This window comes from Balaenoptera physalus (assembly GCF_965194825.1).
Source record: "Balaenoptera physalus genome assembly, chromosome: 8".
Lineage (NCBI taxonomy): Eukaryota > Metazoa > Chordata > Mammalia > Artiodactyla > Balaenopteridae > Balaenoptera > Balaenoptera physalus.
In genome coordinates this window covers 15068844-15564766 of record NC_138887.1, presented here as the reverse complement: position 1 = coordinate 15564766, position 495923 = coordinate 15068844, and the positions used below count along the sequence as shown (strand labels likewise).

Below are 495923 nucleotides of genomic sequence, written 5' to 3'. Positions count from 1 at the left end.
GTGATGGAGGGTCTTCCGAACTTAAAAAAGATTCACAAGCAAATGTCTTCTCCCTTTGTGGAACTTTTGATACCCTGGGCCAAAGTTGCTTATTACAGTTTTTCATGCATACAAATTGCAGGCAGCGTTCGGTTCTGCCTCTTTTGGGAGACAGGCCTCTGCTCTCACAGCAGCTGAACCCTCCCTGCTACTTGGCAGTTCTATCTGTCGCCGGTCACTGTCCTCTCCCAGAGGGCAAGCACCTTCAACACTCTCTTAAAGCCCCCTGTGGGCCTTAACACTTCACCTACAGTGGTAAACTTACCATTACTGAAAAAATTAGATTTGTTGGTTTCTGTTTGTTTTTGCGTGCATATATTCTGACCACTCCATCTATGAATGTGTCCGTCTCAGTTCCCACCTTTACCTTTTGTACTTCTGTGCTGGAAAGTGCGCCCTTATCTCACCTCCTGAGAGCAATGCTCTCTCACACACAAACCTGCTCGATTCCCCCGTCTTAAGAGGAAAAAAAAAAATTAAAAAGCTTTATTCTCCACACCCCTCTCCTCCTTTCCTCCCTTTGACTTCACAGCCCAGGTTCTTAAAAGGAGAGTCTGCACTCACTTTTGTTTCCTCCTGGTTTCTCCTCCATCCCACTGGAATGTGGCTTCCATCTCCACCACTGGTCTCCATAATGACCACCAACCCTCTAATTGCCAAATGCAATAGACAGTGTCCCTATTTGATCATTCTGTGGCATGTGTTCCTCACGATTCCTCCCTTCTTAAGACTTTTCCTTGGCTTCCAGGACACAATTCCCTCTAAAAATTTCCCACAGGACTCTGACTCCTCCCCCCACCCCCATTTTCTCTCTCCCTCTCTGATCCCTTACACATTTATGCCCCCGAAGGTTCCGTTTCCAGCTTCTTTCTCCTCTACACCCTTTCATCCACATCCCGGGGCTCTACCACCTTGGCCTTGGTACGCCCCACATGGATGACTCTAGCACGTACCTTGCTTGGGATTTACATCTAATTTCTAACAGCCTATTGACCATCACTACTTTGAAGACCCATAGGCACATGGGCTGCAAAACTGAACTCATCCCTCCACCCATCTCTTCTGCTTCCATTTGCAGTTACTAGTACCATGATCCCCCCCTTAGCTGAACGCAGAAACCTGGGGACAGGACAGACCATACGATTCACAGGACCCAGTACAAAAGGAAAATGAGCACGTGGGGCCCCTTATTCAAAAATTATCAGTGATTTCAAGATGGTGCCAGTAGGGACTCTTCTGAGCGGGAGGCCCTGTGAGGCTGCACGGATCACATACCCTTGAAGTCAGCTCAGCCTGGGAATCACACTGAACATGTCCGTCTCCTTCACCTCCTCCCTTCATCAGGTCCCATCATTTCACTCTAGTGGCAACTAGCCATCATGTCCCCATCACTCCAACCTCATCACGCTGCCTTAGTTCAGTCTCTCCTCACATCTGGTCTGAAAGCCAGCAGGAGCCTCCTGGCTTGTGTTCCTACTGCCAAACTCTTCCCTTGTCCAGCCTAACCCTCTATAACGTTGCCGGAAGGATTTTTCAGAGGCACAATTTGATCACATCACTCCTTCGTTCAAAAGCTTTCAATGGTTTCCCCCTGCCCACGTTAGCCTCCTGAAGTTCCCTAGACATGCTCCTTATATTATACCTTCATTTCTCTGCTCCTTGGACCCTCCTTGACCTTATCAACTTAGTGAGCTACCACACATCTTCAGCGCTTCTACTTAAACATGACTTCCTCCCCTCCCTCTTTTCCAGTCTGGACTCTGTCTACCAACACCTTGTAAAAGCCTGTTACAGCATACTTGACGTAATCCTGTAACTATCTGTTTATACCCTTATCTCCCCCAGTAGACAGTGAGACAAACACCATCATCGTGTAACATTCCTTTGTGCATAAACATTGTCTCATGTGACATGGGGCACATCTTAGGTGCTCAATAAATGCTTCTGGAATCAACGTAAATCAAGACTTGTCTCCATGTTTTAAAAACCTTCTTAAATCTTTAAATATCTACTTTCGCCTAACAAATTTCCAGTCCAAGACAAAAGACTATCACCACCAGACTTGAGTTCACTTTAGGAATGCTTCCCAATTTCACTGCTGAACAAATTCTTTCTGTTATATTTCATTCAACTTCCTTTGATTTCTGAAGATATCACAGTTTAGGAGGAATGAATCCCTTTTGCTAGTGAAGCCTATCAACACTTTACTCCTGCTGACAGGGGCCTCTTGTCCCATACCTGAACTGACTTACTTGGCAGTATGTGCTTCATAAGGCAGTCTTTACTGGACAGTTCTACAGCAGTTCTGAATGGCAGATGGGATTGCCAGTTGTTGGCTGTTCCATCTCAAAAGAATGTGTGACAGTTGTTGCCCTGAGGCATTGTTTTTGTTCAAAAAAAAATCCAAGAGGTGCTTTCAAGATCACCTTTATCAGGGCTTCCCTGGTGGCGCAGTGGTTAAGAATCTGCCTGCCAATGCAGGGGACATGGGTTCGACCCCCTGGTCTGGGAAGACCCCACATGCCGCGGAGCAACTAAGCCCATGCACCTAGAGCCTGTGCTCCACAACAAAGAGAAGCCACTGCAATGAGAAGCCCGCGCACCGCAATGAAGAGTAGCCCGCACTCTCTACAACTAGAGAAAGCCCGCACACAGCAACAAAGACCCAACACAGCCAAAAATAAATGAACAAATTTTTTTAAAAAGATCACCTTTGTCATCTTAGAATGCCACCTATGTGTCTCATTTTAAATTCTTGGGTTGACAGTGAAACAAGGACATCACATTTTAGACTTTGAACATTAGGTCCTAAAACCTGGCTATTTACTTAACACTGTTCTCGTGAAAATTACTAGGTTTTTGCTGTTTTGAAAGTTAAATTTAAGTGTACTTTGCAAGCTTCAGAATTCATCTAGAAAAGTAGGTTCGATGACTAGTAAATTTCAGGACGGAAGTCACAGTACCTTCTACATACTTATAATATGCAGGAGAGTCATTTGTAGTTTTGAATGTCCTCCCCCCGCCCCGATACCCGGGAGCTCTTTGAGGGCGAGGACTGTATTTTAGTGGAATTTGTATTCCCATAAGGTGGCAGAGTTTCTGGTATACTGTACACTCAATATCTACTTGTTGGATGAATAACTAAAATTGAATAACCCTTACTTATAGCCATTCAGAGAGCACATAGGATTATTACTGTCACCAGTAATATAATATGGAAAACATCAGGGGCTGAGTCAGGCATTTTCAGTCTGGGACCCATACAATAGAAACTGCTGCTTGGGCTTGCATTAACATCCCTTAATCAGGAAACAGCTCCTAGATTTGAGGTGACTAGTCCTTCCACATTTTCAACCCACATCACTGGATGAGGCTCATCCCTCCATGGGCTCCAGGCTAATCAGTGCATTTCCATCTCCCTCTTCCCAGTAATGGGGTCAGGGATGGGTATGCACCTCAAGATTTCCAGTTAGGGTGACTTGTGGGATTATTTTTAAAATAAATTTTTTATTATTATTATTTTTGGGGGGCTGTGTTGGGTCTTTGTTGCTGTGTGCGGGCTTTCTCTAGTTGCGGTGAGCTGGGGCTACTCTTCGTTGCGGTGCACGGGCTTCTCATTGTCGTGGCTTCTCTTGTTGCGGAGCACGGGCTCTAGGTGTGCAGGCTTAAGTAGTTGCGGCACGTGGGCTCAGTAGTTGCGGCTTTCGGGCTCTAGAGGTCAGGCTCAGTAGTTGTGGCACACGGGCTTAGTTGCTCCACAGCATGTGGGATCTTGCCAGGCCAGGGCTCGAACCCGTGTCCCTTGCATTGGCAGGCAGATTCTTAACCACTGTGCCACCAGGGAAGCCCGACCTGTGGGATATTTGTGTGAATTACTGGAATTTTCATAGGAGAGAAGAATACCTCTCTCCCTAGACTTGGAGTTATATAGATGTCTGCCTGGAACTAGTAGAGGCTGCTTGAGATTGGGGCCAACACAGAGGAAAGCAGAACTAAGGGATGCAATAGGACAAATCCTTAAGGATCACTTTGGATTATCTTGATCCAGCTATGCCTGAAGCCAGCAGATATTACCTTAGCCAATAAATTTTTCTGTATATGTAGTATAAGAGAGTTATAAATCTTTGCTGCTTTTAGCCTGAGATTGGGAGGTTTTTGTCTTCTGTTTTAACTGCAACATAACCTAATTTATCCTGACTGGTTCTGGCAGGTTTTTATCAATATGGTCTTAAAAATAGTCACCTGTTGGGGCTTCCCTGGTTGCGCAGTGGTTGAGAACCTGCCTGCCAATGCAGGGGACACAGGTTCGAGCCCTGGTCTGGGAAGATCCCACATGCCGCGGAGCAACTAGGCCCGTGAGCCACAACTACTGAGCCTGCGCGTCTGGAGCCTGTGCTCCGCAACAAGAGAGGGCGCGATAGTGAGAGGCCCGCGCACCGCGATGAAGAGTGGCCCCCGCTTGCCGCAACTAGAGAAAGCCCTCGCACAGAAACGAAGACCCAACACAGCCAAAAATAAATTAATTAATTAATTTTTTAAAAAAATAGTCACCTGTCTATTCTTAGATATCTCAAAAGAAATGTCACAAGTGAGAGAGTACCCAAGTCAATATTTGAGTGTTGTAAGATAGTCACTAAAATAGGTGTAGGCAGGCCTCATCCATGCTCTTTACAGGTTTTCTGCAAGGCTGCACACACATTGCATTTCACCTCCCAGTAAGTAGCAAGATGATAGTTTAGATCCAACAGGAGATGGGTAGAAACAAAGTGCCTCCCTATCTATGCCCATGAATTCCAAGGTTTTTTTTTCTTTAATTTCTAACCTATATTTAACATGAATGCCATAGAAACACCCTAAATGGGGCAAGCTCTCCCAGTTCATTGTTTGTGGATTTTTAACTTCTGGTTGCTAACCTCATTTAAAAATGAGTAGGAGAGATTAATGTCTGAGGTTGGGCTAGAGAGCCTCAGGAAAGCTCTTACAATTAAAAAAAAATTAGATTTATAGCAGGATTAACTTAAATGTAGTCAATTAAACACCTTAAGATTTGAATACTAGTCATGAGCCCAAGTTTCATTTTTCTGGCGTATCCTATCTTTACCTTCATTCATGAGTGCCCTAACTAAAGAAGGGCAGTAAGAATTTAAAAAAATACAAATACTTGCCAATTCACAGGTAAGATTTAAGGCCTTCAAAAGTAAAGGCTTTTGTTTCTCTGGTTAGCTTTTGTCACCTATAATAGTTACATTCAAACATTTTTATTTGTATAATTGGAAGTTTAAGAAATGACTACAACCATTTACTATAGAAATACTTAAGATATTTTATATAAGATACTTAGACAAAAACACATTGACATCTAAAACTTAAAGTGTAGGACTTCCCTGGTGGCACAGTGGTTAAGAATCCACCTGCCAATGCAGGGGACACGGGTTCGAGCCCTGGTCCGGGAAGATCCCACATGCTGCAGAGCAACTAAGCCCGTGAGCCACAACTACTGAGCCTGTGCTCTAGAGCCCACAAGCCACAACTACTGAGCCCACGTGCCACAACTACTGAACCCCGCACGGTAGAGGAGCCTATGTTCTGCAGCAAGAGAAGCCACCACAATGAGAAGCCCAGACACTGCAACGAAGAGTAGTCCCCACTCGCTGCAACTAGAGAAAAGCCCGCATGCAGCAATGAAGACCCAATGCAGCCAAAAATAAATAAATAAATTTAAAAAAAAATTTTTTTAATGAAGTATATTAAGACTGCTTTTTTTAATGTTTATTGAAAGTCACCAATGTCAAATTGAGTAGGCAACTAACACTCAGTGGTTGATGGTTACTAAGTTTTAGAAAAACTTTCCTTAATTAAAAGGAAGTTCATCTCTTATAGCAATCCACCTAAAATTGTATTTTCAAGATTATCTTGAAAATTTTATCTTAGCTGGTAGTGTTACGTCCTCAGCTTTTTAAGGATGCTGAAATTCAGCACTAGCCAGGAGGAAAAAAAGGACTTTCTGTATTCCAATATTTTAATTTTTTAAATCCTCCTTTACTCTTTAAAAAAAAAATTCAGATTCTCTCTTTCTCCATTTGAAAGGTCAAGTTCAGCTCCTAGTGAGCCTCTGAAGTCCTTGCTGCATCTCCCTGTGAGTTCCCATACTTGGCACTTAGTGGGTCCTTAGGAAATGCTTATTGAATGAAAAAGCACTTCTTGTTTAGTCTATATTTTGAACCTAGCAAGGTTCAGGCAATATCTTTGTACCAGAGGCTTGAAGCGATAGTCTAATCTACTTGCTGGCTGCAAACCTCTCTCATAGTTCTGGGTTGTTAATTATTACATAGAGTGATCCAGGAAACTGGATTTAATTAGCAAGTTAAATGTTCCACTAATATTCATGGCTTGTACTAGGAACAGGTTCTAGTTCTCAATCCAGTAATTTTACCTTGGGAAAATGGGATCTTTGCTCTGAGCACATCTCAGAAGTGATGGAAATGCTAGTAAAAGCCATCTCCACTCTCAAAGAGATGCAGTGTTGCCTCATCTCCCCCAACCACTACGCCCTTGGCTTTCTAGACGCATTAACGCCACGACTGCAGTTCCTCTAAAGGAATAAACCTGCACTTCTGGAAAGAGAGCATTTATTTCATTATGGCTGTTGTACTGCTGCCGCCAAGGCTGCTAATCAGATTTAGGAAGGCCAGCCCACCCAGAGCACAATGGCTGTGTTTTTATCACATCAGAGACAAGTCAGCACTAGGTCTCACTCCAGGATTAAGTGCTGTCTCATATATTGGGCTGTTTGCCAGACAAAGAAGTTGTAGCATGTGTCTGCCCTTTTCAAGATGGCTAGTAAAATGCTGCCATCAACCTCGAGGACTGCATGATTTCTCAGGGATCTTATTTGGAAATCATGGAATATGGAGCCGACAATCGAGTCATCTACTCTGAGGACGTTTTAATCCAGGTGGTGATAATCCCCACTACTTTGTTGACCTTTGACTCTGGCAACTCCCCCATCTGCCTAATTAGTACCTTAAGCCTTAGCAGTGACATATATCTCTTATTCTTTAAGATTTCTTGAGCATTTACTATGTGCCAAGCTCTGCTATGTACTAATGGTGTATATTCTACATTTTGAGGAGGCCAGGATTGTCTTAGTTGTACACGCTATTGGTAAAGATCAGCAAGGGGTAAAGTCTAAGATGAAGGAAGAACATTACAGTTCTCTATTTTTGTAAACATATACACACGAGTAGACAATGATAAAGTTCTAGATGGAGGCAGAGCAAACAGATAATAGTGGGTAACTTGAAGGAAAGTACAGGGATTGTATTTGGGATGGGAGTTAAAGGGAACTTATGCCTTATCTGTAATTTTTTTTTTAAAGTAAGGAGACTATTTGTGTACAACTGGTATAATTAAAAACAAAAAACAGAACCAAAAGTCTTTTTTGAAGTATAAAATGTTATATTTTGAATGAAGTGTGCTATAAATGTTGACGAAATCAGGGTTCTTAACTTGAAATATAAATTCAAAGACCTACAGAATTAAAATTCATTGTTTCTAGTCACTAATGAGTTTAATGAATAACATTACAAGGCTATTAAGTTGGGACCATGCTAGTCACATTTCTGTGTGCCTCAGTTTCCTTATCTGTAAAAGGAGTACAAAGTTCAGGTTCCTTAACTGGGAGTTTGGGATTAGCAGATGCAAATTAGTATATATAGGATGGATAAACAACAAGGTCCTACTGTATACTATATTCAATATCCTATAATAAACCATAATGGAAAAGAATATGAAAAAGAATATACATAACTGAATCACTTTGCTGTATAGCAGAAATTAACACACTGTAAATCAAAAATACTTCAATAAAATATTTTTTAAAAGTTCAGGTGCCTTAGCACACTAAACAGGCTCTTTGTAATCTGGCTCCAATACAATCTCTCTCATCTCTGCATTCTCGGGATATCAGTCTCCCACCCCCACTAAGCCTCCGTATACTCACCAGTCCCCAAACCCAGACCCTGTTTTATGGCTCAGACTGTTCCTTCTGCCTGGAATGCCTCTCTCTCTTCTCTGCCAAGCCAGCTTTTACTTATGTTCAAAGTCTACCTCTGATGATACCTCCCCTGTGGAAGCTTCTCAATGCCACTGCCCAGGTACAATACTTGGACATACACCTATTGGAGAAGGCCTTGCTAGATTGTTCTAGAACAGATGTGCCACTCATGAGGTCATGCACACCCTCTCTCCCACTCGCTGCTGTACCCCCAACACCAGCACGGCACAGAGCACATTGTAGGTGTATAATGAGTATTAAGGAAATAAATGGTTAGTGCACGGATAGATTCTGGGTGGGTTGAATTCCAAGTGCCTTCAGAGCATCCTAATTTCCCCAGCACTGAGCACAAACCTCAGCAGGTATCTGTTGCATGCATTTGTTCAGTAAACACCTGGTACTATGTCCATTGTGCTTTTTGGGGAGAAACCATTCCCAGGTAGTTCTTTAGCCAAAATGAGTCATACTCAATACACACTAGTACTTTAAAAGAGCATATAGTACATTTCATTTTATACCATGGGAAATAAACAAAAGTAAACAGTTTCTGACTTAGATACATGAAGGATTAATCAATATACAGTATTAACATACACTTGCTCTGTACTATTATGTGGAGAATGTAAACCTACACAAGGATGACCAAGAAGTGACTACACTTTCACAATCATGTGAGAAGCTGCGAGGTGGTGATGACATGGTTAAGTCAATGTCCCCAAGTCTTATCTGTAATCAAACTCATGAGGGCACTAGTGTAAGTGATTATGGGAAAGGTAAAATTGTGCCTTTCTGGAGGGCAATCTGAACAATGTATTAAAATTTAATATATACATCAAATTGACTCTGGAAAAATATGTCAAATTAAGCATATAAAGATGTTTACACTATTGTAATGAGAAAAACTGGAAATAACCTAAAAGGGCCTCACTAGGGGATAAGTTAAGTAATCATGCTAGACCCCTGTAATGGGATACTCCGTTGCCTAAAAAGATTGGACCTATTTCTAGGATATAACTGAAGGAAAAAGTAGGCTCCAATTATGAAAAAAGTATACGTATCATATTCCTTGAGATTAAAAGAGGTGTCACCCAGGAATTATCTGTGTGTACAGCCCCAAACATTAGATGATAGTTCTCCTCTTTTTTCTCCATAATGAACATATATAGCCCTTGTTCTAAAAAATCAAAATTAAGATAGCTTCCAGTATTTGCATTCCTGTGGTTGCATAAAAGAGTGACTCTCTCTGTTTAGAAGTGACGGTCACGTTAATAGACTTTACAACCTAGATAGAGATATTGGACAATGTTCATATCTCTAAGAAAAGGGTCAGTCTTCTGGTCAGCTGAGACTGAGGAAAAACAAATCAATCTTGCAGATATTCCTTAAAATATGCAGGTACTCCACAGAAACTTGAGTTTGAGTTCAGTAGGAAGTGTCATGGTCTATCTGGGTTTGAATGCAGTGTTACAACAGCCATGATTAATTTTTTAACCACTTCCTTTGCTCCTATGTTCTAATCAAAATATGGTAAGCTGTGTTCACAGTTAAAAGTAGATTTTTCTTAGAGTGTGTTTATGTCAAAATTTAAATCTTTAAGATTGTCTGTATATTAAATGTGCCTCCCATAGTAGGTTGAAAGAAAATTGAGTTAAAGTAGAAAATTTAGTATACATATTTTTCTGTATCTGCTGTTTAGCATGTATGATGGTGGTCTAGAGAGTTGAAGAACACAACTGGGATTTTTTTTTTTTTTGGCTGTGCGGCATGTGGGATCTTAGTTCCCTGACCAAGTATAAAACCTGTGCCCCCTTCAGTGGAAGTGTGGAGTCTTAACCACTGGACCACCAGGGAGCTGGGATTTTAAAAATAAAAAATTGTAACTTATCAATCATATCTAAATAGATTGACTTTTTTACATTTATTCATAAGAAAGGTTATACTTCCTCTTTCCAAATGAAAGCAATTGTTCCCTTAATCCTGAATATTTGGTTTTTCCCATTCATATCTTGCCTTTCCTAGATGAGTCATAATGCAGTTATGGCCAACAAAAAGCTAAACCTGAAGGTCATAAGATCCTAAGTGTTTATCTTTAGATATGGAATGTTTATACAGCTTCTCCAAGATTTGAGCTTCTTCCCATGGTATGAATCCCTGGAATCCTCAAACACTAGTTTGTTTGCTAGATTTTTCGGGCTCCATTTAACTTCCATTTCTACTCCTTTTAAGAATGTTCACAGTATGGTGATAACTTTAATAGGCTCAATTAACTGAGAATCAAGAAAAAAAGACATTGAACAGTAAAAGGATATGAAGATGTAAAAGAGGACATCAGGAGAGCAAGAAAATGTAGATTTTTTTTTTTTTCCTAGAATGTGTTTGAGCCTATGTGGCTACCAGTTGAAGGCAAGTAAAGATAGGAAGGGGTTAATATACTTGAAAAACAGTGTAATCACAAATCAGAAACATACAATAGATTCACAAAAACCAAAAAGATGACAACATAAATATAATACAAAAGAAAATCAAACCAAAAAAAGAAAAACAAGAAGAAAAAGGGACAAAGAAGAAATATAATCAAATCAATGGGAAAACAAGGTTTAAAATGTCAATAAATACATATCTATCAATAATTACCTTAAGTGTCAATGGACTGAATGCTCCAATCAAAAGGTAGAGTGGCAGATTGGATTAAAAGAAAAAGAGCCTACAATATGCTGCCTACAAGAGACCCACCTTAGGGCAAAGGACACACATAGATTGAAAATGAGGGGATGGAAAAGGATATTTCATGCTAATGGAAATGACAAGAAAGCAGGGGTCACAATACTCATATTGGGCAAAATAGACTTTAAAACAAAGGCCATAAAGAAAAAGAAGGACACTATATAATAAAAGGATCAATACAAGAAAAGGATTTTACACTCATCAACACATATGCACCTAATATAGGAGCACCCAAATACATAAAACAAATACTAACAGACGTAAAGGGAGAAATTGATGGGAATACAATAATAGGAGGAGACTTTAACATCCCACTCACATCAATGGACAGATCTTCCAGACAGAGAATCAATAAGGCAACAGAGATCCTAAATAATACAATAGAACAGTTAGACTTAATTGGTATTTTCAGGGCCTTACATCCAAAAAACCAGAATACACATTCTTTTCAAGTGCACATGGACCATTCTCTAGGATTGACCATGTACTAGGGCACAGAACAAGCCTCAACAGATTTAAGAGTATAGAAATTATCTCAAGCATCTTTTCTGACCACAACAGCATGAAACTAGAAATCAATTGCAAAAAAAAAAGAAACGAGAATAAAACGATTACATGGAGACTAAACAAAATGGTACTAAAAAACCAATGGGTCAACAATGAAATCCAAGAGGAAATTACAAAATACTTTGAGACAAATGACAATGAAAACACAACCATACATAATCTATGGGATGCAGCAAAAGCAGTCCTTAGAGGGAAGTTCACAGCAATACAGGCCATCCTCAAAAATAAGAAAAATCTCGAATAAATATAACCTACCACCTAAAAGAATTAGAAAAGGAACAAACAAAACTTAAAGTCAGCCAAAGGAAGGAAATAAAGATCAGAGAGGAAATAAGTAAAATAGAGATTAAAAAAACAATAGGAAAAAAATCAAAACCAAGAGCTGGTTCTTTGAAAGGGTAAACACAATTAGCAAACCTCTGGCCAGGCTCACCAAGAAAACAGAGAACCCAAATAAAATAAGAAATGAAAAAGGAGACATAACAATCGATACTACAGAAATACAAAAAACCATAAGGGAATACTATGAACAATCATATGCCAACAAATTTGACAACCTAGAAGAAATAGACAACTTTCCAGAAACAAACAGCCCACCAAAACTGAATCAAAAAGAAATAATTTGAACAGACTGATCACTAGAGGTGAAATAGAATCTGTAACTTAAAAACTCCCTACAAAAAAGTCCAGGACCAGAAGGCTTCACAGGCGAATACTTCCAAACATACAAAGAAGAACTTATACCAATTATTCTCAAACTTTTCCAAAAAATTAAAGAGGGAACACTCCCAAAGACATTCTATGAAAGCCACCATCATCCTGATACTAAAACCAGAGAAAGGCACCACCAAAAAAGACAAAGGCAAATATCTCTGATGAATAAAGATGCAAAAATTCAGCAAAATTTTAGCACACCAAATCCAACAACCCATAAAAAAGATCCTACACCACGACCAAGTGGGATTCATCCCAAATTCACAAGGATGCTTCAACATATGCAAAATCAATGTAATACATCACATAAGCAAAAGAAAAGACAAAAACCACATGATCATCTCAATAGATGCAGAAAAAGCATTTGACAAAATTCAACATTGATTCACGATAAAAAAAAAAAGCTCTTACCAAAGTGGGTATAGAGGGAACATATCTCAATATAATAAAAGCTATTTATGACAGACACACAGCCAATATAATACTCAATGGGGAGAAGCTGAAAGCCATCCTGCTAAAATCTGGAACAAGACAAGGATGCCCACTCTCACCACTCCTATTCAACATAGTATTGGAAGTCCTAGTCACAGCAATCAGAGAAGAAAAAGAAATAAAAGCTATCCAAATTGGAAGTGAAGAGGTAAAATTGTCATTATATGCAGATGACATGATTCTATATATAGAAATCCTAAAAACTCCACACAAAAACTACTAGAACTGATCACCGAATTCAGCAAGGTAGCAGAATACAGGATTAACATACAGAAATCGGTTGCATTTCTTTACACCAACAATGAAATATCGGAAAGGGAATGTTAAAAATACAATATCTTTCAAAATCACACCTCCCAAAATAAAATACTTAGGAATAAACCTGACCAAGGAGGTGAAAGACTTATACACTGAGAACTATAAAACATTAATAAAGGAAACTGAAGATGATTCAAAGAAATGGAAAGCTATCCCATGCTCTTGGATTGGAAGAATTAATATTGTTAAAATGGCCATACTACCCAAAGCAATCTACAGGTTTAATGTAACCCCTACCAAATCACCCATGACATTTTTCACAGAACTAGAACAAATAATCCTAAAATTTATATGCAAGCATAAAAGAACCAGAATTGCCAAAGCAATCCTGAAGAAAAAGAACAAAGCAGGAGGCATAACCCTCCTAGACTTCAGACAATACTACAAAGCCACAGTAACCAAAACAGTGTGGTATTGGCACAAAAACAGACATACGGATCAAAAGGACAGAATAGAGAGCGTATGAATAAACCCACACCCTTACAGTCAATTAATCTTTGACAAAGGAGGCAAGAATATACAATGGGAAAATGACAGACTCTTCAGCAAGTGGTGTTGCGACAGTTGGACAACTGCATGTAAATCAATGAAGTTAGAACACACCCTCTCACCGTACAAAAAAAATAAACTCACTATGGCTTAAAGACTTAAGACATGACACCATAAAACTCCTAGAAGAGAACATAGGCAAAACATTCTCTGACATAAATCATACCAATGTTTTCTTAGGTCAGTCTCCCAAGGCTATAGAAATAAAAGCAAAAAAAAACAAATGGGGCCTAATCAAACTTACAAGCTTTTGCACAGCAAAGGAAATCATAAACAAAACAAGAAGACAGCCTACAGATTGAGAGAAAATATATGCAAACAATGCGACCGACAAAGGCTTAATTTCCAAAATACACAACAAGCTCATAAAACTCAACAACAAAACAACCCAACTGAAAAATGGGCACAAGACCTAAATAGACATTTCTCAGAAGAAGACATACACATGGCCAGTAGACACGTGAAAAGATGTTCAAGGGACTTCCCTGGTGGCGCAGTGGTTAAGAATCCACCTGCCAATGCAGGGGACACGGGTTCGATCCCTGGTCCGGGAAGATCCCACATACCGCAGAGCAACTAAGCCTGTGTGCCACAACTACTGAGCCTGCGCTCTAGAGCCTGAGAGCCATAACTACTGAGCCCACGTGCCACAACTACTGAAGCCCGTGCACCTAGAGCCTGTGCTCTGCAACAAGAGAAGCCACTGCGATGAGAAGCCTGCACCGCAACAGAGAGCAGCCCCGCTCGCCGCAACCAGAGAAAGCCTGCACACAGCAACGAAGACCCAACGCGGCCATAAATCAATCAATCAATCAATAAATGTATTAAAAAAAAAAAACAAGACACTCAACATCGCTCATTAGAGAAATGCAAATCAAAATTACAATGAGGTACCACCTCACACCAGTCAGAATGGCCATCATCAACAAGTCTACAAATAACAAATGCTGGAGAGGGTGTGGAGAAAGGGTAACCCTCCTACACTGTTGGTGGGAATGTAAGTTGGTACAGTCATTATGGAAAACAGTACAGAACTTCCTCAGAAAACTAAAAACAGAGTTGCCATATGACCCAGCAATCCCACCCCTGGGCATATATCCAGAGAAAACCATAATTTGAAAAGATACATGCACCCCTATGTTCATAGCAACACTACTCACAATAGCCAAGATATACAAACAACCTCAATGTCCATTGACAGAGGAAAAGATAAATAAGATATGGTACATATACACAATGGAATACTACTCAGCCATAAAAAAGAATGAAATAATGCCATTTACAGCAACATGGATAGAGATGACCATACTAAGTGAAGTAAATCAGAAAGAGAAATACAAATACCGTATGATATCACTTACATGTGGAATCTAAAATATGATACAAACGAACCTATCTATGAAACAGAAACACGGACATACAGAACAGACTGGTGGTTGCCAACAGAGAGGGGGTTGGGGGAGGGATGGATTGGGAGGTTGGGGTGAGCAGATATAAGCTTTTATATACAAAATGGATAAACAACAAGGTCCTACTGTGCAGCACAGGGAACTACATTCAATATCCTATGATAAACCATAATGGAAAAAATAAAAGAACGTATATATATATATATGTATAACTGAATCACTTTGCTGTACAGCAGTAATTAACACACCATTGTATATCAACTATACTTTAGGAAAAAAAACATGGACTAATTTAGATATGTACTTTCACAGAAGTAAAAATCTGGATGGCTGTTTGGTTATTACAGAGTCCTAGAAATTTTTATATCATATAGAACTAATGCCCCCAAACAAGTAGTTCTTTTAGTAGTTAGGTTTATTTTCTTTTCCTACATGATCAAATGAATTTGTTATATATTGTAATAAATTTTAGATATAATAAATCTTCATACCTAAAAGTTGGCCTATCTTGTACTTATGTTACATTGTAGTCCTATTTCTTTTTTAAACTACATGGAGAGTTTTGAGGACTGAAAATAATTCAGTCGAATGTGTTTAATAACTACAATGATATGCTCATGGAGTTAGATATTCTCTCAAAAGACATACTAGTTTGAAAAGAGTATACTTTTTTGTTCATACATTAAGGATAAAGTATTTCTATTTGGTTAGCTACTTTGACCTTTTTTTTTCCCCAAGCAGAAAGGAAGACTTTCTGTGAAATATTAACTTTAAAAATATTTAACTTCTAAGACAAGCCACTTATGTAAAGAAATGGGTTAGTCAATTTTAAGAAAATGGTTTTGCTGGATTTGATGGCCCATTAAGTAGAGGCTAAGACTGGTTAAAAGAGCAAGTGGTCTTGAAAGAGAGGGCGAGAGAGAGGGATGTATTTCCTATCACACCTGCCTTGGCATTTCTGCCGACTAGCTGTGTGACCCTGGCTAAATTAACCTCGGTGCTCTACACAAAATGAGGGGATGGGACTAGGCAATTGTTTAGATCTCTTGCATTTGGGATTTCTTAAACCTCTTTCCTGAGCAAGAGGCAGGGTCAGGGAGCATATTAGGTGTGAGAGCTCCGGAGATGCCTGCATCTAGTGTCTAAGGGTTTGCCCAGCTGCATCTAGTATTTCTGACAGTCATTTTATATCTGTTCCCTTGAGAGGTAACCTCTTCCACTGGTGGATTTTATTATTGGGGTTTTTTGTTTGGTTTTTTACACCACTGAGAACGTTTTGTGGGCTAAATATTTCAAAGTCTTCACTGCAGGAAAGTACCAGTACTATTAAGGTTAGATTTTAATTCTTGGTGCCACATTGGGATGCCTAGAGAGAGCTCTGAAATGCAGTATCCTTAATCTATTACTACCTAGTGAATGTAAGATAAAATGCAACCAACCATCTAACCCTAGCCTTTGGTGCTTGTCATCAACAGAGCTATGGTTGCATGTGGAACTATGTCAGATATCGCTGTAAATCAAACACTTGAGTGTTTTAAAAAAAAAAATCACAAATTCCATGACAGTGAAGAAGACACTTTGTATCTCTGATCAAAATCCCTATATGTTCAGATTAATGTTTAATATAGATTGTAGTAAGCTTGCTTCGTGTAACAAAGTTCGTTCAGGTGGCAGGCTGAATCAGAGACATGTAGGTAGAGCAGCAGAAGCCTTCTGCCATGGCACTCAGAATTTGATAAGTTAAAGATTATGTGTAGGTTCGAATGAACTTACAAAACAGAAATAGACTCGCAGCCATTGAAGACAAACTTGTGGTTACCAAAGGGCAAGGCGGGGAGGGATAAATAAGCAATTTGGGATTAACAGATACATCCTACTATATATAAAATAGATCAACAACAAGGACCTACTGTATAGCACAGGGAACTACATTCAATATGCTGTAATAAGCTATAAGGGAAAAGAATCTGAAAAAGAATACATATATACATATAACTGAATCACTTGTATACCTGAAACATTGTAAAATCAACTACACTTCAACTAAAAAAAAAGATTATATGTCGGTTCAAGTTATTCCCCAGAAGAGACAAAGCTAGGTGCTGACGTCTGAGGTGCTAAGAGCAGGTCTGCTTTGGCTGCTTTATGTTGGAGAGGGAAAAAATATCCTCCTTCTTCTACTCTCACAAGAGAAGAAACACAGAGGGCTGAGGGCACGGAACATGAAAGAAGAAACAGGGGACTCCTGAGAAATTGTAAGCAGGCAGCTCGTTACTAAAAGCCTTAAAGCTTATAATGGAAAAAGACGGTGAGAACTTCGGTCCACGTTTCAAAATTGTTCCCTTTTCTGAAGCACGAGAATCAGGGCTGGGAAAGAACTTTTAGTTACAAGCATAAAGTGAGTTAAAAAAAAAAGAAAGGGCTTCCCTGGTGGCGCAGTGGTTGAGAATCTGCCTGCTAATACAGGGGACACGGGTTCGAGCCCTGGTCTGGGAAGATCCCACATGCCGCGGAGCAACTAGGCCTGTGAGCCACAACTACTGAGCCTGCGCGTCTGGAACCTGTGCTCCGCAAGAAGTAGAGGCCGCGATAGTGAGAGGCCCGCGCACCGCAATGAAGAGTGGCCCCCACTTGCCGCAACTAGAGAAAGCCCTCGCACAGAAACGAAGACCCAACACAGCCATAAATAAATAAATAAAAATAAATTAAAAAAAAAAAAAAAAGAAGTTCTAGTCAAGCTTGCTTGGGGAGGGGTGTGGCATGTTTGTGAAGGGTGGGTGAGGTTGGGGGCAAGGGGTGGTGAGGGCAGTGGGACGGTTCCTACACAGGAGAGTTTGATTAAACTGATTTAATGACTAAGGGTTACTGAGAAGCCTACCGATTCTAGTTGCATTTATATAAATTTTGCATATATCTTGAAGTGTATACATAAATATATAAACCGTTATATATTTAATATTTATAAAAGTAGGTTTTCAAACGTGTCCTTTAGCGTTGTATGCTTAGTCACTTAACCGCAGTCACTTTTTCTAGACAAAGGCTGGCTGAGTGGAGAGGAGAGGCCGTGCTTCCCCCGGCTCAGTGGGCTCTGCCTGGGAAGCGCGCTGTCACCTGTCAGTGAGGACGACCTTGGCTGGGGAGTGACTCGCCCTCGTGTATGCCCTGTGACTTGGAAAACGTCAACAGTCCTGTAAACACAGGTACGCGGTCGGGGGAAAGCAAGCGCGAGCAAGAGCAAAGCGAAGACACTAGATCTGAGGGCAGAGGAGGCAACACAAGAGAGTGAAGTGCTTGGCTTGGGGGGAGCTTTTAGCGGGGGAGGAGTTTCCAGAGAAAGGTGTGGGGGTGGGAAGGATTTGCAATAGCTGCTCTGGAGCGGGTTAGTTACCGAGGGGGAGGCAGACGCGGAAGAGGATTTCTGTTGTCTTATGTATTCTTCCCATGTGGCAGTGTTTCCTCCAAATATGGAAGTAGAGATCTCAATTAGTCTCGAATACATGTTTAGAGAGTTGACCCATAGGGTGAGCTGGCTTCATATTGCAGTGGAAAAACTGCTAAGTCAGCAGTGGTCCAAAGAATGCCCGACTTCCAACACTTTGGAGTCGATTTCTGGAACTAATGTGTAAGTGAACAAATATTTAGCGGGTTCTGCATTGTGCCGAGTTCTAAAAGGGACGCTGATGTGGCCGAAGACATACTCTGTGTCTTCAGGGAACTTACTCTCGGGTTAGGCGGGGAAGGTTTATCAGCCAATTGGCAACAGAAGAGAGAGCTTCAGAGAAAGGGCTGTGAACCAGGCCACAGAGAGGGGACTGCAGGGTAAAGTGAGGTTTCCCTTAAGGAAAGGGCTGGTTTGGAGGAGAGATAACAGGATTTCACGGAGGACAACACTACAGGAGCGACGGCGGAAGGGAAATACAGAGGTACCACATACAACGGGATAGTCATTATGTCTTAAAGGATTTCAGTAACACCTCACTCTACTCAAAGCCCTTTCACTCAAATTGGCTCTGTGATCCTGGTGGGGAGCCCAGGTCTAGTCACTGGCATTTTACAGCTGAAGGCAATGAGGACTTAAGATTCAGAGAGACTGTGAATCACCTGAGATCGTGTAGGGGACAAACCAGGATTTGCACTTATCACCTGACCCTTGGGCCCCTGTCCCCCCTAATGCGGGGCAGAGGGGGACTGCTGTAGCAGTCTGGAGAGGGTTTAGACTCCCCTTAGCACCGCGAAGATACGGATGAGAACGCTGGTTCAGCTGCTTTGACACAGACCAAAATCATAGTGACATAAATAGGAGGGGTTTGCTTTTCTACCTTATACAAGTTCAAGCTGGCAGGTAGTCCAGGGGAGTCAGGCACAGACAGCTTTAAACCACAAGGTCACTGGACCTCTCGAGCCCGACGTGCCCCCGGCTCCCCCTGCCCCCAGAGGCGGAGCTACTTGGACACATCAACCCAGTTCCTTGGTTCAGCTAATGGGAAGCACTAGCAAGAGATCAGACCTGGGGAGAGGGCAGGACTCCAGGGTGTTTATGCCCCACGACTCTCCGCAGGGTGGTCACAGTTGGCTGCATCCCTCAACCAGAGATCACAGCTTGTTTTTTCTTTTTTCGTCGGCCCTCTCGGTTTGCGGTATCTTAGTTCCCCGACCAAGGATTGAACCCGGGCCGCCGTAGTGAAAGCACCAAGTCCTAACCACTGGACCGCCAGGGAAGTCCCTACAGGTCCTGTTGAATGCCCCTTCTACGCACTCCATCTTTAGTCTGTTGTGTCCACCCTCTCTCCTCACCCCCGTCCAACGGTGGCAATAGCCCCCTGCCTGGTGCTGTATCTGGGCTGCTGTCCTTTATGGCTTTCCTCCTCCCTGTCCACATCTTTGTCAACTGTTCCTTATTAAACTGTCCAGCTCATGCCCTTGTCTCCTGCCGGAACCCTCACTGGTACAGCCGTCCAGGGACCCGTACTGCTTTTACCTTGTTTCACCAGTGTTATCCTCTTCTACGTGGTTACATCTGACTCACCATATTCTGGCCCAGCGGAAGGCTGAAAACACAAATGGAAGGTGGATCCGTCTCCTAGAGCTGCTGTAACTAATCACCACAAACACAGGGCTTAAAACAACATGACTTTACCTTACAGTTCTGTGGGTTCGACGTCTGACACAGGTCTCCCTGGGCTGAAGTCCAGGAGCCGCATGGCTCTGCTCTCTTTGTGGAACCAGCGGAGGAGAATCCTTTTCCTTGCTTCTTCCAGCTTCTAGGGTCCTCGTCGTCCAGCTTCAAAACCACCAGCATCGGCCAAACCCTGCCCAGCCTGGCGTCTCTCTCTGCCGCCTCCTTCCACGTTTATAAACCTTTATAATTACATTGGGCCCACCTGGGTAATCCAGGCTGATTGCCCTGCGTCGAGGTCAGCTGATTAGTAGATTAGCACCATAATTCCACCTGTAAGCCTAATTGCTCTTCACCATGTAATATAACCTATTCTTACAGGTTACAGAGATGAGGACATGGACATCTTTTGGAGGCCATTATTCTGCCTACCACAGAGGGCAAACAGCTTCCCTTTTCTTTTTCTTTTTAATTGACGTAGACTTGATTTACAATGTTGTGTTAATTTCAGGTGTACAGCAAAGTGAGTCAGTTATACATATATGTTTATATATTCTTTTTCAGATTCTTTTCCATTATAGGTTATTACAAGATATTGACTATAGTTCCCTGTGCTATACAGTAGGTCCTTGTTGTTTACCTGTTTTATATATAGTAGTTTGTATCTGTTAATCCTAAACTCCTGATTTATCCCTCCCTCTCCTCCCTTTTCCCTGTGGTAACCATAAGTTTGTTTTCTGTGTCTGAGTCTATTTCTAAACAGGTTCCTTTGAAGGTTGTGCCCTTGTAGTTACACTCAACACTCTCACGAACATCCTGTTGGTCAGAATTTAGTCCCGTGGTCATACTGAACTGCAAGGGAGGTTGAGAAATAGAGTCTAAGTAGGCAGCCGTGTGCCTGGTTAAGCCATGGAGGAGTTCTATTACCAAAAGAAAGAAGAGGGATATCGAACAGCGCTTTCCAGCCTGTGCCCCATCAGGCTCCTTTGCTCTTGCCGGGATCTACTTTCCATTTCCCTTCACTTCATTTTGCCCCCTTGGGGCTTTGGCTAATTGCACTCACCTACTGCCCCTGAGCCGCCCTTCACCTGGGATTGGTTTCTAATTTAGGAGAAGACATAGAATTGTTTCCTAAATGGACCACACCAGCTACCTCATCATCGGTTGTCTCCTGATATTCATAATTTCTTTAATGATTTTCCTGATCTTCATAACGAACTCAGAGATAAGTCGCAAATGTTTCTAGCTGGTCTCTGGTAACAGGGTTTCCCCGCACTTACTGGCCCACACACCTGCTGTGTGGCCTACCCAGCCCGTGGTCCACCACCTTGCTCTTTCTTCCACAGTCAGTGTCTTAGGTTCTATCTGCCCACCCCCGCCATTGAATCTTCCAGTCTCAGTCTCTACCAGCCTGGTCACTACTCCCAGTGACCTTGGCTCCTGGCTCCTACCCTTCCCTCACCCCTGCTCTGAGATGTCAGAATTCAGTCTACCCTTCTCTGTGTTGGTCTCTCATGCCTCAGCAGACCTCCCAGTGCTGGGTATTTGATGTAGTGTTCACTCAACTCAAATTTAGGAAACTATTAGAATAATTATAATAGAGGCAAAGGAAATGGATGCATGTCGACGTGTGTAAGTATTTATAGGAAGAATTAAAATGTATCTTCTAATCACATTATTTGTTGACTATCATATATAGGCGCTTTACATACTCTAATTCATTTAATTCTTCTTCTTTTTAGCTACTTACATCAAATTATCTTCCTTAGATGGGAGGCAGAGCCATGCCTTCTACCAGGAAAATTGATGAAGCATCGTATAGGCAGAATACATGGATCTAAAACCAAGAGTGGAAATAGGTGTGATGCTGCTCACACTTACATCCAAATGGCTCACAGGCAAAATTTTACCTCCTGTTCCTATGACTCTGGGCTCTTGTCCCTAAGGAAGTCTCGTCACTTGACAGCACAACAGTTGTTCCACTGACTAGAATACATACCATTTCCCAGTTTTTCAGGCTTCTCATGCTAAAGGATAAACAAGACAAAAAAATGGGGGGGAGGGAGGAATTATAATTTTGTCTGGGGTAATTGATCTCGATTTTTAAAGGGAAATAGAGCCGCTGGTGCACAGCGGCTAGAATCTGGACAGTCTAGTCTTGCCATGTCCCAGGGAAAAATTTTGGAGCAATCTCCTCCATTCGTGCAGGACCTTCCAAGGCTCAGAATCCTCAGGAAAGAAGGTTTGGGTCACTCTACCTGGCAAAGAGATGCTTGCTGAAGACAGAATATAAAGATCAGAAATCCCAACTACAGCTTCTAGAGAAGTTACAGAAGTCTGCGACCTCAATCTGTGTTTCTCAATATGTGATGTTTTATAGGTACTTCTATTTTTATTATGAAATAGAAAATATATTTAACTTTTTAATCTCTTTCCCCACTGCTATTCTGTACTTAGCATATGTTGGTAGTGAACTTTATCATTTTGATTTATGAATTCAGTACATCAAGACAGACTTGTAACAGAAGTAGAAAAGGAACAGAGTTCAGCTGGAGACACCGCCTGAGAGCTGGATGCACTGAGTGAGTGATGGGATCTTAGGTTGGTTCCCCTGAACACCAGGGATATGCTTTCAGATGGCTGAGTGAATGCAACACTGTGTTTGGTGGAAACATTGGTTTTTGTTTTAGAAGAAAAGATGGGATGAAGAATGTATTATGATATTAGGAAGTCACAGAGGTGGGCTAGAATGGAAATTTGTAATTCATTGATGCCTGGAAGCAAAATCCTTCCTACCTTGCAAGAGTCCAAAATAGGTGGAGGCAAAATTCCCCTCCCACTACCAGAGCCCAAGGGGGCAGACATTCTCTCTTCTCACTCCCTGGCAGAGCCAGGGCACATGAGAAGGCTCAGCCAACTGGGCACTTCTACTAGGGATGTTGAGTCATGAGAAAGTGACACAAGAGGGACTTTCCTGGTGGCTCAGTGGTTAAGAATCTGCCTGCCAATGCAGGGGACACGGGTTCGATCCCTGGCCCGGGAAGTTCCCACATGCCACAGAGCAACTAAGCCCATGTGCCACGACTACTGAGCCTGCGCTCTGGAGCCCGCGAGCCACAGCTACTGAGCCCTCGCACCACAACTACTGAAGCCCGTGCACCCTAGAACCCGTGCTCCGCAACGAGAAGCCACCGCAATAAGCCCACACACCGCAACGAAGAGTAGCTCCTGCTCGCAGCAGCTAGAGAAAGCCCGCACAGCAACAAAGACCCAATGCAGTCAATAAATAAATTAATCAAAAAAAAGTGACACAAGAGGCAGAGACGGTTGCAAATTGACAGGATGGTGGAGAGTGTCTATCAGGGCCAGCATGAGCATCCTTACCTGAGCGTCCCTGAGGTGTGATCTTGAATATACGCCCAGATGCATAATTGTCCTTGGTTACATTTTCTCTAGCCATTTCTTCAATTTTATGTGCTTTCAGATATCCTTCCTGTACATTCCCTTCCTGCTTGATAAACTCTCGTCGGTTTTCAGTGTTTGCAATCAAGAACTCAGACTGGGAAAATCATAATATTTAGTTGGCTTTTTACTTTTAGTTATTTGGATTCTTTTCATTTTACCATAAGTAGTGCGGCAATGAATTATCCCCAAAGCTCCGCCCCCCACGCCCCCGTGTTTAAGATTTTTTTCTTAATGTACGGGTTTAACTGGTCTTAGAATAGATCTTGCTATACATTGTCAAATTACTTCGCAATGAATAGGAGATACTGTTTTCACTGAATCTTTGCCTTGGTCACATCTTGAACTGATACAGCAAGTAATACAAGTTAAGATGATTTATCTGACATTACTGAGGAATGAGATTTTCCACCTATGTACATTTTAAAAAAGATAACCAAAGCTTACTATTTTCAACACCAAAGTTTAGAAACCATAACCACTTTTTAGTTGCAGTCTTTCCAAAGTACATCACATATTTCCAACCTCATCAAACTGCAATCCCTGGAGGCCCACAGAGATGATGGGTTTATCTTTGCCCTTGCACTTGATTCCCCAGATCACTGTGCTTTCCTCATGACTGGGGAATTTTCAGTCTTTCTGGAACTCAACAGCCTCCCCAGAGAGAGGACAGAAACTCTTCCCTCTTTAACCCTTTCCTCACTCTCCAGTCTATTACTTGTAGAGTCTGCCCACTGAAAAGGTAGAACAATGGAACGTAGCTATTTCAAACAGATCACCATGCTTGCAAAACTAAGACTATCATTTGTACCAAGTTGAAAGTCAGCATCCTAGTGGGAAAGTTGGAGTGTGTTCCACTCTCTACACTGGAGTAAACAATCATGTTTGTGATAGTCGTGTTCTTCGACTCTGGTTCATTCTGTGGGCTGTTCTTTGGTGGAAGTTTCCAAAAGTCCAAGTGCTGGATGCGTGGAGGATTACAATCATGTATTTCAAGAGAGACTTCTGGGGTGGTCCTTCCTGTAGAAAAGTTTCATCCTATTCTTCAGAATCACCAGGGAAACTGCGATTTTCCTTAGTAACCTACATCTAAAGAAATTTCATGTTTATATGGAATCCTAAAGCTCCTTTGTTGAATTATTAAATCCATCTGTTATGAGTCAGCCCTTAATGGAAATGGTTCCAGCTGCTTCTTCTCTTTTACACATCAGTGTTGATGTATATGATTTCTCAATCACAGATGTGGGGTCAAATTCCCTTAAAACAATCCCTCCGAAGGAGAGCGTTCCCAGTGTGCTCTATCATATAACATACATGCAAGAAAAGTTAATACAAAATCATAGATCCATTTTGAAATGAAACAATCTGATCTTTTATACTAAACAATAGCAACATGATTGCTAGTCTTTTAAAAATGAGCAGCAGATCTTACAGCAAAAATGCTTGCAGACACGGACTTCCCTGGTGGTGCAGTGGTTAAGAATCTGCCTGCCAATGCAGGGGACACGGGTTTGAGCCCTGGTCCGGGAAGATCCCACATGCTGCGGAACAACTAAGCCCGTGTGCCACAACTACTGAGCCTGTGCTCTAGAGGCTGTGAGCCACAACTACTGAGCCCATGTGCCACAACTACTGAAGCCTGCGCACTCTAGGGCCCGTGCTCTGCAACAAAGAGAAACCACTGCAATGAGAAGCCCGCGCACTGCAACAAAGCATAGCCTCCGCTCGCCACAACTAGAGAAAGCCTGCGCGCAGCAGCAAAGGCCCAACACAGCAAAAATAAGTAAATAAATAAATAAATTTATATTAAAAAAATGCTTGCAGACAAATTATGAAAAGTAGCTCAATATTTATCTTCTTGTATATTGTTCTAGTGCCATTTGGGAAAAACAGAATCCTTTCGTTGAGAGAATGAATATGTAGGAGAGTGGGTGTAAAAACGAGTTATATTTTGAATTGTATGCATTTTATTCAGAACAGAATAAGAGTTTTACAGACAAAGCAAATCCAAATAAAAACTACAGAAGAGTCTAGTATATCCCATCCATATTTATGCCATCCTAGTATTAGAAATATTGATTTATTTAAATTTGTTTAAATTTATTTATTTTTATTTTATTGTGGTAAGAACATTTAATGAGATTTACACTCAATGCTTAAGTGTACAATACATTATCATTGACTATATGTATAATGTACAGCAGATCTCTAGAGCTTACTCATCTTTCTTAACTGAAACTTTACTCCCATTGATTAGAACTCCCCACTCCCCCCACCCCAGCTGCTAGCAACTTATTTAACACTCAGGTTCACTGGACTGAAATGAGTTTGAATACATACTTATTTGTAGATTTGTACTTGTTATATGTACATATGTCTATATCTATTGTATGTCATATTTAGGCTATGAAAGGAAAGGAAGGCAAAAGGAAAGGTTTCCGAAACCAGAGATGATCCCTTTATTACTCCCTTTCTATTCCATATAAAGTGGCATTGCCTTGGCCAAGCTTCACTCCACAGCTACAATGGACAACGAGAGGGCTTGGAGATGGAGGCAGACGAAGCTGACCATTTGTGCGTCCCAACTTCAGCACTGCGCCTCAGGTTTGCTCATGAGAAGCCAGAAACTAAGGCACAGGTGATTTTGCACTTTAACTCTGCCTAACTGTAGCAGGTAGCATATTTATTTTCTTGCTCGATAATTTCATTTTTAATGGCAATGACTTGATCTCCCTACTGTTTCAGCTGATCAGCTTTTTCTTGTCTACTTAGATTCAAAGCTTGGATCTTTGTTTCTAAATCTTAAAGAAGAAAATAGAGTAAATGTTTAATTAGGTCCCATTTGTTTATTTTTGTTTTCATTACTCTAGGAGGTGGATCAAAAAAGATCCCACTGCGATTTATGTCAGAGAGTGTTCTGCCTATGTTTTCCTCTAAGAGTTTTATAGTATTCGGTCTTACATTTAGGTCTTTAATCCATTTTCAGTTCATTTTTGTGTATGGTGTTAGAGAATGTTCTAATTTCATTCTTTTACATGTAGCTGTACACTTTTCCCAGCACCACTTATTGAAGAGACTCTTTTCTCCATTGTATATTCTTGCCTCCTTTGCCACAGATTAGGTGACCATAGGTGTGTGGGTTTATCTCTGGAGTTTCTATCCTGTTCCACTGATCTATATTTCTGGTTTTGTACCAGTACCATACTGTTTTGATTACTGTAGCTTTATAGTATAGTCTGAAGTCAGGGAGCCTGATTCCTCCAGCTCCATTTTTCTTTCTCAAGATTGCTTTGGCTATTTGGGGTCGTCTGTGTTTCCATACAAATTAAAACTAGAGCTACCATATGATCCAGCAATCCCACTCCCAGGCATATTCCCAGAGAAAACCATAATTTGAAAAGATACATGCACCCCAATATTCATTGCAGCACTATTTACAATAGCCAGGACATGGAAGCAACCTAAATGTCAATTGACGGATGAATGGATAAAGAAGATGTGGTACATATATACAATGGAATACTACTCAGCCATAAAAAAGAACGAAATAATGCCATTTGCAGCAACACGGATGGACCTAGAGATTGTCATGCTGAGTCAAGTTAGTCAGACAGAGAAAGACAAATAACATATGATATCGCTTATATGTGGAATCTAAAAAATGGTACAAATGAACTTATTTACAAAACAGAAATAGAGTCACAGATGTAGAAAACAAACTTACGGTTACCAAGGTGGGGAGGGGAGGAGGGATACACTGGGAGATTGGGATGGACATACACACACTATTATGTATAAAATAGATAACTAATAAGGACCTACTGTATAGCACAGGAAACTCTACTCAATACTCTGTAATGACTTACAAGGGAAAAGAATCCACAAAAGAATGGATATATGTATATGTGTAACTGATTCACTTTGCTGTATAGCAGAAATTAACACAACATTGTAAATCAACTGTACTCCAATAAAAATTAATTAAAAAAAGAAAGTGGAGTAAATGATATCTATTTGATAGATTCCTCCTGGATACCCATGTTATACCAAACACAGGGATTTATGTGTCAATTAAGGACATATTTAGTTTTCTGTTTTGATTCAATGGATAAAGCACTTATTTTCACCAGATTTCTCAAGGTTTTCACCTAAATCAGTAGACAAACTGATATTTTTGTCTAAAGCTAGTTAGAATTCATTAGAAATGAAAAGACAGATGACAAGCCTTGATTGGATTTGGTGAAGTGCTGTATTTCCAAAGGTTTGTTCTTCCTATATTCACTTTTTAACAAGTGTCCATCACTTTAGGGCTTCCCAATCTTTCAGGAAATAGACTGAAGACATTTTTTTAAAAGACATGTTCATTTCTTCATTCTTCTCTGCTGATATGGAAGTCCCTGAACAGTAAAAGCAAAGTGATGCTTTTCACTCTTATCCATCCATGCATCCATCTATGAATCCATACATCTATCCATGAATCCATCCATGGATCCATCCATGCATCTATCCATGAATCCATCCATGAATCCATCCATGAATCCATCCATGCATCCATCCATTCACTTATCCATTCTTCACCCAACAAATACCTGAGAATTATAGTAAACCCTAACCAGGAGCCCATAGAGTAGTGGATGGAAGAGGCACAGAGAGCTATAGTTAACAGTGTGAGGTGGCCTTTAGAAAAGAAACTGACCTTAGGTTGAAGGGGAACTTCTAAAGGAAGGAAGGTAAATGTTCCACTTCACTTGGTCATATCACACCTGGATACTCAGTTGGTTTGGGGTAACTGTCAAACTAGCATGTAGCATGCGTTTAGAGGAACAAGCTAGATTGCTAGAGAAATATGAAATTGTCCTGTGAACAAAAGTTGAATTAACTTTTATGTTTACGTTTCATACAGAGAAAGAAGATTCAGGGCGTGTGCTATAGCTGTTTTCAAGTATTTGTGGCCAGAAAAGCAGAGTAAATGTGTTTTTGGTCATCCTGAGGACACAGAATGAAACCAGCAGGTGAAAGCTCCATGAAGCAAGATTTCTGTCTGAATATCGAGAACTTTCTAGTAGTCACAGCAGTTCAAAGACTAAGGAGCTGCTATGGAAGGTGGTGAGCATTCTATCACCAGAAACTTTCAAATACGGGCCATTTGGGATTGAACAGGGGAGTCAGCATTGAAAGGGTATTTGTACTAAAAGAAAAATAGATCCTTGGGTTTCTACCAAGGAAGTTAACAAGATCGTGCTGGATACTTTTCATTTGCCCCACCAGATCCTTGCCCCATCCTGCTCTGTGTCCTGGAAAGAAAGCCAGCCTCCACAGATGACATCACCTGGCTCCCTTGACCTCTGGCTTTCGTTCACACTTGGCCACTGGCCAGTTCTGAGAAGGGATCAGAGGGTGGGAAGCGCGAGCGGAATGCACCCGTGGTGAGCAGCAGGGTCTGGCAGTCCTGCTCTCTCTCAAGTCCAGCTCCTACAGGGTGGCCTCTTCCCTTCTGTGCTCACAGCGCTGCCTTCCAGCACTCACACTCCTCCTTCCCGTGGCTCATTCAGGTCCAGGGATACTAATGGCTTCTCTGCTGGTCACCCAGGACTTCCACACCCTTGGTTGATTCCCTTAATTCCTGTGGGGTTTTTTTTCTAGTTCCTTCCACCAAGAAATAGAGTCTGTTTACCCTCTCCCCCCAAACCAGGTCCAGCTTTGCAAGTTGTTTTGACCAACAGAAAGTGGAAGAAATGATGTTGCTGGACCTCAATCAAGAGCCTCGCACCTTCTGCCCATTCTTATGGAACCCTGTGACCACCAGGCTGTAAAGCAGCCTGGAAGGAAAGACCCTGTGGAGAGAGGCCCAGCATCTCAGCCAAGCCTGGGCCCTGGCAGACCTGCCAGCTGACCCATCAGACAATGCAGCTGCTTGAGTAACACCCCAGGAGAGACCTGCACCACCCAGGCAAACCACACACAAACAGTGCACGCTGGTTGTTCTAAGCCATTAAGTTTGGGGGACAGTTTGTGATGCAGTAAATAGATAACTGAGACAACTCCGCTTATAAACACACGATCCAGAATTACATCCAAGTGTGCTTTTCGTTTCTTGCTGGGATGCTGACTGACACAAAGCTCTGCGGAGGGACCCTGGCTGCAGACTGGGGCCCGCTCCCCGCTCTCTCCACTTCGACCTCGTCAAGTTAAGTCAGGGCTCCTTTCTGGAATCCCATGGGCATCTCTTCCTAAGAGAGGGGAATAGAGCACAGACCCTGTGGTTCAGCCTCTTCTCAAGTGACAGAGTTGGGAAGATGGCCAAACCACTGTCTTAGTTTCCTATCTTGTTGAGTTGTGAAAACAGCCTTACAGTGAGAGGGAAAAAAAAAGTAGTAGAATGCATTGCTTTTGATCTGAGAAGTCCCCTGACTTACACTTCTCTTCCAACCTAATTTTAAGAACTGTGAGGGCTTCCCTGGTGGCGCAGTGGTTGAGAATCTGCCTGCTAATGCAGGGGACACGGGTTCGAGCCCTGGTCTGGGAAGATCCCACATGCCACGGAGCAACTGGGCCCGTGAGCCACAACTGCTGAGCCTGCGCGTCTGGAGCCTGTGCCCCGCAACGGGAGGGGCCGCGATAGTGAAAGGCCCGCGCACCGCGATGAAGAGCGGTCCCCGCACCGCGATGAAGAGTGGCCCCCGCTTGCCGCAACTAGAGAAAGCCCTCGCACGAACCGAAGACCCAACACAGCCAAAAATAAAATAAATAAATAAATAAATAAAGTAGCTATTAAAAAAAAAAAATGGATTTAAAAAGAAAAAAAAAAAAAAAAGAACTGTGAAAGTTTTAGTCTATAGGGAAAAGTGGAAACAATGTAGACCCTGACATAAAATATAAGACAGAAAAGGTCCTCCCTGTGTTTTTGTTCTCACAGGAAAGACCAAGGTCTGGGAATAATAGAAACTGATTTTTCATGGTATCGCCTATGGAGTGCAAGGTAAAAACAACATTTGTCTTTTTGAATCTTTCCTAGTATTTCCTTTTTAAAATTATTAAGAAAATACTGAAAGTGAAAAAAACTCACTACTTTTTAAAACAATTCTGTAAATGTAAAAAGTAGTGTTTTCCTCTTCACCCTCCCTGCCCCCAGAGATATCTAATGGTAACAGTTTGGTATGTATTTTTCCTGACTTTGGCCCACACTAATGTTGCATTTTCATTTTTTTCATTTCATAACGATGATATAAATGGTTGTAGGGCCAACGACTCATTTTATAATAAAGTAGCATTTGTAAGTGAGAGTTGGTTTTTTTCTTTTGGCCCCATCCTGCGGCATGTGGGATCTTAGTTCCCCTACCAGGGATCGAACCTGTGCCCTCTGCATCGGGAGCGCAGAGTCTTAACCACTGGACTGCCAGGGAAGTCCCTGGGTTATTTTAGTATTTTGAGAGTTACTTATATTCGAAATGAATATGGTTAATTTTAAAGTTTTGGGAGACAATAAATACAACTAGAAGTAAAACTAGACCACTTATCATTCGATATTTCTTGATGATTTAGAGGTGGTACAGGACATGATGATTTCCCAGAACAATCATGAATATCAGCTGTGGAAAAAACACTGATTACCTTTCTGATTGTATGTGTTCTATGTTTACTACACCTTTTGTGCATCAAAATTTCCATTTTTTTTCAGAGTATGTTTCCTTCTGGATTGCTATCTACAGACCCATGATAAATGACTTAGCACCCTAGAGTCTAGATCATAACTCCAAAAAAGTAACTTGCAGGAGAGGAGAAAATAAGCAGCACAGCTTAGGACAGGGTTTCCCAACCTCGGCACTACTGATACTTTGGGCAGAATAATTGTTCACTGTCAGGGGGATGTCCTGTGCATTACAGGACATTTAGCAACATCCCTGGCCTCCGTCCACTAGATATTGTTGTGACAAGCAGAAATGTATTCAGACATTTTTATCCTCAGGGGAGGGGATAAAATCACCCCTGGTTGAGAAGTACCAAGTTAGGACAAGGGCATTTCAAGGTGACCACAGGCAATCTCAGTGTGTTCCAATTAATGCAGACAGAGCTCATCAATACTTGTTGACATAAAATCAGGCACGAGACATATTCCGTTACAGTCACAAACCCCGCTCCTACTTCTCTCTCCTCGGTGGACTCAGAAGTGGTTAAACTGTGTCAATGATAAACTGAAATTGGTATATGTTCTACCAGAAAGGTGGAGTATTATGATGTTATTGTCAAACTGGGGGAGTGGGTAAAAGGATAGAGAGAGCTACAACATGGTCCAGGAATCCCGGATGCGTGTATATATCTGAGAAAACCAAATCTGTATCTCAAAGAGATATCTGTACTCCTGTGTTCACTGCAGCACTATTCATAATAGCCAAGACATGGAAACAACCTGAGCGTCTGTCAATGGATGACTGGATAAGGAAAATGTGAGAGGCATATATACACACATCAGATATATACACATATATGTATAAATATAATTCATCATGACAAACAAGGAAATCCTGCCATTTGCCACAACATGAACGAACCTAGAGGACATTAAGCTAAATGAAAGTAAGCCAGACAGAGAAACACAAATCTGTATGATATCACTTATATACGGAATCTAAAAAAAAAAAAAGTTGAACTCATAGAATGAGTAGAATGGTGGCTGCCAGGGGTTGGCGGATGGGGAAATGGGGGGAGATGTTGGCCAAAGAGTACAAACTTCCAGTTATAAGATGCATGGGTTCTGGGGATCAATCAGATTGTACTGTATATGTGGGTAGATCTGAAGCATTCTCACCACATACACACAAAAAAGTAAACATGTGAGGTGGTGGACGTGTTAACTGTGGTAGTCATTTCACAATGCACACGTCCATCAAATCATCATGGGGTACACTTTAAATACATACAATTCTATTTGTCAGTTATACCTCAATAAAGCTGGGAACATCTAAAGAATAGGTACCTGTTATTCTTCTTACCTTGTCCTCTGTATCTGCAGCCAGTTTGACTGCTGCATCTCTTGGCTGTTTCACTTTCCCTAAGGTTTCCTTTGCCAGTCCTGGCGTGCTTGTCTTATGCTGAAGAATAGCATATTGACATTGTAGCTCAGCAAGCTCCTGTAACAAAGCAACGCTCCCATCATCAGAAAATATTTATAAAGCGTGCACACGTGCGTGATGTTTGCCTGGAAATGTTCATAAAAGGAATAAGCGCAACCATCAGCCACTCAGTGATGCTTGAGTCACTCTGATATTTCCGACAGGGCTTTTATTTGCATGGCTTGGGTCTTTTTTTTTCAGGTTGAAAAAATGCTCAGCTTTAGTTAGTCACAAATAAAATGTTTCTGTTACAAAATATCAAGCATTTTTTCATGTTAAGGCAACGATTTGTCCTGAACTACGTTAAGGTCAGAGATAACAGAGGACAGAACTGAGCCCGTTCTGCCCGTGACAAACGTTTGGTTCAGTGGGGTCGAACAGCTGCAAGTGCAAGGTGAAGGTCAGAGAGAGTGGTGAAGGTTCAGAAGCAGCAAGGACACAGTATTTGTTTGGCACAAAGGTGAAAGGGGAATGAGGAAGGAAGGGAGGCAGGGAGGCAGGAGGGTGTGAAGGGTTCCTCGCGTTTAGAAGGGAAATCTTCAGGGTCAGCTGAGTGGCTGACAACCTGGAACGTTACATAGATGAATAACCGCCAGACCCAGGAACGCACTATGGAAGTGGTAGAGGGTGGGCAGGAATCACCTTTCTCATCCTCTGTTCCATAGAAAACGCCCTCAACTCCCAAGTCAGTGGAAAATGCACCCAGCACATTAGGAATTAAGAGCAAGAGAATACACCAATTACAAGAACACTTCAACCTCTTTCTTTTGCTTAAGCTGCTATATTAATGTGACCAACCAAAGATTTCCCGCTAAGAAAATGAGTTGACAGCTTCTTTCAGCAACCGAAATGAACAGGCCATTTTCCACAACTGTTTCGTGAACTCACTCTGATTTCTGTAACTTGATCTATTCCCTTTGGCAGATGACTTTCACTTCTTTGTTTTGTGATTTAATTAGAGTAAAGGGATCAATCAGATTGTATTGTATATGTGGGCAGATGTGAATACATACAGCACAGACCCATGACATAAATTGTGAATGGTTGGAAGTTTAGGAAAAATGGGACCAAGATGTCACTAGTAATACGGGATGAGTAGATGGGGCTGAACTCTCTAACATAATCTGGCCAAAAACCTGTCTTCTTTGGAGACAGCACTCCACTTACGGAAGCATCTCCATGCCCAGTGGGGTCCCTACAAACATGCACTGCTGAGCATGGACCAGCACTAAAGGAAATGCTGACAAATGGCACAAAACTCGGGGGTGAAGGGATTATCCTTCAAAGAAGCACTGTTGTCTGCTCTTAGTGGCAGGGGTAGGACCAATGACCTCCTCAAGGCCCCCAGCCTGGCGCCGGGCCGATTCAGCCTGAGCTCCCACACGGATGGCCTCGTCTCGATTCCTTTGCAACTTGGTCTGCAGCCGGGCAAGCCCACCCTCCAGCGCTGACTGTTGCTTTGCGAAGTCCAGCTCATTCTCAGTCTCCCGGGCCTGATTTTCAGCCTGTTGTTGATTGAAAGACCAGAAAGGAGAAAGTCTCTTTATGTAACAAACAAGAAAATACATGATGTAATGACCCCTCTGAAAACAAGCTAGGTGTAAAGGGAAAGGAAATCGTTCCTTTGCTTTTTCTGTTCCTTAAAAAAATGTTATAAAAAACTATTTCAGACAGACAAGAGGGTCTAGGAGAAGATGTGGCACGTATCCGTGTACCCACCAGCTGGCTTAAGAATAAGCATTGCCAGTGAGCCAAGACCCTGGGTGTACCATCCCCATCATCACCCCCTCCCCCCTAAAGGTCACCACTACTCTGAATCTAATATTTCTCATTCCATATACTTCTACATGCTTTTAACTCATCTTATTTGGTATTTCTAACAATATACAGTATTTTCTACTTTTAAACTTTATGCAAATACATCATCCTGTGTATTTCTGCAGCTTGAATTTTTTAATTCAAAATTATTCTGGTACAGGTCACCTAATTTGCATAACTCTTTTTATTCTTTTTTTATTCTTAATTTTTTAAATTCTATTCACTTTTACCAATTTAAAGTGTTCCATTGTTTGAATATACAAAAATTTATTTTTCTATTTTCCGATGGATGCAGGTGGCTTCTAATTTTTTTCTCCCTTATAAACAATAATGAACACCTTATACTTGTTTCTTATTTCGGCGACTATACTTGTCACGTCTAGAAGTCTGACAGGTCATTTGTTATCTCTTGTCTCTTGTTCTTTGGTCAAACTTTCATGCCTTCTTTGATTTTTCTTAAGCGTAATAAACATTCTTATTTTGTACTGGATATCCAATAATGGTTAATATCCGAAGTCTCCTGCATTCTGATTCTCTTGTTTACTGTTTCTGATGGACTCTTGCTTAAGGCGATTTGTTTCTTTATTGTGTGTTTCAAGGGACTCCTTTGAGGCTTGGTTTTAAGGTACATTTCCTTTGGAAAGGATTTCTCATTGCCTCTGTCAGGCATCTGAGGGCCCTGACAACCCAGGACCACTTTAAATGACATTTTTAGCTTGGTTTACCAGGGCCACCCAGGTAGTGTGAATTCTGGCCCCATCTCACCTGAGAGCCAGCTTTTTAATAATTCTTAGTGAAGACTCTCCCCCTCCATGCACAGCCTAATATCTTAACTGCCTCTTCCTCTCTCTGAAATAGTTTAACATTTCCTTGAGGGTTTGCCTTTTGGGGTCTCCTCTCTATGCAGGGGTCTCATCCCCTCCTTGCATGGGCTTCGTTTTCTGTCTATTACTCATGGCAGCCAGGGAAACCAGCAGCTTTAATACACCAGGGATTGACAGCTGCCCTCTGCCTGCCATCAGGTTCATGCTTGATTATCTGTCGGGATCGTGTTTTCTGGTCATTATTGGCCTCTGAAGATTTCCTCCATTTTTTACCAATTCAGCTATGCATTTAAAAAATTGTTAAAATATCTAACATTTTCAGGTTTTTTTCTACTAGATGGCTCCTTGATATACTGGTCTACCATGCTGTTAGAAATCGAAGCCCCTTCCTAGGCCCTTGGGCATAGGTGGGAGTTTTTCTAGAGCAGGAATCTTGAAGCTTTTTCTGTAAAGGGCCTGCTAGTAAATATTTTACACTCTGTGGTCCATAAAATCTCTGTTGCAACTATTCAACTCTGTGCCATTGTAGTGCAAAAGCATCCATGGACAATATGTGGCTGAATTCCAATAAAGCAGTGTGACTTTGGATACAACAGTTGGTGGGTCCCTGTGGCCCTTGGGCTGTATTTTGCCAACCCCTGTTCTAGAGTAGATGTCTAGAAGGGGAAAACCCGGAGACCTTCTTTATTTTTTGCTCCTGTATATATGCAACCTCTTCATATCTAAGCTTTTTATTTCCAGGTGCACGACTTCCTGTGCTGGTGCTTTCTGCTTTTCTTTTCATGATGCATGTATTTAGATATCTAAGACTCTGGGGAAGAACAGAGACTGAGAAGCTTGCAATCTGCTGGGAAGAAGATGTGCTGGAGGGAGATACGTCACAGACTCTCAGTCTAGGTCCTGTTCTGTCCTCCAGCTGCCAGGCTTCCTCTTCTGGATCCATCCCCTGGGTTAAACCGTGGCTTTATTCCTGCCAAACAGTGGGTGGAACCCTTTCTTTCAGGTAAGATAGTCTTTCAGTCTTAGGATACGCTGATGAGATTTCATGCATATTTTGTTATAAAAATCTGGCAACAATTAACTTAATTTCTTTGGTTGGTGAGCTTTCAGAAGTCCATTACTTTCCCTGGTATCAGAAGGGATAAATACTGGCCTCACATCTACCATTAATTAGCTGCGAGACATTAGGTGAGTGACTTAACCTCCGTGAGTCTTAGTTTCTTCATTTACAAGCTGATGGTAACACCTGCTTTGTCCCCCAGGCTTGGTCAACAATGAGATGAAATAATGCCGGGATAACTCTGTAGAACATTAATTAAACACATAATACTATCATAATCTTATTTATCATCATAATAATTCCATCAGACAGGTAAGATGAGATATAAAAACTGTGCTGTCTTCACACTCAAAGTCTATTTCAGGTTAGTTTCAAGGAAGATAGAGAAATACCTGCAGGGCATTCTTTTTTATTTTTGTTATCTGGGCAGTCAGCTGTGTGATGGTAGAACTTGCCCGTACTTGAGTGATGTGAACTTGTTGCAACTTATTCAACATTTTGTCGAGATTTAATAGAACATTTGCTGCTTTTCTAAAATATTAACATATCAGATTAGATAAATATACAATTATTCATTTATTTCACCTTGAGAGTTCATTCGACTCAACAAAAACTTTACTGAATTATTCATAAAGTCAATTGAAATCACTCTTAAGCAAGGCAAATTGCGGAAGTCTTCCTTTTGAGACATAGGTACATTTAGATGCCAGTAAAAGCACATACATATGCATGCATAGATACAGATTTTGCCAGATATGGAAATCAAGGTTACAGGTCTCGTTTCTTCTTAACTTGTCATAAGCAGAGAGGTTTGGGGGATAAAACTGCCAAGCTTGGAGCAAAAAAAACCTATCTTCGGCCAATTCCAGTTCTCTGATTTCTCAAACTTAAGTAACGCTCTTGAAATCCTTTTTGGAATAGGGGGCGGGGTAGTCAAGAGGCTCCAAAGGGAGCAAAAGAGAACGAAAGGCCCTGCGTTTTCAGGTTGTGTTTATTCAGGTTTATTTAAGCTTCGCTGACATTCCAGCTGCCCAGGGGCCCAGTCAGAGGTTACCATCACAAGCATTCCAGGTGATAGTCTATTTTACAGAAATGAGCTCACCTCAAGTCAACATTCACCAGATACTTAGATCTGTGGGCTCAGAAGCACCTTTGGAAGAAGGTACAAAGTCAGGGAAATAGATCTTAGCAGAGGCATCATTAGAAATGCTTGTGTGAGAGCAAAAACAGCTAAATGGCAAAACAACCCCTTCCCCATCCAACCCAGCCTCTCCTCCCGGTGATAATCCTTCTCTGTTGAAGAAAAAAAAAAAACACACAGCTTTTTTTTTTTTAAGAGCAGTTTAAGTTCACAGCACAATTGAGAGGAAGGTACAGGGATTTCCCACACACTCCCTGCCCTCACACATGCATAACCTGCCCAATTATCAACATCCTGCACCAGAGGGTCCATTTGTTACAACTGATGAACCTATACTGACACATTGTAAACACCCAAAGTCCACAGTTTACATTAGGGCTCACTCCTGGTGTTGTCCATTCTACGGGTCTGGACAAACGTATAATGACATGTATTTATCATTATGGTATCAAACTGAGTGTTTCCACTGTCCTAAAATTCCTGTGCTTGCCTATTCATCCCTCCCCTCAACCCCTGCAACCACTGATCTTTTTTTACTGTGTCTCCATAGTTTTGCTTTTTCCAGAATATCCTATAGTTGGAATCATACAGTATATTGCTCTCCCTTTCTATACTTTTTTTCTCTACAATTACAGTGAGGGTTCTGGAGGCTTTCCTTCTCATAACTCCCCCCTCCCCCATATCTTTTTACTGAATTCTTTTTTTCCTTTAGATTTTCAATGTACTGCTCATTATAGTAAATTTAGAAAGTACCCCAATAAAAGAAGAAAGAAGAAAAAAATAGCAGGGAGGGAAAATTTACCAGTAATCCTACCACCACCTGTTAAGATATTGGCACATTCTAGCATTTTTGTCCTACCAGTTTTTTTCTTTTCATGATTGAGATCCTCTTCCACATATAATCTGTTATCTTCTTTTTACAAGCATTAACAGTACACTGTAAGAATCTCTGCATGTTACTAAAAATCCTTCGTCAGCATCATTTTTAATTGCTGCATGATTGTGCCCAGTTGCTTAATCTTCCTAGTTTGAAATATTAAAACCAGAAGGGGCTGGGCTTTCAGTGGAGTCTGGTGCACTTCATCTGTATAGGTGGGTGATGAGACAGTGAAGGCAGCTCAGGTCTCAACTCTGCTTCTGGGCATCCAAAAATGGTGGTGGGTGTTGATGATGGTACCATCATCCACTGACCTATGACCTGGACTCACAGCACCCCATGATCATAAAAACATCAAGGTGGCTTTTCCTCTTTGCTTGGCTAAGTCGACAAGGGCAAAAGGAAGCAAGAGTTACGTGGACTTTGTGTACTGTATATATCATTCTACTCCTGTATTACTCCTGGGGCACTAGTGTTCACTTCTTCTCTGTCTCACTGTCATATTTTTAATGTGACATACTTTTTTTACTCTAGATTTTCAAAGTACTGATATTGTAGTAAATACAGAAAGAAACAAAAATAGGTATGCAAGACATAGAGAATGGACTTGAGGACACGGGGAGGGGGAAGGGTAAGCTGGAACGAAGTGAGAGAGTGGCATGGACATATATACACTACCAAATGTAAAATAGATAGCTAGTGGGAAGCAGCAGTATAGCACAGGGAGATCAGCTCGGTGCTTTGTGACCACCTAGAGGGGTGGGATAGGGAGGGTGGGAGGGAGGGAGACACAAGAGGGAGGAGGTATGGGGATATATGTATATGTATAGCTGATTCACTTTGTTATACAGCAGAAACAAACACACCATTGTAAAGCAATTGTACTCCAATAAAGATTAAAAAAAAAAATAGGTATGCAAGAAAGGAAGAATACACAGACAGTCCCAGCACTTGTTAAGATATTGGCATATAATTAATACATGGCATTTATTGGTGTATATTGGTATAAAGAGGTAGCAGACACTGGAAGGGCATTCAGAGACTAAGGAAAATGGGAAACAAGCATCTCTGCACAATGCCTCCCAGTTTCCCAGCTTTCTGGGGCACCTCCACAGACAGCTTAGCCCTCATTTTGGGCAATGAACGATCAGAGGGTAATTTCATTTGAACGTTATAGCTCCTTAGGCAAATATTTTTCAGATGGCCTTTTGGCAGATGGCCTCTTAGAGGAGGAGGAGAATATTAATACTGTACTTACTCAGCTGCTTTTGCCTTCACCAAAACCTTTCCGGCTCCATCTGCTGCTTTATTTAGCCTGTTCTCCTCTGTCCTGTAGTCCTCACAGAGTTGCATAAGTTTCCGTATTTTGTCAAATTCATGGGTCAGATTTTGCGATGTTACTGGTAGGTGGATGTCAGGTACACGATTTGCAACCCTCTCTATGTCCTCTGGAGGCACGTTATCCTCTTAAATAAGAAGATGGGTTTTAGGTAATTGTGTCTCCTTATCATTCTACTTTGTAAATATCACCACAACGAATTCTAAGTTAATTTGCATTTGATTATGTGTCCCTAGAATACAGGGATTATTGTATATGTCTCACAGATGCTTTTTCATCCTCAATTTTCCCTTCTCTCTGAAAGAAAAGCTGCTCATGTGAAGCTGAATTCATTCAATGCTTGTTTGAAAAACGAAAAATGACAGATATGTGTTCTACAAAATGTCCTCACAAGAATTGCTTATTATAAGTACAGATTCAAAAGCAATTAAAATGTTTAGATGTCATTAAGATTCAAACACAGTGGCAAACTATTATATATAGGATGGATAAACAACAAGGTCCTACTGTATAGCACAGGGAACTATCTTCAATACCCTGTGATAAACCATAATGGAAAAGAATATTAAAAAGAATGTACATATGTATGTATAACTGAATCACTTTGTTATACAGCAGAAATTAACAACATTATAAATCAACTATACTTCAATTTAAAAAAAAGAGATTCAAATACCATGAATGAGACAATGGGGAAGCGCTGGGTTTGGACTCAACAAAACTCCAGTCTAATCCTCCATGACATTAAAAAGGCTCACAATTTTTGCTCACCTGCATAATTGGGTAATTATAACTGATGCTACTTCTCAAGGGCCTATTTTGAGAAGGGGATGCAACAAAACAGAGTAATTTACAGTATGATTAACGTATTATAAAGAAACTTTTAGGGAACTCCCTGGTGGTCCAGTGGTTGGCACTCTGTGCTTCCACGGCAGGGGGTCGTGGGTTCGATCTCTGATTGGGGAACTAGGATCCCGCGTGCCGCCAAGTGCAGCCCGGGGGTGGGGAGAAAAAAAAAGAAACCTTTAAATACATCCATGTCCTGCTTTTCAGAAGAATACAATTGGCCCCCTTTGAGAACTAAAGTGCATAAGATGGACTCTCGGTATGTGGGGTAATAGCTCTTTGTCTCTCTCTGGCTCCTTATCGAGGCACCGATGCTGAGCGCCACGGGGGAAGTCAGAGATGAATCAGACACAGATCTGATCCCCAAGGGGTTCACCACCAAGTGGGGAATTATAAGTCATTTTAGATGATTACTGATCCCTTACGAACAGAAGTGATAAACATAAGACAAAATGATGTGGGGTTCAGAGGGAGGAGAAAATACTTCAGGAAGAACTTCAAGAGAGCATTTCAACCCGGTCTTAGAGGCCCGCACAGATTACATTTGTGGAGACGTGCAGTGAGGAGAGGGGTAAGGGCATTCTCCGCCGAGACCAAAGCTCAGGGTGGAACAGGTAACAGTGCGTGGGTCACTCCTGGCTGGCCGGTGGGGGGCGGGGGGGTCTAAAAAAGTAACTAAGAAAGCTAAAAAGTGTCTAAAAAAGTTAAAAAAAAAAAAAAAAGGAGTGGAAGTTCAGGAAGGCTGGGAGCAGATCACACATGCCCCTAAATGTGAGGCTAAGGAAACTAGACTTCATTTAAGAGACAATGGGGGGACTTCCCCGGCGGTCCAGTGGTTAAGATTCCGTACTCCCAATGCAGGAGGCCGGGGTTCGATCCCTGGTCAGGGAACTAGATCCCGCATGCGTGCCGCAACTAAAACCCGGCACAGCTAAATAAATAAGTAAATAAATACTAAAAAAAAAAAGAGAGACAATAGGAGCCCTGGATAGCTTTTAGTATTTGAGTGACATGACCCTAGTATACATTTTCTTTGCAATCATTTTTGCCTTAGCTATTCTTGTTTAGAATATTTAACTTCCTTTTTTTTTTTGGCCACACCCTGCGGCTTGTGGGATCTTAGTTCCCCGACCAGGGATTGAACCCAGGCCCTGGCAGTGAAAGCGCCGAGTCCTAACCACTGCACCGCCAGGGAATTCCCAAAAGGAATATTTTACTTCCTATAATGTTTTTGAAAAAAATGTGACGAGAATTTTTCATGAATAAATTAAAACCATATTTTAAACAGAATCAAGGAGTTGGCTCTTTCTAGGAATAGTAACTTTTGTTAAAAAAAAAAAAGTTCTAATAAAAAGTGAATTTAATTTAACCCTGTATTCAGTCATGAAACATTTCTTGGCATTTATTATGAGATTAAAAATTCATATTCAAGTGATTATAAATTCACTTTCAGGAGAAGTGACACATAACTCTGTTAATAAGGAATTCAGACCGTAAGGAAAATATTAAGATGGTAAAAGAAGAGCTGAATAGTGTGGCCACCATAAATGTAATGATCATTTTATTTGGGCTTTATAGCCAAGAAAAGCAAAGAACTGGGTGGGTGAAGGGCACTGCTTCCTGGTGACCAAGAGTCTCGGACCCTGACCAGGAAAGTTCCTTTTATGGAATAGGATTTTTCTTGATGCCTAGTTCTAATTTTTATTGTAATTATCTGAGCACAGTTTTTTTTCCCCCTAATTCCTTAGGCTAATTAAAGTGACATTTTTATTAGAAACTTATTTAGTAGCAATGAGAACTAGGACCAGTATAGGAGTAGCCTCTGTGACCCAGTGAACTAGGAGGAAAACAGGTAGAACCTGCTTTTTGAACCGTTGCTGGAACTGAGGACGCTGTGGCAGTTCTGATTTCGTTTTAGTTTTGGTGTCTGAATTGACTTGTATCTGCAGAAAGAGCTACCGTGTTCCTCACACAGCTTCTGGATCTGTGTCTAGTTAATATCAATCCGTCTCGCTCGCTCACTGAAAACTTGCTTTTGAACAAACAAAAATGTCCAGTTGACTGATCCCACACCCAATCATTTTTACTGATTATTTTGGTCATTTTTACTGATCATTTTTACTCCCTATTTTTTTCTTATTTTGAAAATCAGGACTAAAGCTGCTAATACAATTTCTAGAAACAGTGAGATGGAAAGAATACTTGGCCACAGGGGTGTCTTATAAATAAACAGATTTAATAAAGTGATTGCAAAGATTGTAACCGACATCCCAACTGCCGATTAATTCATGTGGAGAATATTAAATTATTGAATTTGGAAGATGGCTATAGGAAAGAAAGCCTCCTCAGATCAATTCCATGTAGTGTTGTACCCAAACGACATTATTTACCGAGAGCGAGATTTCCCATCAATTTCCAGCTGTACTATTTGATCTTTATCTTTAACTAATAGTTCTCTGGAGTTTCAAACAAACCTCTCTGAAAATAAGGCACAATGAGGGACATTAAGTTCATAATTATAATAATAATTCATAATAATAAATCAAATAGTTCCCCCTTTGGTCAGTCACAGAAAGCCAACATGAGTCTTGGAAAATAGTCAATAATAGTTATCTAAAATAACCAATATTTTAGATGCCACCTCACTACAGTATTTGATATACTAGCCAACAGCTGGCATACCTTGATCTCACACACTCTGTCAGCAGAGAAATTTGTGGAATCTGACAGAGTCTTCATGTTAGATTTTCCTTGTTTAAAAAAATAACTTTAAACACCAAGTTCACTTCTTTGGAATTCTAACTAAATTCTAGGATTTATTACTAAACTAATCTTATACAGAGAGCCATACTTTTTTTGATACAGAGTTAATATTTTGGAATTATTTTCATTAAGAAATTTAAAATCAAGGAGTATATCATGTTTCTGATTTAGCCATGTCATTTCCAGTTCATGTAATTTGGAGTTGGTTGTGATGTTAGAGTATACATTAAAAAAGGAAGAAAAAGAAGGAGAAGGAGGTGGATGGGGAGAGAGAAGAGGAGGAAGAGTGGGGGAGGGACGGAAACTAGTCCTAATATTTAAAAAAAAATTACCTAACAAGAACATTTTCAGTTTCTTGATTAAAAGATTCATTTTTTCTTCTTCAGATTCACTTTGGTTTTTCATATTCCTCAGTTTCTCACTTAGCTGTAAGGCATTGTTTTTGGAGACTTCTGCCAGTTTACTTATATTTTTGATCTGGAAAACGAAAAAAAAAACAATGAGGCAAACATAACAATTAGGCACATTCTGTGACGTTTCCTTACTTAGCTGGACCAAATAGAGGTCACTAAAAATATAATAGAAGTCTACATAATTAAACAATAGATTCATGTTAAAGGACTCTTTTAAAAGGTGATGTTATCTGTTTTCATCACCATGTTTTCTTAATAATGTGAACTTATCTCTTAAAACATTATTAGTGATCAAAATTGTTATTTGAAAACAATTATTGATGTAGGACTAATGACTTTTCCTTATACAAATCGAAAACACAAATTCTGTTTTAATGAGATGTTAGCATTCTATTATATCAACAAATGTCACAGAAATTACTTACAGTGATCATTATGTTTAGTAAGTTGAGAACATTTTCTTTAATATAAGTTAAAATATTAAGTTTAAATAATAAGTTTAATATGTTAAAATACTTACTCTTTTAAACATTCTTCAGATTCAGATAATGTACTTTCTTTGAGAGTAAAAAGAAAGCATTCTTCCTTTTAATAAATGAGTTTGAACTCAGAGCAGGCTACAAAGATAAATTCCAGATACTGTGTACACTTGGTGGAGGAATGATAGAACTAAAATGTTTACAACCTAGAAGTGCAAATTCTTAACTGTGTGATTTGGGAAAGGTCACGGACTTTTTCTTGGGATTCCAACAAATGAGAGAAAGAGAAAAAACAAAGAGAAATAGGACAATATCATCCACAAGTTGAGCTGTATTTAATAAATTAACTGTGACAGAAGCAGGGCTAATTAGGATCAAACATAGTTAAGGAAAAAAGAAAATCTCCCTTTATTTCCCCACAAAAATAGCCAGCTTAATTTAAGCCACACAGACTTTGTGGAAAAGGATTTAATGGTAGTCATTGGCAAATGATGAAACAAAAAGAAATATTTACATGACTAAAAATATGTAATTTAATTTTTTGGAGTTGTTCCTTAATTCTCTAGAACTTTTTAAACTTTAAAATGGATAACAGTTGCTAAGAAAGATCTTAAAAGTTCTCATCAGAAGAAACAAAATGTAACTATGTGTGGTGATGGATGTTAACTAAATTTATTGTGCTAATCATTTTGCAATATATACATATATCAAATCATTATGTTGTATACCTAAAACGAATACAACGTTCTATGTCAATTATATTTCAATAAAAAAATAAAATGGAGAAGCAGTGAGTAAGAATGCACAGAAGTAAGATGAGAATTCCAGAAATAAATACTCTGGATAGGAAGCACCAAATTATACACATGAAATCTCAGTGTAGATTAGTCGATGCCATATTCAGAAAGAAAGAGATTGCTAAATTACTTCACTCTCAAAACATCTCTCTGCAATCCATCCTCTGTCATGACTCCTGAGAATTCTCTCGTAATCTCTTCTGGCATGCTTCCCCCTTCTAATCAAGAGGAAAATAGCACATCATTTTATCAACATGACAACCCCCATCCTTTTCCAGTTCTCCATTTATGTGCTGATTAAGCCAGATCCTGCTATTATACACTTCAGAGGTTACCTTTTAAAAGTAATAGCTTAACACGGGGCTTATTTAAATGGTGTGAGATTTCTGGTTCTTGAGAAGGGGCTATATAGTAGTTTAAAGTTACATTAAACCATTAAGGATTCTTTTAACCACAGGGATGCAAGAGCAGGATTTGCGTTTGTTCACTGCTGTATTCCCAGCATCTAGATAAATATCCAGCACGCAGTAGGTACTCAATGAATATTTGTTAAAGCAATGAAGAATAACATATAAGTGAAAAACTAGGTGGCAATATAGAATTATGACTATGTAAATAAAATTTTTCAACATTTAGGATGTGTGGGGATGTTCTCTAAGTTAATCAGAGACTTGCTCTGGAACTTGGATCCGGAGCCTGTGGGGCAAGCACGTAGGACCAGCCGGGGTTCGGATGCATGGAGGCGAGGCTCACGGAGCAAACTGGTGCTCTGCGTGTGCGCATGCGCAGGAGTGTGTCTCATCGCTGTGGTTCTCGCCCCATTCCCAAGGCTGGCTCTCTATTCTCCTCTCACTTCTGAGACCCAGATGTCTTCCTTTTTGGTGAGGAGTTGGTTTCTGTTGCTTGCAAACAAGAATGCTAACTGATAAAATATTTACCTTATATTGGTAAAAAATTCAGCTCTTTTGGAGCTTTTTCTTCTTCATCAAAGGCTCTATGTATACTGTCCAAAAAAAAAAAAGCAAACTAGGGAGCACATCATCATCTTGTTTTTAAGTTGAACACAATGTATTCACAAAACACCTAAAATTGTATTCATCCTTTCAAGATAAGTATAATGTATTCACAAAAAAACCCTAAAGAAAGCTAGGTAATTAAAAATTATACCCATTTATTAATATGACCAGAAAAGTTAATGAAGCCATTTAAAATTATTAGAGATTCCATTATCAGGTACTTAAATATTAAAACAACTTTATCATGTCTATCAACATAGGAAAGAGTTCAAGGCATTAAGAGTATATTCCCATTAAAATATTTTCTATTATTAAATTAAATTCTAACATCAAAATTTGTCTATTTAGTAGAATTTCAAACATACCCTTGAATTTACGAAAAATATTCTTTACTTTGAGAGCTCTATAGTTTTCAAACCTTCAAGGCTAGGAGTTTACACATTTCTATGCAGTGTTTGCTATAAAGGAAACATATCCACACAAGTCTATGTATGTCCTACAAACATATACTTTGAGATTTTTCTCTTCTTTCTTACCATATACACACATACACACTATACACACACACACATATTATATGTATATATGTGTATATGTAATATATATGAGAAAGTATGTCAATATTCACAGCTACTTCTAAATCACCGTTCTTATCCACATCTATATTTTTATTCTATATTGTCAGGCACAAGAACACCTACCATCTAGAATCTACCCTTTCACTTAGAAGTTAAATGGAAATTTTTAAAATTTCAAATAGTTTGTTTTTTTAATTGCCATTAATTTTACAAATAAAGCATGAGAAGACATCGTTTACCTGATTTTTCAACCCTTGAACTTGGTTGTTCAAATTGCGAATCACGAACTCTGCTTCCTGAGCTTTCTGGAGGGTGTTCCTCGAGAGGGTCAGGAGCCGAGACAGCTCGGGCCACCACAGGACAATAGCACACAGGGCATATGTGCCTCCTCCACACACCTGACAGGAGAAAGTATCTATGTTAAAAAGCAACTTGTTGGGACTTTCCTGGTGGTGCAGTGGTTAAGAACCCGTCTGTCAACAGTGCAGGGGACACAGGTTCGATCCCTGGTCCGGGAAGATCCCACATGCCACGGAGCAACTAAGCCCGTGCGCCACAACTACTGAGCCCATGTGCCACAACTACTGAAGCCTGCACGCCTAGAGCCCGTGCTCTGCAACAAGAGAAGTCACCACAATGAGAAGCCCATGCACTGCAACGAAGAGTAGCCCCCGCTCGCCACGACTAGAGAAGGCCCGTATGCAGCAATGAGGGCCCAATGCAGCCAAAAATTTTAAAAAAATTAAAAAAAAAAAGCAACTTGTTGGCAGAGCTTTTTCTAACGTCCTCCAGGCTCACCAAGGCAAGACACTGCTCTGTTCATATGTGTTTCTTCAATAGCTGTTCACACTTAGTACATGGATATGACCGATTAAATATTTCCTAGTTAACTGAATAAATATCTAACTTATTTGTTATCAGCATTTGGGCCAATCAATGTCGCTTTTACACTTATAGTTTTGGGGGAAATAGTCACATGTCTAGCATTTCCATGTTACTTTCATTTATTTTTTTAAATAAAAAGTACCTTTTACTTATGAGGCAGGAGGAGTAAATGTCCATAATCTGTACCAGTTGGGAAATAGTAAATAGCATAAAATAATAAAATCAAGCCACAATCTTTACTCTTTGATTTTTCTCAAACTTTGACTTAAGAAATAAAAAAAATAAAATATAAATATTTATATTATTTTTAGATTAAATATATATTATTTATAGATACTTTCTACACTTATAAAATATAAATAAAAAAATAAAATGTAAGACAGGGAAATACAATTGAAGAGGTCTGTATATCAAGTAAAAACCACAAACACTTGGACTATACTGTCATGAATATTTACCTTTTCATGCAATATTTGAATATCTGGTATCTTGATCTGCTTTAATTTCTCCAATGACAAGTTTTCTTTTGAGGTTAGTGTATCTAAGATGGTAAGTAAGTCATTCCTGTTTTTTTCAGAGTTATCTATGAAGGAAGTAGTTTCATTAGTTTTCTTTTCAGCAGATAGAGCTCTGATAATACTTCTTGATGTTCTTTGAGGAATCTACATCAACACAAATTGAGGTAAGATAAATTTTGTGAAAACGAATGAAATTATACATGGGTTATCAAGATAATCATTCCCCAGTTTGACTAGACTGTCTTGGTCTCAATGATCAATTCAAAAATTCAACATCCTCTCCCTTGAATTTGCACTTAACAGGGAAGTAAAGAGTAAGGAATTTGTTCTCATTCTTAATCTGGAAGAAGGTGCCCACTGAAAGAACTGAAAATCTGTCAGCAGTCACCCAAGACAGGCAAAAGAAAGCAAAAGTGCCCCCATGCTGATTCTCTCAAACTTGCAGATTTCGCGTCATAGATATACATGTAATAGCTACAGAGCACTGAGACTTAAGTTTGCAGACATGGGTTTGAATGCTGGCTTCTCCCTTTACTGTCTGGGTATGGCCTTGAGCAAATCTGTTAAGTCTCTTAGATTGTGTTTCCTTATCTGTAAACTGATGATGATAATTTGTGGAGATTAAGTGAGATAATATAAAGACCCTCTGTGAAGTGTTCCCCAAATGTAAGGTATTAATTTTAACTACCCATATGAATTCAATATGATGAAACAACTAAGTTTACCTCACTATATAGAGCAGGAGTTGACAAAGTCATTCTACAAAAGGCCAGAGAATAAATGTTTTAGGCTTACCTGCCATCACATTGCTGTCACAACTACTCAACTCTGCCATTGTAGAGTGGCAGTAGCCACAGACACCACATAAATAAATAGGTGAGGTGGTCTCCTAATGAAACTTCATTTACAAAAACAGGCTGTGGGTAGGATTTGCTGGCAGACTGTAGTTTGCTGACCTCTGATGTTGAGGCTGATGACAGCAGCTAACGTGCTGAGTGCTTTCTATACGCCTGTCCTTCCGATCAGTTCTCATCCTTGATCTTCACAAAACACTGTCAGGCGGTTAGCATGACCACCACCATTTTACCAGTGAGAAAAGGAGGCTCTGATGATAGCAAGGTCTCACTGAGGGTATGATGTGAAGCCAGGATTTGAAGCCAGGTAGTTTGACTCTAGAGCCTGTGTTCTTAAACACGTCTCTGTATTTTCCATATTGGAATGAAAATACAAATTCCTGAAAGTAATGTGGGATGTTTTAATGCAAACGAGAGTATATTAGGGCTTTAAACTGCTTTAGGAACCAAAGGCCCAGGGTTCTGATCTTTACTCCTATGTAGCCATAGTCCAGGCATGATAGCCACACTTTATCTTTTCAACATTCCTGGTTTTTACACTAACAGAGTCAATATATCGTGATTTTCATTTATCATGAACCGCCTCCCCCCGCCCCCCCCCCCCAATCTCACACACACACAAATGAACACAAAGCCATGTTTCTATTGCTCGGAATGATTTTCTGCCTTGATTTATCTGGCAAATTTATCTTTATTCTGAGAGGCCTTTTCTAATAGACCCAGGAAGAACCCCACTCTCTCTACTCTGTTCCCGAAGCAGCTTGAAAAATGTTCTGATAGAGTCTCTTCACTGTTTGGGGATTGTTTACACGCCTGTCTTCCCGCCACGAGTCTGGGATGACTTAAGGGCGAGACTTACTGCCCGTCTCTGCCGCTCAGCACAGTGTCAGGCATCGAGAAAAAGCCCAGTGATTGCTGTTGGACTGCAAATTTGAGAGAATCAGCATGGGGCAGTTTTGCTCTCTTCTCCCTGGCCTGGGTGACTGCTGACGGATGTTCAGTTCTTTCAGTGGCATCTTCTTCCAGATTAGGAATCGGAACAAATTCCTTACTCTTTATGTAGCATTCATTGAGCATCGTCAATAGTGATTTCATCAAATTCAGGCCTTCCTTTAGGGTCATAATTGCCATCTGTTTTTTTCTCTTTTAGCTCAAGATCAGATGACAAACAGGACCATAGACATAGGATAAGGAAAAGCAGACAATGTTTTTGCCTTGAGATAGGTTTCACGTATATTTTCCCTTATACGGCTCAACTAGATGGGTTTGGTGTGAATAAGTTCAGTGCTGCCTCACCTGGTACTAACAAGCTGTCTGTCCATGTCAAAACGTAACAAGGATCTCATGGGAGATCAGCAGATGAGCTAATGCAAGTTTTGCTTTAGAGTTCCATTTCTCCTCCAAGTTGATTTTGGCTTTGGCATAATTCCTGTTCATTTTTAAGAACTATGCAATATGAATTACAGGCTTCCAGTATGTTACATGTCTCCAAATTCCTACAAAGTTCTTATGAGAAATTGTTTAGGTCCTTCTTGCCTCATATTCCTTTGCATTTATGGTTGCTGGAAATGGAGTGGCTTATACTCAGGAAGGCATAGAAACATGTCTCTCTCATTCCCTTATGGCCATAATAGAATTTCCAAGCTGCTGATTAAACGAGATCCTAGCATGGTTTGGCATCACAATACTCTGGGTTTCAGTCTTTGTTTAGTATCGCAGATTGTTAGCGTTATTTTGTGCAAATGCTATCCAGCTCTGCAATGTTTTAAAAAGTTGAAATATTCATGCACAGATAATACCCTTAATGGGTGTGTTTTCATGTTCTAAAGTGCTCAGGTGCTGTGGCAATAAGCACAGGGAGATTCACTAATGGAATGCACTAGGGATTTTATCAACTCCCGTCCAGAAACAGACAGTTGAGGTGCATTTTCTCTCTTACCCATGATGCTTGCTTTACGGGCACGGGAGTGCGAATTAATTTCTTCTTGAAGATCTTCAAGTAATAGGTTCACTTTATTCCTCGTTCTTCCTCTTGTTTCTTTCAGATCTTGAAATTCATACAGTTTTCCTCTGCTCACTTAGTTGCATGATTTCTTTCCTATAGGAGAAAATGAGAGTAAATGTAGCTAAGCTTATATTACATTCGACAGATTGGTGAAAAAAAACACACGTAAAGAAATTGCCCTCGGACTTCCCTTGGTGGCGCAATGGTTAAGAATCCGCCTGCCAACGCAGGGGACACTGGTTCGATCCTTGGTCTGGGAAGATCCCACGTGCCGCGGAGCAACTAAGCCCATGCGCCATGACTACTGAGCCCGTGCGCCACGACTACTGAGCCCACGTGCCACAACTACTGAAGCCCACACGCCTAGAGCCCATACTCAGCAACAAGAGAAGCCACCGCAATGAGAAGCCCGCACACCGCAACAAAGAGTAGCCCCCGCTCGCCACAACTAGAGAAAGCCCACACGCAGCAACAAAGACCCAACACAGCCAAAAAATAAATAAATAAAAATAAATAAATAAATACAATTAAATAATTTTTAAAAAAAGATTGCCCTCATTATTAGGTATCCTCATACTTAGGATGGATTTTCCCCCCCCCAAATTTTCATTTGACAGTTTATGATTCTGTTTATGGCTTATCTCTTTCTTGTTAATTCCGCTTCCTAGAGTATTTCAGCACTCATTTAAAATGGTCTCCTAGCATAAAGGTTTTTGAATCTTTCAGTTTCAGCTGTTTATACTCTGTCTCCCTTTGCTTTGGTTTTCAAAAACACGTATTCAGACATGGTTCATTTAAATCAGTCTAAGGGAGCCAACTTATATTAGGCTTTTAACAGAATCCCTCAAACAGCCAAGGATAAAAATCAGTACCTCATTTAGAATAAATCTGCTTCCAGCAAGGTTCCTTTTACTGCTACTTCTGTACAGGGTCTTAACTTTGAATTTCCACAAGTGACAGGTTTCCTTGCTGGCGAGTGTACATTTGAGTGTGTCCTTTCTACATCACCTTTGATGGTGCCACCTTTGTCCCACTTCAGTTGGCTGGGTTCAGCAAACACAGTTGGTTCAGGTGAATAATTAGAATATCCCTCATTACGAGGAACTTGGGGACAAATTGAAGAGTACAGTTCAGGGAAGCTACAATACAAATTTATGGGACTAATTTATCTTGGTATGATTGCAAAGTATTAACCAATGCTTCCTAGCATTTTCTGCTCTCACTCTCCCTTCTAATCTACAGACTTTTCCTTCAAGCTCCAACCGTTAGCACTGTAATCCTTCTGGCTAATAACAATAACAGTAATTACTATTATTATAACTGGTACTCTTAAAGCACTTACTATGTGCCAGACACCATGCAAAATGGCTTGTCTTGAGTGATTCTCACAAGAATCCCATGAAATAGAGACTTTAACCCCACTTTTGATGAAGAAACTGAAGCTTGGAGAAGTAACTTCTGAGGCCACACAGCAGCAGGTGGATTTGAACCACAGTAGTCTGACTTCTCAATCTATGCTTATGATATCTTGGTTTCTCTGTCCTCCCCTTCCCCTTTGATTTGTAACTTACCCAACAAACATTTATTACTTAACTAAACCAGGCCTGGAGAAAGGTACAGAGAAGGCAGCTTTGCCCACAGGAGTCCCTCAGTGAGGCAATGGCTGAGCCACAAAGACGTGGGAAGATGCAGAAGGAAACACATCCTTTCTCTCAGGAGGTCAGGGAAGGCTTCAGTGAGGGGGTGGTGTTTGGGTGGTTGTTAGAGAGGAATAGGAGCTTAGCAGGTGGACCAGGAGGGGGCAGGCTTTCCTCATGGCTTCAGGCCTGGCCCCGGGACTCCTGCTTCTCTTGCTTTCTTCTCTCTGGTCCTGCTCGGGGCTCTTGCAGTATCTTTATCTACAGCATCTACTGTGGATTGGCTCCTTCTGCTTTCTCAGTTCCACTTCATCTGCCATGTCCTATAACCACAAACCAGTGGTCCATGTGCCAAAACTCATTCTCAGACAAGTTTCTTTGGCCTATACAGTGCTTTTTGAAAGCACTATTGGATTAGCTGCCTATATTTTAAAGTGGGGACATTTCCATAAAAATCTGGATGTCTGACATTGTTTAAAAAGTGAGGAGATCTGGGAACCCAGGGCCACAGTCTTTACCAGGGCATAGAAGTGCCAGTCCTCACCTGCCAACTTGACTTGGCTATGTGACCTCTCTGGGCCCTATAGCTTCGTTTTTGATGCAGGTGGCCCTTCCTCTGAACCATCCAGGTGAGTTGTATCATCTTCCTTGTGTAACTTTTAAGCAGTTGCCATATACTTCAGGATTTTTTTGTCTGGTAATAACGAATGGCCTTATATTTATGCTTGTGGGTTTTTGTATGTTTGTTTGTTTGTTTGTTTTTGGCTGCGTTGGGTCTTCATTGCTGCGCTCAGGCTTTCTCTAGTTGCGGTGAGCCGGGTCTACTCTTTGTTGCGGTGTGCGGGCTTCTCATTGCAGTGGCTTTTCTTGTTGCGGAGCACAGGCTCTAGCTGCGCAGGCTTCAGTAGTTGCAGCACACAGGTTCAGTACTCGCGGTGCACGGGCTTCAGTAGTTGTGCCTCGTGGGCTCTAGAGTGCAGGCTCAGTAGTTGTGGTGCACAGGCTTAGTTGCTCCGCAGCATGTGGGATCTTCCTAGACCAGGGCTTGAACACGTGTCCCCTGCATTGGCAGGTGGATTCTTAACCACTACGCCACCGGGGAAGCCCTGACAGGCGGATTCTTAATGACTGCACCACCAGGGAAGTCCCTACGCTTGTGTTTTATGTAACATAAAACTCTGCAGCTTCAACTATTCTTTAATCCAGGAGCTTTTCTGGGGGAGGAGGGATATTTTTCTATAGAACTATAATCTTTTTGGTTTCTTAGTAGACTGTGTACTCCTAGAGGGGTGGAAACTATACCCAGCTCATCCTCGTTTTGCCCAGAGCAGGTCAGCAAACTTTTTCTTTAAAGGGCCAGAGAGTAAATATTTTAGGCCTTGGGGGCACCACAGTGGCCCTGTCGCAATCGCTCAACTCTGTCATTGTAGAGAGAAAGCAGCCACAGAGGATGTAAATAATGGGCGTGGCTGTGTTCCAACAAAACTTTATTTACAAAAAATGTGATGGGTCGGATACTGACTGTGGGCTACGGTTTCCTGACTCCTGGTCCAGAGCAGCCAACATAATCTCTAGAAATATTTGATGAATGAAAAGAAGGACTCAATAATAAATAATAAAAATGATATTGCATTTTGAAAGAATTACTGTACTCATTATATGACTTCACAGTAATGTGTGGGCTTATAAACAACTGAAGAATTTGGGAACATTTAGCAAATTTCCCTGAGAGCATGGCTGAAAAAAAATTTTTATATTAGAAACTTCCCCACTTCCAATTTCGTCTTTCAGCTCTGCTGGGTTTGGGTTTCTCAATTAACCTCATGATTGCCTTTTTGTTATAATCAATGACATCTCCCAAAATCATGTCATTCTAACTAGGTAAGAAAGAGACAACAATGATTCCCAGCCTGGTTATTAATGCAACAATGATCATTTCCCTAACATCAACAAAGGTTCATTTCTAAGTTGAAGGCTGCTAAAGCTCACAGGAGTTAAGGTAAATCAGGAACTTGGCGATCTATTACTTGCATACAAACCTTACCAAACAGAGTCATGATAATCCTTGACTTTTAAGAATTCCCCAGATGAGAAAACAGGATGTCTCCAAATCCTTTCTATTTCAGACATGTTCTCTCTGAGGCCTTTGAAGTCCGCCTCACAGACAGGCAGGGTCTCTCTTTTATCTTCCATGTTACCAGCCAGCCTAATTAACCCTTGCACCGCTTTGGAGAGGGAAGAAATGGTGTGGTCCCATTGATCAAAGCACAAGTGACACCGAAGACAAGCAGGGAATTCCTGGCCGTGACCCTGGGCGCAGCGATCACATCGTGGGCCGCTAACACCCTCTCGGCAGTGACACGTACCCGTGTCCTGGTCACAGATGTGCTTCTGGGAATCTTTCCTGTTGCAGTCACATGCTGAAAAGGATGGGAGAAGGAGCGGAGAATGTCAGTCACCTGGCCTTTGGCTCATGACCAGCTCAAGAATAAAGTCCTCCCCTCTCCCCTGAGAATCTTCCTAACTCCCATTTCTAAGGTGAATGTTAAAAAGCAGGATAATTTCAGAGATCTGTGCAATGGCCATTAAAACAGAGCATACCTCGTTTCATTCCACTGACCAATCAGCTCTTGGTTTTTTTGTTTTTTGTTTTTGGACACTCTACTGTGGCTTGCAGGATTAGTTCCCCGACCAGGGATCAAACCCGTGCCCCTCGCAGTGGAAGCGTGGAGTCCTAACCACTGGACCACCAGGGAATTCCCAGCTCTTGGTTTTTATATGGACATTATTAGGTGTCACTTTTACTGCAAGTGTGAGTTGTTCCCATCTGGTTTCTTTACCTATGTGAGTGAAGAATATGGATCTAATGGATGACACACTTGTGACGGCTGCTACTGCCCCCGCCCCCCCAGGGTGGTTCAGGCGTGTCACAGACTCTCTAAGAAGGCCCATGATCACACTTTTTCTTAGTGAAACCCAGCCTGGATGTGCTGTCTTCCATTACATAAGGAAAACTGTTCTGTTATCAAAAAAGGGGTGGGCGGGCGGGCGGATCACTCTTTGGTATTTACCCAAAGGAGTTCAAAACATGCCCACATAAAAACCTGCACACGGGTGTTTCTAGCGACTTTATTCATAATCGCCAACTTATAAGTAACCAAGATGTCTATCAGTAGGTGAATGGATAAAGAAACCATGGTATATCCAGACAACTGAATATTATTCAGCACTAAAAAGAAATGAGTGTTGAGCCATAAAAAGACATGGAGGAACCTTAAATGCTTACTACTAAGTGAAAGAAGCCAATTTGAAAAGGCTACATGTTGCATGATTCCAACTGTAGGACATTCTGAAAAGGCAAAACTATGGAGACAATAAAAATATCAGTTGTTGCCAGGGGTTGGGTGGTGGGTAAGGATGAATAGGCAGAGCAAAGAGGATTTTTAGGGCAGTGGACATACTCTGCATGATACTATAATTATGGATACATGTCATTATTCATTCGTCTAAACCCATAGAATAGACAACACCAAGTGTCAACCCTAATGTAATATGAACTTTGGTGATTATGATGTATCAATATAGGTTCATGAATTGTAACAAGTGTACCACTCTTCTGGGGATGTTGATAATGGGGGAGGCCATGGTGGGGTCTGGGGGTATATGGGAAATCTCTGTATCTTCCTCTCAATTTTGTTGTGAACCTAAAATTGCTCTTAAAAAAAGTCTTTTAAAAAATAGAGAACATTAAATTCATTTTGTCTTAACTAAAAAAAAAAAAGTCCTGATGCTACATGCACTTCAAATGAATAGGTTTTTGATTAAGCCTGAGGATGGAGGATGGGGAGAGCTATTGAAGTTACAGCAATTTCCAAAAGGTCAGGGAATCACTAACCTATGCCATTGGCTTGACTACAAGAAACAAGCGATTTAAAAATGCATTTGGCCAGCTTGAGTGAAAATAATGCGAATTAGAAATAAAAACTGATTAACACACTAGGCTCCTCCAATAGACATCACCTGTCTGGCACATTCCCTTTGGTCCAAAGGCCTCTGCAGAAACCCCTGGGGGAGCTCTGTGCACTTCACCAGCTGGAGGCCAAGGCTCCGCCTTATTACCTGCTCCTCCCCAGGAGCCCTAGTGGGATCTGTGGCCTGAGTGGACCGTTTGCAAAGTTTCCTCTGTGAAAGATGAAAACATTTTTATAAAGTAAGATTATTAAAATATTAGAGGGGCACAGGAATAGAAGCTCTGTAAGACAGTTTTTCTAAAAGCCAACATTTCTTCCCGGTTTTTAAAGTAGCAATTCCATTTGGAAAATTGAGTATTTGAATGGGGCAAAAAACCAAAGGCATTTTTTTTTTAAGCCACAAAAGCACATTTATAAAGGAACAGAGAGGAGGAAAGAGTTACCATATGTGGCTACATTGAGGTGACCACAATGATAAATCCATCACATCTGATATTTTTTTGGATTGACTTCTTTTGGAAGCCGATTTCAAACAGAGATTCAAAGATCCCTCCTCCTAGAACCAACCCAGATTCTAAATCTGCACTGTCCAATATGGTAGCTACTAACCACATGTGCTATTTAAATGTAAATGGATTAAATGAAATAAACAATTGTTTTCCTCACATGCACTAGCCACATTGCAAGTGCTCAGTAGCTACATATGGCTGGTGGCCCCCGAACTGGACAGTGCAGATGTAGAATGTTTCCATCTCTGCAGAAAGTATCGAACAGCCCTCCTCTAAATCCTGTAACTATTGCTAAGGCATGTAATGAAAGACACTAGAACACAAACTCCACAGGTTGGGGGCCTTGCCCTATTTGTTCACTACCTAGAGTACCCAGTAGACACTCTGTGGATATTTTTAAATAAATAAGTGAATCTGTGATGGACCCCAAGTTATGAGAGCCACATTGAAAAAACGTCCACTCTGCTGACTTCCTATGATCCATCTCCCAGCATGTACCTTAATCCAAAGTAGCTATTTTTGTCAGCATGTTTCCAAATAGCAGGAAATTGGCTACAAGTTATGATCTCAGAAATCTGTTCCATTTTAATGACTTTGAGGAATTTCAATATAGGCTAACATTCAATATAGCGTAAAGTTTTAATATAAGAGAAAAACAACTTATAGGGCTAAAACTTTTTTTTTTCAAAACTAGGATTAAAGTTTGTGGATTTTCAAATATAAGACATGACACCATAGAACTCCTAGAAAAGAGCATAGGCAAAACATTCTCTGACATAAATCATACCAACGTTTTCTTAGGTCAGTCTCCCAAGGCAATAGAAATAAAAGCAAAAATAAACAAATGGGACCCAATCAAACTTATAAGCTTTTGCATAGCAAAGGAAACCATAAACAAAATGAAAAGACAACCTACAGACTGGGAGAAAATATTTGCAAATTCTTTGATGGACAAGGGCTTCATTTCCAAAATATACAAACATCTCATACAACTCAATAACAAAAAAAAAAACAATCCAATAAAAAAATGGACATATATATATATACAATACCAAATGTAAAATAGATAGCTAATGGGAAGCAGCACAGGGAGATCAACTCGGTGCATTGTGACCACCTAAAGGGGTGGGATAGGGAGGGTAGGAGGGAGACACAAGAGGGAGGAGATATGGGGATATATGTATATGTATAGCTGATTCACTTTGTTATAAAGCAGAAACTAACACACCATCGTAAAGCAATTATACTCCAATAAAGATGTTAAAAAAAAACATATGTATATATTAGGATTGGGAAAAAAATAAATAAAATGCAGAGATTTTTGTGCATTTCTTGGAGCATTTTCATCAAATAAATTCTTGTGAAGGAAAAAAAAAAAACCAACAGGCAGAAGACCTAAGTGGACATTTCTCCAAAGAAGACATACAGATGGCCAACAGGCACATGAAAAGATGCTCAACATTGCTAATTATTAGAGAAACACAAATCAAAACTACAATGAGGTACCATCACACACCAGTCAGAATGGCCATCATTAAAAAGTCTACAAATAACAACTGCTGGAGAGGGTGTGGAGAAAAGGGAACCTTCTTACACTGTTGGGAATGTAAGTTGGTGCAGCCACTGTGGAAAACAGTATGGAAGTTCCTCAAAAAACTAAAAGTAGAGTTGCCGTATGATCCAGCAATCCCACTCCTGGGCATATATCCAGACAAAACTATAATTCAAAAAAGAGGAGACTTCCCTGGCAGTCCAGTGGTTAAGACTTTGCCTTCCAATGCAGGGAGTGTGGGTTCGATCCCTGGTTGGGGAGCTAAGATCCCACATACCTCTGGGCCAAAAATCCAAAACATAAAGCAGAAGCAATATTGTAAAAAATTCAGTAAAGACTTTAAAAATGGTCCACATCAAAAAAATCTTTAAAAACAAAAAACAAAAAACCACAAAGATACACGCACAATTATGTTCACAGCAGCACTATTCACAATAGCCAAGACATTGAAACAGCCTAAATGTCCATCGACAGATGAATGGATAAACAAGATGTAGTGTATATATACAATGGAATACTACCCAGCCATAAAAGAGGATGAAATAATGCCATCTGCAGCAACATGGATGGACCTAGAGATTATCATACTACGTGAAGTAAGTCATAAAGACAAATACCATATGATATCACTTACATGTGGAATCTAAAATATGACACAAATGAACTTATCTACAAAACAGACTCACAGATATAGAGAACAGACTTGTGGTTGCCAAGGGGTGGGGGAGAAGGACGGATTGGGAGTTTGGGATTAGCAGATGCAAACTATTATATATAGGATGGATAAACAACAAGGTCTTACCGTATAGCAACAGGGAACTATATTCAATATCCTGTAACAGATCATAATGGAAAAGAAAAAAAACTAATTGGTTACACAGTTTTCATTTTATTAATATTTTGTGGAAAATTTATTTTAAAGTTTGTGATTTTTCGACCAAATAAAGGAATTTAAAACTCAGTTGGTTCATAGCAAGCCCGTGGTAGGACCAGGCTGACTGTACTCACGTTTTCAGAATTACCAATACTTACGAATGCATCGCCCCAGGGGATCCCCATAATAATTTTCCTCACACTCACTGTAGCGTTTCCCATCATAGCCTAATCTACACGGACACTGGCCTGTAAACTGTGAGAACAGTCATGGGTGAGAAATTGACAAGCTCTATGATCTAAAAAAATAATGCATTTTAATACAAAACAGTTTTCCCTCCAGTGATTCAGAACATACAGCTGTGCAAAGGCAGAGGCAGGAGGATTCCCGCAGCCAGCAACCACCCCCGACAGCACCAAGGATCAGAAGTTAATGTTTTTTGGCTGAAGGCCCTTGAATATACCGCCTACTTCCAGCTGTTCAGGGACAGGTGGCCCCAAATCGGGAAACAGCCACAGATGCAAATGAAAAGGAAACACATAATGGGAAATGGGCCACATTCACTCCCAGGTTCTGGGAGTTCTCCCCTAACAGAGACAGACCCAAGACCTGGACTTAACCTCCATCAATTAATTTGGCAAATAATGTTTCCATTATGGAATGTAAATTGGAGTTTCTCCCAATTGGGCTAATGTTTCTCTCCACAAAACATTTTTTTGTAAATGAAGCTTAATCATTCAATGACAGTTATTTAACTGTGTTTTGGGGAGAGGGCTGAACTTTCCTGCATCCTCCCAACTGGACTCTTTTTTTTTTTGGCTGCGTTGCTTGTGGGATTTTAGTTCCCCGACCAGGGAGGGAACGAACCCGTGCCCCCTGCAGTGTGGAAGGGCGGAGTCCTAACCACTGGATTACCAGGGAATTCCCCCAACTGGATTCTTGATCAGCTTTTCTGAACACCAAGGAGACTGGAAAATTAACAGGAGAAAAATATAAAATCAAATCACTATTGTTGTGGTCCTAGGTTATACCTGACCAAAGCTGCTTACCCAATGACAACTCCAGAAGTAGCTGGATTCATAAAGTGACTGCGTCTACTAAGCTTCTACCCATTTTTGGAGTAACCACTGGCTTCTACTCAAATATAAGGAATTATGGGAGCTTGTTGCCATATTGTCTTTGTTGGACAATGCTGTCTTACGTTGATGCAGAATCTGCTCCTTGTAACTTGTTCCCATTGTTCTGAGTCCAGTCTTAAGGAAACTGCACAAAACAGGCAGCCTCCCTCTTCCCACTTACAGTCCATCTCCCAACTAGAGGTGGCCATTCTCAACTTGCATATGCTTCGTTTCTTTAAGCCAACCACCCCTAAGACTTCATCACAAAATACCATGGTTCTATCCATTATCCTTGCTGTCTTCCTTTGGACACATACTAGTTTGTCAATACAGTGTTTAAAATATGATACTCAGAAATGAGAACGATGTGTCTGGAAGCCATCTGGCCATATAGAGGATAATAGGACAACGGCCGCCCTGGAGCTGGGCATGGCACGCCCAATCCCCTCTTTGGCAGCCCAGCCACACCACTGGCTCACTTGAAGCATGCAATCAAAATCCCTCAGATGTTTTTCTCACAAGCTAGCTCCAAGTTATTACTCCCACCCTGTATTTATGCAATGGATTTAAAAAACCCAATTGCAAAACTTTATTTTTAACCCATTGACATGTCATCTTCTTGTTGCCAGCCAACAAGACAGGCTGTTAAAATATCTTGTCTCTTGTTTTGTCTTGATCACATTAACTTATAACTTTATAATATCTGCAAATTTGATAAGCATGTTTCCCCAACTCCATCTAAACTGTTGATGAAAATATTGGACAGCACATTTGAATCTCTCTGTGAGAATGCACTAGGGACCACCTACTGGCTGACATAGAGACATTTATCAGTAGTTGTTTAAACAGCTGGAAATCTAAATGTCCACATGTCTCTTCTATACTCCAATGAAAGTGTTTCCTGATTGTAAAGAGCAAACTTCCTCAAGGAATCCCCTATGGACCAGATGACCGCAAATACCCTTGTCATAAGGGGGTCTTTGGTTAAACCAACACCATCTGCTTTTCAGCTTTGTAGATTTCCCTTAGCCTCCATGACTGAACTCTTGTCTCTGTCAAGTCCTGCTACAAATATGCTTCCCAAAAGGTCTAAGAAGTATGCCAGACAGTGATGTTATGAGCATTAGGAGTTCCTCATGAATTAGGAAGCCATGCAGTGTGTAGAGATCTACCAATTTGTTCCATGGTTGGTGGCTGCAGGTGTGAGGAGTGAAGAGGAACATATAAAATAGGCATGGTCCTCTAGTGCCCAGATCTTGGTTTCTAATACCATTCTCCAGTAAAAGGAACCAGCCCTCCTTAAAGAAATGGCTGATTCTAGGATGGGGCAGGAAATACACAAGATGAGCTTAGAGCATCTTGAAGTGCAGAAAGTAAGGAAGTACTTAAAAACAAACAAACAAACAATAATATGTCAAATGCATACAGAAGCCAACTGAAAGAGCTCCCCATGACCAAAGCTGGAAAAACTTGAATAACAAAATTAAGTAGTGCTGGATTATAACTCAAAGCATAGTACAAATATCCTGAGTCCACTGATATTAAAAAATGATTGAGGGACTTCCCTGGTGGCACAGTGGTTAAGAATCTGCCTGCCAATGCAGGGGACATGGGTTCGATCCCTGGTCCGGGAAGATCCCACATGCCGTGGAGCAACTAAGCCCATGTGCCACAACTACTGAGCCTGCGCTCTAGAGCCCACGAGCCACAACTACTGAGCCCGCACGCCACAACTACCGAGCCTGCACACCACAACTACTGAAGCCCACATGCCTAGAGCCCGAGCTCCACAACAAGAGAAGCCACCGCAAAGAGAAGCCCGTGCACCACAAGGAAGAGTAGCCACCACTCACCACAACTAGAGAAAGCCCACACGCAGCAACGAAGACCCAAAGCAGCCAAAAATAAATAAGTTTATTTTTTAAAATGATTGAAAAAATGAAGAAGTGGGGAACAACAGACAAAACTCCAGTGCAGAAGAATTCCAAATAATTTATGGAGATACTCTGCTCTCAAAGAGACAGAGCATAACTGTCCATTCCTTAAGTGCGGACTGTGTTTAGTGACTTCCCCCCAAGGAGTACAGTATGGAAAGGAGAAGGGTCGCTTTACAGTAAAGAAATGACACACACTGCTTCAGCCAGGTGATCAAGATTCAGGTCAACAGTGATCAGTCGTGTAAATAGTATGTACCCTTGACGTGATGTGATGAGAATAGCGCTTTACCTCTATGGTCTTCTTCTCAAAACCCATAATCCAAGTCTCATTGTGAGGAAAACATCAGATAAATTTGAATTGAGGGACATTTTACAAAATACTCCTCAAAACTGTTAAGGTCATCAAAAATAAGGAAAGTCTAAGAAACTGTCACAACCAAGAGGAACTTGAGGAAACATGATGACTAAATGTAATGTGGCGTACTGGATGAGGTCTTGGAACAGAAAAAGGATATTAGGTAAAAAAAACTAAGGACATTTGAACAAATTATGGACATTAGTTAATGATAATGTATCAACACTGGTTCATTAAGGACAAATGTTCCACCCTAATATAAACATGAATAACAGAGGAAACTGGGTGTGGGGTACCTCTTCTCTATGTTCACAACTTTTCTGTAAACCTAAGTCTATTCTAATATAAACATTTATTAAGGGAAAAAAGGCCATTGTGTGCATTTGTGTGGGTATGGGTTGGAGCAGGGAGGGTTGGAGAGAGAAGGAAAAAGAGAAGGGAAAACACATTCTATATATAAGAACTACCTACAAAAGTTTACTTGTACAAAATTTGGCCTTTGAATAAGTTGAACAGTGGAGCTGAAACCGGAGGTGAGCCATACTTATTAGTCAGGAAGATTCCAGCTTCTGAAATGAGCATTTGATTCCAATTAAACCCTACTCCCTGTATTGTGGATTGGACTCTTAAAATTTCCTGTCATTGTTTTACCCTTCTTCCTGCATCTCTACTAATGTAAAAGTGTTTCAAAGAATACAGTTATCAAGCCAAAAAAGCCTGATCATGACGTTGTCTCCATAAAAAATGTTAATATTCTTTTTAAAAAATTTCATGCTCATTGTTTTATTGACTGAAAATCACATGTGCAGTTAAGTAGTGTTAACTGTATATTAAACAATAAAGATTTGCTCCTAGGCTGCATTCTTTAGAAACAATTGCTGCTGGTCTGGTAGCTATAAGATAAATAAGATAAATTAAATAAGAAGACATCTTATTTAACCATCTGTAAAGCAACTGGTGAGCTGCAGGGAATAACAGCTTGATTTTTTAAAATGGAATTATGGATTCTGAAGGAACCCGTTAACTTTCATTCTGATTCATAATCAATTCCGATTAATGATGGATTTCTAGGGGCTTGCCTATGCTTACACATATGAAACAGTGAAAGAGAAGGTGGTCTGTGTTTCATTCCTTGATAAATGCAGACTCCGCCCCCATATAAATCCAATCCTATCTAAAAACACTGATGAACAGCAGTATGTAAAGAAAACATTCTTTACATATTTAGAAAGCATGTCTCCCCATCACATCTCACTTTGACACCACAGGAAACTGAAAGTCTCTTGCCTGGTCACAGTGTCTATTGAGTGAGGTCCAGGGGTCACAATCGCATGGCTGACATCCTCTGCCGGGGATGACATTCCAGCATCCATCAGCACAATGGTCACAGGCCCGGCCTGTGACGTTGGGCATACAAGGGCATGTGCCAGTGTCAGGGTCACAGAGGCAAGCTCCCCCGCCAGGGGGACACTCAGAGGGACTCACGCCGGAAGGATGACAGGAACACCCTGGGAGCATAGAGCCGTCGTTGGGGGGCAAATCCATGATAACGCTGGCATCAACAACCCCTGCAAACAACTTTCTAGAGTGGAGGCATCGTTTCTTTAAAAGGCTCAAGGAAGAAACATCTTACAGTAGAACAGAATTTCTCAAGGAATCTAAGTAGGTTGAACCCATTCAACTGTTTTTGATCTCCCCAAAATGCAATTTCCTATGCTTCTACCTACTACTACATTCCAAGAGCTCACAATTAGGATAAACGAAGTCTCACTTTTTCCTCACGCACTCACCAAAGTTCCACTTATGTCAACAATCCAGAAACAAACTGACTTGGGTGAACTTAAATAATTAAAATATCTCCTGAAAATGAGTATATTCCTCCTCTTTCTTTATCATAGATTTAACCCTTGTCCTCTTCTACATTGGTGATTCTCCTATTTGTACATTAAGTCACTTGATGAGCCGGTTACCAGGCAGATTCCTGGGCCCGGCTCCCAGAGATTCAGTTCTGCGGGTCTGAGGCACAGCCCAGGAATCTGCATATTGATACCACACTCCCCCATCCCCAGGCGGCTCTGGTACAGTGCACGGTAGTCCACACTCTGAGAAACAAGGCTCCGAATCCACTAAGGCACGTGTTGAAGAAAACAGTCACAAAAGGCAAACTACTAACACCAGTGAGTACTCTGCAGCTGCGTGTGCGCTGCACCTGTTTCTGCTGCTGAGCTCAGGACGTCAGCCCATCACCCCGTGGGCACTGGCACTACTGGCCTAACTGAAACAAGTACGGGAGTTGCCACCACAGTTACGAGCTGCCACATCCCGCCCCCCAGGGAGCTTTGCAGACTTCCTCCTACAGGTCTGATTGAGGGCCAAAGTAACCTGGCCTGCAGAGCTGGCAGCTGGGGCCTTGAGTGTTGTGCAGACGTTTAAGGCCCTCGCCCGTGACTGGGCTGCAGGACTCTGGGTCAGTTACATCAATGTGCTGTTGCAGGCACAAGGTCGGCGGGGCGCTCCCGAAGTTCTTGCATTTCCATAGAAACCAGCAGAGCATTCTCCACACTGCACACCTGAAAGAAGGGGAGAGGAAAAGGGAATGAGACGAGGGGGGTGTGTGTGTGCGCGCGCGCGCGCGCGCGCGTGTGTGTGTGTGTGTGTCTGTGTGTGTGTGTGTGTGTGTGTGTGTGTGTGTGTGTGTGTGCGTGCGTGCTGGGGGAGGGCTATGGAGAGTGATGTGGATAATTGGACTCCTCTGGGGATAATGAGAGGTCACACATTTGGGATGAATAAGGAAAAGTGTTCTAAATTAAAACAAAACATTCATTTAAATTTATTATCCATTCAGAGAATAAAAAGATTATTTGGATTTTAAAAGTCCTTGGTGAAGAATGGACTCTTTCTTAAAAAACTACAGAGTTGTGAGTGCAGGATTCCTGGGGCATCATATAACCGGGATCACCCCAAAATCCTCCAGACCCAAAGCTAATCTCAACCCCTGTTTTCCGAGGCGGGGGGGGCACCCCAACCCTCACACACGGTCCTAGAGGTGAAACAGCAGCAGCCTGAGATAATGTGCCTGGAAGTGAAGAGGGGTGAGTAATTGTCTTGATGTGTGGGCCCTTGAGGGTGTTTTTGTATTAGCCTTCATTAAGACACCTTGAGGGTGTCTCCATTAAGGATGATGGAGAAACCATTCCCATCTCTCCTACACTCTACTCTTTCAATCACGGGGCAACTGCCATTGTTTAGGTGCCCACATCATGGGTCCACCTTCCGTGTTTTGGTTCATTCCATTTAGAAATGGTCTCATAGCCCAACTGTGGTCTCAGTTCTTAACAACTGACCAACCAAGCCAGAGTGCACATGGAGAAGAGGCTATAAGAATTAACTAGAGACACGTGTAACCTTAGACATAACAAATAAGAAAAAAAAATGGCCATGTAATTTATCATGATGTTAATTATCATTGAAGAAAATAATAATGCCATATTTTCTATTATGATTCAATCAAGTAGACTTTATAATTTTTTTCCTTGTTTGCATTACATGTTTACACTCATGCTTAAACTCTTCAAAATAAAATTTTTGATTGAGGGACAGACACAAATATTGAATTAATTTAGGCAGTATCTGTATAATGCCCGAACTGGTGCTTCAAAACATCTGAAAAAATCAGTTATATCTGTGAAATACCAGTCAAACTGATTACTTGGAATTATATAAAGAAAGCATTTGACTGATTAATTCTTAACTTTTAAATTATGTTATATGTTTATATATACATATGTAATTTAATCACATATGTATCTTACTTAACGAGCCATTATTTTATTTTTAAAAAATTAATTTGATTTGAACTCATTTGAACTCATTTCTAGAACATTACTTAAAACAATTATAGCTCAGTGAAATGATTTTTTGTCATTGGTTTTGAATCATTCAAATTCTGTATTCAGTAAAGTAGCAATTTACCAAATTGTGTCTTCTTACCATTAACTTATATCCTGTACCACTCATTTGTCCAAGGCAGATAAACTATGAACATGTTATCATTTTTTAGATAGCAATGTGGGATAAGAAAAAACCATCATGAACTATACTGCATACCTGCATAACCTTGAAGACAATTGCAGATTACATCTGAGCTCCAAGGATTCTGATAACAGGAATGGGCAAAATACTGATTGCTTGAGGGAACATCTGGACACGGGCAAGGACGGCAGGACTGTCCTGAAGAAGGATTTCCATGGTAACCATCGACGCATCTGTCAAAGCAATTTTTCACTAAAATGTTACCAGGAAAGTCTCACATTAGCCAATGTGGATTTGCTATGCTTTAGGACAGTGCAACTCTCAAAATTCAATATTTTTAGAAGATGCTCATTTGCCCTGTAAAAGGGTTTTTTTGCTTCATATTGAAAGTTCCATGGCTTAGTCATTAAACTCAATATAAAAGCACCTAATTTACATGCACATTTTAGGAGTATAAAAAGCGAGGTGCCAGGCAAATGCCTGTTATTGATTTACTTAGACACTGCTTGGCTCATAACAAGATTTTGAAGGATGATAAACTGATGCTCTATCTTCCTCGCCCATAGCCATCACTCTACACTTAAATACTGTTGATTCTCTACTCAATGGTCCTTCAGATAATGTTGTGAAATCAGAACAAAAGAACAAAAAATAAGAGTGCATATGAATTCCATACCTTTCACAGTTTCTCCCAGTTGTAAAACCTCCACAACTGAAGCATGACAGAGAACCCATTACAAAGGAAGGGGCGGCAGTTAGGAAATCCAAAATAGCCCTCCAGGCACCGATCACAATAGCAGCCAGCCACCTCTCCATGGCAGGGGCACCGTCCTGTTACTTGGTCACATACAGTGTTCTCTGAGCCTTGAGGGTGGCAGTGACATGCTGGATAAAGCAAAGAGAAGACTGTTGGGGTCGGGGCGGGGGGCAGTGGTGTGCTGGTGAAAGAGTCACAGTTCTGATTTCACAATCTCTAATTTACCATAGCAATCCTATCAAGGTGAATAAACTGAGTGTATACAGTGCTTAGAATAGAGCCTGGCATGTACAGAGAACCAGGTAAAAATATTTGTTAAATAAGAATTCACTGATTCAACCAACAGAATGTTGTGGACAACTGGTTTGTTTGTTTTTTGTTTTTTTGAGGTATAACTGACATACGACATTATATTAGTTTCAAGTGTACCACATAATGATTCAATATTTGTAGGTATTGCAAAATGATCACCACTGTAAGTCTAGTTAACATCCATCACCATAGTTATAATTTTTTTTCTTCTGATGAGAACTTTTAAGATCTATTCTCTTAGCAACTTTCAAATATACAATACAGTATTATTAACTATAGTCACCATGTGGTACATTACATCCCCGTGACTTATTTATTCTATAACTGGAAGTTTGTACCTTTTGACCCCCGCTTCACTCATTTCGCTCACCCACCCCCCTTGCTGCTGGCAAACACCAGTCTATTGGTGCTCTATACCTATGGGCTTGTTTTTTTGTTTTCTGTTCATTTTAGATTCCACATATAAGTGAGATTATCCAGTATTTGTCTTTCTCTGACTTATTCACTTAGCATACTGCACTCAAGGATTATCCACGTTGTCGCAAATGGCAATATCCTCTTCATTTTTATGGCTGAATAGTATTCCATTGCATGTATATACCACATTTTCTGTAATCATTCATCTGTTGGTGGAAACTTAGATTGTTTCCATATCTTGGCTATTGTAAATAATGCTGCAATAAACATGATAGTGCAAATATCTTTTCGTGTTAGTGTTTTCATTTTCTTCAGATAAATACCCAGAAGCAAAATTGCTGGATCATATGGTAGTTCTTTTAAATTTTTTGAGGAACCTCCGTACTGTTTTCCATAGTGGCTGCACCAATTTACATTCCCACCAACAGTGTAGGAGGGTCCCCTTTTCTCCACATCCCAATCTCATTGTTTTAGCCTTTCCAGCCACTGGGCTTATGCACCAGATGTTAAAGCTGGGTTTACACAGCCAATTCCATGGTGTCCTCACATCCTCCCTGGACTACCATCTATCTGATACAAACTGAAAGCTCCCTGAAGCATGGACCATGTTTTTTTTATCATCACTCATGTTTTCTAATAGAGCTCTGTACACAGTCAGTGCCCACTGAATGGAAGAATAAAGTATAGCGGAAAAACATTCAGTATATTTTACTACATAGACAAGACAATCTGAATAATGAAGCCAAATTCCTGATCCCTCCCCTTTTCAACTCCCCACATTGATTTTCCTGCCTTTAAAACTCCAAGGTTGAGAACACGTGCGTTTCCCCCCTCTGGCTTTCGCTACGTACAGTGACAGCCGTGATGCCCCAGACTGTAGCTTCCTGTTGAGCATGTGTCACAGCAGCGGCTGGTCACACGAGGCTTACACTGGCCCTGGCCCTCCAGTCAGCTGCAGTTGGGTCCCACTGAGCCCTGTGGGTGACAGTTGCAGGCTGCAGGGAACAAAACAAGTTAGAGGCAAAGGAAGAGACAGAGAAGCACTCCGTCCTATTAGTGGCTCTAGTTCGTGTCTTTCTCATTTGTTACCTCTAATCCTTAACTCCCTCATCTGTTAACTGGGGATAATATATGATATACCTCCTGGGATTATAAGGATTAAAGACAATCATGCCTGTGAAGTACTTAGAATAGTGTTTGGCGCCTGTAAGTGCTCAATAAACACTACTTAACAAACATCACTTAGCAATGAACATTACTTAACAAGTTACTGAAAGGCTTAAAATAAATTGCTTCAATCATTAGTTGTTCCAATGTAATTATTATTTCTTCAGTCCCTGATGGTCCGTGTTGGTGCTGGATTATACCTTTCGATTCCCTTGTTCCATATCTTTCATGAGATTGCGGGCATCCCCAAAGCCAGCGTCCTGCACGGAGAAAGCATCTGTCTGGAACTTGGGAAGCCCAGACTCTCCTGGTGGCTGTCACGCTATAGCAGTGATTCTCAACTAGGGGGAGATTTTGCCCCCGAGGGGGACATATGACAAAGTTTGGGAACATTTTTGGATGTCACAGCTGAGGGGAAGGTGCTACTGGTATCAGGTGGGTAGAGGGCAGGGTTGGTGCTAAAGGTCCTACCATGCACAGGACAGCAACCCCTCCCCAGTGAACTCTTACCCAGCCCTAAATTTCAAAAGTGCTGAGGGTGAGAAGCCCACTCTATAGCTTAGCGAAATGGGCAAGTTACCTTATGTTTTGGACCCAACAGTCTCATTTATTAAATGAAGGTTTAAGGATGAAAGAAGTTGTTTAAAGTTCATTCCAGGATTCCAAAGAAATATTTTAGGACCATTGTTCCAGAAATCTGGCATCCCCAAGCGACTGCCAGGCTCCTCTTTTATACACTTCTTGTACTGTGAGTTATGATTCCAACACATGGACAGACTGCTCTGTGTACCTAATCATCGGGCAGTGGTATCTACATTGGCTGGTAGGAGTAGATACTAAAATACATTAGGTCATTTCACTCCTGTTCCTAAAAGCCTTTGTACAGATAGCGGCGATTCGGTAGAGCCCGTTAAACAGATACTCAGGGACTTCCCTGGTGGCGCAGTGGTTAAAAATCCACCTGCCAATGCAGGGACACGGGTTCGATCCCTGGTCCGGGAAGATCCCACATGCCGCGGAGCAACTAAGCCTGTGTGTCACAACTATTGAGCCCACGTGTTGCAACTACTGAAGCCGACATGCCCTAGAACCCATGCACCACAACTACTGAGCCTGCGAGCCACAACTACTGAAGCCCGCAGGCCTAGAGCCCGTGCTCCGCAACAACAGAAGTCACCGCAATGAGAAGCCCGCGCACCGCAACGAAGAGTTAACCCCAGCTTACCACAACTAGAGAAAGCCCGCACGCAGCAACGAAGACCCAACACAGCTAGCTAAATAAATAAATACATACATACATACATACATACATACATACATACTAAGGCAATTTCTATTTAAAAAAAAAAAAAAACCAAACAGATACTCACCCACGGCCCCGTTGTACAGCCTGGCAGACAAACTGGCTATAAGCCTTTCACATGCTCCAGGGAGCACCTCAGGTCCCACTGCCGAGGCAATTTCAACACAGCTGTGCAGCTGATATTCATCTAAATCCTGCTTGCTTCAGAAATTCTCCAATGAGTTGATTTGGGGAATAAGACTAACCTTTTGAAATAATGAGAAAAGAAGACTTATGTTCAAAACTGTCCTGAATTCAAGATTCCAGTTATTAAAAAAAAAAAAATTAGATCTGTGAGAATCGTGGTTGAAAAGAGACTCAATTCCATTCTTTCAATTGCATATGACTGAAGATTTTAAGATTTTCAATTTATTTAAGAAATCTTTAAATATTTACATTTATTGACTTATGGCAAAGAAAATAAGGTTTTATCTTTTTATTACTATATTTTTTACTTGCTAATCAATTTGTCTTAGATTTGAAAGAGTTTTAACTAGGCTACTTGTGATAGATTAAGAAATTATGGCTTACACATAGCACAGGGAGATCAGTTCGGTGCTTTGTGACCCCCTAGAGGGGTGGGATAGGGAGGGTGGGAGGGAGACGCAAGAGGGAGGAGATATGGGGATATATGTATATGTATAGATGATTCACTTTGTTATAAAGCAGAAACTAACACACCATTGTAAAGCAATTATACTCCAATAAAGATGTTAAAAAAAAAAAGAAATTATGGCTGAGACGTTGCATTCTGTACTATTACTGTGGAACTCTAAAACTCTCCTTTAGAAAGTTTCATCTTTTTCAATTACATATGAACAGTGCTGTCCTACATCAAACTATCTGCCTCTTGGAGATTCACAGTACAGATTAACATATTAAACCTCTGAGAAGTACTGCAAGAAAGACACTGTTTGTTTTTATTGAAGTATAGTTGGTTTACAATGTGTTAGTTTCAGGTGTACAGCCCAGTGATTCAGTTTCCATTCTGCTACCCCCCAACCTCTGGGCTCAGTGGTTCTCAATATGAGAGGTACCCACCCCCAGGGAGCATTTTAGAAATTCCAAGGGGTGTTTTTGGTTGTCATGGCTACTAGGTGAGGTGTGTTACTGGCATTTAGTGGGTGGGGATCAGACATGCTAGACATTCTCACAACAAGGAAAATCATCGCATGTCTCCGACAGCTTTTGAATATTTCACTGAACATCCATGAAGGAGGATTCCGTGCTTATAATTATGAGTTGAAAACCTTACTCTGTGTTTTTAAAACACGTTAAACATGTTTACAACACACCTGCTTGCATGGCTATCTCGTATGTAGTGAATCTACGTGTTTGAGCATCTCTGTACTTCAGTATGTCTCCCGGTGTGTTCATGTCTGTACACGTATGTATTGAAGTACATATTATTTCTTCATAAATTACTTCCCTTTTATTTCTCCTTTGTGTTTGCACATAACATTGATATTATTTGGAAGTTATGTGTGCAGGTCGGCTCTAATGCCTGTGAATTTCATTGCAGGGTAGGAAAGAGGGTTACAAAGTATCAATATTTGTAATAAAAAGGGAAGGTTGGGGGCCCCTAGACTTCTGAGATGGCCCACACTGTCTGTGGAGTGTTTCTCCCAGGGCCGCTCTCACTTTCCAAGACGACTCCATGCCCTGGGGCTGCTCTTGCCTTTTGAGATGGACTGCCTCCTGTCTATGGAATGTGTACCTCTCTAAATAAATCTACTTCTAACCAATCATTTTGTCTCTCACTACATTCTTTCTGCAAAGAGACATGAAGAACCTGAGCTTCAGCAAGCCCTGAGACCAGGCGTGTGATCTCAATTACAAGAGAGTGGGTTCAAGGGGGGAGAAAAAAAAAAAAAAAAGGAAGGTTGAGTTAGATGACATTGAGAGCCACTGTCCGAGCCACACCAAATGACCTGTCACAGTTTCCAGCATCTGTCACACTGTGTTGTCATTTCCTGTGTAACTGCCTGCATCTCCCCTTTAGAGCATCAGCCCCGGCGGGGCGGGGAAGGTGTTGGTCTCGTTTACCCTGTGCCTGCCCAAGTGGTTAATTTACAGTAAATGCTTATTAAAAATTGTGCAGTAAAGAAGTATACATACATTCCTAGTATTGTATCTTTGATACTAAAATGACTCTGCATTCTCCAAACACAAACCAAGCAGGGTGACATCTAGAAGGAAGCCAGATGGGCTAGGCTCGGTGGTGAGGGCAGGCAATCAAGGACAAATTGTTTACAGTTCTTGGTCTGAGCTGGTTTAGAGTTGGCCATTCCTGGCACCAAGCCGATAGAGCAGATGACAAGAGTCCCTGTCTATCGACGATAGGATTTTGTAATGCCATGACTCACTTCTCCTAGAAACTTTTAAGGGCTTTATGTTTACCAAGTGTCGTCCAACCCGTGGTTTAAAAGAAGAATGGCAGTTTTATGTTCTAGAATGCATAATTTATGTTTGACTCTCAGCACATTTTTATGGGCACACACATCATGTAATCAGGGCGACTGAAAAAAAAACCTAACCATCTCACTCTGCCTGCCAAACAAAAGATATTTGTGCAGAAGGTTGAACAAAGCTTTCCTCTGGTCTTCTTGGTAATGCATCTCAGTCTTAGATGCAAATGTTACTCTGTCTGCAGAGAAGAATGAACTTTGAAAGGGTCAATTCCAAACAATCGAGTATCTTCCCAAAGCGGCAAAACTGCTTTAGTCTGGAATCATAAAACGTGTAATGACTTTCTCCTACTGCCATCCTGGGTCAGGGACTCTAGGGGACATTGCAGGTGCCCTGCCTGGATCTTCCCATCCACCAGCTACTGTGGTACTGGCTGCTAAAAGCTCACAGCTGTCCCCTTCTCCAGAAAATTGGACCTAGCCACTGTGTCCAGGAGTGAGTGCGCTCTCTGGGGGGATGGGGAGTGGGGTAGGGAGCCTGTAGCTGATGATGACTGGGCACACAAAGCCCCACCCCTTCGCCTCCAGGTGGAACCAACCCTGTGGTGCAATTCATGCTCCAGGGCTCCCTGGAGACCACATCCTTGCCCGGTTCCTTCCCCTGTCCCCTCCTCGTCCCCTCACTCCTCTTCCCCCGCAAGCATGCCCTCAATAAATCAGGCGAACCTGAGTCCCTGCTTGTAGGAAATCTGACCTAAAATGGGGATCTAGGGCCTCTTCTGGGATTTTGGACAGTTTGCCAAGATCGGGTTGCTCTCTTAATTTTTATTTTGGTTTCAGGGTTTTCATGGCTATATATAAGGAGAACAATTGCTTGATAATTGACCAAATGGACATATTTATGTTCATTTCAAATTATCCATTTATATTCTACATCTGTCAAACATCATTGCAATGATTTTGTTTACATGCCTGTCTTCTGTGTCAGGCTGAGGACGCTTTGAGGGCAAAAACCAGATTTTACCCCCAGCCCCCAGGAACCAGCACAGTGCCTGGCCCACATACCCTCAGAGAAGGGGTGATGAATGGACAATTTGGATGGATGCATTTAACACAGCATCCAGTGATTATCTTTGTAATTTACAAAGTTTAGAAATATTTAGGACATGGATTTAAAAAGAGGAGTACTTGGCTCTCATAAATTTGAGTTTCATGACTGTTATGATTACAATAATAACATCCCTTGGTGATTAGGAATCCTTATTTTCTTCCTTTCCCTTTCTTTACTCTGCCTGGGTTTAGCTTTTTTTCCTGAATTAAACCTGTTGGATTTGAGTCTCTTTCTTTGTAACCCACACGTTGGTCACGAGCACAGTTCTATTTAAAGCTCCTCGGTAGAGAATATGAATTATGTGGATAGGGAAATCATGATAGTTCACATTTCCCATTCAAGAGTTGGTTTCTACTTTCCACTTCAATTCTATTGAATTTCAGAGAAACAATGAATAATTTTTTAGTATGTATCATGTAATATTTGAGGGCAATATTTGGGACATATTTATATGATATTCAAATTTAACTGGGTACCCTGTATCTTTCTTACCTCCCTCCCTCCCTCCCTCTCTTTCCCTCCTTCCTTTCCTATATCTTGCAACCTCACCTTTGGTAAAATAATCTTAAAACAATGGCTTTTTTTCTTATTATAAAAGCTGAACTTATTGAATAAAATCTAAGATATACCTGTCTCATACTAAATTCTATAGTAGATGATGAAATTAAAAAGTTCTAGGGTATAAATTAAAAATGTTCAATAGTTAAAAACTGAACTTTAAAGACACAATACACAAAATGTGGATATAGTTAATTAAATCAGGGGTTGACAAACTTCCTATAAAAGGCCAGAGAATAAATATTTGGGGCTTTGCGGTCATAAGGTCTCTTGCAAATATTCAACGGTGTCTTTGTAGCTTGAAAGCAGTGTAGATAATATGTAAATGAATGGGCATGGCTGTGTTCCAATAAAACTTCATAGGGCCGTAATTTGCTAATTAAATCACAATATTAGAAGATTGTTACAAATGTTTAAAAATGCAATTTTAACAAAGCAATTCCATTTTATCCACAAAGGTACTTTTAAAAAGTCCCACACAATTCTCTACAATTCTGCTAAAGGTGGAATGAAACTGGCACTTTCATGCATTATTGATGATCCTGAAAATTAATTGACGTATAAATTAATTAATACCTTCCAGATATTAATATGACACATTATTTCAAGAACCATCAAACCTTGGGTAAAGTAGGACTGTATTTTCAAAATTTTTAAAAATATACCAACTACGCAGAGTAGAAAAAATAGAAGCAACTTAAATGACCACAAGTAGGGGAATAGATAAGTAAATTAAGTAAATTTATTCAATGTCCAAACTCTGCCCAGGGACAGGCCTGGGCCTGAAGTTGTGCACAGAGTGAGAGTTTGGAAGGAATGCCTGTGGCCCAAATTTGTGAGCCACAACTACTGAGCCCGCATGCCACAACTACTGGAGCCCACGTGCCTAGAGCCGGCGCTCTGCAACAAGAGAAGCCACCGCAATGAGAAGCCCGTGCACCGCAACGAAGAGTAGCCCCCGCTCGCCGCAACTAGAGAAAGCCCGCGCACAGCAACAAAGACCCAACACAGCCAAAGATAAATAAATAAATGAATTTAAAAAAAAGAAGCCACTTAAAGAAATACTATGCATGCTTCCTAAGAATGGTAAGATTACATAAGCATAATAAGAAAACACTTATAATAGGAAGTGAAAAAAATCCATGTACAATCTTGTCTAAGCACTCTGATTACAATGATATGAAAGCATAATATGCAAAAAATGGGAACTTGTAAGCTGATAGTAATTAATGATTGGTGGAATTTCTCCCCAGACTTTCTGCAGTGCCAGTACACAGCAGTGGCTCCAGGCAGGGATGCGTGAATCAGGCCTTCTGGCTCTGATTTCTCACTCCTCATTCACTAGCTTTGTGACTCTGTGCCTCAGTTCCGTCGTCTGTAAAATGGGAATAATGACAGTACTTCCCTCATATAGTAGTTGTGAAGTCTAACTAACAGAATATGGAAAACACTTCAAACCGTGGCTGGCACATACTATTCTGGATGATTTGCCATTGTTATTAGATGACCTTTATAAAGAGTAGGTGATTTTTATAATGAAACAAATACTTTTCTATTTCTCATGAAACACTTCAAAGTACAAGCCTACTTTTAGAATTAGAATGGAGCTCAGTTCAGAAGGAAGCACCCCCAAGGGTCTGTTATACTTACAGAATCAATTCAGTGTGTGAATGAACCTGGAATCCTCCTTCCAAAGGTTGGGAAAAATAGACATCTATGGAATACTGTACATCTGGTTCTAAACAGATGGGTGTGGGAAGCAGCACGATTCTGTATTAAGAGAAATAAAGCAAAAATTCAGTGACAAAAGTACAGTTATATAAGCTAAGCGGCCATCGTATTTGGTGTGTTTCACGTGTGTCGTGAAGTGGGTGCCACTGTGGGTTGGAGACTGGGTTGAGGTCCAGACCAGCTCAGGTGTGTTGGGTGGACAGTCAGTTCACACTCAGATTCTCTGTGGCTCTTCTGTAGGATTGTGCCAAACAGCAAAGCTTTGGAAACTGGCCGTGGTTTGTCATGACTGCTCTGGGAAGAAGATGGAGCAAAGGTCCTTCACCCCATCTACCAGGCTAATATCAACAGGGTCTCTGTTTTATTCAGCCACAAATCTCCAATGCAAAATTAGTGGCCTCAAAACTAGACTCTCAGCTGTTGAGATAACTCAAGCTGAATATTGTCCTATTCTTGTAGCATTTCATTTTCTCACATCTCCAGGCATCTGGGGAACGGGAAACAAACATTCAAGATCTAGGGTCAGGATATCTGGGCTGGAGCCCTGGTTCTTCTACACATTCGCTGTAAGACTCGGGCAAGTCATCACAGTGTTCTCGTTCTCAATTTCCTCCTAATCTGATGAAGACAAAACCTACCTCCTTGAGTTGTTAGGAAGATTCAACGTGGTATTAATGTAAAGCACAGTGTAGCACATAGTAAACACTTAATAAACATTATGTCTCCTTTGATACATCTCTACTCTCACTTAGTCCCTGGATACAAATTCCTGATAGATGAACAACATTCTAAGAAACGGTCAACGTTTGAGGACAGACCCCCCGCATACCTGGAAGCTGCTGGTAAAGGCTGAGGCTTTGGCTGTGGGGTCTCGCACACACAGTGCTTGCTCCCTCCGGCCAGGTTAACCACCATCTGGACAGTCCAGTCATCTGCAGACTAGACAGGCATCACATAAGAGCACATCCCTGCGAGGATGCATGCACTAACATATTCCTAATGGAGAGTGTGTGGGATAAATTTGCAACCCACGGCCTGCTCAGAAACCAGAATTTTGGAGTTGAGAGAAGAGGTTCACTCTCAGGCTCAAGTCGCTGGTGTTTGAATTGTGATCCAGGTAGAAAGAATATTGTTTCTGGCCATAGATGTAATTCCTGGGTCTAGAAAAACCCTGGCACTCCTGACAGGTCTAACCTTTAACCTCTGTCTCCCAAAGAGTCGATTAAATCATCATGTTCCTGACTTCCTAACACCATACACAAAAGTAAACTCAAAATGGATTAAAGACCTAAATGTAAGGCTAGACACTATAAAACTCTTAGAGGAAAACATAGGAAAAACACTCTTTGACATAAATCACAGCAAGATCTTTTTGAGCCACCTCCTAGAGTAATGGAAATAAAATCAAAAATGAACAAATGGGACCTAATGAAACTTAAAAGCTTTTGTACAGCAAAGGAAACCGTAAACAAGATGAAAAGACAACCCTCAGAATGAGAGAAAATATTTGCAAATGAAGCAACTGACAAAGGATTAATCTCCAAAATGTACAAGCAGATCATGTAGCTCCATATCAAAAAAACAAACAACCCAATCCAAAAATGGGCAGAAGACCTAAATAGACATTTCGCCAAAGAAGACATACGGATTGCCAACAAACACATGAAAAGCTGCTCAACATCACTAATCATTAGAGAAATGCAAATCAAAACTACAATGAGGTATCACCTCACACCATCAGAATGGCCATCATCAAAAAATCTACAAACAACAAATGCTGGAGAGGGTGTGGAGAAAAGGGAACCCTCCTGCACTGTTGGTGGGAATGTAAATTGATACAGCCACTATGGAGAACAGTATGGAGGTTCCTTAAAAAACTAAAAATTGAACTACCATATGACCCAGCAATCCCACTACTGGGCATTTACCCTGAGAAAACCATAATTCAAAAAGAGTCATGTACCACAATGTTCATTGCAGCACTATTTACAATAGCCAGGACATGGAAGCAACCTCAGTGTCCATCGACAGATGAATGGATAAAGAAGATGTGGCACATATATACAATGGAATATTACTCAGCCATAAAAACGAATGAAATTGAGTTATTTGTAATGAGGTGGATGGACCTAGAGTCTGTCATACAGAGTGAAGTAAGTCAGAAAGAGAAAAACAAATACAGTATGCCAAAGCACATATATGGAATCTAAAAAAAACGGTACTGATGAACCTAGTAGCAGGGCAGGAATAAAGACACAGATGTAGAGAATGGACTTGAGGACACAGTGGGGGAAGGGTAAGCTGGGACGAAGTGAGAGAATGGCATGGACATATATACACTAACAAACGTTAAATAGATAGCTAGTGGGAAGCAGCCGCATAGCACAGGGAGGTCAGCTCGGTGCTTTGTGACCACCTAGAGGGGTGTGATAAGGAGGGTGGGTGGGAGACACAAGAGGGAGGGGATATGGGGATATATGTGTATACGTATAGCTGATTCATTTTGTTGTACAACAGAAACTAACACAACATTGTAAAGCAATTATACTCCAATAAAGATATTTTTAAAAAATCATCATGTTCCTGGATCACAGAACCAAAAAAAAAAAAAAATCCTTCACAAAAAGATATATATTTCTTTCATATTAGTGCATATACATTATTATATAAATTTATATTTATTATATTATTAGATCTATTTATACATATCTGTATAAATACATACATATATATAGAGACACACACACACACATATATAGAAAGAGACAGAGAGGAAGACAGTGCTTATGCTAATTAGCTAAACTCTGGAAGCCTTACAATTAGGAAAAGCTTTTTAAAGCTGTCAGAGAGGGCTTCCCTGGTGGCGCAGTGGTTGAGAATCTGCCTGCCAATGCAGCGGACACGGGTTCGAGCCCTGGTCTGGGAAGATCCCACATGCCGCGGAGCAACTGGGCCCGTGAGCCACAATTACTGAGCCTGCGCGTCTGGAGCCTGTGCTCCGCAACAAGAGAGGCCGCGATAGTGAGAGGCCCGCGCACCGCGATGAAGAGTGGCCCCCGCTTGCCACAACTAGAGAAAGCCCTCACATAGAAACGAAGAGCCAAAACATAAATACATTTTAAAAAATGAATTAAAAAAAAAAAGCTGTCAGAGATGTGTTCTCTCTATACAAAAATTAAATATATTTATATGTATATACACATATGTAAAAAAAAAAAATGAGTTTCTTGTCATACTCACTAGGTCAAAGTTCCTTGAAGTCCTTTGCCTTTCATGTGTAAGTGAGAAATTGAGAACTATGTCATGTTAAGAGTTTCAAAGCAGATCATCAGCTCTGGTCATACCATAGAAAGTGAGCCCTTCCAGAATGTGGTCCCTAGAGAGACTCCGGGGGCTCTGAGGCCACCCCCAGCCATATAAAATATTTTTCAGGGCAGATGGTCTGTGGGGTTTCAGATCATCAAAGAAAAGGTTATACAAAGAAAAGGTTAGGAACCACTGCTCTAGATCAAGTGTTTTTCGAATTTGGTTTCTCTCCCTCTTAGATATTTCTCAAAGGGTGGGGGAAGGCTAGAAAGGGAGCAGGCAAGAGGAACAGGCTGCTTTTAGCTTTTCTCTTGTTTCCTGGTAAAATCCAAGTGCAAATAAATGCCTCTACTGCATCCCTATGAGTCTGAATCTCTACAAAGGTTTATTACATTTTTAGAAAAAAAAAAAAAAGTCCCAGGAGGGCAGGATTTGCGTTGTTTTAGTTATTTATTGTTCTTATACAAACATTCCATCACCACTTCCCTAGAACTAGTACCTTAAATCTGTAGCCCCAGCTTTAGCTTCTCTCCACGGAATAAGGCGTGTGTGCATATGGCTGTGTTGCTTTAATATGTTTAGGAAACCCTTTGGTTTATAATGCTCTCCAGATGTTCGACTTTTTGCAAATCCTGTTAAGATGAACGTAGGCAAGATTGGAATGGAAACACTTAGCTCAAGAACGTATTTCAGTCAGCTCGGAACCACCACGGTAGAAGTGGAGTAAAGGATACCTGAGTTTCATAGTGAATGGCAACAGCAAAATTCATGGGAATGGGGATGTTCCCCACAGCAAATCTCAAGCTGGCCCCGGGGAGAACCCTGGCAAATCCAGGTCCCGTCCACGTAACAGGCACCCCAGGAGCTGGCCCTCGGAGAACGACAGAAACAGCAGGCAGCTGGCCAGAGAGGAATAAACACAACTTTGCCTAGAGTGAAGGGCTGGAAGAGTTCAGGGGGAAAAAAACCAAAAACAAACCCCATGGGTTTCTTGATGTGTATATGATCCATCTGAGTCCCGAATAAATTATTCCAACCAGGATACAGTCCAGAATACAGCGGAGAAAAACATGCTGAATCTGCAGCTTTGGAACATATGTTACTGTATAGAGTAATCACTTGGAAAGCACTGTCACTAGCCAGTACGTTATGTACTCCACGTGTCATGTACTGAGTGATTCCACATTGGTGACCTTGGCTTTTCTCAGATCTGACTGTGGAGTTCTGGCTAAAATACGGAGGGCAAGAAAATATTCCCATGACTACATTTCATGGATTTTGCCTAATTGTGCATGACAATGATAAAACCCACCCAGATTTTTTTTTTAGATGTTTCTTCCATGCAAATATGAGAAATGATCTTCTCCCATCTGCTTGGGGGCACATAAGTACAAAACTGCTCACACACTTGATTAATTAGCAGCCCTGCCGGTCTCAGTGCTGGATGTCAGCCTGGGGCCATCTGGACCCTATAGATAATACTTCCTTGATGACTTTTGCATCTGCCTCTCGACACTTCCAGCCTCCACCAGAATGCTGCCTCTTGTTACTTTCTGCCTCTATTGCTGCAACAACCTCTTGGCTGTTCTCTCCGTGATCTCGCTAGTCCAATACATACCGCACACTGCTGCCAACAAGCATTTCAAACGCTTTCTCACTGCCAAGAGTATCATGCCCAAATTACTTAGCCTGCAGTTCAAGTTGCTCTGTGATCTACCACAAACTGCTCTTCATTTGACAAATGTTTATTTAGTAACGATTCAATCCCCGCCTCTGAATCAGGAATGCATATACGAATAGGACAGATTCCCAGCCACAGAGGGGTTTAGAATCTTGCGTGGGAGACAGAAAGGTAAATAAGAAATGAGACGGAGGTGTATGTAAACTCATCTCTATGCAACGTTTTTCAAACTTTAAAAAAGTACTCTGGAATTTGCAACAGACACTGTAGGTACCCCACCACCCCGGGATCCCCCTTTACTTGGTTGGTATACACATCTGCCAGTTGCGTGTGTGTGGTTTCCAACAGCTCACAATTGCCCCCCTTTTCCGGAGAACTGCCCTCTCACACCCCAACTGCCCACTCCTACCCCTGGGGTAGCTCACAGCCAAAGACTGCCTGATAGGAGGTTATAAAAGGCTGGCCCTGTCGTCTCAAGGGGCAGGACAAATTTATCTGCAGTTTATGTTTCTGACTTTCTCTGTGGATCAATCCAAGTTTTGTTTTACCTGAGACCACCACCTCTGACTCTTTCCTCTTCTCTGTCATGTTTCCTTCACTGTCTTAAAGAGTTTTCCCGAAGAACACTGCCTTCATAAATTACATGCACCTGAATCCGGTCTTAGGCTCTGTTTCTAGGGCCGCTGACCTGAGAGAGCTGGTAGCAGACAGTGTGGACTCTAGATGCATTCCTGGACGTGGATCATTTACTGCTCGGCTGGCAATGAGGAACCCAGTGGGTAACGTGTTGATGACCCTTGTGTAGCAGCAGAGCCATTGCTAAAACAGTCATCTGTGGCCACCTGGGACAGGATAGAGGGCGAAGGGGAGGCACTGACTTGAGCAAGATTTCTGATACAGGGGAAAGAGTAGTTATAAGGACTGTGGACGTGGGTGGCCATTGTTGGACACCACTGACGCATTTGATGAAAGACGATGGCAGGCTCAGGGCAATCGATCAGCAACTTAGAGTCAAGTGTGAGAATCAGAAGGGCTCCCTGGCAGCATTTAAAGAAACTCATCTCCTTTAGTGAGAGGGCAGGAAGAGCCAAAGACCAGGCACAAGACTTAATTGGAAGAGCTGCGGAACTTCAGGGAAGGCGGAGTTCTCAGCCTGGGTAAGTCACCTATGCCCAAGTCAGGCCCTCCCTTCACAGGGAGGCAGGGGGATCTTGAGGCATGGGTGATGCACCTGAGAATCGTGAACCTTGAGGTTCTCCTGACCACTCTTGGACTGTAGAAGTAATCCACTCACACTTATTCGAAAATAGAGCCCCCCCCCATCCTCGCCCACCTCCATCCCTGCCACATTTGAAGACGAGGCAGAAATCTCAAATGATGCAGGTACCTTAAAAGAAAACGTGTGCATTCCTGAGGATCTGCCCCTCCTGACCACTTGCCTGATAATTAGGGTCAAGTTGCAGCATGATCTGACGGGAAAGGGCTGGATCTCCGAGAGGGACCTGGTGAACACGAACAAGTAGCAACTGGGAGAGGATGGCTGGGCATGGATCGTGAGGGGTGCCAGATCAAGGGGACAGAACATGAAATCAGGTGAGGAGAGTTTGTTGGTTTGGGGTCACCGGTGATGAAGGATTTAGCAGCCTGGCAAGGGCCCCGGAGCCCTGAGAGATGCTTGGCGAAAGCTGTGGTCCCGAGTAATGAAGCAGAGCTGCCAGAACTGCTGCAGCAGGCTGGGGAGGATGGGTTACAAGGCTCAAAGAACTAGGCATGCTTGAATGGATGTAAGCCACAAGGCTGGAAAACCCATCAGCTGACTATGCTCCGTGTCCGTTTTTCAAGACAGCGAGGAATGAACTGGTGACGGGGCCACCAGCATCACTGAGAAGCAGAGGATGGGGTACCCTCTGTAGGCTGGTAGGCTAAACCATTACAAAATTGAGCTCCCTAGTATCAGTGTGGTGGATAGGATCACAGGCTATCAAGGGCTGGGGAGCATTTAACTCTCAAAAGCAAGATGGTTATAATTATAATGGTCAGCGAGGTTGGAATAGGAGACAAGGGGGCCTGACCTACAGTAATCTTCTGTGGAGACGACTAATAGAACATGATGTTCCTAGGAGCAAGACAGATGAGCAGTCGACAAAATATTGCTTAATATGTTTAATCCAAAGTGATCAAGTATGAACTGGCAGAAGGCTGAGTTCAGCCACCTCAACAGAAGGACATAATCCTTTCCCAAATTTATAGAGCTGAGCAAATTCTCAGACCCAGACCCCAGTGACTGAATGAGAGGCCGGGTCCCAATGAGGAAAGACTCTTCACCACCACAGCAAGTGTTAATTCTCTCACTTATCTCCCAAAGAGATCTATGTTTATTTATCTAGTCTATTGGGGAAGCAGAAATGCCTAGATCTTTCGAGGGCTAATGGATACAGGATCTGAGTTGATACTGATAACCATGTACCCAAAGTGCCATCATGGTCCCCCTGTTAGAACAGGGCATGTGGGGGTCAGGTAGTAAATGGAGATCTGACTTAGGTTCTTTTCACAGTCAGTTCACTGGGTTTACTGAACCACTGATTGTTTCCTCCAATTCTTGTATATGTATTGGAATGGACCTGCTTAGCAGTTGGCATTGATATTAGCGCTCCTATAGTAGGAAAGGCCGAGTAAAACCTTGTGAAATGCCCACCCTCCATTGCCCTCCCCACCACCACCAAGCCAAGATGGTAAGTAAAAAGCAATATTGCAAATCAGAGGCATTCTCAAAATGCCACTCTCAAGACTTGGTGGTGGGTCTCATATCATATCCCCATTACAAATTTTATACTAATATAACTAAGTTGTAGCCCCACTTGGCAGCTGTCCTGCTGGAAGGAGTATCATGACCAGAGCTGGTTACCACCACCCTGGTGCATGATACGCAGCTATTGAAATGCAAAATGTGTTTTCTTCCATCTCCATGAGGAAGAAGAAACAGAAGCAATTTGTATTCGCTTGGGATGGGCGGTTGTGTATATTTAGTCTTGCCCCAAGGCTATTAATTCTCCTGCTCTCTGTAATAGTACAGCCCAAAAGAATCTGGACAATCCAGATGTTCTACAAAATATGACATTGACTCCCTATATTGAAGGATAGTGAATTGGATCCCTTGGTCTAAGGCGATGTCATGTGGTGTCCCACAGTGAGAATCGGACACTCTATGGCCTTGGTCAGCACCACTCTCTGACAGCTCACAGAGTGTCTAATTCACCAATGTGGGAAAACACATCTTCCTCAGCCCAAGGGATCCACTTGACAGTAAAAGAAGTGTATCAGTGGTCATGTGACTTTGGGATCCACTGTTCCTACACAAACCATGGCATCCAGAAGATGCTGACCTGAGATGGCAGTGGGATGGGGCCCCTAAAAGATGCATTAGCTTCACTAGCTTGGAAATGACACCCTGTGAGATGGGGCAGTTTTCTTCTAGATGTTATTTACTCCTTAAACCAATGGTCTTTATGTGATGCTGTGTCCCCAGCAGGGAAAAAGCATGGGTTTGGGAACCAAGTAGGAGTAGCCAAGCTCATTGTCACTCCCAGTGACCATGAATTTCTAATGTTTGCAGTTAAAATTGGCACTGCATGCTATAGAGATCAATAGTATAATTCAGGTTAATAATTTAAATTTTTAATATTTCTTTACTTAGAATGACATTAAATAGCATGTAAAAATATTTTGACAAGTTGAGAGAGACTACGGAAGAAAGTAAAAAGCTTTATACTTTACTATCTTCAAGGGCCCTTTCCCTAATTTCTGAATAAGGGGCCCTGCATTTTAATTTTTATTTTGCCCTGGTCCTGCACATGGGTCTGAGCATGCCAGGAGTGAACTTGAGTCTATGCTGTTAGCGTACTGCCTGGTCCCCTTTACTGGGCCACTCTATCTCGCCACCAGCTCCTGGGATTGTTGGTTGCTATGTCTCACCACTGCTCCCTTCTCTTGAGAATTGCCCTTGGCTGATGGGAGCCACCTCACCTGGGAGGCGATCTGCATCTGCCCTGGCAGCCTACAGCCATGTCTGCCTGACATGAGAAGACAGCCCTGGGGCCTCAATGGGGGACAACTCTGTGGTGCAATTTCTGCTTCACAGCTTCCCCAGGGGGTCAGGCAAGGCTAGACTCAGGCAAGGCCTAGACGCCATCCTTACCTCACTTTCCCCGCTCCCCAGCCTACTGCTCTCCTCCCTGACAGGTTTCTCCTGATGAGTGCTTCCTTAGTAAAACACATGCACCCAGATCTCTGACTGTAGGGAATCCAACCTAAGACAGTGACTCAGTGCACGCGCACACACGCACACACACACATTTATATAAAACTGAAATAAAAGTTTCACAAAAAAATGCTCTTGTTGGGGCTTCCCTGGTGGCGCAGTGGTTGAGAGTCTGCCTGCCAATGCAGGGGACACGGGTTCGAGCCCTGGTCTGGGAAGATCCCACATGCCACGGAGCAACTGGGCCCGTGAGCCACAATTACTGAGCCTGCGCGTCTGGAGCCTGTGCTCCGCAACAAGAGAGGCCGCGATGGTGAGGGGCCCGCGCACCGCGATGAAGAGTGGTCCCCACTTGCCGCAACTAGAGAAAGCCCTCGCACAGAAACGAAGACCCAACACAGTCATAAATAAATAAATAAATAAATAAAATAACGTGAATTTCTTAAAAAAAAAAAAAAATGCTCTTGTTGTATATTCTTCTGTTGTACTAAACTGATCCAGTCAACTGATTTCATGACCTACTTACTAATAGGCATGACTTACAGTTTGAAAATTACTGACCTATGGGACTCCAGAGATAGAAACAATTAATTATGTCCAGACGTCAGGGTAGGGAATGTCAGAGAAAGATAAATCTGAATTGGGTCTTAAGGGATGACTAGAAGTTTTGCAAGTCAGTAATACAGAGGTGGTCATTTCAGGCAAGAGTCAGGAGAGGAGGCCGTGGATGCTTTGAGCAGTGTTTCTCAAAGTGCTGCCAGGGACCACTCGTATCACTTGGGGTGCTTGGCAAACGTGCAGATTTCTTTTCTCCCCCCAAATGATCCAAAATGTGTGTTTTTTTTTTTAAATCATTGTGCCAAACACCTCAAATATTTAAATCCAAATGAAGATCACAAAATGTACCCATGTTTTCCTAAGTCTTTGATGGTTCCAATTTGAACCTCATTGCTCTAGAGCAACACTGCCTAATTGAACTTTCCACAATAATGAAAATGTTCTATATTTGCACTATCCAATACAATAGTCCCATGTATAGAGTTACCTGAAAAAACTTGACTAGTCTCACATTCCCTGATTCAGCATCTCAAGTGGAAGGCCCTAGCATCTGCATTCTAAACAATCTCCCTGGGCAATACTTATGCACAGTAAAATTTAGAGGTTCACTGATCTTTGCCACAGGGAGCAAGGGCACTCCCTACTTTTCTCTTTCAGGTGGACTTCAGATTGAGATGCCTAGAGTCAGAGAAGGCTTCATGCGCATGTGGCATGGGAACAGAAACAAGAAGAATAAAGAGCAAAGCCTCTGTGACTTGGTGTACATGGGCCTGGAAGGAGGAACACCATCTATGAAGCCTTCTCTTATCCTCTCAGTTGGAGGTGGTTCTCCTTAAGTGGAATCCGTATCACATTATGTACACGTCTTTATGATACTTACCCCACCCTGCCATGCATTCATTGTATACGTGGCTCATTTCCCCCACCACAATCTTAAGGGCAGGCTCTATGTCTAGGTATTTCCGTTTTCATTCAATCAATCATTTCATCCACTCAAGAAAGTCTCTTATGAATAAGGAACTGTTTCAGCTGCTGGGTTTATGAACAAGACAGCTAACGTCTGCTTTCCTTTGCTTTTCCAACATGCCCCTTCATGCATATGCACACAGGAATGCTCAGTAAAGACCCCGGCATAACAAATGAACAAACAGACAAACAGGCCTAAAGTGGCCCTGACTTCGAGTGAATACTAGTTGGCTAGCTACAAGGTCTTCAGGTCTCCTCTGGTCTTCTGAAGTCATCGGAGGCAGGGACCTGTGGAGGCAGCATCACCCTGGCACTCACGCCGGCAATGACCAACTACATCCATCTCAGATTCAAGGGCATAGTCACACACCATCCCCAGGGACATTAGCATGTCCTTTCTTCTCTAACTGGGAAGACAGCCATACCTCAAAACTGTATCTCTCCTTTCTAACATGATAAGAAATTGTGAATTTAGAGTCTGACTCTTCAACTCTCCAAAATCTTATTTTCCAGAAATTTTCATTTTGTAGAGAAATAAAGCTATTGAAGTTTTCCCCAGAGGCTCGAATTACTTTGAGCTGGCTTCTACCTTTCCTTCATTCTATTCTTCAGGATAATACGGCTTACACTGGCTGATCACTTACATGGGCCACGCATGGTTCTAAGTGAATTACCCGGGTTATTTGCTTATAGCACAACAGACAACGACCCTGAAGAAATGGTTTACCTCACTCTGCTCATCTGCTCGAATGCTTTGCTTCTGATTTCTCTTCAGTATTATGCTTCCTTTGTCAGTTACGAAATCATCTCCTTGTTGCTGGAAATACACATCACATGTAGGCAGAGCTGTTGCTAATATCTTAAAAAGAAACGACAGTTTAAGTAACCAACAAAAGTTCCAATTTTACCAGAGTTCAAGAGTTTCAGATTATACCATACTTTAAAAGGTAATCATGAGTCTCACTTAATAGCTTCAGGAAGAACACATAGAGGCAGCTTATAATTTTTTGTTTCTCTATGAAAAGGGGAAATTTTTAGTGGTCCTAAGACTATGTGTTGGGTTTTCTTTTTAAGGGCTGCTCAACTAGTGCAGTTCTAAACTTCGAAAGCATTTCTTCTTTTCTATTGGTTTTGCGGTGTTTTGAAAATTAACAATATGCAAGATATACAGATTCAAAGATTATTAGATGTTGTAATTTTAACACTCTCCAGACCAATTTCTCTTAGTTCTCATGGTTTGCAGAATCTGGTCTTAAACGTTCCCATGAGAGATTATACCGGGATAGCAAGATTCCACCAACCAAACTATTAAAACAGCAGAGTAGCATTCATGCAACTCCAGTTTCCTTAAAATCCTGGGTTTTATGGGTCTCTGTTTTAAATCATCTCCTTAGTCATTCAGCTGCCGACCCAGTTAGAATCTCCAATTGCTCGTTTCCAAATTCTCACTGTACCCTAGTCATCGGTGTTTGCTTGATGTTTCATTGTTGGTTTTACAGTCAAGGTTTTTAATTTCACAGGCGCCCTGCTTGTTCACCGTGAGCAGGCAGCCTTGAGGTCAGCTGTAGTCAACTTCAGGAACCCTCATACTCTGTGGTCACTATTCAGACTCTCAGCCATGCTCTCCGACCAGCTCCTCAACCTCTGTGATGAGGACCCTTTGGCCAGGCCGCACTGGATTACGTTTATTTGTCCTCTTCATTTTCTTCCCTCTCACCCATTGTGTTCATCTTGTAACATAAAATTATAAGCTACTTTACCACTTTTATACAGAAAACATATTATGGAATTAACTTTATATTATACTATATTAAATGCCATACCATGTTAAATTCAATCAATATTAACTTTTGTGACCACAGTTAGTTTCTGTAAGAAAACAAGCCAGTGTTTCCCAAACTGTGTACAAATCACCCGCGGATCTTGCTAACATGTAGACTGGATTCAATAGGTCTGGGTGGGGCCTGAGAGTCTCCAAGTCTAATGAATCCACAAGTGATGACACTATTGTTGGTCTACACACCACATTTTGAGTAGCAAGGATATCGCCATAGACTGAAGGTTTGTATCCCACTGCCCCTCTCCCAAATTCATATGTTGAAATCGAATCCCCAGATGATGGTATTAGGAAGTGGGGTTTGGAGCAGGTGATTAGGATTAGTGCCCTTATAAAAGAGGCCCCAGAGACCTCCCTTGTCATGTGAGGACTCAGCCATCTAAGAACCTGGAAGTGGGTCTCAGACACTGAATCTGCAGGCACCTTGACCTTAGACTTCTCAGCCTGCAGAACTGTGAGAAATAAGTCTATGTTGTTAATAAGCTACCCAGTCTATGGTATTTTTAGCAGCCCAGACAGACTAAGAAAGATTAGATAGATAGATAAGTAGGTAAATGATAGGTGAACAGATACATGATAGATAGATGATAGATAATAGGTAAACAGGTGATTGAGAGATGATAGACAGATAGATAGGTAGATGTAGATACAAATATAGATATCTTTCTGAAGACCCACCAAGAAAGTTAATTGTCATTCTTCTTAGCTCTCCAATTTGAGTATTAAAACAATTATTTGAAAGCTGGGGTCTTGGATTCATGTCCTTTCATGTCTCCATCCCCATCCTCTCTCTTCTCCCTGAACCTTGCCCCTTCTCCATCCCTGTCTGGACTACTGCCCCCTGAGCCCTTCCACCCCAGGCTCCACTTCTGCTGGATGGTGTCCGTAAGGGCACAGAGGACAATCTTCATCACATCATGCCTTTGCTCAGAAGGTTTCAATGAGTTCTCATTGTCCCAAGAAGAAAATTTAGCCTCTTTAATAGGAGAATCTAATTTTCTCTTCCGGTACTTCTTTCCTATATAAACTTTCTGTTCTACCTGCAAATACACCTGTGTTGTTTCTCCTCTGAGCTGTTACTTAGAACTTTTCTGATTGGACTGTCTTCTCCTCTCATCCACCAATGGAAATTCTCATGGATTTCTAGTCTCAGGCCAAATGATTCTACCCGTGTGTTAAGCCCATTCGTAAAGGATCAGTCGTGGCTCCAAAATCCTAATGCACTTTTGGACCCCCCTTGTTGTATGGCACTGCTCCCATCCTGAGCTATCTATGAAAAACATCAGCTATGGTTAAAAACTGCTAGAGGGCAGAGATGCTCACTAATCCCTTTCTATGCCAATCTTAGCCTGGAGCTCAGCATTATGCACCTGGCTATAAACTGGAGTTCCTGTGACCACCCGCTCCTTGAGTTCGATCATTTGCTAGAATGGCTCACAGGACTCAGGGAAGCACTTATTTATATTTACTGGTTTGTTATATAATAAAGGATATGATGGAGGATACAGATAAACACTCAGATGAAGATGTACATAGGGTGAGGACCGGAAGGATCCCAGACACAGGAGCTTCTGTCCCTTTGTGGCTGGGATGCACCACCCTCCCAGCACACAGATATGGTCACCAACCTCGAAACTCTCTGAACCCAGTATTTTGGGAATTGTATGGAGTCTTCACCCCACACGCATGATGGATCATTACCTCAATCTCCCTCACCTCTCCCCTTCCCGGAGGCTGGCGGGTGGAGCCAGAAGTTTCAAGCTTCTAATCATGGCTTGGTCTTTCTGGTGACTAGCCTCCATCCTGAAGCCATCCAGGAGCCCACCCAGAGTCACCTCATCAGAACAAATGTCACTCCTATCACCCAGGAAAGTCCAAAGGATTTGGGAGCTCTGTGTCAGGAACCAGGGTCAAAGGTCACATTAGAACAAAAGATGCTCCTAGTGTTCACATCCCTTAGAAGATTACAAAGGTTTTGGGAGCTCTGTGCCAGGGACCAGGGGCCAAGGTCACTATGTATATACGTATATATTTTTTTCCTATTATTTCATGATAGTTTTAGCCTAAATATAAATATCAATATTCTTTTCCCAAAGCTTTTTTTTTTTTTTCAGTTACCATCATAAACCTGCAATGCTAAAAGCAATGAAGAAGAATCTAGACATAGGATTGCTTTATCTTGACTCCACCCACCGCAGCTGTGAGTCTAGGTCCGGACAGTGCAAGCCTCCTTTTCTTGCCCTAATCTCGGTCAGTAAAAGAGCAAATTCCAAGCCTCTTAAGGGGTATTTTCATCCCTCCCACCAGTCGTGTCCAGATAAGGAAGAGACCTCAGGAAAAGACTTAGTCACTGGAACCTGGAATGAGTTCCCAATTTTCTATCCAAATCCTGTCTCCAGAACCAACTTTCACACGCCTTCTCTCCTTGAAGTCGTTCGCCTCACATTGCCTTCTCCTTTGTCAGATTCCTGCTTGTGGCTGGAGTCAAAGGCATAAGAGTGTTATGGGAGGCTAACCTGTATTTTCTCTGATGGGTTCAGATGCCTGCGTTTGCCCCCCTCATAACACTTTGAGACAAATATTTTTAGGGAGCATCTCCCACAGAACTTCTGACTTGTAGGGAAAATGAAGCAGACCAAGCGACATTTCCAATCACACACTCCTATGAACAGCACTGAGGACTGCTAATCCGAGATCAGCTTCAGGAGGCCAGAGAGCACATCTTACACTTGGTTCAGTACTGTGTTCATTCATTCATTAGCAGAGATCCCTGGCTTCCTACTACACACCAATCAGAGTGTTCGTCACTAGAGCAACAGTGGCGACGGGGTACACATCCTCCCTTCCCTCTCACGGTTTATAGTGTTGTCAGGGAGACAGACCAGGAAATGCTCAATAAACACACTCTATCTGATGGGTACCTTGAAAGAGCAAAACTCAAGTCCATTTCATCACAACTTAATGCAATTCACACTTCTGTGCCAGGTTCTGTGCCAGAACAGGGACACAAAGATGAACAAAATGCAGACTCTGCCCTCAAGACTTTATAGAATCTGCAGTTCCATGATAGAATCCACTCTGCTCTGTGTTTGTGGACAAAACCACTCTCTTCCGGGTAACTTACCCATGATCTCAAGGGTGTGTGTATTTACCCACACCCCATCGAATGAAGTCTGTAGAGAGAGTCAATGAAATACGAACCAAAGGAGCCAGTCCCTGGAGTGGCGTGGCTTCCTCTGCCTCGTAGACGTAGAAATTCAAAGGAGCGAAGAAATAGCTGGGCGCTGGCTCAGTGCAGCTGCGACCTGTGACATGCGGACGACAGTCACACTGCCCATCCTCGGGTGAACACCTGAGGGAAAACAAACCCACCTCATAAAAAACACGTGGAGGAGGGATGAGTGTAAGATAAGGGCCTTGGGGGTGCTGGGCTAAATGCCCCTTGGGTTTGGGCCCATTCTTTGAAACCATCAATCAACCATCCTGGGGAGGATGTGGAGAAACAATGGATCTACAGGTCTGGTATTTTTGTTTGTTTGTTTTTTAAACTTTTTATTTTATATTGGAGTAGAGTTGATTAACTACGATGTGTTGGTTTCAGGTGTACAGCAAAGTGATTCAGTTATACACATACATGTATCTATTCTTTTTCAAATTCTTTTCCGATTTAGGTTGTTACATAATATTGAGTAGAGTTCCCTGTACTATACAGTAGGTCCTTGCTGGTTATCCATTTTAAATATAGCAGTGTGTCCATGTCAATCCCAAACTCCCTAACTATCCGTCCCCCCGACCGCACCACGGCCACCTTCCCCCCCTAGTAACCATAAGTTTGTTCTCTCCGTTCTACAGGTCTAGTCTTGACAAGCAAATCCAGATCAGTGAAACCTTGGTTGCCACTTCTCTCCTCAGAGGCTCTCTGATTCTGCTCTAAAAACCGGGCAAAGGAGAGTGCAGGACCTCTCTTTACAGGCTGACAAAAAGTTGGAGTTTTAGGCAGGTCAGATCACACATTTGCAGGCATCTTTCACACCACCTCGGGATGCCCAGGCAGTAGAACTGTTATCTCACCCGTGGAAATATCTGAAGTGAAAGTAATCAGTTGGGCTATCGTTAATGTCTCAAGATCGTCGCTTTTTAATGCCCTTTGCTTGTCATGGAATGAACTCCATCACCTGTGACTATGAGCATGTCCAAATGAAATGTGCTTTTATTTATTTGATGGAAATGGGAGTGAGGAATATTGCCACAAAACTTAGTCATTCATTTTACTGACTTACACATTGGAATAAGCATCTCCAATATCACAGTCACAGGGAGAACATCCATGGAGGTGATTTTCCAGTTCCCAGTATCCAACCTACAAAGAGAAAATGCTCAGTTGATTCCAGCCTTCAAGACATCTGCTGCTCTGAAGTGTAATATTAAAAGCACTATAGTTCCATCGATGCATAGCAAACAGCCATGCAGCCTGAACAATCACACAGTAGCTTGCTTGCCTACGCACTTGGTAATGATCTTCTAAAAACACACACCTCCCATTTCCAGGACTTGAAATGAAGGGAACAGGGGGTTTGCCTATGTAGTGCTTTGAATGGAAATGCAATGGATAATCAACAAGGACCTACTATATAGCACAGGGAACTCTACTCAATATTCTGCAATAACCTAAATGGGAAAAGAATCTGAAAAAGAATAGATATATGTATATGTATAACTGAATCACTTTGCTGTACACCTGAAACTAACACAACATTGTAAATTAACTATATTCCAATTAAAAAAAAAGAAAGAAATGCAGTGGAAATCTCACAGTTCCTCTGACAGTGTCAATGTTAGCTTCAGGCTGGGTTGTCTAAGGTCAGCCAGGAGAAATTCTTTGACGAGCCTACTTGCAACTGCTTTCAGTCCCTTACCATGAAATCCCTAGGGATTTTTACTTACACATTATGGCAATGTTTGGGGCTAAAAAAAACCATTCAGGCTGATTTTGAGATCTTATACGAATATCACAGTTTAGTAGAATCACTTGCTTATAAATAATTGTTTTGGCTAACAAACTCTCCCTGTGTGAGAGACTCAACTCTATTCAAGACTTTTGTCATCATTGCAACATCTTGACCTTTATTTGATATAAACAGCTGGTGAGATATAAACAACTACTTCTTAAGTCTGACATTTACTGTAAAATACTCAGAAAAATCTTCCCCCTCAAATCTCCACTTAACAAACTCAGATAGAATTAAGATCTTAGTAGGCACGGAACTCTCATTTGAAATTGGTTTGTTAAGTATCCGTATTTTTTGGTTGTTATCTTGGAAAAATTTTATGCCCAGTTTACTCAAAAAGATTTTAAATATCAAAAGTTGACATAATTTGTTACAAAACGCAGCAAAGGGCTTTTGATATTTTTCCCCAAACCAAACTTTAGCTTAGGCAAAAACAATGTGAACTGAGCTGCTTTATCCAGGATGGGGTTGTGAAAACCCCCTCTAGGCAGGGTATGCTGCCATGTTGGCCCCCCAGGGGACCATCCAGGGCACCACTGATAGATGTGCGGTACCAGGCAGATGCCTCGGCTCAGCCGTGATGGACAAGTTCCTCCATCACTGGCCCCTGCTCAGTTATTTTCCTTTTGCAGACACAATTAAGTACACAGTGGCAGTTCACCAGCCAACAAAAAAAGTCAGCCCGAGTCTAAGGTTTGTCTGGAATGATCTGACTTGGTGTGTCCGTTGATCTGTTCACCAGCTCTGCACTCTTTTTTTTTGTGCTGTCCACTCACGGTCATGGAGCTCAGCGTGGCGCACCTTCCAACGTGAAACTTCTAGATTACTTGTCCTGTTGTACACAGAGTTCCCTCTTCATATTTACTTCCTTGCTTTCTTTCCCCACATCTTCTGCCCCATCCCCATGTGTTTTCAGTAAAGCAACTTACAATATTAGCACAAAACTATGTCGGAACAGACATATGTTTCTTATTTATCAGCTACATTTCTTCAGACACATCAAGGTCACTGTTCTTTTATTAGGTTAAATTTTTGTTTTTTCTTTCTAAAATGTCACGGTGGGCTGCCAAGATCAGAGGACAAAGAAAAGAGCTGGGTTTTTAACTCCCTAAATGCGTGACACATTTCTTACGGAGTGAAGAATGCTTTATTTTGCTAATTTGAGACATACATGCTCATGTGGGTAGTGGAGTCTGTGAAAAATCCAACAGTTTATTTCCCACAGGAATCTACAATACATTTAAACCTAAGGGTTTTGTTTTTGCTTGTTTGTTTGTTTTTTTAATGAGTTCATCCAAAATATTTTTAGGCATGGAGTGGTAAGGGTGGGAAAGACTGTGTATAAGAGACAGAAGAAAAGGCCCCATGATCTGGTGGGCTTAACAAGGGGGCCAGATAAATGCTCTTATATTCTACTGCTTGGTACTTCCAAGAGAACAGAGGATAAAACTATTGCTGTCGGTGCCTGGGTTGATTCAGTCCCAACTGGTAAATGTCACGGTGCTGGTAAATGTTTAACAACTAGCTCTCTGCAGAAAGATGGGGGTTGATTTCCAGTGTTTGCTGATTCCTGTAGTGTAAATACTTTTACCACGGGAGTACCGAAATACAATAGGACAAGGAAAGCAATCAACAGGACCAAGTCTCTTCTAGGCAATGCCAGTAGAAGACTGCATCACTCCCTAAAGGCGAAATCACAGACAAATACGTAGAGTGCATTCTTCACAGTGTGGTCCAGTAGCAAGAGACTGACACAAGCATTGGCCTTGAGTGGCCAATGCAGGTCAAGAGTGGCAGACTCCTCAGGGGGTTACAGTCACAGGCTGAAAGCACAGCATACACAATTATTCTCATTCTGATTTCTCCACACTGGTAAATGTCCTTAACAGCGTACAATGAGCCAAACACGTGGCCACGAGAACACAGAGCAGCCTGCCCTGCCAAGTTCATTGTCTGCCTGGCTGCCCCATTATGGGACTGCATTTAACCCCGCACGGGAAATGCAGTGCCAGACACTTGTGCAGCCCTCATGTGGTTCTACTGGATGGCAATTAGGAGGAGACAAGAGGTCATGCATGTTGTGGAGCTGGGCACAGTTCTGAATGAGGCTGGCTGGGTCGGGTGACTAGGGGAAGGGTTTCTGAGTGTCACCGTTATTACCGACAGCTCCCTCTCTGGCAGACACACCTATGATATCCCTTTCTCTCCTCTCTCTTTCTTAGCACCTCGTTACTTTTTTTTCCCATTCCCTCTCTCCTCTTTCTCTTCCACCCATTGGCATTGCTAGTCCTGCTTATGTTGTAAAGGCTAAGAAATTGTGCAACCAGAGCAAGATGTGTATTTCCCCTGCAGGAAAAGCCAATGTGCATGGAAACAGCCCAAATGTCCATCAACTGACGAGTAGATTAATTGTGGTATACCCATACAATGGAATATTATTCAGCAATAAAAAGAAATGAAGTACTGATATCTGCTACAACATGGATGAACCTTGAAAACATTACGGTAAGCAAAAGAAGCCAGACACAAAAGACCACATATTATATGACTCCACTTGTATGAAATGTCCAAGACAGGCAAATCTATAGAAACAGAAAGCATATTAGTGCTTGCCTAGGGCTGGGGGGATAGGGAGGTAGAGACTAAAGCATATGGGGTTTCCTTTCTTTTCTTTTTTACGGTAAAATACGTATAACATAAAATTTACCATCTTCACCATTTTTAACTGTACAGGTCAACAATGTTAAGTACACGCACACTGTTGTGCAGTCAACCTCCAGAACTCTTTTCCTCTTGCAAAACTGAAACTCTGTACTCATTAAATACCATCTCTCCCCATTCTTCCTCCCTCCCCCCAGCCCTTGGCCACCACCATTCTACATTCTGTTAATACAGATTTGACTATTCTGGATACTTCATATTAGTGGAATCATACAATATTTTTCCTTTGGGGTCTGGCTTATTTCACTTAGCATAATGCTTTCAAGGTCCATCCATATTATAGGCTGGATCAGGATTTCCTTCCTTTTTTAAGGCTGAATAATATTCCACTGTGTTTACCTACCACATTTTGTTTATCCATTCATTCATTGATGGATACTTGGGTTGCTTCCACCTTTTGACTGTTGTGAACAATGCTTCTTCACATTTCTTTTTGGGGTAATGAAAATATTCTAAAATTGACTGTAGTGATGGTTATACACTCTGAATATACTAAAAATCACTGAATTGTACACTTTAAAAAATGAACTGTGTGTGAATTATGTGTAACTGAAGCTCTTACAAAAGAAAAAACAAAGCAAAACAAAAAACCAACGTTTGGCCCATTTCTCGGAGGGCATAATGTTAGTGAACCAGGGGAAATGCCTGGAGTACTGAAAGGTATAATAAGAAATTATATAATTCATTATGCTGAAATTTAATTTTGCATCAAGTCCACAAAGAAGAGCTTTTTTTTTTTTTAAACAGAATGATTCATCTTGCTGCTTTCTAAACATGCAAATAATCCAGTTCCTTAAATGGGCAAAACCATAGAGCATGACACTATGACCAAAGGGAAATAATTAACCCAGATTCTCTGTGGAATCGGCAGCTCTGTGACAGCCGAGGCAGCCCTGAGTTTCTGTGATCCTAGAGCCAATGGCCTCCCCATTTGGCCCCAGAAAACTCTGAGGTTATTTCTATTTCCCCACAGCCCCTTCCTTGCTTCTTTATTTCCTTTTCTTTGACAGAGAACATAAGACAATACTAAGAGCAGTGTGAGAGGGAGAAAATAATTTTAAAAAAGGAAACCCCCCACTTGAAAATTGCCTAAGAAGTCATCAACCTATGCAAAAATGCATAATGTAATTTAACAAATTTGTAGAGTAGACTCCTAGTGGAGGACTTTTTTTTTTTTTTTTTAAGTTTTCATAACTTGGCATTAAATTTCTTGGCATTTTCCCCTGAGTTTGCTCCAGCAGCGAAAATGTGAGCGCCCCCTGCTGGTTCTTCATGATAAACTCAGCAAACCACCTAAAAAAGTTCTCCACTAACTTACTAAAATTTGTGGGAGGTTTGGTACACTTAAAAAAAAAAATCCAGAGGCTGGTAGGACTCAGGTACTTACAATGACCAAATTTTAGACCTGACAGAGGCAGCTCCAAGCCTTAAAATGCATTCAGGTTGGCAGCCCAGGCCCTGTTGACTTAACGCTGACAGCCCAGGGGGTCGGTGACGCTCAGTCCGTAGTGGTTGGTCTTGCATCGGTCGCACTTGGCTCCTTCCACGTTCTCCTTACATAGGCAATGGCCGGCCACAGACCCCAAGTCAGGATCAGAGTGGCTCACACAAAGGCCACCCGAAATGGTCCCATCAGTGTCACATTCACAAGCTGGGGAGACAGACATGCATTATCTTAGTTAACTGCAAATTGTGGGAACCTTGAAATATAAGCGTAGCATTTTACCTTCACTATAACTATTTTGGTTTGTTTAAATCAATAAATATGTTTAAATAATTAGACCAGTGAGCAAGGGCTGCTCAGAAATATCTCCCACATCTCTGGACTTGGAAAATATTCAATAATTCTGGGGTGAGATATATATATATATATATATATATATATATATACAGTGATTCTAAAGGAAGAGGACCAGAAACAGTGTGCTATTATGAAAACAGGATGTTAAGAATAGATTGATGAAATAGAACATACAACCCTAAAATTTGTATGGACCACAAACAACCTCAAATATCCAAAGCAATCTTAAGAAGAAAAAAGCTGGGGCCATCATGCTTCTTGATTTCAAACCATGTTATAGAGCTACAGTAATCAAAGGAGTATGGTACTGGCATAAAAACGAACATAACTCAGTGGAATAGAATAGAGATCCCAGAGATAAACCCACACATGTATGGTCAATTAATGTATGACAAAGGAACCAGGAGTATAAAATGGAGAAAGGACAGTCTCTTCTATAAATAGTGCTGGGAAAACTGGACAGCCACATGCAAAAGACTGAAACTGAACCATTATCTTACACCATATATAAAAATTAACTCAAAATGGTTAAAGACTTGATTGTAAGATCTGAAACTATACAATTCCTAGAAGAAAACATATGCAGTAAAGTATTTGACATTGGTTTTGGCAATGAGTTTTAGATTTGACACCAAAAGCAAAGGCAACAAAAGCAAAAATAAGTGGGACTAAACTAAAAAGCTTCTGCACAGCAAAGGAAACCATCAACAAAATGAAAAGGCAACCTACCAAATATGAAAAAATATTTGCAAATCATATATCTGGAAAGAGATTAATATCCAAAATATATAAAGAATTCATACAATTCAATAGCAAAACCCCACAAACAATCCAACTGAAAAAGTGGGCAGAGGATCTGAACAGATATTTTTCCAAAGATGACATACAGATGGCCAACAGGTACATGAAAAGCTGTTCAACATCACTAATCATCAGGGAAATGCAAATCAAAACCACAAGGATATACCACCTCACACCTGTTAGAATGGCGGTTATCAAAAAGACAAGAAATAACAAGTGTTGTCAAAGATGTAGGAAAAAGGGAATGCTTTGGCACTGGTGGTGGGAATGTAAACTGGTGCAACCACTTTGGAAAACAGTATGGAGGTTTCTCAAAAAATTAAAAATAGAGCTACCATATGATCCAGCAATTTCACTTCTGGGTATTTATCAGAAGGGAATGAAAATACTAATTCAAAAAGACACATGCACCCCAATGTTCACTGCACCACTATTTACAATAGCCAGGACATGGAAGCAACCTAAGTGTCCATCGACAGATGAATGGATAAAGAAGATGTGGCACATATATACAATGGAATATTATTCAGCCTAAAAAGAACAAAATCTTACCTTTTACAACAATATGGATGAAACTTGAGGGCATTATGCTACATGAAATAAGTCAGACAGAGAAAGACAAATATTGATACCGTATGATCTCACTTATATGTAGAATCTTAAAAAAACCCTCCAAACCAAACTCACAGATGCAGAGAAAAGATTGCTGGTTTCCAGGAGTGGGGATGGGTGAAATGGGTCAAGGGGGTCAAAAGGTACAAACTTCCAGTTATAAGTCATGGATATAATGTACAGCATGGTGATTATAGTTAATAACACTGTATTGTTTATTTGAAAGTTGCTAAGAAAATAGTTCTTAAAAGTTCTCATCACAAGGGAAAAAACTGTAACTATGTGTGATGATGGATGTTAACTAGATTACCGTGGTGATCGTTTTGCAATGTATACAAATATGAATCATGTGGAATTCCCTGGTGGCACAGTGGTTAAGAATCCACCTGCCAATGCCCTGGTCTGGGAAGACTCCACATACCGCAGAACAACAAAGCTACTGCGCCACAACTATTGAGACTGCTCTCTAGAGTCACAACTACTAAGCCCACGTGCCACAACTACTGAAGCCCGTGTGCCTAGAGCCCATGCTCCATAACAAAGAGAAGCCACCGCAATGAGAAGCCCGCGCATCGCAACGAAGAGTAGACCCTGCTCGCCACAACTAGAGAAAGCCTGCGTGCAATGAAGACCCAACGCAGCCAAAAATAAAGAAATAAATTTATTTTAAAAAATAAAATAAAAAATAGAGAAAAATATGAATCATGTGAGACACCTGAAACTAATATAATGTGATATGTCAATTATATCTCAGTTTAAAAATTAGATTATTTTGGGGGTGATGAAAATGTTATGGAGCTAAGTCCATGTGGTGGGTGCAAAACACTGTGCTGGTGAATTGCTGTTCACTTTAAATGGTTAATTTTATGTTATGTGAATTTCACCTCAATTTTTAAAAGGCTCTAAAAGGTGAAAATAAGGTCAAGAGATAAGAGTGGGATGCTGTAATGAAATATATATCATATATATTTGATCTCATTCACTATAAAGGCATAAAGGGACATGACATAGAGGGGAAAACATCACATAAAATGTCAACCAAATCTCTGAAACATGGTTAATAAAGTAAATCTGTCCTTCCCCAGCACAGAAAAATATGTTGCAAGGGTAAGTGCTATCATTCTTTTTGATTCGTCTTGGAAGGAGCACCTACAAAAAAGAAAAAGGAATAAGAAATGTTCAAATCTTTATTTTTGGAAATCTATTGGTGGGGCAAAAGCTTGGATGAAGAGATTCTGGAAAATGAGATAAACAGTCATCTATAGCAAAGTTGTAACAAAAAGTAACCACCTTTCCCACTTTTTTTTTTCCCAGTAGAAACTCAAACAACTACAAGAAGGAATGTCATATGAAAAAGGATGCTGATAGTATGAACAACTCCAGAGGGTGGAAGTTAGAAAAGGTAGAGCTTGACCGAGTATAAGGAAGAAATCTCTAACAGTTAAGGCTTCCCAATAGAGCAGTGACCCTCTCATCATTGGGGTTGTCCAGGCACGGGCTGGCACAGCGCTAGCTGTGGCTTTGGTATACAGGACAAGTGCATTGGTAGACGTTAGATGACCATCAAGGTCTCTTGTATCTTTTTGGTGCTGTGTTTCCAAGGGATTCCACTTTTAAGGAAAGAAATAAAAATGAAAAAAATGAATATCCTGATTCTAAGAAACAGTTATGTAAGATTTATACATGTTTGCTTTGGACTAATAAAAACAAGACCCTCAAGTCTAAAGCAATGTTTACCTAACCCCCATTTAGGTTATTAGTGAGTTTAATGGAAAAAATCCAGTCAGTTTGGAAACACTGAAGCAAACAGTTGTCTGACAGAATCTTTTGATTTTCTTTCTTTATATATTTATTTTTGCTGCGTTGTGTCTTCATTGTTGAGCACGGGCTTTTCTCTAGTTGCGCTGAGCGGGGGCTACTCTTCATTGCAGTGCGCGTAGTTCTCATTGCGGTGGCTTCTCATCGCGGAGCATGGACTCTAGGCGCATGGGCTTCAGTAGTTGTGGCACGTGGGCTCAGGAGTTGTGGCTTGCTGGCTCTAGAGCGCAGGCTCAGTAGTTGTGGTGCACGGGCTTAGTTGCTCTGCGGCATGTGGGATCTTGCCGGACCAGGGCTCGAACCCGTGTCCGCTGCATTGGCAGGCGGATTCTTAACCACTGAGCCACCAGGGAAGTCCTCTTTTGGTTTTCAATTGTTTGTTATTGGATTGTGACTGGTGACAAAAATCTTACTGTGGAAAACCAACATTAGGTTCTGTTAAGTTTGGGAAAAAAGCCCACAATTTTCTTCTAATCAAAGCCAGTTGCTTCTAGGGACAAACTGGGTTCATTTTATAAGAAGCCAAAAGGGAAAAAGCTCAGCTTTATTTGGGAGACACTCCAAAGGGTCAGCAGTGAGTTCCAGAATATAATTTAATTATACACAGAAATGTTCTTTGGGACATTTACTTTGAAATAACCCTATGTATGGTCTTTAGAGTAGAAGTCCAATAAAATCTCTTGGTGTCACACAATTAAACTCCAGCAAACTTATACTATCAGTGGTGGAGTCTTCCAAATATTTGTTTTTTCTGTGTCACATTTGACTGGGTCTTAAATCACAGAAGACTTAAAATTTGTCATCTCTTAGGATTGGAATCTGATCATGTAAACATTTAGGCTCAAACTAGGACAACTTAGAGAAAATTTATATGAGAATGCTGGTCAGTCTTAATACACGTCATTTGTATATACACACACTCACACAGAAACATGTGTTTAGGTAAACTGGGAGAAACTGGGAAGTCTCATAATGGTCATTTTTACAAGCTTCTCATTTGCCTTTCCTCAAGAAATTCCTTATTTACAAAGGATGGTTTCTTAATTTCATATCAGGGGTACTAGTTTTCTTTCCTTGTTTTCCTCCAAAAGCACCATCAAGTTAATACTAAGTGGTTCTTAAGGAACAAGACTCCGGTTGATGCATCTGAAATATTTGGTTTAGTTATTTCCAATCTCTTTCCAGACTCCTAAATTATCTGTTTCAAAACTGTATTTCCCTGGGACTTCCCTGGTGGCGCAGTGGTTAAGAATCCGCCTGCCAGTGCAGGGGACACGGGTTTGAGCCCTGGTCTGGGAAGATCCCACATGCCGCGGATCATCTAAGCCCATGCGCCACAACTACTGAGCCTGTGCTCTAGAGCCCGCGTGCCTAGAGCCCGTGCTCTGCAACAAGAGAAGCCACCGCAATGAGAAGCCCAGGCACCACAATTAGAGAAAGCCCGCACGCAGCAACGAAGAATCAATGCAGCCAAAAATAAAATAAAAACCCCTATTTTCCTGATTCTACCTAAGACAGAAATTTCATCTTCTTTTACAAATGCAGAGCTTTATAAACATTAATAAAGCGTGTATGTGTATATGTGTGTGTGTGAGAGAGAGAGAGAGTGAGAAACAGAGACAGAGAGAGAGACAGGGAGTTTGATCACAGATTCTGGTAAAAAAAATATATGACACTTAGGACATTGATTTAAAGAAATACATTTTCTGAGGATCTTGTATTATTTCAAACAGGTCATGTAAGGTAAACTTTTATACAATCAGCTACCTACTGAATGATCTGAGCAAAAAAACCTTCATTTATGCTTATTCCACATCATGAATATTTAAAGTTTGAAATCTAGGACATTGCATGTATTTGGGTGGCTACTGATTTACTTTTGCTCAAGACTTCAATTTATGTATTATGATTATATAATGTTTGAAATTGGAGTTTCATAGCAAGTTCCACCTGCCACCAATAATAAAATAACATTATATTGATGATATAGCCTAAGAAGCAGGATTTCTGGATATCGGGAGAGGCCATCTACCATGGGTCCTGGGCATCTGAACATTTTTGCTGCGTGTGTTAACAATGCAAGGCCTTGATGGCTCTTTGCTCAGGCCATTTCTCCAGGTTGTGTTTGTAGAGTAAGCTACCTTGAGGGATGAGGTAACATTTTCCCCCGGAAAAAGAACGGGCTTGCTTCCACTTGCTATAAAAGCAATGAATTCTCCAAACTCAGTGTTTCTGGGCTGTGAAATAAGCTCATTAGGTGTGCAGGATCCAGCTGGTATCCTCTGAGTTGCCCCATGGGCCTTGGGGACATGGGAACTCACACAAATACAAACATCTCGTTGCTTACTGTGCCATCAGCAATAAAGTCCTTTGTCTTTGACCCAGGAGTTTCATGTCTTCTGGCAGCATCCGTGAAACAATAACAAGCTAACCTGTTAGTTGGCCAGTAGAGTAAAGATCTCGGACCCAGTAACCGGCACTGGGCATTTGAACTCATGTTGGAGTATCTTTCTAGGCAACAATCTATAGCACTACTGGGGCGAGAGTGAGGCAAGCTGGGTGCCCAGGGCACACAATTTAAGGAGGCACTTGCTGTCAGCCCTGTACTCACATGACTCAGAGTGAGAGTGTCCTTAAATTTGGGGGCCTAGGTACTTTTCTTGCCTCTCCCTAGTCTCAGTCCTGTAGGGAAAGGCAAATTAATGATGAGGTACTATTTCATTAGCAAAAATTAAGTGTGGAGGAGCTTCAAGATGGCGGAAGCGTAACACGCAGAGATCACCTTCCTCCCCACAAATACATCAGAAATACATCTACGTGTGGAACAACTCCTACAGAACACCGACTGAACGCTGGCAGAAGACCCCAGACCTCCCGAAAGGCAAGAAACTCCCCACGTACTTGGGTAGGGTGAAAGAAAAAAGAAAAAACAGAGACAAAAGAATAGGGACGGGCCCTGCACCAGTGGGAAGGAGCTGTGAAGGAGGAAAGGTTTCCACACACTAGGAGCCCCTTCGCGGGCGGAGACTGCGGGTGGCGGAGGGGGGAAGCTTCAGAGCCACGGAGGAGAGCGCAGCCACAGGGGTGCGGAGGGCAAAGCAGAGAGATTCCCGCACGGAGGCTCGGCGCTGACCAGCACTCACCAGCCCGAGAGGCTTGTCTGCTCCCCCGCCGGGGCGGGCGGGGCTGGGAGCTGAGGCTCGGGCTTCGGTCGGTCGGATCCCAGGGAGAGGACTGGGGTTGGCGGCGTGAACACAGCCTGAAGGGGTTAGCGCACCACAGCTAGCCGGGAGGGAGTCCGGGAAAAAGTCTGCAGCTGCCGAAGAGGCAAGAGACTTTTTCTTGCCTCTTTGTTTCCTGGTGCGCGAGGAGAGGGGATTCAGAGCGCTGCCTAAACGAGCTCCAGAAACGGGCACGAGCCGTGGCGATCAGCGCGGACCCCAGAGACGGGCCTGGGACGCTAAGGCTGCTGCTGCCGCCACCAAGAAGCCTGTGTGCGAGCACAGGTCACTCTCCACACCGCCCCTCCCAGGAGCCTGTGCAGCCCGCCACTGCCAGGCTCCCGTGATCCAGGGACAACTTCCCCGGGAGAACGCATGGCGCGCCTCAGGCTGCTGCAACATCACGACGCCTCTGATGCCGCAGGCTCGCCCCGCATCCATACCGCTCCCTCCCTCCAGCCTGAGCGAGCCAGAGTCCCCGAAGCAGCTGCTCCTTTAACCCCGTCCTGTGTGAGCGAAGAATAGACGCCCTCAGGCCACTTACACGCAGAGGCGGGTCCAAATCCAAAGCTGAACCCCGGGAGCTGTGCGAACAAAGAAGAGAAAGGGAAATCCCTCCCAGCAGCCTCAGAAGCAGTGGATTAAATCTCCACAATCAACTTGATGTACCTGCATCTGTGGAATACCTGAATAGACAACGAATCATCCCAAATTGAGGAGGTGGACTTTGGGAGCAACGATATATATATATATTTTTCCCTTTTTCTCTTTTTGTGAGGGTGTATGTGTATGCTTCTGTGTGTGATTTTGTCTGTATAGCTTTGCTTTTACCATTTGTCCTAGGGTTCTGTCTGTCCATTTTTTTTGTTTTTGTTTTTGTTTTTACTTTTTAAAAATTTCTTCTTAATAATTGTTTTATTTTTTATTTTAATAACTTTATTTTATTTCATTTTATTTTACCTTCTTTCTTTCTATGTTTTCTCCCTTTTATTCTGAGCCGTGTGGATGAAAGGCTCTTGGTGCTCCAGCCAGGCATCAGGGCTGTGCCTCTGAGGCGGGAGAGCCAAGTTCAGGACACTGGTCCACAAGAGACCTCCCAGCTCCACGTAATATCAAATGGCAAAAATCTCCCAGATATCTCCATCTCAACACCAAGACCCAGCTCCACTCAACGATCAGCAAGCTACAGTGCTGGACACCCTATGCCAAACAACTAGCAAGACAGGAACACAACCCCACCCATTAGCAGAGAGGCTGCCTAAAATCATAATAAGGCCAAAGACACCCCAAAACACACCACCAGTCGTGGACCTGCCCACCAGAAAGACAAGATCCAGCCTCATCCACCAGAACACAGGCACTAGTTCCTTCCACCAGGAAGCCTACAAAAGCCACTGAACCAACCTTAGCCACTGGGGACAGACACCAAAAACAATGGGAACTACGAACCTGTAGCCTGAAAAAAGGAGACCCCAAACACAGTAAGTTAAGCAAAATGAGAAGACAGAGAAACATGCAGCAGATGAAGGAGCAAGGTAAAAACCCACCAGACCTAACAAATGAAGAGGAAATAGGCAGTTACCTGAAAAAGAATTCAGAATAATGATAGTAAAGATGATCCAAAATCCTGGAAATAGAATAGAGAAAATACAAGAAACGTTTAACAAGGACCTAGAAGAACTAAAGAGCAAACAAACAGTGATGAACAACACAATAAATGAAATTAAAAATTCTCTAGAAGGGATCAATAGCAGAATAACTGAGGCAGAAGAACGGATAAGTAACCTGGAAGATAAAGTAGTGGAAATAACTACTGCAGAGCAGAATAAAGAAAAAAGAATGAAAAGAATTGAGGACAGTCTCAGAGACCTCTGGGACAACATTAAATGCACCAACATTCGAATTATAGGGGTCCCAGAAGAAGAAGAGAAAAAGAAAGGGACTGAGAAGATATTTGAAGAGATTATAGTTGAAAGCTTCCCTAATATGGGAAAGGAAACAGTCAATCAAGTCCAGGAAATGCAGAGAGTCCCATACAGGATAAATCCAAGGGGCAACACGCCAAGACACATATTAATCAAACTATCAAAAATTAAATACAAAGAAAAAATATTAAAAGCAGCAAGGGAAAAACAACAAAGAACACACAAGGGAATCCCCATAAGGTTAACAGCTGATCTTTCAGCAGAAACTCTGCAAGCCAGAAGGGAGTGGCAGTACGTATTTAAAGTGATGAAGGAGAAAAACCTACAACCAAGATTACTCTACCCAGCAAGGATCTCATTCAGATTTGACGGAGAAATGAAAACCTTTACAGACAAGCAAAAGCTAAGCGAATTCAGCACCACCAAACCAGCTTTACAACAAATGCTAAAGGAACTTCTCTAGGCAGGAAACACAAAAGAAGGAAAAGACCTACAATAACAAACCCAAAACACTTAAGAAAATGGTAATAGGAACATACATGTCAATAATTACCTTAAATGTAAATGGATTAAATGCTCCAACCAAAAGATATAGACTGGCTGAATGGATACAAAAACAAGACCCATATATATGCTGTCTACAAGAGACCCACTTAGATCTAGGGACACATACAGACTGAAAGTGAGGGGATGGAAAAAGGTATTCCACACAAATGGAAATCAAAAGAAAGCTGTAGTAGCAATTCTCATATCAGACAAAATAGACTTTAAAACAAAGACTGTTACAAGAGACAAAGAAGGACACTATATAATGATCAAGGGATTGATCCAAGAAGGAGATATAACAATTGTAAATATTTATGCACCCAACATAGGAGCACCTCAATACATAAGGCAAATGCTAACAGCCATAAAAGGGGAAATCGACAGTAACATAATCATAGCAGGGGACTTTAACACCCCACTTTCACCAATGGACAGATCATCCAAAATGAAAATAAATAAGGAAACAAGCTTTAAATGATACATTAAACAAGATGGACTTAATTGATATTTATAGGACATTCCATCCAAAAACAACAGAATACACATTCTTCTCAAGTGCTCATGGAACATTCTCCAGGATAGATCATATCTTGGGTCACAAATCAAGTCTTGGTAAATTAAAGAAAACTGAAATCGTATCAAGTATCTTTTCCGACCACAACACTATGAGACTAGATATCAATTACAGGAAAAAATCTGTAAAAAATACAAACACATGGAGGCTACACAATACACTACTTAATAACCAAGAGATCACTGAAGAAATCAAAGAGGAAATCAAAAAATACCTAGAAACAAATGACAATGAAAACACGACAACCCAAAACCTATGGGATGCAGCAAAAGCAGTTCTAAGATGGAAGTTTATACCAGTACAATCCTACCTTAAGAAACAAGAAACATCTCAAATAAACAACCTAACTTACACCTAAAGCAATCAGAGAAAGAACAAAAAAACCCAAAAGTTAGCAGAAGGAAAGAAATCATAAAGATCAGACCAGAAATAAATGAAAAAGAAATGAAGTAAACAATAGCACAGATCAATAAAATTAACAGCTGGTTCTTTGTGAAGATAAACAACATTGATAAACCATCAGCCAGACTCATCAAGAAAAAAAGGGAGAAGACTCAAATCAATAGAATTAGAAATGAAAAAGGAGAAGTAACAACTGACACTGCAGAAATACAAAGGATCATGAGAGATTACTACAAGCATCTCTATGCCAATAAAATGGAAAACCTGGAAGAAATGGACAGATTCTTAGAAATGCACAATCTTCCGAGACTGAACCAGGAAGAAATAGAAAATATGAACAGACCAATCACAAGCACTGAAATTGAAACTGTGATTAAAAATCTTCTAACAAACAAAAGCCCAGGACCAGATGGCTTCATAGGCGAATTCTATCAAACATTTAGAGAAGAGCTAACACCTATCCTTCTCAAACTCTTCCAAAATATAGCAGAGGCAGGAACACTCCCAAACTCATTCTATGAGGCCACCGTCACCCTGATACCAAAACCAGACAAAGATGTCACAAAGAAAGAAAACTACAGGCCAGTATCACTGATGAACATAGATGCAAAAATCCTCAACAAAACACTAGCAAACAGAATCCAACAGCACATTAAAAGGATCATACACCATGATCAAGTGGGGTTTATCCCAGGAATGCAAGGATTCTTCAATATACACAAATCAATCAATGTGATACACCATATTAACAAACTGAAGGAGAAAAACCACATGATCATCTCAATAGATGCAGAGAAAGCTTTCAACAAAATTCAACACCCATTTATGATAAAACCCTCCAGAAAGTAGGCATAGAGAGAACTTTCCTCAACATAATACAGGCCATATATGACAAACCCACAGCCAACATCATTCTCAATGGTGAAAAACTGAAACCATTTCCACTAAGATCAGGAACAAGACAAGGTTGCCCATTCTTGCCACTATTATTCAACATAGTTTTGGAAGTTTTAGCCGCAGCAATCAGGGAAGAAAAAGAAATAAAAGGAATCCAAATCAGAAAAGAAGAAGTAAAGCTGGCACTGTTTGCAGATGACATGAAACTATACATAGAGAATCCTAAAGATGCTACCAGAAGACTACTAGAGCTAATCAATGAATTTGGTAAAGTAGCAGGATACAAAATTAATGCACAGAAATCTCTAGCATTCCTATACACTAATGATGAAAAATCTGAAAGTGGAATTAAGAAAACACTCCCATTTACCACTGCAACAAAAAGAATAAAATATCTAGGAATAAGCCTACCTAAGGAGACAAAAGACCTGTATGCAGAAAATTATAAGACACTGATGAAAGAAATTAAAGATGATACAAATAGATGGAGAGATATACCATGTTCTTGGATTGGAAGAATCAACATTGTGAAAATGGCTCTACTACCCAAAGCAATCTACAGATTCAATGCAATCCCTACCAAACTACCAATGGCATTTTTCACAGAACTAGAACAAAAAATTTCACAATTTGTATAGAAACACAAAAGACCCCGAATAGCCAAAGCAATCTTGAGAAAGAAAAACGGAGCTGGAGGAATCAGGCTCCCTGACTTCAGACTATACTACAAATCTACAGTAATCAAGACAGTATGGTACTGGCACAAAAACAGAAATACACATCAATGGAACAGGATAGAAAGCCCAGAGATAAACCCATGCACATATGGTTACTTTATCTTTGATAAAGGAGGCAAGAATACACAATGGAGAAAAGACAGTCTCTTCAATAAGTGGTGCTGGGAAAACTGGACAGTTACATGTAAAAGTATGAAATTAGAACACTCACTAACACCATACATAAAAATAAACTCAAAATGGATTAAAGACCTAAATGTAAGGCCAGACACTATCAAACTCTTAGAGGAAAACATAGGCAGAACACTCTATGACATACATCACAGCAAGAACCTTTTTGACCCACCTCCTAGAGAAATGGAAATAAAAACAAAAGTAAACAAATGGGACCTAATGAAACTTCAAAGCTTTTGCACAGCAAAGGAAACCATAAACAAGACAAAAAGACAACCCTCAGAACGGGAGAAAATATTGGCAAATGAAGCAACTGACAAACGATTAATCTCCAAAATTTACAAGCAGCTCATGCAGCTCAATATCAAAAAAACAAACAACCCAATCCAAAAATGGGCAGAAGACCTAAATAGACATTTCTCCAAAGAAGATATACAGATTGCCAAAAAACACATGAAAGAATGCTCAACATCATTAATCATTAGAGAAATGCAAATCAAAACTACAACGAGATAGCATCTCACACCAGTCAGAATGGCCATCATCAAAAAATCTACAAACAATAAATGCTGGAGAGGGTGTAGAGAAAAGGGAACCCTCTTGCTCTGTTGGTGGGAATGTAAATTGATACAGCCACTATGGAGAACAGTATGGAGTTTCCTTAAAAAACTAAAAATAGAACTACCATATGACCCAGCAATCCCACTACTGGGCATATACATTGAGAAAACCATAATTCAAAAAGAGTCATGTACCACAATGTTCATTGCAACTCTATTTACAATAGCCAGGACATGGAAGCAACCTAAGTGTCCATCGACAGATGAATGCATAAAGAAGATGTGGCACATATATACAATGGAATAATACTCAGCCATAAAAAGAAACGAAATTGAGTTATTTGTAATGAGGTGGATGGACCTAGAGTCTGTCATACAGAGTGAAGTAAGTCAGAACGAGAAAAACAAATACCGTATGCTAACACATATATATGGAATCTAAGAAAAAAAAATGGTCATGAAGAACCTAGGGGCAAGACAGGAATAAAGACACAGACCTACTAGAGAATGGACTTGAGGATATGGGGAGGGGGAAGGGTAAGCTGTGACAAAGTGAGAGAGTGGCATGGACATATATACCCTACCGAACATAATATAGATAGCTAGTGGGAAGCAGCCGCATAGCACAGGGAGATCAGCTCGGTGCTTTGTGACCACCTAGAGGGGTGGGATAGGGAGGGTGGGAGGGATGGAGACTCAAGAGGGAAGAGATATGGGAACATATGTATATGTATAACTGATTCACTTTGTTATAAAGCAGAAACTAACACACCACTGTAAAGCAATCATACGCCAATAAAGATGTTATAAAAAAATTAAGTGTGACAAAACCCACATTACCAAGAGTTAAAGTGTGACAAAACCCAGTGTTGGCCAGGAAATAGAGTCACAGGGACTCTCATACACTGTTGGTGTGGCTGTTAATTGTTACACCCACTTAAGGGACAATTCACTATTATCTAATCAACTTGGAGAAGTTCACAGTCTATGGCCCAGTCATTCCACTCCTCGGTATGACTCTTAGGGACAGTCTCTGTGCATGTGCACAAGGCCACATGTACAAGAATGTTTACTGAAGCATAGAAAGAAAAATGGACAAATAGATTTTGTTATATATATAGGAAGGAAGAATTCTATACAGAAATTAAAATGGGAGAACTAGAGGCTACCTGATATGGACAAATCTCAAAAATACAATGTTGGGGGCTTCCCTGGTGGCGCAGTGGTTGAGAATCTGCCTGCCAATGCAGGGGACACGGGTTCGAGCCCTGGTCTGGGAGGATCCCACATGCCGCGGAGCAACTAAGCCCGTGAGCCACAACTACTGAGCCTGCGCGTCTGGAGCCTGTGCTCCGCAACGGGAGAGGCCGCGACAGTGAGAGGCCCGCGCACCGCGATGAAGAGTGGCCCCCGCTCGCCACAACTGGAGAAAGCCCTCGCACAGAAATGAAGACCCAACACAGCCAAAAATAAATAAATAAATAAATAAATTATAAAAAATAAATAAATAAATAAATTTATAAAAAAAAAAAAAAATACAATGTTGAATGAAATACTCAAGGGTACATACAGCATAATATCATTTATCTCAAGTTTGAAAACATGTCAACATGTACTGTTTGTGGATAAAAACGTGTGAAAGTGTAAAAACAAGCATGGTAATGATGATTGCCAAATATATGAGAGTTTATCCCTAGGAAGGAGGGTAGACAAAGGGAACAGGTGTGCAGCTAGGACATCCCAGCCACAATGCTGTAGTGTTCTAGAAATGGCCTGAAGGTGAGAGGGTAAGATATTACATTTTGACAAAGCTAGTGGTGAGTCTATCTTACATACATATATATACATATATAAATAATATTATTCTCTATTATTTTGTCTATGAGTGAAATATTCCCATTGAAAAAGTTGAGATTAAAGATAAAAGGAGGGGCTTCCCTGGTGGCGCAGTGGTTGAGAATCTGCCTGCCAATGCAGGAGACACGGGTTCGAGCCCTGGTCTGGGAAGATCCCACATGCCGCGGAGCGGCTGGGCCCGTGAGCCACAATTACTGAGCCTGCGCGTCTGGAGCCTGTGCTCCGCAACAAGAGAGGCCGCGATAATGAGAGGCCCGCGCACCGCGATGAAGAGTGGCCCCCACTTGCCACAACTAGAGAAAGCCCTTGCACAGAAATGAAGACCTAACACAGCCATAAATTAAATAAATAAATAAATAAATTTAAAATATTAAAAAAAAAGATAAAAGGAAAGATTTTTAAAGGTTAAAAAAAGAAAAACAAAACGAGGTAATAGCTTAGCAAAATTGAATCATCTACAGCCAAATGCTGTAGCCACTTTCTCTAGTTACTTCCTTGAGCTGACACTGCAGGTGCATGCGGCCTCTTCTGAAACCATCGCCCCGTCCTGGTTGAATTCAGAACAGTTTCCCGAATCATCAGTATCAGCCCCGGCCGCAAGACCACCAGGACGGACCTGGATTACCTGGCCCAACTTGTTCAGAGAGAGGAAAGCTCTCAGAGCCGAAGCGGTTTTGCAGTTCCCACCTCCGAGAGGGCAGGTTGGAGACGCCGCTGAACCCAGGGTGGGCTGGCGGCCCCAGGGACACCAGCTTCATCAGTGTCTGCTCAGATGAGGGGAGAGGATGGGTCAGAGGCTGGGGACTCACGAATGCACGCGTAAGGATCCGAGATGGCCTTGAGGGGGTCGCTGTAGAAAAGGGGTCTGCAGCGATCGCAGTGCTGGCCCTCGGTGTTGTGCAGGCAGCCGTCACACACGCCCCCCTGCGGCTCCCGCTCGCCAGGTACACGGTCTTGTCGAAGTGACAGCGGTCAGAGTGTCCGTTACAGCGACAAGCTGAGAACCGAGCGGAGTTATGAGAGATTCGCCAAGGTCCCAGGAATGAGCATCCTCAGGATGGAGACTCCACGCTCCATCACCCATTCTCCCCTCCTCCGCTTTCTTCAGCCACCCCGTCTTCTTTCACCAAATACAGAAAGGCTTAAAACAGGTGCTTCCAAGGATTTTTCTAGTACTCCGATTCTGCTCATACACTCTCTAAAATGTGTTCCCGAAATGTTTAATATTTCGTTTTTTTTTTTTTAATCAAGCGAACAAATATAAATCATTTGGGTGACCTAGAAGCCCTAGCATGCCGTATTTTTGTTGTCCTTCAGTAAAGAATACTTTTACTGACTCGGGCTTTGTAAATCTGAATTTTTTTACATCATATACTCTGTAGTATGGTACTACTGGATTCTCCAGATCGGGTGCTAGAGCTGGGCCCAGCCAGCCTCTGCTTCTCTAGGGCAGAATTGCTGGAAGGGGGGCTGCAGGCTGTTTTCCTCCCATCAGGGGCTCAGCCAGAGCGTCGGAAGGAAAGGCAGTCTGTTTAGAGGGATTTGTGTGTCTTTGTGGTAATGTCTATGCTGTTCATCCCGTTGGGTTTTTCCCTGTAAAGGGCATGATCTCTGGCTGCGCTTTGCTGGGTCTTATCCACTGTGACACTCATGGATGGGGCTTTTCCATAAAAGCTCATCTGACAACCTCTCCTTCAAATCCTGTTTTCCCCATATTTGGGAAAAGAAACTGGATAACAGGTTTATTTGGAAGTTCATCAAAATTCGGAGGCAGCAAACACATGACAAAAACCCCTCTTATCTTATTAGCCTCAATATTTTATAAAAAATACAATAGCCTGTCCAACTCCATTTGGGACCTCATTTCTCATCTTAGCTGACATATGGTTCAAGGTCACCTTCATTGCGTGTATGATAATTCAGGAAAACAGTGGGGATCTTTTTTTTTTTTTTTAGAAATTCACGTTCTTTTTATTTTATTTATTTATGACTGTGTTGAGTCTTCGTTTCTGTGCGAGGGCTTTCTCTAGTTGCGGCAAGTGGGGACCACTCTTCATCGCGGTGCGCAGGCCTCTCACCATCGCGGCCTCTCTTGTTGCGGAGCACAGGCTCCAGACGCGCAGGTTCAGTAATTGTGGCTCACGGGCCCAGTTGCTCCGTGGCATGTGGGATCTTCCCAGACCAGGGCTCGAACCCGTGTCCCCTGCATTGGCAGGCAGATTCTCAACCACTGCGCCACCAGGGAAGCCCACAGTGGGGATCTTTGTACCACATTCCTGGAGTGGCACCGTCCCCACAGATATTACCATTTCATGGCTATGCCTCCCTCTGGAAAGGGGCCACACAACATGCATATTGTCTCATTCTTCATATTAATGTGAATTTTTGGTGTGAAGGTTTGAGAAGCTGGTGATTTTTCTGTGTGAGATACTGGGAGACATGAGGCTATCACACATTTGGAGCTGGAAGCCACAGGTTCACCACCTGTGCTGCCTGCAGCCCCACAGACACAAACTAAATGTTCTCCAAAAGAAGGAAAAGCAGAGATCGTGTAAGGAGCTCATATAAGGAAACTCGGTCTATGCTGAGAGCGGAGGTCCACCCACCTCGGCAAGTGCTGTCCAGGGGGCCCACAGCTAGCCACCAAGGAACGTCCTGGAAGAAATCCTTGCACCTCTCACAGTTCGGGCTATCTGTATTGTGCTGACAGATGCACCGACCATGAACCTGAAGGTGTGAGGAACATAAACAGTGTGAACACAGGGCTTATCTTAGAGCTTTGAGGACGCTGGGGTTCTTTAAATGGAAAATGACATACCAGGCCACGGGGCCCCTCTGGGTCTTAGTTTCCCATCTGTTAGTTACACTACCAGCCTTGACTATCTTTTATTATTTGTTTAACTAGCTTTTAAATTTAAAAAAATTTAAGATGTTTAGTGAACACCTAAAAAGAAATGTTTCTGCATTTCTGAATTCTAATTTCAGGGAACACAGAACACACATTCTGCAGCCTTTGGCAAAATGAGGGCCAGGATGGGGAGTATGTGTGTGCACGTGCGTGTGCGTGTGCGTGTATGGGGTGATTTAGGAGCATCAGGGAAAAGAGGGAATTAGAAAACAGAAAGAAACTAGAGAAAGGTATGTGATTCTCCTGTTTTTTTTACAAAATGCCCTCCATGTCCACGTTCCCAGGGAAAAGTTCCATTTCCAGTGAAACACAGAGGTGTGTAGGTGGGAAGATGCAATAGCCTCAACATCCAGCCTTGTCTGTTATGACCAATAGTTCAAAACTATTGTTAGACACATCCCCAGGACTCTGCACAAAAATGCCATTCTTCTACTAAATCACTCTTTTACAATTAGTCCCAGGAATGGAGGAGATCAGCACTGCTTAAGATAGAGTCATTTGTAGTGTAAGTGTTACTTGGGGTGACCATTTTCAGAGCATCAGATGTCACTCAGACACCCTGGCACTGAGCACAGGCTCTCACATGATGGACCTTCAATATATTTTTGTGAGACAAAGCATGTGAACTTATGGGTGGTCCCTAGCAAATCTCCATTCCCTAAAAAACCAATAAACAAAAGACAGCAAAACGGACTATCTTGAAATCATAAATTATAAATTCTGCCCATTAGCTGAATGATGCCCACGTGTGGCAGAATCCACAAGAACCTCTGTCCAGAGAACCGCAGGCCCCCAGATGGCCTGACGGGCCAGGTTGAATGAAACAACATTGTTGATCCCCGCATACAGAGTCTGATCTACATCCAGCACCAAGACAGTGAAGGGAAGATGGGAGAGCCAACCACGCTTTCAGGTTTGTAACTCACCATTCCGGGAGGGCTGAAAACGTCTCCGCGCACCTTCTGTGTTGGGCCACATTAGCTAGCGTGGCCATTGCGAAAACAGCTTCCCCGAGCCACCATCTCATACAGAGCATAGTAGTATTTATCGAGGGAATCATTTTGCCTCCTTCCAAGCAAAGTATCCCCGAGGGTATGGAGTTTGGTAAAGTTCATCCTCAGGTTTGTTAATGTCACAAGGTCTAGAGAAAGGAAAATAATGAAATTAACGAATCGAAGTGCATTTAGGTTGGATGGGTTCAATGCACCCTGCTTGACTGACATCCCCTTAATGTCCCATAGACATGCAATGACAAGGAATTCCCCTAACGTGAAATTTTAGAAAAGGAGTTGGTGTGAAAAATATAAAGCAATTCATACCCTGGATGTAGGGGCTGTACGGGTTTTCTATTTCATAGCTGGGATCCAAAACTTTGAAAACAACCTGTAAAACAAATGTAGGTAAATTTAGAGTATTTTACCCCAAAAACATAATTGTTAAATATACTCTTAAAGAAGAGATTCTGACCTTACAAGAAGGCTGAGCCATTGCTTCCCACCTGGTGTAAAATGCAGATTATCATTTGGGTTTGTTTGAGACAAGCTGGGATCCGGGACCCTTTGCTGCAGTGCTTGCACCTGAACACACCTCTCCTCCAGCAACAATACAGAGAAACTGCATGGGACTAAAAAATAACTGCATGCATGCACAGTTGGGGCAAATTCTGGACCCAAAAGATACAAAGAGACCAAAAAACCCAACTGCCACTTTTGAAGAGCCTGGAGCAAAAACAGGGTGTCGGGAGCAAAAGCAGGGTCCTGCGTGTGCCCCCTGCATGCAACACCACCTAAGGGGTGGGCAAAACACCCAAGCCACCCCTCTGGCCCGACCCCTGGACACACCCCTACCCTCACCCCATATAAGAAACAAGCTTGCCCCCTCTTCAGGGAGCAAGCAAGCAGGGGAAACTGTTGTTTGTTCTCGCCCCCCGCTGCTGCAGCAGGGGTCCCAATAAAGCCTTGCCTGAATTTCTTGTCTGGCCTCTAGTCAATTTTTATTGATTGGGGAAGGCCAAGAACCCTGGTCGGTAACAGGTTCTCATATGAATAAAAATACCAAGAATGAAAATGAAGGAAGGTTGTTAAACAGTCATTCTGGCTCTTTACGCACAAGTGGTCCATGTAGACGGAAGTGTTGATACCATTGGTGGAAGGGCTCCTCTGCTGGGTTGGGGTGGAGTGATAGGGTCACTATTCAGCAAGTCATCGTCAATTTGGATCTGGTGGGGGATTCTGGACCTGCCTTCTGCCACCATTCCTTCTAGTCTACCTGATAAGGTCATATCTCCCAAGTACACTCCTACCCCCTGACCCTCTGCCCATCACCAGCTTTGCTCTGAGGAATTTCCTGGCAGATTCCACCTGGGTGGGAACTTACAGAGCACGAAGCTGAGACAACTAATCCAGGGCTTCCGCCAGCCTCTGTGGTTCCTTTACAAGGGTTAGAAAAAGATGTTCCTTCCTCTGGTGCCCAGGCTGCATTTTAGCCCTTGCTTACCTTCAGCATGGCACTCCTCTACAGGATCATTTCTTATTTATAATTTATCTGAATATAAGATGGTATTTATAATTTATATAAGGTATTTATAATTTATCTGAATATAAGATGAATTCAGGACTCATTTCAATCCAGACACTTTCATTCTGAAACAACCAGCAGCTCAAGTTCTATTTCAGTAGACACTACCTAAATTGTTTTCATCTCAATTAACCATATTAACAAAAATAGGTTTCACTTATGGCAAAGAAATCCAAGAAAGGAAATGCTACCTCACCACCAGTGGAGGGTTCAATATCCGAATATTTGGAGTCACAAACAAGGTCTCCCACTCCGTGGGCCTGGCCAGATGTGATGTTGGGGAAGGAAGTAGCACAGTCTGGCAAAATATCTGAACACTCTCCAGGTGTGTCCATAGTCTGTGGAGCGTTCAACTCACATTGCGGCAGGCCGAAAAGTCTAGGAGAAAAATGAGTTAAACTTGTCATACCTCACAAAAGTTGATTTTATTACCCACTCCAGATTGAATGTTTCCATTTTCAAATTCCATTTTTTAAAACTTTACCTTTAAAAATCTATTCTACCATGAAAACACTGAAATCTCTTTCTAACAAGCGGGCAAGTATTTATGAGCACATGCTTTGCCCCAGAATCGAATTCCACTTTTAAATTGCTTCTGGTTCTGTGAATTATTCGTTGAAGAAAGATAGCATACACATTTTTTAAAAAGCCAGTGTAGCAGATATTTTACAGCAATTTGCATGTGGTTTTTCTTTGCCTAGAATGCTTTACCTCTGGCAAACTCTTACACATCCTTCAAAATCTACCATGAAGTTTACCGATTCCCCAGAGCCATCTTAGCCATGTCAATGAACCCCCCAGCATTCTAATCATACATCTATTTCTGCACTTGTCACTTGGCATTATAATTTCAAATTTATATATGTATGTGTGTATGTATATATATATGTAATATATATATAATATATATATAATATACATATTATATATATATTTGTATCCATGACTAGACTGTGAGCTCTTTGGAGGCAAAGACTGGGTTTTTTTTTAAATTTTTAAAACATTTAATTTTATATTCCTTTTTTATTACCAAAACCTAGCTCCAGGCTTGACATCAAAATTAGAATTTTGATGAACGATTAAAGAATGACAATAGTACAGGATTTTCTGTGGCATCTAACTAATCTCAGTAAAGAGCCTTTAAATTTTCTTCCTCTTTTGATGACAATTTTTCCCTAAATAATTTCCAGTTCCTGCCCTCTTATGCCGAAAATTATCTTTCTAGTTCTTGTAATCTCTATCAACCCAGGGCTTGGAGGTTTCCATTTTGCTGTATCTTCCAAGATTTTATTTTATTTTTATTTTTTTGGTTAATCTATATAAGTTATTAATGAGCAGTGGGGTTTTTTTTGTTTTTCATTCAAGAACAAAAACCCAGATGACAAAGCTTCAGTTGGATTTAAACAGCTTTTTGTTCTCTGCAGGGAAGCAAGGAAGCAAAATTGTAGGTATGCCAAGCATTTGGTAAATAGATAAGGGAACAGCAAGCCTACACATATGTACCTTAAAGGTCAGAATAAGGTGACTGAACTGAAATAATGGCTCTAGATCCAGTCTGATGCTGACATGACCAAGACCTAAAGGAAAATCCAGAAAGAAGAAAATCAGTGATTTTGAGAGACCCCTGTTTATCACGCTAACCCCTCATTGTGGCTTGTTTGTAATGAAACCCTTTGAAATCTCATGGCTGGTGATCAACACTCTTGCCTACTCTGTTGGAGTGGTTTCCTAAGCCACCCATGCCCAGGAGAAGGTCCACGTGAGGGTAATACCCGTTTTCCCTTGACTGTGCCCACATCCGCCTTTTGGTGGCAATTCACACGGCCACTGTGTGGCAGCGTTACATACCGCCAAGGGAGTTCCCGGACATTCCCTAGAGGTGGAAAGAGAGGGCTCATTTCCTTGACCTCAAATCTTGACTCGACATAAGCTAGCAGGCACAGCATGGCAAACACCCAGACACCCTTTCCTTCCAACAGCTGCAAACAAGCATTTGAACTAGTTGTATTGTCACTTAGCAGAAAACCCAGCTTGGATTATTTCCCTGGGACTGAGGGTCCGTGGGCTCCTCTGTGGCCACCAATCATGTCATTGTTCAATGGATGACATAGAAAGACAACCTCATATTATGCTTGCCCTAAATGAGCTTATATATTATGACAATTCCCACACTCCCTTCTCATGGTCTAGGATCTCCCAAGGGAGATATATTTAGGTGTCCGAAGAGAACAGAGGGATTGTAGCCCAAAGCATCCTGGCCAGGACTTTGCACTGAGATAGCTGCCATCCAGCTCTAGCATGGACATAGAGGACCAACCCCAATCCAGACGTGACAGAAGCCACTCTCGAGTGGAACTGTCCAATGGGAATATGAGTCCCATGTGTCATTTAAAATTTTCTAGCAGCCACATTTTAAAGTAAAAAGAAGCAGGAGAAATTATTTATGTTTATTATAAATAAATATAAATAAATAAATATAAGAAATAATACTTTATATTTATTATAAATTATTTATAATACATATTATATATAATATATTGAATATTACTCATATATGTCATACATGATATAATATATAATATATTGTATTATCATATATATTATTTATGTCATATATGATATATATAATATACTTAATCCAATATATGAAAAATACTCTCATTTCAATATGTAATCAACATTTGAAAAATTAGTAGTGCTTTATTACACATATATTTTTTTCTAAACTCAGTCTTAGAAATCCGGGGTGTTTTTACACTCACAGTACATCTCAATTTGGTTTTGCCATGTTTTGCGTGCTCAGGAGCCATGTGTGGAGCTACAGTATTGGACAGTCTAGTTCCAGAGAACAGTGGCTGCACCGGGTGAATTGGGGAGCAGCTTAGCATTCTAGAGTGAATGGCTTGGGGAAGGATTTGCTGCCGAGAGAGCAGCCATACTCCAGGCTCTGTGTCAAGGGCTCCTAGCTCTTTCTGGAAAGGACATCTCCTGTCCCCTGTCTAAAGTTCTTGGTTGAGAACCCATCTTCTGTGTAGTCAGCTTTGACTGAAGGGCATTCCTTCTGTAAGGAGACGTGGAACGAATGCTGGACATGTGGGTCAAAGCAGCTGTGAAGTAAAAATGGCCACATCCGTCAATGTGGTAAAAACCACCAACATTCACTAAGGAGAGGCCAATGACAGACCAATCATTAGGATCCAAAATGAACCAGCATTTAATAGACACCAATCATGTCCCTGTCCAATGGGTGACATAGAAAACCAGCCTCGTATGATGCTCGCCCTAAATGATCTTACCTATTATGATTATTCCCACACTCCCCTCTCATGGCCTAGGATCCCCAAAGGGAAATATGTTTAGGCGTCTGAACAGAATAGAGGAACTGTAGCCCAAAGTGCAACATACAGAGATGTGGCAATGGAGTCCTTTTCTGGGTTAAGGGTTCCAGACCAGTGTTGAAGAGGGCCCATCGTTTAATATAGCCCAACCAGCTGCATTAAACACATAAGGCCCAAGGCTGGGGTTGGAAACAAGAATTCCCCAGTCAGGTCCAAACTTACAGTGGTGTCTAGGAAATAAGGACGGTCAGGGCCAGTGTGAGGTTCAGTATCACAATTATTCATGAACAGGGAAGGGCATCAATCCAGGAAGGAAAGAACTGCAGTGAGTAGCCAACTCTCCTTTCAATTCAATTTTTATATTAAAATCTTTGGCTTACAGTAAGAAATAAAATGTCCTTTCTCTTTTTCCCTTCAGGAGTTGAAAAAGGAAAAAGCACATGGTATTCACTTTCAGACTTCCCCTTCGTTATTATTTCTGTTTACAGCAGTGTGTTTTGTATAAGTCTTAATTTACCAACACCTCATAACTTCCTTTTTTTTTTTTTTTTTTAACAAAGAACAAGAGGATGCAGAGCTATGTTCTTTCCCACCACGGAAAAAGTGAAACATTCTGAGTTACGTGCTTAAAAAATACTTTGATTTCTCAAGAGGAAAATAATCTTTCTTAAAATGAAAATTTTGTTTTTATACAGGGTTTTACATTCTCAGTGGATACTATTCCATTTCAGTATAACTCCTTGTTGTGATAGTGCCAAAATCATAGAGTGCAAGATGCCTTACTAAAAATTTGAAGAAATAAAAAATTGGAAAGGAACTTAATCATCCCATTTTCTGATTGCCACCATTTCTTTTCTCTATCTGGTTCAAAACTTGGGATTACATTCTCAGTGGTGTGGCTGTTGGGTTGGGCGTGCGGATCATATGGAAATCTGGCGTCACAGATGAAGCATTTTTGTTCGCCCTGGAAAACACATCGTTAAAATTAAAAATAAAGAATCATCATTACTTATTGTTGATATGAATTTAAAAACAAGCAGTACTTACTATATTTGTCATTCAGTCTGGCTAAAAATAGAAAGCAGAGGAAGTAACAAGACATTGATTTTTTCCATCAATAGGTGCTTAACTACAAAAACAAACAAAATTAAGATGTGACCTAGAAATTTTATAAATTTATACAGTTGGGACAAAAATGCAAATTTATGTAGAACTAATAATTTTTCTCATACAAGGGGCAGAGGAACTGGAGATTACTTTAAACTATAGAAAAATACTTAGGATATACTATTGAGTTGGAATGACTCTCTTTAGCCAAAAAAAGAATAATTAGGGACTTCCCTGGTGGCACAATGGTTAAGAAACCGCCTGCCAATGCAGGGGACATGCATGGGTTCGAGCCCTGGTCTGGGAAAATCCCACATGCCGTGGAACAACTAAGCCTGTGTCCCACAACTACTGAGCCTGTGCTCTAGAGCCCGTGAACCACAACTACTGAGCCCATGTGCCACAACTACTGAAGCCCGCAGGCCTAGAGCCTGAGCTCTGCAGCAAGAGAAGCCACCGCAATGAGAAGCCCACACACCGCAATGAAGAGTAGCCCCTGCTCACCGCAACTAGAGAAAGCCCATGTGCAGCAATGAAGACCCAACGCAGCCAACAATAAATTTAAAAAAATAAAATTCAAATAGCTATATAAAAAAAAAGAATTAGTAAGAAATTAATGAAATAATTGGCCATTAGTTTATCTGCAACCATCATCCTTTCCCCCTCAGACAGTATTTTTGGCATAAAAGCTTCCAGGGCCAAAATGTTTACATCACACATGTGGATTTTATAAAAGATTTTCATTAAACTCACAACAGAGAGACCCACCCTCTTGTCTTGCAGACTAGAAGGTTTTAGTTAATTGGAACTAGTTTTGCTTGGGATGGATTTTCAAAGGTTTTAACAGTCAAGATTGGCCTTTGAGTTTGCTTAATTTAATGCATCCACTTGCAGCTATACTTACTTAAAACTCCTGGGGAAATCTCCCAAGATTTCCAAAGGACTGCCAATGGCCTGCACAGTTGTTCCTGGCTAATATTTGCGGGACTCTGGAGGAGCATTTTTGCAAAGCTTCCAGGAAGCAGGAGCTATTTCTTACAGTCCCCCATATTGGAAATTGCCTACAACAGCAAATGTGCTGGTAGGTATTCAGCGAATGTTTGATTTTATGTTTGACCATGGCTTACAAGGGCCTACACGATCTGACCGGGCCCACCTCTTTTGTTGAACAAATGCATGATGATTTTAATGACTATTTCAGCTAGAGTCTGTCAAAGTAAACCAGCCTTTCAAGAGATCTATAAAATCTTTTTAGAATCATGGGCCACCATAAGCCTTATACTTGAAGAAAACCAAAATGCCCTTTGGAAATTAAGGACCGATACAAGCAACATCAGTTCTGCCTATAGGGAGGTTTGCCCCAGATCTGTCCTAAAAGAGTAGCAGGAGCCCTGTGATTCCACTAAAAGGTGTCAAGACTTCATTCCAGTAATACTATGAAAATTATCGTGGAAAATGTTTAACTTCAAGGGCCATTTTGATTGTGGGCCTTTTTTTTTTTTTTCTGTAAACATTTTAGAAGCACAATCTTTGATGGAAATGGCTACAGAGGATGCTTAGTTGTGGCAACTAGATATGGGAGGTCCGACTTGGGTAGCACTCGGAGTCAATGTTGACTTGAAGATTCGGAAGAGAATGTTTCACTTGATAGCTCTTTGCTAGACAATGGATGAAAAAAACTTATCCTCCATGCCAGGCAAATGTTTACGTAACTAGTACTTGTGGTCCCACCTGCAATACTTTGTCAGCAGAAGATATTTTGAGATTTTTTTTCCAGTTTGAAGATGAAGATTTCTGTGATTACCTAGACCAAAGAAGCTCTGCAGTTTGATTTACTTCTATTTTTGGTGTAACTTTGCAATATAGGAAAATCGATTTCTAATTATCATCAGAGTATATTGGTTCATGACAACTTAAGCAAATGCCAATAGTAGAAGGACAAGAGGGGTGATGCCAGTGTTGGAAAGTTTCTAGTATTAAAGTTGGGAACCACTTCTTTGTCCAGAGGACCTGGACTTCAGGAAGTTACCTGAAGGGCTTTCCATCCCACCTGACCTAAAATTGAGCAAAACTATAGTGTCATTTCCTTGCACATGTAGAGGATTTGCTTTCGTATACAAGTACTTCCCAAACTTAGACCAGGGCTCAACATTCAGGTATTGTCTCCACTTATTTATAATCATCTTCTTTTTACTAGAAACCAATGAGAATACAAAGCCTTTCCCAGAGCCTCCGGGAGTTGCCTTAAACGAACAATACATGGAAAAGCCTGGGCCACTAACATTAGGCTTACATCCAACTTCCTTCCTGAACATCCTCTCAGTTAAGGGGTTGACGTAATTGCCTTGGGCTTTTCAGCAGGTATGATACTCAGATGACCTTGGATGCTTGTTTCAGAGCACAGGGAAGAAAAAAAAAGCAACTGGTCCTTTCATAAAACTGGTCTTTAAGAAAAAAAGGCACAAAAATATGTTCACATCGGGATTTGACAGTCTCTAGACAAGACAATTTCCAAGTAGCATGGAATTGTAGACAATTCCAAGTCTGCCCCAGCTCCATCTCCACCTGAAGCAGGGCAGTGAGAACTCATGTTCAGCATAATAGCCTTGCGGCCCTGAGGGATCTTCCATCTTCACCCAACTAGTCAATTAAGTCCACTCCATGAGAGTCACTAAGGCAGCCAAGCAGAACAGTATATTGTACAGTATTCCCTTCAAAGACTGAATCGAAAAAGGCTTTTCTGTCTAACTCTAAAGGTAACAAGAAATAGATGAAGCCCATTTTCCTTTTTCTCTGATCAGGGAAGGTTTCCCGGATGTTGAATTGAATCACTTGTGTCTCTGATGATTGGGAAAGCGTGCTGTCTCCTTTTTACTGTTGTCTCGACGGCCCTAGATGTACTTGGAAAAATCTACATCATTGACTAAATCATGTCCCAACAAGTAAAGAATCAACCCACCTTAAGGTAGCTGAGGATGCAGTATTTCTGAGCCCCGCCGAGCCCGCAAGTAGAAGCAGAGAGCTGCGTGCTGCGACCCACCAGTAGATTGCCGGTGGAGGGGGGCGACAGGTACCTCTGTTGCATTCATCTTGAGCTTCCATGTAACTGAGCAACCCTTGATCATGACAAACAGGACAGAGGAGGCAGTCTAAGGGTAGCAGAAGGCTTAGAGAAGCAACTGGTTAAGTGGGAGAGTTAACAGTCCGTGTATTTTTAATACTAGTTCTGTGATTATTAAGATCCTGGTGGTGGATGCTGTTGGCACCCTCAGCCTGATGGAAATCTCTTAGCCTGGGAGGTTATGACATCTGTGCTCATGTTCCCACCTGGCCCAGCTGGTAGCCAGTGACTGATAGATACATATTTCCCAGTCATTGCCTCAGGCTGGGATCCACTCTGTGGTGCAATTTACGCTCAGAAGTTCTCCTGGGAGGAGGTTGAAGCCAGACTCCTGATGGGACCCCATCCTGCCTCCACCCCCCTCACTCTCCCTCCTCAGAGCACTCCCTCAATAAATCACTTGCACACAAATCCTTGTCTCAGGCTCTGCTTCTGGGAGACCTGACCTGAGACAGCCTCCATTCGCTGGGAATTCTCTATGTGTCATTTTAGGGCAAATAACAAAGACGAATGCATAGACATGAGGAAGGAGAATCCTAATCCTGCCTCTTATACCTGTTGTTCAAACATGGAGAAAATCAACTGGAGAATTTAAGAATTCCTTGGGAAATAACTTTCTCTTAAAATATATAAATTCAACTGACCCCTTTACAACCTGAATTGCTGGGTTCAGATACACCATGGACCAAATCATACCCCTTTGGGATAAAGGATGGGACAGGTGGGAGTTTCAGCCTGTATAGTACACTTAGCCGTTGGTACCTGCTGTCCAACAGATCTGTCATGAAGGTTTCGGTCACAGGTGAGCTAGAGCATTAAAGAGCAGCTCTATCTCAACTGTCACCTCAGTTCTTTACTTTTCACGTGTAGCCTCTGAGATAGTATCTTTAAATCTTGGTTTAAAAATGATTTTTAAAGTTCTGTTTGTTTTAAAATGTTAAATTCTGAGTTAAGATAACTGTTAAATCTTTATATGTGAATGTGGGGTGGGCACGGTAATCCAAACTATTTCCTGCCTGCGTGGATTGTCTGCAGGGTTTACTCCATTATGTTAAAGTTACACACTTGAATTGACAACAAGTGCATGATCAGTAAAAAGAAAAATTGGTAAACTGGACCTCATCAAAATTAAAAACTTTGTGAAGAGGTAAAAAGGCAAGCTACAGACTGGGAGAATATAATTACGAATCACATATCTGACAACGCTCTTGATCTAGAATATATAAAGGGCTCTCAAAACTCAACATTAAAAAACCAATCCAAGTAGAAAATGGCAAGAAGCATGAATAGACATTTCACTGTAGGAGACAGACCGATAGCAAGTAAGCACCTGAGAAGATGTTCAACATCATTAGCCATTAGGGAGACGCAAATCAAAACCACAATAGCACTATATACCTATCAGAATGGCTAAATAAAAAACAGTAATAACTCCAGCTGCTGGAGAGGATGTGGAAAACTGGATTACTCATACACTGCTGGTAGGAATGTAAAATGGAACAGCCACTCTGGGAAGAAGTATGGTAGTTTCTTATAAAGCTAAGCATGTGCTTATCATACAACCTAGCAATTACACTCTTAGGTAATTATCCCAGAGAAATTAAAGTATCTTTTCACAAAAATCTGTATAGCATCTTTATAATGGCCCCAAACTGGAAACAACCCAGATGTCCTTCAGTGGGTGAATGGTTAAGTAAAATGTGGTCTATCCATACCATGGGATAGTACTCAGCAATAAAAAGGAGGGAGTCGTTGATACATGCAACACTATGGATGGATCTTCAAGGAATGATGCTGAGTAAACAACGCCAATCTTAAAAGGTTATGTACTACATAATTCCATTTCTTGAATGACACAATTCTAGAGCTGGAAAACAGATTCATGGTGGCCAGGGGTGAGGGAGGCTGGGAGGGGGGAGAGGTGGGTGTGGATATAAAAGAGTATTACTGGGGATCCTGGAGGTGATGGAACTGTTCCGTATCTTAACTGTGGTATGGTCTCATGAATCTATACACGTGATAAAATTGCATAGAATTAAATACACACACACACAAACACACAAACAAGAGCATGTAAAACTGCGGAAATCTGAATAAGGTTAATGGATTATTTCAATGTCAGTTTCCTGGCTGTAATATTGTATTGTAGTTACACAAGATGCTACCATTGGGGGAAATAGGGGGAAATGGGATCTCTCTGTATTATTTCTTACAACTGCATGAGAACTTGCAATGACCTCAAAACAAAAAATTAAAAAAAAAAAAACAAAACCAAACAACTCTCTCCCCCTTCAAAAACACCCCATCAGCCTCTGGATGGTGAATCATGTAAATCCCACACTCTAAAATAATACACACAGGACAGGTTCCAGCTGCTCCTATATACTTTTCCCTTGAGACATGAAAATGTATGCCAAGTCCTGATTCCAGCAAACAGGGGTGAGAGGGATGGGCCTAAAAGGAAAAATAATTACCATACTGTGGAATAAGCCTGGTTTCTCCTCAGTTTTTTCAACAGTAAAAATATAAAGAATCTTCTTCATGGACTTGTTTTGAATTTAATGGATTGCTTTCCTTCAAGCTGGCCTCCAAAAATACAGCCTATTGAAAAATAACGTTCTTTCTCTTGTGTACACATTTCCCACATCTATTCTGTTAATATGGTCATTTTGTGATTATTATTAGGTGTTAAACATATATAGATCACGGTTCTATAGCTAAGAAGATGACCCATAATGTCTCCTTCCCCACAGGTCAGTTTGCCCAAAAGTCAGTTTCAATGGGGAATTTTCCACCTTCCATCTCATTGCAAAGATTATTATACTAAAACAGAGCACAATATTTCTTTCTCTTTGAGATGTGGTTAGGCCCCTGACACACTTTATTTCATTATATAATAGATGATCCTAGCTTGGTTAACCTGGATGTTTCTTTTTATTCACCCAACAATCCAAATCCAGATCTCCTTTTATTTCCTAGAATTGGCATCTAGGATAAATAACTAACCTAAAGTTTGGACTTCAATAGACAGAGGCTTTTTCAAAAAGGGCAGGTATAAAATCTCTGCTAATGCTACGTGTGGATTAGCTAAGATTCCCCTTCCAGGGCTTTATTCGTTTAGACAAGTTCCATCCTGAATTCTTTTATTGGAATTGTTGCCTTAGAGATTGAACATGTTTTTAGAAACTGACTTGGTCAAACATGTTTTAATCAAACATGTACTTTACAGAAATAAAAGTATTCCAGGACTTTGGGAAATTGAACTATTATTCATGTAATATTCTACCAGCAAATATGAACTTCTGGTCTAAAATTCTTGGCAGAAAGTGGCGAAAAACATTAAGTAGTTAAACCTTCATGCCTGAACGTAGATAGACGTAGCAATATCCTTCCTGGATTAAAGCTTTCAACTGCTGAGTTATTACATGAGCAATAGGTTGGAATTGATTTTGAGAATAATGTTTCTGTCTTTAGAAAATCAATGTATTGCTCAAAAATGACATAAAACTTGGCGATAGGATCTTATTAAAAATGAATTTAGGAAAGCTGGTCATTTAAAGAAAATATACAGTAGATTTTCGGTAAAGTCAGTCATTTTATAGATACAACCATTATTATATGATCGCTCAGTAATTTTGGATATTGTTATAATTTTCTTAAACACATGTGATGTTTTCATCTAGTTTAGATTTCACTTCAGAGTTTAGAGGCTATAAACACACACAACCATTTATGTACTCACACACATTATTTACTATGAGTGAGCAAACGTGCAAAGGATGCACGTTGGATAAGATTTGCACTTTGTATACAGTTCCCCAAACCTGGGGCCAATTTTATGATCCTTCCTCTTTATCTTCCTTAGTTAGAATACAAGACAGAGGGTTTAAATAGGTTTCAGTATTTATATAAATGCCTATGGTCAAACTATAAACCAGAAAATGCCCATGCAGCTGAGGTGGGTCTAACCTGGTTGGTAGTTTGACCACAGGCTACCCTAGAGATTTGGGTTAGAGCAGGTCAAGCTTAGGTTTAGAAACCTAGGATCTGTTGCAGGAAGGCCTTTTCCGCCCAAGCTAATTTAGTTTTGAAGGTTTTCCCTCCAGAGAGAAGGGTCTCCTGATTGAGGAGGCCTCACTGAGGCTCTGTGGTGTGGTTTAGAACTTTGGCAAGGTGTAAGTTATCCTACGGAGAGGCCGGGAAAAGATGCCATGATTGGTTGCTTCTGATTCTGAATACTGTTTTAGTCCCAAAGAGAACATCCAAAGAAGATATATATGGGGACTTCACTGGCCATCCTGTGGTCGGGACTCCACGCTTCCACTTCAGGGGGTGCGGGTTCGATCCCTGGTCAGGGAACTAAGATCCCGCATGCTGCAGAGCGTGGCCAAAACAAACAAACAAAACAAAAAACAAAGCAGATGTAGACAAGACCAACTCTTCTCTGACTCTTTGAGACCAGATCTAAGCTTCCTAGTCCTGGGGGGAAAGCGCAGTACAGTGAGTCTCCACTTCCACTGGCTGGCTTGTGGCTTGCCTCTGAGGCAGAAATTTTTCAACAAAGAACAAATGAGCCTTTACCATCTAGAGCTGTTCTTCTTTGCTCCATGACCAGCCAAGCTAACTGAGAATTTGCCTCAGGGTTTGGGAGTTGCCAAATTAAAAGAGGAGATTCTTAAAGTTTACTGCCATGAAGAAATTCAGCAGGACTATTTGAAGAGAAGGTTCTAAGCAATTTAGTTAGTACTCACCCAAAGCAGGGCTGTTATAGATACAGAAAAGCAGGATCAAAGAGAGTAATTGTTGGAAACATCTTCTCTATGACTAATGTAAATGATTCTCAGCTTATTAAAGACAGCCCGGTCATGGAGAATTTGGCCTTTTAGTTCTGAGCTGCAGCTTACTCAGAAGACGGAATTTTGCCTATAAATTCTTTATGAGACCTCATCACTGGGATAAGTGCTACATTCAAAGCAGAGCTATTTTTAAAAATTAAAATGCATTGTATGTGTAAATTAAGAATCTGAATGTAGTTTGCTTTTTTTAGTGTCTTATTTATCTGCTGCTAATACTCCATTAAAGAGTGACAGAAATAGCTATGGGTGGATAATGGCCATGTTTGAATGGAACTTTCTAGTTGTTGACACAATTATACAACAGAAGAGCCATGCGAATATGTGTTAGTATAGAAAAAAGAGGTGGATATGTTTAAAACCTATCTCCACTAAATATTTTAGAACAATTCAATACAAGCAGAAAATGTATTTTGATAATACTCACCAAGGTGCAAAAAACAGGTCAGTTGAAATTGCATTCCTTGCAAGGATTCTTCAATATATGCAAATCAATCTACATGATACAGCATATTAAGAAACTGAAGGAGAAAAACCATGTGATCATCTCAATAGATGCAGAGAAAGCTTTCAACAAAATTCAACACCCATTTATGATAAAAACCCTCCAGAAAGTAGGCATAGAGGGAACTTTCCTCAACATAATAAAGGCCACATATGACAAACGCACAGCCAACATCGTCCTCAATGGTGAAAAACTGAAACCATTTCTGCTAAGATCAGGAACAAGACAGGGTTGCCCACTCTCACCACTATTATTCAACATAGTTTTGGAAGTTTTAGCCACAGCAATCAGAGAAGAAAAAGAAATAAAAGGAATCCAAATCAGAAAAGAATAAGCTGTCACTGTTTGCAGATGACATGATACTATACATAGAGAATCCCAAAGATGCTACCAGAAAACTACAAGAGCTAATCAATGAATTTGGTAAAGTAGCAGGATACAATATTAACACACAGAAATCTCTTGCATTCCTATACACTAATGATGAAAAATGTGAAAGTGAAATTGAGAAAACACTCCCATTTACCATTGCAACAAAAAGAATAAAATACCTAGTAATAAACCTACCTAAGGAGACAAAAGACCTGTATGCAGAAAATTACAAGACACTGATGAAAGAATTTAAAGATGATACAAATAGATGGAGAGATATACCATGTTCTTGGAAGAATCAACATTGTGAAAATGACTCTACTACCCAAAGCAATCTACAGATTCAATGCAATCCCTATCAAACTACCAATGGCATTTTTCACAGAACTAGAACAAAAAATTTCACAATTTGTATGAAAACACAGAAGACTCCGAATAGCCAAAGCAATCTTGAGAAAGAAAAACAGAGCTGGAGGAATCAGGGTCCCTGACTTCAGACTATACTACAAAGCTACAGTAATCAAGACAGTATGGTACTGGCACAAAAACAGAAATATAGATCAATGGAACAGGAGAGAAAGCTCAGAGATAAACCCACGCACATATGGTCACCTTATCTTTGATAAAGGAGGCAAGAATATACAATGGAGAAAAGACAGCCTCTTCAATAAGTGGTGCTGGGAAAACTGGACAGCTACATGTAAAAGAATGAAATTAGAACACTCCCTAACACCATACATAAAAATAAACTCGAAATGGATTAAAGACCTAAATGTAAGGCCAGACAATATCAAACTCTTAGAGGAAAACATAGGCAGAACACTCTATGACATAAATCACAGCAAGATCCTTTTTGACCCACCTCCTAGAGAAATGGAAATAAAAACAAAAATAAACAAATGGGACCTAGTGAAACTTCAAAGCTTTTGCACAACAAAGGAAACCATAAACAGGATGAAAAGAAAACCCTCAGAATGGGAGAAAATATTTGCAAATGAAGCAACTGACAAAGGATTAATCTCCAAAATTTACAAGCAGCTCATGCAGCTCAATATCAAAAAACAAACAACCCAATCCAAAAATGGGCAGAAGACCTAAATAGACATTTCTCCAAAGAAGATATACAGATTGCCAACAAACACATGAAAGAATGCTCAACATCATTAATCATTAGAGAAATGCAAATCAAAACTACAATGAGATAGCATCTCACACCGGTCAGAATGGCCACCATCAAAAAATCTACAAACAACAAATGCTGGAGAGGGTGTCAAGAAAAGGGAACCCTCTTGCTCTGTTGGTGGGAATGTAAATTGATACAGCCACTATGGAGAACAGTATGGAGATTCCTTAAAAAACTAAAAATAGAACTACCATATGACCCAGCAATCCCACTACTGGGCATATACCCTGAGAAAACCATAATTCAAAAAGAGTCATGTACCACAGTGATCATTGCATCTCTATTTACAATAGCCAGGACATGGAAGCAACCTCAGTGTCCACTGACAGATGAATGGACAAAGAAGATGTGGCACATATATACAATGGAATAATACTCAGCCATAAAAAGAAACGAAATTGAGTTATTTGTAGTGAGGTGGATGGACCTAGAGTCTGTCCTACAGAGTGAAGTAAGTCAGAAAGAGAAAAACAAATACCGTATGCTAACACATATATAGGGAATCCAAAAAAAAAAAAAAAAAGGTCATGAAGAACCTACGGGCAAGACGGGAAGAAAGATGCAGACCTACTAGAGAATGGACTAGAGGACATGGGGAGGGTGAAGGGTAAGCTGGGACAAAGTGAGAGAGTGGTAGTGTATATATGGACATATATACACTATCAAATGTAAATTACATAGCTAGTGGGAAGCAGTTGCATAGCACAGGGAGATCAGCTCAGTGCTTTGTGACCAGCTAGATGAGTGGGATAGGGAGGGTGCCTCGGAGGGAGGGAGACACAAGAGGGAAGAGATATGGGGATATATGTATATGTATAACTGATTCACTTTGTTATAAAGCAGAAACTAACACACCACTGTAAAGCAATTATACTCCAATAAAAATGTTAAAAAAAAAAAAAGCTCACATGACAATGACAGGGTTCAAGGTTCTAAATTCCAAAAAAAGAAAAAAAAGGAACCTAGGGGCAAGATGGGAATAAAGACGCAGACCTACTAGAGAATGGACTTGAGGACACGGGGAGGAGGAAGGTAAGCTGGGATGAAGTGAGAGAGTGGCACGGACATATATACACTACCAAATGTAAAATAGATAGCTAGTGGGAAGCAGCCACATAGCACAGGGAGATCAGCTCAGTGCTTTGTGTCTACCTAGAGGGGTGGGATAGGGAGGGTGGGAAGTAGATGCAAGAGGGAGGAGATATGGAGATATATGTTTATGTATAGCTGATTCACTTTGTTATAAAGCAGAAACTAACACACCATTGTAAAGCAATTATACTCCAATAAAGACGTTAAAAAAAGAAAAAGAAGAAAAGCTTGTTATACTCAAAAGCTTTTGCACAGCAAAGGAAACCATAAACAAAACAAAACGACAACCCATGGATTGGGAGAAAATATTTGCAGATGATGTGACTGACAAGGGATTAGTGTCCAAAATTTACCAACAGCTCATGAGGCTTAATATCATCAAAGCAAACAACTCAATCAAAAAATGGGCAGAAGACCTAAATAGACGTTTCTCCAAAGAAGATATACAGATGGGCAAGAGGCACATGAAGAGATGTTCAACATTGCTAATTATTAGAGAAATGCAAATCAAAACTACAATGAGGTATCACCTCACACCAGTCAGAATGGCCATCATCAAAAATCCACAAACAAGGGGACTTCCCTGGTGGCACAGTGGTTAAGAATCCGCCTGCCAATGCAGGGGACACGGGTTCGAGCCCTAGTCCGGGAAGACCCCACATGCCGCGGAGCAACTAAGCCTGTGCACCACAACTACTGAAGCCCGTGCTCCGTAACAAGGGAAGCCACTGCAATGAGAAGCCCGTGCACCACAATGAAGAGTAGCCCCCCCACCCGCTGCAACTAGAGAAAGCCCACGTGCAGCAACGAAAACCCAACACACCCAAAAATAAAATATAATAAAATAAATTTTTTAAAAAATCCACAAACAATAAATGCTGGAGAGGGTGTGCAGAGAAGGGAACCCTCCTGCACTGTTGGTGGGAATGTAAATTGATGCAGCCACTATGGAGAACAGTATGGAGGTTCCTTAAACAACTAAAAATAGAGCTACCATCTGATCCAGCAATTCCACTCCTGGGCATATACCCTGAGAAAAACATGGTCCAAAAGGATACTTGCACCCCAGTGTTCATTGCAGCACTGTTTAAAATAGCCAAGACCTGGAAGCAACCTAAATGTCCATCGACAGAGGAATGGATAAAGAAGATGTGGTACATATATACAATGGAATATTGCTCAGCCATTAAAAAGAATGAAATAATGCCATTTGCAGCAACATGGATGGACCTACAGATTGTCATACAGAGTGAAGTAAGTCAGAGAAAGTGAAATATCGTATGATATCCCTTATATGCAGAATCTAAAAAGAAATGATACAAATGAGCTTATTTACAAAACAGAAACAGACTCACAGACTTACAGAATGGACTTATGGTTACTGGGGGGAAGGGATAGTCAGGGAGTTTGGGATTGACATGTACACACTGCTATATTTTAAATGGATAATCGGGCTTCCCTGATGGCGCAGTGGTTGAGAATCTGCCTGCTAATGCAGGGGACACGGGTTCGAGCCCTGGTCTGGGAAGATCCCACATGCCGCGGAGCGACTGGGCCCATGAGCCACAACTGCTGAGCCTGTGCGTCTGGAGCCTGTGCTTCGCAACAGGAGAGGCCGCGATAGTGAGGCCCGCACACCGCGATGAAGAGTGGCCCCCGCTTGCCGCAACTAGAGAAAGCCCTAGCACAGAAACGAAGACCCAACATAACGACCAATCAATCAATAAATAAAAAAATAATAATAATAAATAAATAAATAAATAAATCTTAAAAGCAGAAACCTACCATTTAAAAAAAAAAAAAGAACTACCAGATTAAAAAAAAAAAAAAAAAGGATAATCAACAAGGACCTACTGTATAGCACAGGGAACTCTGCTCAATGTTATATGGCAGCCTGGATGGGAGGGGAGTTTGGGGGAGAATGGATACATGTATATGTATGGCTGAGTCCCTTTGCCTTGCACCTGAAACTATCACAACGTTGTTAATCGACTATACTCCAATATATAATAAAAAGTTAAAAAAATAAAAAAGAAATTGCATTCTTTTGTCAGGAAATGATTAACTTCAATTCTGCTAGGTTTAAAAAAAAGGAGGTTAAAGTCAGTCACTGATAAAATCAATAATTGTCAACAATTTTAAGTGACTGTCTGATGCTTCTTTTTTTTTTAGTACTTATTCTTCTATAGTCTTTTTTTCTCCTCTCTTTTTTAAATTGTAGTTAATTTACAATGTTGTTTTAGTTTCAAGTGTGTCTGATGGTTCTTATACTTTTGAGACACAAAATACCCACAGGGCCCAATTCCTTAAAAAATGAGTGTATACAAGTTTTACAAATATTTGTTTTCTATTTTTTGAAGAAACAGAAGGCAATAGTTAATCTATTTTGTCCATTTTTATTTAGAAAACAATTTTAATTATATGATTAACATGTACTCGTTGAAAAAATAGAAATATCAGAAAACAAAATGAAGGAATTATTATCCGTTGAACTACCACCCAGAGAAAAGTGGTTAATATCTTGCTATATGTTCTTCCATGCTTTTTTCCTCGCATATAAATATTTTCCAAAAATGATATCATACTGTATGCTTGTTTCAGTCTATACAACCCAGGCATCTTTCTGTACCAGCAAAAATATTTTTACATCAGGGAATTTCCACCCAGTGAAGGACATTAGGACCACCTGGGGGCTTCCACAAATCCAAGCTGTGTCCCCCTTTGTAGATCCAGCTATGCCTCTCTAGGTAGAGGGCCGCCCCCAATTCACTGTTGTAAGGGACCTTGATGTAAATGGCAGAATACACACACCTCAGTGGTTTAGGAGGAGAGGAGGTGAGATGCTCTCCTGCACCAGTATTTTATTTATTCATTTTAAGATTAAAAAAATTTTTTTAAGTTTTCTTTTATATTGGCGTACAGTTGATTAACAATGTTGTATTAGTTTCAAGTGTACAGCACAGTGGCACCAGTATTTTAAACGAGCAGATCATATTCCTCTGAATGCCAAGACCAGAATCTATTTAACAAAGGCCCTATTGGTTGATGTGGACTTCCTTTCTTATATTTTCCTGTTATAAATATTTTTGCTAAATCTTTGTTCATATCCTTAATTATTCCCCAGGATATATTAAGGGGAGAGGAAATACTGGATCAAAGAGCATATGCATGCTTGTGTGTATATAAAATTTTGATGTTACTGTCAAGAGCCATATGGAACGTTTGTCCCAATTTACACTCCCTACCAACAGCCTATGGGAACAATCATTTAAAACTCTGTCAATTTAAAAAGCAAAAAATTATACCTCATCATTATTATTTCAATATCTTTGTTTGAAGAGCAGTGAATGTCAAATATTTTTCATGTACTTACAGATGAGAATTTTTTTCCATTATGGTTTATTACAGGATATTGAATAGAACTACCTGCGCTATGAGATTTTTTTTTTTTTTTTTTTTTAAACATTCTCACCTCCAGGGCTTTTCCTAGTGAGTTTTTGGTTTCTCCTACTAACCCCACATTCTCAATCCCTCTAATCTTTCATTCCCTGCCCTCTAGCATCAGTACACCATTTCCTGCTTTCTGAACCCTCTTCTCATGCTGTTTCCTTTGCCTTGAATAGCACCCCCCTAAACTTCAATGCCAGCTTCTTTATGAAGACTTTTTAGGGTGTTTTGAAAAGCCTGATGTAGGCAAATTTCCCATTCTGTCATCCAAGCTCTTTGCATAGCTTGGGGTTTATTTTGCATCTCAAATGTCATAAGGAAATCACTCACTGAGAAATGGTCCCCCCTGCAGCATCCCCATGTGGAAATGAGCTCTGTTATAAAAGTCCGCAATTTGGGACTAATGACTTTACACAAAGCCTTGCAAAGTCCTATAGGAGAATCCAGGAAGGAGCCTTAGGAAGGTCCATCACTAAAAATTGCCCGAACCTGAGCACTTTTTCTAGGTGGTGCTTTCTTGTTGCCGTTTCCTCAGTCAGAGCATGTGGCTTTGGTCAATTACCCAGCTACACTTTAGATAACATGACATTTCCACTCCTGATGTCCTCCTGGATTCAGAACTCCTGCCTGCGTGCTCTTTCTGTCCAGAAACGCGGAATCATTAACCATGTGATTATCCTTTTCAGAAGAACAGGCAACATAAGCAAAGTCTGAAAATATTATCCTCTATAACCAAAGAAACCAAATTCAGTGAGATTATAACCCGTGTAAATAGCCTACTACTCAGGGCTTGAAATGATCTAGGCTCTGAATGGCTGAAGGTAATTAAAGTGCTGCATAGAAAATATAATGGCATTCCTGTTTCTTCCCCAGTGGGGAATCCACTCACAGGGCAGATTCCAAACTGAAAGACTGCTTCCATCTACCGACCATGGGATAAAATCTCCCTCCTTTGGAAAGATGGGAGGGAGGCAGACTGCAGAATTCTAAGGACTCAAATTTAGAGAGAAAGGAGGCAGAACTGTAGTGGCGATGGCAGGAGGAAAAGAAAGCATGAAATACCTGTTGCAGAGCATCTGAGAGGAACAAAGTTGCCTTCGTATCACAGTTCATCACATTTCTGCGATGAAAATGAACCTCTGGGAATTTTCTCAGTCCAAGGGTTATCTTCAAGCAATGATCAAGTCATGAGAGGAAGAAATGCACTTCCCAGCATAAATCAGCTGGGTTCAAGAATGACTTGCCCAAATGAAGAGGAGGAGGAGGAGCTAGAAGAAGATCCAGATTGGACCAGAATAGGTGCCCTATTAATAATTGCTTACGGATTATCACCAGTTACTCAGTGAGGAAATAAATGACAGAGTCACAGGGCTTACCCATCATTCCCCTGCCTGCTGAGTGCCTCCACTTAGATCAGTGGGGCACAGCCCTGGCTACACCTTAGAAACACCTGGAGACATTACTTTTTAATGACTTCTCTTAAAGATATTTATTTATTTTATAATACACATAACGTAAAATTTACCATCTCAACCATTTTAAAGTTTACAGTTCAGTAGTCCTAAGAAGATCTAAATAGATAATTCTCCAAAGAAGACATACAGATGGCCAAAAAGCACATAAAAAGATGCTCAACATCGCTCATTGATAGAGAAATGCAAATCAAAAGTAATGAGGTTATCACCTAGTACCTGACAGAATAACCATCATCAAAAAGTCTATAAACAATAAATGCTGGAGAGGTGTGGAGAAAAGGGAAGCCTCCTACACTGTTGGTGGAAATGTAAATTGATACAGCCACTATGGAGAACAGTATGGAGGTTCCTTAAAAAACTAAAAATAGAGCTACCATATGATCCAGCAATCCCACTCCTGGGCATACATCTGGAGAAAACCATAATTTGCAAATATACATGCACCCCAACGTTCATTGCAGCACTATTTACAATAGCCAAGACATGGAAGCAACCTAAATGTCCATTGACAGAGGAATGGATAAAGAAGATGTGGTACATATATACAATGAAATATTACTCAGCCATAAGAACAAATGAAATAATGCCCTTTGCGGCAACATGAATGGACCTAGAGATCATCATACTAAGTGAAATAAGTCAGATAAAGATAAAAATCATATGATATCAGTTATCCGTGGAATCTAAAGAAAAAATGATACAAATGAACTTATCCACAAAACAGAAACAGACTTTGAAAACAAACTTATGGTTAACAAAGGAGAAACGGGGTTGGGGGGGGAGGGTTAAATTAGGAGTTTAGAATTACCATGTACACACCACTATATATAAAATAGATTATCAACAAGGACCTACAGGGAACTCCACTCAATACTCTGTAATAACCTATATGGGAAAAGAATCTGAAAAAGAATGGATATATGCATACGTACAACTGAATCACTTAGCTGTACACCTGAAACTAACACAACACTGTAAATCAACTATACTCCAATATAAAAAAAAAATTAAATTTAAAAGAATTTTTAAAAAATCAGAATTATCTGGGGGTGGAATCTTGGCATCAGTATTTTTTTTTTTTTTTTTTTTACAAGATTCCAGGTGATTCCAATATGCAGCAAAGTTTGGGACCCTCCCACCCAGCACTACCATGGGCCAGTTTGCTTTAGACTAGAAACTTGAGGGTCATCCTTGATTCCTCCTTGTCTCACCCTTCAAATCTAAATTGATCTGATCTCCTTAAACAGTGCTTCTCAAAGTGTGGTCCATGGATTTAATAAGGTGACCAATTCATCCCGCTTGGCCTGGGCTTTTTTGGTTTTAGCACTGTAAGTCCCCAAATCCAGGGAACCCCCCTGAGTCCTGGGCCAACCCGGATGTTGGTCACCTACTGGATCGCTGCGTCAGCATCACCTGGGGACTTGCTGCAAATGCGAATGATCAGGGCCCAGCCCAGGATCTACTGGTTCAGAAATTCTAGAGACAGAGCCCAGCACTCTTGGCTTTTACAAGGCCTGCGGGTGAGCCTTATGTGTGCTCAGGTATGAGAACCACTGTCCTACGTAACTCCCAGGTCCACGCAGTGAAGATCAGAACTGCTGGTGCTCCTGGGGACGGCAGCTAACACTGAATGGGAACCTCAAGGGAGGGTGTGTTCGTAGCTATCTGTGTGGTCTGGGCAGGTCCTGGCTGCGGTGTCGGGGTGAGCAGAGCCGTCTTACCTGGATCTGGCCCTGTCTGAATGTGCATGGTCTTCTCAGAGCTTGCTCAGCGAAGGGCTTCTTTTTCTAGCCCCTCAATATCACGAAATGATTTTCCCATTAGAACAGAAGCTTTGTAAGCCTCTTTTGGCAGCAAAGAGCTCCCTGCAGGAGGTCCCTTTTGTCTTGACACTAACCTTAAACCAGGTGCCCCCCCACCCATGCTCTACTCATCTCCGGCCCAAGCACAGCTTTCAAATCTTTGGGTCACACAATACCTTGCCTAATCTGTTGGGTTTTTCCATAGATCAAAGAAGTAGAAATGAAGAATAAATAATTAACAGATGACCAGATCTCTTCCCTAGCTTGTGAACAAACTGTGTGAACAAGATAGCATCTAGAGAAAGATCACAAGAAATCAATAAGCCTGCACACAGTAGGGGATGACTCTGACCCCCTATCTCCATGGTTAACTGAGATGACTTCCCGTTTTCCCTTTAAAATTTTTCATGGCCAAGCAGAATCTTTAGAGGCGGTTCTGGGGGGACCCTGAGTCCACTCTCTCCCCGGATTGCCAGCATTCTGATTAAAAGCAACTTCCCTTTCTACCAACATTTGCAAGTATTCATTTTTGAGCGGCAAGCAGCCAGACCTGATTCAGTAACAGCTTGTTATATTTCTAACAGCCTTCTAGGGAGAAAACAGAAAAAAGTTTTTTCTTTCTTATATGAGGTCTCTCCCGTGAAACGTCTCGTTTCTCTAAGTGGAGGTACCTTATCTCCATACCTCTTATTACCTCTTTTAAAGCATAAAGTGAATTCGATTTTTTTTTTTTTTTGGTGGCAGCTTTGCTGAGATAATACACATACCATAAAATTCACCCTTAAAGTACTTTTTAAAGTATATTCACAGGGTTGTGCAACCATCACCAACCATCTACCTTTAAACACTGCAGGACCCCCAAAAGAAATCCCATACCCTTGGGCGGTCTTCCCCTGTCTCTTCCTGCAGCCCCTGGGGACTACGAATCTCTGACTACTAATCTCTCTTTCTGTACATGTGCCTATTCTGCGTTCTTCAAATAAATAAAATACAATTTGTGGTCCTTTGTGACTGGTTTCTTTCAGTTAGCATGATATGTTCAAGGTCTATCCATGTTGTAGCATGAATCAGTACTGCATTCTTTTATGCTGAATAATATTCCATTATATGGATATACCATATTCTGTTTATTCATCAGTTTGTAGACATTTGGGTTTTTTTCTACTTCTTGGCTACCGTGAATAACGCTGCTATGAACATTTACCTACAAATTTTTGTATGGATGCGTATTTTCATTTCTCTTGGGTAGATACCTGGTAGTGGAAACATTCTTTTTTTTTTTTTTTTTAATTATGACCTTATCTAAACATTCCTAATAGGTTGTAAGCCCCTGAAGGCAAACATTCATCTTTTAACCTCTCGAAGTACTTAGAAAAATATCAAAAACATTTGTTGACTTGAATTCGTTGCAGCTTGCATTTCTTGGATTAAAATATGTCAGTCTCTGGGGCTTCCCTGGTGGCGCAGTGGTTGAGAGTCTGCCTGCCAATGCAGGGGACACGGGTTCGAGCCCAGGTCTGGGAAGATCCCACATGCCGCGGAGCAACTAGGCCCGTGGGCCACAACTGCTGAGCCTGCGTGTCTGGGGCCTGTGCTCCGCAACAAGAGAGGCCGCGATCGCAAGAGGCCCGCGCACCGCGATGAAGAGTGGCCCCCGCTTGCCGCAACTAGAGAAAGCCCTCGCACAGAAACGAAGACCCAATACAGCCAATAAAAAAATTAAAAAAAAAAAAAAAAGTCAGTCTCTGATCTTGCCCCTAAGTGACATATGACATTTCTAGCTTTTAATTTACTGGCTATTCCACCAACTTCAGCTCCTCTGCTCTCACTTGAAGGCCTCAGCTGTGCCCTGGAGGTGCCCCTCCTGCTGGGGCTGCATTAGCCTTGGTTTCAAGGTCTCTGTGTAAATTGCCAATCCTGGGTGTTCCCTGGCGCTGACCTTTTTCCTCCCTCTTCCTCCACAGCCTCATTCTGTGGCTTCTAGCTCCTGATTTTCTCCATATATATATATATATATATATATTGTTTTCCAGAGCCCCAGTGTGAAACTGGGGCTGTCTTTTAATCTGACGATTTAAGTAGTGTAATAGGAAGCACGTGGAAGGTAAAAAGGCTACAGATGTAATTACTCAGCAGTAGCGCCACATGTTTTTCTGTCATAGCTGGAAGACAGTCCTTGTCTCCATTTAGAACTGATCTTAGAAGTGTACTTTGTGAAACAATCCTGAACCACATCCTGTGAAGGATTTAGAGCTTTCAGGTCAGAAGAACTGGCCTGGGGCCTGAAGCATTCACCCTGTGGGGTTCTCCAGGGCCCAGTGGAATGACGGGTGGAAATGGGCTGGGGTTTCTGGCTTCCTTTCCTCCACCCAGATAATGGGAGTGGCCCCAGAGGACTACCAACATTGGGGTTTAAAATCCTTCAGCTATCTCAGAAATCCCTGAGGCAGAGGTGAGTCAGTTCTGGTTAATTCAGGCTACTGAATATATTCTCCCTGAAATGAGCCAATAAAATGTGATAAAGGGACTGAAATCATCCCTGATTTTCTTACTTCTCTGTGTCATCCTGCAAGCGGACCCTGGACTTCCTGTTACCAACTGATGCCTTGTATTTCCCCCTCACTCAAGTTTACCTCCTAAAATTGAATCTCTTTACTTCTCAGTGAACACGGATGATGGCTAATCCTGTAATTACACTGAAATGCTTAGGCCCATAGCAGCTTGCCTGCTTCTCATGTGTGCAGTGGTTCTCACCTCATTGGGTTTGCCCAGCAGGAACATCTGGCAAGGTCTGCGGACATTTCCTTTGGTCACAGTAGGGGAGGGGGCTGCTACTGACATCTAGTGGGTAGAGGCCGAAGATGCTGCTAAATGAATATCCCAGAAGGCACAGGGCGCCGCCCCCCAACTTCCCCTAACAAAGAATTATCAGCCTCAGATACCAATAGTGCTGAGCTCTGAACCCCTGTAGTTGTCCCTAGTCAGAGCCCATCACCCCACCTTTGTTTCCCTAAGTGACTCAGCCCTGGTCTTACTCCCAGTTTCCTGTTTCCCATTTTAGGTGATTGGCCTCAAACTAGAAGAGTGTTATAGTAAGTCCAACAGCTGTTAGAAATTCTGTTATTTGCAATCACCTATGCAGTCATTATAAACCCCCAGCTTCACATACAGCCCAATTCCAGGCATTGTGGTCATCTCGTCCATACCTTCCTACATCAAGCTACACATTTAATTGGTGCTGCTTTTCTGGTTGGTTTTTCAGTGCTGATATTTACGAAGCCTCATGGCAGCTGAGTGAAATTTTTTCTCTTGCTAAATTCATCGGTGAGTTTAAGTGATCTATGTACAAGTAATCAGGAATGAATCAACATAATGTTACCCCTTCTTTGGATGAAAAGCATGTCAGTGTATTTACAAAGGAACTGGATGCATCCTGGTAATTGTTTCATGACAGCTGCTAGATGCTGCTGGTCTTAAAATGAGGAAGTGTTGCGATAAACTGTAAAACACATGAAACTGACAATAACTAATTTTCTGGGTTGCTGATTGGTTTTCATTTACTGATTGTTCACTCACTTTACCTCATATGCCTTCGCTTGAAGGTTGTGCTCAGGCCCACATCTTGTCCAAGAGTTTTCTCTTTTTTGTCAAAACAGTTTGGATAAAAATAGATGAAGACACGAAGGGCATATCATGTCAAACCACGGAGCCCCAGGACCCACAGGTGCAAACAGTAAACACTCTCCATAGAAAGGCCTGCATTCCACTCCTGTTTCTACTACTGTTCGTTTCTTTTGCAAATGGTACAGTAATATCTAACACAGGGGATAATTGCAATAAATTTATGATATATAATATTATGTTATAATATTTTAACATTTATGTTAGTCCTTAATTCCTTGTCTGGCTCACCTCAGATGGGTTATTTTATACATTTAAAAATGACAGTTCTCATAGAAGTCTTATGCTTAACTTCCCCTTATTTGTGTAACACTGTTTTTTCACATTATATCAGGAATCATTAGCTATTTCGACTGTGTTGCCTAAATGGCATCGCCATGAGGAATGCAACGCTCTAAAGCTTACTTTTCTTTCAATGACAGCAGACACCATGTTTTCCTTAAAACTTATCATTTACACATACCTAGGATATTAACAAACATATTTTGAAGATAAGGATAGTTCTATAGAATTTGAATTTTTCCTAAATCGTCACAAGTTAGATCACCATGATAAAATAAATATTCCCCAAATACACAATTTAAAATTGCGCAGTTCAGCACTACATCGTTTGAAGCCTTCTTCAAGGAACAGAAAAGCTCAGATCACTGGCTGCACTCCACTCTGCACTAGGCATCGACCACTCTACTGGATACTGTACTATGTATACGTGTCTTACTGTACTATGTATACGTGTCTTACTGTACTATGTATACGTGTCTTACGTATAAATGTTATCAGATTAATTATCGTTCTGAAAAAGGAATGATTATCCTCTATGCTGGTCCCCCACCTACCCAACAACTTCTAAACTTGCTGCTGCCTTCACTTAATCCAAAAAATGCCAACTTGCTAGGGAGACCCAAGGTGAGACTTACCGCTTTGAGAGTTTGCCTTGAGAGGCGCAGGCAGCAAACAGGGCGTGTAGAGCCACACCTGAAAGTGAGACTCAATTTAAGTAGAAAATGCTTTTCCCAAGGCACCTGAGGGAGGAAAAAAAGATGAGAGGTATTCCGAAACCTGCCAAAAAAGGTGATTTGCGAAGCTACTTGCCTTAGGTTTACACACACACACACACACACACACACACACACACACCCCACCCCACCCCACCCCACCCCACCCCCCCGTATACAGAGGAAAAGAGAAATCGATTATTATGGCAAATGTTCATCTTCATTTAGGTGCCAAACTTCAGAAAACAATGACTAGGAGTTGATACCAGGGCTACAGCAACAAACTGCAACATTCCTGCCAAATTTATAACCAAGTTCTTAGGTTACTTGTAGCTGCTGTGAAAGTAAGGAGGAAAGTTCACCGAGAATCAGAGGCTTACACGTGTTCACAAAAGCAATTGAGTTGCCACACCCTCTAAAGGAATAAATTGTTTGGGGGTGGGGGGATGCTCTATGTTTACTTGGATGAAAGGTACGGGTCTATTCAAATAATTTTTATTTACTACTTGTAATAATAATGGTTTACAAAGTAAACTGTGAACCTGGAAGAGAGCAGTTGATAAATGCAGATGTTTTCACTATTCACTAACTTGTGGTGTCTTTTGCTTAAGCATCCAACTTTGCCTTCAGAAACCAAGATTCTGGTGGCCTGGAGAAAAGAAGCTGTATCTGATGAAATTTATGAAGAAAGAGCGACACAATCCACGGAATATTTTGGCTCCTAGAATTGGAGTAGTAAAGTTATCCTCTACAAATAAGACATTAAGACAAAATTACCTAACCCATTTCACTGATTTATAGTGACATGTGTCAAAAAGAAGACTTGGCTCATTCTGAACAAAAAAAAATTAAATTAAAAATCCAGAAGGCTAGTGCATGGCTGGGTCATGGTCTCTGCTGTCCTTGTAACTGCTGCCCCCAGCATAACGTGTGTTCATCCTCAGGGAACAAAACGTCAGTCTTTCAGGATTTACTCAGCCTTGAAAGACTTCTCTCCATTTTTACCCTTACCCAGAGGCTTTGGTAGTGCATGCTGTAATACAGAAGTTCTGGAAACTATTCAGTACCTCCTAGATTGGGAGTGATGGGTTTATGGCTCCATTATTTAATTGAATTTGAGTATATCAATGTCACCAAGCAAACAATGTTGTTGATATTTTCAGATACCAAAGAGGTGAAACAAACTTTTTTTTTTAACATCTTTATTGGAGTATAATTGCTTTACAATGGTGTGTTAGTTTCTGCTGTATAACAAAGTGAATCAGCTATACATATACATATATCCCCCTATCTCCACCCTCTTGCGTCTCCCTCCCACCCTCCCTATCACACCCCTCTAGCTGGTCACAAAGCACTGAGCTGATCTCCCTGTGCTATGCGGCTGCTTCCCACTAGCTATCTATTTTACATTTGGTAGTGTATATATGTCCATGCCGCTCTCTCACTTCGTCCCAGCTTACCCTTCCCCCTCCCCGTGTCTTCAAGTCCATTCTCTATGTCTGCGTCTTTATTCCTGTTCTACCCCTAGGTTCATCAGAACCTTTTTTTTTTTTTTAGATTCCATATATATGTGTTAGCATACGGTATTTGTTGTTCTCTTTCTGATTTAACTTCACTCTGTATGACAGACTCTAGGTCCATCCAATTCACTACAAATAACTCAATTTCGTTTCTTTTTATGGCTGAGTAATATTCCATTGTATATATGTGCCACATCTTTTTTATCCATTCATCTGTCGATGGACACTTAGGTTGCTTCCATGTCCTGGCTATTGTAAATAGAGCTGCAACGAACATTGTAATAGTCTCTTTTTCTACCTTCCCCGTCAATGTTGGTGTTTCCCCTGGGCTTTATCATCTGAGCATCTCCTTTCTCTTCCTGTGTATTCTTCAGACAGACTCACTGGGACAGTTTAATGGCTGAATCCACTTCTTTCTCTTCTCTAACCCACCTACTTCCTGAGCTTTGGCTCCATGTTTTCAACCACTTTGGCCGTCTCTATCTGGACGACCCACTAGCACCTCAATCTCACGATACTCACAGTTGAAGTCTTCTGTTCAAATCTATCCATCTTCTTCACTTCCATCTCAGTTAATGGCATCTTTATCCACCCATTTGTTCAAGCCAGGAACCTCAGCTATGCTTAATTTCTTCCTTGCCCTTCTGTTCTCCTGAGACACAGAGTCAAAATCTCTGAGCAGGGACTCCCTGAACAATGGATGGGGTCCACTGACAAACAGGGAAGTGACCTTAGCTATTCCTTCCACTGTTTTTCCCCTTAGCCCAGCATTATGACTGCCCTTGGGCCTTGGCTTGCTGGCCCTGGGATACTGCTCATGTCCTTTCAGAGGGAAGGTCTGTGGGGCTCAGACTGGGTCGCAGAGCATCACGCAAGTGGAAAGCTTAAAGGCGCAGTCCACAGAGCGCTTCCTCCCGTGTTCTTGTCGGTTTGAGACAGCACCTGAGCCATTTCTACTCCCCCAAGATTGTTAGTTAGAAAGTCTTACCTTTCACTGGCTCGTTTACTCCGAGGATCCTTTCAAGAACAGTGTGGAGAGGGGGAAGGGGAGCTGGCTGTAGGGGAAGGCTAACTTATTGACTGAACTCTTTTATTTTGCTTAGAGAGACCAAATTTAGTATTTTGTTGGCCAGGTCTTGATGACAAAACAAAGTTATGGGGCTTCCCTGGTGGCGCAGTGGTTGAGAATCTGCCTGCCAATGCAGGGGACGCGGGTTCGAGCCCTGGTCTGGGAAGATCCCACATGCCGCGGAGCAACTAGGCCCGTGAGCCACAATTACTGAGCTTGCGCGTCTGGAGCCTGTGCTCCGCAACGAGAGAGGCCGCGATAGTGAGAGGCCTGCTCACCCCGATGAAGAGTGGCCCCCGCTTGCCGCAACTAGAGAAAGCCCTCGCACAGAAACGAAGACCCAACACAGCCAAAAATAAATAAATTAAGTAAGTAATAAAGAAACCATTAAAAAAAAAACAAACAGAAAAAAAAAAGTTATGTGTACCTCAACAACTCAAAGCAGAAATTTTAAAACATTACACTGTCAGTATGACTCTTAGCTTTTCCCAAGAGGACATCATCAAATATTATTATGAAGGAAATTCCTTGATTTCCAAGTGCTGTCAAGTCAGCTTTTTTTTTTTCCTGCATTTTTTCTTTCTTCTACAGACTTACATCAATACATTAGCTGGGGGCTGGCCTCACACTTCTAACCCAGACTCCGGTTGCCTCCTAAATCTTATCCTCGGGCGCTTCTGGGCCATCATCCTCATTGTCACTAGAGAACACAGACTTATACTCGTCACTTCTTGGCTTACAAACCTTCCTCGGTTTCCTTTAGCTGTCAAGACCCGAGTTTCTTAGTGTGGCATAACAAAACATGTTCCCAAGCTGGCCCCAACGTCTCTTTCCACGTTCCCTGCAGGAGAGCTATGTGTCACTCATTCTGTCCCCAATAACATCAGGCACTTTTGACTTAGGCCTTTGCACAGGACACCATTCTGCCATCTCCATTTGTCCTTTAGCTTTCACCCTTTGTAAAGCCTTTTTATCCCCTCCAGGCAGAGTTGGCTACTCCATCTCCTTCACGATGAAATGACAGCCTTTCGATGGCGATGAAGTGCTGCTGTCTGTCTCCCCCTAATTACTCTGAGCAATGCGATGGCAAGGACCACAGGGAAGTCCTATCCTTCTGTGCTTCCTCTGACTCCAGTAACTGAGCTGTTCATGGTTCCTGTGCCCAGAAGCCAAAGGCTCAGTTCTGGCAGGTAAACTTTTCTATCCTCCGATCTTCATCATCCCCAGACTCATGGTCCAGGGCCCGACGACCTAGTGCTAGGTATTCTAGTGCCCACCAGGGGGCAGCACTCCTCACCCACCAAGCCGACTTTCTCTTCCCTTCCCATTCTGAGTCTGCGTTTACTGTATCCACCTTGAGCCCTCTCCTTTGACTGGGAACCTGGCACTTTGTTTTCTCGTTTGGGGTGAGTCCCCCTTTACATCAGCCTCTTCCCATGGCTCTGCCACATGGGACTGATCTTCAATATATATATATATTTTTTTAATTTATTTTTTGTCTGCATTGGGTCTTCGTTGCTGCACGCGGGCTTTCTCTAGTTGTGGTGAGCGGGGGGCTACTCTTCATTGTGGTGTGCGGGTTTCTCATTGCAGTGGCTTCTCTTATTGCGGAGCACGGGCTCTAGGCACGTGGGCTTCAGTAGTTGCGGTGTTCGGGCTCAGCAGTTGTGGCGCACGGGCTTAGTTGCCCTGCGGCATGTGGGATCTTCCCGGACCAGGGATCGAACCCATGCCCCCTGCATGGCAGGAGGATTCTTAACCACTGCACCACAAGGGAAGTCGTCAGATCTTTAATATTTTAACTCTCATGTATTCTCCACTGCTGGGTCTTGCCTAATCTCCACTGAGCTGATCATTAGCAGAATTTAGACAAATCTGGCCTATTCCTCTCCCTCATTCTCTAGTCCTGGAAAGAACTGATTCTCCTTAAGAAGCTGCTCTCTTAGCCAGTTTTTGTAACTAAGACAGCTTGTCATCTACCCTTCTGTGATGAGTTCACCTGGCCATGATCTTCTACCCCACGAGGTTTTTGGCCAAGGATATAACATATATCACACTGTATTCCCACACGCCAAGCTTAGTGCGGTGCACACAGTAGGCATTTTCTTTTTGAATGGACTGATATTAAATTGCAGAAACCACCCAAAAAAACGTATGGAGAAATATATATCAGAAAAATCTCAATTGCTAAATTTAGATTTAGAACTTAGATTCTAAAATTTGGGGAGTGGGACTTTCCTGGTGGCGCAGTGATTAAGAATCCGCCTGCCAATGCAGGGGACACAGATTCGAGCCCTGGTCTGGGAAGATCCCACATGCTGCGGAACAACTAAGGCCGTGCGCCACAACTACTGAGCCCGTGTGCTACAACTACTGAAGCCTGTGCACCTAGAGCCCTGCTCCGCAACAAGAGAAGCCACCAAAATGAGAAGCCTGTGCATCGCAATGAAGAGTAGCCCGCACTCCCCACAACTAGAGAAAGCCCGCATGCAGCAAAGACCCAGTGCAGCCAAAAATAAATAATAAATGAATTTATTTAAAAAAAAATTGGGGGGCGTGTGATTTGACCTGCTTTGGGTTGGCTTTCATCAGGCCTAAGTTACCAAACAGAGTGAATGGACCTGGAAAGTAATCAAACAGAATTTCCAGGGAGTAAAGCATTCAAGACGAGAGGGACAATTTTCTCTAGTGTCACTAATTTACAACAGCTGGAAAATTCTCCTACATGTCCTAATAAGGCCCTGTGGTAATTTAAGCCAACTGTTATTTCCCTTGTCAGTCACTGTCTTGCCTTTCTTCACAAAATGTAATCTTTTTTTTTTCCCCCCATCTCTTAGACCTTCTTTGTTTTCTTCTCTTAGACCTTCTCATTTTCTCCTCTCGTTTTCCCTAAAGCCAATTTTAATTGCCAGGATAATGCAGGGATATTTTTTTCCCCTGTTTTACTCATTCATTTTTTTCTGGTTCATGCTTTAGTAATCATTTTCAGGTGGCTTGACGTTTATCACCTATAAAACGTGCTTAACTAGAGGAGCTTGTTTCTTAGGAACAGGAGACCCCCCAACCTACTTACAGGGGGACGAAGTGGAATATTTCCTTTTTAGTTCTCAATACTCTGTCAAGTCCCAGCTGACTCAGGGTCATCTTAAATGTCTCACGCATCTTCTGTTTACCTTGTGATTCACCAAATATAACCAGTGCAGGAACTGTAGATTTAAGGGGTTTGGGACTCCATGTGGTTTGGAATGCCATTGTCCTCCAAAGACGGTTTATAGGATAGGAATGAAACTAAGGCATGTCTTAAATTTCACTCACCTATCAGTATCTTACATTATCCATTTCAAACGTCCTATGCAGTTTCAGTGGGTAAGTTTGTTGGTTGCTTGAAAGAACATATTTGAGATTCCTACAAGCTCATGGAGAATATCCTCATGGAAGAAGAATTGTTGTGAACTAAGCCAAAACTAGATGTTCATTTTTTTCTACAACAGTGACAGATTATAGATTCAACAAACGTTCCTCAAATACACTTTTGTAGATCTTTAAGCTCTTTCAGAAATGTTTTTCAAAGGTTCTTGTTATTTGTGTGTTTTCGTTTATTGCTATATTTTAAGTGGATGCCATTGTTGTTTTTAATTTTGTTCCCTAAAACAGGCCAGATGAACCTGTTGATTTCTGACATACTGGAAAGAAAACTCCGAAGACTGAAATTACATCTTTTCCATTTCAGGACTGAACACAGAGGAAACTTGCCGTCAGTAGCCAGTGAACTAACTTGTTTCATTTCTTTTTACAAACCAACAACTCCCACAAAGCACCAGAGGGTAGGAGACTAGAGAGTAGCATTTGATTTTTAGGGAGAAACTTCCACACGGGGTTTGAGTGAAATAAAGGGACTTTTCAGTTTGCTCATTTGATCGGTTTGTGATCTGTTTTATTAATCGAATACTGTTTTTTCCCTTTAGTCTTTTAAATTTTTGTACAAAATATGAAACCCTAGACAGTAAGTATTGGTGTATATTTAAAAGTTATTCCAAACACTGGTATTCCATAAAAAGTGTTTCCTTTTGAAATATGTAAATTTAAAAGGTTTGCTTCATTCTTGGGTGATTTTATTGTACCTTGAAGGTTGTCGCCTGATATGCATATCTCCAGTTTTAGAATGAAAATTGAAGGGACAGCACCGTTTACATTTCATAAATTTACCTTCAAATAACCATGCATAGGTGACTGTGGGCTGTTTTCCTATAAACTGATGCCACATTCTTAGGATATCTGACTTCAGAATGGCTTAACTATTTACCTTTTAGGATTAAGGTTGGGGTTAGAGTGTTGCCAGACAGAAGGTATTTTCCAAAAAATATCTTGCCCATAGGACAAAAAGGTCAGTCTATCAGGTAATCAGAAGCAGCCTCTCAGTATAGCTCTTCTTAATCAAAGGTTTTGGCTTCTCTCATTTTCTTTTCCACAAAGAAAACGGTTTTATTGCTTTCCCTGAAATATAATATATGCTCATTTACCCCACATCAGATAATACAAAGAAGTATGAAGACGAAAATAAAAATCTCCTGGAAGCCCACAGTCTTTCGGTGAAGATCCTTCCAGATTTCTCCCCTCTCTCACTCTCGTTCTTGCTCTGTCATCTCCCAGAAACAGAGGGCGGGCAGGCTGCAGGGCAGGAGCAGGTCCCACATTCAGCAGTGTGGGATCCTAGCTCTACTTCTCTAAGTTGCAAGACCTCCAAAGCAGGCAAATTCCATTAGGTATAATTTACATACCATAAAATCCACTTGTTTTAGGCACACAGTTCAATGCATCCAGTTGAACTCAAATGTGGGAAAGTGAACGTTTCATACCCCTGGGACAGGGTATTTCCTTGAAAGGCAGCTTGGGAGGAAACTCCCTGATGCAGCCTCATCTCAGCCAGAAACGCTTGACAAGCCTTGTCCGGCAGTGGCTTGGCCTGCCTTTGCTCCTTGGTGACCCACCTCAGCACAGGGGAGGAAGCAGCACTTCCTGAGACTTGCCCAGACTCAAGGGGATTTCTCGAGGGCTCAGGAGTCTTCACTGGGCACAAGGAGGCTTGCAAGTCCTGACGGGATGTGTGGAGGATTACAAAGTCTCAAGAAACATTGAGACAGCTAATCAGCCTTTCAGAAGTTTCTGTGAACCCGAATGAAGCTAAGATTACTATGTGCCCTAGAGCTGACACAGGCTGCTAGAACTCTGAAAGGACAGATGGGGCTGCCTGCAAAGTCTTCAGGCAGTCAGGAAGCTGCCAAACCCTCGCTGACTGGACTGATGTCAACCGCCCCATGTTATCTCAGAGTCAGTCATCCCAGGCAGAGCCCATTGGCACCTGGAGAGAACCCTGGTAAATTTATCCTTTGCTTTCTTTTATAACCAACTTTCCCAGTTCCTCTCCTTATAGAGGAAGAAGGGAAAATGCATACAGTCTACAGTGACCTGGGCCTGAAGTAATCCTGGCACCTCCCACCTCAGAACCTGCCTTGGAATGTTCTAGTTACCAGACTAAGGTAGATGGAGCTCACAGGGCATTTAAGAGTGAGCCAGGGGACTCAAGTCCATGCATGAACCTTTATAATTCCTATCAGAATTGTTAAAATGCATTTCAGTACTTATAGGAACGTGTTTAAATGTACCAAGTTTTAAGTTGCTGATAAATGTGTAAAAGCTGTGTCATTTCTATGCAAAAATGGTTAACAGAGTCATAGATCATTAGAGTCCTAACCCTTTGCCCTCAAGATGAGGAAACTAAGATCTACAGTGTTAAATGACTCCACTAAAGCCACACACCGGTCCACAGCCATCCTCCATCCTCTCTACACTAACAGCCCTGGTGGACGGCCATGCTTCTTTTATTTCATTCCTTGGTGTGCTGGCTTTGTGGCACAGTGTCACGTTAGCACAGTTTAGGGTTTCAGTGAATCCACAGAAGTGGAAGTAGGAGAATAAAGCATACTAAGTTATTGAATTCCCATATCCACCCTGGGCAATAGGTACTAAATTATCCTCATTTTTCACATGAGGAAACTGAGGCACAAAGAAGTAACTTGCCCATGGTTACAAAGATATCAACATTTCCTTTGATTCCCCTGAAATGAACTGATATAACAAGGAAGCAGAGGAAGAAGAAGTAATAAAGACCAGGATGTCGGGGACAGTCATGGGTAACGAGGGACAGAACCAATCCTCTTAGAGCCCTTCCCTCCAATCACACTGAATTATGCCAGGAAAAATTGTGAAAATCTTTGAAATGGGAAAAAAATGACTAGTGTTCCCATGTAGTGCATCCTTCCTGGTTATCTATGTCTTTGAGCTACTTTACGACTCTGTATGTCTTAGAGTACTACTGATAGTAATGCAAATAATTCTTGTCTATAGAGTTGCAAAATGTGTCCTAAGGAGATGCAATTGATAAGATGCCTTATAGATATTGACCAATTGATTTCAGCATTTCTGATGGCTTATATACATGTGTTTTTGAAAAACTTCTCTTTGAAGTAGTAATAACATTTTACTGGTTCCCTCATTAATTAAAATCTTTGGCACATGTTTGTTTAATGTTTGTATGAGAGTCATCATTTTACCTTTTTAAAAAATTAATCAGGGGCTTCCCTGGTGGCGCAGTGGTTGAGAATCTGCCTGCTAATGCAGGGGACACGGGTTCGAGCCCTGGTCTGGGAAGATCCCACATGCCACGGAGCAGCTGGGCCCGTGAGCCACAACTACTGAGCCTGCGCGTCTGGAGCCTGTGCCCCGCAACGGGAGGGGCCGCGATAGTGAAAGGCCCGCGCACCGCGATGAAGAGCGGTCCCCGCACCGCGATGAAGAGTGGCCCCCACTTGCCGTAACTAGAGAAAGCCCTCGCACGAACCGAAGACCCAACACAGCCAAAAATAAATAAATAAATAAATAAAATTAAAAAAAAAAAAAAAAAAGTAAATCTCTAAAAAAAAAAAAAAAAAAAAAAAATTAATCATTAATAATTACTTGTAGTTCCTGAATGTGCCTATGCCTTCTCATCAGCTATTTCCTCTTCTTGTATGCTTTTCCCACTTCTTCATCTAGTTCAGGGGTCTGCAATCTCCAAGCCACAGACTCAGTCTGTCCTGCCACCTGCTTTTGTGATGACCTACAAGATAAGATTGGCTTTTACAGGGCATTGGATCAAGATGGCGAAGGAGTAGGACATGGAGCTCACCTTCTCCCACAAATACATCAAAAATACATCTACACGTGGAAGGATTCTCGTACAACATCTGATGAACACTGGCACAAGACCTCAGACTTCCAAAAGGGCAACAAAATCTCCATGTAACTGGGTAGGACAAGAGAAAAAAAAAAAGAGAGAGAGAGAGAAAGGAATTGGGATGGGACCTGTGCCCCAGGGAGGGAGCTGTGAAAGAGGAAAGGTTTCAGCACCCTGGGAAGTCCCCTCACTGGTGGGAAGATCAGCTGGGACAGAGGGGGAGCTTCAGAGCCACGGAGGAGACCACAGCAACCTGTTTGCAGAGGGCAAAGCAGAGAGAGACCTGCACAGGCATTCAGTGCCACCGCCCAGCACTCCCCAGCCTGAGATGCTGGTCCACAGGGGTGGGCGGGGGCTGGTTGCTGAGGCTCGAGCTTCAGAGGTCAGAGCCTGGGGAGAGGCCTGGGGTTGGCTGTGTGGAGACAGCCTGAGGGGGCTAGAGTGTGGTGTGCCACAACCAAGGGAGTACAGGAAGAAGCCTGGGCCTGCCAGAGATGCAATGTGCCACCACTGGGGGGGCACACAAGGAGAGGGGCGGGACCGCCATAGGAGCTTCTTTCTCCGCATATGAGCTCTCAGGTGGCAGGGCACCCCCTACACAAGCTCCAGGGATGCCACTGCCATCTCAGACTCCAGAGGTGGGCACAGACCACCACCACTGCCAAGAGTCCTGTGACTGGGCACCAAGCACTGCACCCGTCTTCCCAGGAGTGTGCATGGGCTGTGCATCTGCATACCCCCTATTGAGGGGATAACAGCCAGCACACACTGAGGAGAGAGGACAAGCATCCAAACCAAAAGCGGCCCTCACGCCAAAAAAAAAAAATTAAACCCACACAAGCTATGCAGGGATGCTCCCACATATAAATAGCCCCCCAAGACTACAGTAGATAATTGTTTCTTCTAAACACACAGAGTACGAGAAATATAAGCAAGAAGAAGCAGAGGAACCACACCCAGTTAAAAGACCAAGAGAATTCCCCTGAAGGAACGAACAATGAAACAGACCTCTTCAGTCTAATAGACACAGAGTTCAAAAAGGAGGTAATGAAAATACTGAAGGAATTAAGAAAGGTTATCGACAGAAATGCAGAGTGCTGTAAAAAGGATCTAGAAATTATGAGGAGCCAAGAAAAATTAGAAAATTCATTTGCCAAGACGAAAGCTGAGCTAAAGGCAATGAATCATAGAATGAATAATGCAGAAGAAAGAATAAGTGATCTGGAAGATAGAATAATGGAAATTACCCAATCAAAACAGCAGACAGAAAGCCAAGCGAAAAAAAAAATAAAAGCAATATAAGAGACCTATGGGATAATATAAAGTGTGCCAATCTATGCATAATAGGGATACCAGGAGGAGAAGAAAGAGAAAAGGGGATTGAAAACATATTTGAAGAAATTACAGCTGAAAATGTCCCAAACCTAAGGAAGGAAACAGATATCCAGATACAGGAAGCACAGAGGGTCCCAAACAAGATGAACCCAAACAGACCTGCACCAAGACATCTTATAATAAAAATGGCAAAAGTTAAAGATAAAAAGAGGATTCTAAAGGCAGCAAGAGAAAAACAAAGAGTTAATTACAAGGGAACCCCCATAAGGCTATCAGCTGATTTCTCTACAGAAATGCTGCAGGTCAGAAGGGAGTAGCAAAATATATTCAAAGTCCTGGGATCTCCCTGTGGGTCCAGTGGTTAGGACTTGGTGCTTTTACTGCCAGGGCCTGGGTTCAATCTCTGGTGGGAGAACTAATATCCTGAATGCCACGGCCACGAGTTGCGGCCAAAAATATATATATATATTTAAAGTCTTGAAAGGGAAAAATCTGCAACCTAGAATACTCTACCCAGCAAGATTATCATTTAGAATAGGAGGATAGGAGGAGAGATAAAGAATTTCTCAGACAAGCAAAAACTAAAAGAATACAGCAATACTAAACCTATCCTAAAAGAATTATTGAAAGTTCTTCTCTAAATAGAAAAGAAGGAAGGAAGGAAGGAGGAAATCACAATTGGAAAGTAAATCACTTAAATAAGCCAGTATACAGATCAAAAAGAAAAAAAAAAACCTATTTGTGAAAGTGATGTTAAACACAAGGAACTGCAAAAGGATACACATGTAGATGTAAAAAGGGACAATAAGAAAATGTAGGGGTTTTTTTTTTAAGAATTTGTTTGAGCCTATATGACTATCAGTCTAAAGCAAGCAGATATAGGAAGGCGTTAACATACTTGAAAAACAGAGCAACCACAAACCAAAACATACAATAGATTCACAAAAACCAAAAAGAAGAGAACACAGGTGTAAAATACAAGGAAATCATTAAACCACAAAAAAGAAAAAGGAACAAAGAAGAAACATAGAATCAACTGGAAAACAAGGTTTAAGATGGTAATAAATACATATGTACCAATAATTACCTTAAATGTCAATGGACTGAATGCTCCAAAAGACAGAGTGGCAGACTGAATAAAAAAACAAGAGCCTACAATATGCTGCCTACAAGAGACAGCAGAGACAGCAAAGGGCAAAGGACACGCATAGATTGAAAGTGAGGGGATGGAAGAAGATATTTCATGCAAACAGAAATGACAAGAAAGTGGGAGTTGCAATACTCATATCAGACAAAATAGACTTTAAAACAAAGGCCATAAAGAAAGATAAAGAAGGACACTATATAATGATAAAAGGATCAGTACAAGAAGAAGATTTTACATTCATCAACATATATGCAATTAATACGGAAGCACCTAATATAGAAGCACCCAAATACACAAAACAAATACTAACAGACATAAAGGGAGAAATTGATGGGAATACAATAATAGTAGGAGACTTTAACATTCCACTCACATCAATGGACAGATCTTCCAGACAGAGAATCAATAAGGCAACAGAGATCCTAAATGATACAACAGAACAGTCAGACTTAATTGATATTTTCAGGACATTACATCCAAAAAACCAGAATACAGATTCTTTTCAAGTGCACATGGAACATTCTCTAGGAATGACCACATACTAGGGCATAAAACTAACCTCAACAAATTTAAGAGTACAGAAATTATTTCAAGCATCTTCTCTGACCACAACATCATGAAACTAGAAATCAACCACTGGAAAAGAAATGAGAAAAATAAAAAAGATTACATGTAGAGTAAACAACATGCTACTAAAAAGCCAATGGGTTAATGAGGAAATCAAAAAAGAAATTAAAAAAATACCTTGAGACAAACAGCAATGAAAACACAACCATGCAAAATCTATGTGATGCAGCAAAAGGAGTTCTTAGGGAGAAGTTCACAGTGATACAGGCCCTACTCAAAAAACAAGAAAAAATCTCAAATAAACAACCTAACCTACCACCTAAAAGAATTAGAAAAAGAACAAACAAAACCTAAAGTCAGCAGAAGGAAGGAAATAATAAAGATCAGAGAGGAAATAAATAAAATAGAGATTAAAAAACAATAGAAAAAAAATCAATGAGACCAAGAGCTGGTTCTTTGAAAGGATAAACAAAATTGACAAACCTCTGGCCAGGCTCACCAAGAAGAAAAGAGAGAACATCCAAATAAACAAAGTAAGAAATGCAAAAGGAGACATAACTGATACTGCAGAAATACAAAAAAAATAAAAGAACACTATGAACAATGATATGCTAGCAAATTTGCCAACCTAGAAAAAATGGACAATTTTCTAGAAACATACAGCTCACCAAAACTGAATCAAGAAGAAATAGATAATTTGAACAGACCAATCACCAGAAGTAAAATACTAGAGTATGTAATAAAAAAAAAACCCCTACAAACAAAAGTCCAAGACCAGATGGCTTCACAGGCGAATTCTACCAAACATGCAAAGAAGAACTTATACTGATCCTTCTCAAACTCTTCCAAAAGATTGAAGAGGAGGAAACACTCCCAAAGACATTCTATGAAACCACCATCACCGTGATACCAAAACCAGACAAAGAAACCACCAAAAAAAGAAAATCACAGGCCAATATCTTTGACGAATACGGATGCAAAAATCCTCAACAAAATATTAGTAAACCGAATCCAACAACACAAAAAAGATCATACACCATGACCAAGTGAGGTTCATCCCAAATTCACACGGATGGTTCAACACATGAAAATCAATGTAGTACACCACAGTAACAAAAGAAAAGACAAAAACCACATGATCATCTTAAAACATTCAGAAAAAGCTTATGACAAAATTCAACATCCATTCATGATAAAAACTCTTACCAGAGTGAGTATAGAAGGAACATATCTCAACATAATAAAAGCCATTTATGACAAACCCACAGCCAATGTAATACTCAATGGTGAAAAGCTAAAAGCCTTCCTGCTAAAATCTGGAACAAAACAAGGATGTCCACTCTCACCACTTCTATTCAACCGACTATTGGAAGTCCCAGCCACAGCAATCAGGCAAGAAATAAAAGGTATCCAAATTGGAAGTGAAGAGGTAAAACTGTCCCTATATGCAGAGGACATGATACTATATATAGAAAACCCTAAGGACTCCACACAAAAACTACTAGATCTGATAAATAAATTCAGCAAAGTAGCAGGAGACAAGGTTAACATTCAGAAATCAGTTCAATTTCTTTACACTAACAATGAAATATCAGAAAGGGAATGTAAAAAAAAAAACAAAAACAAAACCCTAGGAATACACCTGACCAAGGATGAAACACTTACATGCAGAGAACTATAAATCATTAATAAAGAAAATTAGAGAGGATTCAAAGAAATGGAAAGATAGCCCATGCTCTTGGATTGGAAGGATATTGTTAAAATGGCAGTACTATACAAAACAATCTGTGGATTTAATGTAATCCCTATCAAAAAAAATATCATGACATTTTTCACAGAACTAGAACTAATAATTCAAAAATTTATATGGAACCACAAAAAACCCAAAATCGCCAAAACAATCCTGAGGAAAAAAAACAAAGCAGGAAGCATAACCCTCCCTGACTTCAGACAATACTACAAAGCTGGACTTCCCTGGTGGCACAGTGGTTAAGAGTCCACCTGCCAATGCAGGGGACACGGGTTTGAGCCCTGGTCCGGGAGATCCCACATGCCACAGAGCAACTAAGCCCATGCACCACAGCTACTGAGCCTGCTGCGCTCTAGAGCCTGCGAGCCACAACTATTGAGCCCACATGCCATAACTACTGAAGCCTGCATGCCTAGAGCCTGTGCTACGCAATAAGAGAAGCCACTGCAATGAGAAGCCCATGCACCACAACAAAGAGTAGCCCCCGCTCACAACTAGAGAAAGCCTGCATGCAACAACGAAGACCCAACGCAGCCAAAAATAAAAATTAAAAAAAAAAAAATCAGATTAGCTTTAAAAATACTACAAAGCTACAGTAATCAAAACAGTGTGGTATTGGTACAAAAACAGACATACAGATCAATGGAACAGAATAAAGAGCCCAGAAATAAACCCACACACCTATGGTCAATTAATCTTCGACAAAGGAGGCAAGAATATACAATGGGAAAAAGTCTCTTCAGCAAATCGTGCTGGGAAAGTTGGACAGCTGCATGTAAATCAATAAAGTTAGAACACACTCTCTCACCATACAAAAAAATAAACTCAAAATGGCTTAAAGATGTAAACATAAGACATGACACCAAAAAACTCCTAGAAGAGAGCATAGGCAAAACATTCTTTGACATAAATCGTACCAATGTTTTCTTAGGTCAGTCTCCCAAGGCAACAGAAATAAAAGCAAAAATAAACAAAGGGGACCTAATCAAAATTCTAAGCATTTGAACAGCAAAGGAAGCCATAAAAAAACAAAGAAAAGACAACCTACGGAATGGGAGAAAATATTTGCAAATGATGCTACCCACAAGGGCTTAATCTCCAGAATATACAAACAGCTCATATAACTCAACAACAAAAAAACAGACAACCCAATCGAAAAGTGGGCAGAAAACCCAAATAGACATTTCTCCAAAGAAGACATACAGATGGCCAATAGGCATGTGAAAATATGCTCAACATCACTAATTATTAGAGAAATGCAAATCAAACTTAAAATGAAGTACCACTTCACACTGGTCAGAATGGCCATCATTAAAAAGTCTACAAATAACAAATGCTGGAGAGGGTGCGGAGAAAAGGGAACACTCCCACCCTGTTGGTGGGAATGTAAGTTGGTGCAGCCACTATGAAAAACAGTATGGAGCTTCCTTAAAAAACTAAAGGAGAATTACCAAATGATCCAGCAATCCCACTCCTGGGCATATATCCAGACAAAACTATAATTCAAAAAGATACATGCACCCCTGTGTTCATAGCAGCACTATTCACAATAGCCAAGACATGGAGACAACCTAAATGTCCATCAACAGATGAAGGGATAAAGAAGATGTGGTACATATATGCAATGGAATATTACTCAGCCATTAAAAAGAACAAAATAATGCCATTTGCAACAACACAGATGGACCTAGAGATTATCATACTAAGTGAAGTAAGTCAGAAAGAGAAAGACAAATACCATATATCACTTATACGTGAAATCTAAATATGGCACAAATGAAACTAGCTACAAAACAGAAACCGACTCACAGGCATAGAGATCAGACTTGTGGGTGCCAAGGGAGGGGGGAGGGAGAGGGATGGACTGGGAGTTTGGGGTTAGTAGATGCAAACTATTACATTTAGGATGGATAAAGAACAAGGTCCTACTGTATAGCACAGGGAACTATATCCAATCTCCAGGAATAAACCATAATTGAAAAGAATATACAAAAGAATGTATATATGTGTATAACTGAGTCACTTTGCTGTACAGCAATTTGCACATTGTAAATCAACTGTACTTCAATTTTTAAAAAGTGATAATTTCAGTAGATCTTAAAAAAAGATTGGCTTTTACATTTTAAGGTTAAAAAATAAAAATAATATTTTATGGCAGATGACAATGATATGAAATACACATTTCAGTGTTCATAAATACAGTTTAGTTGAAACTAAATAGTCTAGTTGAATAGTCTAGTCTAGTCTAATAGTCTAGTTGAAACAGCCATGTTGATTTGTTTACATACCATCTGCAGCTGCAGTGTCTACAATGACAGAGTTGAAGAGTTGTGGAAGAGAACATACCACCTGCAAAGCCAAAAATATATACTACCTGGCTCTTTTCAGAAAAAGTTTGTTACCCATTGCTATGGTTACAATGGGTTCCCCCGAAATTCTTATGTGTAAATCCTAAGCCCAAAGATGATGGTATTAGCAGGTGGGGCCTTTGGGAGGTGCTTAGGTCGTGAGAGTAGAGCCCTCGTCAATGGGATTAGTGCCCTTATAAAAGAGACCCCACAGAGATCCCTTGCCCTTTCTATCAGGTGAGGACATGGCAGGAAGTCAGCAGTCTGGAACTGGGAAGAGGGTTTTCACCAGAACCCAATCATGCTGGCACTCTGATCTTGAACTTCCAGCCTCCAGAATTATGAAAAATAAATTTCTGTTGTTTGTAAGCCAGCCAGTCTCTGGTACTTTGTGATAGCAGCCTGAAAGGACTAAGACACCCATGATCTACTTTATGCCATGAATGTCTCAGCATCTCCTCCAGAACACATCCTAACTCTCCAGTCTGGGCTGGGCTGCCCCACTAGGTGCATGCAACACCTGGTACGTGTGTCTCCTGTAGCTGCTGTCATCTGTGTTGTGATAAGTGAGTCTCTTTATGCTGTCATTCCTCATCTGCAAACCCCTTGAGGACATGGACTGGATAACAAGTGTATTTGAATATCAGAGGATTCTGAATAAGTATTTAATTATCAACCTGTTTTTATTTTGGGGGGGGTGTTGAAGCAACAATAAGAACCAAAATATTTTTCAAATAAAATGATGGGGGGAGGGATAAATTAGGAGTTTGGGATTAAAACATACTCACTAGTATATGTAAAATACGTAACCAACAAGGACCTACTGTATAGCACAGGGAACTCTACTCAATATCTTGTAATAAACTATAATGAAAAAGTACATATATATACATACTGAATCACTTTGCTGTATACTTGAAACAACACTGTAAATTAACTATATTTCAAAAAAATTTTAAAAACATAAAATGACAGAAACCATTTATTTTAATCCTCCCTGAAATGAAATGACATAACAAGGAAGATAGAAAGAGTGAAGACTAGCCTGTCATGGCCAAACACACTGACTGAACTCTGTGAATGTGGGATGTGCCAGATGAGAGCACAGGTTTAAAACGTCTTTGGAGAACTGACCAGCTTTAACCGTCATCCCAGTCTGGGCAGGTTGCACAATTTCTGGGATTACCTTTCTCATCGTTTGCCACTTATGTCCTTATCCATGGGTTTCAGGCCTCTCCACCTTGTCTTTCCATCTCCATTCATTCTTTGGTTTTTCTGCCTTCCCCTTGCCCCATCAAGGAGCTTTCCCTGAGCTCCTGGGACATCCTGTGTCACTCAGTGTATTTGAGTTAAACATTTCACAGAGTCCAATCTTGTTTTTATCTTGGTGGCTCTTTCTACTCCTCTGAACTTTCACTTTCAGAAGGCACCATAGGTGATAAGAGCCCAGGGGTCAATGAAAATATGGTTAGGAACAAGAGTTGCAGGAAACTCTAAGCACTTTGAAGGAGCTAAGCACTGCCCGGTTGCAAGTGCCCCCAACACTGGCATAAATTCCTTCTTGAATCAGCTGATTCTCTTTCTCAGCTTCTGGCATGGATTTCTCACCTTGTCCTGTTACAGGATTTGTCATCTCTCAGATGACCTAAAAATTCTGAAACCATGAGGAGTTCAATGCCACCTTAGGCTACTACAAGCCATGGCACAAATGCTAATTTCTAGAAGCCAGTGATTTTCTCTTCCCTTTGCAACTCTCATCCATCTAGCATATTGTGGAAGCTACAGGAGGCATTGACATTGGCAGGATTCAATTCCTATTTATCGTGCTATGGGTTGAATTGTGTCCTCTCTCTTCCCCCAAACCCATCTGTTGAAGTCCTAGCCCCCAGTACATCAGAATGTGGCCTTATTTGGGGACAGTGTCATTGCAGATATAATTAATTAAGATGAGGTCATGCTGGAGTAGGATGGGCCCCTAATCCAATATGACTGGTGTCCTTATAAAAAGGAGAAATTTTGACATACAGAAGCACGCACAAAGGGAGAAAACTGGAGTTACATTGCCACAAGCCAAGGAACTACCAGAAGTTGGGAGAGAGGCCTAGAGTGGATCCTTCTCTACCGCCTTCGAAGGAAGCATCACCTTGCCTACACCTTGACCCTGGACCTCTATCTCTTCTTGGATCTCTTTCTCTTCTTGGATCTCTCTCTCTCAGAACTGTGAGTCAAAACACTTCTGTTGTTTAAGCTGCTCTATTTGTGGTCCCTTGTTATGGCGACCTTAGCAAACAAATACAATCCGGAATCATGCTTTGCATACTACTTCTCCCTGACCCCAATATTGGGGCTGGGGGTTTATTATCACCTAGAAGTCACTGTCTTTTGGGTTTGTTGATCTTGCTGCTTTTCCAGATTGAATGCCCCCCTGTATTAGTTTCCAGTTGCTGCTGTAACAAATCACCACAAACTTAGTGGCTTAAAAAACCCCACAATTTCCTATTTTACAGTTCTGGAGGTTAGAAATTCAGAATTAGTCTAATTGGGCTCAAGTCAAGGTGTCAGCCTGTCTGGTTCCTTCTTGTGGTTCAGTGGGGAAAATCCATTTCCTTAACTTGTTCAGCTTCTAGAGGTGGCTTGCTGCCGGTGGCCCCTTGTGTCACTCGAATCTCTTGCTTCCATTGTCACATCTCCTACTCCTCACTCTGACCCTCCTGCCTCCCTCTGTAAGGACCAAGGATTACATTGGGCTTACCCAGATAACCCAGAATTATCTCAAGATACTCAACTGAATCACATTTGCAAAGTCATTTTTACCATGTAACGTGACATATTCACCAGTTCCAGGGATTAGGACGTGGACCTCTTCAGGGGCCATTATTCTCTTTCCATCCTTATCCTTTCCAAATTCCATTCATCTTTCAAGGTCCTCTCCTCTTCCTCAGCCCACGGTGACATCTGTCGTAGTATCCATAATTATAGTTTATATACCACTACAGGGCCTGGTCCTAGATCCCTAATTGTTGGACATGAGGTCACTCAATTTCTCTAATTGCTCTGAAGGTGCCTTGAGTACAGATTATTGTTTATACTCCGCTGGCTCTCCTGCAACACTGGATATTGGCCATGCACCCCCAGATGTAAAAATTGCTTGATGGAAGGATCCATTCTTCTTTGGAGTAACGAGATGCAGAGCAGCAAATCCATACCTCCAAGTTTGCCCTCTTCTTCCTCCCTTTGCTCACTTAAGACAGAGGTAGGACTAAGCTTGGCTGAGCAGAGAGCTGAGACCACCAAATCATCATCTGCCCATGAACTTACTCCCCAGAGTAGAGCTGGTAAGCAGTTAGCATGACCTTCATATTCTCACTGTGTCCTTCCCATCTCTGTGGAAAATAATAACCATGACACAGCCGACAACCTCGAACAAGTCCCCACAGTGTTTAAAGGACTTTATGAAGCACTTATAAGTGTGGGGAAAATCAAGGCTTTGGTTCTGTCTTGGAGCATCTGGCAGCTTCACAACCAGTGGAGTCAGACAGTTCTTAAAAACTGGCTGTCCTGAGGCTGTGCTCTATGTGCTAAAATCAGAAAAGAGTAACATGTGGGTCTCTGTTCTTACATGAATGTGGTTCAAGCCTGGGTATCCAGACATCGCGTCTTTCCCTTTCACAGCCTTTGGACTGAGCGCCTACTGACTTTTTACATACAACAAGCTCTCCTTATATTTTTAAATATTAGTTTTCCACAACTGAACAGATGTTTGTTTTTGGCCTATTCTCCTCCCATTTGGAACATCAGAGTTTTATTGAATGTAGTTTAAGGAGAAATAATTCAAAGGAGGACAGAGCTAGTATTTTGGAGTCAGATACATTTGAGTTCACATGCTAGATCTCTTCTATGGATGTGTGATCTCTGGAAAGAAAAGTGGAGCCACCTCACAGGATTGATGAAAATATTCAGTGGGAATGGACACTGCTTCCTAGAGCACCTGGCATTTCAAAGGCACTAAAGGTGGGTTACTTCTTTTCTTCTCCAACCTCCCTTCAACGCAACAAATTCTTGCTAACTAAAGAGGATTAAATGCTGAAAACATATATAAAGTAGGAAAACATCACAAAGAATGTTTGCATTTGGGGACAGAATGTGAAAAAATATGAAGTAATTTGCAAAGGATTACGTCTTAGTCTGTTCAGGCTGCCATAACAAAATACCCTAGAATGGGTGGCTTAAACAACAGAAATTGATCTTTCACAGTTCTGGAGGCTGGAAGTCCCAGATCAAGGTGCCAGCCAACACCGTTCCTGGTGAGATGCTGCTTCCTGCCTTTTAAGTGGCTGTGTTCTCTCCGTATCCTAATGTAGGGTTGGGGCTTTAACATAATAGTTTTGGGGCGACACCTTCAGTCCATAACAGATTGTATCATCATGTCTATACCTGACCTTTCCTTTCCTTTCAGATTTTACCCTGGGGAGTTTCGATTGTGTTAAGACCTATACAACTGCTTCCTCCCCTACTTCTCCATTTCTACCCTTGGCCGGGAAGGAGACCAGAAGCTGTGTCAGCATGGCCATGCTTCCGCCTTTCCCCGCAGTTCTGGGGATAAGTGGGGTCTTCTTGCAGGTCTCCGGATGCACCTGCTCCATGAGTGTTCCCATAGCTCATTACGGATGAAATGGGACTTCTAGTGTTACCTCCATGAACCAGGACTCAGCCCTTCCAAGTTTGGAGAGAGAGATGCAGGGCAGGAAGGAGCGAGAGAGACAACAGCCCTCGAATCCCATATCCCCTCCCCTCCAAAGACTGCGTGGTCTCTCCCCATATAACCCTCCCCCTGTCCTCCTTCCTAGTTGGTTGTCAATGGGAAGCATCAAGATGCCAGTTGCTGCTCATTTTCATCGCGATATCCCCGTATCTCCACTCAGTACGGCGATGCCGTATTCTGAAAATGCCTTTGATCACTGTGTTGTGAAAAGCTGTTCCATGCCCGTTTTCTTGTACTTAGTATCCAGCAGTATTATTTAAAAATATGTCTTTTCTTTTTAGGGCGTTGTAACCTTTTTTTCCCTTCCCTTTTAGCCAGAGAAGACAGAAAATAGGTGTGAAGGGAAAGCCACAAACGGGAGCCATGAAAACGGATGCCTGCGCTGAAGGAAAGACATCTAGGTCTGCCCTGGTGGTCTGGGGAGTCATTTTCATTACTAATGCCCACGGAATGCAGAGTGGTTCCCTAGGCTGAGAGCTCTACTGTCTGGGAGAAGGGGAAAGGAGACTAATAGTCATGTGTTAGTCCCCTAACACCCCCAGAGACTTTCCAGTCCTCGGGTGGTCAGAGTTAAACTTGCTCACGTGGCTCCCCAGGGTTTCCGGAGCCGAGTGGGAAGGTGGTCATTTGTGCAGGCAAGCCTCCACTAGGAGTCTCGGCAACTCGGGTTCCTGGCCACTTAATCTTTGGACAGCCAACCTCCGACTCCATGACCTGAAACTGGCATTCTCCCAGCTACAGCCCCCTTCTGCCAGCCACCCTCTTGCCACCCAGCTGCCCTCAGACCCCTCTTCCCGCTTCCCCAACCTCCCGGACTGCAGCCACCTCGGGCCCCTATCCTAGGGAACTGCCAGCTTCCCGGGCTTTTTCTCACCTCCGGGAACAATCCCCCCTGGACCGCTCTGGTGGTCCACTGGGACAGTAAACAAGCAGTCCCTTTTGGCCCTGTTAGACCCCAGGGCCCAAATCACTGTCATTCCAGGCAATCCCTCTAAATTCCCAAAATGGGAGCCTTCTCTTACAGGGCACTGCTGGTTAAACCATCAAACGTACACCAACCCATTCACACAAACCCATTCGGACGTCAGGATTGGGCTGTTCACCTCAAAGGGCTTCCTCTGGGACTGCCCTCCCCCTCCCTGCCGGCTCCTCTTTCCCTCCCGTGGGCACAGATGTCCCGACGTGACACCATGCCACCTGGGACAAGCCCAGGTTCTTGACCTCCTGGTGGGACTCGCCAAACGGACGCCAGGGACTCATTTTCCTCCGGTCAGGACGGCACAGTCCCCAGTACCGACTTACACGGAGCACTGAAGGCTTACACCCTGTCATTAATGACATGCTTGAGACAGGAGTTACCAGGCCCTTTCAATACCCCTGTGGCCAGTACTTAAGCCACCACTAAGGCACGGAACCTCACCATCGACTGTCGGAACCACAGTGCTCAGGCAATTCCTAATATTTTAGGATTGAGTGAGGTCATACAACAGTCGCAAGGAGAGTGCTTCGAGGACACTCACCTAGCTCATATGTTCTGTTCTTATCATGGAAAAATCCCAGGCCCAATTTGCTTTCACTTTGGAAGGGGCTCCGTATATATTACGAGGCTCCCAATGGGATATTTGAACAGCCCTGCAAGGCCTACATAACCTCTGCTGCCAGGATTGAAATACCGTACAATTGGAAAGTGCCGTTCTTGGCATCATTTTGATGACCTTAGGCTGAGGGTCCCTCTGAGGAAGTGGTGTGGGCGAATTTGCAAAGACCAGCTAAAGCAACACGAGGGGATAAATCAACCCTCTCAAGACCCAAGGCCCAGCCTCACCTGTCAAGTTTCAGGGCATCATCTGGTCCTCTAAGGGCTAAGAAATCCCCCCAGCACTCAAACATCAATTACTCACGTTCCCCACCCCCGTCCTCACACTCAGCCAGAACACGTACTAGGTCTTTTCATGTTCTGGAGGCAACCCACCCCTCCTCTCTCACTAAGGCTTTGCCCCAGATGTGCAATCACGCGTGAGATTCTGCCACCTTCCATCGGGATGAAGCCCAACAGTGGGTTTCAGAAGCGGCCCAGCGGACAGTCCAGCAAGCCTTCCCTTTAGTCCCCTCTGGCCTCATGTTCCGAGTCAAGTCGTCAGCCACGCCTGACTATGCCTCCTGGGGTCTCTGGGCCAAACAGGAGTCCACCTGGCTTCCTATGCAGTTTTGGACTAAGCACCTACGCGCAGTAGCAGCCCAAAATACTCCCCAAGTGCCAGTTTGGGGCATCCTCTTGGGCTCTTATAGAAACTGAGGCACTAACAAGCCCCACCTGACTCCTCCAGACCCACGTTCCTATAACGTCCTGGGTTTGAGATGCCACCCAGCGGAAGCTCGGCACAGCTACTCATGCCTCCTTGGTAAAATGGAAATGGTACCTTCAGGATAGGGCGATACCTGAAGTCAAAGGCCTTTCCAAATTACAGGAGGACGTGGTTTCCCCCATGCTCAGCCCCTTGCCTGGGATGCCTGAGGAAGTAACAGTGCCCCACCTCCCCAGCTCTGGCTATTTGGGGATCCCCTTGGGACCAACCATCTGGGATGGATGGGGAGTTGGTGTTCTTCAGGGATGGCAGCGCCACCCTCATACGCTATGCAACTGGAAGACGCGGCCCCACCCGTCTCGCCTTGGGCACCTGGCTAGTGGAGGAGGCCCTCCAGCTCAGCCCAGGTGATGGAACTCAGCCCTCAAGGAGGCCATACCAAGGGGCCTTTCACAGATCCACATTTTCAGACTCTTGGGTGGTTGCTAATGGCCTTGTGGTTTGGTCTAGCCGTTGGCTAAGGGGCAGCTTTCTCACAGGAGGCAAGCCCACCTGGGGGGCCAGATATGCAAGGAATTAGCCGAGTCCCCAGTTGCTATCATTTCTACTCACATTTCCGCTCACACTAATGGCGCCATATCAGAAGCTATTGTTAACAATCCGGCAGACGCCCCCGGGCACTAAGCCCTCCAAACTCCACCCAGACGCCTCAGGGTTCTGGACTGTTCCATCAACTCGAGAAATGGGCCACACAACTTTGGGTCACTGGGGAGCTGCTGTGCTTTAACAACTTGGCCTCAAGGGAGGGGACTTCCCTCTCCAGCAGCAGCCAAGCTTGCGACAGACCAACAAGTGCCGTCTCTGCTCCCAAACCAAACAGAGGCCATCCAGACGGGGACATACTCCCAGGGAGACCGACCACACTCCCGCTAGCAGACCGATTTCCTTGGCCCACTGCCCCCTTCTGCTGGGGCTTCAAGATGGGGTGTCACAATCACCAATACTTACAAGGGACCCCTCTTGGCGACCCCTACCCAGAATTCCTCTTCTAGACAGGTCATCCCTTATCCTGTTTATTCCTGCTCCTTTTGGATGGAGAGATATCACTGATTCTGACCAGGGCACCCACTTTACCTCTCAGGAGACTCCACAGTGGCCTCTCCAAACTAATATTCTTCTCGTCTTCCATCCACGTTAGGGCCGCAGGCAGCTGGCCTCACAGAGCGTCTTAATGACCTTCTTAAAGAGGCACTCCTTAAATTACTTTCAGGCAAGTGGTCCCTGAAAGGGATCAAACTCTTGCCCCGGACATTTCTAGCCAATAGCATCGCTATTGATAGCCTGAGACCAGTACAAAACACACCTATATTGTAAATAAGGTTTTATTGGGCCTCAGCCACACCCACTTGTTGAAGTATCGTCCACACCTGTGGCTGATTTCCCTGCAGAGCCGAGTAGCTGGTGGCCTCAAAAGCCTCAATTGTTTGCTATCCGGTCCTTTGCAGAAAAGGCTTGCCAACCCTGCTCTATTGTGTGGTGTTTGGCTTGCAGGAGGGCAAGAAGGGTAGACAGTATGGTTGGGAGACTAGAGATGAAGAGATGTTACATGTATTCAACACACATTTTGGAAAAAACGTAGTGAATTGGCTGTTGGGTTTGCTGGGTGGGGAAGGAAAAAAACAATGACTCCTGAGAGTTTTGCCTTGATTGAGCCAACGTGAGGCTGGTTACTGAGATTGGGTGCATCGGGCAGGGAAGAGTTAGAGCATAAAACAGCTCAAGACTTAAATTTTGAACAGGTTAATTCTGAGATGTCAATGCCGCCTTATTTGGATGGAAAATTGAGAGCTAGGAAACAGATGCTGTTAAGGCCCAGGAGAGCAAACATGAGAGACAGCAGGAAGGAGGAAGGACGGGAGTGAAAAGCCTGGGAGAGAAAAATAAGAGAGAAGAGGGATGCCATGAAGCACTGAGTTGAAGATGTCAACAAGCCAGGGTTTTGGAAAAGCCTCACAGGTGGACTGGCCACACAGAGACGCAAATTAGAGGGGGGACTGTCTCCCAGGCCTTGCGAGGTCTGGGTGTGTATTAGAGCCAACGTGCATCCTCAGATGCCTGACAAGACAGCCGTCCACCCCACGGCCGGGTGGAGTGGGAGAGATGGCTTCTGGAAGACCTTCCTCTAGAAGGCAGGCTGGGTCCTGACCCCTGCATTGACCACATGGAGATGGGAGCAGAGCCAAAGGCCCTCCACCTCCCCGCCGCCTCCTTGGGCAGGCCATCCAGAGAGAAAGAGAGAACCAAGAGAGGAGTCACTTAGGCCCAGTTCCTTTTTTCTTTAAAAACCAGTGTTATATTGCATCAAAGCTCAATAAAACTGTAGAAAAATGAAATAAAGTAATTTAAAAAAACAGCAATATTGATATAACTTACATACTGTTGTCCCCAAACGAACAGACTATCAGTTATTTCCCCAGCAAAAACGTGTTTCTTCTGGATCAGAAAAGAATTGCATTTCCGGATCTACAACCCTGAGGAGCCACTGAGCAAATGCCCCCCAGCACGGGAAGCAGCAGGCTTTTATAGAGGGAGCTGGGAGGGCGTGAGTAAACAAAGAGCCTTGGCTTCTCATTGGCTGAGTCCTTGCCAGGAAAGAAGAGGAGTCTTTTTCCTGTTTGGCTCTGCTATCAGCACAGGGCATGAGAGCTCCCCCTTCTGGTCTCCCAATTCAGTTTGAGGTTTCTGTTTTACAGCTTTTTACAATACGATCAAACATACCCATTTTAAGTATATAGTTTTGAGCCCTGACAAATAAACACACCCTTGTAAACACCACCATAATCAAAATATAGACCATTTCCGTCATCCCTAAAAGTTTCCTCAGCCCCCTTGCAGTAAATCCCTCCCCACTCCTCGCCCCAGGTAACAGCTGATAGGCTTTCCATCAGTGTAGATTAGTTTTGCCTGTTCCTGTGTTTCATATAAATGAAACTCGTTTGGCTTCTTTCAGCAGAATGAGTTACCTGTATCAGCAGTTTATTCCTCTTTATTGTGGATTAGTATTTCACTGCTATGAATTTTGGTATGATATAACAGAATTTGTTTATTATGTGATGATGGACATTTCGGTTATTTCAAGTTTTTTGTTATTATGAAAAGAGCCTAGTTTCTTCTTTTAATCTCAGAAGGTAAATCATTCCCATACCTACAGGTGGGAGAGGAGAGAGGCTGGCACGTAGGTTGAGTGCTGTATTTCCCACACATTAGGATGCATTAGAATCACCCAGAGTGCTTGCTAAAGCACAGATGCTGATCTCCACCCCCAGAACTTCTGACTCAGTAGACCTGGGGTGGGTCAAGAATTTGCATTTCTATCCAGTAGTGCTGACGTGGCTGTTCCAGGGACCACACTTTGAGAACCACTGATCTTGTGGGGTCTCCTAGAAAAAAAGGAGGACAGGGAGGGGAAGTGACCTATAAGGGGGTACTGTACTCATCACAAGCCTCATTTATACACAGACCTGATCACTCTCAGATACACGTAAGCCTAGGGATGGTTTATCTTAACAGCTTTATTGAGGTATAACTTACCACAAATTCACTTGTTTTAAGTATACAATTCAATGACTTTTAGTAAATTTATCAAATTGTGACATCATCAACACTGATCCAGTTTTAAAACATTTCCATCACTCCAGTAAAATCCCTCCTGCCAATTTACAGTAATCCCCATTCCCACTCCCAGACAAACATTAATCTACTTTCTTTCTTTGTAGTTTTGCTTTTTTGGACATTTCAGTAAATGGAATCACATAGTGCGAAGTCTTTTGTGTCTGGCTTCTTAATTTAGCATAATGTTACGGAGGGTCCTCTATGTTGTTGCAGGTATTAGTACTTAAAAAAATTACCAAATAGTATTCCATTTAATTGTATGGATTTATTGTTTAATTGCACAGATAGACCATATTGTGTTTATGCATTCATCAGTTCATGGACGTCTGGGTTATTCTTTGGCTATTATGATGAATGCTGTGAACTGTTGCATACAAGTCTTTGCATGGACGATTTTTTCATTTCTTTTCGGTATATACCAGGAGTGGAATTTCTGGGTCGTAAGGTAAATTTATATGTAACATTTTAAGAAATGGCCAAACTGTTTTTCAAAGTGGCTGAACCATTTTATAATCCCACCAACAATGCGGGGTCCATTTTCCCTACATATATTGTTGTTTTTCATGGGAGGAATACAAGAGAATTTGAGATCAACCTGTATGAAGAAATATATTCAAAACACTGTTCATTAAATACTTTAAGTGCACACACAAGTGTGTGGAAACGTGTTGTTTCTCCACGCTGGTTTCAGTCTTGGCTGCACATTAGAATCATCTGGGGAGCTTTGAAAAACCCTGATGCCAAGCTACCTCTCAGACAATTAGAACAGAGACACGATGGGGGGGGATGGGCAGGCATAAGGACTTTTAAAGCTCCCAGGTGAGTCCAATAAGCAGGCTGCGTCTGCGTGCACATGCACACACACATGCGCAAAGTCTGTTGATTAAAAAAAATTGCTGAGTCATTCACTGAGATAATTGCTAAAGAGTTACAGCTGAAGCAAGACAGTGTCTATAGGACACACTGAATGAGACTGGAGAGGTTTGATGGCTACATAAAGAACAAAGAATACACTGTCTGGCGAATAGTAGCTTTTGTGATTATCATCATTTACTTTTCCTGGGATTAGTTCAACTTTTTAACCTTTGTGACCATTTAGTGGAGGAGAGAAAATGATAATGGAAGGGAGTGAATGGGGAGGGGAATCAGGTTTTGACGGTCTGTTAGTTTTCGAAGGGAGAGACCTGGTGTTTAAATGTCAATAGACAGTCCCGTTGAGCAGAAGAAGGGTTAAGATGGGTAAGAATCCACCAAGGAGAAGTTCCCAGATGCAGGTAGAAGGACTGATCCCCTATTTTAACGGAAGGCATATTGCAGCAGGCATTGTGGTTTGCTAGCAGGAAGATGAGGGAATTCCCATCTCTATTTTTTTTTCTTTCTGTAGTGAATTGTGATATAAGGTCATTTTGTAGAGTCTGATGTGTTGTGAGGCTGCGTGGGGAGAGGGGTCAGGGCTGAATGTTGGAGGAGAGTAGAGAAGATTTGAAAGAGCCATTGCTGAGTGTGAGAATATAAGTTCACCTGAGAAAAATAAGCAGGGCCGTGCAGAGAGTAGAACCATTTGAAAATTTTATGATTTTATAATGACACCGACCTCTATGCTATTTCTCAGCTCCTAGGGGCAGGCGGGAGAAAGCAGACAGTAGATTGATCCTTAGGAACATGATACCTCCACAGGGCAAAGGGCTTTGGGGTAAAGCAGGAGTGTTTCAAAAATAATGGACTATAAAATCCATGCTGGAAAAGGGATGGAGAAAGAAATACAACAAACTTACTTAAATAAAAAAAAAAGACAAAGTAGTGGTTCCCAGTGGGGAGAGGGAAGGGGAGGGGCAAGACAGGGGAGGGGAGGGAAAAAAAAGAAAAGGAAGAAGCTTAAGGGGACAGTGGGTTGGAGGGGAGGTTGTGGGCAGAGAGCGGGAGGCTTAGATTGTATTATTAGGGAGGCACAGATGTGAAGGAGCGAGCCCGGGGGTGGATGCGTTGTCCACGCGGGTGATGGCAAATCTCACTGTCTCCACTTCCTCACCTTGTACTCACTCCTCAGCTGTCTTCAGTCTGTCACTACACTCCACCCAACGGCTTCTCCTAAGGTCTCAGATGACCTCCGTATCTTCAAATCCAAAAATCTTCTGCTCCTCATTTTGCTTGACTTTTCGGCATTAAGTGACACTGTAAACCATTCCCTGTTCTTGAAGTGGTCTCTCTCACTGGCTTCCAAGACAATGCACTCTCCTTATTTCTTCCCAACTTCTCTGGCTCCTGTTTACTGGTCTCCTTTAGAGGTCCAGCTGCCGCTTCCTAGCCACGCCCTAAGGGAGTTTCTTAATAGGAGGTAATCCTCAGCTCTCTTGTCTATTTTCCCCCTAGGCAATCTCATCCTGTGCCTCTTGGCTTCAATCACTATTCATCACCTTAGAAGTTTCTTTTGAGCACTAAGCCCATATATCCAATTGCTACTAGTGACTTCCACTTGGATGTCTCAGAGGCTTGTCAAACTCCTCATTTATTAACCTGAACTCATAACTTACCCCAGATCTGGTTCTCTCCTCATGTTCCCACCTAAGTGAACCTCATGTCTGGTTACACAAGTCAGAAATCTCAGTGCCATCTTTGATGTCTCCCTTTCCCTCAATCTCCCATATCTGATCTATCACTCCCATCAGTTTCCTTCCTAAACATCTTTAGAATCCACCCGCTTCTCTCCATCTCCAGTGATATGATCTGGATCCAACCTCTATCATCTCTTGTCTGAACTACTGTGAAGCTTCCCAGTGGCTTTTATCAACCTCTCTGGCTCTTTTCCAGCCCATTCTCTGCACTAAATCCTATGAATTCCGCCTCCTCCCCAAACAGATCTGGTCATATAACGCTTTACTTCAACTCCTTCAATTACTCCCCTCTTTCCACTGCCCCTTGAATAAATACAAAAACCTATCCTTTGGTGCTCAGGACCTCTGGCCCCTGCATCTGCTCTGGGCACACGGGCCTCTGCTGGGCAGCTGCTTTGTCCTGCCGTCTCCCCTGGGTCCTACTGTCCCCCAGCTCCCAGCTCCTCAGGGAAGCCTCCCACCGCTCTGCACATGTCAGCCTCCTCCATCACTTGCTCTCATGGACCGGCGTTCCTTCTCCTTGGAGCGCTTATCTTGGTGGAATTACACAGTCATTCAGGTGGTTATCTGATTAATGTCTGTCTTCTCACACCAGACTCCAGGCACCGTGAGAGCAGGAACCACATCTGGTTTTGCTCATCTGGACCCTCCCCACTCAGCAAAATGCTTGGTGGTCGTAGGTGCTCAAACATTTTTTTTTTTTTGGCAGCGGCGATGACTGAGAATCACAGGATTTAAGCAGAAAGGGATGTTAGAAGTCATCTGCTTTCTGTCATTTTAAAGTTGAAGAAACGGAGGCCTGGAGAGGTGGGAGAGGGGGGCTCACTTGTACACAGTTCCACAGCTGGTTGATGGCAGACCTCGAAGGTACACGCTGGTCTCTTTCCACCTCCACCTGGGAACTGTTTGCTTGTTTGTTTCTTTAATATAAATCCTCTGCGAGTATTCTTTCCCTCTGCTGCTTTTTCTAAAGCGCAAAAGAAAAGCTGTCTGTGCTTAAACTGTGCTTCTTGTGCTAACCAACCACAAGACATCAAACCACTGGGGGCAGACAAGATGGCACGATCGGGAGAAACGGGGGACCACTTTCGGGACCCGCCCCTCCTTCAGCCCCACCACCTGGCAGGCGAGGGGGTATCTAGGGGGAGCCAGGGGCCCCCTACTCCTCCTTCTGCCCCTGCTGATGGGCTGCCAGCCACCCAGCCACAATCAATACGAGGGAGGAGATTAACAAGGCTCAAGGTGACACAGGCGTACTCCCTGGAGGTCGTGAACTCGTCAGAGGAAGCTGCATTTTCCCCGGTTACAGCAGGCAATCATTTTCTGCATGATCAGACCCAGTCTGACTATCAAAGGCGGTTGGCATTGTTTCTCCAGAGGCTTCCTTTTCCTGCAGTTTCTTTTGCATTGAATAAAGTACGGGAGCCCTCTGGTGGTAATTTGTAGAAAAATCTCATGAGCCGGAGAGATTTGCTGAGTTCAGGTGAGACTTCTCAGTTCTTTGCATTTCTTTCCTTTGCCTCCACGAGCTATTTCCAATTATTTTATCAGACATTAAAAGTAAACGAGGTTACACTGGGTTATATCAATTGTCTAATTTCTTCTTCACCCTGCAAAGTCAACTTTATAAATACAGATCTGAAGGAACTGAATGATAAAAAAAGTTTGCTAAAATTACTTAAATTATGAAAGTAAAATTAATCATTATGCTTTAAAATACAGAAATATCAATTACATTTTTTTGGAGAATTTTCACATCGTAGGTCCTCAATAAAATTTGAAATTTATGAAAAAAAAAAAAGGAAACCAGGGCCATTACAAATCATCTGAACAAGAAGGCATCAACAGACCAATGCTTTTTGTAGTCAGGCTTTACAGCTCGCCAGCCCCCGTTGCTAAACACAGCTGTGACTGATGACGTGGCCTGAGGATGTAGATTGTGAATCTGGATCACGGTGTAGACTGGAGACCCTGACTTGCTGCTCAGAAGTGAATGCTCTCCATGGTAAAAAGACTAATAACAAGGTCTACATAGGGTCTATTAGCATCTTACGTTGATGTATATATCATGTTGTTATCCAAGCAACTGTATAGGGAGAGGGAGCTCTGTGCCAGCAGAAGGTCTTGTGGATGGAAAGCTGGGACCAGGGGACCAAGGGCAGGTGGAGGGACAGAGGAACAAGCCAGGTCTTGGCTGTTTGCAGAGCTGGACAGGTGTGAGACACGAGAAGAACTGGGCTGTTGAGAAGGGGGTGGATGACACACCCGGGAGTGATACCCGTCAACGCCCAAACTGTGTCATCAAGCAGGAGAGGTTAAGGAATCCAGTTGCCGTGGCCGGGGACAGTGGAGGTCCAGGAGGGCAGAAGAAAGGGTGACCGAAGGCACCAGGGAACAGGCCTGCAGAGGTCAGGCTTCAGGAAAGGAAGCAGCACCTGACTTCTCAGACTGTTTCTCCAAAGGCTGGTAATATTTACTTCGCCTTTGCATTACAATGTTTGATATGCCCTTCTTTTATTAGCTCTCTTTTATATTGCGTCCAGTTTTGCATTTAATTTCCTCTGCCTTTTAAAAGCAAAAATCAAAATTTGCGCTATTTTAAAACATTAGGAGGGACTTCCCTGGCGGTCCAGTGGTTAGGACTCTGCACTTCCACTGCCAGGGGCCCGGGTTCGATCCCTGGTCGGGGAAGTAAGATCCCGCAAGCCACGCAGCACGGCCAATAAAAAATTAAATAAAATAAAACATTAGGAAATCTAGGTTTGAAGAAGTTAAAAATCACAAAGAGATCACGACTGTTTAATAGTCACTTTTTTGACGGAAATCCAGTCACATCTGCCTGTACCGTTACATATACCATTACTTGGACATTCACACTCCACTAGGAACATGATATATTACAAAAGAGAGAGGGACTTTTAAAACCACATTTAATTTTTAATACAAACTCTGTTGCACAAGTACAGAAATGACCCCTTCATGCACAAATTTAGCATCTACCATTATGGAAGAGGAAAAACTGTACTTTTCTTGTCCTCACACACACTGGCAAATTTTAAGTAACTTATCTTTGTGCTCTCGGATGGCAAGGCAGCCTGTTTTGTCTTTCTGGATTTCCACTAGAAAGGTTGATCTGTGAAAAGTGAATATTGGAGATATGAAACTAGGTAGGGCCATCTTTACCTGGGATTACTTCAAACTGTGCTTAGGCAAAGCTCTGAAGATTTCTTCTAGAAACCTGCTGTCAATATGGAAAATAGTTCACTCTTTCAGTTTCACAGCAAAAAGGGAAAATAAAAACCCAAAAGGCATTTAAGTAAATGCTTTCCAATCCCATGCACTGTATTAATTAGCTAACATCTTATACAGTACAACATAAACATCGCTGGCATGTTTATTTGTACGTAACACCTATAAGCATATAGCATCTACACTTTAAGTGTATTTACAGATTCAACAAAATATCTACATATAAAAAGCTTTACTTAAAATTAAACTTGATGCAAGTTATGAGAAACCAATTTATTGGCAAATGAAACTGAGCATTCCTTCAACCATAGGTTGTTATAGAATTTCATATTTGGAAGGAAACCATTTGATAGATATTATTTATGAATATGATAGAATATATACGCTTCTTTTTGAAACTGGAGATGTAATCCCTTTGACTGTTGGCCTTGTTAGCACTTGTCAGATTTCTTAGATTCTGCAAGGCATCCATGCAATTTGTATACACATTGTTTAATGCTGCAGAGTTTCAAAAGCTGCCACATAATAAAGACTTAGAGGAAAACATATTCCTGTTGGTGTGCTGTTGTATCCTGTTAGTTTTGGAATAACTTGGTTTTTTAAAAAAATTTTCTACCTACCAAGTTGACATCTTTCTTACTGAATGTGACTTGTATTAATAGGACCCATAAAAGACCACAAAATCATCACTTGCTCCAGTTGGTGATAAAGCTTTTCTTTTTATACCTATGGGGGAAATCATGCTCCTTAAAATAAACTGTCTTCCTAATTTTATTTTCACAGTTCCTTTCTTTTTTTCAGCATTGCAGTTTTCATGAACTATGCTTCTTCAAAGTTACTTTTAGACAATGATAGTAATCTACGACTCCGAGTCGACTGTACCGAATGATACAGAAGGCGGTACGTTGTGGAATGCTTATCGTCTGAAGGCACTGCATGTGTCTTGCCCTGTGCTTTCTGGAATAATTTTTGACACTGAATTGGAGTGATCTGTTTGGTATTCTCTCGGTCTGCCACAAATGCCAAGATGCATTGCAATACGCATTGTTTATGCCTAAAAAGCACTGAAAGGAGAGAGGATGTCAAAGGTAGAACACTGTACCGCTGTAATACCTGGACGACTAAGAAGTCTATGGAGTAAGAGGGGCAAAGAGCAGGTAAGAGAGTGTCAGTAAGCATCAGCAAACGCACCTGTCATAATTAACTCATTCAGCAAGTAGGGACTGTACACACTGTTCCTAACAGTCTCCCAAAAAGACTAACGACAGCTAGACATAGAGTCACCAATTTCACGACAATGCCCACAAAGACATTGAAGTTCTAGAGAATACTACAGTAACACTCTTGACAATGAAAACGGAATTCATATTTAGGGGTTCAGCAGAGGAGAGTATAAACAAAGTACCAACCCATGTTTGAATAACATACACAGGTATATTCTTTAAAGGTGTAGCATTTTTCATGCATCCTAGTGAACTGTATCCCGAAGAGGGAAGAACATGATCTGTTGATGACACTGTGTTATTTTTTTATCAGTTCTTAGGAAATCAAGATAACCTATGTTGAATGAAAAAGTATGCACTTTGCACTGCAGTTCACATTAAGATATCATTTGACTGAGTTAGGTTCTTGCTTTGATGGTTCTCATCATATGAACACACAGCAGAACACAGACTTTCTGCCTCAGTGTTCAGAGTATGAGAAGGTGGACAGACAAATACTTAAGATAAACATTCGAGCAAAGTGGGATATTGGCAAAGAGCTCACAGATTAAACAAAGGAATTCATGGCGTTGACCGGAGACGGTGCCTCTGAGCTTTCGTTTCCTTCAGCTGGTTCTTTCTCTTTCTTACCACTGTACTGTCCAATAAAGGAGCCGTCCTCATTGAACTGGCCATTCACCCCCTCTCCATAGTCAACTAGGCTGTCATCACTATCTTCCTTTTTCACAGTCCTGTCTGAAGGTGTTCGACTGCCTTTTTTTAAAGGCTTGTGGTCTTCTGCATCACTGGAAAAAAGAGAAAACATTTTCGTCAAGACTGGCATTTAGGTAAAAGGCTTGGTTCCCAAAGATCATGCATGCAAATTATGAGAAAGCATTTGGAGCCCTGAGCTTCTCTAGCCCAATTTAATCGTCAGGTGGCCTCCAAAGACCGGGACATGGTTGGAATGAAAGGCAAGTGCAGAAATGGTTTAATCATGAAGTCTTCGGTAGGTGGATGGCTTTGTAGGGTGCATGTCAATATCAATGACACATTCTGGCTACTGATTTGGAAGCAATTCGGAAATCATCACAAGCATTACAAAAGGAAGAATTGAGAAAAGCTGAAAATCATCACTACTTTAATAGAATTAGAAAGGGGGTAAAAGCTTATGACAAGTTGAGAAGTTAGTATGTTAAACTGCATAATATCTCTGATTCCTTGGATATGAATGGAGAATGATTTTGGTTAAGTGTGAAATATGGATTTTTGTTTTTCTGAGCAAGAAGCAAAATCCTGCATCTCAAATCTTTTTGTTACTGAGTACAGGCCAGACTTGTAAACTTGAACCTTACCTTTCAAGAGACCTACACATTCCATTAAAAGGATGCAGAAGAAACAAATGAAAATAGCCTAAGAAGAAAAGCAAAATCCTTATACTGATTGTATACAGTATTTTTTTTTTCTGTAAGAATTTTAGTTAATGGGTAAAGATTTATTAATTTGGAAAGAGACATACTTTAACTTCAGGGCACTACATCGGTACTATTAATGGCATGTCAATATATTCTGAAGAGTGTGAGTGCAAATGCAAAAGCAAAGATTTCCTGCCCTCACTTTTACCTTACTACTCCCTTCTCCGCAGTGTGGAATCTGAGGAGTGTAATTTTATAAAAATGTGTAGGACTCTCTCTCTATATTTGCTTATGTCTCTTTTGAACCCCTAAGCACAGTATCTGGAAGTAGCAGAGTAATCACTATGTTTAAGAACATTCACTCACACGTCAAGTAACTAGGTATGCATACTGACCTAGTCCCTAACAGGTAACATTTGGTTTCAAAAAAAAAGGAAAAAAAAGGCAATGACATCTTTTGTATTCTTTCAAAGAACAAAAATCCAAGGCAAAAATGGGAAACATAAACAACATTAGTAAAAAATAAAAAGATTTCATGTAAAAGACAGGTCCCATGAGCTGCAGTATCTCACCTAGGAATTTGTGTTAGGATTTAACTGCTCCCTCTCCTTTGAAGAGTAACTCTTTTTTATTTTTAGCCAAGATACAAATATTTCACGATGCACAAACATTCTGGCTCTTCGGCCAATAATTTCTACTAGGGTCTCCAGTTTTTCACCAAGGAGAAAATTTCAAGACTAGAAAATAATACTGGCTTCACATGACTTTGGCATATGCTATTGAAAATTACCTGTTTTAGCAATACACAAGTGCTTGTCACAAATTAAATAAATGATACTATCGTTTTAATAAACAGCTGGGGAGGTATCACAGAGTCTTGGGGTGGCCTGTGTTTGGGGCATTGTAGGGAACATAGCATCCAGTTCTCCAACCCACTGTAAGAATAACTTGCACATTTTTGGAATTTAATCATTAGCTTCTAGGCTGTGCTCGAATACTTCCTGTGAAATACTGCCCATGACTTGGTGAGACACTTAATTCTACTGAGGATTTCAATAGTGAGCAGAATTTTGTCACCTGGATTCCAACTATTAGTATTATTCTGCTTTGTAGAACTAGTGTTCCAAGGTGTACACTCCAGGAAATTCTAGTCTATGGCATTTCTTTGATTCATCCATCCATCCATCCATGATACATCTAATAAATGTTTACTGAGTGCCTACTCTAAGACATAATGTTCTGGTCGTACAGGACAGAGCAGCAACAAAATAGACTAAAGCCCTGACTTCACTGGGCTTACTTCTAGTAGGGGAAAATATAGACAATCAACATATTTTAAAAATTAGTTATAGAGTGTGTCAGAAGGTGATTAGTGCTATGGAAAATATAGAGCTGAGTAAAGAGGATGGAAGGTGTCAGGGGAGGGGATGGAAGACTGACATTCAAATAGGATGTCCAAAAAAGGCCCTGTTAAGAAGTGACATCTGATCAAAGACTTAAAAGGGTTGAGTTAGCCAGGTGGATAGCTGGAGGGAGAGCCATTATGACAGGAGTAACAGCAGTGCAAATGCCCTGAGGTGGGGCAAGCCTGTTCTAGGAATGGCAAAGGAGCTCAGAGGGAGGTGGGGGGCGGAGCAGGGGAGAGGGAGGGAGAGAGAGAGAGATTAAAGTAAAAGAGGTAATAGAGCTAGATCAGGGTCTTGTAGGACATTGTAAGGATTCTGTCTTTAACTCTGAGTGAGATGGGAAGTCACTGGAGAGTTTTCAATGGATGAGTGACATGATCTGATCTACATTTTAAAAGGATTACTGTCGGGCTTCCCTGGTGGCACAGTGGTTAAGAATCCACCTGCCAATGCAGGGGACACGGGTTTGAGCCCTGGTCTGGGAGATCCCACATGCCATGGAGCAACTAAGCCCATGCGCCACAACTACTGAGCCTGCACTCTAGAGCCCACGTGCCACAACTACTGAGCCCGCGTGCCACAACTATTGAAGCCTGCATACCTAGAGCCCGTGCTCCACAACAAGAGAAGCCACCACAATGAGGAGCCCGCGAACCACAACAAAGAGTAGCCCCCTCTTACAGCAACTAGAGAGAGCCCGTGCGCAGCAACGAATACATAACGCAGCCAAAAATAAATAAATAAAATAAATAAATTTATAGAAAAAAAAGGATTACTGTCATCAGTGTTACGAATAGCCTACCCTAGAGGGAGGAGTTGGCAAACTACAGCAAAATTGGGCCATGCCCATTTATTATGTATTGTCTCTGGCTGCTTCTGCACTGCAACAGAATTGTAGAGTTGCAGCAGCAACTGTGTGGCCTGTAAAATCTAAAATACTTATTATTGGGCCTTTTATGGAAAAAGTTTGCCAACCCCTGCTCTAGGGGGCTAGGGGAATTACAGCAATAATCCAGGAGTGAGAGGGCTATGACTTGGGCCAGAGTGGAACACTGGGAGTGGTCCAAAGTGGTCATTACAGACATATTTTGAAGGTAGCACCAACAGGATTTGCTGATGGATTGGATATGGAATAACAGAGAAAAAGACAACACCAACATTTTTGGTTTGAGTAGCAGGAAGGATGGAATTACCCTTACTCAGGAGCGCAGCATGTTTTGGCTGGAAGATCAGTGGTTCAGTTCTGGACATGTTCAAGTTTGACACATCAGAGGAACCACTCCTTTAATCATTTTGTGAGTCTAGTATAACACTGATATCTAAAACCAACAAGAACACTTTGAGAAAGTAAAATTACATGCTAATCTCATTTATGAACACAAATGATGAAAAAATCCCAAAGAAATCATGAGCAAATAGAATTTAGCAATCTGCTAAAAAGATAATATATCACGACCAGGTTGGGTTGCATTCCAGGAATGCAAGCTTGTTTTAGCATTTAAACACCAATTCATATAATTCACTATTTTAGCAGAAGAAAAGAAAAATATTTTATGATCATCTCAGTAGATTTAGAAAAAAGGTATATGGTAAAATCCAACACACATTCACAAAAAAACTTTCATACACTGGGAACAGAAGTATCTTCATTAATCTGATTGTGTCTATAAGAAACTTTGAGTTAATGTCATCCTTGATGGTGAATGTTGAAAGTTTTCTGTTTGACATCAGAAATAATAATTAGGACTTCTAATCAAAACTGTATTGGAGGGACTTCCCTGGTGGTGCAGTGGTTAAGAATCTGCCTGCCAATGCGAGGGACACGGGTTCAAGCCCTTGTCCGGGAAGATCCCACATGCCGTGGAGCAACTAAGCCCGTGTGCCACAACTACTGAGCCTGTGCTCTAGAGCCCGCAAGCCACAACTACTGAGCCCGTGTGCTGCAACTACTGAAGCCCACGTGCCTAAAGCCTGTGCCCCACAATCAGAGAAGCCACCGCAATGAGAAGCCCACGCACTGCAATGAAGAGTAGCCCCCACTCACTGCAACTAGAGGAAGCCCGCGTGCAGCAACAAAGACCCAACGCAGCCACCCAAAAACAAACAAACAAACAAACTGCATTGGAAGTACAAAGCAATATGATAAGAAAAAGAAATAGAAGACGTGTATTAAGAAGAAAAGAACTGTCATTATTCATAAATGATATGTTATGTATGTAAAAAATCCAAAAGAACCTACAGGCAAACATCAGAATAAAAACAGAGTTTAGTAATGTTGCTTAATACCATATTAGCATAAAAGTAAATTTTATTTAAGAACTTGCAAACAAGTGGAAAATGAAATTTAAAAAATAATTCCATTTTGGATACCATAAAAATATGAAGTAGATAAGAACAAATCGACCAAAAATATGTGTAAGACCCCCATGAAAATGCAACTCGTGTTCAGAGCTATTAAATAAGAGGTAAATAAAATGGAGGGATATACCATAACTATGGACAGGAAGACCCATGGTAAATATGTTAACTTTCTTTATATTGCTCTTTAGATTCAATTTATTTCCAATAAAAACACAGTAGGTTTTTATGTGGATCTTGGCAAGCTGATTCTAAGATGTATACGTACATGAAAAGGGCCAAGAATATCTAAAAACTTCTGTAGGAAGAATCACAAAGTTGGAGGACTTGACCTACCAGCTATCAAGACTCATTCAAAGCTACTGTATTAAGACAGTGTAGTTTTGGGGCAGAGGTAGACGAATTGATCAGTGGAATAGAATACAGGGAGATCTTTTTTTGGCTTTATTCCTACATCAAATTTTCATGTCATCATAACTGGAATCATTTTTAAAATCCTATTTTCCAATTGTTTGCTGGTACAAAGAAATATAATTGACTTTTATGTTAATTTTGTGTCAGGCAACATTACTAAACTCTCTTATGAATTCTAATATTTTCCTGCAGATTCATTTGGATTTTTATACACACCATCACACCAGTCATGAGTAATGGCCAGGGAAGGGGCTCCCTGGAAACATCCTTTCCAGCTTAATGGCCATAGTGGATGAGAATCTACAGCATCATGGGCTGTGCTTGAAAGAAGAGAAGTAAAGAAAAGGGAGGCTCTACCCACAAACAGAGTCTTTCCAGAAAAAGGTGTTCAAAGGCATCTCAAGATCTTTTTAAGACTTTTTAGAAAGTGGTGTGATGTAATGTCCTGCTTCAGGAATTACAATCTGGTTAAATGAGAAAAATGTATATGAGGCACCAGCACAGTGCCTGGCACGTGATTTGTACCTAACAAATCACCACCTGCCATCACACCTCTTCTCTCCACTCCAGACCCCACCTCAGAGAGATATTTTTTCTAAGAAATCCCTTGTATAACACACACACTTAGAACTTTCCAGATGTGATGAGCAGTGACAAGTCTCTGCTGAAGCTCTGGATGAGTGCTTGCCTCTTTTCAACTCAAAGATGAATTTTCAAATGAAAGAGTAAGTCAACTATTTTTGACATTGTGCCAAGGGAAGTTGCTTGGTCAAGTTTAAGTGTGAAAGGATAGTTTCCCAAATGAGAGGAATTTAGAAGTTACAGAAGATGATTGAATAGTCACATCGTTATTTAGCTGTACAGTATTCAAAGCTTAAAAAAATCCACATTTTTATAAGAATTTTTTAAGGACAGGAGGTGTCAGATGTTCTTAGCCTAGAATGTCAAAGATTGAACAAATTTCAAAATAAGTAATAAAACAGTCATAAAATAGTATATACAGCCATAAAATATATTTTTGATACTTACATCCATGATTATCTTTATTCATTGCTATAAGTTGTGCCATGAAAGGAATGTTCAAAACTCAGCTCCTGCATTACTCCCTCTGGGAAGATTTCTTGTACCACCTCCTTCAAGGCCATGCACTTGGCTTCGGCTTCCTGCCCCTGCCCCCTTGGTGCCTCAGCAGTATCCCTTCCCTTTCATAGCACTCTTCACACTATACTCAGATTGTTCTTTACTTCCCTGCATCCCTCACTAGACTATAAACTAGTGAGATAACATTCTATTGGTTTTAATATCCCCATAGCCTAGCATACAGTAGGCACTCAATAAATACTGGTTGAATGAATTCGTTGTAAAGTAACAATAAAAGAGAGAGTGGGCATTTTGGAAATTCTTCAAAATTCTAACTTTAACACATTTTTCATTTCTTCTTCATCAATTTTATGATGTGAGACAAAGCATCAGAACATACTCTTTCCTTTCCCTTACCCTAAAGAATGAATTTTAGGGAGTTCACTTTTTCTCAGCAGCACTTTGTTCAGGATTGTGCACACAGAAGGTATCCATTGAATGCCTGCTGAGTAAAATGCGGCAACGATGGATACATCTGTGATCGTTGGGTCTGATTTTCCTGTAGTCACCATCCTACCATGGCCAAACCATACTGCAGGGTTTTTTTGACATTCACGACCCAAACACTCCCTGTGAAAGTCTGTCATTATTTATACTGCTCACATATCAGTTTATGTCTGTGAGCAGAATAAATCTAAAGTATATAACAAATGCAACACATCTTCACATCATCCAAGCCTTACAAGCACGGGTTAACATGCTTGCAGCAGGGTCAAGTTCATGTGACAAGCTTCCCATGCCAAGAGCCTCCATTTATGGTATGAATTCAAGTACGATGGTCATATGGCTTATGACCTATGTTCATTCTGGTTTTTAAAGGAATGGATCTGAAGAATAAAAAAATACTTACACGGTTGGTTGCATTGTTTCTCTGATTTTTCTATATGCTAGTAAGGGTGCAGATCCTACTGTCTGTATAATTAAAGAAACAAACAAAGAAAGCTGCAGGCTTCCACCAGAGGGTGACTGCTTGGGGGTGGGTGTTGGAGTGAGGGTACAAGATTAGAGCACATGAAAAAAACATCAAATTTGGCCACTGACGTTCCATCCCTCTTTGCACTATGAAATACCTGCTGGCTCAGAGCCAACCATGTAGAAATGGTTTCATCTTCAAGCCTGAGAACGAGCAAATCATCAACAGAATTCATTTACATTTAGGCAATAGCCCTGATTTTGTGTGTGTCTGTGTGTGATCAGCATATTAATTTAGTTTCAGAATGAAAAAGAATAAGAATCAATAAATAATACAGAACTCAAAATTTCTAGAAGGTGCAAAGCAGAGAAGGGACTTTTGTGATTGAGGGAGAAGAATGATATTTAAATGTATTATTAAAAAAAATTCTGTAATAAACAGTTGGAACTATTTTCATTCATTACGACATCTATGAAATGAAAGGTCTTTTAGTTTTTTTCAGTAGAAAAGAAACCAAAGGGAAAAAATTCTGAGGTCATGTCAGGAAGTCACAGGACAAAGCCACCTCTGTAGCAAAGGGTGGCTGGGTGTTTTCGGAAGTGATCTCACTTGTGACATTGTCTTTATGAATTTTCAGCTTCAGTGAAAAAAAGCCACTGAGTTGTGTTTCAGGTTTAAGACACCCGTCAGAACTTTATTTCCTTTGGCAACTCCCAGATCAACGGAATTACACGTTTTTTTTTTCTTCACACACGAACCAATGTGTGTGTACTCAATAAGCCCAAGGAAAAATCTTTCTCTTCTGAGAAACTCAGGGCACAAGCTAAAGACAGCCATTTGAAAATGCTTCACAAACATATCACATATGAATTAACACCAAGACGAATAAATATGACCAAATAAATGTAAACACAGTAATAATGAGGCCAGTAACAAAATATTTGCTATGTACTGCTCTGAAACCCCAAATCACATTAAAACTCATTAGCAGATAGTTTGTAAAGGAGCACAGAAATCAATCATAGAACTAGAAATCTTTGGAGATCATCTCGTACTTCAACAACTCTATCGTTTTATAGATGAAAAAAATGAGACAGATTAAACGCCGTATCTAAAGAAATCAAGGGTAGTGGCTGAGTTGACAGTAAAACTAAGTCTCTTGATTCCAGATGAGTTCACATTCAACTTCAATTTCAATCATGTTTTAATGGAGTAGGCAGCAGAGGGACCCTGAGAAAGTCATATCACATCAGATCATGGTTTCACATCACTCTAAGAGCAAGCTGACATTTGAGACGCATGGAGTAAGCAGTACATTGCCAGATTCATTTGGGCATGATAATGTAGAACAGAAACCCATCACCATGTGAAGAATGTATGGAGTGCAATGGTTTGTTTTCAGTTCATGCAAATACATGATATTTTCAGGTTATATTAAAGATCCAGCTTTAGCACTACAAATAAGGGAGTGGTGTGCATATCCTGGGTAGAATTCTAGTCACAGGAACACTAAAAATAACAAGTTATTTAGTAATTATGAGCTCCCCTGCTTTACAGGAGAAATGTGTAGAAGAGTGAATGAAATCAGCAAAGGTTTCAACTCACCCAACCTAAGGCCTGGCAACCCTAGGCTGTGGCCATCTGCAGGCTGCTTTAATGCGTTATAAAACCTTGTGGGTGGACAGGTGCGGATGCTGAATGAGGTTTTCATACCCTTTCAGTCTCAGAGTCAACATCTGACATCAAGACAACCCTCACTAGATGTTTTTCTGTATCCTAAGATACAGAATTCTGAAGAGTTTTAAAAATCACAGTCATCTCCTCTGAAAAGGGGATCAGAATGAAAGCTGAGGTGCCGAGATATACAGGAAAAACACTTGTATCTGTGTGGAGACTGGCGTGAATCTAATTTTGTAAAAAAATACACAGTTTTTCTCAATCGGTTCTCATATTTCTTATCCTTGGCATTATTTTGCCCCTTGTGATATTGACATGCAAACACCAAAAATGAGCTCTAGAGACAGGTGAAAATTAAGACACATATCTTATTTGTAAATGTCATCTGGCAATCACAATAGTGACATATTTTATTTCACCTAAAAGCCTTTTCTTCCGGCAAAAAATTTTTAGGATCTTTTCAAAGTACCAGCAGCTAACATTATTAATAAACTCTTGCATCTGTCATCAATTTCATTCATTTCTCCTCTTGTTTTGATTATTTATTTCTTTGGATATAATGAATATCATTAGGGTTTATTTTACAAGTTGATCACTGAATAATGGATATGAAAAAAAGCCTCAGTACCGGCTCAGCACATATTTAAAAGATTATACTTTATATAAACAAGAGGCTTATAGAAAGAAAGAACACTGTGCAAAGGCATTTGATTAATAGATGTATTCTTCTGGAACACCAAAATCCCAATCTTTTAAATGAATAAATATATCTTTTGTTTTTGTTTTTGAACATATCTAAAATAACCACTTATCTCTCTTTAAAAAGACCTATACCCCCTAGGCAAGAATATCTTTGTTTAAACAGTTTCTTTCTTCCTTTTTTTTAAAAAAAGTATTTAGCACATAGGTTACATTAAATTTGTCCTTAAAGACAGAGCCAAGCCAAGAATGTTTTAGCAAAACCTTGTGAGTTAATACACCGCCTCCAGGGCTGTGATATTTCTTAATAATTAACGGCTTCTAAAACATCCTGGTCATCATTTCATGATTAATAGGAGGGGGTACAGGTACCTGTTTTGGAAAAAAAGGCTTCAAATCCAAGATGAAAAAGAGTAACATAAATTTTACAAAAGCACTGCTTAGAGAATGACAGGGATAGTTTGCTTTACAATGCAGGTTTGTAGGGTCTTTATTGTTGTTTTAACTCTTACTATCACACACCAGCTTTTCTATGTTGATCAATTACAGCAAGGGTCTCTGGAAAATAGGACAGAGTGGAAGAAATTCCATCTCCAAACCTACCACTAAGATGGAAATTTATTTTTTAATGAAAGTGAGATTATTTTAACTGTGCGGGGTGTGTAAACATTTAGACACGCAAGTGTCTCTAAACTAATTTTTGAGATAAATAGGAAATCCCAGGCAGAGTGCATTGCTGGCTAAATCCCATTCTAGGGAGACTGAGTATGGTGTCTGTTCAGGGCAGGGAGGGGGAAGGGTGGCTGAGAAGCAAGGGCTCACCTGTATTCTCCAAAAGTGCCGTCATCTTCCTTCATAGGTTGGATTTCAGGATCCGCATGGGCATCTTCCTTTTCTTTAACTAAAAAAATGCCAAAATGACATTATTATCTATTGATCCTGGGTTTCCTTATTCAAAGTTTTTAGGAGTGCACTCTACGAGATATACAGCAGTGGGAAATAATTCTATACACCACAGAGTTATACAACCAGATGTATCATGTGGCTATTTATTTATTTACTTATTTATTTATTTACTTGCCATGTGGCTTGCAGATCTTAGTTCCCTGACCAGGGATTGAACCCGGGCCACGGCAGTGAAAGCCTGGAATCCTAACCACTAGGCAACCAGGGAACCCCCTATGCATATATTTTGATGTTCTAGTCTCTTGGAGGTAAATTAGTAGAATGAACATCTAATTAACATACAGAGTTGACTTCATATAATAAGCATTTTGGCACAAGTCTCTTACTCACCTGCTAAAGGAATAAGTCTGAAGCTTCTAGATTTCCCTCAATTTTACCAATCTATCTATTAACTATATTCATGGTTACAAACTGTTTTTGTAAATCTAATTTTTTGCAGATTTTTTCTCTGCCACTGAAGGGGAAATGGCCAGGTAAAGAAAACAGAAATTCACTGGATCCACTAAATTGAACAAAACATTAACCATATAGGGAAAGCAACAGTACTCATCATGATATCAAGACCCAGTTCATGCATCACTTCTTCTGGAAAACTTCAGGTACCTTCTCCCTCTGCCTGTTGGTTTTAGGTGCTATTTCAGCACCTATGACTCATGTAAAAGCCCAAGGAAGCAGAGTCACTAATACCTTCAGAGGATTGATTCATCTGCTCCCCCAAGTGTCTTCTGATCCTTGGCAATGTTGAGTCTTCCATTACATATAAAAATTGTTTGAAAAGAAAAGTCCAAATGTATGGCTCTGGGAAGATACACTTATTGCAGTCTCTGTGATTACTCTCATGATTTCTTTTTAGTTTAATGGATCACTAATAGATCATCATGCAGTATTATACGGCAATTTCAATCTTTCTTTCTTACCTGGATATTTACCACCTTTGTTTCTTCTGATGAAGCAAACAATCAGCAAAATTAAGATCAGGAGAGCGACAGCACACATTAGACCAATGAACCAGCCCTGAGTCGCTATATCCACCTGCCGGCTTGCCATCGCTGGAAAACAAATCAATGGTGTCAGTGTGAATGGGTTCAGGGGGAGGTGACAACTGTTGTAGTCACTTGTAGTAAAAAAAAAAAACCCTGCCATAGTACATAAGCTTTTCTATATTTTACATGTGGCCCCGCCTTGGAATCTGTCAGTTACCAATCAGGAGTTACATAAATACTTAACTCTGAAAAATCTTCAATAATTAAAAAAATTCAAATAGAGAAATCCGACTGCTAACACCATTCAATGCTAACAAACCCTGCTGAGCATTGCGTTCATAGTTATTTTCACTATATATTTTCAACAGAAACACAGTCCCAAACCAATTAAAATTTTTACTGTTTATGGGATAAATTGTACATTAACTACAATGATAAGAATAGAAAACCATTTTAAACAGAACAGAATGTATACATCTAATTGAGTATTTTTCTTTCAAAGGAACCACTTTGGGAGGCTAAAATATCATTGCAATGATGTTGCAATTTTTCCAAATGTGTTGGAAACCTTCTGTTTAAAAAGGAAACTTTCCACACATGAAACCTGTCCACATAAGATAACCAACCTTATTATTTTCTATAACATCTCGACTTGCACCCAAAATATTACTTATATTTGTTTTTCATCTCATTTGTTATTCATCTTATTTATAAGAGTTGGTTCTGAAAGATCTGGGGAAATTTCTGAAAAATCCTATTTACCCTCAAAGGATCAGTAAGCAATATTCAATATCGTTCAGAATCCAATCAAAAGACTTTGAGATATATCTTGATCAGTGGTATCATTATTGGAATTAGTGGCCAGTTTAGAAAGAAAATACTCATTCACATGTATACATGTACTTTAAGTCTTCCTCTATTCTGTTTTGAGTCAAATAATGTGAAGCCCCTTATTCAACCAATCATAGTATGCAAATTTCCTAAGAAAAACACAGAATAATTAGCATTTCCAGTATTATTCAAAAGTGACAATCAAATGGGACAAAGTGCAGCATAAATGGCTATTCAGACAAGCCCATGAGAATTTGTTGAAAACACTGGTATGAATCTTTTTGAAAAAGGTCTTGATTTTTTTCTCTTTTGACCATAATCAAGGTAAAAGGTTTTTTTTTTTTAATTCATAAGAATGCCTATATCATTCTTTTTTGATTAAATTTCTTCTGAATCCACTTAACATGGTTGGGTTAGATGTATGTGATTGCTGGATGCAGAAAGAAGCATGGCGACACCTATCCCAGGCTCTGCTCTATGTTGCAAAAATAGCACCTCATTGCCTTTTTTCTCCACCCAAAGGATAGGGAGAAAAATGAAATTTTTAAAATCAAGTGTGAAGAGGAATGTGAAAAATATGTGGATGTGTGTTGAAGAAATAAAATGAGAAGTGGAAATACATTCTCTGGAGTATAAATTAAATTGCCAGTAGCCTTTCCCCAGTAGCCCCTTGTGTCTCATTGGTTATCGGGGTTTTGAGTTGTATCATCGTTAGACACAACTGAAACATGAGTATGGGCAGGGCCCCACTACCATACACATACCATAACCATCATCGGGATGAAGATGAAAACAATGATAACGAGAGCTAGCATTTTGAAACTTATTCTATACTAGGCACTGTGATGAGGGCAAAATCTCATTCAGTGTTCACAAAAATCCTGTGAGGTAGGCATGAGGAATAAACCCATGCTCAGAAAGGGTAAAGACCTTGCCTGAGAGTTGGAGCTTCACCCAAGACTGCGGACTCCAAAGAACATGGTACCAGCCATTATGCGCTACTGCTATAATGCACTGATGTCCAGGCATCAACTCTGCAGAAGTCTTTATGGAGAATAAAATGTTGTAGGGACTTCCTATCTTTGAAATATTTTAAAAGTCCATCAGTACATACTCTTTGGCAACACAGTTCTGTCAATTCACACACGGCCTCTGATGTGTACATTTTCTTTGAAACTGAACCAAAAACCAACTGGTGTAAGTCTATGGAACATTTGATTGAAGTTACAGAGTCCTTGTTTTTAATATGCTTAATGATTTACAGCCCTTTAATAAATAGTATCTGCATTTACATTTTTCATCTAATTAAATGCAACTGATAAGGGCAAACCGCAATAAGATCCTCAAGTATTAGCATAGACACTGTCTTAATAGAGATGGTAACTGTCAAAATTGAACTGCCGGCTGGCACTTTGCAGCTATGCAACTATGCACAAAGTAGAAATGTTTCTTGACAGCTGATAAAGGAACATCCAAGTGATAGCTGATAAAGGAACATCCAAGTGATAGCTGATAAAGGAACATCCAAGTTGACTTTGAATTTTTGCCCCTATGTCTAAAGAAAAAGTTTCAAATATGTCACTATCCCATTTATTTAAGACTGGGCGGACACAGTATGTTAAGAGGTGCACGTGTATGCATGCTCACACACATATACATACACACACACAAACGCACCAGAAGTTGATATAAAACAAAAATTATGTAAGTAAAAATAGCTTCTATTGATTTCCCATCCATATAAAAAGGGATCTGAAGCCCAGAATGACTATAAGAGGCTTCAAGTGTTCCCAGGACATTCCAAAATCATCTTAACTACAGATGCACATACAAACCCAAGTCATGGCCACCACTGTGCATCACACACACACACACACACACACACACACACACACACACACATACACAATGAAGCCTGTGAGGCTTTCTCTTCTTGAATCTGAGTTTCAATGGGTGGGTAATAGTAGGATCGGGTAGGAAAGTGACAGAGGATTGTCCCTTTATTTAAAACTTTTACAGTAAAATTATATTCATGTATTACTTGAATAAGCCATAGAGCAACACATTAAACAAATAGACAAATATAAAGAATCCGAAAACAGAAAAGAAGCCAGAGGCATGAAACTGATTTTGTTTCCTAGAAGTTAGTCTTAACAACAATCTTCTCCATCACAATGCTTGTTGTCTCATGTTTAACCTGTGCTGTGTGGGAGTAGGTCTCTGAGGAAAACGTCCTTGAGTACTTAGAATAACAGAATAAACACGGAAGACAACAGACTCACAGACTTAGAAAACAAAGTTAAGGTTACCAAAGGGGAAAGGTGGGGAGAGGGATAAATTAGGAGATTGGGATTGACATATACCCACTACTATATTTAAAATAGATAACCAACAAGGGCCTACTGTATAGCACAGGGAACTCTGCTCAATATTCTGGGATAACCTAAATGGGAAAAGAATCTAAAAAAGAATGAATACATGTATAACTGAATCACTCTGCTGTATACCTGAAACTAACATAACATGGTTAAACAACTATACTCCAATATAAAATAAAAACTAAAAAAATTTTAAAAACATGGAAGAAAAAGAGTGAGATAAATGGCTATTTTTGAAGAACCCATTATGTATAAAAGTGTCCTGTTAAAATAGTTAGAAATGTTTAGAAAGGGAAAACAATGACCTTGGCCAAAGTTTGGAGGTAGTTGACCAAAAAAATACAATCCACTAAAAAACACACCCCAACTATTGGGCCCAGTAAAAGCAAATCTGCTCTACATCTTTTGTGAGAGGAGAGAAGAGACACAATGATTGAGGGAAGGAGGGGAGAAAGCAAGAAGAGGAGGTGGGGTCTTAACAAGAGTGTGGGTGAGAAGCATGACAGCAGGACACCGCCTCTAGTCTTCTTTGATTTGTTTTCCGGTGTGTGCCATAGGAAAAAAAATTAAGAAATAGACCTTAAAAATCCAGACTATCAAAGGCAGAGACGGTGTCATGCTAAGAAGATTCATAAAACAAGCACAGATGAAAGTCGAGTCTAGGTTCCTGAAATACGCAGAACTCAGAGAGAGAAGGAGCTCATTCACGCGAAGAGTTAAAAAATCAGCCAGGATGGTATATTTCCACGCCAAGTACTGGCATTCACACCTCAAAACCTAGCTGGAGGAGCGAAAAGCAAGAGCAGCAGAAGACAATACTGTCGCCCTGGAGTTCATCCCTACAGGACAGACATGGAAACCGGAAGAACAAGGAAGTTGGGTTAACAGTATTTGCTCCTAGAGGTAATAGGTTAACTAAAGTCACTAGGGTTTAATGGATATTCATTCTCTCACGTCAAAGGTGACAATAAGTGGCTGTGGCCTTGTCCTATTTCTCCTTCGCTGGCACACAGGAATGGCCTACCCATGATGGTTGTTCACCTTGAACTTACTTGCCAGCTGCAGCTGTTACTTTAGGTATAGTAACACCGAAGACAAAATGTTTTTCTAAAGGGTTTGCCCTCTGTCCTAGAAGAGGACCAAAAAAATATGCCACAACCTGATTTTGTGGGTGGAATCCAATTCTAGCTAGATCTGCAAGGTGGGGAGTACACTGGGGCCACGAAGGGTCCAGAATAGCTGGAAAGATGCCCCAAGTGCTGAACGGAGTGGTCATTTTTGAGACAACCCGTTCCCCTTGGGATGTGGGCCTCTGTGGCCCTGAACAGAGGGTGTAGTGAGAGCCTCTCCTCAGTGTTGAAAGGCTGAGCTCTCCTGCGTTCTAGCTGGGTGACAGGGTAGGCCCTCTACCTCTCAATACTGGTCATTGACGTGGGGTGTGAGTGGGTAACAACATTGTCTCCTTCACAGGATTGTTGTAAGGACCGAAGGAGAAAAGCCAAGAAAACCATTCACCTAGTACAGATTAGCTCTGAATAAATGCCACGGCTGTTACTATTATTAGCATCCTAGCTGTAAATATGGGCAGACTATCTACTTGAGTACCTCATCCCACTAGCTGTGAATGGATATTCCTCTTTTAAGTTTAAAACAGTATTTGCCTAGAACTCTGTACGCAAGTGGATATGAAAATCCAAAACAAAAACAAAAAAAGGAAAAAAATTTTTTTCCTTAAGCATTATGATTTTAGCACATGAATATTTTTATAAGGTATTTTAATATTACCTTTATTTAATAAGTTATTGACTATTACCTTTGGTTTCTTTCTGTTTCAAAAAACCACTCACGTTTGTATCTTTTCTAAATTAGAAGAAATGACTTTAAAAATCATAATGCTTGGGTAAGGAAAGACAGACAAAAAAACACATTTTTGCCTAAAGGTTCTACAGGAAATGCAACATGCCCCCAAGAATGCATGAAGTGACTGAATATAACACGGTTTTATGAATCACAAAATGAACACACACCACACGACGCTTCTTAAAATTGAAGCAAGTGGGGACTGTTTTCCATCTTATGAGTCAATAGGAATACTCTTGCATCTTACAAGAACATTTTTCTTTATTTTAGAAACTTTTTTCTTTATTTTAGAAACTGTAATGTCCTTGTGTATTGTGATAATGTTCACATAACTAAGATACATACAGGCAGTCAAATATGGTATGATAATGAAATACACGCATTGAACAATTTCTTTGCTCTGTACCAGTTTAACGTTCTTTGCATCAGTTGTCTGACCCAAACTGCAGGGTTCTGCTGGATTACAGCCCATTCTGGCATAAAAAATTGTGACTTTACCAATGAGTTATTTCAGCTCTAAAGCGTTTCAAAAATTCCATCCTAACTCCGAGGGAACGTTTAGACATGTAAATGATGTGAAAAATTGAATCACCCAAATCATGTAGGTTAAGAATCATATTTCCCTCTGCTTTTGTAATGGTTTTGGCCATCGTGTGATTAGAAGATGATGTGCTCAATTCTGTAATTCATTTGATATAAAGAGCCAAAGACAATCAAGAACCCAACTCCCCACCCAACTGGGCCGCACAGTTGACACCCCTACCCAAAACACAGCTCCACCAGCACTCCCGCCTCCAGCTGGAGCGCTGGGTGGCCTCACCTCTGATTGGGAGCCAGAACGGGCGTGGTGTGTTCCTCACCTGGGCCTGTCTCAAACATACCCTCTGAACCCCCAAAACCAGAGTCCCCTCAGCACCAACTCGAATTTTGTATGCTGTTCCTGGCATTAGAGCCTTTAACCCAAAGAAGCTCCGAGAACCATTTACAGTTTCTTTCCTCCATTCTTCTTTGCCTATGGAAATTTTGCAAAAACAACACATTTGAATAATTTAAGGGAACAGAAGTCACTTAATGCCGTTCCAGAAAGGAAAATACACTTTATAAGCGAAAGACAAAATCTAGGGTGCTTCAGTTTATCATTTTAGATGATTGTAAGTTGAGTCATGTCAAATAAATCAGTGAAAATGAAGAACTAAATGAAAACGTCCTCAGAGAAAAATCGACTGGATATCAGATTGCATTTTAACTGCATATATTCCCATTGGGTTAAATCTTTTTGATACAAAGGAAGCTTCTTGATCTGAACCTTGCCTTGTGAAATTGAGTTTCTCTAATGATATTTCTAAAAAGAACTGTTATACATTAAATAGCTGGATCGAACTATGGAAAGGATTGTTTTTTAAGGTCCACAAGATGAATCTTTCGGTAAACTTAAATACCTTAAAATTTATCCAAGTTATAGATTCAACCTTTCCCAAGTATTGGTTTTTCTAAACCCATAGTTGTTTTTTTTTTAATATTTATTTGCATGATAAAGGTCTAAACAGAAAGTTGGACTATATTCAACATTTTGTCACAAACATTCACTGGCCACCCAGCTCATTACGTGCAGAGCACACTTCATTAAGGAGGGGGCACTGGGTTCTCATAAACTGCTGAAAACTAAAGCTGCCCCATCTCCTAGTAGATGTGGCCAGGATGTAGTAGAGTGCCTGACTTGGGGATCCATTAAACATTGAAATATAATTATTCATTATTACTCTTGTTTACAAGTCGTGGGTAAAGAACAGTTTTAGGTACCACAACCTGAAAATAACATATGCAGTGGAACTTATTATGTCCCTTGTATTTAATAACATGAACCAAAGAGATTCCTAGCTACATATAAAATATATAGGTTGATGGTTCGCTCTGATTTTTTCAGATACATCTGATCCATTTATTTGGATCCAGTTATTTTTCAACATGATCCACAGTACATCCTGAAAATGTTCTCAATCTCCTCAAATGCAGCCCCCAAATTAAAAACCGGGTAACAAAATCATTTCTTACTGCCAGCTACACCATATTCAACATAAAAATTCACATGCTCTGGTCCCTCAAATTCCCAACTGATATTGGCTGAGGTCTCAGCAGTGGCAGTAGTAAGTTTGCTGATCCTGGGGTTTACTGCTTGAAGTAAATATACAATAGAAAAATAAAACAGACAGACGATCAAACTGCAAAACCGTACACACACAACATGTAAAATAAGCTTAAGTACCCTGAAACTGTTCCAGTAAAATGAAATTAGAACTGACTGTTGAAATTCAGGGTTCCCTCTTACTTCACTTTCATTACAGAAAGGGTTTTCATTTCTTAAACTACAGCATTAGGAAATAAATTAGTAATCAGAAATAATAAGTTCTATTGAATTAAAATGTGTGAGTTCTGTGATGTGGGCCCTGAACAGTGTAAACTGCTGTCCGTGAGAGACAGTCCCAGGGAACATCAGAGTCTCCATTTACTGATGTACAGCGGGAAGGGAGCTGCCAAACAATGCCGGGGGCAGAGGTCACAGAACATGGGAGACTGCAAGGTAAAACCCCATACTAGTGGCTGCTTTTCCACGCTATTTATCATCTCAGTGCAGGTCTTTAAGGAATTTGTGTTGGGTGAGAAAAAGATGCTCCTTAGAATACCAGCTTCTGACTTATTTTGAGTCACACATTTCTTTAAGAATCTGCCTCTAGGGAGTTCAGGGACCCCAGGTGAGGAGCACCTACTCTGGAGAAGGTTGGATAGTTAGGGCACGCTGGAAGAGAAGCTGCAGAAAAGAAAAAAAAAAAAAATGCCCAATACTCTTTATCAGAAGTGAAGAACCAAGAAATAAAAGGAAGAAGAACTATTTCACTTGACACACCCCAGAGAGCAAGATGATCTTACCTGCCGGGTGTTCGTTATATATCATGTTCTGAAAAATCATAGTGCAATCTAAACAGCTGCCTGAAACACCAAATTACGGAGCCTACGCGATGCTATATGCTTTTCACCTAGTTAAGATGACATCTACAGTCATTAAAAGATGTTATTTGGCTACCTAAGCCTGACAATTCCATCAGCCTTTCCTCAATAGCCTAAAGTAAAAATGACATATTTACAGCTATGTTAACTTGGATAGTTAAACAATGATAAGATCAATTATTATCCCTGGGAAAACATCCTAGCATAGTAAACCAGAAAGCATGAATGGGCTACTCAGACTCTAAAATTCCCAAGTATGTTATATAATTTAGAAGCTAAAGCCCTCCACTGCAACAAATTCGATGAAATAGCCTTTCCTGGGATCAAAAAGAGAAGTATATTAAAGAAATTCAATAATGCATTTGACCTCTGTGATCTAATGCACCATCACATATATACTGTGTGCCCCTCTGTGCTAAGGGTGGGAAACAGCAGAAAACAAAACTGATTATGGAATTATATATAGTCTTTCTGTGGACCTAACTGACTTCAGTTGTCTGAGGTTCTCCTATTAAAGGAATAATGATAGGAGTATGATCAAGCAACAGAGACATATTTACAACAGTACTAATGAACCTGTGTGTAACACATCAGTGGCAAAGAACCCAGGCAAAACATTACTTTTCTTTAAAAATTTCTGGAATCATGAAACTGAGGAATTTAGTCTTGGACTAATTATGGAAGATGTTCAAGGCAGAACCATACCTTCCAACAGAAGAGCAATCAGCTTATTTTTAAAGACACCCAGAGAAGACAGTGCAATTTCCTAAGGTTATGCGGTTTGGCCCCTTTTATCATGGAGAATTCTAACCCTCCTTGCTTTTAATCCCCACTCATGCACTTACTGAACTAACACTCACTGAGCACCTATGACATGCCAGGCAATGTTTCCTTGGATGTGCTATTGTCATTTCTCCTCCAGGCTTTCTTAAATCTGTATCTAATCTCTCTTCCTACTCTAAGTCTTTCTTTGTACAGCCCACCAGCGTGGTTACCTACGTTTTAGCTTCCGAAACTACATCTCTGATCCTGTCACTTCCCTGTTTCAAATGTGGATGGCTTACCTCTGCCCACAGGTGGACCGCTGGGTATAACCCAAACATCCTGTGGATTTTTAAACCCCATGCCTTGGCTTATTCCCTCTCCTAAGAATTTATACACCCCACCCCCCTGACTCATCTGCCAAAATTCTATCCGTTCTTCAAGTTCAGTATTACTTTCTTTGGGAAGCTTTTCCTGATCCTGTTTGGCAAAATAAATGGCTCACTCCTCTAAGCTCAGGTAACATTTTGTTCAAATTCCATCTCTTTTCACTCTTTTTTTATGTGTTGTCTTACCTGCCAGATTGTAAGCACATCAAAGGCAGAGTCTGCCTTACTGTCCTAACACACAGTGCCTTAAAAAAGGCTGATGCTTTTTACGGGCCAGATAGACATGAGCTGTTGATTGACTGAACCTTCTATATAGTTGGAGATTTCTGTTTTGTTTGTTTGTTTGGTTTGGTTTAGTTCAGGCCAAATAAAGTTGTGATCTTTAAACTTGATTTTTACTCACTGGCCTTGTTTCTTGACCTAAGTGGTAGCTGTGCAGAGGACTCTGGTGTAATGATGCAGTGAGAGTCTGACCACAGACAGGATTCGTCACCTGCGCCTCAGTGCCGTCCTCTGCTCTGTCCTGTTTGACCACAGTCGGCTGCTAACTAGGTCAACAGCCAGGTTCAGTTCCTGACTTTCCAGTTAGTTTCTCCCTATTCCTGTGCCCCAACTAGTCACCTCACAAAAGTGTCCTGATGACTGGTCCCAAGGTGAGAAAGCAGATAATAATCCACAGATAAAGCAGGGTCCATCCATCAGCAATACTGGGACCATAAGTCAAATCCATTATCTGCGTGTTTTCAGTTCATTTCTATAGATGCCTTCACGGGTCTATTTCCTAGAACCCCAGACCCTGAAGTTATTTAAATGGACAAAGAAATTGAACAAAAGCAGCCAAACATCTACAGTTTCTTACACCGATACTGAGAGTTTTGACCAAACAAAGACACAGACCAAAATAAGTGACTCCTGAAGATTTCGAGTACCTATTTCCATGCTCGAACTGAGGATAACGGTAAGGAAAAGGGTTAGCCTGGCATAATACAGCTAACTGAACTCTCCTGGCTTCTACTTCATGGTTTAGATAATCATTTTGTAATTGTATACAAAATGCATACAATGTAATTGTATATTTGGAAGCTTGGGTTTCATTCACATCTCTTAAAGTCTGTAAGAAAATTTTAAAATGTAAACTCAGAGCCATCTCTTTTCCTCTCTTCATAAGTGAATGAAAATCCCTAGAGGCTGATGTTTCTATAGCCAAGGATATCACACCTGTTTTCTCTCAATGGTTCATCTCTTACTCTGTTTCATGGTGCTTCAAATTAAAATATAAAAGATTAAAAATATATATATAAAAGATATATTAAAAATACTAAAATTGGGAAGGATCGTGGAGAATTTTTATTTTTCTTGTCTCCCAGAACGTCCCTAAACTCTACACGAAGAAGGAAAACAGAGAAGAGGATAGAATTCATTCCTAGATTGAAAAAAGAAATATTTTTAAGGAAGGGAAACCCAGGGAAACAAATTATTCTCTAGCAGTTTGAAGTCTCATCATGGTAAAATATCATCATTTTATGCAAGCAATGTTTACTTACTGATGCACTATTAAATGAAACAATATAGAAAAGAAGGTTAGATTTAGCTTTTAAAAAAAAATTTAAACACCGTTTCTCTTTGTATCTGAGTTCCACCAGATTTCAACACTGGGGGCTTTAGGAACCTTCGGAGACTCTCTTTTTGCTTGTCTCTATAATCAGAAGTAATTCACAATTCAATTTAGTAAGATCAAATGGTAAAACCTCAACTATATTAATTGACATTTCTTTTAGTTAGTCTGAATTCATTAAAATCAGCGGGTGAGGGGCTTCCCTGGTGGCGCAGTGGTTGAGAATCTGCCTGCCAATGCAGGGGACACGGGTTCGAGCCCTGGTCTGGGAAGATCCCACATGCCGCGGAGCAACTAGGCCCGTGAGCCACAACTACTGAGCCTGCGCGTCTGGAGCCTGTGCTCCGCAACGGGAGAGGCCGCAATAGCGAGAGGCCCGCGCACCGCGATGAAGAGTGGCGCCCGCTCGCCGCAACTAGAGAAAGCCCTCGCAAAGAAACAAAGACCCAACACAGCCATAAATAAATAAATAAATAAATAAATAAAATTAAAAAAAAAAAAATCAGCGGGTGATGTTTTTTTCCAGTGGCATGCACGTGCTCTTCCAATATGACAAGTCAACGGAAAACACAAACTGCCCTGCTGCAGCTCAATTAATCGGCTACTGCCTCTAGGCTGAGCCCCAGTGACATGGCCACTGCACAGGGAAAGCGGCCAGGCTTTCTCTGGAATGCTTCCATGAAAGGGTCTAAGGGGAACCCAGCAGTAAATTATTGTAAAACCACCACGGATTTTAATGGATATCTAATCATCCCCAGAAAGAAGCACACATATAAAAGAGAGGTTCCCATCCTTCCACGATCTTGCGAACATTTTGAATGTTTACAACTTTGTTCTCTCAAGGGTAAAAACACCTATAAAACATTATTAAGATGATTGAAAATGGCTACAGTTCTTATTCAATCATTCCCAAATCTACCTGATCTATGTTTTAAAATTTACCAAGACTCTGAATATAAGATTTGTAAGAAAAGAGAAGATATGATCAGGCCTAAGCTCCCAAGATTTGAACAACTTAGGGCAAAGCACTTATTTCTTTTGGTCGACTTTTTCTTCATTCCAATTTGTACTTGTTCAGTCTGTCAAAGCCCAAGAAAATCCCTGGCCAGGGATGCTCTATATGAGAGCACTGCCATGTGAGGCAGGGCGGCCTCCACTGCTCCCTAAAAAGCTGACAAATCTACCAAGAGCCAAGAGTCAAAGACTGGGGGGATCTTTGGGTGGAAGAAATACTACAATTCATTCCAGCACCATTCTCCCAACCAATCCTCCTCATCCAGAGAGCTGTGAGCAATAAAGGAGAACAAAAGTAATTCACTGTGATTGTTGGCTCTTCCCCAGGAGGAGACTTAAGCAGTCTGGCGAAGACAGAAATGGAATAACACAGCTGAGCAGAGCATGGGGGTTGCCTGAACACGCGGTCAGAGGGGATCCCGCTGGGGAGGCTTTCAGTCCCAGGGCAGCTGGAGTACGGCTAAGCTGAAATTCCGGGTGGACAGTGTAGTGTGATGCCAGCAACGTGTGCACTGTGTCTAGGAGGGGTACAGGTAAATCAGATTAGGACAGGAAGCTCGGCTGGTCTGATTTCTGACTGGCTGTTTTTATCACGGGACTAACATTTCTGAACCCTTCACAGACGGCATGGCCATCATGAGGGTCTGCGGCAAAGGTACAGTTTGGGTCCTGTCTGGTCTAGCCACGGTCATAGCATTAAAAGCCAAGATTAGGATTTGGACCTGGGATAAGTCTTGAGAAAAGGTGAATTCAATGGGTGGCCTTCTCCTTGTAAAAAAGACTAGACATGAATTTTAAAGTCAAGATCTTGCAGGATCTTATCTTCCTTTTGGTGCTTCAAAGCTTATTTTAAATATTTTCTCTTTTAACCCATGCTGCACTTCCCCATGGTTAACATGGCAAATTTCACACATGTAGAAAGTCATGCAGTTGAATGATTTTACCTTTGCCTGCACCTACATCAGGTGGGAGAATACCAGCTTTCATGAAGGGAAACAGAAATAGGACACTATATAGTTAGCATGTAAAGCTACATAAAAGCACTTCTTAAAATGCTAAAGCATGCAAGAAGAATGGAGCATACCACATCAGGTACAGGGGACAAAGGTACGTTTTTGTTCCCAAACTTACCAGTAATCAAATCTCCACATTACTTAAAGCGCTTTATTCATACTTGCCTATTATGTAAGAAGGCTTAGGAGATTTCAAGCCAATTTTGGGGTAAAAATGTCAATTTCTTATGCTATGGAAGATAATCAAATAAATGATCCTTAAGCAATTCTACAATTTAGAGACATGCAAAACCTTCTACAATGTTTTTGATCATTTTCATTGAATCTCAAGTTTTTCAAAATCATTTTTAGAAGTATTAAAGGAAGTGTTCATTCTTTTTCTAAATACTTTAATGGGGCTCTTTTGCTTTCTGTACCAGATGGCATAGCCAACTATGAAGTCCCATGCTCAAACACAAAGTACATGCATTATTTAATAACTGTTTTGATTTCCTTGCTAGAAAACCTAAATCAGTATGCAGACTAGCAAATTATTTTCTGGTGAATCAAGACCAGAACCACAGTTACATATATTTATTTGTGTGTAGGTATGCATGTCTGTGTGTGTGTGTATTACACATATGTGTATGTGTGTATATAGGTAAAGTTGCAGATAGGAAAAAACATTGCCGTGAACTTTGAATTTAAGTGTGGCAAAATACTGTAATTTCCCACTCTCACCTCAATATTTTAATATAAGTTTAAAAATTTCATAGGGACTTAAAAAACAAACATCAAATCATTATTCCAGTATGAATTAAATAGCTGCTTATATATATATATATCAGAATGAGAGGTTACAGATAAGTGTTTGTATTAATTGGGTAGCATGGATACTTCCATGGTAAGAAGGAAAGAAAAAGCATAAACTTAAAGATTTTTGTCTCACGATACTTCTCGTTATATGGATTTTATACATACCCATCTTACCTTCATCCATAGTTGTTATCGCTTCCTCTGTTATTTGACTTCCTGATCCTGCTACTGTTTGTGCATAGAAATAAAATTTATACCGAGTGCTGAAATTTAAATTTTTTAAAGTCCAGCGGGTCTTGTTGGCAGGAATTTTCAAATCTACCAGAGGGCCTAATTCATGGGTGCTGTTAACTGTCAATAAGAATATAAACAAAATAAAGTAATAAAATAAATGAAAAAGCCAAAAGAAAACAAACACACTGATACAGAGAACAGAACAATGGTCACCAGAAGGGAAGGGGAATGGGGGGAGGTTGAAATGGGTAAAGGAGTCAACTGTATGGAGACGGATGGAAACTAAACTTTTAGTGGTAGGCACACTGTAGTGTATATGGAAGCCAAAATACAGTGTTGTACACATGAAACTTACATAATGTTATAAACCAATGTTACCTCCATAAAAAAAAAGAACAAAGTGCATTCCCCGTTCATTGCTGTAGGAAGACTATTGTAAATAAATGTGTCAACCAAAAATGTTAAACCTGGACTACACTGACTTTTGTAATCCTACTCACTCTTTGTCTGACATAATTGATAACCTGACATAGTCCTATAATTGGGAGATTGGGATTGACATACACACACTGCTATATATATAAAATAGATAACTAATAAGGGCCTACTGTATAGCACAGGGAACACTACTCAATACTCCGTAATGGCCTATATGGGAAAAGAATCTAAAAAAAGAGTGGATATATGTATATGTATAACTGATTCACTTTGCTGTACACCTGAAACTAACACAGCATTATAAATCAACTATACTCCAATAAAAATTTTAAAAATGATAATCTCAAGGGTCACACTGCGATTCTAATACAAATGCATATATTAATGTATGTATGTATATATGTAAATATATATACATAGATATTTAATTGTTTTTGCATACATTTTAAATATAAAAAAATAAACTATGGGATAAACCATAAAAAAAGTCCTATAATATGGTGTAAAAAGGGGAAATACATTTTCCATGGGCTTCTAAGCTGGGAGAATTTTCTGGTTGAATCGCAATAGCATTTCTCATGTCTTTGTTTTTGCAGGTGGAGTCATGGGTTGTTAAATAACCCCAAATCTCGTCTTCAGAGGCCTTGTGCCAAAGGAACCCCTCTTCTTAACATTTGCTGGTTATACAATACATGATGCCTACACACATAATGACAGCACGCACCTAAACCCCATGCTCAAGGTCTGTATTATTCTACATGTTATTTAATTTTCAAAAGCACATGTCATTTTTCTTTAAAAAGTATGATTTGAAGTTCCTTCTAGAATAACACTTGAAGGTATATGTATATATTCTACAGCTGTAAAGAAATACCCCGTTTGTATTTTAAGATAACAGTCTTTTTCCTTCGTAAACCATATTTCCCTGTTTCCTTCTCCCCATAACTTACTTGGCTGATATTTTAAGGTGTACTCTGTCAAAATGCCATTCGGGTGGCTTGGTGGCTCCCATTCCAAAGTGAGAGAATCTAGCGTTGGATTAACAATCTTCAAAGAGGATGGAGCGCTGGGGACTTCAAATGAGACATACAGTCAACACAAAGGTTTCTGAATGTTTCAAACTGTATTAAAGTGACATATTTCACCAGGTCCACACAACTCATCAAGACTCTTTTTTTTGGCTGCGCCAGACGGCATGTGGGATCTTAGATCCCTGACCCGGGTTCGAACCCGTGCAGAAGTGCGGAGTCCTAACCACTGGACTGCCAGGGAATTCCCCAAGATTTTTGTCTTCTGTAACTCATTTTTGTTCCTGATTCAGCTGAAAATATGTTAATAGAAACCTGTTTCGCTTTTCCTCTTTTTCCCTCACCATTTCCATTTAGATTCATTAAAACCATCCTCTCCAAATACATAAGGGCTTTGCCTTTATATGGATCCAAACCAATGGTTTTAAAAGAGATGGTACTTGTTTGTTTCGTGAATGGGGTCTTAATAAAAGCAAACTAGTGACTGAGTGGAACTGTTCTAACCAGACCGTTGAGCAGAAGCAGCTGTGTTCTGGGCTATTAAGGACTGTTTTCTCCAGCAAACCAGGTGTCTCCAGTCAGAACATCCTGCCTGCCAGGCTCTGGGCCTGAGCCAGCCCCCACAAGTGCAGAGAAGCTCTTATCCAGAGAGCTGAGAGACGCCCGGCAGCTCGCAGTGATGGACAAGAGCCTGGGTGCTGGCACAGCCCTGGCTCTGGGGAAGGAGCGCAGGGTGTCAGGTTCTCCGTGGCAGAGGCTGGCAAATTACCAGCGGAAACATGCCCGGTCTTCTTTTATTCACTTCCTCAGAGCATGATGGACGATGGCAGCCCTCCCTCACGATCGTGACCTTCTCTACCCAACCTACCACGTTCCCTAAAACCTCCTGTCCCTCTAGCCAGAAACCAGGCAGTCGAGCTGAATTTCCCCCTCTGCCTCATTTCCACCATCTCCTGGGACACTAGATCCTGCTACATCCACCCTGCTAACCTCAACTGTATCCATTCCCTCCTCGTCTCTCCGCCACTGCCCCCCTTCAGACCCTTGGTGGCCTTGCCTAGAACAGTCCTGGCCCATAGTTCTAAGCCTCCGCAAATCACCCCTTTGAGAATCTGATGACAGCCCCAAACTCTCCCCAGAAAAATATATACACCTTGTATATAATATTAGGGGGTTCATGGAGCTCCTTAAACCCATTCATTGACACCTGAAGAGACTGCCGTCCTCAGGTTAAGAGCTCCTGGCTTGAGGGTTAATATCCATAGCATTTAAGACCATCGATTGTTTTGGTCCTCCCTAGCTGACCTTCCTCCCTTTTCTCACCGTTCTCGGCTGCCTGACTTACCGTTCCCTGAAGGAGCCATGATGTTTCCTACCTTTGTGTCTTTGGACAGACTACTCTTCTCTTGTCTGTTCTTTAATCCCCTGGTTCTCTTTTCTATGGCACCTTCCCCTGAGCCATCTAAAGGGCCAGTGTAGGGTCTCACTAGTGAAAGCCTCTAGTGGAAGGAGCCCTAAACCTCCAAGGAGCAACGAGGCTGAGGACAAGCCACTGTAATGAGATGGGAGGTGGACACAGATGATTCTCAGAGGCTGTTGGGCAGCTGCCAACACCATGAGCCCTTCAACCAGGAGCCAGGACAGGGTTTGTCTGTGAACTGCTTTTAACCACACCTGGGTATATATCCGGAAAAAAAAAACCCCACTAATTCAAAAAGATACATGCACCCCAACGTTCACAGCAGCATTATTTACAATAGCCCAAGCATGGAAGCAACCTAAGTGTTCGTCAATAGATGAATGGATAAAGAAGATGTGGTACATATCTACAATGGAATACTACTCAGCCATAAAAAAGAATGGAATTTTGCCATTCGTAGCAACATGGATGGACTTGGAGGGTATTATGCTAAGTAAAATGAGCCAGACAGCGAAAGATAAATACTGTGATAGTGCTTATATGTGGAATCTAAAAAATACAATAAAGTAGTGAATACAACATAAAAGAAGCGGACTCACAGATATAGAGAATGAACTAGTAGTTACCAGTGGGAGGGAGGGGGAATACAGGAGTGAGGGAGTGGGAGGTACAGACTATTGGGGGTAAGACAGGCTCAAGGATGTACTTTACTACATGGGGAATATAACCAATATTTTGTAATAACTGTAAATGGAAAGTAACATTTAAAAATTGTATAAAAATAGGGAATTCCCTGGTGGTCCAATGGTTAGGACTTGGTGTTTTCACTATCAGGGCCCAGGTTCAATCCCTGGTCGGGGAACTAAGATTCTGCAAGCCATGCAGCTCGGCCAAAAAAAAAAAAATTGTATAAAAATTTTAAAAATTAAAAACAAAAAATTAGCAAAGTTTTTGACCATGTGATTAACTGTGGAGAAAAATTTTAAGTCAAGAGAAAGGGGGTTTCAGGGAAGCCTCTGAAGCCTTCCCCACACCCTCAGGCCATAGACGAGCTGACACTCTGTCAGCTCTGTGTGTGCCGTGTTCATCTGTGGGAAAATCACATTTGCTCTCCAGAATATACTTTCTTTGGGGGCCCATCGGTCACGCAAAGTCTCTCAGGATGCACCACACGCTGCTAGGATCTCAGTGACACGTCCACCCTACCTCCTTCCGGGGTATTGAAGACCCTGTCGGGGCTGGCTGGGCCCTCGCCTTTCCCATTGACCACGCGGACGTTCAGTGTGTAGTGGCTAAAGGGCTCCAGCCCGGGCAACATGCCGTGAGTCTTGCTGCCCTGGAAAGTGAGGATCTTTTTCTCAATATGGCGTCTGTTTCTTGTTGATGAACTCTGTGCCTTCCAGTAGTAAATCTGAAACGGCAAGAGTAAAAGTCAGGGATGGACAAGGGAGCCAACAGAATCCTCAGGCTCACAAAATTAAAGCTTTATTATTAGTTTTTTTCCCAGAAAGTTCCCTTGGTACATTTTAGACTAGTGGAACAACGGACAGATATCAATTCTGAGGCAAGAGAGGAGGAGGCACAGGTAATGAGGGAAATTAAGAAATTGTGATGAAGCTCGGTTATGCCATGTTGTTGGAGAAGTCTAAGTGAAATAAACCAAAGAAATGAAACCGCATGAGACCCATACAGAAGGATTTAAGTGTCCTTTACTTGTATAAAATATTCTAACGGTAAAAATTACTGCCCAATATTTACATACTTTTCCAGAGTTAATACAACTTCATGTACAGTATATCATTTAGTTTAATACTAAAAACCACAGTGAAGTTTTTATTATTACTACTCCTACAGTACAGAAGAGCCCCTGGGCTATCAAGAGGTAAGAAGACCCTCCACTTCAAGTCTAGGGCTTTCTCACTATGCCAAACTGCATCACTTAATTAAAAATACTTATTTTTTGGTATGAAATTGTAGACACAGATTTTGAAGTGATAAAGTGTTGATGAACTTTGGATACAAATCCAGAACTGTTGTTTACTAAGTCCTCTTAAAGTCGTCTTAGGAGTTTAAAGGCACTTTCAAGAGAAATCAACATATATACAGAATCTGGCAATCTTAGAGGAAGAAAAACCAAAAACCCGAAGTTGAACATGATGCAGTGCAAAAACTGACCTCTAGAGGTCAGGGTTTGACCAATCAAAGCCTTGACTTCCTTGGTAGGAGTGAAAGTTCTTTGACCACCTCTCAGTCAAAACTATGAATCGGTCTTTCTGCGCTTCCCAAGAACACAGATAACTGATGTTTATAAGAATGACTGAGTTGGAACTCTATGATCTTGAACTGTAAACTATTTAAAACAAAAGTCTACATTGTTTTCTGGATAGTTTTGTTTGTTGAACACATAGTTTTCTTTGTTTAAAATCACAGTCAGTGTGGTTTTAAAGCTAGGTGCATTTCATTACATTCTAGTTTTTTGAACATTAGTTTTCCCCATTTCGTGCATGTGGTAACTGTTGGGTTGGCAGAATGTAGACTATCTGTGGGAAAAATGGAGAAAGAATTTTTTTCTCCCTTTGTGTGCAGTGAGATGTCGATCCAGCTCTAGCTGGGATGCTTCAGAGGCAGGCTTCCTGAGGCAGTACACCTGATGAACTCTCAAGGCCTCCTCTGGCCAAGCAAAGGGCGTCTGGCATTGGCCAACGGACTGTTTCTAAGAAAAGAACACGAAAGGTCTCTTTCACTTGCCCGATAGCCCTGCAGGTGTCCTCGGATACTTTTCAGAGGTACTGGGTCCCAGTGCACCTCGGCTAAGGTGCTGTTTACCACGTTTACGTGCACATTCCCGGGAGCCACCATTGGGACTAGGGAAAGATGAGAAAGGGGGGTAGAAGTATCAATGTCATTTTGAATTGCATGCAAAAAATGTCACCGTCTCCTAATTTTGGCTTGAAACATGCCCCAGCCTGATTCTATGTATTATCAAGGATGGAGAATTGATGGGTTTTTTTTTTTTTTTTGGAGCTCTGTTCATTTGACTTTGTGAGAACAACATATCTTTTTAAAAAGTAATAACTTTTAACACGCTGAACCTATTTTCTACGTAGCAGGCTGTTTAGATGCAGAAATGTTGAGCGAAATCATGGCTGCCTCCCATCCTCCCTCCCAATCTCAGCACCTCTGGACATGGCCTTGACTTGCACTTTGGTAAGTCTGCTTTGCTGGGGAAAAATAGACATAAAGTAGCATCAGGCACTTACGGTCTTCTCCAGAATGTCCCAGAACCACAGCTGGCTCTGGAGCAAAGCCCGCGTCGTTCAGGGCCTGAACTTTGATCAGGTATGGGACAAAGGTCGGGGTGCCCGAGACAATGTATTTGGATACATCTGCCACAACCATAGACGTCCATTCATCATCACCATCCTTCTGGCGCCAGCTAACTTTGTACTGAAGGCCTGGCCCATTAGATTCGAAACCATTCAAGGGCTACAAGAAAAGCCAGACCATCAGAGCTTATAAAACAGATCAGCGGTGCTATCTCTTACTGGAACGGCAAATTCAATTCTCAGACATAAAGACGATGAGCGCTGCGCCACTAAAGTACAAGCTATGAACAATTTTCTCCAGGGACCTTTTGTCCTTTTTTTCACCTGTGATGAGATTCACAGCTTGTTTGGGATCAACATTTCAAAGGTGGTTAATTTCTATCTTGAAGTAGTAAAAACCACCTAGGTCTCTCAGATTCTGGCTCCACAGTCATGGGTAGGTGACATAAAACTTTCCAGGTATATAGTTTCCTTTATGTGTTCCTGGTTGTGTGACAGCACCTCACTGTCTATTTTACTTGGAGACTGAAATTGTGAACTACTTCTTTCTTTAAAAAAAAAAAGAGATTGCCTTGTCTTTCTATCCTGTTTCTACAGGCATGTATGTATCTAAGTATATACAAACATGTATGTATCTAAGTATGGATGTCTGGATCTATCTAAAATAAGTTTTTAGATCACACAAGTAAATATATATTAATTTTCCAAGTCCAGAAAATAGACAGGCCAAAAAAGAAAAAAGCAGAAGAAGTTGACTACTGGTACCTGTCTTCTAGATGGTTCTCTACGATGGTGACAATACAAGCTAGCATTTATTGAGCACATTCTATGTGATAGGCACCGCTCTAAGTGCGTTATAAGTGCATTAACTCCTTTAATCTTATGAGGTTGATTCATTGTTATTCCCATCACACAGGTACACAATAGAGATGTTAAAGAAATGCCTTAAAGTCACACAGTTACTAAGTGGCAAAGCTGGGATTTGTACCATTCATTTTGGCTCCAAGGATCAAGCTTTTAACTACTACACGATTCATAAATATATGATATATGTATATATTCCAAAAAATGTGTGAAAGGGGATTTTAATACAGGTATTATTTAAAAACAACTTTTCTTTCCACTCTAAAATATAGTTGAATATTTCAGACATAGCTCACCTTCCACGTAATCACCAAATTATCCGGCTCTGATCCCAGCCCTTCCACAGCCGTGGGATTTTTATCTGGTTCTAGAAGTTAAACAGCCACATACTTGTAAACTTTGGTCTTTTGCCAACAGTGGAAAACCTTTCCATTTTATTTCATATCACAGAAGTCCTGCTTTACCTGCAGCTTTAGTCAAATACTGCTCAGATGCCTCGCTGGGCAAGCTCCGCCCCAGGCTGTTTACTGCCATCACTCGGAAGGAATAGTTGACATAGGGCGACAACTTCAGCTGGGCTGTGGTCTGAGCTCCAGGGACTTCAGTTTGGTGATGCCACAGCCCCGGCTCATGCATTGCATCTTCATATTCGATGATGAATTCTGGCCACACCACACACACACAACAAATCCAAGACATGAATTCAGTCACCCAATGGTAGGTTGCGAGGATAACGAACAGGACAATCTAACAAGAGCAGCTGAACGTGAATTATCTCACTTTCAAGAAAAATTCACTAGAATATTTTGATTTCAGAAGCCTAGCGTCCTCAACACTTAAGCAAATCCAATAAGAGTATGCTTTCTCTAGCATGCTGAGTTTAGCTCCTTAAAACTGTTTAGAAGTGACCCACATATTCCTAGGAAAGTTTGAACATATGAAAAGATGATTAATTTTTTTCATAACAGGAGATGTTACGTGAAATACAGAGAGATACCATTTCCCACCAAACAGACTGGCAACAATCAAATATTTAACACACTTTGTGAACTATGACACAGGGAAACAAGCATTCTCATACTTTGTGGGAAGTGTAAATTGGTACAACTTCTATAGAGGACAATTTAGAACATCTAACAATATTTAACTCAGAGACCCTTTGACACAGAAATTGTGCTTCCAGCAATTTATTTTGAATAAATGTGCTCATGCATATGTTCGAAGGCACATGAAAAAGAATCCACATGGCAGCATTGTTTGCAACTGAAACAACCTAATTGCAAACAACCTAAATGTTCATCAATAGGACACTGATTAAATAAATTATGATGCATCCACACAATGGAATATTCTGCAGCTGTAAAAAATGAATAGGGCTGCTCCACGTGTACTGAAACAGAATGATTTCTAAAATATATTGTTAAGTGAAACCAAGTAGGGTTTAGAACATGATCCAGCGTGTGCTGGATACTACAGTTGTATAAAAATAAAAAGATTTACTATAACATATACACATACACATACGCTTGAAAGTACGTGTGTTACCTCTTGGAGGGTACACACTGTAACACTGGTGTCACCGGAGGAATTGAGAATCAGGGGTGGGAGGAAGACTTACTTTTCAGTGCATACCTACCCTCTTGTCTCTATTAAAATTTTGTGGTATGTACATGTTTTACCCTTGTAAAAAATAAGTATTTATTTGAAACAATATATGCACCCCAATGTTCATTGCAGCACTATGTACAATAAGCCAAGATATGGAAGCAACCTAAATGTCCATCGACAGATGAATGGATAAAGAAGATGTTGCACATACATACAATGGGATACTACTCAGCCATAAAAAGAATGAAATAATGCCACCTGCAGCAACATGGATGGACTTAGAGACAATCATATTAAGTGAAGTAAGCCAGGCAGAGAAAGACAAATATCATACGATATTGCATATATGTGGAATCTAAAAGAAAATGATACAAATGAACTTATATACAAAACAGAAATAGACCCACAGACATAGAAAACAAACTTGCGGTTACCAGAGGGGAAAGGTAAGGGGAGGGATAAATGAGGAGCTTGGGATTAACATATACACACTACTATATATAAAAGAGATAACCAACAAGGACCTACTGTATAGCAGAGGGAACTATGCTCAATATTTTGTAATAACCTATAAAGAAGAAGAATGTCAAAAAAATATATGTATAACTGAATCACTTTGCTGTAAACCTGAAACTAATACAACATTGTAAATCAACTATACTTCAATAAAAAAAAAGAAATCCCAAAAATAGGTATTTAGGTATTCATTAATTGCCTACTACATGCCATGTACCATGATATGAATTAAAGGTACAAAGATGAACTAGAAATATGTGTTGCATTGCTCGGAAGCTCAGCACTTAGAGTTCTCCTTCTAATCTATGTTAATTTACTGGTGATCTCCAGTTTCATAAACTGATGACCTTCACATTTATATCTTCAGCCCCTATCTCTCCCGGGAACTGCAGACTTGGATACTTAGTTGCCTACTCAAGAATTCCACTTGTTTGTCTAGTACAGCATCTCAAATTGGATGTGACCAAGACTCATCTTGCTCTTCACCCCAACTGGTAGTGACAACTCAGGTCAAAACCTTGAAGTCCTTCTTGGCTCTCTCCTTCTCTTATACTCTCAATAGACCTGTTGGCTGTACCTTTACAATATATTCAAAATCTCAGCTTACCATTTCTCAGCTCCTCCATCCCTATAAGCCTATTCCAGGTCACCAAGATCTCTTGTGAGAATTATTGCATAACCTCCTAGCTCACAAGTTCCCAAACTTTCTTAGTTCATGGTGTGCTTAGTGTCTCAGTAATTGTTTTCATGGCTCCCTTAGGTCAAAAGAAATACCTAACATTTCTGTGTATTAAGGAGTTAGGTCTATATAATCTAATAAGTGTTTATGTCTTAAAACCTACTGGGCACCGCATAACTTGTCCAACCTTGTAAACAGATTTGACACCACCTTCCTCATTTCCTGTTTCACACTTATTTTCACATGGTACTTGCTTTTTATCACCACAAAGGCTTTGCAGAGATATGACACCGTCACAGTGTGATGTAGCACTATTAATATTGAAACTGTGAACTGTCTCCAGCTAGTATTTCATGGGGTGTCTGACAGACGTCACTGTGTTTTTTAAAAACCAAAATTTTGGGGCTTCCCTGGTGGCTCAGCAGTTAAGAATCCGCCTGCCAATGCAGGGGACACGGGTTCGAGCCCTGTTCCAGGAAGATCCCACATGCCGTGGAGCAGCTAAGCCCATGTGCCACAACTACTGAGCCTGCGCTCTACAGCCCATGAGCCACAACTACTGAGCCCATGTTCCACAACTACTGAAGCCTGCACGCCTAGAGCCCGTGCTCTGCAACAAGAGAAGCCACTGCAATGAGAAGCCCACACACCACAAGGAAGAGTAGCCCCTGCTCACCACAACTAGAGAAAGCCAGCGTGCAGCAACGAAGACCCAACGCAGCCAAAAAAAAATAAAAAAATAAAAACCGAAATTTAAAAATCAAAAACTTAATATCCGGAGGCACCCCTGAGGTTTGCTGAGGTTCTGTATGTTATTTCAATGCATGGTTTGAGAACTGTAGTTCTGCCCGGTCTCCCCACTCTCCCTCTTGTTCCTCTCCAGACCATTTTCAGTAGAATAGCCAGTGTGATCCATTCCTCTACTTTAGGGGTCCCCAATCCCCGGGCTGTGGACCGATACTGGTCCGTGGCTTGTCAGGAACCAGGCCGCACAGCAGGAGGTGAGCGGCGGGTGAGCGAGTGAAGCTTCATCTGCCACTCCCCATCGCTTGCATTACCACCTGAACCATTGCTTGCATTACTGCCTGAACCATCCCCCCCTCCCCCTCCATGGAAAAACTGGCTTCCACGAAGCTAGTCCCTGGTGCCAAAAAGACTGGGGACCACTGCTCTACTTAAATCCCTCCAATTCCTCCCCAACCCCTACAAGCGCCTACAAGGCCCTGCACGGTGCACATCCCACCCCACCCACCAACTCTCTGCCTCTTTGACCTTCTCTCCTCCTTCACTTCTTCTTGTTCATTTCACTCCAGGCAGCCACAGCGGCTTCCGAGAGACGTGCTCCTGTCTCAGGGCCTTTGCTGTTTTTCTTGCTCTCCCTGGAAAGGTCTTGCTTCAGTTAAATGCATAGTGCGTTCACTACCTCCCTCCTCATGTCTTTATTGACATACTCAAATGTTACCTTCTTTTTAAAAATTTATTATTTTTTTAATTGGAGTGTAGTTGATTCACAATATTGTGTTAGTTTCAGGTGTATAGCAAAGTGATTTGGTTATACATAAATAGATGTATATAACTATATTCTTTTTCCCCATTCTTTTCCTTTATAGTTTATTACAATATATCGAATATAGCTCCCTGTGCTATACAGTAAATCCTTGTTTATCTATTTTATATATGGTAGTGCACATCTGTTAATCCCAAATTCCTAATTTATTCCTCCCCCCCCTTCCCCTTTGGTAACCATAAGTTTGTTTTCTATGTCTATGAGTCTATTCTTATTTTATAAATTAGTTCATCTGCACTATTTATTAGATTCCACATATAAGTGATATCATATAATATTTGTCTTTCTCCATCTTACTTCACTTAGTATGATACTTTCTAGGTCCATTCATGTTGCTGCAAATGGCATGATTTCATTCTTTTTTATGGCTGAGTAGTATTCCACTGTATATACGTACCACATCTTCTTTATCGATTCATGTGTTGATGGACACTTAGGTTGCTTCTGTGTCTCGGCTATTGTAAATAGTGCCACTATGAACTTTGGGATGCATGTATCTTTTTGAATTAGAGCTTTCATTTTTTCTGGATATATGCCCAGGGGTGGGATTGCTGGATCATCTGGTAACTCTATTTTCAGTTTTTTAAGGAACCTCCATACTGTTTTCCATAGGAATCTTACCTTCTTAAGGTAGCCTTTCCTGACCACCCTGTTTGTAATTATACCCCTGACCCTCATATTCTTTACTCCCCTTCTCCTGCTTTGTTCTTTGCATGGCCTAAACATGGACACACACATAATCATGTGTATAGATATATGTGTGTTTGACTCCTCTTGGAAGCAGATGCAGAGACAGAACTAAATGTGTAGGAGATTTATTTGGGGAAGAGCCCATGGAATATAAAAGAGAGAGAAAGCAGGAGACGGCAGGGAAGATCTTCAGACCGTAATGCAGGTCTGACGTCTGAGAAAGGAGAGGGGAAGGAGGTGTGTGTGGAAAAGGCCTCAGACTCCAATACAGATAGATTCAGCCAGGTCAGCGAGGAGCCCAGAGTGAAGTTCTGCAGGAGGCATGGCTGAATCTAGGACCCTCGCTGTGCTCAGTCCCTGGACTAGCTCAGGAAGAGAGGGGCCTCACAGGAACGCTGCAGCTGATCCCTAGGGAGGGGGCAGCAGATGCAGCCTGTTGTTGACATTCCTTGTAGTGGGTTCTCTCTTAAAAGGAGATCTGAGTAGTGTGTGTGTGTGTGTGTGTGTGCGTGTGTGTGTATACATATATATATATATATTTACACACATATATACATATATATAATGACATTATACACAATAACATAACATGTATTAATTTTATCTTATTTGTGTCCTCAATTAAGATATAAACTTCATATGGGCAGAGATTTTTGACTGCTTTGTTTTAGAAGAATGCCTGGTACATAATAGGTACTCAATAAATGCCTGTTGACTGAACGAACGAAAGAGTAGAAATGCCTTGAAATCTAATGGTATCATTTTAACATGGGTAAAAAGAGTCTCCAAGCATGCTCACCAGCTAAATCTGGCTAATGTACTGAATTGACTGGAAGATTCAGCATGAACGAATACGTGTTCTGATCAAGGACCAAAAACTCCACTGAGAAAGGAACACCAGCAAAGAACACAAGATAGAGAGGATGCTTTTGTTTAATTTCATTGGATCTGGTCTGCTTTACCAGCAGGTGCAATAAATCAACACACATGTCACTTCAGCAGTATCTTAGGTCATCATCGGAAAGGAATTTAGTCTTCCTGCAGTATATACCTGAAGGTAGTAATATATTACAGACTTGTGTCTACTCTCTTAAGTATCTTTTTGGTTTTAAAACTTATAAGCTTATCTATAGTCTAATTTTACTAAGCTCTTCCAGTACCCTTATGGCATGGTCCCTCACCTGATTTTATTCTCTAAGCTGATGTCATCAAGGTGAGGAGGTGACATTGGTGACTGTGCCACTTCGTAGCTAGGGCTAATGGAAAGAAAGAGACCTGACGCCTACCCCCAGTTCTGTTACCAACTGTGGGTTTGAAAAGTCACTTTACTCACCAAGTCTCAATTTCCTAATAGCTAGACTGGTCCTTCTATTGTTTTCTCCCATATTAATGGGCAAAATGAATAACTTGCAATACATCTTCCTACTGTGGTAGAAATTGAAGGTGATTCTTATGGATCTTAAACACAAAATGATAGTGTATTTGCTTAATTAACATCTTCAGCAATTAATTAGTGTCCCAAACCAGAAGCTGTAACCAGGAATAACTCCAGCTCTGAATAACAGAACATAAATGTTTTGATTCTATTAGCAATGAAGCAGAGAATGCCAGCAAATATCTTTTGCAAGGAATTTCAATTACATGGGATACAGTGCTTTGAAAATAATCATTAAGTTTATCAGTGAAAAAGCAAATGACACCACATACTTGTAATAGGGCTATTGTTGTCATCGCCTGGGGTCCATGACAGCTGAACACTCCTGTCTAGTTGATCCGTCAATTCTAAATCAAAGGGAGGATTTGGGACATCTGTAGACCAAACACACACATCATAGTTAACCACCTGACCTTAGGAGGTTCTCCTTTACTCATGATACTATTCTTGGAGGGGACTCTTAAAGACACAGCACATGTAATGGCCAGTGAGCATGCAACTGAAAGGAAATGAAAACAGCTGAGGCTGCTGGGAACACACACGCACACCCAAGAGAACCCCTCAATGAGCTCTGCTTGCTTCTCTTTGAAATGAAACTAAATCCCTTGTCACCAAAGCCAGGGGAGGACATGTATGGTTCTCCAGCACTCTCAGTGCGTGTCTTCTCATAAACATAGAGGAGCACAGACAGAAAAAATAATACGGAAGCTGAATTTCTAATAAATGGGAAACAGAGAATAGGAAATGCTGAAAAACAAATACAGGCAAATGTACGTACTATTAAAAGAAGATGCAAGTGTTCTTTCTGAAACATGCTAAATTACAGATTTGGGGGCACCTGAAGAATATTTATATTTTTAAGGGAATTCTAAAATTGATGCTATGCAGGTAGCCCTTGGCATGCAACCTTATGTGGACGCTCAGTACAAGTCAGTCAGGCACACAGGGAGGTGTGTTTATTCTCAGAGGACACCAGGGTACAGATGCCTGTTGGGACGAAGGTGTCTGAGGAGCGTGTCTGCCTCTTCTAATGGTGCTTCTGAGATCTAGAGAGTTAATGTTCCCCCTGGGTCTTTTCCTGGCCTTGCTCTTGGGGGAGCCAGAGGCCATAGAAAAATATGAGCACTTCTTTCCTACCAGTAAAGAAGCAGTAAATGTCTACAAAGGACAGGTCTTCTATAGAATAATTCATAATACTATGTAACATCCAGCTGAGTTTTCACCACAAAATTAATTTTTGTATTTATATGTTGAATAAACATGAGGGTTCTTTAATCAAAAAGATTTCGGGAAAAAAATCGATTTAACTTCCCGACTCAGAAAAATCATGCGACGTGAAAGTGTCCTCCTTTTCGTCTTTCTTTAGTGATTTATCTTCTGTGAACACAGTGAGTTGGTGGTTTTCTTTGATAGAAAGGTCAAATGTTGTACTAAGCATCCATTGTTTTCCTATGTAAATTTCTTGAAAATGGAATCCCCAAACAACATTTAGTTTTCCAGAACAACTTTTAATAGATTGAAATGAAAACCTAAGTTGTGGAATGATATTTGAAATTGCTTTTTCAGTCTGTAAAATATGGACGATAGCTTTTGAAAAAGCACTATGCTACTTTACAAGGAAATGCTGTCAAAGAGGGACTTTTAGCAAATGAAATGACTTTGCAATAACACATGAAATACTTGGAAGCGAGTGGCAATATATTCAGTGAAAAGTTGCAGAGTTATAATGAAGAAATGATTTATAGCAGTAAATGGACAACACGGCAGAACACCTGACAGGGCCCTTTTCCTTAAAGAAACACAATGACATGATAGAGAAAAGAAAGTAATGGACTTCTCCTGTACATGTGAAATTGTTTGAAAGAAAACAGAGAAAAGGACTCATATTAGTTTACCGTAAATGGGAGCTGGAGTTGGAGTAGGAGCTAGAAAGGACAGTAATATAAAGGAGTTTAATCAAAATTAGTAGCGGACAGATATAAGATAGCACAAGAAGACAAAGACTGAGCATGATTAAGATTATAAACCTGAGCCTTACGCTTAGCTGTGAGACACAGCATTGATAAACATGCAGTAACAACATAGGGGGAAAGCCCCTTCGATTTTAAATAAAGGTAGATCATTTCCCCCCAGTTTTCTCATAAAAATACCACTACTGTGCTTAACCACCATTTTATTGCAGTGCTGCTACAGAGTACATTTATACTGAAATTACTGGCTCAAGGGCATCTTTCACAGAAGAAAGATGTGGGTATTTAACTCACCTATAAAATGCTAAAACTGTAACAAGCAAACAGTTACTACTGACAATTTTTCCTTTCAACCTAAAACAGGGAAGCCAGCTGTGCTGTACGTGTTCTAGCTCTTACCGACAACGCTGAGCACAGCACTGGCCGAAACGCTGTCCAGAGTTGTGTTGGCCACACATGTGTAGGTCCCACCATCAGCATCACTGACATCAGCGACCACCAAATGGTCCTTGTCAACAGTGAACCTGTAATTATCACATGCTCAAAGCGGCTGGAATGGACATCCCACCACACCCAATGACGGTTTTCCTGGCATGAAAGCAACTGTGAACTTGGTAAAAGGGAAAGATGATAAAGATTTGCAGCACATTAGAGCTAAAATCCTATACAATACAGGCCACTTTGATAGTGACTAAAGTTGGAAAACATTTTGAATGAGTGAGAAGCTTGGGTTAGAAGTGATGTCAAGTCATTTAGTCTGATGGCTTTCAACCACGCCTCTGGAGTTTTTAGGAGCTTTGTTAAGACCAGGGGCATCTAGAGCTGAGCGGGGGCAGCTCCAGTTACCCTGAATAGAGGGCTTTCCTAGGCTTCTGCTGCTACCACTCATCCGGCTCAATTTCTAACAAAGTGTGTATTTTTAAATAATTTGATATTAGTTATTATTATTTTTTCAATTGAACTATAGTTGATTTACAATGTTTCAGGTATACAGCAAAGTGATTCAGTTTTATATATATATATATATTACTCTTTTTCAGATTCTTTTCCATGATAGGTTATTACTGGCTATTGAATATAGCTCCCTGTGCTATACAGTAGGTCCTTGTTGTTTATTTTATATATAGTAGTGTGTATCGTTAATCCCAAATTCCCACATAGTTCTTTTAAGGGTGATTTACAAGCAACAGGGCACCACTTGGGCATAGTTGAAAGAAGCCACAGAAACCATTTCTACCAGCAGACAACACTCCTTCCCGTCGGGGTGATGCTTGTAGCCCCTCTGCATCAGCTAAAGTTCTCGTCTTTGACTCTGTGTACTTTGACAAATCGAGAGCCTCACCTGGAAAATGGGCATGACCTTTCTTTCATACCAAGCTAAAGCAATGCAATGTGCTCAGGCTCTTTCAAATTGTTTACCTGTTTTTTTTTCTTCTCCTCCTTCTAGTCGCTTTAGGTAAAATGAAAACTCCCCATCCAAATAAAAACTAGTGTCCTGTAAAACACTGATGAAGATTCAGGCTCACTCTGATGATTAAAGAGATCGTATTTCTGATTATTTGCAAAATGGGAATGAAAACATCTGTTGAGAGTGCACTGTACAAGTTAGAAAACAATGGATGTTGTTCAAAACCTGAAAGGTTTTTCACATCCTGAATTACACAGGAGACCAACACAAAGATAGACAAACATTCTCAGGGTCTTATTTCTATAACTTGATACCTTTCTAGGTCCAAATATTCTATAGCATGAAGAGAAAATGTATATCTACTTTGGAGAGAGAGCAGACTTCAGAAACTTTAAAAACATAACCATTAAGTTACTGTACAATAAACCTTTAGTTCAAGAGCAGCTTAAAGAGAGAAGGAAGAGAAAGGAAAGAAATTGTCTTCAAATACCTTCCGTCACTGGGCAGCTCCCCGTGGTCCTTCAGCCACGTGACGGTGGGGATTAAAGTGTGATCGTGTTTCACTATGCATTCAAAGGACACCGTGCTCCCTCTTTGCACCACTGCATATTCAGGCTGTTTAATGATCCTCGTTGGATCTGAAATGGAAAGTTACTGTTATCCATTCCCAAAGCTGGAGAATTTAACAGAATCAAGACATAGAGAACAGACTTGTGGTTGCCAAGGGGGAAGGAGGGTTGGGGAGGGAAGGAATGGGAGTTTGGGGTTAGCAGATGCAAACTATTACATACAGAATGGATAAACAACAAGGTCCTACTGTATAGCACAGGGAACTATATTCTGTATCCTGTGATAAACCATAATGGAAAAGAATATGAAAAAGAATGCATATATGTATAACTGAATCACTTTGCTGTACAGCAGAAATTAACACAACATTGTAAATCAACTATATTTCAATAAAGAAAATTTTTTTTAAAAAGCTGGAGAATTTGCTCGAAGTCTCATAATACTGAAAAAATGTTTGTCACCTCTGCCTCACCTTTGATCTCTAAGTGAATGTCATTCTTCGCCATTCCTAACTTATTCCTTGCAACACATGTATAAGTTCCTGTACTGTCCTTCTGCGCCACAGGAATTTCCAAAGTTCCATTTTCATGTAAAACATAGATATCTTCACGAAGAGCACTCCCTTTAGCATCTTTAAACCTTCATTATGAAAATGATCACAAAGAGGAATAAAAATATTATAATTTGAAGTCAGACGTGAAATGCCCTGTTCAAGGTCCAACACACCACACGATCTGCATTACAGTATCAAGGTCAGAGACGTTTGGAATCTGCACAAGCATATTGCATGCTTGTAAATCAGGGGGGTTAATGCAAAGACAGATGTCAAACTGGAGAATTCAGTGATAAATGGTGCTTGAAGAATTAGGATGACAATACAAAACACTTAATTTGTAATTTTCATTATAAGAGATTCATAACTTAATAAACACATTATTACCTATTTTATCTCTAATAAGTAATAAAATAGACACAATGAAGACTGCTCTTTTTGACCTTTCCCCCCTGCTGTGATGTGTTTGTAACTCCATCTACACGTTACAATTCTAAAGAGATTTTGACTTCAAGGTTACAAGGGTTGTACTTTTGAGAGTATAAATAGGAAAATATTCAGGGAAGGAGAAGAAGAAAGTACGCATGTAAAGTATGTCCACATTGAGCTTCCAGGTTAGTGTCAGACAGGAGAAGTGAGGATGGATGAAAAGCCGTGTGAAACTAAGCGCTAATCCATCTCCTTTGTTAGGAAATTTTCTGCACAAGCGTCCGTGTTTGGGCTTTAATCCTACACCTGGCTTTAATCTCACACCAGGAAGTGGAGCCCCACATAGTGTCTGGCACCTGATAGACAATCCATAAATGAATGTTCCAATTTTCTTTCACTCATTCTTTCTGAGCTGCTGCCTCTCCTGGCCTTGTCTCTTTCAGCTCATGCTAAAGCAAGCTGCGAGGATGACCAGGACTGATACCACGAGTGGTACGTGAAAAGGGATGGTCTAAAGAGGGAGTGAAAGGATACAGGGGAGCTTGGCTGTATGGGCTTCCCTGGTGGCGCAGTGGTTAAGAATCCGCCTGCCAATGCAGGGGACACGGGTTCTACCCCTGGTCCGGGAAGATCCCACATGCCACGGAGCAGCTAAGCCCGTGTGCCACAACTACTGAGCCTGCGCTCTAGAGACCGCGAGCCACAACTATTGAGCCCGAGTGCCACAACTACTGAAGCCTGCATGCCTAGAGCCCGTGCTCTGCAACAAGAGAAGCCAGCACAATGAGAAGCCCACGCACTGCAACGAAGTCCCAACGCAGCCAAAAATAAATAAATAAAGTTTAAAAAATAAAGAGGGAGTGAAAGGATACAGGGGAGCTTGGCTGGATCCAAGCCAGGACACTCAGTGGGAGAGGAACACTGGTAATAGCAAATTCTGTTTTTTAAGCTTATGGACCCTGTGTCCGCCCCAAATGATATTTTTTTTATCAAGGAATGTCCCCCAACCTGTCCCTCTAGCCATCATTCATGACGTCCCGGGTGATGTCCGTAGCACTGTAAAATACAGCCACTTTAATTTCTTTCAAAAACATTTACATATCCCTCTGGGATGGACAAAGCGTGCTGCCAAAGAGATCATCCATGTGACAGTATTTACCACCGAGTGAGTTGTTAATAAATATTTGTGAATACATTTAATAATTAATAGGACGATGGCTTCTGCACTGCCTTTTTCCTGTCTGTTCTCTAAAACCCCACATATTGAGAAATTTGAAGGCTTTGGCAAATGCAAATATGACAAACAGATATGGCCACTACTTACCACTCGATGGTAGGCAGAGGAGACCCAAAGAAGGCACAGTCTAGTAAAGCAGGCCTGTTTGCAATGACTTGATAGAGTGTGTCTGCAGACGTAAAGATTCGTGGTGGCTCAGCTAAAAACGTTTTGGAAAGGTAAAGTAAATATTAAAATAAAACAAACACTTAGGTCCACCCGTATTTTATTGTATTTTTTTTCAGGCCATTAGAATTCATGTTAAGGCACAGCCAATGTATCTCTCCCCTTATGTTCTCAGGCAAGTATGACCCTGCCAGTCACTCAAAGTGGAAAAATACAAGTTTCCTCCCTCTGCCTCACGTCCTGCATCTTAATCAGGCACAGTATTTTAATAACTGATTTCTTTATCTATATCTCCAACTACACTGTGAGTTCCTTGCAGGCAGGGAATGGGACTTTTTATTGTTTTCTCCGCATAAACCAGCACAGTGTGTGGCACAAAAAATAATGGCCAAATACACTTTTGTTGGATGACTGACCCATCAGAACCTCGGGGTAATAATGGGGGTGGACGGGGGAGTGGTGGCGAACATCCAAGCCGGCGGAAAAAAGGCAGAATGCTGATGACTCAGAACAGCACCAGAATCAAAACTGCTTCCTCTCCCTCCACCAACATCTTAACCGCTCAGCTCTTCCTGTGATTTACGGACCTTCATTTCAAGCATGAGGGAAAAAATACCACATATCGGTTGGCTTCCTGACCCTAATTTTGTTTGAAAGGGAACCTACTCCACTTACAGAGGTGAAATATAATTCCCCGGCGTCATGAAAACAACTCTCACATAAATTCTTAACAAATTTGGTATTTTAGTAGTTTCGCCCCATAGGAGAAATACCATGTTCACATAAACCCAACCCTTTCAGAGTATGTTTATGTTACCGTTTTCTAAACATATTATTATGAATTGATAAATAAATGTACATCCGTGACTTAGGTCACGGCCAAACATTATGATTAATGACTTACTTTCAAAAATCAGAATCATGAAATTGTCATTCAGCTTGTCAGTTTCTAAGGATGGAACAAGCAGTCACATTCAGTTAGGAAGAGCCCACCCATGCCCTTTTCCTTTTGAGGGGTTTGACACAATGTAACTGTCTATGAACAGAGCAGCCTCTTTGATTATCTCTACAATGAGGAATTTGCCTTTGTAAAAACCATGTTATGAAAGAACTTTAAGGCCAGACTGTAATTTCCTTTAGGGCAAGGTTTGTTATCTTATCCATCTTTGTATATCCCTTACAGCTCCAAGTTCTGTGCCACTGCCTAGTAGATGCTTAATATATTTCTGCTGAATGAATGAAAAACAACAGCGGTCATTAATTTAATTTGCCATGTCTTTAATAAAGGGAGAGCTTACCCAGGACATTTACAAATGCATTTGCCAGTAAATATCCATATTCGTTAGAGGCATTACACTGATACACCGCACTTGATCTTTCTTGGACGTTTGAAAAAATAATGGTATCGCCATCTATTTTTCTGCTGGGGTCATCAGGGGCAACTGTTTGGGTGCAAAAATAAAAAGTATATATTCATTCCTCTTTGCTTAAAAGATGTAAAGCTTGAACTCTAATTTACAGTAAGTGGAAGACTGATCTAGGTATACGCAGTAAGAAAGAGAAGACCAACAACCCAAGCAGAAACCACAGCTTTCCTTCCTCATAATTTAGTTATCACTTATCATCATGGGTATATGCTTGATAACCATTTAGTTTTAAATGGATTGATTCTTTTCAATATTATTTTGAGAGACGCAGGGAAAAAAAGCAACACGTTAGGTGTAAACTGCAATACAAATTCAGAAAAACATTACCTTCTTCACAAAGAAATTATGGTTATTTTTGAGGAGGCAAATTAATTATCAAGAGGAGACAGCAAAATCTACTCCAAAAATAGAAATCCTTTAGATCATCCAAACCTGAGTCTTTTAAGAGCCTCTTATTGAAATAGATTGATAAATAAAAGAATATGTAAACAAATATAGGGCTAATAATCAAATGGGAAAATACGTATTTTCTTGTTTTGACAATTCCTGAGGCTGAAGTAGAAATAAATTATGTGAGATTTCTCTTAAAGGCAGCAGTTTCAGCTAAATCTTTCAAATACTTAAAAAAATGTTAAGAACAGGATTGATCCTTACTGAAGCAGAATGGAACAGGTTGGTAATATAATATATGAGAATTCAGTCCAAGGCATGCCCAACAATTTGGAAGTGCTGTGCTATTGGACCTATTTTCCTTTTTGTGAACACTAAATCTTAGGCTGTGACATTATGTGGCTTTAAAAGTACACTAAGCACTTCCCTGGTGGCGCCGTGGTTGGGAATCCGCCTCCCAATGCAGGGGACATGAATTCGAGCCCCGTTCCGGGAAGATCCCACATGCCGCGGAGCAACTAAGCCCGTGCGCCACAACTACTGAGCCTGCGCTCAGAGCCCGCGAGCCACAACTACTGAGCCCATGCACCTAGAGCCCGTGCTCCACAACAGGAGAGGCCACCACAATGAGAAGCCTGCACACCAAAACAAAGAGTAGCCCCCGCTCACTGCAACTAGAGAAAGCCTGCGTGCAGCAATGAAGACCCAACGCAGCCAAAAATAAAGAAAAAAAAGTACACTGAAAGGGGTAGTAGGTGTCTGTCTCAGCATGCTGATCAAAATCAAATCTAAATAACAGCACCCATATATTCAATATCCTGTGATAGATCATAATGGAAAAGAATATGAAAAAGAATGTATATATGTAAAACTGAATCACTTTGCTGTACAGCAGAAATTAACACAACATGGTAAATCAACTATACTTCAATAAAGTAAATTAAAAAAATAAATAACAGCACCATTCCTCTTAAACTGCTCTTGCACCTTGAACCACTTAATAGCCTTTACTTTCATTCTAAACACACTTTTTCCTCTTCTTTTTTTTTTTTAAAGATTTTTTTGATGTGGACTATTTTTAAAGTCTTTATTGAATTTGTTACAATATTGCTTTTTTTTTTTTTTATGTCTTGGTTTTTCAGCCACAAGGCATGTGGGATCTCAGCTCCCCCGACCAGGGATCGAACCCGCACCCTCTGCATTGGAAGGCGAAGTCTTAACCACTGGACTGCCAGAGAAGTCCCCATTTTTCCTCTTTGATGGCAAGAAAAGGATGGGCACCTAAGACATATTTATCACTGCCTTTAGACTCCTTTATCACTTTAAAAAGCTTCAAATAGCTGGTTCGTCTGTGGTTTATTAATGAAAATAAATAATAAAAATAAATCAAACTATAGTTATTTATCCTTGTTTTATCACACATATTCAAAGTATCATGCCTACTTGTACTGCGTTAGCTTCTACTGACGCTGAACAAGTTACTCCAAACTTAGTGGCTTAAAATCACACAAATTTACTATCACACAGTTCTGTATGTAGTTGTACGTCTGACACTCTGACCACAGTCAGTAGCTAATTTAGGAAATCATCTTAGATGCTCCAACTAGTTCAACTAATGATAGGTGAGCCAAGATGCTTTGAGTTGGCATCTTAGCTCACATCCACTGTTTATGACTCTAATGATTTCAAAATGGCCTTAAGGAACATGTTCTTTGTAACCAGAAGAAAAATACAAGTTGCAATTCCTTTGACAGAGTATAGATTTCCCCAGTTAATGACAGCAGAGGACTGACACGCCACACTAGCCTAGGAAGCGGACTGGTGCTGCGGCCAGCGGCCAGGTACCCTGAGAATGCAGCATCCCTCAGGGCAGCCCGTGTTCCTTGTCCCGCATCCCAAGTCCAGGATCATCGGGGCCTTTCTGACACATACCCTCAGCAATGTCTTTCCGCTGCCTCGGCAAGGCGTGCTGGTACAGAGCAGCATTTTGGGAATCTCTTTCTCTGTCAATTATTCTTAGCACTTCTGGACCCAGTAGTTGAGCGCTCAGTGCTGGGCCTCCTCAGGGGACTCCCAGCGCCCACGCCGTGTCCATTCTGACTGCACCTCTGTGGACCCAGCAGGCAGTGGAGGGCCAGGAGTCCCTCCAAATTCCTGGAATATACTAAGCTCTTAAAAATTACATCACCGTGTGTTTAATGGGTATAGAGTTCTAGTTTTGCAAGATGAGAAAGTTCTGGAGATCTATTTCATAATAGTGTGAATGTACTATAACACTACTGAACTATATGCTTAAAAACGGTTAAGATGGTAAATTTTGTTATGCATGTTTTTTTTCAATTGAAGTATAGTTGATTTACAATGCTGTGCCAGTCTCTACTGTACAGCAAAGTGACTCAGCTTTACACATATATACATTCTTTTTTCAATAATCTGTTTTTTGTGTGTGTGTTAGTTTCTGTTGTACACCAAAGCGAATCAGTCATATGCATACATATATCCTCATATCCCCTCCCTCTCGAGCCTCCCTCCCACCCTCCCTATCCCACCCCTCTAGGTCATCACAAAGCACCGAGCTGATCTCCCTGTGCTATGCTGCTGCTTCCCACTAGCTAACTATTTTACATTCCATTATCGTTTATCCGAGGAGACTGGATATAGTTCCCTGTGCTACACAGTAGGACCTGTTATGTGTTTTTTTAACCACAATAAAAAGTTACCTCACCATGAACATGGAAGACCAGTTCAATTCACAAAGCCAGTAGGACGATCTTCCCCTAGTAGGGATTCATCAACCACAATATACACCATTTAAAAGAGCTTTTATGTAGCTCACAGCTGCATTTTTTTTTTTGCTATCAACTCTTTCCAATGTTATTCTTCGCTTGAGAGGCATCTGAGTGTATCTGCCTTATTTCTGCTAAATGGTGCAGCCTCCAAATATTTATTTTTGGCGAGATATTTAGAAATTAAATAAACCCTTTAGGTGAGAGTATTAAGAGTGGAAAAGCAGATATTTCTCCATGGGGGTTTGGTCTCCATTCTCCTTAAGCACTTACTAAAGAAACACAAGCAAACCCAGGAACTCTCACGGTGACATATGGAAGCTCAACGGGTACCGGACAAAGAATCAAATTGCTAGTGCAGAGAGACTTGAAGCCTTTGGACTCTGTGTCCTGGCTACTGGGTGGGAGTAACTCTCCAGTATCCAAACCCAAATTACTCAAAGGAATAAGAACTAATTCTGGGAATAATCAACTTCTATTGCCATAAATGCACACTGGGGAAAGAAACTGAAGAGCATAGAATTACCACCATACAACTTAAAGCCCTAAAGGTAAGGTTCAGAACTGGGGTGACAGTCTCCCAACAATGGTTTCTTTTATTCTACCTCTCCTGACACAGCTGGCCAAAACCATGAACGCTTCCAACATTTAGAAAGTGAGAATAATAACAGTGAGTGCCACCTTACATGTAAAAAGTACAATCAAGTTTTAAAATATTTTTTATATCTGTTGCATAATTTGATTTTTAAAAGAGCCTTGTGGTCTACAGCCATACCACCCTGAATGCACCCAATCTCGTCTGATCTCGGAAGCTAAGCAGGGTCAGGCCTGGTTAGTGCTTGGATGGCAGACTGCCTGGGAATACTGGGTGCTATAGACTTAAAAATAAAATAAAATAAAAATAAAAAGAGCTTTGTGAAACAGATTAAGTAGATAGTAGTATGTGCACCTCGGAGATGAGACACTACAGACTTAATGGTTTGTTTAATGCATGATTACTGCTCAGATTTTCTGAGTTAGTCTCCTTTATAAACATCTCCTGAAATCTGAACGTCTAAGCATAATGTAGAACAAATCTCTGGGGGAAGAGATGACTTTTCTTCTCCATCTAGGCATTCTATCCCCTATAAGCGATGTCACTGAGCCCTTTACTTTTTAAAAAATAATTTATTTATTTATTTATTTATTTTTGGCTATGTTGGGTCTTGGTTGCTGTGTGCGGGCTTTCTCTAGTTGCAGCGAGCAGGGGCTACTCTTCGTTGCAGCGCGCGGGCTTCTCACTGCGGTAGCTTCTCTTGTTGTGGAGCACGGGCTCTAGGCGTGCAGGCTCCAGTAGCTGCAGCACGCGGGCTCAGTAGTTGCGGCGCACAGGGTCTAGGGCACACAGGCTTCAGTAGTTGTGGCGCACGGGCTCAGTAGTTGTGGCGCACGGGCTTAGTTGCTCTGCGGCAGGTGGGATCTCCCCGGACCAGGGATCGAACCCGTGTCCCCTGCATTGGCAGGCGGATTCTTAACCGCTGTGCGACCGGGGAAGTCCCTGAGCCCTTCACTTTTGAGAAAAGGAAGAAGAAAGATGCTTTGGTGGAATCTTGGGTCGATCCTGGACCACGCCTCCATTCCTCTGCCTGCTCATCATGTGTTACTGGCTTTCAGTCTCTTCCTCCCATGCCAGCAAAATATGTAACTGTGGCAGGAGGAGGTCTTCTGTCCATTCTTATTCCCTTCATTCCATCCCCTTCTCATCTTTCAGAGAAAAGGGGTCTTTTAACGTAATAATAATGTGATCTTACATATGCTCCATGTGGAAGGATCTGAGAGATCTACCCCAACTCACATGCGAGATCATTAAAGATCTACAAGTGTTAGGCTCTATGCTGCCTTCTAGGACAGGGACAGGAATCTCGGTGTCCACAGTCTTGACCTTGGACGTTTTCTTTCTGATCCTGGGTTCTACTTCCACATCCTCCCAGACACTGCGGGTCACACAATAAAAATCAAAGTTCTTTTTCGGCACCAGCACCTCTGCAGCTGTGTTCTTTTTCCTGACTTCTGCAGATGTTTAAAAAAAAATTTTAGGTGGTTTTGGACAAATTCCATATTTAATAAGTCTGCTTTTTGCTTCAAGGAAAGTTAAAAGTAACCTGGCCAGTCCTGGAGAGACAGAGCTTTGGAAGATACTGAGATTAGAGCCCAGGCTCTTTTTGAATGAATTCTTCCGGTTTTGTAAAACAGTAGGTGCCAGGTCTGAAATGCACAGTCACAAATCAATAACACTGTATTTTGCTGGCACTTCCCTGGTGGTCCAGTGGGTAAGACTCTGCGCTCCCAATGCAGGGGGCCGGGGTTCGAACCCTGTTCGGGGAACTAGACCTCACATGTATGCCATAACTAAAAGATCCCACATGCTGCAACTAAGACCCAGCACAGCCAAAATAAATAAATAAAATACATATTGAAAAAAACCACTGTATTTGGCTAACAGAACCCAAGTCTGACCCCTCCCCCTCCTGATCTAGCTTCTCCTTTTACAGTCCTTATGTGCCCTTGGCAGCCAGAGCCCGCAGAGGTGGGAGGAGAGAGTGGCAATGTCCTTAGGTGATTGCCCACAAGTCAGGAGTGGGCAGGCTGTGTATCTGCTACTGTGGTCCCCTGATAATGTCTCTGTTGTGTTGCAGCTGGCGGCGATGTCAGGCACCTGGTGGGGGTGCTGCACGATGATACTGCAGAAGCACAGCTATTCCCTGTCCCTGCCCCTTGGCAAATGGTCCACCCAAGGTTTCTGCAGCGTCTTAAGTAGAAGGTGTCAGCAAGCCAGCCTGCGCTCCCAGCTAACCTCTGGGGTCTACTCTAGTCTCCCCTTGAATCCTCACCATGCCTATTCTGTGCCACTATATACTATGGTAAATTTTGCTCTTTCCTGCTACCCCTGCCTCTCTGCCATCCTTCCTCCTTGCCCTGTCATTGTTGAATGCATCTGTGGGCTGCAAACTCAGCAAACTGCAGATGAGAAACAAGCCCCAGTCTCTTGTTTCCAGAATGGGACCCAAACCTCAAAGGCAGTTCTGTTTAGAGGCGTCCAAATTCACGGGCAGGGTGGACAGGGGAGAAGCACGAGGCTCTTCGAATTCTACCGCTTTGGGGACAGTCTTCTTCTTCATTTACTCCCTTTCCTGGATCAGGAGAGGTCCACACAGGGTGGGACAGGTAGGGTTCACTTGGAACGTAGCTGTTTAAGACTTAGTATCTACAAATGAACTTATCTATGAAACAGACTCACAGACATAGAAAACAGACTTGTGGTTGCCAAGGGAGACGGAGATGTGGGGGAGGGATGGATTGGGAGTTTGGGATTAGCAGGTGCAAACTATTATATAGTGAATGGATAGACAACAAGGCCCTATTGTATAGCACAGGGAACTATATTCAACATCCTATGATAAACCATAACGGAAAAGAATATGAAAAAGAATGTATATGTATATGTACAACTGAATCACTTTGCTGTACAGCAGAAATTAACACAACAAAGGGACTTCCCTGGTGGCGCAGTGGTTAAGAATCCGCCTGCCAATGCAGGGGACACGGATTCGAGCCCTGGTCCAAGAAGATCCCACGTGCCGCGGAGCAACTAAGCCCGTGCGCCACAACTATTGAGCCTGCACTCTAGAGCCCACGAGCCACAACTACTGAGCCCACGTGCCACAACTACTGAAGCCCACGTGCCTAGAGCCCATGCTCCGCAACAAGAGAAGCCACCGCAATGAGAAACCCGTGCACTGCAATGAAGAGTAGCCCCTGCTCACTGCAACTAGAGAAAGCCCATGCACAGCAACGAAGACCCAACACAGCCAAAAATAAATAAATTAAAAAAAAAAGAAATTAACACAACACGGTAAATCAACTCTTCTTGAATACAATTTAAAACATTTTTATATTAAAAATTAAAAAAAATTTTCATTAAAAATTAAAAAAAAAAAAGACAGTGTCTAGCCAAGAAGTCATTCAGCAGAAGCTGTAGGTAGACTAGCGGCTGAGGGTGGGGATGGGGAACAGCGGTGGCCCTGCAGTACCATCGTGCAGAGAGCTGTGAGGGTCCCCCCCCACCGCCGGCGCCTCAAGCCCAACGTCACCTTTCAGTTCCGAGATTCCAAACAGTAATCCACGCACTTTTAGCTTGGCTACGAGATGTGGAGAAAGAAACCTTCCAGGGACACTTCTCATCACCTCGGTATAAATACACAGCACCTGCTCCCAGCACTGTGGGGCGGCCTGGCGGCCAGGGCCCCCGGCTTTGTTGCCAGACCGCACGGGGTTTCTCTTCCTGCTCGCCCACCAGAATGACTGCTCCGAGGCGCGCCAGAGGCCAAGGGGCCCTGGATCTGCAGGCACCGTGGAACTCTCATCCTAGCTCTGCTGAGCCTCCTGTTTTCCTTCCAGCGTGCACTTAACACATACTTTGGGGATGGAAGAAATGAACTGATCTGGAACCTGATTTGAAAGATTTTGTTCTGGACCCAATCAGATGATTCGCGGTTACAGCAGACAGGTTCCACTTGTCTCCAGGGACCACTGTCCTGCACCCCCTGTCCCCAAAATGCAGGCTTTTCACTGTTGATCCTCCCCCCAGATATTTCATTTAAAGGGGAGTGTCTATGAGTACAATTTCAAAGCTGACTTTTTAAAGTCTAGTTGACTTACAATATTAGATTAGTTTCGGGTGTAGAACATAGTGATTCGATATTCCATAGATTATATTCCATATAAAGTTATAAAATACTGGCTATAGTCCCTGTGCTGGACATGACACCCTTGAATCTTATTTTACACCTAGAAGTTCAAAACTCATTACAGCTGCAGTTACAGGGTTCCCTGAGAGGCACCACCTGTGCCCGGTTTGGAAGGCTCACAAGCTGAGCCCATCAGGAGGAAAGATCAGCTCCCTTATTTTATCTCCCCTCGTCCTTGTGTCACTGACCCACCTACATCTCCATTTTCCCCTGCTTATGATTGCATTCTGGCTGCGGAGCTTGAGGATTTATCTTTCCAACATTGCCTGGCTCCCTGGCTTTCCTGCTCAGAAATGATGGATGTCCCCTCCCACCTGTCAGTTTCCCTGAGGCCAGACCTCAGGGGCACATTTAACCTTCCATAAACTGGCACAGAACCTCTGAGATACAAAACACAGTGCCAAAGTGCTGGGCACGCGCCATCCTTTATGCCATTCTGAACACATTGCTAAGAAAATCAGATATTCTACCAAAAAACTTACTTTTCAGTTCTGGGCTTTCTTCCACTTTTTCTCAGTTTTCACCTATACGCCTCTGAGAGTGGCAACAGCTTCCCAATGCACAACCCCACAATACTCTCTGCAGTTTTTCCTGACCCTGATCCTAGCTAAAATTGGGAATGGAAACATCCAAACCCGATTTGCTGGCCTCCTTAGTGTCTGTGTTCTCCCAGGAACATACTTCCTTTTACAGTAAACACAGGCTGTCTGTTTCTGAGGATCCGATAAGGACTGTGTTGTGTGACACACACTCCTAATAAACACTCATGGAACCGGGTCTCTCACCCCCTCTAGACCTGCAGTGGTAAGACCTTGATGGTGAGAAGAAGGGACGTGTGTCATTTAAAATCTGCCAGCAGCTTTCAGACCCATCTTAGGGTGAAGACTATTTCAGGAAAGCCAGTTTAATGGCCCTTTTGGGTATGTAAGAGTAGAACCAATTTTTGATCCTGGCTTGGAGGCAACGAGGAGCTAAGCTGCTCTACATCATAATCCTGAAGGTTGTCTTTATTGGGGGTAAAGAATATCTTTGCAGATTATTATGCTACTGACTGGGAGAGTGAACCTGAGGCTGGGTTTCAAACAGAAACCGGTTCTCTCTCTCTCTCTCTTTCTCTCTCTCTCTGGGTCTAAGAGAAGGTCTGAACTTCAAGAAGGGGAAAATGTCCAAAGATTCGCCTCTCGGTAGCAGCTGGTGGCGAGCGGGGTCAAGACAAAGGAAAGGCAGTAGGCTGCCTGTGAATGGCCATGGCTTAGGAATCCGGGAGCAGAAAGACGCAATGTCCGTTTTAAGTTTTCTTTGCTATAATTCCCTTACATTATGCTCAAGCCTTTAACCAAGGTTTGTAAAACTGGTCCTTGTTGTGATTTAGAAGACTGATGGAAAGCCTGTGGTCACACTTTGGGGAACTGTTCCTGGCGGCGGGGGGTGGGCAGCCTGGACGACCTGGTTGAGAGACAGCTCGAGTGGTCCAGGGAAGGTGGCAGAAGAGGTGACACGTGGCAGCTAGCACCATACAGGTATCGCTCAAGGATGAGCTCAGCAATACGGAGGGAGGGAAAACTGGGCAAAGATGGAGCGCCCGGCAGAGGACTGGGGTCAGAGGATGTGTGCTTCTTTGGGTATTAAATGGGATGGTGACCTTTCAAGACTGCAGAACGTGGGAACATCTGGGCTCTACTTAGGAATGAAAACCTCTTTAAATTAAGACAGTTGTATTTCTTATTCTTGTCATATCCACTGGCTCTATTCCTAGCCTCCCCACCCATCTCCTCTGACTCCTGTGATGTTTCCACAAATCACTTGACGTTTTGAACAAAGAAGATAATCTGAACTTTTCAGTGGTGCTTATTTCTCACCCTGTCATTCTTCCTATGATCCATGTAAAAAACAGAGGAAATATTGCCAAGTTCCAACCAGCACATACCGTTACGTTAATAGCATAAACGGGACTTCCCTGGTGGGGCAGTGGTTAAGAATCCGCCTGCCAATGCAGGGGACACGGGTTTGAGCCCTGGTCTGGGAAGATCCCACATGCCGCGGAGCAACTAAGCCTGTGCGTCACATCTACTGAGCCCATGTGCCACAACTACTGAAGCCCACATGCCTAAAGCCTGTGCCCCGTAACAAAGAGAAGCCCCCGCTCGCCGCAACTAGAGAAAGCCTGTGCGCAGCAACGAAGACCCAATGCAGCCAAAAAAGAAAAAAAAAATAGCATAAACGATTCGGTCATAATAAATTATATCTAAAGGTAGTAAAATTAAAATCTAAACGTAATTTCATGCCTCTGTTTAACTTATATATGGCTTCCTTCCTTAAGCCAAGTTATTTTATCACCATTTGTACCCTGTGGAGATGTCACTATGCTCCAAAAATATACTGCAACTGAAGCCACTCAAGGAAACTTACTTTCTATCAGGACTCCATTCAATAACCAGCTAATTCTGGGTTTGGGGTTGCCATTAGCTCTGCAGATCAGGGTTCCATCCTCTCCTGGGGACAGCACAAGATTTTGAGGTGCTATGATCCAGTATGGAGCCGCTTTGTGAGAAAAGGAAAAAAACCCACAAAAAATTGAATCAAATAAGTTATTCTAGCAAACTTAGTAAACTGAACTATCTTAATAAAAATAAGTATTTTGCAAAACATTTGTTAGTTTCATTTTTTTTAGAGTGAATAGATATATGCTTCAAAGAACACTTCAGATTTTCAGAAGAATGTTTAAGAAGACTCAGTGACATCTATGTATTATTTCTAGAGCCTTTTGATTCAAATATCGTCATCTTGTTTTACATTACGTTAATCAGACATCAAAGAGGTAACAGATTTCTCTAACGTTGTAGAGAAATTTACAGGTACAGATAGGGCTAAGAAACATGAATTTAAAATCTGAGCCCTGTAGAATACATACAATTATAAATCTGAGCCCTGTAGAATACATACAATTATAAAATTGGGAAGCAGTTTTTAAAGCTTTGCATTTTTGAAAAGCTGCCAAGTTAGTATAGACTGTTCTTATAAGCCCTTCACCAGCTTTCTCTTACAAAACCATGGAACAGATACCAAAACAAGAAATTAACACTGGATACCATCAGCTCAACTACACACTGTATGAGGATTTCCCCCGTTTTTCCCCTAATGTCTTATTTCTGTCTCAGGACCCTGTCCTGGACACCACATTGCGTTTAACTGTCACATCTTCTTACTTAGTTTTCTCCGATCTGGAAGTTTCTTGCTCTTTCCTTGTTTTTCATGAACCTGAGACTTTTAAAGACAACTAGTCAGTTATTTTGTAGAACATCTTTTTTTTTTTCTTCTAAATAATCAAGAGCTTTTTGGTTATTTTTTGTAATAAGGAACATCCTCTTTTCATCATTATCAGGACAGAAATGGAGAAAAGTGAATATATGTCCGTGTTAGCCATAAGTGTTACATATCAATGTTAATTACTAGCCCAACACTATAAATAAGTTCTCTATCATCTCTTTTTTTTTTCATGAAGAGTTTCTTCCTTGAACATCCTTCCAGACTTACAAAGGAGAACTAGCCAACTGAATTCTTTCAGGGATAAATCAAGCTTACTAAATTGCTTAATCTTCGTATTTCTCCTAAGGTATGTTCTCTACTTCTTATCTGTAACTAAAATATTTTGTGAAACATTTTCAACATGCTCTCATTCCTAGAGAATGTTTCTACCAGTGACTATTGAATTCTCCTATAGATCAATGGGAAGGTTTTAAGTGAACAAAAGCTTTTCCATCTAAGGTCAAATTTAGTGATTTCTGAGTGAAGAACTCCTGAATTTTTAGATTATAATCACCATCCAACCACCGCCATCAGTATCATCAAAATTACTTCTTTTTTTAAAAAAAGGTTATACTCCATTTACAGTTATTACTAAATATTGGCTATATCCCCCATGTTGTACCATAGATTCTTGCAGCTTACTTTAAACATCATAGTTTGTACCTCTTAACCCCCTACCCCTTTACTGCCTCTCCCCACTGGTAACCGCTGTTGTAGACGTCCATCGTATCTGGGAGTACACGATATTGACATGGCTTATTAGCGGTTATATTAACCTTGATCACTTGGTTAGAGTGATGTCTGCCAGGTTTCTCCACTGTAAAGTTATCATTTTCCTGCTTTCCATGTTCTATTCGTTAGAAGCAAGTAAGTCCAGCCCTCACTCAAGGGAAGGACAATTAAGCTCCATCTCCTTAAGGCACGAGGAGTAAAGAATTTGTGGACATATATTAAACCTGCCTCAGTAATTAATTTTTGGGGGGTGAGGGGAGAAGAAACACTTTGAGGCTATGCAAATATCCTGTTTCTCCTTAAAGGTCCATCCCGTAATTTTAGCCTTCATCGCTAGCTCTTGCCTACAGCAGTTATAACTGTGGGATTCTAAATGTGATTTCCTATTTCCTTCATTCTTTCTACACTTATTAATTGGCATCCTCTGCAAGGAAGATCTGAGGGAGTGAATTTTTCACCTGATTTAGATGCACTGTAAGTAGCAATGAGAAGAGAGTCAAGGTGCCACGTATGTTGATATAAATTACATTATTATTGAATATAATCAAAGGCATTTTGATGGAAGACTCAGGGATTCTCAATGGAGGCAAGAACCATGTATTTTAGACAATGACATACCTTTAACTGTGACAGAAATGATATGATGGATGGCTCCTAGTGCATTTTTGGCTATACACTGGTAATTCCCAGAGTCTGCTTCTGTAACCTGAACAATCTGCAGAGTTTTCTTGAAGTTCCTATAAAATGTCCGGTTGATGGGGAGTGTTCCATCTTCTTTTATCCAGTAAATAATTGGGGTAGGCCTGATAAGATGAATAAACAATAACATTACAAGAAAAGAAGTTCACCTAGCTGCTTTTGAGGGTGACTTTCATGCGAGCTTGTCACAAACATAAAGGTCATGAGGAATATACAGAGATTTACACCAGCACCACACTTTTTAACTAGCACCGCACTTTTATAAGTCATGCTCAAAACCTTACATTTCAGTCTGTAAGTTACCATTTTCACACAAGCAGAACTGTGCTCATTTATGGCACACTGTGAACTTGGACTTCAGGGATCTGGTGAGAATGGCAGCAAGACTTCCTTGACTGAAGGGACCTAATTATTTTCTTCAAAGTTCTGATCAGTGAGGCACTCTTGGAAAATTTTGCATGAAGGGACTATGTCAATCAAAAGAATGACCATAAAATTAATGACACCGAGTTATAATTTTTTTATCGGCTAGAGTTAAAAATGCCAGAGAAAGAGCTGATATACATATTTGTGCCCATGAACTTTTCACACATTTCCATATCAAATGGAAGCATCTCCCTATCTTATAACAGGCTATCTGATGATGTGAACGAAGTGATTAGAGGAATCGTGCTCTTACTTTAGTTTCATTATTAGTGATATTTTAAAATACCAATTGACAGAAGTAGGCCCAACTCATGTGTTACTCATACCATTTCTCACCTATGTTTCTTATTAAATCATGAACTATAGAGGCAGATGAAAAGCCAGACATAGGCTTAGAGTTAAAAGGTCTGCTTCAAAATCCCAGCCTTATCCCTAAATTGCTCTCTGATCTTGGATCCCTGAGCTTTTTGGGCCTCAGGTTTCTCTGTTGCCTTAATGCGCATAATGATGCTTGTTTTGATCTGGTGACTTGAGAAGGTTTTCATGAGGGTAAAATAAAAATCCATTCAATACATTTACTGAGACTAAATTATAGACCAAGCACTGAGTTGTGTGTTGGGAAGATAAAGATAAAAAAAGAATGGTCCATACCCTCAGGAAGATCACAGTGTATTTATCATTAGAAATGCAAGTGGGATTAATGGATTGTAGAATTTTTTTCATTTGTTTGGTTGAATAAAAATAATTGAACAGATATATTCGAGGAACTGAATTGTGAGTAGTGTGATTTCCTGACACGGCCAGCAGAGGCCTCCATGTGCCTCCGGAGGTAAAATTATTCCTGGAGGCCAATTCTGGGATTTTAGGGAGGAATGTGGACTTTGAGTCACCAGGCCAAGGACAGCACAGATCATAACACGTGATCACAACATGTTTCCGAGATTCCAATCAATGTTTTCAGCAAATGTGCCTTATCAGTAGTACTTGCTCTGTGCCAGGCATAAGAGGGAACTATATAGAGAAGCTCGCCTTGAACGGTTTCCTAATCTGGGACTCCTGTCAAGGGCACATGCGTTCTGGGGGTGGCGCCAGTTTTGAGGTCTGCACAGATGAGACATCTGCAAAGAAGCTGGGCTGGTGACTGGTCACTAGGAAGCAGGGGTTGGGACAGTGTGCCAGGGAGAAGGTTAGGTCCTATGAGGCCATGTTTGCCTCTGCTGTTAGGAGAACAAGCCAGGGCTAGATTGCTAGAGGGATGTGAGAAACTCATGGTCAAGAGCTCCGTTGCCCTGCTCATAGCCAGCAGACCCAGAGCTGTGAACCCAGAGCCGAGCCGCCCAGCAGATGCACAAACAGGGTCAACTGAAATCAGTCGGATCTAGCCTGTTACAGCACAACTGCCTTGCAGACCTGCAGACAAATGATCAGTGATAAACAGCTATTGGTTTTAAGCCGCTAAGTTTTGAGATGCTTTGTTAGACAACAGTAGCAAAATAATAACCTGAATTATAATCAAAGCAGTCAGAAGGTGATTACTGATACTTATCTCAAAAGGAACACTATTAACAAAATATTTTAATAACATGGAATTTATATGGCCTGTTTTGGAAGGAATTATCACATTTTTCTTGATGCTTAATGGAATCAACATAAGACAATGACTCTTGTTATGATATTAACGCCTCTCTACCAATCTACTATGTTTACATAAGAAGTGGACATCAAGACAGTGTTAACTCACAGCCCTTCTGCAATGCACTCAAGTGAAAGGACATTTCCTCGTAATTCCTCTTTGCGACTTGCATTGCCTTCTGGAGTTAAAAATGTTGGTGGCCTCTCTCTATGTGATTTAGCTGCAAACAAGAAAATCAATATGCATTCAGAGTTATGAACACGGATTTCTAGAAGCCCAGTTCACTGTCTAAGAATCTAATCCCTTTGCAAATCCATTTAGCATTTGATTGTGAAATTTGTTAAACTAACACATACACACTCTTTGCCTTGCAAATAGCCATCACTCACTCAGCCGGAAGTAACAACTATTTTGGTTGCACAAGCATTAAAAATAAGAACTTTTTTCCTCTTGTACATTTCCCTAATTTGGGTTAGGGTCCTATGAATTTTTGGTGAGTTGGCAAATTTTCAAAATGTAGACATAGAGAGGAAAATCATGTTATCAAACTATCCATCTCTTAAGATGAGTGCACACGTCAAAGTGAAAATGAGCTGTCTATCTTCTGGAAGATATGACGATGGAAGGGGTATTTTGCTTTACCCTAGGGACAACATTATAGTCAATTCCATTGATTAATCGTGAAGATAAATCGTGGTGAACATCTAACATATCAAAACTGCAAGGTTTATGGAAAAGAAAACAAAACAAAACACAACTAGAAAGTGACTGCAGAGGTGTGGCAAATTGTGTGCCATAAATTAAGGGTGGACTTAAAGCAACTGAAATTGGTTTCCTCGACAAAAACGTAAAAAAGGGCTCAAGTCAGAAATCTCAGGAAGATATCTACAGACTACCTTCATGTTTTATGTAGTCCTTGCCTAAATGTGGCCTTATCTTCTGATGGCCTCTCAGAAAAACTTAAAGTCGAAATCATACCATCTTGAGGTTCTACGAGCCCTTTACAGTGTTCAACACTTTAATGTATTATCTACTTGATGCTCATAAAAACTGAAAAGGTAATATATGAATTCTTCTCATTTCTCAGAAGAAAAAAACTGAACACCAGAGAAGGTATTACTGGAGATAAATTAGAGTTTTCCTTAGATTTTACCCCTCTGAAATCACTTTGGGAATGATTTTGAGGCCCATATTTTTCAGGAGGATTTAAACATAAAATAAAATAAGATAAAATGAAATAAGATAAGATAAAATAAAATAAGGCAGGAGTTGTGATCTGTTTACTCTGGTCATTGATAGTGCCTTAATGTTTTTTACTTCATATCTCAAAGATAAAAAATTAATACAGCAGAAATTCTGCCTTGTAGATAATTATGAGGACCCCATATCCAGAACCCATAATTTTCACACATAGACTCTATACCTGAGAGCTATATTTCCGTTAAGGAAATCAAATTCTTTTCTTTTTAAAAGAATGAAGTTAAATCCTCTGTTTTTAAAAAGATTACTTCCACTGAAGACAGTCACTCGATTTTAAACAAAACTAAGAGCAATACTATTGCTAATTATATGACGTTGATAAGATCATGTGAAAACAGATGGAAATACGATGATTTACTATCAAAATCCACTTAATATTAATTGCAAAAGGTTACTAAGACATTGATGTTAGTATTTTAGCAGGTTAACGCACCTTGCCAACTCTTATTTAATTCATGAGAAAAGTTTATGAGCCAGACAAAAAATGAAAAATGTAATTCTGAACATACACGAAAGATTTTTTTCCAAATCTTGTGGAATGGTTCTTTACATGAAAACAGTTATAGTAACTTTCATTATTATACATACAACATGGAACAGGTTTTAGTGACATGTTTGAGAGCTCAGAGCTAAACTTCATATGAAACATACATTGATTCTAGTGGTATTAAACATGGAACTAGGAATTTCATAAAGAAATAAGGTTGAACAGCCATGGAGGTGAAGTTAGTGAACTAAATTCTACAATGAAGGAGAAATATCAGTTACAATCACCATAACTCACCACCATAAAACTCAGTGTCACTCAAATTAGCAGCTATAGTGTCATTCAATTCATCCACTGAAATAAACAGAATATTATGAAGAATGCAAAAAGTAGGGGGGAGGGGACTGTAAAAAGAAAGTATTGGGCAACAAAAGCAAACATATATACCTATGCTGACCGAGCACCATCCCTACCAAGTAAAAACAGTGCTTTACATTGTATAGAACTATTTCATTAATTCACTCAGCCACCCCCAACCAGTAATATGTGAATACATAACTGAAGCAGCAGGACTCCCAATTAAAGGCATCGTGGAGCATAAAGCACTCACAAATGCTCAGAACACTAAGTAGATTCAGGAAGTTACCATGGCAACAGTAATGGTAATGACAGCAAAAACTGTAAAATACAGTATTTAAGGTAGGCAAACTCCTTATAATATTGATACATATGCCAACACTTTAGCAACTATTCACAGATACTTTCCTGACCAGTGAACCTGTCTACTTCAAAGCTAGTAGGATTTAATAATTCATACATTTGCACACATTTGTAAACATCATGGCAAGAGAGTTTCTGGAAACTGAACTCTTACCTGAAATCACCTTCACAGAAATAGGTTGCTTCTGCTGTATGGTTTGAGTGTGATTAAATCGGGCGTAACAGATGTAGTCTTCCCGGGTATCCTCTGGGAGCACATTGGAAAAATAAAGGTCTCCATTCAGACCCTGGGAAACTCTCTCACTTTGTGGAAGTCTTTGAAAGGCTGGAGAAAGGCGGACAGACATCTAGATCATTCCATCACAAAGTGGCCACTTTCCAAATTAGTGAGATAAATGTATCTACTAATAACTAGTTCTGTGAATTTCACCTGAATGCTTTTTTTCTCTATAAAGATCTTTGAGTAAAAGCAAATAACTGTAAAAAAAAAAAAAAAAAAAAAAAAAAAGACACATGTATTAAAACTCCAGCTGTACCTGCCAGACCCTAATTTCTCTGGAGTGAGGGTAGAGGTGAGATTAGAGTTGTCCAGTGAAGGGTTTCACGAAGCAAGCATAAACCAAAAAATGTTTTAAAGAAAGAGTTTGCATGACTTTTCCTAACATTTAAGTTAATCCCTAATTGTTAATCATAGATACACACATATCTTAGAAAGTGCATTACGGAAGCTTGTAAGGATGTTACCATGGGTTGCATCTATTGCAGTACATACACAGTCAGACACCTTATACTGTGACAGCTCCTAACTGTGATGAACTAGGTCCTGGGCAAGGTGTCAGGCGGACCCGGTTCCCTGCCCTGAGCTTGGGATTTAACTGGAGAATCAGGCAGCAAACAGGCAATTAACAACAGGGTGTAATGCTGCAGACGTGCCGCTCAGAGGCCCCCCACACCCAGCCTCCCTCACCTCCTCTACTTTTTCTTTTCTGTGTTACCTATCACCTTCTAGCAGACAATGTACTTTACCTGTCATGTGTATGGCTTATAGTCTGTCCCTCCGCACTAGAATTTAAGTTCCAGAAGGACGGAGACGGTCATCTGCTTTGTCTACTGTAGTAGCCCTAAAAATGCACCTGGCCCCTCACAGAAGCTCCATAATGAAATGAATAACCACCAGCATTCTGACTTTCCAGTTTCACATTTAACAACCGACTTCTCCTCAGGTCCAAGGAACAGTCTAGCCTCAGGCGTGGAGGGGAGATTTTCTAAGGCGATGAAGAACTCAGGGAGACGGGACCAATGATCTATGTGTGAACTTACACTTGGCTGGCTAGCATGACTCAGGAAGCTTCTGACTCAGTTCACTGGGGGAGTTCTTCAGCTCTGAAGTGAGAGAGCTAGGAAAAATTGTACCTCCTAGTTGCCTGGGGCCAGGTGTCACGTCTCCTGGAGGATTTCTCGAGTCTGAGTCAAGCAGCTATGCTCCTACAGCAGCAGGTGCCCTATCTAAAATGTCACGAAATACAAAATTATGGGGAAAAGCCTGCAGCTCCCTTGGGCAGGAAAAGGGAGGGAAATGTGGAGCCAGACCTTGAAAGGATGCTGGTTAGTCATGTTAGTCAAGTTCTAGGTCAAGATGGGGGTTTGGTTGGCGGTTGTAAATTCATGGTTTGAAGCCATTAACCAGGGAAAGGGTTGTTTTAAAAAATAACTCAGAAAAATAATGTACATTTATTTTATGAATACAAAGAGTTAAAGATAGGGACACATTTATTCTCTTCCATTTCTCCTGCTGTATTTTATTATGGACCGGTGTTGGGAGATCAAATGAAAGGGAATGCCGTTTTATGAGGATGGTAGCACTTTGCCCACTGAGTTCCTTTGCATTACATTGGGACAAAAATGTATGCAGATAGGAATAACGTGATAAGGTCATCTTGCCAGAAGAATGCTACACAGATCTGAATTTTTTCTCATATCCAGATGAAATTTCACTTGAAAGGTCCAGATGCTTTGCCTACAGCCTAAAATGTATGTAAATGACATGGCCAGCAGTGCAATGTGAAAAAAATTAGTTACATATTCAGATGATTCTGAGACTTTACATGTATATGCCTCTTTATTAAGCGGAAAAGTCATCAATTCTGAATAAGAACCAAGAACCAAATACTGGGCCTCATTTTGGCAGTACCTTTGGATACTGTTATTCTCGACCACATAACCCACTCATTTACATTTGATTTGTTACTTATTCTTTCAAAATCTGTAAAAGCTGTTACGTGATCACAGGAAAAATATCTTTGCCCATTTATTCATTTATATATTTATTTTCCAATTGCTTTGTGATACTTTCTCTGAGTGCTTTGATACAGAACAGTCAAAACTGGAAACGAAACGTGAGAGCTAAATTTTATCTTCAGTAATGTGCACAGCTGGTGATTTCAGAGGAAATCATGTCACTGAGAACAGAATACATTCCCTACAAATATTTTGCAACCATTTCCACCATTCTACCTAAAGGACTCTTGTCAAGGTCAACAGCGACCACCGTGTTGCCAAACGTAATACTCATTTCTCAGTCAGATTGGAAATTGATCTCTCAGCAGTATTTGAACCAGCTGATATTCTGTCTCCCTGACACTTTTTCTTCCCCTCGTCCTTGGGACACCCTCTCTTTTTGTTTTCTTCTTACCTAAGTGACTGCTCCTTCTCATCGACTTTCCTTTGCTCCCTAAGTTCTTGGCCCCTGGAGGCTCCTGGCCTCAGTCCCCAGGCTTTGCTGTTCACCACCTGCACTCCCTCCCTTCGTCCTCTCCTCCAGCCCCCGGCTCTACAGAGCATCTCTGCAGCACTAACATTCACACATTGCTGGCAAGAGCCCTGAATCTTCCTTTGACTCACGTAGCTGTACCTCTGACTCCTGCTGGACACCTCCACAAGGAAGCCTCACAAGCCTCTCACATCCCAAACCCGGGTTCCTAGTCTCCAAGGTAACATGCTAAGGGGAGGTGTGGAAGGATGGGAGAGCAGAGCAACAAACAATTCCCTAAGGATAGGGATGGGGTGAACAGATGTTAAACTGCCTAATGAATGACTTCATTTCTCTGTGCCTCGGTTCCCTCATCTAAAAAGTGGTAAGAGTCATCCGAGATGCTTCCTGGGACTGTTGTAGAAAATGGATGAGATAACTTATGTAAAGTCTTTAGCAAAGGGACAGGCACTTAGTAAATGCCCAATCAATATTAGCTGTTGTTACTACTATATATAAAACAGACAATCAATAAGCATCTACTGTATGGCGCAGGGAACTGGGCTCAATATTCTGTAATAACCCATATGGGAAAAGAATCTGAAAAAGAATGGATATATGTATACATATAACTGAATCACTTTTGCTGTACACCTGAAACTTAACACAGCACTGTGAATCAACTGTACTCCAATATAAAGTAAAAAATTAAATTTAAAAAAATTAGCTGTTGTTGGGGATAAAAGAACGAAACTGAAAGAAAAGACATAACACATCCTGAACAGCTTGATTTCCTTCCCTTGATGGGCTTCTGCTGTTTCAGGAAATGGCAATTCCATTTTACTAGTTGTTCAGTCTTAGACTTTGGGGTTACCTTTGATTCCTCTCTCTCATGCCTCCACCCTGACCCCAATAAATCCTGGAGGATCTACCTTCAAATTATATCTGGAATCTGACCATTTCTTCCTTCCTCCCTCCCTGCTTCCCTTCCTTTCTTTTTTTCTTTTTTTTATGGCCACGTTCCCTGACCAGAGGTCAAACCCACGCCCCTTGCGTTGGAAGCGTGCAGTCTTAACCACTGGACCACCAGGGAAGTCCCTGGAATCTGACCATTTCTTACTTACTTGACTGCCACTACCCAAGTCCGAGTCCCCATCAACTCTTGCCCAGATCACAGCACTGGCCTCCTAACAGAACGCCCTTCTCTCCCTTTCGTCCTCTCTGTTCTCCACACGTGAACCGAAGTGATGTTCTTACTATTTGTTTTGATTCAGGTGAAGCCACTCCTTCATTGTCTCCCTACTTCACTGAAAGCAAAAGCCAAAGCCCTTCTCACTGGAGCCCCTGGACTTTCCTGACCTTTTCTCTCACTGTCGCCCTTGGGTCAGTCAGCCCGGGCACACTGGCCTCCCTGCTGATTTTACACACTCCAGGGATGCTCCTGCCCTTGGGGCTTACACTGGTTTTTCTCTTTCCACCCAGATATTTAAGGGCCTGCTTGCTCTTTCACTCCTGTAAGTTTCTGCTCAAAACTCTGCTTATTTTTCTTCACATCACTTACTGCCAACTGACACATATTTTCTAAATGCATTTATTCTCTGCTTCCTTCTCTCTCCCCTTTTATTCCCATTGCATAGAATATAAATTCAGTGAGAGCAGGACCTTTGTTTGGTTTATTTAGAGAGATGCCTGGTACATAGTAGGTGTTCAGTAAAATAAAGTGACTGAATGAAAGGATATGTGATTTATTCTCCAGAGAATCTCTAAGACATTTTATAAACATCTTATGAATCACAAGAGGTAATAATTGATTGGGACAGCCAATAATCGTAAGACTCTTGAAGAAAGAAAGTTCTTATTTTTAAAACTTACAATTATCCATCCAGAATATTATAGGTGGTGGTAACCCAACTGGGGGTCTGCAGGGAAGTACCAAAGACTGGCCATTTCTAAGTGTTATTCGTTCAAGTTTTTCTTTGGTCCACAACGGTGACCCTAATGAAATAAAACAATAACTTCTAAGTTATTTCTGCATTGGAAAATAAAAAGAGCACTAGAAAGAAAGATAAACCAAACTTCTGAGGAAATAGTAACTCGAAATTTATATACATTAAGGTAACGACAAAAAAAATTTTAAATACAGTGTTAAAAAATGACATTAATAGCATAAATTTTGAGTCAGCAATTCCATGTCTAAGAATTTATATTAAATAAATCCTTAAGAAGATACAAACTAATTTTGCTACAAGCATGCCCTTCATGAAAGAACGAAAAACATTTCTAGGTCAAAAGATTTGTTAAACAAATAATTGTACATGTACACCTCTGAATATCATACAGTGTTAGACATTGTATAAGTATACTTATTTATAAGATTAATATAAAATATACATGGTATCTAGATAAGGCAGAAAGGGTTATAAAATAGTACTTCAGAATGAGCTTGTTTTCGACATGTACATACATATCTGCCTAGGTAAAAATAGAAAGAATAGTAATTTCCTTGAATGAAAGGATTTGCGAGTAATTTTTAACTTTCTTTTTTGTTCATTTGTAATTGATTTATTCTATAATTATAATTATTCTATAATTAATTATTCTATAATGCACACATATTATACACATAATAAACATTTTAAAAAATGACCAGAACTTCAAATGGTTGCTGTTCTTTAAATACAAGCTCTTGGGTTGTTGAGAGCATCTGGGTACTGACTATTGCAAAAAGAGCCACAATAATATCAAGATAGTGAGGTCACCCTATTTCCAGTGAAATTTTGAAATAAAAATGTTTAAAGAAATACATGCATCCCAATGTGCATAGCAGCATTATTTACAATAGCCAAGACACAGAAGCAACAACCTAAGTGTCCATCGGCAGATGCAGGGATAAAGAAGATGTGGTACATATATACAATGGAATATATTACTCAGCCATAAAAAAAGAATGAAATTTTGCCATTTGCAGCAACATGGATGGACTTGGAGGGCAATATGATAAGTGAAATAAGTCTCTTTGTACAGAGAAACACAAATACTCTATGATATCACTTATATGTGGAATCTAAAAAATACAATAAACTAGTGAATATAACAAAAAAGAAGCAGACTCACAGATACTAGTAGTTACCAGTGGGGAGAGGGATGGGGGAGGGGCAGTATAGGGGTAGGGAGTTAAGAACTACAAACTCTTATGTATAAAATAAGCTACAAGGATAGGCCCCAGTGTGGCTTCCGTGCCATCCATCTCGCGGTTGCTGCTGTAGGAGACCCTGGCGGTGGCCCAGGCCACACGTGCCCACAGGTCCCCAGTTGTCTCCTGTGGCAGCCTCCGTGCGTTCACCCAGGCCCAGCCAGCTGCCGGGGCTCTCAGCCTGCCCGTTCTCTACTGGCCGCTTACTTCGGGGTCCAGCAGATGCTGGAGACCAGGGAGCCCTCATGCAGGACCTCGCAGGGGCCGCTAGCCGCCTCCTGAGCCCACCGGGTCTTCAGACTCTCCGGAGAAGCCGTGTGGCTGACAGGGTCTTGGTGCTCTGGCGGGGTGTCAGGCCTGTGCCTCTGGGGTGGGAGAGCTGAGTTCATGACATTAGTCCACCAGAGACTTCCCGGCTCCATGTAATATCAAATGGCGAAAGCTCTCCCAGAGATCTCCATCTCAAAGCTAAGACCCAGCTCCATTCAACAACCAGCAAACTAAAGTGCTGGACACCCTACGCCAAACAACTAGCGAAGACAGGAAAACAACCCCACCCATTAGCAGAGACGCTGCATAAAATCATAATAAGGTCACAGACAACCCAAAACACACAACCGGACGCAGTCCTGTCCACCAGAAAGACAAGATCCAGCCTCATCCACCAGAACACAGGCACCAGTACCCTCCACCAGGAAGCCTACACAACCCACTGAACCAACCTTAGCCACTGGGGACAGACACCAAAAACAACAGGAACTACGAACCTGCAGCCTGTGAAAAGGAGACCCCAAACACAGTAAGTTAAGCAAAATGAGAAGACAGAAACACACAGCAGATGAAGAAGCAAGGTAGAAATCCACCAAACCAAACAAATGAAGAGGAAATAGGCAGTCGACCTGAAAAAGAATTCAGAGTAATGATAGTAAAGATGATCCAAAATCTTGGAAATAGAATAGAGAAAATACAAGATATGTTTAACAAGGACCTAGAAGAACTAAAGAGCAAACAAGCAATGATGAACAATACAATAAATGAAATTAAAAATTCTCTAGAATGAATCAATAGCAGAATAACTGAGGCAGAAGAACGGATAAGTGACCTGGAAGAAAAAATAGTGGAAATAAGTACTGCAGAGCAGAATAAAGGAAAAAGAATGAAAAGAATTGAAGACAGTCTTAGAGACCTCTGGGACAACATTAAACCCACCAACATTCGAATTATAGGGGTCCCAGAAGAAGAAGAGAAAAAGAAAGGGACTGAGAAAATATTTGAAGAGATTATAGTTGAAAACTTCCCTAATATGGGAGAGGAAATAGTCAATCAAGTCTAGGAAGTGCAGAGTCCCATACAGGATAAATCCAAGAAGAAACACGCCAAGACACATATTAATCAAACTCTCAAAAATTAAATACAAAGAAAAAAATATTAAAAGCAGTAAGGAAAAAACAACTAATAACATACAAGGGAATCCCGAAAAGGATAACAGCTGATCTTTCAGCAGAAACTCTGCAAACCAGAAGGGAGTGGCAAGACATATTTAAAGTGATGGAAGGGAAAAACCTACAACCAAGATTACTCTACCCAGCAAGGATCTCATTCAGATTCGACAGAGAAATTAAAACCTTTACAGACAAGCAAAAGCTAAGAGAATTCAGCACCACCAAAACAGCTTTACAGCAAATGCTAAACGAACTTCTCTAGGCAGGAAACACAAGAGAAGGAAGAGACCTACAATAACAAACCCAACACAATTAACAAAATGGTAGTAGGAACATACATATTGATAATTACCTTAAATGTAAATGGATTAAATGCTCCAACCAAAAGACGTAGACTGGCTGAATGGATACAAAAACAAGACCCATATACATGCTGGCTATAAGAGACCCACTTCAGACCTAGGGACACATACAGACTGAAAGTGAGGGGATGGAAAAACATATTCCATGCAAATGGAAATCAAAAGAAAGCTGGAGCAGCAATTCTTGTATCAGACAAAATAGACTTAAAAATAAAGACTACTACAAGAGACAAAGAAGGACACTACATAATGATCATGGGATCAATCCAAGAAGAAGATGTAACAACTGTAAATATTTATGCACCCAACATAGGAGCACCTCAATACATAAGGCAAATGCTAACAGCCATAAAAGGGGAAAGTGACAGTAACACAATATTAGTAGGGGACTTTAACAACCCACTTTCACCAATGGACAGATCATCCAAAATGAAAATAAATAAGGAAACACAAGCTTTAAATGATACATTAAACAAGATGGACTTAATGGATATTTATAGGACATTCCATCCAAAAACAACAGAATACACTTTCTTCTCAAGTGGTCATGGAACATTCTCCAGGATAGATCATATCTTGGGTCACAAATCAAGTCTTGGTAAACTTAAGAAAATTGAAATTGTATTAAGTATCCTTTCCGACCACAATGCTATGAGACTAGATATCAGCTACAGGAAAAAAATCTGTAAAAAACACAAACACAATGGAGGCTGAACAATACACTACTTAATAACCAAGAGATCACTGAAGAAATCAAAGAGGAAATCAAAAATTACATAGAAACAAATGACAATGAAAACACGACGACCTAAAATCTATGGGATGCAGCAAAAGCAATTCTAAGAGGGAAGTTTATAGCAACACAATCCTAACTCAAGAAACAAGAAACATCTCAAATAAACAACCTAACCTTACACCTAAAGCAATTAGAGAAAGAAGAACAAAAAAACCCCAAAGTTAGCAGAAGGAAAGAAATCATAAAGGTCAGATCAGAAATAAATGAAAAAGAAATGAAGGAAATGATAGCAAAAACCAATAAAACTAAAAGCTGGTTCTTTGAGAAGATAAACAAAATTGATAAACCATTAGCCAGACTCATCAAGAAAAAAAGGGAGAAGACTCAAATCAATAAAATTAGAAATGAAAAAGGAGAAGTAACAACTGACACTGCAGAAATACAAAGGATCATGAGAGATTACTATAAGCAACTCTATGCCAATAAAATGGACAACCTGGAAGAAATGGACAAATTCTTAGAAATGCACAACCTTCCGAGACTGAACCAGGAAGAAATAGAAAATATGAACAGACCAATCACAAGCACTGAAATTGAGACTGTGATTAAAAATCTTCCAACAAACAAAAGCCCAGGACCAGATGGCTTCACAGGCGAATTCTATCAAACATTTAGAGAAGAGCTAACACCTATCCTTCTCAAACTCTTCCAAAATATAGCAGAGGGAGGAACACTCCCAAACTCATTCTATGAGGTCACCATCACCCTGATACCAAAACCAGACAAAGAAACTACAAAAAAAGAAAACTAAAAGCCAATATCACTGATGAACATAGATGCAAAACTCCTCAATGAAATACTAGCAACCAGAATCCAACAGCACATTAAAAGGATCATACACCATGATCAAGTGGGGTTTACCCCAGGAATACAAGGATTCTTCAATATATGCAAATCAATCAATGTGATAAGCCATATTAACAAACTGAAGGAGAAAACCCATATGATCATCTCAATAGATGCAGAAAAAGCTTTTGACAACATTCAACACCGATATATGATAAAAACCCTCCAGAAAGTAGGCATAGAGGGAACTTTCCTCAACATAATAAAGGCCATATATGACAAACCCACAGCCAACATCGTTCTCAATGGTGAAAAACTGAAACCATTTCCTCTAAGATCCGGAACAAGACGATTTTGTCCACTCTCACCACTATTATTCAACATAGTTTTAGAAGTTTTAGCCACAACAATCAGAGAAGAAAAAGAAATAAAAGGAATCCAAATCGGAAAAGAAGAAGTAAAGCTGTCACTGTTTGTAGATGACATGATACTATACACAGAGAATCCTAAAGAGGCTACCAGAAAACTACTAGAGCTAATCAATGAATTTGGTGAAGTAGCAGGATACAAAGTTAACACAAAGAAATCTCTTGCATTCCTATACACTAATGATGAAAAATCTGAAAGAGAAATTAAGGAAACACTCCCATTTACCACTGCAACAAAAAGAATAAAATACCTAGGAATAAACCTACCTAAGGAGGTAAAAGACCTATACTCAGAAAACTATAAGACACTGATGAAAGAAATCAAATATGACACAAACAGATGGAGAGATATACCATGTTCTTGGATTGGAAGAATCAATATTGTGAAAATGACTATACTACCCAAAGCAATCTACAGATTCAATGCAATCCCTATCAAACTACCAATGGCATTTTTCACAGAACTAGAACAAAAAATTTCACAATTTGTACGGAAACACAAAAGACCCTGAATAGGCAAAGCAATTTGAGAAAGCAAAACGGAGCTGGAGGAATCAGGCTCCCTGACTTCAGACTATACTACAAAGCTACAGTAATCAAAACAGTATGGTACTGGCACAAAAACAGAAATATACATCAATGGAACAGGATAGAAAGCCCAGAGATAAACCCACGCACATATGGTCACCTTATCTTTGATAAAGTAGACAAGAATATACAATGGAGAAAAGACAGCCTCTTCAATAAGTGGTGCTGGGAAACTGGACAGCTACATGTAAAAGAATGAAATTAGAACACTCCCTAACATCATACATAAAAATAAACTCAAAATAGATTAAAGACCTAAATGTAAGGCCAGACACTATCAAACTCTCAGAGGAAAACATAGGCAGAACACTCCATGACATAAATCACAGCAAGATCCTTTTTGACCCACCTCCTAGAAAAATGGAAATAAAAACAAAAATAAACAAATTGTACCTAACAAAACTTAAAACCTTTTGCACAGCAAAGGAAACTGTAAACTAGATGAAAAGACAACCCTCAGAATGGGAGAAAATATTTGCAAATGAAGCAAATGACAAAGGATTAATCTCCAACATTTATGCAGCTCCATATCAAAAAAACAAACAACCCAATCCGCAGAAGACGTAAATCGACATTTCTCCAAAGAAGATATACAGATTGCCAACAAACACATGAAAGGATGCTCAACATCACTAATCAGTAGAGAAATACAAATCAAAACTATAATGAGGTATCACCTCACACCAGTCAGAATGGGCATCATCAAAATATCTACAAACAATAAATGCTGGAGAGGGTGTGGAGAACAGGGAACTCTCTTGCACTCTTGGTGGGAATGCAAATTGATACAGCCACTGTGGAGAACATTATGGAGGTTCCTTAAAAAACTAAAAATAGAACTACCATATGACCCAGCAATCCCACTACGGGGCATATATCCTGAGAAAACCACAATTCAAAAAGAGTCATGCACCACAATGTTCACTGCAGCACTATTTACAATAGCCAGGACATGGAAGCAACCTAAGTGTCCATCGACAGATGAATGGGCACAGAAGATGTGGCACATATATACAATGGAATATTACTCAGCCATAAAAAGAAACGAAATTGAGTTATTTGTAGTGAGGTGGATAGACCTAGAGTCTGTCATACAGAGTGAAGTAAGTCAGAAAGAGAAAAACAAATACCGTATGCTAACACATATATATGGAATCTAAAAAAAAAAAAAAGGTTCTGAAGAACCTAGGGGCAAGACAGGAATAATGACGCAGACGTAGAGAATGGACTTGAGGACATGGGGAGGGGGAAGGGTAAGCTGGGACGAAGTGAAAGAGTGGCATGGACATATATACACTACCAAATGTAAAATAGATAGCTAGTGGGAAGCAGCTGCATAGCACAGGGAGATCAGTTCGGTGCTTTGTGTCCACCTAGGGGGTGGGATAGGGAGGAGATATGGGGATAGATGTATACATATAGCTGATTCACTCTGTTATAAAGCAACAACTAACACAACATTGTAAAGCAATTATACTCCAATAAAGATGTTAAAAAAATAAGCTACAAGGATATATTGCACAACATGGGGGATATGGCCAATATCTTATAATATCTATAAATGGAGTATAACATTTAAAAATTGTACACCTGTAACTTTTATAATATTGTACATCAACCATACTTCAATTAAAAAAACATTTAAAGAAATAACATTTAGACATCAATTACCCATTTCATACCTAATTTATTTCCATCTGGCTGTTTGGAGTATGCTTATACATAAGATTCATGAGAAATTCATGATTAGATCAATCTGAGGAAAAATACACTTTTCTTACCCCTGGTGTTTTATTCTGGACTTGTACAAAAGACACATTGGATTGGCAAAGCATTAGGCTGAGGAATTGAGGTCAAGTGGAAAGGGGTGATGATTTTCAGAGGATTGGAATCAACGCCATTGCTTTCTTATAATGGTATTTAGATGGTGTAACAGATGCTGGGGTTGGAGCTATACTTTAAAAAGGGTCCTGTTTGGTGAACAGGTCCGACTTACTGGATGGACGGATGACAATGTTATTAGAAATTGCAGCCCCGCGTTCGTTCCTGGCTGTACACTGATAAACTCCTTCATACGTCTCCGCTTTCCCCTCGCTCATGATGTTGACTGTGAGGGTTCCCGAGCCAGACTTCATGGTGACAAGAGGGTCTTTATCTATGTCGAAATGAGTCCCATTTCGGGTCCAGGAGAAACTGCCCAACGCATAAAGGATTAAGCTTGTTTACAGTCCAGAAAAACAGGATTATTTCCTCTCTAACAAATTCCTAGCAGTTTTATGGATTTTTAAATAATGATTAGATTTTAGTATTCAGTAAAAAAGCAATAGGCTCCATACCTAAAATGTTTCATTGAATTATGACTTAGAAAAAAGTGCCGGCCATACACACTAAGGTACATGTCTTCATTAGAACTAACCAAAATCTGACTCAATAAAGAAATCATGCATACAAATTGCCTGTCATTTTTCAAAGAACATACAGGAAGTAGGTCTCCGAGGCACACTCTCTTAGAGTTTTATTAGCATTTTTATTGTAAACTCCATTGTTCATAGAATTGATAACCTGCCTATAAAGATTTGCTCTGGGCTGAAGTGTAAGAAGAAAGGCCTTCACGAGTACTAATACATGTGTGTGTTTAAAAGTGATCAGACCAGTGTCAAGTTACCAAAATGCAAAGTATGAGTTGGGAGGAGAGGAAGAAACATGAGTTCAGTGGTGTTTTAAGTGTCGGTTATTAAAAGTGATCATTGTATATCAAATATATTTTGAGAATTTTTAATTCTAGAGATGATTTTTGTAAATTTCTTAGGAAGTATTTCAAATTGTCAACGGAAGGTCTTCTTTTTCAGTTTTATTTATGTAAAAGACTGCCTTATATAAAAGTCCCAGTGCCCAAGTAATCAAATACTTGATAACAGGTCACAAATCAACAATGGCCATGCTCTTACAAAAGCATGAATGTCTAAACTTGCCCATGATTTCCAAGCCCTCTTGGATTTCCCTTCCCACTGCTTATCCTTATAGCAGGAGTCGTCACAACTCCTAAGGTAGGGGACAGTGTTGTTGGCGCTGCTGGCTTATTGTAAGTAGAGGCCAGGGCTGCTGCAAAGTATCCCACAATGCACAGGAAAGCTCTTGTCTCCGCAGCGAAAAATCACCCAGCCCAAAATATCAACAGAGCTGAGGTGGAGAAATCCTGCCTAACAGAGAGTTACAGGAGGTATTAATTAAATGTTAAACTAAAAGGGGTGTCATCAAAGGACACCACATTAGGGCCTGAGTGCTCGAGGGTTTCTAATAATATGACAGAAGAGATTGTTTTGAAGCCAACCTTTGATGGAAGTTTTTGATATACTTTGGTAATTTTTTTCTCCGGTGCCAGTCTGTGATAGATTAATAAGGCTGGTCATAGACAAACTTGGAAATAAAATATTGAGAAAATTTCCCTTCTTTATAACTTAAAAAAATACACATTATCTCTCAATAATAATAATCCAACTCTCCAGAATTTCCATATATTACTGGACAAGTTACAGATCATCCACTAAGGAGCTGTGGGCCCTTGGTTAGGTTAACCTAGCATTACTGGGCATCAGTTCCCCATCTATAAGATACACTGGTTGAACCAGACAATGTCTAATGTCTCTCCCAACTCTAAAAAGGCTGTACAGTGCTCATGCCAAGGTGCATATGGAGAATCCTGAGTGCTGAACACTGTCATGTTTGGAAAACCACTTGGGGCTATTTTATAGACTTGTAGAGAGCTAGGAGAGATCTTAGAAGTTGTCAAGTTCAACTTCTTTATTTTACATTTATCTGTAAACTGAGGCCCATAGAGAAGGAATTTGCCCATGTCATAAGGCCATCAGAAGGCTCTTTCCACATCTTCCCACAATTTTTTAGCATATCACAGAAAGGTATCAGTATGGAAGTGCAACCATCTGGGTTTTTAAGAAGAATCAACTGAATTTAATTAAGCAGAGAGACAGAACAATGAACCTACAAATGATACTTTAATAATAGGCAGGACCTGAAATTAACTTCAACATGAATATCAATGCTTATTATCAGTATTATAACAGCAGAAAGCACACCCACCTTGGAGGAGGTTTCCCTTTGGCCTCACACTGGATTACAATATTCTCCCGCGGGTCAATAATGTAATCTTTTGGAGACTGTTGAGTAATGGTTGGAGGTTGTACCACTTAATGGTAGAAAGAAGAACAATGTAAAGAAATAAATCATTTAATATCATAATAGCAATCACTTTTTTCTATATCAAAATCACTTACCCTAGACTAAATATGCTCCAAATGTTTTTAGTAATTTCTACTGTGGTAACACACCCCCTCAGCAGATTTTTAGCTAAAAGACTCCTAAAATTTTGGAGTCAAGGCATAACTCCCTTTTGGTAACTTTATATGTGCTCATAAAGCCCATTTTCCCACATGGAAAGTTTGGGAAAATAATTACCAATATAAGCGTAATATTAAGATAGTTTCATTTCTGATGTAACAATGAGAAATTTCTCTGATAGCTTTGATTCAAATGATGCCTTTCAATGAAATTTAAGTTATGAGGTAAATTTGTATCTTTCTTGGGAAAGAGTAACTGACCTGTAGTTCATTACTGGGCTCATGTAAATTAATACATTGGTAACAAATATATTTGAGAAGCTAAGGTGAAAAAGATGGTTAAAATTAGAGACTTGACATGTCTTATTAGAGCCAGGAGGTAGGTGGCTACTAGGAACAAAGATAAAACAACCTTCTTCAGAAGAGAAATTGAATTGGGAAGCTCTCTGTTTTAGGAAACAATATTCTCACTTCACTCTTCAAAGTGTTATCTGATCATTTATTATCAAATTGTAGGGAGAAACCGTTCTGATCTGGAGCAACTGAATCTGAAAAAAGCTGGTACGTGGACATTTGATGTTCAGGTCACTCTAAGATTACCACGTCTTCCTTCTTGTGAAATCAGAATCACAGAGTGTAGAACAGGAAGGCACTGGAGAAATAATCCATTTCGACTTCTTTCGTTGCTCAGAGTAGCAAAATAGCTTGACTAGGAAGGCACAAAGCAGAGAAGAGAAGCGAACTCTCCTGGTGGAAGCCACTGCCTTGCACGACTCGAAGGAGAGCTGTTTACACAGACCAGTGGTTCTCAACCTGGGGCCATTTGCCCCCAGTCCTTGGGGGACATCTGGTCACATCCAGAGTCCATCTTGGTTGTCACCACTGGGATGGGGGTGGTCCTGGCATCTGGTGGGTAGAGGCCAGGGATGTTGCTAAACATCTCACAATGCACAGGACATCTTTACCATGTAAAGACTTATCTGGATCATTTTTCATATTCTGAATCGTCCCTTTCCTCTCCACCTATGCTCTGTGCTTCCTTTGTGAAACTTCTTCCACCTGTCAATCAAGTATTTCCCAAAGCTTAATAATCGTCCTCAGCTTTTGCCTTTCTTTCCTGTGGTGAATTGTTGCCAGGGCTAAATTGATCATTTCCATGTTCAATGCCTTATAAATCTGTAAACATGGATCTCTTCTCTTGCTTTGTCTGCAGTCTCGGGGCTGTTCATCAGACATCTCTTACTAAACATCCAAATAACACCTAAAATATAGATAAAAAATGAAACTCATAATTGCCATCATTTATTGTGCACCTATTAACTGCGGGATACTGCACAGCGTCAATTTCAACTCCTTTCGTAAGATCCATCCCTTCCTCATCCTCCTTAGCCAGATGCTCTTCCCAGCCTCTAGCACCGTTCACAGGATACTCATTCTTCTAGCCGGCAGTTACCAAAGCTGGTTAACAGTTTGGGCTAGTGGTTAAGAACTAGTCTGTCTATTTCTTAGCAGCTGTGAGACTTCAAGCAAGTTTCTTAAACTTCTGTAAGCCCTCGTTTCCATAGAGGAAAAATAGGGTTTAAAAGTAGTATCTACCTCCTAGGGTTGCTGGGAAAATTAAATAAAATAATTTGTGTAAAATTCTTAGTCCATTCCAGTCCTATAATGGTTCAGTGATGTTAGCTGTATTTAAATTACTATCATAATAATCATTTTTAATTAGACCAGCTTCACTTTGGAGTGATCCTTCAGGCTTTGGGAGTAGAGAGTTTGGGATGATGGAAAGAAGCCTAGAATTTCCCACTCAGGGATTGGTGGGCATAGGTGGTGGGTAGGGGGATTTTTAGGAGTGACTCAGTCCAATTCTTTGTGCTTTTCTGTAAGTGACAGAGGTGCAAGGGTGATGGTTGCAGACCCAGAACTTCTATTCATGTATCTGTAACAGAGCTGGCTTAGCTGCCATGCGTAACTGCTAGGAGTTTACCACCTCGATGTACCTCTTTGAACCGTGCTTAGATCATCTGGCAACTAACAAGGGCTTTGAAGTAATAAGGGGAAAAGGTGATTTTATATAATTTTCCTGGCTAATCTAGTATCAAAGAGTTTTTCAAATGCCTGAAAACTACTTTTTTAGGTAGATGACAGTTGTTGCCCTACTGTCAGAGGCAGCAGTTTTTGATTAGAGCACGCCACTCGGAGACGATGGGAATGGGGGTGCCTGTCTTTTGCACACATCAAAACAATATTCAAATTCTCTGGGCCATTATACTGATGACACTTAGAAACACTAGTCTACCCAGTCCTACAGGTTGAAGAAGTTTGAGAGCGAACTCGGGTGCAGCATTTTCATGCGCCCACCTCCTATACATACCCAAAGACATGTTTTTATTCCAGCAAGCCTTTAATAGCATTTCGAACCAGACATTCTCTTCAAATTTTGTGAATTTTCTCACTGAGTTACATCAGATGTGAACAAAGCTCAGCAGTTAGTAGCCCAGAATATTGGTAAAAGAAAGACAGTAATACCTGAGTCTTCAGAATTCATGCAAGGAATAGATTAAACCTGCTTCTTGGAATTTAAATGCAATGATTAGCCACAGTAAACACACACGCTTAAAAAGACGTTAGTCACAAAAACAAAATTGTGCGTTTTAATTCACAGCATTCATTCAAAAATAAAGACACAGTCAAATTTTCACACTGCCTGGTAATGACGGAAAGACACTTACAGTCTTCAAGAAGTTTTGCTTTTTCCCCATCAATATCAGCAGGTGAGTGGGCAAACAGGATTAAAGAAAATCAGGTGTTAGTATTAAGAACGTTAGCACCCTGAAGATAAAAGGGGCATCTTGCCTATTTTATTTGACCTAAAAAACCAGTAGAGCAAAGGTGGAGGTTGTGAAGTAGCAAGGGAAAGAAACTCCCATTAAAGGTTTTGTTTATTCCTGAAGCAGACCTTTCTACATACACATATGGAAGAACAAAAGGGATGCTGGAGGCCAAAAAATGATTCTGCCAGGAATAGGAATGGCTAATTCCATTCCATACGTGTTGTGCTGGACAAGTAATTACATTCAATTTGAAAAACAGCTGAAATCTACAATTAATCTGAGTTGTCACATACTGTGTTGTGTCTGATCCTATTATCCCAGACATCACTACGCACATGGTGATAATACCTAACAATGGGACATTGCTACAATGACAGTGCTCCATCCAAGCCAAATCCAACACTGATTCGAGGTTTTTATATTTCTATGGTTAATCGCCAAGTCGGTAATTGCACTTTTCAGACTGTTAGCATGTTTCTGCTTCAGAATTCCTCAGTCACCCAGGGTTTGCCAGTACCCACCCCAAGGAGCAGCTCACGGAAAGGGGGGATAAGGAATAGGGGCAGGGAAGACATTACATTAGCATGCAATTCACGTGATTCTGCTGTGCTGCCTGTCATTACTACTTGCAAAGGTTAATGCAGGAGCGCCTGGGTTGCCTGTGACTTTCTTTTCATCATGGTTCTGCTCTTCTCCATTAGCAGCGATAATTGAGTTAGCCGTAGGTGACTGTTTCCCTCTGATTGTAAGATTGAGCAGTCAGATTAAAGGGGAATATATTTAACAGAAGAGAGAACAAAAGCATTTCTCTCAAATGCTCTTTCTTCTATACATCCATTAGGGCGAATGCTTACTTAGGCATTCCAACTCCAATGGGCTTAACCAATCATATCTCTTTTTTTTTTTTTTTTAACTGAAATTAAGGTCACTGAATGAATATCTTTTGAAAAGAAGGAGAATGTTGCATTTTCTTACACTTTAGACTAAAGATGCACAGAAAAGGGAGTCAACAAAGTATGGGGCCAATCACATCTCTTCTTAATTGCCTTCCCACTGGCAGTTGCAACCTCTTTGGCAAAAAAAAAAAATTGACATCCCAACAATTGAATCGCCCAGGGAAAGTGTACCTTCCTTGTACCTTGGAAAGCTCGCCAAACAGATGTTCTATTCAAGAAGCTAATGGATTTAAAGAGGTCATGCTGATTAGGGATGAAGAATAAATCAGGTCTGAAGTACAGTATTAGTCCAGATTTCAAATTCTGCTTTCCGTTGCAGGCAAAGTGACCCGTTGGCACCTAGCATTATCCTTAGTTCTTACAAACAGGCCACCGAGCCCAGGGAGAGTGCAGTATATACAGTACTTTATTCAGGAAAGGGTGGGCTCCTATAGTAGCTGTTACTTGCTCCATTTTAAATAGTAATTTTGCCGAAGACTTGTTTAATTCTCAACATTGACATCTTGGTCTTTGATCACCGTTTTAAAAACAAAGACCTTTCCCTAGGCTTTACATAAGATATATTTCCTAGCTCTAAACTCATATTTAAGATCCCAAACTCAAAAGTGAATTTTGCCTTGTCTGAATCCAGAGAAACAAGCCGTGGGTAGTTTGGGGATACAGAGGGCGTGGGGTTGGCTGAGAGATGATCTTTTCACTCTTAGCATATGAAGAAAGAAGGTGGAGATGCGGGGACAGGATAAACGGTGGGCGGCGGGGGCGGGGGGGGGTCTCTGTGATCATTTTAAAGCGATTCCCATAGTTTTCTTGCGGGACGGCTTCTATAAAGAGTTGCCCGTTGGGAGGGTCAGGGCAGTTCACAATTCACTCCTTCTCTGGTCAGTCCCCCACCATTGTACACCAAAAGCACCTGAGGGGAGGGACAGATAATGACAGGGAAGGGACAATGTGTCTGACCGATTCAATGGCCATTTCTAGGGTCTGATTCTTTATAAACACAGGGTGCTGAAGGTAAAAGCCAAATTAGTTCTGATTCACTTTTCAGGATCACACGGACATCTGCTCCATCCACACGGTTCAGAGTGATGGTAAATGCCGGGGAGGCTCTGACTCCCGGGCCTAGCAGCTTTCCAGCGTTAATACTTACGATCAAGAGGGACTTCCAGTGCGCTAATCATCTGGCACAGGAAGAGTATCAGGGCTGCTCTGCCTGCAGATAAGTGCTTCCTTTTCGGCATCATTATTTTCAGCTGCATTAGCTGAACTCCCGCTGAGCCCCACAAGCTGAATTTCCTTTTCTTCTTTCACAAGAGATGTGTGTGCAATGTTTAAAGAAGTCTCATGCGGGAAACTGAAAAAGGATAGGAGAAGAATTATCGTGCATTTTGTAAAAAAGGAGGAAATGAAGAGAGGGAGTCGGCAGCACAGAAAATCAGTTCTGTATTATACATGAACTCTAAATGGAACTCTAACTTCTAAATATTTCACTCTGAAGACTGGGAGAATCACTTATTCATAAATCAGCGAAAATTAGGTCAGAAATATTTGTAGTGATGTCAAGCAAAAGCTGTCAACTTTGCCGTCCTTCTGGTTTTCCCATTTTGAATATCTGCTTTATATTAGAGGCGACCATGTCCCCAGTAGATCAGGAAAACTTGGCTTATAAATCGGTTAGAAGGTGTGCCTTTGAAGGGGAGGCCTAATGGCTTCTCCTTTCTAGAGATTACCTCTGGGAAAGTTCAGGGCATGGCTGCCAATTTGCTTCAAACCCCAAACACTGATTTACCGGTTGAACCACCAAGAAATCTGGCCTTCTCCATCTCCTACCTAGACCGTGGCAACAGCTATGCCTGGGCTCTGAGTTCCAGGTCTTCCTCACTGCAGTCACACTCTTAAACAGTGCTGATTAGTTTTGCTAAGGGTCTTTGGTTAAATACTGTGAGTAGCCCCATGGGACCTACCCGACTAAAGTTCAATATATCCTTAAATAAGTAACACAAAAACTGCAATGACCTGGTCTCCATTTATCCCACCAACCTCATTTCCCCCTATCGTCATGTAAGTATTCTTTTTTCTTTGACTGTCTGATTCTGCTTTTCTTTCTTGGGTCAATCCTTCAATACGCTTTGAATTTTCCTAACTTCTTGCCTTGGTTTATTCTATTCCTTTTACCTGGAATGCCCTCTCCACCATATTTCCTCAACAATGTCCAACGGATTTCTTTATAGAGCATTTATTGGGTTGGCCAAAAAGTTCGTTTGGGTTTTTTTGTAACATCTTATGGAAAAACCTGAACGAACATTTTGGCCAACGCAACATGAGCTGATCACTCAAACTAGAAGGCATTTCGCTCTCTGAGAATCCTTGAAATGACGTTTTATTCGCCACATAGAGTATACAGGTAGATACAGTGATAGACTTTTTTTGGGGTATGCATGCTCTCTCCCCTACTCCTTCAGGCAAAGATTGAGCCTCTCCCATCCTTGTATTCCTCTCCTATCACCTAAGATAGTATGCCTTGCACATGAAAGTGCAAGAGAACATGAGCACACAGAATACAGACCTCTGTCCTACAACAGACCTCTACCTGCAATGACGGCTTTAATCTTCTCGTTAATAAAGAGAAGTGTGAGTGACCAACGGCTCTCTTGAGAAGGTAGGGATGTCATTATTATAAACTAGGATCGTTCTTACAGCTTAAGTACTGAATTATTTGTATAATCGTGTATTTTTAAAGTGTCCATCTTTCCCACTGAACTGAAAGCCTCGAAGGGTAGGGACCACATCTTTCCTGTTCCCCATTGTGTCCCCAGAGCTCATCACAGTGCCTGGCACATGGGAGGGAGTAAATAAATATTGGTAGAAAAAAAGTGAAGGGGGGAAAGGGGAAAGGTGAGGTTGTATTCAGATAGGCACTCTGACCACAGTCTGCCTGAGGCTATATTTATATTTACGTTACTTGATTTAAAAACCAAACTCTTGTCAATATGGTCAAATTAGCTGGCATATCATGTCTGTGTACGGAAGAGAGCTTAAATGTATAAAAGAAAAATGAAACAATGCTGACAACATGTGTTTTGCTAGCAGCTGAGTTCTGATTTGAACCTGATTATAATTATAGTTGGACATTTCTTGCTAAACAAATACAAAAAAATATGCTAAACATAGACATTATACATATATAAATGTTATTTTGTGAATGAAACATCCATACTGTGCGGTTTCATTTAAGATCCAGGAAATTTGTCTTTCCGTATTATAATATATAAACAATCACGACCATTAAACATTGAGAGGCCGGTAGAAAAGCTCGCCCAACCATTTCTAACCAGAATATAAACCAGACTGTCTTTCTGTGCATGCAAAGCAGATCTATACCATTTAATCGAACTTACTTAGGTCTCTCATGATTTTTTGTTGTTGCAACGCTAATTGTGAATTTACACATAAGCTTCAAGGAAAATAAACATAAATGGCACAAATGGCACTAAAACAAGTCAATGTTACATACCACACATACTGAGAGAAAACGACAGAACCAAGCACCAAGAAAACAAAAGGCATACCTGCCTGATTCGTGTGTCAAGCTAATTGAGTTTATTCAATTTAAGTGCCTAGCTTTCTGAACAGATGCCAGAGAACTAAAACACTTTCTAAAAGATGTACTAAGAAATTGTAATGCCCATAAGATCTTAAGCAACTACATACAATTTCCAAGTTCTTAATTCATTATTTATTTTGCCTGGATGCCTTAACTATTCATCCTTCAGAACAGAGAAAACAATGAGACAACGTCATATAAAAGAAAGTATCATTCAACCTGCTTTGTCTTTTCAGAATATAGATGGAATAAAATATTCCACATTAAATCACAGTGTTATATATAAAAAAAAATCTTAAGAAAAACTGAAACAACACTTACTTAAAGAGACATGAGTAAATCTTCACAGTGAGAGGAGGTCATGAACTACAGGAAATGAAGATGTGGTCTCTCTTCAGAAGCTGTAAGTTCATTTAAACCAATAGCCACAAAATCATCTCCAGTGTAGATTCTGTTTGGGGAGGACAAAGCAATGGCCCAGCCCACCCTCCAAATCCTGCCCATGGAAAATCACTGACTTCTCCTATGAATGCCATCACAGGTGAATAACCCAACACCCAAGGACAGCATTAGTCCCCGGCGCTCAGTCACAGTGAAAATCAAATATAGCTACAGAAAACTGAGCTTTCTCTCTTGAAGAGTGATGGGCTTTGCAAGTCTCACAAAGAAAAACCATTGCTTCTGTACTCGGAGTCCCGATGTCAGCACCCTGCCCTGCCAGGAGCCCACCTGTCTTTTAGTTTACCTTGGAAAAATGATGGTCATTCTCTCTTACATGAGAATCGTGAACTAAAACTAAATGGTTAATGCAATTACATTAAAATGAATGAAACCCCCATGTGAAATAGCAGCATCTTGTTTAGTCAAGGCTAGAGGGCATGTTAGCACAATATAGCTTATAATTTTCAAAAAATATTTGCCACAGACATTTTAAAGCATGCTTGAATGAGGCAAATGACAGGTTCATCTTCAGAATATAAATCATCCTGATATTTAAAACCACATATATTGTTAAAATAACCCAGAGTGATGATAAACAGGAAAGCCTTTTACTATTTCACTTCATTTCACTCCGTTCAAAGCAACTTTTCATGTATTACCTACAGAATCTCTTAACAGAAGGAAAAAAAAAAAATCTCCCTCCTTTAGTAAACTTTTCATCATTAGGAAAGAAACGCAATTCAAGATTTCCTTACTTCTTTTGCCTAAAGTTCATATTAAACCATACAGCACATGTTGCCTCACATTTTTACCATACATTTTAAAAGAAAAACCTAAGGTTTTGACAAAGGATTCATATTAAGCCCAAGAAACATAGCTCTCTTGTTGCTTAAGAAGTCTTGTCATTAGAAAGAAAAGAAAATCTTTGTTTTTCTCAAGTGAAAACTGAAATTATTTGAATAAAAAAAAAATATAGCAGCTCTCCACGAGAACCAGAAGGCCACACATTACTTACCACTTCATTCTAGCCTGTCTGTACTTTTCAGCTGCCCAACATGGGTGGTTCAATGCTGATTGCACAGTGTAACACGATCTACTCTCTAAGCCAGTAAACAAAGATGCTTATGTGACTGGATGCCCTTTGGCACACTAATTATTGCTCTGGTGAGCCCTCGGCGGCTGGCCTCACTGAGTGGATGGCTAACTGGAAGTGGCATCATCTTGACTATGAAAGGCGTTTTTCAGCAATCAACTCGGGATGGTTACTTTTTTTTTTTTAATTGAGGTACAGTTGATTTACAATGTTGTGTTAGTTTCTGATGTACAGCAAAGTGATCGTTATATATCAATACACATGTATATGTGTATATATATATTCTTTTCCATTATGGTTTATTACAGGACGTTAAATATAGTTCCCTGTGCTATACAGTAGGACCCTGTTATTTATCTATTTTATGTATAGTAGTTTGTATCTGCTAATCCCAAACTCCTAATTTATCCCTCTCCCAACCCCTTTCCCCTTTGGTAACCGCAAGTCTGTTCTCTATGTCTATGAATCTGTTTCTGTTTTGTAAATAAGTTCATTTGTGTCATATTTTAGATTCCACATATAAGTGATATTATATATTTGTCTTTCTCTGTCTGACTTACTTCACTCAGTATGACAGTCTCTAGGTCCATCCATGTTGCTGCAAATGGCATTATTTCACTCTTTTTTACGGCTGAGTAGTATTAGGATGGTTACTTTTTATATTTTGTTAAACATTTACCAAAAGGAATAAGCACACTAATGCCCATTCCTAGCCCATGCTTGTGCTCGTCAATCACTGGTTTTGAGTCTGAGACTATGGAAGGAAGATTAGAGAGAAATGGACAAAAGACTTCGTATAATTAACACATGAACAAAGTCACACAAATCTACACAACTCCACTACCAGGAATGCGCCTTAGAAAAAAGTAGTTTGGGATTATGTGACTCTAGAGATTGTAACGATCTCTTCAAATAACAAGGCAAACTTTGTGAAGCAAAGGAACACGTTTCTAATTCCCTCCTAGCCCAAAGGGATATCCCATAATAGAGATTCTACAAGGAATCTGGTAGCTAGAACCTGGAGTAGTACCAAAGGAAAGGTGAATAATTAATAGATGTTTTTTAACCAAATAATAGATGACAGAATACATCTTGATAATAGCTCAAATCTCCATTCCTCAGAGCACTTTAACTGATTATGTTATTTGGTATTCATAAAAATCACAGAAAATAGGAAAGCAGGTATTATACCCATTAAACAGATGAGGAAAAAACCAATCATGGTGGCCATTATTCATTGATACCTTCTATGTGCCAGGAATCACTCTGAGTTTGTTCCATGTATTAATTTATTTCATCTTGCCAATAACCCCAAAAGGGAAACTCTATTTCATTTCCCAGTTTACTGGTAAGGAACCTGAGATGCAGGATGGTAAAGTCATTTGCTTAAGGACACACACAAGGTATGTGAAGTGACAGACCCAGAGCTCCAGTTCTTCCGAAAAGTTCTACAGCTTTCAGCCTGTCACACCCTGAGAAGCCCTAGCATTCCCCTTCTTCTCATATCCTCTTATTTTGCATTTAGCCAATAAGCAAACAGAATTACCAAGTTTAGTCACTGATATTAAAAAACAAAGTGCTAATGGTTTGTGAATATCTACAGAAGATCTTCCCGGTGTGGCCCAGAGCACAACTTCAGGGGCCCCTTCACGTTGGATGGCATGTGAACAGGACCTGCTGGAATTGTACCACATGCTGGCCCTGGCCTTTGAAGGGAACCACAAGGTAGGAGACTGTAGGCAAGACACACTTTTAGAAAGTTAATTTTAAAAGTAGGCAATGTAACTATGGAGAACAATATGGAGGTTTCTTAAAACACTACAAATAGAGTCATCATACGATCCAGTAACCCACTCCTGGGCATATGTCTGGAAAAGACAAAACTCTAATTCGAAAAGATACGTGTACCCCAATGTTCACAGCAGCACTATTCACAGTAGTCAAGACATGGAAGCAACCTAAATGTCCACTGACAGACGAATGGATAAAGAAGATGTGGTACATATATACAAGGGAATATTACTCAGCCATAAAAAAGAATGAAATTATGCCATTTGCAGCAACATGGATGGACTAGAGATGATCATACTAAGTGAAGTAAGTCAGATAGAAACAGACAAATATCATATGATATCACTTCTATGTGGAATCTAAAAAAATGGTACAAATGGACTTATTTACAAAACAGAAATAGACTCACAGACATAGAAAACAAACTTATGGCTACCAAAGGGGAAAGGGGAGGAGGGATAAATTGGGAATTTGTGATTGACAGATAAACACAACTATATATAAAATAGATAACTAATAAGGACCTACTGTATAGCACAGGGAACTATATTCAATATCTTATAATAACCTATAATGGAAAAGAATCTGAAAAAGAATATGTATCTATATTTATATTTATCTGAATCACTTTGCTGTATACCTGAAATATTGTAAATCAACTATTCATCAATTTAAAACAAAAAGGGAACCACAAAAATTTTAAAAATTAAAAAATAAAAATAAAAATATTTAAAATGCCTCAAAGAAAGTAGGCAATATACATGCACATGGCACAACATTCATAAGGTACAAAAGACCATATAATTCAAAGCAGCACAACAACCCAGTTTCTCCCTTGGAAGGGTTACTAACACCAAGTTTTGTGAATTATTCTAGGGATATTTCATGCATGAAGAGGCCTAAAATCATACATAACACAATACTTTAAGGACCACTTGGATATAGAAAACAATTTTAAAGCCTTTTTGCCATTGAAGTTAGATGATCAAAAACAGCCAAGTCTTTCAATAAAATCTAGTTATTTGCAACACACAAAATTATTTGGATATGGGCTTTTTCACACCTCCTTAATTTAGCACAGCAATTACAAGAAAGGAAACAGTAAAGGATGATTAACTGAGAGATCTAAAACAAAGGATAAAGCATGCTTAAAGAAAAGTCCATATGGGTGAGGCTAATGGCGACCATGACCAAGGGTGGCACCTGTCCCACACTTGTCCAGCCAATTATCTGATGACAGTTGTCAGGATCGGCTTCAGGGGTGAGAGAGCTGACGAGAAAAGGAAGGATGGGTGGAGTAAGAGAGAAAGGGACTAGGGCCTCTCAAAGGAAGCCTTCCTCATCCCCACTTCTGAATCCAATCACAAGTAGCTAAACAGCTCAGAGAGGAGACTATTCCCTCAAATGCTTGCCATGTTCACAGTCTGTCTTTCGGCACTGACGCCACCATCCTGACTGGGGCTGGAAGAATCAGGCGTGGGTGTCTGACCAAAGGCCATGTAGAGCCTGTGAGATGACTTGGCTATTTTAGAGGGCTGGAGAGTGACCAACGAAGTGGTAGTAAATTCCTTTCTCGTGGGCAGCACGAATATGAGGCAGAAAGAGAGAATGAGTCAACAGTTTGGAGCAGGAACAAAGGCCAAAGATGACACAGAGGCAAGGCAGCATGAGGAACCATGAGTAAGCAGGGCGTGGGAGGTGTCCCGAGCAGAATGAAGCAGTGGGCAGCGACAGGATCAGTAGAAGCAGACAGTCACTGAGTGCCCACGGCATTGGTGGAACGCCTGGCAGGTGATGCCAAGGACTTGCTCCACTTGCCCTGTGATCACCAGGTCTCTCAAACTCTTGACATCCCAAGCAACGTTCCAATTCTCTATGAGGTTCGCCAGAATAGTGCTTGCGGTTGAAAGGTCTTCCTGTCTGTCTTCCATCGTGTGAACTCTAAAACGAGCCTTCACTAACGTGGCAGGTAGACTGTTACATCAGTGGTCCACAGGAAGCACTCCTCCAGCATGTGTCCCTTTGTGGAGTCCCCTCTCACTATGACTCTGGGCTTGGCCATGGGACATGCTTTGGCCAATGGGATTTTAGCAAGGATTATGCAAGCAGAGGTATGATGAGCATTTGCACACTGGGCTTTCCTCTTGTAATGTTCCCTCTGGGAAGCTTAGCTAGACTATGTATGGTGAGAGGAAAGAGTAGAAAGAGGCCTTGGGGAGATGAAAGATCATCTTGGACTTTTTGGGCCCTACTGAGCTCCCAGCTAAAATCAGCTGAGTAAGTGACTTGTTGAACTATACGTAACAGAAGAACCATCTGAGAACAGAACAACCAGATGCCAGTCATCTGAGGGCTAACAAACCCTCAGAATTACAAAAAATAATCAATTGTTTCAAGCCACACAATTTGGGGGTGATTTGTTATGTAGCCACAGACACCTGAAACAATTAATTAAGATAAACTCAGATCGGCTATTTCTTGCAACCAGAAAGATGCTAATCTGCCCATTTAAGAGTTCTGATGATTCAGATGCACAGATCTTCTTACAAGATCATGGTTGGAGCCACAGCAATCCTAAATGAATAGTCTGGTGATGTCGGTTTTCCCTCTAAAATGATCTATCATTTTGTTTTTTCCTAGATATACTTCCTTGTATATATGTTGGTCCAGCCAAAGGACACAGACTTAAGTTATATTTCTCACACAAAACTTGTACTCAATAAATAGAAAATAGTTACTACTGACATCAAACAAAATTTTTTACACTAAAATAATTGTGGATCATGTCTAATTTAGAGTCTTAGGGATTATATCAATCTATTTCTAACGCAGAAAAGCAAAAATTAAGCTAGGGAACAGGGTGAGAGGGAACCCTGTGTAGCCCCTACCTTCCCATCTTCATGAATCAGACCAGAATTTGCAGTGCTCAATCTCGGCTTCTACTTGCACCTACGCACTCACCTACTAAACAGGGAATTGAAGAAAAGGGGAAAGAGAAGGGAAAGGCAGGCCTTAGAGACAGGTCTCCTCCTTTATCACAAGGTCCTCTTCCCAGGTGATTTCCTTCAGATTATGAAACAGAAACAAAGTTCCAATTTTTAAAAATGGAAAGTAGGGAACTTCTCTAAAGGTGAAGTCTGAGAAATGGAAATTTAATTCTGAATATGGGCCTCGATCGTTATATATTCAGAAACATTTGTCCAGTCACCGAACCAAGCTCTGGCTCTATTTATCTTCTTGTAAACCGAGATTTCTATAAATATCACCGAAAAGATGTAAGGATCAGAAACACTTTATTAAAACCTCCAGCAGAAAAGGCCATGCAGGATATTAATATTCTACATGGGCTCTACCTTATCTATTTGTCAAGTAAACAACACATGGCAACATGGCGGCCATTTAATAGTAGATAGCAGCATTCTGGAATGCCTTGGCAGGCTAGTCACTTTAAAAAAATTACGTCATATGTCAAAGATAAGAAGCCAGCATTTACAAACGGTTATTCTTGCGAAATGGTATGAGCCATTCAGGGTGGAGATGCACGGCAGGGGTCAGGATCTCAGTGTGCTCTTCTCCTAATGGCCTGAGTTGCGGGGATGGGGAGAAGAAAGAGCTGGAGAGAGAATTGGCCTAAACCGCTGGCGGAAATTAACCCAGAGGTCTGAGCACTTAGCACAGTACAGTTTATACCTCACTCTTGCAACTGTCCAGTGCGGGTGGGCAAGGGGCTCTGCTCTAGGCTGACAGAGGTTCCACCATATTGTGAGGCTGCCGTCTCAATACGTGGCTTCCAGAGTCCCCGTGTTCTCCTGCTCTGAACTGCCGCCACCCACAGGTGATGTCACATCTTTTGCTCACCACCCGTGGACCGGAGGGAGTCAATGACTTCAACCACAAGGGATTATGGGAAATGTCCAGTGCCTGTGAATATCTCTGGAGCACCACTATCTCTGTCACAGAGAGCATGCTTGGCTCACAGTAAATCTGAAGGTGCCTTTCTGGAAAGAGTTTCAGAAGTCACATGCTACAGGAGGGCCGTTGTTTTGTTTCCTCTCAGTGATCAGCCAGGGGGCGGGATGATGGTGGAGCGCAAGGGCTGTGTGGGTGCTGGTTGGCTGCGACCATCTCCTCTGCCTTCCGTCCAGCCGCATTTCTGAACCCCTCTTTCCTGTAACTTGGGTTTCCCCCAGACCTGGGCCTGGGCATGGGGGTGAGCAGGCAGAATGCCCAGATTGATCAAATCCAAAGGTTGTCCCTCCTGCCACGTCACAGATGACTATAATCCTCACAGTAACATTTCAAGATGCATTTTGCTAAGGTATCCAGGCTCTGTATAATCACAACGGGACTGTGAAAATGAGAAATGGAGTCTGACGTGACATGAAGAATCGTGTTTTCCACTGGTTATCAGTGCTGGGGAAGGTGTATTACCATCAACTAAATAGCTGGAAACCCTTCACTCCAGCTAGAGGCTATTTTATATAAAGAACAAACCCTAGTCACTTGCTGATATGCATTTTCTACTACAAAGGATTTACCAGCCAAACAGGGGAGTAATTCATATTTAATTCCTGGAACATTTAATTTCCTTTAAACAGGCTATGTGAAAATCTGCATTTATAAAAAAAATCAGGAAGTGATCATCTGCTTCGAAGAGGATTTGTCAGATTTACTTCAAAGCTCATCCTCCTCCTGGCATTTAGAATAGAATTCAGTCTCCAGGAAGTTAAATATTAGCTCCTCAGGAGACCTCAGGAGTCCATATTCTCTATAGAAGCAAAGCACACAAAAGCGTGAATGTTAGAAACACTGTTCTCTGCAATGTGAGATTCAATCAAGCCAATAGTCAAAGCTCTAGAATATTCTGTTTGTGTGCCTTCTCAGGAACCACCTTTTCTATAAAAAGGTCATATTCTATTTCTATCACTACTTAAAGGGACTTCATAGACGAAATGTGGAATTTCATTGCTATGGTGTGGAAGAAATAACAACTCAAAGAGCAGGCTAGAAGCATCATCCGGAGGAAAGCATTCTTGGTCCAAGTTTCCAGCTCGCTGGAAGAATCAGAAGAGAAGAGCCTCTGGTTTTCATCAAAGTTGGTTAATAGGAACATTAAACCTAGAATTACAGCCTCTTTGCAGCTCTTCAGTTGAGTAGTTCATGAACAAAATTTTCGTGGGTAAACGGAGTTCCTAAAGACAAATATTTGTGGCTTTCTGGAAAGAGAGTTGGGAAGTAAGAAGAAAAAGTGAGACAGGAGGACGAAGACAAAGCAATGAAAGAAGAAATGCTGCAGCTGTTAGAAATTTCCAAGTTACATTATTATCACTTTTTTGTTTGGAAATTGTGGTAATTCATAAAGAAGCTGGGCAGAAAAATACCTATGAAAAATAAAATTTTTAAGCACATGTAAGGAATCATAACTATTTTAAGGAAAACATTTACACAGAAGCCCCTCTACAAGCGCTCATGCTTTGACTACCTCTAAGGTCTCTTTCAGCCCTACTCGGAATTACGAGAGCTGCACCTGCTGTAATGTAAGTGGAATCTAATAAAGTAGCCACCAGCAGTACAGCCATTGAGATACCACAGCAGAAGGAAAAAAAAATAAAAAACCAGGGAAAAAAAGAGAGCTAAGCGTCAGATTCCACAAGGCTGCTGGTTATTGGATCTGATAAAGGTAGGCAAGGCAGGAATGCAGAAATGAGTACTCTCTCAAACAAAGGGCAGGAGGATGGAAGCAGGTAAGGCACGTCTGTGCCCAGTGCTTCCTCAGAGGGGAGTGGGCTTGGGGGCTCTTGGCTGATGCTGGGCAGTGGCTTCTGGGTATGGGCGTCACTTGCTGGATCCCTGTGTCCAGGGGAGCCAAGTTGAACACCTTTTGGAGAAGGGAATTCAAAAGGCTGGCAGAGCGGCCGACAGAGTGTAGGAGTGAAAGGGCTGGGCAAAGGATGCAATCAGGCAAGAGGTAACAGACAGGATACCAAGGAAGACCACCAAGAATAAGGCTGGAGACCAAGGGACCCCAGAGACATTCCCAGAGCAGAAGAGAACAGCTGGATATGGCTTTCACTGGGTATTGGGTGTGAGTGTAGGGGCCACCCAGTCATGGGCAGAAGAAACTTAAAAGTCCTTTCTCTCCCTGCCGGGTCAGCGGGCTCAGGATTAAGTTGGTAAACATTGGGCCCCCCCTTGCCCAACCTCACTAGGCCAAGGGCAGCACCTTAAATATGTCCAATTAGCCTGTCTGAGGAAAGCTTTCAAAGTTTAGGTTTCTGTCTACTTCAAGAATTTTTGAAAAGGGTGTTCTAGGCCTTTGCTGGAGTACAAAACTTTAATTGTTGGCCTCCAACTTCTCTGCTAAGTTTTGTAGAGAAAAAAAAGATTTTGTTTTTGTTTTCAGAAGGCCTAACTACCCTTCTAGAAATTGCTCCAGCAGATCTGTCAATACTCAATAGCAGCTCCGGGTTAACTTCTGAGTTTTATCAAAGTCGGTTATAAGAATAGGATATATATATTCGCATTTGTTTCTCTGTCCCTACATTTAACTAGTTCAAGAGACCTAGTTCTTATGTACAGACTTGGCAAACTGGATTAAGCTGTCAGACAGACAAATAAGAACCAGAAAACAATAGTCATGTTTGAAAGGTGTATTTTTGGTTTCCATTGAGAGGGAGGGTTTGAATGGAGACAAGTTATCCTGAATGCATTTCTGAGTATGTCAAAGGGTGGGGGAAGAGGGGAATGGGGAGTTATTGTTTGATGGGCACAGAGGTTCAGTTGCGCAAGATGAAAAAAGTTCTGGAGATGGATGGTGATAATGGTTGCATAACAATGTGAATGTACGTACTTCCATTGAACTGTACACTTACAAATGGTTAAGATGGTACCTTTTATCTTATGTCTGTTTTAATACAATTTAAGAAAAAAGAAAAAAAAATTCATTGCATACCTATTAAGTTTCAGATACTCTGGGCGGGGGGCAATTTAAAAGCAAATTCGACATAATTCATGTCCCTGACGTGCTCAAATCTGGGCTTGGGAGAGGGAAGTGTGCTTTAGGAGAACGTAACCAAGTGTACAACAACGTGGTATGTTCTTCACTAGCAGCAGGAAGTAGAATGCAGCCAATTCTGCTCAAGAGGGAAGAAGAAAGACTTCAGTATGAAGAGCTGAACTCTGCCTTGGAAGAATAACAAGAATACTCCAGGCAGAGAAGGGAACCCTTCTACACTGCTGGTGGGAATGTAAGTTGGTGCAGCCACTATGGAAAACAGTGTGGAGGTTCCTCAAAAAACTAAAAATAGAGCTTGCATATGATCCTGCAATCCCACTCCTGGGCATATATCTGGAAAAGACGAAAACTCTAATTCAAAAAAAATACATGCACCTCTATATTCATAGCAGCACTATTCACAATAGCAAAGATATGGAAACAACCTGAATGTCCACTGACAGATGAATGGATAAAGAAGATGTGGTACATATATATACAGTGGAATACTACTCAGCCATAAAGAAGAATGAAATAATGCCATTTGCAGCAACATGGATGGGCGTAGAGATGATCACACTAAGTGAAGTAAGTCAGAAAGAGAAAGACAAATATCATACGATATCACTTATATGCGGAATATAAAACCTGACACAAATGAACTTATTCATGAAACAGAAACAGACTCAGAGACATGGAGAACAGACTTGTGGTTGCCAAGGAGGAGGTGGATGGGGTAGGGATGGATTGGAAGTTTGGGATTAGTAGATGCAAACTATTATATATAGAATGGATAAACAAGGCCCTACTGTACATCACAGGGGACTATATTCAGTATCCTGTAATAAACCATAATGGTAAAGAATATGAAATATATATATGTATAACTGAATCACTTTGCTGTACACCAGAAACGAACACAACATTGTAAATAAAATAAGATAAATGTTTGAAAAAAGAGTGCCATCTTCTCATGCAAAGAATATAATGTGCAGGAAATTTTAGAGGATTCAATCAAGTTTAACTCAATAATCTGAGAATCAGTTACGTCCAGATCAATGGCTGCCTGACGCTGGGGTGGGCAGAGGAGATGGATGGCAAAGGGGCAGGAAGGAGCCTTTTGAGGACGGTGCTCAGCAGAGTGGAAAATATAAGGCTTCTGGGGCCAAGTTATAATTATTTGAAATGACAACAGTATACCTGGCCTCTTGATCCCTATCATCAGCTCAACCACTAAAGCACAAAACTAACAAACAGAGATGGCCAAGGCACTGTTGTGGCATCCAGATGGTTCTTTTTTTTTTTTTTTTTTGGCCAAGTTGCGTGGGGAACTTAGTTCCCCGACCAGGCATTGAACCTGAGCCCCCAGCAGGGGACGCGCAGAGTCTTAACCACTGAACTGCCAGGGAAGTCCCCAGATGATTCTTGATACTTTATAAAGGAATGAAATTCAATAATTTTAATACAAATAAAGAACAGCTTTGTGACCTTGGATTAGATGTCTTAGAGATGATACTAAAAGTATAATCCATAAAAGGACAAAAAATGATAGATAAAAAATGATAGATTGAACATTATCAAAATTAAAAACATGTGTGCTCCAAAAGACACCGATAAGGAAATGTGAAAATAAGCCACAGACTAGGAGAAAAATATTTACAAATCATAAAACTAATAAAGGACTTGTATCCACAACATATAAAAGAACTCTTACAACTCAAAAGTAAGACAAACAATAAAAAAAAAAAATAGGCAAAAGATTTGGATAGATACTTTCCCAAAGAAATTGTACAAATGGCTAATAAACACATGAAAAAATGTTCGGTATAATTTATCATTAGGGAAATGCAACTTAAAACCAAAATGAGATACCAGCACACCCATTTGAATAGCTATTTTTAAAAAGACTGGTCATATCAAGTGTCGGGGAGCATGTGGAAAACTGGAATTCTCCTACGTTGCTATGAAAATGTAAAAAAGGTAACCACTTGGGAAGAGAGTTTGGCAATTTCTTAAAAGTTAAAATACACTTGTTATAAACCCAGCAATTCCACTCCTAGGTATTTACGTAAGAGTACTGAAAACAAATGTCCTCAAAAAGACTTGTATGCAAAAGTACCTAGCAGCATTTTTGATAATAAACAAAAATCAGAAATAATCCAAATGTCCATCAATTGGTGAAAAGATAAACAAAATGAGGGATAGTCATATAATGGAAAACTACTCTGCAGTAGCAAAGAATGAACCACTGATGTGTGCAGCAACATGGGTAAAAGCTCAAAATTATGCTAAGTGAAAGAAACCAGACATAAAAGACTCTATGATTCCATTTACCTGATAAAACTACAAAATCAGAACTAGATTAGTGGCTGTCTGGGGCTGGAAGTGGGAAATGAGATTGACTGGAAACAGGCAGGACGGAATTTTGGGGTGATGGTAGTGTTCTAAAACTAGATTTGAGTGAAGCTTGCACAACGGTATACACTTACTAAAACTCATCAAACTATACTTAAAATGGGTAAATTTGGTGGTATGTAAACTCTACCTCAATAAAGCTATAAAAAAGAAAAATAACTTGAATACCCCATGTTTTGCAAATCAAGACACACTTCAGAGGACACACTCATGGCTTTATTTCCCCTGGTATGTGCTCTCACATATAATACTCATTCTAGTTTCAGTATAAGTTAAATATATCTATTTCTTTTTTAAAAACTTATCATCTTAGAGTTTTATTTTGGAAACTATAAGAAAGGACGTAATACTATTATTGTGTTTTTATATCATATAATGAATTGATTTCTTTTCCTTTTTTTAAAATTGAAGTATAGTTGATTTACCATATTGTGTTAGTTTCAGGTGTACAGCAAAGTGATTCAGATACACACATTCTTTTTCAGATTCTTTTCCATTATAGGTTATTACAAGATATTGAATATAGTTCCTTGTGCTGTAAATTCTTTACTGTTTCCTCACATCGGTCAGAATGGTCATAATTAAAAAGTCTACAAATAATGAATGCTGGAGAGGGTGTGCAGAAAAGGAAACTTTCCTACACTGTTGGTGGGAATATAAATTGGTGCAGGCACTATGGAAAACAGTACGGAGGTTCCTCAAAAAACTGAAAATAGAGTTGCCATATGATCCAGCAATCCCACTCCTGGGCATATATTCAGACAAAACTATAATTCAAAAAGATACATGCACCCCTGTGTTCATAGCAGCACTATTCACAATAGACAAGACATGGAAACAACCTAAATGTCTATCGACAGATGAATGGATAAAGAAGACGTCGTATATATATACGATAGAATACTACTCAGCCCCAAAAAGAATAAAATAATGCCAGTTGCAGCAACATGGATGGACTTAGAGATTATCATTCTACATGAAAGAAGTCAGAAAGAGAGAGACAAATATCATATGATATCACTTATATGTGGAATCTAAAATATGACACAAATGAACTTATTTACAAAACAGAAAACAGACTCACAGACATAGAAAACAAACTTATGGTTACCAAAGGGGGCAGGGGGGGGAGGAGGGATAAATTAGGAGTTTGGGATTAGCAGATACAAACTACTACATATAAAAGAGATAAACACCAAGGTCCTACTGTAGAGCACAGGGAACTATATTCAGTATCTTATAATAAACTATAATGGAAAAGAATCTGGGAAAAAAAAAAAAACGAGTGGAGAAAAGTGATAAAGTGGAAAGAAGATGGGCTAGGAGTCAGACCCTCCTTCAAATCCTGACTTTGCCACTTCGAAGCTATGCTGCATTGGTTATGGTAAATCAACTCTGTGCCTTAGTCTCCTCCCTGTAAAATGAGGTCAATTTACCTGGCTCCAGGGCTGGAGAGAGGATACGTGAGATGAATGTGGAATTTTCACAGCAACACACGCAGAGCTTAACACACCCTGAGTAAAAGGGGACTTCGTCAACGTGACAAGGCCTGTCACACACAGCCCGTGCGTCCCTTTCTAGCCCCCTTTCTTGTCCCTTGTTCTATCACAAGCTAACGAACAGACCCACTGATCTCCATGCTTTGCCCTGGCTGTTCCTTCTGGCTGGAACACTTTTCCCACTCTCTACTTGATACCTACCCTCCTCCTGGCCTAGATAACACCTGATCTCCCCTGGACACTCAGTAAAGATGCCATCCTCTCGAATTGTGCTACCCCTGACCCTAAACCCTAACCCTAACTCTAACCCCTAATCCTAAACCCTAACCCTAAACAGTAGCCACTGACCACATGAGGCTACTTAGATTTAAATTAATTAAAATGAGCTCCAATTAAAAAGTCAATTCCTCAGTCACACTAACCGCCTTTCAAGTGACCCACAGCTACCTGTAGCTGCCTAGAGCAGAAGAGAACGTTTTCATCATCACAGTCCTGTTGGACAGAGCAGCTCTAGAGGAAAACGTCTCTGCTAACCTTCTCCCAAAGAACCCATGCGTACGTTTACAAGGGTACTCATGGCTTCATGTTTTGATTGTCGATTATTTGTTTTTCTCTGTGAGCTGGGAGCTTTCTGAACTACCACCCCATCAGTAAGAGTTTGCTAAATGGGTTCGTTTTCTGGAGGCCCCAGACCCACAAGGAGGGAACTCCTGATATCCTTGCTTTCCGGAGTTAGTCCCGAATGGTTTTGCCTTGTTCTGCCCGCCTACTCCACTTCTCCATCCATTCCCGATCCTTCTTAATTCCGTTCCTGACTTCCGACCTCTTGCCTCTTCCCACGTGTGTCTTCCCAGATGGGCTGTCTCCTGTTTTTGGCTCTGGCTTCCCTCCTTTGCCTCTCTGTTGTTCTTCTGTGGGATTACGTTTCTTTCTGGCCCCTCTGGGTTCCTAACCCATACAGGCAAGCCCAGCTCTAGGCCATGTGGCCAGGATTTCTTGGCCTCCAAGAAAGGGAATTAAATGATATGGCTCCTGGGAAAATACCTGATGGCAGACAAGTACTGTGTATAAAATATCTCTGTATTCACAGTGCCTTAGGCAGTGTCTGGCACATAGCATGTACCTTACAAATATTTGCGGAAGGAGTGAATGAGCTCTTCTTTTATCGAGGAATACACTCTTGGAGAGGAATGAGGTCCAAGGGGAGAGATTCTGAGAAAGAGGGAGAGGCAGTGTGGAGAAGTTTATTGAGCCACAGAGCATGACTGGCTTTCAACCCACAGACCACACCCCCAAGAAGTCGTATAAACTGCAGTTCAGAACCTGCCCTAGGATGGAGTGGGGAAAGGAGGAAGTTATCCCAGGCTCCACCCAAAGGTTCGCCCCCTTCGTTCTGGGTTGTGCGTTCCCAGGCATGGACACCTAGTGGGTCCTGCAGTGGTATTGACACAGGAACCTTGGGTGGGAGATGAGACGTAGCCTGGTGTCAAGTTGCTCAGAGGCCATGCAGAGCTGGAACAAGGGATGGAGAGGCTGAGAGGCTCTGAAGGGGAGCATGAAAGACGTCTGGCACGATGTGTATAAGTTAATCTTTCAAATGATCTAGACATCGTGGGCAGGACTTGTGCACCGGAGGATGACATCAGGGTAAGATTTACAATGTGGGGTGTTGTCACACTTGATTCCTGGCAAGGTTCCTGGTCCATGGTAAGCATCAATTAAAAACTGACTGGTTGACGGCATAGAGGCATCTGAGAGTCCAGTGGGGATGCTAGGTTCCCAAAAGGTGAATGTGATGCAGGCAAAGTGGGTGTCGGGGTGTTAGGGGGACCAGTGGGCAGAGAAGGGCTGAAAACAAACCTCATCTACTTTATAATTTTGTCTGGAGCCAAGTCTCTTTGAAAGACTCCCCATGTCCTCTCTTTGGTTCTAAATCTCAGACTAAGAAAACCATTCTGGCATCCCTTCCAAAGTTTCACCTTGAATAAGATTTCCTATATCATTATAAAAACCACTTAAGGCCCAGCTAATGGTCATGGTACTAAGGATCAATAAACTTGGCTTCTCACCAGCTTTTCCTTGGAGCCCAAACAGCGATGCCTTTGCTTTCTGGGTTGATCACAACTGCCTACACTGGGTCTGCTGTTCTCTAAGTAGACACTGGCTGTAGCTCTCTTCTGCTCCATATCTTGTCTACACAATAAATGCCATTGCTCTGATTTGCTCTGTTCATTCACATTTTACTAACCAAGTCATTTTCAGTAAGTTTTGGTTTTTATCTCTGGGACTTATAGAATTGAAAGGCCCAAGGGCAGGTGGGCTGGCTTGTTTTATTTATTTATTTATTTATGCCCCTTCTTTCTAGGCAGAAGGACAAAAAAAGACATTCCTGTGAGAGTTGGTATATTCACCCGTCTTCCGCAGGGCTCTGAAACCCTCTCAATGGCTCCTCAAATTTCAGCCCCAGCTGTTTGGGTCTTCTTTCCCTGCAGGCCTGGAGCGGCTCTGCACGGGTGCACCTGGACAGCGGCCTCACCCTGTCCCTCACAAGGGACCCCCTGCTTCCTGCCTTGGGCATCTCTGGCTCAATAGTCCCAGGAGTCCACCCTGCATTCAAGACGCATGACCCAGCAGGGCCAGAGACTTAGTGCTGTGGGCCGCCCCCTTGAGCAATGGGAATCTGCAGCCAGTGCGTAAATGCAGCCCCCTTTCATCCCCTGGCCGCCAGGTCCGATGTGCATCTCGTAAACCCCCTCACAGGTCCCTGGGGAGTCCAACAGCCAATATAATCATGCATCCTTGTGCTGGCTTTTCCCATTTCTCTGCTTCACTTCCCCTCTTCTGCATTTCTACTCCCTGAGATGACATTTCCAAACAAACAAGTTTTGGTCTCTGACTCAGCTTCTAGGGGACCCTAGACTAAGACAAGTGGGTGGTGGTCTTAGATTGGATGTGCAAAGTCTCACACCCTAGATTCGTGCTCCAGGAGGACAACTGGCCCCTTGGGGTCCCCACCACTCCTACTCTAGGGCTCCTTTGTGTCTCTTATTCCAAAGGCCAACGGGGGAATCAGGAACACCTCTGCCCTGGGCACTGCTACGCCCTGCCTTGTTTCAGCGTTCACGTTATCCTCTTTATGCAGTGAGGACACAGGTTCAGAGAGGCCAGATGACTCATCTGTGATCTCACAGTGAGAGTTCAAACTAGCATTTGAACCCCGTCCTGTGGCTTCAAAGCCCATCATCTTCCTATGGCAGCTCATAGTAGACAAGTCCTTATGACTACAAGTCTTGGGCATCCTTTTTCTTCCCTATTGGTTCCCTGAAGATCTACAGGACAAGCTTTATACAAGACACACATCTCTAGATGTGCAGCTTCACTCTTGCTGGGTCATTTCTCCTGGAGACTCTGCATTTGGTTGTCCCCCGTCACCTCAGGGAGCACACGGCATCCCAGTGGCTTATCCTGACCCACACAGGGTGAAAATATTTCTGCTGCATTGCCTAGAACTGTTTTCCCTTTTCTCTTTCTCTGGGTCACATTCTTTCACCGTGAAGCCCTGTGGCTTAGCCCTTGATTCTCCTTTGTCTCACTGGAAACATAACTACGAACTCCCTCGGTGCAAATTCCTTCTCTAAGCCACAGCTGAAGACGCGTTTCTCAGACATCTTCAGCTTCTCAAGCTTGGCTCCCAGCTTGACTTGGGGGCACACACTGGAAGGAAGGTGAACATAACACAGCCCATGGGGACCCCGAAACAATTCAGCTTCCAAGGCGCTCAGGGCAACTGCCTCTTTTCTATGGCCCCCTCGGGGAGCACCTTGATGCCCTGGGGCAGCGACCCCCAAATTTCCTGACTCCAGACTCCAGGAGGAATCATCAAATCATATTATTTTGCCTATTTGCCTCATTTCACTCTGTTTATTCAACATCTTCACAGAAAAGAATTTCATGACTTTCTTTGCCTCTTTTTTTTTTTTTTGGTGGGAATGAGAATCGATGTCCTTTCTCCCCAAGTGTGAGGATGAGAATAACACTAACTCCAAAGGTGACAAAGAAAGAAATCCTCTGCGCGTGAACGACACAGTGGTCTGGCCCCTTCCCTAACAGGTGCAAAGTGGCCGTGGAGCCAATAGCGGCTCGTTGCCCTGACCCTGAGCTTCGCCAGCAGGCACCGCCCGGCTCCCGTTTCCTGCTAGCACCATCTGGCAGGTGCTGGCGCTTCCCAGCCATGCACCTCGCTGGGTAATTGCCTCAAATCATGGGGTGTTTCTCTGAAGCCCTTACCCCCGCCACGAGCACAACTGTCACACGGAAACCACTTAGGACATGAGAAGTCATTCATCTCCACGAATGACTCACCCCGCAGAGCTGGGCTCGCAGGCCTAGAGGATGACTTAATCAGAAACGCTCGTCCTCGTGTTGGGTGGATGCCATCCACCAGGAACACATGTTAGGCAGCTGAAAGCGACCTGAGCCAGGCTTCATAGCAGCCTGGCAGCCTAAAGAGCTCCCGAACATTATTCACCTTACAATACACTCAGGCCTTCCCCTGTGCAGTCTTTCCACATTGCATCACGTGCTGTTTCCAAAACATACCCTAACGTTACCACTAAGTTTAAGGCTACGTCCGTGAAAATATAATATGGCCTAGCATCTTCTTTTCTACTTCCTGTGTAAAGCTCTCTTTTCATTTACCTAGGAAGATATATTTGATGCTGCATTATTTCATTTCTAATTATGCTGAAATTCTACACAAACTGAATTATGTGGGTTTTTTTGTTTTGGGGGGTTTTTTTGGTTTAATTAAAAAGATCACGCACAACTAGGACTACTGGGGAAATCACAATGACCTTCAGGTCATTAGCTCTCACCCAAACCAGGATTAGTCTACCTTTACTTGAAATGGTCTTTCCAAAAATGGTCCAACCGCTGTAACAAACTAATGTTTCAGAGACATATTCATGCTCTATACTGAATGATACAGGGCTTCACTGTATCATTCTAAACAACTGGGCACCAGTTGTTTAGACAGGAGCCATCTTTATTAGTCTCCTTGGCAACCCATTGCTTCTTACTGTCTCCAGAGTTAGGGCTAAAAATAAAGACCATTTCTCTGTTCCTGTAACAAACACACACAATTCTCTTTCCCTGGGTTGTCATGTTTAATCAGAAATCAGAGTCTGTTTCCAGTCTGATTCATTGGATTAAGCCCTCATTCAGCCTCTAGCTTTCTAATTCTAAGGGTCTTTATGGAAAGAAAAAGTTATTCTCTGTCCCCAGGCAAGGCATCATGAAAAAGCAGCGATCTCAACACCTCTCCTCCCTCCAAAAGCAAACAGTGTAAGGAACAGTACCAGACAGATAATGAATGTCGACCTTACATTTGCTCAACACGTGCTGAGATATCCAGGCCGGAAGCTCCATCAGGTGCTCCCAGGGGCCATGGCGGCACCTGTGTAACCTCCGACCACCGACTGCTCATCTCAGCCTCACCTCCTGAAAGATGCTCAGAGCTGAATGGGCTGTAGCCAAGGCTCACCCAGGCCTCCAGGGGGTTCAGCTGTGTATAGAAGGTAAACCTATGTGACAATACTCAGGGCACACTCCCAACCGTCCCTTCCCTTATCATCTGTAGAATCCTGTTCCTTTCCCCAGTTCTCCTGGATCCTGCACGAAACCTTGGAGCTTTGGGATACAGGCTAGTGGAATAGCCCTGAACCTGGTGGAAGGTCTCACCAGTGCCCTCACCCTTGATGCAGTGGTGAGGGCAGGTCACCTTGTCGCTGGATCTCACTGTCCCTCCGTGAGACACGGACGATTCCACAGCACAGCTGGGTGGAGACCTAGCCCCAGTTTGACCTGGTTTAGCAACTAGGTAGAGTCCCCCTAACCTCTCCCCATCACCTCTTAGGAAACAGGTTCACACGTGACCTCTGTTTTACACTTTCCAAATTACACGGCAGAATTTGGCTTCCTTCCTGAAATTCCCCATGTTCAAAATGGTCAGGTTTTAAACTGTTCCTTTCGTTTAATAATAGTCAACATTTACTTAATGCTATTTGCAGCAGCATGGATGGACCTAGAGTTGGTCATACTAAGTGAGGCAAGTCAGACAGAGAAAGACAAAGATCATATGACATCACTATAGGTGGAATCTAAAAATTGATACAAATGAACTAATTTACAAAACAGAAACAGACTCTCAGACTTAGAAAACAAACTTATGGTGACCAAAGGGGAAAGGTAGAAGGGAGGGATAAATTAAGAGGTTGCGATTAACATATACACACTACTATACATAAAATAGATAAACAACAAGGACCTACTGTATAGCACAGGAAACTAAACTCAGTATTTTGTAATAACCTATAAGGGAAAATAATCTGAAAAAGAATATATACATTCTCTCTCTCTCTGTATATGCGTGTGTGTGTGTGTGTGTGTGTGTGTGTGTGTGTGTGTGTGTGTATATATATATATATAAATAAACTGAATCACTGTGCTGTACACCTGAAACTAACACAAGATTGTACTTGGCAACCACAGGTCTATTCTCTTATGTATAAGAAATGCCAGAGTGTTCTTTATAAAGTTTCCTCACATTGTTGTTTTCAATGGGGCTTAGTGATTCTCAAACCTAAGGAACCATCATAAACGTTTACAGAAAGGGAGCAAATAGGTTTAGACTCCTAGGCCATCCTGAATCAATTGGCAATGGCCTCATGGTGGACTGTGGGGAGGAGGCAGAGGCTGCAATCTGGCGTTACAAGGCCAGGACTGATCTGCCATGGCCGCCATGGGCATGGATGGGGGGAGGGGCAGCACAAGTTGGCCAACCTCATGTTGGCCAATCTCAACAAAGAAAAATCTCTTTAGCTGCTTGTGAAGAAGAAAATCATGAAGACGCCTGTATATTTTTTTAAATTAATTAATTAACTAATTAATTAATTTTAATTTTTTTGGCTGCGTTGGGTCTTTGTTGCTGCGTGCGGGCTTTCTCTAGTTGCAGTGAGCGGGGGCTACTCTTTGTTGTGGTGTGCAGGCTTCTCATTTGCGGTGTCTTCTCTTGTTGCGGAGCGTGGGCTCTAGGTGTGAAGCTTCAGTAGCTGCAGCACGCAGGCTCAGTAGTTGCGGCACTTGGGCCCTCTAGCGCCTGGGCTTCAGTAGTTGCGGCTCATGGGCTCAGTAGTTGTGGCTCACGGGCTTAGTTGCTCCACGGCACGTGGGATCTTCCTGGACCAGGGATCAAACCCGTGTCCCTAGCATTGGCAGGCGGATTCTTAACCACTGCACCACCAGGGAAGTCCCCTGTATATTTTTTTTATTAATATCTCTCTTAGGTGAAGTCCTTTTATCTCTTCCATCATGTGTTATGCCAAAACACACAGAAATTGACCACTTGGGTCTTCACCTAGGGAATGGCATATAAAAATCCTGCAGTGTTCTTTCTGGTGAAATAACAGGTCGCAGAAAGGCTGCATGCTGGCTCTCCTATTCAGGATGGCGTGGCCTCAACTTAACCATTTGGGGTGAAGTATAAGACATTTCCTTCTAGTCTGGAAGGACCATTTCTTTTTTTTTTCATTTTTAAAATTTATTTTATTGAAGTATAGTTGATTTACAATGTTGTGTTAATTTCTGCTGTACAGCAAAATGATTCAGTTATACATATATATATTCTTTTTTCATATTATTTTCCACTAGGTTTATTACAGGATATTGAATATAGTTCCCTGTGCTATACAATAGGACCCTGTTGTTTATCCATCCTCTATATAATAATAGTATATATAATAATATATATATAATCATTTGCATCTGCAAATCCCAAACTCCCAATCCTTCCCTCCCCAACTCCCTCCCCTTTGGCAACCACAAGTCATTCTCTATGTCTTTGAGTCTGTTTCTGTTTCATAGATAAGTTCACTTGTGTCACATTTTAGATCCCACATATAAGTGATATCATATGATATTTGTCTTTCTCTTTCTGACTTACTTCACTTAGTATGATCATCTCTAGGTCCATCCATGTTGCTGCAAATGGCATTATTTCATTCTTTTTTATGGCTGAGTAATATTCCATTACATATATATATATATATATATATATATATATATATATCACATCTTCTTTACCTATTCATCTGTCGATGGACATTTAGGTTGTCTCCATGTCTTGGCTATTGTGAATAATGCTGTTATGAACACAGGGGTGCATGTATCTTTTCGAATTATAGTTTTGGGTAGGTCCATTTCTTGAAGGTGTGTCCATGCTAGGAAGGTAGACATGAAGAAGTGCTGCTACCATATCACTCATAATGATGTAGACTTGGGTGTCCTGACATGGTAAGGCTTGGGTATGATGGTTAAAATGAGCTGTTATAGGCTTATTATGATTATCCACCATCTCCAATAGTAAGCCAGTCATTGCATGTAGTAAATTAGTCATTGCTCTAGGTAAATTTAGATAATGTTTTTCTTGACAATCTGAGCCAAAAGAGAAAAATTCCAAATCATCCAGCATCCTCTTTGTCTCTGGGTGCACAAAGTCTTCATGAAAAGGCAACCTCCTTCACCCTTTGAGAAATACCAATTATTGTCTGCAACTCACACCACCTTGTATATTGAGAATTGATGTCCTGTCAACCCATGCATATTCATACACTACACTCCAGGCCGTGTTATCCCTAAACCCACCACCATCCCCTTGGGATCCCGTAAAGGGAAAAAATTGGCGATCATCTTTATCTGTTTTTGAACGGACATTCCTGCCAATAAGTGCAAAGGATCTGAGATTTTCCCTCATTCACAAGCTAACAAGTTAGCCTGCTACAGTTTTGAGATGCCCATAAAGGACACGAGACTCCTGGGTCAAAGACCAAGACTTTATTAGGTTCAGCAACTGTAATAGCCAGAGTATCCAGAGTATCAGCATTTTCTTGCCCTGGCTCCCAAGGTTCCAGTTACTACAGGGTGATATGTACAGGGCCAGGTGACACTTGTACACTCAGCAGATTCATTACAGGAGAGGAACTCTAAGCTTAGGGAACCTGAATCTTTTATAATGGGCTGTAAGCGTGCCTGCTCTTCGCTCTAGAGGGAAACACTTTCTCTGCCTCTTCAGGGGGTTCATATACAAACATCACCAAAAAGAGAGCCTGGAACAAAGGGTAGCCAGTGCCTCTGCTTCCAAGACGCGCAAGAGACCTATGGAGAACTTTCTCCCAGTAATCCTTTAATTTTGCTGTGGCAGAGAGGCACACTGTGTAGCCACAGCAATTCTCTTCCAATTGGCAACCACATGCTTTCAGTCAAGGCTATTGGCCCTGGGGCCTGAGAATCCCACAGCTTCCAGAGAGAATGTAGATGTAAATAAGGACTTTTGATTACATTTGTCCGTATAAAGGTATTCTTTAAATAACCATAAAAGGTTATTTAGGTCAAATACCATATGATATCAGTTATATGTGGAATCTAAAATATAATACAAATGAACTTACTTACAAAAACAGAAACAGACTCACAGACATAGAAAACAAACTTACTGTTACCAAAAGGGAAAGGGGGTGGGGGAGGGAGAAATTAGGAGTTTGGGATTAGCAGACAAAAAATACTGTATATAAAATAGATAAACAATAAGGACCTACTGTATAGCACAGGGAAGTAGATTCAATATCCTGTAATAAACCAATGGAAAAGAATATGAAAAAGAATATATACATATATATGTGTGTGTGCATATATATATAACTGAATCACTTTGCCCTACACCAGAAACTAACACAACATTGTAAAACAACTACATTTCAATTAAAAAAAATTTTTTTTAATTATTGAGGGTTTCATTACAAATACTCTAAGTTTAACTACATTTTAATAAGTGTGACCACTAAACGTATGTCCTTAAAGGGAAACATTTTCATTTTTAATGCTTTATTATTTCAATTGGAACAATGCATTTAAAGTTCAGCTTATTTGGGTTCTTTATAAGAGACAGAAAGAGCCTTACATATAATCTCAGACAGAATATGAATAGAGCTCATCAACAGGGGATACTAATTCCAGTCCAGTGGCCCTCTAGCTAGAAACTGTTCATTCAAAGCTTGAGAGTAAAATAGGAAAGAACCCATTTATTCACTATGAGATAAAGCTCGCTTCTTCCATGGTATAACATTATTTTCCTTAGGGCAGTTATTATACAGAATCTACTGCAGCAAAAATATTACCTGGTTAGTCGGAAATCTGTACAGATCATTAAATTCCTGCTTATAGCTGCCCCCAGTCTTATGGAATAAATTAGTGCACATCAGAATTTTTTAAAAATTGAAACTGTATTTAGCCACTTTCACATTAATATTTTGAAGTAAAATTAATGTACACTGCATTTCTCCACTTTTTAAATTAGGAATTTTTTTCCATTTACTTTTTGTACTACTAAAGTATAAACACAACAGCCTTGCCATAAAAGGGGATGATATTGTCTTCAAAAAAGTGCTTTTGCATGAATAAAAAAAGAAGCACATTAGTCCTTGTAGAATCACCATGAGTGGAATGTAAAATGGCACTAAAAATAAATGCTAGCAGAAAGCCATGAGTTTCCCCAAAGACCGGAAGAGAAGCAGTGGATTTTGTAAGTGGGGATGCTGACAAGGGGCTGGTCTGTTTGTTTATCTATTTAAATTTTATTGAAGTAGGGTTGATTTACAATGTGTGTTAATTCCTGATGTACAGCGGAGTGATTCAGTTATACATATATATATTCTTTTTCATAGTCTTTTCCATTATGGTTTATCACAGGATATTGAATATAGTTCCCTGTGCCATACAGTAGGACCTTGTTGTTTATCCATCCTATATACACTAGTTTGCATCTGCTAACCCCAAACTCCCAGTCCTTCCCTCCCAATCACCCCTCCCCCTTTTATTTGTATTTATTTGTGAGTGGGGCCTGTTTATCTGTGTGCAGTGCCCTGCAAAGACTACCCCAAAAATCTGTGAGTAAGTAAGGGTAAGACTCGAAAGTTGGGCTTGTCAGCAGCTCATAAACCAACACTGCAATCATGCAGAGATGGCTGAAATTGCCTCAGTGGGAGAAAAAAAAACACAAGTCCAGGAAGTGTTCCATGTCTCTGAAAGGGCCCAAAAGAGGCAGTTGCCTGTGGGTGATGGTGGACCAGAATTCCCACCATCTCCCTGCTTATTTCAGAGTAAAAAATATAAGAGGGGGAAAGAGGAAATGCAAAGAGTAAGTCCTTCATTGTTAAAACATAAAACCATGTTAGCTATGAGACTGTCCTGAGCATATGAGTAAATTTAGCAAAAATGGGGGTGGTGGGGGGAACCTGCCTGGTGAGTGCAGACATTGGGATCCAGTTCATAATCACTTATTCAGTATCTGAAACAGTCTAGAGGCATCTTCTTTTACTACATTTTTTTTTTTTTTCGGCTGCACCACACATCTTGGGGGATCTTAGTTTCCCGACCAGGGGTTGAACCCAGGCCCTCAGCAGTGAAAGTGCGGAGTCCTAACCATCGGACTGTTGGGAAATTCCCTACTACACTTCTTAAATACACTTTGTGCCAGGAACTGCTCTATTGCTTTACAAATATTAACTTATTTTAATCCTCCTAATGACCCTATGAAGTACTGTTATTATCCCCATTTACAGATGAGGCAACTGAGGCACACAGTATAAGCAACTTGCCCAATGTCACACAGCCAGTAAGTAGCAAAACCAGGACTTGAACTCAGGTAGTTTGGCTTCAGAGCAGGGCTCTGAAGGACGAGGGTGAGGTAAGGCACTGGTCTTAGGTACAAAATTTCAGGGGGCACCAAAAAACTCAGTAATCGAGATAAATCATATCTGAAAGCAGTAGTTGAAAAACTAATTAATGCAAAACACCCATTTGAAGAAATATCAAAAGTTTAAATAAAGACAAGACAGTATTACAGATTTTCTCCTTTTTGCTTCAGCCTCCAATATGGCCTGGCCGTGGCTTTGCTTTAGAGTCTGTGTTTATAACGACTATGGTCTACAACCTCCTTTTGAAACATCTCTCTTTTCTTCACAGCTCTGATTTCAGTTTGTAATTGTACGAATGTAGTGTGCTTATTTTGCTAATGTCCCTCTGCCCTTTAGAAGGCGGTAAACTCTCTGAGAGCAGGGGCCTGTCTGTCTTGGGTCACTGTTTTATTCCAGACAGGCTGAAGGAAGGATCTGACGGGGAGGGTACGAGTGTGTGATGGGGGAGGTGGTCTGGATGTCATAAGAAGGATGGGACATGCCTCCTACAGGTTATACACTCAAACATGACACAGTTATGTATCTGAAAGGATAATGAATGCAAAGCTAGACAAAAGTGTAATGAGTAATAATATACTTCATTAGGTAAATAATCAAAGGCCTATATGCCCAAATCATAAAAGAAATTGAGCTAAACATAAAAGAAACTGGGCTGAAAGCAAATTCGAATTTGTACCAAAATTGAAAATATGACCCTGATGCTATTTCATCCCATAGCTACAAGATCCAGCCTTTATCACCATAGCACTTTAGGATTAGGAAGGAATAAATAAAATTTTGTAGCCATATAAAAGGGTTTGAATGTGCTAGAAACCTTAGCAAGCTTTCCCAGCATAGCAATCAACCATACTCTACCTACTGCATTCTCTGATTTTACAACTGAAAGAGACATTGGTTCTTCACTCTGTGTTTGTCAGGATTCAAAACGTTTTAGCAGACATAGCCTCTCTTATTTTCACAACGTATCATGAGCTTGGCAAATAACAGTTTTCCCTATTTTGTAAATCTTCATTATTCCCATTTTGGAAGGAGACTATTTGGTGGTTACTTGAGGGACTGTCATATGGGAAAAGGCAGCAAGATAAGAAGAGCGACACTTTGAGACTCAAAAATAATTCAATAGGAAAACCAACCATTTTCCTTTCTGGTACGCCCTAGATTCTGAGGTTAGAACTGGACTTCAGGCCCTGACGTGAGGAAACTATCTGGTGATGCTCTTGTTTGGTCTTTAGTCAGAAAAGCCCAAGCACCCCCTTTCCAAAGCCCTTTTCATACAGAGGTTGGCACCTTAATAATTCACAGGTAGGCAACAGGTTAAATATCAGGGTTTCACAGTTAAATCTTCAATTTAAAATTGCTATTTATGCTGAATTTCTGATATTGAGATTTTAAATAGCCAAGTTAGCATTTTAACAGGCATAGTTTTAAGATGATATGAGCATCTCTGAACACACAAGTAATAACTATACTAGTTCAAGACAATTATCTCCATCCATGCCCAGAGCAGCACCGCTCACAACAGCCAGAAGGGGAAGTAAGGCAAGTGTCCCTCGATGGACGAATGGATAAACAACATGGGTATATATATGCATACCATGGAGAATTATTCAGTCTTAAAAAGGAAGGGAAAAAAAAAAAAAAAGGAAGGAAATCCTGACAGATGCTAAAAAGTGGATGCATCTTGAAGACGTTCTGCTAAGTGAAGTAAGCCAGTCGCAAAAGGACAAATGCTGCACGATTCCACTTACATGAGGTACTGAGAGGAGTCAAATTCTTAGAGACAGAAAGCAGAATGGTGGTTGCTAGGAGCTGGAGAGAGTGGGGAATGGGGAGTTAAGTGTTTAATGGGTACAGAGTTTCCGTTGGGGAAGCTGAAAAAGTTCTGGTGATGGATGGTGATGGTGACTGTACCACAATGTGAAGGTACTTATGCCACAAAACTATACACTTAAAAATGGTTAAAATGGGAAATTTAATGTTATGTCTATTTTACCAAAAAAAGATGAAGCAATTGCCAGTAAGAATTTTTTTAAGTTACTCTTTCAAAGGGAACCCTTCCACACTGTTGCTGGGAATGTAAATTGGTGCAGCCACTATGGAAAACAGTATGGAGGTTCCTCAAAAAACTAAAAATAGAGTTGCCATATGACCCAGCAATCCCATTCCTGGGCAGGTATCCAGGCAAAACTATAATGCAAAAAAATACAAGCACCCCTATGTTCATAGCAGCACTATTCACAATAGCCAAGACATGGAAACAACCTAAATGTCCATCGACAGATGAATGGATAAAGATGTGGTGTATATATATAATGGAATACTACTCAGCCATAAAAAAGAATGAAATAATGCCATCTGCAGCAACATGGATGGACCTTGAAATTATTATATTAATACTAAGTGAAGTAAGTCAGAAAGAGAAAGACAAATACCATATGATATCACTTATATGTGGAATCTAAGATATGATACAAATGAACCTATTTATGAAACAGAAACAGACTCACAGACATAGAGAACAGACTTGTGGTTGCCAAGGGGGAAAGGGGGGTGGGGGAGGGAAGGATTGAGAGTTGGAATTAGCAGATGCAATCTATCATATATAGAAGGGATAAACAATAAGTTTCTACTGTATAGCACAGGGAACTATATTCAATATCCTGTGATAAACCATGATGGAAAAGAATATGAAAAAGAATATATATATGTATAACTGAGTCACTTTGCTGTACACCAGAAATGAACACAATATTGTAAATCAACCATACTTCCAGAAAAGAAATTTTTAAAAAATTACTCTTTCAAGTCTAACATAAAACACATACTTAAAAAAGATTAGAATCGACATACTTTGATTAACAGGCAGATATGCCAGAAGAGAGGTTCTCAAAAGAAAATTCTCCTGCCAGGACGTGAGGAATGACATTCATTCAAGACACACTCCTGCACAACTCCCTCCCTTTCTCTTCCATTTAAGAAAGTATATTAGAACCTAAGAAAGTGAGAGGGATATTATCTGCGGGTACCCTGAAATAATCACCCATTTATTTAAGTAATTTACAAACTCTGGTACTTCATTACGGGTAAAACTGCTTGCGAGACATGTCACATGGACCCTGGCACACCAGTGAGCTGAAAACTCCTGGACTCAGGTCCCATCGAGCATAAGCTGGCAAGCAAAACTTAGCACACACCCCATCAATCACTTTAGAGCATTCAGACAGTAGCTGAACTAGTAAAGTGATTGATTTTTATCCCCTCAAGGAAGAATTAAGGCAAAAAAAAAAAAAAAAGAGAAAGCTAAAAATTTCTTGGTACTAATTTTAACTGTAGGTAATGGAAAACTCATTTACTGCTCTGAAACTGTAATTCTAAACTTATCCATCACCTCTCAGCAGAGTAACATATGAGGGTCTAAAATTACTTGAGAAGGCACTGATGCACTCTTGTGAATATCTTCTTCAAGAGCGAAGTTCATCACCATTTTTAGAAGTACGGTGATGGCCTTTTAAAAAAATCCAATGGGAATCAGAGGGGTATGTTGAGTAGAATTCCTTTATTCCCATTCCAATTTGTATAAGAGATGAAGTCTACATTATCTGCCATCAATTCAAATAAAAACAACAGCTACCATTGTTGGAGCAATTGCTATTTGCTGAACAAAGACATTCTCAAAGTAGGGGTTGGCGCAGGTTCATTTACCCAAAAGTTCTGAAAAACGCAACTTCTAGTGACAAATCTGACATGCTTATACACTTCATCCCGTAAGTGTGACTATGCACGTTTTACTGCAGAATTACTAATGTGTTTGATTATAGAATGCTGCTCCAGACCCTGCTGGCGCTTTTATGTAACACTTGTATGTGCACTGTTATCTTTCTAAAATAAATATTCTTTAACAATCCTGAATTCTAAAATTCATCTGGCCCCAAGATTCCAGAAGAGGAATCATGAAATTGCATTCTCATTTCAACAGATGAAGAAACTGAGGCTCAGAGCGTGGCAGTTATCTTGCCAAGGTCATACAGTGAGTAAGAGGCAGAGGCCATGAAAGGGAGTGTCTGCTTATAACGCCTGTGTGCTGTGCTTTCCATTATACCAACTACAGGGAAATCACCATCTGAATAAAGAATGTAAGGTAAAGAGATTAGATATTTGGTGTTCATCTGGGTGGGCTTCCTGGCATAAGTATAGCATGGCTTAAAAAGTTGGACACTGATTATTTGAGTGTGACGATGGATTTTCCTCATGATCAATCATAGTTTTTAATCAACTTTATTTTCCTTGTTTTTAGTTTCTATCTTCATGAAAAAATAGGAAAGTTTTCCATGCTCACAAATCAAACCGGCTTAGGTTTCACAATTGTTGCAGTTTGTTTCATATGCTTTGAAACACTTATATTCTTCAAATATAAAATACATCTGGGTATATATATGTAAATATATAAAACATTTTTCCGGGAATTTGGGGTGTGGGAGATTTGTGTCCTTCCCCACTGGGAGACTGATGCACCATCATTTTTATGCTTCCTAAAGGAGATGAGTTTTATTTGTAATTTAGCAGCAGGATCAGTATGGGCAGAGGGTGTTTTAAAGTCAGGTCATCTGAGCCCCGATGCGGAAGAGAACACGGGCAGTTCACGTGATCAGCTGCACGCTCTGTCGGTTTCAGCAGCGAGAGCACCAACACTTACTGTCAAAAACAAAAGTCTTAGGTGTCGGCAGGTAATTTTTAATATCTATACGACTTAATAGTAAATATGATAAAATTAAGACCAGAATGAAAAGACGTCAATGGCACCCTCTGAGCTATGTGCGGGCTGGCATCCTCTCCGCTGCGGTAGAGTCAGGCGTCATCCTTCCTTTGGTAACCCCCAAATAAACGGATTCTTCCTGTTGGAGCTTGAAGCTCCAGCAATTCTGGCTCCTTTCACCAGAATGAAGGCCAGTCTGCAAAAGGTGGGAAGAGGCCAGGACTTCAGATGTGAGGGAGAAATGAGACATTTAGTGTGTGGTGTAAAAGCCTCTCTTTTTTGCCGAGGAGAATTAGTGGGATGCCCATGAGCCACCACCTGAGTGTATCCTGTCAGCCCATCCTATTCAGTTGTGCCGCGACTTCCTTGTTTTTAAACATCTTGATTGGAGTGTAATTGCTTTACAATGGTGTGTTAGTTTCTGCTTTATAACAAAGTGAATCAACTATACATATACATATATCCCCATGTCTCCTCCCTCTTGTGTCTCCCTCCCACCCTCCCTATCCCACCCCTCTAGCTGGTCACAAAGCACCGAGCTGATCTCCCTGTGCTATGCGGCTGCTTCCCACTAGCTATCTATTTTACATTTGGTAGTATATATAAGTCCATGCCACTCTCTCACTTCGTCACAGCTTACCCTTCCCCCTCCCCGTGTCCTCAAGTCCATTCTCTACGTCTGTGTCTTTATTCCTGTCCTGCCCCTAGGTGCTTCAGAACCTTTTTTTTTTTTTAGATTCCATACATATGTGTTAGCATACGGTATTTGTTTTTCTGTTTCTGACTTACTTCACTCTGTATGATAGACTCTAGTCTATCCACCTCACTACAAATAACTCAATTTCATTCTTTTTATGGCTGAGTAATATTCCATTGTATATATGTACCACATCTTCTTTATCCATTCCTCTGTCAACATCACTAATCATTAGAGAAATGCGACTTCCTTTTAAAAAGAACTATTGAAGAGTTGTGGTATGATCCAGCAATCCCACTCCTGGGCATATTTCCTGACAAAACTATAATTTAAAAAGATACATGCACCCCTGTGTTCATAGCAGCACTATCTGCAATAGCCAAGACATGGAAACAACCTAAATGTCCATCGACAGAGGAATGGATAAAGAAGATGTGGTACATATATACAATGGAATACTACTCAGCCATAAAAAAAGAATGAAATAATGCCATTTGCAGCAACATGGATGAACGTAGAGATTATCATACTAAGCAAAGTAAGTCAGAAAGAGAAAGACAAATACCATAAGATACCACTTACATGTGGAATCTAAAACATGACACAAATGAACCTATCTACGAACATAGACTCACAGACATAGAGAACAGACTTGTGGTTGCCAAGGGAGAGGGGAGGTGGGGGAGGGATGGAGTGGGAGTTTGGGATTAGCAGACGCAAACTAGCATATATAGAATGGATAAACAACAAGGTCCCACTGTACAGCACAGGGAACTATATTCAATATCCTGTGATAAACCATAATGGAAAAGAAATAATAAATAGACAAAAAGAAGAATTGAAATCTCAGAATGGTAAGAGTTGGAAAAGAGCTCTCTCACAGAACTATAATGAATGCACACAACTCTGTGTCTCAGCTTAATATTTTTTATTGAACTGCCTCAAAAACCACGAAGAGGTTAATCTAGAACTCCTACACTTAGTCCCTATGGTGCTCTTGGAAATAGTTTGACCCTTGCCCATTTTTAACTGGATTGATGGCGATAACAATGTCTATGTATTTTATGTAATGAAATAAAGGATCTAGTGATACAGCTAGCAGCTGTTATAGAGAAGACACAAATGCCACCTTAGTATGATTTCTTAAATATTTAATAAGCTGTGTTTTAGTCTGGTGTGTCTGCTAACACTAGGTCAAACAAAGATAATAAAATAATGAATTATCTTCCTTGGGAAGACAGGGAAGCAATGGGCCTATTATGCTAAAAGCTCTTAAAATGGAAGAATTAAATATACGTAAAAATTAAATGATAAAAAAAGTGTCCTTCTAAAATCCCAGCAGTCTTTAGAAATGGGTGCCTTGCTGAAGGGAATAAGTAATTTGCTGCCTGCTCTTTGGTATAACACAATAAATATGCTAATAACTTCATGGAACCACTTAAATTATTTTTGATAAATTGCTTTAAGTGACTGCATGTTTCCAGTTAAAAATATGTGAAAAACTATAAAAATACCAATCTACTTTTTCCCCTTAACCTGATGAAATCAACAAAATCAAACAAACACTTGAGCAATTTCCCTATGTCTTCAATGACAACACGTTTATGTATACAGTACATGGGATAATAACATAACTACACATTTTATAAATGCCTTGATTTTTTAAAAAATATTTTCACCATTTTTTTATCCTGTACATCGTGAGCAATAAAAAAAAAAAAGAACGATGAGAGTTCTTACAGAGCTCTGAGTATAGCAGGCGAGATAAGACTGGAGACTGTACCATAAATAAATCAGTGGTCCAGGAATGGCACAGCATGCCATGAGAGTTCAGAGAAAAGCCAGTTATCTTGGGATTATGAATAAAAAAAAATTCTGGGGTGAGAGATACTTGAATTGGATCTTGGCAAGGATTTAGAAGGATGCTGGGGGGGTCCAGCTGGCTGCCCGGGGGCTGAGGGAGGGCTTATTATCTGCCCAACAGAAAATGCAGGTAAAAGAGCCCCAGGCAAATGTGAGGTGGGAGAGAGGGTATCTCTAGAGCACTTGGGAAAGATCAGTCTGAAGTGGCTGCCCAGCTTGAGGGCTGCTCTGCCCACACCAGCTATTGCTTTGATAAAGTTGGCAGTTTTGATGAATAAACTAACCTCGACATGATAATGACAGAACTGAGAGAGTTTCAGGGATTCAAGTGTCTGGAAGACTTCTGATGAAACACCAGTAAGGGGATAAATCTGGAGATTTCTTCCAGGAGCTGGAGAACTGGCCCTACAGAGGAGGAGTTCCAGGGTCACCGTGGGAAAAGCTGAAGTTGTGATGTCACTGCAGTCCTGCTTCTTCGACAGAACTGTTAGATAAATAAATACCTTAAATAACAAGCAGCCCTGTGTGATGATTTACTTAGTACTTTTAAGTACACCTAGCTTTTTCTAAAGAGTGGATAGGCACCAACTCAGTAGCATAACAAGAAAAAAAGATATTACTGTACTGTTTCTAAGGAAATGACCAAAATTAAGATTTTTAACAGAGAAGGAAAGAATTTGTTCCATGGAGCACAAGCCGGAGGACCTGACTATGTCTGGGATGAACGGATTGATACCTGCGTGCTTCTCTCTTATTCTCTTTCCTTTCTCTTTAAAGAAAGAAACCTTTTTTATACATTAATTTCTGGAGACATGATTCCTAGAAAAAAATCAGATAGTTGGTTACCTAGATAGTAACCAACCTATTTTCTTTTCTTTTCTTTTTTTTTTTTAATTTATCTTATTTATTTATTTATTTATTTTTGGCTGCGTTGGCTCTTTTTTGCTGCGCACGGGCTTTCTCTAGTTGTGGCGAGCAGGGGCTACTCTTCCTTGTGGTGGGCGGGCTTCTCATTGCGGTGGCTTCTCTTGTTGTGGAGCACAGGCTCTAGGCACGTGGGCTTCAGTAGTTGTGTCACACAGGCTCAGTAGTTGTGGCGCACGGGCTTAGTTGCTCTGCGGCACTGGGATCTTCCCGGACCAGGGCTCAAACCCGTGTCCCCTGCATTAGCAAGCGGATTCTTAACCACTGCGCCACCAGGGAAGCCCCAACCTATTTTCATTACGAATTTTTGTTTAGCTGGAACTTACTAAGAACAAAGCTACTCTGAGGCCTTCATACCATGAATGGCATTACTGCATCTCCAAATTTCAGTATCAAATCAAATGTATTTTCTATCAAGTCACACATGGAAATTTTTCTATACTCAAGGTTTTGTTGTTTGTTGGTAACTGGCCAAAGCAGGACATTTGTGAAAGAGACAGGTATTTTTCTTCTGGCAGAGATAAGAGCTCTGTCAGTCAAAACCTTTGAAGATTGTTCTCTTGGAGTGGAGAAGAAAGAGAGGGAGAGAATATATTACAGGTGAAGACAAATTTCTGCTTCATACTACACAGATTCCAATGTAGGAACAATAAGTCATCCCCAGGAACAGATGCGATCTTCAATGCAAATCAGTGTGAAAAACAGTGGTTCTCGAACTCCGCTGCTCATTAGAGCCACCTGAGATGATCTGAAGCCTCCCAAAGCCCAGGCCACACTCCTAACCAATTACGGCAGAAGCTCTGGGGGTGGAATCTGGCAACAGGGTCAGTGTTTTTAAAACTCCCCATGTGATTCCACCCGTGCAGCCAAGTTTGAGAACCAGTGTTTTAAAATGCTCACCTGTTCTCGACTCGCTAAGTATAGACTGGCCTTTTGTAATCAAATTTAAAATTGTCTATGGAAAATGAACACAGAACAGGAGAATATTCTAAGAAAGTCAACTTTCATAATTTCATATTACAAATCATTACATTTCCGGTAAGAGCTAAACTTTAGTGGTGGAGGAGGTTGGCTTTAGCATTCTTTAAATCATCAGTAAAAGATGATTACATGTCTTTAATATGACCTAATACTTGAAACCCTAGGTATTAGGCGAATACAATTTGTCTGCTTCACAATTGAGCGGAAAGAGGACAATGACATGAGTCATTATAATATTAGGGAGAAGGTGACTAGTGACCCAGAGAGGTACAGATAAAGTGCTGGGATTGCAGAGAAAAGCGACAGAGCAATGCCAGTTCAGTCAAAATGCAAGGTGGTATTTGATGTGGACTTTACAGCATTCCCTCCAGGAAGGAAAAGGAGCAGGAGGTGGAAACTGAGGGCTACACACAGGAAACAGAATAGCTCGATCTGGCAGAGGTAAAAAGAAAAAAAGGCAATGCATTTGGAAAAGGAGGTTGGGGCCACTTCTGGGAGGATCCTGCAGGTCTAAGCTTGAAGTCCTTGGTATCTGGAATGACAGTTCCTACCATGGTCTCACTTGACCTTTCCGCAGTGTGTGGCGCTGTTGTCCGCTCGCGGCCCCCCTTTCTCGGCTCCCCTCCCTCGGCATCCACAGGGTCCTTCACTTTCTAGCTCTCTGATGAGCTTTCCCAGCCCCCTTTACACTTCTCTTCCTCCATTCATCCTATATATGTCTCTCATTCCCCAAATTCTACCACGTTTCTTAAAAATCTCTTGTCCCAGAATTCTCCTCCACCCTTCTCATCCTACAAAAGTGCAGTGTTTGAATGACCTTCATGTGCTTGGCCTCCAAGCTGGATGTCGGACGCCGGATGCCGGATGCCGGATGCCATCGGCTCTTCTCTCTCCTTTCCCCCACCGCCTTAAGAAGCCATCAGGTTCAGTTGAATCTCTCTCCCGCCTCTCTCTAATTTTCACCTTCTCTAGGTGGTCCCACCCGCCCGGGTACCCGAAGAGCTCTAATGACGCTTCCTGCCTCCGGCGTCAGGACCCTCCAATCCGTTCTCCACATGGCTTCCAGAGCATCATTCCAAAACCCTGGTCACGTGACTCCCATGCCCAGGGGCCTGGGGATCTCAGAGTCATGTTCAGACTCTCCACTTAGCACATATAGCCCTTAGGATCCCACACTAGCTCACCCAACTCATGGTGTACACGGAACTGCAACGGTTAGTTTCCTGGTCTGTCCCCAGCAGGAGCTTTTCACTCGCACAGACGGGCATCTATTGGAAGACCACCGGACTCCATGACACTCGTTTCCAAGTCTGTCTCCATTGGGAGCCTGTCAGCACCTCCCAGGGGAGGGCAGGAAACACTTCTTTTTCTGCTTTGTGTCTCACGCACTTAGCACGGCGCCTGGCACATAATTAGCACTCAACTGAATAAGTGAGTGGCTAATCAGGGTCGTGTGGGAGAAGGGCTCATTCATCTGTTCAATGAGTGGCTGAAGCAGCGATGTGAACAGGAGGCTGAGATGAGACTGAGAGAAGAGAGAAATAGGTGCTCCTAGGAAGAGTCAGGAGTGCCGATGCAACTGACAGATGGTGTTCATTAACCTATTAAATTTGTGGGCTTGTCTGGCTCGACCATCTGAGCTTTAAGTCCACCTAATGGCTCTGTTCCTCTGTCTCCTGCCTCATTTCAGTCATTGGAGACCAGGTTACATGGTGCCTTCCACATGGCTGCAGAAAACCACCCCTTCCTAGTCACCTCATTTGTTCCTTTAAAGCAACACACTCTATCACTAATCCTCCCAGGAATAGCTGTTTGCATTGAATTGAAAACCAATAGGCAGTTTATTCACAAATGCCAGGACTGACTCCATCAGGAGGGGACTATCAAGGAATATGTGATCGCTTTCAATCTGTTTCTAAAAAAGCCTTTATAATGGGTTTCAAGGTGGATATTTGATCTGGTCAGTTCTTCTTCAAAAGAGATACAATAGATTCTCAGCTTGCTCAGAAAAGACAACGGATTTCCCAGGGATAACAGAGTAATTGGGAGAAGGGGAGGGGTTTACACTGTTATTAGATATCTTCTGAAGTGCAGGTCTAAACTGTTCATAGGGATTGTTTCAGTGAAACCTTATTGTCCTGGTCTCCCCCAGACCAGAGCCCTGGATGCTTCATAGATAAAACTGTCTGAAAGATCAGGGGAGCCGGTAACAAAACTCCTTTGTATATAGTCATCACTCACTAAATTCTGTCAGGAGTTAGTGGTATCATGAGAAGAGCAGAGAGATGGATTTTTGTCTGTGTGTGTAGGCAATTCTACCAGAAACTCCATCATCCATCTCCTGGAATGCTCTCCACACAAGCCACCTTAGGAAGCTCAATACTCATTCTAATCCTGCTACAGCGGTTCCTCCCATGAAGCTACCCTTTCAGAACTGGCTTCAGAACCAAATTAAAATCCACACATGTTCTGTTCCTTTAGAACAGGGGTCAGCAAACTTTTTCTGTAAAGGGGTCAGATACATATTTTAGGTTTTGCGGCCACACCCTCTCTGTTGCAACAACTCAACTCTGGCATAGCTGTGTAAAAGCAGCTACAGATGATACTCAACAAATGGGGGTGGCTGAGATCCAACAAAACGTTATTCCTCGTGGACCCGGAAATTTGAATTTCATGTAATTTTCACATGTCATGAAATTTCATCCTTCTTTTGATCTCTTCCAAACATTTAAAAATGTAAAAACGCCTTTAAACTCGCAGGCCATACAAAACAGGCAGAGGGCTGGACTTGCAGCAGCAGTAGTTACAGACCACTGCTTTAGAGCAACGCTCACCAGCCTTACCTGCAGGTACAGTGTCGGTTCTGAATGACATTGGACCATTTCAGAGATCAAATTCAACCTCAGTAGGTGAAAAGGATGCTAGAGATTCAATGAGGTAGTTCCTCTGAGCAGGACAGTACTCACTGAGACAAAGCAATAGGGATAAAACAAGAAGAGTAAAGGAGGAGGGGGCGGAGGAGGAGGGGAAGAATAAGGGGTGGGAGGAGGGGAAGGGGGAGGAGAAGGAGGGAGAAGTAGAGGAAAAAGGAAAGAAAGAAGAAGAGGAGCAGGAAATGGAGGAAAAAAACGAAAGAAAGGAGGTGGAAGAGGAAAGCACTTCTTAAGTGATGAGTATATATCAAACATTCTTCTAAAGACTTTATGTGCTTTATTTTATTTAACACTTCCAAATCCTGTGAAGTAGGCATTACTCCCTTCTTACAAACAGCCATTCAGTGGCAGGACTGCAATTCGAAGTCAGATCTATGTCCCTCCACGACCCACACTCTTTCCACTCCACTGTGGTAGCTAGACAATCAGATCTGTCATTTTTATTAGTTTTAGGCACAACTTATTTAGTGAGGTTCCAGTACACTGAGTTTTTAAATCTTCAGAAATCCTAAATAGGAAATTTTTGTAGCCACATAAAAGAGGTTTTTTTTATTCAAAATCTTTACTAAGTACGTTTTTCTCACCTTAAGATGCATGTATTAGCAATGGTTACTCAATGGCATATGGAAAATGTACATTAGTATAGTATTTTGAGAACCATAAGTAAACTAATAGAAATGTGTCTCTATATGCCAATGAGTTTAGATTCAATAAGAAATGTTTAGTTTTGTCTCACTTTACCTGGATTCACACATTTATTGTATTCCCTTATCTTTGCTTAAGAGTATAATTTATTGGAGACATGAAGCCTTTATCAGGTTGGTGAGCCGTTTAAATTACATTAGAACCCGTCCACACTGCTACCACCGCTTCTCAGGGTAAACTACCCATTAGCTGGAGCTGGGGGGAGTTCTCTATTACTCTTTCCAAGAACAGCTGGGAAAGTGTTTTCCTTCACCAAAAAGACACCACATAACTAACCATATGGGCCATCACTACTGACTGTGATGCAGGTGTAACTTGCCTTCTTTGGGAGGAGAAGGGTTATGATTCAGATCTTGGGTCTCTGTTATTGCTTGTAATGACTTTTCTACATTTCTATCTGGGGTGGGGGCATTGATGGGAGGTGGTGCAGATCAGCCTGCTTGGAACGAAATGCAGCAGGACCCTGCAGGGCCTTCCTGGGGACAGACACCTCCACCTCCGTGTCCCCTGCCTTTTGTTTGTAGAAAAGCTTTAGCTTCCTAGGCCTTCCCTGAGTTCTAAAGAGTAAATGTAATCAGAGAAGCGAGAGCATGCAGAAACAAAGGAAAACAGTCAGGCAAGACAAATGAATAATAGTTTAGCCATAAAGCAAAGTCAAGGACCTTTATTTCCTCCTCAAGGGCCACAGATAACATCCTGAGGAGCCGTATCCTTGAGTTGTTTTGCAGATACTTAAAATCCCCCACCAAGTAGAAGAAGTTGACTACATGATGGCCATAAGCCTGTAGCCTCCCCAGACCAGCTGGAGCCTGAGGATTGATAATGCTGACCCCTGTGAATCGCTCTGTTACCTCACCATCAACCAATCACAGAATTGTGCTTGAGCTGATCAGGCCCCCCCCATCCCCTCTGGCAACCCACACCCCTAACCTTTCCTTTTAAACCCCCTCCCTAAAAGCCACTTGGGAGGTTGGGGATTTTGAGCATAAGCTGCCCATTCTCCTTGCTTGGCTCCACATTGGGTGCCTTACAATAAACGCTGTATTTCCCTCACCACAAGCCGGTGTCAGGAAATTGGCTTTGCTGTGTGTCTGGTAAGCTTGGTTTGGTAACAGGAATAGCACATGTGGTAAACTGGGCTGGGACTTCCCTGTAACAAAAGTTATCTAGGACTCAAGGTGGTTACAGGACATAATCCCCTATTTGAAATAAAAATGCAGAATAACCATTGGAATAATTGGAATAGTACGATGAAAGAAATTTGGCTTTCCATTAAAAATCCTACATATACTACCAACAGCATAAATAGAAAACGTATAGATTCTCTGCCTCTTGGTTGAGTTATATAGGTACTTGACGTATGTTTGTAAGCTTTTAAAGTCTTTGTCTGACTTATCTTTGTTTCTCGTCTCAGGGCTAGCAGTGTCGGTCAGGGCTGAGCACGCAGCAGGCACTCAAGAAACGATTGCTGAATTAATTCGAGTCAACAGCTAAGTCACAGAAGTTAAGGCTTCAGAGCCTTATCTGGGAATTCCATACTAGCAGGGATTTTGACCTGTTGTAATAAAATTCTTCTGAGTGGTTCTCAAAGTGTGGTATCCAGACCACCAGTATCAGCATCAGCTGGGAACTTGTTAGAAAAGCAAATTCTTGGGACCTACCCCCAGATCCACTGAACCAGAAACTCTGAAGGTGGGATTAGAATCTGTATAGCAAGAAACACTTGGTGATTCTGATACGTACTGAAGTTTGAGAACCACTGTAATCTAAACTAAACTAAAAATGGTATTGTGGGGTCCCTTCTTTCCTGAAGGAAGAGATGCACTTCCCACATATGGGGCAAACCTATGATGTTAATAAACTTGGAAGGTTTAGATAACAAGTAGGGTAATACATTAATCTTGTCGAACTTTGAAGACTCCATTTCATGTCAAAGTCTCAAAGATCAACATGCAAAGGTCATCTGAGCCACAAACCACCAGACATCTCTGTTCCAAGTGAAAATACTACTACTTCATTTAACACACTCTTTTTCAGGTTTCTGTCAGTGGAACACCATTCCTATCTGATCCCAAAGCTAAAAACCACCTCCCTCAAACATTTAAAAAAAATCATTTATATCCTTACAAAGTCGAATCAGCAACCATCAATGTAGGACAAAGCAGGGTCAACAGTAGAGAACAAAGCAGGCATTTTGACTCTTTGTGATGACAACTGTCTAAACATTTCTGATGGATTTCATGGTGATGTTTTTCTGAATGGCATCTTCCAGAAGTTACACAATAAAGAATTAAAGTCAAAACTTGAAAAAGCTAATTAAAGAAAATGAACTGTAATCGTTTTGGGGATGCTGAATTGCATCAACATTATCCCTTTAGTCATTTCAGCACTGTGCACTATCATTATCTATTCTTTCAGGGTTCTGAAAAGGCTTTAGAATCTGCTGACTGTCACCCACTAGCTACAGATGCCACAAAGCTCTGCAACACCACTGGACCATGGCAAATGTAAAAAAGATAGTTAACTACCGCAAACAGCACTTCTGTTGCCAGATAAACAGCATTACAAAGCTGGACTTACAGTGCTCACATCTGGGTACTTTCCGAGAGCAATCTGTACATGAGCAAGAACAAAAACTCCTGGGATTAGTCACATTTCCAATGGTTCCACAAAGAAAACTGGCAAATCCAGGATCTAGTCGCTTAGCTGTTGGCAGATGAAATACATAAGATCAAAAGAAAAGAGCTGTGTTTCTGGGCAACCCCTTCTTCCATATATCTCTAATCCAACACCGAATTAATTGGTATACATGAGTGTTTTGAATTAAACCTGCCATGGAAATATTTTATTATCTCCTACATTTACTTTGGGTAAATGCTTCTTAATTTGACTCCCTTCTGAGTAATTAAAAATGCATTATCTGAAGGGAAAATAGAATTAGTTTCATTATACAATTTATTTTTGAATTAGAATAGCCAGATAGCAAGCAAATGCTCAGAAGTCATAAGTCTTATGATACATAATTAGACAGCCAGAAATTAATACGAGTTAATGATTGGCATAGCAATGTAGAGAAAGATAAGTTGATTCCAAATAGTTTGTTATTTCTCAAATGTGTCTTTCTTGACAGTTAAACATGGGTCACAAGGACTGGCTAGCGACAGTATCAACAGTGTTTTGGTTTAAAAAAATTTTTTTAAGACTTTAATTTTTTTAGAGCACTTTTAGGTTCACAACAAAATGGAAATGAAGGTACAGAGATTTTCCATGTACCCTCTGTCCCCACACATGTACAGCCTCCCAGATTATCAGCATCCCCCACTAAGATGATACAATTGTTACCCTTGATGTACCTGCGTTGCCACATCATAGTCTCCCAAAGTCCATAGTTTATTTTAGGGTTCAACTCTTGGTGTTGTATATTATATAGGTTTGGATAAATGTACAATGACATGTATCCATTATTATAATATACAGAGTATTTTCACTGCCCTCAAAATCCTCTGTGCTCTGTCTATTCATCTCTCCCCGCCAAACCCAACCCCTGGCAATCACAGATCTTTTTACTTTCTCCGTAGTTCTGCCTTTTCCAGAATACTTGGAATCATAGTATGTAGCCTTTTCAGATAGGCTTCTTTCACTTAGTAATATGAATTGAAGGTTTCTTCATATCTTTTCATGATTTGATAGCTCATTTCTTTTTAGCCTTGAATCATATTCCATTGACTGGATGTACCACAGTTTATTTATCCATTCACCTACTGAAGGACATCTTGGTTGCTTCCAAGTTTTGGTAGTCATGAATAAAGATTCTATAAACATCCGTGTGCAGGTTTTCGCATGGACATGTTTACAACTCCACTGGATAAATACCAAGGAGCACGACTGCTGGATCGTATGGTAAGAGTATGTTTAGTTTTGTAAGAAACCACCAAGCTGTCTTCCAAAGTGGCTGTACCATTTTGCGTTCCCACCAGCAATATATAAGAGTTTCTGTTGCTCCACAACCTCATTTGCATTGGATACTGTCAGTGTTCCAGAGTTTGGCCGTTCTCATAGATATGTAGTGGTGTCTTATTGCTGTTGGTGGGTGTTTTTGTTTGTTTCTTTGTTTCTTTTTTCAACTGAGGTATAATTGACATACATTATATTAGTTTCAGGTGTACAACATAATGATTCGATATATGTATATATTACAAAATAAACACAATAAGTCTAGTTAACATCCATGACCATACATAGTTACAGAATTTTTTTCTTGTAATGAAAACTTTTAATATCTACTCTCAGCAACTTTCAGATATGCAAGACAGTATTATTAACTATAGTTGCCACATTGTACCTTACATTCCCATGACTTATTTATTTTTAACTGGGATTTTGTACCTTTGATTCCCTTTACCTATTTCACTCACCCTCTACCCCTACCTCTGGCAACCACCAATCTGTTCTCTGTAACCATGAGCTTTTAAAATTTTTATTTATTTATTTTAAGATTCCACATGTGAGATCATATGGTATTTGTCTTTCTCTGTCTGACTTATGTCACTTAACATAACAGAGTCAGGGTCCATCCATGGTGTTGCAAATGGCAAAATTTCATTCTTTTTTATGGCCGAGTAATATTCCATTTTGTGTGTGTGTGTGTGTGTGTGTGTGTGTGTGTGTGTGTATTTTCTTTATCCATTCATCCACTGAAGGACACACAGGTTGTTCCCATATCTTTGCTATTGTACATAATGCTTCAATGAATGGGGGGGCACAGATATGTTTCTGAGTTAGTGTTTTCTTTTTCTTCAGATGAATAACCAGAATTGGAATTGCTGGACTGTATGGTAGTTCTATTTGTAATTTTTTGAGGAACCCCCATACTGTTTTCCATAGTGGCTATACCAATTTACAGTCTCACCAATAGTGCACAAGGGCTCCCCCCTCTCCACATCCCTGCCAACACTTGTTATTTCTTGTCCTTTACATAACAGCCATTCTGACAGGTGTGAGGTGATATCTCCTGATTTTGATTTGCATTTCCCTGATGATGAGTGATGTTGAGCATCTTTTCACGTACCTGTTTGGCTATCTGAACGTCTTCTGTGGAAAAATGTCTATTCAGATCCTCTGCCTGTTTTTCAGTTGAATTGTTTGGGTTTTTTGCTATTGAGTTGTACAAGTTCTTTATGTATTTTGGATATTAACTCCCAATAAGACATATGATTTGCAAGTATTTTCTCGCATTCAGTAGGTTGACTTTTCATTTTGTTGATGCTTTGTTTTGCTGTTCAGAAGTTTTTTAGTTTGACGTAGTCCCACTTGTTTACTTTCGCTTTTGTTTGCTTTTGGTTTCAAATCCAAAAAACCATTGCCGAGACCAATGTCAAAAAGCTTACCACCTATGTTTTCTTCTACAAGTTTTATGGTTTCAGGTCATATTCAAGTGTTTAATCCATTCTGGGTTAATTTTTGTGTATGATATAACATAGTGGTCCAGTTTCATTCGTTTGCATGTGGCTGTCCAGTTTTCCCGACACCATTTATTGAAGAAATTGTCCTTTCCCCTTTGTATATTCTTGGCCCCTCTGTTGTAAATTAATTGACCATACATATATGGGTTTATTTCTGGGCTTTCTATTCTGTTCCATTGATCTATATGTCTGTTTTTATGCCAATACCATACTGTTTGATTCCTATAGCTTCATAATATAGTTTGAAATCAGGGAGCATGATGCCTCCAGCTTTGTTCTTCTTTCTCAAGATTGCTTTGGCTATTTGGGGTCTTTTGTGGTTCCATAAAATCATTTTGTTTTAATTTGCATTTTCCTGATGACAAGATATGAGGCATCTTTTCATATGTTTATTTGCCATCTGTATATCTTCTTTGGTGTATCACCAGTTTTTAAATATATTTGTTATACATGTATCTATTTATTGCATGTAAATGAGGAGAATGATCAATGTTTCTTTTGACCTTGCATGAAACTAATGCATCATCACACATTCTTAAGAGGAAAGGAGGGGAGGGGAGGAAATGAAGAGACACAACTTTATCACCCCATAAGAGGAGCTGAAACCTGATTATAATCTTTAACTAAAACATTTTTTAAAAAGTATCTGAACTGTAAATAGCTGTAATTTTTCTGAATGATCAATGTGGTCCTGTAAAAAGAAGACTTGATTGGAATCAGGACGTCTTTGTTCTGAACTAATGGTCTCAAACTAAAATGCTTAATGGGGCCAAGTAGTTAAGGAGTGAATCCACCCAGTGGAAGAACAGAGACTCAGGCCCTGCTTTCTGGGCAGCAGAGGGCCTACTGCTAACAACTCCAGCACACTGTTGTCAGGGGAATACACACCCATTGTTGTAAGACCACCTGATTTTTTTTAAAGGCAGAAATACAAATTTTTATATAAAATCAACTGTTTTAAAAGTTATAGCAACTAATTTAAAAGTGCTGTGTGGTTAGGAGTCTGGGGCTGGTGTCCAAGGCCAGATGCTGTCTAGACCTTGGGCTGCTACTAAGTAGCTATGGGTCTCCTTGGAACTGGTTCCTTACCTGAAAAACACATGTCCAAGTTTCTCTTGTCACCAGGTGTCTATTCTGGTACTTTTATGTAATAAATTTCTTTACTTGTGAAGAAACTGTATCGAAAGTTTAATTCTCAGTAAGTTAGAGTACTGAAATAATATCAGCATCAGAAAAGACGATCTCAAAACACTGATGCAATCTGAGTCTTGGAGAACTGATTGCTAATTCAGGAGTGTGACTGCTCTACAGAAATTTGTTTTGTTAAATATGCCACATTTACTTAAGTGAACAATTACCAAGCAATTAGGGACATGAAAGAAGTTTCCATTTTCGAGAGACAGTGCCTCCTAGTGGTTGAGAAAACACACGGAACCAGCCTGGTTTGGGTTCAAAGCAGGTTCCCCACTTCCTAACTGTGACTTACACAAGGTACTTCAGGTCTGTGTGCTTCAACTTCCTCATCTGTAAAAATAGGGAATCACAGTTCTTACCTCATAGGGTTATTAGGAAGGTTAAATGAGTTAGCATAGTACTTAGAACAGTGTTTGACACAGAGAAAGCATCAAGAAAGAATTAGCTGTTGTTACTATTACTGGTGTAAAACATATTAACAGCTAAATCCACTAATCTCCTACACTGGTTGAACTAGCATTTTACTCTAAAATATCCTAAAGAAATTAAACCCAATCTTCATCCTATCAAGGCCAATATCAATGGACTGCCTAAACAACTCCACTGGCAACTTGTAAATGAAGCCCTAACACGCCACAATTCACAGAAATCTAACAGAGGTCAATATAGGCAGTGCGGGTTAATGCAGTGGAACAGGGGCCATTCAAAATCAAAGGATGTAAATGCCTCATCCTCGGTTTCCACCCCCTTGTGATTAATTACAGCCTTACTGTCTCCACCCGCCAGCTGTATCCTAGCTCACAGGTCTGACCCCAACCGAGGACTACAACAGTCTAATGAAAACTGTGCTTCTAATTGTCCAGTGGGTGATCCTGGCTTGGCTAAGAAAGGCTCTTTTCACTCCCCTCCTTTCTGATTAACTAGATGGCTTTATAAATCCCCTTAATAAGTTCATTTGTGTAACCCAAGGCTTGCTGCCCTTCCTTCCTGCTGCTAAGAGGGCTCAGCTGCTTATCTTTGGATGTGACCCATCAAAAGAGAATTGTTAAAATTTCTTTTAATCTGCTAAATTCACAAGTACCACTGGTCTCACATCTCCCCCAATTTAGTAATTTTTCGGTATCATAAAGGAAGTCTAAGTGCGTGCAGCAAATCGCGAGACTGGCAGAAGTCTTTTCTAGTTTATTAAAAAGGCCTTTTTTTAAAAAACATCTTTACTGGAGTATGATTGCTTTACAATGGTGTGTTAGTTTCTGCTGTATAACAAAGTGAATCAGCTATACATATACATATATCCCCATATCCCCTCCCTCTTGCGTCTCCCTCCCACCCTCCCTATCCCACCCCTCTAGGTGGTCACAAAGCACCGAGCTGATCTCCCTGTGCTATGCAGCTGCTTCCCACTAGCTATTGGTTTCACATTTGGTAGTGTATATATGTCCATGCCACTCTCTCACTTCGTCCCAGCTTACCCTTCCCCCTCCCTGTGTCCTCAAGTCCATTCTCTACATCTGCATCTTTATTCCTGTCCTGCCTCTAGGTTCTTCAGAACCATTTTTTTTTTTAAGATTCCATATATGTGTGTTAGCATACGGTATTTGTTTTTCTGTTTCTGACTTACTTCACTCTGTATGACAGACTCTAGGTCCATCCTCCTCACTACAAATAACTCAATTTCATTTCTTTTTATGGCTGAGTAATATTCCATTGTATATATGTGCCACATCTTTTTTATCCATTCATCTGTTGATGGACACTTAGGTTGCTTCCATGTCCTGGCTATTGTAAATAGAGCTGCAATGAACATTGTGGTACATGACTCTTTTTGAATTATGGTTTTCTCAGGGCATATGCCCAGTAGTGGGATTGCTGGGTCAGATGGTAGTTCTATTTTTAGTTTTTTAAGGAACCTCCACATTGTTCTCCATAGTGGCTGTATTAATTTACATTCCCACCTACAGTGCAAGAGGGTTCCCTTTTCTCCACACCCTCTCCAGTATTTATTGTTTGTAGATTTTTTGATGATGGCCATTCTGACTGGTGTGAGGTGATACCTCACTGTAGTTTTGATTTGCATTTCTCTAATGATTAGTGATGTTGAGCATCCTTTCATGTGTTTGTAGGCAACCTGCATATCTTCTTTGGAGAAATGTCTATTTAGGTCTTCTACCCATTTTTGGATTGGGTTGAAAAAGCCCTTTTTTAAAAAAATTTTTTAGTTTATTTTTGGCTGCGTTGGGTCTTTGTTGCTGCACGTGGGCTTTCTCTAGTTGTGGTGAGCGGGGGCTACTCTTCGTTGAGGTGCTTGGGCTTCTCATTGCTGTGGCTTCTCTTCTTGTGGAGCACGGGCTCTAGGCATGCGGGCTTCAGTAGTTGCAGCATGTGGGCTCATTAGTTGTGGCATGCGGGCCCTAGAGCATGCGGGCTTCAGTAGTTGTGGCCCACAGGCTTGGTAGTTGTGGCTTGCGGGCTGTAGAGTGCAGGCTCAGTAGTTGTGGCGCAGGGGCTTAGGTGCTCCACAGCATGTGGGATCTTCCCAGACCAGGGATTGAACCGTTGTCCCCTGCATTGGCAGGCGGATTCTTAACCACTACGCCACCAGGGAAGTCCATATGAAAAAGCCCTTATGATTGTCTCATCAGCAGTGAATTTGGTAATTGCTAACAGGTCCAGTAACTAATATTCACATAGGTCTCTATCGTTTCTAAATGCTTTCCATATGCATTATCTCATTTAGTCCTCCCAACCACTCTGTTAGGTAGTACTATTATTATTCTCATTTTACAAGCCAGAAAGCTGAGGCTCAGAGAGGTTAAGTAGCTTGCACAAGATCACGTGACCACTGAGTGTTAGATATGGGCTTGATTTCAGATCTTCGGATATTAAATCGAGTACTCTTTCCATTATGACATATGTGCCAATCATCCACTGGCTGTCTTTCAGCCCCACACCTGTCCCACTACACTTCATCCTACTGGGGCTAGGAGTTTGCAAACAGTATTTCCACGCTCCTTGACCAACTGTCTCTCCATTTGGTTTTTCTTATTGGAGGTCCTGGTGGGCAATACCAAAGCATGATAAAGACAGAAGATTATTTCTTCTGGTTCAAAATGAGGCAGTTGATGGCAGTTACTGTAGTAGCAGTAGGGCTGCTATGATTCTGGACTGCAGCAGGCCAGAAAGGCCCAGCACTTTTTTATTGGTTCCAACTCTGTTAGAGACAATACCTCTTGAGCAGAACCAGAATCAAATGTAAGCGTCTCCAACCCACTTGCAGCAGCTAGAGCGGGTTCATGGGCTCCAGCCCAGGCATGTCAGCTGCTTCTGATCTAGGTATCACCTTTTCTTCCTTTTTGCTCCTCCAACACCCCTCCCTCTCTTTTTGGAGCTCCAGCCTTTCCAACACATTCCCTTGTTTAAAATACCTAAAGTGGCATCCATAGTCCCCTGTACTTTGCCTTATACAAATATACCTGCTAAGTGGCAACCGTTCGGGAGAGGGATGTAAAGCAGAGGACATGATCCCCACCCTGCAGAAATCTATAATCTCTCTGGGTAACAGAACATTTAAACCAAGAGTAAACAGGACAAAATATATATATTCAAGGGCTCACATAAATGGCATGCAGACCATTGGTGTGATGGGAAAGCACCTGGGTACTTCGTCACAAACTTGATTTGCTGGGGTAAGGAGTGGGGTGTGTACTTGAGTACTTCCTTCAGCATGCAGTCAGCTCTGCTCTCAGCCAGTCCAGAAGCAGCCCCACGTCCAGCCCACCCTTCTGGTCTTCTGAATGACTTCCCCTTTTCTGGACTTCCTGCCCCGAAGCCATCTCTGGTGCCAAGTGGTCTGCCCCATTCTTGTTCAGTTTCCTGTTCATTAACTTCTGGCTCATTACAACATTAGCATCCCTGAAGTCCACATCTGCATCATCATACAGAAGAAACTTTTTGTCTATAGCAAACAAGGGCCACAATCACTACCCATATATAATTTGGGACAGAACGAGCCATTACAACAGAGGTTGAGAGGGAGAAAAGTGATTAGATGATTGCTAAACACTCACATTTTTCATCCCTTTTTTTTTTTTAACATCTTTATTGGAGTATAATTGCTTTACAAAGTTGTGTTAGTTTCTGCTGTATAACAAAGTGAACCAGCTATACATATACATATATCCCCATACCTCCTCCCTCTTGCTTCTCCCTCCCACCCTCCCTATCCCACCCCTCTAGGTCTTAAATCTACTAATTTCGCTTTTCTCTCTCCAAACATTGAAGAATTCTATATCATTTGGGACTGAGGTGGGTTTTTTTTCAATTGAAGTATAGTTAATTTACAATGTTGTGTTATTTTCAAGTATACAGCAAAGTGATTCAGTTATATATATATTTTTTCAGATTCTTTTCCATTATAGGTAATTATAAAATACTGAGTATAGTTCCCTGCGCTATACTATATATAGCACACACACACATATATATATATATATATATATGTAGGTCCTTGTTGTTTACCTATTTTATATATAGTAGTGTGTATAGGTTGATCCCAAACTCCTAATTTGGGATTGAGTTTTGTTTATTTTTAAAACAACAACTACTCTCTGCTGAGGGCTTACTCTGAACCTGGTAATTCTTTCCTAAACTGTGGGATGTTTTCCCACTTTGCAGATGAGGAAAGTAAGGCCCATAGCGGTTAAGTTGCTTCTCCGTTTTACTTGATACTGACACAGCCAGGACTCACGGTGTCTGATTAGGTTGTCTGACTTCTGAGTCTGTGCACTTGAAAACAACCCTAAACTGCCCATTTCCATGGATGGAGAACAGCACGTGACAACCACCCAAGTGCCACTGTGGTCGCGTCCTGCGCCAGGGGACAGCATCACGGGACAGAGCCTCTTCAGGGCACTGAGGAGAGGCTCACGGGAGGGGATCTGGAGCAGCTTAGCTCTTCTCTTTTTATGTCCTGGGATTCTGCACATCGCTCTGTTTGAACAGGGCTCCACTGAACCCGCTGAAGGAAAGCATGGAGCTAGTGCAGCCTTCCTGGAGGTGGTTTGCAAGAAGCAACAGTTACTTCTGTTTCACAGAGTTATTGGTGGAAATCAGCAGTTCTGCCTGATAGTCTTTGACACACTTCAAGGTCTTAGAGAGGATGGAAAAAACAAGATGCCTACTCAGGGAACCATGGGTTTTCAAGCAACTGGCATCCTTTTATCCCTGTAACCAATGGATAAGGCTGGGCCTCTGTAAAATCTTAGAGCTGGGCAAGTTTCTCTCTTGTACCTTCCAGTTACGTACCTTTTCTTACACAGGTGCCAACCTTTCTCTCTCCTTTCAGGTATTCAGTATCCTGATATCTTTCCCAAGAAAGAGCTAAAACGTGGAACCACTGGAGTATTACATACAGATGAGACCTCGGAGGTTTCATTTTGGCAGGGATCAAAGCTTAAAGTCCCCAGCTTATGGGAGCGTATACAGGTGGCTCAGGACACTAATCCTGTGTCTGATATGTGACTGAAGCAGTACAGCTCAATAAATATAGCGGCAAATTAAGGAAACCAAACTCTAGCAGGAGAAATTTAGTATTAGCCAGTAGGCTGGGAAATGCTTTTAAGCGAGAGGGGGATTATGGGAGACTCCCAGCATCCGGAAATCACTCCATCAATGCAGCATCCAGGGCAGGCCTGGGAGGTGATGAAGATTTTTTATTGCGTTGATAGGAAACACAGTGACTTCAATGTTTGTACCACAAATCACAGAAACAGCAATTGGGAGACCATTAGGAACACTGTTCTGATTCTTATGGTGGTTTTACAGCTAGCAAATTAAATGGATTACTGAAAAAAAAAAACACTAAAAAGTAAATAATGATAATCCCTCTCCCCAAGTAGTCTGTTTCCCTCTACCATTAGAGAAACTGCTGTGACTTTGGCACAATTCTTAATGTTATTTATATCTCAAGCAATGCGTTATTTTAATCCAAAAGAGAACACTAGGCAAAAAAAATCACATTTCTTTGAGGACAAGGGTCTTTACTTAAAATATATGTGGCTGGGCCAGTGAAGGGCCTCCTCTGTGTCTCTGCCAGGCATTAGTCACAAGCCAAATGCCCAATCAGTTTTTGTAAACTTATGATTCGCTTTCATCCCAACAAAGCCCATGTTTGTCACTAGGATACTTGCTTCTTCGGCTACTGGCTAAAGGATCAGTGACATACTTCAAAGATTTGGGGAACAGTTTCTATTCTTTGCGAAGAACATTTGTTCTCTCAAAAACAAATGCTAGATTTGTTCTTGTGCTCCAAATAAATGAGAGGAACGTTTCTTTTGATTGTTTTCCAACTCCACCTCCGCGTTTAACAATGGAAAGCCACAATACCCTCTCCTCTTGCGAGCAGAATCTGTGAGTGAGCCGAGCACTAAACCGTGACATTGTGGAACCTTGGGAAATCAGAGTGTGACACAAAAATGAGGTGGAATTTCTTCAGCTAATGACATTATCTGACAAAGGGCTGGAACTTTAAACTTTCATAAGACTGCATTCATTAATTCATTCACTGAGCAAATTAAGCACCTACTACATGCCAGGCAGTATTCTTGGTGCTGGGGTATATTAATGAACCCAACAGACAAAGGTTTTTGCTCTCACGGACCTTATGTTCTAGTGAAGGGAGACAGGTAATAACAAAATAAACAGTAAATTATATAGTTTATAAGGTAAGTACTATGGAGGAAAAAATAAAACTAGAGAGGGAGATAGGGGTTCCCAGGTATGTGTGTGTGTGCGTGTGTGTGTGTGCATGTGTGTATGTGTGTGTGTGCATGTGTGCATGTGTGTGTGTGCATACACACAAGTACACTTGCTTACCACAGGATCAGGAAATGGCTCTCCAGAAAGTGATATTTAAGCAAAGACCTGAAGGAGAGGGAGCAAGCTATGGGCACATATGCAGGAAGAGTGTTCTAGACAGAGGGAACTACTGTGCAAAGGCCCTGAGGTGGCCTTTGTTCAAGGCTGGCTTGTTGAAGCAACAGCAAAGGGGCCAATGTACGGAGAGCAGAGTCGGGGGAGAGGAATAAAAGTGAAGTCAGGGTAAGAGTTTGGGCTTTGCACAAACTTAATTAGGATAAAAAAACTAAGTATTCTCTAGAATGAAATATTTGACAATGAGATAATTTTAAAAACTAAATACAAATTTAAATAAAATGCAGGTTGTAAAGCCATACTTTATTACTTTTTTAAAAATCTTTTTCTTTTTTGATTGAAGTGTAGTTGATTTTCAATATTGTGTTAGTTTCAGGTGTACAAAGTGATTCAGTTATACATATATATATTCTTTTTCAGATTCCTTTCCCTTATAGGTTATTACAAAATATTGAGTATAGTTCCCTGTGCTATACAGTAGGTCCTTGATGATTATCTATTTTATATACAGTGGTGTGTATATGTTAATCCCAAACTCGCCATACTTTATTACTAATGCTCATATTTAGACAAAAAAGTATGTATCTATCCTGATCATTCTCTAAAAGGCACCACTGAAATAACTATAATCTAAGTGGGTGGGAGATTTATGAGTAGACAGTTTTACTGTGTGTTGATTTCAGAATTTGTGGGGCAGGGCTCTTCTGGCCAAAAAGGATAAACCCTCTGCCTGGAATTTTACTACTTGAATCTAATGATAAGATTTAATTGTTCCTTCTTCTACATCTTCAAGCTATTTTCCAGATCCTTCTATTAAAACACAAACACTGGGTTAGGATGGGAAGGGGGCAGGGAAAAGAGTGGGAAATCACATCTAAAGCACTAGCCAGGTCATTTCGGAGAAGTGGTAGAACTAGGTGCCTTCAAAATCCTGTGTGGATAAGACACGGCTTGGGTTCCTGTGGAAGAGCTCTGGGAGGGAAGAGGCTGGATGGGGAGTGGTGACAAGGTACAAAGAACAAGTGTTAATTATGACTATTTTTATTCATGTGGACAAATGTCATAGCTGTGAGCAAACCACACTGACACTAAAATTCCAAGAACTTCTTTTTCAGATAGAATCAGCCTCACAAGAGATAAGAATGGCCAAAACTACTGTAATACTACCTAGAAGCAGGCAAGCATCCCTAACCATATTATATTGTTTGGCCTAGAATTTTTTTCTTTCTGTAGCACCCACTTATTCTACACAACATGCATGAACATGGGAGGGATATTTAGCACCGCAGGTGCAGTGTAACAACCTTGACAGCCTTTAGATTTATTATTTGATGGAATGGGCAGGAGGGTAATAGCTTTGACTTCCCTATGAGGCCTTATTTGTCATGAACACACAGCACAGTGACCAGAACTCCCAAGGCCAAGGGCGTCCCTTATTAACTAATCAAGCATTCTGGTGGGCACCTCTCTTGCCCAAGCAGAGGTGTGGTGGTGAAGCACACAGGCGCTGGAATTAGACTCACTTGGTTTTTGAACCCCTGTTCTACCATTTGCTAGCTGTGTGTCCACGGGCAATGTATTTAAGCCTGTATCTCAGTTTTTTTCATCTATAAAATGAGGATAATAACAGGTTACTGTGAGGATAACATGAGATAAAACATGTAAAGTGCTTAGAACATGTCTAGCACTGAATAAGCTTCCTAAATGGTGACTATTATTAATAGTAGGACATAATGGTTTTTAGAATAGGTATCACTGGGAATATTCAATTCCACTATTAAGTTATTACTGTCTACATACAAATTTAATCCTTCCCAAAACTTCTGTTGGCTTTTTTATAAGCATGAACAGAAAGAAAAGAAAGAAAAGAAAGAAAGAAAAAAAAGAAAGAAAGAAAGAAAGAAGAAAGAAAAGAAAGAACGAAAGAAGGAAAGAAGGAAAGAAAGAAAGAAAAGGAAGGGAGGGAGGGAGGGAGGAGGGAAGGAGGGAGGAAGGAAGAAAGAAAGAAAGTTGATATAAAAAATACTGCTCAGGGCATATTTTGATTATTCTCAGTTGTTACTGTAACACTGTTAATTTCACCTTATTAAATACTGAAGAAGTGCCATCACCATTGGGAAGACATTAAAGTATGTTATATGAAATTAAACTAACTTGTCTTTATGGAATACAGCCAGAGAGGCTCCCAGATGTTATTTTTACAGTAAACAGCTATTTTCCATAAAGGCCCTCATGTCATACATACATGCCAACAAAACCCAGAAGCAAAGGACAAATGCAGCCCTGGGTAAGATGAGATCCTTGGAGAACATGACTTAGCTCCATGCTGTGCTAAACAAGGAGCGACAGTGAAACAGGAAGGGGGCAAACGAACACCCCAGAGAAGAAGGCAAGAGTCTTCCCTGGTTGAGGCACACAGGCCAGGAGGAAATAGAAGTTAATATAAAGGGACCAGGCAAAATTTGCATCAGATCTGGCTTTACAACCTAGAATTTCTTCATTTGCTTTTCTAATTTATTAGAACTAGGGAAGAATTGGTACCAGGCACCTGGGAGGTTATTAGCAACAAAAGGGCCGGACCGGTTGAGCTACCGAAGGAAACAAGCAGTGTGCCCACGTGGCATGAACACATGGCCACTTACTAGCCCATCCCATGTCTCTGGGATAAATGAAAGGAGTACCAAGTCAGATCTGGGATTTTTTTCTGCTTATCCTATGTACATGAGAAGTAGAAGGGAAATTAGATAATTTTTCTATTTTTTAAAAAACTACAGTTCTTTTCCATTTGATTGGCTAAATGGATGATCAATGCACGGCGGTACGAGTTTTGATCAAGAAATACCTAGAAGTTCAAAATGAAAAATGTATGAATATAAATTACGATTTGGGCATTTAAAATTATGACTTGGGGCATTAATTATGCCAGAATGTGTCCAAAAGTACACATGAATTCCCTCTGCAGCCAACGCATCACTTTCTGAGACGTGTGATTCATCTTAGCATATGCCCCAGGGTTAAACTGTCTTTCATCTAGAAATCTGAAAGAATTATTAAAATGGAAACGTTTCATGGAAATACCACCTCAGCCATTTGGCATGTATCTAACTGGTCACCCTTTCCAAATAGTTATCACAGGACAAAAAAAAAAAAAAAAAAACCCACCATGAACATAACAACAGAAACAAAACAATGGAGCTCTTTTCCCTGACATTGGACTCAAATTTGTGTGCTTAGTAATAATGACAAATTGTCCCACGTTATTGCTTCAAGAACTGTTTCCAGTGACCCTGGGGAACGCTATGTACTTGCTTTCCTTCATTTTTGCCCTTGGCAAAATTTTCTTTATTCAGATCATTCTTTGAGAAAGTCATTTCGGTCTGAGTTGTATACATTCTAGGTCGCTCGGTTAATAAGAGTTTTTGACCTTGTGGTTTCTACAGGCAGTTGTTCTCCTGAAGATGATTGATGGCGTTAATTCTCCTCACATGTGGTCCATGGGTAACCGGCCCCCTTCTTCAAGCAAAGTGTACTCATTCTGAGGACAGCCTGGGAGGACCAGGTATCACTGCTGCCAACCCAGTTCTCTGAGTTCCAGGGACAGGGCTCACCTAAGGCAGAGATGGCTCAACTAGGATTGTACTCATGGAATCGTGCGACAAAAGCTCCGCTAAATTTAACCCAAACCATGAAAGGCGAGGGGCTGCCGTTCTCCAGCATCTGCTGTTCTCTGGCATCTCTACTCACCATGCCTGCAGCCTCTCTCCGTGTTTGGGGATCTCGGTTCTCATGCATCTGTACAGAGAGTTTCCTAACAGCTTTCCTCATCTTCAATGTGCTTTCATTTTCCTAAAACACCGATGCCAAATTAACCTTCTCGAAACAATGGTGGGCACACCTTACTTCTCACTCGTGAACTTAACAGGTTCATAACTGAACATAAGTCAAACTCAGTACAGTATATCCACCATCAGACATATTTCAGATGCAATATAATCATGACGGGATCTTCCCTCTTCCTCTCAAAAGCAGCCCTTCTGCATTTTCTGTTCCGGTCAGTAGCACCACCATCCACCCAGTCTCAAAAGCCAAAGGTCAGGACTTGCTTTCCCTCATTCTTTGTTCCTTTGCTGAGTGGCATATAGGTCCACTCAAATACACTGTAAATGGTCCCCTCTGCTAGGATCCTATGTCAGGCTCTCTTGCTTCTTCTCATTTCTCACCTCTTACTGGTTTCCAGCTTCCAGTCTCACCCATCTATTCTACATACAGTTGACAGAGTACTTGTTCTAAACTCAGATCTAATCATGTGACTCCCTTACTCAAAATCCTGAAGTGGAATCCCACAACCTACCCCAAACTCCTGGCTCCAACCCGCCTTCACGGCACCTCCAGTTCCTCCACCTTCAACCATACCAAGCTCTCCAAGTGTACCCACCGCCAGGCTTCTAGTGGTATCTGCTCTCCCTGGAATGTCCCTCTCTACATCTGCCCAGAAGATGCCTACTCACGTCTCATGTTCCTTCTCAAGGGTTTTCCTGATGCCACCATGCAGAGCTGTCACATTTGCCTCTGTATCACCATATCCCTTTATATGTACATATACACACACATAAATATATATATATGTATTATTTTTACCCTTTCGGGACTAATTACACCATATTGCAATAACTGTGCTATATACCTGTCATGTATAGTATAGCCTGCCTGTTACTCTTTGAGGGTGTCTGAAACACAGTAGCTCATGGACAAATGAATAAACGTTTATTCATTCATGAAAAAAAGGAAGAAAGGAACAAACAGCTCTCCAAAGCCACTTTCAACCACATCTTAGGTCTACCTTCTGCTTTAAATTGGTTTACTTATTTTGTCCTTTGGCGATGTAAATACCATGGTTATCTACCATCCCCCTCAAGGCTGCCATTCCCCCACTGTAACATCTACTCTTTTCAAGTTAGTTTTTCTGAACTAGTTTTAGAACCATTCTTCCTTCAATGATCAGTTCAAGTTCAAAGTGGTCATAAACCTCTGTTAGCCTCCCAGTATGTAGTGGTCACCACTCCTCTGAACTCCCAGGGCACTTTCAGCCTGTCCCACACATTTAACAGTCAGTAATGCCTACTCTGTGCTTTCTTTTTACGTGTAGACCTAGTACATACATGTGTAGGTGAACGGTTGATTTATATGTATGTAACTAAAGACTGTGAGTCACAGAAGGGCCAGAGCCATATCTTATAATGCAGACTGCATTATCAGAACTTCTCATAGCTCCCTATACACAAGAAGCAATCAGTAATGTTTAATAATGAAGATGGTCATCCTACAGGCACTATATGTAGGTCCTATAGGTTAGTATCTTATTTGTATTAATGAAACCCAAATAACTCCAAAATAAACTTTGATTTATTGGTGAAATATTGGTGAGATTCTAGGCTCAAGTATGGGCAATGGTCCCATAAGTCATTCAGTGGTGATTCAACACCCTACTTGTGCAGAGCTATGTTTGTCTCTCAGTTGAGGAAAATCTGTTTTATAAAAGAAAGTCTTTCAATTGTTTCCCCATTATGCAAAGATCTTTGCATGCTCCTCCTGTATGTATTGAATCAAGGCAGCTACAATTCAGTAATAAAAATAATTTGGACAGAATCAGCAAGTCCATTATAAGACAGATATTTGAAATCTACTTCCTCACTAAACTTGGGGGTTGCTCTACAGAAGAAAAATCCTAGTGTCCAAAGGTTTGTTTTCAGGAAAATGAAAATTTTATTTCATGTATTTACCATAAAGCTGCTCTGGGTAGCCAACAACCATCAGCAACAAACGGAAAGACCCAGAGAGAAAATTCGGGGGAAAGTTCTCTCTAGGGATGACTTCTGGTTTTGGTATATAACAAGTATTCATTTCAACTCAACAAATATTTACAGAGCATGAACTCAGTACCCAGGATGGTGCCAGAGGCTGTCTAAGATGTACTTATTTTTTCCTACTCCTCTAGGTAAGAAAGCTTTTTATTATTTTGCACAAGAAATCAATTTGAAGACCTTTTTTAAATATTAAAGCATATCTATAGTTGGATTCTCTATAAGAGGGAAATATTACATAATGAAGAAATATTTTACAGATACTTTGAACTTAGACTGATATATTTTTCAGCTCATTTGAATAATTTGAATATGGTAGCTGTGTCTAGTTATATTTGTCAAATTCTTTCTATTTCTCAGATTTTTTTTTTTTTTTTGCCCCAGGAAACAAAGCCACTTAGGAAACTACATTAACGCCACGTTCTCTGTGCTTACTGACAAAAAAAATAAGTACAATAGAAATTGACAGGAACCATTTTCTCTGTGGCCCTTGTCCACGTGGATTGTTCTCTGTCTTCCATCCTCTCTTTTCATACCCTGTTCCTACGGCCTTTCCTTCACCAGGCTAACAGTGTCTGTCAGCAAGGCTTTTATTCAGTACTGTTTCAAGAGCTTTGCAGAAAAATGGATTAATCATGTTCGCTGCTTCTCTTTGTTTACCCCTTCAATTCTTGTAGAATTCAAGCTAACCAGGAAAACGCATGTCTAATCACAAACGTGAACTCCCTCTTAGGCAGTTATTTTCGTGCATTTCTCTTCTAAACATACCATATAATTAGAGGTTCTCTGAAAATCAAATAAGATGAGTTTCCCCAAATATGTCTTCCACATCAAATATGTATTATAATGACTTAAACACGTATTTTGTGTACCTTGAGTTCCAAGAGAGAAGCTTATATATGCCTGACAAGGAAGTACTTAAATATTTTACTATTTTTCCACAAATATTCCTTGTAAGGCAGACATAACTAAGCATTTTAAACTAATAGTAAATTGGGGGTTAGATGTCATTAATCAAATAACAGAAGTCATGTATTCTATGAACCTTCCAAAGTAGACCTTTGAATGGTCTTGTCACTGCTAAGTCTAAATGGAATAAAGAATCTTCACTCAAGTCCTATTCTTGAAAATATCAGAATGTCATCCTTCACCATTAATTTCATGCCAATTATTAAATAGGATATTGGTGACGCCACTACTTCTATATATAATAGTTCCATACATGAATTCTCTAATGTATAAAAATTCCTTCTTGTTCAGAATGAACTTGTTCACTTTTTTTTAGAAAAAAAATTATTTGTTCTAAATAGCCTTTCCTTTGTTAAAATGCTATAGTTGGAACCTCAAGATGCAGTGGTTAACACCATCACGCCGGCACTGCTGAATCACTTCTCTGATGCTCAAACCTTCTCTCACCATTTTAGAACATGGCTTTCTCATCATTTTTGCCATCTTGCTGAAAATTTTGGGGTCAGGAAGTTTTAAAAGTAGCGGTAGAATTCTTATGTCTCAAATAACAAGTATAAGATACTAAACAAATAAAAACTCTCAAACACAAATCTTTTTCAAACTGTCAGCCAAGCAGAACCCCATCAAGATGAGCCTTTTTGGAAACAAGCTATGAAAAAAAAAGTGGTTTAATGGGAATTCATAATACAGCAAGAAACGTCACAACCCTGAATGAAGCTGACTGGAAACAGAATTACCCTGGCCTGGTTGATGGCGATCCTGCCTCTGGGAAGAGTGGATTTCCAAAATTGAGATGCCAAGTTCACCAAATGTCTAACGGGCAGGCCCTTTGCATAACTCTTCCTGTATTATTCAAGTGAAAATTGCACTCCATAGGTATTTTCTGCTCTTTTTTTCTTTACGAAAACTTTGAGAACAAAAATGAAAGTCAGGGCAGGATCGCCCATAGGACAGACAGATGGCATCAAGGGTTTACGTTTAGCTGGAAGACCATTCCTTCTATAAGTCTCACAGTTTTATAGAGTTCCTGCTAGATTTAACATAGAACACTTCTGCCAGAAGAGAATATTCCTGTAAAAAATCTCCTAGATCTGCGGTTTTATTTACAAAGGCGCTGGTGTGAAATATACACCCGGAAGACCCATGTGCAAATGGGCCCATGTGAGCGACACACAGCCGGTGAGACGGCACATCCCGCACACCTCAGGTGCAGCCTTGGCTTGAGGAGGCATCGCAGGAACACATTAATCAACACGTTCAAGGAATGCATTAATCAACACCGCCGAGTCGGCTGGCATGCCCCATTGTTTAACCGTGCATGCTAACAAACGCACAGCAGCAATATGAATGTGAATTTCCACCATGCTGCAAGAAACAAAACCCTTTTCAGGACTGGCCCCATGCACCATATCCCACTCGACTCGTTCAATAGAAATCATTCTCTCCTGGATGCGTGCTAGTTTATGGACTTGCTTTTTGCAACAGTCAACCAGAAACAAAGACGCTTCACAGACCAGCTAAGTTTGACAAAAGCTGTAGAAATGCCTTCTGCAGATATGAAAACTTGAATCCTTCCAAGAGCTTTTTTTTTTCTTTGCCTTACAAAACGAATTGCTGTCGCGAAAGACAAAATAAAACACAACAAAGCAAAGCAAAAAAAAAAAAAAAAAGTCCAAGCATCTGTGTCTGCACTCAGATGTGACGGCAACACACTGCATTCCCAGCAGGGGCCTGGGCCTGGCCTCCTGCTCCACACTGGGCTTCATTTTCCTCCTGGGTAGTTCCCTAGATAACGGTCCTGCCATTTTCCTCCTGGGTAGTTCCCTAGATAACGGTCCTGCCAGGATTTGACTCCCTCCAGAAGCAGCCCTGGATGAAATGTCCAGATGCTGGGAGGAAGGGATCTGATAAAGCACCTTCAGAACCTGGGCACACAAACCTACCTTTGTGTGTTCAGAGTTGTGTGGACCTGAGCATTTAAGGCTTTCCAGTACTGTTAACACTCAGAGCATCTCACTCAGTAGGTTAGGGTGAGCAAAATATTGATTTGATCATGAGAATGCTGAACGTAAAGATCATAATTCGGAATGAACAAGGGATGCCCTTTACTACGATCCTTTTGAATAAACGTGCTCCCAGGGGCAGAGTTATTTCAGTAGCGGTTTTACTGCTGGGAGCCAAGGTCACAGGGCAGTGGCTCCCCTCTCTGGTGGCACAATTCCAGCCCTTCGGTGAGCCCCCCACATTAAAGTTCGTGTTCCCCTGATCTAGCCCTATCTCGTCACCAGCTCTAATTCTGATGACCTAGAAACCACTGAAAAGCTGCAAGCCAAAAGTGCAGCAGGGAAAACAAATCTGATCCAGTAAGTACCTGTTGTAAAGATAATCGCATCAGCCCTTTGGTGTATAAATGCTAAGTCGCTACACATTTCCAGTACTGGAGTGACTCAGGCAATGTTCTCCTTCTAGTTCCAAAACAGATATTTCTCCCCACTGGACCACAGTGGGAGGAGAGGGGAGGGACGCACGCAAGTTGCAGAATTCCTTCTGCTGACTACCAGCACTGATTGCTACTGCCACAGGCCACAATGCCACCCCTCCCATCACTCTCTCACCCACCTCCCACTATCTCCCAATAGAGGATGCTGGTGTCTTTCTCCAGACGCCTTTCCACAGCTCGTCCTGAGACAACTACCAAACTGAGCAGCCCGCAGCAGTGGGAGGCAGTTAGGGCGGATTTCCAGAGCAAAATGGTGTGTCTCATAAGAATCACAAGGACAGGATGCAAGGGGCAGAAGGGACTTGGTCCATAGAGGCACCTCAATCATGGATGCCATGATGACTCAGAGATAAAGATCGGGAAGTGTATTATAACTCAACCTCCCTACAGAAACACTGTCTATGGGATTTCATATGCTTCCATCCGACTCCAGGTCACAGGGTGTTAATCAGACTCCATACAGAAATGGAAAACTGAGCAGTACCCCGGGATGGAAGGAAAGAACCTACATCCCCTCTCATTCGGCTTCCAGGAATGCTGCTCTTCGGTAGTGAGCTGTCATTCCACGAAGAAGTTTGCTGGGACCACAGGGGAGGGACTGTCCAAGCTCAGTAATGTTTCAGGAGACGCTGTCACTGAGTGGAAAGCTGGAGCTTGCCCTCATCATAGGTCAGGGGAAGACGGAGGAAGTTAATAAGTATCAGAAAAGATTGTTCCGGTTTTCTAGTCGATTCAATACCCCAGTTTTAACTGGTATAAAACCCTTTGCTTAGATTTACGTCCCTGTCTTGGTTTTTGGAAGTTCTGGGCTTCCCAGGGTAATTTTGCTTTTATTTATTTATTTTTTTTTTCAGGGTAATTGCTTTTATTGATGAGCTTTTCACCTCTAGTTTCGTAGGCAAGTATTCCCTTCGTGCATGATGTTTGTCTCCTAGGTTTGTCTGGTGTCGAGTAAACATGAAATGAAACTTACCAGCCTTAACATGATCCTGTAGGACAAAATTTTGATAGATCTCTATACTGTCAAATAGTATCCAAAACAGTAGTGCCAGCTGGACTACTGTTTAAATATTGATTCACATTTACAAGTCAACTTAATCCTAAGAGAAAGTCTTTTTACTGTTATCAGTTTTACTATTATCTACTCAGAATAGAACTACCAGTCTCCTAAGACATCTGCATCATTTTAAAAAGTTAGTACCACGAGTCCAAGGGAAAGAACAACTTTGAAATCATCAACCAAAAACAATCATTAAATAACTCCAATAACCTGCCAGATTTTCCCTCTTCTACAGCTTGCCCAATGGGAACATGCTTTAAGGTACAGCACCAGCATGATGTTTCTTCAGACCCATCATGGTTACAACCAGGACGCAACTTACACAAACGTAGCCAGAGCAGAAAACCGGTATTCAGAGTGATACTGGGGGTGCCCCCTGCAACTCTGGTTGCTTATAACAATTCCACCATTAACTGTCCCTACATTTCAGCTCATGGTTTTCAAGTCAGGTAGAAGGCAGATTTTCCTTGGAGAGAACTTACACATTGGTGCTGCTGATGAATGCGAACGCAGTTTTTACATGCAACCGGACATGGGGAGGGGTAGCACTTTCCAGACAGAGGGATGTGGGGTGTGGGGAGGCTTCACAAACCTTGGCCCTGGCTGCCCACATCTTTCGGATACCACAGCCCACTAGTGAACGTGGAAAAGCCTACTGAAAACTCTAAGTAGTTTCCAAAACACTTTCTATTCTAATGTCAGAGGCCGAATTCTTGAATAGCCTGAGGACGTTCTGAATACAAGTGTGATTTAGAGTTTCAGGAAGTTCCAGGGAGTCTTTGTGAGGCAAGGGAAAGACACAGGAAGGCAGTCAGTGTTCAGTTTCCACCAGATGAAATCCTCCATGAAGATAAAATGAGATATTTTTGTGGCTCTACTAGAGCCTAACGACTAAAAGTTCACTGTAGTCATCTGACAAAAGAGCAGCCCAGAAGATCACTGAGAAAATGTACCGAGAAAGGCAGAATTGAACTTTTTCACTTGTTGCCCTAGAAGACAGAGATTTGAAGTCAAATAACTCTCACGCAGTGAATGGATGAGAAAATAATGCAACCAGCCAGGAAAACTCCCTGAGGAATCACCTTATGGAGCCCCACTGCTGCCACCTTACAAGGGCACCATGCCCACCTTCCCAGCGGCCCCTCTGCTTGCCTTGTCTTTGTGTATATTCCCCCTTTCACTAGAAACCACCATTTACAAATAAGCTCCTGGTCTTTCGGTCTTCCTACCTCTCCCGAGTATCACACAATATGCTATCTACAGAAGAACTTGCCAGCACTTACTGCTGGTGCTGGTGTTTTATTGGTAGGCCACTTTACTTACCACTGAGACCGGAAGACAAGAGTACAGCCATTTTGGAAAAGGACCAGGGAACGGCTTTGAGCAAAATAGGCCTTGGAAGCTAAAGAACAAAGGTCCTGGGGGCCTGAGTCCCAGAGACAAAAACCAGGCTGGCAGCAATAAAAGATGAACTTTATCTCTGTTACACTCACGAGTATACCTAGTTGCCACAAGACTCAACTATAAACTTTATCCTTATCTGTTCTGGTACCTCCTTGCAGAAAATTCTGCCTCACTCCTTTCCCCTCAAAGAAGTACTCCCTATTCCTGCCGGCCACCACGGAGCCGCCTGCTGCCGATCAAGAAGTTTGACAATTTCTGGAAATTATCAGTGATCATGAGACAAGCCCTCTCTATTGTTATAAAAGCAACTTGCCCTTCTACTCAGGGAGCTGGCACTTTTTTCTGCCTTCTTCCTTGTGCACAAACTCTCTCTTTTAATAAAAAGCTTTGCTTGCCTAAGACTCTTGTGGAAGCGGTACTCACTTCTATGGTATTGCTGTCCAAGGATGTGGAAAGTGTGTGCTAACACCACTGTTACTACTAATTCTTAGTTCCTAACAACTGTGGTTCAGTGTAGGTAAACTTTCACGTCCCTGCTAGAATGGAGGGGTCTCTCACATTGCCTCACCTTGCAGGTGTATTTATTTTATGAAATACGGACTCTTGTTGGAGGAGGTATGTCTAGGTATATCAAAACTTTATCAGTCATTTTACATTGACGAGGGAGCTTTCAATTAAAAGAGCCATTCATACAAAATTCAGGCTCTTTCGGTATTGGTCAAAATTATCTAACTCAGCAATGTTGCTAGTCTTTAATCATTTTCACTTTGAGAACTCCCCAAGCAGAACAAAATGTGTGCTATTTGATTCACAAAGCAGCCTCCTTAGTTTCCAGGCTACTGATCTGGGGATTTCTGGCAGGATTTTGAAACATCACAAAAACTAGTTAGTCATATACACTTAGTTTCAGTACAACATAACGGAAGCAAATTCAACAGAGGCATGAAAAATACAAAACGACATATGGATGGATCAATTTCAGACTTCTCAAGGACAAGGGACAACATCTTGCAAGATTTTACTACCTCAAAATCTTGCATACAATCTTCTTTTCTTAATTAAATTCCATGGGCGTTTACTTGTTAAATAAAACCTATGAGATAGAGAGCTAACTGCTGAACAATCACGCTTTCATAAATTCCTTAAGGAAGCTATTATTGGGTGAGATACAGTTCTCTGAACTGTGTTCCAGATCGCCAAGTAAGATATTTTTCACCAAGTTCAATGGCCTTTGAGAAGGCATCATTGGCCTGGCAGAGTCTGTTCTAGAGCTGATAATTCAAATGATATAAATCGGACTAGGGTGGGAAAGAGATTTACAAAGCAGAAAGCATGTATCAGAGTAACACTGAAACTTTCCAAACAGACTTTTGTATTACTTGGACTTCATGGTGAGACACGAAAAATCATGGACGAATAATATGTTCTCAGGAGATTTTTGATAGATGATTGAATCAAAAAGAAAACTTTCTTACAAATAATTCCTTATCGTTTTAAATCTTTAATTCCATCAGAAACCTACTGTTTACTAGCAATGCTTTTATTCTGCTATTTTCTGAACTTTATACGATTCATGATTTAGAAAAACAAAAATCTTATTACTATGAAAGGACGTGAAGAGCTGGTTTTCTTCCCTGTGTATTTGATCCATCCTCTCTGACATGCAGTATGATTCATGTTTCTGCAACCATTATCCCTACTCGCTGTCTTTCATCATACTTTCTGGATGGACAGTATTAAACATGGTGATACTATTACATAAACACATCATTTTATGGTATAATTCCCTTCTTGAACCAATTACTAATTTAAACCTTTTAAGAAGATAAGCTCCTACCTTTGAAGAAGATCTTCTTATCTGAAGAGATTGTTCTTCCTTTGACTTCTTTAAACCAAAAGTCTTGGCATTGCTCTGTGGGTTGAAGAGAGGGGAGAATGTTAAGACATTCGTCGTCAATCACAGCAGACTGTCCATACATTAACTCCAACTGACTCCCTGATGGGAAACTCAATTACAGGGGGAGCCCTGCAAGGAAAGACAAATTGTGAATAGATTTGCCAAAACACATCTCTGCTGGTTTCAATCAAAAGTGACAGCAGAGAAGTGACTAAAACTCTGGTGACCATCCCATTAATGGATCCCAATCAAAAGAGTCACGCCTGGTGCCTTTTTTCAGTTTATGGAAATAGAGGGTTTTTTGGTAATGCATGTGTATAGCGTGGCTAAAATACTTCCATATTGTGTGACTATTATTATTATTATTGAAGTATTTTATTTACTGGAGTAGGAAATCTTCTCTGTTTGAAAGGCCCCAAGTTTTCAATGAGGGTCACAAAGAAATGATAGGTGCAGCCTAGAGCAGAGAAGACCCACCTGGGCTGTGACAAAGGGCCAGCTATGGACAATCCAGAGCTTGACCATCTCCGAGTCTCCTCTCCTCAGCCTGAATGTTTCCTTTGCAAATATTCCAGCTGAGAATTAGCCAGCAAAGGACAGCACAGACCGGGAGGAAAACAATCACAGCTGAGTACATTAGGTCTCTCTTTTTTTTTTTTTTTTTTTAGACAACCAATTCAGGGACACCCATGTTTTTCTAAAAGAGGATTTGTGGCTTTTGGGACTCTGGGCTTTTGGAAACAGAAGTCATACTATCAACCTCTGAAAAACCTTTCAGAGAAGAGAAACAAGTGTCAATTCAGGAATTCCTGGCTGCACTCAAATATGAAGACAACTATGAATTGCAAAATGATTCTATTACTAAAATAAAAAGATGTGTCATCATCTCAGAGGCTTTAGTTTAGGCACGTGTTATAACATATCTTCTGTTTTCAGTTGCGAAAAGCTTTATCTTAATTACATGTAAAACCACTCCATCGATTTTCATTGGATCTGCTGCAATGATATTTTATCAGGACAAAATGTTCATGTTGCAGAGGTTAGTGATTCTCCCATGGAATTAAAACCAATTTTAGGGTAAATGAGGTTTTCTTTCCTTGTCATTTAGTTCCCACTTACAAAATCTCTACAGGTGTGTAGGAAAGAGTCTACAAGGATTTGCAGCTATGTCTACAATAAAAGCAATTCAACCAAATATATTGAACATTTCATATGTATCTGTCAATAGACTGGATAAATACAGATAAGAAAACAGGAATTAAATAAGACATGTTTCCTACATAAGGGATCTCAGACCATGCACTGATGGGAAAACCAGAAGTACCACCAACCACCATACAATGCAGTATTTATAGAGTATACTATGAAACTACAAAAGAACAATTGATTCTACAAGGCGGCATCAAGGAAGGCGTTCCACAGGACACAACGCTTGAGTTAAACTTTACAGGTGGGTAGAAAGGGCATTCTGAGTAGAGGGAAGGGCAGAAACAAAGGAACGGCAATGACCAAGTTGGTGGTATGTCCCCACTAGCAGAGCAATGGAGCTACAGGCACAGTGATGGTGGGAGGCCGGGGATATGGCCAAGAGGGGAGGCTACTGAGGTCATACGCTGCCAGAGTACAAAGGGCCTTGAGCACCAACCAACTGACAAGTCTGAACTTGAGCTTGAGAACAATGCAGGCCTACTGAGGGTATTAGGCAAGAGGAAAGAACAGTTGTCAGTAGTGTAACTGTCCAAGAGAATAGAGATTGGAAAGGGAGGCTGCTTTGGGGATGTTTCAGTCACCAACATACAAGATTCTTGGCTTCTAGGGGTAACCCCTGGCTCTTCCCAAAGCCCACCCCCAAGATGAACCAGGAAACACAGACAGAACACTGATGTAGGGATAAGAACATTGATTTGGCCATGACATGCAATGCTACTGCAAAAATAATAATCTTCTAATTTTATTAATGGAATGATTTTGTGACTTTTCATTATCCTAATATATGAGTACACCTTTAGAGGTGGAACTTGATCAGGTCAGCATGTGGATGGGGTCTCGTTTCTCTCCCCTCCACCTAGCCATCTCTCCATCTTTCTGCATCTCTCTCCCCCAGGGCAGCTCGGCTTGCTTCAGGCCCTGCCCGGGACCTGAGGCAGGTGGGGTAGTCCAGTGCCAGGCCTGACACTAAGGAAACCTGTCCTCCTGAATCCTTTCTTTCTGTTATGGGATGTGGGCCTTGATTAGTCTTCCTCTCCACATTGCAGTGTTAATGTCTGATACTGGTTTGGGCTTAAGGGAATCAGACCTGCTTAATGGAGGTGTTGCTTCCAGGTCATTACTCACCTAGGGGAAAGGAGCCTGTCGCCTCTTCTAGCCTACAGTAACAGAGCTCTGCACTGGGACTGAAGACCAAGGCCTCAACTTCTAATGCCTTTGTATTTCATCTTGCTTTGTCAATGTCCTCACTACAAGCATCTCCTCTGGGTACCACAGAGGTAGAGCAGAAGGTAAGCATTACTGGGTCCACTGGCCAAAATACACCACAGTCCTTTATCTCCAAATAATCTTGGTAAGACAGTTACGCTACTCAAAAGGTAGCCTGTTCCTACCTTCTTAAAGGCTCTGCTAAAACAAATTTCTGTGTATGGTAAAATCAACAGAAACTTAGAGAGTGCTTCAGTTTGCCAAACTAAGCCCTTTAAAGGCATCTTCACCCCACCTATTTGGTACCCTCAGTGTGTCTGAAACACCGACACCACATTGCTAGGGAGCTGTTGCTGAAAATCTATATCACAGCTGACTGGAGGCTACTGCTAAATATTGGGGAGCGAGTCCAGCAAAGACACAGGTCAATAAAATTAATTTTACTGTAATTTTTACCTGGAAGAGCTAAGAGAACTAACATGTAATAGGCTACACTATGTCCCAGACACGCAGGTGATGCACCAATTCTATAAGCATCATGATTGCTTTGACACAGAGGCAGAAACTGAAGCACAGAGAGGTGAAGTTAATGACCCTCGACACACAACTGGCAAGTCATACGTCTGGAACACCAGACCACTTCTGTCTGAATCCCAAACTCGTGCTTTTTCTACTTCCTCCTGCGGCTTCTGAGAGAGGACAGGATAAACTCGGATTGGGGACGCCACTGAGATGCAGTTGGAGGGGAGCAGGAAATTCTCAGAAAGAGCGGTCAGACTGAGAGGAAGACACTGAAGAGGCCAGAAATGAAAGGGTCAAGAGGGGGAAGGGGTGGCCCACGGTGTCAAAACCTACAGGAAGGAGCCAAATGGGGAGAACTCAGCAGCTGGTAGTGGGAAGTGCCCACAGCCCTGAGCTGGTACTACCCCCCCACCCCCGGGACTATGCTTTCCTGCTTTTTTTTTTTTTTTTTTTTTTTCCTGTGACACCTGCTGCACTAGCATTTCTATGCCCCTCTGGCAAGTATGCTTTTTACTAATAATGTCTCACAAAGGGGCAGGTATGAAAATACTACTGGGTATGGCATGGAAGATGTTTTGAACATGGATTTTAAAGAGGAGGCAAAGGAATGTGGTTCTTTTGATAAGTTTGAATCGTTTTCAGAATAGTTCAATTCAGGGCAAAACACCCTAAAAAGAACACTTATTACGTAATTTTGCATAGGTATGGTTTCCCATACGCATCGTGTGGGAAAATGCTTTCATCCTTGCTTATGTGTATTATTGAAAGGGCACTGCCTCATTTTTAACCTCCCTGTGATGATGTAAACCCTCAAGCCTTTGCAAAGACCACCAAAAGACTATGTACTGATTATTACCATGTCAGCAATTATGCCAACATTTCTAGGGAATGAATGTTTGTTTGCTACATTCATTACTCTTGCTTTGACAACTGTGTCAATGGGCTTTCATCACTCTGAAACATTTAGGTCGATGGCATAGGATAATACATCATTGCGAAGGGTTATTTTTCCAATAACAAAGTAACATTAATTTTTTTAAACCAAAGTACAACCAACTTATCCTATTAAATAAACCCAGTCCTAAGTCAAAAGGTCAAGGTGAGATCTGATGTAATTTAAAAGTCGCCTTCAGAAAAGATGAATAACATCTAGGTGAAAAACCTAACAAACCCAAAGGCCATGGTACACACAGTAAAACAATTACAATAAAAACAATTCAATGGTGCATTAGTATAATATTAAAAATTTTCTACAATTCAAGAAAGTGAATACTTGCCTTAGCCGCTCATAGAAAAATAACATAATAAACTTCCTAAGAGCGCCAAAATAAATCGAACTATTGATTGGCATTAATTTTCGGCAGGATTTGTTTGTTTGTTTATTTTCAAATGAGAATCCACAACATTCAATACAACCAAACATCTATTTTGCAAACCCTGTTAGGAAAAAGTATCAGCGAGCAAAAACACTCAAAATCTCATTTAGCTTATACTCTTTGGCACAATTGTGAGGACATTAAAAATGCTTACTCTTTAGTTGCTGTGACGTTGATTTCTAAAAACTGGCCTTAGTGATGATAATCTACCCTTCGGGGTAGACTACATCAAAATATCAAGCATCTGACTCCTCAAGCCAATTCTGTTTTCAACTGTGACAATTATTTCCTGTTTATACCCTTAAAAAATAAATATAGTTGATAAACACTTTTCTGAACACCAATTCTGAAAACCTTACACGTAACGATATATTTATACACCTGCACTGTTATGTATTTATGTCTCATGCAAAAGTGTTTTGTGTTTTTATCATAAGGAAATGATAGTAATTTACCAAGTTATTTTTAATCTTTGGTCTTAACAAAACTTCAGTAGTAAATCATGGACTAACTCCCAAACTCTTCTTTTTTTTTCTTAACTTCCTGCTTTTGACATGATCCTTGGACTGAATCTGGGGCTCATTCATACTTATTAACTGGAGAGAAAAGGATAAACAAACAACCCTATTAAAACTGGCATTTATCTTTGGTTTCTCTGGGGTATGCCTGTCATCCAGCAGCCTAATTCAGCTTGGCATGGCAAAAAGCCAAAATCATCTTGAAAGCCGGTTCTCCCCATTTCAGCAGCCTATGAAACAAAATACATTCCAAAAAGCAGAGAGTATGGTCTGAAATAAAGCAGGTTCTCCAGCTAGTACCTCAATGAGATGGCACCCAGAGGGGCCCACCTCTACCACAACCTGGCTGGCGAGGGTTCTGGGGACACGGAGTCCTGACTTCTAATCCCAAGTTTAGCATCAAGTTCAGCCTACTCTTGCAAGACCAATCAACTTGTTGGGACTTGGGACCAGCTCCATGACCTCTTAAATGTCAGGGTGGCGCAAGGCAGGGATCCATCCTGATAGGAAACTTGCAGGTGAACCAATGTGCATCCTGCTTTGCCATTCAGAGAAATGAAACCACTGGTCCCTTGATAAATCAAATTAAACAGATTGAAGATGGACCATCCCCAGAAGCTTTTGAGTGTTTCAAGTGACGTCATCTGCTACCTTGTAAACTGGTGCAAACGACCAACAGTGGGCAAATTACACTGATGCTGGATAAATGCCATCTTACCGTCTGTCAGTGCACTGGCCATCATACTGTCACATACATTACTGAAACATTTCATGGTACCTCGGACATGGCACATTTCATGGTTTTAGAGGAGGAATAACTAGAAGTGGAAACCTAGAGATCCAGTGGGAGTACTGCTAGCTGTTCACCAAAGAGCCATTGTCCCTTCTGTCATGTAGAGGGGCTGTGAGGGAGAAGCTACTGTCCGGGGTCTACATTTCCAGCTCCCCTTGTATCTGGGCAAGACCTTGAGATGTAAGAAAGCGAATATGTATCACTTCTTTGCCCAGATGTTTAGGAAGCAAGTGTGTCTTTCCCACACCTCTTATCTCTCCACTGTTGGCTGGATGTCAATGCTCAATGTGACTTTGGAAGTCACATGGCCTGGCCTCTGTCAGTGGAGGTTCCTGAAGGGTGACAGGTAGAGAGCCTTCCCTCCATGCAAATGGTCTGCATTACTAGCACTGGACCGTGATATGAGTTAGAAAGGAACTCTAATTCAGTGACGTTTCTACAGTTTAGGGGATTGTTCCAACAGCTAGCTCTGCTCTATCAGCGTCAGCATGTCATAAACACAATAGGAACTTTAAATTAAATCTATTCCTCGTTGGTCCTTTTTCTGTGTCTATCATCTAAGAGGAGTAGATTTAATTTTATAATATTAGTCCATGCAGAGCAGTAGAGCAAAAGTGATTAAAGGATATTAAATAAGTCCTCTTAAAGACAATTACAGTAACAGTGTTTTACTTTGTTTAGGGGAGAAAAAGCATAAAGGAGGTTGGTTAAACTGTCAATGAATATATGAAGGTCCTAAGAATTTTATATTGCAGATAGTGAGAAACTATTTCTCAACTTCCCTAAATATAAACCAAACAAATACGGAAGATTTACGTGATGGTATAAAAAATAACACTGTACCTAGACCACAGGAAAGACTGAAAATAGAGTTTTTCAAACTTATAGTTACCAGTGGGGAAAAGGGAGGGAGGGATAAACTGGGAGATTGGGATTGACATATACACACTAGTATATATAAAATAGATAAACAATAAGGACCTACTGTATAGCACAGGGAACTCTTCTCAATACTCTGTAATGACGTATATGGGAAAAGAATCTAAAAAGGAGTGGATATATGTATGTGTATAACTGATTCACTTTGCTGTACACCTGAAACTAACACAACATTTTAAATCAACTATACTCCAATAAAATTTCTTTTTTTAAAAGGCAGCAGCATAGTAAGTAGTGGGTTAAAACCTCAGCTTTTAAAATTTACCATCTCTTTGACTTGTTAAAAGCAAATTAAATTTTGGGGGGGAAGAAAAAAAGAAAATAGAATTTTTGAGAGAATCTGACTCTTAGTAGGCGAGGCTGGAAATCCACTTTTCTAACAGGCACCCCCAGGGGGTTTTGATGTATGTGGTCATGGGCCACACCACGAGCAACATGGTAAAGATGATTAGACAGTGAAATACGCTACTTTGTGAGGTTGTCACATTTCCTTCCTAGAAGAAAGTAGAACTGGGAAAGCTTCTCATCCACAGGGTGGAAAACAAACTCGGTCAACAAATATTACAGACCTCTGGGAACCCAGACAGGTAAGACATGACTCCAATCCTTAAGCAGCTCACGGTCTTAGGAGAGTGACTGTGAATGTATATCCGTGTGTGTGTGTGTGCGCGCGCGTGCACGTGCGCGTGCCCGTATGCAGAGTAGGTGGTGAGGAGGAGGAGGGAACCAAGATGATTCCAGGTTAAATTGGGCAAGATAAGCTCTCACCCCGTGGGTGGGCAGATGTCCCCCAGCGTGGCCCCTGGTACCCCGATCTCTCCCGGGCATCCTTGTCCTGGAACACAGTCTCCAGATAATGTTACCACCAACCAAGATACAGAATGAAACAGAGGCACCCAACCCTATTCAAGAAGCAAAAGCAGTTCACTTTTACATATGTTACATATCAAACTTCCATGTGAAAGTGATGGGAAGAAAAGATTCTAAGGCAAACAAAAAAAAAATTTATAAAACCACATGGCTGTATGGGGTGCTATTGTTTAACGGGTAGTTTCAGTCTGGGATGATGAAAAAGTTCTGGAGATGGATGATGGTGACGATCATACAACAATGTGAGTGGACTTATTACCCCCGAACTATACACTTAAAAATGGTAAATTTTGTTATATGTATTTTACCACAATTAAAAAAGCACGGCTATAAGAACTAGACACAGCATAGAGAACAAATGTATGGACACCAAGTGGGGGGAAGGAGGGGTAGGATGAATTGGGAGATTGGGATTGACACATATACACTACTGATACTATGTATAAAATAGATAACTAATGAGAACCTACTGTATAGCACAGGGCACGCTACTCAATGCGCTGTGGTGACCTAAATGGGAAGGAAATCCAAAAAAAGACGGGATATACATACACATATAGCTGATTCACTTTGCTGTACAGTATAAACTAACACAATATTGTAAAGCAACTATATGCCAATAAAAATTAAAACAAATAAACAAACATGGCTATAGATTTTCCTTCTAACTCCGTAAGTTAATGAATATAATAGGATAGTTGCCAGAAAAAAAATTCAAAGTACACCTTACACTCCCTCATCAATACATTCTGTGTCCTTGAAAAGTCAGGAAAACATTAATTTATTCAACAAATATTTAATAAGCAACCACTATGGCCCAGACACTGTTCTAGGTACTGAAGAGATAGTAGTGGGCACAATAAAATCCTGCCCTCATACAGCACTTATTTATTCATCTCCTCATACACTCAACAAATATTTATTAAATGTCTATCACTTGCCAAGTTCTACACTGGGCACCAGAGATATAATGGTGAAAACACAGTGAAAATATCCACAAACCAGACCCTTCCTTGCCCTCATGAAGCTTCTAGGAGACTGCAGGAGACAGATATTGATTCAATAATCACAGAAATGAGTATAAAATATCAACTTTGAAAAGTTGTCAAAGCAGAGATGCATGGAGCTCCTAGGGTGTGGTGATGGGAATTGGCTTCGTCAAGGAGGCTGGTCTTTCTGAAGGAAAGAATGACTGAGCTGAGTTGTGATGAATGGGGCTGGGAGGAAGTGTGGCCTGAGCAGAGCAGAGAGAAAGGGGAGTGGCCCCAGGGACGCTGGAGAAGCAGGCAGAGGTCCGGCCATGCGGAGCCCTGGAGATGTTTCAGTCTTTACCTAAAGGACCCTGGGAAGCCATGAATGTACTTTAATGAGGCTGGGGGTGGGAAACGAATGATTTCATCAGAAATAATATTTATTTTGCTGCTCTAACAATTTTAAAATGGCCAACTGAAAATGAGGACAGAAACAAGTGAATTCCTATACCGTTATAAAAATAGGTGAAATTCTGAAGCTTTCAGATGAAGGGTAGTATTTAACGTATCAAAGAATTATCATGATCAGATGAGAAATTAGGAACAGCACTCTTTTTTTAAAAAATTCTTTAGTGTTGATCAAAACACCGTCTCTCTATTATATAATCTACTAATGAAGTTGAATTTGATTAAAAGTGAGTCGCCTGAATTTGCAAGCCTGGTAAAGTAAGTTGCCTACACTTGATTAATACTCTTCCAAGTGGATACTTTGGGGGGAAGAAAGTGAAACCATTTGATCAAAGAAATGAAGTGCATTAAACTTCACAAAATGTGATGACTTGGGCATCTTTCATTAACATGTAAGGTGCAAATGGGACAGTTAACTAAACATTGCACCAATTTGATTAGTATTTAAGAACTTGAACAAAGAATCAAACGCACAGCATTTCTTCCTTTAAAATATGGTTATCAGTGCTAATATACACTGTTGAATGGGAAAAAAAATTCAGACTGGCATAATGCTGTGTGCTAAGAGCAGCTATATAAGGGAAAAGGAAAAAACTCTACCTTCTGTATACAGTCAGGTTTGCCATATGCTGCCTATTTTAATGTGCACAGATTTAAACATTCAATAAGTAGGCAACAGACATTTCTGCATTTCAAATTCTGGACAAAATAGGAGGTAAGGAAACATCAAACTCTTGATTGTGTAGTTGAGCTGGTGTGACCCCTGAACAACATAGTTCATCCCAGACTATCTCTCAAAGTTCAGAAAAGTTGTATAGACTTGACCCATCTAATTTGCACAATTCACCTCTTCACCAAATTGTCATGATACAATTCAGATCTGTCAATTCATTGTTCTTCTTAAATTACCTTAAGAATGCAATGTAGATAGCCAGAAGAACGCTCCCAAGGATGCTTTAGCCACATTTTATTACAAACTACCAAAGCCCCCGTGATTTTATAGGTGCTGGGAACTACCGCTTATTTGCAGAGGTCTCTACTACTATCACTTTTGGGGACATAGCCTTAAGTTTAATCTGACTTGATTTAAAACCTAGTAATTACATTCTATCAATTTACACTTTGGTCCTACAAATTTTAAAATAATTTTTAAACTGCATGTGCAAAATTCTTCTAATTTTTTTTAATAATATATATTATATATATATGTTATTGGCTAGGAAGACTCAATTTTTTAAAAAAATTTATTTATCCATTTATTTATTTATGGCTGCGTTGGGTCTTCATCTCTGTGCGAGGGCTTTCTCCAGCTGTGGCAAGTGGGGGCCACTCTTCATTGCGGTGCGTGGGCCTCTCACCATCGCGGCCTCTCTTGTTGCGGAGCACAGGCTCCAGACTCGCAGGCTCAGTAGTTGTGGCTCACGGGCCTAGTTGCTCCGCGGCATGTGGGATCTTCCCAGACCAGGGCTCGAACCCGTGTTCCCTTCATTGGCAGGCAGATTCCCAACCACTGCGCCACCAGGGAAGCCCAAATTCTTCTAATTTTAAAGCAAAGTTTTAAATGCCCAATTAAGTTGCCCAGTGGTATTATCAAAACTCTAGTTCATACTCTTAGCAGATGTTACAAACAATAAGTCAGATTGTAAAGAAAGGGATGAAAATGCAGTAAATCAGATTTAGGAACAGTATAGAAGAATGAATGCATTTCCCATAAAGGAAAGGGAGAAAAATCTTTTTAAAAAAATTAAAAGTATAATTTGTGCATCTATTGCTGTTGTTGGCACTAAACCTATCTCACCAGAAAGACGAAATGAGAAGAGGTTTGAAAAACTTTGAAACATTCGAATAAAGACTAGACATTTCTTTTTTCTTTCTTTTTGCTATCAGTTTTCAAAGTTGGCAAGTCCTTTTTGTTTCAAAATTCTCTTTAGTTGCTCTAGTTTTCTAGTCTCTTCTTGATACAGACATGAATTCACAAGCAGTCCCCTCACTTTTACTTTTCCCCACGACTTCCTGAGTAGTTGCCATGCTCATTGAACTGAATCTGAGGTCTTTTCATAATACTGCTCTGGAAGGAGAAAGGAATGAACCACAACAGAAACAAAACTAAATGGGTTCCAAATACAACTTTGTTGTCACTTCAGTGATGTTCCCATAATACTGACTGGCACCCAGGACCTCCAAATGAGGATTTTGTCTCCATTTCTTAGTTGTCTATGCAAGCACTAATTTTCAACCTTAGTTGTATTGATTTTTTGAGCCAAAGGGAACTTTATGAGCATAAAAAGGAAACAAAACAAAAAGCAAAGGAATCAAACAGGATTTCAGTTATGGCTTGGTAGAACCCCAAATCACACCTAAGCCTACCAATATAGATTTCTCCCTAGGAGTATCTGAGTCGAGTGGCCTAATCCTGGTCAATACCAAAATGGCTTTGGGAGTCTCAGACCTCTCAGGTGTCTAAATCAGCCTCCCAACTTGAGAGTTTGAAACCCTGGTCTTATAGAAATCTGAATACTATTAGTTCCAGGTCACTGACCAAAGTTAAGTCCAAATATGAAGTTGTCCATTTAAAAAGAGGTCATCTTTCATGCAACATGCCCTGTATTAAATGAACCATTATTTCTAAATAAAGCAATCAAATTATGAATTCAATAGCTTACCAGGTGACATTACGCAAATCACTTCCTCGCTGGGTACAAAACGGGGTTAATAATCCTGACCTATTGCCTAAGGTCTCTGGGGACAATTCATTTAGGAATTGTCTAAGCGCTGTATAAATGTTACTGGCGTTATGAAAGCTTGGTTTTATTGTCATTGGAACACCACCATCCTAAAAAGGAATTCAGAGGTTTGGTCAGAGGTGAACTAACAAAGCAAGGTCTATGCTAATACAAGTGCCCTCTGACCTTGGATCACTGAGCTTGAAAAATAACACAGATCAGAATGTAAATGAAGTTTGCATTTTCAGAGACACAGTTTTTGTTAATTTCTTTCCTATTCAAGTCCTTTGCTTTGAAAATCATTACTCTGGAAGCAAAACAACCATTCCATTTTCAATTCCACCCCCCCTTTTTGTTTTGTATTATTCTCATTGCTATCCCCATCATTAAAGCATGACACTGAAGGCATCCAAGTCCTTTCTTTCTGAATCAACTATCCGGCACACCCAGGAAACATGCCTGTCAGTAGACATGGGCTGTGCAGACATCAAATTTCTTTCCTTTTCAGGTTTTTTAAAAATTATGTGATTCCCAGACTTTCATCACTTTTAGAGAAAGTCAGTTCCCTTTCCCCAGTTAAATTTCCATGATTCATCTGTTTATCTGACAAATAGTTACTGAGTACCTAGTCTGTACCAGGCACCGTCCCAGGTGCTGGAGATAGCAATGAATCAACAAGGCAGAAATCCCCGCTCTCGCCGCGATAGTGAGAGGCCCGCGCACCGCGATGAGGAGTGGCCCCGGCTTGCCGCAACTGGAGAAAGCCCTCGCATAGAAATGAAGATCCAACACAGCCAAAAAAAAAAAAAAAAAAAATTAAAAATAAATAAATAAATAAAATCGTTGTCAGATAATTCAACATCTCTTAAAAAAAAAAAAAAGTAATCCCCGCTCTCATTTAACTTATATTCTAGTGGGTGAAGACAAGTAGAAAGCAAGATAAATAATTCAATAAACAGAATATGTTCAAATTAAAAAAAACAAAGTATAGTGAGAGGATGGGAGGGCAGAGATGGGGAGGAGTTGACATTTTAAATATGATGGTCGGGGAAAACTCCTTGAGAAGGTGTGATCTGAGTACAGATTTGAGGGAGGTGAGTGTGAGAGCTATTGGGGAAGGGTTTTGCAGGTAAGGCGAGAGTTCCAGGGACATGGAAGGGCCCTGACGTATGAGTCTGCGTGTTTGAGAACACCAAGAAGGTCAGGGGGGCTGAAGGGAGTGAGCCAGGGAGACAAAAGCAGAAGATGCAAACAGAGACGGAATGGGGTACCAGATGAGCTTGGGCTGGTACATCATTGCAAGGCCTCTGGCTTTCACTCTGAGTGAAGTGGAAAGCCCTTGAGAGGTCCTGAGAAGAGTAGTGACATGATCTGAGGTCCATTTTAAAGGCTAAAACAGGCTGCATTGAGAATAGGCTGCAGGGGAGCACAGGAGAGACAGGAAAAACCATGTAAAAGGCTACTGCAATAGCTCAGGGCAGATATTAGTGGCTTGATCCACTGCGGGTGGCACAGGCGTAGAGCTTCACAGCTTTCAGTCAGTAATCACATCCTTTTCTTCATCTAGCTGTGGTTTCTTATGTGAATTAGTTCACTCTCTGAGAAAGTATTTTTTCTTTAAAACATTCCCTTCCATACCCTTCCTGTCAATAATAATGCTTTCCCTCCCATCACAACATCTTAGATAGGGTCAAAACATGCCACATTTGGATGTAGTCAAATCAGCAAGTAAACTACAGTTAAAATAAACTGAGGCATGTTAAAATTGTTTGAGTTTATTATTTGAGAGAAAATCTATTAAAATCAGGCAACATCCAACCTAGCAGCTAGAAAGGGGCTCCAAGGAGCTGTGCAAAATGAAAGACCTTGATAGGCAGAAGGGAGCAGGAACAAGGAAGTTACACCAGGAAAAAAGCAGGTTAGTTATTGCACAGTTACTTTCCTTTAGGGAGTAGCAGGGTCTATCAGGCAGGCTACCTCGCTAGGGCTGACCAGGCAACTCCTCATTGGCTGGTTTAAGATTCCACTTCTGGGGCTTCCCTGGTGGCGCAGTGGTTGAGGGTCTGCCTGCCAATGCAGGGGACACGGGTTCGGGCCCTGGTCTGGGAAGATCCCACATGCTGCGGAGCAACTGGGCCCGTGAGCCACAACTACTGAGCCTGCGCGTCTGGAGCCTGTGCTCCGCAACAAGAGAGGTCACGATAGTGAGAGGCCCGCGCACCGCGATGAAGAGTGGCCCCCACTTGCCTCAACTAGAGAAAGCCCTCGCACAGAAACGAAGACCCAACACAGCCATAAATAAATAAATAAATAAAATTTTAAAACTTAAAAAAAAAAAAAAGATTCCACTTCTGTGCAAATCAAAACTACAATGAGATACCACCTTACACTGGTCAGAATGGCCATCATTAGAAAGTCTACAAATAACAAATGCTGGAGAGGATGTGGAGAAAAGGGAACACTTGTACACTGTTGGTGGGAATGTAAATTGGTGCAGCCACTATGGAAAACAATACGGAGGTTCCTTAAAAAACTAAAAATAGAGCTACCATATGATCCAGCAATCCCACTCCTGCGCATATATCCAGACAAAACTATAATTCAAAAAGATACATGCACCCCTACGTTCATAGCAGCACTGTTTACAATAGCCAAGACATGGAAGCAACCTAAGTGTCCATCAACAGACAAATGGATAAAGAAGATGTAGTAGATGTATATACAATGGAATACTACTCAGCCATAAAAAGGACTGAAATAATGCCATTTGCAGCAACATGGATGGACCTAGAGATTATCATACTAAGTGAGGTAATCAGACAGAGAAAGACAAATACCATGTGATATCACTTACACGTGGAATCTAACATATGACAAAAATGAACTTACCTATGAAACAGACTCACCTAGAGAACAGATTCTTGGTGGCCAAGGGGGAGGGAAGTGGGGGAGGGATGAATTGGGAGTTTGGGATTAGCAGATGCAAACTATTATATATAGACTGGATAAACAACAAATTCCTACTGTTTAACACAGGGAACTATATTCAATATCCTGTGATAAACCATAATGGAAAACAATTTTTAAAAGAACATATATATATATAATATGTATATATATGTATAACTGAATCACTTTGCTGTACAGCAGACATTAATACAACATTATAAATCAACTATACTTCAACAAAATAAATTTAAAAAATAACAACACGTGATACAAAAAAAGATTTCATTTCTAGGAGAGCTGAAACTGCAATTAAGTCTCAGTTTGGTGACGTTAGGCTTATTTAGCATAAGTGACTCCATTTTCAGCCTGCTGTCTTTTTTTTTTAATTTTATTTATTTTTTTATACAGCAGGTTCTTATTAGTTATCTATTTTTTAACATCTTTATTGGAGTATAACTGCTTTACAATGGTGTGTTAGTTTCTGCTTTATAACAAAGTGGTAATTCTATTTTTAGTTTTTTAAGGAACCTCCATACTGTTCTCCATAGTGGCTGTATCAATTTACATTCCTACCTACAGTGCAAAAGGGTTCCCTTTTCTCCACACCCTCTCCAGCATCTATTGTTTGTAGATTTTTTCATGATGGCCATTCTGACTGGTGTGCGGTGATACCTCTCTGTAGTTCTGATTTGCATTTCTCTAATAATTAGTGATGTTGAGCAGCTTTTCATATGCTTCTTGGCCATCTGTATATCTTCTTTGGAGAAATGTCTATTTAGGTCTTCTGCCCATTTTTGGATTGGGTTGTTTGTTTTTTAATATTGAGCTGCATGAGCTGTTTATATATTTTGGAAATTAGTCCTTTGTCTGTTGATTAGTTTGCAAATATTTTCTCCCATTCTGAGGGTTGTCTTTTCATCGTTTGTAGTTTCCTTTGCTTTGCAAAAGCTTTTAAGTTTCATTAGGTCCCATCTGTTTATTTTTGTTTTTATTTCCATTACTCTAGGAAGTGGATCAAAAAAGATCTTGCTGTGATTTATGTCAGAGTGTCCTTCCTATGTTTTCCTCTAAGAGTTTTATGGTGTCTGGTCTTACATTTAGGTCTCTAATACATTTTGAGTTTATTTTTGTGTATGGTGTTAGGGAGTGTTCTAATTCCATTCTTTTACATGTAGCTGTCCAGTTTCCCCAGCCCTGCTTATTGAAGAGACTGTCTTCTCTCCATTGTATATCCTTGCCTCCTTTATCAAAGATAAGGTGACCACAGGTGCATGGGTTTATCTCTGGGCTTTCTATCCTGTTCCATTGATCTATGTTTCTGTTTTTGTGCCAGTACCATATTGTCTTGATTACTGTAGCTTTGTAGTATAGTCTGAAGTTAGGGAGCCTGATTCCTCCAGCTCTGTTTTTCTTTCTCAAATTGCTTTGCCTATTCAGGGTCTTTTGTGTTTCTATACAAATTGTGAAATTTTTTGTTCTAGTTCTGTGAAAAATGCCATTGGTAGCTGGATACGGATTGCATTGAATCTGTAGATTGCTTTGGGTAGTATAGTCATTTTCACAATATTGATTCTTCCAATCCAAGAACATGGTATGTCTCTCCATCTGTTTGTGTCATCTTTCATTTCTTTCATTAGTGTCTTATAGTTTTCTGAGTATAGGTCTTTTACCTCCTTAGGTAGGTTTATTCCTAGGTATTTTATTCTTTTTGTTGCAATGGTGAAAGGGATTGTTTCCTTAATTTCTCTTTCTTTTTTTTTCACGTTAATTTCTCTTTCTGATCTTTCGTTGTTAGTGTATAGGAATGCAAGAGATTTCTGTGCATTAATTTTGTATCCTGCAATATTACCAAATTCATTGATTAGCTCTAGTAGTTTTCTGATGGCATCTTTAGGATTCTCTATGTATAGTATCATGTCATCTGCAAACAGTGGCAGCTTTACTTCTTCTTTTCCAATTTGTATTCCTTTTATTTCTCTTTCTTCTATGATTGCCGTGGCTAGGACTTCCAAAACTATGTTGAATAATAGTGGCGAGAGTGGACATCCTTGTCTTGTTCCTGATCTTACAGGAAATGCTTTCAGTTTTTCACCATTGAGAATGATGTTTGCTGTAGGTTTGTCATATATGGCCTTTATTATGTTGAAGTAGGTTCCCTCTATGCCCACTTTCTGGAGAGTTTTTATCATAAATAGGTGTTGAATTTTGTCAAAAGCTTTTTCTGCATCTATTGAGATGATTGTTGTCTTATTTTTAACACTACTCTCCAAAAGCACAAATGACTTGATACAGTTCTATTGAAGTTCTCAGTAAAGACACCTGCCACTCCTCAACAAGTACTGCATTACAGTATAGACTGTGGAGTGAAAGCCTCCCTCTGAAGAGGGTGGGGGGTAAGGAGGGATTGGAGTGGGTACAGAAGTCTGGGATGAGGCCAGTAGCTCTACAAATCTGCTTGCATTTCAAGTTTATGAAATCCCATCAGTAATGCACAAAAACATTTTTGGAAGCAAATTGTTATTCTGTTTTCATACGCTTTTATGTCTGTATAAACCAAAGAAATGCTCACTGCCTTTTAACTCTTGTGTGTGTAAAATTTAGTACTCCTTTTTATAAATCTTTAGCTGGGGCTACTATAACCAGACACCATGTACCAGGCAAATCTAAGCCCTGAGCCCTGATTGCCAAGAAACAAAGACAGACACTCCCTTCTCCAAATAGAAAGGAGGTGGCTGCACTCATGCATAACTCCATGTGCGCTAGGAAGGTGATGCCATGCCAACAGCCGAAGAGAAGATTCTGCAATAGCCCTTGTGGGAAAAGGAGGAAACCACATCAGTGTTTTCAACCAACCTAGAGGGAAAGTTCTTGGCAACTTCAGGACCTGTGGTGAGGGAGGAATGTGTAACAAGAGTTCTTGGATTACCATGGCGTGTTCTCTACGTAGGTGGGAGAACTCTCACTTTTTGTCTGGGTCTCATTTTTTGCAGAAGAATTGAGCATGAGAATTTCTTTTTTTTTAAATTTATTTTATTGAAGTATAGTTGATTTACTATGTTGTGTTCATTTCTACTGTACAGCAAAGTGATTCAGTTATACATATACAGGTTTCTATATATATTTTTTCATATTCTTTTCATTATGGCTTATCACAGGATATTGAATATAGTTCCCTGTACTATATAGTAGGACCTTGTTATTTATGCAGAGAATTTCATTCTATAAATGAAGTGATATATGACCTTTATTAATGGATTATTACTTTAAATAAATTATCTCTTTTCTTCATTGTGGGGGACCAGAAAAAAAAATACATCTTGACATTTAGAAAAAAAAACTTTTCCTGAGTTTCGGGTCCTACGCTGTGTTCTAGTTCCTCCGAGTATTTGCATTGCCTGCTCCCTCATCTCCTTCAGGGTTTGACTCAATGTCATCTTCTCGATGAAACTTTCTGTGGCTGCCATGTCCCAAATGGCAACATACATTCAACTCCCTATCTCCTTTACTTGTTTTATTTTTCTCCGTAGCACTAATCATCTAACATATTACATATTTGATTGATTTATTCTGTTTATAGTCTTGTGCAATGGAACATAGCTTCACAAGGACAGAGATTTTGTCTGCTTTGTTCATGATGTTTTTGGGAATACAGTTCCTAGAAAGATGACCAACACATAGAGAACATCAACAAATATCTACTGAATGAAAAAATGAGTTCCACAGAGTGCATCAAATTAACACAGTGTTAACTTGAAATGTTATATTTAAAAGATCAGTTTTGGCTAGCACATGCATACAAAGTTTTTCCGGAAGGATACACAAGAGACTGAAATTAGCATTTACTTTGGGGGAGGGTTGGGGGAGAAATTTACATATAATTTCACAGCTGTATGTACTATTCACATCTTTAGATCATTGGAATTTGTATTGTCACTCAGAGATGTCTGGGTGATGTGAATTATGGGCCATTTAAAATTCTTTTAGGTACACAAATAACAAATGCTGGAGAGGGTGTGGAGAAAAGGGAACCCCCCCTACACAGTGGGTGGGAATGTTAAGTTGGTGCAGGCACTATGGAAAACAGTATGGAGGTTCCTCAAAATAACTAAAAATAGAGTTACCATATGATCCAGCAATCCTACTCCTGGGCATATATCTGGACAAAACTCGAATTCAAAAAGATACATGCACCCCTGTGTTCACAGCAGCACTATTCACAATAGGTAAGACATGGAAACAACATAAATGTCCATCAACAGATGAACGGATAAAGAAGATGTGGTACATATATACAATGGAATACTATTCAGCCATAAAAAAGAACGAAATAATGCCATTTGTAGCAACATGGATGGACTTAGAGATTACTATACTAAGTGAAGTCAGAAAGAGAAAGACAAATACCATATCACTTACATATGGGATCTAAAATATGGCACAAATGAACATATCTATGAAACAGAAAGAGACTCACAGACAGAGAACAGACTTGTGGTTGCCAAGAGGGAGGAGTGAAGGAGGGATGGATTGGGAGTTTGGGGTTAGCAGATGCAAACTATTATATATAGAATGGATAAACAATGAGGTCCTACTGTATAGCACAGGGAACTATATTCAATATACTCTGATAAACCATAATGGAAAATAATATGAAAAAGAATGTATGTATAACTGAATCACTTTCCTGCAAAGCAGAAATTAACACAACATTGTAAATCAACTATACTTCAATAAATAAATAAATAACATTATTTTTGCAATGTTCAATAGTAAGAAAACTAATAAATGTCCATTTAACATTAGTTACCCACATATATGTGTAAAAAACTACACATAAAGATACCCAGTGTATTTGATGAGACATGCAAAGTTAATACACAAAGATACATTGAATAACTCTTCTACTTTTTGAGTGCTCAAAGATCTCAAACATAACAGGATTAACAAATCTGGCTCGAGAGGTATGTTGGTACCAAAGACAAGTGTAGCTAACAAGGACTTCCCAATAATCAGGGCACTCTGAACTCTGAAGAAGGAAGTAGGTGAGTGCATTCTTACAATTTTATTTACACTAATGACATGGTAGCGAGTATATCAATGCAGGCCAAGGCTTGAAAGCATTTCAGTTTTCATTTGAATTTCAGGGCAAGGCTATTATGCAATAGAGTATCCATAATAAGATTTCCTGAGAAAAACAAAAGGAACTATGAAAAGCAGAGTACAGTCAGGAAAGTCAAAGAGAAGTAGGTTGACAAAATAGAATTAAACTCTAAGAGCATAGTTACTTAAAGAGAAGGAAAATTCAGAATGAAAAGAAGTCAGACATGGCAAGTGAATGCAACTTGTTAATGGCAGAAATAAATACTATTCTCAATACATCTCAGGGAAGCATGAGTCTCGCGTAATATAAAGGGACAATTTATTGATTTGATAGTTTCTTTTCTGGAAAGGAACTGTAAATATCAAGTTTGAGAAAGATGCCCTGGACTCCTGTTTGAAATTAACAAAGCAATGCAAATTTCTCAACAGAATCCAGGGACAAGGGAGAAAAGCACTAAAGGGATGAAGACTTGTTTTGCACAGAGAAAAGGAAGGAAGCATGAACCTCAGAATCATGTTGCCCTTCTCCCTCAATTCTTTTAACGTCACTATGGGATTTTGGTATCTTTTTTCCTTTCTTCTCTCACTCGCTTGATTATTCCACTTTCCAGCCAAGGGCTTTGATTTTATTTTTAATCTACCTAACACCAGCTGTTGCCAGAGCCTTCCTATTAAAGGGCTTAGTTCAAAGAGTCTGATCATTAAAGCAAACACTGAGCACATGGAGGCAACACAGTGTTCTGGAAAGAGCGCTGGTCCGAATGCCCAAGTCAGAATCCAGCCCTGCACGTTCCTCGTTGGAGAGCTTGGAGCACGCTGCTGAATCTCACTTTTCTCATCCTTAAAATGGGGATAAGAAGACCTGTCCTGTCTAGAGAGAATGCTTAGGAGGATCAAACTAGACAATGCAAACTGAAAAGCCCTACAGACGAATGTTATTTTTATGGTGATTTTTATGTTATTTTACTATTCCCGATGGAAAGTATGAACAAAAAAAAAAAAAGAGAGAGAGAGAAAACTGCCCCAGGAAAATAGGAGAATGTCTTCCAATACACTACTACTCTATGTCTAGCTGTAATAGAAGTCAGATATCGGGTATTTTCAGGGATGTTTTCAAGGATGCAAAACTTTGTTGCATTAGTATAATCACACCATGTTTCATTTCATGAAGGTCAAAAAACTGAGAGACGTTGAATATAATCTCACAGGTGGTCTCTGAAGATACTTCATGAGCTAAAGCTAACAAATCCAATTATGGCATTTTAAAAAATGTGCTCCTAATCCAGCTTTTCTTATTCTCTTGATCTCTCTGGAATACAGGAGAATTAATACAGAAAACTTGGGGGAAATTCTCAAGCTAGTGCAGAAAGAATGACAATAGGATTCTCTTTTTAACCAAAAAGGCAAATGGCTAAAGCTTATACCACACTTTGTGCATGGAAAGTACTGCATTACAATATAAAGAACAACAGGAATGGAGCAGATAAGGGAGAGTAAGGCCTGGCTGGAAAACTGTTTTCAGGTAATACAAGAATGGCCCATGAGACCACTAAGAACAAATATCTATACACAGGATACCAAAATACATTGAAGTGACATTAACACATCCTGCGGCTGTACCCTGATAGAAAACAGAAACCTACGAGCACTTACTTTTCCCTGAACTGGGCTCACAGGTGACTAGTAAAAAATCCTTGAACTAAATCTTTCATGCCCACACCCAAGTCTCTCTTCTAAGTGTTGAACAAGCTATGTGAAAGACACTGATTTTTGATATAAACTCCACGCACCAGATCAGCACACTAAATGAAACCAAGTCAAAGAACAGAGATCAGACAGCTTGAGACCAGCCTTTACGGTTGGAATACAATTCTAAGTTTGGCTTCGGTTTTAAACAGATCATTAAAATGATACCTGAGAGGGGGAACCAAGATCAATCCACCCCAGGAAGCGGTCACACCTTGCTGCCCTCTGTACAGAAGCAAGCACAGACATTACCTTACAGAAGAAGTTATCTTACTGCTTCCCGTTTCTGTCCAGGAGCAAAACGAAAATCTCAAACAGAGCGCCCATCCCAGCACATTTCTGCAGATAAAACACTGGCATCTGATCCCTGCTGTGGCTGGACCCTGTGCAGTAAAACGGTAAAGTCCTCTCTGTGGTAATCCAAAGCTGCTCAGACCTCCGGGGCCTCCCACGGTGATCAGCCTGGCTTTGTGGCAATACTACGGGGGTTAAACATTTCCCCATATCCACTGAGAAGCAAAAGAAATCTGTTTAGCTGCTCAAAGTTATTTAGCCAAATGCACAATAGGTTATGGTTTGGTAATTTAATTGTTTTAAGAAAGTAACTGCCTTGGGATTAACAGATACATACTACTATATATAAAATAGATAACCAACAAGGACCTACTGTACAGCACAGGGAACCCTACTCAATATTTTGTGACAATCTATATGGGAAAAGAATCTGAAAAAGAATGGATATAAATATACAGATATAACTGAATCACTGTGCTGTACACCTGAAACTAACACAACATTGTAAATCAACTACACTTCAGTAAAACTTTTTTTTAAAAAAAGAAAGTACCTGTCATATTTTCAGCTATAAGGGGAGAATGTAAGGTGTTACATAGTTTCTTCTTTTTTGAAACCTAGTGTTAACTTGAAACAACATTTTAGAATTCCTCTCTGGTCACTGCTTAAATATTCTTTCTTTACAGGACACAATAACTGCTTGAGACGAGCTTGTTTTTTTCAGCATCAGGACCTACTTCACAAACATGTGTAGCCTGCCACCCAGATGACTCCCAACAATCATTTCTGCCTTTTCTCCTATCATGGCAGCCTAGAAACTGTGTGCTTCAACTAATGTAATGTGAGATCTTAGTAAAAACAAGTATTATAACTATTTTTCTTTGTTTCCTTTTCCCTACCAACTTATTTCTCCATTTCATTCCTCCCATGGTCATTAGTATTTGCCTATCCAAGCTGTAAAAACTTCTAAAAGGTTGGCTATTATTATTCTTGTAAGCCAGGTATTTTTTTTTTAAGTCTTTATTGAATTTGTTACAATATTGCTTCTGTTTTATGTTTTGGTTTTTTGGCTGCGAGGCATGTGGGATCCTAGCTCCCCGGGGAACCCACACCCCCTGCATTGGAAGGTGAAGTCTTAACCACTGGACCACCAGGGAAGTCCCAAGCCAGATATTACTGATACATAAGTACACAAATAAAAATAATGAACAGTGAGCAGGTATTTTCATTAGAGTGCTAAATCCATCAGGGTTATATTTCATGTTAAGAAGACCTAAAGAAAGCAATGGAGGGTGTTTAAAATATAGCATGTATTTTTATAGTAAGACCTCATTGGTGGCATTGCCACAAATCCTTAAGCCACCTGTTTTTGGTAAAATTTCTAATGATTATTTTCAAGCTTCAAGGTCCTCTAGAAAAGCTTCAAGAAAAGAAGTTTATAAGTCATTCACCAGCTATGATTCGAGATTAGAAAGTGTCCATTTACTAGATTTTTAATTACGGCGATTCACTTCCTAGGAACAAACCTAAAAATCTGTTCCCCATTTATTATAGTGACGGTCAGGAACAATGGGTGGATATATTTCTTTGAAGCTCTTTTCAGCGCTTCTTAAGACTTGCTTAGAATCGTGCTTTTCTTCACAAAAGCACAACCAACATGTAACATCATCTCCTTCAAAGCATATTGTCAGGGAAATTAACAGTAACCAGAGCCACATGACCTTGGAAACCCAACCAAGTAGGGACATCAGAGAATCCTGACGGGGTTCTACCTCTGAACATCTGTTTCTCTGTCCTAGTGAGCTTTAAATCATGCTTTAAAAAAACTTGAAAAATGTAAACTAATTTTCAGATTTCTTTTTTACTCTTTTAAAAGAGAAAACAAGCAGAGGGGGAAAGCTTTTAAAGTTACTTTCTCCTAATGACACATCTGCTGCTCTGTATGTACGTTATTAATGGTACCAGCTGATAGGAAACAGAAAAGAATCAGCTCCCCAAGTCACCAATATGGCACACACTGCTGGGGACAGAAAGCAGGCGAGAGAATAGGATTGCTACTTGTTACCCCTTTGGGTATTTTCCCATCATTTCTTGGGAGTGAATTCTCAAAATTTCAACCTTCCCATTGGAAAGTAGAATGCGCCTATGTCTTTCTATTAATATGTTAACGTAACCTTCTATTTTCCTAGTGGGCTATTCCCACAGGTAGAAAAAAGGTTCACACACCAATGTGAAAGAAGGTTGTATTTTAAAGGACAGCGTAAGGACTACTTAAAATGGTGCTTTAAAGGGCAATTGTGCTCTGAACAGTCAGGGCTGAAAGGAGGAGAGACAAGTCTGATTATGCAGCTTGACTGACCGAGCCTAATCAGGATTATTTCAGCACACTGCTTCCCTACAGCCACAGACCCATTAAACGCTAAACGCTTCTGCGGGCCCACATCCCGCTCCGTCTCCCACTGTGGCCTGTTACTTCTCCACAGTGGTTACTCAGTGGCCTTCTGCAAACATTTTTTGGTAAACGGAGGTACTGGGTTTAACAGGCTCTTCCAAAGCCATCATCAAATCTGTCATTTTATGACAAGAGTGGGTATTGTCCCACTTTAAAACAGCATCATTGGGACTGCCCTGCAGAAGGGGGCCCTTGGAAGTAATTCTTTTACCCTGCAATATATGTTTATTAAGAAGAGTGGAAGTCGACAGCTATGCCTCCTTCCACAAAAGTTGCTCCGGCTTTGAAAATGTAATGTCTCATTTTAAAATCATGAGGCTATGAACCCTTATCACCCTGCTGACCACATCATTCTCAAAAAAGTAGCTCCAATTTGGGGACCAGGTGACGGCAACTTACAGCATCGAAATGTACATTCTGCTTTCTGTTTCCTGTATCCAATCCTTCAGATTGTCCAGGGACATCTGGACATGTAACTGATTTCTGGCATGTAACTGGTTTTCTGTATGCTATGACTTGGTATCCTTTTTAATTTAAGTACATAAAATATTAGATGTGCTTTGTAACAAATATACTTCATCATTAAACCTAAAATTATGTATCTAAATTTTGATTAAAATATGTAGTCAGAAAATTTCCATTTTTTTAAATTGAAGTATAGTTGATTTAAAATGCTGTGTTAGTTTCTGGTATACAGCAAAGTGATTCACTTATTCATGTATATATATATATATATATATATATATATATATATATATATATATATATATATCATATTCTTTTTCATGTTATTTTCCATTATGGTTTATTACAGGATACTGGATATAGTTCCCTATGCTATACAGTGGCACCCTGTTGTTTATCTATTTTATATAGAGTAGTTTATATCTGCTAATCCCAAACTCCTAATCAATCCTACCCTCTTTCCCTTTTGGTAACCATAAATTTGTTTTCTACGTCTGTGAGTCTATTTCTGTTTCATAAATGAGTTCATCTGTGTCATATTTTAGATGCACATATAAGTGATACATAATATTTATCTTTCTCTTTCTTTTTTTTTTTTTTTTTATAAATTTATTTATTTATTTATTTATTTATATTTATTTTTGGCTGTGTTGGGTCTTCATTTCTGTGCAAGGGCTTTCTCCAGTTGCGGCGAGCGGGGGCCACTCTTCATCACGGTGCGCGGGCCTCTCACTGTCGCGGTCTCTCTTGTTGCGGAGCACAGGCTCCAGACGCGCAGGCTCAGCAGTTGTGGCTCACAGGCTTAGTTGCTCCGTGGCATGTGGGATCTTCCCAGACCAGGGCTCGAACCCGTGTCCCCTGCATTGGCAGGCAGATTCTTAACCACTGCGCCACCAGGGAAGCCCTATCTTTCTCTTTCTGACTTACTTCACTTAGTATGATAATCTCTAGGTCCATCCATGTTGCTGTAAGTGGCATTATTTCATTCTTTTTTATGGCTTTTTCCATTATATATATATACCACATCTTATTTATCCATTCATCTGTTGATGGACACTTAGGCTGCTTCCATGTCTTGGCTATTGTGAATAGTTCTGCTGTGAACATAGGGGTGCATGTATCTTTTCGAATTAGAGTTTTGTCTGCATATATGCCCAGGAGTGGAATTGCTGGATCATATGGCAACTCTATTTTTAGTTTTTTTGAGGAACCTCCATACTGTTTTCCATAGTGGCTGCACCAATTTACATTCCCATCAACAATATTGGAGGGTTCCTTTTCTCCACACCCTCTCCAGCAGTTGTTATTTGTAGACTTTTTAATGATGGCCATTCTGACTGGTGCGAAGTGATACCTCATTGTAGTTTTGATTTGCATTTCTCTAATAATTAGCAACGTTGAACATCTTTTCATGTGCCTATTGGCCATCTGCATGTCTTCTCTGGATAAATGTCTATTTAGGCCTTCTGCCCAAGAAAATTGCAGTTTTTAAAAATTTACTTTCTATCCAGATCTTATAGTTTGAAATATCATAATGCACATGTAGAATAGTCAACCTCTGTGCCTCCATATCCTCATCTGTAAAATGCGGATAATATAGGACCTTCCTCATAAAGTTGCTATGAGAATTAAATGAGTTAATATTTGTAAATCACTTAGAACAATGCCTGGCACATAGTAGATGCTATGTGAGTGCTTGTATTAAATAAATGAAAATAAATCATATACGATCTATAAATGAGCAAATTATTCTTTCAAAATGGAAGAGTCCTACCCTGAACTGTTAGTTTACCTTCATCATCTTTATCTTTGTCATTATTCTGCAGGCTCTTATATCTGCCCAAGTTCACATTCACTGCCAGTTTCCTGCAACATTTTATAAGTTCTCCCAGTACAGAAATGATGGCTGCTTTCCTTCTGAATTCCTTTACAGGAAGAAAAAAAGGATGCCAATTAGCTAGTTGAATGTGAGATGAAGAGTTTTGCTAAAGTAGGCCTAGAAAGCGAATGGAAAAAATGAATTAACTAAGTGTTTCTTTCTCCCACCCTGAAATTCTATGCTAGACCCACAAGTTCACAGGCGGCAGCAGGCATGTTTCTCAAAGCTGCGAATATGCATGGTGGAGACAAGTTAAGTGCCATGTCATTTGGTGAAAGTGTCACAAGAGACATCTGTTTCTGTAAATACAGTACAGAGACCCAGGAATCCCACAGATAAATTTGATGGCACAGCAGACTGGCATCCTATTGCTTTTTCATAATTTACTGATGGGCAAAATGCCAAGATTCTAGAAAGGCATAGTGACGCTGAGTTAAGGAGGGAGATTGAGAGAAAATGTTTTTGAGGTGAATTGGTACACTTTTAAATATTTCAAGAGAACAGATTCTTTCTGAGTCTATGCACTATCAAAACAACAGAGCATTCATTAATTCTCAGCTCTTTCTCTTTCTCTCAATCCCCATCTCCCTCCCACTCCTGCCTCACCTGTTCAGAGTATATACAGATTTTCCAAACCACTGCTTTTAAAAAAAGAACTCTAGTATTGTTACAATTAAGAATGATTTTGTAGGACATCCCTGGTGGCACAGTGGTTAAGAATCCGCCTGTCAATGCAGGGGACCGGGTTCAGTCCCTGGTCCGGGAAGATTCCACATGCCGTGGAGTAACTAAGCCTGTGTGCCACAACTACTGAACCTGAGCTCTAGAGCCGGGGAGCCACAACTACTGAAAACCACAGGCCTAGAGCCCGTGCTCTGCAACAAGAGAAGCCACCACAATGAGAAGCCCGCACACCGCAAGAAGAGTAGCCCCCGCTCGCTGCAACTAGAGAAAGCCCGCACACAGCAACAAAGACCCAATGCAGCCAAAAATAAATAAATAAAATAAATAAAAATTTTTTAAAAAAAGAATGACTTTGTAAGGGGCTTCCCTGGTAGTGCAGTGATTAAGAATCCACCTGCCAAGGCAGGGGACACGGGTTCGAGCCCTGGTCTGGGAAGATCCCACATGCCGCGAAGCAACTAAGCCCATGCGCCACAACTACTGAGCCTGCGCCCTAGAGCCCGTGAGCCACAACTACTGAGCCCGCATGCCTAAAGCCCATGCTCTGCAACAAGAAAAGCCACTGCAATGAGAAGCCCGCGCACCGCAATGAAGAGTAGCCCCGACTCACCGCAACTAGAGAAAGCCCACACGCAACAAAGACCCAACTCAGCCAAAAATAAATAAATTTATTAAAAAAATAAAAGAATGATTTTGTAAGAAGAGTTTTTGCAAATGAAAGTGGTCAAAACGCTGGACGCCTTTAATAAGAGTACTAAACTGAACCAGAATTTCTTACACACTATATCCCTGTAGCACTTTTATATAGAGTTCCTTTATGGCTACTCATATATGCGTCAAGATACTATACAACACGCATTTTATTTAAAATGTATGTCTAATCACACTGCAGTAAAGTCTTCTTAGTTAGAATTGTCTTTATATACATGAAAATTTATCAGACAATTTAAAGAACAGAATGGGGGCTTCCCTGGTGGCGCAGTGGTTGAGAGTCTGCCTGCCAATGCAGGGGACACGGGTTCGAGCCCTGGTCTGGGAGGATCCCACATGCCGCGGACCGGCTGGGCCCGTGAGCCACAATTACTGAGCCTGCGCGTCTGGAGCCTGTGCTCCGCAGCAACAGAGGCCGCGATAGTGAGAGGCCCGCGCACCGCGATGAAAAGTGGCCCCCGCTTGCCACAACTAGAGAAAGACCTCACACAGAAGCAAAGACCCAGTACAGCCATAAATAAATAAATAAAATAAAATGCAGCCTTCTTTAAAAAAAAAAAAAAAGTAATTAAAAAAAATTATAAAGAACAGCATGGCAATGATGTAATCATAGCTGAAATTGACAGGGTGGGGGAGGGATGGATTGGGAGTTTACGATTAGCAGACGCAAACTATTACATATAGAATGGATAAACAACAAGGTCCTGCTGTATAGCACAGGGAACTATATTCTATATCCTGTGATAAACCATAATGGATAAGAATATGAAAAAGAATATATATATGTATAATTGAATCACTTTGCTGTATAGCAGAAGTTAACACAACATTGTAAATCAACTATACTTCAAAAAAAAAAGAAATTGGGAAGGATTATAACAAGAAGGGATAGAAATGAATAGACAAAAAAGAAGGTCATAAAGAATAGGAAATATATTAGGGGTCAAACCATATGAAATTGCCCTTTTGCAGGTCAAAAGAGGTCAGAAATCAGTAAGGAACAGGAAATATATTAGGGGTCAAACCATATGAAATTGCCCTCTTCCAGGTCAAAAGAGGTCAGAAATCAGTAATCTCACAGGATGCAACCTAATTATTTCCCTGGGATTTTCCACCTCCAGTAACATCCAAATTATTTAACACAAATATAGCCAGGGTTCCCAGAGAAAATAATTTCCATTTTCATCACTGGCTGTAAAACAAGACATTACCATTTTCTGGAAGTTTCAGGTGCTATAAACAATGACCCCCCAAAGAGCCACCACACATTGCTGATGTGTGGTTGAGTGTCAAAGTAATTTTTCCTGCCTCTTCTTAATTATATATTTAAACACACACACACACACACACACACACACACACACACCTTTTCTAGACTCAGTGTCACCCTAACACACATAAGTTCATTTTTCAAAATGACTTTACTTCTGATATCTAAAACCTTATTTGAATAATACAGAAGCAATTCATTCATAAAAATAAAATAGAAAGAAGTTTGATAATTCTACTCTAACAAAATCCACCAAAATCACCCTAGCTGGAAGAGATCTTTTGAATCACACATTTTCAAATCTTTTCTGGACTGTAAAATCTACCACCTCTTCTTAAAAATAACCTTAATGAATTCTCTCATTACTGTTATTACAGTGATGCCTGTGGGACACATTAAAAATCAGGCTTCCTTAGATTTATTTTATTAGTCCAAGCATTAGATGAGTCACGAACAACTTTAAGAATCTGTTGAAAGTTATGAAACCCTAACCCAAGAAAATTCAGAAACCCCTAAATATCTATTGTTCATATAATATGAAGTTCAAGAACCCAAGAGTCCCTAGAAGATCAATGCAACTCCTTTATCTGATTTTACCTCTTCTGTCACAATTCACCCTTCTCACCACTCATCTTTCTTTTTCTTAGACAATACTAGAGGAAACAATAAAAAATCTTACAATCCCGCCTCCAGTGTATCAGGGTTTCCTTACAGTTCTTATCTGAGTGAGTGTGTGTGTGTGTGTGTAATTTCAACAAAGCTGAAATCTTGAAATTTTTAAGTTTTAAGCTAACATTATGTCACAAATATTTTCATACTGTTAATAGAATTCAGAACTGTAATTTCAAGTGAACACACAATATTCCACTGAAATGCTGTGCCATAATTTCTATCACCAGTCACGAAGGTTTTTTGAAAACTTTTTCTTAAAATAAATAGAAGTGAAAACTTCTTTATGGATGTGCCATTCCACGTTATTTTTTAAATGGCTGCATTGTTATTTCTAGGGCAGCCAGAAATGTATGTGGTTATCTTTGTATATTACAGTCCTGGAAATCATCTTAAAATATTTTGGCCAGTTCAATAGCTGTAAGAAATGTTAATATTCCCAAACACCAATCAACATGTATTATAAAGGGGTTTAAGTGGTTAAGAACTCGAGTCACAAAGTCCTGGATTCAAAGTCTGGCTCTGTCCCTTTACTAAGTCTGTAACCTGAGGCCTTTTTGCCTCTTCGAAGTTCATTTTCTCCATTTGTAAATGGCCCTAATGGTAATAACCTAGAGTCGCATAGGGAAAAATATCACAGTGCACGCAAAGCATTGTCTTATTTATTAGTAGATGCTTAATCATGTTAACTTTTAACTATCACTTTATATCTCAATCACTTTATATCTTTATAATGATCACTTTATGTCTGATGATTTTATAAATTATTTTAAAATTATGCCACTTTCCTCAGTCTTATTTTCTTACTATTTATCATACAAATCCTCTCCACCTTTCTTTCCTTTCTTCGTTGTAAACTGAAAAAGAAAATGGAAAACAAATACAGTTATTTGGTAAAGAAAAACAGTGCAGTGAAATGAACAGAATAGAAAGACAAAACTGGAAGCAATTTTGTTTACCTGTATCTCTTTTATCCAGGACTTTCTTCCATTAGCTTTTTTCTGTCCAAGTTCATTGCATATCTTCTATTTCATATATGTGTATGTGTGTGTGTGCATGTGTGTCTATCCATGCCTGTAAAGCTTACACAGTTCCTTGACTCTTTCTATTCATAACCATATCCCCAAATGTACTGTATGTTCTAGTTGGCATTTCTAAAGCCCACTGCAGTACAAAGCCACCCTTTTTAAAGTGAAAAAAAAAATAACCACAGAAGAAATAGGAAAATGATGAGATGTCTGCCCATCTCTGGGAAAGAACAGGGGAGATCCTCCAAGGTGAGAAGAACAGGATAAGCAAAGGTGAGGGAGGGTAGACCTGGCCTGACCGGGAAAGAGCACTGATCAATACTGGGCTTTGTCATCTGTAGTCAGCATGGGAGGTGACTGGGTGATCAGATCACAGTCTCGCCTGACACGGAGGCGTGACCCACTTGGGCAGCCTGTGTCTGTGAGTCACTCATGCACACGTTCAGGTGGGGCTTGCTGCTAAACATCTCCCTCCCCACTGGATTTCTTTCAATCATTTCAAAACAAATACAAAACAATTTCTAGTAATCAAGAGAGGATAAAATGGGATGCCCCTGATATATTTAATATTTTAGATCCGATGAGCAATGAGAAATGAAGAGACAAATTAGAAAAAGTGGAAATGTGCCCATTTTGCTATTTATATCTTAGGACACGGGTTATGTAATTAAAAAGTGTCATTTCTTGAATCCTTCTATCACTGCTTTAGGCACATGTACATCTATTAACTAATTTAATCTTCACAATAACATGATGACGTTATTTCCAATTACCCCCATCATTTTACAGAAGAGGACACAGAGAGTCAGAGAGGTTAAGTGACTTGCCTAAAGTCACAGAGCAAGAAAACTGTGGCTTTGGGATTGGTGAGTGTACACACCTGAGTGGTAGTGTTTAGTGTGCATTCCTTTAGACCACAGGTACCATCACAGCAGAATCTGTATTAAACTTCAAACTGAATGAATGACCATGTCATTCAAATCATAACTCACAACTGGGCTTTATAAAGAAATCTATGCTTCTGCAACTGACGTATTTCCCTTCACAGGACAGATAGGAGATTCTCTATTTTTTCCCCTCCAAACAGAAAGAAAATAAAGACAAGAGAGTGGAAATGTCTCCTTTCAATTCCACACCTGGCTGGTTCATGTCCCACCAGCCTTTTTAAATTTTTTTAGTTTTCACTGCAAAGACAAGGGGCTGGCTGGCTGGCTGCCTGCCTGCCAAATGAGGGAAAGTAACTTTGAGAATGCTCAAGAGATCACAGATTTAACTATTTTGATCCCTCTTCCATCCCTATGGGATGCGGAAAGTGTTTAGTTGCTTATCTCACCCAGAAGTCTCCAAAAAATATGGGCAAGGTTTTGTCCCCTTAAAGTTAATTCCAGAGTGGTAGAGTGCAAAAATGCTCTTTATTGCTTTTCAGATTTACTTTCTCCACCAGCTGAAGCACAGAAATCTTAGTATAGCTACAAACTGACTGCACAGTCTCCTCCCCGGCCTCAAACTATTGCATGTTCCTCAGAAAGATACCAGGTCACATACAGGACGATGCATGACTCCACATCCTTCTATTAATGGTCCAGTGCTTCCATTTGTTGCTAAACTCTTTTTCCTCTTTCTATTTTCCCCAAACAGCAGAAGGGGATACCACGGATGGGGATTAATATCAAGAACAAAAGCATATTTTCAATTACCTATCTTTCAATCGAAACACTAATTCTGAAAATGCCTCTCTCCCATCTATCTGATTTAAAATGACCTACACACAAATGGAACCCCATAGACCCGTTTTGTTCTGGTCTCTAAGTGAATTGCTTGCAGCCCGTGACCTCGGCTTCATTCAAATGTTCTCTCTCTAGTTCAAAGTTTTGCTGACCTTATTTTCTGTAGTTAATTACTCATATTTAAAATGTGGTTTAATACCGCCCAACTCATTTACATAACAGAGGCAGGCAATCCATGATGGGACTTTAAGTTTCTTCCACCCTCTAAGTGCCCCCTCCCCGCTGTCTAATCCAATTTTAAGCTCTCTGTGGTGGAGCGTCTGTCATCTGGTATGTTTGTATCCATTTGTATGTAACCAGAAGAATGGATATAGTGTTTACAAAATCTAATAATGAAAAGCACAGAAGGCTTTGAAAAGGATGCAAACTAGAGAGAGAGGCTGATTTAAAATTATCTGTAGGAACTAACAGCTAAAACTATTTGCCTTTAAAACAATATGTTGATATTTTTTTTAAGTGCTAGGTGTTGATTGCAAATAGATTAAAAGCTACAAGACCTTCTTGACTTACTTTCTCCACCCTCAATACTGTGCTAGCCAACCACACAGCTTCCCAGATCCTTCTAGGGTTCACTAGAAGCTTAAAAAAGTTCTAAAGGATTTTTGTATGAGGAAAATATCCACCTGAATGCTACGTAGGCCCACTAAACTCAAGCTCTCTCATCATCCTGATACAACTTAAAAATTTTCTAGATACATTGAAAACTCTAGTAAAGAACTAAATGTAGAATCATTTTTACCTATTAAATGATAGCTTTCTAATCTCTTAAATAATTATTACAAATAAATAACTACAAACCATTAAATAGATTCCTTTTTAAATTAAGAGACAATTTTAGTTTAACTAGATAAGACATAAAATCCTTAGAGGGGCTTTTCTGGTAAATTGTTAATAATAAAAATAAATAATAATAAAAATAAACATTGTATATTATACTGAAAAACTGGTCAACACATCTGATGTTTCCATAACTCATTTTTGCTGCCATGGAAAATCATAGCACATATTGCTCTCCTAAAGTGGCAGAGATTCAGGCCAATGAACAGTAAAATTCAAGGAACTATTCATAGGCTTTAGTATCACTGACACTTTGTTCCATTAAATACCAATTCCCTAAATATTTACGGAATGACAATTGTGTGAAATGTACCATTTTAGGGGCGGCTGGGGATAGACAGAAATTTCATAGTGGGAGAAGCCACTGAAATTATTTAGTTTACCTTTCTCATTTTATAGTTGAGAAAAACCAAAGTAGACAGAGAGGATCAGAAGCTGGGGGGTGAACAATAAAGTCTTAACCTTATTTCTAAACAAAATACAATTTTAGAAATCAGGGCCTCATTCTTGCTGTCTTTATTTATATGAAGTCAAGGATCAAGAACAGGGAGACGCCAAGAAGGAAGGCTTGATTCTGACTCTACCCAGAGAACAGGATTAAATCCAATCTAGGGAAGTTTTCGTGAAACAAATTAGCAGTACCTGATGAACTGAGGATGAGAAATGTGGGCCACCAGGATAGATTTTATGTTTTATAAAGAAGGAAAGATGGAATGAAGAGGTAACTTCAAATAGCAAACTGATCCTTTTACTGTTTATATTGTACACAGACATAAGAGAGAACGAGTATGAGAGTATGAAAAAGTCTGCATTCCAGGTTCCGCTATGAACCTTTGTGTGCTGTGTGATGCTGGTAAGTTACTCTACCTTTCTGGATCCCAGTTTCCTCGATTATTCAATGAGGTGTCTGACTAGGTAATTACAAAGATTAAATCTAGCGCAAAATTCCCAAAATCTCATGGAAAGAGTTTTGTCTCAAAATAAGGAAAACCTGCCTAAGTAGTGAAGTTGTTCAAAAATGCACATCATTATAAAATAGTGAATTATACGTTTGAGTTTTTATACTGAATAACAGCAACTGATACTGTGGGGATTGATCTAATTATTCCCCAAACCTCCTTGAAAAACAATCAACTGGCTCCCTGCTATGGACTCAATGCTATGTCCGACCCTCCCAAATTCATATGTTGAAGCCCTAATCCCCAATGTGATGGAGATGGGGTTTTAGGGAGGTAATTAGGTCATGAAGGTGGACCCTTCATGAACAGGATTAGTGCCCTTATAAGAAAAGACATAAGAGATCCTCTCTCTCCCGTCCATGTGAGGTCATAGCAAGAAAGCAGGAGTCTGCAAACCAGGAAGAGACTCTCACCAGAAATTGAATTGGCCAGCGTCTTGCTCTTGGCGTTGCCAGCCTCCAGAACTGTGAATGATAAATTTCTGTTGTTTAAGCCTTCCAGTCTGTGGGGACTTCCCTGGTGGTCCAGCAGTTAAGAATCCACCTTTGAATGCAGGGGACATCGGTTCCATCCTTTGTCGGGGAACTAAGATCCCACATGGCACGGGGCAACTAAGCCTGCGTGCCACAACTAGAGAGTCTGCATGCCGCAACTACTGAGCCCACATGCCACAACTAGAGAGCCCATGTGCCACAACTAGAGATCCCACGCACCGCAACTAGAGAAGCCCATGCACCGCAACGAAAGATCCCGCATGCCGCAACTAAGATCTGATGCAGCCAAAGAAATAAATAAAATAAATATTTTAAAAAAAGAAGCATTATGACCTGACTTAAAAAAAAAAAAGGCTTCCAGTCTGTGGTATTTTGTTACAGCAGCCTGAGCTGACAAAGACAGTCCCCAAACCTATGTCATACCCTAGCAGCTGCACCAGTCCAATAAAGCAAGAACAGGGGGTGTGTCTGGGGGAGCCCAGGAGTCAAAGCTGGGGAGCAGATAGAAGCAGCCCATGCCAACTGCTATGGCCTATAGAAGCCACTGATGGATGTTAACCACGAGATGGTAAGATTTTTATTTAGAAAGGTTTCTTTGATGGCAGTGTGGAAAACAGGACAGATTTGAGACATTGCTGGGGAGACTAGATGTGGTAGCTCAGAAAAGAAATTATGCAGGTGGAGAGAAAACAAGGCTGTGGAATTTATTTTAAGAGGTAGAGTCAACATGACTTAGGACGCGTAAGAGGAATTTACAGACATCCATCCCAATCCCTTTATTTTACGGATGAGGAAACTGAGGGCTAGAATTTACTTGTTGAAGAATCTAAATGTAACTAGTGGCAGAACTAATACTAAAATTTCAGTCTCCTACCCCCAATACTCTCCCCGCCTGCCCACACCCTGCAACAGAATACACTATTTAATACTTTAAAACGTTTTTCAGGGGAAGGGGCCATATTATCCTCCTTAGCATTCATTTTCCTCATTGTGAAACAGATCTGTATAGACTAAGTATTTTGTCTTCCTTCATTAATCCATTTTCTACTCACTCCAGTCAACTACATGGTTAATTCCATTCGGTTGATTTAAACACACACACACACACACACACACACGCACGCACACACACACATTTATTTTGTGACTTAAACATTCTTCCCGCCTACCTCCTACTCAGTTGTAAACAGAGGACAAAAAGTACTTGGTTTGATATCACCTCTTACGGGGATGGTGTTTTTCTGGCCAAAATACATGGCATTTGGAAATACTAAGGAGCAAAAGATTGGAGTGTGAGTAAAGACAGGTGTTCTAACATCCAGAGCTGTGCCATCCAATCCAGCTGCCACTAACTACATGCGGGAACTGAGCACTTGAAATGTGGTTGGTCTGCATTGAAATGTGCTGTATGAGAGCATATATGCTGGGATCTGAAGATTATTAGAAAAACCAGAATGTGCAGGATCTCACTAATTTTTTAATATTCATTACACGTTGAAATAACATTTTAGATACACTGGGTTACAACAGCCAGGACACGGAAGCAACCTAAGTGTCCATCAACAGAGGAATGGATAAAGAAGATGTGGAACATATATACAATGGAATATTACTCAGCCACAAAAAGGAACAAAATAGTGCCATTTGCAGAGACACGGAGAGACCTAGAGACTGTCATACATAGTGAAGTAAGTCAGAAAGAGAAAAACAAATATCATATAATATCGCTTATATGTGGAATCTAGAATAATGATACAGATGAACTTACTGGCAAAGCAGAAACAGAGACACAGATATAGAGAACAAACTTATGGATACCAAGGGGAAAGGGGGGGGTGGGATGAATTGGGAGATTGGGGTTGAAATATATACACTACTATGCATAAAATAGATAACTACTGAGAACCTACTGTATAGCACAGGGAATTCTACTCAGTGCTCTGTGGTGACCTAAATGGGAAGGAAATCTTAAAAAGAGGGGATATATGTATATGTATAACTGATTCACTTTGCTGTACAGCAGAAACTAACACAACACTGTAGAGCAACTATACTCCAGTAAAAATTTAAAAACTAATTTCACCTGTTTCTTTTTACTTTTTTAATGTGGCTGCTAGAAAAATTAAAATTCTATATGTGGCTCAAATTAAATATCTTTTTTTTTTGGCTGCGTTGGGTCTTTGTTGCTGCGTGCGGACTTTCTCTAGTTGTGGCAAGCAGGGGCTACTCTTCATTGCAGTGCACTCTTCATTGCAGAGTACACTGCAGTGTACTCTTCTCATTGTGGTGGCTTCTCTTGTTGCGGAGTACGGGCTCTAGGCATGCAGGCTCAGTAGTCGCGGCACACGGGCCCTAGAGCACGCGGGCTTCAGTATTTGCAGTGCGTGGGCTCAGTAATTGCTGTGCTTGGGCTCTAGGGTGTGCAGGCTTCAGTAGTTGTGGTGTGCAGGCTCAGTAGTTGTGGCTCTTGGGCTCTAGAGTGCAGGTTCAGTAGTTGTGGCCCACAGGCTTAGCTGCTCTGTGGCATATGGGATATTCCCGGACCAGGGATCGAACCCGTGCCCCCTGCATTGGCAGGCGGAGTCTTAACCACTGCGTCACCAGGGAAGTCCCTCAAATTAAATTTCTATTGGACTATGCTACTCTAGAAATGTACAACACAGCTTGAGAAAGAAAATAACATTCATAAATAACATCGTAGCTGCCAGGCAGGTGGTAAAAAAAAGGCTGAAGAGATCAATTCTGTCTAAACTAGTCAGGAATCAGGCTCCAATCCCCCAAAGCCTGAGAAAGAAAATTCCAATAAAATAAAGTCCTGGTTTCCATATCAAATTCTAGAATGAGAACTATCCCCTGAGAATTTGATCCAAGAGAACCTTCTAAGGATATGAATTCCTCAACTAATCTTCAATCCTCAAACCCTGCAAGTTCATAAGTTGAAGGAGTATTTTCCTAACTCATAGGGATCCAGGACATATCTAACCAGGGTTCCTTTAAGCCAGAAACTCTTGCTTGTCAGGACAGAGCCTAACAGAAAGTTTTGAGCTGCTTCCAAAAATGTGAGGAATGCTTAAAGGCTGAGTGCACGAGGCGCTCTCCTTGGTACTGAGACCTCTGCCTTTGGTTGAGCTCAGTCTTGGCTCTGTGCCTGCAGGCTGAACCCCTCTGCCTTACTTGCTCTGCTTGAACAACCCCTTCTCCATACCCTCTTCATATTTCAATCACTGCACTCACCATATCCTATGAGGGTATATTTATGCATTCATCTCTTCCACTGGACTGAGCTCCTTAAGGCTAGCAACTGCATTCTATATTCATCTTTGTACACCAAGTACAGAAGCTGGTATGAAGTAGTCACTCAATAAATAATGTTTAGCTAATACTTTTACCTGTGCTACTTTATGATCTGCTAAGTGTCCTCTGCTGGGCTGCACCAAGTGTAGGAGAGGCTTTAAGAAAGAAACTTGAGATGTAATTTTTTTTTTTTTTAGGCAGAGATTGTGTGTGTGTGTAGGAGACACAATGGAAAATTCCAGAAGAGGGAAAGAGAAACACCAAAGACCCAGAGGGGTAGCAAAAAGGTATGTTCAGAACATGACAAGCCCTGTTAAGCTGAGTTTGAGGGTTGTGAAGGAGGAGTGGGAGATAAGCCTTATTTAATAACTAAGGAGATTGCTATCCTCGGAATACAAGCCTCAGAAAGATTTCATTTAGCGTACTGACAGCACAAAAGGAGTATTTTAGGGAACAATGGGCTGTGGGGGAAAGAATCCAAGGCAAAAACAGCAATTAAATAGTTACCAGGATAATGAATGGGGGAAAGGGCACCTTGGGCTTGATTTTATGGGTAGAGTTTGTAGAAGATTAGAACTGGAGAGCAAAGTCTTTAGGAGAAGGCCAGGAGTGGGTGAGCTATCTGAGGGGAGGGATGTACTGGCAAAAGAGCATTTGGTAAAGTTTTGCTATGGGATCAGCAAAAATTCCGACACACAAAAACTAAACTACAATCTACACGATTTTTCAGAAATTTCACAATTGGGCTGATGTAACTGAATGTTACTCTATGTCCTAGAGACAGCCAAGGAGAGCACCAACCCACCAGGTTACAGGTTGGTTGCATTTTATTTTTATTGCTTTAAGCCTCTTGGCTCTTTGACCTTCTGCATATTCAAGCCGCTATACTTGCTACTGCTCTTTAAGTGTGTACTCAGTTATTAACTCTTAAATCTTGTTCTTAGTCAATGATTCCATCGGTTTTTAGATGTTGTTGGCTACCTATTTCATCCCTTTATTATTAATGGTTGGGTACCACTTCTGTGTGAACAGGAAGCACTCCCCTTTACCATAAGAACATTTCTTACGGAAATATTTCTATTTCTCTGCTTTAAGCCACAATAATCTGTCACCCAGATTGTTACAGCAGCCTCCCAATCCAGCTCCTGTTTCCACTCTTATTCCCATACAGAGGTCACAGAGATCATTTAAAATAAAACCAGATCACACATACTGCTCAAACCCTCTAAAAGCTTCCCATGATATTCAAAATAAGCTCCCAATTCCTTGCCACGGCTATGAGGTTCTATGCAACTGGGCTTTTGTCCACCTGACGAAAGGCATCCCCTACCATTTGCCCCACTTTTGACTATGCTTCACGCATGGCTCCTTTAGTTCCACGGACTCAACAAGACCTCTCCCAGTTCAGGGCCTTTACACTAGCAGGTCCCTCCGCTGGAGATGCTTCCCTTGGGTCTACGCATGCTTCAGTCCTCAACATTCAGGTTTCTGCTCAAACGTCACTTTCTCAAATGCTCACCTTTCCCACCTCCCACCATACTCTCTAAAATGGCATTCCTCGGGGCTTCCCTGGTGGCGCAGTGGTTGAGAATCCGCCTGCCAATGCAGGGGACGCGGGTTCGAGCCCTGGTCTGGGAAGATCCCACATGCCGCGGAGCAACTGGGCCCGTGAGCCACAATCACTGAGCCTGTGCGTCTGGAGCCTGTGCTCCGCAACAAGAGAGGCCGCGATAGTGAGAGGCCCGTGCACCGCGATGATGAGCGGACCCCGCTTGCCACAACTAGAGAAAGCCCTCGCACAGAAACGAAGACCCAACACAACCAAAAATAAATAAATAAGTTTAAAAAAAAAAATTAGTGATATTTCTAAAAAAAAAAAATGGCATTCCTCCTTCCATCTCCACAACTTTGCTCCACTTTACTTCCTTCATGATATGTATTATAATCTCAAATTACTGTTCAACAATCTTGAGATGCTCATTGGTGTTCCTCCAGCATCTCCTTGGCGCTCATCCTTCCGGGCACACTGATGGCTTCCTACTGTCAGCATCTGCCACTCTCCACCTGGAGGGTTTCCCTGGAGTGTCGGCCCCTGTACAGGGCAGGCCTAACAACTGGGAGCTGACACATGACCTGAGTGGACACTCATCCCATGACCAACAGGAGTTGGTAGATAAATGTCCCAGCCTTCTTACCATGTGCTTGGGACAACACTGAGGCATATTCTAACCATCTCCCAAAGCTCATGATGGGACTGAGTTCCACACATCCACAGGTAACAAGGGGTAACCTGCTCAGTATTATACCCCAATTGGCTTTCTCTCTTTCCTGATCTCAAGGCCCCACTCCCCTGTCGGTGCTTCCTGGGACCAGCTCCCAAATAAATTATTTGCACTCAAATCCTCATCTCAGAGCCTTCTTTTGGGGACCCAGCTTACTTCTTTTTATCCTTTTCTTCTCTTCTCTTCCCTTCTCTTCTCTTCCCTTCTTCCTCTCTCCACCCCCCCCTTACAATTGAACATCTTTGAAATTACAATCAACTTCCAGTAGATGGTTTGCCATAGTTTACTTGGTAGTGTCAAATGACAAAATTAAGACAATTTAGTAACAGGTTTGATGGCCTTTATTCAAGGAGAAACAATCCACAAACTGGGGAAGTACAGTGCCTCATAAGCAGTGGTGCACTGTTCCCAAGGGACTGGGGGCCAGAGTGAGTTTTATAGAAAGAGGCAACTCAGAAGCAAGGCATGATTGGCCAGGAGGTCGGGCATTTCCTTGTAAGGCGAGCAGGTCCTGTTCTCTAGAGTAAGGTAAGCTAGCTAAGCTGAGTTGGAGGATTGTGATTGGTGTAAGTTAGGATTCCCTGACAGGTGTTTCCTGTAAGTGCTGGCTGACTTAGGTTTAAATTTGTGACATGGGCTGGGCCACTGGGTCAGCCTGTTTCCTAGGTCCCTATATATAAATTAACTTCATCAGTAACATCTTTCTTTTCATGATGTTACATAAAAGAGATTACTTGTCAATTACTCGTTCATTGGGACCCCCTGGTAGACTATAGGCTACGCAGAAGCTTGTCTGTTTTGATGTTTATTCTCCACTATATTCCCAGTATACTGAACAGTACCTAGCACAGAATAGATGCTTTATTATAACACTTGATCAAGTGTGGCATGGAGGGGATAACATCACCTCCCTTTCAAAGCCGCAACGCACTCCCCAGGAAGACGGGACATCGAGGTCCTTTATAGAGCAGACTAGCTTCATCATGGGACTGCAAAGGACCAAGAGGCAATGTTGGTGGTTGCGAGAAACAACAGCACTATTGGGCTGATCGGATAAGGGCTCTCTCTACTGAGCACCGAATTTGGGATAGATTTTAGAATTGGAGTTCCTAAGACCTCATATTTGTTTCACTTTAGTATTCGACAACTCAGAAGGAGGGGTGAACCTAGGGAGGGAGATACTGGACTTACTGCCACTATGACAAGTTTAAACAATCCATTAGGAACTTCCCTGGTGGCGCAGTGGTTAAGAACCCACCTGCCAATGCAGGGGACACGGGTTCGAGCCCTGGTCCGGGAAGATTCCACATGCCGCGGAGCAACTAAGCCCGTGTGCCACAACTATTGAGCCTGTGCTCTAGAGCCCGCGAGCCACAACTACTGAGCCCGTGTGCCACAGCTACTGAAGCCCGTGCACCTAGAGCCCGTGCTCTGCAACAAAGTGAAGCCACTGCAATGAGAAGCCCACGCACTACAACGAAGAGTAGCCCCTGCTCGCCGCAACTAGAGAAAGCCCGCACGCAGCAACGAAGACCCAATGCAGCCAAAAATAAATAAATAAAATAAATTTTTAAAAATACTCTTTTAAAAAAACAACAAAAAAAATCCATTAAAGATGGGCAGAGATGAAACAGAAATTGTGGCTCAAGACTGTAGAGCAGGTTATCATTTTTTGGCTTTTTAATAAGCAATTTATGGTTATTTTTGGAATCAAATGGAATATAAGCTTAAGAAAAGAAAATATTTGTCTTTTTGTATTTCCAGTGCCAACACTGCCGTGCAATTATGTGGATGGTACAGACCTATTAGTCATCCATCGTGAGGGCCCTAAAAGACAATCTCACAAAAAAGCAGAGACAGCTGTGCCGTCACCCTGAGAGTGCCTTGGGGCCTCAGGGACCCCTCTCAAGCAGAGATTAGAAGACCACTCACTCTCTGGCAGTGGAATCGTTTAGTCCTTGACTGGCACTAGTAATAAGGCTGCCATTATGTGGATTATTATTATTATTATTATTTGTAAGAATGGCCTATCCCCTAAGGATTGATCTAAGACTACCTCTTTCTGCACAGGTCATCAAAAGCTTGCAAAGTTAGGTTGCCGAACAGGTAAAATTGGAAGTGTTGCTAACTTGGAATGCAAGATGTTGCATCCTATTAGCAAATCCCCGGAGCCCAGCAGTCCATTAAAATAATGAGACTTGTAATGTCTCTCCTGCAATATTAAGAGCATCTTCATTATTTAATCTCCAGTGAGTGGCACACACATAAATTTTATGCATAATCTAATCAAAGAAGTACTGACCAGTGTTCTTTGCTAAAGTCAAAGAGCATTTTCCTTCAAAGGTGACACTTTGTAGGCCAGTAGCAGAACTACTCAAGAAAGCAAATATGACAGAGTGCCAGATCTGCTTGGATGCCAGAAACGCTGTTCTGCCTGTGATACAGGTTTTCATATTTACAGTTCTATGGAGGAAATAGACTTTTCATGTGACACTTTTGGGAGCTGCTGTAAAGAAAAAACCACATGTAGAAATCATTTTTTTTTAAATTGGGCTGTTCAAATTCTTTTCTTTTTTTTTCTTTTTTATTTGTTTATTTATTTATTTATTTATGGCTGTGTTGGGTCTTCGTTTCTGTGCGAGGGCTTTCTCTAGTTGTGGCAAGTGGGGGCCACTCTACATCGCGGTGCGCGGGCCTCTCATTATCGCGGCCTCTCTTGTTGCGGAGCACGAGCTCCAGACGCGCAGGCTCAGTAGTTGTGGCTCACGGGCCTAGCTGCTCTGCGGCATGTGGGATCTTCCCAGACCAGGGCTCGAACCCGTGTCCGCTGCATTGGCAGGCAGACTCTCAACCACTGCGCCACCAGGGAAGCCCCCATTTTTTATATATTGGAAAATTTTTTCTGACAACGTTTTACTTGACAGGTACTAACAATAAACATGAATCACATTTGGGAGCAATGCTTAGATAGGGAAATGGTGATCAAGAGAAAATGCCCATGTTTACACACATATGTCTTCCTTTAGTAAAAAATGTACTTAACGCACTTGGTAGCGGCCCCCGTATTATAAAAATATTCCATATTTCTACAATGAAAAAATAATTGAAAATAAAAAGAGAAAGTTGATTGGTCAAAAATATAGCTCTCCTTACATTTTATATTTATTTTTACCTAAAATAAATGTTTTTTTAATTCCCTTTACACAAATTCATAAATATGTGGGCTCATCCAAAGAGAGGAAAGCAATGAGGCTCAGACTATAATGAGAAGCCTGAGAATAACGGTGGCGAATTTTTTAATGATGATCAACTCTTATTTCCCCTTGGGGGAAAAATCTGGTCCTCCCCCAAACATTCTGATTTCAGTAAAGAGAATGGCTTAGTTGTTTAAATTAAAAAAACCAGGAGTCAGCCTGACTTGTTCTCTTTTCCCACACCTATTTCTCTACAGTAGTCACAGCTATAAAATGTAAGCTAAAAAAAAAAAAGCCCTAACATTCACCCACACAGCTAATCCATCAGCAAATCCCATTGATTATGCTTCAAAACTACATCCCAGATCCATCAATGTCTCACCAACTCTGCTGTTACCACCTCAGCCAAGCCACTATCATTACCTGCCTTGAAGACCATAACAGCGTCCACTTTGGCCTCCTAGGTGTCTGTTCTCCATGGAGCACCAGAATCATCTCCTTAAAATATAAGCCACATCATGCCTCCCCCATTCTGGAAATCCTTCACTGTTTTCCATTTTCTCTTGTATGAGTTTATGATCTATCCCTCGCTACTAGAATATAAACTTCTTGGAAACAAGCACCTCTTCTGTCTTATTTTCTACTATACCCTCAGCTCCTAGAACACATGGCAGCTGTGCAACAATTATTCGTTGAAAGAATGAATGAATGAACGAGTTCTTCACCATGTGCCAGGCACTGGGCAAAGCACTTTCCATGCACTGTTGCTTTTAATCCCCAGCAGCTCCATGAGGTAGGGACTGTTATGATCTCCACTGTCCAGAAGACCTCTGGGTTCATAAACTAGGAAGCGGAGAATTGTACGAACCCAGGAAGTACCAGCACTTCACATAACTCTGTTTCCAATGTGTGATGTTACATTGGTCATTTACTGTTTTCGGGTTTCAGTTTCCTCCCATGAGGGAAAAGTATCATGTACCCATTCTTCTCCAAGTTTTATGTAAGTCAGGGAGTCCTTAAAAATAAATCACAGAATCATGGAGCCACAAGTTATTTTAGATAGTCTTCAAAGTCTAGCTCCCAATTACACTAGATATTGCTGAATGAAATATGCAACAGTGCATAAAAATGTATAAATTTAAAATAGATTTGCCAAGGAATATATAAATGTTTCACTATTAGGAAATACATTAAAACAATTCACTCTATCACAGTATTAAAGGAGAAAAATCATATGCTTGTGTCATCAACTGCAGAAAAATATTCAATAAAATTCAATACTTACTCAAGAGAAAGCTTTTAGAAAATTAGAATTAGAAGGGAACTTCTTTAGCCTGATAAAAGAAATTTACCAAAACCTTATAGTAAACATCACTGTTTATAGCGACATGTAAGAAGCACTGCCTTTAAAAATCAAGAACAAAACAAGGACGACCCTTATCACCACTGCTAATCAACAGTGTGCTAGAAATGTATGTATCCCTCCTTCTTCTAATGGTCCAACAGCAAAACATTATGTGGCCATGGTCCGAAAATCTGTTTAACCAGGAGCTGAAAAAAGATTAATTGTTTAAAAAAATTATTACAGCCTGCCAAAATATAAATTTTTCAGGCCAAAGAGGAGCCTGAGGGCTTGACTTAGATTCATTTATAAATCACATGCACAACACAATGAATCAGAGATTCTGAACAAATATTCAAAGTTCTCTAGTAATGTTTTCCCCTCCCGCTGCTAAGGTGGCCCATTTAAGACGGGAAAGAATGAAGCTAAACTATTATTCCCTTGGCTATCAAGGTCCCCCTCCACTTGAAAAGGATGAGTATGGCGGGAATGCCGCCATAGCATCCATAAAAACTGGCTTTGCTCTGACAGGCTGTGTGTACGAATCTTATAAAAGGAATCTTAATAAGCCAGGCATGAAAATCACACATATTCCTTTTCCCCCACAAAAGGTTCTTTGGTCATGCTTTCTTTTTAAGGGTTTAGAAGTTTCCTGCCACCTTCCTAGTATTCCTCTGTAAAATAATTTTTTTCAGGGGGAGATGTTGGCTTTAGTTTCGTAAGTTTCACATGGAAGCTTTGCCAATGTCAGGTGATGTCGAATTTGCATTTACAGACAGATTCCCATGACCCATGATGCACCGGCTCCTCCTAAAAGATGGTATCTCTTGAGCTAAGTCAGACATTTATGCCTAATGACTGCATAACTGCCAGATCTCCGTTTCCTGAGCTTCAGCCTACTCCCTGAACACTGTAAGTCACTCCCTCCTGTCAAGGGGAGCTGGTTTACCCTATTAGCAAAACCAACTGAGTACCGCCTCTGGGCAGCATCAAGGTACCAGATGCCTCGGTTGAGAATTACTACTGCCTGAGAACAAAGTCTGAAGGCACTGCCAGAATGACGACATCCTAAAACCCCCAGGAGTTGGAAGATTTTAATGGGGGAAATGACTTAACAGACTGTATGAAACTGTTTAAAAGTCATTCCAGGAGCTGTCATTTTTTTTTAGATTTGCATAGATATGTTTATAAGCTCAGGACTTGACTGATAAGCCACCACAATTTTATTTATTGCCTGTCATATTTCATCTCATTCATCATACCTTACAAGTAAGACATAGGGTATGTTAGAGGTTTTTTTAAAAAAATGCTGAGATAGCTTCCCCTCCCCAATATTCCCCATTGCCCCATACCCTCCAATTAATTCATCCATCCATCCATTTCCATCTATACATACATCCATTTAAAAATGCTTATCTAAGTTCTGTGGGTGAAAGAAACAAGGCAAATGTAAGTCTTGCCTTTAATGGAACTTACAGGCTAAAGTGGGAACAGGATGTTGACAAACAGTGCCAGGAACACTGTAAACACCACAGATACAGCAATTTAAATAATTACAATAAAATCTGGGGAAAGTCAAGATTGCCCTAAGAGAAATACAAAATGCTACCAGGATAAGGTGTTTAGAGAAGGAGTCTGACTTTTGATATGCAATCTGAGGAAAGATCATTCTGACACAGGGCGACTGGAAGACATTCCTGACTGAGGGAAAAGTGAGAGCAAAGACACAGAAGTGGTGAATCGTGGTTCATGTGAAAATGAGAGAGAATTCTATTTTGCTGGATCACAGGGCGTGGAAGGGAAATAACACGAGAAACTTGGAAACTTACAGAGATGTTAGATTTTCAAAGGCTCTAATTGACAAGTTAAGGAGTTTGAGCTGAAGGCAATGGAGAGCCACCCAAAGTTTTTACTTTATTTTTCACTTTAAAAAATTTTAAGTATAATTCTATACAGAAAATGCACAGATCTTCAGTGTTCAGTTCAATAAGTTGTGACACAAGTCTACACCCATGTAACAAATGACGCAATCATGATATAGAACATTTCCATCAACCCAGACAATTCCCTCTTGTCTCATTCAAGTTTATTGCCCTCCCCCTCCTCCAGTGGCAACCAGTGTTCTGAATTTTATTCTTATAGCTTAGTTTTGTCTGTTCTTGAACTTCATAAAAATGAAGCCAAAATACATACTCTTTTGTGTCTGGCTTCTCTCACTCCACATAATATTTTTTGAGATTCATCCATGTTCCAAAATGTTTTTAAGCAGGAAAAATAATATGATCGTAACCATACTTTGTATAATTAATCTGTCCCTAATGTACGGAAGTTGTTGAAGATGGGAAAATAATTTCAATAGCATATTTCAGGGGAGTGGGGTCTGTAGAAATGTACAGAGGCATTGGATTCCCAAGTGATATTGGGGTAGGTGGAGGGCTACAGAACTTGTCAATTAACTGGAAAAGGAGACGTGGGGCGGGAAAAAGCCAAAGATCACTATAAATATATCCTCTCCAGTTAAATTTCTACAAGGTCCAAGTTTAATCAGCTGACATTTCCAATAGGATTAATTAACAGCTACCTGATTGGTCCTGAGAAAGGGTCCCAGATAAGTGATTGGGGAAGAAGGGGGAGGGGCAAATACAAACTAACACTACATGAAAGAATAGAAAGGAAGGAAAAGAAATAAAAGAGAAATTTTAAAGATTAAAATATTTCTCAAGCTAAAATTCATGTGGAAATGCAAGGCGGGCAGAATAGCCAAAACAATCTTGAAAAAGCAAAGAACAAAGTTGATGAACTCACACTTCCTGATTCCAAAACTTACTACCAAGGTTGCAGTAATCAAGACAGTGTGATACAGACATGAAGACAGACACATAGATCAATGAAACAGAATTGAGAGTCCAGAAATAAACTCTTACATTCAAGGTCAAGTGACTTTCAACAAGGGTGCCAGAGCAATTCAGTGGAGGAAGAATAGTCTTTTTAACCAATGGTGCTGGAGTAGGTGGATACATGCGTTGCAAAAGAATGAAGTTGAACTCCTACCTCACACTATATACAAAAATTAACTCAAAACGGATAGTAGACCTAAATGTAAGAGTTAAAACTATAAAACTATTAGAAGGAAACGTAGATTAGGAAATCATTTCTTAGATATGACACCACAAGCACAAGTACAAAATAAAAAATAGAAAAAATTAAAGTTGATCAAAAGTAAAAATGTTTGTGCTTCAAAGAACACAAGAAAGTGAAGAGACAACTCAGAGAATAGGAGAAAATATTTGTAAATCATATATCTCATAAGCATCTTATATCCAGAATATGCAAATAACACAAATCAACAGTAAAAAGACAAATAACTCAATTTTTAAAAGGGCAAAAGATCTGACTAAAAATCACACCAAAGGAAATATACAGATGGAAACTAGGCATATGAAATGATCCTCAACATCATTTGTTATTAGAGAACTGCAAATTAAAAGTACAGTGAGACACCATATATACCTACTAGAATGGCTAAAACCCCAAAAGTTGACAATATCAAATGCTTTTGAGGATGCAGAGCAATGAAGAGTCATTCCTTCCTAATGCGAAGGCAAAATGGTACAGCCACTTTGGAAGACAGTTTGGCAGGTTTTTACAAAGCTAAACATAGTCTTACCACGTGACTCAGCAATTGTGCTCCTAGGTACTTATCCAATTGAGTTGAAAACTTATGTCAACATAAAAACCTGCATATAAATGTTTATAGCAGCTTTACCTATAATCACCAAAAACTGGAAGCAAACATGATGTCCTTCAATATGAACAGATAAGCAAACAGTATACAGTGGAATGTTTTTCAGCAATAAAAAGAAATGAACTATCAAGCCACAAAAAAGATATGGATGAAACTTAAATGTATAGTGCTAAGTGGAAGAAGCCAGTCTGAAGAGGTTACATACATTCCAACTACATGACATTCTCTAAAGGGAAATCGAGAGAGACAGTACAAAGATCAGTGGATACCAGGGGTAGGTTAGAAGGGAGAAAGGGTTGAATAAGTAAAGCACAGGAAATTTTTTAGAGTAGTGAAACTATTCTGTATGATACTGTAATTGTGGATAGCATACATGACATTATGCATTTGTCAAAAACCCAATGAAATTTTACAAAAGTCAATCTTAATGTATGTCAATCTCAAAAAATCATTTAGGAGGTTGGGGAAACCATAGGGTAAAATGTAGAATATGACAAAATAATCTAACTGTATTACAAATGTGTAAAAGTGGGAGTAGAAAAAAGGTGATGACCTAAAGCAATTTTGGAAATGAGTCTATAAAACTAAAGGCAAAAGGAACTGTAGGTAAGTACTGTACCACTGACAAAGTTATATCCCATGGGAAAAGGGGTTAACAATTCTGACACCTCTATACATACACACTGGGATTGGACAATTAAGTAAGTGGATGGTGAACGGCAGGAGCCTGGCTTCTCACTGTTGGAGTGACTTTACAGTTCAGTAAGGGGAAGAGACTAGAACAATCCTTGTGGTAATGGATTAGAGTGGGAGACATTAGTATGAACTCACGTTTAGCTTAATACAGATATACTTAGCTACATAAGAATATTTAGAGATATGTGTATAACACAAGTTATTATGGGCCTATATATTTTTTTGCTCTGTCAGCTGAGAAGGCCTAAGAGCAATGACACCCTAGTGACAATGAGCACACCTAGCGACCAGTCTTGGTTTCTAACACCATTTGCTAATAAAACTAACCAGGTCTCCTTGGAAAAGTGGATGAATCTAGGACTGGGGCAGGATATATATAAGATAAACCTACACGATCTGGTGGTGCCAGAAAATAAGGACGTGCTTTAAAAAAACCCACCATGGGCTTCCCTGGTGGCACAGTGGTTAAGAATCCGCCTGCCAATGCAGGGGACACGGGTTCGAGCCATGCTCCAGGAAGATCCCACATGCCGCATAGCAACTAAGCCCAGGCACCACAACTACTGAGCCTGCATGCCACAGCTACTGAAGCCCGCATGCCTAGAGCCCATGCTCCGCAACAAGAGAAGCCATGGCAATGAGAAGCCCACACACCGCAATGAAGAGTAGCCCCCACTCGCCACAACTAGAGAAAGCCCATGTGCAGCAATGAAGATCCAACACAGCCAAAAATAAATAAATAAAACAAATAAATTTATTAAAATAATTAAAACCCACCATGATAAAGGTATGTCAAAAAAACATAGGAGACCTTCAAGATGGTGGAGGAGTAAGACATGGAGATCACCTTCCTCCCCCAAAACACATCAAAAATACATCTACATGTGGAAGAACTCCTACAGAACACCTACTGAATGCTGGCAGAAGACCTCAAACTTCCCAAAAGGCAAGAAACTCCCCACCTACCAGCCGTGTGGCTGACGGGGTCTTGGTGCTCCAGCCGGGTATCAGACCTGTGCCTCTGAGGTGGGAGAGCCAAGTTCAGGACATTGGTCGACCAGAGACCTCCCGGCTCCACATAACATCAAATAGCGAAAGCTCTCCCAGAGATCTCCATCTCAACGCTAAGACCCAGCTCCACTCAACGACCAGCAAGCTACAGTGCTGGACACCCTATGCCAAACAACTAGCAAGACAGGAACACAACCCCACCCATTAGCAGAGACGGTGCCTAAAATCATAATAAGGTCCCAGACAACCCAAAACACACTACAGGACGCAGTCCTGCCCACCAGAAAGACAAGATCCAGCCTCATCCACCAGCACACAGGCACTAGTCCCCTCCACCAGGAAGCCTACACAACCCACTGAACCAACCTCAGCCACTGGGGGCAGACATCAAAAACAACAGGAACTACAAACCTGCAACCTGCGAAAAGGAGACCCCAAACACAGTAAGTTAAGCAAAATGAGAAGACAGAAACACACAGCAGATGAAGAAGCAAGGTAGAAACCCACCAAACCAAACAAATGAAGAGGAAATAGGCAGTCGACCTGAAAAAGAATTTAGAGTAATGATAGTAAAGATGATCCAAAATCTTGGAAATAGAATGGAGAAAATACAAGATATGTTTAACAAGGACCGAGAAGAACTAAAGAGCAAACAAACAATGATGAACAACACAATAAATGAAATTAAAAATTCTCTAGAATGAATCAATAGCAGAATAACTGAGGAGGAAGAACGGATAAGTAACCTGGAAGAAAAAATAGTGGAAATAACTACTGCAGAGCAGAATAAAGGGAAAAGAATGAAAAGAATTGAAGACAGTCTTAGAGACCTCTGGGACAACATTAAACCCACAAATATTCGAATTATAGGGGTCCCAGAAGAAGAAGAGAAAAAGAAAGGGACTGAGAAAATATTTGAAGAGATTAAAGTTGAAAACTTCCCTAATATGGGAAAGGAAATAGTCGATCAAGTCTAGGAAGTGCAGAGTCCCATACAGGATAAATCCAAGGAGAAACACGCCAGGACACATATTAATCAAACTATCAAAAATTAAATACAAAGAAAAAATATTAAAAGCAGCAAGGGAAAAGCAACAAATAATATACAAGGGAATCCCCATAAGGTTAACAGCTGATCTTTCAGCAGAAACTCTGCAAGCAAGAAGGGAGTGGCAGGACATATTTAAAGTGATGGAAGGGAAAAACCTACAGCCAAGATTACTCTACCCAGCAAGGATCTCATTCAGATTCAACGGAGAAATCAAAACCTTTACAGACAAGCAAAATCTAAGAGAATTCAGCACCACCAAACCAGCTTTACAACAAATGCTAAAGGAACTTCTCTAGGCAGGAAACACAAGAGAAGGAAGAGACCTACAATAACAAACCCAAAACAATTAACAAAATGGTAACAGGAACATACATATCGATACTTACCTTAAATGTAAATGGATTAAATGCTCCAACCAAATGACAAAGACTGGCTGAATGGATACAAAAACAAGGCCCGTATATATGCTGGCTACAAGAGACCCACTTCAGACCTAGGGACACATACAGACTGAAAGTGAGGGGATGGAAAAAGATATTCAATGAAAATGGAAATCAAAAGAAAGCTGGAGCAGCAATTCTCGTATCAGACAAAATAGACTTAAAAATAAAGACTATTACCAGAGACAAAGAAGGATACTACATAATGATCATGGGATCAACCCAAGAAGAAGCTGTAACAACTGTAAATATTTATGCCCCCAACATAGGAGCACCTCAATATGTAAGGCAAATGCTAACAACCATAAGAGGGGAAATTGACAGTTACACAATCATAGTAGGGGACTTTAACACCCCACTTTCACCAATGGACAGATCATCCAAAATGAAAATAAATAAGGAAACACAAGGTTTAAATGATACATTAAACAATATGGACTTAATGGATATTTATAGGACATTCCATCCCAAAACAACAGAATACACTTTCTTCTCAAGTGGTCATGGAACATTCTCCAGGATACACCATATCTTGGGTCACAAATCAAGTCTTGGTAAATTTAAGAAAATTGAAATTGTATCAAGTATCTATTCTGACCACAATGCTATGAGACTAGATGTCAACTACAGGAAAAAAATCTGTAAAAAATACAAACACATGGAGGCTAAACAATACACTACTTAATAACCAAGAGATCACTGAAGAAATCAAAGAGGAAATCAAAAAATACCAAGAAACAAATGATAATGAAAACACGACAACCCAAAACCTATGGGATGCAGCAAAAGCAGTTCTAAGAAGGAAGTTTATAGCAATACAATCCTACCTGAAGAAACAAAAAACATCTCAAATAAACAACCTAACCTTACACCTAAAGCAATTAGAGAAAGAAGAACAGAAAAACCCCAAAGTTAGCAGAAGGAAAGAAATCATAAAGGTCAGATCAGAAATAAATGAAAAAGAAATGAAGAAAACAATAGCAAAGATCAATAAAACTAAAAGCTGGTTCTTTGAGAAGATAAACAAAATTGATAAACCATTAGTCAGACTCATCAATAAAAAAAGGGAGAAGACTCAAATCAATAGAATTAGAAAGGAAAAAGGAGAAGTAACAACTCACAATGCAGAAATACAAAGGATCATGAGAGATTACTACAAGCAACTATATGCCAATAAAATGGACAACCTGGAAGAAATGGACAAATTCTTAGAAAAGCACAACCTTCCAAGACTGAACCAGGAAGAAGTAGAAAATATAAACAGACCAATCATAAGCACTGAAATTGAGACTGTGATTAAAAATCTTCCAACAAACAAAAGCCCAGGACCAGATGCCTTCACAGGCAAATTCTATCAAACACTGAGAGAAGAGCTAACACCTATTCTTCTCAAACGCTTCCAAAATATAGCAGAGGGAGGAACACTCCCAAACTCATTCTATGAGGCCACCATCACCCTGATACCAAAACCAGACAAAGATGTCACAAAGAAAGACAACTATGTCACAAAGATGTCACAAAGAAAGAAAGATGTCACAAAGAAAGAAAGAAAGAAAGATGTCACAAAGAAAGAAAACAGGCCAATATCACTGATGAACATAGATGCAAAAATCCTCAACAAAATACTAGCAAACAGAATCCAGCAGCACATTAAAAGGAGCATACACCATGATCAAGTGGGGTTTATCCCAGGAATGCAAGGATTCCTCAATATACGCAAATCAATCAATGTGATACACCACATTGACAAACTGAAGGAGAAAACCCATATGATCATCTCAATAGATGCAGAAAAACCTTTTGACAAAATTCAACACCCATTTATGATAAAAAACCCTCCAGAAAGTAGGCAAAGAGGGAACTTATCTCAACATAATAAAGGCCATGTATGACAAACCCAGAGCCAACATTGTTCTCAATGGTGAAAAACTGAAACTATTTCCTCTAAGATCGGGAACAAGACAAGGTTGTCCACTCTCACCACTATTACTCAACATAGTTTTGGAAGTTTTAGCCACAGCAATCAGAGAAGAAAAAGAAATAAAAGGAATCTAAATTGGAAAAGAAGAAGTAAGCTGTCACTGCTTGCAGATAACATGATACTGTACATACAGAATCCTAAAGATGCTACCAGAAAACTACTAGAGCTATTCAACGAATTTGGTAAAGTAGCAGGATACAAAATTAATGCACAGAAATCTCTTGCATTCCTATACACTAATGATGAAAAATCTGAAAGAGAAATTAAGGAAACACTCCCATTTACTAATGCAACAAAAAGAATAGAATACCTAGGATTAAACCTACCTAAGGAGACAATAGACCTGTATGTAGAAAACTATAAGACACTGATGAAAGAAATCAAAGATGATACCAGCAGATGGAGAGATATACCATGTTCTTGGATTGGAAGAATCAATACTGTGAAAATGACTCTACTACCCAAAGCAATATACAGATTCAATGCAATCCTTATCAAACTACCAATGGCATTTTTCACAGAACTAGAACAAAAAATTTCACAATTTGTATGGAAACACAAAAGACCCTGAATAGCCAAAGCAATCTTGAGAAAGAAAAATGGAGCTGTAGGAATCAGACTCCCTGACTTCAGACTATAATACAAAGGTACAGTAAAAAAGACAGTATGGTGCTGGCACAAAAACAGAAATATAGATCATTGGAACAGGATAGAAAGCCCAGAGATAAACCCACGCACATATGGTCACCTTATTTTTGATGAAGGAGGCAAGAATATACAATGGAGAAAGGACAGCCTCTTCCATAAGTGGTGCTGGGAAAACTGGACAGCTACATGTAAAAGAATGAAATTAGAACACTCCCTAACACCATACACAAAAATAAACTCAAAATGGATTAAAGACCTAAATGTAAGTCCAGACACTATAAAACTCTTAGAGGAAAACATAGGAAAAACACTCTATGACATAAATCACAGCAAGATCCTTTTTGACCCACCTCCTAGAGAAATGGAAATAAAAACAAAAATAAACAAATGGGATGTAATGAAAATTAAAAGCTTTTGCACAGCAAAGGCAACCATAAACAAGACGAAGAGACAAACCTCAGAATGGGAGAAAACATTTGCAAATGAAGCAACTGACAAAGGATTAACCTCCAAAATTTACAAGCAGCTCATGCAACTCAGTATCAAAAAAACAAACAACGCAATCTAAAAATGGGCAGAAGACCTAAACAGACATTTCTCCAAAGAAGATATACAGATAGCCAACAAACACATGAACGAATGCTCAACATCACTAATCATTACAGAAATGCAAATCAAAACTATAATGAGGTATCACCGCACACCAGTCAGAATGGCCATCACCAAAAAATCTACCAACAGTAAATGCTGGAGAGGGTGTGGTGAAAAGGGAACCCTCTTGCACTGTTGATGGGAATGTAAATTGATACAGCCACTATGGAGATCAGTATGGAGGTTCCTTAAAAAACTAAAAATAGAACTACCATACGACCCAGCAATCCCACTACTGAGCATATACCCTGAGAAATCCATAATTCAAAAAGAGTCATGCACCACAATGTTCATTGCAGCACTATTTACAATAGCCAGGACATGGAAGCAAACTAAGTGTCCGTCGACAGATGAATGGATAAAGAAGATGTGGCACATATATGCAATGGAATATTACTCAGCCATAAAAAGAAACGAAATTGAGTTATTTGTAGTGAGGTGGATGGACCTAGAGTCTGTCACACAGAGTGAAGTAAGTCAGAAAGAGAAGAACAAATACCATATGCTAACACATATATATGGAATCAAGAAAAAAAAAAAAAGGTTCTGAAGAACCTAGGGGCAGGACAGGAATAAAGATGCAGACATAGAGAATGGACTTGAGGACACGGGGAGGGGGAAGGGTAAGCTGGGACGAAGTGAGAGAGTGGCATGGACATATATACACTACCAAATGTAAAATAGATAGCTAGTGGGAAGCAGCTGCATAACACAGGGAGATCAGCTCGGTGCTTTGTGACCACCTCGAGGGCTGGGATAGGGAGAGTGGGAGGGAGACGCAAGAGGGAGGAGATATGGGGATGTATGTATATGTATAGCTGATTCACTTTGTTATAAAGCAGAAACTAACACACCATTGTAAAGCAATTACTCTAATAAAGATGTTAAAAAAAAAAAAAGACATAGGAACCAACTGAAAGAGTTCCCAATAGCCAAAATGGAAACAATTTGAGAAATATGATGAATAAAGCAGTATTGGATTATAATGCATAGCGTAAAATAAATATGCATGAGTGCCTACCAATATAAATAAATAATTGAATAAATTTTAAAATGAATGGAAAGAGACAAATTTCACATGCAGAAAAATTCCAAGTAATTTATGTAGATACTCCACCCTCAAGGAGGTGGAGCCTAAGTACCTACTTCTTAAATACGAACTCCTCACAGTGACTTTCCTCCAAAGGGTACAGTATGGAAAGGCAGCAGGGGGGTGGGTGGGCAAAGGATCACTTTACAGTGGAGAGACTTGAGAATCACTACCTCAGCAGGGTGACTGAGGTCAACATCAACATCAACATCGAGTTGATAACACGTACCCTGGATATGATGTGATGAAAATGGTATTCTATCATTGTGGTCTTCCTTCCCCAAACCAATAACCCCATTCAAATAAAACCTCCAACAAATACCAATAGAAGGACATTTTAGAAAATATCTGCCCACTACTCCTCAAAACTGTCAAGGTCATCAAAAACAAGGAAAGTCTGAGAAAGTCAAGAGGAACCTAAGGAGATACAACAACTAAATACGTGGACTCCAAATGGGCTCCTAGAACAGGAAAGCAACATTAGGTAAAAATCCAGGGAAATCTAAATAAGTACGAAGTAAATAATAGTGTATCATTATTGGTTCATTAATTGTAACAAGTGTACTGTACTAATGTGAGATGTTAATTATCAGGGAAACAGAGTGTGGTGTTTAAGAGAATTTTCTGTACCATCTTAGCAAGTTTTCTGTAAATCTAAAAGTGTTTGAAAAAAAAATTTATTTTAAAACATGGACAAAGGATTTGAATAGGCATTTTTCCAACCAAGTTACACAAATGGCAATAAGCACATAACGAGATGCCTCCCATCTGAACACTGAAGCTGTGAATAAAAGAACGCAACAAAAATTTATAATTGCTTCAAATTTAAATATCATCTTTTCCCAATTAAGAGGTGATTTAATTTTTTTTCTGTGAAAATGCACTTTCTTTGGTTTCTTTGTGGGGTTTGTTTTGGCCTAAAATTGTGCTTTTCATTGTTGGATATTTAAGTAACACATAAAGGTTTTAGACATAATACATTGGCCCTCTGTGTCAGCAGGTGGTGCATCCATGGGTTCAACCAACCGTGGATAGAAAATATTTGAGAAAAAAATTCCAGAAAGTTCCAGAAGGCAAAACTTGAATTTGCCACAGGCTGAAAACCATTTACAAAGCATTCACATTGCATTAGGTATTATAAGTAATCTAGAGATGATTAAAGTAAATGGGAGGATGTGCATAGGTTATATGCAAATACCATGCCATTTTATATAGTAAAGGATTTGGCCATCCATAGGTTTGGTATCCATGGGGGTCCTGGAAGCCATCTCCCTCGGATACTGAAAGACGACTGTACATATCAGATTCATTACTTTGTGTCACTCTGGTTACTAAAAAAACAGATAGAGGTGTATTTAAAGATAATTATATATAAAATGTATAACCCTGCCATTGAGCCACTAATGCAAAAGGCTTGTGAAATTACATATTCTGAATATTTGCTTATTTTTAAAAGTTATATAGGAATATATGTGTTTCCTAAACAGAAGTTTACCTATGTAATGCAGAGATGAAAGACCAATTCCACAGTCAGATAACCTGAATTTAAAATCTCAGCTCCGGCTCTGTAGTCAAGTTATTTAACCTCTCCAAGTTTTCGTCTCCTAGAAATAAACAGCTGGATGTAGCAGAACAGTTATACTGCTGGAATTCACACCCAAATCTGTCTGATTCCAACTCACTGGATTATACCTACTTTACCATAATGATCCTTTATTGTCTTAGAATGAAGCCTGGGAGATCACTAAGTAAACCCTGGACCAAAAGACTAAAGATTTACCAACCTAGGCATTCTCTTCCATATTATTTTTGTACCCTGGAACAACTGCATCCAAGGATAAATGAGAAGAAACTAATAAAGTAATTTAGGGAAGAGATATCATAAACCAAATCCCAAATGTTAAAATAACATTTCTTTAATTCTGCAGCAGTAAGCTACCTTAACTAGGATGGGAAATAAGGAAAGCGAAAGTGGCTTTCTCAACTTTTAAAGCGCAGGGAAGTCACACAGATTATAACATTAGAGATGCCTGTAATAAACTGTGTCTGCTTGACTCCAGTCAAATATTTTGATTATTATACCCAAAAAGCAATTGTCTTGAAATACTATTCTGCTAAAACTCTGGGTTCATATATTTAACACATAAAATAGAGTAATCACATTAGATAAAATTATATATATAGCATTTTCATTTAAAATTTATACCCGATTTAAGCTGGAAGGAGGTGTTTGATTTATTATGTGGCATCTTACAAAACACCTGAGTTTTTAAGGCTGATTGATTCCAAAATTAATAACAAGTTCTATCTATAAAGCTCTTACATCATTCACTAAGGTCTAAAAAAATAAATAAATCCATTGTTTACTCAGTAATAGAATTATCTATATGGCAGCCCATAGGAGTTTGGGGCAGATATTTCATAGGCAGAGTTAAGCTAGATTTGGGGAATTTGCTGAAATTTTTCATATTTAATGTTTTCGCAAAGCATGATCTTATCTCTAAATTCAATTTTCTTTTCTTGTATATCTAAAAGCAGATTCTCAACAAAGAACTATGTGAAAGACCATATTTTGTAAGTGAAAATATTTTGAGGAGTAAATAAAAGTCCTTATACAAATGCAAGGTGTCATATAAATATCCATTCATCCAAAATGGTTGGGAAATGAGAAAATCCAGTTAGATCAAATATTTTCATTTCTAAACGTTACCATACAAACCACACATTGATTATCCATCAATGCCAAGCAACTATATTAAAAGGACCCAAGTACAAACCCACTGTACAGTTGCACATTTTTCTTTCATGCATTGAAGAAGTTCAGGATCTTACTGTTCCTCAGTATCACTATGATGCCTTTTAATCATCATTATATACAGTTTGATGAAAACGCACTCATTGCTTGAGCTCTGAGGCTGACTTGCTTCCAGATCGAGGGGGCTTAACAGGACTGTTATTTCTATCATGATCCTCACCAGGTTTCAGATGTTCTGCCTGGATCCCACTGTGGTATATTTAGCACCAGCCCTTCCTACAGCAGCCTGGACCACACGGAATCACGCTTTCACACCCCACTCACCACGGCTGAATACAGAATCTAAACCCTGAAACACAGTTCCCGAAGGATTAATTTCTACTCCCAGAAATATGGGGAAAACAGTTTTTCATGTGGCTTGACTTACCAAATGAAGTTTATGAAAGCTTGTCAAAAGCCATGTGACTTGCTAAGTATACACACACATACACACAGAAATACACGCACACAGAGATACACACACACAAAGATACACACACACACACACACACACGCTCAATATTTCTTAAATAAAGTAAGAAATATTCTCCATTGAAAAAGTGAAAGGATTTTCAGGGACCTGATGAGCAGCTTGTATTTTAAACGTCTCTCTCCAGATCACACTTATGTGTATGTTTGGTTTGTAACAATAGCCCAGTAAATGTGACCAGACGTATATTGCACTTAGATGTTGCTATGGAAGCCTCTCCTCAGTGAAAATTAAATTTCTCCATCTGTTTGCCTGACTGTATTCACTGCAGCGCAGAGGGCCAGCTGATCTAACAAACACCCCACGGAACAGATTCTTCAAACCAGAAAAAAAACAAGCACAAAGTAGAGCAAATACCATAAGACAACCTATAATTCTGAAAGACTCAGTCTCCAAAAGGCACCCTAGTGTTGATAAAACTGGTGGAACTTTATTTAGGGACACCCTCTCAGGCAGGCAACAGATGATATAAACTTCTCAACAGTACAATGAATACGACCTGCTGTAAATCCAAATGTTGAATTGTCCTGTGATGAACTAAAAAAGGGGGGCATTTAACAGATAATTTGGTCCTGATTTGGGCTGTATTTTAAAAACACCAGAAAGATAATAAACCATAATAAAATACTAAACTGATTCCATATATTTCCCCACTTTGTAAAGCCAAATTGAAGATACTTCAATAAAACAGAATACTGCGATACAATTAATATAATTTTAACTTTAATTGTGTAACTTATCACACATTTATAATGTAATTCATGTTAACAAGTCCCAGAATTTTCAAAGGCTATAAGCCTATTCCAATTAATTCTAATTATCTGAGTAATTTTATATTCATAGGATTATAATTACTAGACTATAAACTTATCTACCCACGAAACACATAAATTTTATGACACCAATTTATAATTCTTGATTATTTCCAATATTAAATTTGTAAATTCATCAAAATAGTATATAGAATGAATTACTGATAATATACTATTGGAAAAGTTTTAAAGTATTCCATGAAGTAGAGTTCACTAAAAAGTCCTTGAAAGTGTTTTCCTTTAAAAAATTAACAAAATTTTAAATTAATTTATTTAAATTCTGTTCCTAAAGAGAAGCCAACAGATATTTATTAACTCATTATTTTTCTCCTCTTCAAATGTTTTTTGTTCCCAAATAGTTTCTTAGCTATTTGTTCATACTATGCTTGCAGGATTTGTTTTCTTTCCTAAAGGTAATTTTACTGTGGACAAGTTTTCTTTCCCCTTAGTAGCCTAAGAAGTCCTGAGAGCAAAATATTATTGTGCCTTACCTAAAATGTGTGTTAAAATGAGTTATCCATCTTTGAATTCTCCCATACCAATGAACTTATTTTCTTATGATAAAATATATGTTTGCTAATTCACTGTAACATATAAACTTGTACTAATTTTCCTTTTGAAGCCATAATGTTTCAGGTGTTCAGGAAACAAAAATTTTAAAAGAGGGTATATAATTTTTCAAAGTCTTGAACTTGACCTTTAGCATCATTCGGAGAACATGCTATCTGATAAATAAAATAAGCAATTTTACCTGACAATTTTATAGTAATCAGAACTAAGTTGGTTTTTTTTTTTTTAGATTTATTAAGGTTCAAAAATTCATTCCAGCTGTCTGAAAATACTTAGAATCATTCACCCCGGTGGGACTGCTGACTTATTTTCTGGACTGGGTGAATGATTCAATCATATTTCTTTATATCTTACCATTATTTTTTTAACATGAGATTATCTGAAGGTACCTCAAAGATATAATGTGTTTAATGCAAACAATTACTGGGAAGGAATTCAATATAGTACTACAATCTTGGGAAAGATCCAACCTTGAGCCAGTGTTTTCCAAAGTTCCAAGTTAAAGCTGTTCTAGACAATCTGGATTTGCAGGACATGATTATTTACTTGGAGGGCTTTCTTTTCATCTTACTTGTTATGTCAAATATCTTAGACACCCTCAGAAATAAAATCAGAGAGTCAGGCAGCAGAGAATGCTGTCATGTATGGATTAAAGACTTCCATTGTTTTCTGGTCCCACTATAAAAGTATCATTCCCAAAGATAAGAGGCATGAATGGCGAAGAAAAAGTATTCTTTTAAGAGTTATTAAGTAAATATGAGAAGAATATTTGATCAAAATTTTCTAGGACAATTAATTAGCAATCAGCATGCCATTTCTACAAACATTAACAGAATCATAACTTTTTCAGAGAGCCAAATACTTCATTCATTAGCCCCCCTCTTTCCTTGATATTATAATAAATAACTCTTTCTGTGTGCTGCAAAGTAGCAGCAAAAGTAGAATGGATAAAAGTCCAACATTTGCTGCATCTATTTCTGTAACACATCTCCCACGTTATATATACAAGCTTAAGCTTCAAGACTGTGGTTAATTTTAAATCTAGTCAATATGGCAGCCCACCCACATTTCCAGGCTTAAAATATAACGTCTTTCATAACTGCTTCTTCACACCTTGCAGAATTCATACATGTTGCCCTCATACTAATGATATTTCTCCAACCAGCTTCTGCTTACATCATCCTCCAAAGATATGCTTGATTCTTTTGTACTAATATTATCCACTGGAACTGGATTTCCTCCTCAAAAAATTGAGTAATCTGTCACACACTACAGATGTACATGAAATAGAATTCTAGAAATGCCTTCTGCCTCCTATAAGGACAAAGTTTGTTTTTTCAGATGAAAAATAAAACTAAAACCAAGGATAAGAGATTCTGAGATCTTAAGCAAACTTAAGTTATAAGATGAGAATGAATTTTACCTAGTAGATGTCAGACACAAACCTGCTAGTCATAAAAACACCTTAGTGGAATAGTTACGGTAAGAAGGCCATGAAGAAAGGGGAAAATTGGGCTAAAATTTATTTTCTTGCAATGAATATTCTCATATGTTGCTGATAGGAAAATGAATTATTTCATTTGGGGAAAATAATATTACAGTATTTATTAAAATCCAAAACATACATATCTTTTGATTCAGCAACCTAACTTCTGGTTGTTTTTGCTGAAAAAAGAGATGCAAACACTAACATGTAAGGACACCCTATATCGTACTTATGTTTAATTGAACATATTTGTGGTGGCAAAAATTGGAGAAGAAACCCGTTTTCCATAAATAAGAGAATGGTTGAATAAATTATGGTATACCATGGACTATCACACCATTATTTTTAATTATGACTTAGAATTATTTGTTTATAATGGTGGATGGCCATTATATACATTGTAAAGTGAAAAATGCAAGTTCCAGATTAATGTACATAGAACAATTCTGTTTTGATGAAACAAATAAATAAATAAATAAATCTCCATGTAAACGTGAACTTCTGTGCATCTTATTCAGTAAAAATAGTTAAAAAATTACGTTCAGCTGATGATGACATTAATAAATAAATAAATAGATGTTAAAAAAGTAAAATAAGATTTATTTCCTTGGACATTTCTTGAAAAAATGGGAATAGGAACTTTGTTGCTTTAGTTCTTGGTCAAGCAGACATTCCCTTTCCATCATTTTGCTACTACAGAGACTATAGGGGGAAGGAGGAAAGAGGAGAGGATGAAAAGGTCTTTGGCTCTCTCTATACTTCTCCAAGTGGCCTATGTGAGTAATACCCTCAGGATCCTCTGATGGTAATATTTGAAGCAAGAGGCCCTCATAAGCCTTGGGCCTGAGCCACCTGCCCTGGCCCAGTTTACTAGAGACTTCTGCATTAGTTTATCAGCACAAGCCTAGCTTTTCACAACAGAGTAGAATTTGATTCCCAAGATCCTGTTCCTTATGCTGAGATAGTCCTTGGGAATCTCACAGGATGCCAAGGCTATATTCAAGCGTTCCTGCATCCCAGGCACAAAGCATCCAAGAGAATGACAGTCCCTACCGCGAACAAGGAAAACAATAATTTGGCTCTTCCACAAAGCAATATATGTGACCAACAGACACAAAGGCCACCTGGCTGGCCAGCGAGCAGCACAGACTCCCGAGCATGGAGGGCGTGCCGATGCACAGATGTGTCTCCAGGGCTGCCCTGGGGGAGACGATAGGTTTCCTTTGTAGGTTCAAGAGGACTTGATGCCGTTAAAGCATTCTCTAAAGTTTGGGATAAGTAAACATATTTTTTGTAAATTTTTAACCACTGCTTACTGAACATCCCCAGATGTAAGGCGCCAGAATGGCCACGGGGAATATACAGATTAGTAAAATGTTGCCCTTCATCCAGAAGCTTAACCAGCTGGAGCTGGAGCTCCATTAATATGAGTTACACAGATGGCATGGAGGAGGTGCTGTAATAGAAGCTAGGTACTTTGGAAACGCTGGGGAAAGAGGTCTAATCCTGAATTCCGAAAAAAAGCAGAGGCTTTGAGGGCCAAGGAAACAACCATATGAACAAAAGCATTTCAAACTACAATTTAAATGGATAAACCACAAGGTTCTACTGTATAGCACAGGGAACTATATTCAATATCCTATGAAAAACCATAATGGGAAAGAATATGAAAAAGAATATACATATATATGTGTGTGTGTGTGTGTATAACTGAATCACACTGCTGTACAGCAGAAATTAACCCAACATTGTAAATCAACTATAATTCAATAAAATAAATTTTTTTTAAAAACACAATTTAAATGCATCAAGAAGTCTCACTCTTTAAATAAACTTCTTAATAATTTTCTGGTAAAATGTGAAAAAGCCTCTTCAAAAAGAGGCAGAAGGACACTGATGTGAACAGAACCTCTGTACTGGGATCCAGACCTGTTCAGAGGACATGGGAGCTGCTGCCTCTTACTTTCAGTTGCAGACCCAAACCGACCATGAGGTGGAGTCGCTCCTCCCACAATGGGTTCATGCTAAAGCATGGGGGCCAGAAGGGTGGAAAATGGTGACAAACCAAAGTCATTTAAGGTTGCCAGTGTGCTGATGCTGTACCAGAAAATCCTGCACCAGGCAGGCAAAGGAGCCACTGAGCATGCAACTGCCTTATCCATGGTACTACGTAATAACATGAGAGCAAGGCTTGTGAACTATAAAGCTAGTGGTGATGGGATGACTGGGATGTAAGTGAGTAGACCACATGCATTTGGACTTGAGGTGACTGAATGGTAACTTCCAAAGTACCGCATGTGTGGAGGATGTTTAATGATGTTACATGGGAAGTGTCATTGCAACCACATCTATTCTAAATGGTGAACACATTTAAACTCAGATTTTAAGATGGTCATCTTTTGGCCAAGCAGGTTTTTAAATGTCTTGCCCATCAATAAAGAGGCAAAAAAGGACAGTGATGCCAGCAGAGAGGAACACAGCCACCACAGAGAATTAAGAAACAGCCTCCCAAGGCAACAGAAATGAAAGCAAAAATAAATAAATGGGACCTAATCAAACTTAAAAGCTTTTGTACAGCAAAGGAAACCATGAACAAAACAAAAAGATAACCTATGGACTGGGAGAATATATTTGCAAATGATGCGAATGACAAGGGCTTAATTTCAAAAGTATACAAACAGCTCATACAACTCAATAACAACAAAAAAAAACAACCCAATCAAAAATGGGCAGAAGACCTAAATAGACATTTCTCCAAAGACATACAGATGGCCAACCGGCACATGAAAAGATGCTCAACATCGCCAATTAGAGAAATGCAAATCAAAACTACAATGAGGTACCACCTCACACTGGTCAGAATGGTCGTCATTAAAAAGTCTACAAATAATAGGGACTTCCTTGGTGGCACAGTGGTTGGGAATCTGCCTGCCAGTGCAGGGGACACGGGTTCGAGCCCTGGTCCAGGAAGATCCCACATGCTGTGGAGCAACTAAGCCCATGCACCACTACTACTGAGCCTGTGCTCTAGAGCCCATGAGGCACAACTACTGAAGCCCGCATGCCTAGAGCCCATGCTCCGCAACAAGAGAAGCCACCGCAATGAGTAGCCCATGGATCGCAAAGAAGAGCAGCCCCCGCTCGCTGCAACTAGAGAAAAACCTGTGCACAGCAAGGAAGACCCAATGCAGCCAAAAATAAATTAATTAATTAAAAATTTATTTAAAAAAAAAGTCTCCAAATAACAAATGCTGGAGAGGATGTGGAGAAAAGGGAACCCTCCTACACTGTTGGTGGGAATGTAAATTGGTGCAGCCACTATGGAAAACAGTATGGAGGTTCCTTAAAAAACTGAAAACAGAACTACCATATGATCCGGCAATCCCACTCCTGGGCATATATCCAAAAAAGACGAAAACTCTAATTTGAAAAGATACACGCACCCCTATGTTCATAGCAGCGCTATTCACAATAGACAAGACATGGAAACAACCTAAATGTTCATCAACAGATAAATGGATAAAGATGTGGTGTATATATATAATAGAATACTACTCATCCATACAAAGAATGAAATAATGCCATTTGTAGTAACATGGATGGATGTAGAGATTATCATACTAAGTGAAGTAAGTCAGACAGAGAAAGACAAATACCATATGGTATCACTTATCTGTGGAATCTAAAATGTGATACAAATGGACTTATTTACGAAACAGAAACAGACTCACAGACATAGAAAATACATTTATGGTCACCGGAGGGGAAAGGGGGTGAGGAAGGGGTAAATTAGGAGTTTGGGATTAGCAGATACAAACTACTATATATAAAATAGATAAACAACAAGGTCCTACTGTATAGCCCAGGGAACTATATTCAATATCCTGTAGCAAACCATAATGGAAAAGAATACAGAAAAGAATATACATATATATATATATATATATATGTATAACTGAATCACTTTGCTGTACACTTGAAACTAAGACAACATTATAAATCAACTATACTACAATAAAAAAAAAGAAACAGCCCATCCAGACCAGAGAGATGGAGAATTGTTTCTCATAGCCATTTTCAAAAGCAGGGAGCCAGTAGTTTGCCATGCACATTAGGGAAAAGGAAAGCCTCGCATTAATGTAATCTGGTTCTTAGTACTTAAACGCTATTCTTGAAAAGTGCATAGGTTAAGAGTAACCTATAACTCATGAGTAATTAGGGCTCTGAATCAAGAAGCCTCCCAGTAGAACAAAACCAAAGTGGACCATGTAGGACCTGGAGGAGAAGCTAGTCTAACCAGACTCAGTCACAGTCACTAAAGGTTACCTATCACTGGACCTTGGTGAGGAGGAACTGAGAACTGGTCAAAATCTAGCACGCACACTCAGAGTTTGTGGCAAATAGCTAGGTATACTGTATCACTCCAATTACCAAAGCAGTGTCTCACAGCATCCCAAGCAAAGAACCTCAGTGTTTAATGTCCGGATACCTGGAGCAAGAGGATAACACTACCTAAATATTGTCATCAACGCTCTGTTCCCACAGGGAGCAACGGCAGGACATCTGGATTTACGGTGGCGTGTTCTCCTAATGAAGCACGTTTCTATGTAAACTTGCTCAAATTAGAGCAGATACTAAGCATGTATAGAAAAATGATGTCTCCAAACTATCAAATGAGATTTCAGTTGAACAAACCTTTCCTGAGCTATGTGTAGGATGCTGTGCCAATCACTGGGATTACACAGATGAAACAAACGCCGTGCTCCAAACGCAAGGTAAGCCCATGAGGAAAAAGATGCCATGAGATGGAACAGGCGCCCGAAGAGAAGCAAAACTCAGAACATAGTGTGGGACTGGGTAAGGTCATGGTCAGTGACCAGGGAGAGGTTAAAGAAGGTGTCTGTGAGCTCCAAAGAGAGACACATAGTGACCACCAAGAATGACAGCTCTGCAGCTCTAGACATCAAATATTGATTGAGAGTCAGAGCATGGACTGGTGTAGGTGTCAGGAGTTAAATATACTAAGTGAAGTCAGTCAGACAAAGACAATTATCGTAAGACATCACGTACATGGGGAATCTAAACAAATGATACCAATGAACTTATTTACAAAACAGAAACAGACTCACAGACACAGAAAACAAACTTATGGTTACCAAAGGGGAAAGCAGGGGGAGGGATAAATTGGGAATTTGGGATTAACAGATACACACTGGTATATATAATATAGATAAACAACAAGGACCTACTGCATAGCACAGGGAACTATATTCAATATCTTGTAATAACCTATAATGAAAAAGAACCTGAAAAAGAATATATATATATATATATATTTGAGTCACTTTGGCCCAGGGACAGCTTATCCCCAGAGAGACTGCTGGAACTGGTTATCTTAGAATAGAGAAAAGTGGTGACTTAATGAGTATCTTCAAGACTATGATTTTTTAAATTTCTAGGCTCATTTTGAGTAGTTTTAAACCCTCAGAGGTCATACAACAAGAAAAAAGTGTGTGTGTGTGTATAAAAAACAAAAACAAAAATAAATAAACAAATAAATATATTATCTCTAACACCAACTATCAGAAAGCTAGAGGCAGGGAACCCAGCCACACAGCCCAGACTGCCTGTCTCAGCAGGTTTAGCTCATTTTCGGTACTGATAAAACAATGCCTCTGTTTTTGACTGTGGAGCCCCTAGCTAGCGGTACACATAGCTATTGACACGCCTGTCTCCTCCTGGTAGACCATGAGCTGTGTGAGGGCTGTGACACAGAACGTGACACAAAGAAGTCGCTCAATATCTGAGTGTTGAATGACTGGCTCTATACAGCACCTAAAGCACCATTCTCTCCCCCAAAATAACTAATCCCAATCTTTAAAGTCCTTCAAGGGAGAATCTGTCACAACTTCTAAGAACTCCCATGTTCTTCCACGTGATGCATCTCAAAGAAAGGCTAATGTTAGAACGTTTCCTTGCTGTGTGACCTCTGAAGGCTTAAAACTACTCAAAATAAGCCTAGAAAAAAAAAATCACAGTCTTGAAGATACTCATTAAGCCACCACTTTTCTCTATTCCAAGATAACCAATTGCCACAGAAAACAAGACACAAGAGATAAAAGGACAGGTGTCTCTCTGGAGACATTTCGCACTTCGCCAAACCAGTTTATCTTGAGTCCTGATCTGATATACAATCAAAACAAGAATATCACAATTAGTTAACCCCATAAATATCATTATGCTTAATAGAGTCTTCATTCCACTGTCCCCCAAACAAGTTTTTCTATGCCATTTGGTAGGCACAAACATGTAAAGTTTAAAAAAATGTCATCTGTCCCATCTCTGGGAGAGGAAATAATGAGAACTGAAATGGCTGAAGGGCAAAAGAACTAACAAGAGGAGAAAACACATCTGAAAGTATCTAAGAAATTACTAATGAACCCCAGAAACATTTAGAATTGACTGTGTTAACCCAACGTACTGTCGGTGGTTAGTCTGATTTTGATGTTAAGCTGCCATTACCTCAAACATTCCAGGGATTCACAGTGAACCTGAGACGGACATCTACCCGTGTTTGGTTGCCTCATACCCAAGCCTTGTTTCTAAGGGCACCACACATTTCTTTTGGGGTTGATTCAACTTTGGGTATAATCTGCAGGGGCTCTGAATCCAGTTCCCTGACCTCCCCCTGCCACGGGGCAGCTACGGAACCCACACTCGATCAGTCAGATACCTGCCTGGGATTCAAGTCCTGAGCAGAGTACCTAGGCGACTAAAACGACTGAGGTTCACCCATTTGATCACCGTCCCCCTGACCAGACTGTTCTGTTGTAAGATAACATTATTCCTGCTTCCTGCTCTCTGGAGGGGACCCGGTTCCCGCCATATTCAAGTCTGGTGACTGAGACATCCTGTAAATTCTGTGCTCTCCTAGTGGCCATCCAATAAACTGCCTTTCCTTTAAGTTAGTCAAGGCTGGGGTTTTTGTTTGTTTGTTTTTGCTACCCTAAATTTTTAATATTTTCACATTACATTACAGTCAGCCTTTTTTGGTCTTTATTTTTATTTTTTTTATTGACGTATAGCTAATTTACAATGTTGTGTTAGTTACAGGTGTACAGCAAAGTGATTCGGTTAGACATATAAACATATATTTCATCTTTTTCAGAATCTTTTCCATTATAGGTTATCACAATATACTGAACATGGTTCCCTGTGCTATACAGTAGGTCTTTGCTGTTTATCTATTTTATATACAGTAGTGTATATATCTGTTAATCCCACACTCCCAATTTATCCTCGGTTTTGTTATGAGTAAAACGAATGTGGGCTGGTACTTGCTGCCCTCCTGGGAAAGGGTGAGTGTAAGGCTGCGGGAGAGGCAGGATACCTGTTCTCGTGTTACTTTAAAATCATCTGGCAGCTTGAATCTGCCAATGAGTATATGCAAACCATGCTGGGGAACTCCTGCCTCATTCTCCTTTCCTACTTTCTTTTTCTACCTCTGTCCCAGTTAAGGTCCACTTAAAGATGAATATTAGGCAGGTTCATACTGAGAAACTGGTGAGAGGACTATCCAATGTCTTTCTATAATCTGTCTTAAATCCTAGCAAAAATCAATAGTTACATCAAAGCTACTGTTGAGCAATTCTTTCCAAAATAATGTGTGACTAGGTGATCTCTCAAGTGACAGTGTGTGCACTATCTTTTTTTTTTATTGTTTAAATTTTTATTCAGTGATAATATATCCATATATTGCTTGTGTAAAATGAGAAGATAAAACTATCATTATTTGCAGATGATACGATTATATACTTGCAAAATAAAATTGACTTGAAAACTACTTCATGCACGCAGTAAGAAAATTCAATAAGGTAGCAGAGTAGAAAATTAATATACACAAATCACTGTGTGTGCTATCTTACTAGCGCTAGCAGCGCACTGAAAACAGACAGTTAAGAGAACACCATTAATGGAAACTGAATGGAACATACAGACTTAAACCTATCTGCATAAAATTGTCTCAAAACAGAACATGTGAGCATCAGGAAGCTCCTAGCAGGACAAAAAAAACCAAAAAACAAACAAAAAAACTACTTAGCAAACAAGACAATTCCCAGCTGTAGCACTTTCACATTTGGGAACCTGGTTTACAGTCTTGTGAACAGAAAGACATATGAAAAGAATAATTAAAAGACATCAGAGATGTGTCAACAAATGTGGCTCTAAATATCTTCCATGAGAATGTTGAATTTCCTTTGGGAAAGTATTAGAGAGTGGATAGTATCAGTTAACAATGGGAGAGATCAAAATTAAGAAAATGGAGGTAATATTCCAGAAACGAAAGCAATCCCAGGAGTTTCACAATGTTATTATGGCCTCACCACTAATCCCAGAGACTCAAGAAGTCAGAAAGGTTTTTGGATGGATGAGAATACTGCTGCCCTTCAGTCCTCCCCACGGCAAGAGTACAGCCTCTTTCCTTACTTACCAACGTCAGAGCAATACTGTTTCAAATACTGTTGACAATAGGGAGTATTTTAAATGCTCAGAATTTCTATTCCCAGCAATAGAGCAAACTACATAGTTTGAAATCCAAATAAACACCAAAATATTCTGGATAAAGTATAAAAGACAAGCTTGAAAAAGAATAGCTGAGCTATAGGTAATTAAAATGGAAATATCAGAGGATAACAGAAAAGTGAAAACACTAATCATAAAAGGTTAAGCCAGAACTGAAACCAGTAACTACTTTAAAGGTATTTTTCCATCACCAATTTCTGGGAAGGAGGGGGAGGGTGGAGGTGTCAAGAGTACAGGTCTTATACAGATGGCTAACGGGCACATAAAAAGATGTTCAGCACCCCTAATTATTAGAGAAATGCAAATCAAAACTACAATGAGGTATCACTTCACACCTGTCAGAATGGCCGTCATCAAAAAGTCTGTAAACAATAAATGCTGGACAGGGTGTGGAGAAAAGGGAACCCTCCTACACTGTTGGTGGGAATGTAAATTGATACAGCCACTATGGAGAACAGTATGGAGGTTCCTTAAAAAACTGAAAATAGAGCTATCATATGATCCAGCAATCCTACTCTGGGCATACATCCGGAGAAAACCATAATTCGAAAAGATACACGCACCCCATTGTTCACTGCAGCACTATTTACAACAGCGAGGACATGGACAACCTAAATGTCCATCAATGGATGAACGGATAAAGAAGATGTGGTACGTACATACAATGGAATATTACTCAGCCATAAAAAAGAACAAAATAATGCCATTTGCAGCAACATGGATGGACCTAGAGATTGTCAGACTGAGTGAAGTAAGTCAAAGAGAGAAAGACAAATATCATATGATATTGCTTGTATGTGGAATCTAAAAAAATGGCACCAATGAACTTATTTATAAAATAAAAATAAATGCACCAAGCAAACTTGTGGCTGCCAAAGGTGGGGGGAAGGGATAAACTAGGAGTTTGGGATTAACAGATACACACTGCTATGCTTAAAATAGATAAACAGTAAGGACCTACTATATAGCACAGGGAACGATATTCAATATCTTGTAATAACCTATAACGGAAAAGAATTTGAAAAAGAATATATATGCATACGTATATATACACACACATATGTATATGTATAACTGAATCACTTCGCCGTACCCATGAAACTAACACAACATGGTAAATCAGCTATATTTCAATTAAAAAAAAAAAGAGTATGGGTCTTGGATCCGTATCAGGAGAAAAGTCAAAATAGAGGCAATTGCATGAAAACTGGATTCCCAAGGGTTCTGCCCTTGGTGAAGCAGGAAAAAAATTCACCATATAAAGGGAGATGGCCAAGAAAACTGTCCCTCTTGACTCTGATATTGAGTGAAGGATAAAAAAGCCTCCTTGAAAAGCTGTAATCATAAGCCACCAGACCCTCCCCCTCTGGGATTTCAGGTCCTAATTTACACTCTGCATGATTCCCACAAATCCAAAGCCAATAAATTAATTTAAACCAGTCCTATTTCCCTTAAAACAAATCTAAATCTTCCATGGAGAAACACATCCTCAAACCAGACCTTACAGAATTCCCCCAGGTAACAATTTTAAAAAATTAGATTATATGAAAAAGCAAGACACCATGAGTGAGAGTCAGCAGAAAGAATACATGGTGCAATCTGTCAAGACTTCATGTGTTGGAATTATTAGAATCAAAATATAAATTGTCTGCTATCAAAAACATTAAAGAGGAAATTGAATACATAAGCAAAGAATATGAGACTATGAAAATAAAGCTGATGTGAAAAAGAACCAAACAGAACTTTCTGAAATAAAAAATTATTCAAGTGAAAAATTTATTGGGTGGCTCAACTAGCTAATAAGACACAAAACTGGGAAAATAACTGAAACAGAAAAAAAAACTAAAAAACGAAAAAATATGTAAAAAAGGTTAAGAGGCAGGACTTCCCTGGTGGTCTAGTGGTAGAGAATCCGCCTTCCAATGCAGGAAACGCGGGTTCAATCCCTGGTCGGGGAACTAAGATCCCACATGCTGCGGGGCAACTAAGCCTGTGTGCCTCAACTACTGAGCCCACGTGTCCCAACTAGAGAGAGAAAACCTGCACACCAAAACTAGAGAGAAGCCTGAGTGCCGTAACAAAGAGACTGTGTGCCACAACGGAAGATCCCACACGCCTCAACAAAGATCCCATGTGCCACAACTAAGACCCAACACAGCCAAAAACATAGGAAAATAAATAAATAATTTTTTTAAAAAAAAAAGTAATACTGAGGAGTTGCATTGAGACAAAATTTAAAAAAAAAAAGGTTAAGAGGCATGAAGGGTAAAGATAAAGGAATAACATATATAATAGGAATTCCAGAAAGAGATAATATTGAGAATGAAGGAGAAATAATATGTAAAGATACCATGCCTAAGAGTTTTCCAGAATGGATATAATATACAAACTCCCAGATTCAGGAAGCAGAATAAATAACAAACAGGATTTTTTTTAAAAAGCACAAAAATACATAAACTAAACATAGAATACAGTAAAACTTCAGAATTCCAAAGGCAAAGAGAGAATCTCAAGAGTAGTCAGACAAGTCAGCCAGCACGGTGAATGAAGAGAAGGGACGGTGAAAAAGGAAGAAGGAATAGAAAAGATAGGGGAAGAATATTATGGAAGAGAAGGGAGGAAAATGGGGGAAAAACAGCTGAAAGCAAAACGGTGCTGATTAACAAACATGGGGCAGAGTAAAAGCTGACAAAGCCTTAACCACTGAGAGGTAGGGGTTGCTCCTGAAATCTGATATTAAGCCTGAAAGACTAATGCGGTTCCAGATTGGTAGCATCCAGATTCCGGACAGAAAGAAATTAAAATCCTCCTTACGATAGGTCTCAGGATTCCCAGGTATGAAGTTCATTCTATTCCAACCTCGTAAAGAACACCACCAAACATAGAACAGCTACCACGAAGGAAAGCCAGCAGAACAACAGATCTAGATGCCCAAAGATGTCAAATATTATAATGATCAGATACTAATAAAAATTATCATATCTGAAATGGTTAAAAAAATTTAAATGGTAATAAAACTCACAACGGAATTTACAATGGAATATTACTCACCCTTTAAAAAGGAAAGAAATCCTGACATATGCTACAGCATGGATGAACCTTGACGCCATGATGCTACACAAAATAAGCCAGACACAGAAAGACAGATATTGTAGGATTTCATTTATCTAAGGTCCCTAGAGAAGTCAGGTTCATAGAGACAGAAAGTAGGACGGAGGCTGCCAGAGGCTGGGGGGTGGGGGAAATGGGGATGTTTCATGGGGACAGAGTTTCAGTTTTGCAAGATGAAAAGAGTTCTGGATTGGCTGCACAACAATGTGAATGTACTTAACTGAACTGTACACTTAAAAACGGTTAAGATGGTTAAAAAAAAAAAAAGTTTTAGTGTATTCTACCACAACTAAAACAATTAAAACACAAAGGGTAAAATGTTATAAAGTTGACCAGACAGATTTACAAAATAACGTGAAACTTCTGAAAATGAACAATAAAATCAACTAACTTAAAAACGTTTTTTTAACTCAATACATGATAAACATCATATAAGACACAGCTAAAAACAGTATTATTAAAAAGAAAATAGGGCTCAATAAATGATCCATTTTATAGCACAGGCAAAAGAAAAATATGAAAGAGCATTTAAGTCAAAGAAAATAAAATGAGAAGGTTTAAGTAAGTCTAGTTAGAGTTTCAAAGGGGAGGAATGAAAGTGAGGGAATGTTCAAAGAAGTAATTAGCTGCACTTTTTCCAGATTTGATGGGAGACATGAATTCATTGACATAGGAACCACAATATATACTAAGAAGGATGAATAATAAGAAATACCACCTAGACATATTATAGCAAAACTACAGCTCTCCAAAGACAAGAGAATACCTTAAAAACAATCAAAGAGAAAAGGCATATCATCTACACAAAGCAAAAGTTAAATTGCCTACAGACTTTTCATCTTGTATACATTCTGGTTTAAGTATATATGCACACCAATACAACCATTTTGGAAAACAATTCTCTATTACCTAGTGAAATCAAAGATGCTCATACATTACTACCCAGCAGGTAGACTCCTTAAAAAAACAAAAAGCAGAAGAACAACAGTAACAAATTTTGCAGGTGAGCATCGTGAGACATGTACAAGAATGTTCATAGCAGCACTGCTTATAATAACACGAAATTTAAAAACAACCCAAAGGGATAAAAAAGTGTGACATATAATACTATTGGCACTGAAAAACATCACCTTGAAGCAATCTCACAAACAATGTTATGTCAAAATTTGTATGAGATTGATTATATGAAGTTCAAAATATGTAAAGCTAAACAGCGATGTAGGGTAACATTACCTCTGGTGGAAGGCAAGAGGTGTGATCAAGGAATAAAACACAAGCAAAATAACAACGATAGATTATGTATAGTTTTTCTTTTCACCTTACATATATGTTATCTTCATTTTAAAAAATAATAATAGCTACCAGTTTACCTTATGAATAAGTACTGTTTTGTCCCCATTTTATATATGGGAAAACTGAGGCACAGAAAGATTAAGTGGCTTGCCCAGGGTTCCAAGCTAGCACATGGTACAGCCAAGACCAGAATCTAGGCAATCTGTTTCCATAGTAAACGGTCCTGAACACTGAGCTATTCTCCCTCTCTTTTGTATATGGGTAACATTCCATTCTAAAAATAAAAAGAATTGAAAAGGAGAAAAATGGTTGGCATTAATGCCCCAAGGACTAATGCCATTAAAAATGTTTTGCAAAAACCTAAATATGTTGTGTGTGCATCTATGTATGTGTGTGAGTGTAACAAGAAATACGCATCAAAAAGTTAATAATCATTTTACCTGCCTTATTTTCTTTTCTTCACATTTTTCTTCATTTTCTAAATTATCTGCAGTGAATGTGTGTTACTTCTATATTCAGGGGGGATAAATCAACATTATTTAAAAATACTCCTGCCCTTGGCTTTTTTTAAAAAAAAACACATATCCTAAATCACGTGGTAAACTGCATAGGAAGTCTAATTACATCTTGCCTGGCAGATAACAGACAACTCTTGAGTGTTACTAGGTTCCCAAAAAAGCGCCTCCATTTTGTATCCAAAGGCAAATAGTGTTTTAGATTTCAGCAAAAATTTTAAGAGGCTGGCACAGACTTGCTTTGGGCTGGTCTCAACATGCGCAGATTTATGTGGCTTTAGGGCAATGCCACCCCTATCCAAGGCAGAAAGGTACCCAGGAGGGGTCTGTCCACAGCCACTAAGGTGAATAAGGAGAGACACAGGCGGAATTTGATGCGACAATCAAGAAACAGACTCACGATACCAAGAAATTAGCTGCCTGATTAGCAAGTTTAGAAAAACAGCCCTTAAAAGGGTGTGTGCTTTCCTGCTGACACTCAGGAAAGCATGGGAGGCTGCAAGGGGGGTGCATGAAAACTGCTAAGTGTGTGGTGCTGAGCCCGCAAGGTCACCTAACAGTTGCATCTGTTTTGTTTTCCAGAGGAATGGGGGAAGGAACGCATTTCTGCAAAGCAGAGCTTTCTTGAAAGTGGGGAAAAAAACTCTCTACAGACAGAAAATGGTAGAGTTATTATCCAGTAAACAAAGCACTAACTAAAAGGGCAATCCATGGAAATACTGGGTCAATCCCCTGGCATCTAAGGGCCAGCGCTGAGCCTCAGGTTTTTTGTTTTGTTTTTTTTAATTGCGGTATAGTTGCTTTACAATGTTGCGTTGTGTTAGTTTCTGCTGTACAACAAAGTGAATGAGCTTTATGTATACATACATCCCCTCCCTCTTGGACCTCCCTCCCACCCACCCCCATCCCACCCATCTAGGTCACCACAGAGCACCGAGCTGAGCTCCCTGCGCTCTACAGCAGGTTCCCACTAGCTGTCTGTTTTACACAAGGCAGTGCACATACGTCAATCCCAGTCTCCTGAGTCATCCCAGCCCCTCCTCCACCATGTCCACACGTCTGTTCCCTACATCTACGTCTCTATTCCTGCCCTGCAAATAGGTTCATCTGTACCATTTTTCTAGAGTCCACATATATGCTTTAATATATTATATTTTTCTCTTTCTGACTTACTTCACTCTGTGTGACAGTCTCTAGGTTCATCCACGTCTCTCTACAAATGACCCAATTTCATTCTTTTTCTGGCTGAGTAATATTCCATTTTAAGTGAGGGTGGGAACAGCAGGCTCCCCCTTCCAGTAGCCCAGGCGTAGTAACACTGTTATTAACAACTTAATACACCAAAATAAAAAACATATCGACTTTCTAAAGGTAGTAACTCCAAAGCTGCCCACTATCAGTTTCTACAGAACAACCAGAAGAGCACCGTGGAACACACACGTTTCATAATCTGTCATCACCACTTCTCGGTTACTAGCTTTGTGGATTGGAGCAAATCACTCACTTTTTCTTAGCTTTGGTTCCAGGCTTGTAAGACGGATATAGTAACACCTGTCTCACAGAGCCCTTGTGAAGACAAGGTGAGACAGTGGATACATTGCCTAGCACAGCGCTCCTGCAAATGCTCTGGAAATACTCTTTCCACTCCTGTCCCGTTTACTCACCCGCTGAGCCGCAAGCCACACCACACACACACACAAACACACACACACACACACACACACACACACAACCTGTGCCTCCTCAGAATGATGTAGCCTAGGAAAACAGCCTTCAAAAGTCACTCCTGTCTGGCTCACGACCTCCAAAATAAAGATGAACAACTCAGGTGTATTAAAGTGAGTAGTGGGAGCTATCTTTTGCTTCAGATTTCACTTAAAAATTACAAATTACAAAATAGTAGCTGGAAAGGGAAACTGCTAATGAATATTTATGAAGTCTGCTAACCAGAAACAAAGACAAAAGCTGCCTTTTCTTGTCACATTAAAGGGAAAACAAACAAGACATGGAGGAGGAAGCGGGGGGGGGGGCGCCAAAATGAAACTTTCATTTCAGGGACTAAGACGGGAATTAGAAGTCTGATAAAGTATATAGTTGGAACAAGGGGATACACAACCCCTAAGAATTCTAATGAACACAATCCGCAGGGACTCGAATGGAATTCCATCTTGAACATCCAAGGGCAGTCATTTGGCTAAGGGTGAATAGATCTAACTCTTGGCTTCCGAGCCAAAGAAGACTGAAAAACTTAAATAAAAATTAAGAACAAGAGGTTGAGAAATGTTTCCTTTTAATGAAGTACAGTCTCATACTTTATCAACTTCAGTTTTTGCCACAGACAACCAACCATAAGTCATCCTTGGGCCAATAACCTGGTGAAATACAGTGAATAGAGACTGAAATGTCTTGCTTACTTTATGCTGGGTATGTGTGCTTGGTTTTTACCTCTTTTTTTTTTTTTTTTTAATATTTATTTGGCTGTGCCGGGTCTTAGTTGCGGCAGGTGGGACCTTAGTTGCACCATGCAGGATCTAGTTCCCTGACCAGGGGTGGAACCCGGGTCCCCTGCATTGGAAGCACGGAGTCTTAACCACTGGACCACCAGAGAAGTCCCTGGTTTTTACTTCTGAGTTTCACTGAAGACTGAGCGGGGCAACTGAATTTCTTATTCTGAAAAATGAACATCATCATGATACATCACCAAGAGACAGAACTTGGAAGTAAGTACATATGGTTTAAGAACAGGCCAAAAAAAAAAAAAAAAAAAAACAAAACTTTTGAAGGGCACAAGCTAGGCTGGGGTAAAGGAAAGCTTTTCTTTCCATGTAAGTTTGAAGTTTTAAAACTGGACTACAGTGTATGAAACTTATAAAAAACGTGAAAGTAACTAAAAATCTATCAGATCTGCTCGAGATCTCTTCAGAGAAAAGGGAGATTTGACAGAAGAGATTTGATGGCAGCAATAGGAATAAAAATTTTAAAACCCTTTTCATATTTGTACCTCAGAGGCTTATTAAACTGTTCTTACATTACAGTACTTCTTCCACTTTAAAGTATGTATGAATCCCTGGGCATCTTGTTGACATGTAGATTCTGAAAAAAGCAGGTCTGGGGTGAGGCCTGAGCTTCTTCATTTTTAACAAGCTCCCAGGTGATGCCCACACAGCTGGTCTGTAGATAACACTTTCAGTAACAGTTTAGTAAAGCACTAAAATAGAAGCCAGAAGATTTGAGTTTCAGTGCCTACTGACAGCTTAACACATTAAGATGTGAGGGCATGGCCCCAAGCTCAGTTTTCCTGTTTGAAAGGTAAAAGCTAACCTTGATACCTTATGGGTCATTGTGAAGTTCAAATTAAAGAACATGCAAAAGCACTTTGTGAAGTGCAAAGAACAAAGAATAGCAGTATTATTATAGTTATTAAAAAGATCATAAAGGATAAATAACTTGCTGATGAACACAAAGTGAGAGGCAGAATTAGGCTTAAAACCTATACCATCTGGTCTTAAAGTTCTTTGAGCTTTAATGTGTTGCAACTTAAGGTAAGTTTTATTTCCATCCATGTTGCTGAAATTTATTTCCAGAATACATTTCCCTTCTTATCTTAATGCATATATTACATTGAAGATTTACATGTGGGGATGATCCCAGCATGCCTACTTCCCCAGGTGAGTGGTGGTCACACTGACTGCTGTACTGTTCCCCGATGCCCCAGGGGGCGAAAATAACACTAGGCACACACAGTCTACATAACACCATTGTCAAACTGGGTAAAATGTAAGGTAGACTAGTATAAATGCCCACCCGTGCAAGAGAATTTCGACATGGTCCTGATTACTATGGGCTGGAGTAATCGAGGAAGGCTTTGTGGAGGAGGTGTGCTCAAAAGGAACAGAATGGCTTGGGTAGCTTAGAAGAAGGGCAAAGATAATGCTGAGCAAAATCAGACAGGAGCTCGATTTCATGGGCTGCTTGTGAGAGCACAGTCTCAGGCTCTGTATTTGATAACCAGATCAAGATAATCTTGTGTGTGAAATTGACATGCACACACTGCTATATATAAAATAGATAACCAGGGACTTCCCTGGCGGTCCAGTGGTAAAGAATCTGCCTACCAGTGCAGGGGACGTGGGTTCAATCCCTGGTCGGGGAACAAAGATGCCACATGCCAGAGTCAACAAAGCCTGCGTGCCACAACTACAGAGTTTGCGTGCCTCAACTAGAGAGCCTGCATGCCACAAACTACAGAGCCCACGTGCCCCGGAGCCTCTGTGCCACAACTAGAGACAGAAAAACCCGCACGCCACAACTAGAGAAGCCCACACGCCGCAACAAAAGATCCCGCATGCCTCAACGAAGATCCCACCTGCCGCAACTAAGACCCGACTCAGCCAAATAAATAAATAAATAATGAGTTAAACATCGAATTCAAAAAAAGTATGCTAGAAATGTGAGGCAATATAAAAAAAAATAGATAACCAACAAGGACCTACTGTATAGCACAGGGAACTCTGCTCAATATTACATAACAACCTAAATGGAAAAAGAATTTGAAAAAGAATAGATAGATACATGCTTATGTATAACTGGATCACTTGGCTGTACACCTGAAATTAACACAACATTGTTAAACAACTATACTTCAATATAAAGTAAAAAGTTAAAAATAAATTTTAAAAAATAAAATAAAATATTAAAAACATAAACTATAAAGCTTATTTCACAGAGGCCATATCTCCCCAGATAATGAAACATTCTATCTCTTGAAGTAGCAAAATAAAAGTAACACCTGCTAATAATAGAAAAAAGTATCAGCCATAGTTACACCACCTTTAAAGGGCCAATGTTAACATTTTGGTGCATTTACATCCAGTCTTTTTTGATGCATATATATTGTATATTTGCATAGAGTGTATATATACAAACATATATATATATGAAAATATGAAACTGGAATCATATTGTTTGTACAGCTTTGTACTCTGCTCTTCTAAATTAACTTGTTAATAAAATTTTCCAGAATTCAAAAAAAAATCTTTTTTTAAAGTGTTTTCTTTTTGTTTTTTGGGTTTCTTAAATTTATTTTTGGTTGCATTGGGTCTTCGCTGCTGTGTGCAGGCTTTCTCTAGTTGCAGCGAGCGGGGGCTACTCTTCGTTGTGGTGCGCGGGCTTCTCACTGCGGTGGCTTCTCTTGTTGCAGAGCACAGGCTCTAGGCATGCAGGCTTCAGTAGTTGCAGCAGGCGGGCTCAGTAGTTGTGGCACAGGGGCCCTAGAACATAGGCTCAGTAGTTGTGGCACACAGGCTTAGCTGCTCTGCGGCATGTGGGATCTTCCCGGACTAGGGCTCGAACCCGTGTCCCCTGCATTGGCAGGAGGATTCTTAACTACTGTGCCACCAGGGAAGTCCCCAAAAAAGATAATCTTGTGTTAGAACACCGAGGCCATCTCCACTGCTGCAGCAGGGAGGGAGGCCAGGAATACCAGGGTAAAGGTTGCGTATTCTCCCTCATGAGACAGAGAGCCATTTGAAGAGTTTTAATAAGGCAGTAACAGAAGGAATGAAATTGGGTATTTCAGTGGGATATACTGGGGAGAGTACTGAAGACATGGGATCAGTAGGAATACCAGCAATTCCATTGCTGGAAACTCATGTTTCCAGCAATGGATCCATTTAATCAAGTGAAATCTTAAACAGAACCTCTATCTACCTGTGTATGCTAAAAAAATTAAAATAATCAATGAATTAAAGCAGAGCTGCTATACACATATTGCTGGCTGTCACTAGCAGAGATAGAAACCATTATTTGGTCAGTCTTACTTAGTTTGTAACCTCTAAGTTCCTACTGGAGTACAATGCAAATCCCAGACATCATACAATTTTACCTACAAATTCTTCACCCAAGAATCTTTCACAGATAAGAATGCAGCACCATTACTGCTATTAGCAAAATCATATAATCATAATCCTTGTATTGATAGCTAAATAATATTCACTTTGTTGAAATTTCCCCAAATATCTCACAAATATTTGATGTTTCAGACATTTTTGTTTTTCTGTTCCCTTTATCAATGGAATTTTAGATTAAAAATTATTTAAAATAAGACTGCTTTTAATGTGCTTGTGCATATTAAAAAAAACAAATAAATAAAGCAGAACTGCTTTAGGTCAAGGTATGATGGGGCCCCCAGGTTGAACCCTCAGAGGTTGAACCCTTAGGTCTGCTGGGTTTCTTTTTTTTTTTTTTTTTAATTTTTATTATTTATGGCTGTGTTGGGTCTTCGTTTCTGTGCGAGGGCTTTCACCAGTTGTGGCAAGCGGGGGCCACTCTTCATCGCGGCACGTGGGCCTCTCACTATCGCGGCCTCTCTTGTTGTGGAGCACAGGCTCCAGACGCGCAGGCTCAGTAGTTGTGGCTCACGGGCCCAGTTGCTCCGCGGCATGTGGGATCCTCCCAGACCAGGGCTCGAACCCGCGTCCCCTGCATTAGCAGGCAGACTCTCAACCACTGCGCCACCAGGGAAGCCCATGCTGGGTTTCTTTTGAGAGAAGATACCGTAGTGTGATGAGAATCTAAAATAGGATGCTGCGATTAGAAATCCAAAGGGAATCCATGCAGACGTAGTTCTATGAGAGAAGAACAGACCACTTTCGGCTGTGACGGAGGCACAGGCAGGGATTTTGGCCTGGAGTCCTGGGCTCCTTCTCCCACCTCATTCAGTCTCTGTCTATGACTATTTGACAAGACACGCCAAGGAGAAAATGCAAAATCCAATATACTTACTAGTAATTGAGAAACATCTTAGTGGCTTCCTCTTATCTTTCGACTCTGAGGCCTTAAAAGAACATTAAAAACCCAGTCCCCTATCTTTAATCTTATCTGTAAGCCATTAATTGATTGAAAAAGATGTTCTCCAAAGTTCCACACTTCTTGCTGGGGTTCTAAAGCCCTTCAGCGTGATTTAATACTCAGGAGTGCTCATTTTAACAATGTCATCCCAAGATCTGAGTCTCAAAAGAACTTACATTGGATATAGATAAATGGCCCAGGATGGTAGGCTTTAGTTTATTTTTATGTAGACTATAAAGAGAGGACATACAATAAGATTGAAAATTGTGATAATACCTGTCAGATTTTTAAATGGACAGAAAGGCACCTATTCAATGAAAAAGATTTACTAAATTATCAGAGAACCACATACGAGGTGCCTATGAACATTTTCAAAGATACCATAAGAAATTTAGTTAAAAAGAAAATGAAAGTGGTCAAATAGTAGTTATCTTTCATTTGCAAAACAGAACATATGTGTCTGAGTTTCTAGGAAGCATCATTTCTGAAATCAGAGAATCACAGAGTTCAGAGTTCTCCATAAATTCTCTGGGAAGCATCTCAGTGATTCAGGACTGAATGTTGTCTTATCTTTTTTTTGAAGATTTTTAAAAATATATATTTTACAAGCCCCTTCCTGTGTTTTATTGTCCAAGAACAGAGGAATTCCCTTAATAAAAACCCAACTATCTTCCTCCTTTAATTTATGTCCATTTTCTCTTGTTCTGTCCTCTGTGAGCATGGACGAAACACATCCAATATTCTCCTCATAAAAGACTTCCACTTACTTGAAGCTAGAAGGCAAGTTACCCGTCAATCTTCCAATCTTAATTCCAGAGCCCTTCATTTTTTTCCCATAGGACTTTCTATTCACTTCTTTAATGACTTTAGGTTCCCTTTAGAACCCTGCCCAGTTTCTTCATGTACTCAATACAAGAAAACTAACAATGAGGAAGAATTATTTAAATGTGCAGGTGATGCATCTTTTATTAACTTGATCCTCTACTAAAATAAATATTGTCATAAAAATGACATTAAAATACATTCTATATTGTAATCAATTGGTCGGAACTAGTGCATTATTTATGGATTATCTGTAGGTAATTACAACAAAAGCTATAATTTATGGAGAGCTTCCTGGGTGCCAGGCACTGAATACTTGCTATCAAATCCTGGCAACAACTCTAAGAGGTTGGTATTGTTATCCCCATTTTTCACAGGGATGGTGTGGGCTAGATTGCCAGAGATCTTGATTATGATTCTAACGCCGGTGCCTTTTCACAGTGCTCTAAAGATACATGATCACACACTCACACACATATGCAGGGCCTGGTCCAGGTACGGAGGCTGCTGCAGGTCAGGCTTCCTTGAACCAAACTCTGAGATGACAATTTACATGTGGGAATTTCACTGGTGAGGGCTCCTGGGCTTATAGGCGAGACTGAACAAAGCATATGAGGCACTGGGAGAAGCTCGACTGTAGTGCGGTCACAACAAAAGCCCCGGGTGATCGTACAGGCCCTACAGAGCCTTGTCCTAAATTGAGGCAAGAACCTTTGTGTCCCCAAATTGACCAGCCATTGAATGTACGCTGCTGCCCTGGAGCAGGGAGTAGAATCTTTTTTTTTTTTTTTAAGGTGAATATTTTCTTTGGAAAGTCTTTTTTTTTTTTTTTTTTAAGTTTATTTTATTGAAATATAGCTGATTTACAATGTTGTGTTAATTTCTGCTGTACAGCAAAGTGATTCAGTTATACATATATACATTCTTTTTCATATTCTTTTCCATCATGGTTTATCACAGGATAGCGAATATAGTTCCCTGTACTATACAGTTGGACCTTGTTTTCTATCCATCCTATATATAATAGTTTGCATCTGCTAATCACAAACACCCAACCACCCCTCCCCAACCTCCCCTCCCGCTTGGCAACCACAAGTCTGTTTTCTATGTCTGTGAGTCTGTTTCTGTTTCGTACATATGGTCATTTGTGTCATATTTTAGATTCCACATATAGGTAATATCATATGGTATTTGTCTTTCTCTGTCTGACTTACTTCACTTAGTATGATAATCTCTAGGTCCATCCATGTTGCTGCAAATGGCATTATTTCATTCTTTTTTAAGGCTGGGTAATATTCCATTGTCTATATATACCACATCTTCTTTTTTTTTTTTTTTTTAAATGAGGGAGCTTTTTTTTTTTTTTAATCATTCACTAAATGAGTAGAATCTTGAGTGAGGCAGCTCTCTTTAGCTAACAGCTAAGGGCAGCCGCCAAGGAGGGACCCAGCTGTGAGCTCTCAGCAGTCAGGATTCCCAGAAGCTGGGGAAAGAGTACCTCAGTCCCAAAAGGGGCAGGGGATCTGGGTGACACATCACAGCTCTACTACAGTGACTCTATTTTTGGATCCCCAACTTAGGATATGGGATATGGTTCTGGGTACCTGTTTACGGGTTGGCAAGTTACAGAAATTATGTAGCTTTAATGTCAAAGAAATCAAACAAATAAGGCAGAGGTGGGAAAAAGACTACAAATGCTGCTTTGGTTTATGGGTAGGAAATGAAAAATATCTCTTGCCTTTCCATCGCTTTCTTCACCTTGTTCTGTCTCTGTCCCTTTGCTGTGTCACATTCTCTGTGTGATACACATACACTAATATGATGACTGGAAACTTTGATAGCGAAGAGGGGAAACAAAAGAGGAGAGAGAATAATTTGAAATATTGGTAACAGATAATTATTACCAATAGTGGTAAGTGGGTATCATCATTTTTGAATAGTTCTGTCAACGATAATACCCATGTCCTCTGAAGGAAGATGTTACAAAGGATGCATAAACCCTATTAGTCGTTCTGCATCCTCAATAATGTTTTTATCCATAATCTTTCCTCATAGATTTTATTTTCTAAACCATATTAAAAAGACATAATTGCCTCAGGATGGTTCTTGCCTAAAAAAAAAAAAAAACAACAAATACTTATACTACTGATCATTGAAGAAGAAGTTCTATTTCATTTTCCATTTTATAATGAGAACCATCAAAAATGTTTTTAAAGTTTAAAATCAAAATTATGCATTATTTATTGTTCTCTATCCATTATGGAGAAGCTTTTTAAAAGCTAGAAAGCCAACAACTAGCTGGAATGTCTTATTAGGACATGAATTTGAAACAGATCCCCAGGGGATAACGAATCCAGCTTATATTACAGGAAAATGTGAAGAGTATAAATTCATATTATGCTGCCTTGCTATTCTATTAACGAATGCAAAAATAAATTCTCTAGTCATTTTAACATGAGCAGCAAGATATTAGCGCAGAAGCCAGAGTTCAAAAAGTTAATAATAAATCTGAATCAAGAGTAATTTCGAAAGGACTCAAACGACAAAAGGCAGTGGAGAGTGAAAATTCAAATGCAGCAGGACATTATCTCATTAGAAATCCACTGTCATTGTCCTCCATGGAAATGGCCCACAAATTGCTGATGTCTGTGACCTCTACAGTGGGACTGAATTTGGATCCAAAAGCTGGTGGCTCAGCATTTCCTGTCCCCCTCTCATTTCAAAATCCCACACTACAAAAGGGCATAGGGTAACACGTTTTACTGCTAAGTATGATTTGAGCCTGTTGGAAGACTGCCCATTCAAAAGTGTCACCCTGGCAACTCACCGATGGCTTTTACCTTCAAAGAGTTTGCCCTAAACAACCCCCTCCAGCAGAATTCTGTATTCTACCCACAGGGTAGAAGGAAGGCAGTCTTGAATATTTCAAACTCTAAGTACTTTTAAGTGGCAACTCCAAAGCTCACATAAGCGCTATCCATTGCTTTGCTGGCATAATGGTACGTGAAATACTCATCCTGGAATCTGAGCAGGAAGCAGCCACCCAATACTGTTGTCCACAGTAAGATTAGCTCCCACTAAGCCAGACAATGGTGGTGAAAGCTGACCTGCCCTTTCCCAGCCATCACACCATCTTCTGTTCACTGTCTACAGAAGCTTCCACACCTGTCCATCTCTGTTCATGTCGTCATTCTGCTCAAGGTGGCCAAGCTATGCAGAGGGCAAACATGTCAAGACAATGTCTCCCTATGGCTCTCACCCGTTACCAAGTGAAGGGTGATTTACCTGTTTCGCATCCATGATATATTGTCTCCACTCCTAGTTCCATAAACACAAACTGCCAAGGGTCTCCTGTTTTGAAAACATCATATTAGTCTGTGTCTATCCCACAAAGGCTATGAGTGAGACGGGAAGGCAGAAAAAGAGACAGACCAAAATGGGGAGACATATTTCTTGGGCTCTGCACATAAGCAATGGAAACTCCTTTTGTGACTGGCAGCTCTCAGGAGAGTGAATCACGTTGTGTACCCGCACCCTGATGACTTACAGCCCACTGGTTTCAAGGCAATGACTGACCATTCTGTGAATTTCAGAGAACAATTCATTGTCCTTCAGACCACCTACAACTTGCACTCCTGTGACGTCATTCTAAGATACACCAACTCAGCATTTCCATGAATTCATTTTCTATACATGAAATTCACAGGGTCTTGCGATGTCTTTGACCCAAACTGAAATACCTTCTGCTTAAAAGTGTTGTCTTTAAAATACATGAGGAGTGCCTTTTTTAATGTATGAACGTTATCTTTTATTTAAAAAGGGGAAATAAAACTGGAAAAAAAATAGGATGTTTCAGAAAACTGGGTTGTGTGGCCAGTGTTTGCCGCGTTAGTGAATGTGCCTAACACATTGGTACTGAAAGTACCTACTTGGAAAACATTGACTTGATAATGAATTGAGATGATAGTCCTTTTTTAATTGGAATTTAAACAAGTGATTTTGATTCTCTTTCAATCCTTCCTTTTAGCAGTGGAACCAGTACAGAGAAATAAAGGATGCCAAAAAACAAAATCCATGCTAAAAAAATTTTAGGTACAAAAATAAAAAATAATAAAACCTTAACCAGAGCCTAAAGCAGTAAAGCAAAATCTGTTGAACACAGAGTGATTAACCAAAGCATATGCCATCAGTGTGAACTGATTTACTTAATTCAATTTCCTATTTTAAGACACATAGATAATGTCACGGTTCAATAAAGATTTGGAATAAGAGGGAAAAAAATGAAGTGGAAAGGACAGAATGAGTTTCAAGAGACCAGGACGCCGGCTCCAGCTGTCAACACTGAGCAAGTTACTTAATTTTGCTTCAGATTAATTCTCTTGTGTATAAAAATGGAAGTGACATTAACTGATCTTGAAAGTTTCTGGAAGGATGGTAGAGAAGTGAACTAGAAAGAGGAAAAAAGGGGCATTTTGTAATTTTCCAGCAGGTCTTAAGGAGAAAAAAAAAAGTCAGTAAATTAATTAAGGCCACGGTAATCAAATAAAATTCACTCAAAATAGTACTATTGTAAGTATTATTTGAATTTAAAATTTTTACCCATGACATTCCCTCAAAGAAGGCTCTGAGTATTGTATTTCAGAAGTCTAACTCGGATAGACTTGACCTCAAACAGTGCAGCCTCTGTTACAACAGTCTTCCTTAATGACATTCTGGGTTGATGCCGGGAAGACCCAAAGGCTGGGACCCTGGCACCAACCCTCTGAAGAATGCAAGAAAGTTCCTGCTCTGTCTCCCAGAAGCAATGCTCAGATCCTGGGCAGAGCAATGACGTGAGGAATTGACAAGAAACCTCGATTGATACAGAAAACGAACTAAACTTTGGAAAGCAAAGCACTTTTCTTAAATAATTTCTATAACCACTGTGAATTAAAATGGAGAATGGCACTCGTTTGTAACTCTCCTACATTTTAGGGTTTACAAGGTTTTTCAAATACTGGTTGAAATTTCCTTTCATCAAACTCAAAAGGTCACAACATTTGGCATGAGGAAAAATCCGAATTTATCATGCCAAGAAAATAAGGCCAACAAGTACAGATACAAATGAAATGATAGGTAATGGCAAAATAAAATGAAAATTGAGAATGTGGCGAGTTGTGTGTGTGCGTGTGTGTGTGTGTGTGTGTGTGCGTGCGTGTGTGTGTTTTTGGCCATGCCACGCAACCTGTGGGATTCTTAGTTCCCTGACCGGAGATCGACCCCATGTCTCCTGCAGTGGAAGCATGGAGTCTTCACCACTGGACCACCAGGGAATTCCCGTGAGTTGTGTTTTAAGTGTCAGAATGAATAATAGTGAGGGCTTAAGTACAAAATCAAATTCATATTTTTAAAAAGATTTTTAACTATTGTCTGTAACTACCAAATCAATGTTGTTAGCCCTGAACCCTCCCCTAACCACCATACTTAAACTTCCAACTGCCTGGTGGATATTTCAACCTATCTTTGAAATATATATGTCCCAAATATACCTCAAAGTCCTCTCCTCTCCAACAGTAAGTCCGCTTCCCTCCTAATCCCCTTGATGACCCAAGTCACCCAAGTCAGAAACCTGACATCCCAAGTCCTAACTTGTTCTTGCTTCCAATGCCCAAACTATCACCAAATCCAGAATATTCTAGCTCTTTCAAATTTCACTCTCTCTATTCCTCACTGCTTCTACTCTAATTCTAGCCCTTCCATCTCTTCCCCAGATCATTACAAAATGAATCTTCCTTCCTTCAATCTTGCTCACCTGCAACTCTTTTTCTATACTTTCTCCAGGGTAACACACCTAAAACGCCAATGACTACCAGCTTAAAACCCCTCAGAGGAAAAGGGAACCCTCTTACACTGTTGGTGGGAATGTAAATTGGTGCAGCCACTATGTAAAACAGTATGGTGTTCCTTAAAAAACTAAAAATACAATTACCATATGATCCAGCAATCCCACTCCTCACATATATCCAGAGAAAACCATACTTCAAAAGATACATGCACCCCAATGTTCATTGCAGCACTATTTACAATAGCCAGGACATGGAAGCAACCAAAATGTCCATCGACAGATGAATGAATAAAGAAGATGTGGTACATATATACAAGGGAATGCTACTCAGCCATATAAAAGAATGAAATAATGCCATTTGCAGCAACATGGATGGACCTAGAGGTTATCATACTAAGTGAACTCAGACAAAGAAAGACAAATATCATACGATATCTCTTATTTGTGGAATCTAAAAAAAAGATACAAATGAATTTATTTACAAAACAGAAACAGACTCATGCACACAGAAAACAATCTCATGGTTACCAAAGGGGAAAGGTGGGTGGGGAGGGATAAATCAGGAGTTTGGGAATTATCAGATACACACTACTATATATAAAACAGGTAAACAACAAGGTCCTAGTGTATAGCACAGGGAACTATATTCAATATCCTATAATAAACTATAATGGAAAAGAATCTGAAAAAGAATATATCACTTTGCTGATATATATCACCAGAAACTAATACAACGTTGTAAATCAACCATACCTCGATTTTTAAAAAACCCCTCAGTGCTTACACTTACACACACACACACACCCCCACCACCCATACCTGTGGTTCAACAATGCTGAAAATGTATTACTTCCACATGTGGGTTTCACACACCTATCCCGCCGCTCCTGCCTGCAATGCCCTCCTCGACCCCATCCTGCTCTTTACCAGGCTAACTCCTATTCATCTTTCAAGGGCCATTTCAGGGGTCACCTTCTCTAGGAAGCCTGCTTTTACACACACAGTCTTCCAGCCCCAGGCTGCATTTGATGCCTTTTCCATTTCCATTCCTTACTGTACTCTCGATATATTTATATCATATTGGAGTTGGTCATATTTATTTATGCATTTATCTCTGCAATTTACAGATATTCTTTGAAGGGTAGGACTTATCACCTTTGCTTTTTGAGATCCTAGCAAAGTTTACTGAATCGAAATAAAAATGAACCAAACTATAGAGGAAAACAGATTGGAGCATATGTGGGTATTTTGGAGGATTATAAATGTTCGGAAATAGTAATTGTTTTTCTTACTTATGCAAATAATACATCATGGTTTACAAAGTGCTTTCACATAAGTTATATTGTTTGATTCTTAAAACAATCCTAGAAGGCAGGGTAAGGCAGAAATGAAGGCTGAGGGAGACCCTAAATGCATAAGAAATTTCTCTGGGAAAGGGAACATCACTAATTGTTTTTAACGGGTGTGTGTGTGTGTGTGTGTGTGTTCAAGTAGGTCTTCATAGATCTTCATTTCACAGCTCCAAACTTTAAATAAATTCCTGTTTGGTCAAAATAGCCAATTGATTTCCTTCATCACTACTAAAAAAAAAAAAATCTCCTGAAAAAGAAAAACTCTCAATTCTTTACCAAGAATTATCAATAACCTATTCCCTTATTCACTCTTTTCCAAGAAGCAGATCTCGGAAGACAGAACAGTTCATTTAGACTTCTAAAGACAAAGAGAAAACTGTTCCACTCTTACCTTCAGAAGATCCACTGGGCCAGGAATCTCCTGAAAGTTTCCCTGATTTTGGAAGCTGTCCTTTTCCCAGGATGCCAATTCCTGACAGCAGCTTTGGTCAAAGTCTTCAGCACACAGGTGTGGAATATCACAAAGATTTCTGAAAAGGAAAAAACAGAACAGTGTAAACTGTTTTGGGTTAGCTAATTCTATTAAGCTGAGATTTCGTTCAACTATCCTACTAAAACAAGGGGAACTTAATACGTATTAAATTCCATGATGAATTTTAACCAAACCTTACTGTAGTTACAGACATCAATGTCTAACAAACTTTAGGCAATTTCATTGCAACAGGTAATGAAAAAAGGTAACACAATTCCAGTTACATTTTGGTATAGGATAGTAGTCTGAGTGACCCCTAAGTAGCAGGAAACAACTGAGCACACAAATCAAAGAGGGAAAAAAGGCACTTGATCTTATTTTACTCGAATACTTCACGGGAATACCCGGTGCTTTACAATCACAGCAACAAACAGACCGCAGCTGGGCAGAATCTAATACAGATTGAAAAGAACAACAATGAAGAACGAAGTAATTGACGAAGCTTGACGATCTCAGTGAGGAACGCAGCTATGCAATTACATTTCAGAGGTGGCTTTAAAGGTGGTGAGAAAAGAAAGCATCTGAGAATGAAGGTTTCAGAACACACCATCGTAAGAAAACAAGCAAAAGGTTAAGGTAGAACAGCACAGAATGAAACTTTAATTAAACGGAAGCCAACTAATAGAAGAGTTTGAATAGTGTGTTTATTTAATACCTCACTTTTATGAGAAAGAGTGAAAAAAAAAATCACAGAAAAAAATTGTTCAGAAAACCTCTTTTAAACCAGAACTTGGGGGCGGTATACAGGGAGAAGCGAGGAAAGCAGGAAGTCTAGACCTGCATTTCCCATTCATAGTCTGACCTCGGGCTTGCTAAGTGCTTCTCAACCTTGTGGGCGCCTTTGCACCACCAGGAGAGCTTTTTAAAAAATATCAGTGACTCGGCCCCATGCAGCCAAAGAAATCCCTGACCAATTGCATCAGAAGATCAGGTAAGACGGAACCCAAGCACAGGCATTTTTTTCAAAGGAGAGAAAGTCAGAGACATTCTTTGATGAGTCATCCAAAGCTAAGAGTTCTGTCTTCTCTACACAATTTGAACCTGATCACTCAATGTGTTTTTAAAACAAATACGGTTTAAATTACTAGTATCCAAAATTTTCAAACCCTATAAAACTAAATAGTTCCCCCTTTCGAATTATAGTTTTCTCCAGACATATGCCCAGGAGTGGGATTGCTGGATCATATGGTAACTCTATTTTTAGTTTTTTGAGGAATCTCCATACTGTTTTCCATAGGGCTCCCTTTTCTCCATACCCTCTCCAGCATTTATTTGCAGACTGTTTAATGATGGCCATGCTGACCAGTGTGAGGTGATACCTCAGTGCAGTTTTCACTTGCATTTCTCTAATAATTAGCAACGTTGAGCACTTTTTCATGTGCCTGTTAATAGCTAAGACATGGAAGCAACCTAAGTGTCCACTGATAGATCAATGGATAAAGAAGATGTGGTACAGAGAGACAGATACATAGATAGGTAGGTAGACACACAATGGAATATTGTTCAGCCATAAAAAAATGAAATAATGCTATTTGCAGCAACATGGATGGACCTAGAGATTATGATACTAAGTGAACTAAGCCAAAGACAAATATCATATATCACTTATATGTGGAATCTAAAAAAGGGTACAAATGAACTTACCTACAAAACAGAAAGAGTTACAGATGTAGAAAACAAACTTATGGTTACCAGGGGGTAAGGGCGGGGAGGATAAATTGGGAGATTGGAATGGACATATACGTACTACTATATATAAAATAGATAAGTAATAAAGACCTACTGTATAGCACAGGGAGCTCTACTCAATACTCTGTAATGACCTATATGGGAAAAGAATCTAAAAAAGAGTGGATATATTTATGTGTATAACTGATTCCCTTTGCTGTACACTTGAAACTAACATGACACTGTAAATCAACTATACTCCAATAAAAAAATTTTTTTAAAAGATAAATACATAAATAAGTGAATAGTTCCCCAATTTTCGAGAGGAGGGAACTAGGGTTCTGAGAGATACACTGACTTATGCGAGGTCCAAGTGAAGCAGCAACACCAGGATGGGATCAAGTCTCCCAGGGAGGATAAAGGCAGACCCTGAGCTGGGGCCTGACCCTATTTCCGGCTGGGCTGGGTATGACGGGACCACATGGAGCCACACTGTTGATGAGGGCCTGATGCCACTGACTTTCCAGGCACAGGAGAGCATAACCTCGGGGTTCCCACCCCTTACGGAGTGATGAAGATAAAAATAATCCTAGGAGCTAAATTATCGAGCACTTTGTATGAGCCCGACACGATGCTAAGTGCTTTAATCCTCACAAGAACTCTCTGACCTAAGTACGATTATTATCCCCAATTTATAAATGAGGAAACTGAAGCTGAGAGTGCTTTGTCTTCTCTCCAAAATGGTGGAACTGGAATTGTAACAAAGCTGTTCTCTCCCCCAACCATGTATTGCCTCGAGGGAATGCAGTAAACAGGCAGCTGGAAGCAAGGCTACTGTGCCCTGTATCTGCCCTATCTTCTCTTTGTCACAAGGCATTCTCACACTGGAAAATGGAAACAGAAGCACCCTGGAGTCTTCCCAGTGCTTTCAGATTTTCTCCGATTAAATAATTAGTTTCTGTTGTTTGGGAAAGGATGAACATTGTATGGAATGATTTTTCTTCTCCCTACACATACACACACACACACACACACACACACACACTCTCTGTCTCTCTCTCTCTGTCTCTCTCTCTGTTCCAAATTAGTAGAAGCTGAATGGTAAGATTTAATGCCACTATTTTGGAGACTTCAGCTCAGACAACTGTCAGAAGCGTCACCACTGAAATCTGTCCTAAATGATTCAGTCCATCACGACATGTGAATTTAAAAGCTTAACTGAAATCTCTGGAACGTCATTTACAATTCCTTAGGAAAAAAAATGTATGAAACATTCTTATACTCATATCTTATACTAAGATCTTCAAAATCTTAGAGAAGTATCTTTGTTGCAGTTTGCTGGCCCAGTACATTTACATTATGTAAATGATTTCCTTTCTTTAAACAGCGCCATTATTGGCTATAATAAAATCTAATTTACGAATATTCCACATATGAAACATGTTTTATTTAAGAGGCTAATGCAAAAGCATCACTGCTTCTGACACCTTAGGCAGATCCTAATTACACTGTGGCAAAATCATCTTCATAGCTCAGTTAAAAAATAACGTGAAAAGTTGGTTTTCACTATACACTTCTGGGAAGAAACAAAAGAGTGACAATAAAAATGAAAACACAATTTTGAGAACTGGAAGGGGCCTGGAAGGTGTATCCAACCATCTATCTGCCTACGGCCTATTCCATTTTCAGGGAACTCGGTATGGAGTCGAATCTCTCTTCCTCTGTAGCTTTCACTCCTCCGTCCCAGTTCTGGCCCTTGGAGACAGATCCAGATTCACATCCTAGTGTAAACTTCCCCAACCTCAGCCCACTGTTCAGGAAAGCAGGAATCACCTGCTGTTTTAGCAGAGGTGGCCACTGATAGGACCCGGGGTAAGGACCTGACTCAAGGGCATCCACAGAGGCTGGTGGATGACCGATGAGGTCGCTTTGCACCAAGGTCTCTGCCCTAGAAAAGAGATGATAATCAAATTAACTCTCTCTGGGATCTGGAGTGGATATTGGGAGTCAGAAGAGAACCTATTGAATATGCACAGGTGAGCAGAAAGGCCAGCAGAGAGAAGGCAAGATTTAAGACTCATTCCCTGAAGTAGCCTCCAACCCTGATAACTTCTCACTTCCCATATCCAGACAGATATCAGTCCCTCCTCCTAAAGGTGCCTGTTCTCTGCAGCCCCAAATGCCCAATACTTAGGGACTAATACTGGGGCACCTCATTTACCAGCCATTCTTATAGCTGCATATCAGGTTGACAGTATCTCCATTATCTTTTTGTAGGTATTTTTGTTAGAACCAACAGAAGCCTTTACTTGCACCCCATTCATATTTCACCTTTTCTTCTTACACTGGAGGTTTTTTTGTTTGTTTGTTTTTACTTTTTTGGCCATGCCACGCGGGATGTGGGAACTTAGCTCACCAACCAGGGATTGAACCCGCGCCCCCTGCATTGGGAGCACAGAGTCTTAACTACTGCACCACCAGGGAAGTCCCCTATGTCACCTTTTTAGAATGGAGTTCATCATTACAGCTTGCCAAAAACATGTGACGTCTCAATTCTGTCCTTCCAAAACATGTTACGGCTTTCACCTCCGTGTCATCCACAGATTAGACCAGCATGCCATTTAGAATGATGTTCATGCTATGACACAATACGGAATTGGACACTATTTCACAGAGCCCACGGTGGTATAAAAAATAGTAAAAACCAAACTGTTAATAAATTAAAATGAATTTATTTTAGTCTCGAGGCCACTCTTTAAAATAATTACCAATTCTCCAAATTGACAGCAAATCATCCTGAAGATATAAATAGTTACATAAACTGACATGACCAAGCAGTTCATTTTGCTGGATAAAGGTTTTAACATGTACTTGGTAGAGACTGCAAAACCCAGAAGAATTAGGCTTTAGCATCATTGGGGAAAATCAGGCCATAGTTGAGATAATTGGCAACATGAACTTTGTGGTTATAGAGTAATTACCCGTGCAGCAGACCAAGAAGTTATATTTGAGAAACATACTGTGAAAACAGAGCCAAGCTCGCCTCATCCTTCCCTGCGGCAATCATGAAAATCAGCAGAAGCTGTCATTTTAGGTATCTGGTATACCCCTGTCAAAGTGGAATTGGTCTCCAAAGATCTCAACTGCTTTGTCTAACTTTGCTTTCAGTAAGTCACATGGGATTTCTCTTTACAGTAAAAAAAAATCCCACACACATATGGGCACCTAATTTACGACAAAGGAGGCAAGAACATACAATGGAGAAAAGACAGCCTCTTCAATAAGTGGTGCTGGGAAAACTGGACAGCTACATGTAAAAGAATGAAATTAGAACTCCCTAACACCATACACAAAAATAAACTCCAAATGGATTAAAGACCTAAATGCAAGACCAGACACTATAAAACTCTTAGAGGAAAACATAGGCAGAACACTCTATGACATAAACCACAGAAAGATCTTTTTTGATCCACCTTCTAGAGTAATGGAAATAAAAACAAAAATAAACAAATGGGACTTAATTAAACTTAAAAGCTTTTGCACAGCAAAGGAAACCTTAAACAAGACAAAAAGACAACCCTCAGAATGGGAGAAGATATTTTCAAATGAAACAACAGACAAAGGATTAATCTCTAAAATATACAAACAGCTCATGGAGCTCAATACCAAAAAAAACAAGCAATCCAGTTAAAGAATGGGTGGAAGACCTAAATAGACATTTCACCAAAGAAGACATACAGATGGTCAAGAGGCACATGAAAAGATGCTCAACATTACTAATTATTAGAGAAACACAAATCAAAAGTACAATGAAGTATCACCTTACACCAGTGAGAATGGCCATTATCAAAAAATCTAGAAACAATAAGTGCTGGAAAGGGTGTAGTGAAAAGGGAACCCTCCTGCACTGTTGGTGGGAATGTAAATTGATACAGCCACTACGGAGAACAGTATGGAGGTTCCTTAAAAAACTAAAAATAGAACTACCATCCAACCCAGCCATCCCACTAGTGGGCATATATCCCGAGAAAACCATAATTCAAAAAGAGACATGTACCACAATGTTCACTGTAGTACTATTTACAATAGCCAGGACATGAAGCAACCTAAGGGCCCATCGAAAGATGAATGGATAAAGAAGATGTGGCACATATATACAATGGGATATTACTCAGCCATAAAAAGGAACGAAACTGAGTTATTTGTAGTGAGGTGAATGGACCTAGAGTCTGTCATACAGAGTGAAGTAAGTCAGAAAGAGAAAAACAAATACCGTATGCTAACACATATATATGGAATCTAACAAAAGAAAAAAATGGTACTGATGAACCCAGTTGCAGGGCAGGAATAAAGATGCAGACATAGAGAATGGACTTGAGGACACGGGGTGGAAGGGGGAAGCTGGGGCGAAGTGAGAGTAGCATCGACATATATACACTACCGAATGTAAAATAGACAGCTAGTGGGAAGCAGCAGCATAGCACAGGGAGATCAGCTCGGCGCTTTGCAATGACCTAGAGGGGTGGGATAGGGAGGATGGGAGGGAGGCTCAAGAGGGAGGGGATATGGGGACATGTGTACACATATGGCTGAGTCACTTTGTTGTACAACAGAAACTAACGCAGTATTGTGAAGCAATTATACTCCAACAAAGAGATCTATTAAAAAAAAAAAAATCTCACACTAAAGGGCTTTTAAAATTCTTGTGTCGGCTTTCCTTAGTTTTTTCTGTCTCCACCATGACTGTCAGGCCGTCAAGCTGTAGTTTCTCATGGTGGTCAGCATGCCTGCCTAGAGCAATCAAACCCATCCTCATGGCTCCAATTGGATACTTCCGGTCCTCCCAGGGTTGACTCTGCATAAAGGAACACTAGAAAGCTTCACCGGGAGGGCCTGATGGACCAGTCTTAAAGAAAGCATGAGTGTATGTGTACATTTCATGTCATTTCCGTTGACCATGCAGAGGCCCTCTTGGTGTGCTTCTTTTTTTCTCAGATGTGTTGAATTGTTAAACTGTTCATTTGACAATGACTGTCAAGGTCCACCAGGGGCAGGTACAGCCCTGGGAGCCACAAGAAACACAAAGGTGACTTCAGACTAGACAGCTTCTGCTCAAGGACAGAGATGAGAGATCATAATACCACCTTGGGTTGTATGGCACTTTGTGGTTTATTTTTCACAGAAGTAATCTCGCTTAATACAGAAAAATAAGTGTTCTTCCTGACATTTTACACATAAAAATAAACTAAGAGCAGGTGACTTCTCAGTGATTCATCCCAGCCAGTAAGTGGCAAAGCCAGGACTCCAGAAGCAAGCTGTGTGATTCTGAGTGGCGTTACTTCCACCAACTCACAGGTGCAATCATGGCTTACGCGGATAAAATGACTACATAAGCAACATATATTGCATGCTTATTCCATACTGGGTACGTCTGTAACTGGCTGGCAGATATTTGATCTTCATAATAACTTTACGAGGTGGGCAATCTTATTCTCCCCAGAGGAGAAAACTAAGGCACAGACAGTGGAGTAATGGCCCAAGTTTGTATGGCCAGTCGGTGGCAGAAAGTGATAAACACCAGAACAGTGCCACCCAGAAGAAGTGTGGAGAAAGTCACTGGATCTGTTGCTAGGAAGAACGCTAAGAAAGTTTTGGAACGTTTTCTAGCATTTCCAGAACAGTGAGACTTTTCTTCTCTTGTAAATCCTGTGAGCAGACACTGGCATCAGAGATGAGAAAAAGATGGCAAATCCAAGAAAAGAAGGAAGTGTGATGCTTCCCCCTCCCTCCACCATGGCTATGGATATGCGAGGGATCTGCCGGCACAGAGAGCTTCTAGCATATGAATACCATCTGCTTCTTGAATACGTGCTATGTATATTTTCTGTTATTTCAGATTCTTTGGACAGATCACACTGCTTGAGCAAAGCAGGAAGAAGAGACCCTCGGCATTCGTGACCTTATGTTTGAGGTTGGTGATTTTACAGTGACTGCCTGGGAGGCTCGTGATCTGGCAGTTTGCTGGGACACCAGTTTGCATCACACAAAGTTGCCAGTGGCTCTGCACTCACACCTCTGTGGGGTTTCTGGATTCTGAACCACTGTGCTCAGGTAGGAAAGGAGGGAGCCAGTAAGAAAGAAGTGCTTCAGCCTTCTTTTGACATGTGAGTGACTATCACGGGCCAGATGTGGGCTAAGGGCCTCCCGGACAATACTTCTCTTAATCCTATAAATAATCCCATAAGGTGGACATTGTCATAGCAACTTTCTACACGGGCATATTGAGGCCCAGAGAAGACCAGTAATGCACCCCAAAGTCAGAGAGTTTGTCCATGTCAGAGATGGGATTGCACCCGGACTGTGTGACTCTGTGCAGTGGCATGCCTCTTCTATTTCTGCTGAAGGTATTAAACAAGCAAACAAATAAACAAAAGCTTTGTGAGGAGGGGAACACACTAGGTGAGAGAGAAAACTAGTTAATGTTAGAGAGGTAGTTCACTTTAGATGTGAGATTTTTGCAAAAAAGGAACCACAGGGCACTTGGGGGAAATTCTTCCACGGAAAAAGCCAGGAGCCTCTACAAACATTTCTATACTGTTGAATTTATTTATTTTTTTTAAATTTATTTATTTTTGGCTGCGTTGGGTCTTCGTTGCTGCACGTGGGCTTTCTCTAGTTGCGGTGAGCGGGGGCTACTCTTCGTTTCGGTGCACGGGCTTCTCATTGCAGTGGCTTCTCTTGTTGTGGAGCACAGCCTCTAGGCGCACGGGCTTCAGTAGTTGTGGCACGTGGGCTCAGTAGTTGTGGCTCGCGGGCTCTAAGCGCAGGCTCAGTAGTTGTGGCGCACGGGCTTAGTTGCTCTGCGGCATGTGGGATCTTCCCGGACCAGGGCTCGAACCCGTGTCCCCTACATTGGCAGGCAGATTCTTAACCATTGCACCACCAGGGAAGTCCCTTGAATTTATTTTTTAAAATTTATTTTATTGAAGTATAGTTGATTTACAGTGTTGTGTTAGTTTCTGGTGTACAGCAAAGTAATTCAGTTATACCTATACATATATATTCTTTTGCATTATGGTTTATCACAGGATATTGAATATAGTTCCCTGTGCTATACAATAGGACCTTTTTGTCTATCCATTCTGTATATAATAGTTTGCATCTGCTAACACCAAACTCCCACTCCGTCCCTCCCCCACCTCCCCTCCCCCTTGGCAACCACAAGTCTGTTCTCTATGTCTGTGAATCTGTTTCTGTTTCATAGACAAGTTCATTTGCGTCATATTTTAGATTCCACATATAAATGATATACCATGATGTTTGTCTTTCTCTGTCTGACTTACTTCACTTAGTATGATCATCTCTAGGTTCATCCATGTTGCTGCAAATGGCATTATTTCATTCTTTTTTTATGGCTGAGCAGTATTCCATTGTATGTATGTACCACATCTTCTTTACCCATTTACCTGTCGATGGACATTTAGGTCACTTCCATGTCTTAGCTATTGTAAATACTGCAGCTATGAACACAGGGGTGCATGTATTTTTTTGAATTATAGTTTTGTCCAGTTCTGCCCAGGAGTGGGATTGCTGGATCATATGGCAACTCTGTTTTTACTTTTTTGAGGAACCTCCAAACTGTTTTCCACAGTGGCTGCACCAATTTACATTCTCACCAACAATGTAGGAAGGTTCCCTTTTCTCCACACCCTCTCCAGCATTTACTGTTTGTGAACATTTTAATGATGGCTATTCTGACCGGTGTGAGGTGGTACATCGTTGTAGTTTTGATTTGCATTTCTCTAATAATTAGTAATGTTGAGCATCTTTTCATGTGCCTATTGGCCATCTGTATGTCTTTTTTGGAGAAACGTCTATTTAGGTCTTCTGCCCATTTTTTGATTGAGTTGTTTGGTTTTTTGTTATTGAGTTGTATGAGCTGTTTGTCTATACTCTTTTTTAAAAAAATTTATTGAAGTATACTCTTGAATTTAGAGATGCCCAGAAGTCTCAGAAATCAGTCCCCATAGGGCCTGCTGTGTTCCTAGGAATTCAGAGGTACAGGGAGAACCGTGTCAAAGGCAGGAAAATACCTGGTGCAGTGCTGGGGATGTGTGTGGCTGACAGGAATACTGTGAAGGGCAGGTCAAGTGCCTGGGGCGTCCAGAGGAAGGAAAAGGTTCTCCCCGCTGGGATCAGGCAGTAAATACTGACAACCTCATTGAGAAGCTGGCAGTGAAAGAGAGGGAGAAACGGAATGGTACCTCTAGGGAGCAGCAGAGATGAGAAGTGGTTTTTGGCCAGAGGAGATCTGAGGTCATTTATAGGCTGAGGAGAAATGTAATAAGGAGAAACAGAGAAAATGAAGCTGCAAGTGGCAAAAGCAGTGGACAGAGCCAAGGCCAAGAGCAGCGGGCAGGGACACGCACTTGGAGGCAGGGACTTGCTATCACACTGCAGCCACTTTACCTCGATCTAAGGGGTGTGTGCACTCACTTCATGTCTCCTCCCTTGTTGGAGAGAACACTCCTCAGGCTGAAGCACCTCGGGAAATGAATTTTCTAGAACCAAGGCAACAAGCCCATATGCAAAAACCTGCTAATTTGCATACTGCCCCGCCCTCTTGCTAAAGAATAGTTGGAGTGAGTGGAAACGAAAGGAAATGCCCACATGCCTCAACAGTAATACACATGCTTTGCAACCTTGAACTTGAATTTAATAGAACAAATCAAACAAATCTGCCTGGGTGACTCTGAGATGCAACTGAACTCGTTCCAACTTGACCAGGGCTTTATTTATTTTGCTTAACGCCAGTCATTTATGCAAATCGCTTAACAAACATGGAGTGAGTGCCCGCCTACGTGACCACTTCCAAGCTGGAACGCTAATGGTGTTTATTTTTGCCCCTCATTTTGACTGGATTGTTTTAGACAGGGTTTTATTTTATTTGGGGAGAACTTCTGCAGGTGATTTTAATAACATGTTTTTCCTGATTAAAAACGTCTCTTCATTTTCCAATATATGAAAAGTAAAGTTTTAAAAAATTAAAACCAAATGTTATCTTCCACCCCAGAAATAAAAAAGTGTCAATGTTTTGGTGTATGTCTTCCAAGTGTTTTATTTTTCCTGAATACATGTGTGTGTGCATACACATTTTTCAAATTAGAAGTGGAATCATACAGGACGCACTGACTTAGTAACCTGCTGTTCTAACTTAATAATACAAAATGAACATATTCTACAAAATCATTTAATGTCTGCATGATATTCTAGCATATAAAGAAATCATTTTCATTTAACCGATTTCCAAATATTGGCCATTAATGCTCTTCCATTTGGTTGACTTTTTTATATCATTTTCTAAAGAGATACTATTTTACCAGCACTGGCTGAAAAACAATCAGTAAAACTCTTACCGTTGATAACGTGGAACATTATTAAAAGTTCCATTTCCTTCATCAGGATTTGTGATCAACTGAACTGAGAGGGTTTCAGGTTGGGTGCCAGCTCCGAGAAGCAGCAGCCCACGTTCCCACCCGGCTCCCACCGTCCCCATCACAGCCCTGCTCTGGCCAGATTTTCCATACATCTGCAGTTTGGCAGTGGGTGGTCTGCTCAATTACATATGATCAGAGGCACTGGCTGACTCTTAGATTATTGTTAAAAGCTTGACTTTTCCAGTGAACATATCAGAGCAGGAAATGTGGACACATCGGTCCCCCATCCCTGACTATGTGTGGAGACAGTCCTTCGTGGGATGGAAAGAAATTTTAGGGGAAACACTGTTAATCTGACATAAAAATGATAATGTTTCTTCTTGTCTTAACATGGTCAGATTAGGCGTCAAAAAGAGACATATTATGTCTCAAAAGAAACAAAGGGCTAGGTTGTGAAATTATAAATAACTATTTTCATTGGTGTTACTATTATTAAATATCAGATGAGAACAGCTATAACAGCTCACGATTCTGGGTCTCATCTGTACTGGTTCTCCACGCCCCTGGCACTTAGGAATCCACAGGTGATGTGTTCGCTACCTTGACTGTGGCTACGGTTTCACAGGTGCACACATGTTAAAACTGATCAGATTGTTCATTGTAAATATGTGCAGTTTGTTGTATGTGAATTGGACCTCAAGAAAGCTGTTAAAAAATTAAGACCCCAGGTGCCCCAAACTCACACCTGAGATGCTGATTTAACTGGTCTTGAGCAGTTCTCCTAATGTGAAGCCAAAAAATCATTGATCTAATATAAAACGAATCTTCCCAGAGCTAATAAGATGCTAAATTGATATAATTGACATGAAGTGGCAAGAGAATATTTTTAAAGAAGTGATTCTATCATCTTCAAGTACAAGACTATATATCTGCCTTTTTCAAAGTGCTACCCAGCTAAGAAATTTAGTCTTGCCTTAAGACTTTGTAATAATTAATTAATCAAATTTTAAAGAGTCTACTGCGTACTAGGGACTATTCTAGGCAGATGACAGATCATGTAGAACCGATATTGTTAAGAGGCCAACATTCTCTTAGGTGGATTTAAACTAGATTAAATCCACAAACTAGTTGAAACATTGATTTATCTAGGAAAAACTAAATACACAAAATGTCAAAATGAACCTGTTATGGCCCCAAAGGTCGATCACGGATTCTCTATGACAGCAGTTCAAATCCAGGAGGTTTTGCTCTATTTGCCAAGCCACTGAGCTGGGCACAGGCTTTTTAGCAAGAATGTGGGAAAAGCTGTCCCAGAAAATTGGAAGCTTCCTGCCAGAGGGCACCACCATCCCCTCCGGACAGCAGAGGCTCCATGCCATGTTCCATCTATAGATCCAAATATAGCTTCACATCCATAATAAAATAGCCAAACCCTCTTATTATAGAAAATTCATATTCAGTATTCACTCACATATGTCTTTACTCTGTTATTAACGTGAAACTTTGAAGATAATTAGTGTTGGCTTTGAGCGCAGTTTGGAACTGCACCCAGCTGGAAAGGGGCCATGGAGCATAGGGTCTCACTCCTCACCGAGGCTGAGCACGCTCGGAAAGTGATTAGAAGAGAAAGGAATGGAACCAGCCCTCATTCAGAAAGAAACAATCTCCTTGAGCTAACCGGGCTGGCTGCGGGTGGTGGTGAAGACAGAGCTGTGGTTGTCACAGGCATGGCCCTTCTCAGTTCCTCGTCATCTCCAGCCTCCATAAGACACAGCAAAATGAAATCAGATAAATGAAGCACCCTGGGTTGGGGAAGGAACGAGAGGCGTGGCACGTCCGGGGAGCTGCTTGTGATGAGGCAGGAACACCTGAGCAGCTGAAAAAGGCGGATGAGGGGCAGCAGACGGTCCCAAGGGAACACGACCCCTTTAGTCAGAGAATGAATGAATGAACGCCAGGCAGGAATTCGAGAACAAGGTTAGGGCTGAGGAGTGTGCAGAGTACTGACAGAAATGTAAACTGGGAAAAGGTATGATTGCCAGGCTGCTGACTACTATCACCACTTCAGCTGAAAAGAAGCAATACTGACGTTTTTTACTCAATAGAAATGGATGAAATATTTTATATCCCTTACAGGAAAAAAAGCAAGAGCAGCTTGTAAATTACCATCAATAACCAGCTCGATGCCTTTCACGGCTCCCTCCCTGCTAACAGCCTGCTACACTCATACTAAAAACTGGGGTTCCTCTTGACACTTCCTCCCCCAAGGTCCCCATCTGTCTGACACCCCCTGTTGGCCTCTCTGCGGAGTCTCTTTAGATCCATGCCTACATCACTCTTCAATTCCCTTTTCACCCCTGACGTTTCTCAGATCACCCCAAACTCCTCCAGGTACCATGCCAGAGGACCAGGTCACCCCATCTTCATCCCAGTGCCCAGCGCAGGGGTCCAGGAACCCAGTGTTTTTTGGGGGGGGACATGAAGCCTTAGTCACACCCCCTTCCAATGCTCTGGGTGTTTGAACATCACATTATGAGGGACCTGTGATGAACCCTCATTACAGTGAGAAATTCAACTTTAACAAAACTTCCCCAGGCAAAAACAAGTCTCACACCCCATAGAAACTGTGAACACAAGGCCATGTTTACTTCAACTTCCTAGATAAATAATAGGCATCGACTTATGGAGGAAATCTAGATTCTAACACGATGCATATGAAAATTTCTAGTTCTCAGTACCAAACTTGAACCCCCCTAATTTATATTCTGCCTATTATGTCTTTCTTCTTAAAAAGCTATATTTGATTGATTGATTTCCCACTCAATCAAGATAGGTATGTGTCCCACCTTTGGCTTATTTCTGCCACTATCCTTGGTTGGTTTTTAAATCATTACAAAACAGAGTCACAGATGTAGAAAACAAACTTACGGCTACCGTGGGGAAAGGAAGGAGGGAGGGATAAATTGGGAGATTAGGGCTGACACATACACACTACTGTATATAAAATAGATAACTAATAAGCACCTACTGTATAGCACAGGGAACTCTACTCAATACTCTGTAATGGCCTATATGGGAAAAGAATCTAAAAAAGAGTGGATATATGCATACGTATAACTGATTCACTTTGCTGTACACCTGAAACTAACATGACATTGTAAATGAATTTTACTCCAATAAAAATTTTTTTAAAAATCATTACAAAAAGCAGAACACTAAGCCATGAAAAAACAGGCAGACTCAAGAGAACCTGTTCAGCACACAGATTTCTGACTCACGAAATTCTCAAATCCGGATTCTTTTTTTTTTTTTTTTTTTTAAGGAATTCCTTTATTTATTTTTTATTTTTTATTTATTTATTTTTGGCTGTGTTGGGTTTTCGTTTCTGTGCAAGGGCTTTCTCTAGTTGCGGCAAGCGGGGGCCACTCTTCATCGCGGTGCGCGGGCCTCTCACTATCGTGGCCTCTCCCGTTGCGGAGCACAGGCTCCAGACGCGCAGGCTCAGTAATTGTGGTTCACGGGCCCAGTTGCTCCGCGGCATGTGGGATCTTCCCAGACCAGGGCTCGAACCCGTGTCCCCTACACTGGCAGGCAGATTCTCAACCACTGCGCCACCAGGGAAGCCCTCAAATCCGGATTCTTATGTTGCATTTTAGTCCCACTGCTGCAACTGAGCAGACCTTGAATTTCAAGTTAGCAAATGTCATTAAAGTATAGATACAAAAACATCAGCCCATGTGTATAAACTAAAGAGCCCAGAATCAAATTTTGGTCTGTTTCCTTGTAGTATGATTTTCATCATCACACATGTATTTCACCAGATTTCTTAAAAAGAGCAAGCCCGTAATAGTGATTTCAGTGTAACTTAATACTCATCATACAGACTCTTTAAAACATTACAAGCCATTTCACATGAAGCCTGGAGGATAATTTTGGAGACGAGATGAAGGTGAAACATGAGAGCGCTCTTTAGAAATATGATGGGTTTCCAGGAGTGGAGAGGTTGGCAATCCTCACTGCCCACGAAACTCCCAGGGGCACTTGCAAAAATGCGTTGATGCTTGGCCCCATTCCCAGTGACTTAATTGGTCTAGGGTGGGGACTGGGCTTTGATCAATTTTTGAAGCTCATTCTAATGTATATTACAGTCAACCTTCCCTGGAGGTAGATGTTACTTCAATAGAAAACTAACAACTTTGTAACAAGCAGAGCTGGCCGAGGAAAGAACAGGTCACCTCATGCGGGGCGAGTCCCCCTGTGATAGCAAGTGTGGATGGAGGGATTACACGTCTGAGCCCCTCTCAGGGACAGTGGAGAAAGGGGGCCTAAAGTCTCTGAAACTGATTTTTTTCTTCTATACTAGTTCGACCTAGGGTCATTATTTAAGTGAGAGCAAGAAAAGAAAATGCCTCATTTGCAATGCCATCTTTGGAACAAAAACAGTTTGTCTTAAAATCTTTCACATTGTCCACATAAGACTTGTTAATCTGTACAATAATATCAATTGTATTCTGTTTTAGTATTATTTTAAGGAAATTTCCTTCCACACTGAATTATTATATTCTAATTTTTGATACTTTTTTTCCAACTTTCTACTACTTCAGCCTATAAAAGATCTCTTTTTAATAGTTGGCATTTGGTTTTCTTCAAATCATAAAAAAGGATTCCTCATCCTAAATGTTCTGTGAAACATCATTGGTACAGAACTATCTGTGGCTTCTTTACAAATATCTTTCCTTTTTTTTTCCTTTTTCATTCTTAAGCATTAACATGAAAATTTCCTCTGACTCCTTCTGAGAGATGAACTTTGGTTCTTATTTTATTTGTTTATTTTTTAAAATTTTATTTTTGGCTGCGTTGGGTCTTCGTTGCTGCACGCGGGCTTTCTCTAGTTGTGGTGCACGGGCTTCTCATTGCGGTGGCTTCTCTTGTTGTGGAGCACCGGCTCTAGGTGCACAAGCTTCAGTAGTTGCAGCTTGCAGGCTCTAGAGCGCAAGCTCAGCAGTTGTGGCACACGGGCTTAGCTGCCCCGTGGCATATGGGATGTTCCCGAACCAGGATTGAACCCATGTCCCCTGCGTTGGCAGGTGGATTCTTTTTTTTTTTTTGGCTGCGTTGGGTCTTAATTGCTGCTCATGGGCTTTCTCTAGTTGTGTTGAGTGGGAGCTATTCTTTGTTGCAGTGTGTGGGCTTCTCTTCTCATTGCAGTGGCTTCTCTTGTTGTGGAGCACGAGCTCTAGGTGTGCGGGCTTCAGTTGTTACAGCACGCGGGCTCAGTAGTTGCAGCATGTGGGCTCTAGGGCACACGGGCTTTAGTAGTTGTGGTGCACGGGCTCAGTAGTTGTGGCTCGAGGGCTCTAGAGCACAGGCTCAGAAGTTGTGGCGCACGGGCTTAGTTGCTCCGCAGCACATGGGATCTTCCCAGACCAGGGCTCGAACCCATGTCCCCTGCACTGGCAGGCAGATTCTTAACCACTGCGCCACCAGGGAAGTCCCGGTTCTTATTTTAAAAGATGATACCTCTGGAGTTTTCCCCCCTTAAATTTATTTATATATTTACTTTTTTTTTTTAGAGTGAAAGCAGATTTATGTAGGGAGATACACACTCTACAGACAGTGTGGGCCATCTCAGAAGGCAAGAGGCCCAGAAATATGGAGTGGTTAGTTTTTATAGGCTGGGTAATTTCTTTTTTTTAATTTTTAATTTAATTTTTATTTTATCCTGGAGTATAGTTGATTTACAATGTTGTATCAGTTTCAGGTGTACAGTCCCCCCTTAAACTTAGACAAGGGAACACATGCAGAAGCAAACAGAATACAAAAAGGAAGTCCCTTCATGTCCCAATGCTTAGTTGGATTTTTTTTTTCAGTTTTGCTCATTATTGTTTCTTAAATCACTGGGATGACAATTATATATGCTCTTTTACAACTTACATTTTCAATGTCCTGAGATCCTTCCATAACAGTACACAAGGGTCCCATTTTTTAACAGCTACATAACACGACGTGCCTTAGTTTGTTTTCCATTTCACTGTTGATAGATACTTCATTTGAAGCCATTTTCACTATTAGAAACAAAACTGCAATGAACAATCCTGTAAATATATTTATGTCTACATAAATTCCCCTCAAACTGGAATTTCTGGGTCAATAATTTATTTGCATTTCAAATTTTGATTAAAAAGTATCCCAAAAGGCTGTGATTATAAGAATGTATAAGAAAACTGTTTCTCCACCTCCTTGCCAACACTAGATACCATCAACTTTAATTTTTCCAATCTCAGAGGCAAAACTCCAAAGTTTGGAGTATAAGCCAAAGTATAAATAGCAATTTTCTAGATTGGTGTCATATTTTTCTTTTAATTAGAAGCTAAACTATCACAGCAGAAGTCTAAAATCTACCCCAAAACCTGGAATTGTGCTCAAGATTCTAAGACCCCAAAAGACCTTTGCAGACGTCTTCCTCTTTATCAATCCTTACCATTACAACCTTCAAAAGACAATTCAAAATTCACCTCCTCCAGGAAGCCTCCCTTGATTACTTCCCTGGATCTTACTTTTATTCTTCTTCTACTCTGATCCCTCAACACTTATGTGTTTAGTTTGTGTTGACTCTTAAATCTCCCTTTGTATCTCCCAATAATACCAGTAAAGTAGAAACATAGGAGGTAATTAACCAACAAAAGTGAATGAAGATTTATTAAATATTTAGTTATTCAGCCAATATCTATTTATGGGGTGCTGTATTGGACCCAACATATGTGCTTTTCCAGATTGGCCTGCCCCTCACCACACTGTCCCTCTGGGTGGCTTGCTCCATATACAGTCCCTGCCCCTGGGGCCATCTTGTCTCCCAACACCACCAGCTGTCTCCGTCTCCCTGGGAGGTGGGCAGGGAGGAATGGCTCTGGCTCAGCCTCTGTCACGAGCACCGTGGCTGGTGCTACAGAAGCTCTGGTACCCTAGTCCACCCTAACTAGTAATGGACTACCAGCTACCACCACTTCAGGATCCCCAGGAAGCACCGTGCTGTGGGGTATAGGGTCTGGCTTCCCCACAGGCTGATCAGAGGGGCTGGGCCATACAACCTGGAAACAGGGACTTAAAACCCAATGGGGTGACCTTGGTCAGTGAGAGACAGGACACCAGAAGGAGCTGGAAGATCAATTCCTTGCCCTTCCTTCCCGTGACAGACTGTTGTGAGGTACAGTGGTTCCAAACACCTGTCTGCAAGACAACGTAAGTCACAGAGCAGCCAGCTGTGCTTTCCTGAGAAGCTATGGGCAGCTTGGTAATAGGTTATTGTGTTTGTGTTTTGCTTCCCCTATCCCCTCACGATTGCTTTTCTGGAATTGCAGCTCCTCACAAAGCCCTCCCACCTAAGTTTTGCCTCAGACTCTGTTTTCTAGAGAACTCAAGCTAAGCCAACCCTACTAGCTCCACAAACACTGCACCATACACTAGACTAGCCTGGGAAGGGGTACGAAAGACAGAAAGAAGAAACCAAACCTGCTTGGGGAAGCAAGACATCTCCACAGGTAACAATAAGTGAAAAAGACAAAGTGAAGGAAGGGAATAACCAGAATGAATGAGATAAAGGGACAATTTGTGCAGAGGATTAGGAAATGGGAACTACTTGAATACTATGCAGTATTCTTTGTACAGTAAGTCCCCTAAATATGAACCTTCAAGTTGCGAACTTTCAGAGATGAGAACGCATTATAAACTTATTACAGTACAGTTCTACATAGCCGGTTGTGTTAGCTGGGTACCTAGGCTAACTGTTGGACTTCCGAACACACTCTTGGAACAAAACTCATTCGTATGTAGGGAACTTACTGTAGAGTGCATACAATAAATACAGAAAGTATTCACAGAGAAAAGCAGAAGCATCAGCTCTCACCTACAGCCAACTGCTAGGGAGGAGGGGGAAGGGGAAGGTGGGAGGGTAACCCCTGGAGAAGATCCCTAGTGAGCTAGGATGGTACAGCTGCAGCAGTGGGTATATGCTGGCGAGAAAGAGGAGAGAATGCTAAGAAGTGTCTCCCTGGAGCCAAGAGCTTGGTGGGGAGGAGGAGGACCAGTCCCACATCCAGAGCAGCGGGCTGTGGAACACGGGGCACCGGGAGGGGTTTTGGGGGTGAAGGGCATTCCGCACTCTGCATATTCCCATAGAAGCAATGAACTATCCACTCCCTTTGTCTGGAAGGTAAAGCATATGTAGAACCTCTCCAGCTCCTCCCTACTCCCTCCTTCACACCTGACTCATCAGCATGCAGAGTTTGGGAGAAGAAACTGAGTCTTTCTGGCCACTCTTTGGATCTACCACTGTCAACGAGAGTGCCTTTTCTGCTCTACCTCTAGCGGGACCGGGAGGGTGAGAATGTCTAAAGGGGTACAAGTACCAGGAAGCCCTTTGGGGCCGCATGTCTAACCATTTCTCCAATCAGCTTTCAGTGTCATAAAGCTGGCATCACTCTGTCTCCACCTATCTGGTTTCTGTGTTGTTATTTCTCAACGGGTATAAACTTAGGCTGGGAGCAGAGGACAGGAATATCATGACCTCCTAAAACCTCAAAAGGAGACTCAGACCTGAGAAGCATGATGCACTCAGAAACCTGACAAAAGAGGTAATAAATGCTTCTCAAATTAAGTGGTTGTCCTGCATCCTAATTTCTGCCCACAGAAAGGAGATGAGAGAGCTCTGTGCCTTCCACGCAGTTTCTCTTATATGGCTCTGCTTACCCTCGAGGGTTTTTTTTGCAGGGGACTGCTTAGGCTATATTTCTGCCATGGAGTTTCTTTTTCCTCTGAGAGACACCACAAACATTTCAGAAACATTTCATTTGTTTTCTCCACCCCAGAAGAATGACTCTTCCAGGACAGAACGGGGCCAGCAGCGCATGAGAGCCCATCCTCTATACCAGTGTGACCCAGATATTCATCCTCGTCTCACAAGGATGACTGCAGGAGATTTGAACACCGTATTTGCCTTAAACAAAACTGCAGATGCAATTCTAGGAGCAAGACAGAGACACAGAAAAGACATCACATTTCTTTGAGAGTACCATCGTGTCTATCTGAATCAGTCTTTTACAGATGTTTTGAGACATTCCAGTAAAACTGACATGGTTGACAACGCTAGATGGAATTGCCTCTGGGAAGAACGAAAGAAAAGATTAAACCTTAGGCATGTGGCAAAGCAACCTGCTTTATCAGATCTATGCTTTGTCGTCCTGTCTCTGATCAGAGAGATATTTCTATGGCAGCAGGTCACACGTTCTGGCCAGAAGGCAATCATGTAGGGATTTTTTTTTTCTTTCATTTTATATCTAATTGCCTACCCCTTTGGGAAAAAAGCGAGTAATAACAAAAAAAAAAAAAAAAAGAAAGTCTTTCTTTACTGGACAGATTAATAAGATTAATACCCCAAGGAAAAATCTTGGGTTTGTATAATACGCTTTTCAAGATTTGAATTTCATATCCATGTAGTTGAGGGCCTGAGATCTCCTCCCACAAAGCAGAGGGAAACCAGTTAAAGAGAAAGGAAAATTGAATGAAATTTCAGTCACCGCAGAGCAGTTCACACATCCTGTTAATTACTATCGCCATTCATAATTAAGGGAGTTTCCTTGTGGACCTTACTAGCTCTGCTATCAAACAGCACCACCTTTTATGAACTCTGAAAGAGGCTGCGTGTTATGACAGCCCCTCCCATTTCAGTACCATGCTGTTAATTTCTCGGCTCAATTAACTGACAACATCACAAACATACATCCTCCAAAGATGATTCCTAGTTTGGGGCCATCCCTTTTCAGGTGTCATTATTTGTTGTCATCGGCCATTTATTTCCATTTCCCATCTTCCCTTAAAGAGTAACTGACTGCTCAGCCATAGAGAGAATGAAATAACGCCACTTGCAGCAACACGGATGGACCTAGAGACGATCATACTAAGTGAAGCAACTCAGAAAGAGAAAGACAAATACCATATGATATCACTTATATGTGGAATCTAAAATATGACACAAATGAACCTATGTACAAAACAGACTCACAGACATAGAGAACAGATGTGTGGTTGCCAAGGGTGGGGGGAGGGAAGGACTGGGAGTTTGGGGTTAGCAGATGCAAACTATTATATACAGGATGGATAAACAAGGTCCTACTGTATAGCACAGGGAACTATATTCAATATCCTGTGACAAACCATAACAGAAAAGAATATGAAAAAGAATATACATGTATAACTGACTTTGCTGTACAGCAGAAATTAACACATTGTAAATCACCTATACTTCAATAAAATTAAAAAAAAAAAAAAGCATAACTGACTGAATGCCTTGTGATTCTCTGCTTTGGCCCACAACATGTTTCCCACAATTTGATCAAATAACACTGGGGGTATTTCTAGGGATGCTTTAAGATAACACCCAACTGTAGCCTACTGTAAGTTCTAAGGAGAAAATAAATAATTTTCTGATAACTGGGGTAAATATGCTAGCAATTCAACTGAGAGTTCATAGCACAGTCACTTATAGAATTGTTTTTCTTTTTATTCAGACATCCAGACATCAACCCCCAAACCTGTGGGCACCAGACAGGTGACTTCTCTTCTTCTTTTACAAGTTGCAGAGGTGATACATCTGCATCTTTCTGGTTAAACACCACCAGCTGACAGTCACTCATTGCTCATCTTCCTGATATTATGGCAGCCTTGAGCCAAGAATGTGCACAGAAAGAGGGAAGCAACCATTAATGTCTCACACCAAACTACAACCACAGCCTTTTAGCACCAAAAGCTGCTGTCACTAATGCTGGGCCAGTGGGTTCATGTTGATATCAGGAGAGAAATAAAAGCATGACCCTCTGGAAGCCACATCCATAGAAACTGTGACACACAGAACAAGAAATAACCTCCAGGTGGCTGGGAGAGGTGCAGTCACCTACTGCCTTGAGAGGGGTGGTACCAAAGATCTGCATTTCCTTGGTCTGCCCCAAAGTTCAAGGCCAGTGCAAGAGGACTTGCTGACATATTTCTGAACTAAAGCTTCTCTCACCAAACAAAAGATTTCTGTGCTTCCATAAAGCACCCTCTTCCAAAGCATATTTTGAGAAGAAAGACAGGCCCACTCAAAGAATAGATGCAGAAAGGCCTCTGCATTGGGGGCACCAATGGCTGGTGTGATCATAGGAATAGAGGTCTACTGAAGAGTATGGTAATAACTAGAACAAGTGATGACACTCCATCTTGAGTGGTCCACTCCGCAGCCTGAGCGATAAAATTTGCATTGGTCCAATATATTGACTGGGAGGGGAGATTTTTATCTAGTACATATCTGGTACATACATTCACCCTTGTGAAAACACTCACTAAACACCTAAGTACTTAAAAAGTACACGACCGTCTGCATTTTCAAGTTATGGTCAAGGTCAATACTTAATTTGATTGGATAAAACATTTAATATAGAGATTGGTTCAAGATGGGGAAGTAGAAGGACGTGCTCTCACTCCCTCTTGTGAGAACACCAGAATCACAACTACCTGCTGAACAATCATCAGCAGGAAGACACTGGAACTCACCAAAAAAGATACCCCACATCCAAAGACAAAGGAGAAGCCACAATGAGACGGTAGGAGGGGCGCAATCACAATAAAATCAAATCCCATAACTGCTGGGTGGGTGACTCACACACTGGAGAACACTTATACCACAGAAGTCCACCCACTGGAGTGAAGGTTCTGAGGCCCAAGTCAGGCTTCCCAACCTGGGGGTCCGGCAATGGGACGAAGAATTCCCAGAGAATCAGACTTTGAAGGCTAGTGGGATTTGACAGCAGGACTTCGACAAGACTGGGGGAAACAGAGACTCCACTCTTGGAAGGCACACACAAAGTAGTGTGCATATCGGGACCCAGGGGAAGGAGCAGTGGCCCCAGGGGAGACTGAACCAGACTTACCTGCTAGTGTTGGAGGGTCTCCTGCAGAGGCGGGGGGTGGCTGTGGCTCACCGTGGGGACAAGGACACAGGCAGCAGAAGTTCTGGGAAGTACTCCTTGGCATGAGCCCTCCCAGAGTCTGCCATTAGCCCCACCAAAGAGCCCAGGTAGGCTCCAGTGTTGGGTCCTCTCAGGCCAAACAACCAACAGGGAGAGAACCCAGCCCCACCCATCAGCAGACAAGCAGATTAAGGTTTTACTGAGCTCTGCCCACCAGAGCAACAGTCAGCTCTACCCACCACCAGTCCCTCCCATCACGAAACTTGCACAAGCCTCTTAGATAGCCTCATCCACCAGAGGGCAGACAGCAGAAGCAAGAAGAACTACAATCCTGCAGCCTGTAGAACAAAAACCACATTCACAGAAAAACAGACAAGATGAAAAGGCAGAGGGCTATGTACCAGATGAAGGAACAAGATAAAACCCCAGAAAAACAACTAAATGAAGTGGAGATAGGAAACCTTCCAGAAAAAGAATTCAGAATAATGATAGTGAAAATGATCCAGGACCTCAGAAAAATAAAGGAGGCAAAGATCAAGAAGATGCAAGAAATGTTTAACAAAGACCTAGAAGAATTAAAGAACAAACACCTAGAAGAATTAAAGAACAAACAAACAGAGATGAGCAATACAATAACTGAAATGAAAAATACACTAGAAGGAATCAATAGCAGAATAACTGAGGCAGAAGAACGGATAAGTGACCTGGAAGACAGAATGGTGGAATTCACTGCCACAGAACAGAATAAAGAAAAAAGAATGAAAAGAAATGAAGGCAGCCTAAGAGACCTCTGGGACAACATTAAACACAACAACATGCACATTATAGCGGTCCCAGAAGGAGAAGAGGGAGAGAAAGGACCCAAGAAAATATTTGAAGAGATTACAGTCGAAAACTTCCCTAACATGGGAAAGGAAATAGCCACCCAAGTCCAGGAAGCACAGAGAGTCCCAGGCAGGATAAACCCAAGGAGAAACATGCTGAGACACACAGTAATCAAACTGACAAAAATTAAAGACAAAGAAAAATTATTGAAAGCAACAAGGGAAAAACGACGAACAATATACAAGGGAACTCCCATAAGGTTAACAGCTGAGTTCTCAGCAGAAACTCTACAAGCCAGAAGAGAGTGGCATGATATACTTAAAGTGATCAAAGGGAAGAACCTACAACCAAGATTACTCTACCCGGCAAGAATCTCGTTCACGTTTGACGGAGAAATTAAAACCTTTACAGACAAGCAAAAGCTAAGAGAACTGAGCACCACCAAACCAGCTCTACAACAAATGCTAAAGGAACTTCTCTAAGAGGGAAACACAAGAGAAGAAAAGGACCTACAAAAACAAACCCATAACAATTAAGAAAATGGTAACAGGAACATACATATCAATAATTACCTTAAACGTGAATGGATTGATAATTACCTTAAACGTGAATGGATTAAATGCTTCAACCAAAAGACACAGGCTCACTGAATGGATACAAAAACAAGACCCATATATATGCTGTCTACAAGAGACCCACTTTAGACCTAGGGACACATACAGACTGAAAGTGAGGGGATGGAAAAAGATATTCCACACAAATGGAAATCAAAAGAAAGCTGGAGTAGCTACACTCATATCAGATAAAATAGACTTTAAAATAAAGAATGTTACAAGAGACAAGGAAGGACTCTACATAATGATCAAGGGATCAATCCAAGAAGAAGATATAACAATTATAAATATATATGCACCCAACATAGGAGCACCTCAATACATAAGGCAACTGCTAACAGCTATAAAAGAGGAAGTTGACAGTAACACAATAATAGTGGGGGACTTTAACACCTCACTTACACCAATGGACAGATCATCCAAAATGAAAATAAATAAGGAAACAGAAGCTTCAAATGACACAATAGGCCAGATAGATTTAATTGATATTTATAGGACATTCTATCCAAAAACAGCAGATTACACTTTCTTCTCAAGTGTGCACGGAACATTCTCCAGGATAGATCACATCTTGGGTCACAAATCAAGCCTCAGTGAATTTAAGAAAATTGAAATCACATCAACCATCTTTTCTGACCACAACGCTATGAGATTAGAAATGAACTACAGGGAAAAAAATGTAAAAAAAAAAAAAAAAAAACACATGGAGGCTAAACAGTATGCTACTAAATAACCAAGAGATCACTGAAGAAATCAAAGAGGAAATCAAAAAATATCTAGAGACAAATGACAATGAAAACACGATGATCCAAAACCTATGGGATGCAGCAAAAGCAGTTCTAAGAGGGAAGTTTATAGCTATACAAGCCTACCTCAAGAAACAAGAAAAATCTCAAATAAACAATCTAACCTTACACCTAAAGGAAGAACTAGAGAAAGAAGAACAAACAAAACCCAAAGTTAGCAGAAGGAAAGAAATCATAAAGATCAGAGCAAAAATAAATGAAATAGAAACAAAGAAAACAATAGCAAGATCAATAAAACTAAAAGCTAGTTCTTTGAGAAGATAAACAAAATTGATAAACCATTAGCCAGACTCATCAAGAAAAAGAGGGAGAGGACTCAAATCAATAAATTTAGAAATGAAAAAGGAGAAGTTACAACAGACACTGCAGAAATACAAAGCATCCTAAGAGACTACTACAAGCAACTCTATGCCAATAAAATGGACAACCTGGAAGAAGTGGACAAATTCTTAGAAAGGTATAAGCTTCCAAGACTGAACCAGGAAGAAATAGAAAATATGAACAGACCAATGACAAGTAATGAAATTGAAACTGTGATTAAAAATCTTTCAACAAACAAAAGTCCAGGACCAGATGGCTTCACAGGTGAATTCTATCAAACATTTAGAGAAGAGCTAACACTCATCCTTCTCAAACTCTTCCAAAATATTGCAGAGGAAGGAACACTCCCAAACTCATTCTATGAGGCCACCATCACCCTGATACCAAAACCAGACAAAGATACTACAAAAAAAGAAAATTACAGACCAATATCACTGATGAATATAGATGCAAAAATCCTCAAAATACTAGCAAAGAGAATCCAACAATACATTAAAAGGATCATACACCATGATCACGTGGGATTTATCCCAGGGATGCAAGGATTCTTCAATATACACGAATCAATCAATGTGATAAACCATATTAACAAACTGAAGAATAAAAACCACATGATCATCTCAATAGATGCAGAAAAAGGTTTTGACAAAATTCAACACCCATTTATGATAAAAACTCTCCAGAAAGTGGGCATAGAGGGAACCTACCTCAACATAATAAAGGGCATATATGACAAACCCACAGCCAACATCGTTCTCAATGGTGAAAAACTGAAAGCAATTCCTCTAAGATCAGGAACAAGACAAGGATGTCCACTCTCACCACTATTATTCAACATAGTTTTGGAAGTCCTAGCCACGGCAATCAGAGAAGAAAAAGAAATAAAAGGAATACAAATTGGAAAAGAAGAAGTAAAACTGTCACTGTTTGCAGATGACATGATACTATTCATACAGAATTCTAAAAATGCCACCAGAAAATTACTAGAGCTAATCAATGAATTTGGTAACAATGCAGGATACAAAATTAATGCACAGAAATTTCTTGCATTCCTATACACTAATGATGAAAAATCTGAAAGAGAAATTAAGGAAACACTCCCATTTACCATTGCAACAAAAAGATTAAAACACCTAGTAATAAACCTACCTAGGGAGACAAAAGACCTGTATGCAGAAAACTATAAGAGACTGATGAAATAAATTAAAGATGATACCAACAGATGGAGAGACATATCATGTTCTTGGATTGGAAGAATCAATATTGTGAAAATGACTACATTACCCAAAGCAATCTACAGATTCAATGCAATCCCTATCAAATTACCAATGGCATTTTTTACAGACCTAGAACAAAAAATCTTAAAATCTGTATGGCGACACAGAAGACCCTGAATAACCAAAGCAGTCTTGAGGGAAAAAAACGGAGCTGGAGGAATCAGGCTCTCTGACTTCAGACTCTACTACAAAGCTACAGTAATCAAGACAATATGGTATTGGCACAAAAACAGAAACACAGATCAATGGAACAGGATAGAAAGCCCAGAGATAAACCCACGCACCTATGGTCAACTAATCTATGACTAAGGAGGCAAGGATATACAATGGAGAAAAGACAGTCTCTTCAATAAGTGGTGCTGGGAAAACTGGACAGCTACATGTAAAAGAATGAAATTAGAACACTCCCTAACACCATACACAAAAATAAACTCAAAATGGATTCGAGACCTAAATGTAAGACCGGACACTATAAAACTCTTAGAGGAAAACATAGGAAGAACACTCTTTGACATAAATCACAGCAAGATCTTTTCTGATCTACCTCCTAGAGTAATGGAAATAAAAACAAACAAATGGGACCTAATGAAATTTCAAAGCTTTTGCACAGTAAAGGAAACCATAAACAAGACAAAAAGACAACCCTCAGAATGGGAGAAAATATTTGCAAATGAATCAACGGACAAAGGATTAATCTCCAAAATATATAAATGGCTCATGCAGCTCAATATTCAAAAAACAAACAACCCAATCCAAAAATGGGCAGAAGACCTAAACAGACATTTCTCCAAAGAAGACATACAGATGGCCAAGAAGCACATGAAAAGCTGCTCAACATCAGTAATTATTAGAGAAATGCAAATCAAAGCTACAATGAGGTATCACCTCACACCAGTAAGAATGGGCATCATCAGAAAATCTACAAACAACAAATGCTGGAGAGGGTGTGGAGAAAAGGGAACCCTCTTGTACTGTTGGTGGGAATGTAAATTGATACAGCCACTATGGAGAACAGTATGGCGGTTCCTTAAAAAACTAAAAATAGAATTACCATATGACCCAGCAATCCCGCTACTGGGCATATACCCAGAGAAAACCATAATTCAAAAAGACACATGCACCCCAATGTTCATTGCAGCACTATTTACAATAGCCAGGTCATGGAAGCAACCTAAATGCCCATCAACAGACAAATGGATAAAGAAGTTGTGGTACATATATACAATGGAATATTACTCAGCCATAAAAAGGAATGAAATTGGGTCATTTGTTGAGACGTGGATGGATCTAGAGACTGTCATACAGAGTGAAGTAAGTCAGAAAGAGAAAAACAAATATCGTATATTAACGCATATATGTGAAACCTAGAAAAGTGGTACAGATAAACCGGTTTACAGGGCAGAAATTGAGACACAGATGTAGAGAACAAACGTATGGACACCAAGGGGGGAAAGCGGCGGGGGGGGTGCGGATGGTGGTGGGATGAATTGGGCGATTGGGATTGACATGTATACACTGATGTGAGTAAAATGGATGACTAATAAGGACCTGCTGTATAAAAAAATAAAATTCAAAAATTAAAAAAAAGAAAAAAAAATGATGTAATTGGACTGATGACGTAATCAGATATCAGAAAGAGCTGAATCTCTCCTCAGAAGACTGGGTTGAGATGACATAGTGCTATAAGCACATAAGATAGCAAATATAAAAGATACAATGTGATGGTCAGTGCAGGAAATAGATTGATGGACCTTCCTTTTGGTATATTTGACTTTTGTTTTGTTTAAATGACAGGAAGTGTTGGGTTTTATTATAACTTTGCTGTTTAACTGTGCACTTTATATGTTATAGAATAAAGCTCACTTCTCTGGAAAAATAAAAAAATAGAAAAAATAAAAATAAAATTAAAAAAACAAATGTAACTAAAACCTATAAACCTCAGATCTTCTGAAGATGAACTGAGAAAGAATGTGGAAGTATTCTGTAAATGGAAAATCATTATCACTATTCTTCTTATTTTAGTTATAAAATCACTTGAAGAATAAAAAAAGCAGGACACAAAATTAACATACACTATGACTCCAATTCTTTTTCTTTTTTTTTTTTTTTTTTTTCAATAAAAGACTTAGGAGTCATTCCCTCCGTACCACAGATTGGGACCTGAAACTAATCAATTCATAACTCAAAGAAAATCAGTGGGGTAGTAACCACTGACAGAGTAAATCACTCTGCTCTGCAATCACCTTGCTTTCTGACCAGTCTGCACAGCTTATTATGAGAACTCCGTGGCTTTAGTTACTGTTAGCATCTTAAGAGTTTACAGAGCCTTCTGACCTGCCCTTGGAGATTAATGACATTGAATCAATCACATTCCGACCAACAGGAGGAAAAAGATCTGACGAAATGACAGCAGCCCCTCCACCGAAAACGGGAGGTATGTTTAAGACCTGCTGTATCACACAGAGTGGACCAGCAGCAAGAACAGGTCTATGGGAAGCGGGAGTTCCAACCTCCTCTGCCGTAAACGCGACCTTTTGTAGATAACGCCCCCTCCAGGGCCACTTCACGAGCTCATATGCCCGCAGGGTCAGACACTGCTTCTCGCTTCTCTTTTCTGAGCTGCAACAGTACCAACACAGCCTTCAAACACTTCCTTCCATCCTAAAGTCAGTGCTTCAAATAAATTGTATCTCGACTGAATGTTCTAAGGTCAAAGTCCTATGTCACTATAGTTAACACACATTTATTTAGTGCTATACGCCAGGTGCTGCAATGAGCACTTTACATGCATTGTCTCATTTCAAAGACAGCTTTGAGAGGCAGTACCATCATTATCCCCAGTGGTGCAGCCACTATGGAGAACAGTATTAAAGAACTTCCGTTCTTTAAAAAATAAAAACAGAGCTACCATATGATCCGGCAATCTCACTCCTGGGCATCTATCTGGAAAAAACTCTAATTCAAAAAGATACACGCACCCCAATGTTCACTGCAGCACTATTTACAATAGCTAAGACATGGAAGCCACGTAAATGTCCATCGACAGAGGAATGGATAAAGAAGATGTGGTACATATATACAATGGAATATTGCTCAGCCATAAAAGGCTTGAAATAGTACCATCTGCAGCAACATGGATGGACCTAGAGATTATCATACTAAGTGAAGTAAGCCAGAGAGAGAAAGACAAATATCACGATATCACTTATATGTGGAATCTAAAAAAGAAAAGAAAAAAGATACAAATGAACTTATTTACAAAACAGAAATAGACCCACAGACATAGAAAACAAACTTATGGTTACCAAAAGGGAAAGGGGGTAGGGATAAATTAGGAGTTTGGGATTGACATATACACACTACTATACATAAAATAGATACCCAACAAGGACCTACTGCATAGCACAGGAACTATACTCAATGTTTTGTAATAACAAAGCATCTGAAAAAGAATAGATATATATATTTATGTATAACTGAATCACTTGGCTATACACCTGAAACTAACACAATATTGTAAATTTACACAATATTGTAAATCAACTATACTTCAACTAAGAAAAAACCAAGGCTGAGGGAATCTAAGTTGAGCTGGAGTCTAGCCAGGTCTGTATGGCTCTGGCCCAAACTCTTTTGTGTACGTGAAATATTTCAAATGCACTGAGAAGCAGAGCGTATAATAACATTGCCCAGCTTGACACAAATATACTTAAATGATACAGATAATCCTTGACATAAAAATACATTTTAAAGTATAATGGTGTTTCTCTATCCAAAAGAAAGGGGCAATGGGGAGATGAGGATGGAAGGGAATCTACAACCCCATAAACAAAAGTCCCTGTAAGCACAGTGCCGTCACTGAGAAGGCGCTTCCTAAAAGTACACTGGACACATAACAACGTTTTCTTATTCAAATATGACAAAGAGGTCAGGAAAGATCAACTGATTAAAACAGGACTCTCAGAGGGGGCGTTATTCGGCCACGCTCTGTAGTGAAAGAGCTACCATTCAGCCCCTCCCCCCCAGCCCGGGGAGGTCCTCTCCGTTCAGCTCCCTTGTGCCCCACCCCCAGGCTTCGCCTTCAGCATCCAAGAGAGGATGCTGTTGGAGAGACTGAGTACTGGGGACAGCATCCGAATAGGACGCAAAGTAGAATGTAAGACAGTAGTTAGCTACGGGCAGGAGTGCGGAGGATGGAGCTGGGAATAGGAATTCAACTAAATCAGTGATGCTCTGCTTCTTAAACTGGGCAGAGAGGATGGTGAGGCTCACTGTATCATCCCTTATCTTTTTATATGTATGAAATAATTATATACACATAATACACAGGGCAGAGGTAGCGGAAAGGAGAAAAAAATGTAGGGTGAGTCAGAAAGGGGAGTAAATAATAGCATAAGAAAGATGAAAGTTAAGAAGGAAGAGACTATGAGGGAAAAAAATCAGGGTGGAGTGGGTAGACAGGAAGGCTGAGGCAAGGACACAGCCCTCAGTGGGGATCTTTTCACAGAACTAGGAGAAAATCACCAGAGTGAGACAGGAGAGAAGGACATAAAGACATACAAATGAGAAAATGATGAGCAAATAATGGGATCAAAATAAAAGGGAATTTCAAATGTGACTATATGCTTTGAGCTTGCTTTAAAAGGGAACTTTAGAAGTGCAAACATGAACATTTTGATTGATGAGGCTCCAGAATAAAATCAAAGGGTACCTCAGCCATTGCATGAGTCAATATTCCAGATAACACATTTATCACTTTAAGCTCTGAACCTTATTTTTGGTGGAAGTCTTGCTAAGACATGCTGAGCTTCGCAGCCTTCTTAACAGAATGTAACCTTTTCTTTCTCACTCAGGGTCATCACCAAAGACATCAGTAATACACTCAGGGACTACTGCTGTCTACAGCTGGACCCTTCTCTCACCAGGCAGGAGTGGGAAATACCAGAGAATAAATACACTTAGTTACAGGGAAGCCATATAACTGAGACATGTCGACATTGGAGTGTAGAAATCCCCCTTCTGGAAGTCAGTCTTCAAGTTTTCTCCTACTAAACAGAGTGACAAGTCTTACATCTAATTAACTGCTGTCACCACCTCTTCTCCACATGCTTTTCCCTCCTTTCCAAGCCACCACACATATCCCACATGTGCCCCCGGGGCAGTTGTTCTGATTACCAATCACATGTCTCTGAAAGCCCAGCTTGGATCCGTGCACTCATGTAAAAGACAAGAAGCTTCACCCTTCACAGTCACAAATCTGAGGATCCCAATTTAGCCCAGTGTTGACTGACAGTGGTTACGGGCATGTCACGTTTCCTACCAGGAACGGAACATCAAACAGAGTGTGGGAGAAGGGAATGAGCTAGAAATTGCCACTTCAGCCCTGCCTGGCCTTCTCTGCAAAGTAGCCAAGATGGCGGCCATTCTGTCCACTGAGAAAGATGAGGTATTGGGAAAACTGCCTGTTCTGTGGCTTCCTGGAAGCCCCAGAGAGAATGGAGTCAGTCGCATACACAGCTGGCATCTCAGACTGACAATTACAGCGTGTCTACTAATCATCTGAATAAAGGGAAGGGTAGCCTGTCAGGCAAGAAAACAAAGAAGTGTGGAAGCAGAAGGGGGCCCTTTACATAGTACGATGAAACACATCATTTTCAAACTTCTTAGCTTTCGTTGGTGGGGTTTACACCACGATTCCAGATTTTTAAAATTGAATGTAGGATAGTACTATCTATAGCAAGTGTGCAATGGTTCTCAAAGTAAATAGTCATTCCAGTGAAACTGATCATGATTTATTCTAACACGAAAATATCAGGGGAAAGGGACATACCGGAAATCGATTCTCCTTTGAGACATATAATCGTTAAATCTCAAACTCATATAATATTTTTAAGCAGTAGGATGACTACAAATTTAGCGTATGTACTATATTAGAGTTTTTGTTTTGTTTCACCCACAGCCTTCCTCAGTCAGTGTTCCACTTAATTCTGAGAGAATTAAGTTCTATAAAAAATGATTTGCATGATTATTTCCTCAGTCCTCTGGAGGACGGTACTTAGCTAGGGCATAGATAGTAAGATAATCCATTACATTCAAAGAGTGCCTTAAGACCTTAGGGTTTGACAAAGTCCACGAACTCCCCCCCCTAAATTTCATGGAAATTTTTTGTAAGCATGTGCACAGGAGCAGTTTTCTGGGGTGAGGGGTCATAGCTTTCACTAGGTTCTAAAAATGATCATGACCCAAAAGGTTAAGAACCCCTATGCTAGAATATTAGCAAGATTATAAGAAAAGGTATGGTAGAAAATAACTCACCAATGTGAAACATTCAAAGATAAAGTTTTATTTTCCAAATGTATATTTCATATATCTTTCCAAATTCATTTCTGATTAGTTTTTCCCTATGCATATGGGGCTTGAGACCCCTGCACAACTCTAAAATCCTCTCCTACGACTTGGCAAAATGGGATTCTAACCCAGGAAGAGGTGACATGTGCGTGTTTTTTACATCAGGGGGTTTTACTTGTGGCGGTTCGGGAGGCTTCTGGGTTCAAACTCATAGCGTGTTTATTATGCTCACAATTTATTAAGTGAGTCTGTCAAGATATGTAAACATATCACAGCCTCAAGTTATTGCCCCAGATTTTATAGTTTTTAGATATATTTAAAGCATACACCCTTCCCCTAATAATCACATCAAAATTCGAGGTTATAAAATAGAATAGAAAATAGTAGCCACCCAAAGATGCAGAACTGTCACATCAGCCTGCCCGGCTCCACTGACCCTACTGGCAAAGCATGTGTCATTCTCATTATCAAGACAAGTTAAATAAACTGTTGATACTGTACTTGTCCAGGCCTATCAGGGGCAGAAACGGGTGGAGAGCAGACCAGGCCTCAGGGAGCAATGCAATTACCAAGGAATGCCTCAACTTCCCTGCAAAACGGAGCAAAGCAAAGCTCTGAGCTTTCCCAGTGTCACTCCTGCCCCTACTTTTCTTTAGGATCTAGATCAGGTGGTTTAACCTGTGGTCTTCTTTATTTATGATGAAAACTTTTAAGCTGTCTACTGCACAAGGATGGCACGACTGCATTAATTATTTTCAAGAGTGAAGTGAAATCTTCAAGGAGGTATGGTGGATGATTCCAATCATGGTGATGATTCTGTGTCTCTCTAGCAAAAAACATATGTACATCTCTGTCATCAGGACTAAACATTAAGCAGAATGTGCACATTTCTAGTTGTATGTTCCCTTTATGAGCTGAAGCTACATGACTGTTTCCCATTTTATATTCTCTTATATCTATGCACCCGTCTCCCCAGAGACTCAAGATGCCACCTGTGGACAAGGTAACATACTTTAGTCACGGTTACACCCCAGACAGAAGGCTTAAACAGAGTGAGCACTTGACACTTTTTCCTTTTCATTTTAATTGTATGAAATATTTAACCAAATGCCCTTACAGTTGATAAAGCTTTCAAGTGCATGGTGCCCATATGGGAAGGCCATTTTACTCTGACCCAATGAAATCTGCACTGTTTTTCTTTCTCTGAGCAGAAGTCTCATTCAGGGTAGGGCTGAAGCCCTCTACCTACAAAACCAGAAAGCCCACGAAGCGGGCACAATACCAGCTACGTGTTGATCAAAGGAGGACCTGACTTTTTCCCCATCAGCAGATTAAGACCACCTGTCATCTCGTCTAAACAAAAGGCACACAAGCTTATCTCATTAAGCAATCAAAGCAGGAAATTATTGCCATAACCCAAAATAAATACTTTTGATTATTTGTTGTTTTAAAAACATCTGTAAAACCAGACTGGACTTCAAAACCCAGAAGTATTGATGGCGGGGGGTGCAAAGAATGTGCAAAACACTGTGGAATGTTCAAATTATACACAGATCCTGCTTACACACGGCAGTTTAATAAACTACACTTTTATCGCCTCAGTTATTTAATCAAAATCTCTTTCCTAGGCATATAATCTGGAGAAAACCATAATTAGAAAGGATGCATGCACCCCAATGTTCATTGCAGCACTATTTACAATTGCCAGGACGTGGAAGCAACCTAAATGTCCGTGAACACAGGAATGGATAATGAAGATGTGGCACATATCTACAGTGGAATATTAGCCATAAAAACGAATGAAATTGGGTCATCTGAAGAGATGTGGATGGACCTAGAGACTGTCATACAGAGTGAAGTAAGTCAGAAAGAGAAAAATATCGTATAATATTGCTTCTATGTGGAATCTAGAAAAATGGTAGAGATGAACTTATTTGCAAAGCAAAAATAGAGTCACAGATGTAGAGAACAAACTTATGGTTACCAAGTGGGGGAAGGGAGGGTGGGATGAATTGGGAGATTGGGACTGACATATACACACTACTATGTATAAAATAGATAACTAATGAGAACCTACTGTATAGCACAGGGAACTCTACTCAGTGCTCTGTGGTGACCTAAATGGGAAGGAAATCCAAAAAAGAGTGGATATATGTATATGTATAACTGATTCACTTTGCTGTACAGCAAGAAACTGACACAACACTGTAAAGCAACTATACTACAATAAAAATTAATTTTAAGAAATCTCTTACTGCTCCCCATTGCCTACTACTATACCAACTTTGAACCAACGAAGTTTATCACAATTCGGTCCCCCCTCCCCACCCCCCCACCCCCTACCTCCAATCTACTCATCCAATCTACTCTACATTCCCGGCACGCAAGCTCTCGTCTACTCAAGTTAACCTTCCTCACTGCTTCCCAAACTTACCCTTCTCCTGGAATTCCCACTCTCTAGCCTCCTCACTCGAAATCCTAGGGCACTTCGAGGCCCAACTTCATTTCTTTTTCTTCCAGGAAGCCTTCTGTAACCATCGCCACCTCCCGGGATTACTCCCTTCCCTGAAGACCTCCAGTATCTATAGCTCCGCCCCCACGACCTAGCACTTAATTAGTGAACAGTACAGGCACCTGTAATTGGCTCAGGTGAGCTGGTCCTCTCTCCTCAACTAGATGAGTTCCTAGAAGGCAAACAGTCCCTGTGCCTCCCACAAGGCAGCTCTAATGGATAAATCATAGATTTATCCATTAAATGTGCCTCAGCCATATTTTTACTGACGAAGAAATATATTATTGAGGTCAGTGCTTCTCAAACTTGAGTGTATATCAGAATCACCGGGAGAGATTGTTTGAGCACAGATGGAGGGGCCCCGCCCCCACAGTTTCTGAGTTAGTAAACCTGGGGTGGGACCTGAGAATCTGCATGTCTAACAAGCCCCCAGGTGACGCTGATGGTGCCGTCCTCCAACCACACTTTGAGAACTACTGGTACGGGTCACTCAGTGGAGCAGAAGATTCTAAGTGGCAGGAAAAGAAATGCAGCATCAAATCATGGCAAAGGCCCAGGACCGGAAGCCAGAAACACTGGCTTCTTGGCTTGTTCTGTTACTAGCCACGTTCTCGCCTTGCCAAGTTCATGCTTTATACTCTCTCATCTATAAAGCTGGGATAATACGGTTGTTATGAGGATCAAATGTGATCAAATGAGAATGATGAGGAGCAAATACATGTGAAGCAAATTGTAAAGTAAGTTACTTTACAAATGCACATGGCATATAACAGGAATTCAGTAGATATGTGTTGCCTTTAGTTACTCTTTGGCCCAAGATTTCAATTCTAAATGGAGTTTCTTGAGGTATATTTTGATTTTGTTCTTGAGTACAATTTCACAGGTTGGAGAGAAATTTTTATGAGAATTACTCATTATAAGGACTACAAATTTTACCTTTGAGAGAGAAATTTATTTATGATTTTCATGCCCTCTTCACTCAAAATACCGAAACCCCTCTATATTTTCTGTATATACCTATGTGTATATATATATATATATATACACATACATAAATATATAAATATATATATATATATATATATATATATATATATATATACAAAAAAGAGATCAGAACAATGGGATCCTTTACTCAACAGCAAGAGATGGCCACTAGTACAGAAAGTTTGCCAATTCTCTGCCCAGAAAGAAAACATTAGCTAGCAATGAAAATGATTATTTTAAAAATAAACAAGCCTGAAAAATCCTATGAAACGTAGTTAATCTGATCTTGCTCTAGATTGATTGTTTTTAACCATTTTACTGCCATATCTCATTTTATCTGAGCAATTAATCATCGATCAAATTTTAAGATTCCCCTGTGGTCTCCCAACCTGCAAATTAGGAAAATGATATGCCTCCTTTACCCTTTTAAGATCCATGACCCTCTTAAGTACGTCTAATAAAAAGGGGTCATGGGTCATTAATGACAAATGGGCTTTGTGATGGGCGGCTGTAACCAGAGAAAGGACAAGATAAAGCCAAAAGAACGACATTCTAAAACTTCATAGAAATAAAGTATATAAAATCCATAGGTGTCCTGCTAACATTAGTAATTGCTCCATGCTATTACACATATAAAAAAACCGTTCTACTTTTTCTACACAGAGTTGAGAAAAGGAAAAGGAAAATATACATATTTGAATATATTTTGGATAATATCACTAGAATTGCAAAAATTAGTTGATTAAATAGCCTGCATCCGTTCTGCCTAAATATATTAATAAAAGTATATACACACTTGTGCTTTTGATTACTTTATTTTCTCCATGGCACATGCCCTAATGTGTCCTAATAAAGAGGAAAAGCATCTGGACCAACCTGCTGTCCTAACAGGGTAGAGAACCAGGGCTTTGCACCTGTGACCTCTTGGCTCGGGAAAAGGCTACACATTCTTGCCAACAAATCTTAACAAAGGCTGCAAATAGAAAGATGCTGAGGTCTTTGGACCAAAGAAAGACAGAGGAGGAGAGAGGGTAAGAGAAATGAAAAAGGAAACAGAACTAAGTAACAAGATCCTTACGCACTGTGAGAGGCTCACCAGACAGCGGTCCCCACTCTGCTAGCAAACGTGCCGTACACCAGAAATAATCGCTTTTACAGAAATTGTCCTTGATATCAATGTAAATAATTTTATGTAGTCTTCCATAAGCACGTTTTTAAAATATATTTATTTATTTATTTAGGCTGTGCCAGGTCTTAGTTGCTGCACGCAGGATCTTTTTGGCTGCGGCATGCATGCGGGATCCAGTTCTCCGACCAGGGATCAAACCCGGGTCCCCTGCACTGGGAGCGCGGAGCCTAACCCACTGGACCACCGGGGAAGTCCCTGTGAGCCTGTTTAACATAGTATAGAACGCCTTACCTTTCAGACTTCGGAATTTTTCATCCTCTTTATTTCTCACCCATCTCACTTCATTTACACCTGTTGTTCAGTTCCTTTTTGGTTGGCGGAAGAGAAGAGTACAGAAGGGCAGAATACATGCTACCCTTTTTTTCCCTTTTACAATCACTCTTGACAAAGACCAAGAGTAAAAAGGAAAATTAGAATTTCGACATGCCATTCTGACCTAAAATTTTATTTTTCTCTCTCTCTCTTTTCTTTTGGAAAAGGGGTTCTCAGGATTATCAAGCAACTGAGTCCTCCAGACTAAAGAGGAAACTTGGTGGCTCCACGCCAGCTTTATTTTGTTCAGAGGGCCTAGTGAGACAGTCACCATGTTACAGGTGCTCAACTAACAACACTTAATTTTTTCAATTTTGAACTGCAAAACAAGACCAGGGAGTCGACGTGAAGGAGGCATCTCTTTCACCCAATATTTATTTTTCTTCTTTTTTTTAATAAATTTATTTTATTTATTTATTTTTGGCTGTGTTGGGTTTCGTTGCTGCACGTGGGCTTTTCTCTAGTTGCAGCGAGCGGGGGCTACTCCTAGTTGGCGGTGCGCGGGCTTCTCATTGCGGTGGCTTCTCTTATTGTGGGGCACAGGCTTTAGGCACGTGGGCTTCAGTAGTTGGAGCACGTGGGCTCAGTAGTTGTGGCTCGTGGGCTCTAGAGTGCAGGCTCAGTAGTTGTGGTGCACAGGCTCTAGAACACAGGCTCAGTAGTTGTGGCACACGGGCTTAGTTGCTCTGTGGCACGTGGGATCTTCCCGGACCAGGGCTCGAACCCATGTCCCCTGCATTGGCAGGCGGATTCCTAACCACTGCGCCACCAGGGAAGTCCTCATTATCTTTATTTTTAGGGGGCATTACTATCATTATTATCATTAAAATATTATTCTATAGCAAGGAGTGGCAAACTACTTCTCACAGGCCCAATCTGGCCCATGGCTTGTTTTTCACAGGCTATTCTGTAAAATGGCGGATTCTTAACCACTGTGCCACCAGGGAAGCCCTTATTTTTCAAATACACATTGCTCACACAGAAGACCTGAATTCATTTTTACTTCCCCTCATTACAGACCTTTTATGATTCTCTCAACATTGCAAACAATCCAAGAAGGTGCCCATCATGTTTCCTCACATAGAAATCTTCCTCCATGGCATACCCAGTTACTTTTTCATTTATTGTTTCAACCAATATTTACTAGGAACCTAATGTGTACTGGGTACTACGTGCTTGGGATATGAAATCTCTGGTCTTCTGAAGCTTACATTTCTTTTGGGGGGAAAGCAGATTAAATAAGCAAATTATGTAGTATTTAGAAGGTGGTAAGTACTATGGAAAATGAAAAAAAAATACAGCAAGTTAAGGGGAATCAGAAGCAGGGGGTGGGAAGTTACAGTTTCAATAGGGTAACTAGGTTAGACTCATTCAAAGAGGACACTTGAGCAAAGATGTTATAGAAATGAGAGGATGGACATGTAAACCCAGGGAAAGATGGTTCTGGACCTAGGACACAGCCACTGCAAAAGCCTAAGGCAGGAACAATACCTGGAGAATCTTGCATTTACTCTGAGAGGGCTGCGTTGCTATTAGAGATGACACAATCTGACTTTTATTTTACGACTTTTATTTTAAGAGGATCCTATGTTTGCTATGTTGAGAATAAAATGTAGCAGGCAAGGATGGAAATACAGCAGGAGGAGGCGCTTACAGTAATCCAAACGGTGGCTTGACCCCAGGTAGAACTGGCGGTGGTGGTGAGAAGTGGTTGGATTCTGGATATATTTAGAGGGTAGAACAAACAGGATTTCCTGACAGATGAGATGGGGCGTATGGAAGAAAGAAAGGACTCAAGTGTAACTTCAAGGATTTGATTTAAGCAACTAGAAGGATCACCGGAGATGAAGCAAGCCTGGGGTGGGGAGAAGAGCAGGACATCAGCTTGGGATGTAGTGGGTTTGAATCACTTATTTTTTTAATCTATCTAGTACCTAGGACACAAGTGAATACAATTACTCCATCATCCGAAACGCTCATTTGTAAATCTCTGACAGCACGAAGCTCATTTGCCTTATTCTAGTGCCAAATAGTGGAAAACTAAAAAAACATCTGCTGAATGAGTGTAGTAGGCTGAATAATGGTCCCCTGAAAGATGTTCCCAGCCTAATCCCTGCACCTGTGACTATGTGGCGTGATGTGGCAAAAGAGATTTTCTAGATGTGATTAAATTAATGTGATCTTGTAATACGGAGATTATCCTGGATTATCCAGGTGGACCCAATGTAATCACCAGGGTCCTTATAAGAAGAAGGCAGAAGGGTCAGAGTCAGAGAGAGAGAGAGTGAAGATGCTACACCACTAGCTTTGAAGATGCGGGAAAGGCCATGGGCCAAGGAATGTAGGCAGCCTCTAGACATAGGAAAAGGCAAAACAATGATTCTCCCCTAGAACCTCCAGAAGGAACACGGCCCTGCTAACACCTTGATTTTAGAACTTCTGATCTCCAGAACTGCAAGATAGTATATTTGTGCTGTTTTAAGCCATCAAGCTTGTGGTAATTTGTTACAGCAGCGATAGGAAACTAACACAATGAACAAATACCATTTTATTCATTTTTGTTTCCCCAGCTCTTAGCAGTCCTAGAGGAGGGTAGGTACTCAGTGAATACCTGTGGGTTAACTTTAATTTGATGATGCTTTATGTACACTCACACGTCTATGCCTTGAACATGCCGGTCCTTCAGCCTAGAATGCCCTTTTGCCCCCTTTCAGTTGGGTAAACTTCTCATTTTCCAAGAGGTAGATCAAAACCCACCAGCTCTGGGATGAATTCACCAACCCCCTTGGCAGAGTTAGCCGGGACCACCTCTATCCCCTAACAGCATTCCGTAGCTGCTGAAGCTCTAATGCCCAACCACGCAGCGCTGTAAGGATGCGCCGTTGGTCCATCTCTCCACTGCCCTGAGGACCCACAGGTCCAGCTCATGGGCCATTTAGGTGTCCTAATGGGGATAACCCGGGTCTGGCACATACAATGTTTGCTGAATAAATAAAGTACTAATATTTGCCATCGTTTTTCACTTTCCCAAGCCACTCTGACTTAGTATCTCATTTTATCTCAATAATAATCCTGAGAAGAGAGGGCAGCATTGTTTCTGTCAATGGAGGAAATGCATGACTCACCCAAAGTCACGTCATCCGCGGCAGACTGAACTCCAGGCGAGCCTCCTGACTCTTCGCCCAGTGCTCTTTCCACCGGCTTGTGCTGCTTCCCCTGCCATGGGGTCTGACCGGACTACCAACATAGGCACCCCCCTTTGTGACATCCATATTGTGTTGGCAAAACTCAGACCTTGTGTGGCATGGTGGCCAAAGGCTGCAGCTACTCCTCAACAATTGGCTACTGTCTTGAGTTTTGATCCTGACTCATAAGCCCTGTCAAAAGAACAGTGTACAAGAGTAACATGAAATTCACAGGATTAAAAAAAAAAAAAAAAAGAAAAGAAAGCCATCACCAAAATCTGGGCAAGGTAATACTGCCAAATGCTAGCCTTAAAAGATCTCTTCAGGGCCATCCTAAGCCACGCCAAGAGGTGGAGGTTAAGGTAACTTAGCTTTAGTGAGTCAAGCTGTTTCATATACCTGGCGCTTCTTGGACTAAACTGGCAATTTGGAAGTTGGCTGCTGGCTGTAAGTTTTGGTAGATGGTTAGAAAGGGAGGGAAGGAGACAGGCAAGGGGAGGAGCTGCTAAGAAAGGTATTTAGAATCTTAGTGGATGCCCCTGGTCTCAATTGCTACATCTGTTTGGAACACTGTTTTGTGTGTGCTGTCTTTACAGAATGTTTACTGTCTCAAACATTATTGTTCGGTGGGGGGAGGGATAAATTAGGAGGCTGGGATTAACACATACGCACTAGTATATACAAAATATATAACCACCAAGGACCTACTGTGTAGCATGGAGAACTCTACTCAGTATTTTTTAATAACCTGTAATGGAAAAGAATCTGAAAAAGGATAGATAGATATGTACATAGATACAGAGATAGATATGTATAACTGAATCACTGTGCTGTACATCTGAAACTAACACATCATTGTAAATCAACTATACTTCAATAAAAATTTTTTTTAATTTAAAAAAATTTTTTAATTAAAAAAACTATTCTTTGTCTCATGTCTACTAAGTCAGCTTTTCTACAAATTTTAGAAAAGAATAAGAAACTTACCATACAATCTGGCAAACACACTCCTTGATATTTACCCAAAGGAGTTGAAAGCTTATGTCCACACAAAAACCTACAGATAGCTGCTTTATGCTTAATTGCCAACACTTGGAAGGCAACCAAGATGTCCTTCGGTAGGCGAATGGATAAATAAACTGAATGGATACATCCGGACAATGGAATATTATTCAGCGCTGAAAGGAAACGAGCTATCAAGTCATGAAAAGACATGGGGGCACCTTAAATGCCTATTACTAAGTGAAAGAAACCAATCTGAAAAGGCTACATACTGTATGGTTCCACCTATATAACATTCTGAAAAGGCCCAAACTATGGAGACAATAAAAAGATCAGTGGTTGCTGCAGGTGGAAAGGGTGGGATGGAAAGGCAGAGCCCCAGGGGTGTTTAGGGCAGTGAAAATACTCTGTATGGTACCATAATGATGAATACATGTCATTAGACATTTGTCCAAACCCACAGAAAGTACAACACCAAGTGTGAACCCTAACGTAAATAATGGACTTGGCTGATTATGATGTGTCAAGGTAGGTCCATCCTTGGTAAAAAATATACCACTCTGATGAGTGTTGTTGATAAAAGGAGAGGCCATGCATGTATGGGAGCCAGAGGTAAACTGGAAATCTCTGTACCTCCCTCTCAATTTTGCTGTAAACCTAAAACCGCTCTTTAAAAAGTCTTAAAAAAAAAAAAAAAAAAGGAGGAGGAATGAAGAAAAGGTCAATGGCAGTGATCCTCTAATACGAATTGCTTCCAATGCACCTAATGGCAATCATTGGCTATTTCCACCCAATTTTCAGACAACATAAGAATCCATTAAGTTATGCCAAATGATATGCTGCTTCTTGTTCAAAGAACTGATACAACAAGACCATCAATTTCCACCAAACAGTGAGCATACGATAAGATACATCTTTGCACCGGCACTAAGTAGACAGCTAGAAAAACAGAGGATTCTCAAAGTTGTCAAAAACACAATGAAAGAACCTGCTGAAAATTTGTTGACACATTTCCAGTATTCAGTGTGCACCATGAAAGGAAAATAAAAGTGTTCTCTCAGACTGCAAATAACAACATGAAGAAAAAAAGAAAAGGAAAACGGAATCTGTCCATTTAGGTCCAGAGATCAAATAATAAAAATTATAATAGTGAAATAGAATCATAATAAAAGGATTTTACCCCAATCTTTCCTGAGGTACCCACAAGCAGGCCTACTCCTAACTTGGAACAAGAGTACCAATGGGGGCTCCCTTCTCCTCCTACCCCATCTCAGTCCTGCAACACGCGGGGCCTTATATTCCTTTGTACAGCATCCCAGCCTGAAGGTCCAAGCTTTGTCTTCCAATCCCGTCCTCCCCACCCCTCCACGAACATGCACACAGCTACCTCCTAGCTACCCATTGGGCCCATAGGTGTGCACACGTAACCAGTCTGTCCTCAGCGACACCTCCGGGTCTTGCATATGGCTCTAGCTCTCTGGACAGGGAATCCTACGGTCCACGGTACCAGGAGAGAGGTCTAGGACCTTGGTACCCAAAGTGTGGCTGGGAGACCAGCAGGGTTCTCATCATCTGGGAGCTTATTAGAAACGCAGAATCTCAGGTCCCACCCTAGACCTACTGAATCTGAAGGAGTTGAATAAGATCCCCAGGTGATTCAGGTACGCAATCAAGTTTGAGAAGCAAAGCAGACATCCAATTGGCCTTTGGATCTCTCATCCCTCAGGGGACAGCCAGACTCAGAGAACAGAAGAGCAGAGCCTGCTAACCACGGGCCAAGGGTAGGACTCCTGGCTGCCTGAGCCTAATGGCTGTAAAGCCTGCAGAGGACTTCCTTGGGATATGCACTAGTGGTCTATACATGCCATCTCTTAGGCTGAAGAAATAGAACAGACTGCTGAGAAAGTGGGAGGATGGGTAAATTCAATGTTATTTATTATCTGGGGGAGGGGAGACGGGTAGTACTTGATCCTTGACCTGCTGTTCTAATCCACACTCAATTCAATCCACATTCGAATCCCTTTATTGCGCTGGCATCGAAGCAACCTCCGTCAGTCACATTTATTGACTTGTCTAGTCAGTGTGTCTGAGGCGCTATAATTCTCTCCTAAATTAGACTATCCAGGGAACCAGACAGTCTATTTAGTTTTAATTATCTGAATCCTTTTTGTTCCAACTCAGAGACCCATTCTGGACTGGGAGAAATGCCCAAGGAATGAGAAGGAAGATGCGGGACCGGAGCCGCCTCTCACGGTGGTCAAGTCAGAGCACCGGCCGTGAGCACAGCAGTGGGCAAGGAGGTTCTAAGGAGACAAAGATGTAAAACAGTCCTCGTTACCAGCGTCCCTCCATCCTGGGTGAGCTAAAGACCTAACGGCAGAGATTTGTTACTGGTCTCTTTTCTTTGTGTAGGTTCTCTGTTTTTTTTCTAATCCAATGTTCATCTCATCAGCATTTCTCTACATTTCTTAATTCAGCATCCTTTAATAAGTTTAAGTCTCTCCCTGCTTTCTGTTCTTCTGGTAACTCAGTTCCAATTCCTTTAACCTTCTTCTGAGAGTCTAATTTTCCAATTGTTAAAAAATAGTTGCCAGACTCTCATTCTTTAAAAGAAAAAAAATCTATTCCATAAAATTCAGTGTTAATCACTTGCCAACTCCGTACAAGGGGAACTGGCTTTTACCTAAGTACTAAGCCCTATCCTCAGTATTTTTAATTATCTCAATTAATCCTCACAACCACATTATAAGGTAGGTATTATAATCTCTACTTTACTAAAGGAGAAATTGAGGTTCCTAGGAGTTAAACAAGTTATATAAGTAGTAGAAAGCAGCTGAGATGGGCTTGCACCCATGTCTATCTAACTTTAAAGTCCTTTTATCACTATTCCACATCTCCCATGCCTATAAAAGTACATTTAGAAACAAATCTATCCTTTAAATAATGCAACCATATAAGTGTCTCCAAGTTACTCCGGGGTCCATTCATTCTGATGAAGGAACAAAGAACAAACAGACAACCAGTAATGATGAGGAGGACACTTAGGAGGTTGACAAATTCTCTCCCCCAAAAGCAACTATAAAACTGGACAAAACGGTCAAACAAACCACAACCATTTCAGTGCTCTGGAAACTGACCCAAGGCAGCCAATAATTGGAGCATTTATTCCCGACAACTTACTGAAGTCAGGGTCAGGAGAGTGAGTCTGTGGCAGTGTGGTTGCCTGGGTCTGCTTACATCCCATGCCCCCCACTCTCCACACCGGCTCTGACATTGAGCTAGTTCATTTAACCAGGGCAGAAAAGACTGTGAAAACCAGCAGCTTCACTGAACCTTCCAGAGTGGACTCGATTGGAGCATTCACAGTCAAAGCGGACATTCTTACTGGAAAGTGAAAGGCATACGAACAGTTTGGACAGCCTGAGGTTGAAGTCCTATTTGGGGCAAAGAACTGGGGGACCAATCATGGATTTAACAGGGACTTCAGTAGGTGAACCAGACATATGGGGGTTAGAAAAAGCCCTTCATATATACTATGAAGTATATATATACCTAGTATATATATATATACTAGGTTGGTGAAGGCTGTGCAAATGCAGAGCAGAGACCAGAGGGATCCAAGCCACCCACATACCCACGGCCATTGGAGCTTGCACACCCACGTGGTAGACATAAGGGGATACAGCAGAACGTAAAAGCTAGGGGAAGACTTGAAAGAGGCATGAAGTTTGAATGCATTCCCCAGGCACAGATAAATCCATCAGCAGAGAGTGGAAGCCTTATTGGCTGGAGGTGTTTGAGCACAACTTCCGAGCAATCATTGTTGACTACTAAGCTATACAGACACAAGAGCAAACACTAGGAAGCTGGGCTAAAAAAATGTTTTTAAATAGAGAGAAACTGAGTGGAGACATTAGCAGTTGCACATTGCAGGGGAGACATCCCACAAATTTAATACAAATAAGTTACTGAACAAATAAACAACAGCTACAAATTCCTCAAGGGGAAAAAAGGCAGAATCCCCCATGGCTACTACATATCTAAAATGTGAGTATTCAACACAAACATTATAAGACATGCAAAGAAAAAGAAAGTATGATCCATATACATGGGGGAAAACTATCAACAGAAAAATGTCCCTGCATTGTCCTAAAAGTTGGGCTCCGCAGACAAAGACTTCAAAGCAGCTAGTATAGATATGTTCAAAAACTAAAGAAAACCATGTTTAAAATATAAAGGAAAACATGATGACAATTAATCAACTGATAGAGAACCTCAATGAAATTATAAAAAAAGAACCAAAGAGGAATTTTGGAGTTGAAAAGTTCAATATCTATAATGAAAATTTCACTAGAGGCACTCACAGCAAATTGAGAAGATGGAAGAATCAATGAACATTAAAACTAGTCAATAGAAATCATTCGATCTGAAGAACAGAAATAAAGATGAAGAAAAATAAGTAGAGTCTCAGAGACATGTGGGACATCAAGCATACCAACATAAGTACAGTGGGAAGTCCCAAAAGGAGAGGAAAGGGGAAAAAATAGAAGAAAAAATATTTGAAGAAACAGTAGCCAAAAACTTTCCAACTTCGATGAAACATATTAATGTACACAGCTAATAAGTTTAATGAACCATAAATAGGATAAACACACAGAGATCTATATCTAAGAACATCATGGTCAAACTTTTGAAAATCAAAGGCAAAGAAAAGATCTTGAAAGCAGCAGGAGGGAAAAATGACTCATCGCCTGCAGTGAAACAGAAACTTAAATAATTTATGACTTCTTATCAGAAACAACAGAGGCCTGAAGGCAGCAGAATGACATAATCAAAGTACTGAAAGAAAAAAAATTGTCAACTGAGAATATCTCCCACAAAGTCGTTTTTCAAAAACAAAGCAAAAAAAAAAGATATTTCTAGATAAACAAAGATTTTATGAAGCAATAATTATATCACTGAATGAAGGCTTTATAACATATATAAATGTAATCTAAATGATGAAAATAGCACAAAGGAAGGAGGAGGAAAAGGAGATATATTGAAGCAAAGTTATATATTTTACTAGAAGTAAGTTATCTTTATTCTGAAATAGGGCATAATATGATGCATGTATCTTATGCATTATGGAAATAATTCAAGAAAAAAGTAAAAGCTTCAATGGAGGAATTAAAATGATACTTTAAAAATTACTTAAAATAAAAAAATCAGTAAAGGAAAATCAGTGAAACAAATAGGAAATAAATAGAAAATAAAAAGAAAATAAATGTCATATATAAACCCCAAACAAATCAATAATATCAAAATTTAAGGAATGCAACTAAAGTGAAAAATGTATGGGCTGCAACTAAAGCAGAAAAAAGTTGGAGGATTTATACTACCTAATTTCAAAAGTTACTATAAGCTACAAACATTAAAACAGGATGGCATTGGCATAAGGATAGATAGATCAATGGAACACAATTGAGAGTCCAGGAATAACTCCTTACATTTATGGTTAATTCATTTTTAACAAAGTTGCCAAGATACTTCAATGAGAAAAGGATAGTCTTTCAACAAATGATGCTAGGACAATTGGATACCCATATGCAAAATAAAATAAAGAACTTAGACCCTCAACTTATACTATGTACAGAAATTAACACAAAATAGGTCATAAATGTAACGGCTAAAACAATAAAACTCTTAGAAGAAAACATAGGAATAAATCTTTGTGACCCTGGGTTAGGAAATGAATTCTTAGATATGACACCAAGAGTATAACCAACAAAAGAAAAAACAGATACATTGGACTTCATCAAAAATAAAAACTTTTGTGCTTCAAAGGACACCATCAATGAAGTGAAAAGTCAATCCACAAAATGGGAGAAAATATTTGTAAATCACATACTGATAAGGGACTTGTATCCAGAATATATATATTTTAAAACTCTTATAAATCAATAAGATAAATGACTCAACTGAAAAAACTGGCAAAACACTTAAATAGACATTTCACCAAAGAAGACATATAAATGGCTAACAAACACATGAGAAGATCCTCAATATTATTAGTCATTAGGGAAACGCAAGTAAAACTACAATGAGATACCTCTACATACCCCCTAGAATGGCCATAATAAATATGTATTGACAGGTAAGGATGTCAAGAAACTGAAACCCTCATACATTGCTGATGGGAAAGTAAAATGATACAGCCATTCTAGAAAAGAGCTTGGCAGTGTCATAAACAGTCAAACATAAATATACCATACAACACAGCAATTCCACTCCTAAGTACCTCAAAGAAATGAAAACATTGCTACAAAGACTTAACATGCTAATGTTCACAGAAGCATTATTCATAATTGCCTCAAATTGGAAACAATCCAAATGTCCATCCACTGCTGAATATATAAACACAATGTGGTATCTCAATATAATGGAATTCCACTGATACATGCTACCGTATGAAGGAACCTCAAAACATTTATGCTAAATGAAAGAAGCCAGGTGAAAAAGATTCTATATTGTATGATTCCATTAATATGAAAGGTCCAGAAAACGCAAATCTGTAGAGCGAGAAAGCAGATCAGTGGTTGCCTTGGAGTGAGAGAAGACTTTGCAAATGGCTTCAAGGAAATTTTGGGGGAAGTGATAAAAATATGCAAAGTTGGATGGTGGTGACAGTTGCTGTATTAGTTTCCTATGCTCCCTGACAAGTTACCACTAACTTAGAGGCTTAGAACAAAACATATTTATTATCTCAGTTTCTCATAGGTCAGAAGTCCAGGCACAGCTAAGCTGAGTCTATCAAGGCGTGTATCAGGCTGCTTTCTCATCTGGAGTTTGGGGTCCCCTTTCAAACTCACTCAGGTTGTTACAGAACCCAGTTCCTTGTGGTTGAAGGACTGCAGTCACTCTTCTCCATAAGTAATTCACAATATGGATAGAAGCTCCTTCAACGACAGTGGGAGAGGTTCCCTTTCAGAGGCTTACACCTGATTACACCAGGCCAGCCAAGATCATCTCTCTTTCCATTAACTCATAACTGACTGACTTGGGACCTTGACTACGTCTGCAGAATCCCTTCACCTTAGCCATATACTGTAACCTAATTATGGGAGTGCCATCCCTCATATTCTCAGGTACCACCCACACTTTCAGGGAGGGTATTTTACAGGGGAAAGAATCTTCGAAGCCAGTTAGAAATCTGCTTACCATAGTTACACAAGTTATAAATTTATTTTAAAATTCACTGAATTGTATACTTACTATGGGTAGATTTTATGATATGTGAATTATACCTCAATACAAGTGTAAAAAAAAAAACCCATGAAAAACAAAAAGTTGTCCATAGTACCATAATTCCAAATTTTATTTGGCTCACTTTTTTTTTCATTAAATAAACTAAACCTTAGGATTATCTTCTCTAGGATATGATGCAAGAGAAAAAAAATTTGCATTGATTTATCATGCCCTTTATAATTGTTACACCAGTTAATTCATAGTAACCACTTCACAGGGACACTGCAGTCAACTTTTCCCCTAGTTGGGTTTTATTCCTCTGTCAGCTTTCTTAGTAATGAATGGAGACTCACTCAATTCAAAGACTTTAGATTTCCAAAGAGAATAGGGTTACCTCACCACAAGAGTTTCCACTCTCTGATTTCTCCACCAGGGAGTGGTTCCATTTTGAGCTTCCCTCAGACAAAGCAAAGGCAACAATGTTTGGTCACATGAAGCCTCCATTTTGCCAGCTGCATACTTCCTAAAGTTTCATTCACCCAGAGGTCAGGAACTGTGAGTTCTGGAACTCTTCCTGGTGTCCCAGGAACGTCTTTGAAGTTTGGCCGCTCATGGTATTGTGTGTGTGCTGAACCTGCTGCCTAAAATCAAATGTTTCTTAACTTCAGTCTATTCTGAGAACCTTCAGCATCTAAATAAGAGCTTGCTCTACAAATCACAGAGCAAGCCGGTGTAATTCTACTTCAGGTGCTATCTAGAGCCCATGGAGCATTACAAACAAATTCCCCAAGGGATGCCCAACAATGTCACCTGGATGGTTATCTTGTAGGTGTGTTGTTCTTAAGTCCAAACTTAACTGTTACCATGGAAATAAAATACAAAAGGAGCTGTCCATCCTGGAAAACAAAAACTGCTGAGAACTCTCATTCAAGGGCTTTCTATTAAATGTGGAAGGAACTCTTCTACATAATTCGTTTTTTATAAAAATAAAAATCTTTCTTGGGAATGTGCCAGAGTTATCTGCCTATATGACACATGGACCACCAATGTTTAAGCAAATTTTTAAAAGCAATAATTTACATATTTTTAAAAACTAGGGCAATTTGCCATCTGCAATCCTATTGATGAAAATGACCACAACATCAGGTCATCTGGAGAACCTTAAAAGCTTTATTCAATTATTCGAATGCACAGTCCCATGACTTGAATATGCTATAGATTAGACTTTCTACATTTACCTAAATAGCATCTTCAGGACATGAACTGATACTCTTCCCTACACAAGGTTTCTAAGGGAAATGAAGGCTTCTCATGGAAGTTTGGGTCATAATCTATAACTCACAATATGCAGAAACTAAAATTCCATTCCTTGTTGTTTCTCAAAGCAGGATAACATAGTAGTTCTTAGGAGGTAAAACTATGGGACAGGGGTCAGACTCCTTGGGTTAGAATCCCAGTTCCACAACTTAACAGCTGTGCTATTTTGATTCATTACTTAAACTCCCTACGCCTCAGTTTCTTCATCTATAAAATGGGTATAATAACATAAAGCAGGGGGTGGCCAAATCTGGCCCACTATTTTTCTAAGAAAAGTTTCATGGGAACATGAAAATGCCCACTCATTTACATATCATCTGTGACTGTTTGGGGGGAGACCTCCAAAGTCTAAAATATTTACTGGTAGAGACCTCCAAATTCTAAAATATTTATTATCTGGCCCTCTACAGAGAACATTTGCTGGTGTCTGACATAGAGTGCTACTGTGAAGATTAAATGAGATAATTCATGTAAGGTGCTCCACATAGATGAGCAACCAATAAGTGTCAAGGATTACTGTTATTTATAAATGGTAAAAAGTTGTAAAATCATTGTGCTTCCATTTCCTACAATTCAGGGAGGCACCTTTGTATACACCACCTCAGGAGCAGGTTGCCCATGAAGCAATGCCTCGGGATGAGTAGGCTCAGCCCCCTTTACTGACGGAGGTGGCCGAGGTGGTGTGATGGCAGCATGTGAGCTGCAGCTGTCGGGCAGGGCAGGGAGCCTGTGGGCCACAGACAGCAGCTGCTGCGAGTCACCCGTTTCAAGTAACTGATACGCTGCCCTTCCCTGATGGAGGATCGCTTGGTCACAGGTGTGTGACACATGCATATTCATCACTGGCCCCACTCCCAACTGGAGAGGGGATTGGAGGAGTGGGGAGGGCTGAAATTGTGCTTAGATGACGATCAGAGACAGCCCTTTCCATTTTCCCTGGCAGTAACTGCTTTCCCAAGATGCACTGTGCTTGTCCAGAGTTGGAAATAAGGAGTGTAGTCCTGCACATAATATTCTAAAATGTGAGTTTAGTGTAACAAAACAATTCAGAATAATAAAATGGATCTAAGGCTGGTAATGGATCCTAGAACTGGCACTGCTAGCCCTGTATTAATGCACTTGCAAATAAACTTTGGTCGACGTCAAACGTTACAAAGGTTCCCATAAATCTTTCAAACCACCTTCACTAAATTGTCTTTCAGGAAAAATATTTAAAAGACCTAAGGAGTTTACACCGAGAGAGTGATTTTCAGAAACAAACCCACCGCCTGCTCTCTGCTCCTTCTAGAGCCTTGGACATTTCACTCCATCAATTTGTGCCTCACTGCCCTGCATGGAAAAGAGAAGCTGTAAGAAACTGCAAGACTAAAAACAGCCATGATTCCAAATTATTTCCTGCTGGATGCTCATGGGTTTTCATTAGTCTCTCCTAACTCCAGGAGGCGACCACAAATTGGCAAATGGTTTACATATTAAAATGGAATTACTCAATCACACAAACGCAGACATCTTAAAGTTCTTGGTGCTCATCCCAAGAACCTTCCTACCAAATCATCTCATTGATATGATTTAAAACAGCTTGGCCCTTCTATGGATGAGGCAGCTCGTTAAATGCCGTACACATGACACTAATAATTAGGGTCACTGCCATGCGGGAACTCATCATCCAAGACAGACAAGGCTGGCGCTGGTGGAAATGAAGAACTCACACCAAGCGGGCAGACGTCATTAAGGACCAGCTAAAATGGCTTCAGAGTTTCCAATTCATTCCAACTAATATTCAAGTTGATTAGAAGAGCTTGGCCATCCTGCTTCCTCAACTACACAGAAGGGCTGCCTGAGTACAGCTAGCTGCAGAATTCTCCACAGGGCCATCCTTCACCCTGTCCCACTGAAGCAGCATTCCCACTGAAGCAGGCTGGTGGCTCAGCCAAGCCTTCGCTTTCCTCAGCAGGAGGAAATATCAGCTACCGCACTGTTTTTCTCAAGTCAAGAGACACCTCCCGATTGGCAAGGAGCAGCCAGGGCACCTGCAGAGACTTCAACAAAATACGCCCGCGGAAGTTCCCAGGTGATGACAATTTACATGAGAAAGGCAGCCAACTTGGAGTCGACTTGATTACAACCAAAAAGAGTAATCGACTGATTAAACCACCAACTTCATACCTTTGTCCAGTTAATCATATGAACACTCCGCCACCACCTCTCCCAGTATTTCTGTGCTGTAATTCAAAGTACAGAGCCTTTCTAACTAACTGACTTCTATACACGTACTCCTTGGTATACGAAGTAGACACTGACAGATATAGATACAGACATATGAACATAGAGATGTGAAGGGGCTATATTTTCACCCTATCTTTTTTGTAAGGGATAGACTTAGAAACAGGTGACCTTACTATTGCACTCTGTATTGGTTTCCTAGGGCTGCCGTCACAAAGACACACACTGCGTGGCTTCAACGACAGACATTTATGGTCTCACAGTTCTGAAGGCTTAAAATTCAAGATCAAGGTGTCAGCAGGGTTGGTTCTTCCTGAGAGCTGTGAGGGAGAGTTTGTTCCACGCTCTCTCCTGGCTTCTGGTGCTTTGCTGGCAATCTCTGCCACTCCTTGGCTTGTAAGGTCTCTGCCTTCATCTCTACAAAGCCTTCTCCAACCAGGCCTGCCTCCAAGTTTCCTCTCCTTAGAAAGCCACTACTCAGTGAACTAGGGCCCACTCTAATGACCTCATTTTAACCGTAAAGACCCCATCTCCAAATGAGGTCACATTCTGAGGTACCAAGCGTTAGGACTTCAGCATAAGAATCTGACGGGGGGCACCCTTTGACCACCTTCTCATTCCTAAAGCTCTGTGTCTACACCCAGGTCAATGATGACTAGTATTTTTTCAGCTTTACTGAGGTATAACTGACAATAAAATTGTAAGATATTTAAGTGTGTATCGTGGTGATTTGATACATGTATACATTGTGAAAGGATTCCTCCCATCTTGTTAATTAACACACCTATCACCTCACATATTTCCTTTTTTGTGTGTGAGAACATTTAAGTTGTACTCTCTTAGATACAATGCCGTATTGCCAACTACAGTCAGCGTGTTATACATTAGATCTTCAGACATCTTTTGGCTAAAAGGCTGTTGCCTTTCACCAACCTCTCCCTATTTCCCACACCCCCAGGCCTTGGCAACCACTGTTCTACTATGAGTTTGACTCCTTTTTTTTAAATTAAAGATTCTACCTGTAAGTCATATCATACAGTATTTGTCTTTCTCTGTCTGGCTTATTTCACTTAGCATAATGCCCTCCAGGCGCATCCATGTTGTCACAAACAGCAGGATTTCCTTCTTCCTCATGGCTGAATAATATTCCATTGTGTATATATACCACACCTTCTTCATCCATTCATCTGCTGATGGACAGTTAGGTGGTTTCCATTTCTTGGCTATTGTGAATAACTCTGCAATGAACATGGGAGTGCATATATCTCTTCGAGATCCCGTTTTCACTTCCTTTGGATAAATAGCCAGAAGTGGGATTGCTGGATCATATGGTAGTGCTAATTTTAATTTTTGAGGAACCTCCATATTGTTTTCCATAGTGGCTATTATTTTTAAAGATCTATTTCTTGTCTGAGGTGCAAAGGCACAGAGTAAACACAATGATATACATACAAACCCGCTTACAAGCCTCACTGTATGTGTCTCTCTTTATATCAAACCTCTAAGCACATGCAGTTTGTGAGCTAGATGAATTTAATATATTAAAATGGTTTCATGCTTTATTGATCTGTGGTATTGCTAGTTAGTCATGGCTGACACAAAAAAATTACTGACTGTTCTCTTGAAAAATATGAATAGAATATGGCTTGGGATAAAACACGATTAGATTTCAAAAGACGGTTACTGACATTGAATACAACTGGAAAAAATGTATTTGCTGAATTTACACCTTTTTAATCATATGGACTCAACCTGACTTTCACATATATATATTATCATTTGTTGAAAGTTAAGAATATAGTTTGTGTTTTGAAAACAGTCCCACCATGAAGTACCAAAAAGGGTACCCATCTCACAGACTGCAGCATGAGACCACTTCATTTATTCAAAATCAAGTAGACATGGTTGTTGCTAAGGATGTATGAAACATACATATCTCTGAAGCAAATCTGACAAAGTATCATAGTGAACAAAATGGCTACTGCATTCTACCTAATAAGAACACAGACTGATGTTGTCTTTCAGCACTTTCCTTTTTATCATCATTGGTCCTAGTGACATATTCTCATGAGGTAGGGTTGACGATGAGAAAATTTATATGGTTTATCTTCATTCTCCAGCTAAAGGAAAAGAAGTACTTAAGCAACTTATCCAAAGCCACACAGTAAAGCAAAGCTTCCTAGTCTATACAGAGTAGCCCAGTACTTCTCAAAATTTAATTAATTACAAATTTCAAGAAAAATTTTCACTCCGGTGTCTCTCAAACATGGACCCACTGCTTCAAACCCAATCACTCACTATAATCCACTAACCAGTTGGGCAGGGCCATGCTATAACTCAACTCACATCTTGGAATATAAAGAAAAGTACAGGTAGGAGTACTCAATAAACAACCAAAAAAGGGAGAAAGTTCCATTTTTAAAGCTGAAGACTGAGCTCTCCCGATCTGTTTCCCACATCAGCCTTTTTCCACTTTGCATGTCAGTCCTGCATGCCTCACTTCTGATTTCTTCCAATTCAGATGGTGGGAAGCAATCTCAGAAAGTGCTTCAACTCAATCAGTGTGCACCCACCCAGAGACCTCCGGAGGGAAATGAGCATCAGCTTCGGACTTGAAGGCAAGGAAAGCCTTGTGCAAACCTGGAATCATCAGCCGCCAGCAAAGGTAGAAAATTACAGAGGAGCTCTTTGGGGTCACAAGGATGCCGTTTAGGGCTCCACAGTGGCAATTTCAAAAACGGTACCCTTCTGGATGGAGTGATTTCACCTGCCCACTCAAGTGTCTAATTGAGAACCAGGAAGCAAATTATAATCATAGAGAATCCAGGCATGAAATTATGAATGTTGGATTTTCCACGGTCTAGACTTTGTCTGTGTCTTCAAACAGGGCCGGGGACAAAATTCCCCAATGTTATCCAACCAAAGATCCACTTGACATTTTGCAATATTCATGGATTCAGTCATTCATTCTTGCATTCATTCTTTCATCAAACATGGGGACTCGTGCATATACACCACCATGCATGAGAAATGCAGCTGAGGTTTCTAGTGGAACAGAGCAAGGGCTGGGTTTCCACACCTAGAAGCCTGGGGAAAGCTGACGGAAGTCTCTTATGAGCAAAGCCAAAAAATGCCTATCCTGGATGACTATTTTGTTAGTGGCTTTCCTTTATTGGCGTCTCAATGTTGTCTAGAGCCAATATCAACTATTTTCATACAACTGAGGCACTTCTCCTCACCTACCACGTGTCCACCTCTTTACTGATTTTTATTTAGCCATATTTGCTTGAGTTTCACTTGGTATCTATCATGCTCTTTATTCGTCTACTTAGATATCCTTGAAAAATCATTCCTGAATTGAACTTTGATGCGTTATAGAAGCTCACGCATCACATCATCCTTGTGCAAAGTGAAGAATCCTGTATAACCTGAATAATCACGCCAAATGTGCTTGGCAATTTCCCGTTTTCATATATCTAATTTTCTCTAGCCAGAGCCATCTGCATATAGAGGAACAAATAGCTGGAGAGAAGAGATGATTTCACTGAGAATTTAACTGTGTTATGCTGAAAGAACTTTACCTTTGACTCCTGGTAAATTCTTGTCAATGCCTTTCTTTTCAACATAAATAATGTACCATCATATTTTGTCTTTGCAGAGTGATTTATGAGTTATTTCTATTCTCTGATGTCAAGTTACTTCAATGACCTAATGTACCACAATAAAATCTTTTAAAAATATTTAGAAGTCGGGGGGGGGGGATAAATTAGGAGTTTGGGGTTAAAATATAAGCACTACTATATATTAAATAGATAACCAACAAGGACCTACTACTGTATAACACTGGGAACCATACTCAGTATCTTGTAATAACCTATAATGGAAAAGAATGTAAAAAAAGGAAAATATATGTATAACTGCATCACTTTGCTATACACCTTAAACTAACACAACATTGTAAATCAACTATATTTCACAAAGTTTTTTTGAATATTTAGTATAGGATGATATGGAGACTAGTCTCCATTAGCTAAGCAATTGCCACAAACATTTTTATTCTCCACCCACTCTCTTCTTTCAGATTTTGTTATTACTTTTCCAGCACTCTGTTCTTTACTCTCTCCTCATTACTTAAAATGCCTCTCCCTCCTTCTGCCATGGGACACGTCTCCAGGATGTCACAATTCTCATTACCCACCTGAGCCTCCCTTCCATTTGAATCCTTCACTCTCTCTGATCTCGACTCTCCCAACGCCAGTCCAAGCAAATAAATCTGACTCCCTCCCTCCCTACTGTTTAATGAGTCCCCTCAGAGCCCTAGGACAGCAAGAAACCCTTGATGTATTTTACCTTCCACTATGATTTTGCACCACAGTAACTGTAATTAGAAACACACACAGAGCCATGGAGTTTTTAAACCCTATTCCAAGTATGAAAATGCAAGTTACCTGAAAATCTATGAGACACAGAGAGTATCTATCATGATTTATGTAAAATACAACATGCGGTGTAAGTTATATAATCAAATCCGAAGTAAAATCACTTCTGTTTTTATTACAGTATTAATTATCTCTAAATGTTTACTTTATTGTTTTGTTCATATTATCGCCCTGTCAGTGTTACTGCCCTTACAGTAGAACTATTCATTTGACTGTATTAAATGTATATAAATAAGGCTTTTCACTACCATGCCACTAACCATCAGAACAAAAGACTGTGTCATCAAGTCATTTTAATGGTCAAAGATATCAAAGCAAGATTTTTCTAATTGTAGTTTTATGAAGCACCAGCAAGTGTTTCAAATTACCCCAAATGAGAGTTTGGGATTGACATGTACACACTGCTATATTTAAAATAGATAACCAACAAGGACCTACTGTATAGCACAGGGAACTCTGCTCAATACCCTGTAATAACCTATATGGGAAAAGAATTTGAAAAAGAATAGATACATGTATATGTATAACTGAATCACTCTGCTGTACACCTGAAACTCACACAATGTGAATCAACTATAATCCAATATAAAATAAACATTTTTTAAAACCCACAAATTACCCCAAATTATTGCATTTCAATAACCCTGACTTGCCAGTAGCTATCTTATTATTCTAGCTATACACACAGCCAACTACTCCTTCGGAAATATTTTAAATCAGATGCTCCCAACCAAATTGAATGGGGAAACCATGTGCCGTGTTAAAAACTTCAGTAGGAAATATAACAGTGATGGTCTACCACGAGAAGCAGAAAGCTGAAATCACTCTGCATAAATACACTCATATAGGAAAAAGCACTGATTAGTCCATATTTAGGACAGATTGATCTTGTCATATACCAAAACAACCAATATCAAGACACTGCAATGACACTTTACAAGGGACGTTGATTGGGCATTTCTGTGTTTACTTCACTAGAGACTAGAGTGGGAAGCAGCAGAACAGTCAGAAGAGTATTTGCAATGCAATTAGGGGGGGACCAGCACGTCTGAGTGTATGCCAGACACAGGGGCCTCCCCTAATTCACACAGTCCAGCGTCTTAATGGGGCGCACAGCATCGAACTGCACTTCCTACAGTTTGAAAACTTTTGTCAGTTAACTAGATGTTTACTGAGGGCCTCGCTTCGGCACTCAACCTCCCGGGTACGCCATGCAGCTCTCTGGACGCACTTCCAACACCATCTGTCACTTAAGCTTCCCCGGCTTCAAAAATTTCAATTCAAACTAATCTACTCGGCACTCAAACTGAAGCTATAATTCAAACTTCGACATGAAGCTTGAATTCCTTTTCAGTGTTCTTCAACTTTGACCCAGCTCCCCCCGCCCCGCCTTCGCTGAAAAGGGCCAAGACAACAGCCCAGCAAGTGGGGCAGGCAAAACAGACCTCCTTTGTTCACTTTTGTCCTTTCAGCTCCCTATTGAGGTGAGGGACTGAAAAGCCGCACAAGGCTTTGGAAGGCAGCAGTGCACCAGCTCCAGCCATCCTTCCTCAAAGACCACAAAACTCCAGGACGAAACTCTTGGACGAAACACAGTCCATTTTTACCTTAAGGCATAATGAATGGAAGATTAGTACATTTCCCTTCCCTTTCCCTTGACAGAGAATCTGTTAAGGGTGTTTAACAGGAGTTTATAATGCTCGTCCAAAACGTACTGCTGTAAATCACACCATTCAAAATGCCAAGGGCACTGGAAAGTGGCATGAAATTAGCTTTAAAGTTGAAATTTGGAGAAAAGATCACTCCATGCTGAATGCATCTACTGAATTTTTTGAATGCTCTCAGCCCACTTGAGAAAGACAAATCAAATTCATTGCATATTACACAGTAGAAGACCTCCTACAGGATTCCCTCAGATGGCCTTGGGAATATATTTTCCTGGTTACAGAGGGTTTTGAACCAATACACCACGCACATCAGAAAACTGAAATATACATATGAATATGGATGTATATTCAAAATATTCTTTCCAGCTCTTCCTATCATCATTTAATAAGAAGAATTTTTTGGACTTTTCTGGCGGTCCGGTGGTTGAGACTCTTCGCTTCCACTGCAGGGGGGCTCGGGTTTGATCCCTGGTGAGGGAACTAGGATCCTGCATGCCGCGCGGCACAGCCAAAAAATTTTTTAAAAAAGAATTTTTGAAAGTATCATTTTCCTCTGACAGTAACTGTCATTTTCATTCTCATGTGAATTAAACAATGCCTTAGCATGGGACAATATGGAACAAAATCAGGGAACACCTAAGACAAGATAAGGTTTATTTGTCATTCCTGTTTTTAAACTAAATAAGCCACTTGGACAGTGTGTGCAGCAGATGAGCATTTGTAGATTTGTTCCCTTTATCACTGGCATTTCTTATATTCACTAGTTTTTCAGTCTCTTGAGGGAAACCCTGTATCAGACTTTTAAAAATGACCTTTTTCTCATCTGAAATTCCAAACTTGTAAGCCAGTAAAATAGGTCAATGAAGTTGACACCATATCTTTTTTATTAGCTCAGCTAAGCAATTATAATTGGGTGGTGAGAGTTTATGCTGTCATCTTTGAAGATTCCGTGGTGGGGAGCAATGTCCGATGCAGACTTGTAAATGACAACTCGGGCACATCCCTAAACAGTCAATGTACCATATTCCTATCTGTTTCCAGATATGAGGCAAATGTGCTCTTGGTCTGGGTTAAAATAACAATGTCAAATTTTCCAGTAAAATAAAAGCATACTAATATGTAATCTAACCTCCGAGCAAAATCACGTAGCACAAGAGAACTACAGACATATATACTCTAATTCCACATTTTTTAAAAAATCACATGAATGTGTGTCACCAAGGCTGGCTTCTCCCGGACTTTGCATAAAGTATGGGGTCAATTAACACTTGTTAGAAACCACACATTTCCTTATTAATAAAAATTAAACCAGTAAGTTAGAAAATATTGTGAATGGCTTATTCATAATATACACGGTATATTAATTTATACCTTTAAAAAGTAACAGCTATAGGGGCTTCCCTGGTGGCACAGTGATTAAGAATCCGCCTGCCGATGCAGGGGACACGGGTTCGAGCCCTGGTCCAGGAAGATCCCGCATGCCGCGGAGCAACTAAGTCCGTGCGCCACAACTACTGAGCCTGCGCTCTAGAGGCCGCGAGCCACAACTACTGAAGCCCGCACGCCTAGAGCCCGTGCTCCCAACAAGAGAAGCCATGGCAATGAGAAGCCCGCGCACCACAATGAAGAGTAGCCCCTGCTCGCGGCAACCAGAGAAACGCCCGCGCGCAGCAACGAAGACCCAACGCAGCCAAAAATAAAATAAATAAATTTATTTTTAAAAAAAGTAACAGCTATAGTTCTTTACACCCACGAGAATGGCTATTATCGAGAAAAGAGAAGACAAGTGTTGAAGATGTGGAGATACTGAACCCTTGTGCACTGCTACCGCGAATGTAAAACAGTGCAGCTGCCATGGAAAACAGGATGGTGGTTCTTCAAAAAATTAAAATGGAATTACTATACGATCCAGCAATCCTACTTCTGGGTATATACCTAAAAGAGTTGAAAGCAGTGATTCAAAACAGATATTTGTATACCCACATTCATAGCAGCAAAAAGTGGCAGGTGCCCAACTTGACAGATGAATGAATTATAAAAACATGGTGTGTCCATACAATGGAATATTCTGCAGCTTTAAAAAGGAAAAAAATTCTGACACATGGATGAGCCTTGAAGACCTTACGCTAAGTGACTTAAGCCAGTCACAAGGACAGATACTGCATGATTCCATTCATATGAGGTACTCAGGGTAGTCAAATTCATAGGGACAGAAAATAGAAAGGTTCTCGGCAGGGGTTGAGGGACATGGGGAACAGGGAGTCACTGTTTTAATGGGCACAGAGTTTCAGTTTGGGAAGCTGAGAAAAGTTCTGTAGATGGACAGGGGTGATGGCTGCAAAACAATGTGAAGTACTTGATGCCACTAAACTCTACAGCTAAACATGATTACAACAGTAAAGTTTATGTTATATATATTTCGTCACAGTAAAAACAGTAACAGCAAAAAAAAAAAAAAAATCACATTTTCTACAAATATATTGCATTTGCTTCCCCATTTAGAGACAACCTGATACTGAAGATGTCAGCGCTGCTATAAACCTGGAAGCAGAGCCATTCCCATGTTTTCCTCATGTAGCCCTCTCCTTCACATTTTAAGAGGGAAAATAAACATTCATCAGTTCCTTCTGGCACATTTTCTTGTTCTTAGAAACTTCAGCCTCTGATGCCAATAAAGAATCTTTCAAACTAAAGGGGCTTTTCATTTGCCTGGGTGGACAAAGGGTTAAATAAAATAAGCCACTGGATTCTTGCCCCTAGCATCCCTGGAGGCTAGGCGTGTCCCGCCTGCTCCTTGGTCCTTACCTGGCAGAAAAATTCTGGGTTCCTTCGGGAGAAGCACGAAACATAAAAGGGAAAATACACCTAACTGTATTTAGTAATTTCCAATCATTTGCAAATCACTTCCTTTTCAGCAACCATCTCAGCATTTGAAGGCTGACCTAAAGCAGTCTTTGGATGCAAACAGACAAAACTTCCTACAGAAGAATACTTCAGGAGCTCTGTATTCTAGTTACATTTGTTATGGGTTACCACGCTTCTCAGATGGGAAACGTTCTTTGCAAATGGGGATGAGACTCCAAAGGCTGCTGGCAGAGGCAGCAAATCTGTACTGCTATGGACTGAACTGTTTCCCCCCAAATTCATATGCTGAAGCCCTAACCCTCGATGTGACTGTATTTGGAGATGGGGCTTTTCGGAGGTAATTAAGGTTAAATGAGGTTATAAGGGCAGGGTCCTCATCCAACAGCATCAGCGGCCTTCTAAGAAGAGGAAGAGAGGGAACTCTCCGTAGATACAGGCTGAGGAAAGGGTATATGAGCACACAGGGAGAAGACGGCCATCAGCCAGCCAGGAAGAGAGCTCGCACCAGAACCCAGGCTGATACCCAGATCTCAGACTTCCAGACTCCAGAACCGGAAGAACACAAATGTCCCTTCTTTGAGCTACCCAGTCTATGTTATTTTGTTATGGCAGCCTGAGCTAACTAAGACAAAGACCTTCTGATTTCAAAGTGAGAATATCAGGGAAAAGACTGGCGTCTCAGTGGTTACCCTTAGGGGAGAGTAATGACGGGTCGGAGCCACAAGAGGGCTTTCTCGAACGTTCATAATGTTCTGGTTCTGGATTTGAGCACAGTTACATGGTGTATTCAGTCTGTGCAAGTTCATCAAGCTGTACATTTACATGTGGAAAAAGAATCTGTGTGTGTCAGTCTGTAGCCATAAATGATAAAATTGGAATTGATCTCCCCGAGGGCAGGAACTCTGCTTTGCTCACCACTGCATCCCCAGTGCTTAGAACAGCAGGCCATGCACTCAGTAAATATTTATGAATAAATGAATAAATGAATAAAAGTATCTCTTTACCAGAAAAGCTTCCTGAGGGGTTCCATTAAATAGGTCCTTTGTACATACACTACATAATATCTGCAGATTCTAATTATATTCAATCAATTAGGCAAGGAAAACTATCCTACATGAAAGAATTATTTGAAATGCTTCTTAAGGAAATTTTCTACAGCCCAAGTGTACACATTCTCAGCACGCGCTCCCCCTTCTGAAGCACTCACAGCCAAAGCGTTGTCACATCCGCCTCACCGGAAGTACCATTTCCAAAGATGACTTGCTTTTCATTTACTGTGGCTACTCCAATAACAAAAATGGTGTGTATTAAGGAGACTGGCCTACAGTCCAAGCACCTCATCACTACCCTGCATTAGACGGCTGGGTGACCTCTCTGAGCCCCACTGTATTCATTTTGAAACCCAAAGATTTAGGAACAATGTTTTCTTACAGCTCTAAAATTCCTGGATTATGTGAAATGTTTAGCACCTTTCCTGTAATGAAGTAGAAAACAAACTGAAAGAAGACCATGAGTCAGCAGGATTAAGAAAGCAAAATGAATTCATTTTTCCAACCGGTCAGTCAATTACAATCATTCCAAAAGCTATTCCAGGAAGAGCTGATTTCACTGTCGTTCATATACTTGTTTCTTTTAGTTAACATCTTTATAAACGCGCCTCAGTCATATACTTAGGATAACTAATGCTTTCCTAAGATTTTATACTAGGGTCTTATTCAAATTCAACATCCAATTTGAGGAGTAAAGCTGCTGCCATCAAAAGAATCTACAAAGGAGATTCAGGGCTGGGAGAACCTGCAATAGAAATGTTTGCCAAATGGAAATATTTGCCTTTTCTTAAAAAATCAAAAAGAAGAAGTTCTCTCAAAAATTGCGATGTGCCAGGAACCTCTCAGCCTCTCTGGAATCTCAGGTGGCTCTAGTCACTAAGAAGAGCCCAGTGGCTGTAACTGGTTGGATTGTGGGTTAACAGCCAAGTACTTAAAAGCTAGCAGGGATAAAGGAACATGTAAAGGAACTGAAGGGCAATACAGGGCAATCAAAAGGCTATTCCACAATACAATTCGCTGAATTACAATACTGCCTGCTACTGTGAGGTCTGCAGGGGCCACAATTAAATGGGCTTAAAGTATGTCCCTGATTTCTGAACACTGGGTGGTTTTAGGCTTCCTCTAAACTAATGATAAGCCTCCAAAAGGCCACATTTTCACAGTCTTGGATGGGCAAAAAGCTAATCCTTGCTTCCTCACTTCCTAGCTATGTGGCCTTGGGAAAGTTCCTCGACCTAAGTCTCCGTCTCCTAATTTTTAACATGGGGTTGCTGTGGAAACTGATATGATAGATACATGTAACATGCACAGCGGCCCAGCACCTCTGACGCGCTCAGAAAATGTTGACTGTCATTACCATTAAAGTAGAAAGTATCCAATTGCCTAAATCCACTTCAGTACTTCTGGAAGGTCTCATTTACTTGTGAGCTATAATTACAATATTTTAATAACAAGGCATGGTTAGCATAAAGCAGTGGCAACCAAAGCAGCCTAGCCTCCTTATGTATGTTTGTATTCAGTGGCTACCGTGTTCCTTCCCGGATAGCCCCAGGGGAACTCCTGGTGCAGGAGGGTTGCCTCCTGCCCGTTACACTCTCCTCCGTCTCTGCTTGCTAAAGCCTCGGGCAGGGAAGGGCCCTGCCCCTGATACTCGCACCTCTGCGCCTTAACCACGCGGGACGGGGAGGAAGAGAACGCTTCGCTCCTAGGACAGAGTGCTCCGCGCCGGATGTAGCCTCTGGGTGGAACTGCTGGTGCGAAAACGACAGGAGAGAGGCGGGGTGGAAAAGACACGCTCGGCGGCCCCCCTCCTCGCCGGCAGCTGCGCAGGGACGGCCCCCGAGCGTGCGGGGAACAGAAGATGCTGCCGCGGGCCGGGAGCCGGGCGGGAGGGAGGCGACCCGGAGAGGAGGGCACTGGCCTGCTCACCAGCCCCTCCGGACCCAGGGAACCCTCCGGCGGTGCTTGCTGCCCAGAGTACACGGCTCTGGGAGAAAGAGCGCTCCCTGGCTCCCAGGACCACGGCACCCCGGTTCCCCCTCTGCGCACGGGCAGATGCGGGCGGGCAACGGCTGCGCTGGCGAACCGCCGGGGACCCGCGCGCTGCGGCGCCCACCCGCACAGCGTGCACGGGGCCGGAGGCAGCGCGCGGCGCAGATGGCGCTCGCCGGGAGATGGATACGCCAGAGCCGGCAGTGACGGGCGGCTCAACACAACATCCCCGGGCGAAGCTGTTGCCAGATCCCACCATTGGGAGCCTGGGCAGGGAAGGGGCTCTTCTGAGTCAGCCCCAAGCCGACGCGTGCCAGTCCCAACAAGTCCCAGCCCCGCGAGGCCGGGCGGGGCGCCTGGACCCCGGGGACCCGCACCTGTAGGGCCGACAAAGACCCCGGAAAGCCCCCCACCTACTGCTTTCGGGGTCTCTCCCGTCCCTCATCCCTCGTTCCCCGAGTTCTCTCCAGGCCGGAGAGAGTGGAGGTCGGACCGCCCCTGAACTCCGGCGATCCGCGCAGGTGTGAGCGCATCCGAACAAAGCCCACGCCCAGATATGTTCTCGGGGACCGGAACGTGCACACGCCGGAGCGCGCCGGCCAGGCACCTGCGCTTCTCGCCCCGCCGGCCCTGCGGCTTGACAGCCCGCGCCCTCCGCCTCCCTGCCCGGGAAGCCGCAGTGCCGGGGCCCAGCAGCCTCTCCAGGCCCAGCTGGCCCCAAAGCCACCTCCAGGGCTTCCCGGAAAGCGGGGGGCACGGATGCACAAGTTGGCCAAGGGCTGGGGAGGTGAAGGGGGCCCGCCGGCGCCGCTGTATCTCAGCCTGGCCCGCACCGGGCTACGGTCCCCTCCTCCCGCCCGGAGCCGGAGGGGAAGAAGGGAGTTGGCTGCCGGGTTGGCCCTGCGGCAGGGAGATGTGGAGGGGCGCTGCGAAGCCAGGGTGTTCCGGTGTCTCGGCGACAACACAGCCGCCCCCCGCGCCCTCCTCCGCTCCAGCCGTCGCCCCCGAGCTGGACCCAGTGTCACCGCCAGCCGCGCGCGCGGAGCTACTCACGTTCTTACGCCGCGCCCACCGCTCGGCCCACGCGCGGCTGCCCGCGACCCCGAGCACCGGTGTAGTCCGTCCCCGACGAAGCTGTGGCCACCAGCAGCCCCGCGCCGTCCCCTGCGCCCGCGCGGCTCACGCTCCGACTGCGGCGCGCGTCAGCCGGCGACCCGAGCGAAGCAGGGCTGGCCCCGCGCCCGCGCGCGCCCCCGCCGCTGCGCCCTCCCCGCGCGCCGCTCTCCCTCCCCCCGCCCCGCCCCTTCCCCTCCGCGCCGCCCCTGCTGCTGCGCCGGCGGCGGCGAATGGGCTCCGAGCGCCCGCGCCTCCGGTGACTGGGTGGCCCCTCACCTGAGCGGCCGCGCCACCACCAACCCACGTCATCCAGCCGGCGCGTGAGGGACGGAGGGCGGGAGCGCGCAGGGGACGAGGGCGGCTGGGGTCTGGAATTTGGCTACAAGAGATGTTCCAGAAAATGGGTGGTTTTGAAATGTCACTCTCGTGGTGCTGGTTTGTGTGTGAGGTCTGTGGTCTCCCCCCGCTACACCTTCTTTTAAAGCATTTAATTTCTTCGAGACTCACCAGTTGGGATGGTTGAAATTGACGTCTTTTTGTTTTGCTTTTAATTTTTTGCAACTCTTCTTTCCAGGCAGCCCCCAGAAAGGGAAGCTTCAGCGGTCTATTCGCGGTGGGAGTTGGATTTCTGGTTCCAGAGAACAGGATTAGTTCAGGTTTGCTTATTTTCAGATTTGGGAGCGTTATGGAGAATTATCTGCAATGTAAAAAGAGAGTTAAGATTTTCTAAATGTGTAGTATTTTAGCAAACACACTGGGGCCGCAAGGTTCAGGCTCCGGAGTGAGGTCTGCGCTGTATCCTAGCTGATGTCCAAGATCGTTAGCCTGATACTCGAGATCCTCAGTCATCTACTCTGGTCTGCAGCCTGACCTTCCAGGGCTTCTTCCCAATCATCAGGCATCACCTGACTTGATCATTTGACCATTTACTGCAGGCTCTAACTCTCCCTCCCCTCTGCTGGAGCCTTGTTTCCTTCCTTTCTCTAGTTCAATTCAGGTAGACTTCTGTGGAGCCCCGCATCCCCTCTTCTCATCCCCAGGCTCCAGGCCCTGTGTTAGGGCGGGGTTCAGGAATAAAAAAGGCACAGGGTCATCCTTCAAGGCGCTGACGACTCCTCTGCTCTGACTTCAGTGTGAACTTGCCACTTCAACCCCCAGCTGCATGCCTGCCAGCGAGCAGCCTTCTTTTCTGGCTCTTGCAGACGCCATCCTCCTCTCCTCCCAGCAGTTTCTGAAACAGTACTGTGATCTCTGGCTGCTGGGTCTTCGCACAAGTTGTTTCCTCAGTCCCATTACTCTTCCGATCCGGGTTCTTACCCCACCTCCTGGGTACCTCTCACCTCTCAGTTAATTTTCCAAATCCCCCTCTAAATTATTTTTATTAAAAAAAAATGTGATCATGATACCTTTACTTAAAAGTCTGGTCTGGTTCTCTGTTGCCTATAAAATGAACTCCAGATCTTCTGGCACGTTCCCTCACAATCTGCCCCTAACTTACCTCTCCGTCCTCCAGTGAAAAGAATTTTCGTAACTCTATATAAGTCTCTGCATGTGAGATTTCTCCCATCTAGAATGTTCCTCCATCTTCTTTTCATCTGGCAAACTCTTGTTCGTCCCTCGGGGCCTCGCTCAGCTGATACCTCCTCTGTGAAGTCTTTGCCGAGTCCCTGTGTTTTACTGTTAAGAGTACTTGCCACATTTGAATGATCTGTTTCCATGCCTGACTCCACAAAATTTCACTTAATGAGGATCATCTTAGTTTTGGGTGACCTCATTTCCCACCAAAAGAAATGGAGCCACGGATAATCATAACAACTCAATTCTCACTGCCTCAACATTCCCTCCCACCTGTGTAAAGGGCTTCAGACCCTTCCAATCCCTCCTTACCTCAGTAACCGCTAAGAGTCCTGGGTTGTCCTGGCCGGTAATCGGGGGGATGGGGGTGGGTGTGGGGGGCAGTGCTCAAGGAATGCAGACATGAAGGAATCTCCGGCAAGGGACAACTTCCTCAGGGAAAGTTTGCCTTATCTCTACAAGTGTAATAGCAGTACTTAATACTCAGGGTTATTGTTAGGGTCAGTTTAAAGCATTGCACAGTGTCTAGGACGTAATAGGTACTCAGCAAATTCTAGTTTGAAAAGCAATTGTGTGATCAGATGTCTGTCAACTGAATACATACTTGAATGAAAAGAACAAAGACAGAAGAGGAAAAAAGTTCTGGAGGAAACAGGAACCACAGTGACAGCACCACAGATTAAAATTAAGTAATTTTGATACTGCAAAATACTTGTAACAACATAAAATGATTATATAGTTTTAACTTCCAGTTTATTCAACTGCATTGCAGCTCTGCAGGGAGAACCTAACAGCTGTTACACGAGGAGCTGAAATGAAGGGAGCAAGAGGGGAAAGAGGAATGATGTGGAAAAGGATGAGAAGGATGCCTGAGTGGGCAACAGGACTATCCATTTGATTTGCTTGGTGATGCATGAGGCATTCTGATTTGGCTGATATTCACAGAGATAACGCACGACACACCTCCTTACCTTAACTGCCACCCTTTATTCCATTCCTAAGTCTCACCCTGTCCTGTACCCCAAGCTTCACTCCATCCTCAAACCCAGGTGAGGGCTGAGAATAACGTAGACTGTCTTCGCCATCACTTGCTGATACCAGAAGTCTCCTTGTGCCCTGCACTACTGTAAACACTTTGCATTTATTAACTTAACCAACTCCACGGCCATCCCATGCAGTGTGTACTATCAATCATCCCCGTTTTAGAAAGAGACGTTAAAAGTAAATTGCAGAGGTCACACAGCTAGTGGCAGAGCTGGGATTCGAGTGTGGGCATTCTAGCTCCAGAGTCCACAGTCTAAACGACTGCACTCTGCTTCCTTTCAATGAAAGTTACGCTAAAGGTTTGTTTCGATGGACGCATCAGAACGTTTGTACGTTAGAGCAGCTACATGGGCATGTCATGGAGCCCCCCAGTGGTACCTGCGATGAATAAGCTTTGAGCCTTTCTCCTTCCCCCCTCTTTGGCTGTCCTGTTTCTCTTTCTCAGAATTCTCCCTCCCCTTTATTCCTCTTCCACTTTTTTTCTTCCCTCACCTTATTTTCCATCCTAGTTTTCTTAATCCCCATCCATGCCTCGGGTCTCCCAGAGGTGGCAGTGCAGTTGGCCCTGCCCGAAACCCAACAGTAAGTTCACCAAAACCGAGCGTGGACCCGACACCAGTCCTGAGCTGCGAGTCCCCCAGCAGGTTATTTCCCCTCTCAGTCTGTTTCCACACCTGAAATGAAGGAGTTGGGCTAGGTAAGAACAAAAAAAATTTAACTGTGTCATTTGATGATTCTGGTGGTAACCAAGCGCATTTCTTAGACTCCTATAGGCTGAACTCTAGGTTAAAAAAGAATGGAACTCTAAAAAAGTGTTCTATAGTAGCATAACAAGGTTGTTCGCTAAGAGTGGCTTATACCAATGTCATCATTGTCTTAATTTTCTTTGGTTGGGCAGCATGCATTAGGTTTCTGACGGGGAGGTGGTGAACTTTTAAAGCCCTTCTACTTGAAAGAGTATTATCATCGATTATGGTCAAAAAGCATAGTTGTCATGATGGGCAGTTTCTAAGATGGCTCCCAGTGACCCCTCCTTCTGGTGTGTATGTCCTAGTAGAATCCCCTCTCCTTCAGGATAGATGGGACCTAGTGACTCACTTCTAACGAATAATATGGCAAAAGTAGCAGGATGTCACTTTTGCTGTTAGGTTACAAAAAGACCCTGGCTGCTTCTTTCTTGCCATCTTTTTCTTTCCCTTGTTTGCTCAGAGGAAAGCCAGCTGCCATGTTGGGGGCTGCCCTACGAGAGGTCCACGTCCAGGGATCTGAGGGAGGCCGTCAGTCCAACACCTCAGGAAGACCAGAATCCTGCCTCAGCCATCTGAGTGAGCGTGGGAGCAGGTCACCCCCCAGGAGAGCCTTGAGATGACCCCAGCCCAGGCTGAGCCGTGCCTGCAGCCTTGTGAGAGAGCGGCCCAGTTCGTTCATCTGCCCCTGGCTTCTCAACCCCCAGCAGTTGGGAGATAATCAATGTTTCTAGCTTTAAGCTTCTAAATTCATCCTTGGTACAGTCAGTGAAGTGCATTTTAGAACTCTGACTTTGCACCTGACCACACACATCACATCTAGTTTTGGGATAGGAAAGGGGCAAATGAACTAAACGGTAGCTGGTCATAAGATGCGCACACGGTGCCAGGTAAAGAAGGAACTGTGGAAAACAGATGAGACATCAGTGTGACTTGTCTGAGGCTAATCTCAGCAGCTCCGATTTCCACACCCCGGAATCACACTTTGCTCCCACAGCCAAGCCTGAGTTGGCCATCCACGGTGCCCACACAGACCTGCTCCTTTCTGCTCTGAGACACCAGCCACAGTCTCAGCTGGGCCACGCCTCCGGTGCTTCGGAGTGGATGATGATTACCCACCATGAATAATAACAGGATGTGCCTTTATAGATAATATATAAATAATAGGATGTGCCATTTCATCGATCACCTGACCAGTGAGCAGTGGTAAGTTTCCACGGACGCAAACACACTGAGCGCTGTCATGGCTCTCCTCACCATCTGCCACGTAACCACGGAACTCTGGGTGCCTGTCTGGTGCCGCTTGGGCATGTGTCAAACAGAACCCAGAAATTTGCAACCCATTCCTTGCGCGGTGCTTAGCAACACAGCATCCCTGCACCTACGTCACGAATGCAGTGCACGAGCAATGCGAGGAAGATGTGACCTCAGTGGCTGCCATATGTGGATTTCTTCCCTGGAAGCTTGCGAGTCACTGGGGTCCTCTGCTCGGCTCAATCCGCCCCCATTCTTGGGGCACCAAGTCGGGAGGAGGAGGAACATTTTCAGTGATCATAAGCGTGTTTCGTGGCCAGCTCCTCCATCTGTTCCTCCGGTTTCTGTCTACAAGAATGTACACAGGTTCTGCCGAATGGATGTGAGACCAGCCAAGGTCCGTGTGCGGTCAGCCATTGCAGGTGGGGTCATCGGGGACCGGGGACTGTCACTCTGGGAACAGCGATGCTGAGAGCACTCGTGGTACGTGCCCTTCGTTTCTGGCCTGAGAGGGAACAGACGACAAGTGACGAGTTCACTGTGGAGGGAAGAAAGGACATGGCTTCAGATACAATACTCGGGGGTCTCAGTGAATGGTTGACTCAAAGCCTTTCTCATTTGGTGTTTCATGGGTTTTTTTTTTTTTAGAAGAATAAAGGTGTTAGGTTAATAAACACTGATGTTGTACTTCCGTTAATATTTTCTCTTAAGCCTCAATTTAGATTTTACTGTAAGGTCTTTCAATATTTTTAAATGTCAGATATCCACAGGACGTGAGCAAGT

At 40.8% G+C, this 495923-nt stretch overlaps 2 protein-coding genes across 20 annotated transcripts; both read right to left on the bottom strand.

Moving 5' to 3' along the window:
- Nucleotides 1–23450: 23450 nt before the first annotated feature.
- On the bottom strand, nucleotides 23451–133318 carry LAMB4 (laminin subunit beta 4). The gene is given in 46 exon segments (XM_082473916.1): nucleotides 23451–26179; nucleotides 26183–26247; nucleotides 32421–32606; nucleotides 33833–34061; nucleotides 36651–36789; nucleotides 39535–39742; nucleotides 43557–43854; nucleotides 46747–46905; nucleotides 47809–48016; nucleotides 48018–48054; nucleotides 50704–50828; nucleotides 50830–50862; nucleotides 54451–54826; nucleotides 59471–59567; nucleotides 64010–64230; nucleotides 65032–65093; nucleotides 65095–65209; nucleotides 65212–65292; nucleotides 66830–66987; nucleotides 67431–67478; nucleotides 67480–67639; nucleotides 69092–69188; nucleotides 69192–69235; nucleotides 70778–70913; nucleotides 70917–70950; nucleotides 76477–76596; nucleotides 77387–77496; nucleotides 80598–80792; nucleotides 92365–92515; nucleotides 93444–93523; nucleotides 95885–95947; nucleotides 95949–95995; nucleotides 98365–98544; nucleotides 113628–113747; nucleotides 113750–113815; nucleotides 115425–115545; nucleotides 116653–116703; nucleotides 116707–116867; nucleotides 117046–117109; nucleotides 118495–118603; nucleotides 118605–118657; nucleotides 118661–118681; nucleotides 119807–119946; nucleotides 122413–122605; nucleotides 125708–125809; nucleotides 125812–133318. Coding segments are annotated over 46 exon segments (5574 nt in total). The 5' UTR covers nucleotides 125851–133318; the 3' UTR covers nucleotides 23451–26107.
- A 39590-nt stretch (nucleotides 133319–172908) lies between these two features.
- NRCAM (neuronal cell adhesion molecule) lies at nucleotides 172909–490637 on the bottom strand. 19 transcript variants are annotated; one of them, XM_082473415.1, is made up of 31 exons: nucleotides 490459–490637; nucleotides 424004–424142; nucleotides 332708–332782; nucleotides 264141–264344; nucleotides 261936–261953; nucleotides 258950–259055; nucleotides 256848–257044; nucleotides 249129–249251; nucleotides 244662–244832; nucleotides 244085–244141; nucleotides 242149–242260; nucleotides 239901–240085; nucleotides 237654–237785; nucleotides 227153–227296; nucleotides 225777–225888; nucleotides 223943–224109; nucleotides 223391–223538; nucleotides 221892–222016; nucleotides 221418–221447; nucleotides 219795–219896; nucleotides 213492–213689; nucleotides 213324–213394; nucleotides 212098–212323; nucleotides 211586–211701; nucleotides 210044–210248; nucleotides 207340–207462; nucleotides 205883–206068; nucleotides 204854–204889; nucleotides 191992–192123; nucleotides 190931–191009; nucleotides 172909–180892 (listed from the first exon to the last, which is right to left on the bottom strand). In XM_082473415.1, the coding sequence occupies exons 4-31, from the start codon at nucleotides 264247–264249 to the stop codon at nucleotides 180655–180657; spliced, it is 3648 nt and encodes a 1215-aa protein (XP_082329541.1). In that variant the 5' UTR covers nucleotides 264250–264344; nucleotides 332708–332782; nucleotides 424004–424142; nucleotides 490459–490637; the 3' UTR covers nucleotides 172909–180654. The 19 variants fall into 19 exon arrangements, with proteins under 19 accessions (XP_082329541.1, XP_082329553.1, XP_082329557.1 ...); XM_082473427.1 differs by having other exon boundaries at nucleotides 205892–206068; nucleotides 490459–490636; XM_082473431.1 differs by lacking the exon at nucleotides 204854–204889 and having other exon boundaries at nucleotides 490459–490636.
- Between the last annotated feature and the right edge of the window lie 5286 nt (nucleotides 490638–495923).

Excerpts from the sequence above, each read along its gene's own strand:
- NRCAM (XM_082473415.1), bottom strand. The coding sequence starts at position 264,249 with ATGCAGCTGAAAATAATGATGCCGAAAAGGAAGCACTTATCTGCAGGC. Across the intron at positions 244,833-249,128 it reads AATATTCTGGATGGATAATT|CCTTTCAAAGACTTCCACAA; the intron begins GTAAGTTTTAAA and ends GCCTTTCTCCAG. Across the intron at positions 206,069-207,339 it reads CACCTTAAAATATCAGCCAA|TTAACAGCACCCATGAATTA; the intron begins GTAAGTTATGGG and ends TCTTATTGACAG.